General features: G+C 41.3%; 5 protein-coding genes across 9 annotated transcripts; 4 read left to right on the forward strand and 1 right to left on the reverse strand.

Moving 5' to 3' along the window:
* Positions 1–17,544: 17,544 nt before the first annotated feature.
* DCBLD1 (discoidin, CUB and LCCL domain containing 1) lies at positions 17,545–67,053 on the forward strand. The gene is made up of 15 exons (XM_086744304.1): positions 17,545–17,832; positions 33,943–34,155; positions 44,408–44,545; positions 45,105–45,156; positions 45,896–45,968; positions 47,701–47,834; positions 52,538–52,578; positions 53,865–54,080; positions 54,815–54,945; positions 56,797–56,944; positions 57,034–57,150; positions 58,643–58,733; positions 60,453–60,502; positions 62,094–62,213; positions 64,676–67,053. Exons 1-15 carry the CDS (start codon positions 17,583–17,585, stop codon positions 65,191–65,193), a joined length of 2,292 nt encoding a protein of 763 aa, XP_086600430.1. The 5' UTR covers positions 17,545–17,582; the 3' UTR covers positions 65,194–67,053.
* Positions 67,054–76,259: 9,206 nt separating this feature from the next.
* GOPC (golgi associated PDZ and coiled-coil motif containing) lies at positions 76,260–105,515 on the reverse strand. Of its 3 annotated transcripts, XM_086745176.1 has the most exons (9): positions 105,200–105,515; positions 90,562–90,726; positions 88,021–88,044; positions 84,381–84,556; positions 83,921–84,086; positions 82,607–82,702; positions 81,622–81,786; positions 80,754–80,934; positions 76,260–80,232 (listed from the first exon to the last, which is right to left on the reverse strand). In XM_086745176.1, the coding sequence occupies exons 1-9, from the start codon at positions 105,497–105,499 to the stop codon at positions 80,114–80,116; spliced, it is 1,392 nt and encodes a 463-aa protein (XP_086601302.1). In that variant the 5' UTR covers positions 105,500–105,515; the 3' UTR covers positions 76,260–80,113. The 3 variants fall into 3 exon arrangements, with proteins under 3 accessions (XP_086601302.1, XP_086601303.1, XP_086601304.1); XM_086745177.1 differs by lacking the exon at positions 88,021–88,044; XM_086745178.1 differs by lacking the exons at positions 88,021–88,044; positions 90,562–90,726.
* On the forward strand, positions 105,501–125,137 carry LOC104485809 (nephrocan-like). The gene is made up of 5 exons (XM_086744594.1): positions 105,501–106,448; positions 112,675–112,732; positions 115,161–115,327; positions 120,547–121,448; positions 124,690–125,137. The coding sequence occupies exons 1-5, from the start codon at positions 105,501–105,503 to the stop codon at positions 125,135–125,137; spliced, it is 2,523 nt and encodes an 840-aa protein (XP_086600720.1).
* Positions 125,138–127,672: 2,535 nt separating this feature from the next.
* Positions 127,673–142,883, forward strand: NUS1 (NUS1 dehydrodolichyl diphosphate synthase subunit). 3 transcript variants are annotated; one of them, XR_015258187.1, is made up of 5 exons: positions 127,673–128,318; positions 135,460–135,582; positions 137,543–137,695; positions 139,967–140,143; positions 141,830–141,929. XR_015258187.1 is itself a non-coding variant. In XM_086745162.1 (5 exons), the coding sequence occupies exons 1-5, from the start codon at positions 127,913–127,915 to the stop codon at positions 142,739–142,741; spliced, it is 873 nt and encodes a 290-aa protein (XP_086601288.1). In that variant the 5' UTR covers positions 127,683–127,912; the 3' UTR covers positions 142,742–142,883. The 3 variants fall into 3 exon arrangements, 1 of the variants encoding a protein (XP_086601288.1); XR_015258188.1 differs by having other exon boundaries at positions 139,967–140,105; XM_086745162.1 differs by lacking the exon at positions 139,967–140,143 and adding an exon at positions 142,651–142,883 and having other exon boundaries at positions 127,683–128,318.
* A 61,637-nt stretch (positions 142,884–204,520) lies between these two features.
* On the forward strand, positions 204,521–454,302 carry SLC35F1 (solute carrier family 35 member F1). The gene is made up of 8 exons (XM_086745147.1): positions 204,521–204,898; positions 344,735–344,910; positions 398,697–398,824; positions 412,552–412,711; positions 417,786–417,942; positions 422,142–422,194; positions 427,495–427,649; positions 450,180–454,302. The coding sequence occupies exons 1-8, from the start codon at positions 204,699–204,701 to the stop codon at positions 450,402–450,404; spliced, it is 1,254 nt and encodes a 417-aa protein (XP_086601273.1). The 5' UTR covers positions 204,521–204,698; the 3' UTR covers positions 450,405–454,302.
* The last annotated feature ends 49,612 nt before the right edge of the window (positions 454,303–503,914 follow it).

Raw genomic sequence — 503,914 nt, forward strand, 5'->3', positions numbered from 1 at the left:
TGTTTGTGATGATGAATAACCTTGTTAGAACACTACAGCTCATATCAATCTGTACAAAAAATGTTAATTAATTCTCTATTTTAATGACTGCTTCCAGACATTCAACTTCCACACCAAAATACTCTTAAAACAGACCCCTATCTGTCTTCTGATGCAACTTAGAAACAAACTAATGAGATTCACTCTGCTAGCAAGTCTCTAAGTGAGTGGGCAAGTAAGTTTGTGCCCATATCGTGGAAGAAAATTGAAGCTGATGGGTAAATTGTGTATCCGATTTTAAAAGACATGAAGAGTCCTACGTAAAGTTGAAGACACACATTAAAGAGGTCAGTGAGAACCCAAGCTCAGGATACATCTAACTCCCGGTCTGTGGCACATCTCTGTTGTGCCACACAGCTATCCACAGAGTCATTCTGTGAAGTGCAATAGGAAATTCACACAGCTTACAAGTATATATACATATACAAACAAATGTTATGTCATTTTTGTGGATGTGTATTATGCAATGTAAATAATATGTGCTATTTCATCAATAACATAGCCTTTTAATGATCAGCTTAATCTGACACATTCTGTCATTGCTGCTTAAAGAGGGGACCCACTTTTCCACCACTCCTAAATATTCCTTCACCTTCCCAAGCCCCACTCACTTGCCAAGCAAACATTCCTGCAGTCATGGGATAAACCAGGCTGAGAATCCGGTTAATGCTAGCCCAGCAGCAGCAGAAGTGAATTGGTTAGTGTTGACCTGATGCTGTTTTCTCTGATTCAGGCTGCAGCACAGCCCGATGTGCTGCTGTGCCCACACATGGTAGGTGAAAGGAGCTCAAAGTACCAAGAGAGAAGCAAAGGATATGCTGGGCTGGAGAGAACCAATGGATATTTCCAAGCACGTGGCTCAGAGGAAGGAAAGGCTTTGCAGAGCAGGCTCCTTCCTTTTCTTCCGCTTGTCCTGGGAAGCATTTGGGGATTTCCTTGTGTATTATCTCAGCCTCCTTATCACTAGTCAAGGGAACTCCTAGGTGAGAGTAAGACTCATCTAAGGTGAGCTTAGCTTTCAGCTAAGGGCTTTCATCTACACAGGTGAGGGGAGTTACTGCCACATTTTCTTGTCACTTCTCCACTGTAGAAGAATGCTGCCCCCCCTGCCCAAGCCCACCAGCAAAGCTGCTCAAGAGGGAACTCCTTAGCTCCAGCCAAAATAAGCCAGTTTAGTCTGACTGCTTAAATAGTAGCTCTTTGCTAATCCAGCTCATCTCGGCTGAAGCAGCTTCGTCAGAGCCCACATGAGCAGCACAACTGAAAAGGAGTCTGGTGACAGGCAGCTGTAGGCTGCAATTTCTTCCTGAGGCAGCTTTGGATAGATCTTTAGGACCCTCAGGATTTGGCCTTTAGATCTATACCAGTAAATTAAACATACCCATGCCCATAGAGTGACATAGGATAACTTAGATCCACACTTTAGAATTTGCTTGTACTCCAGGAGAGGATGGCCACAACTGAAACACCTGTGAGGAATGGCTCCTAGCTTTCACTAACTCCCAAAGTGTTCCTAGTGGTCAAGTTAAGATCCTGGTGAGGAATGTAATCAAGATGTATCTGAAAGCCTGAAGAAGTCAGTAGCCACATTAAAATGTTGTCAATTGGCTCTTAGGGCAAAGAAATTTGAGTACTATCAAATACACCTAACCAGCCCTTTTTTTATAACTACTAATGCTGATAGTTCTTGTAAGTGACAATTTGCTCCTTCATGTATGTGTAGTACATGCATACCTTGCACAAATGGGCTCTAACCATTACTGCAATATAGATGGTTAATAAAATAATAACGTTAAAGACATTATTCAAAAGAACAACTCGTTTTATGATGCAGAAATTTTTCTTAGACTTCCAACGTTGTTTTCCACCAGGTGTCACTGTAACATCCCATAACCCAGGACCTTCAAAGAAAAAGCCACTGGACTGTCTCCTTTCTTGTTTATGTTGCTTCTAATACACTGGCCAAACAAATACTAGCAAACACCTCAGTCTTTGGATTTTTTCACCTAAATTTCAAGAATTCTTCAGGAAGAGAGTATTTATAGGCTTTAGAAAATAAACTTTAAAAGGAGGGTTTGTAAAATCTGTAAGTTATGGGATATATGTTATTTTTAAGGCCATCTCTTCTGTAAAACTGCATCCTGGCACAGAACTAGGCATCCAAACTCTGTGAGAGACTTTGTCCTTTAAATTATAGATCTACCCACAGAATATCATTTCCTTCATCCCAAAGACCAGCACAGGGAGAAAAAACTCAAGGATCTGCAAGGGAGAAGCCTGTGAGTGAGGGGAAAAATAGCAACATAGTGAGTAACAGAGAAAAACAGACTCTATTTCAATTCCTTACCTGAACAGCAGTATGTATCAGAGCACCTCACAAACTGTGGATTCATTTTTTAAATTCCTTTGAGAGCAATAGAAATATATACAGACAAGTGATCAGCCCTGATGGTGATGAATACGGGCTATTATATCTTGAGGAGAAAAATGCACATGATTAATGCCAGCAAGGCAATTAACATCTCTGCACCTGGAATTATCATGATCTGTAAAGACAAATCTTTCCAGTATATGAGCATGTGTGTGTTTGTGCATATGTATACATGAATGATATCATATAAGCAGATTAATGATCTAAGACATAGGGTTTTAGGGCTCCTATGTGCTTACAGCAGAAGGCTGAAATTGTTGGCTCAAGGTGGGCTGGCAGCCTCCTCTACCATACACCCCAATGCACAGACACAAGGTGTTACCCCTGCAGCCAGAGGGATCAGTTGGAAAGAATCTCCTGGGCTGCCAAAGGTTACAACCCAACACATTAACCTAAACTGATGCCAACTTCAGGTTCTTTTCATACTCCAGAGCAGAAGCTGTCAAATTTCAGGGCAGCTTTTGGCTGACCAGGTCCAGGAACCATGCCATCATCCATGCCCTGGTGGCAGCAACCTCCATTGAAAAGCTCAAGGTAATACCCACTCCAGCCACCTAATTTTAATCTGCTATGACATGCAAATCAGGCACTTAAAATCTCATCTAAAACACTCGATCATGTGTCGCCATTTACATCTGTACATAGTTTCACAAAACGACAGCATACAGCAGCAATTGGAAGGACCACAAAAACAGAAAAGGGGATGCCTGAGGAGGCAAGGAGGGGGACACCTAAAGGCCCCAAATGTCTATGTCTAATCTGGATTGCTTGTGTCCCGTTAAGTAGCACTACCAATTCCTTGAAGTTAGACCACGTTCATGAGTCCTGTCTTGGTGGGAGGGAAGGTTGGGAGAGCTGAGAAAGGAGAGGCTAAACCCCGCAGCCAGCCTACACAGCAGAGCAATAAAAAGGAAAATCTCGGCTTTTACTTATCAGTTTCTAACCCCTTTGTCTTGTGAGGGTAGCCTTGAAAAGATATGCTGATGTGAAGCACTCACTAGTGGTGACGGGTTTTCACTCCTTTCCAAAGATCGCAGATTGTTCTCATTTTCCCTCCAGCAAGGGGCTCTCATTAGCTTTTGAATTTCTCAGGAAAGTGAGTGAACAAGGACCCTAAGGGCAAAAAGCCTCCCTCCACTGCCCTTGCTTGGCTCCTCTTTTATTTGTTAGTGCAAGCGCTAAGGCAGCTGTTTGTCTGGCAATAGCAGCCAGTCGGTCAGGGAGCACTTTGCACAGTGGGAAGACCGTCCAAGAGAAACCCCCTGGAGTCTGGCTCAAGATTTACATCTATCTCTGCAGATTAGAGAGAGAAGTGGGGCTGGGGAGGAGGGAGAAGCAGACTGTTAAACTGGATAAAATTGGAAAGACAGTCATGCATGAGACGTTTAGCTAAACCAGTCAGGAGACAGGGATTTGTTTCTATTGATCTGCAGTAATGATGACTGGAGAAATGTCTCATTAGACAATGTACAATGATGGATTTCAGACTAGGGAAATTTGAGCTGTGGAGATTAACAATAGCAAGAGATGTGAAAGCTAGACAGGACAGAAAATATAAGGAATGCTGAAAGTTAACAAGGATCTATAAATATGCTACTAAAAAAAAAGTCAAATCTAAAAAAAAAAAAAAAATAAAAGACTGTGTCAGGGCTTACTAAACTACATTTGTGTAATCATCCTATATGACATCAGGGGAGAAAGAGAGCTAGCACAAAGTAACAATAAAAACCTTGCTGTTAAGTAGATAAAGCTTGCACTGCTTTTTATATTGCTTTAAAGAGGATAGGTTGGCAAGGTATTTTTAAAGATCTTTAGTGATTTGTTCAACTGTATTATCTATTAGGTACCTTCTGATTGTTCCTAATCAAATGTGCAGTCTGAAATTTGAAGAAAAGCAGATTTCAACATACCAGACAGGGCAACAGTGTAAGTGTAAAATGGCCTGATGCAGCATGTCTGAAAAGAACTGCATGGAAAAGATTTGCAAATGTTTTTAGAGAGAAACAGAAGAAGACTGCACACTGCAGAGGGAGTGATTTATCTCTCTGAGCATGTAGATCAGTGTATAAGAAGATATAAAGCCAAGATTAGGAGAAAAGGACAAAAGGAGCAGAAGCAGTAGTGTAGATTACATAGTCTTTGCAGAGATCTTCAGAACAGTCAGATGCTCAGCCTGCATAAACATCTCCCATAAAAGGCTTTACCTCTAACACCTCCTTGTTTCCATGGCATTCCAAAATACCTGGACATTTAGTCTCCCAGTAGTTTCATAAAAAGAAATTGCTCATCCAGCACTCCAGAAGATGCACTTCTCACTAACCTTCCAGTAAATATCTAGAGTTTCGGTTCCTCTCCTCCAAAAGTTCCTGTCATCCTCTCCTTGGCTGAGAGGTACAGGCACTGCCTCTGGTCCACAGGAATACGTAGTTCCTTTTCTCCACACAAGCAAGAGCAAAGCTGATCATACTAGAAAAAAAAATAAACAAGATCTCTGAAAGGTTTTTGAGCTTCCAACAGGCAAACACAGGCTTATTGCAAACAGCTGGAGATATGTTTAATCTCTCTTTGTTTGAGGGACAGGGAAATGTCGCCTGGGAAGACCACAGTTAGCTGGGACTACTGACGTGAGAAATTCTGGAAATGACCCAGCAGGTCATTTCCACCTGTGATAACAGGTAAAAAGGTGAATGTCATGGGAAAGCCAAAATTTTGTCCTCACTCACTAACATGAGCAAACACCACAGGCAGCCCTGTCGACTGTTAAAATTTTATCCTCTAAGGGTTTCAAACTCCTTTGGAGTACCAACAGCCACCATGATTTAAGATGTTGTTTAAGGCCTGTCCTCGGAAGCCACTTGTTGCCCCACTGGGCCAAAGGGAAGGCCTGAGAGCACCTCCACAGCCCCCAAATTCAGATCAAGCCCTGCCAAGAGGCAGCCGGTGCTGAGCCCCATGACTGTGCACCTCTCCCTGGCTCTGGAGACACCTGGGGCTTGGTCCCATTGCCTAAACACAGGCTACTGATGACACTTGTGCTGTTTTAGGGTATCCCAGAGGTTCACTCAGGGCTGGTGGCATCTGGGCATGACAGCCGGGGGCCCCAGGGCCTGGTCCATCCCCAGTCAGGAGCAGGGCAGCCAGCGGCACCGGGGCAGTGCCAGCCCTGGGCACCAGCCTGGTGATGGGCACAGGCCAAGGCCAGGCTGGGGCGTGGGCCCATGGCTCAGCATGTCCTGCGGGCAGGCAGGGCAGGGCTGTGGGAGCTGGAGAAGGGCCCTGCTGTGACATTGCTGGGGCAGGGGCTGATGGTCCCAGGGGTCTGACATGGGGTCCTGGGCTATAGCCAGGGGGTAACCCCCTTGGGGCCAGGCAGGGCCAGCCAGGCCCCCTCAGGGCCAGAGCAGGCAGGTGTCACCCCAGAGCAATGGAGACCTCTGCCCTTCTGAACCAGTAGCTGGGAGGCAGGGGGATCAACCAAGCATCTCAAAAGGCAGGAGGTGCCTCTCTTTAGGCCACTGAACCAAGCCTGACATCTCCTTTGACTGCAACAGCAGTCACCTGCATTTAGATGTATTGATTTTAAATTCATTACAACGCTTTAAAACAGCCACAGTATTATCTGTTCCCAGCTGTGCGCACACTGCCTCTCGTGCTGGCACTGACATGCTGTCAGACCCACAGCAAAGCGGTTGTTTGAGTGTCAAACTAGATTTTCCTTTTCCTTGGCTGAGGAAGCTTCCTGACAGCTGAGGGAAGTTTCCTTCCTCAGGAAGATTTCTTCACCAAGTCAGGCAGATGCCAGAGCAAGGAGCGGGGCAGGCACACAGAGCTACACCTCAACACTAATGGTGAGGGTACACACAGAGGCTGAGAGCATTTATCACTCTTTGAAAAAGAGCAGCCCTGACATTTTTACCCCTTTTTCCCTCCTACCATGCTCCCAGATTTCAGTTTCCCCTGCCCTGCCCGAGCAGTGTGGTCACTTTGCCTTGCACCAGCCCTGGTACTGTTTTGATCCTCTACTGAGCTAAATCAGGTCTCCCAAAACAGCAGAAAGCCATTCACCTTGTTGTCTAGAAAATGTTCTGCTGGCTCAGCGAGTTGAATTGGCTCAACACAACATCAGATGAGCACCAGGAAGAGGCCAAGTAAGGCCAAGAAAGGGATCCTTTGACCTGGCTGGTTTGAACCTTCACTCTAACAGCTGCTATTGTTAACTAAATTTAGGTCTGAGGATACATCATTGTCCCTCAACAGAGAGAAGCCTGGGGAGCAGGGGTCTGCTGCTCGTGATATGTTTGGACGGGATCTTACACAATAGAGCAGTGACCTCTCTCTGCATTATGATAATACAGACAATAAGAGTTGGCCTTTAATTATGAGCACATCTGGACTCCTGAAAGATTTGCAAAACAATGACATGCTTAAGCTGTAATGACAAGTACTACCTCAAGGTAAAGCAGGATAAGAGAGGAGAAGCATTAAATAAGGGATGTCATACTGGTTCATATGTTTATGCTGCCAAGATTAAAGATATAAATTGGCTTATGAAAAGTATATTGTTTTTTTCAGTATATGCACAAAGACAAACATACACCACCCCCCACTCCCCACACTTCTAATGCTGAAAGGAATCAGTGGAGCTCAAAGAAGAAAGGAATGCACTAGAAAGAGAAAATCTCTAGATCAAAACAGATGTAACATAATTACTTATGTTAAAACAACTCATACTGTAATAACTATTTCTGAGAAGATGTTTCTGTATTTTTTTTTTCATTTTCCAACAATATTTGGGATATGAACTAAATTACACACCAGAGAAAGTCTATTCTGTGAAATAAGGCTAATCTGCCCTTTTGCAGTAATCCACAGCAGAGACTACAGAAGAGACCATATCCTTCAACTTCTGCAGACATTCGTGTTCACAGTCCAGTGTTGTCGTAGTTCAGCCCCGATCCTGATCAGGACTAGACTACGCAGTCTCTCTCTCACTCCCCCCACCCTCCGAGAGAATAGGGAGAGATAATATAAGGAAAAACAGCTCGAGGTTTGAGATAAGGACAGGGAGAAATCCTTAAAGTTACCGTCACGGGCAAAACAGACTCGACTTGGGGAAAACTATTCATTTATTACTAAAAACAGCAGGATAATGAGACAGAGAACAAGATAACCTCCCTCCACTCCTCCCTCTTCTCAAGCTTAACATTATCTCTACTACCTTCCACCCCCCCGAGCGGCACAGTGGGGAAGAGGGAATGGGGGTCGCGGTTAGTTCATCACACGTTGTTTTACGCCGCTGCTTCATGGTCGGGGGAAGAACTCCTCACATTCCTCCCCTGCTCCATTGTGGGGTCCCACCCATACGCCACAGTCCTTCATGAAACTGCTCCGGCGTGGGTGATCTCTTCCACTGGGTGCAGTCTCTCCAGAACAGCTGTCCCAGCGGGCCCTCCACAGGCCACAGCCGCTTTCAGGCATCCACCTCCCCCGATGTGGAGTCCTTCATGGGCTCCAAGTGGATCTCTGCTCCTCTCTGGACCTCCCTGGGCTGCAGGGGGACAACCTGCTCCACCATGGTCGTCACCACAGGCTGCAGGGGAATCTTGGCCAGGAGCCGCATTACTCCTCACCCTCCTTCTGAACTGACCTTGGCATCTGCAGCCGTTCCTCTGACAAGACAAGTTCTTCACAACAGGCTGGCAGACGCCTCTCAGAATCTCTTCACACCATCCAGCTCATGTCGTCTCCACTTCTTGCAGCCAGGCCGGGCCGAGCCGGGCCCAGTCGGCTGCCTGGCGAGAGGCCAGAGGGTGAGGCCTGCAAGGCCCATGAGGCCTGCGTCTCCCCCTCTGCGCCTCTGCCGCCACTCATCTTTTTCACATCTTCTCTTCTCTCTTTTTTCTTCTGTTTTCCCCTTCTTAAATACATTATTGCAGAGGCATTATCACGGAACATTCTACTACCAATCGGCTTGGCCTTGGCTAGCAGCAGGTCCGCCCTAGGCCTGTCCGAGTCCACAGAACAAAGGGGAGCAACTTCTAGCAGTTTCCTACAGAAGCTGCCACATCAGGCCCCCCCTCACTAAACAAAACCACAGCAAGTGTACTGGTGGTTACCCACCCTAATAGCAATTCAAGTGAAGGCTGAACAGCTGAGGTACAGGCATGTGCTCTCTTCTGCTGCTCTGCAAGCTGCAGAAGGTGAGCAGAGCAGAGATCTACGGCTACAGCAATATCTTGAAACACTACAGCAAGATCCATCTGAACTTGGAAAGTGAGGGCCTCAGGAAGCACGCGGCGCTGCTGTCAGCACAAGCTCCCCTCGTAACTTCAGGGTGCTTTAAATTAGGCCCAAGAACTAGGCTGAAGGAAGAAACTCTGGCCAAGCAGGGTTGCTAATTAATAATGCTTCCTTTGGCAGAGTTTACAGGTCCAGAAAGAGTGCCCAGGCACATACACTTTAATGTCTCTATGCCAATAAAAGTAGTTTACTGCTTTTTTGTACATGGTTTTCAGATGAAGACAATACATACAGAAATTGTCTGTATGTGTATTTCTGTAAGACCAGTAAAACAAAATAACTATAAATACTTCTCTTGTGTAGCAGCAAGTTAGCCTTCACTTGGCAGAACAACTGTCTGCAGATGTTATCACTACTTTCTGACCATGGTATTTCTGTCATGATGTTTTGGTTTCTTTTGTTTCAATATTTACTATTTTATTACATTAATGTAATTCCATAGATTAAAACAACACAAAAAAAAAAATCCCCGGGACACTAATGTAGAACATCAAGAAACATCAAGAAAAAAAAATTGCTTTTAAGGCGTGAGGAAGTAAGTGAAGGTTCATGGTCTGCCATAGCCAGCCTCTGCAACTAGAGAAAACTAGTGTGGGATGACCTACAAGTCCTGCAAGACCCCACCACCCTGCACCAAAAACATGACCATGGTCAAGGGAAGGAAGGTAAATAATATCCAGTTTTGGTGGACTAATGCCATACTGGATATAAAGGAAACAAACAAAATACAGTCTGAATTTAAATCTTGGAGGCAGATCTAACTAGATCTCAGGCCTTTGGGACCATTTGTGAACCCTGGTGTCTAGAACAACCACCAGCATGCATGTCTAGCATCACTAAGAATATAATATCTTTAATTAAAATAAGTAGACAGAAGGATGCCAAAGTTCTTACTTTGGGAAGGAATATTTGAGTAATGATACTGCCACATAAACCTAACTTTAAGGCATAAATATTCTCAATTATATGTCATTTATTATGTTATGAGGAATTAATGTTTAAAACTGATATGAGCATTCACCAACCTACTACGTTTCCTTTCTGTTATTCAGTTATCTTTGACAAGAAACCTAAAGTAGGCTTTAATTTTTTTTATTTCATACACAGCCACAATAATACATTGAATACTGTAATTAAAATATAATAAAATATTCAAATTCAAGCACATATTTTTTGAAATAATTTTTTAAAAGGGACAAAGGTCTTCACAAAGAGAGGTGACATTTGATTAGTTTTTTACATTTAATAAATAGCCAGGCCTTAAAAGCAATTGACAGTGAGCCGTCAAACAATATATACAGTTGTAATCCACAGCTGTGACAATTATGAATTACAAGAATTTGACCTTGCAATTCATTGGTGTAATGCCCCAATGCTATGTGGAAAAGTTGCACAAGAAGCTTTTTCTCCGCACATAATGATTATTGCAGGTTTATGACCCATGCTTCCACTTTGCATAACTGGCTTACTTCTATGAAGCTCCTGAAGAGTGCAGACTTCCCTAGGGCCCAAAGTGAGCACAGTCCCACACATCACTAATTACTAAACTAATAAGCATGATTCCTATCCCTCTCTCTTCAAAGAAATCCACTGAAGAGAAAGAAGGCCATCTCTGGACTTACTTTTCAACCCCTGAGGCTTTCTGCCTGAGTGCATATCATGCTCTGCAAGAAAATTGCAACATGGCATGAACACTTGAAACTAGGAAGAAGGGCTAGATCTGTTGTAAACTGGGTGATTTCTGTTAAATCGGTCAGTCACTCAGCTCACTCTTGTATTTGCTTTCGCCTCTCTGAGCTCTTACTCGTATAGCCAGGGGTACAGCGATCAATGTATGTAAACTGCCTTCTCTAGTATACATGAGAGGAAGCACCAGAGTCACTACATTAGAAATGGGTAAACTCTAGTTACTTGCATTCACCTTCCATTACTTCACATTTTTGTTGGAAGAATATAAGTAGATGGATTACTGTCTTTATTAAAAAGGCATGTGATTCAAACATAATTGGTTATTCCTGGAAGTGACCACGGGATTGCTTCATATTTTGCACAAGTAATTTCTTAGCTCCTACTTGGATGCAGCCTCATAAACATGAGTAAATGATTAAGACTACTTGTTTCTCATGAAAAAAAAATGCAGAGCATGCAAATTCAGCTGTGAACTCCCTCTCAAAAAAAAAAAAAACAAACCCAAAAAAACCCATGCTACAGTTAAAAATTACATACTACCTATGTATTAAGGGGAAAAAGTTGTTATATTTTAAATGTATGAGGCCTAATACCTTACAGATACAGGAAAATTCTTAAAAACACCTATAAAAAGCAAAGAGAGCTTTGTCACTGACACGTTGATCAAGGATGCTGCCAACTAGTCAGTTATAAAATACTAGGCTTTGTTTTGACAAAGAGTGTCATGAATCTTTAGATCACAATATTTTTTCAAGACAACACTAAAACAATATGTTTAAATGAAAAGGAACATTCTGCCCCGTATTTCTTGACAGCATTTAAGACAGCAGCATGGCACGTCTGGTTGATTATCTTAAAAATCTGGATGATCAAGAACTTTATTTCATTTTGCTTGAAAGTAAGACAAATTATGACCTAAGACTACCAAGCAGCTGCGAGAAACTGCAAAATATGTGGCAGTGGGACAAATGATTAGTTTTCAGCTTGATCTCATAATTACATCATAATAGGTGACATTATTGGATAGGTTACAGTAATTAAAGTGATGAAAAGTGCACATTCATCCCCTGTATGTCTCTCGTTAGAGTTACACCCAACTGCTGCTGTTCTGGTGAATGAGGCTGGTATCCTCCTTAGCATCCAATCATCCCATAGGCATTCCCTGCCAGCACTGGTAAGGGCCCTGCTACCACTCCAGCCCAGAAAAGACCCTCTCTGCTGCTGAAGATAAAAGACAAAAGTCTTGAAGCCTGCTGCAATGTAGTTTTCTCTCCCAGAGATTATTAGCTGCAATTTATTGCCTGCAATTTCTTCTTCAATGTTCTTAAGGTCTAAGAATACTTATGGTCTCTCCCCCCAGGGGATTATTGCTACCGGTGTAATTGCATAATGCCAGTTTTATGGTTCCAACTCATCCATATGGTTGTGGGCAGCAACTTGTGCCAGTGCAAGTTTAAGTGTTTCTTCTATCTGATTTTTTTTTCTGTCTGATTTTTGCCTCATGTTTCCCTTAAAGTAATGAAGCACTCAGTCATTATATCCTCCTAGTTACTTGCTCAGAACTACTTGGAAAGTGGAAATGCTATTTTATTGACTCTTTTACTCCTGTGCACGTTCACACCTGGAGAGGGATGCTTACGGTAAGCAAGGACGGAGGTTGCTAACGTGAGCCTCACCAGAACCAAGGCTGGCTCTGACAACAAGAGTCCAGTCCAGTCCTGCAGCCTGCTACAAACAGAGAAAACCTTTTTTGCAGCAGTAGTTAGAAAGCCAGAGGAGTTCTGGGGGTCAATCCATCTCCAGCTGGTTTAATGGTATGCAGACCTTAATAGAGCATGGTGTTATACAGGCCGAAATGTCTTCGCTGCTCTGTGCCCTTGCCCTTAGCCTTCCAATGGTACGAACACAGCACAGTATACTGTGTCTGTTAAATACTCTACGTATACAGAATAATTCAGGTCTGCTTGCTAAATTTTCTAAGCCATGCCGCAGGCTTGCAGCAGCTCTGACTTTGCTGTAGCCTAACCATTTTTAACAAGGAGGGCTCTTTGCATATCATACACAAGTGTTGAATCTAGATACATCTCATACTTTATATGTTTCATTTTCTGATTTTTTATACAACCACCACATACCCTTCTGGCAGAACATGGTACCCGAATACACAGAGATCAGCAGCCAGAGCATTTTATTCTCAGCTTTATCGTGTAAATCCATTATACTATTTGCTTTGCACCAATGAAAATGCAAAACCTGGCCTGTGTATAAAGACTATTAAAAGACCTCTGAATCTGCAGCTATCCTTCTGCTAAATGATGAGATTAACACACCTCTCAATGTCTAGAATTGTTCTTGCTCCTTGTGATTTGTGACCTCGGGTCCTCTCCACTTCATTGTGCCCTACGCTTCCTCCCCCTTCTTCTACAAAGGCAGCAAAGAAAGTGCTTACAGCTTCTGAAGAACAGGAATTTTCCTGTTAGCCACACAAAAGCAAGGCTGCTCCAATAAGATGAAACTTAAACCTCCTTGTATAAATTAGGTTTTTGGCTTCTTTTTTTTTCCCCTGGAACAAATGTACTAAACAAGATGCTTTTGAACGAAAGTGTGTATACAGTGTCAAGTTTGCAAGGTCTGCCTGGGTAAACTCTTCAATGTGTTTTTCCTTCCTCCTCTGCCCCTTCCTCCAGACAAACTACCAGCCTAAAGTCACACAAGGCATGCAAGGACTCATTAGATGGTTTTGGTCTGCTTAGAATAAACTCTTTCAGTGTGTGTTATATACAAGTATGTAGCAATATATAACAAGTATAGGTAAGAAGGTAAATCCATGAAGCTATAGACTGTACAAGTCTACAATGAAACCCAAGTATGTCCCCGCCATACTGACCAACCACCTTCTAAAGTGTTTTGAGCTGATTTTGTCCTGAAGTCTTGTCTTGCTGTTCATCTTGAGGTCACATCCATGGAGGAAAAACATAATTTCTCATTTGCAAGTGGCTGTGTACTAAAGGTATCCATATAATGAATACTAGATGAGATATACTATCTGGTTAGGAACAGGTTGCCCAGAGAGGTAGTGGATGCCCCATCCCTCGAAACATTCAAGGCCAGGTTGGATGGGGCTCTGAGCAACCTGATCTGGTTGGAGATGTCCCTGCTCCTTATAGGGGGCTTTGATTAGATGAGTCCCTTTTAAAGGTCCCTTCCACCCCAACCTATTCTATGATTCTATGATTCTAGTTGTAGGTGACTCAGTTAATATCATTTGTGTTAACCACACAAAACACTCCTAACTCGTATGCTTGGAAACCAACTGTAAAAGAAGGGCACGTGCTCATGCTAAAAAGTAGCCTGTCTGCAGCTTTGGGTGAATCCTGTCTCTTCCAAATTAAGTCAGGGTTAGTGACCAAAATCATCTGCATTAAGCTGTCAGAAGTGGTCTGACAGGGAGTTTTGGTGTTGTGAAGCTCTTATTGTGTGACATCCCCACAGGTAATTAGTCAAGCTCCATGTATGCCTTCTTTCTGAACTAATCTTTTACCTTGATTAAAAGCCCTTGCCTTTAAAACTGTATTTATTTAAAAGCTGGTTTTAATTCTCCTCCTTATAAAGGAGAATTTGAAAAAGTACATATGAGCCAATGTAGCAGTGTGACAAGGGTTACACAAGTCCTTGAATAATAGCTATGAGAGGTATAGACTACTTCATTCATCTTAATGATTATTTAATCTTGGAAGCTGACAGTAAGTTCCTTGCCTACAGCATATTGAAAACTGACAGGGAGAGGGCATGATAAAGTAATGTGAATTTAATAGCAAAATAAATAATAGAGAAGCTACTGCACTGATTGCGTTATTCATTACTCTACCGAAGTCAATAGGAAACCCATGCTTCCCACGCCTTCTAGAAGAGGCGAAGTTTCCACCTGAACATTATAGACATTTGCAACAGGGAGCACATGGCCTCGGACAAGCAACCAGCTCCTGCTGAGCCCAGGGTGGTGAGACGATTGAAAAGGCAACTTTCCTGTACAGTGAACTCCTTCACCAATTGCGAAAGGAAAACAAATGCCACTCCCATATATTTTACAGCCCTCATCCTAAGGGCATGACTTATCATTTCACTACAAATTGTTGGAATAAAAAAAAAAACTGTGAAGGGAATTATTCTCCAGCTATCTGTCCCAGAGGGCATTGCCAAGCCTCCAACATCCAGGAGAAGGAGAAAACTTCCTTTCCCGGTGTCTGCCAACCCATCTTCCTCCTCCTTACGAGCCTCCTGAAGGTGTGCGGCAGGCAAAGACTGCTTTGGCCTTCCAGGGCTGCTAACTTGCCCATACCAAGTACCAACCACCCAAGTTCTGCTGAGAGCTTGGCACTAGAAGCATTACTTGCAAGCACCATGGCAGAGGTTTTTGCACATTAAATCACCTGAGATCACCGGACTCAGTTTATTGCAGCACTGCCTCTGTAAAGTTACTTGGGATTGACTTGCAGGACTTTTCTGCCAATATTTATCATGACCTTTAACAAACACAACTAATATCTGTCCCTGTTATTAAAGAACTTATTCTAGATCTCTGTTACGGGATGCAAATCAGGATAATTACCAGTACCAACCCGCCTAGGACTGACTGGTTTTGATTCCCCACTGAAACTGATACAAAATGCTATTATGTTGCTACTCTGCTTTACAATAACTGCAACTCTTTCACAAGTGATACACGTTTCGCAACATCTATATCATGCTATTTATTTCTGGCCCTCACGTTTTCACTTATGTTTGGTCTCATTTGTAGATTTTGAACCATATTTAGTATTGGAGAAGCTGATATCTATGACCAGAATATTTTTACCAATCCTGTGTTCTTTTAAAATCCAATTTTGAGGCTGTTGCAGAGATTTACTTTCTCACCCCTTCCCCTCCATAATCACCCTCATTTGTATGGATTTGTTCCTGGCAATCTATGAGACAAATACAGTAACCAGCCACTTTTATTCACATAGACATATTCTTCTTTAAAAGCCTCTCAGACTTCAGATTATTGAAGCGAGTGACCCACCACAGCCTCCTTCAGCCAGGAGGACATCGGCATTCACTGATGAGATCCAGTAAGTATTAGTCCAACAGCTAAGCTGCTGCAGTAAGGAACTCTTTGCCTTACACTGTGTCTAATGTTTTAGTCTAGATTTCAAACTTTCCTTTGCAAAGAAGTAGTAACCCTCAACCACTAAAACCTGTGCTAAATACGTATACCAAGAATGGAATGTAGTGGATACATGGTAAAAAATATACCTGATCACATATGGTGTCTGAAAAGTTAAAAACCAGACATTAACACTTACAAAGCAAAAGCTCAATTAGAATAAATGTTTACTAGACATTACTTTTCCTGAAATACTATAAGGTCTAAGAATTATCAGTCGTCTCTAGGACATGCAAGTTAATTATGTACTTCAGTTTAGCATAGCAGCACAGTATTTCTGATTTGCCAGCAGTGTGAATTTCCCTGCCTTATCACAATCCATCCTGAAAAGGCTGCACAGAGTCACAGAATATCATAGAATCATAGAACAGTTTGGGTTGGAAGGGACCTTTAAAGGCCATCTAGTCCAACCTCCCTGGCAGTGAGCAGGGACATCTCCAACTACATCAGGTTGCTCAGAGCCCTGTCCAACCTGGCCTTGAACGTTTCCAGGGATGGGGTATCCACCACCTCTCTGGGCAACCTGTTGCAGTGTTCCGCCACCCTGTTTGTAAAAAGTTTCTTCCTTATATCTAGTCTAAGTCTGCCTCCTTCTATTCTGAAACCATTACCCCTTGTCCTATCGCAACAGGCCCTGGTGAAATGTTTCTCCCCATCTTTCTTAAAAGCCCCCTTTAGGTACTGCAAGGCTGCTATAAGGTCTCCCTTCTCTTCTCCAGGCTGAACAGCCCCAACTCTCTCAGCCTGTCCTCATAGGAGAGGTGCTCCAGCCCTCTCAGCATCTCCATGGCCCTCCTCTGGACTAGCTGCAACAGGTCCATGTCCTTCTTATGTAGGGGGCTCCAGAACTGGACACAGTACTCTGGGTGGGGTCTCACCGGAGCAGAGTAGAGGGGCAGAATCACCTCCATTGACCTGCTGGCCACACTCCTTTTGATGCAGCCCAGGATGTGGTCAGAGAGGCTACTTTGAATTCTCTGGCATACTTTTTCAAAGGCCAACCGCTGGGGCCTGTGTGATGTGCATGTCTCCTGTGGCTGCTGGCACTGCAGCTGTTCCCTTACCATGCACCTGCTTCCTTCCCTGTGCCACAGGTCTTCTCCAGGGCTGGACAGCTGAGGCCACCCCACCTGAACAGAGAGCTGCCCACAGCATCCTTTAACAAAATCCATTACTAATGAGCGTAGAACTTTAACGCGGAAAAGCTTGCACATGTTGAACACATATTTCTCACCCCTGTGCGGAGATCCCACCCCAGGAGCAGGTCCCAGGGCCGGGAACCCCCAGCACCACCCCAGCTCTGCTGCGGTGGCCAGATGCTCCCGTTTGCCCCGTCCGGCTGCGTTCCCCGCCCGCCGGCCCCACTCGTGTCCGCTCCCACGCAGGAACCCCGCGGCATCCGCCCCCTCCCATATCCCCCCCCCGCCCCGCGCCCCACCGCTCCCGGGGAGCGGGACCGGGGAATTAACCGGCAAACGGCGAAATAATCCTGTGCGCTTAAAAATACGTGTGTGTGGATGTATACATCTGCACGTATATGGCCTGCCGGCCTTGGGGGCTCGCAGGCGGTGCTCGGGGCTGCGCGGCTGTGGGATGACTTCCCGTCCTGTCCTGCAGCCCCCCGGCCCCGACGCAGCCCCCACCCCAGGAGCAGCGGCGGCTGGGGGAAGTGGCCCCGAGGTGGGCGGCGGGGCCGAGCCGGCCCCTCGGTCGGCGGCAGGAGGAGAAGGAGGAGGAGGAGGAGGAGGAGACACCCCGCGCTGCAGCCCAATGGGAACGGCGGAGCTCCCCTTTCTCCCGTTTCCTTTCTCCACCCCCAGCCCCGGGCCGGGGAGGCAGGAGGCGGCAGCCTGGCCACCGGCGGGGCCCGCGGCACGGCCCCTTCGCCGCCGCAGAAACACCTGCGGGGGAGGGAGGATGCCGGGGAGCGGCCGCCCCCCTCCGCGGGAGCGCGGGCTGGCCCCCGAGCTGCCCCGGCGAGGAGAAGGAGGAGGAACAGGAGAGGAAGAGAAAGGAGCTGGAGGGAAGCGGGGAAGTTGTGCCTCGCCCGCCCCGCCGAGAGCCGGAGCCATGGGCCCCGCCGGGGGGGCGCCGGCCGCCCCCTCCCTGCTGCTTTCGCTGCTGCTGGGAGCCTCGGCCCCGCTCTGGCTGCGGGCGGAGACGCTGGGTGAGTCCGGGCGTCCGGTACGCGGGGTGCCCCGTCCCCCTCCCCCGGTGCGAGCGGTGGGGTGCGGGGGGCGAAGAGGATGTCCCCGCTGTCCTCGGCTGGTGGCTCCGCGGGAGCACAGCCTAAGCCGCTCTCGGGGCTGTGCGGGTTGCCCTGGTTAATCCCCGCCGGGTTTATCCCCGCGTCTGAGTAGCTGCGGGATTAAAGCAGTAACCGGCCTTGCGGTGAATGTATACTACGGCTTTCTTCGTCTTTCGTTAATTAGGACTACTTTTTTTTTTTTTTTTTTTTTTTTTTAAGTCAAATAAGGGAGAGAGAAAAGTCTCCGGCAAGTTGCAGCAGGGACAGGGAGCGGCTCCCGCTGTTCCCGCGGCCACCGGAGCGTCCGGCTGTGGCCGCGCCTCACCGATCCCCGGCACAGCCCTGGGGGCTGCGGCCGGTGCTCGGCCACCGGCAGCAGCCCCCCCTCCGCCCCACACCCGGGACTGGGACCGGCAGCCCCTGTCCCACAGCTGGGCACAGGCAGCTCTGGAGAACGGCCCTTGCTGGCGCCGGATCAAAGTCTCGAGGGGCTCTTGCAAGCCATTTTTGTGAGACTGCAGCCGGCTAAAACGAGGGCGCAGGTACCGCTGCCTTCATCCCGTGTCTTTCCGCGGTTCGCCTCCTGTGTAAATGACGAGTACAGGGGACTTCTGCCGAGCAGTTGGAACCTTTTGGCTGGGGCGTTGCACGGCCCGGCGCATCCATCTTAAAAGAGTTCACTGACAGCTACTGGTAAAATAGTTAACACTGGAAATTAAACATTATAATGAGCCTGACAACGTGTTCAGATCAATTAATAATGCCAATATTAATGTTCCAACTTGGCTGCAAATTCCAGAACCCAGTGCTGTGCGTTAGCATTGCATGCAGGCAGTGGTACGAAGTACTTCGTTTGGCTGATTTATACCTATTTTTTTCCCTTAACTTCCTATTGCTGGAGATTTCTGATGCAGATCTCCACAGAAGGGAGAATTTGCCATGAGTTGTCTTGCCTTTCCACTTGCCAGCTTTATGCCAGCTTTGCTCTTCTGTCCTCAATATGTTTCCCTGCTTTGAGACTCCAACTTGATATGCTCCAGGAAACACATATGTAGCAAAGAAAAAATATTCCCTCAATCCCCTCTTTTCACCAGTGTTTTATGAGTTTTTTTTTTATTTGTTTCCTCTTTCACCAATGTTTGTTTCGCATGTGATGACATCAAGGAGAAAGTAATCTGGAGAGTCACCCAGAAATAGTAAGTTTGCTGAGATTTCTGGATGTCTTAGCGCATACAGTGACACTAAGCAGGGAGTACAACTCCTGCTCCTTTTCTGTATTCCCAAATTATTTGGTAAAAGCACTTGTGTTGTATTACTGTTAAAAATGTTTCTACTATTAAACCAACAGCAAGGAAACACAAATAATACTTTGCCTGGTTCTCTTTGGACCAAACTCAAATTTACAAGATAGTCTGTCCAGTGTCTGGAAAGCAGACGAGATTTTGACCCTTGTCTTTCCTTTCTCCTCAGGGGACAGTTACTCTGTTTGTTTGCTTATTGATATTACCCTATAAATTAGGGGCTGAGTGTTCTGAAGTCCCACCAGTGGAGAAAGGAGATAAGGATAAGTGGATACCAACTTCCTGTTGCAGAAGCTTCTTGACTTGATTTAACAGTTGTAATGGAGCACGAGAAGTGCCAGAGTGAATCAGGCTCCAGTTTCAGCTAATTCTGTGTCTTGTCACCACTGGTGTCTTCCACCAGCTGGTTCAAAGAAAGATGCACTGGTTTAAATACATTTTTAAAATACTAATTTTTATAAATAAAGTAGTACATTTTTCTGGCTTCTCATGAGCTGCCTATGCAACCTGCTTTTTTCATGACCAGCTCACCTTCCTCTTCAGTTTTTCCTGAGGGATGCTACAGAACAGGGATGAAGCTACTGTTGCAGCTTCTGTTCTCTTACCTAGGCTTTAAATTAAGGAAAGGTCTCTTTTTTTTTTTTTTTTTTTTTTTTTTTTTTTTTTTTTTCCCTTCACTGCGGCTTGGCTACTTCATAGCATGGCTCATACTGGAGTGTCACTGTGCAGAGCCCAGGTTTTCACTCTTTCTCTGCTCTTGGAAATGTGTTAAATGTGTGTGTTGTCTGAGGACATCTATGAAACATGGAATTTTGTTGTTCATAGAATGATGATAGGAAAGGCTGACTGTTTAGGGAGCTGGTTTTAATTAAAGCATATTTATAAGCTTAGTAGGTCTCACCTGGGGACAAATATCACATCTATGACTGGGCATGAGCTTTGGGATTTATAATAAAATTCTCTTCTTTCCCATTTTTATTCTGCTGTGTGCTGATCTTAACTTCTCTTGTGGCTTTGGTTGCCAGTTCTCTACTCACAACTACAAAATATACCTTGTTCCCCACTTGCCAACTTCACACAGCCATGCCTGACCTGGTATTTCTTCTCAAAATCTCCTTCCAGAAATTCAAACCCAAGGCAGAAGGGAGGCAAACCTGAACACATTATCTTTGTCTTTCATCATTCTCTGTTTTTCCTTTGTATCTCATTGAGCAAGACCTTGAACCATGTAATTGTGGGGAGCAGATATCTAAATTGGAGTTGAATCCGAGTCTGTCTTCTCAGAGTTTTGAGTCATCTACTAGTACGTTTTTGGCCAGTAGAACTTAAAACTGACCTGAGAGTTGGTTATTTGTAGGCAGGCATATGAGGAATGGGGATTTTACTGTATTAAGAACAAGGTTTAAGCCATTGCTCTTGCTGTAAGTAATTTATTTTCACTTTGAATTAAGCGCAGCAATGAAACTATTTCATGTGGGATTGGCAGATCAGCATCCAAACATGAACTTTGCTTGCAGTATTCCTGGGTTTGTTGACAGTTGCGCCCGATGCCCAGTTGGAAGAACTGATGGGCAGTAGACTTTTAAACGTTTTGAGGCAAGGCTGCTATTTAATGTGACAACAGCATATGCAGTAATTATGAGAGATTATGCCTGTTCTCAGGGGCTTGTACAAAACACGTACCAAAGAATATCGGTGTGATCATGCTAATCATCTTTGCATGCCCGTTTCCAGCAGTTTGAAATGCAGACTGAGATGAATCTTCCTTGTACCCACCTCCCCCCTCCAGTTTCTGGGTATAAGTGATGGGTAAATTTTTCGGTTTGTTTGCATTTTGTCCTTATGTCTGCTTCCTTCCTTGGCCCCCTCTGTCTTGCCTTGTGAATGCTGACTGGAATCGCTAAAGAGGGAGGCAACAGTTTTCCGGTTGCAGTTCATAAGCAATGCATGTCCCCACCACATGAAAGCTGCAATGTTTTCAATTGCACAGACTTTGCTATTAATAGCTCTAAGCCCTTTATATGTGCTTCTCTTTAGGTTATCAGGGGACATATTTCAAACAACATCACAGACAGGGAGGCCACTGGGAGCCTCGCTGACAAAGGAGGGAGATAAAGGTGTCTTGGGAAAGTTGTTACCTGCATGTGCACGTAACATGCACGGCTGTTGAATCATATTTCATGTAAATTGGTTGTTTATTTGCATATGCAAAAATACATTCATTTGTATTTATCAAAACTGTTTTGCCTTTAGTCCACTTGAGCTATTTGCATGACACAGTAAAAAATTAATTTGAAAAACACTGACTTGGAGAATGCCTATGCTACTGTATAGAGATGCCTAAGGTACACCTTCTCAAAGTCATTTTCCGTACCAGCAGTAGTATAGTCTTGAAAGCCCGTCTGAGCTAACGCACCATGCCAAGAAGTGTGGTCCTGAGCGATGGTGGGCACTGAAGTCCTCAGCGTAGGCATCACTGTAGTTTGGGGGATACTTTCCCGTGGCATGTACTTATTGACACACAGGCTTGTACCATCTGCTAAGAATAAAACAAGCCAGACAAAATCAAAACAAAATCCTTCTGACTGGATTCAGTGGAATGGGATTGGATCCTAACTATCTGCAATAAAAAATGTTAATAGCAATGCATAAGAACGAGCATACAACTTCCCCCCAAAGGTTTAATTAGCTTTACAGCTGGGAGTAGGAAACTTCAAACTGGGAAAATCTACTAGTGATGCTTAAATAAAAAAGGGTAGTAGTTTGACTGGTTTTAAGAGCATACAGCTATCTGAATTTTTGCTTTCAGAATAAATTCTAAACTATCTAATTACACTGATTTTTGTCTGTGAAAACGTGTGAGTGGTAAAGCCACTTTTTTGAGGCTGACTGGACACTTGTACATAGAGAGGCTGCCAGTAGTTATGGTTAGGATTGTTTGTCCTGTATAATTAACCCTGGGAGCTGAGTGCATTACGAGGAGGAAACGCTTTGCTCTTTCATACCCTCTCTCCCTGTCTCCTCTTTCGACAGAGCCAGGGCCTGCCTCTAGGGAGTTTTCTTCCAAGACACGAAGGCTTAGTTTGGTGGTGGTGGGACTTTCTCATCCTCCCTCAGCAGGATTTCCAGTCCCAGTGCGACCGTAACTCATTTCCGTTCCCCTGATGGGACTGCTGCCTGTGAAGCAGCTCCACGCTGTTCTTCTGCGTAGGCAGAGGTAAAGACGAGTGCACCCAGGCTGTGCTCTCTTTGCTCCAAAGAGCTTCAGTAAAGGTATTTTCAAGCACCATAAAGAGGGACAGGGGAACAAATGGGGAGAGTAGAGCAGGGCAGGGCTAGAAACTCAAACCCAAGGCCTCCTACAAGACCAGGATATTAATTTTGATATTTAGTATGACACATTTAGGCTTGAGCTGCTCCTGTAGCTACAATAATGTTCATTAGGCATTTAGTAAAGCTCTAGTTTCTTCCCTCAGCTGCTGCAGAAACCTTGTTTCCATCACAGTTTTAGTCTGTGATATTCAAGTTTCTGGAGCTTCCACCACAAATTGTTCAACGATATTGGATTTCAGTCTAACACTTTGACATTAAAGTTGAAGTCATGTTGATGTCATCTTCCAGATGTTCATGTCTACTGAACAAAAATTGTGTTTATTTGTTTTATTTCAAATTACAAAAACACATGGGGAATTCTGGATGCGATCCCTCATGCTATACAAAGGCCCGTGTGTCTTGTCAGAAATCAAACAAAACTTTTCTTCATAGTGTAGTAGGGGAGACCTCAAAACACTGGAAACATAGGTGGATTTCTTCACCCATCTGAACAGAATGGCTTTGTTACATGCCTGAGCCTTGTTGTTGCAGCTGCGGTAACTGCGCAGAAGGGAGGCGTGTGGCTACAGCCTGGAATTACTTACTTGTATTTTGCTCTAACGCCACACCAGTTCTGTGTTGGTGGGTTGCTTTGACTTAATAGTCAGCTATCCTTCATTTGCAAATGAACTTGTAACAAAAGAAAAGTCCATTTTGTCCTCCAGGTATGAAAAAATGTATTTCAACCTGCAAAATAAATTCAAGGATCCTGCGGGTTCCCCTCCACTGGGAGGCTTGGGGAGCAACGTCCATGGCTAGCGCTGGAGCCGCTGCCCTCCCAGTTGTCTCAAGCTTCTCCCAAAGCCAGGGGTTTGCATTAGCCCATGTTCCTTGTGTCAGCACAGTACAAGGGAATCGAAGTAGAAATGCCTGGGAGCCACAGAGCTGAAAGCTTTAAAACAGAATTTCGATAGATAAGCTGTAATAGGAAATATAGTGCCACATAAAATGAGTACTTGGGTGGTTGTAAGTGTTAATGTTTTCAGACCCAAGAAGGAGTCAGCACTTATTATTTTGTCGCAGACAGAAGAGGCATAGTTGAACTTGTGGTCCTTAAAACAGATATCTGAGAATATATTGACTTTCAACAAGAGTTAATGCTTGTGTTTTGAAAACGAATCTCTTAGGTTTTTTTAGATGAAATTTAGTCCCTGTATTCCTTAGGTGGAAAGCAAAATAATAACATATCAAAATAAATTTAACAGTTACACTGAGGTATTCACTCTTGAGATGAGTGAAAAACTGCTCAGACCTTTCTGCTGTACCCTGTTCCAAAACTTGAGAATATGATTGTTTGATAATACAACTAATCAAACAATCCAGTCAACTAAAACAAAATCATGGTGTACACAGGGTGGCATAAAACACTCTCTTCTGCACTATTTTTCACATCTGTTTGAAAGTACCTTTTAAGCAATCTCATATTAATGTGTCACAGAAGATGCAGAAATGATGCTGCAGCACAACCAACACTATAGTACTTAAGTAATGGTGTGATTGCTTTCCTTTCTAATTTTTTTTTTTTAATTTCAAATATCTTTCACAGCAACTATATATAACCACAATGAACCAGAGAGATGACAAAATTTCCTCGTCTATGGAGCCTCTGAGCATACTGTTCTGGTTAATACCTTGACAAGTATCAGGGAGGTTGGTTGTGTAATAATGCTGAAAAAAGGCATTTCTTGCTTTTGGTGTTACAGGTCAGAAGCCTGATGTAGCTCTTTGACCATATCTTAATTCAGTTATTTTTTGCTTCTATTTCTACTGGAGTTGTAAGGAACCACTTGTTAGATTGCAATGACAATGAAGGAAATAGCTAGTTTCCTAGAAGCTGGGTTGACTGAGACAAAAGGCAAAATAGAAAATTGCATCTTGATAATAAATGGCAATTAGTGTTTTCATCAGAAACTAATTAATTTTCTCTTGAGATATGAGGACAGGCTGATAGAGTTGGGACTGTTCAGCCTGGAGAAGAGAAGGCTCCAGGGAGACCTTATAGAGGCCTTCCAGTACCTAAAGTGGGCTTATAAGAAAGATGAGGAGAAACCTTTTAGCAGGGCCTGTTGTGAGGGGATAATAGTTTTAGAACAAAAGGAGGTAGGTTTAGACAGGATATAAGGAAGACATTTTTTACACTGAGGGTGGTGGAACACTGGAACATGTTGCCCAGAGAGGTGGTGGATGCCCCATCCCTGGAAACGTTCAAGGCCAGGTTGGACGGGGCTCTGAGCAACCTGGTCTGGTTGAAGATGTCCCTGCTCATTGCAGAGGGATTGGACTAGATAAGGTTTAAAGGTCCCTTCCAACTCTAACTATTCTATGATTCTATGATATTTGTTCATTTGTACCTTGGGGATGATGAGAGGTTTGTATAATTCCCTTTGAGAAAAGTGGCATGCTTTCTGTTGTCCTTTCTTACTAACAAATCACGTATTCCATCTAGGCGTATAGGCAAAAAAGGTGAATGAGATTTTTCAAGTAAGCTGGGATAGATTTGACTTCAAGAAAAAAGACCATCCTTAATGATTGATAAGTGTCAATCTTGCCTGACTTGTATCACACTAACAAGGGAATCACATATTTTAAAAAAAGAGGGGTGGTGGTTTAATTCTATCATGTTCAGCCACTTCCTCTTACCCAAATTAAATCTGTTTTGAAGTCGTGCCTTCCCACCTGCTCCTGTAACAGGAACAGCTCTGCTTCAGCCTCTCCTTACCCTGGTGTCTCTGAATTTCCTGTCCCTGTGGGTTTGTCAGTCCTTAACACTGCTGTGAATACTCCTGTGCAACCCAATATTCAAGTCTGGCCCTGAACTTGCAGCATATGTTTCCCACACAGTCCAAATTTGGTGCTATATACTGTAAGTTAATCTCCAGTAAAGCATAGCAAAGAGAAAAACCTGGGAAAAAAACAGATGGAGAAAGTAGAGCAAACAATTTGCATATATATGATATGTCTCTCAGTTAAGATTAGCATTTCCTACTTCGCCTGAAAAGCCCTGAATAGAAATTCAACTTCGTGTTTGCCCAAATCAGCAGAGTCGGAGGAGATGCCACAGTGCCACAATGTCCTCCCAACCCAGAGGGACCCCAGCACAGGGCAGGGGCTGGTGGTGATGAGTCCATCTCCCCCTGTGGCTCCATCTGTCAATATTTCTGGGATGCTGTGGGCAGAGGAACAGGGAAGAAACTCCTGTCTATGGGATATTTGTTCCCCATAGCCTTTATAGCCAGGGTCATGGGTTGCTCTTCAAGGGTGGCTGGTGGAGCATGACCATCTTCCCACTTATTTACAGTCCTTCAAGGTTCCTTCTGAGCATGCAGTTACAACAAGTGCTTGGGCGGTGAACTTCTCAGTGCCTTCTCAGTACCTCTGCGCTTGAGGTGCATGATGTGGAATGCCTATCGTAAAGTAGGCAGGTATTTGTTAGAAATCAAAAAAAATCAACTTTCCCTTTTGCAAAAAGGGGACCCTATGCTTACAGTTCCTCTGAAATTTCCACAAATGTGTAGCTCCATTCTCATTTCTGTTTCCAAAAACACACAGGCCAATAAAATGTTGAGGTGGTCAGTCACAGCAATATGCCCCATCCATAAAAGAGAAGCATTGACAAATATTAAATGCAGCTATGTGGGGAATAAATAAATAAATAAAGAATCACAAATCTCTTTTGTGCAGCAGTTAAAAAGGCATAGAAGTTTTCTCACACCCACAAGCTTAAGAGTGCTGTATTTAGAGTGCTGAAAAGCAAATTCCAGTGCTGAAACTCGCTTCTTTGGAGAGCTACATTTGGGTATACTGCTGAAGTCCTGGAAGCAGTGACTAAAACATACCTATTTTTGACACGTACTCCGGGACTGTCTGTCTTTCACAGATTATGATGGAACCAGATAGTGATCCTGAAAAGCAAAGGCAAACCTGGTTTACTATTTCTGGGTATTTAATGGAAGAAAAATAAGAAAACTCCGTCGTGCTCTGCACGTTTTTGTGTAAACCTTGTCCCTTATGTGTTACAGCATCTTGTTCTTTACAGAATGTAGCAACTTCTTAATCCTGTGTCCTCGTCAATAATTCATAGGAAGGGGACTGCCAGGAAAGGTTGTTTCCTTTGGGCACTGTGATCGTCACTGAGGCCTCACACATAAAACTAGCCAGGTAGTGTTATGTTTCATCCTGACACAAGCCCCTAAGATGTATATGCAGATGAGATGGTTGCTCTTCAGAAAGTTATACGATTAAGCAGCAAAATTAATCAAGTCTTTATGGGTACAGTGAAACTGGAAGAGTTCCAGTGTGTGCGTTTCCAGTTCCTGTCTGTGGTAGTTTAAGTAAGGCTTACTCTACTGCTTGTTAATGTTGCAAACCTGAATGCTGAGTGTAAAATTTCCTCTTTAGGGGAACACAGCTCCCTGTTGATGGAAGAAGTTGATCATAAGGAGATTTCTGCTTTCTTTTGACATTTTAGCAGCTAAATAAATAAAATCTCAGGTCTCGCTAGGTTTTTGTCTTTGCAAACTTCTGCAAAGATGGGAGGTTTCTGGGGTAGGGAAGGATGTCCAGGCTGTTTGGGGCAATCCAGCAAAGTCACCGCCATGTAGGTCAGCACAGCTGGAAAGATTTCCCTGGCTACTGGCATATGGCTGTGCCTGCGATTGCTAAAAAACTCTTTAACTTTGAAAAATGGAAGTACAGTTGTAAGCTACTTTACTAGATAAGGCACTTGGAATGGTTGTCAGGGATTTTTTTTTCTATGCTTGATGATGGCAATCCAACTGGTTACCAAAATAACTTCTTACACATTTGAGGCACAGCGTATCCTGAGGCTGGCTACAGGGGACACCCTGAGGAAAGCCAGCCCCCAGCCACAGCCCAAAAGGCTGGGGGGGGGATGACCACAGCTGGGTGCATGGCGGGAATTTGTGATTTATGGAACCACAGCGGAACCAATTGGAGATCATTTGCTGCTTTCTCATTCCTGCTTTAAGAGGGACATTACAGTAAATAATGTCTGCGAAGAGGAGAGAGAAACATGCTGTGGTTTGTTTGACCTCCTTCTCCTTTTGCATCCCTTTGAAGTTGGTAAGTAAATAATTTGGGCAACGAAACCAGCACTCCACAATGTTCCTTTGTTTCTTCTACTGCTCTACCTTCCCTTCCTGTTCTCAGCCCTCCTCCCAGTCACTGCTTGGTTAGCCTGGGCAGCAAAATGGGTGTCCCGAGGAACTGCTGCAGCACAGGGGTTAAAATGTTTCCTGGGCACCTAATGGAGTCAAACAAATTAAAATGCAAGTCAAATAAAAAAGTTTACACACTCTTTATTTTTCCTTTTGTAGTTGTGCATGCTGCGAAGTGGGAGATTTCTTCCCTTGAAAAGATATTAATACTAAATTAAAAGCCATGAAAGATTGCAGTCACTGTTTTTTTCAGATTATTATAGACTCGCCTTAATTTTCAGCAGTTTCTTTTGTTATTTGGAAATATTTTTGCTGTATCCACACAATATTGTGAAGAATGTAAAGCTGGACTTCTGAAAAAAAAACCAAACCTGCTGTGGATTTATATACTTTAGATGCAGGGCTCAGCCAGCTCCTCAGCTGGTGTAAATGGCATCTGCCTTGAAATTGGTGGTTTGTGAAATCCCCAAATGCATGGTCACTGCCCCACCGCCCCCAATGACACCTGTGGCTCTGGGCCCCAGCACTGCCGGGGAGATGAGGAAGAGGACTGGGGTACTTGCCTGCCCAGCAATGTCTCAGGCCTGTGAAGTTGCCCTTCATTTTTGTTAGCTGCTTGAGCCCACTGCCAGGAAAAGCAGAGGTCTGACATCTTCATCTTTCTCTGGAGAAGTAATGGGTTTAGGTCCTGGTCACGTGGTGATCTCTTTTCCGTTATCAGGGTGCAGTAAAGAGCTGATGCTCTTGATCCAAGTTTGGCAGCAGAGAGGTTAGAGATGAAGAACTTAACTCTGGCTTTTACTCTGTCACCTCAGAAAGCATGAAGGTACAAACGCATTTGTGTTTGCAGGGTGCATGGTTCTGTTAGCGACAGAGGTCAGAGTAGCTGTGTGAAAACCCAAAGTGTTGTCAGACCATACTAGTGGATTTAGATGGCATCTGGTGAAAAAATTTGATTTTACCCTGGTCTTTTCTCCAGTCCTTCATGAGCAGGGATGGCACAGGTTTGACTGGAAAGAGCTTGTTTCTTTTTTAGATACTTATCTGTTCTTATGCATAACTCAAATCTTCTTTCAAACACAGGCACAGAACTCTCTCTTGACTCTGTTTTTATCGTATCTTTTAAAAAGCTGGAGTTATTACTTCAGGGAAAGCAACATAGAAGACGACAAATCTCATTTCTCCTTGTGGAGCTTCTTGTCAGAGCTCACAAAGCCTCAACTCAGTGGTGTCTTCTTCACTTTGGCTGTGTCCACTTGCAGCTGTGGCTCTTCAGCAAATGCTGATTTTTGGCTGAATCCAAAATTTAGATATACAAACTTAGTTTTCTGCTCTCCCCTCTCAAGGGAAGGAGGAGTGGGAAGGAAGAAGGACAGGCCGGCAGCCCTATGCCAGCTCTGCGCCCTGGCCTCTGCGCAGGATGGGGGGAAGCGCACCTCATCCCAGGCACAACCATGAATGGGTGTACAGAAGGGTGTCAAACTGGGAGAGATGAGGCAGAGAGGGGAACAAGGTTGCTTTAGGCATCTTTGTTCTGGTGGGAGGAGATCCACAACCAAGGGATGATCGATACCAAGCAGGAGTCTGTAGCCAGAGAGGCTGAGAGCCGAATGCTGGTGCCTGACAGGGCTTGTGGAGCGGTGTGGAAGAGGGCAGGCAGTGTGTATGAGCATGCCTAGGTGGAACACGTACTTAGCACTGGAGCGAGTCCAAGTCCTCGGTTATTAGTTCCTCAGTGAGGGTGAATCAGAGGGATGAAAAAGGCAGCTGTTTGCTGCCAGGATATTGTAGCAATGCTTTTGAAAATGCACTTTGATATCAGGCTATGTAACTGGTTTGTAGTTAACAGTGTAAACATGTTTAGTGAAAGGTGCAGCACAGGGAAACCTTTTGTAGCCATTATTTGAAAAACTGTAGCCTCTTGCCTAACTCAGAGGGAGATGTGCTGAGGGCTTGGATGAAGGTGTTGCGCACATCCACCCATGCCTGTGAACAAAGGGTGGAAAAGCCCAGGGAGCACAGGAGTGAGAGCCTGGGACTCGGCTTGTGCACTGGGCTTGGGAGGAGATGGTCAGCCCAGACAGGTGATTTTGGGTGGCAGAAGGGTACCTCAAGGAACCAGCATCATTTTCAGACATCTCTAACTCCCCTGCTTCTGGGACAGCTGCCGCTTTTCTAAAGCCACAGTATCTGTCAGAGGCTGTATCTGGGGCAGCTCACGGAGTGGGGCCAGAGCTGGGCTCTGATTTCATCACCTACGTCCTTCCTGGGTGGCTGCAATCCTGGAGAGGGTCCTCCTGCCCATGAGCCAGCAGCCATGGTCAGACCCAGCCCAGGCGCAGCTGCCTGGAGACACTCCTTCACCTTGTCTTGCACACATCTATCGTGCCTGTGTTGGAGGATTGGAAGTGGTGCTACCTGCCAGCCACCTGGTACCTCCTCTTGCCTTCTCAACAGGGACATGCACTGGTGTCTTTTGGTTGGGTCCCAGCTTTGGTTTTACACGCATGTCCTGCCCTTAGCGAATGCCACATGCGAGAGCGTGAGGTGCGAGCGGTGCACCCCGCTGCTGCAGCAGAAGGTGTCGGTTGTAGTTCTCACTTCTTGGGGAGTTATTTCCATCGTCTGCCACAGGAGACTATTTTTATCTGTGGTAAACAGCCTTAATTCCAGCACTGTGTGGTCTTTGGTACAACCTGAGCGTAGGCCAACAGGCGGGTGCTCGTGATCCAGAGACCACGATCTTGATCTCTATTCAAACGCCCATGGGATTTTGGTTTACAAAGCACGTTTGATGTGCTTTTAGTAACTCCTGGTGCTGAGGAGAGATTTTATTAAATCTAAGCATGTTTAGACTTTCTGGCTGCTGAATACCTTGTGCTCAAATATTTCACTTTGCTCCCGTCCAGTAAGAAGTGATGAAACCTGGATGTCTGAGGCAAGGCTGTCAGTTTCTTGCAAATGGGGTGATAGAAAGCAGTTCTCAGAAGTAACACTAAGTGAAAATTTAGTGTTAGCAAGAAATCCTGCATTGAATTGACCACTTGAATACATATATTTTCATCCAGAAGAGCTATGCCTATAGAAAAGAGTGCGACATCAGGTATTTAAAGCATAGCTTTAATAACGACAAGTACTTGTGTTATAAGCTTGATGTATTTGAGGTTTCGTCAATACAGTTCTACTGCAAATCAAAATTTCATGGGGAAAATAATGATAACAAAACTAATGGTTGTATTGAAGTCCTTACAATTTACCTTAATTTCTGAGCCTTTGGTATACAGTGGGATTATGTTTATAAGGTTTTCAACACATTTTGTTATTAAATCTCTCTTTAAATGAATTACCACATCCTGAGTTTTATTCTGCCTTTGCTCTATACCTTCAGACTCTGTCTTTACAGTGCATTTCCCATCAAGTTCCAGTGTAAGATTTTCCTTTTCTCTGGTGATCTTGCTGCAAAACTCAAAATTTGGAGCTCCAGTCAGGCTTCTCTGTAAGAAGCAATAGTTTCTATGACTTAGTCTGACTTTTTGGACATTGCTTTGGTTCTTGTGGTGAACGAGCTTTTGTCATGACCTTTTTCTTTGAGACAGGCAGGCAGAAGAGAGGCAGCAGGGACGTTACAGGTGCAGGACGATCACGATGACCCCTCTTATTAGCTGAATGAATGACCATGCTCCACCAGTGAAGTCAGAAAATAGTGTTTATGCTTTCTCAGCTCAAAAGTGTTAACACATTTCAATGCTGACTCAAAGGCAGATTAAAAAAAAAAAAAAAAAGGAGTTTCCCTGGGAACAGGACCTCATATAACCTTGGCAAAGGAGAGTGGCAAGCTGAGGTCTCTGGTGCAATTTTTCCTGCACACTTTCTGCAGAAATATAATGCTCTCTCACCTGGACAGTTGTCAGGATTTTACCGTGATAGTGATGTCTTTTCAAAACAGGAGAGTTTTGTACCTCAGAGGATCCTTGGCATTGTACCAAGGTGGTAGGCAAGAATGTAGCCCAGTGAGGTGAAGACTATGCAAACACTAGACTTTCGGTTTTAAGGAGTTTACGCCCATGACATTTTGTTGTGGTTGTGTAATTTTTCCTTTTGGTTTCCCTTTTCCTTTCCCAATAAGGATAAATTGCAAACCAAGATCCAGCTGTAGTCACTTTATTTTCATCAGCCCAGCTAAAGCAAACACCTACAGTCAGAAACACACAGTCTAAACTAAAGGCCCTGGGCAGTTCTTTTTTACTACACAGCAGTGGGCTGCACAGGCAGCAAGGTTGTCCTGTGGCCTGCTGGAAGTGATCTGGTTTTATACTGCCTGGATCTCCCTGGGCCTTGCTCTGGGTTCAGAAAGTTGACAGCACATGTACTGTATTGCTCCTTATATTTTTACTCCTGCTACAGAAAGTTTCCGTTTAAAAGGTTATATGCTCAAGAGGCCAGTTTGTCTTCCATCTTGAGTATTTTCCTACTCTGAAATCAATAGAGCTTGAATAAAAAACTTGAACAATGGATGTTTTTTAAAGCTTGTGAACGAGGAGATCTGAAAAACCATATTTAATATTTTTATGGTGTTACAGTTTTGCATCTGTGTCTCCTATTCACCTCTATTCCAAGCCCAAACCTGTGACAAAATTAAATAGCAGGCAACAAAGCTAGTAATAATGATAAAGCTTCAAAATAATTGCTGTTGCTTGTGAAAAAGCAGTTGAGTGAGTTGGATGAAATGGCAGTGTAATTATATAGTAGCGAGTTAAAGTTTGATAGTTTGGAGCTTATCTTTGCATGGCATGCTGCTTTCTTCTCAACTCCTGGTACGGCACGTTTCTTTATCAACACTTCATTTCTAGTTGTTCGCCTTTAAATAATCTTATTGAATCTTAAGTTTGTTCCTCCTCATGACTGTGGAAGGAAATTCAGAAAGTGATTAAAATGAACAGACCAAAACACTTTAACCAAAATATACCCAAAAGTAAAATCCTGGGTAGTTACAGTGAACATTGTGAATTCACAGCTCTGTGGGATTCTTTATTTTATTAACACTTCTAGGACTGGTTTTGATTTTGCAGTGATAAAGGATAACAGTATACAAGTCTTGTATGTAAAGAGTGCCTATACCCTAATTGACTGAAAACTGAGGACTGCCTGTTATATGCACATATGTATGGCACTAGTTCCACCATTGCAATAGTTTCCACTATTTGGAAGATTTAGCAGGATGAAATGGCTTAAGCTTTAATATATAAATTTTAATTTACTAGTACACTTTGAATTAGTTCCCTAAAAATGTCTTCCTTTAGTAGTCAAGGTCTCTTATCTAACACCTGCTTCCTTCCCCTCCAGGGATGCTTCCTGTTTTCCATGTCACTCCCCACATCCCCCCTTGTGTTTCCATGCGTTTTTTCCTGTTGTCATACGTTCTGCTGCAGCTGCTCCTTCAGATGCCTCTCCACCAAGGAAAGGCTCAAAGCTGAGCTGGCTCCTACATAGCACCACAAAAACACAATTTGTGGGTGCCCACCCTCACCCCTTGTGCAAGGAGGCAGCAGCATTTGCATCTCCGGGCATACTACCACGAAGTAGCCTGCGTATCGTCAATGATGCACGTCCCACTTTTGAAGCTCCTCTTCTGCCTTTCCCTTGTCCCCTGTGCTTTATGTATTGTGCAAGTGGTGCAAGAAAACCAACAGGAAAGTAAGATGAGTCAGGTCCGTGACAGTACAGAGTTAAATCATGTCTGTTCTTTCATGTATGATTCAGTTACCCTCTCCCTGATGGCCCTCTCCATGGGAATAAAAAAAAGTGGAATAATGATTGGGGGAGAACTATTTAAGGAAGGGTCCTACCTATTACATGTGGAATTACATCTTCAGGGTTTCAATAGGGTTTACTGTAAAACAGAAAGCCAGAGAGACTCCATTTGTACAGAACTATCAAATCCATCTTAGTTCACGAGTGTTTCCAATCCTCCTTTCTACTGGTTTACAAGGGAAATATGACAGCACTTATTTTAGTTACCTGTGTTCCAACAACAGTGTAACTGAGGTGGACTATTACAAAACACTTTTTAAAAAAGGTGGAAGCGCACATGAGACATGATTATGTGGCCAGTATTTTCTTACACATTTTATTATTGAGGAATGTTTTGTTTCTCTTCCTTGTTTCTTCTGCTACTGCAGGCAATGGGTGTGGGCACACAGTGATGTATCAAGACAGTGGGACCCTGGCATCCAAGAACTATCCTGGGACATACCCAAATTACACTCTTTGTGAAAAGAAAATCCAAGTGCCTCCGGGAAAACGCCTGATCTTAAAAATTGGAGACCTGGATATCGAATCACAGAAATGCGACTCCAGCTACCTTACCATCCAGAGCTCTTCAACATTGCATGGTATGTAAAGATAAGGCAATGCTCGATGTGTGAACTGGTGAAAGTGTGAATAATCGCCAGCTGAGCAAAATGTAAGAAATGTTAGCCTGTGTCCTTTCCTCCTCCTTTTCATATTCAAGTGTGTCGTTCTCAATATGGGAGGCTGTTGCCCCTCACACCGTGTGTTGTTCTGGGGGTGCTGCAAAGGGGCTGCCTGGGCTGTGGGGGGGGTGCTGCCTGGCTTTGGCACATCCACCCCAAGGTGTCTGCCCTCAGACCTGCAGAGCTGTACTGTCATGGCTTTGGTACAGCAAGTACGTGGATCTGTATCAGCCCTGCACCATTCTTGGGTAGGGGAAGAGCTAGCTCATGAACTAGACAGAGATGAAATGAGAAACTGGAGTCAAAGGTCCTGCATGTCTCTATTTCCTAGGCAGTTCAGGGCTCAGAAAGGAGATAACCTTTATTATTGCTAGCTATTAGTCACTGATAACCTTTGCTAATGTACAAGCTTTAATACTTGCAGATATTAAATGTGTGCAGCCAGTCTGCGCTCCTGTAAGAGATTTGCGCAGGAAGATAAGCAAGTAATCTGCTCTAGCTGTGCACTTAAAATGATCATAATGACAACAGGATCCTCCCCAGGGAGAACCTGAGGCCTTCCTCCAGTTGGTTTTCCCAACCAGTTGTTGCTGAAACTTTTTATTTGCTCCTTCTAGAAAAGTCAAACTGATTTTCAAGTCAGTGCACCCTTTTTCAGAAGTCCTATCTAAATTCAGAGCTGCAAGGAGTTCCACAATGCAGGCATAAACTCATGAATTGAGTTCATAAAAGTTTGCCTGCTGGGAGTGGGCTGTAGCCCTTCAGTCAGGTGAGGATGAATGCGCTGTATGGGAATTAACAAGCAGGGTGGGTTCAATGGGAAAATATGATGAAGAGATGAGCTACAAAAAGCCTCTACGGGTTTTCCAGCTCACCCAGCTCATTGCTTGGCTCAGGTGAAGTGTGTGGTTCTCCTAAACTCAGGACTTGTAAGGTATCTTAGTAGTAAGGAGGGATGATTGCCTTTTATTCATGAGCGTGATAGGCCTATCACTCATCTTGGTAAGATAAGATCAGGTGAGGTATTAAAGCCTTGCTCGCAAATGAAGGTAAACGTAGTTATTGCTCTCATGAGGGAGATATTACATTCTGAAACAGCCTTCACCAAGAGTGGGCAGTGACATGTTGGTATCTAAGCCTTGCACAGAGCTTGGTTTGAGGCATAAGTAATGTTTCTGTTCATGTGTGCCAGGATTTTTTTAATGTTGTTTATTACTTCATTTCAGAACTGTAAGTAGTGAGTTGTGTTCACCTGAAGCAGTATGTCTGTACTTGGCAGTAAGAGACAGGTGGTTAATATTGCATTATCATATCTTTGAGTAACTTCTATTGATACTATCTTGACACTTCTAATCAAAGGCTTTTCTAGGGAACAAGGATAAATCAATGTACTGTTTTCTGAAATGAAAAACGAAGCTTGGATGTTGATTGAAGTTCTGGCTGCTTACGCATCAGCCTGAAGACATCTTCACATAGTTCAGTCCTGCAGCTATTCAGCCTGTAAACATAGAATACCTGTGTGTTATGCAATCAAATCCACGTAATGAATTTCTTTGAAGTATTCCCACACCCATTTCCAGACCTGATTGGTAATGTCTGATGCATGTGGCCTATAATTTGCATTCTCAGTAACGAACTGCACAATTAGCAGATTTTGCTCATATCTGATTAAACAAGTTTTACGGCTTAGGCAGACATACCATCTGTAATGGTTTTTGTGGTCTGCAGCTCGCTGTAGACTTTCCCACTGGCATTCCTACAGCCTCTGCTCTGCATTCAGGTAAATCCCTGCAGAACAGCAGTGTGGAAATCATGCTATATGCATAAATTCATAACATTGCTTGTGTTTTAAAGGACACAGGAATTCATAGATGAGGTTAGAGCTTCTCTAAGTCAGTTGTTTCAGCAGTTTTTCTGGAACCCTGGGTTTTAATATGAGTTTATGTAAGCAAAAGAAGCAATGTGAGTAAACAATGCTAAGTCTGTTAAGTCTGTGAGGTGTCCTTTTAGGTAGCTCTTTCTGAGCCCAAATCTCCTCTTTGCAACCCTCCCCTCTTCGTGAACATCTACAGGCAGGTCAACATCTTCCCTTTGGCCAAGAAAATAGTGACCTTTGCCATCAAAATTCTTTCATAGGATGATGAAGAGTTGAAAAGATTTTGCAGGCATTGAAAACATCTGAGCAATCAAAAACTAATCTTCACATGTTTTCTGTATTTGACCTGAGTTTAAAAAGGAGAACCTAAAAAGCTAAGTATGAAAGCTAGCAGTGTGAATATTACTCATGTTTCAAATTAGCCAAGCAGCCTTTGCTCTTTATTTAAGAGGTCTGCAATTATAAGACAATAAAGTCCAAAGGGAAGTATGTTTTAAATACCAGGCTGATCTTTTCAACTCCACGGAAAACAAGAGAGTGAATGTCAGTATGGGTACAAATGCCTATTGAGGAGCGTATCTGAAGCTTACAAAATTGGTCAGAGGCAAAACCTAGGTTATGCATGTAAATAGAAAACTAGTGTAAAAAAGTCTTCAGATGACAAAGTATTGTTTTCCTTTCAGATTTCTCCCACATGGTGTCTTTACATATAACTGTGATTCATTCAATGTTATAATCTTCTGCTGGGATTCACACAATGCAGCAAGAAGTAACTCTATTCATATTTAGGTGTTTATGTTCCACACAGTAAAAGAAAGCTGGTATGTACAAGTTAATGGATTAATTTGATTTATGTTAGCCATAATATTGATTTCTTCACATTCATAAGTCGGTGACTACAGATTAGACCACTTCCGTGCAAGTTTTATCTAAGTTTAGAGCATTCCTCAAATTTTGTGGACTGACACAAGAGTACTATGAATCTATTTCCCTCCTGGAAAAGTATGTAGCGTTGCTGCCTATGCCAATCTACTGAAGCCTCCCTGCTCAACTGGGACACAAACATGACACTACAGTTTTTCTCACCTTTGATGCTTCTTAGCTTTAATGGACCTGTGAAGGCAGCCATTGCTTTTAGATTCTCCAATATTGCCATAAGAAGATAGTCATTAAATAATCTTAATGAAGATCTAAAACTGGAGACATGAAGTGGCTGAACACTGTATCTCTGGGTTATTATTCTGCATGCTATTTTCTTCAGTGTTCACTGAGGAAAGACAACGTAGCAAGCTTTTTTTTTTTCAGACTGTTAGCTTTATCCAGACTGAGATGTGAAAATATTAATCATCAGTCAGCAAAGGTAGTCTAACACCAGTTTTGGTGAAACTGAGTCAGCTTTGTCTGACAAACCCTTAAATATTAACACAGCTTTGCACGTGTTGTTTCTAGGAGAAATAAATAGATAATGTTATCTTTGAAAGGAATAGCTTTGCACTGGATGAAAATATGGGAGTTTTTGTCCCATAAAAGGAATCTAGAATAAAAAGTTAATTTGAAGCATGATCTCGCAGGGTAAACGAGGCACAACCTTTACTGAAATGCTTTTCTTCTCAAGTTAATTGCATTGTCTGAGCATATTAAAAATACTGAGCTCTGAATAAGAGCTTCTGATTTTTTAATTAGTTAAAGGGATATGTGAAAACAAGATTAACCATGTGATCCCTATAGTTCTCAAGAACACAACTTGCACTGTTTATGAAGGTGTAACATAAATATTTTTTAAGTTCAACAGGAACTGCTCTTATTCAGCTCATTTTCATGTCTGTATCAGATTTCTGTACCTCTTTTGACCCCTTTTTCTTGCTTTTTTCCCCCTTTCTTTCCTCAACTAATGGCTTAGTATTTTTTCCCTTGTTTTTGTGAGATGATCATCAGTCTTGACTGGAGAGATAGATTCAAGAAGAGATAAGTGCCTACTTACTTTTCCATTCACTTGCAGTCAGTGGGAGGTTGATGTGTTCCTCTGGGGTGGGTGTCAGATCTGCTGAGTGACTAGTAATAATTTGGAGAGTTACAGCAGTTAACTTGTTCTTGCATAATTTACAGCCGGTAAATAGCATGAAATAGATAGAGAAAATACTGAAAATGCTTTCTCCTCCTCGCACCTAGTCACTAAGGGTTGTTAGACAAATTGGGTGTTTGTTTACTGATGTGTGAGTGTCTGATGGGTGCTGGGAGTGAGGGTGCGCATGTGTGTGCGTGCACACTTGTGTGTGTGCGCGGGTATGCAGGAGAGCCAAGAGCCTTCAAATGCCTCCTACCTGTCATTATGACTTTAGGGGATTCATCAAACCAGTCTTTCGTTATTGTGTATTGTAATAAATATCTTGCTTGAATAAAGGGTGTGTCCAGGGTTCTTTTTCGCCCTTCAAAGGAAACTTATTATTACAATATTGTTTCTGGTATTTCAGGAAATCCAGTGAAATGCCCAGACAAGTTCTCACTGAAGATCAAGTCAAGCAGTTTCTTAACAGTTAGAAGTCTTCTGACAGTTGGGTTTCACCCGAGTGGTTGCAGTATACCAAAGTTTCAGTTTTGGAAAGATGTATGCAACAAAGAACGCCTGCTTTTCTTTTATCAAATGAACTCTCTTTTTTTTTTTTCCCCTCTTAGCTGCATCAAGTGTATTGTGTCTTTTTCTGTGGTTTTTGTTAAATAGCTACAGGCCTTTACTGATGATTCCTAACTGTTACCGTGCTTCTGTCTTTGGGTTTGGCTAAAACCACAGGCATGTTAGAAGTGGGGTCTCACCTGAGGTTGAACAGACAGACCTACAGTCAGTGCAGGTGGCCCAGACCCTCCCTTTTTAACTTGTAATTTTGTCTCCAGCCTGACTCTAGTTGGATGCCTTTTTCTTTCCTTTATCACAGTCTTTGGCAACACTTTGGAAACACTAACTGAAACTTACATTTATTTTTCCTAAAACAAGAAATGCTTACCCACTCAGTCTGAGGTCAGACTGTGTTGCACAGAGTTAAATGTGGAATAACTGGGCTGTCGCATCCTGACTCACAAATATGACTACTCTGTCAACTCGTATCTACTGAGTATTAAACACCACCTTCCCCACGTCCTGCAAAGAAGCGCATAGAGCAGCACATTTAGTCTCCTGGCACATCCTTGCCAGGTGATGCTGGTTACCCCTGAGTGTGTGTGGCAGGGTTGGAATGAAGAAGAAGCCTCCCCTCTGTCCTCTCCTCCTTGATAGGGAAAGAGTTACCACTTCTGGAAGTGAAGCATTTGTGTGAATGTGGGATGGAGACGAATTTCAAGAATGCAGTTTTCATGCAACAGATCCTTGCTGTTTTTGTGAGCTGTTTGTGAAAGATTTGCACTCTGGCTGAGCTTTTCTCTGAAGTGAAGCAAGCATAATCCGTGTTCATCACATCCTCTGTCCTTTCCCAGCTGCTGAGGTACTTCCAAATTGCTTTATTTGAGAAAAGGCTACTGGATATAAGGTTCACAATTTAAAACATTGTTTTCCCAAAACAAACTCCTTAGGAAATTATAATCCTGGAGAGGCAGATCCATGGGATAGTTGTTCCGCATTGCTCACCAGCCATGCCTTACTCTGCAAGGCTAATGTTAAAGAAAAGGGAGAAGATCCCCTGTTGAAGAGGGAACGTTGCGAGTTGATATCTAAACTGAGTTTCTTAAAGACCTCTGCAGATGTCAAACTCCAGATTTCAAATGAAGGTGAGGAATTTGAAAGCAGAATAAATCTGACATGCAGTACCTAAAGGGGACAGAATTGCTTTTAAAAGGAAGCAGAAGTCTTGGAGAAGAGGCAGGAAGTATTAGGAAATGGCATGTAGGCATTGCCAGCTGCTGTGAGAGAAGAGTCCTCTAGGAACAGCACTTCTTAAGGGAAGTAGGAAAAAATAAAAGAATATAATTCAACAAAGCAATTTCAGGAAATATACCAGAGCCTGGTTGACAGCAGAAGTAAACTAGACTTCACAAAACCAGACGATACTGTAAAGATCATCAGATTTGAAAAACAATGCTGTTATGAAAAAGACAAAACAGCAGCCTATTGCTAACATTTAAAAAACAAACAATGCATAAAATAATCTCTTCAGTCTCCAGATGAGTCAGCCAAAGGATATCCACGAGTGTATCTTGCAGGATGTTAATATTGCTTGGAGACAGTGATTCCAAAATGAAAATATTTCATTTAAGCCACTTAAACCATACCAACAGATCAGGAGTTCTGGACTAAAGGCATTAAATGTTAGTTTAATTATAAAGAATATTAAATTAGGTACATTTAAAATCCATAGCTCTCCTGCTGGATTTTAAATATCTGTATATATTAAAGAATCTGGAGTGAACAGACGGAAATACAGTTGGGTCAACTTGTTAATGAGACACGGAACGAAGAAAAGGCCCTGGCATCTAGATGTAGTAATGCTGAAATATGGAAAACACCTACTCAGTTTCATGATATGTAACACATCTCTTTATTAAATCAAACTCTTTTCTTTGTTCTTAGTAAACAAACCAAATAATCCTGCCTCCTTACCCCAGCAGAGCTCCAGCCCAGTCACTTTAACAGGAAACAGAGAGAAAGATCAGCATTCATGACTTGTTTTTCAAGCCAAGTATGCAAAACAACCCACCTCACAACTAACATTAGAAAATGAAAAACTGATAATGTGATCTGGCAGTTCTCAAAAGGGATCTTAAAAAACTTCTGGCTTAGTCCCAGGTTTAGGAATTAAATGTTTATCCAGAGTCAAGTCCAAATACTGCAGTAAAAGTTAACAGGGCCCTACAAACAAGTTTCTCCCTTTCATATCAGACACAAACCAAGGCTTTCTCCATCATCCCTTCTCTCCACTGTGGCTGGACAGTATTCATATAGACAGCCTGGGGAAATCAATAAATCATACATGGAGAAGACAGGGAGCGTGTATGAGTTTTAAAAGCAGACAATAAAGTAGTATTTTTGTCACCTCAATTGCAAGTGTGAAAATGCTGACTAGTAAATATAGTTTTCAGATGAAGTCTAAAGTCTACAGATGTTGATTGGTCTTGGTCTTCTAGTGTCTATAAAATCTCACAATATATGTATGCAAGGTAATAGGTAGGTCAATGGAGAGCAAATCTGCTGGGTGTTGCTGTGTATATAAAAAGTACATCTAATTCAGGCATACCACAAGCTGAAATGCAGGGACCCTGGGAGATTATCCTTTCTCTTCTGGCTTTACAACATTAAATGGGCATAGGAAAGAGTACATGTGGTTAAAAACAAATACATTATTTTTCTAAAGCAAATTAGAAAACAGATGAAAGCATAAAATTCTCCCATCAGTCAAAATTGAACCCAAAGAAGTGTCTTGACTCTGAATCAGTTTTATTTTCTAAGCATTACCTGTTGTCCCCCTGGGGAATTTCTTGGAAGACCATCAATGTAAAATAAATTTATTACAGAGAAAATGAGCATCTGAGGTTAAAAAGGCCACTCTTTAAAAACTTGGCAAAATGGAGAGAGGTGCTGCTAAACATAATATAATATATTATTGGGTAAATCAAATCAGAAAGGTGCTTAGATCTTTTAAACATATTAAGCACTGAGGAGAGTGGAAAAAAAACCTCTTCCTAAAAACAGACTGCACACGTGTCTAGGTCTTTCAGGGAGTGAAGACTCTCTAAGCCAAACCAGTATCTGATCGGTTTCTCTAAGACCAGCAATAGAGGGGTAAGATAATACTTATACTTGTATTTTTCTAAATCGTATCTCTCAGTGCTCATTTCTGTATTTCATAGCATGGAAATAAACTCCGCTAGATCTCAGGAAAGTCTGAAGACCTGTCAGTGTAGTGCTGATATGATATTACCTGAATTATTGAGCAGATTCAAAATAGTGAAATATTTTGCCAGGTTTCCTCAGCTTGCAACGAAAGAAAAATTTTTAATTTTTTTTTCAAAATCTCTGCAGAAAACTGATAAACTTTTGGAAAATATTTGTTCCTCTAGTGGATACTGTTTCTTGCTTCTGTATCCTTTAAGGAATTAGTCCTAGGCCCCCTCAGATTTGAGAACTCACATGGGAGTCTCTCAGTATGCCAGAACTGCTCTTGGCAGAATATAACCATAGCCTGGGAACTCTTTTTGATTTTATTACTTAACAGTAGAAATTTGTCTTTAGGCATTGCATGCTGATTTCTTAAGCTGATTGGTTTGGAATTTTTGGCTTTTGTTTGGATTATACAATTCTGCATGTCTAGATATTTTATTTTATTTTAATTTTTTTTTTTTTTTGCTTATTACAAGTGTGATTCGTTTGTATAATTAGCTGGAACATATGTAGACTTGCTACTGGAGGAGACACATAGCCCTGATCCAGCCGGTGTGTGGTTGAGTGAATCAGCCGTCTAAATTATACCTACAGAGTAGACAGGTCACTGCCAATCGCTGCGAGGGAGAAAGCCAAAGAGCACTTGTGAGAAAATATGTAGAGACAGTCCTTGAGAGAAGAAAAGAGCTAAAGCTTTCGCAAGTGTTTTATTGTGAAGAAATGTAATGCCTCCTTGTCTTCTTCCCCTTTCTCTCTCTTGAAAAAAAAACAAAATCTAAGTTAGCACTTTACTTCTCCCACTGCAATCTGACACAAAAGACCCTCTCAAATAAATCAGTCGTGCAGTTGTCTGGTATGACACAGTGTCAGATGCTGTCTTTTTGATAAGTTCATTTCCTAAGCAATTTGTTTAACCCTTGTTATAGACATTGTTTTCTCTGAGTTATGAGTCATTTTCAACACGAGTACTCCAGGGAAATGTCACGCTCGTTGCTTGTTTCTCTGCCTGCCCGGCTTCACCAAAAAACGGAGTTCTGCTTTGTTTTGTCCCATTCTGCTGACAACTGGGTGTTGTTGACCCCAGTTGGATTACTCAATAGGCTGATCTTATAGCTGGTATAAGGCTGGTGAAGTATTAGGGAAAGACCCCCCCGAAGAGCACCAAGTAAAATGAAGAGGCTCTTAGGAGCCCGTTGGGAAGTACCACTCATCACATTTGTGCTGTGATTGTAATTTCTTATATCTCAGAAGCCAGTTCCAAGTTGCCCTAAAGTAGCCACCATCTGTGAGGCCAACAACAATGAGGTCGTCTAGGAAAAATCAAAGTGATCCTTTTTCCTCCCAAGGACTTGCTTTAGGATCCAAAAGCTGATATTCACCAGAACAGACAGGCTGAGGACTTGTAAAGGGTCTTGGTTGTTTTTTTTTTTTTCTCTTGGGGGAAAAGACCCCTGCCATTCTACAAAAACCTCTTCTTAGCATTTTATATTGTAAGCCTCCTGATAAATCCAAAAAAGTGTACCCAAACTGCTTTGGATTTTCTGTGTCATACGTATCTGAGGGCAGCCAGGGACAAGTGTTTGCACCCAGGTGTGGTGACAGAAGGCAAGAGCAAAGGCTACGGCAATCTCAAAAGAAAGCTCCCTTGGGAACTGACTTCTTCAGAAGGAAATGTAATTGTTGAGTCCCGGGCACGCCTGCTGTCATGAGACAGGAGTGTCCCAAAGACGGTTCCAAGGTACTGCAGCTGGCAGCTATAAAACTGTTATCTAGTTCAATGTAAGCACAAGGCTCTTGTCTCTCTCTCCCACTCCCTTCATCTTCCCCTTTTCTCCCGCTCTTTTTTGTTTAAAACTCTAGAGATTTGAACTGTATACTTCAATGGTCTGATGATGTTTCTAAAATGAAAATAAGAAATTTTCAGAGTGGAGTAGCACTGCCTTGTAGTACAGTTTGGCTTGTGGCACACATGTCCTTGAAAACCAGGTACCCTGTTTGTGATCTTTCCTGAATAGCTGCTGTGCTACAGCACTGTGAACTGTACACGTCTGGAGAGTTTGTCTAGGGGACCCCGTGTAGATCCCTTGGATCGCCTTTGAATGTCCTGTTCTGCTCTCTATTTTTACTGCTGGTTGTAAGCGTGCTGTACTTCAAAGGCCAAAGTTCATTAATCATTGTCTTAAGGCTTATGTGATGAGAGACATGGATGCTGGAATTGCTGCCATGGAGAGACAGTTGGATCCTGGCCACTCCTTGTCAGGGTAACTTTGGAGCTCATGCCCGTAAAGAACTGAAGCCAAAATCCTTTTGTCAACATTTGGATTGGTACTGAAAGAGAATGAGTGTGTTGTGAAACTCTCTGCTAGTCATGAGAATTTTCCAGCCTAATTATGTCATCTAAACTTTTGAAATCTTCTTTGTTCTGACTGTAGGGCCGTACTGTGGTAACGTGATGCCCGTCCCTAAAGAAATCATTCTGGATAGCAACGAAGCGACGATTCACTTTGAGAGTGGATCCCATGTGTCAGGACGAGGCTTTCTGTTGTCCTATGCCAGTAGTGATCATCCAGGTAAAGTGAAATCCAAAAGTACTGAAGGATTAGTGGCATAGTCCCTCCTATTTCGTTATCCTCTTTATGCACATAGACTTTAGAGCAAATGTTTGGTGCTAAATATTTCCAGATTAGCATGAACCGTGGTATTTTTAATAGCATGTGTGGAAGAAGCAGTTGTAACATTAACCAGCTATAATAGCTGCTGAAATCTTATCCAGACAATTTGCTATACAGGCCTAGTGAAAAATGAGCACCTTCTTCTTGAAGCTCCTTCTTGAAGCTGGATTCTGGGGTCCAGCATCTACCCCACAGTGATAAAATGAAGGAATAGGAGAGATTAAGATTTGATTCCTACATTAATATTCTGGGGGTCTGCATTGAAGGTGTAAAACATAAGAGTAGAAGAGGGAGATGGAAAGAATGGGAGAAAACCATAGCTGTAACTTTCTTTTTAATAATTTTTTTTTAAGTATTATACAGAGAGATCTTTAAATTTAATTGCATGTGTAGCCAAATGTTTATCTGCCAACTGTTCGTCCTGCAGTGGGGATTGACATTTGTAAACTTTTCACAGATCTAATCACATGTTTGGAACGAGCAAACCACTACACAAAGGCTGAATACAGGTAAAGAGCATTTGCAGCTTTCTTGTTTGCTTTGCTGTAGCTGCCATCTGGTCCAATTGTTAGAAAATATCACACAAGGCAGGTACAGTCTTGGTTTTCTGGAGAAGTGAATGTTTTTGAGCTCTGATGCTATAACAGTCCAAGACCTTGTTGCGAGAAGCAGTAGTGCAAAATGGAAATCTGCAGCCCAGAAAAACGAGGGAATAGAGTTACAAAGCAAGTCTCATTTGGACATACATATACATGGTATATGTAAAAAGAGTTTCCTCTTTGAAATTCAAAGTAGCCTCAAATTCCAGTGCTTCTCTTGAGAGCAGATCACGCCCTAGCTGATACAAGATTATCTGAGGACAAGCTATAATGTCTTGGTTCCTTGAACCTTGTGATACGATTTGAAATGATAATGAATTATGCTCTTCTGGCTGCTGTCTGGATGTGCAGGTAGGCTTCTTATCTGGGCTGTGCTGAAAACTTGCGTGGCAACATTTCTAGAATGAGAGAGTTAAACAGAAATGCCCTTGTAAAACTACTCTTCTGGTCCTTTGTGTGCTGCTGTGTGCAGCCCACTCATGAACTCAAGGGCCCGTTTATTTGCCTCCTAAACTCACTAACAGAACATCAGCCAGAACTTACTGTTAAAATATTTATTGGGTTGAGAGCATTTCTTTTGTACAAGTTTGTTTCTGTGTATCGTCACTACAGTTTGTATTTTACACAAATTCGTATTCTCTCACTGCAGCAGATACTGTCCTGCTGGCTGCAGAGACATAGCAGGGGACATTTCTGGGAACATCGGAGAAGGATACAGAGATGTAAGTACACAGGATAACAATGCGAAATTTATAAAGACAGGAGTGAGAAGCAGAGCACAACTCGGTTTCAACTTCTGCTGCTTGACTTTTGTCAGTAATTCTTCCCAGCTGTGTTAGATATACCTTTTATTATCAGTATATGAGTATGTTATCATTATGTAAGCACATGGGGACACTTTTTAAACAGCCCAATCAATTGTGTGAGAACAAAGTCCACTGATTGTCAAATACACCTCCTGACTTGTGGTTTCTGGCTTTCTGCAAAAACCCTGCATAGGGTTTGTCCCTCTTGAGGCAGTGCTCACCGATTTGCTAAATATTCCTATGACTTTAGCTGTTACTTGTTTGGAGTCCACATGCATTTCTTTTCTAAAGTCTTCTCTTGTAGGAAAAGAAATACATTTCAGTAACGTGTGAGGTTTCTTTAAGATTACGCCTGTGGTATCCCAGAAATCTGCTCTGATACGAAATAAGTATTATACACTGCCTAATCACATCCCACTGATAACTACCAACCTCTTGGGTTGCTTTAACTGCTCATTCTTTAAAGTGAAGACGTTGCCTGAGTGGTTGCATTCATCCACAGTTCGTAGCACACAGTGCTCTGCCCTCCCTGTGCCCCTCACCCTGGACTCTCCTCCCGTTGTGCCTGTGAAATCTTTATGTCTGTCACTGTGGTGTAAGTTTAATCATACCACTGAAGTAAAATCTCACCCTGTCACAGTTGCTGAGTTTCCAGAAAGTCAGCGTTTGTGTTTAACCTGTTCATCCAGTTATTCGAGCATGCCGCTCCAGCCTGGAAAGTGGCAGAGCTGAAAAAACAAAGAAATGCCACATCACATTCTCATTAGCTTGAGTTATTTCTGCCCTTGGTTTGGGTAATTAGGAAAGAAAAGCAGCACATGGCATGACCTCATGTAGATCTTATCTGCGCTGAGGAATTTTTGAAAGAAATTTCCTCTCCACCTTTAAGGGCGATTCAGCTCTTCTGATGTGAAGGACCTGCTGGGCTCCCCTGAAGAGCTGCTGTCTTTGTGTCCCCAGCCCTTCTTAGAGGGGACAGCCCTGCACCCCAGCTTGTCGAGTAGCATAGCCCAACCTGGCCCACGTGAACAGGACCCATCTCTTCCACCAGCCGCTGGAAATGTCTCCTTTGCCCCCTTCCACTGGCTCTTCTCTGCTCTGTCCTAGCCCAGGGGTGCATTATTGCCACCTACTTGGCACACAAGTTGTCCAGTCTCTATTTTTCATTTATGTGGATTATCCCACCCGAGACAGTGGCAAATGAGCTGTACTTAAAACCTAGCAGCCAGTCACCACGTAGCCAAATTTCCTAATGTTTGCCATGACTCAAATCCTAAGGCACAGTAATAGCTCTGTCTGCCTTCAGGCAAGTCCATCAAATAATTAACATTTTCTCTTTGCAAAGAAGAGTTGCCTTGCCTTTGACTTTGTTTTCCTGAGGAGCGACATAACACTTATTAGGTTAAAACCTTACAGCATTTTCTCAGAAGCAGATTATTTTGATTTGAAAAAAAAAAGTGACTTTTGGAAACATATGTATTTTTGTCAAAGATTATTGTTCTTTCTCCTCTTCTCCTTATTCCTCTTGAGCCTTTGCCAGATTTTACAAGCTGTAACACCTGTATAATAGTGGCTTGGAAGTGAAAGCATTAGCAGTTTGTCAGATTGATCCTCTGAGCTTTGGCTTCTGACGGCTTCTGCCTTTCAGACCTCTCTGCTGTGCAAGTCGGCGATCCACGCAGGTGTTATTGCCGACGAGCTGGGCGGTCAGATCAGCGTCACCCAGCAGAAGGGCATCAGCCGCTACGAAGGCATCGTTGCCAATGGTGTCCCCTCGCTCGAGTGAGTACCATGGGCTGGCAGGGCTGGCTTTGGGAGCAACCCCTGGGGCACAGTGCACTGCCCAGATCAGCAGAAGCAGGTGGGAATGCTCTTTTGAGGATGAAAAGATGTTAATCCTGGGTCTAGGGGTTTTGGGCTTGTTAAAATGGTGTTAGCATCAGGTATAGGAAAATGTTCCAAGTTTTCAGTGACTCTGTACCATGTAGGGTGGTATTTTCTTCTTCTTTTTTTTTTTTCTTCTTTTCCTTCCAAAATGTATTTGCAAATTACTTTGTTAGCAGATACATGAAAGTACGATGTTCTGCAACAAACACCTTTAATGGATGTGTTAATAAATCATGATAAATTCATGTTAAAGTTTAAAAAAAGCTAGGAGGAACGAATAAATAAAAAGTGCTGTTGACCCATAGGGGATTTAACAAACAACTTCTTAAACATTGTGCTTTTGACATGTTCAGAGTTTTTCTCTTTTAAAATATTTTTAGCAAGGGTGTTACATTTACCACTTAATCTTCTGACTTTTAATTGTACTGTTGTTGAAGTAGAAATAAATCCTCTAATCTCTATCCAGCACAGTAAGCACTTCCAGCAACTGCCTCTGTCATTCATGTTGGTTTATATTTTTTAATTTTCAAATGTTTTCTGGATTTTCCATGAGGCTTTTTTTTTTTTTTTTTTTCTGTAGGAAGGGAAATATCCTCAGTCCCATAGCCTATGAGAGTAAAGGGAATATGTCTTTTTTTATACTTTTTTTCCTGTTTTCTCCATTATTTCTCCACACCATCCTGACAATTTTACAGTCATGGTTTCATTGATCAAAAAAAACCAAAACAAACCAACATTCATTTGGTCTGTTGCTGTGCTTAAACTTCAGCACAGATTGAAACGTTTTATATACAATGGCACTGGAGTATAAAAAGCTGATTAGCATGTAGACCACTAGTGGAAGGCCTGTAAAGCCTAAATATTTTCTGTTTTTCTTACACATGTTGCTTGAAAGTTAATTGCCTAAAAAAATGAATATAAGCTTGTCTGAAGCAAAGCAGGACTGAGAGCTCAGGTCAGGCACTAAGCCCCTCTGTAAAACAAATAATATGAATTCTTTCCATCACCCATGCCAGCTTAGTGAAACCCTAAATTAAATATTTTGAACCTTATGTAAGGATGTTACAGAATCATTTACATACACTTGTATGTTTATAATCCTTGAGTATCCCAGAACGAGTAACTCAGACAGTAGAACATAAAACGTTATAGTGAAAGGCAGCTGGGATTCCCATTTCTATTTTTTTTTTCACAATACAAGAGCTAGTGGGCAATGAATGAAGCATAGGAGACAGCAAAAATACAGGTGCTGGGGGAAACCATGGTTTGCGTAACTAACCCATCAGCTTAACTGCCAAGCACCCTTTTAATGTTGCTAGTCACAAAATATCCTATACATTTCACGTGAGTAATAGAAGTTCTCACAGAGATGCAAACTTGTCTCTAACATCAAGTGGGAAGACTCTCATTTACTTGCAGAAGAGCTGAAACATGGGCTCCCAGGCTGAAGCCAGCCTCCAGGGCTCAGATTTAGCCCATTTGATGAAGCAAGTCCCCCAAGAGAGCACCCTGACAAGGAGTGCAGCCCCCTTAGCTCTCCTGTGTGCCGGGGCAGACAGAAGGACCCCTCCAGCTTGACGCACATCTCAAAGGGACTGAACTGCCCTGAAGAGACAACTGTCACTTCCTACAGATTGTACAGGGATCCATAGGTAAACAGGCCTGTACTGGGTCAGATACCTGCAAATTAGATGGCACAGATTTTGAGAAAAATGGGAGTGTGAGCACAGCGCTTCCTGGGATGCTTCTGATGCTCCTGGCAGCTGGGACTATCCTGGGAGCAGAGGAACTGCTGATGTGAGCTCTTTATCCCACAAGAGGGAAACTGCAGGATGCAGGGAAATCCTTTTATTTCAAAACATGAAAAAGTGATCCCAGAAACAGTGAGCCTATTTACTAAGAAAACAAACCAATGAAGTTAGTGCTTTAAAAGTGGCTTTTGCAAGAGGTGTTTCCAAAGCTGCGTGGCTTCCCTGTCCTCAGGATACCTACATGCTGCAAGAAATTCCTGCGGAGCAGCCAGTGCCAGTGAGAAAAAATTGGTACTTGGACAGCAATCCTTTAAGAGCTTTTTAGACACCCTTAAATAAGAGCTTACTCAAGTTTTTAAAATCTCATTTATAGTGGATTTAAGTATTAAAGATTTAAATTATTTAGTGACTTGAGCTGAAATTGACCTCATCAAAAGCTGCTGCTGGAGTGCATCGAGCTGTTAAATATCTGCGTTGTAATGTGACGGCGGAGTTACGGCTCGCTCTCTCACCCGCCCTCAGGAGCTGACCTTGGCCTCCCTGACTGCATTTTTCAGCACCTGTGAGGTTTTTGGTTCTCATGATCCATGCGTAGACCTGCACCCACAAATGCTATAATGACGATCGAGTGGCTGGATTTATTGGGCAGTCCTGATACCCTAGTACAAATATATGGGGGTTTAACTTTGCCATGTGAGCCAGCCTGCGACCATGCATCCATGCACGTGAAATCATTCATCTTTGAAAACGCAACAGACCGCATGCTCATCGATAGTGAAAGATGAGATATGGGGTTAACCTGGACTGCTTAGAAAAACCTTGCTTGAGGCTGACTCTGGAAAAAAAAAAGGATTTGATGCTAGCAGAAGTTTATTATGGGCATTATTAAGCATCCTTTTTTTTGCAGAGCTACCAGCACAGGTCTCCCGTGCAGTCCCATCGTTGGTACTGTTGGCTAGGCAGGCTCCTGAAGGTTGTCAGGAAAATGAGAAGCACGGGGTGACACCATCCCTTAAAGGACAAAGTGAAATTTGTGTGACAAATGCCACCTGTCACATTAGGAAACTGATGAATTACCACTTACTGAATTAGTTTGTCCTCTTCAGTGGCTTGCAGAATTATAGCAGAAATATTTCAGCTTGATCTCATAGCTTTATAGACCTTAGAAATACTAACCCGCTCCCTTTCTCTGCTAAAATTGCAGCCCTCTATTTGAAACGGATTTGGGTGCCTTTTTTATTACAAAGCTTTATCTCATAAATATTTGAGGAGTGCTGTGATTTCTGTTTTGGGTAGGTTTTACTGATCACCGTAGGTGTTTATTTTCTTCTTTTCTCTTGAAACGGATTGCTTTGCCTTCACCAAGAAAGCAAAAATTGTTTTGGCTGGAATGTCAAACTAGTTTGAAGTGAGCAGAGCACATCTGATGGCCCCTGAGGATTGCCTGGGGGGAAGATGTGGGAGGGAGGGCTTGAGTTTCTCCTTCCAGCTACTCTACCGCCTACATGCCCAAATAAATCAGCTCCCTCCCAGCGCTCTCTGTCAGCTCTGAAGAGCTTCATTTGCCTGTAGTCATTAGTTTTCCCTCAGTGACAAAAAGAAGCAGTGTTTTTATTGACCTTGACATGGGACCACTTACCTATTCCCGGTTTGCAGTGCTCTTAAAACACAGAGCCGTGGGCACCACTCTTAGCCCACAGAAGTTCCTCCAGGGAAATTTTCCTGGCCAACAACAAAGAGCAGCCTGAAAGGAAGCTGTCTTGATGCTTAAGCGCAGAAGTTGTTTTACTGCTCAGTCACGCTGGCCAAGGTTTTTCAGAAGGGGCAAGTGATGCGTGCAGCTAATGGAAGCGACGTGGAAGGGGTCAGATTTCTAAGAAACACAAACTAATTTCACATTAAACCCCGGGCTTTTATTTTTATTAGGCAGCCAGACAGAGTCATTGCTTCTGGAATGAAACCTCAGGGGCATCTCGTTGGGAATCAGAAAGTGGGTCCATGGGAGGCCAAGGAAAGCACAGCTTTCTCTTACAATGGTGATTTTATCCTGTCCTGCATTGTGCTGGGTTGTATGGAGTGGCCCAAGAAATAGCTTTTCTCCTGAAGCAAAGCAGTCCATGTCAGAAGAAGGAAGAAAAGGGGAGCCAAAGATGTGGTCCTATTAATGGAATGAGAAGAACCTTTCCTGATGGGAGCTGTTGGTCATGGTTACAACAGAACCCATTCCCATCCAGATTAAAAGGAGTAGTTTTCATTCAGTTTGTCTGCAATAAACATGTAGCCCAAGAAGGTGTAGTCATCATCAAGTGTTAACTCTTTCACAGCGCTTAAGGCTGGCTTTTCTTCAAACTAGATGTGGACTTAGACTAATAGAAAGTCATTGATTTCAGCGAAGTTGCTCTAATTTATGCCACAGGAGGTGAGGAGAGGCCTAGCCTGGTGCTGGAGCCTTGCACTGCTGGTGGCTCCAGGCCCTGTTGTCTTCCCTGATCCTGGCCCTTTTGAATGCTCTCATGTTGCTGGTCTGAGGAGCAGAAGGGGAAAGCTTTCCCACAGCAGCACAGGGCCCGTGCAGAGGAGAAAAGTGGAAGTGTGCAGCAAGAGTAACAGGCTGATGGGATGAGAATTCACTTTAAAGCATGATGAATGCTCCAAAAAATGTATCTGAATTTGGTCACGGTGAGAGATGCACAAGAGTCCTCTGACTGGGGACTGCAACCAGCCAGCAAAGTAAGCAGCTATCTGGCCAGAGATATTTTGCTAGATAAATGGGGATTCTGAAACTGTACCTTGGCGTTCCCGTGACCACCTCCTGAAAGGCTGAATTACCTTCTTCTTTTCTTACAGTGGTTCGCTGTCAGATAAGCGGTTTATATTTACTTCAAATGGTAAGAAAAATGGCTTTATTTTTAGCCATTCAAATTTTACCTTTTTATTTGAGTATTTTCTGTAAAAGTTTTGAAAAGTAATCAGGAGAATGCCAGGCTATGTCTAGGAAGGATATTTTAGGACACCAATTTTTTTTTAAATTGGCAAATTGAATAAAGAATTTGAAGGGATGTGAAGTGAGCTAGGAAAAAAATCCACAGAATAGGAATAGGTCATACGCACATAGATGAGAAACAGAAATAGTATTCTGCTGCTACGTTTCTGGTGCCAGCATATGAAAAATGGCAATCAGATAATCCCATTTCTATGTACTTTAGGCGGCAGAAAATGAAAGCCGTTTTTCTTCAGACATTTATAAACTCCATCTTCGTTATACAAGAAAACAAAAACAGAGAGAGGAATGAAAATATATTTACTTTGCACTGATACAGAACGACTTTTTGTTTATGACTTTCCAAGATGCAAAAGCGTCTTTAATCTGTCAAGCTGTTCATTTGCACAAAACATAGCAAAGAGGGGGAAAAAGTTCACGCTCGTTCATTTGAATTATATTTCAGTCAACTGAGATAAAATCATTTACTATTCCACTGAAAACTGTAGAGCATGTATAGGCCTTTGAAACTGCCAGGGAATTATTTTTAACTTCATTGAAACATTATTCCACTGGCCTGTTTTCTCTGAAGAACCTTGATGTGCAGAAATTTTGCAGGTTCTTTGGTGGAGTTTGTAATACTTACCTGCAGCTATTATCTTCATATCACCTCTTGGCAGCAGTATCAAGGAGCTTCTCAAATGAGTAACTTTCCTAGCCCTAATTGCAGGTGAGAATCATGAAATATTTACAGTAAAGTGTTCCTTTTAGTACAGTGCCTGAATCTGAGAAATGTGTTGTACAGCAAAATTAGTTAATGCCAATCTCGAAATGTAAATATTATGTTTCAGAAGGAAAATTAAAAAATATAAGAAGTCTTCACAGGAATGAGACTAAACTGCAGAGATTAAAAAACAAAAGGGCAAGGAAAAATAGCAGATGTAGTCAGAAGGTGTTGTATATGTAGGAGTTAAACTGGTAAAGGAGAGGAACTACAGCACTCTGGTACTGGATCATCCACCACAAATTGACGGGCAAACACCACAGCTTATGGATAGCATCAGGCTAGCACTAGATTAAGCAACATCTGACTTTGCTGTGGTGGGTGGTCTTCATATGTTGCTAGCCTAATGTAAAAATATCCTGTGAAAATGCAAAATAACTCCTTCTGCCTGTCTGTGTGGGGACTCCTAGGCTGCAATAAATCTCTCAGTCTGGAAGAGGGATTCCTCTCCAAGAGCCAGGTTACTGCATCTTCCTACTGGGAGGAGACCAACGAATTTGGCCAACTATTCCAGTGGTCTCCTGACAAGGCTTGGCTTCAAGTTCCAGGACTGGCTTGGGCCTCTAACCACAGCAGCAATCGTGAATGGCTGGAGATAGACCTTGGAGAGAAAAAGAGAATAACAGGTATGTCACTGTCTGGTTATTAGAAGCTGGGGTTTCAGCTAGAGAAGAAACTGAATGCAGTTGAAGAGTTAATAATGCACTAATGTAATGTTTCTTTCATTAAAAGTAATGAAATCTCTGTACTGAGGAATATTATTTGCGTATTTAAGAAATAATCGTTATTTATAAAACTGGTCTTCCTATAGGGATATAGGATTGGACTCAACAGTCATGCATGCTTGATCTGTAAACGTGCTGTAGCCTCAGAAAAAAATACTTACAGAGGGACCAATAGAGTCTGGATGAATGATAGGTGATTGCTTAGGACTTATTAATGATGCAGTCTTGCATCAATAAGAAACATTAAAGTCATAGCCTTTGAAATAATGGCCCAGGTGAAAGAGATTTCCAGCTACTGGTTTAGTTGTAGAAATGTAAATTACAGTTGCTGATGTAAAGACTGCTGATATAGACCATAATACCATCAAAAAGCTGTTAGCATTTTTGGAGTTATTAAATTGAGCAATTCCATTGCTCTAAATTCACAAATTAAATTAAATTAAAACTTATTTCCATTCTTCACCCAACTTTTAAACTCAGTAACCACCCCTGAATTCCATCATAGTTTGAAAAATTAATTAAGACTTTGAAGGTAAAGTTCTCCAAATAGTTTTGGTTTCTGTGTTTGCATTTGAAAGTGTTCCTTTAAAAAAGATACCTAACAAATTAAAATGTATTTTGCATTTTGTTAAAAGGGATTAAGACCACTGGTTCTGGATCTGCTATGCAGAATTTCAACTTTTACGTAAAGACATTTACAATGAACTACAAAAATAACAACTCAAAATGGAGAACTTACAAAGGAATTCTGAGCAATGAAGAAAAGGTAAGGGAAAGTGGGAGGGTCAGGAAAACACAGAGCAATACTGCGTACCCTGCCTTGACATTGAAGGGTAGGCTTTCTCTCTCAAGAAAGATTAGGAGCTGCAGGCTTGTCTAGACTTGGGTTGTCTTCACCAGTGTAATTTACGGCCATGGAGAAGATAGCGAGCTTGTTGAAACAAAGAAGTTATCCAGGGCTTGCTGAAGTTGTGAGACACACACCAGGGAGCCATGTGTATGTGTATATCCTTCTTTTAAAAAAAACAAACAGTGTAATCAAAGCTGTACAACAGGCTGTTTGGGCAAGCCTTCAGCTCAGCTCAGTGCTTGCCTGTGCTAGGAACACTGTACCAGCGCAGAAGCATCAGTTGGTATGGCACCAGCAATGCTGGCATTCAGGTTCAGATGCACCAGGATGGTCAACGCACCCCCTGCAAGCGAAACAGCCGGCCTGGGTAAAAGCACAGCACTGCTGGTGAGGCTGCCCCAGCAGACTGAGCCGCCTGTGTTACCGTCACCAGGGGCTGCAGCGCTCCCCACCCCTCGCTGGCAGGACTCTTCTGACCCAAATCTGTGGGCGCAGCCTATGCCTGTTAGGAACTGATGTAACTGAACATAAAATAAATGCTTTTGCACCAAAATACCTGTCCACACAACAGCTTTCACAGACTTTGAGTAACTTTAACAATGAACAGATAAAAGCAGTGCAACTAGTTCCTGCAGACAAAGGATGTGCTGCACAGGTTCATCTAATAACATTTTCCCCTGAAGCCTAATGATTCCTTTCAAACAAACAAAATGCCCCCCAAAAACCCCAAATGCCCCTCCCTGCCCCCACAGCATTCAAAGTCATACCTTCACTCATCATTTCTGAGGGAGCTTAGCTTACCTCAGGATAAGGCTCTACCTGCTCCTTGGTCCCGATGGCAGTTTTTAAAAACTTGGTAGAGCTATAGAGAGATTTCCTACTAGCTCTGATTTTCTTAGGTTGTATGGCAAGGAGTTTCACTGCACCACATTAACTGGTTTAAGATTTTTAACATGCTAAACTTAGGAGGTGTTGGCCCAAAAAGCAAAAAATCAACCTAGTAATGTCTGAACTGTGAAGGCTAGCTATTTAAAATCTCCTGATTTACAGTTTTCCATGAGGACTTGTTATTTACAAATAATCTTATGAAAGTATTATATATGATCTTAGTTTCAGCTAAGGTGCATGACAAAACCTGTCCCATCAGAACCCCATGTGCCTGGCATTTTATCTAAGAAATGCTGAGCTCTCTTCCCTGTCTGATCAGGTTTCTAAGTTCTCCTAGATCATGCCGAAGCATCTCCAAGAGCTCATCTTGCAAGGACTACTGTTCCATGTGCGGGCTGAACTGAGTCTGGGAAATACTGTGTACGTGCAGGGAAAAGGAGATGCAACCACAGGGTTAATAGTCACTCTTCAAGATTGATACAGAAAACTGACCATTTTACTAAAACATCTAGAAATATTTCACCTCATTTTTTTCTTTTTACATTTTTATCCCCTGTTGCCCAAGTAAGGGTGTTGCAGCACTATTAAATCAAAAATAATAGCGTTATAGCAGCATACATTAACTAGAAATTACACAGAATTGAAAGAGAGTGATAATCTTTCTTCTCTGAGCTAACAGCAAAATGTGGCCATCTGTCAGAACCACAAAGATTATTTCTTTCCAGAGCTCTCCATTCCAAAAATGCTGTGGCTGCATCCCAGATTATCAATATATCTTAGTTTTAGGATAATTAACATGTTTGAAGTTGGATGTCAGGAGCACTTTGAAGAAAGATACTTTTAAAATGGAGCAAACAACGTGCTTACGTTTCGTTGCAGGTATTCCAGGGCAACTCCAACTCTGGTGACACAGTACGCAATAACTTTATCCCTCCGATAGTGGCCCGTTACGTGCGAATTATCCCTCAAACCTGGAACCAAAGAATAGCACTGAAGCTCGAGCTGATGGGTTGTCGAATAACGCAAGGTATGGGGTAAGCAGTGCTCCCCAGGCGTGGTGCCTACAGAGTCCCCTGTGCCACCACGGTGCCACTGATGCCCCCTTCTCTTTTGCAGCTAATAGTTCATTTACACACTCAATGTGGCAGAAACCGAGCCAGAGCACAGAAACATCCCTTGGAAAAGAAGACAGGACTGTTACAGAGCCCATCCCATCGGAAGAAACTAACTTGGGTAACGCTACCTAGCACTGCATTTTCTCTGAGATACATCATGTCTTCAGCCCAGACTGAGTGAACTTTAAACTGTCTCACAAATCAAAACTTTTATTTTCCCTTCAGACTTTAATAAAGGTTAACAACAGAGAGAAGAGGGAGGAGCATAGGTTCTTTTTGTCTTAAGGCACAGAAAGAGATTGAAAGCCTTCATTTTTCCTGATGTATGAAACATCAGGCTTTGGTTTCCCTGTCATATTGGTTTATTTGCCATGCTTGGTAGGTGGCTTTCCTGACCATGCATCAGCCTTTTTTAGAGGACCTCTTCTTCACTCTTTTCCTATAGTTTATACTTTTTGTAACACATGAGGCAGAGGTCTCACAAAAATGTTACATTCTCTTTACGCAACCAGGACTCCTCCTAGAGCAGGTCCCCAGCTCTAAGCAACATACAGTAGTTGGATAATTAAACACTTTTTTTGTAATGCCTATGTTCACGAGGCTCAGGATACCTTCATTCTCATACTTCTTCCCAAATATTCAATCTTCATCCTTTAACATGTGGAGCTCATTTCTTGGATCTTAAAAATCAAGCGAACAACATTTGTTGCTTATACTGATGGTTTGGTGGACCTGCAGCTGGGCAGAAGTTACCAGACCCACCACGCCAAACACTGCTACCCATGAGATAGCTGACAGTTGCAGCAATGTCTCCGTAAAAAAAAAAACTGGTTGTAAGAAAAGCAATCACTCTAAGAAAAAAGCTCTTCTGAAATGGCATTGCTCTTGCCAAGAGCAAGCTCAGTTCATCTGTGCAGCAAGATGGGTAAATTGTACCCACATTGACTGAAAATGAAATCTACTGAGATTTCGTCTGCTAAATTGTGAATACCCTGTGGACATGTGCACTACCTTGTTCTCACAGCCTGGTAAGTGTCGGTAGAAATAGCGGAAGGCGCGCTTCTGGCACAAGAGCCACCCCACTGCTAATTTTGAAATCCCTGCTCTACATCATGTTGTGTTAGAATTTAACGGGGGCTAAACAGGTTTTTCCCTAGCTCTGCTCCTGGAAATCTTTGAACTATTTTGAGTGAAATATTTCAACCAGTTCAGCATGAGTCAAACTCTCAGCACATAAAATCGCAGCCTCATTTGGCAGTTTTATAAGCAACTGAAAATGGAGTTCTTTTAAGTGGCTTTTTAAAAGTTACCTAGTGTATAATAAGAAAGAACTGCTCTTTGTAAGGATGCACATAGATATTAAGCCAAGTGTCAGCCTTGAGAAAGTATATTTAACTCTTTCATCTCAACGCTGCTCCACATAGGCACATGGCAACTGAGTACGGCCAAGGACCAGCCTTGCAGTTTTATAGTTTTACAGTTTCATGCTCTCTTGCAAGGAGTGTTCCTACAAGAACACCTGCCTCTTGTTGCATTCTCTGTAGTAAAAATTAACAGCTTCACAGTAATTTGCCTTTTTAACTTTTATCCTTTTTTTTTTCCTCGTGCAGGCTTAAAGCTTACAGCTATAATTGTCCCCATCCTCATCGTGCTGTGTCTGTTCCTGTTCTCTGGAATTTGTATCTGTGCAGCCCTACGCAAGTAAGATACTGGCTTTTGTCATAGCGAAGCATTCGTGGCTACCTAGCTAGCATGTTCAACGACGTGCCCTCTCTACAGAGCCTCTTTACCAGGGAGCTGGATATCGACACTGTTTGTCAGTCTCCCTTTTAAGTAGAATTCATGTTCTGTCTCTGTAAACTGTATTTCTCACTGTACATCTCTCCTAGTCAGACAAAAGCGAAGGTGAAGCAGGTCAGAACTGCACACCCCTATTTACAGTCCAACGTAAGCAGCGGTTCTCCTCAGCCTACACATACCCACAAATGCTAAGGCATAACACAATTGAAGACAGAATAGTTTCCACACCAAAGCCATGTAAAACTTTAGTGAAGAGGGGATTCGAGCTATTTATCTGGATCATTTTCTTTCATTTCCCTCCTGTTGTGTTTCTGCTTCCTGGTTCTGTCAGTTAGAGCACTTAACATCCACTTTAGTGGACGAGAAGCTCAATGTGAGCCGGCAATGCGTGCCTGCAGCCCAGAAAGCCAACCACATCCTGGACTGCATCAAAAGAAGGGTGGCCAGCAGGTCGAGGGAGGTGATTCTGCCCCTCTGCTCTGCTCTCATGAGACCCCACCTGGAGTACTGCGTCCAGCTCTGGAACCCCCAACATAAGAAGGACATGGACCTGCTGGAGAGGGTCCAGAGGAGGGCCACGAAGATGATCAGAGAGCTGGATGGAGCACCTTTCCTATGAGGACAGGCTGAGAGAGTTGGGGCTGTTCAGCCTGGAAAAGAGAAGGCTCCAGGGAGACCTTATAGCAGCCTTCCAGAACCTAAAGGGGCTTATAAGAAAGACAGGGATAAACTCTTTAGCAGGGCCTGTTGTGATAGGACGAGAGGTAATGGTTTTAAAATAGAGGGAGGTAGATTCAGATTAGGTATTAGGAAAAAATATTTCACACTGAGGGTGGCAGAACACTGGACCAGGTTGCCCAGAGAAGTGGTGGATGCCCCATCCCTGGAAACAGTCAAGGCCAGGTTGGATGAGGCTTTGAGCAACCTGATGTAGTTGGAGATGTCCCTGCTCCTTGCAGGGGGGTTGGACTAGATGGCCTTTAAAGGTCCCTTCCAACCCTAACCATTCTATGATTAACCAAAGGGGGTAAAAGCAGAGCCCAGCTATAAGGCCTTGCAGACATTCACTGGTAAGCAGCTAAAAAAAAAAGCTACTTCATTTCACAAGTCAGGGCACTGGAAGAAGCACTGTCAACTGTGGTTCTGCTAGCTGTCCATTCATAGGAACTTGCCTTTGCATATAGAGCACGGAAATGCTTCTGTCAGCAGATGGGGATTTGGAAGTGTAAGCAATGCTCTGGTGATGTTGCTTCATCACAAGCAGTACCCAGCTCTGCTCTGGATTCCCAGTAAATCTGTAAACTAGTCAAAGACTTCTGAAGAACAGACCCAAAACATAAGCTGGAGTGACACACATGGAAATGGACACATCAAATCAATGAGTGCCAGACACAGGAAATTTGAACACTGGCACTCACAACTTGTATATAAATGGGGAAAAACGAAATGTTGAAATCCTAGTTTGCATGCCTTACGTCCTAGTAAACACTGGACTCCAATGCTTCCAAGTGAAGCATTGTCCTCAGCTGCTAAACACAAAAGCTCTCTCTGTTGGAGCTAAGGCATGAAGCTGAAATGCTGTGGGTGCAGATATTTATAAATGCTTTCCTCTCCTTGCAGGCGAGAAGCCAAAGGACTTTCTTATGGATTATCCAGTGCTCAAAAATCAGGTTAGTGTAGAATCATGCACTTTGTCCTGTCCTGTCCATTAGGCCAAGGGGAAGGGGTTTATGCAACCAAGCATGAAATGCTTATGAAATGGCATCCACATTTCCTCGTTCAGATTCACCTCTTCATGCAAGGGAAACAGCAAATGATCCTATTGTGTCCCACTTGTGTCATCCTAGCACGGTGCCCTGAGAAACAATATAATTTGGTTTCTATGACAGAAAGGCAATTAACAAAAGATCTATTATACAATGCGCATAAATTAGCACGTAAGAGTGCTCCCAGGTGCCCTCCCTTTCCTTCCCTCCTCCAAAATACCTATTTTGCAGAAAATTGCTGCTTTCCTTTTCTCCACAGTAGAAGTGATTGTCACTCTTCAAGAGAGCAAGGGCTAATAACTTTTTATGGCTTTAATATTTCCATCTCACTGCCCTCCCTGGTTGGGACTGTATTTATAAAGCCTAACAGTACTGAATTGTACTTCCATGTGTAAAATCTGAATAGGGGATTGGCTTGAGGACTCTGCTTTAGGAGCTGCCTGCAAAACCCTGGTGAAATATATGCTTTGTCTTGCTCAATATTGCTGTCTAGAGTGGGGTCTCCTGTCAGCTCAGAAATTGGGGTTCAGCTTTTTTTCCTGGCCAGCCAGCTCTACAGAGGAATATCCTTCTGAATCTCGGCTTTCAATTAAAAAAAGAAACCACTAAGCAATTTACATGTCTCTTGACAAGTGCCTTGCAATAGCTCAGCTCCGAAATTTCATCCCTCAGCAGGTGTTGACGTCAGTGAAAGGAACGCTGTTACCTACTGCAGCTCGCCCTCGTTAGAAAATTAGTTTGTACTTAACATCATATTTGCTAATATAATTTTTCAAGGTCACATCATAATCCTTTCTCACTTGCTAATGAGGACAAATCCCAAGAAATTGAAGATAGATAGCCTCTTACCCAGTCAGTTTACTTGTTGCGTGTGTGCTTCATAAATCAAGCTTCTAAGCCCTTGTGAACCAGGCTTGGGACTTAGAAAGCTGGGAGCCGAACCCACCTCTCTGCAGACCTCGTGTCGCAGGCTCCAGGCAAGTGCCTGACACTGTGGATTTTTTCTTTTCAGTTTCACAAGGATGTTGTGAGAGCAAATTAATTCATGAGCGCAGGTGCTCAGATGTTAAGGAAGTGAAAGCTGTACTAATCTACTGAAAAAAAAAAAAAAGACATTTTAAGCATTATTTTTGCCACATAAGCAATGGTAAAACATGTAACCGATTTAAACTGATATTTTACTGATATACTATGTTAAGGCATCAGTGCAGGCACATACAGAGTTTGAGCCCTTTTTGCCAAGAAAATTCTCTATGAAGTTTCGTTTTCACTTGAAAATCCCATTTGGTGATTCATTTTTTCCCTTTCACCCTCCAAATTTAGGAGGCTTTTTTTTTTTTTTTTTTTTACCAACAGCCTGTTTTAGTCTTGCTTTTTAACTACTTTAATATATTGACAGTAACAAGTACACCAGAAGTTAAACTTTCTGATATGTCTTCTGACTGTAAGCATTTAGCTTGCTGATAAGCCTTCTACTTTTATTCCTTTATCATAGGTTGTTGGAAACAAATCAAGCAGCCCTTCACCAGGCATCAGTCAACTGAATTCACCATCAGCTATGATAATGAGAAGGAGACACCACAAAAACTAGATCTGGTCACCAGCGACATGGCAGGTAAACGATTGCTCCCCCTGCAACGCCTTCACTTCACTCTGCGTGCAAAGCAGGGAAGAGGGAGAGGGACGGGCCAGCAACGTTACAAGCTCCTCACGCAAGCTGAGGCCCAGATTTATCTGTGTTCATCCCAGATGTATAGTGAAGCAGCTAAATATATCAGTGGAAAAAAACTCCACTGTTTTGGAAAATTTTTATTGGAGTTGTTGGGAAAGATTTCCTGACTCTGCAGTAGTTACAGCTGAAGGTAACCAGGGAAAGGCAGTCAGGCATGGATGCAGTCCAAGAATGTGCCTCAGAGAGGACAGTTTGGCTTTGCTGACTAATTTTTGTGTTTCTATTTAAACACAAATGTCTCTGGAAATGGAACAGAATACAACACCCCTTGTTGCTGAGCAAATAGAAAAATTGCTTAGCTGGTTTGCAGCGGGATTTCATGCCCAGCTGGAAGTCGTGCTGAGATCCCTGTGCAGCTTTCCCGATGCCTGAACTATTTTGGAGTCAAGGGCCCCTGAAGTGGAAGCAGGTAGATGAGAGAGAAGGATAAAAACAACTACATTGCTTCTCTCCTGTGCTACTTGGCTCCAGGTCACTGCTTGGATAGAGCAAATCCTTGCATCAGTACTATTTGCATCCCAAAGGGATAGGTTTTTAATTTATCCTCTTAGCACATCTTATCCTTGCCTAGTTTAGTCTGTCTGGAAAGGCTGGTGAGACCAGCCATTTCATGGGATCAGTGATCAGCAGTCTTCCAGAAAGATTAATTTGCTCTTTCCAGCCTCTAGAGCTTAGAAATTTCTTAGAATTCCTCCAGTGATTTTGGCAGAGAAATACTTTTAAAAAACAAATGGATGGTTACTGCAATTCCATATGGTGCTACCCTGGATATCTTTCAAAGGTGGTTTCAGCCCTTTACAGAAATTTTCAATATAAATATGCAGAGACCTACAAAGCAGTTTTATTTCATGAAGGGAAGGGAGGGAATAAAGGTTGCTCACAAATCATGGTTATCCAGCTCCCCAGCCATGTCTGAGGAACCTCTGCTCTCTCCATCCTCCCCTCCTTCCACGTGTGAGAAGTCTTAACTCTCGGTCTGGCCAGGCAGCTCCCCAGCCTTAACATTTCACCTACAGTCTCCTTAAAAACAAGAAACGTGAAATTAAAATGTGAATGCAGCCCAGAAATGTGCCATTTAATAATTTAATTGCAGAGAGCATGCAACTCGCATATAGGTTAACTTGCTACATGAAATTCCCCCCTGTGGGTTCCCAAAGGCAGCCGGGTGCAAGTTGCGACACTTCATCCTGAGCGAAGGAGATTGGCGGGGATGGCGGCAGTGGCGCCGGGAAAAGCTGCACCACACACTAAGTGAAATATCGCAACACCTTCACCCTACATGCTGAAGTTTGGGAAGCAGCCAGGAACTGCCAAAAAGATTCACAGGACATATGGGATCGAAATCAACGCTCATGTCAGATGAGCCACGGTGCCAGAACAGAAACTGAGCTCACTTCTTCGCGCCTGCGTCAAAACATGATACTTTAACAGTGTCATTTAGTAGAGCTGTTCAGGCCACCACATGCATCCGTACAAGATTGTCACTAGTATCAAAGCGAGAAAGTTAGAACGTTGAATTTTCTCATAATAGTTTTACTGGATTTTTGAAAACCCTTTCAGTCCAGATCTCCTCCTTACACAGCTGCCCGATTGTTGCTTGAGGCTGCATTTCCTTTATCTCCTTCCTGCTCAAGCAATATCCCAACCCTCACCACTCTGTCCCTGGCCTCCCCGCCTTGTCCGGAGTGATCGTCCATTCCTCTGGCAGCACCGGTCCTGCTTTTCCTCCCACGGCTCGTTCTCCCCTCACACGCCTGCAGCAGTGCTGAGCTGGCTCAGCACATTTCACACTTCCCTTGACTCTCTTGGCTGCCATTCCACCTAACTTCATCCTCCTTGTCAGTCAGCTACTGCGAGATGCCTTTTAAATAAAGCTGGCACTTGGGCGGGCTCGTTAAGAATCCTCTAGGCACTTTAATTATTCCAAAAGTGGAACACTTGTTTTGGAGAACTACTCCTTTGTGGATCTCCGTGCAATGTCCTTTGCCCAGGTTGTTGCTAATATTTTGTTGACTTCTCTCTTTTTTTAGGGCTTTTGAGCACATTCCAGAAGTGATGTTAGTTTATTTGGGTGGGTAGGTGGGGAAAAGGAGCGAGGGAGTGAGCAAAGGAGGGGGCAGACTGGAGCTCCTCGGTGGAAGAGCTTCTGCCACGTTCTGCAACGTTTACTCTCTGAAGGAGGTTACAGGACTGACACTGGGGCAAGGTTTCCTCACATCCCTGATAACCACGTTTCATACAGTAACTGAGTTATTTTTCAACACAAGACTCTTATCAGTGCTTAAGTATTGAATACATAAAATAATCCATCTGTGCCTTATTGAGCAGTTCCTGCTTCCTTTTAGATTATCAGCAGCCTCTCATGATCGGGACTGGGACGGTGACGCGGAAAGGATCCACTTTTCGACCCATTGATGCCAAAGACGAGGGAAGAAGGGGGAGTTCAGAGTTCGAAAATCACTATCACTGTCCGCACAGAGCTAACCGGCACGAATACGCTCTGCCCCTGACCAGCCAAGAGCCTGAATATGCCACCCCCATCATCGAGCGGCACGTAGCAAGAGAAAATAACTTCCCCTCTGAAAACGGCTACAACGTACCCGTCCTCTCCTCGCAGAAACACTCCCTTCCTGCCGGCAGCTTCTCTAGTTCATGTACGACCGATACCAGGAACGGAGACTATCAGACACCCCAGAGTGTCACAAACTACGACAAACCCAAAGTTAACGGTGTTCTGACCTCCGTGAGCTACAGCACGGACTACCAGAAACCCCAGCCCAACGCCGTCGGGAGCGAGGGTTACTCCACACCCCGAGACTGCCTCAAACCAATAAGCCAGACAGCAATGACAGCTCTTCTGTAAGCCACCGAGCGGGAGAGGCGCGGTGTGCGGGAACGCCGCTGCACAGCTTTCTGAAGTGAAAACAGAGTTTGGAGGGACTCTGCAGCGGGAGGCAGAAGGCAAACAAGCCCTGTGTACATAATATTGCAGTCTTGCTGGGTTCTGACATCTGAAGAAAGCATATGCTGTTTATCACTGTTTATAGCAAGAGAGATGTTATCAGTGAAGACTGTACATCTTATTTTCTGTAACTGATCTCAGTGCTCTGTTTGCAATGTGTGCAATTTGTACATAGCTTTTTATTTAAGGAGAATTTCTTAAGTTTCCTTTTCACCTGGGGGACTAAAAGGATTGCAGAAATGCCTATTTAAGAAAAAACAGGCCTCCTCTGTCTTTATTTTACCTGCTGTTGCACTGGCAGCTGTAAATGGTGTATCTTACAGTTGTGGTGATTCATCTCCTTCCCTATGATAACTGACAACAGGGCATCGCTCTAGTTCTTACTGGGAGGGTAGAAGAAGTAAAACTACTTGAAGCATAACATGCACAAAAGAAGGCAGCTGAGCATTTAAATACTGCGCTCAAACTCACCTTCCCAGCTGCTTTTTTAGCAGTCATTCTTACATGCTTGAATTTGATCTAGCATATGAGCTGAGCCTGTCTAACTTGCTGTTCATGTTAGAAACAGGTTAGAAAGGCTGAAACAGGTTTTGGGTTCAAGCCATGGTGATCACTCTGCAATAGAAAAAAAACCCCAAAACAAACAACAAACCAAACACCTGTCAATCTGGGTGGTGGTTTGCTTTTTTTTTTTTTTCAGAAAGTGTGTGTGGAACAAAATGTGAATTTACAGCTGAGAATTAAATCCTGTTCAAGCCCTAGCTCATGCTTTTGCTGCTAAACTATAAGGAAATTTGTTCCTTGGCACAAAAGCAGCAAACTTCCTGAACTCTTCATGGCCCCACTAGGTATTTTTCTGTCTTACAAATTTAGTGTGACATTTCTATTTGAAATATTTCGGCTAACTAAAACACAGTGTATGTATGGCTTACTGTTGCAGTAAATTTGCAAGACAGCAGATCAGAACAGGTTTTTTCCAATAGTTTCTCTTTTCAGCTAACATTTCCCTTAATTCTGGTTTTGGACAAACTTGAAAAAGCACGGGGATGGGTGCAATGTACTGCACAGTAGCTGGCTCCTGTTTCAGCAGAGGCACCGTTGAAGTGAAGCAGCTTCTGGTAGCGACTGGGACTGTCCCCTGCCCTTCTACCTGCAGTGCTTGGAGCGTCACTTTGAATTCAAAAGCTTGTCCTGAAAGGTCAAGAAGCGATATACTTCTGGGAAGGAGGAATGGTGCTATATTTAAAGCACAAGGTTGGGAAACGAGACCAGTAAAACTTAAGCTCTGGGAAAGCCGCTACCTGAGGGCTCTCCATTTCCTTGCCTGCAAACTGAGGATGATTTGCAAAGGATGCAACAAAGATTTGTGCTTTCAGATCCTTGGATGGAAAGTGCTGGCAGAGTACAGACAAGTTGCAGTGGTACCGCTCACAAATATTGCTAACTCCAGCCATATCCAACCTTAAGGCAAGCCCTTAGTGGGTTCCTTGCATACGCTTGTTTTGTGGCCTCAGTGCTGGTGTTCCCTCACGCTGCCCCACTGTGCATGCAATTCCCGTGCAAAGGAGAAAGAGTCAAGGTAACCTCGTCGCCTTTCTGTGTTTGCTGTCAATACAGTTTCTGTGAAATGTCTAAAACACCTCAGGTCCTGAAGTGAAACAGCAGCAGCCTGTTTGTTAGACCGAGCTGGGCGGTGTTGTTTACCTTCTGTTGTTTACATGTCTATGTAAATAAAGAACACTGGTATTTGTAAATCCGTCACACAGGCCTGCTGCTTAACTCAGTGACTCGATCATCGCTGCACACCCACTCTCGTCACATATCCCGCAGGGTGAGAAAGCGGCGTTCCTTACTCCCTGCAAAAGTGCCAGTTGCGTGGCTGCAATTCATGGTCCTGGTGTGATGGGCTAAAAAAAGATTCTCATGGTGCCCCAGTTAGCCCAGCTTTTCTGTCCATTAGCTCTAGAGAAGCACCCATGGACAAACTTCATTGCCCAACCCCGCTGCTGGATGCATATAATTGAGGAAAGGATGAGGATGCCCCTGGATGAGCCTGAAACCAACACTCCACCCACACAGCCAATTAGCCTGACTTGTCACTTTACAAACAAGCAGTAGCCAGTGGGCTACTCCCCACCTAATGAGGCACCTAGATAATGCTGCAGTGCAAGGGGACCGGGCAGCAGATGACACGACTTGTAATAATCTTTTTGCATGCCTCTGCCACAGGCTTTGCGCATCTGCAGCATGCTACAGGTGTCAAAAGGTTCTTGCTAGCACGTGCCCCTTTCTCCTGCTATTAAAACCCACCTCAACACAGCTGTTTTAGCCTAAGAAAATGCTGGGTCTCAATTTGCATCTTGCCTTCATCCCCACCCCACCAAAACAGCAAAAAGATGGCTTAAAATAAATCTTCATCCTCCCTGTGCGATGGGGATAGAAGCAACACAACAGCTCTGTAGTCGCTCACAGTTCCCAGTCACCGCTGTGGTGAGTCACTTCATGTCTGAGTGACTGCTGAGGGTGGTTAATGTAAGAAGCCTTCTCCATCTCAGCCCAGGAAATAGGAAGTTTTTAGTGACCCTCGCAACACATATGCAAGGGAAATTCCTACCTGTGTGGTCTCTCTATCCTGATTGTGGTGGAGATACTAAATCCTGGTGTAGGAAAGGAAGGGGACTGCCTGATCCTTCCCCATGGTAGGGGCTCATCCTCATGCTCTTCCTGGGAATGGCTTCTCACATACCGGTACATCAAACTCCAGCTTGTCTACATCAGCCTGTTCTTACCATCAACACCTGTCGCAGGTTTAACACAGAACATCACACATTTTAAAATCTTCCCTCCACAGCAAAGGTCAGTGTATGAAGCATTTTGAGACATTTACACACTTGGAAGGGCTGCCTTAGTTCTGGGTCTCTCCAAGATCTCTAGAGATTGTGTGAGAGCAGATTCTGACCCTCCGGTTGATGGAGACTTTCAGGAGCGTTTCCGTACCAAACTTTTCTCCTGAGCAGGCACGCCCAGCAGGCTGGAACAGTAAAACCAAGCCAGAGTTCACAAGAAGGTTAAGTATTAACTGATCATAGCACTAAGGGCCAGCCTGTCCCAGTTGCAACTGACAGCAAGCCTCTGACTTCGCCAGGAACAGGGTCACGCACTGTAACTGCGCATGTCTCCGACCAAGGGAATCGAAGGCCATGGGTCTTGAGGTAAGAAAGTATAAAAGATGATGCACGCTACCTACAACTGAGAATCAAAAATGACAGCTTAGCATGCGTTCCCAGCTGGCACCTTATATTTAGAAAACAAACAAACAAACAAACAAAAAAACCCCACAAAAAACAACTACAACAGAAGTTCATGAACCACCACAGCAAAAATACAAATGTTCTTTGCTCTCATCTTCTTAGACTGGGAAACAGATTGTGAATACTTATTTCTTCTGTCAAGTACCTTTCCAATGCTCAATGCAAAAGCTTTTTTTTTTTTTCCCTCTCCTATCAAGTGTAATTCTAAATAGTATTTCCCTAGTTCTTTCAGTTTCTAGAGTTTTAACATCAGATATTAAACCCTACCTTAGTACCTACCAGAATCTTTACATCAAACAGGCAATAGATTAAAATTAGTCCTTGACTTGCAGACTGGAAGGAGGATTTTCCCAGCTCAGCAGATGTCCTCCTCACTTACCACACTGCCTCCTCTCTGTTACTGTCTTTCTCCGGATCAAGCACTTGGCCTCACCTCCCTCTCCAGACATCACAGGACAGATTCAACCAGCCCAGCAGCCTCCTGGCTATAGTGGTCTCTGCATCGATGGGGGAAGGCAGGAAAAGCACCGAGGCCAACTTACGTCCCCTGCATGTGATGAGTCCTGCAGCCACTGAGCTAACATGGCAGCAATGCCTCTAGCACCTGTGTGTTTTAAAATGAGAGATCCCCTGCTTCATTCTTTAAAAAAAAACCAAAAACCTGTGAAGCTGGATTCCAGCCATTAGAAGCAGGTTGTGAATCCCATGCCTTGTCTGCATTACTGGCGTGGTTAAACCCCGAGAAGACTGAGTTTTTAATGCAGACTTTCTTCAGATTTTTCCCACCGACCGCCATTTGGCAGTTCTCCACTCCGTGGGCAGATTTTAGCAGAGCCCCGTCTGAGGCACGAAATATTTCCTACACAGGATGGGAATGTCAGGCTGTAGGTGCTGTTACAGAAGCAGACACCTAACTGTGCTTAACTGGCGGATCACAACCATTAAATCACATATGATTTGTTTTTGCACAGTGATGGAGACTCCCATCCCATGTAGACTCATTGCAAGGATTGCCACACCCTCCCCAGCGCTGCTGCATCATTGCCAGACTCCCTGGACACATTACCAGAAGCTAAGCTCCTCCAGGACTCACCTCCGTTGCACTGGAGTCAAATGGTCTCGTGGCCATTGCAGAAGGCACCAGAGGGCTTTCTGTACTGAGGTGGTCCAACCTGTGCCTGCAACAAAGAGCAAAGCAGGTGACCAGTATCACCAACCAGTAGAGCCCATGCCCCTGGCCTACATCCACGGTCAAATGGGAGCAGCGTGAAGGGAAACCCCCAGGTGAGGTCTGTTGTGACATCCCCAGGAAGCCTCAATTTCATATCCGTGTAATACAGGTGGCAACCATCCCTCACTATTTCTGAGGGATCTAAAAACCACAGCAAGGAAGCATTACTGCTATAACAAATTATACTGCTTACACTAAGTTACACTAACATCCTTTGACCTTAAAACCTAAAAAACATTGCATTTCAGCAACACCTTCAAAAATATGCATATAAATTCACCACTGAGGTAGTTAATAAAAACCAAATGAAGTGCAATTAGTTGTCTGTGCCCTGGCTTCTGCCAACCAGAATGCAAGCCTGTAATTCTTCTCCAGGGTGTTCTCATTCTGTTCAGAGGGGCAAGTAACAAAAAAGCAAGAAAATGAGCAGGAGTTTTGTGACCTCTAAGAAAGAGGTCAGTGATCTTACAGAAGTCCTGTGGGGTCAGGCACTTACTGAAAAGTAACCTTGTAGAAATCTATCAGTATTCCTCCACTCACCCTCTCTCCAAAACTAGGCCAGGTTTGCTCTGTGAGCGAGTGCCGTAAGGGCTCCCCCAGACTGTTAGCAGCCTAGGCCTCAGGAATGACAGCGTTGTGTTGTTGCATTCCTGTTTGCCCTTATTATCTTCCATAATAAAAATTCTACACTGCCCTTTTCTTTCTGATGTCAGCTATGACGTAAGCTTGTACGGACCTCAAACCTCCGCTGCGATAGCACAGCATGGGGTAAATGAAAGCAGAATTTATCCTTTCATTTGAAACTCATCAGTGTTGTTGATACCTACACTGAAAATTACCCTTCCATAGCTGGGTGAAGTTAACAAGACTAACAGTGTTACGGAAAAGCGGCAGCAACGCCTATGAATTACTGAAGACTGACCAAGTTTCAAGGAACAGGCTTACTTAAGGGAAGGTGCCATTTCTGCATATTCACTTTCAAACTTAAAATAGAAAACTCTCCTGAGGGTTTCTTTTTTTTGAGCACCCCTCCCCCAGCGCAGTCCTACCATCCATGAAGGACACATGAGAAGGGGTCAGATAAAGTATTTCTAAACCAGATAAAGACAAGAGGGAAGACATCCTTAGTTGGGGAAAACTCATGATATCCATGATAAGGAGGATGCCTAGCATCTGACTTTCTGTGCTATCTCTTTGTATAGTCTGGAGATGAGAATTTGGAGACTTTTTCATTCAAACGTCACCGTATTTGTTTAGGCTTGGCCTCACATTATGTGCCTGCAAGTCCTGAAAAACATTTGCCACCTACAGTACGCAGAGGTTATTCAGTAACCTCTTGTCCTGGGCTGAGTTAATTCATTATTTACTCTGCCACTTGCAACACAGCTACTGAACTGCCATGCGACATCCGAGCTATTATAATCCCATTTATTTGTATACAGCCACAGGTATTAAAAAGAGAAATCCAGGAAGGAGACAACTTGATTAAGTTAAAACACAACATTTTTCAGCACAGCAAAAAATATAAGCCAACATAAATGACACAGTACTGTTGCTAAGGCTTTTGTGTCCTGCTTAACCACTCTGAACTGACCTCAGGAATCAGTAATTTTGACCAGACACAAAATTTTTAACAGACCTTACTGGAAAAGCTCCCTTAGTGATCTGCATTATCTGCACACCCAAAAAGGAACGTTCTTTTAGCCAGACCAGATGACAACAGACAATAATAGACTTTAAAAACACATGTGTGTTGCCTGTTAGAAGGGAGCCAAAAAAGTAGTGCCAAAATTCTAGGTTTAAAGGAAACACCAGGAACAATTTCATACAAACAATACAGAAACATACAGCAATGGCTGAAGCCTGACCCATGACAGGGAGCTTATCAGAAGTCCTTCTCCGTGAGGACTGCCAGATAGCAGAGAAGATGGTGACGCCTGCCATAAAAGAAGGGGAGAAAAGACTGTAGAAAGACAAGAAGTTACATTAGCCACTACCCAGGCTCTGGTCTGAATGATTTAATGCCTTCAGCATGTAGTAGAAACTTCAGCCTTTACAAATGTACTTCACACATCTTAATTTCTGTGGCCCAGGCAACCATTTCACAGATGGGCAAACTGAGCCAGACAGATATGCTGCCACTTGTCCAGCGCTGTAGCAACAAGTCAAGTCCACCCAAAAACGTAAAGCCTTTGAAAACATCGATCGCAAACCTGTGAGAAGTCCTCTGTCATGCAGGGAGAGAAGACAGAGGTGATAAAGACTATGATGTGCTAGCAGACCTCTCTTGAAGAGGCAGCTTTTCTTCACATCTATGGCTAAGCTTTTTATCCTTAAGTGACACCATCTGTTCTGACAGACAGTTTTATAAAATTTGAATAAGGTGACCTGGATAAAGCATGCCTGTTATATGGAAATATCAGAGTTGTACGTGGACGTGGAAAGGTTGTGGACAGCTCATGCATCTTCTTTTCCACAGATATCCAAGCACTTTTAGCATCTCATCATAAAAGGCAGCATAAGTCTTTTGACACCCCACAATGCAAAGTGCAATAACTTTTCTACTATCTTGCAAATGCCTGACAGATGGCATTCATAAAATATACCCCTTTAGGGTATGTATTTCATTTATGTAGGCAAATTTTTTAACAGATGAAGTCACACTCCATCCCCCCTCATTTATAGTACAATCGCATCACTATATAAGGATCAGCATCATGGACATAAATATTTGATGCCACAGAACATTTGGCTGACAAGTTCACTGATCACCTGGTTAACGACAGCAAACAAGGTCTGGAGACTGCACTCCCATTTGGTGGCCACTGGATACGAACAGCAGCAGAGAAAAGATGAGGGTGGGTCAATGTGAACTGACCTTCCTCCTTCCTCTGACCAAGAAGATTCTGTCTGAAACTGAAGTACAGCAAAATATAATGATTATCTCCCTTTTTTCACTTCTCACCACAGTCTGACATGACCATGGGCAGCCTCTGTTCCAGCAAAGATCCCAGGAATGTGACAAGGCTAGATGCATATCATCATTGAAGGGCACTGCCAAAGTTCAGCCAGGAGAGTTTACAAACTATCTGATATTTAATTTCATGTTTTATTGGTGCATTTGGTCCTTTCCTTTGGAAAGACTTGATCTGCCCACAAACATAAAAAAAATTTCACTGCTTGGGTGTGAGCTTGTAAGAGAGCAGAGCACTCATTTCTAAAGTAATTTACAGGGATATTTAAGTGTTCTTTAACAAGTCACGAATCCAGAAATTATAACTGTGCTTGCGTTCACGTGTGCTTGCACATACAATGCATAAAATCATAGAATGGTTTGGGTTGGAAAGGATCTTTACAGGTCATCTAGCCCAATCCTCTTGCAATGAGCAGGGACATCTCCAACTGGATCAGGTTGCTCAGAGCCTCATTCAACTTAGCCAAAAAAGACACAGAGGATATTTTTTACCATAAGATGCGTAACCTGTGAAGTACTTGCTACAGAATGTGAACTAGACTGGATGTTTTTTATCTTGGGAGTACATGTTACTAGAAATAGTTCTAACAAATAAAGCTTATTCTATTTTTTTACATTAAAAAAACCCCAAACAAACCACCACCAAACAACTCACAAAACAATAAGTTCTCTTTCTCCAAGTCTGGTTAACACTGAAGACTTGCAGCAAGCTGCTGCCCCCTTTTGGCACTAAGTACAAATGCAAATACTGAGCACTAAAACCTTTAGGATTCTGATCACAAATTGCAATTACTAAGTAACAGACAAGTTTTGATTTTGAAAATAGCATAAAACTGAGAAAGCTCAAAATACACTTGCCTGTTTAACCATATTACTAAAGACAACCACGTTAATTTACTATACATAGCGTTCTTACTAATATGGAAGTGCGTATGTCCTTCATTTTAATATAAAATCAGTTTCAAAATTAGTAATATGTGACCTGGATTTAGAATAATCACTTCAGGAGCACACCAGATCTGAAAAATTTCTGCTAACTCCCTTAATTGTCTTATGACACTCCGCATCTGTCGTAAATTAGCAAAACCCCTGAACTGTCACACTGGACAAAAAGGAAGATCAAAGAAATAGGAAATTGTGCAGTAACACTGACTTGATAGCTATACAAAAATCCCCACTTATCCTATATAAAAGGATTCCTTAGTTTCAAGTTCAAAGGTGCCAAGACTCGGCAGCTGAGGTGCGCATCCATTGAAGGGTTTAAGTCATAGCGCCCATCAGGAACCCCTTCCCACAGAACCATAAATAACCACATAAATTATAAACGAAACCAAAAGGAACTGGTGCCTTTGTGGCTGTAACCCGAAGGCTCTGATCCTGTAAGAGGATCAGCACGGGCAACCCACAGCAGCTTTCACCCACCCGTATGTAGCTGAGGAAGTGTCAACAGCAGCAAACTCACCGCAGGTTGTTCCAACAGGGAGTGAACTGGGCCATTCCATTTCCATTTCTTACCAGAAGGAAAACGTTCAGGGCAAGGACACTTCCAGCGGTGTAAGCCCAGTGGACTGGATACACAGCTACTCTGGTTCAGCAGTGTGGCTGCCAATGCTTTCATTCCACTGAAGAAATTGATAATAAACACTTGCGATAACAGCAAATAAAATATCAATAGATAAAAGTATTTTCATGTCATTCTGTTTTATTCCATTTTACAGAAGTAGTATTTGTGCAAATATCTAGACCATTAAAAGGAAAACTAAGATTTAATCAGCAGGACTCATGGAGATCTACAGACACATTCATTAAGTTTGAAGTCTTGCAATTCAACAGGAAAGTTACCAGATGTCTCCCAAGCACCCCTGACTTCCAGCACTACAGACAATAAAAACATGTCTGCAAATGCCTGTACTCCCACTTTGCTTGTTTTTACATTTTCAAAACCTCCCGTCTGAGACCCAGCCATTGAAAACCAGGCAGCAGAGAGCCCACGGCCCCGCAGCTGCTGCAGGGGATGCTGGGGAGAGGGCTCGGGCTGCAGTTCAGAGCTTTCGCATTTCAAAAAGGAAATTTGAAGAACTACAGAGTGCCAAAAATTTAATCAGGGAAATGTGATCATTGTCTCCAGCAGAAAGTTATAAAGAAAAAACAGCACCATTTTAACCCGTTTTCCTGGATTTTTTAGGGATTGATGCTCTTCTAACATACCTCTCATGGGGGGCTGGAAGAGCATCCTCCCTCAGAACCTTCAAAACACTGGCAGCTCCAACGCTTCCCCAGCTAGGAGAGACAAGTTTTGGCAGACTAAGCAGAAGGCTGACAAAGAAACACCAAATAATTTTGACAGCTGATTTGAGATAAACACTTGCAAAGTGTGTGGAAAATTTACCCAAGTGACTTCATTTTTCCCTTAAAAAAGGGAAAACGCTTGAAAAATACTGGTTGGCCGTATCCAGCCATATGGCCTGTAAGCCCTGTTTGCATCTCACACAGCTCAGGCGTGGGCACCAGGAGCAAGTACCAGTACCTCAGTGGCTGGGGTACATCAGGCAAACACAGAGAAGGCAAGGCTACTCTGAAGCATAAGCAGCAACAACTTTCTTGTTGAGAAAAGAAAAAAACAAACAAATATTTTTCTTTTAAAGCCAGCATGTTCGCTACTTCTCAACTCCTGGGTTCCCCTCCAACTGCAAAACTTCTGCAGTTTCTGAAGAACTGGAAACCATGCCGTATTGGAAAAGACACGCTCTGGACAAAAGGTAAGCTTGAAATATTTTAGGTATTTTTTTCTTCATGTCATTGAGCTGTTTTAATCAGCAAAACCAGACTCCTTACACTTACCCTCAGGACGCCTTTCTCTTCTGTCACATGTGGATCTCCGGAAAAAAACGCAGAGGAGTATTCAGTGACCACGGTCACTGGGAGCAGCCTCTGAAGTCCTTCAGTCAGGCACTGGGACACACAGAAATGCTGAATGATCTTCCTTGACCCCAGCTGACAATTTTTTTTTCCTCTTTCCATCTTCATTCATAGCTGCCTCTAACCTTCTGCTTGTTTTATGACAGCTCAGCCCAATATAAAAGTTTTCTCTCCTTTCCATCTTCCTCCCACCTGTTGAAGCCACCCTTATCTAAACCCTCCTAAAAATTTTATACAGCTAAAAAATAAATACTTGCAGTTCTAGCCCTCACCAATTACACATCTTTTCTTCAAATGCAACTCAGCCTTGTCTACTCAGACAGTTACTACCCTCAGTCTTCTACCCTCTACTTTCTCAATAAATCCTCAAGTATGACCACAATTATACTACTGCCACCGTTACCATACTGTTACCTTTCATTTGAGCTCTCCGCTCATCCAGACAAACTTGATGCTTCAGGGCAAGACGACCACTCAAGTATAGGTGAGAGATATTTTTTTTTAAATATAATTTAAAAGACAAACCAGACACTTCATCTGAACAAAAATACTTTAATATCAGGACTAGAAATTATGTCTTAAAGAGAAGTGTTTTGCAATTTCAGTGGAAAAAATCAGAATATACCTATTATTCCTAAGGCATGGAAAACAAAGAAACAAAAAAGACAGAAAAAAGAAAAATGGCAGTTTCCACAGTTTTACCCAAATGACTTAACCCTTTGACAGATTTGGGTCTTTGTAGCTCTTCTTAGCAAAAGGCTTCAGAATATTTACAGTATTTTTATACAGCCAGACACAGCAAATATTTCATTTTTTTTTCTTTTATTGGAAAACATTCAGCAGAAAATGCATCTCAAATAAGTTTGAGACAGATCCTATAACTGTCTTTTTAAAAATGTACTTGGCTATTAACCATTGCTGGCCAAGACCGGATTAACATCAAACTTCATATTATGTAGTTCTGGTTTTCCTCATATTAGCTTTTTGGCCCGGTATGGACTACCTGCTTAGCAGAAAAAGATCACACACAGGGTTAGGTGTCTGGATTTTAGATATATATTAAAAGACAAAAGAAAATTAAATACCAGTCTGAATTAGGTGGAAAAACCACTGCACTGCAGAAGAGTATATTTATTTACAGGCTAATAAAAATATATTATATTCAGCTTAACTAGACGTATACATTTGTTGCAAAATGTTCTATCTGCTACAGAAACGAGATTAATCCATGATGTAATAATATTTGGACAGATACAACAAGTACCTGAATTTTTTCTGATACAACTGTTGATTCACACAGACTGAGACGGATACAAACCTCTTCACTGCCAAGAGTACACTTTTACAAAGGAAATACTACATACAGCCTTTGATCAGAGTTAAATTTATTGCCATAAAGCACTTTCCTTAACTTACATGCTCTTAATTAACATTGGTCCCAGACGCCAACAAACACTGTCCACCTTTAGCTTAAAATACAATTGTCTCACTGAAGATTTTTTTTAATAGGCAAGGAATTACCTACTCAAAAAATCGCAACATTCTCTTTAGAATATTATTTTATGTTAAGTAAAAATATATATACACACACAAGTAAACCGTTTTACACTTTAAAAAAATAAAAATGAAGTCTGAATACTGACTTGCCTCAGAAATTCTTCCAAGTCTAATTCATTCAACCTCTGGGAATCAGCAGGACTGAGTCTTCCAGTTACCGACAAAGGGAAGAAGACACATTTGTCTACTGAACCTGGAAATCCCAACTTGCAAAATTTTTCTCAGTTTAAATATTAATCTCTAAGCATCTCAGTATGACTACAATAAACCAGTATGTTAAATCAGCTGGTAGGAAGTATGGAGTACATGGAGACAGACTGTAGTGTCTGAGCAAAATCCTCCCATTCAGGGTTTTCTAAACAAAGAATATAAAAACTGTAGGGAAGGAAATCTGGTGATAATTTACTGCTACTCGATTTGTCTGTTCTAGCATTTTCCTCCGCAATTGCTCCTTCTGTTGATCTCATACATAGGTTAAAAATAGACAAGGTAAGAGCAGAGAAAAGGGCCCAGCACATTCCAGAAGATGAAGACAAGAGCACAGCATCATAAGAAAGTGGTGGACAAAGAATGTTAGGAAAATAACTCTAGAAACATTCTCCCACTTCAGGCTAAAACTGATCAAAAGCATTAAGTGGAAAACAAGGTGTGCCAACAAGTAAAGAAGAATGAATAAATTAAAAATTTCAGCTTTCCCTCAAATAAAGGGAAACTGTACAGGCAAATTTAATGCCTTTTTAAAAGTTACTAGACTAGTTGGACAAGCCTCATTTCTTACAATTGCATTCAGCAGTGATTTTCAATGACAAAATCATCACTACTTGGCTTTGAAATATCCTCTCTGACAGAGAGAATGTTGAGTGTCCAGGCCACAGACAGTTTCAAAGTGCACTCTGTTTGAGTAACTGTGGGAAAAACACAAATCTGGATGCAAAAGTTATGGATTTATCTGCTAACACACAGCCAACGTGTCCTCAAGTTTCTGAAGCTTCAGAAAAATAAACATGCCTGGGGACCTGTTTCTTCTTCACACAGCTTTATTTTTAAATACTAGTTTCTGTTTGGTGAAAACTGTACAGCTTTGACTATTTTAAAAACCTTCAACAGTATGCTGCATGACAAGGACTATTATAAAAAAATGAATCAAATAATGTTATTCCACTGCGTAAGTGGAACTCGCACGCACGCACACACACACAAAACGTTCATGTAAATAGCGAAGTTAAGGGATTTATAAATAGCAAAATCTTTGAATAAAGTATACACATTTTTAGGCTTTTTCTATAAACATATATATATAGTGCTCCTAGGAGAGACAAGTAACTGTGTTCTACATCACAATTTAGAAAATAAGATTAGTTGATGTTACTCTAAAGGCCTTTGAGGTGTATTCTTATGTATGTACATCCTACACAGTAACACTTGCAAAGATGTCTTTTCACTTTAGTTCCTCTCTCAATGTACAAAATCTTATCTTTTCACATTACAGTTCAACAGTCTGCAGAGCAGCGAACAGGAAAGCTGGCATTGCATGCTGAAATAATAAATCTGATTACAATGTAGAGCTTGCATGTGGAGAGTGCTACACTTCACCAAAAGATCTACAAACAGAGTACAAAAAACTGGCCAAGAAACCATCCTCAGCATTCCCATTTGCAGCCATGCCATGGGCCTTTAGATGTACACCAGTTAAACGCTATTTTAAGATATACTGCTCTTACAAAAGGAGTAACATCTTGTTTCAATAGTAAGACAATTATAGGTTAATAAGACCACCATAACATAACACAGATAGGGCCAGACACCGTATGATTCTGAGCACCTCCTGTAAAGTACTGTGCACTCAACTTTCACTTCTTTAAAGATTATTTTAATGTGAAATGAATATGTTCAATATGCATCAAAAGCACTCAGCATTTCATAAGGTCAACCTAATGATGACCAACTCAAACCACTCCACATTAGCAATACCCATATCCACTCAAGAACGAACGCTAAATGGATGATGCTCAGAAAAAAATACCAAAGGGCCCACATAATTGTGAGTATTTTTAAAACTAATTTTGCTTTTAAAACCCCACTATACTCTGTTTAAATACTTTTGAAGCAAATTTCATATGGAACAATTGACAGTGACTTCATTAAAACAATAATGCCAAAGATCTAACTCACAAAATGATCATGGGCTAAAGGATCATGATTAGAAAGTACTCCACTGTCCCATTTGGGTTTTGATGGTCTTTGCTCGAATGAAAGCTCTGTCTTTTACTATTCTGAGAAAAAAAAAAGTTTTATTTTAAGAGTTACGGTTCAAAAATCCTAAGTAAAAAAAAATTCATGGATGAAATGGTACAATTCCCCGCCTCATCCTTCTTGAGTTAAAGCTTGTTTCACACCAAACTGAACATCAGTTGCCCCTTTAAAACATCAAAGGGTCAAAATGAAGCTGGCCACATCTTATTCTCCTTCCTTGGGGACATCAATGTTGAATGTACTGAGGTTATACTAAAAGTAGAATGTACTGAGGTTATAAATTTTAGAAATTCCATGCTTTGGTGCTTATTATTAAAAGAAAATTCATTTCACATGCCATGTGTTAGATAACTAACTGTGTGTCACGCAAAAGACAGTTTTCCACATTTAGAATTGCTCACTATGAAGCCCTGAGGTAACCGCCTTTTTTCCAGGCAACAGTAATACAGTTCCCTTTGACATTTAATCATCCTTTTACAGCCTACACTAGTATACGCAACTCGGAGCAGTCAATATTGATTATCAATTGTTCCCAAAGATGGGATCTGTCCAGTTGATTTTTTTGTTTGTTTGTTTTTAGGATAAGGACTCAGAAGAACGGGTTAATTTGGGTGCAGTGTCTTCTAACGAAGCTTCAACCGAATTGCCCAGGTCTCCATTTTCATGTCCATCAATACTTGGTTTCTTATCAAACACTGCAAGTTAAAAATAAATTTTATTTAAGGAAGAGAAGCAATCTTGGGAAGGACAGATCAGTGAGCCTTATTTCAGAAACCAGAAAGTGTGCTGAAATGACTACTAACATATGAACTAATAGGCTTTTAGCATAACACAGTATGACAGAAAAACAGGAACTGTTTCTATACCTTTCTGATCTAAAAAATTATTTGAAAACATCACAACAAAGTGTTAAACGGAATTAACTACTCCTAGACCATAATCAGGAAAACGTAAGAATCAGTTTGAATTTCAACCTTTGGGTAAAGGCAATCACAAAAAACCCCCCACAAATTAATTCAATTAATTCAGTTTTATCTAAGTAAACCAGGCCAGCGAGTCAGGGACTAATCAAAACAGCTGACAGTCTACTAGTAGCTTAATTGAATTAACAGTAGATTAATTTAACAATGAATATTAAAACAGCATTTTCCAGAAATTGATTTGCATATTGAGACTTCAGAATTAAACTGCAAGTAACACATTTTAGAAAGTTTACCTTGTGAGGGTTTGACATCCACATGTGTATCTTTCCTATTAGAACTTGAATTTGCACCTTCTTCCAATTCATCAAGATATAAACGATAGCGGTGTCCACTCTCATCCTCATATTCCACATTTTCATCATCCGAATCAACTTCTGGAGCAACATACACTACTTCAAATTCAATCTCGCCTCTCTAAAATGCAACCAAAATGACAAATTTACTTCATACTGCAGAGCTACGTAATAGGACTACAGAGATGAGCTAGGTTACCAAAACAAATACATTTTACTGTTGTAAACACAATCAGAGTTGTGTTGCATATTTTGGATATGTACCTGAATTAAGTTTTTACTGATTAAAGTAGTACAGCTCTATAGCTAAGATTTACCAAAAGTTAACCTGAATTTTGTAGTTACATGCCAGTACCTTTAGAACAGTGACTTCTAATGAGTAAGTTTTCCTGATACATTAAGTGCACCTGCTAACCGTATGAAAATGGGAAACAAAGCAGGAAGAAGATTCTAGACCACAAGGCATATGAGAAACATTGTTTGGCTGGAGTTGTCCAGTCATAAAAAACCAAAACATATATCAGTAAATAATTATTTTTGCGGGGCAATGTAATGAGCTGATTTCCAGCAGCCTTACTGAAAAATAATTAGCCAACACATGGGTTTAACTGAACGATTACTGATCTGGTATTTTTCTCCTTAAATGGCAAGACATAAGAGAATTAAGTGTAAGGTGACACAGCTTCAGGAATCACTGTAGCTTAGCATAACACTGTACTTAACAGAAAACATTAAAATTCAAGGTAATTCAATAGGCAGAACATAGGAAGCACCTAAATGTGCCTATGCATGACAGGTGAAAACTGACCTGTTGGGAAAGAATAGTTACAGCTTCTTTATGTTTGGCATCTCTTAGATTAACTCCATTTACTGCCAGAATAGCATCACCAACATGCAATCCTCCACATCGATCAGCAGGTTGTCCAGGATGGATTTCAGAGATCAGTATTGGAACACCATGCTCTTTTCCGCCCTATTTAAAAAAAAAAAAAAAAAAAAAAAAAAAGAAAGTAGGTTTTAATTAACTGAGATGGCCATTAGCATAAAATCAACATTCTGGTAGTTGCACTTAGAGTGCTTATTTCAACTTGTATTACAGAAAATTAGAAAGCATGGTTCAGACAAAAAGAATGCTTTAGAATAACACATGAAATGCTTCCCTTAACTCTTCTCCCCATAAAAGAATGTACAAATTTCACATATATATTTCACATATATACTCAAAGAGTCAAAGGAGACAATTCTGAATAATAGTAAAAGTATAAAATCATATACAAGCTGATGAGACAACATCAAAACCTCATTTAAAAAAGCATCTCATGCACCATATTGACTTGCAAGAAACAATATTCACATTTATAACAAAAATAGAATACTTGAAAATTTCAAAATTTGGTGTAAAAAGCAAATACAGATTTTGTTAGGTGTGAAATACCAATACTGATAACTTTAAAAAAGTTACAATCACAACAGCTAAGCTTTGTAAGTTAGTTCTCAGATTGTTTCTGCTCTCCTACAGACTTACCACACCTGAAATTTACCACTGGCTAATCTGCTAAAGTGTCTACACCCTAAACATAATTTGAAATAGTAAGTTTTACATAAATTAGCAGTTACCTATTTCCTAATCTATCAAAATGAGCTGTAATAATCTTCAAGTTCTATGACCATAGCTATGGATTTTTTTTCATATGTTCTAACAACACATTCACTGATCCATATATTTTACAGAAGTACAAATACAAATGCAAATTGTTTCTTCTGTGTCATGGAAAACAAATGCAAGTACTTACCGTGATTGAAATTCCTAGTCCTTCATGGTCTTCTTTAACTAGCAAAACTTTTCTGATTGGACCAACACCTTGACTCTTCTTTAAGGCATCAGGATCCTAGTTTGATAAAAAACAAACAAACAAAAGTTTAAATATGTGAACAAAAAGGTAATGCATTTGTGCGTTTTGTTTTTTAACGGGCAGTCTACCAGCAACAGAATTTTCGATTAGGTCCAGCCAGGACAAAACTTACAGTGCCGCTTTACAGACAGGGTACGAAATTAGAGATTTCTCACTATGCCCTCCTGGTAAGAGTAATTATTTCAATAATTTCAGTGCTGAGTGATGCACAACACAGAACATAACTTCAAAAGAAGTCAGCCAGCCGCATATTAAAAACAAAAAGTGACTACACGAAGGAATGCTGATCACTGCTGAGAACTTGTATGACGTAAACTGCAATTTAAAAATAATCAAGCAATAGAAGACGATGTAATACAGTCCCAAGGAAGAGGTTGCTTGCTCAAGTTTATTTTTATTATAACAAACCCAAACCATACCAAAAGCCATTCAACTCAAAACTAAAAGAGAGACTAAATAAATAAAAGTACTTATTTTGCTTTTCTTAAGCCACTGTTGCCATTACGCATACCCTTAAAATCACACATACACATACTTGTCCACCAATATTTTATAAGCAATCAGCAACATAAGCAGTAACATCTATCTGACCAACTAAGGTATTTAGAAAAGAACAAAGTAAAGCAATTTCCTGAAAATGTTTGGTTCATCACTGGGGTGATGAACAGGTCATGTGCCAAGTGGGCGAGCTCTACCAAGGCTGACCACAGTTAAATGTTCAAGGTTTTATTTTAAAAAGTACCTTTTGGGGGAAAAATAATAAATAAATCAATTATTTTGCAGAGTGTCAATTTCTCTGGCCTTTAAATTTTTTTTTTAAAATGAATTTCAGTTTAATCTAATCCTAAAAATGTTGTTATTCTTGTTTCTTCTAAATAAGTTAGCTCCTAGGTAACAAAATTACGCTGTTAAATTCATAGTTACACAAGCACATAGCAGAGGCTCAGTTTTCAAAAGGACTGAGTGCTCCTAGGTAAGTCAAAGGAATTGCATCGTCTTCCATGATCATTTATGGGGGTATGCTATTCAGCATGGAACTGTCCTTCAGCATATAAAAGAATGATACATATAGCAGTGACAGTTGAAAGAACACAACATTGCAGTGAAAATAACCACAAAAATTAAGAAATAACTCGTATCAATTTTCTACAAATGCTGGAAATTATGGAGGAATGGCTCATCTTTTCAACTTACATGTCCTGGTGGTGCTTGCATTGGTCGTTTGAGATCATTCCGACCTCGACAAGCTCTAATAACGGTTTTGTGACGGTGAAGGTGTATTTCTGCTTCAAGCTGATTCCACAGCTTGTCATGAGCAGGTCCCTTCATATCTCGGCCCAGTAACTGAATCTGCTGGACCCTAAATAATGACAAAGAGTAAAACAACATGCTATATTACAACTGAAAAATCCATGCATTGTACAGCTCTACAGCTCATACGCTTCACCTGGCTACAGCACACAGTCACACAAGCAACTAGTGCGAGTGCAGTAACTGTGGGGATTTTTTTTGTTTCTTCCTTTTATTCAATTAACTGCAAATGTGAGACACTTTGTACTTAGTCCTAACTTCAGACCTGCCTCTGGGGATGCAAATGAAGAAAACAACAATAAAAAACATCTCACGTTAAGGGACATGGATTGCCTTTACATACCTTCCAGCTAGTTCCTTATCTAAATACTTGGCTGCCAATCTTGCTCCATAGACCTCTGCCTGAAGCACAGCTATGTGTCTACGAAGAGCTTCATTTTCCTTCCTCAGCAACTTCACCTCAGCTTCCAGCTGAGCTTCTTTCACTTTTTCTTTCTTGTTAGCTTCAAGTTCTCTCTCCTTTAAAAAAAAAAAAGTTTAAAAGCTTTTATCAAAGTTAATAATGAAAGAGCACTTACTGTTTCTGCACACACAATGTGAAATAACTCTCCTGTGTACAGGACATGCATGCAGGCAAAAATGAAAGCAGGACTCTGGCTCTGCAGCTAGTGGTTTGCATACTGCCCTCTGGGGACAGGAGGCCTTGCATTCAACTTTGTGAAATTCAATTCCTGAAATTATTTTTACCTAGCTTACAACTCCTTAGCACAAAACACACAAACTGGTTCAAAGTCCAAGGACTGAAATTAGCAACCGTGCTTCTCCCTATCACACATAGGTGGTGAAATTTAAGTAGCCTGAATATTGTCTTTTTTCCTGTGTTCAAATAGAAGATTCATACAATGATAGAGAAGACTATTTTAAAAACAAAGATCACTAAACATTTCAATTTGATAATATTCTTTAACTATTTTAATACAATTTTTAATATGACCAGATGTCAAGGAAATGTTTTGTAAGCATGTCCAGCCAGGGATATTTCCAAATCAGACTCTGAAGACCATAAAAATAAAGACAGATTCTATACATGAAGATGCCTACCCTGATAAAACAAGTTAGTGCAAAATAGCTTTGTTAAAAAAAACCAAATCACATAAAAACCACACTAAGAAATGTATCTTCCCTCTTTTTTTTCATCCCCCCCCCCCCCCCCCCCCATGAAAAAGGAACTATGGAGGTAAAAATTACTTCCACAGTGGTCTATCTCAAATGTACAGAAAACGCACAGTCATTATCTTTTATAATACTGAGAGTACTACAGTCAAAGGAGTTAGTATGCTCAAGATTGCTATTCTACAAAATCTAGTTAAAGAAGAACACATTTGATTACTTGCATATTTTAGTTTTTATATCCCTTTTACAAAATCAGGAAAAAAAAAAAAACAACAAACGCAAACCAAGCAAATAGTAGACACACAATATCTATTCCTGTTCCCTTTTAAAAAATGTCTGTCAACTGAAACAGCAATAAAAACTAAGTTCACCATAACACATTTTTGAAAACATTTAGAATACCTTAAAAGTGTTCTGTGTACTTATACCAGTTACATTATTAAACAAATAAAACAAAGAGGTGCTACTAAAGAAGCAATAGGATAGAAACAAAATTTTACAGAACTGGCAAGACAAATTTGTCATCAAATTGTGAATATGCTTATTCACGATTCCAAATCCAGATATAGAACCACAAATATGGCTGATATTACCGTATTTGAGAAATTAAGCAAGGCTGGTCCTTCCAAAGAGAGGTATTTTAACAACAGATATACATAAGCATTTATAGCTATTTGCCAGAAAGACAACTCTGAATTTCATGGACTCCACTCATCTCCCTCATCTCTTAAGTATTTGTGTCAGGTTACACGAACGGAGTATGTCACACACATACACATATTGGCCAAGAACTGGCTAGCTCAGGAGGAATGGCATGAAGATTGCTTGAAATCACTGGTATGTCACCTCCTGCAATTCCTGTACTGATCCAGTTTGAGATCAGGTTTGACTCCATAGGCACATTGTGGAGAAGAAAACTTGTCACAAAACTTGTCACAGAAAGCCACTTCTAGTCTCTGGCCTTTGGCTTGCGGGCTGTATTATGAGATAACTCTTCAACAAATTTCTTTCTGACCTGCAGGATCACTCCTAAATCAAGAATTTTGACTAATCTGCATTTGAAGAATAGAAGTTTCTAAAATTATACCAATTCTCTCTCTTATTATGATGGTCTTGGGCTATTTTAATTGGTATCTACTGCCAGTCGCCAAAGGGCAGTTACAAGAATTCAAGAGTGCCAACACACTGCATTGCCTCTGCCACACACTTCAGCAGCAAGAAGGGTCACAGATCAGACATAACACTGGTTTCACAGTAGCCGAGAGTCCATACACAGGTACAGTGTTCCTCTAACACTTATGTTATTGCAAATACTGCTCTCAATATGCCCACTGACTTTCAGAACTGATTTTATCTGACAAAATATAAAAAGATGAAGACTAGAATTTAAGACAGATACATGAAGGTACGTTATGCACACTCAAACCTCCATTTTCTTCCTCACTGGATATTTTTATGCTTTATTTACTGAATAAAAAGTCATAAACTAAGAAGTCACAGTATCTTTGCCAACAATTTGATAGAATGTACCAGTCTTGTTTTCTATTAAGAAAAAAAGCTTTAGAGATGTATGACTTCCTTGATGTATCTGAAATATAACGTGGGAGAAGAATTCCAGCCTCCCCCAGAAAAGCGAATTGCTGAAGTGATACAACATATTTGATCATACTAGCAAATTTCATATAACACACTTTACTGTATTTATACGAAGTAGATAGCTTAAAAACTCTCATCAAGAGTGAAATTCTCCATTGATTTTCTCTGAATTTGGCTTGCCATTTAAATTAAACAAAAAACTTTTAGTTATGCAGTTTTAAATGCTATACTTAAAACACAGGAACAATGTAATTGCATAGAATCGTTTTCTTCTTTTTTTCTCTATTATTGTGACTATTGTTCTGTGACTGAGGTGGAAAACTACACCCAGAAGCTATTGTTTTCTGGACGTTTCCAACTGATCACCATGTGAATACCAAAAAAAAAAAAAAATAAAAAAAATCACAGGTTTGCAATACACTGTCTCTGAAGATGTACTGGAAGAACGTCTTGTTTTAAACAACTGTCAACAGATGTGATAAAAGTCTCAAAAATTTTTTTAAAAATTGGGTCGTTATAGAATATTTTCATGCTTTCTAGTGTTCACAGTATTGCACAGGTTCTGCAAAAAAAATTTTTTAAACATATTTTCTGTTGGTAAGATAAAAAAAAACACCAAACAAAAAATGCAAATGCAATATTGAAGATCAAACCTTATAGTTACCAGATATCCTGTGGCTTTTCAAAGAGCCAATAATGAGTAATGATAATGAAGTATATAACGTAATAAGAGTGGAAAAGCTATTTAAAAATCTCTCAAGTTTATCACTGTGAAAGACCAAAAGATAAAAGTTAACTTTGCCTAACTTTTTCTTCTTATCTATGTATTATTGAGTTTATATGCTTTGGGCTGTTACACAGGACAGTAAATCACATTAAATTATGCCCATAAAACAAACTGAGAAAAGGGAAAGCAATGAACTGTTGTCAGGATTTTTTTTAAAAGAATACAACACATAGAATACTTCACATTACATTAACCTGTGTAGAGCATTTATGCTTTAGAAACTGTGTAACACCTTAGGAAAGAGAGTATTGAAACTAGAAAAGAAAAACTAAAACGCAAAGAAAATTGTTTACACAGCATCTTGCCAGGCAACAGGGAGAAGGAACAAGCCAGATCTGTTCTGTCAGTTTCTGAGGCCAACATATATAAGATTTCGCACAAAACAAAAGCACAGCTTAAACAGAAAAAAGGCAATCAGCATACTTACCATTTCATCCACAGAAAGGACAGACTTAAGACAGAAGAAAAGAGTTCCATGATTAGAGAAACAGGCAACAGGAACTTCAAGAAAATGCAACAACATAAACTACTTACTCCAAAATAATTTCATCAGCAGCTTGTTTATTTTATTAGATGGCATAAAAACCAAGCATGTTGTTAGAATTGTATTTAGCAGCAATTTTGGTATTTTGCTGTGAAAATTACTAAAAATTTTATTAAAAATTTTAAACTTATAGTATCAAAAACAAAATATCAAGAATCTCTATACAGACTAGCAAGATAATGTGAAATGCATGAAAGTAGTTATAGAAGTATAATAGAAAATATATTCTGTAACATAACATCTGTTATGCAGATAATAGATTGTTTCCTTTCAGAAAGAATAACAAAATATGTATTACAAGAGGGACTTAAAGGATAGGAACAAATAGCAAACAAGATGTATCAACTGCAAAACTCAAGAAACAAAATTCAACTAGACAACCTCACACTCTTAGAAAGAGTTATTGTGCTCAGACTGAGCTGAGATACCACTCCTAAAATGGGATTCTGCCTAAACTGTATGATGCTATCAATTGCTTAGCAATTGGAAACATTTTAAAATGTCTTAGTTCACCACTATGTACAATTTTACAGTTATGCTGAGACTACACACAAAAGAAGAGCAGCTGGCGTTAACAAAGAAAGCAGGAAGTTGACTAGTACAGAACTTTACTTCTCTATTGCATATTCTGTTGACACAGTCCCTCTTTGCCTTCAGAGGCTTTCTGATTGCCAGAAGCTCAGCACGACAGTTTTTATTTACCTAAAACTCAGACTCCCCATTTTACTGTCATTTAAGGAGTTTCAGTTTTGCTTCTTCAAGCTGCCCAGATCTTTATAGCTTTCTGTATCTAGAACAGTTTAAAATGGAGTATCTCTCCATTAAAACTACAAAATCCCTAAAGGCAAAGTAAATCAAACTCAAAAGACTAGCCCTGATGTTTATAAAAAAGGAGGAACTAAATGGAATTAAAGAGAGAATATCGGTCTAGGCTGTTAATAGATTCAATTTCAACACAGATAAGATCTGAAACAATGGGAGTAAAATGTATTTACCTTCACCTGTGGGAAAAATACTGCTGTCACTAGCATGGAGATTTAACGTATCTTTAGAAATTGCTTATAACAACGTAAGGAGAAACAAAAATGTTAATTACTCTCTCTATCACTCAGAAGTCAAACCTCACTCATAAAACGTAGGGACGTTTTCATTCACAGTGATGTGTTGGCTTAAAAAAATTGCTACACGTAAACCTGCAGCCTAACACTTGTAAAATGCTGGTGATATTTAACTGATGCTTACTTACAGACCCACAAAATGCAATAATAGCTTTAAAGAAACTTCCATCATGCTTAAGCTATAATTCAATACAGAAAAAAAATATGTGCAGACAATCCAGAAAATGTTACTTTTATACTGAATATGCAAATATGTAGACCTAGGAACATAGCTCTAATTAAATTACAGCTTTTGGATTTAAAAATAGCAAAATTTGGGTTATTCCTGTTATTCAGCAATTAGCCTAGATAGCCTTTAAGCCTTATAGCCTACTACTCTGTTTCATTATACATTAATTAACAGGACAAAATACCAGAGGAAGACTAATCTAATATTCTGCGTATGGTGGGACTAGGTGTTTGCAACCTCTGAAGCAATTTTAAAAACAGCCAGAGCACTAGACTGTTTGATTTATGCCAACAGTCAGAAACCACAATCTATACAACATTACTTTACCTTTCTGATTTACAAAGTCTCAATAATAAAGCCTGAATCTCTGCTGTGGCCAGTAACAAGGCAGACTACACTCTGGTTACCGGCCAATGTCAACTATTTGCACAGATTAATTATGGTTAACTTTTGATGGGTTTTGTAAAGGCCTAAGCTTCTAAAAATCTTATCATATAAAATTATCAGTGGTTTGCTGAGTTTTTTTATGACAGTCTGCTGCATGCAGGAATGGATAGCACTGTAGATGCATCCGCAGCATTCTTAAAGAGAAAGAATGACAACAGAGAGAGGACTGATGCCATCTACCCTCTCTGGACAGTAAAACAATCAAATTCTTACTCTTTATCAGAGTATAACTACAATTAAAAAAACCAACAGATGTACCTCACTTTAGGCTTTTTTAAGGTATGCGAAGGTTTGATAGTATTTGTATATTGGAAGCTATTATCTTTGCAACTTCTGTCTCCAGAAAAGCTTTATAGATCACCAAAATATTTTCTTATTCTACTTTAGGAAACCAATAAAAAATGGTTTATGTAAAAACAATTTCTTAAATTCTTATCCATTATTCTGATGTTATTTTTAATGGTTGCTAACAACCAATTGTAACTGTTACTTAAAAAATAAAAAGTTAACTTTCTGTAACATTTTTAATGTGAAAATTTGAAACCAGTTTATTCCCACCTTCCAAGGAAGAACTTCAGCTAGGAGAGGAAAAAGTATAATATAATCTTCCATTCAAGCCACCATACTCACCAGTTTTGCCTTAATAGCCCCAGAATCAACACTCTGACCAGTTTTGGCATGTAGCTGAAGTTGAACAGCATGAAGTTGCAAAAGCTGATCATGTACTTCCTTTTCCAATACCGCTTTCTCTGCTTGTGTTTCTGTCAGTTCAGACTTCAGATCAACTAACTGGGCCTGTGAAGATATAATCCATCATAGTAATTAGAGCAATGATTAAATGGGGTCATCAGAACTGTGATACACTGATACATCATTTGCTGGTACATATACGCTGTATGCGGTGTAATACAGACGAGCACATGCTATCAGAAGTTCCTCTGTAGCCCAGCTTAAGCACTAGATCATCTGCAGGCTTTTCTCCTCCCCAGCTGCCACCAAATGCATTCACCCACAGACCCCCTATCAAACAACCACACTGCTGAAAGTAACAGTAGCTGAGTTTTTCCTCATGTAAACAATGGCACATGATGCCGATGTCCACTCCAAGCAGAGCAATGGCATTAAACCTATGTAGGATTTACAACCATAGCAATGTAACCACAATTTAAAACTTTAAAATTATTAAATCTTATTGAAAAAATATTGATCAAAATAAAATTAAAATGATTAATGCAATGCTGAAATAAAATAACCCATTTTACAACTGGTCTATTATCAACAGCTAAATTGATATAGTAAATGAGGTGGGCAAACCAGAAGCCATGAATTAACATGGCCCTAAAACGCAGTTGTAGAAAACCAGAAATAGTTATTAACTCTTTAAAAAGTGGGTTTGAAACATTCTAAGTACAGTTTACATGTAGTGTGTCTATCTGGAATAAAAGAACAAGTTCTAACATGTTTACCAGGTTATTAGTTATCCTTAACATGAAGTAGCATTTTATAAGACAAACATTTACATATTTAAGTGTGTATATATAAACATTTAAAGCTACTATTTGCCCCAAAACCCACAGATTATGATTCTCAGGGAGGGAAATTCTGATCATGCTTAATATTTTTAGGTAAGATCGCGGATCATATTTTTCCTCCCCAAATATGAAACTAAAAAGCAAAACAGAAAAGCCATTGATTCTTCAAAAAAAAAAATCTTTCATATTAAAGTAGGGTATTTTACATAATTTAATGGCATTATACTAATGTTCACGTTTGCACTGTGTATCAAATTGCAAGCCAATAATCACCCCATTCAACTACATAAATCACTGCTTTAAAAGGGGAGTACTTACTGGGTCTAACTTTAGGTACATAATTGAGATGGACAGCCTCCTTAAGCTTCCACCATAATTATCAGGCATAAGTAGGCTCTTCTAGAGGTGATTCAGAGCACCTAAATTAGAGTGCAAGTTGATGAGACGAGTCAAGCCAATCTCCAGCTTGCTGCTGTCAAGAAGAATGATCTCCCTTCCTGCCCCAGCTATCCCCCCTCGCCACACATCTTGGGGACTGCAGGGTGGGAGCTGCCCTGCCCGTGAGGTCTGCTGATTTCAGAGCGGACTCCCCAGAACACAGCAGAATCACCTCTCCCTTCTGCTTCAATGGAGCCTCAACAGACCAGGTTAACATTGACCTCTTGTGAAAGAATGGGGTTGCATGCATTTCCACCTTCCAACTGCCATAATGACAAAAAACTTCAATAACTTGCAAACACTTGCAGAACTCTAAAGCAGAAATTGTCTTCTACAGTAAGATGATATTTAAAATACTGTAAAGCCATGTAATTTTAGAAAAACGAGTTATTTACAAAACTGCATTTTTCTCCCTGATGACCAGTCACTGCTAAAGTCTCTCTGCTATGGATTACCTACCCTCAAACGAAAGCAGACACACACCTGAACTGAAGTAGGAAAAAAAATAAAATACCACCAGCATAAGAGGTGATGATTTATTACAGAACAGACGACTCACAAAGACCTTAATAATGAAGGCACAGTTTGACCCAGTCACTATCTCACATGATGTATAACAACATTACTTCTACTTTATTATTATTTGCTATTATTATAAAACGTATAATGATATTCATTATACTTAAAAAAAAAAAAAGACCACTAATGCCTTCCTTCTTTCAAACAGGTACTAACAGCTAACATGCTAACTTTATTACTTTTTAAAATACACACACACACAAACACTCATCCACGCTAATTCTAAATGCCTGGGGAAGCAGAAGGTGGCAGAATAGATAAATTATACCAGTTTAACGTACAGCCTCACCTACTAAAGACCAGCACAGAAGGAACAGAACAGAGTTCTGGTAAAAAAAAAAAAAAAAAAAAAAAAAAAAAGTTTCTCTCTGCAAATTACAAAGAAGCAAAGAAGTGAGAATGACAGTTACCAGATTTGTGACCTGCATGATGCTCCAAAGGGATTACAAAGAGACTGCCAAACTCATTATTAAAAAAAAAAACAAAACAAAACAAAAAAAACCCAAAAACAATACTCTGCACACAACCTAGGATTTAAATTCATTATCCTGCTGTTTTAATAAAGAGAGCAAAATGAGAAATAGTGTAAGCGCACATCACGGAAGTAATCTATTTACACATTATGAAAAGTCATAAATCTATCCCCAGGAACAGATGCAGATACAAGAGTCACACTGAATAGCAAACACAGTGAGCTGGTTTCAGATCTTGTGATCTACTTCTATGAAGGCTGACGAACCTTCACATTATTTCACAGAAGTTCTGCCTTTCTCAGCTTGGCCAGCTAACTTAATTCTCCTTTATAACTACTCTTACTAGCATTGTTTTTTTGTTCACATTCCCTCACTTTGTCATAAAGGCATCATAGGAAAAGACCACTGGAAATTCAACAGCTCTACATTCTGGTTTAAAGGATACTCAATAATAACCAGAGAGGGAGCAGAGACAGCTGATGAAAAGACAAGCACAAACGAGTTATCGGTAAGGTAAGGCCATTCCTTCCAAGAGCACCATTCACTGAGGCAGGGCTTCTACAGAAAAAGACGATGCCAGATCCTATAATTATAATATTTCAGTTTGCATAAGCACAAGCAACTGTACCAATCCTTTAATTGGTAGCTTTTTGGATGCACTCTCCAGCAATACTGGCAAAGGAAAGATGTCATGTATTTTGAAGGTCACCTGCAACTGCTCTAGAAGTTGTGGATAAGCCAGTTGGCAGCAGAAGTAACGAACGCCTACCCACAGGAGACCACTGAGCTCCACGGTCAGCAGAGCTTAGGAAGAGGCACCAAACAACAAATAGAGAACAGAAACATTCATTGGGGAACAGTAAGGGGCAGAGGTTGCAGAGAAGGTAGTATGTTTACTTTCATAACATCCTTCAACAGTAACTTGCGAATTCAGCCAAAAGAGGAACTCTTCTGTATGTAGTGCAGCATACAACTGTGACAATTAGCAATGATCACACATTAGCAAGTATCACGCTGCAAAATAACACCTTTGTTTCTCTCTGCTAACTCATTTGTGAGTCTACGCCCCAGGCAACACACGGTTAGTACCACGACTGGACTGGCTCATGGAAGTATGATGTAATAATGAAAACCTGCAATCTAGCCCTAGATAAATCAAGCAGATAGGACACGAGAGAGAATTAATTTGCACAGCTCTTTTTTCCTTTTATTCTGACACGTGTTGGCAAGGTCAATGCCATTTGAGATATGCTCATTCATCTCTTACTCGCTGAAGTCTTGGATGCTTTTCTCAGACCCAGATCTGTAACCGGAATTTGGTGCCAATGGCAATGAGAAGTGTCTGGTCTGGGCCTTACAATGGAAGCTAAAGCTTACTGAAACAAGCCAGAAAATAACCAAGTTTCTTCTTTATTAAAGGAAGTCAAACCTTTTATTTCCATGCTCCACTTTCCCCTTCTCTCTTGTTATGGAAAACAAACACTAACTTTCCTGACGTAAAATGCTTCAGTTCAACACTGGCTGCTAAGTGAGAACTCAGAGAAGTTACGTAAATAAGTACGGAAAATACTAAGAAATAAAGAACAGCATTACTGACAGAATCACTTAGTTTTCTGAAGTACCCCATTCAAACTTGTTCTCCAATTTATCAATAATTATTAGACACATGACTGTTAATTTATTTGTATTTACTGTCCCAATTACAATCCATATACTGTCAACTACACAGGACATACTCCTTGGTTTCTTACCTTTTTTCTCCTTTCTGTTCGGAATGAAAAAAAATAAACCAACCTTTAAGACTGATCTGATCTGTCTGGCGGGGGGGGGGGGGGGGTGGAGTTAATTCCATAAGTCTGTTTTTTTCTTTTCTTCCACAAAGTACCAGTAAACACATGCTGTTTCAGAAAGAGCTACTGCTTCAGATTATCACCACATTGGTCTATAATCAAGCTACCTCTAAACTCTAAATAAATAAAAGTCTGCAATTCAAATAAATTGCAGACCTTGGTCAAATTAATCAAACAGTAAAAGTCAGTATTTATCTTCTAAACAATCTGTCCTGGTTCTGGCCAGGATAGAGTTAATATTTACCTGAGCTGGGTGGAGAACTGAAGCTGGTAGCCCCTATGGCTGGGATAGTTAACTAATTAGCTAACAGCTGGGGTTAATTTACCCACATTAGCCAAAGGGCTATTCCATCCCATCTGACATCATGCTCAGTATATAAGTGAGGAGGGTGCTGAAGGGGGGCCCTGCTAGTTGGAAGAGACTGGATGTGGAGATCTGTTGTGAGCTATTATACTGTATTTGTGTTCCATCACTCTCTTGTTTTCTTCTGTCATTACTGTTAAATTTACTTTTTGTTCAATCTCAACCTGCGTGTTTGGTTTTTTTTTTCCTGGTTTTCTTTTGTTTGTCAAATCTCCTCCTATTCTCTTGGAGAGTGGGAGGAGTGAGAGAGAGACTGCGTAGTCTGGTCCCCGTTGGGGCTGAACTACGACACAATCTAACACAGAGATGATACCAGAGGTTCAAAGGCTAACTAAATATTTACTCAATTTGGGCATATTTAGCCATATACCAGGTATTTCGTGTTTCACAGAGATTTTAGACCCATGAAAATTGAAATAAAATTTCAATTGAAATAACTCAAGAATTTATAAATTACTCTTTTTCAAGCAGTTATGAGTTACCAAAACGCTGTGTTTGATATAAATGATCTTATGCTAAATATGTATTTTAAGCTAGCAATATAATAAATGTCAGCTTAAATGCTGGGATTTATTACATTTACAGTCATAGAGTTCTTAGAGTCTTAACTCGTGTTTTTCATTAAGAGCCTTAGAACAAATAATATCATTGAGGTCTCTTCCAATTATTCTCCACCATATCATATAATTTTTTTTTCATATGATGGCCTGAACTGTCAGGAAAAAAAAAAATCATTCATCCATTTGAACATTTTTCATAGAAAAATGATCGTTCGAATAACTAAGCAAAACTCATTTATTTCTGTAAGATCTGAGCCATACTCAAAGATCCTATGCTAAGTTTGTACATAGTAAAGAATAAAAATGCGGACCTTGCCCTGAACAACTTACAGCATAAATACATGAAGGAAACGATGAATAAATGTAACATGAAAGAGAAGTACAAATACAGAGGTATTTGCGCACAGACCTCTAAAACAGGAAGTAGACAGATGGCATGTTAAAACCACAAGTTACTGTTTCTCATAACCATCGCTGCTTGAATGAGGCATTAGAAGACGGCAACACCACAGTCTTGGAGATCTAAGGCACTGGAGGGAGCACATACAGACTGAGAAAACTTCAGAAAGTGGGATGATGGTGGCTAACATACCATGTTGACAGGAAACAATCTACCTCTCACTCCTGAAAGGGAAACCAGTTGCAGAGGGGTGAGGGGCATCTGATGGCATCATCAGATAAAATAATGGCAATGTTTTTAGCTTTTGGAAAAGCTTTGTCATTATCTGAGCTATCATTCCAATAATTTCTGCAGTACAAACAAGAGTTTTATTTGAGCTAATATTTATGAAAAAAATACCTAAAACTTATCCATTGCCCAGACACAAGGACTCAAAATAGAGCCGAACTGATCTGGAAAGCAAGGTCCTGGGCCTGAATAACCCTAGGACAAGGCAGTGGTGGTATTCACCACTCAAATAAAAAATGAGAGGAAGACCTGACTTCCCTCAACATCAAAGTCTAATGAATGCTTTTTGAGGCTTGTAATGATGTACTTTTGGGTATATCAACTTCTAGCTTGAAAAAAAGCATAATGGACATATTTGAAAACACAGATTTTTTCAGCACAGGAAAGCTAGATAGACACAAAAATATCCATCATATTACCAGCATCTAGTGACTGAAAGTCATAAGCCAAGCACTCACCAAATGCCTTTAAAGTAGCAAATAATCTTTAAAGATTTTTTTCATTTTTCTTTGAATTAGGTGTACCCTAAAGGCCTGAAATTATTCTCATACCAAGCGTTCTAAAGTCATAAAGGTCTGAAAACTGTATTTTTTAAATGAAAGATTATTTTTTTCCACCATATCATCTCTCGATGCCAGTAGCTATGACTTCAAGAAACATCCAACACAAGCAGACTAGCAATTAAAAAAATCCCACAAAAGCTGGTAAGATTTAATCATTTCTATCTTAGTTTCCTAAACAAGACAGGCTAGCGCCATCATTTTATCTGTATGTGTACACTTCTCCCTATTTTGCCTTCCCTCCCTGCTGATTTGAATCAAATCCATTTTGGAGATTCAAACAAATCCATCAGAGGGGTAAAGGTGTGTATGACAAGTTTTGCACAAAACAGCCGCTCAGTAGGAAAGAGCGACTGATTAGTACCCTCACGGAGAGAAAAGTGGGAAGAATCAAATCTTAGCTAGTTTGCTTAAACCACCCAGAGACAAGAGCAAACAGCGCAGCGGCCAGGCACCACACGGGCAGTTCTGCGCCAGTGATTGTGCTGCTGCCTCTCGCCTGGCCAACTAACCAGAACCGTACGCAGACAAAAAGGCAAAGGATGCTGTGGTGTGGAAACTCACAGATCACGGGAGAGAATGGGAAGTATCTAAATTGGACGGTCTTAGTGACTTGAGAAAGTGCTCGATATTTACTTTCGGACAAAAGTGTTCCCCACAAATCTGCAGGAAGTGAGATTTCACAAGTTCCATTGACTGACTCTGTCACCAATAAAACACCTCCAGTACACGTATAGCAATGGCATATTAGCAATAGCTAATTTTACAAGAGAGGTCCCTATGAATCTTGCCACAGGATCAAACCAAAATTCATAGACAAATGAAGTATATGAGGTGTTTTTACTTCTTCAGCAGTGTGTCCTCATGTAATTTATGCTAGACTCCAGAAAGTTCACTGACATATGTGTTTATGTATTTAAACTTTCATACCTGATCAGGACTATTAACCTTCTGATTTAAAGGCTGAAGGATCTAGGATCAGGAAACACAAGAGAGCTCATTACAGTGCTGCAATTACTCTGCAGCTTCTGCCCCAGCACATGCACAAAGAAAGTAATATAAATATCAAGAGACACCACTAGTATTTTTGCTTAACATTACATTTCGGGGGTATATTTTAAAAGACAGAAATGTTGCTTAAAGGCAAAAGTAGGTTAAAAAAAGCCCTGATTATGCTTCACGAACAATGAAATCATTATTCCTAAGTGTTCCCATAACATTATACAGCTGCAGGATAGAAAACAATTTTTCAGGACGTGACAGCTGTAGCTCCTACAGCCTGAGGCCGAAACATACTCACAGACACCAGATACACAAGTAGTGTTGGTTCAACAACAAAGGAGTGTGTAGCATACAGTTATGAACCACGCAGTCCACATACTAGTAAGTTTTCATGGGGACTCCTAACTTTGGCATCAGCCTCTAGATGTGAAGTAACCCAAACTCTCAAGTATTATGTTTCTGTAATTGCTGGAAGAAAGGATTGTCTCCATTATCTCACCAGTGCCACTTCACCACTTTGACTACAGCTCCCCAAAAGACAAGAACACTGCACACTTCCTCCTATTTGATTCTTCCTGCCTATTAAGCAGCACTTGTTGCAACTTCCCACACAACCCCATTAAGTTAAATGGGTTGGTTTGAATGAGAAACCATGAAACAGATCAGAGCCCTATTAACCTCACTGTGCTCCTTGCAAAGCTAAACAGAGTGAGAGCACTGTACAAAATGCAAGTTTCAGAATAAATTATATACTTGGGAACTGTAATCGTCGCTGATAAAAACCCTCTGATTTCAACACAACCCAAGTACACTTGCCACTTCTCAATGGCGAAAATGTCTAGCCTGTTTCATTAAATTACTTTAAAAAACTGTACTTACAAATTTTTGAATTACATTAAAAGCCTTTATTTCAATATTATTGTGACCCTAAAAAGAACATATGTGACTTTTTAGTTAAAGCTTTAGATTTAACAGAAAGGTGTTTATCATGTGGCTAATAAGAACATGAACAACAATTTATTATTACTGGCTCCCTAAATAAACACTACTATAGACAGCTTTTATAGCACAACTATATAAGTAGTCTTGGTAAAAATTGTATGAAACTGAATGCAGAAATGAATTGTAACTTTAGGCCACCTTTAATATGTCTCATCAGAATGGAAAGTATGTGAGACACCTACAAACGAACTGCTCTATTTCTCAGATTCCTTTCTAGTCATGACAAAACATTCAGAATACTGGTCAGCAAATTAAAAGGATGCAAAACAACATTCGCATCTTTTTAAATCTTCTCTACTGAAGATCATTCTGGATATGCAAGTATTTGCACACTTTTCCACCCAACAACTAAAAGATAACGTAATAATAACAATACATGTAAAACATCTTAAAAATCTAGTTTCTATTTACATACACAGATATATCAACCAATACATACAGGCGAGTCACTGATCTTTTCCATCTCTATCATTAAAATACCGGTTACTGCAGCAACCTACTATTATTTAGTTTTCTCTTTGCTTTACCAACTGTTTCTTGGCACTGTTTTACTTTGTATTTGACTGTATCATTCTGTTTCTAGTTACTTACAAAAGCAAAAATTATTATTTTTTTTTTAAATCACTGCTTGTACACTTTGCTGCTGGTAGCAAATTTCTGCCTGCCTCACAAAGACTTTCTCTTCAGACTGACCATGCTTCTAGTTGCTTATGAAGAAGACAAAAATCCATTTTCAGTAGTCATACTGGTAGTTTTATTATTGCCATTATTTTGAAAGTCATACTAGCTATGCAACACAATTCAATAAATAAAACTAAGAAATCTAAACTAAAATTCTGGTTCCCTATCACTTACCCCTTGGCAATTCCCAACAAATGAGACAGAGAAAAGAAAAACAATTTACCCCACACTGAGTCAAACTAAGGTAACCTAGTTAAACTTTTATAGATTTCCATGACTTCTGATACAGCAAAATATCAATTAAGTATAGGTCACCCCTTTAAAAAGGGTGGAATTATTGTGACAGAACTTATATGTATCAAACTCATGACAATTCAGTATATAAGCCATCTGAAAAATTCATGCAAACCTGTACTTCCACTTCCTGAGTATCTAAAAACTTCCCACATTTTAGGATATAAAATTAGCTGGATCAAATCTCATTCAATTGACTTTACAAAAGACCACATTCTATCTAGTACCAACAGACTTCTCCAAGAAAAAGTATTCAGAGTTAAAAGTGTAATTAATAAAACAACTTATCAGTAAATACTGGAATTTTTTATGACATTTGAAAAAAATAATTTACTTTTCTTACACAGTTTTGTATCTATGCTCCCAGTTTTATAGACACATCTGTCATTGGGCAAAGAAATATCTTAGTCACTCAACAGGTGCACTTCTCACTACAAGGCAAAGGAGAGAGGGGAAAAAAAAATCCAGACACTCCTAAGAAGGTGTATGGCCCTACCTTTGTTTAAAAGTACTGCTAAAGAGCAAAGTAGGACTACAATTCTGCAGTGTGCTCCATTAGATGGACTTGTACACTATATTAAAAAAATCACCATGCACATAAAGCCAACTTTGTTTAGGCTTTTTGGTTTTCAGATTTTTTTTCTATAGGGATCTTCAGATTACCTACATACTACTATATATGCTTTAGCTGATAGAGTAACAAGTTACTTACAGAAGAATTCAGCTTACAGGAACATGTTCCTCTAAGCCTGTTAACCGATCCCAGGTTCGTCAAGGACATGAAACTACATAGGCGACCAACTTGTTAGACATATACTTAAATGCTTTCCTTAACTTTAACATATACATTGGCTTAACACAACTGCCAAGACACAGGGTGTGCTCTACCAGACATTCCTTTCTAGCTTGTTCATTTAAAATTACAGAATCAGATTGGCAGTCAAAGTACCAGAGTTAAAGTCAAACTCGGTTTTCACTGGCACATTGACCTACTTCTTTTACTTCTACAAAATTGCACTATACAGAACTTTTTTTTTTTAAATGGACTTTTAGACAATGTCTCAGTCAGCATCATATAATTTTTTTTCACGTCAAGTGACAGTCAAATAGGAAAAATAAACACTCTGAACTTCTCAATTAAAAACGTACTGAAATCTCACACACTGACTGCCAGCCTGCATCTGCTGATTTATAACACTTTACAAGAGACAGAGCATGACAAAAAACATCCTTTAAAATGGCTGTCATCTCCTTGCGTTCCAACAGCCTGAGGCTCTTCCACCATCCAGCCTGATGCCCTCCACCAAGATACACTCCTTCATTTGCTCATACTGAAGTGAAGCCGATTTCAGAAAAGACGGTGGCTTCTATCACCTAACACTTTTTTTCCTCTTTGATAAGCTACTTAATTCAACTTTGTCCTACTGTAACCAGAAGGAAAAATATGAACACAAATCCTCTTCTCCTTTAGTTTACTTAGTCTAATTTAGGACTTCAAGTGTTATTAGCACAGTAGTATGTTTATAACCTTTCACCACCCTAAAGCATAAGTAAATCTATCTACATATGTCCACTATGCATCCACATACCATCAGGTTCCTTCTAAAAACAACTTACCTCTGAACTGGCAACATATAACTCCCTCTTTGGGAACTAACATCTTCCTGGAACACTTTTTTCACTATTCTGAAACATCTCTCATACAATATTTTACTTAAACTCATCTCTCTAGCAGTATCTATACAACAATGATGCCAAAACATTTTTTGCACTAAAGTCATAGAATCATAGAATAGTTTGGGTCGGAAGGCACCTTCAAAGGTCCCTGCAAGAAGCAGGGACATCTCCAACTACATCAGGTTGCTCAGAGCCTCATCCAGCCTGGCCTTGACTGTTTCCAGGGATGGGGCATCCACCACTTCTCTGAGCAACCTGTTCCAGTGTTCCTCCACCCTCACTGTAAAAAATTTCTTCCTTACGTCCGGTCTAAATCTACCTCCCTCTATTTTAAAACCATTACCCCTTGTCCTATCACAACAGGCCCTGCTAAATAGTTTCTCCCTGTCTTTCCTATAAGCCCCCTTTAGGTACTGGAAGGCCGCTATAAGAGCTCCCCAGAGCCTTCTCTTCTCCAGGCTGAAGACCTCCAGCTCTCTCAGCCTGTCCTCGTAGGAGAGGTGCTTCAGCTCTCTGATCATTTTTATGGCCCTCCTCTGGACTCACTCCAACAGGTCCATGTCCTTCTTATGTTGGGGGCTCCAGAGCTGGATGCAGCACTCCAGGTGGGGTCTCAGGAGAACAGAGTAGAGGGGCAGAATCACCTCCCTTGACCTGCTGTCCATACTTCTTTTGATGTAGCCCAGGATGTAGTTGGCTTTCTGGTCTGCAGGTGCACACTGTCAGCTCATGTTGAGCTTCTCATCCACTAGAACACCCAAGTCCTTCTCCTCAGGGCTGCTCTCGATCCATTCTCCGTCCAGTCTGTATTTGTACCTGCAGCAGGAGCTTCCATCCACCAAATCAACTAAGGTGTGCATCTTAAAAGCAATTGTATCCATCAGAGAATGCATATTAAGATGACAAAGTTGATAAAACAAAGTCTGAACTGCATTTCTTTGTTTTTGTCTGTAATATTATAAATAATTTTATTTTCCTTTAGGAAATAATATCATTCGTTCAGTAAGACAGCAGGTATAGGCAGCTGCAGAAGTAAAGTCTGAGCTTTTAACAGTCACACATTCAAAGTATTATTTTAAGCCAAATAAAGGCATATTTCTGAAGATGGATTTAACTTATTGGCTTGAATAAGCATTTGTACCTCAGTAAACTATGACTAATGACTCTTTTATGAATGTGATGAAAGCTTTGTATGAAAATGTACAAGCATGATAAAGTTACAATTGTGAGCTATTAAGAAATCACTCCAATTTTACAAGTTATACGAAATACCGTAACTTGTGTTATTAAAAAAAAAAAAAAAAAAAAAAGGCAAACGCAGTGATTAACATGCCAGTACTAATGCTAGTGACTTCTTTCGAAAGTATGTAACTGTATCCTTCATTTTGGACACTGAGGCTTTTGACTAGACATCTGCGCACATAAAAACACAAGACACTCATTCTCAACAGGGCAGCTCCATCTTTTGGAGATGTTAAATAGCAGTTTTCGTTTCAAGTTTAAGACACTAATAATCATGAGGTCCTAAAATTAACAACCTTCAAGATAATACTATAACCTTGTAAAGGTCCATCTGAAAGATAAAGACTCCTTTATAGGTATGAGGCCTAATACTAGTATCAGTAATAACATTTCACAAAATAAAAGGCCTTTTCTTCACCTCTAAAGCACTAACTCTGGAGCCTCAGCGTCATCTTTATCAAACAATTACTCCATAAGCTTAGACATACACAATAATTATGCTATTACAACTACTGAATGTGCTCCTCTGCTCTTCAACTCATCTGAGATTGAGGCACAGACTGTCAATTACATAGAGGTCCCTGATGATTTCAATTAGACACCAAAATACCTTCAGGATCTGAGTTTTATCACTTCTTTTCACAATATTTAAGCTCACAACAACTTTTCAAAGAAATATTTACCAAGCATCGACTCATTCTCTTAGAATAACCCAAAAACTCATCTGGTTTACAAGCCAGTACACAACATCCACCATCCCTGTTTAATATGCAATAAATACTGATTGTCCACTATAAACTCATAAATCTTACTTTACTACGCCTCTATAATAAAGCCTACTGTATAGCGTGCTAATATATATACATACCCAATACTAAAATGTGTATGACAGCATAGCAACATAAACAAAGAATACCATAAACATCGCTACAGTACGTACTCTGGTGAAATAAGGACTGCAATGAAAAAAGCTCCCAGTTTAATGAGGTCTTTGTTCTACTCTGAAATATCTTGTTCCCCTGTTAAACTCTGTCGATTATTTTGAATAACAATGTCTTCATACCAGGAAGAAACCTGATTAAAACCAAAGCCAATTTACTTACTTTACTTCCTACTGCAAGGCAGACCTTCAGTAGAGCAGGTTACTGTTTAAAGACTCTTAAATTCCTTTATTATACGTATAACACAAAGGACTGAATTCTGTAGTTTATTTGTCCATTGAAGCTCTTACAGAGCACGTATTTTCAAGGTTTCTAAGAATTTTCCCCCTTACTTCCTTATATTTGAAAGCTAGTAGAACAAGCAATAGAACTCTAGAAAGTATGGCCTGCAAGAAACACTGAAGACACTGGAGGGTTTTAGCCCAGGGAAAAGATAACTGAGGGAAGATACATGAACAGTCTTTTAGTATGCAACAGAAAGACAAGAGGGCAATTAATATCCACACATCTTAAGGAGAAGACAAATGACATCACCTACTAAAACAAAGACAACTCAGGCTGGACTGTAGTTATAAAAAGACTGTAAAGTTCCCCAGAATCTCGTTCCAGAGCGCTCCAGTTCTTGCACAAGTCACAGGATCTGCAGCCCTCCCTCTTGAGCTGCATCAGCACCAGCCACCTTGGCTCCAGCTGATGCTTCTTTTATCCCCACCCTGACTGGAATTCAGGATTAGGCATGACGAAAACTTTCCAACAGTAGGGAAAGTTATTATTCTTCTCATAGAATGTGCAATCCCCACTACTAATTTTCTGACACTAAGTTTGTCAGAGAGCTACTTGATCTGCCTTGCAGTACGAAGGGACAAGAGGACCTGTCAAAGTCGATCCCCAATCCATTTTTTGTTTCATTTACTTGTAAGGAATAAAGTTCTCCTTTTGACTACTGACTATAACCTTTAAGCATCCTGACCATAGGTCTTTCTCCCATTTTTAAAAGGCTTTCCAAATTCACTAGGGACCCAATGCAAACAGAAGACCAGTCAGCAGGATCTGTTGCTCAAGACTGCTGCTTTCAACATCAAAGGGAACTTTTTTTTTGGCACGCACCGCTTCATGCCCACGCTGTAATAACCAAAGCCAGAGGCTCCGCACGGCCAGGCCCGAACCCCGCGGGGCTGGACACAGTCTCCCCAAAACGCGAGGCCAGGTTACCCCTGCCCAGCTGCTTCCAGCACGGCGCTCAGCGGCCGCAGGGCCCGGGAGGGGCCCTCGCTGCCACGGCGGGCAGGGTCCAGTCCCCGCCAGCCGCCCCGGCACCTCCCCGCCGGAGCAGCACGACCCCCAGGGCAGCAGCCCGGAGACCTCCTCTGCTCCCCACTCCTCACCTCCAGCTTGTGGTTGATCTGGGAGACGGTCTGCGCCTTGTGGCAGAGCTGGGCGAAGCAGGAGCTGAGGCTGGTCATCTTCTGCCGCCCCTCGTAGGTGATGTCGGCCTGGTCGGGGTCGATCTCGCCCAGGAGCAAGTCCACGTCCACGAAGGCCTTGTCGAACTCCTTCTCCAGCACCTCCAGCCAGCGGAACATGGACACTCCGCCGCCCGCCGACGAGGCCGAGCCGGCCGCGCCCCCGCCGCAGGCCCCCGCGGCGCCCGGCCCGCAGGAACCACCGCCGCCCGCCGCTGACATGATGCCGCCGCCGCCCCCTCCCCTCGCACGGCTCGGACCCCCCGGCAGGGTAGAGCCCGCACCGCTGGCCTCAGCCCCCGCCCCGCCTCAGCCGCCCCCCGCGGCCCGCTCCCCCTCCCGCCCCACAGGACAAGGCGGCGGCGGCGGCGGCGGCAGCGGCGGGCCCGACCCGGTTCCACCGGGGCAGCCGCGCAGGGGAGCGAGAGGAATGTGCCCGGCGCGCATGCGCTGCGCCGCTGACAGGCGGCTTCGGAGGCGGCGCGCCGTCGCCCGGCGGCCAGTCAGCGCGCGGCTCGTGCTGCCTGCCACAACTCCAAGCGGCGGCAGGCAGCAACGGCCGAGCCCCAAACCCCCGATCGCGGCCGCCGCGCTCCTCTCAGTCTGCTTCGCCAGGGGGCGCTCCGGCGCGGCGGGCCGGGCCGTTAAGGGGGCGGAGGGGCCTGGCCGGGCCCGGCCGGCGGTGGGGAGGGGGAAGGTCGGTCTCACCCGGTCCACGTCTCCTCGTTCCTGTGTGCTCGTCTCCGTGCTGGGCTCCACGTTTCCAGGGAGCGGCGGCAGGCGGGACGCGTTCAGCCCGCGTCTCTCCCGCTGGCTGCGAGTAACGGCCCCTCCCGCCCTGCCCTCTCCTCTCCTGAAAAAGCTGCTCAGAAACGCCCGTGGCGTCAGGCGCCGCCTAAACGAAGATTTTCACGAGGAGAAAAGTTATTTTTGCTTTGCGTTTAGCCAGTTCTCAACGTTAATCTTGGTGTGCAGGCGGATCGCCGGCCCCTGGGGAAGCCAGCCAGGCGTGCCCGTGGGATACCTGCCTGGGAACCCGCCTGAAGCAGTGGCGGGATGCGGGCCCGAAGGGGTCACATCGACCTGGCGATTTACCTTACAGCACACCGCAGAACCTTCCAGGAGCTTCCAGAAAAGTTACACTTTTGGGGAGGTTCAAGAGACTGAAGGAGTAATAGCTGGAATACCAAGAAAATTACTAAAATGTGCACATTTTCCTTCTCCTCTGGGAGCAGGAGAGGAGAGAGAGGTCTTCACGACTGTTCACAAGCGCAATGAGCAGGTGCAAACCACACAACTGGATTTGCAGCTACACAGTCATCCCTCCTGTTCAGTAAAGACACCAACTTCCAAGTACTATATAAAAAGGACAGCCCCAGGCACCTTTGCATCTCTAGAAGCACGGCTGAATGCAGTTATACCCATATAAAAAGTATCTGCAATTTTAAGCTCATTCTGCTTCTGGAAATGAAAGAAATTTCAGGGAATAAGCTATATCTACATGGGTGCTTTCTCCAAGGCACTCACCTTGGTTACAGCTCATCTCCTTTGAAATACTATGACTGATTCCGATGTTTATTTCAGTGGGAGCTTTATTAGCAGGTCTTGTAGAGGTCTCCTGCAGCTTGGCTTTATTGCGTCAAAGTAGTAATTCCACCTCAAAAGAGAACAAGGATCATTTTAACCCAGATCAGGACCCTAATCCTGCCTACCACACAGCCCCACAAACTACTCTGCCAGTATAACAGAGGGGCAGCACAGGGGCCCTCCAGTCAGCAGAGGAGTGGGTACCAAAAAAATGGACCCCTGCACACCTAGTCCCTGGGCTGTAGGGCATCCTGGGGTGAGTTTCTTTCCTTGCTTTACGTTGCATAAATAATTGATCAGGACACAGAGTGACAGAAAGATACCCATTTACAGCTCAGTAGTTAGACCACTCACCTGGAATGTGGAGAGCTATGTCAAAGCAGAAAAGAACTATATTTCCATCTATCTGTGCTTTCAGAAGAGCTGGGTAAAAGCAAACTGCACCACTAACAGTAGATATCACATTTCCTCTGGGATCTGCTATCGTAGGCTTGACAAGAAGCTTACAGATTGTTATTAGAAACCTGCTCATTTGCCCTTCACTGCTCAAATTGCCTGCACTGTAATGGAAGGTAGGTAGTAACAAACCGGGCCTCTGTGCTCTTACTGTTAAGCCAAACCATGATGGAAACAAAAGTTAGAAACACCTTTATACATAGCCACAGAAAAAAAAACCTGGCTGAGTAAATTGGCACATTCAGAATAGTAGCTGAGCAAAGGGTTTAAGTGTCTAAAGTCACACAAGTGCTTCTGAGTGAGCCCAGCTTAACAGAGCATTTGCTTGATCTTCATTCTAACATTCATTCTCCAAAGCCATATCGACTGTCTTTTACACACAACAGCATCTGATGAGGAATCACAGTATTTGCTGTATCAAAAGCTAAACTATAATTATTGTTTAAATTAGTTCAGCCACATAGTAAAATTAATTTTTTCAGGGCTACCAGTTTTTATGTTGGTTTTGATGTGAGGTAGGTATCACACCAGAGAAGTACTTATAGAATAAAGTTACATTCTTTGCCTTTTTTTTTTTTTTAATGGAGCCGTAATCTATCACTTAGCCAAGCATTAGAATTTTCTGATAATATATCTCAATCCTGCATTTGAACAGTATCTGCCTATCTTGACAAGGAAGTTTCCCATAGTTACTATGTAACATATCTATAGCAAATACTGCCTTTAAGAACTTACCCTTAGTGTAATTTATATATGATTGCCTTAAAAAAAAAAAAAAGAATCACATATCCTCAGTTTTTTTGTGTCCTTTCCCTTTAGCTTAGGGGTTGGTCCAGCACTACCTTAAATGGTCCTTATCTACAATGGTATCAGAGTTTTGTGGTCATTAGTTTTAATTCTTTCATCCCTTATCAGTGCTACCTTTGTTTTACATATTCCTACATTTCACAAGTCAAACATGGTTTTGTCTCTGCTTATTCCACTCTAAGATTAGCTTCTTAAACACAGTTCTTTCAGAAGCCTCCCTGCAGCGTAGTATCTCTCCAATACCTGCTCGACTGTGGAAAAATGAGAAGGAATGCTTTATATTATTAAGAAAATTTGCAGTTGTGACTCCAAATCTTAGTAAATGTAGTTATCATAAGGTACTAGTTATATTCCTCACTAGAAATAGTATGTTAAAAAGGGGTTGAAATTAAAAGCAGATATCACTGATGTATGGGTAAACACATAAATAATTTAATTATCTCAAAACTGTACTTGTATGTCCCCTAGAAAATACTGATCAATTCCAGTTACCCTTGAAATGCCTACCAAAAGCCCCTAGACAGCGTGCACTCTGTTCTGTAAGCAAGCTGTGCAGTAATTATGGAACTGAACCTAAGAAAGGTTAGTAGTTTTGGCCTTCAGTTAGATTAAATCAATTTAAAGTAAACTGTAGTACACTCTACCCTGATAACATCAACAAAAGAATTGAAGAACATTTAAAGAACAGCAGTAATTTGAGTCAACTGATCTAGCAGTAAGAATCCTCTCTACAGCCAAAAGATATTTGTAACAATCAAATGGTTGCAGCAAGTTATATGTCAAGAAGAATTTAAATTTGTTGAATACTTTTAATGTCAAAAAGACTTCACTGAAAGTTTCCTGATGTGCTCATTTGACCTTATCTATCACGTGGCAGAGCTGGTGAAGCTCATCCCCAGCTAATTTCTTCACATATAATTTATGCACATAATTTCAGTTATTCTAGGTGAGGTAGAGTGTAGAGAATGTGAGGTGTCTATGTCACTCTGCTATTAAGTACATTTGAGTACAAACAGTACTTTATAAATTTAAACCTATGTACTTCAACTGATTACTGGAGTACCTGATAAATTACCTGAAAACTTACTTTGTGCTTAAGAGTAAATGACCTTAAGCATGAGGAGGGCACATTTTCATACAAAACAAAGCAAGACAATATCAAAATCAAAAGGAAAGAAAAAATACACAACTTCGATCAACATCACTGCTGCTGTATATTTGGTATCTAGGGTCCATGCCAAGGCTGGGAAAGTGTTGTGTGAGATATTCTACAAACCTTTGGTTAGACCTAGCCTCTGCACAAAGAATTTACAATATAAACACATGTGTTTGCACATGAAGGTCAGTTCACCCAGAAACGTCTGTAATTGCAGCTGCCCAGCTGTGCATGCCAGGCTGCAGCGCGTGCACATGTCAAGGCCATCCTCTGTGTGGTTAGCGCTGAAGCATCTTGAGTGGTTTGATTGCATGGGTGCTTGTGCAGTCACAAGCTGGGAAACCAAAGGGGAAACAGAGAGAAAACAAATAATATCTTGCAGTATCAAAATATGGGAGGAAATTGGGGTGATAAAGCAAGATTTTTGTGTTCTAAAAAAGGAGTTAGACTAGATGATTAGAATGTGCCTTTCTGAAGGTTTTAGAGGAAGTTATCCATCCGCACTGATACGTAAAGAAACATACATTTTCAGTTGATTTTACAGAGAATTTTTGCTAACAAACCCCAGATATTTTAGTTTTTTACATTTTAGGTGATTCTGGCCTTGCAGGCCTAGAGAATTCATAGTTGGCTGACTTTTACAGTTCATGCAATGAGTCCATGCGTGCAACAATTGACTCGCTACTGTTTTGAGGGAACATTCACTCCTTTTTGGTCTCTTTTTACAGAAGACAACTTCCACAAGTCACTTATTTGGACTAGTTTTTCTTTTTCACAGTGCTTATTGTGGTCCTATTTCTGTGCTTATTTCTACATATATGCTTATGTTTAAGTCTTCTCATTCCAAATTTTTGTTTTATTTTTGAAATGAATAAGACACGTGCCAAAAATAGTGTCAAAGAATGACACTGTGTGCGCACAGTGAGTATAATTTTGAAAACTGCTATTTCAGAGTCCACATCTTGTTGAAACTGTGCCTCGCAGTTTGAACACTAGATAATATTTTACAGTTTAAGCTCCATTCTGGTTCTGTTGGATGCACAGTCACTAGCCGGCTGCTCTTAAAGGCTAAAGACATCCACAGGAAATGTCTGAGGCCAGAAGTACCTCACTTCATACAGGACTCTGAAAAGCCCTTACAGGTCACAGTTGTCAATGACTGACCTGAACCGCTTTTGTGTGTGTAAAACCCTGGAAACAGAATTGCCATGGTTCCAGTGTCGATTGGATGATCTATCCCTGCCACCTTACTTTTAGGTGGTACTGCAAGAGGCACCATCTCACATAGATTAATTACAGATCTTACATTAATTCATATACAAAAGACCCATGTGTTTAAATTCTAGGTTGAGAATGGATTAGGCCATTATATCTGCCCTCTTTATCTCCCCCGCTCCTTTCTTTTGTGGAGTAACTTGGAATATCATTACCAGAAAACTGTCGTCATACCATACCACAATCTGTGGTTTTATGGGCACTGCTCTCAGTAGCTCACTTATTAATGAACAACAGTTCTCCATCCAGTGGATGCCATTAGCAACAATACTTTGAAGGCAAATTACAGCAGCATTACGAGCATATGAGTATTAAATTATTTAAACTGACCTTCTCCATGTGGGTGCTGGTTATTTATTGTTTGTCTGTTGCCTGCCCCAGATGCATCTGATCCTGGCAGCACACCTCAGCACTATCATAGAACTGGAAATGACTAAAACTCCTTGATACGTGATTTTTTATTTAACAAAGGTTCACTCCTTTTCAACAGGTTTCACTATGCTGGTTCCTCTGGAATGCAAACATGCCACAGACAGGCAAAATGTGAGAAATACATAAGAGGTTATCACTTTCATCTCCTCTATGTAGCCAGCATGGAGGAAGAATAGGAAACCTACCTTATTGTGTGGAGGAAAAATCCATTTTAAGTCATCCAGCAGCTGTTCCCACTGTATAAAGATGACCTTGCCTGGAGTCAGAAAGCACATTTCCACATGTTATGAAAGCAGATAAAAAATATTTCCACTAAATTCTTGGCTTATGAAGAAAATTGAGACATCATTTTCAGACAGGCCTCTGTTTTTGTGAAACTCTACTTGCAGTTTTATTTTGTAGGAATAAACCACAAAATCACTTTTGCTGAATTTATAATCCTTATATTAATTAGATATTATTAATTTGCCTAGACTGCATCTAGGTTAGTTAACATTCTTGATTCAGTGTAACCCTCTGAGGCTCTTTGTTTAAGAAACATTTCTGTAAAGCAGTTCAGATTATTCAACAGATGATTCAGGGTAGCATAATGTTTTTAAAAACAATGTTGCAATTGTTTCTCTTAGCAGCTTGATGCACTCTGGAGAGAAGTGCTTGATTGGAGATAACCTTTGCAGCAGACACATGCCATTTGTTGTCCCTATGAAGCACTGGTCCAAATCCAAGTTAAAAACCTCCAGCAAAAAATAATTATAAATTCGCATGTACTCAGTGGCAGGCACTTGATAGCATATGGCAGCTAGAAATGCCAAGGATTCTTTAGAGCACATGCCATCACTTAGCAGCTCCTAGTTGCCAAACTGCTTGTGCTTGTGTCATCCCTCAGGGACCAAGCTCCTACCCCTGCCCTCTGCAGGCCCTAAACTGGTCTTTTCCTGCAATTTCTCCTTTCCATAGATGAGGGACACCCTACTGTAAGAGCTCAGCTTCTCCATGTCTTTTGTGATAAGACTGCATCTTCCCTTGTGTGGTCTGTGCCATCGTGTACATTATGAGGGATTCACCTTCAGATTTTATGGGCTGTCTTAACTCAAACATTTCTAAATGCTCCATATCTGCAGTTTTGCAGATTCATTCTTCTAACTTTAATGTCATCTTAATTTACATGATTTTCTAAATGTAATCTTAGGTTAAAAAAATATGTCTTGACATACATCTGTGTGCTTTTGTCAAACCTCTGACTTTGGCGAAGAAGGAAAAGGCCCAAACACCAGTACTGTAGCTGCTGAAATCTTGCGTGAGGCAAGGCTTGTAGAGAAAGATAATATGTTTATTAGACTAGCCGATATTTTTGGGAAAAAAAAAAACCAAACTTGACAGTCACATTAATCCTTCTTCAGATCTTAAGTAAAAGCAGCAATCCTGAAAGATCTTCTAACTTCCATCAACACAAGCTTACGTTTTGTCCAAATTTATCCAATATATTTTACTACTTTGCCATGAGATTCTGTAACCAATCTCCATATTAAATGCCAACAACACAAAAGAGTCTGACATGGACTTTGGGTTTAGCAGGTTTTGATCTGAAGTGTTTACTTTTGATTAACGCACACACCATGTAGAATGTCCCTGGGACTTCTCACACGGGCAGGTTACAAGTGCTCTCTTTCATTCTTTCTGACAGAGAAATGACAGAGGGGACTATCATGCCATTAGTCCCATACAGGGATCCCCATCGAAAGGTGTGGAGAGTTTACATAAAAACTGCTGGCAGGAAATGGCCACTAGTGATTGACTTTTTTAACATCCCTCTGCAAGTCATGGGCCAGCAGTGCTGCTTCCCCACCGGAGATCCTGGAACGTTTCTTCACCTTTTTTTTTGGCATAGCTCGCAGCTTTCTACTAGGCTTACGCTCGTACAGTCCTGTGACTCTGCGTCAGTTCTGTTGCCATCAGATCTCCTAGAATCAGTTTAAAAACCTACAGGTCATAGTTTTGTGCAAAAGCAAAGGCATAAACTCTGATGGACATGTGTTAGAATTTGTACAGAATAGATTCAATAGAATCATCTTTTATAGCTATCACTTTAAAATGCCTAGCTGCTGAAAGCAGACATATATCTGAAAGTAATGGATACATAATATCATTCTTGATTAAATAATTGTTATTAATATCACATAAATGAACTGTTAAACCAATAAAGTTTCCTTGCATTAGTTTAAAAAGATCAAGGATATAGATTCTACTCTAAAATGCAAAGTGCCAAGAATATTGCACGTTACTGTGATGTAAACTTGTAACTACAGCTGTAAATTCTGACATCGGCTGAGCGACTTAAAATTTACAAAATAGGGAAGGATGCAATGTATAGTTCTTTCTTAAAAGGATTCTCAGACTGACTGTGCAGTACTCTAGAGGCCTAAACTGCAAACCTTAGAGTTTGATTTGCATTTCTTTTGACCCTCCTTGAGCAAAAAGCATTTTATTTTTGATGAGATTTTTGAGGAACACAAGTACCTACATAAGATCCTGACCATTATCGGCTTAGTGACCTCAGCATTTAAACTCAAGTCAGGGGAAAAATGGGATCAAAGACGGTTCCAGGGCATGCTAAAATATACCACAAGTAGCTGGCAGTATGCAGAAAGGTTTTACACTTTTGTCTGTTTTACACTTTTGTTCTGACTCTTTTAGAAATAAAAAAAAAAAAAAAGAAAAAAACTAAAAAACACAAACCAGGTACCAAATGCTACATCAAAATATGTGAAAATATTTCTTTTAAAGCACTGTTGCTGATGCTACTCACCCACCCATTTTTGCTCAATTGATCACTGTGCATAAGTCAGGCAGAATTTTTCCGTGTAGCGTGTTAAACATGCTAATTTGACAGGCTGTTTTAGGAAAAGGTTTCTGCTCTTGCTGCTTGGTTTAGCAGATGCTGGGTTGCAGTTCTGTACTCGCAGCGTAGGGCATTAAGGGGACAGGATTTCCAGGAGGCAATATGGCAATTGTCCAGTGTAAACCCAGCTGCACCCAATAGGCATTCCCATTGAGGACAGTCCCCAGTTCAGTTATCCATTTGTCAAATCAACTTGACATCATCTTCTGTTTAGAAAAATAACTGGCCCTGTTCTGAACTCAAGGAATAGGATTAGCTACTACCAAAAGTACAAGAGGATGGAAGGACACAGGTAACAGTGCAAAGCAGATCAGTGTGATAAGATACAAACATTTCCTAAGTACACTGCTTTCTACCTTGTAAATTGCTGAGTACAAAGGAAAAAACAATGCATGAAGGTTCCTAAAATAATCACAAGTCAACCTTTAAATCTGTAGCTGGCACAGCTAATAGATACATGAGAGAAGCACTAATAAGTAGAGGGAAAACTCTGAGGGGAACTTTAGAATTCTCCATCTGTCATGGGGTAAATAGGTCTTGTCCTCCTGATCATCTGCCTCTTGAGTTATACTAAAAGTTTTCATGTGTTTGACTTTTGTAATTTTCAAATACAAGAATAAATAAACTTTGATTCATGTGAATTACACAAACACAGGTAACTTGGATTTTTGTCCAGTCTTTACAACATCTGTACTGACTAGCAGCACTCGGCTGTAGCAAAGATATTCAGAAAGTGAATAGAATGTTTTAGCTTGAAAAGAATAGCTGCCTGGGTTTGGATTTTTTTTTTAATAATGCAAGAGGAAGAGTGAAAAAGCTTCGGTGTTGGTTGTAGTGGTGTTTTTACTGTTTCTAACACTGGGTCACAGAAGATACAAAGGTTTTACAGCCTCACTATAAAACAGCTCTTTATCTTTGCTCCACTAATTCTGTGGTGTCACTTTTAACAAAACTAGGAAACTGGAGATAATATGGGTGTTTGCAGATTAGATGTCAGGTAATAAATAACACTAATTTCACATACCTACAAATGTAAAGGCACCTTATCACTGTTTAAATTTCTCACTCTTTGTAATGCTTGCCAACATTTTAACCCAGGTAAATTACGGTATTGTTTTTGCTGTTTTTCCACTGGGATAAAATACACAGTCATAATATCCTTTTATCAGATTTCATAGTATAAAAGGACTTTGGTGCTTAATTCAGGCTGTATGTTTCTGAGGCAATTTCAGAGCTCCTGTTTTTTAAGATGTATTTATCTTCCCTTTTAGTCATCATCTTTTCTTTTCACAGTAGTCTAAGTATCACTTGCCCAAGAAGATGTAGCTGCGACCCTGCCCTGTCAGTGCAATGCTACAGAGCTACAGAGATCCCCAGAGAGATTCCTGTTACCGCCAAGAGACTCTACATCAGCCACAGCAAAATTAAACAACTCCAGGTAGGAAAAAAATCCAGTGAAAATGCTTTCTTTAGAGTCCTGTAACCGAAAGCTGTGTTTCCCAGATGGTGGTGACTTTCAAGTGAAGGGAGAAGCTTATTCCACATTCTAAAAACTGATGAAATGGTGCCAGATCTGCTTTTATTTTTACTTACTTTGTATGTAAAGATATGTAAATATATTCCTATAGTGTTTTCGTTATCCTGAGGTCTCTGAGCACCAGTTCACACTGCCATTATGACATTTTATATGCAACTCAAAAAGTAGTAATTTACAGCTTGGAGCCAAATGTTGATTTGTATTTTATATAGTCAAATAACCATTGACTTCCAGAGCTGTTTTTTGACTTGTTAAAAGCTTTTACTGTTTTTGATACAATGTAATACTTTTCCATAGTAAATGGAAAGATTTTATGTAGCCAAACTCATTTCCCTAATGAATGAAACTGAAGTTCTTTTCCTGCTCTTGACTTGAAAGTGTCAGGTGCAACTTGTCTTGGAAATGGCAGAGGGAGTGAGCAACCTGGACTTGCTCACACATTGCTAGAGTCCAAGGCAGAGTGTGAGATGTTTCTAAAAGCAACGGTCGGCCTATCTAATAACCCATATGAACAACAGCAGCTTCTAACTGAAGCTGCCAACTACTTCTGTTATTAAAAAAATTTATTCTGGGCTTCTTGAGGCATCACTGAATCACATTATTGTGATCAGTTTATGCTCATTTTGCACTGCACTCTGGACTGGTGCTTCTCTGTTTCTCCCCTTGAAATACATTTATTTAATAAATATAACTTCTATAGAAAGAAACAAGGGAAATACAACCACCTGTATTATACATGCTTGCCATGTATCAATTTACAACAAATAATAAAAAATGTTCTATTCAGAAGAGACACATTTTCTCTTAAGTATACTTGTTCTTTTACAAAGAATACAACTTTAACTGCTCTGAAATGCATCTTTGATTTTGCTCTCAGGATTGAATGACATGGGCTAAAAGGCAGCTTAGAGCAACATCTGGGATACCTGTTGCACACTGAGAAATAGTAATTTTGTAATTTAACTCTGAGAAAGAGTTTACTTCTCTTTTAGCTGCTAATAACATCTCTGGTTTCCTTGGTTTAGCTCCCGTACACATAAGAGTCAAAGTTCATTGGTGTGATTTAGCTATATTGATGTACTCTAATTAAACAAAAGGTCTGTCAAATGAATTATTAGGAAATACATTTTCTGTGGAAAAAAAAAAAAAAGTCTTATTTCCTTTCCAAGATAAGGAAGATGAGCCATTTTTCCTTTCTTAAGTTAGATGCCCATACCTGTCAGCTACTCCTCAGTCACTAGTAAAGTGGTCTTAGGTTCTGACTAGAGCAAAAGGCACATGTTGGTTATCAAGCATTTAAATGTTGGATATAAGTGAACAGAGTACTGGCATAAATGTTTTATGACTGTTCAGAACAAATGGTGTGTGAAACCATCTAAAGAGAGAGTTTTTCACTATATACATTAATTCCACTGAGCAATCGGTATGCCTCACTTCTACTACTGACTTTGCACTGAAAGGAAATAACTCTTTTCAGGCTGTATGCCTGTAGTTATGTAGATTCTTTTCTTATGATTAGACTGGATCTGTAAATATATTTTCCACTTTTCTTTCTGTGCAACAAATTATGCTTCTGGGGTCTTAATATCATAAATGCATATGCTTAATTTTACACAGCTGAGCAATTCCACGGGCACATATTATAGTGCTTGTAGAAAAAGGTTTGATTTCTGCTTGTAAAATACATGCCTGGAAGCACTAAAAGAACTCTATAGATTTTTGGGAGGTTTGGTTTGGTATTTTTAAATTCCCTCATTTACCTAATCTTAGAGAAAACTACATATTTTCAAAAAGAAGTTGAAGGGAAGGGAAGCCTAGAAGCCTAGACTTCCCGCAGCTGACCTCCAAGAGACTTCTATATGTAAGTATTTACACGTGCTATGGTTTGGCAACTAGCAGCCTCAGAAGAATAAACAAATACTGTTTCAACCTAAGCACTAATTGCTTTTGAACATTACTTTGCATTAGTCATTATTAAAATTGTAAAGAAATGAAAAAGAAAAGTAGATATGTTTGTATGCTAAATATAGTATGTTTTAGAATCATAGAATAGTTTGGGTTGGAAGGGACCTTTTAGAGAAAAACAAGAAAAAAAGTAGATCTTTTTTAGCCAGATCAACTTTGTATTTGTTCTGACAGGGTTGATCATAATTGAAAACACTGGCTGAGATTTTTGCTTTTGGTATTTTTAAAAAATGGGGTTTGTTATAAGCAGAATTCATAATAAAAATTATGAATTAGCATCTTCTTTCAATAATTTCTGACTGCTCCTTGATCTGAAGACCAACTGTAACGTGTTTACTCTCACTTTAAGATTTAGTTTATTTCTAACTGTATTTATACAGGGGTTTTTATCTGCTGAAACAATTGTTTCCATCTGCCCCCCACAATAAGAGACTGATTTAAGACACACTTATAAAAAATCCCAGTTCACAAAAATTCTAAAAGCAAAAAAATAATTTAAATTACAAAATCATTTAAATGTTTCTATTAAAACAATAGTATCTGAGATCCATTTTCAGGAGATCTAGTTTTTAAAATATGAAACTTTATTAGTATCAATTTACAGACACCCCAGTTAGAGAATAAAACATCACTTTGTAGCAAGAAAAGATCTAATAGGCTTTCAAATGTCTGGATTCATATTAGAAAGACTGGATTGTTTGTAACAGCATGGATTAATGTTTAAGTCTCAAAACAACATGGTCACAAAGCCTAGCAAAGCATACCAAATAGGTGGAAAACAGAAATTATAATAAGCCTAATATAATTACAGAATGAATGTCTGTACATTGACCTTCATGTAGCTCTCTGCCACTTAATAAGATGAAAATTAAGCCTCTTAGAGACAGAGCAGTCACCTGAGGAAAAGCAGGCAATATTGCTTTTGAACTTACTTATAGGAGAAAACGTGTTGAACTTATGAAGGTTCACATTTATTTAAATTTCCTTAAGACTTTTATCACTTATATATGACTATGCTTTTATGCTCTTGAGCAATGCAATTCATTCCTATAGGACTTCTCGTGATAGAGTTTTGCAAGATTAGCCTCCTAATTATAACCAGAATTGGACATCCAATTCTGTAATTGCTATATAGCTATATATATATATAAATATATAAAACCAAAACTATCTTTATAGAAAAAAATAGAAAATGATCAACTTTGTTCTTTACTGCTGAGAATATAAGCTTTGTTATGGAGGTACATTCCCACATTGAACTTAAAAGTAATTGATAGAGAAACCTGCATTAATAGAGGTTCCATATCTATACTTTCTCACTAACTGCATCAAATCTTACAATGCTCAGAAAGTACTTTAAAGAGAGAACAAATGTCATCATAAGCTAGCGACAACTAAGGATACCAAAGCAAAATGAAATCTGACTCCCCTTTCACAGCTGTTTGGGCTCTAATTTTAACAGAAGTTAAAATGCTGGGTTTGTAGATAAGGTAAAGAGAGACAACTCAAAAACAGGCAAGACTTAGATAAATTAAGCTAGAAGGAATCTTTTAAAAATCACCTTTATAAGCTGATGCAAATGCTGCAAATTTAGCAACCTCTCAGAGAATGCTCATGCTTATACACAGATGCATGCACACAAATTTCCTTTCATTGGCTTCCATTGAAATTAGTTTTTGCAAAATACTATATAGCAGCTGTTTTAGTTCATGTTAATGTCAAGGAAATCACACTAGGAAAGGACTTTGTACTCACTACCTCTGTTCTTAAAAGACAGACACACACAAGTATGACAGCCAGATGTGTTCAATCAGCATCCTAGAACAAAATTACTACCTGGTAACTGAGCTACAAAAGGATTTGTGCTGCCTTCCGTGTAGATTCCTGACTGGGATGAGTGGTTCTGCTGTAGAACATGCTTTATCGCTTCTCTTAATGAGAGTAAAATGTGCTGGTAGCAACTAAGCCCCAGGGGAAATAGCATGAAGACTACAGCGTTAGTTTAACATCTCTTACTGATGTGGTACTCCTGAGATCTGTACTGAGAAGTTTATTGGACATGGGAAGGGAAAATAGATGAGGATGCTCCTTCCCACCTCTCCCATGCAGAACACCTGCTCATCTTGCTCTGAGATTTCAGTGATTCCCATATAAATTAATTTTTAAAAATTGAGCATCTAGGTCAATGGGCAGCATCTCTGATAATTTCAGAGAACTACAACTATTGTTTAAGTAACTGATATGGCTGGAGGACTCCTGGGGTCATTCTCATTGCATGCTTCTTCCTATCTCAGCTTGGAGGAAATTGCCAGATTCACTTGAGTTTGCTTCTTAACTTGAGACACAAGATGGCAAGCTTTGTAAACAGGCAGGTTCCAACAGAGCAGAAAAATAATTAAACAATTAGTATGACTCTGCATATTACAGTCACCGTCAACATCTAAGTTCCATTTACCACTGCAAAGTGTCTGTTTATTACTAACTACCAAAAACTAAGTTCCTCTAAAAGCAATCTGTTCCACAGAGGTGATTCTCAGACCAAACTGATCTGACACTTTTGGTTTGGTCATCTTAATACATGAGGTTTTTACTTTCAGTAAAAGGAGGGAGGAAATTAAGAAGTAATATAATAGTCAGCTATTTGTTTCCTGACAAAAATTTATACTGGGGACAAGCGCTGATATCCATGTGTACTTCCTCTGGGGACGAGACGCGGTGGTGACAACACTGCTGATATATGGAAATGGCTGTATGATGAACTCAAACCTGCACCAGCAAACTCTGTTGAGCACAGTGAACATGTAAAAACCATTTATTCTCGGCAAAGATTTCTGCCACTGGTGATATTAGCTCTCCATTTTACATAGGCTATCCACTAGGCAGAGATAAAAGCAATATTCCTTCTTCTAACATATGTTTGCTCAAAACCAGGCACAATATAGACTTAAACAACAAAATTCTAGAAATGTAAGTACATGCTGGCAAGCCACAGGTACCAATAGTAATATCTCTATCGTTACTGCTCCATTTCTCTTAGTTTCTTATTCTTTAAGAATACACACTAGCAATTGCCAGTGCATTCAGAAGAAGTAACCAGTGAGGATATCAGTAAAAGGATGGTGTACTATCACATGAATTATTTTTTTCTCTTTAAGATTACTGACTTCAGGAGAATGTCAGCCCTTGAAGAGTTGGTCCTGTCATGCAGTGGCACAGAATCAATAGAAAACAACACTTTCAAAGCTCTGAGCACCTTGAAGTCCCTGGAACTCTACAAAAATCAGCTAAAGCAAATACCCACCTTCCTCCCATCTGGCCTTGAAATTTTAAAGCTCGCTGATAACTCCATCAACACTTTGCATGCATCTGATTTTGAAGGTCTGATGAAACTAAGGGTGCTTGATATTCGGAACAACTTGATTGTGACTCTGCCTGCGAGTGCATTTTCCTCCCTTTCCAATTTACAGAGTCTGATTCTGGATGGCAACAACATGGAATCTGTGTCTGCACCACTTAAGCTTCCTAGGCTGAAATATCTGAGCATGGCTGACAATAAACTGAACTCTTTCCCAACCAGCTTCTTTGCATCTTTCCAAAATCTACAGTTTCTCAGTTTAAGCGGCAACTTTCTGACAAAAGTGCCTCTTGACTTACCTAAATCCCTGCTGTCTCTAAAATTAGAGAAAAACCAACTCAAAACAATAAGACTTCGAGACATGAAACACCTAGAAAACCTGTCTGAGTTCTTCTTGTCAGAAAATCAGCTAACCTCAATAGATGGTGCCCAGCTTCTTCTTAATTTAACAACACTGGAGCTCTCTAAAAACCAGCTCCACACAATGCCACTCAGGCTGCCCGGCAGACTGCAGAAACTCGACTGCAGCAATAACTTGATTCAAAGGGTGACAGCGCAGGACTTCCAAGGACTACAAGACCTCAAGCACTTGTTTCTTGACAACAATGCTGTTAGCATGTTTGAGGCAGGAGCTCTTCAGCAGTGTGCGCAGCTTTCAAATCTGGCACTGGAACAGAATCTCCTCATTTCTATTCCGCTGAGGCAAGTGAATCTGAGGACAGCTGGTTCCCAGGTGTCATCTTTCCTTCCTTACGTTATGAGAATGAGGGCCAAGCTGGAAAAAAAATTTGCATTCAGACCCAGTCATGGTAGAAGTCTATCAATACCATAAACCCATTGCCATAACTGGCACTAATTATCCTCAGCATAGAAGTAGAGCTGTTTTCATTAGATCTGTGGCCCCTAGTGAATCTACTCATTTCACATCTCTCCCTGCCAGTGAGACCACTTTGTTTAATTAGCACACGAATAAAAGGAACCTGCTAGGAGAATATAACAGAATGATTACGGAGAAGTTATACTGCTGCTTAGATTTGTGTTCTCCCCTAACACAAAATTAATAGAGCATTCAATAAAAATGAAAGACAGCAATTTTAAAGCTGATGTTTCTACCAATCCACACTGAGTTTATTTTTGTTGAAATATTAAGATTTCAGGAGCTGAGTCTGGTAAAAAAGAATGTGCTTTTTCCGTGGATATTAGCATTCCCAACTTCATTAAATTCACATATTACAAAGTATTTGGAATGCATATAAGCTCTCTGGCTCTAGGCTATAAGCAAAATTCCAATCAAAGGAGCACAGAAGAAACATCCCTTGGGCACACTGTGTTCATTAATGCCTGGCTTACAGGTTCTCTTGCATTCATCTGAGTGTTGGTCCTGTTCATTATCAGAGATGGTATGTTAAGCCAAATGGATGCTGGTCTGATATAAAGTGGCAATTTTATTATTTCAAAAAGCTGTGCAATAAGATGACATTAAAATAGCAATGTAATTCCATTAACATCAACTTCCTTAACACAACTGCACTATTAAATTTTATTTTTATGGCTTGTGGACAGGTTTAACTAGCCCGAATAAATAATGCAGTAAAATTTCAATTTGTTTAGCATCAGGTCCTTTAGCATTTGAATCTATTTGGCAGCAGCTTTATAATCAGATTTAGTGGTGTATAAATATTTGATTTCAGTCTAGCTTGACAGAAATGTTTAATACTTTCTAGTTACTTTAGTATTGTCCAATCCATCTTATTTTGCAACCTTCGTAGTCAAGAGAATTAACAGGAAGGTGTTCTCTATTAGCTATTAAACAGTACACCTTTTAAGGAGATACTGGGGACTTTTATTTTCAACTCAACAATTAATATAGCTTTCAATTGGAGACTGTAAACATAAAAGAGGGAAAAAATGACAAGATGAAAAATTTATGTACTTAATTTAACTGTCTGCTGGTCACCAGGTACACATGGATACACAGAAATAGAAGTATTACTTCTGACAGTTATCTGAGAACTCAGTCACTAGTGTCAAAGGTTAAAAAATATAGTTAATGTGCCACAGTTAGTAGGTCTTAGCAGTTATTTGTCAGGAATGAGGACGCTGAAAGCTTCTTTTGTTTTATTTTGAGAATAAAATAATTTGCAACAAGTCCAAGTATTTTCTGGACTCGTACAGAAGAGCCCATACTCTATAAAATCGCACAGGGAGTGGTGAAAATGCAGGGAAGAGTCTGAGGATGCTCCCTGGGGCAGCTGCATCACAGTATGGCTGCCATGGTTAGCTCCCGAGTGTACATGGCTTCTCTGCCAGCAGCAGGATCACTCATCGTGTACTCCTGTGTCATTATTTTCTCAAGATCAATGCAGTCTGAAGTCAAACAACACAGCCGTAAAGCCTAAGTCCAACATTAATACAGTAAGACTCTGCACAGGTTTAAGGACTTGCTGGTCAGGCTTTAGACTGTAACTGCTTTTGATAAACATCTCAGGTGATGTCCTACTGCCTTTGACATCAGTGGCACTAGAGTTTTACCCCGGAGGACCCTTTTGACATTACAGTGTCATACTGGGCAACTATAATCATCGCTTGTGGTTAGGTTTCAAAACAAATTTATTGCAGTCACATGCATTTGGTAAGATCAGATTTTGTGGAGTGACTCACCACATCAACACATAAAATTCTCATCTCCCCCAGGAAATACAGCACAATACAGAACTGCCCTACTCTTGAAATAGTCCCACTGAAGGTGTGAGATTTACACAAATATGGCAACCACCTTTCAGCCTAAGAGGATAAACTCAGCTTCATAAAAAAGAGCCGGTGAGGATCACAATGTACCCTCTTAATAATTGTCAAGGGTATCTCCTATCATTACATTGAGATAAACTATCACATCAACCTTCACCGGTTGTGGTATACTGCTGTTCTATTCTAAATAGCTCTTGGTAAAATTACTTGAGAGTTACAGTCAGTAAGTTCCCTTAAAATCTCTTGCCATAATTCTTAATCTCATCACTTTGCATACAACTATAGTAAAATGATTTTTAAGGTACTTTCAAATTTTATTAAAAATACTCCGTGCCAATTAACTGGCTTTTCTGTTAAGCACTTGTCACTAAATAGAGCAGGAGGAAATTAGAAGATCATAAATGAGAAAGACTTTTGAAATAAAACAGTCATATCACATAAATTTGTAAGATGTATGAAAATAAGAATGATACTGACCAATCTAGTATCGTATCCAGAGATTATAGATATTTTCTTTTAAATTTAATCAGTTCTGATTCTTTAAAGAACTATTTTGAAAGACCATTAAAAAGCATTTCTGTTTTCACTTTTGTTGATTTATTAAACAGTATATCATCAGATGGGCTACTTCAGTGATGATCGACTTTTGAATCTGATGGGAGTAGGAGAACAAAATCGAAGATAAATTCTAGGTCTTTATGAACTGAACTAAAAAAACCCTTTTAACCAAATTGTATCTAGAAGTACTTGAAGGAACGGTGTTGCCATGCTTCTCTAAACTTTTGGTCTTTCCTGCTGCTGTAATTTAGTCATTGGTATACTTATGGAATTAAAGAGTAAAAAATGTGTTTTTAAGCTTGACATTCAATTGAACATATAACTTTCTTCATAGTACAGTAGGACTAAATTTGCTGTTTAGTTCAGTTGCAGAAACACAGTCAGTACAGGTCAGAACTGCAGTAATTTGGGAAAAGAGTTCAAGTGTGCATAGACAGTATTACTATAACTTAGAAAAAAAAGACATGAATGTTTCAGGACCAGATCTTTTTTTTTCAGAAGATTGCATTTTTGTTAGTGATATTTTTATTTAATATGTCAGATGTGTCTGGGCAAGTACCTACCACCAAACACCACTTACACAAACAGAATCAATATAATGAACATAACACCTTTGTGTTGTTTTATTTTTATTCAGACTTCCGGACACCCTTGCTAGATTGGATCTAAAGGGAAATGACATAGAGGATGTTGGAGAACAAGAGCTGAAGGATTTGAAACAGCTTCAGGTTCTAAACTTACGGAACAACAAAATATCTGCCTTGGATCGCAAAGTCTTAGAGTATTTACCTCGTCTCCGTCATCTGTATTTAGATGGAAACCCTTGGAACTGCACCTGTGACCTTCTCAGAACCAGAAGAGCGCTGGTGGCCAAAGGAACGGATGTCAGGGGAGGGCAGTGTGTGGCACCAGCAGAAAGCCGAGGAGAAAGTTGGATGTCTTCCAAAAAGATTCTGCAGCAGTGTGAAGATAATGTCTCTTCCATGGAAAGAGGCAAAGAGGACAAAAAGAAAATGAAACCCAATGAGGCCTCCACCATTGGAGTAAACACAGATGATGATTACTATGATTATGAATTAGATTAACCCCATGGTTAATCAATGGTGAACCTTGAAGTTGATAGAATCATAGAATGGTTTGGGTTGGAAGGGACCAATAAAGGTCATCTAGTCCAACCCCCCTGCAAGGAACAGGGACATCTTCGACTAGATCAGGTTGCTCAGAGCCCCATCCAACCTGGCATTGAATGTTTCCAGGAATGGGGCATCCACCACCTCTCTGGGCAACCTGTGCCAGTGTTTCACCACTCTCATTGTAAAAAATTTCTTCATGCCCTCTACCACCAGCATCTCTATTGACAACCAGCCTGCTGATCTGCCATTAACTTCCTCTCTTTAATTTGTACTGTAAGAGTTAATTGCGGTGACAGAAGGGCTATAGAAAGGATGCCATTTTAAACTGAAAATCATTTTAAAAATAAGTTTTCTATGCCACTAGTACTAAGTAGTTTGAGGGAAGTAAGAATACAATTACTATCTCTTAGAAAAATTGTTTGTAACTCTGTATGGACCTTTTTATAGTAGAGCATTCCTATAGTTGCATAAAAACGCCATAAATAAAATCCTGCAATACCACAAGACAATATTACTAGGAGTCTGGCATTCAACACATTTAAACTCACAGGTCTGCAGTTTGAGATGGAGAGTTGCACTGATGTGGGCAATTTCTCAAGATTTTTCAGAGATTCTTGCTTTTGAGAAATTAGTTCCAGTTTTCATGAATATTTGCCTCTTTTATTTACTTTAGACTATTTTAAATGACATTAGACTAAATTAGCTGAGCTCCAGGCAAAACACAGAAGGCTCATCTTCATCATAGCAAATGCAATAAACAGAAGAATCAGTGCCCTGGTTAATGAGATTTAGTACTAGTTCCAAAGTTAATTAATAGTGTGAAATAAAAACACTGGGGTCGATTTGACCCAATTCTATTGTTGTAAACAGAAAAAGGGAGATTCTCAGGAAACAGATCTATACCTCTGGCAAATACTAGGATAAGATCAAGTTTTTGGAAGAGTGTATCTGAGTAGCTGAATAGCTAATTGACTACAATATAGCTCAAGATGCTGTGTGTATACTGTTGGGTTAGAAGTATTTCACGTGGGAGTACACACTGCAAGTGCCCCCCTTCACTGGAAGGAACCTTCCAGACTTCCGCACACAAAGAAAAAGGACTCAATGGTATATGCATCAACTCTGATGTATGTACAAATTTTATCAAGCAGTTCCCAAAGTGCTTGAAAACCAAACAAAATTGGATTACTGAGACCACTAAAACCAGTGACTTAAAAACAGTAATCTAGGGTTTCCTGGCAGTTCATAAATCTTGGCTGATAGCTGAGGAGTAATAACACCAGCAAATTACTTTTCAAAGCAAACAATTTCTATTATTCTTTATCTCCTGTTGGCATTCAGTAACTGAGTAATCACTCACATTCACAGCAGCTGTTCTGTCAGGTGCCAGAGTGCAGCTATTTGGTTACGTTGGCTATGCAAATGCAATTGGTTTCTTAGGCACCCAACACATTAACATATACAACTGGAATAGAAAGATCTATGTTCATTTTTCTTTACATTTTAACTTTTTAACATATCATCAGCCACTCAAATTTTTGGTAGCTAAAGATTTAGATATTTATGGAACAGCACAAGCCATCCTCACAGTTTGACTGTGTTATTTTTGCTGGCTAATGTCAATATGTATTAGAAGTCTAGAAAGCAGTTATTTTCTGAGCAAGAAAAATACTTTTGTGACACAGAATTTTTCATTTAATTTTATATTGGCGAATTCTTAAAATAGAATACATTCAAATATCTCCCTGTGTCATTTCAGCCCACACATCTGTCTGATGGCACAGGTCTAGCTCGTTAGCTCTGGCTCTGGCTTTTGCCTGCAGTGGGATTTGTGTCTTTGGATCTGCGGGCACTTACAAGACGAAGTTGCCAAACCTGGGAACTGCAGGCTTTGTGGGAGACTGCAAAACAGGCCACACACCCCTGAGGCCTCACTGCCTTGGCCACTACAGGGGCAGGCTCAGTGGGGGTCCGAAGGCCACACTACCCCGTTTCCCATAGCCACACTGCAGAATCACCCTGCGAGTATTTGCAGCATGCCTTGAGGGTGTTACATATTTAATAAAGACACCCATGAGGCCTGGCTGATCCATAGCATTCAGATTTTCCTGTGTCAAATGCCACCATGAACAGAGCACTACAGGCACTATAGGAGCCAAGAAGACCAAGGCACGGGGCTGGGAACAGGAAGGGTTAGGATGAGCCCCTGAAAGGGCGGGAAAGTTGGGCAGCCTTGCCGCCCGGCCCGAGGAAGAGCCCAGACGCTGGAGGCTAACCGGAGACCAGCCTCCTCCACTTCGCCCCAGCCACAAGCGGGGCCGCCGCCAGGGGGCGCGGCCCCGCCCCAAGACCCCGCCCACTCCCCGTGGGCCGTTCCCGTCCTCCCCTCCCCTCCCCTCCCCTCCTCGTCCCTTCCCTCCGAGCCACGTCATTCGCGCTCCGCGGACGGAAGTGACGGCAGCCTGCCTGGCGGCCAACGGGCGCCTTGCGTGTGGCGGGGTGAGAGGTGAAAGATCAGGCGCGGCGGCAGGAAGATGGCCGCGCTGGCGGCGGTTGCCGGGCGAGGGACGCGGACTCAGTGAGGGGATGGCGGCGGCCAGGCAGGCGACGCGCCGCGGCTGAGGCACCTCAGCCCCGCTCCTCTCCCTCCCGCGAGCCCCGGCGCCGCTGCCCCGCGCGCTCCTGTCGGTTGGCGGCGGCGCCGCCGCCCCGCGCCGCGCGCCCCCCATGAGCGGGGTGGGCGGGCTGGCGTGGCGCGCGCTGCACGCCCTGCTGCGCGCCCTGCTGTGCCTGCAGCGCGCGCTCCTCGCCTGCCTGCGCGGCCGCGCCGCCACCGCCGGGCCCCGCGCCTGGCTCTGGCGCCGCGCCGCCTCCGCCGCCGCCTCCTGCGCCCTCCTGGGCCCCGCCGCCGGGGCTTTCGCCTTCCGTAAGGCGGGGGTGGCGCGGCGGCGGCCGGGGGCTACGGGACAGGGCCGGCAGCGGTGGCGGTCGGACGGGCGGGCCCTGCAGAAGCTGCCGGTGCACATGGGGCTGGTGGTCACCGAGGAGGAGCCGAGCTACGCGGACATGGCCAGCCTGGTGGTGTGGTGCATGGCGGTGGGCATCTCCTACGTCAGCGTCTACGACCACAACGGTGAGCGGGGATGGCGGGCGGGGAGGTCGTACCGGGGATGTGCCTCGAGTCCCGGCCCGGGCGGTGGCCGCCCTGGGGAGCGCCTCCGGGCAAGCTGGCGCCGCCTGGGCCCGCGGCGGCACCGGCGTGGGGCCGGGGCTGCTCCCTCTCCCGGGGTCTTCCCAAACCGGGTGCCAGCCTCGCTGTCAGCAGCTCCTTTCCCGTCCCCTGGAGCTTTTTGGCCTCTGCGGAGCTCCTGGCTCTAGTGAGCCCGGGGAATCCTCCGAGTGCCCTCCTGCCCCAGCTCCTGTGTCAGGGTGACCCGACCCTGGCTGCTGAGGCCTTTCTAGAGCCTTGTCCCCAGCCGTGGGCTGACAGAAACTACTGGCATCTGGCATCCATGACCATACACGGTACAGGCTATTAGGGAAGAGCTTTAGCCAGCCTGCTCTTGTAAGCTCTGTTTGAGCTATGTCTGAACTTCCAGAAGTGGATGAATGAGAGTAGCCATCTGTTCTCATGTACTCTTTCTCTTGTGAAGAGACAGAATGGAAAGGTAGTTAAACATAAGCATGTGTGTCCTGTGTGCTGTAAACAAAACTACATGGTCTGCATTTAGTGTAAGGGCTGGTGCTACTTGATGTTTGAGTTAACTCTGAACCAGTGTGTGTGCAAGCTGGTGTTTTTCGTATGTACTATGTGATTTTATTCATTACTGGATCTGAGGTGTAAGCTACATAGATTCCACATCACTGAGTACCTTAAAGATAAGCTCAGAGTTTGGATTTAATGTTCTGTGGAATAATCAGGGAACTAATCTGTCTTCCTCATACCTATCCTTTCCTACTGAGGAGATGAAACCAGCCATATTCAATATATTCTTAGGTGAACTTTCTACCCAGCAGTTGAGAGATAATCTCTAACTAAGACTAGATAAGCTATCAACTCAGAAGGGCTAATAATACATGAGATGGACTGCGTCCTGTTTCTGTCCTCTCCAGAGGAGAAAGTTTCATGCTGAAGATTCCAGTGTTCTTGCTGTCAATGGTGAGACTGTAGGAGACCAGTATTGAACTGTTTTGAGCCACTTCTGATGGCTGTCTAGAGGTATCATGAACATTAGCTTAATTCTGTAGATTTATGCCAGGTTGGAGGTACAGTCTGTAACAGTTGTCTTCTAGTGCTCTTTCAGGGAAAAACTCAACAGTGCATCCCACGTAAGTAGGTGGAATCTACTGTCAAGTGTGCAGAAGCATCTGAGGTATGCAGGCCTTTCCCTGAGCATAGGCATTTATAATTTTTTTTTAAACCACTGCCATTAATAGTTCTCTTTCATGTCTAGTCCTTTCTATGTGATATAAGACTCAAATGCCTTGGCTTTCACTTAATTCTCTAGCATCTTTTTTTAAGAAACTTAAACTGGCTTAATACCAGTCATTTAGCAATTTAAACTGGCCATCTGTGCAGGGCTGTTGTGGATCTTGGTTATGTTGTGTTTCTGTGGGAGAAATATTCCTTGTTTGGAAGTCAAGGAATGGTATAAAATATTTGCATAACTTATCAAGGATGCAGAAAACAGTCAGTACCATCTGAAAAGCCATGTATATGTTGATACTTTTTACTCTTAAGTTGGAAAGCATTCAACCAGGTTAAATGCTGCAGAGTAAACATCAGTGCCAAACAGGAGTGAGAGTTTCCCTCGTAGCCTGAAGAGGCATTTTATTGTACAGCATCTGTAATTTCTGTCAAACCTCAAGCTATTTGCAGTGTTGCCTAATATGTTATGTGTGTATGCGTAGTTCCTTTTTAGATCCCTGCTTTGTACAATTACATGTATGAGAACAGAATTGAGGAACAGATACAGCTGGCAGTCATATTTCTTGGTGATCTTGGTTTTCAGCTTGCTCACTGTGCAGCCATTCAACACTGAGGAGGGAGAAGGCACCAGCCAGTGCTTAGGTAGCCACTGACGCTGAGATCCTATCTGACAGGGAGGAGCCAGTGCTGTTGAAGTGTCTGATGCCTTCATTGTGGAGAAGCTATTTCTGCTTCTCCAGTACATGTGTTGAGATCCAGTCAGATCTAAGATAACTATTACAAGACTGTAAATATGATGACCAGAAATGACAAGGTTACATCCTCTGAAAAGCAGTGTAGCTGAAATAACCTTGCAGAACAGTTGTCTTTTTTAGCAATTCAGGAAAAAAAAATCTTGGAGATTATTTGCTGCTGTTTCCATGTGTTGTTACGTTCATGCTGAAGTTGTGTGTTAAGAGGTTTTTGCTAACACCTTTGAAATCTGAAAATATAGCTATAACCTCTTGACTTTAGTATCAAGATAGAAGGCTTTTTAGTAGTTTGCTCTTCTGTTATTCCTTTGATACCAGAATATGCTAATTTAATGGCCAGATTGGGTTCCAGTTTGTTGGAACATAATGAAGAAGGCAAGACAACACAGAGCAACTGAAACACTTCAAATCAGTGGGTTTTGACAAACTTTCAGAGTTAGTGAGAATAGCCTGCCACTACACATGTATGTTCTTCATGAGTGTTCAATGGGTTTTCTGGGATAGCAGCCACAACCACTTTTTCCACAACATCTTGTCAGCTAAGCCTTTTAAACTGGTTTTGGAGAGTGAGCATGTTGCTGTTCATATGGCTTGAGTATATGCTTATTTCTGATAATAGCAGATACATTGCTTTCCTTTTGGTGCTAAGCTCCTTATGAGGTATGGACTGACGATATCACATTTCCAAATTAACTTGTAGTTAAGCAGGAGGTTGCAGTGTTGCGAAATCCAGTTCTGAATCAAAGCAATGTCTGGAACCCTCAGCAGTAACACTAGTATTGTGAAGGTGAATGAAGTTAAGTACAGCTTGCTCTTGTCAGTAGCAGAGGGTGAATGTTAATTATGCTGTGCACTTTTTTCATCTTCTCAGGTGGTGAGGCTTACTTTTGGTCTACTGAGCTGCTTCAGTTAAGGTTCTGTGTTCATACAATTGTACCAACTGTTGACTTATCAAAGATATGTTGTGCCCACTGATGCTGGAAACACCACGACAAGTGTTCTGAATCTGTGTTAGATGTAGTGAGGTATACTTCAATTTGTTTCCTTTTCCTTCATTGCATATTTGTAGTACTGAGATTCTTCTCATTGCAACAGGAAACTTTGATTACAAGAGTGATCTTCCATGGTTGCAGTTTCTGGAAGAAATACTGTGTCAGTTTCCTGTACAAGGCTTAAATTAAATATGTGTCCTTACTTGCCCCTTCTATAGGAAGAGAGGGAAGCATGAAGATCATGATAGAAGTGCCAGATAAGCTGTTTATAGTAGTGAATTTCTATGTTTTTAACAAAATGACTAAATAGAAGGTTGTTTCTGTATACTTCAATGTCAAAATAAGTAGTTGCATCCCAGCTGACACTAGTATGTTACAGCAGCTGCACCAGTAACTACAAGGGGAACTTGGCTGGAGTTATGCTGATTCTTATGGGCAATTACAGAAACCAGTATGTTACAAATGTATTGAATAATACTTGTGGAACGTGATCAGGTACTTGGCTGTCTTCTCTGAATCCACGAAGATCAGCATGCCAGAAAACTGGGTAAAAAGGTCCTTGCAGAAAGCAAGAGGACCATAATGTAAGTAACTGTCTTGTACTGTAATAAATACACAGTGCTGTAAGTTGCAGTGCTGAAAACTAAGATTTCCTCCCTTGCCCCAGCAGGTTTGGAGGCCTAAGGTGGCATGCTTTTACTGCGCTGGTGTTTAGAGGCTCTTTTAATTCTCCCAATTGTCATTGATAGGATAAAGCTGTAACAAACTTAATGCTACTGTGCGCACCTTAGAGTTTTGATCAGTGATTATTTCTGTGGACTTTTGTATTGCCAGTCCTCTTACTTGCTAGAAATCCAGCCATGCTGGTCAAGACCTTATCTCTGATGAAATAATGCAGCCTTCTTGCAGTCAGAAGGCAGTGATTATGCAATTATATATTAGCAGTTAAAATATCTTCAGAGGAGCAGAAGCCTTTGACCAGTGTTAAATACTTTCACTTTCTTCTGCTAAAGTTATTTTGTCACTCAAGAGAACTTGCTTGAGTGTTACTTCTGTCCATCAATAAAGCTTTCCTGAAAGAGTTTGGGACAAGTATAGAGTGCTTTTTGGGAGCTTGCTGAATCTTGGTGTTTGAGTACTTTGGGCTCCTGATTAGATGCTTCAGATTGAAGGTTTCTTAAAGCCAATAGTACGACTGTATTGAGAACTTGAGTTTCTTTATCCCAGGTATAGCTTTCCAGCAAACTGCTTTGCTTCTGACCAGTTTTCTCTTAGAAATTCTATGAAAGGGTGGAGTATTGCAGTAGGCAAAAGAAATTGTTTCATTAGCCCCAAATGTAGGCTTTTAGTCTCTTCCAAATTGCTTAGTAATTTAGCCAATCTGGTCAATCCATAAAACTTTCTGGGTGTTCAGTGTGTTCACATCACTGGGGGAGATAAATATGTTGTGGTTTTGGGTCACTGGAACACTTTTCTGAGATACTGATATCATGTGGCATCTGCTGTGCATCTTCACATTCAACAACTGCATTCTGGTATTGAGTTGGGAGGAGTCCTCAGACCATATTTATTAAAAGGGCTAAGGCTAATCCGTAGAAGGTAATCTCCTTATAGATATGGATAATATAAAAGTCGTGTGTCTTCTCTCAGTTTCTGATGAGCTCTTGTTCTCTTGGTACAGAATGTCCCTCCAAGAAGAAATGTGGGAGGAATGGTCACCTACAAGATTATAAGTTTTAATTTTAATTCTTCCTATTTGGTTAGCGCTAGTTTGTGGCTTTAATGTGGGTGAAACTTAAGTGACTTCAGCCACTTCCAAACTTGGATGGTATTTTTTTCCTAGGCTCTTGGCATAGACAATCTTAATAGGGTTTTTTCTACCTTTTCGTATCCTGTGAGGTCTGGTGTAGTGACTCAAACCCTGCTTTCTGCCATTATCAACCAGCACGATTCCTACACGAGGATGTAGGCACAAGTTGTTCATCTGTTAAAATAGTTTCTTGCATGCACATGATTTGAATTGAGTTACGATTAGATGTTTCTCAAACTGTTAATACTTTGATGCTTTGAACAGACTTTTGTTACCTTATGACTCTTCCCTTGTTGACACTGGAAGGGAGTTGAGAAAAAGCAAATAACTGAAATGCTGTGGAAATGTATTCTTTCCTGGGCTTAACTTCAGTGAAGGCGTTCCCTTGAATGGAAGAGCTGACTCTTATTCTGTATTTTACCTGCTTTAAAAAGCAGGGCAAGTGAGAATGCTGAACTTTGAGATGCTACCAAGGCATCAACAGGTGGTGCCTATGGTAGTCTAGCTGGACAAACAAATGATTGACACCATCTGGTGTTTCTCTGTGCCAGTTGTTCCCCTCCAGTTAGCAGTTCTTGTAACTTCTGAGCCTTGCTTCTGCTGAACTCTGAGCCTCTTTAAATTGCAAACTGCATTTGTCAGTCTCTAACCCTAAAATGCTGAAACACCTTAGTTTTCTGCAAAGGGGCATGGCTTGTAACTATTGTAAAACCTGAGCAAAAAGCAAGTGAGCTGGAAAAGACCTGTGTAATGGAGGACTAAAACACTTCTGGTTTGCCTTAGCTCTAATGGGAACTAATGATCAATAGCAAGTTTGCGGCTTTGCTGGAATATACACATTTGCACCAGCTTGCAAAAACTCCGGAGTTCTGACTGAAGAAAACTGTTTCCGCTCTTCAAAACCAAATATTACTTCTAATGAGAAATAATAGTGACAATTTCATGTTTGTGTTCCATATTGAAAACAGTAGTAGGGCTGAAATTTTCCCCACTTAACAGCAAACAGCAGTTGTATTGCTAAAACTTATTAGGCCTATTGTCAAACATTAACTTTCTATAATGTTAAAATCATATTATGGACTTGCTTTCAACTTATGTGGAAGACTGAACAAAATTGGAAGATAGCATTAAATGAAGACTTAAGCTTCGCTGCCAAGGAACACTTGCATTCTGTTAGTGAGCTGGTCTACTCATGCGCTCTTGTTTGCTAACTTATACACAATAAATGTAGTAACAGCATCTTCCAGAACTAACTTGGATATATTTTAAAAGGTTTAAAAAACAAGCCTTCTAGACAAATGTTTTTTTTGAGATAATGTAAGCCTGATAATAAAATGGTATACAAGTTCAGTGTTTCTTGTAAGATTATTATGTGGGCATTTTTAGACTCGTCAACAGAAGTGCTTGATATAAAATCCATAGAATCTGAATGAAACTTAGGCTCTTAGTAACAACCCCTGAATACAATGTGATAAAAGCATTGTCAGTTCCCATGTAAATATGCCTAACCACACTTTTGCATTGTAAATACATAAGCTGTAACTCTTAGTTTCTACAGTGGCTTTTAGTTAGAAACAGTTGCGTTGTGTCTCTCAAGAGCTAGAATTTATTTCAGAACTAAAGCATGTTTGGTTGAGCAAGTCTTTGTAATCTCCTGCACTCAAAATATATCTACCATAAACGTGTAAGTGTAAAAAGGCCTTGGGGACTGCATTAACTCCTCGGAACATGCAGCTTGTGAAATCCTCTTATTAGGAAATCCATGACATTGGTCGTAGCATAAGAGTGGACTGTGGCTTCATGCACTGATTTAGTCTTCTGGCTTTTGCTTTGTGGTGATGTGCTTTGTTAGCCTGCAGCCTTAGCGGTGTGGCATAAGTGGTAGCGGACTTAAGCTGCAAATCTGCAGCAGCCTGGGCACTAAAGAAACTTGGTGTGAATCTGACTTGGTGATTCTGTGCTGGTAGGGTGTTACTGTCTCAGACTGTTGCTAGCGTGCTAAGGACAATAAAATAACTCTTAAACTATCTCTTACGCAACTGCAGCTTGCTATTTAAACTAGGCTGAGTGAAAGAGGAACAAAAGCACATGAGTTGCCTTTTCAAGGTCACTGAAATTAGTCACGTGCAGTAGCATTTGTTTTGGATTCTTAACGTATTTGTGAACTCCAGTTTGAAACCAGTACTAACTACATGATTCTTTTTTCTTACTGCCTAGTATCAGATTTGTTTTATGTCACACTCCTTATAGGAGTTGACTGACATGTACATGTAACCTTTTTTTTTTTAAAGGTATTTTCAAGAGGAATAATTCAAGATTGATGGATGAAATTTTAAAACAGCAGCAAGAACTCTTAGGACTAGACTGCTCCAAGTACACTGTGGAATTTGCAAATCAAGACAAAGCTGATCAAGGTAAGATGAATTGCGAAGTGGGATTGGTAAGACTCTAAATAGCTGTATATAGGTTATAACTCTTATAACTTATAGCTTATAACGTGAAGACATTCCTGTGTACAGTGATCTTTTCCTTCACTGAGTGCTGATTATCAGAACATGTGCAACCTTCCTGGGCTAGTATTAAACTTTCATTATGCTTATTTGTTCTTAGCTAATAGCGAAGTGTTGTGCTCTCCTTCCCATAGTGATCGTTACTGGGTGATCTGAATTTAGCCTGACTGTTGTGCCATGACCCCTTTAATGCATCAGTGTAGCTCAATTCCCACCGTTTCAGTGAGGAGAATTCTTTTGTTGAGAGAGTTGAAAAAGCACTGGAGTAAGTACAAGGGAACTGGTGTCAAGTTAACAATGTGTGTGCTTCCATCTTTCCAAACTTGTACCTCATAGTGGGGAGGAAGAAGGGAACGAGCAAAACTGCAGGTTGTCATGGCAGTCCAATGTTGTAGCATAAACTTGCCTTAAAAGCAGCTTAGGCTAAGGTGCTAGTATTTACATGGAAACACCCAAGTTTCATGTTACTTTTCTTTATTCCTGTGAAGGTTGAAATAACCAGCAAAAACCAGGGTAGACAGGCTGTTAATGTCTCAAACTTTAGCATATTCAGCTGCACTTAACCTAAATAGGGATATTTATGTCCACACAAAATGAACTACTGAAAGACTGGTCAGACTTGCTGACTGAAAGAGTGCATTCAAGTCTCAGGAAACTTTAGTGCTGGAAACTATGAAAAGCAGGTGTTTTCTGTTCTCTTAGAATTTTTCATTCTTGCTTAGAAGGCTCCATAGTTAAATCAGATGCTTCATACTTCATACTGAACCAGCTGACATCTGTCCGGTTTATAATATTAAACCACAATTTTTCACTACTTCTGAGAAGCAAAATGACGTGTGTTACATTTATGAATACTGTTAGAGAAATATTCTAAATGTAGGACATATGACAAATCAAAGGCTGTCAAGGAACAATTATTTTCATTGTGGTGGCTTTGGATAGACTAACTGAGGTTTAAGTGTTCTTATGAGTCTTCTGACTGTATTCTGTGGTCCTTTGCAGTCAGGTTCTGCAGTTTTAAGAAATGTTATTTTTAAGTGTCTGGTTATAACTATTGTAAGTTCTGTGTAAGTCTGTGTCCACACAGTAATATTTACCCAGTTATTTCAAGCAGCGTTTAGTATGCTATCTGTAGCCTTTGGCTTCCATGGTAAGTTTACCTCTTAAGTACCTTATTAGAACTGACAACGATGCAAGTCATGTAGTGTGAGAATACTCTTACCTTAAAGTACTGTAGATAAGATTTGTGAAATGTCCTCTTAAGTCACAGACATAATTACACTTTAATGGGTGAATTCTAGTACTAGCTTCTCTGTAGCAATCTTAGATCAATATTGTAACTCTTGCATCAATTTAAGTGCCACTGAAAGATCCTGTGATCGTATTCGAGGGTCCCAGCTTAATCATTGTGTCACATGAATGTCCACAGCAGCTGTTAAAATACCTTCCTCTGTTAAAGGTAGTAATTAAATCTTTTTTCCTTTCCCTGAACTGCAAGTTTTCCTGCATTGCTTACCAGCCCCTAAGTTACTATCTAGGCACCTTCCTCACTGCTTTGCCTGACAGCATAAGAACCAATGCAAATTCCCTGAAAGACTCAATATTTCAAGGCTGACATTAATTAAACCACTTTTCACAAGACTCCTCAAAATAGTTACTTTAAACTCATGTTTTAGTAATATAGCAAATCCAGAAGACTGTTACCCAGTTCTGTTAAGAGATGGATGAGGTGTATCTATGACTAGTTGTATAATATATGAAGTAAACTGCTGAAAGTTACTTTCAGTCATGTCCTGTGAATATCTAAAGCACATTCAGAACAGCTATATTTCTGTTGCTTTTAAACTGTGTTTTGTACTTTCAGTTTTAAATTGCCAATCTACATTGAAGGTGCTGTCTCCAGAAGATGGAAAAGCAGACATAGTAAAAGCTGCTCAGAACTTTTGTCAGTTGGTAGCACAGCAGCAAAGAACTTACACAGACCTGGATGTGAATGTGTTAGACAACTTATTAAGTAGTAAGTATGACATGATCTGTGGGGAGAAGGGGAAAGCGTGCTCTATTCATAATAGATTTGATTTCTAGTATATTTATTGCTTAGAATATATGCATCTTGATACTTTGTCAGAGTAAGTTATGATTGTTGCTTTCAGGCTTCTGCTAAAAATTTCTTGCTGGTTTACTCCCTTTATGAGCTTTTTCTTTAAGTAGAAAAATGAAACCTTAAGCTAAATTGGAGAGTCTCAGCTCTTCATAGTATGTAACTTCTGTGGGATGTTCTGCAATGAGATTTCTGAAAAAGTACTACTGGGATCACCTGAAACTAGACTATTATAACTTAGGTTAACTTCTTGCAAGTTAGCATGCTGCAAACTTGGGTATGGGCAGTCTTTTCCAGCTGTAGTTAGAGCAATTAAAGCTGTTACTGCTGCCTAACTGTCACCGTGAGTGCAAATGATAGAGCATGTGCTGATCTTTTGCTGCTGTATAACTCACGCTAGTCTAGTTGTCTTCATTACTAATTCATGCAGATTACTGGCTCTGCACTGAGGTGCATGGCTACACGCAATAGCTATGGAAAGGACAGGGCTGCCCTAACCTCGTGTCTGGGAGAATTCGTTTAGAACAAGCCTCTCTACTTCCTCAGTGGTGTTATGGAGCTGTAATAGATGCTCAGGTTTCCTAGGTGATCCATGCATGTTAATTGCAGCTGTAATTAGCTTGGCAGGGTTCAGGTTTCAGATTGCACACTTCAACTTGGATGTCTGCAGGCACATTATTGTGGCTCCCATTAATTGGACTTTAGAATGACTTTTTTCAAATGAGTGGTCAACTGAATTGCTCTGCAGATGTGGCAGTTTGGACACTTTAATCTTAATTTCAAACTGAATTCTATCCCTGTTGTCAGCATGCTGCATGGAGGCTTCACAGTGTAACAGAGTTATTAAATGTATTTAATAAGGCACCTGAAGAAGTAACTTAGACATCTATCCTGTTATACCTCAAAGGCAATTTAAGGAAATTAATAATTGCTTCTTTAACAGTCACTCGTTTTGTGAAGAACTAGTGACAGTTGATACCCATGTATGTATTTTGGCCAGTGATGCTTAACTGGAGCTTCTCAAACACTTGTTCATGATCTTCTGTCTGTGCACTTAAGTGTCTGGATATGTTAAAAGTATTAGGTCCAGTCTAAAAATTGATCAGATTCGTTTTTCAAGTAATGCATGCAAGCTGAGCATAGAGAGAGAAATCTCCTAGACTTTTAATCTGTCAGAACTGTAAACTTTGAAAACAGACTGCTTAACTTATGTGGCTAATAACTAAGGATAGTATCTGTAACTAGTCCTGCTTATTAATTTGCTTGATTTTAATGTTTAGGACAGTTGGAGGTGAAAAACTATTTTCATTACTTATTTAGCAGCAGCTTATGAAACCACTCACTTTAGTTGTAGACAAATTTAGTTTCTTTGCATCCTTAACGGAAAGGTGTTGAATGTAAACATCTGTGAGTTACTGATCTAAGTTGAGAGTGAGTTCTGAAAAGCAGTACTTGAGTAGCTGTATTTTTAGGGCTTGTGTTCATGATGACTTCTGTAAGTTTCTGGTTTTTCACATTTTGATTTAAATACCTGGTAATGTATTTTTTACATTTTCTGTTCATATTTAAGATGCAGTTATTGAAGTCTGGTCCTAAAATGACATGGTTCTAGCTTGTTGTGTGGCTTTTCTGGTTCTTAATCTAGGCATGCTTTAATTCTTACAGCTTGAGTTTTCTTCAGTGTAAGAGTACTTTCTTCTGAGCAATGCCTCAGCTAACCAGCTTGTTCTCAGAAAAGTAGGTGTCAGCTGCATTATAATATTGTCTCTACTTGCCGTCTGCCTTCCCAGTAAAGAACATGACTGTAAATTAAGGCTATTCAAGTTGCCCTATAATATCTATGTGGAAAAGAGAAGGGTAGTGCTGTCAGCTCTACAAATTCTTCATGTCCCCCTCACGGTGCTCCTGACCTAGAAGGGATGTTGCCAGATTCCTGTCCCTTGAGTGTCCAAGTGTTTTGGCCTTCTTTTTTTTTTTTAAGTCTGCTCCAAAATCCTTCTGCCTTGTATGTGCTAAACTTGAAGACTGCTGTAACTCAAGCTGTTCTGAGGGAGCTTCTGTATGTAAACTTTCTGTAGGGTTGATATGCTTAGGTAGTGAAATGGATGCAGAGTGGAAAGTACAGTACTATTTTGAATAGGCTGTTCTGACAGTAATACTACAGTGTGCATTTTCATTTTCCTTCAGATAGGAACCAGAAGGAAATATTAGCATTAACTGGGCTCTCTGAAGGTCTTTTCCTGTTTGAAAAGCCATTGCAGTGTTGAAGATCCTGCTGCTGAACTGGCCAGCTGAGGAGTGCTCAGCTACTGAAATCAGCTGATGAGTAAAGCTGTCCACTTCCTCCAGAGTTCCCACTTCTAAGTATTCACTGCTTCCCTGCCAAGCTCTTGCATACTAACATGATAGCTTCTGAACACATAAGTGGCTTTTGCTTTATAATTTTTTCCTTAACTTTGAGATTGAGATTTCCTTAACTTAAGATTTGGACTGTGGCACAGGACACTCTAAATACTTCATCCTTACTTCGAAATACACATGCTTGGAAAAATTGCTTCTTTACCTCTGGTAAAAGGATTACTATTGACATGAGTCAGTGGGGAGTGAGTATGTGAACTTTTTGAAATCTCCAGCTTCAGTTTCAAAATCTGGGTGGAGTGAAATCTGATAGGACCTTAGTTTCCTGTTCTGTTATTCCCAAAGTTAAGTTCCTCTACAACTTAAGTTAAACTTGTAAAAGGCTCTTGTCTGATTTCTTTTCTTGAATAAGAAAAGAATTGAGAAATAACATCTGAATTTCAGAGCAAGCAGGCAGTATTAAATTTTTTTTAGTCTTTTAAAGGTAGGCATTATGCAGTGTGAGCACTCTTGCAGTTAACTTCTGCAAGGAGTAACAAGAAATTGCATGCAATAGTCATGACTAATTGCAGCATTATAGCAAAGTAGAGCTATGACTGCTGGAATGCTTTTCATGAGCTAGGTAGGTGCATGAAGAACAATTTACCTTCTTGGGTCCCCTTGGGGTGCTGTACTGGTTTTCATATGTTACCCTAATCAACTTGCTAGAATTGTCAGGGAAAGATAGACTAAGATTGTTCATTTTAAGCTTATTGCCTGTCTGTCAATTTTAGCCTGAAGTAGCTCAGGCATGGCAGAAGTGTGTGGAAGGGAGACGGTGTCGTTTGGCCACTGATTTACTTCCTCCTCAGAAGATCAATAGGATGTTCTCTAGTGGAATGACAGTGACTGGGGTTTTAAGGTATGGGTACTAAGAGTGTGGGCACCTAGTGATGTCCTTCAGTGTTATCTAGTCCTGCCCTGGGATGGGTCATGCTGTCCACTTAGTAACAGGAAAAAAAAATTGCCTTTCTCTTCGCCACTCATCTAACCAGAAAGATGTCACCTGCAACAGTTTGTCTGAAATTTCATAGTAAAAGTCATCTTTCTAGCTCTGTACTGAGAAAGAGGCAGTTCACCTGACAGGGTATTTTTTTACAACTTGTTTTCTTGGTGGTCTGTGATAACAATTTGTTTAGTGGAACCTTCTGAAGCTTTTGTGTTCATAGTCCTTTTGCTCCATTTGACTGCAACTCCACGTTGTTGAGTTAGGACTGTAGTAAGTGTGGATCAGGGTACAGCATGTTCTATGCTACTAAAATAAAGTTTGCCAAGACAAAACTAGATCAAGTCAGTTTAAACAGCAGTGTTAAGGTTTGCTGTTATTCAAAACAATGTTAGCTGTTCCTATCAGTTCCTCACCATGCCTTTGAAAACTACCCGACATAAAAATAACAGTTCAGCTGGGCCTGCAGTGGCTGCCTAAGCTTTTGCTCAACTGGTCCTGTTCAGGTGATGCAAGACCAGTCTGTCCTCTTGGGCTCTTAATTCTTAACTTGTCCTCAGGAGCTTCACTTCATTAAAAAAAAAAAAAAGCATTAAATGAAAAAGCAGATACTTTAGGGTTTAGAACTGAAAAAAAAAAAAACCAAAACAAAAAAAAACCCCAAACTTCTGGTGAATTTGAGAATCTAATTTAACTTGTTCTTACAGGTACAAATGGATTTCCTGATCCTGATTTAGTCTTGAAGTTTGGTCCTGTGGACAGCACATTAGGATTCCTTCCGTGGCACATCAGACTGACAGAGATCATGTGAGTTGTCTATAAATACTATTGAAACAGGCTGGAATAATATTTAACTTAACAAATCATTATGTGACTGACTTTATGAAAATAGCCATAAGAGGAGATCTGCCTAAACAGAGGTGTCTGGAGATTGATTTGAGAGTATTTAAAGATTGTTAAATGAAACCTGTCAGACATTTAATGTTGCTCCTTCAGCCATGATTAGGCAAGAGCAGGCTTTACTCTTCAGATTTAAGGAACAACTCCTGTCATTTAGTCTCAGTGGTCCAATCCCAGTTCTGTCTGTGTTCCTTATGTGAATTTTGAGTGACTTACAGGTTTCTATCAGGGAAACTAAGGATATAAGGGAAATAAGATAGTATAAGATGATCATGGCTCTGGATTACTTTCCAATTTGGCAATAACTGAACTGACTAGAGTTGCAGTATTTCTTAAATCTGAGAGCATTTATAGGGCACTTAAATGTCTGTGCAGACCTGTGCTTCTCCAGCGTTTTCACTAATTTGAAGTGCCCTATGTATGGTAATGGGTAAGCTTTGATGTAGAGGGTGACAAAATATTAACAGCTACTTGTTTCACTCAACTCTACTAACTATAACAGTGTTGAGAACAACTTCATAAGGTTATTCAGTCAATAGCTTGTTTTAAATAGTGATATTTCTGAAAGGCCATATGAATTGTGGTGTTTATAAAAGCTTACGTTAACTTTTCTGACTTGTTTTCTCAGTTCTTTGCCTTCCCACCTGAACATCAGCTATGAAGACTTTTTCTCTGCCCTCCATCACTATGCAGCCTGTGAGCAACGCTGGGGAAAGTGACTTCTGGCTGAGCACATTAAGTCAGGCTTTCTGTGGGAAGGAATTTATGTCTGTTTACAAGCACCTGTGACCCATAAGTCTGGTTCATAGTCCTTTCTTAATTTATCAACAGATTCAATAAAGTGTCTTACCTTTCTAGAGAGTCTGTGTGAATGCGTGAGAATCTATGGGGAGGGGGAAATCCACAGTTTTTTCTTTATGAAAAAGACAGTTACTGCAAGCAGAGCTGTTCAAAGCTGAATTACCCTCACTTTCATGTCTAAGTAACCAAAAGAACATGCAAGAATTAAGTCTTGTGAAATCTAGAGGACAACATAAATAAGAGTTCCTATACCCTGAAAATCCTTAAATCCGAGGAGGAACTCTCATGTCAGCTTGTTTCTTTTTAAGTCTTCATGGTCAGTCATTTTGGAGCTAATCACCTGATTTATCTTCAGATATATGTACTACATAATATGTGAATTTCGGAGGGGTCAGTATTGGTTCTGTTAACTGTGAGAATAGAGACTGCTACTTGGCTATGGTGACTAAGCCAGCAGTAGGTATCAAGTTGTAGGAATACTGAGAAGATTCCATAAAAAGTAATGGAAGCTTGTTTGGCAGTCTGTAGCACTATCCATCTTTTTTTTTTTTCCTTTTTTCTTTTTTTTTTTTTGAGGTAAAATTGAAGTATTTCTACAGCCCTGAGTGGAGCTTCTCATAGCATCAAGTCTGTTTTCCCATAAACAGTACTATGTATTGTTTATATACCTGTTTTCCCTATAAAATTCTCACCTGAGGTGACTAGCTGACTTAAGGCTCTGGCATCACTTGCTGAAAAATCTGAGAATGGACATGGTCCACTTCTATGGCTGCTTGTGTACTCAGCAGGGGAGTCTGCTTAAGCCTTTTGTTAGGTGTGTTCTGAACTGCGCATTAGAAGCTTGGATTGGAGCCTGCAGTAGACAAGAAAGAAGATGAAGTAAAACTGCACTACAGTATCTCAAAACTGAGATAACTAAATAGATACGCTAGCTAAATGGTCTTCATTGTGGAATGTCCCATTTGAGTGACATTCCTATTGTTGGAAGTAACTTGAAATTGGAAGTCTTCATAGCAGCCTTTGGACAAAGCAATATCTTTAGAGCTGTGTTACTGGAGACAAACGTTAACATTGCAGCCTTTTGCCCTGCCGGCTGTAGAACTCTTGGACACTTCATTCTGGAAGTGTTTCCTTTTTGCTTTTTTTTCCACCTCTTCAAAATGAGTCTGGCTCTATCTCCTTCAGGATAGGCATGTCACAAAAGGGAAAACTTCTGCTTCTAAAAGGGAATTTCTGGATTTTAAGTTTATGTCTGCTTCTTTGTGAAACAGTGCATTTTAACTGTTGTAGCTTGATGTATTGTTATAAAGCAGATTGCATAAACTCTTACCTGCAGTTTTTTATCATATTAAGATCAGATGGCAGTTATGGGAGAGAGCTGTGGTCTACTTTATCTCATAAAAGACAAAGGGATGTTTAATCAATTAATGGTTTTGACATCAAATAACATTCCATATGAGCTGGAATGCTCAGGGTACAGTTGACTGCCTTTTGCAGATTGGTTTCTGGTGTTTGCCAGTTCATGTATTGCAGAGAAGATGAACAGTCCTGCAATGTTTCCTGCGTTCTGTCATTGCAATAGGAAAGTTTTCTCACTGAATATTAATTTTAACTTTTTTTTTGTGGGGAGCCAATAGCCTGTTGGAGGGTATTTTGAGTATGGAAGTTTATCTGTAATATGAATTTTGTTTTATTGAAATATAAGATTGTGTTTAAGTTACCGTATGTAAGTGTTACTGTGTCGCTGAAGCAGTTCTGGTGCTGGCAGTAGAGATATAAAATGAGAAAAGCTTAGTTTAGTCCTCAAAAGTAATCTATTTTTTATATTTGTATCAAACTGCCAAAGAATACTTCTAATACCTGAGCTTCCCTCAGTCTTCAAACTTCTGCATATCTCAGCTAAAAAGACTTGTTTTATACTGGAGTCAAATCTCAAGGTCTAGGATTTGTCTATAGAGGGATGCTTAATGAAACTAAAATGATTAGTTCAGCTGCATCTGATTCAATTTAATCAAATCTCTTCTGATGGCTATTTTAATTGTGAAGTAAGTGTCCCTCCTGAAATTAATGTAGTTGAACTGATCCACGTTATCAGTCAGTTGGCATCGTTTTACTGTCCTCATGTGGGCAATCTTTAGTGAGCTGTGCCAAATGCACTGTGCATATCCACAACTTGATCTCTGAATGTATGTCATTGGAGTTCGTGCCTCTCCCAGGCTTGTTCTGTGTGAAGGTCTGTGGTATAGCTGTGACATGCTGTGTGGCTGTAGTCTCTGGGCACCTGTACATAATGTGTAAAACAAGTTTTTATGATTAGGGAATTGATTTATTGAACTTTATTATTGAAAGTAAAATATGAATCTGTAAAACAAGAAATCAATAAAAGACTATAATCTTTCTACAGGCTATAGTGATACATGAATACTTCTGCAGGTTTGTCTGGGGAGATGTAGCCTTACATTGCTACATCGCTCTGGAAAGTAGAGAACTCCAAATGGGCATGCTCTTTTATGCTCTCAAGTTTCTTTCTTTATTGTAAAAACTGGACTTTTTTTTTTTTTTATCTGCTACTTCCAGCTTCTTAGAAGCTCTTATGAAAGCTTTTATAGTAAAACATTTACTGTAAAAATACTTATTTGATAGTCCTGGGAACTTGCTAAACTTGTTCCTGGCTACTAAAAAGCTTGCTTCCTCTCCTTGCTGCTGAGTCAGTCCTGAACCATGAGCTGGGTTGGGCCTCCTGACAGCACTCTCCTTTGGTGCGGAAGAAACATCCATGATCTGAGTGATGCCTGGATGCTGAGCATGACCTCTTTTGAAAGGGGAAGCTAGTTTTCAGGCAAGTTTTGAAAAAGCACTGGGAGTCATGGTGAGTAACAACGTGACCATGAGCCAGCCTACGAAGACAGCCAACAGTCTCTCAGGTCCCAGTAGGAAGAATGTTGCTAGCACGTCAAGGGCGGTGATTGTTTCTTCTCAGATCTGGTGACGCATCTGGAGTGCTGGGTCCAGTAAAAGGCCATGATGATGGTTAAGGAGTGGAGCATCTGTTGTATGAGGAGAGAATGAGAGAGCTGGGACTGTTCAGCCAGGAGAAGGCTCAGGAGGGACCTTATCAACGTGTACAAATACATGATGGACAGGGAGTAAAAACAGCCAGACTCTTCAGTGCTGCTTAGTGGCAGGCTGACAGGCAATTAATAGAAATACAGGAAAATCTGTTTAAACATAAGAAAAACCTTTTCCTGTGAGGGTGGTCAAACAGTGGAGCAGGTTGCCCAGAGAGGTTGTGGAGTTTCCACCCTTCAGAACTTGACTGGATGTGTAGGGATGGGTGTTGGACTACATCATCTCCAGGGGTGCCTTCCAACCTTGACTCTGCTGTGAAATGGAAAACTCAAGAGGCAGACAAGTTATTTTACAGAGAAGGGGGTTTACAGGCAATAGTCTGTTGTGACTAGAGTCCAGCATGTGGCAAGTCCATGCTCACTTCAACCGCATACGCTTTAGAGGAAAGCAATGGATGTTGGAGCACTACTGCGACTGATTGGCACACTCCGCTCACAACAGTGAAAGCGTGCTGGGCACAGAGAGTGGTGAGTTTTCAGTAAGCTTGCAAATTAACACTTGGGTCTCAAAACCCCAACAGTTGACAGAAACACTGTTCTTTGCTCAGTAATTTTGTGATAGTGATTCTTTGTTGTCTGTTATCACAGGTTTTTCTTTCTTCCTTCCACAGTGCTGCTGGCTCTCTAGTCCCTTAGATATGCAAGCTCCTGGTAAGAAAACTGCCATGTTATTGAAGGTCACTCTGGTATATGCTAGATGATACCAAAAGTTTGTTACTATGCAACTCAGTGGACACTAAATACAGGGGAACTTGTATGGCTTTTCACCAAATTGGCTTACACCTAGCTTCATGCTTGCTGGCATTAAACTGACTACTGAAAAGCTGTTTGCATGTCTCACGGGCATTTTTTAGTTACTACTTGCACAAGTACAACTTCCCTGTAAAGGTGAACAGTAGTTTCCAAACTGAGCTTGCTCTAGAGCAGTGTTAGGTATGGTGCTGCTGGGCTCTCTCACCTCAGCTGGTTTTTAATAGAGTCAGCGAAGGTGGCTTGCTGCTGTAATTTCAATACCAAAGAATATCAGAGCTGACTGTATGGTGTAAAATTAGTCTTCGCTTGCCACAGTGTAAGTGAGAGCCCCTGTTCACAGTAACTACTACTCTCTGAAATGATTCATCTTTCCTCTTCTTTTTCCCCTTCCAGTGTTGTGCCGTCTAGTAAAGGAACTAGATGAGGTTCTGAAATAGTTGCTGTGCAGCAGAGAACTTGGGGACATGGTCACTAATACAGCTGTTACAGGAAATATGCCTACAAAGCAATTCTTGAAATTACAGTGATTTTTAGGACTTCTTGTCACAAATGTGCATTAAGCAACTGTACAGCATAGTGTGCTGCATTGAGTGAAGACTGGTAAGCAAGTAGAATGTAAAGGAAAGGTCATTCTTTTTGGAGGGAAGTATATTCTTACACGCTTATATCTGTAAGTGCTTTCTAAAGTACTTCACAACAATTAAAAGAAAAAAATTACCTGTTGGTTGGATTTCCTGTATGTTTTGTGAATTCAGCTTGTGTGTGAAATCATAACCGCTCTGAATAGTCCCCAGAGTTTGGGTTTTTTTTAAAAGGATCTTTTAGGAATAGATTAAACATTTTTTGTGTTTACAGTTAAATTAATGTTGCACCATTAACTGTGTTTATTCATTGGCACTGAAAGGTAGGCATACCTATCAAAACTGACGGGTATGTGCAAATCAATTTAGCCGCTGTCTGCTGATCCCAATGGACCAGCTGCCTTGCAGGATGGCTTTGCCCCGCGTTGCCAGCAGGGATTGTGCCGCCTGGCCAGCACCTTTGGCAGGAGGAGCGCTGGGGACACTGGGACAGGCACTCTGCTTCAGCATGCTGGCTTCCACGCTGCCATCCTCCCCAGGGGTGCAGCCCTCCCAGAGCTCTGCTTGCTGGGCACTTTCTTGGAAAGAGGTTCTCATTGCTGGTCCCAAGCATTTAATGCAACAGCAGCAGCTTCGGCTCAGGAGCGAGGAATGAACTGGCTGAATTGTAGTCCATCCTATGCAAAACTTTCCAACTAGTCTTGCTGTGAAGGTTACCATTTGTCCAATTTTCACCACACCATGAATGACTGTAAACAACTTTTAGATGTCTTCTAGGAGCTAAGCTACTTTGATAAGCTTTAAATGCTAAAGCAAATGAATCAAAGGCCATGCTTTAAACCCCTACACAGTTTTTTCCCCCTTAGATCTGCCAAATGAAAAGGGAGAGAAACTTTTAAGCCCTTCTTCTGCTGTATGTTTGTCTGTGTTAAATGATGCAAGACCTCCATGAGTTCCATTGAATCACTGCTGAGAGCCATAGGATTATTCCTTAATTGCATCCAAAACAACTTTTTTGGATGATGAATAATATTCATGCATTATACAGAAGCATGCCTCGACCTTAACTTTGAAGCGCTTCACAAATTAATGTTTAATGAAACTGTTCGCCTTGAGATTTTTGCTGTGCTATCTAGCTGGCTGAATACGATCCCAAGCCAGGGCTCTTTCATCTCCTCAACAAGCCTTGCTGCTTGCGCGCAGCACGTGTCCTCCCACCGTGTGCAGCCAGTCAGCTTTCAGTACTGTTGTTCTCTACACAAAATACTGCATCCTCCCCCAAAAAACCCCACAGCAGAAGACCCTAATGGATTGATCATCTAGGAAACGTATTTCTAGGGGCATGCTTAATTGAACTAAACATGACTAGTACAACAGTTTTGTAATACAGTTCACATTGCAAACAGTAGAAGCCCAGTAGCTGATAAACTGAAACAAAACACTTGTCTTACTCCTTGGCTGCAGGTGTTTGTTGTAATTTTAAAGGAAAATTTCTCTCCGAGTCAGCTCTCAAAATTAAAAGCTTTCCATTAGACTTTGTATTCTATAATGCTGCAAAAGTTGCCACTCTCTTGGCAGGGTGCCTAGTATTTTTTGGCGAACACAAAGGTATCTGAAAATGTCATTTCAGAGGGGCCCTCTAAATCTGGCAGTGCGAGGACGTTTTCGTTAAACTGATGTCATGCATCCTTCTGCGATTTACAATATTTAGAGTTGAATTCCAAATAAAATCTCCTCTTTCTATCCCAATGGAGCAGTCGCGCTGTTGGAATCAGTCAGGATCCCAGGAGGACACATTAGCATGACAGAAATAACAGTATCTTCTACAGAGTTAAGTACTGGGCTGGCCCCAGTTCTTGGCAGTACAGTGCTGCTGAAAGAAAGCAGAGTCAGACAGTGATGAGAATCACAGAATCACAGAAAAGTGTTGCTCAGGAGGAGGAGGATGGCTGGAGATCACCTAGTCCAATCTGGGGTTCAAGTTTTCTCCGTCGTTCTCCAGCACTCCGTCCCTGCAGTGTCTCACTTGCAGAGCTGGGCTGCTGTAATTCAGCACCCTGAACCAGCAGCTTTCAAGCGTGAAAGAAAACTCACAAAGGTTTCAGAGACGAGGCCAAGCATTTTGCCATGGACACTGTCAGATCAAGACTGTCACACTCTTCTGGGGTTTGAAAGGAAGCATCAAAGTCTGGAGACCTGCCCTAGAGAAGGCCCTGGCAGAAAACCCTCTCCTTTGGACAGAAGCAGCTGCTGGTCACCTGCATCTTTTAGAGCAGAAGCTTGGATTTTCACAGACCCAGCTTGAAAATTTTATCAGTAGCTTATATATTTTAAAGTATTTTTAACTGATTGAAACATCTGTAATTTCCCTCACATATCAACCAACAACCCATGCAGCCCATCGCAGGAGCTCGCAGGCAAATGCTGTGCATGCTGCACGTCAGCTCTGGGCTGAGCTCAGCTCATTGCCCAGCCCATTTCTTTGGCACAAGGCATGGTGGGATAGGACTGGCATAGGACCGGCAGGACTTTCCCCCACGCTGTGTAGCGATGCCAAGGCCATTTCCTACCCCTTGGCTTCATTACTGGAGCCCCGTCCAATCAGTCTGTATGAGCGTCTCTGTGTAAGTATCTTCTGGAGGCATAAATCAGCATGGCTGATGATGATAACTGCCTTGGAATTCTCTCCATGTAGCTACCTCTGACCATGTTTTATTTAGCTGGCTGGCCACCGGAATCTCTGCCCTGAAAGCCTGCAGTCTCCTCCAGCTGGAAGCAATTCCAGGCACTTCTCTGAAGGTTGTGTTGACTTAGTCCTCCCACTGCTCATTCCCGGGGAAGGAGCTGGGCATAGCCTGGCTGGTCCACTTCAGGGGGAAGGCTGAGGCGAGGATGGTGCCTGCCATTGCAGCAGCGAAGAGCCCTTCATGGCTACATCTGCATCTCCCAGCCACAGTTTCCCTCCCTGCCATTGCCTCATCTTCACCCCTGCAAAACCCCACTTCTCCTGCATGGGTGGGAAGACCCCATCTGGCCCTGAATGTCCCTGCTGCTCCCACATGACTCAAACCCACTTTGACAAGAGCACATGCTGAAGGCCAGCTTATTTTCTTGGAGGCCCCTTCGTCCTGCAGGGTCTCCTTGCGGAGGCAGAGGCATGGAGGGGGACACGATTCTCTCCACGCGGCAGGTGGTATCTGAGCTGCAGCCCTTGCTAGCAAGTGTTTCAAGTTCTCCATCTCTGAGTCAAGAACTCTATCCTCATTAAGGAGCATTATTATTTTTTTTCCAAAATAAATTAAAATTTGGCTTACTTGGAAAGTGAGTGTGTGGTTTTATTCATAGTGAATCTTTAAAATATGTGAAATGTGTGGGAGCTAACAGCAACACTGGAAGATGAGGTTTTAGGGGCTGTGTTTATTTTCAACGGAAAGAGGAAAGAAAATTACATTTCTATTTATGCATCATCTCTAGTATGAATTTAAAAGCGTATAGGAATGGGAGTTAAAAGATAAAACTTCTTATACTGACACCAGCTCAGCTGCACACACATTGTATATATGCAAAACGATTTGATTAATACCACCACGGCTGTGCCGTACAATCGGTTTAATACTGCTGAGATGCACTGCTTCCCACTCTCCCTCATTTTACTGGTGGTGGCATTTACATCCTAAGACACTGAGATTGTGCTTATCCAGTTTATCCTCCATTTGTATTGTGATCTGGTCAAATTAATCCATCTTTCCTACAGCAGAAGCAAGACCTGTGATTGTTACTGCAGGTGAGATGATTGTTTTACAGGGCCTTTCACCTTTCTAAGGTGCCTACACGGATGGGAACAGCAGTTGTAACTGTTGTTTGTGTTGCATGCAACCTTGTGCAGGTTCTGGAGAAGGTTGTGGAGACCTGCAGATACAAGAGACAGCAGCTTTCTGTGTGAGTTTGGTGTGTACATTCAGAGACCCTGACCACACTTCTGCTGGCATGGTGCTAGCAGCCGCAAACCTGGAATAAGTTTGCTCTGAATTTCTGCTCTTTTTTAGTGTCTGTGAAAGTGCTGGTTTTCTAGGGTATCAGGGAAGTGGAAGTCACTTTGCACACCAAGCTCCTCACCAAGGAGGAGCTGCACACCAAGCTCCTCACCAAGGAGGAGCTGCACACCAAGCTGATAGATTGTCCCATGTATGGCCTTAGAAGTAAATTATTTGTCTAGATAATCAGTGAACCAGCTGCTAAAAGCCTCGCAAAAAGTAATGGTAAACATCTGAGGCAGCGGACAGCAAAGTTGCAGTCGCAGTTGTAATCCAAAAGTAATGCTTTCAGCTCTTAGGGTGCTCTACCCCACCTACTGTGTGCCCTCCTGTACTGGAAACTGAGGGAAGGGGCAACCTATGAGGGCAGAGAATTATTTTCAGAGAGCTATCTTCATAGAGAGATACCTTCACAAGAAAGGACCTATCAGCTCTGAAAAATAAGTGCAACCTTTTAGAAAGCTCCTTGTATGTGATGTTCGCAGCCCTCGGCAAGCCACCAATGCATTACAGGAACAGCTGTGTTAAACTATTTAATGTTAAATATCAGGAAAAAGAGAGCATCCAAATCGCAGGATCTTTTACATTTTATGAATAAAGTTAGCTCTTTCTCAAGGTGTATAAAGGAGGCAAAAGAGAAATGGGGAGCCCATGGGAGACCTGCTCTGGCTTCAGGACAGAGTTGTACGCTATCTCAGATGCCAGCGTTCAAAGGAGATGCTAAGTGCAGCATGTGGACAGACATGACGCTGTAGCTGAGGGCAGAGCAGGGCTCCTCAGCCCCACCGCACTCATCACCCTGCTGCCTTCCTCAGCCCTCTTTGCAGCACAGACCCAGCAGGAGCAATGGGAGCACCCAGCCCTGCGCCTGTGACCTCTCCTCACTTACTCCACGCTCCTGCTCATCCACAGGGTCAACAGAGCTGTGCTCTCTGGCTGCCCTCTGGAAACGTGTGGTAGGTCAGGTTTTGGCCCCTCACCTGAAAAAGCCAAGCCTCTGCTTGGGCATGAAGCAGGCTGAGTATGGATCCTCCCCAAACATGTGAGGCAAATAGCCAGGATGAGGATGTGCCGTGCTTCAAAACGCGCAGAACTCCCCAAAACCAGAAAGGCTGTTTTTCTGTATTGATTTGTCACATGCCTTTCTTTACATGAGATCATGAGTTTATTTTGTTACTGTATCTTAAAAAAACCTAGAAATGTAGTACAACTCCATGGGTTTGGGTTTTTTTTTTGTTTGGGTTTTTGTTTTGTTTTTTTTTTTCTGCAGTATGCAGCTAAAACAGTTTTTAGGAAGGCATAAATGCTATTTAGGTAAAACGCACCCACTTCAAGCACTCTGCCAAAATCCACCTGAGCCATCACAACCCCTACTGCTCACTGTGGTGTTGTTTGTGGTGTAAAGGCCAGGTTTATCCATTTTTCCCAGTTCTTATGAGCTTGCCAATGCAGCTGTGCCCATTCTAATCACAGTTTCAGATCACCTTGGTGTTGGTTCCTGTTGCTTTCAACAACAGCCTCCTGCGTCTTTAGACACCTAAAGATGTTGCATATCTGATCCCAAACCTTAGTGCAATGGATAGAAATGGGTCTGCTTGTAACAAAAGTTGTCTTGTTAGTTGTTAGCACTTTTCACCGTCTTAAGAACAGAATCTTTTTCAGTATCAATACCTGTAAGTATATTAGATATATTTTTGCAGGAGAAATACAAAAAAGAGTTATCATGCTTTTGCAGCTGGAGGCTCATTTCCTCACACTGCACCTACAGTACTAACAGGGCAGCATAACCTCTGGCTGCCACCATTCTACCCATCATCTCTCAAAGCACAACAGGTGCCTGGGTGAGCAACCAGCCCATCATTCCCAGGACTTACAAGAGCTACAGCCTGTGCTCCATGGGCATGGTTTCTGCATGGACCAGAAGTGCAGGCTTAAGGTTTAATGTGCCCTGCAGACACAGGTGCAGTAAATCTTTGTGATGTTTCATGAAAGCATGAAAAAACAGATCGTGGACATGCCCGAATTCTGCTTGGACAAAGTATCCAGAAGAAAAAAGAGGGCATATTTCAGAAACCTGCATGAGTAACCCCAGTGGTACCATGTCCTGAAAGATCATCTCTTGCTTTGACCTGAGGAGAACCTTTCCTCTTCAAGTCCTTAGCATTTTGCTGACCAGTGTGGAAGAATCAATTCCATCTTCGATTACTGTTTTGCAAACAGCTAACAACTAGAAAATATAGGTCACCAGGTCTTTTACAGGAAGACATCCACCACAAGGTAACACCAGCTTTGACATTAAGTCAGTGAATGGGAGACATAACCTGCTCTTACTCATTTTTATTAGGGTTGTAATAAAGACAGCTCATGTAACTCAAATCTCCATGGCCAGAACATATAATCTGACAACAGGCCCATGAGCAACCTATCATAACATTATTCTGACCTTAAATCGGTCACAATCTTACTCTTCAGGGCATCGCGTCAGCTTATCTTCATCATTACACCTCTTGAATTGGGAATCTATTAAATGTTGTCTGATCTCTCTGATCTGTAGTACACAGTTTATTTTTATGCAGGAAATGAAAACTGCAGCATGATGGTATCATCCTGCACCTTCAATTTCCGCTGTATACAAATACCGAATAAATACCACTGCTTTGACATGTTTAGAACAACACTTTCCAAAAATATATGTTTATTTTCAGTCGCCTTGCCTAGTTCTCCAGGTGAAAAAAAGGCTGCAGTTTTATTGACATAGAATTGCAATATTCCTAAACAGTGTGATAACATGTTCTTCTATAATAAGTTAGATTATCAATCTAGGTAGATAATGTTCGAAGAGCCAAAGACTAAATTGTTGTGTAAGGGGTTTTGGGTTCTTTTTTTTAGACAATGGCTTTGAATATTTGCTTTGATACGTTAAAGTACATCATAAGTTAAGCAAAACCCCAGCTTTCTAAGAAAGCACATTTGCGAAGAAAGAAGTGCTAATGTTGAAGGAGTTGAACATAGCGGGCACCAGCACCCCTCTAAAAAGAGGAAATTCTAGGAAGGCTGTTGAAAACAAATTGAGCTATAGTATGCTGCAAAAAAAAAGGAGCACTCCAAAGTAAAATCTCCATTTTAAATCTGCACCATTTTTTAATGCACAAGATTCTACAGATTCCATGTTCAGGCAGAAAAAGCATAAACCAGAAGATACAAATGTTTAGATGTGAGACTTTTGTTATCTGACCTTGGGGAAGAAGCAAACAGCTTCACAGCATCCACCGCTGCTCTGAAGGGAGCAGGATCTCTGCAGAGGTGACTCCGAAGGTTATGGTATTGTCAGGCTGAAAGCAGCAAAGTGGAAAGCAGGAAAAGAGAAGAACAATATTATATTGATTCGAGATGATGTTTGGGTTTTTTTTAATATATCTTTTTAGCAACAGACTGTTGCTGAAAGTCCACCTGGGGCTGTCCTGTGGGAACAAGACATCACATGTGTGAGCTTAATTCAATCATCTCTAGGCTTTAGCAGTCAAACTCCACTGTTCTAGGGGACAGTGTCCAGTCCCCAGACTATTAAAAAGCGACTCTGGCTTCCTCTTATCTTTAAAGCCTCTTTTGTTGTTTGCAGGCTGATAGAAGAAAGTTGCTTGCAAAGGGATGGAGCAGGATTTTTAACATCAGAAACAAGGACAACAGGAGGACATCCTATGCTGCAGAATCTGCAAGCATGCAAAAAAGGAAAGTAATATTAAAAAGAAGAAAAGAAGGAACAGGTTCAAAGCAAATTGCTCAGTAACACATTTTTTTTTTATCAACAAAAAATTGTGAGTATAGCAAGGTGTTAGGTTTGGAGATAAGTCAGAAATTTAAATAACAGAAGAATGAAAATTTTCTGGCCACACAGAAGCTGCAGGTGTAATACACCCTACCCTCACTCCAGCCCCCATAAATAAATAAAGTGATAAAAAACCCCTAAAAGGCAAGGGTTTTTTTTTCCATGACTAGTGCATAATACTGTATTTTATATGTTCGGCACAATGCTGAGCTAGCATCCAAAAAACCCTCACTTGCAAAAATGAACTGCCAAGCCCTACTCAAGCTCCCAGGCATCCAGCCTGAAATAAATATGATTTTTTTTAAAAGTGCTGAGCATCTTCTTCCAGAAACTCAGGCCTTTGGGGACAGTCAACATTACTGACCACTTTTCAAAATTTTGTGTAGAGCTTTGGCTGTCCTTAGTACAGTACGTAACACTGCCCAGACTGGCAGCAAACCTGAAGCCACAAGCATCAAGGTGCAATAGGCAACTTTCCTTCTCTAAGGAGCTGCCAGCTTTGGATACTGCTGCTGCAGCTACGACGGTTTAGTATTCAGCCAAATGCACCAGACCACTTTCGGTCAACAAAGGGTTGTGATAGTAAAATACAGGGAAAAATAAAAGATGCCATGAGTGTAGCAGATTTCAAAGCTATGGAGAATACACTGGGTCTATAAGGAAGTGTGGGAAAGATCCCATATTCCTGGGTTTAACTCTAGAATTTCTGTTGTTATAAATCAAAGAGCTGCTATGGGTTGAGGATGGAGATTATTGTTTTGATGTATCCTTATTGTAAATGCAGAGTCACAAATTGGCCATGGACTACTCTTCCCACAGAAAAAGGAAACCACAAATTGGCCACATGCTCCCACTTCATGATGGAAAAATTCCTCCTAGCCCAAAGTGGCTTTCAGCTTTCAAAAGCATGCTTTCAGAAAAAAAAAAAAACAACACCACAAACTATTGGCACTCTGATGCCAATAGAAGATGTCCTTTGCTTTTACAGCCTTGTCTTGTCCTCTAGCTGGGCATGCATACTGTGATTACAGTACAATGGTTTCCTACTCCAGTTTTGCCTCCAAGTCATAGGGAGAGAAGCAATTCTGTTGACCTTGCTGTGCCTCAGCTTGATTGTTCATGGACTTGGTCCTCCTTACCTGGCCTGAAGTCATAGTGAAATTTAAAACATACCTTCAGCTTCTGAACAAAACCACAAGTTATTCCTAGGATGTCTTTTCTAGTGCATTTGCACCTCATTCTGCTTCACCAATCTGCCTTTCTGATGCTCAGAAACATCCTGCTGGTGACTGTTTAGAAGCTATTCCCAAAGAAGCAGGCTGGTTTGTCTCTGTACCCTCTCAGAAACACCCATACCAGCCCAGGTGGCACAGGCTGTGCATTACAAACCTGTCACTAGAGAAGGTATGGCAGACAGAGAACTGACAATGCTGAATATCTATAGGACATGAAGAAGGAAAATCATAAAAGAAAAATCAATTTAGATCTATCAAATGCTAACAAAACACCTCTAACTCAGGGGCTAAATACAAGCACAGGCTGGGAGAATACCATATACTGGCACCCAGATCTTACGCTCTTCCCTAGTCATCTGCTGCGGGCCACTGCCAGAGGCAATGTAATGGACAATCTTTGATCTGACCCAATAGGGCCATTCTCAGGTTCTTATTGTAGCAAACTGCTAGTTTTGGCTGGGATGGACTAATTTTCTGCCCAGTAGCTGCTGTGTTTTGGATTTAGTATGGGATTTGGTACATGAATAATGTTGAAAATACACTGATGTTATCAGTTGTTTCTAAGAGATCAAGAACTTTTTTCCAGCTTCCGAGGTTTTGCTAATGTGCAGGTGCAAGAAGCTGGGAGGGGTATAGCCACTGCAGTTGACCCATAATGGCCAAAGGAAGAGTTCCATGCCATAGACCGCATGCTCAGTATATAAGTAGGGGTTGGCCAGTGGGCAACTCTTTCTTTTTCTCTCTCTCAGGATAATTTTGAGATCAATCTTGGTTCCGTGATTGCTACTCAGGACCAGCTGTGTCGGTCATTGGATTGTTGGGTAGTGAGAAATTGTGCATTGTTAATTTTGTATATTCCATTATTATTATTATTATAGTATTAGTATATCTTCCTCTGCTATCCTAGTAAACTGGTTTTATTTCAATCCATGGGTCTTCCTTTCTTTCCGATTGTCTCCCTCATTCTGCCGGGGGGGGTGGTGGGGGTGAGCGAGTGGCTGCGTGGTATCTGGTTCCCTGGAGTTAAACTACAACACAAACCTAGAAATCTCCTTAAGCCGATTAAATATTTACCTTGAAAGATCTGCCATATGGTGCTTACGTACTCTGCCTCTCAACAGCCAGAAGAGCATCTCAAGCTGTAGTTTGCAGAGTTAGCAACATCCTGAAGCTTTTGAGTGTTTCATTCAGTTAGACCAATACTATCTTCAGTGACTAAATATCTGATTAATGCCTTCTTTTCAAAGATGTTTGTTGAGAGCACACTGCATTTCCAAGAGGGGCTGAAAGCTCATTAGCCATTTGTAATTTTGACCATAGGGACCAAAGTTAAAGTTTGCGCAAGAGAATGCGTGTCAGCTGGATAACAGCTGGATTGCTTGGGATGGAGCAGATACAGACTGGCTCTTTCAACAACTGCTTCCCAGGTGCACATGTGCCTTCTTAAGTTTTAATAAGATGTGGAATTTTTCATATAAAAAGTAATACTGAGTTTGGCTGTTACCTGTGCTCTACTGGAAAAAAAAAATAATTATTCTGGCTACATTTGAAATTATGTTCAGAAATTTACCAGTGTCCCTTTCCACATGAACGTCTTGAATTGAGGCAAGAGAGGAAAGAAACTTAAAAAACCACAGGAAGCCTTCAGCATTATTTAGGAAAGAGCAGCAGACAAAATAAATATCCATGTACACTTGATTAGATTGTACTTCTTATGCTGTATAGTTTTGCCTCTAAGCTCCCTTCCTCACCTTTCCTTCCATCTGCATTAAGTAAAAATTTAGTATAAATGTTTCTAGGAAATACAACTCTGACAGATGTTCAAGTGATAAATATTTGCAGTCAGGGTAATTTGCAAAACCAGTGTCATTTTGTTGATATAGGATCTTTCTGGTTTTTGTGTTTTTGTGCAAACACATTACTCAAGGAAATAAATTTGTCTTAATCAAAGTGAAAAGTAAGTAAAAGGACTGTAGTTGAAACTGCTGGTGTTGCTTCTGAATGTCACAAAAATGGGACTGCAAGTGAAGCCTGCTGCTTTTCAAATGTACTTAGGATATACAAAATCGATTGAAAAATTCTGTGTTTGAAATTATACATGTAATGGAAAGCATGCACGCTACTTTAATTTTCTGCAAAAACTAGCAAAGCAGAAAGGAGAAGAATTATATAGCTAAAGCAAAAACAGACAGACATTGAAAGAGATGAGAGGGCAAAAGATTGCCTTTTAGAAACAGTGCTCTAAAGCCAGGAAGACTAAACAACAACTTGCACATAGAGGAATTGCTGAAGGAAACACACCTGCGTGCCAGGGAACAGGATCACCGCTGTGGTGCACTTCCCAAGGACTTCCAGGCCCAACTAGCTGCAAATGATGCAAAAAGGAGGTTGCTTTTACAGTGCAATTTTTTCACTTTGTTCTTAAACTTTTTCTCAAAAAAAAAAACGGGTTGTGGGGAGAGAGAACAATGTGTTTGTGATCTTCCTTATAAGAAATAATTAATCTCTGGCTAGATGTTTTATTTTCATTGTTCCTGACCCTCCAGACTTCTGGCTTTAGATTAAGCAGAAGTGGTTTACACCAGATAAGATTTGGGTGGAGAAATTTTACCTAAGCCGCTGCCTCAAACCTCCTTTGGACCTCATTCATCACCAATGGGAAATACTTCTGTGCACTGGAACTGAAAAGGCAAGGAGCCTTCCTGTCCAACTTTTTAAGTTTTAAAAATCTCTCTTCCTTTGCATCTGTTTGCTTCTGGAAAAGCAATTACTAGTGGATTCACTCTATGGGGAAAAGAAAATGTGTTCTTCACTCTTTCCTTGCCAAAGTGCTTGTGTTTAAAAGTGTGCGAGGCCACACAGGCAGAAAATGTCCATGTCCGCAAGGGAAGCGATCCTGCCTCTGCTGTGGGAAGGCTTCCCAGGCAATGGAAATGAATTAAAACCACCTCAAAGGTCTAGAAAAATCTGTATTCCTGGCTGCTTTACCACAGCAAACAGTATGTTCCCTACCTGACACATCTGAAATGCTACGTGAAGTGTGATGAGGAGGGAAGCATTGCCTGAACCCTCAGCAGGCCCCACGTGTTTAGCAGGAGAGAGGAAACTGTTGTGGGAAGGATGACACCAGCAGCGCTCCTGTGTACGGCTTTCATCTTGGCTTCTGTGCAGGGAGAGCGGGCAGGGCCCAGATTACTTTGCAGGCTGTAGATGGCAGGGGAAAGATAACAAGGAGCAGTGAGAGCTCCTCCAGTTTTCATTACAGGATCCCAGAGTTACTGTAGGAGAAAAGCAATCTCTCAGAGAAGCAGTGAGCAGGCCTTCCCCAGCTCTCTCTCCGTCTGAGCCACGGCTCTCTCCAGGCAGGCTGCAGGAGAAAAATCTCTATCTTCCCAGGTTTCCCAGCCCCCAGCTCCATTGCCCTCCCTGGGCCCCAGCTGCTTCTGGGGCCATCCAGCCTCAGCCCAGGGCCGTAGTGCTTTTCTTCCTCTCCCTTTCACCCGCCGACACCAGCCGTCCTCTTCAGCGTTACTCCAGACACCTCTGATCCGTCGGCATTCCCCAAGCTCTTCAGCAACAGTGTGCCTTTGAGAAAGAAAAAGAAAATTTATACTTTATTTGGAAGCCTGCTATTATTTTAATAAAGGAGCCTAATCTTGCTATGCAGCCGCATGAAGGGCCAAGGGCTGCACCCTTTGGTGGGTATCTAAGACAAGGGGAAGAGTACTCACATCCCTTCCTTTAAGCAATGTTTTGTCCAGGCCTTCGCTTATCCCATAGTCGTGAGGGTGCTAGGAAAATAAGAACATTTTATTAAGAACATCTATGGCACAGCTGTTCTTACAAATCGTACCCTGTGCTGGGGCTACACACGTATGTTTAGCCAACACTGAGAGTTCAAAAGACAAAACATAGCAAAACAGGACATGAGAGCCATCTTCCTGGCAGGTCTAGAAAGGATATATCACTTCTTCTCCAGCATCGAGCCACGCTCCCCTGCCCGGGTGACACGCAGAGAAAGAGACTCCACAACCCAGAAGGTTGTAAAGTAGGTATACTTTATTTTTGATGCACCCGGCACACACGGAATCGCTTCCCAAAAAAAGATGTGCGCCTGTGTCAGTGGACTTTTATATATTTATACACAGGAGTGTTTACATATTCATAAGGATTGTGATAATGCCTATACATATTCATAATCTTTCCCCGAAAAGGTGGACACATTCCTGGAACTTATTTCCCTAGTCCACGCCCCGGACTCCTCCTTCTTGCGCCTGCGCCGTGATGTCTGGTGGTCTTGCGCGGGGGTCTTTGGGGATGAAGGCAGCAGGGAAGAGCGAGGAAGAGGAGGTTAAACTTTTTACCTCTGGGCCTTGATATGCCATTAATTGCCCACAGCAGCTGTTTGTTGTCGATCCATGCTCCTGATGTTTCACCAATAGCTTGTTTGCTCCATATTTATCCTGCTGTCCTTGTTAGTTTGAGTAATATCTTCCTTCTTCGTGATTCTGTATTTTTACATTGTGTGCGGTAAAATAAGCTACATACATACTTTATCATTTATTGTCAAAGATTATCCTTAATTATCATGCTACTATTTTTGTTTTTTTCAGTCCCTATCTCACGGGCATGCTTGTCCTGTGAAAAGGAGAGCATTAAGGAATGCTGTAGGGGACCAAGTTGAGTTTGGGTGAGTCTTGATCAGCTTAGCTGCTCCTAATTTGAGGGAAAGTTGTGAAAAATTGGGAGGAAGGAAAATCTACTCCTTGCATCTTGTTGATTGAAAAGAGGGAATGTGTTTTTGTGTCTCAGTTCTCAGACGAACTTGATTTTTCCTGTGTTGTGAGGCTCTACAGCTTTCAACAGCCTCCCGGCAATAGCTCAAAGCATGACAGTACTTGTAAAGAACCACTTCCCTTTTTTCTTTTCCTTCCCTTCTTTGACAAGAGTATCTTACAGTGTTTGCAATGCAGAGATTGTTTGGCAAAATGGGTTAAAACTCTGAATGAATTCAGCACTTGTTCAGTAGAGGATTTTTGCACACATGCAATCAATGAAGTCTTTTCAAAATAGCCTCCCTTCATTTTAGCCTTCAGACCTAACTGCAGATGTTTAACTTCTATTTCTGCAAATATTTGATCACATTAAATCAGAATAACATCCTCATAAGACAACTCGTTCACATTAAATCAGAATAAGATCACCAATGTAAACAGAGTGGGCACCTATTCTAAATTAAATACATTCTAACCAGGGGTTCCCATTTGCACGCTGATTTGTCCTGCAAGTCATGTGTTTTCATCAAGTGTTCAAGTCATGGCCGTGCAAGAGGACTTTCTAGTCCCAGATCAAGTGTTAGCACTGGATATTAGAAAAGCTTTAGTCCCTCTAGGTTGGTGAGTGGAAGGCGGGCATTATCTTCGAAATAATACTGTAATGTTGTCATTGAGAGTGAAAGCACTGAATTAATCTGAGCCTGATGGTAAGCTTAAATTTTATTGTTGTTGACATTTAGGCAGCAAAAGCACTGCATTGTTTCTTTTTTATTCCCCCCACCCCCTTTTTTTTTTCCAGAATTAGACAAAGAAAACAAAATTTTTCAAGTCGACAGTGTGATGGTTATCCTAGCTACTTGTGGTAGTTTAGCCCTGATCAGGACCGGACTATGCAGTCTCTCTCTCACTTCCCCCACCCTCTGAGAGAATAGGGGGAGATAATATAAGAAAAAAGGCTCAAGGTTTGAGATAAGGACAGGGAGAAATCCTTTCAAGTTACCGTTATGGGCAAAACAGACTTGATTTGGGGAAAATTATTTATTATTAAAACCAAAGCAGGATAATAAGAAAGAAAAGAAGATATCTTCCCCCCACGCCTTCTTCTTCCTGGGCTTAACATTATCTCTAACTCCTTCACCCCTTGAGCGGCAAAGGGGGGAAGAGGGAATGGGGGTTATGGTCAGATGCACATGTCACTTTACGGCACTCCTTCCTCCTTGAGGAAGAACTCCTCACATTTCTCCCTTGCTCCATTGTGGGGTGCCTCCCACTGGCTACAGTCCTTCGTGAAACTGCTCTGGCGTGGGTCATTTCTTCCACTGGGTGCAGTTCCTCCAGAACGGCTGCCCCAGTGCAGGCCCTCCACAGGCTGCAGGTGGATCTCTGCTCCTACGTGGACCTCCATGGGCTGCAGGGGGACAACCTGCTCCACCATGGGCTGCACCATGGGCTGCAGGGGAATCTTGTCAGGAGCAGCATTACTGCTCCCCCTCCTTCTTCACTGACCTTGGCATCTGCAGCCATTACTCTCACAAGAAATTCTTCACAACAGGCAGGCAGATGCCTCTCAGGATCTCTTCACATCTCATCTCCTCTCCACTTCTTGCAGCCGGGCTGGGCGAGTCGGGCCCGGCGGGAGGCCAGAGGGTGAGGGCCACAAGGCCCACAAGACTCCAGCCTCCCCTTCTCTGCCCCTGCTCAGCGTCTTCACATCTTCTCCTCTTTTTTTCTGTTTTTCCCCTTCTTAAATATGTTATGGCAGAGGCATTATCAGGGAACATTCTGCTACCAATTGGCTCAGCCTTGGCCAGCAGCGGGTCTGCCCTAGCTGAGTCTGCTGAACAAAGGGGAAACAACTTCCAGGAGCTTCTTACAGAAGCTACCACTGTAGCCCCCACCCCCCCACCTAAATAAAACCAGGACAGTGCTACAACTTCTCCACTCCTTTCCTCTGAATGAAGAGTGCTTTCTGAAATTTAGTAAAAAGTTAATAGTGGGCTATGGAGAAAACAGAGACAGACTTCCTGAAGATGTACGGTGCAGGACCAGAGGCAACAGTCACAAGCTACAACAAGAGACTTTCCACCCACACATGGGAAAAAAAAAGAGAAAACAGATGTCTCAGTAAGAGGGCCACGTACTCGAACCACGACCCAGGCAGGATGCAGCCTCTCCAGTCCCGGAGATTTGCAACACTTCACTGGACAAGGTCTCAGGCAATCTTGGGACCTCAATGTACCATCAAAGTTGACTCTGGTTTGAGCAGGAGATTGGATTATATGACTTCCAGAGTAACATAAATTTTTCTTGGATTCAGTGGAATTTTGGATCCACATTTCTTTTAATGGCATTAAATTCCCCTCCTGCTCCTGCCCAGCCCCTGTGAAAGTCAAATATTTAAAATAAAAATTGCCTTTTCTTAAACAGCCTCAAACAACCCTGCTTAGCCTAGAACCCTAGCCTTAGCATCTCTCCACTTATGGATGCCCATATTACATCCCACTGTCCTGTGCTAAGATATTAAACTTCTATGGGCAGTAACCATCTTTTTTTTTTATATGCCTGTTTCAGATTTTGGCACTTCTGGGCACTACTATAGTAATGAAAATGCATTTCTCCAAGTACGTCCCAAGGGCAGGACTGAGTGTATTGCTGTCTCTACCCCAAGAAGTTTTCTACAAATATCCTGGTTCATCTCACTTCTGATCATGCCCAGTGCTGCCCGCGCTGCTACTGCTGTGCTCCCATACAGCACTTCACTGTGGCCCTGTGGAGTGCAGATGGGGCAAGGGAACCCTAAATACACACTGCCATGGAGCAAAAATGCTCAAATGCCTGAGAATCCCTGGGGGCTGACTCCATACCTCGATGTGTGCTGGCCCTTCCATGCGTGAGGAGGACAGTCCTGCTTCAATGTCCCCTCTCCAGGATACAATCAGGAAAATCATTTTTAGGAACAAGCTGGGACCAAAGCACCTTCAAGATGCCCTGGAGACCATCTTCCCCCGCTTCTTCCCTCTGGTTTAGGGTTGCTGGAACTGAGGGAGCAGGCGTCTGTGACCAGGACTTCTTGTGGTAGAGCCCGGCAAAGCCAGTGCCAGCATTTCAGCCCACCTTGCTCGGCTGGGTGGTATTTCAGGGCACAGGTGGAGAGAGGCTGCCTTCACTCTGGCCTAGGAGAAGTGGTCCAGAAGAAATGAAATGAAGCTCTTACAACTGATGCTGTAGTTTTGAAATCAGCACCAAAAAAAAAAAATGGATTGCTGAACAAGGGAGATCAAGGTAAGAGCATAATCTGAGGTGTTGTTTCAGCCTCTCCTGTAACAAAGAGAAACAGCCTGTCAGTGCTGGCCAGGCATACTTAAATCACCTACACCTCAACCAAGCCAAAGCACAGAAAACATCAAACAGGCTGAAAAACACAGTTAAAGTAATTTATGTGTGTTCACGTTTGGCTGAGGGAAACCTGCTTGTGCCGATGTTCAAGCAATGAGTCTGCCAGGCCATTTCCACCCACCCGTAACACCACGGTCGGTGTCAATCCAATGGGCTTTTCGCCCAGGCTGTCTGTTGGGCGGTACCTGCCTTGGAGCTGCAACTGTATTTTCCAAATCCCTTGCAGAAGTTTTGTTTGTCCTTCGAGATCATGCGAAAAGGAGGTGCATTTAGGGGGCGGGGGGTTTGCCTTTTGTGGCAGCTGGGTCACATCTTCCCCCAAACTCGCCCAACCTTTCCCAGGAATCCGCTCGGAAAAGCAGGTTTGTCCCAGATTTTCCAGAAGATGGAGCTCAAGAGTCTCCCATGTGAAACAGTAAAAGGATTGTCTCTGCCTGGGGAATACGGGAGGATAAGGCATTGCTCCTAGTGAGCTACCTGAATCATAATTTTATAGCAAAAGGCTTAAAATATCTTTGAGGGAGAAAAGGAAGCAATGTCCCCACCCCCCACCCAAAACATGTCTAAGAATGATGCAGAAACAGTGGATTTTACTCTTAAGTAAAAGGCAGTGATGAATCAAACAAAAGTGAAAAAGAGCAGAATTTGTTTGAGAGAGAAACAGAAGAAGATGCAAAACAAGAAGATACCAGCTGCTGAAGTAGGAACTAGAACATTAAATAATGTTTATTTTAACAGAAGTATTTTTGTGCCCTTATTTTTCTCACTGGCCAGAAAATTGCCTTCCCTGGGAAAAACACAGGGAACAAGGAGGAGATTCTTATTTTCTTGGGACTGAGCCCATCACCAAAAGTCGATTTCCAGAATGGCTTAAAACATCTTCCAGTTGCTGCAAGAGGAATGACAGAGGAGGCAGATTGAACCAGCTCTTAAGGAGAGAACATATGAGAGGTCAGTGGGAATTTGCAGAGATTAACAACTAAAGCCATTTGCACTCTGAAAAAAATCAGACCCGTACCATATATTGTGTGGGAAATCCATGCAGTGACACCAAAATCCCTCAGGGCCCTATTAGTCAAACCACAAGATAGCCATGAGAAAACAGTTGAAATGAAAATTATTAGCAGCTTACTCTCTTTAGCAGTCATGGTCAGATTCACTACAGAGTTTTCTAGGATAGGTTCTGAAAGAAAAATATGAGGTAATTCTCTCTGAAGCTCTTCTGGCACTGATAACAACGTCCTCTGAACCCAGTCAGATTTTTATATCACTTCTCAGCTGCCCAGTTCCATTCTTAAACATACACATCCCAACCTAACTGAGATTATGTTGATGTAAAGCAGCAAATACTTAGGTTTTTTAGATACTATTATGCCATCCATTGATTATGTACATTGTTAAAGAGAAATTTCTTTAGCTTAACTTGTAAATAGATCAGAGTAAAGCTGAGCTAATAAAAGTGGGAGTGAATTCTGCTGCTAGAGAAGGCCAGATACGAAGAAATCTGAACTCTCTCAGCATTCATTTTGCAGCTGTGAAAAATACTATATGTATAAAACCATAATGCCGAATTGGCTGCTGTTACTGCCTGGAGTTAGGAAATTCCCAGACTCACTTCAATCCTATTTCCGTCCCACTGCTAAACTGGGAGAATACAGAAGTCTCTGACAAGTCTGCCCTTAAGGATTTCTTTCCTCCAACTCCTTATTTCTTTGGGTTTTCTTGTTATAAAACACCAGTGTACTTCCTCCTTGGAGCTTTTTGAGATGATATTTTGGAATACATAAGGAAACAGGCTAATGGCAAGGACATCTGAACGATCTACAGCTATTAAACTGGCATACTGGGGAGGGTCTGCTTTAGGCAGTTGGTCTGGGCTCATAAGAATTGAGGGCTTCTTCATCACTTTTATTCAGGTAGATTCCTTTTATTCAAAGGTAGATGCCTAGAATTAAAGTTCAAGGTGAGCCAAGCCACACATACATTTAAGGAATGAGATGAAGAAGAGACTACTTTAATGAATGGGGCAAGAGGGATAATTCTGATCATTTAGTGTTACTTGTGTAGAAAAACACTTAAAATTGTACTTTACGCGGGAGAACTTTTTCCTCCTTCCCTCTCTCTTTAGGTGTGTGAGCAACTCTTTGTTATATGCTTTTGTATATATACAGAATATAAACATATAGGTATATATGCCTGTGCTTCGAGGACTCACCAGCCCCTTCATTTAGATATCAAATTAAATGAAAACAGCCCTCATAATAATTCTGACAACTGAAATCTGAAGCCCCTCCCACTGAAGGTCCTTTTTTTTTTTTTTTTTTTTGCAGAGGAGTGTTACATGCCTTACACTAAGGCAAGTCCAAACCTTTCTATGAGGGAAAACTCCAAAATGCATAAAAAACTGGGCATGTTTCATTTGCTTGGAACCTGCCACCTCAAGAGACCTTTGTTAGATTGAATTTAGCTTTTTATTCCAACCACTATCAAACAAGACAATTAAACAGAAATCCAGGAGTTTATTTTTCTGTATCAAACCAAGTGGCTGTCTACAAGTATGAAGGGGTAAACAAGACCATGATTCAGGCACAGCACTATCTCATTGTGTGATGGGCCTCTCTTTCCAGCAATATTACCTCTATAAAATTTTTCACTGGAAATCCCCGCCAGGTCAGCTTTGCGAGAATAACTTCAGACTCTTAATATATATCTCTACACACAACTAACTAATGCTGCGAGTGAAACAGATGTCAGTTATTTCACTGCAAAGAGGAGTGCAGACACTGCTGCTACAGAACAAAAAAAGTGTCAGAAACTAGGACGGTAAATAGCCCTCTAGAAGTGCTCTTTGCTCAAGGCTGCATACAAAGCAAGCCCAACGTATTGACTCAGACAACCAACCTTTAGACTGCTCTGCTCCACTGCTGGTGAGCAAAGGCCCTTCTTTCCTGGTCAGAAGTGTCCTTTTCAATGCTTCTAGAATGATTTTTACGATGTGCATTTATTATCGGACTTTTTATAGGCATCTATTTGATGAAAAGGCAAATAAAGTCAAACCAGTTTACTTACTTTTGTAACAAATGAGTCTTAGTTGACTTTGCCATTAACCTTTTTATTCCAAAACTAGTATTCAGATGCAAGACTTTCACCGAACTTGTTAAATTGGCTGTTGGAGGCCAATTACTGTGAGTTTATGCAGAGATCAGTCTGCAGAAGAGGCTATTCCTGAGACACTGAATAAGCAGTGCACTTCCAGGAGCACTGGGTAAAGATAAACAAAGCTGCGAGCAAGGAAAAGTCTAAGTAGGTTTTTCCCTGCTGAAAAGTAGCTGCTTTAGAGAGTGTGGAAGGGAACAAAAAGATGAACAAAAGCATAATAAAATGAGATTTGGTGAATTCCTCTTTTGTAACTTAGTGATAAAGTGGATAAGACATATAAATCAATTATCACAGAAAAATTAAAGCATCAGACTAAAATGAATCAGACACTGACAATTTGGAAAACCAATTAAATGAAGGAACTCTTTGTCTTTGTCTGGCTGGAAAAGGATTTGTGTCAAATAATTTTAAAGCACAGGCTCAGCATCCTGCCCTAGTTGTGCGGAACTGAGCCTCCCTCCACACCCTACACCTGCAGAGACAAATATATCGCTGAGGAGACTTGTGGACAAAGGTAAAACCAAATTCTGCCAGAGACTTGACCATCTTCCCCTAGTGCTAAAGGAGAAGTACATGTTGAACATCCTTTTCCCCGTAATCCATAGGTTTTGGTTGTAGTCTAAGCACTAAACCATTAATTATCTGCCTCAAAAACTGGCTAATTAGACCTATTGGGGCAACTGGGTAAAGACAAAACATGATGCATTGCTCTGTGGTAGCTTGTACCTGCAGAAGCTTGCAGTTAACCATGCCTTTCACATAGCTAACAATAGTAACTTCTGCTCTTTAAACATCTGTCTTTCATTTCTTTTTTTGTTTTGTTTTTTCTTCTTCTTTTTTTCAGTAAAACTCATGTGTTTTTTTTTTTTTTAATGGCATCCAGATCAATATTCTGCAATAGAGACAGATAGATTGATTGATTCCTAACCAAAATATGACAAGTCTTGGGATGGACACAAGTAATAACCCTCCCTGCACAGTGGACACAACAAGCTGTTCATTCATGTGTTGTGCTCAGGGACACGGGGGTCAGAAGAACACTATCTCGGACTAGCTGCCTTGGAAACTACTTCAAATTTCCTGTTAGTGTGTTCAACATGATAGATAGCTTCTCTCCTTTTCAAAATGATGACCTATTTTTCTACTGTCACTGCAGAATACATTATCATAAACCATAGTTTTCACATTTATTGCTCTGGACTGTAGAATCATTATTTATAAGAATTATAAGGTTGTCTACATGTTTTATTTTCAGCATTAAACATGACTGAAATTTAGAATGAGCTATTTTCCATTCTTACCTTATTTTGTAGGCCAGAAAAGCTATGTATGGGTGTCAAAATACAAGAGGTTTCACAGGATTCAAAATTATAGCATTTTCCAAACTATATCCAACATTAGGCTTTGAAATAAGGGGAAATGCCACTTCACATGTATTTACTTTTTTTCCTAAAAAATATAAAATTAAAATAATACCTGCTTGCAGGATAAAATAATTTCAGGCTAGCTCTTTAAGTTGGAAATGGCCTGAATACTACAGCAAAAAAAAAAAATTCTGTCCTTTACAAAAAGTCTTTTGAAAACACTCTTTGAAAGAAGCGGGGCATTTAAACTATGCATCTTCATATTCTTGTAGTATCCAAACAACCTTACCGCTGTCTCTTTTGCAAGGCCAAGCTCTTTTTCTCTCCTTCAGATATGTTTGCCTGTCATTTGGATTCATGTTCTTCCCTTGCAGGGAAAAGAGCTCTCCCACCAAATGACCTCTAGACTAGAGAAAACTTGGCTTGGAATTTGTCTTTATTTGCTGTCAAGTAATACTAAAAGAAAGCCTGAAGGATGAGTCTTGCTCTTTTCTTGGGAGGAAGCTGAGAAGGAAATATCTAACTCATCCTGGTAGATTTGTGAAAATACAGGCTATACAAGTACAGATCTTAACGCTGCTAAAGGAATAAGATCTCTCTGTCAGGGTTGCAAAAGAGGACTTGTGGTCTAGGAAGGGTCAGTAGCCTCATCTTTTTCTAGGCTTATTTGACACATCCAATTCAGCAAAGGCAAGACTCTGAAGACAATTTTTTCACAAATAATCCCTCACTGCTAAGCCTGAGACCCTGACGCTTGACTGGAGAAGTGCTGACAATTCGTGGCTGCCAACATAACAGAGATGAGCTGTGCTCCAGACACAGGACAGCGGTACATATGGCCAAGAGCTCTGAGAAGTCACCTTTTTGATCTCTCTCAGACTGAGCACCCCAATTAGTGTCTCTGTATCAGTCTCCCAACAGTAAAACCTGACTATCCAGCTCTTTCTCCTTGCATCTCAAAAAGAGGTAACTTGCAAAATCATTGAGATTAACCACAGTGAATCAACTAGTGATTCAGGCCTAATATGAATAATGATTAGTATTTACTAAATAAAGCGGAGAGTTTCAACTGTTGTTTGTGTGAGTACTGTCCATCCTGTGTCCTGGATCCTACATAAAGTAAGGGGATCTACAGGAAAGAAGGTGCCCCTGTGGTGGGCTGGGTGAGGTTCTTGGGTAACCTCCACCCCAGCCACTCTTCCTTTCTGTGTGCTTCCCCTTGCACCCTTATTGCTCTTCTAAGGTCATTCCTGTGTACCCTCTCTCAGAGCCATCACTGCTGAGCTTGGCTTTGCTTATCCCCAGTGATATTCTTAGGAAAAAAAATCATCTCCTCTCATTCAGTGGGTGCATTTTGAAGCAATGAGTCAAAGCTGGCCAGAAGGCTTCCTCTGCAGCCGAAGAGGTTTTGCACAGGTGGTATGTGGCATCTTTTGGAAATGCCTGAATATCCATCCACATGCTGGCTAGAGAAGGCACCTACTATCTATGGGTAGGTAGGTGAGATGATGGTAGGTAAGTAAAGCTTGCCTGTAGAGGGAACAGCAATAAGTGGAGTTTTCCCCTAAATGTTATTCCTGTGAATGAATGTGTGATGGAAACATTTCAAGTGAATTCCCTGGAGACAAAATGGGGACAAATTCAAACCAGCTGCTTTGTGGTCTCTTGACAGGTACTTTTGTTCTTGGTAGCTGATCAGCTCAATATTGTCACCAGGTGAGAAAGGAGGAAGGCAAACTGTTACCGATAGGCTTGGCCTATCATTGACTTTGGATTTACTGAACATTCCCATGGGTCTATTTTCTGTACATTTCACCAGAAATCCGGGGCTACAGAAAAGTCTCTGGTTTTGTGAACTATGCCACTCTTAACTGTCTACAGTTTTATACAGAGGCCACAAAGATTTTTCACGTGACATTTAACAGATTTCTTCTCTGAGTATTTGTAAAATTTAAAAAAGTGTTCCCAAAGATGGTTGAATAAACCAAACAGTCCTTCAAATGAATCCTGTGTGTTGCAGCATGTTAATTGTATGTTCATTGTTCAGAAACTCTTGTTTGTAGTCGTGTCCTGCCATGGAAAATACCACTTCTAATTGTTCTTGTGTGTGCTATACTTTGACAGTATGTTTTTCTGACAGCAGACTTCTTTAGCTAAAGTTAACAGTCAAAGAACAGTAAGATATCTACAGCTCACAGACATGCTATATTTATAAAATTTTAGAAACATTTCAGATTTGTCTCCATCGTACAAATGCTTGAGTAAATACAATATATCTGTGCTAAGAAGAGTTCATATACTCCGAAACACAATCTGACATTTACTCTCATTTATTTTGAAATGCAAATGCATCTAGTTTATTCAGGATTCTTTTGCAGCTTACTGTCTTATTAGTGATCATGCTGATAACTTGAATTTCTGAAATGTTGTTGCTAAGCAATGCAACTTCAGGCATGTAATGAGGCTTTCCAGTGGCTACTTGAAGATGAAGAAAATTATCTCAGCTTCACAGGTTGTTTGATCATCAACCACATTATAATGGTTGGGTGATAAATAAGTTTTCAGCTTGCCCTCATTCTCCCGCAGATAATTTATTTTTGTATGGTAACTGAAGATCATACAGTATCAGGAAGAAAGTTGTATATTTTGGGATGCAAAGGCAGAATCAAAGAACTTATGTAGCTCCTTCGTGTAACTTTCTATAAAAAGAAGGTTCCTTCTTACAGCTCATTACTTCAGGAAAGAGAACAGGAGAACTGAGACCGAAGGATGTCCCAGCGGGACCCCTCCCCACACAAGGTGATGCTGCCCCTTCACCCCTTGCAGTGCAGATCTGCTGTTGGTGGGACCTGACCAAGGAGACCCTCCAGCAGTGACACAAGTAGGCAGCATGTGTAGGCTGCATGATAGGGTACGTCTTCCCATACAGGCTTTGACCTTGGGAAGCAAGAGCCATGCATGGCATTGAGATAGGTGAAATTCCTCTGACAGGCCCCAGCCTGGTGCTCCCCAGAACACAACAGCAGCTGATGCCTGGCAGAGCTTTCATTACAGGCTCTCTATAGTGCAGGAGTACCAGCTGGAGTCTGGTTATTTTTTAATCACCTTTTGATTATTTTTCTTCATCACTGCAAAGTCCAGTTACTTAAGCCTTCTGTCATGAATTTGAGGTTCCCCTTTTTCTATGGGACCAGCCTGGAGCTCTTTTTTTTTTTCCTTTTCCCTTCCATTGCAGGTATGATAATACCTGCAGCTGAAGTAGATAGGAACAATGTCCTGAACAGCTAACCTACTCTTGTGTGTGCTGCTCAGGTGAAAGCAGGTCCAGCTGCCTCAGTACCCTGACCTTGCTTTCTCAATGCCCCAATCTCCACCCACCAAAGGAGGCAGCATCTGCAAGACAGTGCAAATAAACCAGTGTCTGAAGCAGTCAGAAGTAATCATGATGAAGGCTAAAGAAAAACCCAGGGGAAAAAGACATATCTTTATTCAGAGCTGGTTTGAAAAGCCTGCAGTAGACATGGCCTGGGGCTAAAAACTGGAGAAAAAAAGGAAATAAAATAAAATATTGACCATCTACTCAATGAGTGCCTTACCTTCTCCCATGCACTTCACAGTGCAGGGGACCAAGGGAGAGTGGTTGTGTAAGACTGTGCCATGACAGAGTCACGCAAGTAGACTGAATTAAAGTTGTCCAGACAACTGTCACATTGTCTCTTCTTTTCAGTGCCTGGTTTTTGCAGCCTCATATTTTTGAAGTAGGTGGGGGTTTTGTGTATGTCCATGGTACAGGGCCTTCCTTGAGGTTCAGGACTTGTTAGGCCCCTCAGCCTGCTAGATTAAAGATGGCTCCTACTACTGAGAGCTGCTTTTGCAAAATCACACAGCAAAATCTTGCATTGAAAAATGAAAGTGTAATTTAAGATGATGTAGTTCTTGCCCTGAAGGACTTATTTTTATACACTTTTTTTTTTCCTGAGCAGACCAATGTTCGCAGTGAGGGAGCAGTTTCAGAGGAGAGTCACCCACCCAGCCATGATACATTTTTCTGTGAGTGAAGGAGCAATATTTTTCTGTCCTCACTGAGACAAAGTTTTGCCTTTAACAAAGGCAAAGTTTAACAGTTAACAACTTAAGGATTTAGTCCTGGAAAACAGAGAACATTTTAAAGCTTGTGGTTTTGAGCATGTTCAATTTCATTTCTGGCCAAAAAGCCACTAAATCCATACTTACAGTGTGTAGACACGAACCTAATCTAAACATCAGATTAATTTCCTTATCCGTGGGCAAGCAAGCCTTAAAACACATGTGGCCAAACATTTAAGTAATATTCAGCCTGCTGTGCTCCTAACTGCTAAATGTTTGTGCTCCAGGAGAGATTTCTGTCTGGTTTGCTCCTGCACATTCTCCAGAGTCCCTTGTCAGTCAGTAGGTGCATTGTTTGCCGCATCTTGTGGAATGATGCAAGGAAGGGGAAAGCATGTTGGGAAAGGTGAGGTAGTTTTTTACTTTTAAGGAAGGAGGAGAAATTGTGAATAAATAAATAAAAGCTTAATTCAGAGCTGTTGTAAATTTCATATGTTTCATCCTGTAGCATGTGTCTGGCTGGGGTTCTGAAGCTCAAAGTTCACATTGTGTCGATCCCAGCAGCAGCCTCTGAAAGTCCAAATCACAGCTTTAAACTCCAGAGCCTGGGATAAAAATCAGCACCTATTTTCTTGCTGCAGCAGCATGAACATTACATAGACCTGTCATGAAAGCACATATCCCTGCTTTTCTGTGCTGAGAAAGCCAGCTGAGGGCATAGGCTCTGAACATTTCCAGATAAAGTCACCCCTGGCTAGGCAACGCACCTCATATTTCAGCCCCACAGCATCAGCGCTGGCCAAGGAGCTCAGCGACTTTGATCCTCATAATGATTTTTGTCTTATCGCTGCTGTTTGCTGCTGCAGGAACAATCAGTTGTTATTGGTTTGTGCAGTTCCCTTCCTCAATGGCACACATGGTTTGTGACTCTCTGGGAACAGGTTTTATTTTCTGTATCTGTGGTAAAATGCTTTCAGTTGAATCATTAATCTTTTAGACTGACATTTAACCCTATACTGGCCCAAGATATCAGCAGCCAGAATGCTCTGCATGAAAAGATTCGGACTAGATATAGATTCAGGCTAGATATAAGGAAGAATTTTTTTTATAGTAAGAGTGATGAAACACAGGCACAGGTTGCCCAGAGAGATGGTAGATGCCTCATCCCTGGAAACATTCAAGGCCAGGTTGGATGAGGCTCTGAGCAACCTGATCTGGTTGGAGACGTCCTTGCTCCTTGCAAAGGAGTTGGACTAGATGACCTTTAAAGGTCCTTTCCAACCGTAACCATTCTATGAATCTATGATTCTATAAAAGGCTGGCTAATTAAAATTCTCAATTTTCAGTCAATTAGGAGAAATATCTTTTCTAACACAGAAATAGCAGTGTTAAAAAAAAAGAAGCAACAACTAACATTCAATGAGAATAAACTGATAATGTAATCAAAAATTCTCTCTAGCGTGGCAGTTGAAATTAAACACTGTGAACAGTGCATAATGTTTCCATCTCTTAACGAGTTCATAAATACCTTAACCCTTACAAGTCTGGCTAATTCCAGGATGTTAAGCTTGTTTGGCATGGTCTAGTCACACACACACAAGAACAATGCATTTTTTTTAAATAAAACTTTTATTTTCTATACTGTTCTACATTTTCTGTTTGATTTTTACTCCCACTTTACCTCTGTGTCCTGCTCTGCTCAGGCAGCCTGGACATGGGGAGCTCTGGCAGGTGGCAGTAAAGGGAATGGGGCAGGGAAGGTGATGGGTGGTAGGACACTGTTGATCCCTGGGCTGGAGGCTACCCTGCGGACGACTACAGGGTTAACAGGGACTGGAATATGCAGGGAAAGGTAGCAGAGGACCCGAAGGAAAGAAAAGGATCCATAGCAGCCCAAGCACTGAGCTTAGCAATCTGTGTCCTGGCACTCCTGGGCCACACAAATGCTTTCCCTGCGCCATATGGGAGGGAGAGACTTAAGTGGTTCAGGCGGGTCTTGCTGAGGGCTCCTCATTCATGAGAAAGCTGATCAAAGGAGTCAGGCAAAGGGCTTCTAAACTTGGGGTGAACAAGAGGATTTGTATTGCCTGTGCCACCTTCAAGGTCACTGATTTCATTATGAGGTCAAGCTCATGACAATGATCAGTCCTCACTCTATGGATGACAAAGGCTGGGTAGAAGAAAGTTTAGCTTCTGGTCCCCTTGTGAATGGACAGAAATGCTTTTTAGCCATTGTAATTCAAGAATCCACAGTCAAGAAGGAGACACTGCCTCTAGAAACAAGATTAACAGCTAGTGTGCTTCACAAGAGGGCTTGAGGATTGATTAATACACTGCAACCGCTCGATAGCAGAGATGTGTTATGTATCAGCTTACCCAGGGAATTGCCAATGTTGCGTGAGATTAGAGCATGAGTCCACAAAGCTAAATCTGCAGTCTTGCTTGCGATGTTACATGCTCGACCTTGTAACAGAGTGAATGCAGATGAAGATGTATGTAGGACCAGTGACCCAGGTGGGAAGGGTATAGCCCCAACATTTAAACACAGCAAACCTTCAGCTAAGGAATAGTAATGCGTGCTTGCGTGTGCATTTCCTTTTGCATAAGTAATTGATAGCTCATTAACAGCCCATTAGAGTGAAAGCTCCTGGGATGAAGAGTATGCTTTCTGGTTTTATTTGAAAACTTAAAACAAATAGAAGAAAAAAACCCCCAATATTAGAGTCTGCCGTAGTTGACTGCTCTGTATCAGGATCTTTTTCGGGCTTTCAACTACTACGATCAGCTGACCTCGGGGAGATAGAGGAGTTTCCATCCTGACGGTAGAAGCTCCAGCTCTATTAGGTCCATAAATTTTTTGCAGTAGGCTTTTTTACTGTTTTGCAGTATATTTTCCTTCTTGTACCTCCGTGGTCCAGGGATCTGCTCTTCACAATGACATAAAATGGTCAAATTACTTTCTTCTGTCTGAAAAGCTAAGAGCTAGTAGAAGGCAAATTCTTTATTCTTACCAGTGAAAGTCAATGTTTTCAAGTACAGACATGAAGGGGAAACGCCAGCCCTTAACTCCCTGTTGTACAGGGCTTGGAGAGGGTTAAGAACTAAGGAAACAGCACCCTGAAGAGGGAGCACCTAGAAAAAGTACTGCCAGCAGGAGGCTGCTCAAGGCTGATGGAGAACAAAAGCTGAGCACAAAATTGTATCCAAAATCCTGTGTCTCTCTGCATCTTGCAGAGGCCTCTTGTCCAGAGGTCAGCACTATGCAGTGTATGGATGCTTTACCAACATTCATCCAAAGGGTTGAGAAAGGCCCTGTCTTTCAGTAAGATGCCTACTCCCCTTTTGCCAAGGGTTTGGCATAGTCACAGAGGAAATGGAAGACTTACGTCCAAGTTACACCATGCCTTTACATTCACTAACCATTTTATCCAGTAACTACAACATAAGCTCTGAAAGAACACAGGGTGAAGGAACCAAACTCCTCTTCCCCCTCTCCACACTGCCAGCGCCCAAACGATGGGCTGTCACTATCCCTGCTCTTCTCCCCTCTCCCCAGCTCCAGGCGTCTTGTCCATGAGTGCAGAAAATATGAGTGCCTTCACAAATACAGCTCTCAAAAGACATTGGGATAAATAGGATACATTTTCCAAAAAGGATTAATTCTATTCAGTTATACATCTGACCAGCCAAGGTATCTCATTTGCAAAACATTTGATAAATAAACTAGAAAATAATGCTGACCTCAGGTCAAAAGCATTTAGTTTCCTCTATCTTTATTTCACAGCAGATCAGGGAATTAGGGGAAGATTGATGGAAGACAAAACAAAAATCTGTACTTTGAAATATGTCAGACATAAGCTTTGTTTTTAATGTGTCTTGCCATAAAAAAGATCACCATGTCTTCCATTTTTCTACCATGTAAATCTTTTTCAAGACTTAGCATAAATAAATTTTGCATAAACAGTTTTTTTTTTTTGGCACTGAATATGTAAGACAAACAAGACATTTAACAATTGTGGTAAAATTATTCCTTTCTTCTGACAATTTCTAAAATCAAAGGCAAGTATTTTGGAATAATACATACTAACTAGAAAAGTAATTTTTAAAAAGTCTTTCACAAATGTTACCAAATTAGAAATAACCTTCAGTGCTGTTTCTGAAATGTGTATTTTCTTATCAGAGGCTCTCTGTGTTCAGTTTAATCTGTTAAGTTCCTTCTACATCATATCAATGACAAAGAAATAGTCAATGACTGGAAAATACACATTTATGCAGGAGAAGAAGGTACATCAACACTTTCTTCCAAGTGTTTAAATGCTCTTTATCATCATATTTAGCAGACAAAAGCAACTTCTCATTCATAACTCAGGAAACCTAACAAAAGGCAGGCAGATATCATTGCTACTTGATCCCATAAAATATTCAAATGGAAACAGAGAGTTGTAAGCAAAGTCAAGAAAATAATCTTCATCTTAAAGAGAAAAAGAATGTTATTTTTGACAGCTGGACCAAAACGAGTAAAACATGTATTTTGCGAGGAAATGTGACAGAACAGAATGGAAAAGGTCAGTGTGGACTGCAGATTGCCTGGGATCATTAAATCGGTAGCATTGTCTGGGGAAGTCTTAGTTGAGTCATGCACGACGGGTATATCGGAGCCTGAAGCAAGGCCATAGAGACAAGTCAACAGTGGGCAACCTCTGGCTCTTGAGCCTGACCAAGGCTACACATGCATGAGAAGCTCAAGCTGTACCATCCTGCAGCTGTGTTACAGGACCAAGAGCAAGAAGTGCTCTTGCTCCCCACAGACAGATATTTCTTTTGAAATGGTGAAAGATAAATAGAGAATTATTAACGATAAAGCCTTCAGACTGCAGGAAAGTGTGAGGGGATCTACCCTGGAAGGCTAAATAGCCCTGGAGACTTCTAGTGAAACAGATGTGTCTGCTTTGCAGCTGTGTACTAGTAGCCAAGAGAAAAGCAACATAGATTTTGCATCTCGCCCCCTTCCAGCCTAAGAGATTTTATTCTGAAGCTCTCCTTCTGTTATACTGAGCACTCTTCTCAGTTGTAAGTTGCAGTGCAGATTTCATATTAAGCCTCATCTAAGATCATCACCAGAAAAAGCATCTGCTGAGCGCCTGGAATTAGGAAGAAATTTCCCTTTCATCTAAGTGGTTCCACATCCATCCATTATTCAACCTTCTCAGATCAGTTTTGAACCCAGAGAGAAACAAAACGAGACAGATCACCCCTCTGATCAAGCATGGCGATCTTGATGGTCTTGCTAGTGATGTTAATACTCTGCAAATCACATAGACTTGTTTTTTGAAGATATTTAGGCACCTAACTTGCACTGCAATAAATTTAAAGGTCTCTGAATAAATTCTTATGCAAGAAACTCATATTAGGGAAAGAACACTTGTCTTTCTCACTTAAAATGAAATAAAAGATCTAAAGTCTGCTAATGAGTAGTGATATTCTTGAGTGCCCATTTAAATGGAAAAAATTGCTTTCATTATGCAGATTTTGATGCTGGCCGTGTCGTGACACTGCTTCCTCCAGAGGATTAATTTAAGTCCAGTAAAGCAGAAAAGAATCCCCTTGAAAGTGATGAGGTGAACAAGAAGCGAAATTGATTTATGCAAAGTAAGAAAGTCCTGAAAGTGTTGTAGATTATGCAAATAATTGGGAAAAAACCCAAGACCAAAGTAATTTGAAATTTTGAGTGAAAAAATCAAATTACATTACACAAGAAATAGTTACTCTTCAATTAAAAGCTTATTATTTGATTTTGTAAATGGAATAAGTTAATAGTAACGTTAAAAGAAATTAAGAATGCAATGCGTGTTAAAACGAGCCCCAGTCTTGCTTGGGACTAGACCTTTACTAACTCCTGTGGCAGAAATATTGAATAAGAGCACCCATGTGCGGTTATTTTTAAGTAGCACCCCTGCCAGCTGGAAGACGGAATTGCGCTGCTTCAGAAAGTAGAGAAAGAGGAATCTGGTTAGTGTCTTATACAAGATGCAAGTTCAGGCTCATTAGCCAGCGGTGATGAAAGCATTAATGCCCTTCAAGGAGTGCATTTACTCTGAACACATTTGCTCATTAGGAAGATGAAGGTCTCTTTCCTCACAGTGCACCTGAGCTGTGAAAGCGTCTAAGGAAAGTCCTGGCTTTACCAGGAGCTTCGTCTCCTCATGCTGAAAACTGAAGGGAGGTCCCAGGGTACTGTCTCCAGGGGTGGGACTGGCTTCTCCAGGCAGTATTTCCCACAGGGCAGCTGCCCCTACCCAAAGTGCCAGCTAGGTTTCCACTGCGGTGAGAGAAACTGGCACTTCCAGAGTGGAGTTATTTGAGGTGAACTTGGTAGAAATGGCCACTTCAGAAAGAGAGAACTCCTTGCCATGGGCTAAAAAGGGCTTTAGAGGACCAGTTTGCAGAGAATTGTCTGTGGTACGTTTGGGCAGACGAGGTGCAGCCCTTTGCCTAGCACAGAGCCATTGCTGCTTTTGTACAGCCATTGGTGCAGCAGGAATTATTTTCTCATGGATCATGTTGACATTTAAAGCCAATATGAATGGCTTAATGGTAGCCTCCTCTTCCATCCAGCCACGGATGTAGAAGGAATGACAGAAATAATCTGAAAGCAGAGTCATCAAACACTGTTAGAGGCAGTCATGAGTTTCTTGAGAAAATGACCTTATCTGTTGCAACAGAAATGCTACTGGTGTTTGCACATATTTGAAATAAACATTTGTCCAGAGATGCTTGCCACCATTGAAGTAGGACCAAGCTTGACAGCAAAACAGACAATGAATTGCTCATGGGACATGCTCTCATCCCTGTCCTCCCCCTCCTTCAAATATAAGGATCTGCTTCCAGACCCAGCTTTGGCTGATTACTCTTTTCCTTCTCATCTTCCAGAAAAGAATTCAAAAGTTATCAGCAGAAGTGTGGCTATAGAAAAGGCTCTTTCTTAAATGTCAGTCTCACCAAATTTAGCCAAAACTATTGTGTTTGTTTTCTCTCACACGGTGGAGTAGTTACACATGGAAGAGATACAAAACAAGGGAATTGTTCCACATTCTTTCAAAGCTACTTAAAATCTCTTCCCTCTCTACAGCCCATCATTGTTCAGGGAAATGTGACATACTGACACCCCTTGAGAGCTGGATGAATACTTCTGCACGGCTTTGTTAGCCTGCATTCAAGTATTTCTTCAAAAACTGTTAACTTCTGAAGAGGGTCAAGATATAGATATGTTTGCTTAGTGAAAGTTTGGCAAAAAACAAAGAAGATTGCAGTCCATGCTCCAGGAAGAAAGTGCTCTTTTTTTTTCTTAACCGCTCTTTCACAGGCTTTCAGTGTCTTTGATAACAAAATCTTCTCTTCAGACATGATGAACTGCCAGCCATTGTGTTAATGTTGGGAAGGGCTCTGTCTTCATCAGCTATGTCAGTGTTTCTCATTGTGAGTTCCATTATACATGGCATAAAAACACATTGTGGAGAGAAAAATGCATATATATGCAACATAAAATCCCTCTACTGTGCCACACGAAAAAAAAGAGAGTTTTGATAAGCACGAAAACGATCCTTTTTCCACTTGTACCTTTAATCCTTTGAATCTTCGATTAACTATGCATGGAATAAATTAAAGCATTTTATTATTTTGGGGAATATTAGCTTAATATAAAGTTATGTGTTGATTCATCGTCACCAGCTGTATATCTACAAAGAGGGTCACTTCATGGGAATTGTATTTTACATCACAAGCGGTTACTCCAACAAGAGATTTCTAATGAAAGGGACTTATACTGATTATTAATGAGTTCCAAATGAATTCAAGTCCCATGGTAATGGTAAGCTTAAAATAACACACAGGCCAAAAGTACTGGCTACGGAAAATGGCTGATCTGATCAGAATTGTATTGAAACGTAGTTTCAAAAAAGTAATCAGACAGAATTGAGCCAATTTGACTTGAGAAAGTAATTATTTTGCTTACGTCATATTCATCTCTCAAAACTGTTCAAAAAAGGACCAAATCCATTGATTTTTCTACTTTCTCAAGAGGCAAATGCAAAAAAAAAGGCAAGAAAAAAGAGGGTTGCATACTCTAAAATGAAGAAAAAAGAGCAAAAGAGGAGTAACAGACATCCTAGGAACATGCATAATTCCAAAACCACATTAAAAAAAAAAGAAAGAAAATGCAATATGAAGGAGACTGGACATCCCCTGAAGCATTCCAGTGAAGCCTGAAGAAAAATACAATGTGTTGCCAGCACAACGTCTTTTTATAAAGAAAGTGTTGCCTTTGTTTACCATCTCATGTTGTAGGCACTCAGAGAAGGCGAAGGCAATGGAAACAGAACTATTAAAAGAGGTCACATAGTGTTTTGAACAGAAGAAATGCTAATTTTTTTATCCTGGGAGGCAACTTCTAGTACTGGAAGACTTGCATCACCAGCAGTCCCAGGCACTGCTATTAGTGCGAATCCTACAGAATGGAAGTGAGTCAACAAAGCTACAGAAGCAATTTTGGCCAAAGTAAAGCTGAAGTTCCTGGTACCCAGCATTTCTTCTTCAGTGTAAAATGAATTTCTGCTGCCTATGTTTCTGTGCTGTGATGCGAAAGGCGTGCTGCCTTCACTGCTGAGCCCTCCCCTTCCTGGGATGCCCGGGATGCACCGTCACACTTTGAGTGCCAGGAGCCATCCGTTTCCCTTGTAAACAGCTGCCTAGCAAGCTTTAATGACTTGCAAGTGAAATTAGATAGAAGGAAGGAAAAAGAAGTTTGCTGGAGTGTAAACCGGGCAAAAGCAGTCAGTCTCTGTAACATCTTTTCACCTGTGGCCAGGTGAAAAGGCCAGGCCTTGCTGAGGTGGGCGAGGAGCGAGATGCATCCCTGTCGATGGGTCTTGTCCCTTGCAGACACCTGCTTCTACATATGCACTTCTTGCAGTGGCAGTGCTGCTTAAAGAAGCTCGTGCCCCTCTCCAAGACCCCCATCCCCTGCCCTGTCCCAGTTCAACCCTTTCAGGTGGGCCAGCAGTAGGATGGGGGCTGGCGCTGCTTCCTGGCTGAGATTTCTTTCTTTTAATGGGGATTTAAAAGTGGATCCTCTATAGGGACAAACAAAGCCTCTGGATTTTATTTGCTATTTCTTTGTGTGGTACTTGCAGAGGGAATGGGTTGTGTTGTTTTCCTGATGGTGGATGCTCTAGTCAACTGGGTAAAAGCACACTGAGGACGGGCACACAGATTACTGTGGGGTTTAACGTCATGAATAAATTCATTCTTGAGAAGATCCCTTGAAAATGCACTTTCTCCTCTTCTTTCACTCCACTTCTGAGCCACTCTTCCAGCAGGCAGCCACGTGAGGTGGGCACACCTTTGGACACACAGCCACTGGGTGGATTATAGCAAACACTGGCATCTGGTAAGTTAGGTTGCTAAAGATGGCATTAATCTCTGTCGGTGACATAAGTATTCCCACATAAGAGTGTCAGTAAATTTAATCTGTAACAGACTGTGCATCCTTTGCTTGTGATGACATTCACAATCTGGATTCCAATGGCTTACGGAATATTGGTATGTCCCTTCCTTTTGTAGGAAAGGATATTTCCAGTTTGTCATTCTTACTCAGTCTCTTTGAAGTTGTGGGATTTCAAAATCAAGCAGATGAGCTTCCTGCAAAAAAGCCCCATCTTCCCTTGGTTTCTTAATACGTGCTAACATCGTCTTTCATTTAATTGTGCTAGCTCATCCCCTCAGTGTTCCATGAAATGCTGAGGAGGAATACTTGTGACTGCTGAATAGCACCACAAATCCAGCTGTCCCATGGGGGACCAGATAGTTTTAACTGTTAGGAATGCAGGAAATGTTGAGAATCTGAGCTTTCTGAAGCACACACGATATATGCCAGGACACGTAGCTAACCGATAATGATGGGTGAATACAATAAACCCTCCAGAGTACTGTTGCTAAAACACATTTTCATTTGCAACCAGCAATAGCATCTTTTCTCACCCCTGAGCAGATAAACAAGATGTCAGGGTTGAGTTTCCTTGTCGTGTTGACCTGCTTCTCTGGGATTTTGTGTAGTGCTTAACAGGTTGGCATGGCTCATGCCACTGTAGGAACAGTGTGACCTTCTTCTTCGTCAGAGGAGCACTGGAGTGAGGCTGGGATCTGTCCTTGGCTGTGTGTAGCCTCTGGGACTGCCTTTCACTGTGCTTATCTGCTTGATAATGCATCAATCTCCTTTTGCACTTCAGGTACTATTGAAATAATTTGCTGATATGGAAAGTAAGGTGAGACACACAAGCCTGCAAGCTTCTTGGTCTTTACCAGTCCTTTGATATGGGGAGTTTTGTATGGCTGCCACTGACATTTTTGCAATATCAAGACTAAGGGAGCAATTCAAGTGCCTGAACAGAGGGAATTCATGCAGTTTCAGGTACAAAAAAACATCTGCACAAGGTTGAAAGCCATAGCACAAAACTTGCCACACAGCTTGGACCAGCAGCTGGAGATTGGTGTGACACTCTACAGCACCTCAGACAGCCCAGCATGACTATGGTTAAGTTACCTGAATCATACACTCGGAGTAAAACTTGGAAAAGATGAGATTTTGCAAACATAAAACTGAAGTTCTAATATGTCACTCATAATTGTACTCTTTCTATGTTTTCCCACATTTCACCTCATAATTTGAATTTGTTCCTCTGGGTATTCCCTGACTCAGTATCAGTGGGGAAAACTGTAGGCAATCAAAGGCAAATTGAATATCTGCTTTGTGCTCCATAAATTCTTTTTGAAGAAAAAAATTAGCTCACATCAGGAGAAGGAAGAACTAGACTGAGAATCTGATACTACAGATGTCTGTTTCCCAGTTAGAATTAGCAGATATCTTGCAGCTACCTGTTCCTATATATATATATATGTTTATATATTTTTTTATTTTGATAAGATTTTTTTTTAAACCATACTTCTGTTAATAACTTTTAAAAAGTTTGCTTCTTTTTGCCTCTTGTAAGTCTTTTATTGCTGAATTTGAAATACTAGTAGTGGTATTCTTAGAAGTGATTTATTTCCTGATGTCAGCATTTTATTTCTTCTTTGGGGAAAAAAAAAAAAAAAAGCCTTTTCATAGCTATTTCAGAAGCTTAAATTAACCAGGAGAAGGATCAGTGATTTTAAGAAATAAAAGAAAGAGTCAGACAGAAATGAAAATGATGAAAGGACAAGAGTAAGAAATAGAAAGGAGGATGAAGGAAGGGAGAGAACGTTAGGCGAGCAGTTTAGGCAAGATTTATAAAAATCTCTGTTCTGTCACAGTCTTGCTCCTACCAAATGTTATTTTGACAAATAATGAAACGTAAGAAGGGTATGGAGGTCTGGCTTCAGCTCTCCTGTTCATAAGGTATGCAACTATTTTTTAAAGAAAAGATAGAAATGTCAGCATTTCTATACTTGGGAAAAATGAGAATCAACAAGGTGACTTGTCACAAGATCAGTCATCATTATGACTATCTTTTTTGTATTCTGCAAGCTGTTTCTGAGCTTTGTGTCCATTTTGTGATCAGCTCACACAAAGATACTATTTACTTCATGTGCAGGTATCTCCAGCCTTCACAGGCTTCTCCCTGTTCCCCCAGCATCCACCAAGTGATGCTTTGTGCAGGAGCTACATTACGTCTCATGACATACCTGCTCCACAGGTGGGCATTGCTGCTATTTTTAAGCATCCTCAGGAAAGATGGGATCAACTGCAGAGGGTTCAGAGGAGAGGGGCTGAACGAGCAGAGAAAACATGAACACCTCGGTTAGCCTGGCTGACCTGGGCTCGTTTGGCAGCTAACTTCACATTGGGCTGCACTAGCCAGAGGGCAACCACAGGTCAAGGGGGGCAGTTTCTCCCCTTGGCTAGGCACTTGCAAGCCTTTTGCTGGAGCACCAGCTTTGTGCCCCTGTGTGAAAGAGAGATCAACAAACTGGAGAGGATCCTCTGGGATGGTCAAAGGGACAGAGCATGTGCCAAATGAGGAAAGGCTTGAGAGGACTGGATTTGTTAGCCTTTTATTTGCTGTAAGAACCAGGCATTATCACAAGACAGATAATTCAGTTATATAACCAAACTTACAGGTAGTTAAATGGGTGTTTTAAAGACTTCTAAAGGCCTCTATAACAGGAACACCTCAGAGTGTGTGCTCCATCCCTTCCCTCTTGCTCTTGTGCAAAGCTACCACAACACACATGACCCAAGATGCAGGAGATGTTTTGGGATCACTCAGCACAGAGCCAATAATGATGCTAACTGCTCGCACACAGAAATACTGCAAGATGAAGGTGGTTCATTACCATCTTTTTCCACACTTGTATTGTCAAGGCTGGTTTCTACTGCTTCTTGGTGAGGGACAGCTGTTCCCAAAGGGAGATGAGCTGGGACCCAGGGGTGACTCCAGTGCAGGCCATGCCCTCACCAATGGGTGCTGTCCCACAGGGTCTGACCATGGTGGGCAGAGACAGCAACTCCAACAAGGTCCATCGACAGCCCTTGAGATGGAAAACAATGAATCAGGGCCAGGGACCATCCAGGGGCTCCTGTCAGGAGCTAAAGGACAGGGCGCTGGAGACAGGACCAGAGACAAGGCTGCAGCATACAACAAGGGGTCCCAGCATACAGCCAGCACTGCTGAGGCATTGCTGGAGCAGGGACTGATGGCCCCAGGCTGGGCTGAAATGGGGGTCCTGGCCCCAGGTGGCCCCCGCAGAGGCTGGGCAGGAGCAGTAGGGCCTGTGGCTGCCCTCAGGGCCCTGACATCTATGTAGTTATCTCGTTGGAAGCAGAAGAAAGCATGAAAGCTGCTCAGTACTTGCTTAGAATGCTGCATGGCTTGAGGCACAACTGGCAGGAAAAAAAATAAAGAAAAGTAGGTCTTTTCTCTCTCTCAAAGTTTTCTGGTGGATGAAATATGCAGGAACCTATTTTTGAAGGCGATCAGATAGTGAGAGTGGGGAACTCACATACTCCGTTGTGCTCTACTGCATGGGAAACAAGAGCAAAAACCACCCTTAGCTCACTAGCTGGCGGACCAAGAGCATCCATTCGTGCTCACCATTTTGTCCACATTTTGCCTCAAAGAACTGGAATATCAAGTGAGTTTTCTAGATGCATTCCTAATGGCTGGATTTATTTTTGTGAGAAAAAAAATCAATGGTGTTTCTAAAAATGTAATGCCCTTACGTTCCAGTTCGCTAGATGTGGCTGAGGTGCTGGGCAGGTTCAGAGACATCTGCCACAGACCACAGCAAAGGCAAACACGCACTTTCTGATTGCACCCTACTACAAAAGTCCCCTGTGGCCGTTGAGCAGCCTGAGAGCCATGCCACAGCCTGTGCACCCTCATAGATAGCAGATGGCATCAAACACTACGAGTCAGACCACAGCCTGGCCTCGGACACAGAAGCTATCTCCCGTGGAGAGACATCATAAAGCCCTTTGTAGGGCCAGGCATGGCTCCTTTTCACAGAGCAGCCCATGCTCCCACCACCCCTGGGTCACAGCCCCGCATTACTCTGCCATGGAAAGGCAGCTGGGTCTACAAGAGACTGTCCCTCTGGCAGTCTGACTGTTTCCAGTGGTTCAGTAAAGTTACTCCAAATCGTGGTTGCTTTTGACCTGAAGCACACCTGCACCCAGAAAAGGAAGGGGAGAAGGTACTGAAAATGGACATCTGAGTCTCCTTGAACCTTATTCTTCACCTTCAGATTTTAGGGAGGCTGCACCCAGCTCCATCTTCCTGCCAGTGGATGCACAGAAGCAGTGGTTTCAGCTGGGATGAAGCTAATTTTCTTCTCAGGAGCCAATGTGTTTTGGATTTAGGATGTAAAGATGTTGATAAACACACTGATGTTATGAGTTGTTGCTAAAGAAACCAAGGACACTGCCCAGCTTCCCAGGTTTTGCTAGTGTGCAGATGCAGGAAACTGGGATGGATAGAGCCAGAACAGTTGACCCAAACTGGCCAGAGAGAGTATTCTGTGCCATAGACATCATGTTCAGTATACAAGTGGGGTTGGCTGGGGGGGGACATATCTCTCTCTCTCTCCCCTTTGCTTGCTGCCTGGTTTCATTTCCATGATTGCTGTTTGAGATGGGCTGTATCGGTCATTGGGATGTTTGGTGGTGACAAACAGTGCATTGTTCATTTTGTATATCTCAGTATCCCTATATTTTGTTATTATTGTCATTTTCCCTTGCTATTCTAGTAAACTGTCTTCATCTCAACCCATGAGTTTTCCTTTCTTCTCAATTCTCTCCCTCATCCTGCTGGGGAGAGGGAGGGAGTGCAAGCAACTGTGTGGTGACTAGAGCCAAACCACAGCAATGTTCTTGGTGGCTGCCAAAACCTCACCTCAAGCAGCTGCTGCCCTCTCCTCCCTCCCTCCCTTGGTCCCTTCCAGCAGCACTGTGTGCGCCTGGGTCTGAGATCTGCCTCTGGAAGAATAAATCTGCTGGCTTAGCTGGTAGGTAGGTGCTTCCCAATGAACTACGAATCCTTTACCCTTCCCTGGGACAGGGACCGTGTCCCAGCTGTGTCCACAGCCCTGGGCACAGTTTGGGGGCCGGTGGGGGCCGCCTGGCACCGGTGCTCAGCCCAGCCTTGCTGGGGTAGGGAGGGGATAGCATGGCCAAGCCTGATCTCCTCCCATCTTTCCGCTCTGATGCATGCCAGCCAGGAATTAGCCCTTTGTTAATTAAAATAAACAGAAATCCAGCAGTGACAGGTTGTTTGTTATAGGCTTTAGGCAAGAATTCCCATTTTCAGGATCACGTGGAAGCCTATGGTAACAATGTGGGGCATACTGGGAAAAGTCTGCACGACCCTTTGATTAGTGCCATATAGCTCCTCCTGTCCCCTCCCCACATTTCCTATTGCTGCCCAGCTGAATTCGTAGAGTTAATTGAAAGCAAGCAATAAAGTGCTTGTTACAGATCTGAGTGAGGAATAGTGAAATAATGACCCGGTTAAGCCAGGCTCAGGTACGCAGCTTCAAAGGAGCGAGGATAACAATGTCTGGCTCTACCCAGCCGGGCTGGGAGACTCCTCCAGTAGCCGAGCCTGCTTTCAAAGGAGTCCCTAACACCTCTGAGATTCCAGGAAAGGGCAGGGGATTATGTGAGCTGGGAAAAGCTGACAGGCTAAAGATGCATTAAAAAAATACAAATTAATCAGGGGAACCAGGCTGCAAGCATGATGGACAGCTTCCAGTTCTCCACACTGGCGAAAAATGCCAGGTCTGCCTAAGCTTCAGCAAGGAAAGTTAACTATGAGCACAAAAACGATGTGTAAGGCACCTCTCTTAGATCCATTCTACTAAGAGCTCTGCAGTTTTTTGGCAAAATAAATAATATTTTTATTTCAGTTAAGCTGCTGTTGTAGGCTGCCAGAAGGAAGTCTTTATGTCTTCCAGGGCTGGCATCTCTGCATCCCAAATTCTGGGGTGAGAATTGCGGAATTTCATCCAAGAGGCATCTCCTGACACCTTGGGGACAGAGGAAGGGAGAGGGGCTGCTCAGAGATGCCCAGAGCAGGGACAGGAGCACAGCTAACTCAAAAAGCATTGTTGCAAGGGATTTAAGGTGTCCTGAAGTGACATTGTACGTGTTCTGCCTAGGTGCTTCCTGGACTGGTCTCTCCTGGTGCAAGAACTGTCCTTATAATCCTACATCGTTGAACAAGTGATCATTTTTTCCCTTAAAAACCAGTCTGTAATTCCTCATAAATCCATCTTGCTGTCTCGCAGAGATTGCATTGACTTTTCATTCTTCACTCCCCGTGGCAGCCTATGGTTAGAGAAAACACTGTGGTGAGCCGGTTGTGCTTCAATAGCTCTCTCACAAATGGGCTTGTCAATAATTAAATTAATATATTTTCAGACAATGAAGAAAATATTTTCAGCAGAGCTGTGAGCTAGCAGTGCTCTGCTTTCAGCACATTTTGAGACCACAAAGGCCCCTGCAGGTTCCGAACCTAGCACAGAAAAAAAGAAACAAAAGCAACTGAATTTCCACAGTCTTCATTAATTTAATTTACCCTGAATAATTCATGTAGAGCCTCTCTGTAGTATATTTTATCTGGAGACGCAAAGGCTCTTTAGAAAGTTGGGCAGGGTAATTATCTTTTTACAGGTGAGGAAGCAGAGATAATCTCAGTACTCAAACATCAGGCAGCAGGCAGGGTTTTCCTGAAGCAGGCACAAAGCTCCTTTCTGGCAGGTGTAGTTCTGCAAGAAGACAAATTCGGCCCCATGCGTTATGAAACTAACTCCAGAAATTTGGCTTCTAACCCAGAATGTGACACCAGTAGGAGCTAAACTTCTGCAAATGAGGTCACTTAATCAAACTTAATAATCAAGTATTTAATTTAGTGCCGCTCCGTGTTGATCGAATGAGTAGAAATCTGAAAACCACAAGTGATGGGGGATCACAGCGGGCTCTCCCGGTGCCTTCGGAGTCTGATGGCACCTAGCCCTTTGACAGTCCTTGCCTCAGCCATGGTTTCATGACATGAAGTCTCCAACAGCAGCACTACCAGCAGTGCTAAGGGGCTGCTGCCTCACTCGCCACTGCTTGCTCAGCTTCCCTTGAGCCCCACACCTTCAGGCAAAGCCAGTGTGGACCTGGCCTGGCTTAAAAACAACCTATTAAAAACACTTCTAGAGAAACTGCGTGGATTCCTTCATCATGTTTGCAGTGTTGTGGGAACAACCATGCCCGTGCACCTCAGGCAGTGATGTGTTTGAGCAGAGCAGTAGGAGGGGACAGTGCAGTGTGGAAGAGGAGGGGGAGGCCGTCAATGCTTCAGGCTGGTGCTGCCACATGAGACCTTGTCTTATAAAGGCACAAAATCAGGGTCTGACTTCTAACAGCCCCTCTCTCCTTTGGAAAAAAAAAAAAAAATCAACAAAATTTGGCTTACTGGTGCAGGATACCCAGACGGGGGAGTTGAATCTACCAGTTCAAATTTCCAGTGCAAACTTTTGGAGCCCAGCTGGACTGAACCATAATCCAGCTGTATTTTCTTAGCTATTGTCAAGAGCCCTAATATTTATGCCTGCATTGTAGCTATCCAGACTTGTGTGAGAGATGGTGCTCTCTAAATTAAAACTCATTATTTCTTATGCCCAGATGGGTGTGAAGGAATGGATTCAAGTCTCAGTAACCTCCTTGCTATGAAAGGCTGATGCCCACCCATGCGGTTTGCTGTTAGTCTTCTGTCGGCTGTAAAACCCTAACTTCTTGATGGACTGCTACAGCTGGGCAGCAGATTACTCTAAAAGAGCTCCAAATATGTTTGAAGATTATTTCTTGGTAATGGGAAACACTCAGTGGGAACTTTCCCTTTTTTATCAGTCAAGGTGAAAGCTTGGTAAAACTCTAAATGCATAACACATAACACGCAGGCTGGCAGCAGTTACATGCAACTTTGCTATGACAGACAAAACCATTTTATCCTAAACTGCACATTGCCAAGAAGGATAAGAGAAGCAAACAGGACACAACAAAAGCGCTTGCTAGAAGAGGATGGAGAAAAGTACCACACTACTACTGCAATAGGAGTGACCAGTAATTTGGAAGTCTCCGTGTACTAACAAAATGCACTTATTTGTGGGGTGCAAGATAGTGAGCAATCTTGAGGAAGCTCTGTGACAGTCAGTTCTGTGACTAGGAGAAAGGATTATTACACATGGTAGGAGGGATGTCATACAAGTGCAACCCTGATAACTTCTTAGTCCTGTCTTTTTCCTTTTATGCATGTTTTATGCCTGAAACATTTCACATTTTTGTTGTTCAAACTCCCATCTTGTTTCTTTTGCTCTTGCTCATAGTGTTGGTGTAGCAATTAGCTAGACAAGACAGGAGTCATTTGCCGTGACCTGCTCCTTAGATATCAGGCAGACTCTGGAGAAGAAAAAACAGAGTCAGAAACCGGACAGGAATAAGTGGACCAAATAAAATCAGCCCCCCTGAGTTTCAGAGATCAGAAGAACAGAAATAGTTGTATGAAAACATTTGTGTGAAATCTTACGTGATCTCAGGCAGAAAACTCTGATTTTTTTTATTTGTTTAGGGCTTGTTATTACTGAGTTTGGAATAGTTTCGTTTTCTGGGAAATCAGAACCTGGTGAAAGTTAATTAAGTCTCAGTTAGAATGAGAAACTGCATGTATACAATCTCCAATAGTTTGTTTTAATAGAAACACCAAGGCACCTAAAGTCCCCACATTGTTTTGGAGAGGGGAAGGGAAGGAAGACAAACAATGGAAAGCCACATCCATGTAACATGTTCCATCCTGGTCATAGAAATGATATGTGCTCTGAAAGTGGACTGTGCATTAGAGAAAAATAAGACATTCTTTGGGCTGGGGAGTAATAGTGCAAATATGCTCCCATTGTTACATGGTCGGTGCATAAAATGTCTGACCTTCCCCTACAGGGAAAAATTCTAAGTTAGTAACACCACCTCAGTGTCGGATGTGAGCCCCAGAGTGGTCACAGTGCAGACATATGGACTGCCAGCAATAATGACATGTCAACAAGTCATCTTCACTGTAATGGGGGGCTTGAAAATTATGTTTCCTTGGAGGTTATCTCTGGAGTGGAAAGAGAGGATGATGAAGGGTTCTGATATAAAGTCACTCTTTGACTTATAACCGATGAGCTCTGTAAAATTGGGTTTGGTAAAAATGACGTTGGTCTCAGACATAACCAAAATGTTCTCCTTGGGGAAGGCTTCATAGCCTACCATTTTCTTATACAAGCATTTTAGCCAAGGGTCCCTGATGGACATTTTGATGTCTCGCAAGCTATCCCATGATACAGAAATTTGTAAGCAACAGTCTACATGGAATTATTGCAGATAGCCAGCAAAGTCTAGGCTGGCCTTCTAGACTTCTAGAGTCTAGAAGACTCTAACTACATCTTAGGAAGTTACCACAAATCGGCTGAGCTGAGCTACCTGTCCAGGTGCCCAAACTGATATAACTTTTTAAGTAAAACTCATGCTGAATTATTGCACCTTCCCCAGCAGCAAGACTTACCTTTAAAACAAGCAATTTAAAGGGGAAAGTGATTTCAACCAACAAGTTTTACATTGTAAAAATGGCCAGCTAAGAATATGCAATGACCAGTTATGCTGTCTCAAGTGGCAGGCAAGGCCCTTTGCTTTTCTGGGACGTGACTGTCTGCTAGAGACAAGGCTTATGGAGGTACTGATAATGCACAGGGTTAACAATTCAGAGTAATCACACGTATCACACCCCACTGCACTGTAAGGGAATTTTCTTCATTCTGATTAATTTCCTTCTGTTAAGAGTGCATACAGCTATCTTCATATGGCTCCTTCTCCATGACGCTACCAGTCACTCATCATCTTGAACTTGAAAGTCACCAGCCCCTCCTTTCGTATTATTTTAATCCAATCAATGGTTTATATTTGGCACACTGTAAAGCCTTCTCTCTACCAGAAAAGTGAGTCAGTTTAATTAAATTGATTTAAACTTATGTAAATTACTATGATAGATGTACTGAAGCTGGTTTAACCCATGTTCGTATTGATTTATCTTCCATCAGTTCTGCTGCTGCCATGAATGCCAATCATGATTATTTTTTAACCAGTGCGCTCATCTAATACTGGCAAAGTCACAAGGCAAGGGAAGAAGAGTCAAAGCTTGGGTTTGCTTCCTTTGCTGGAGCAAAATGAGCAGCTTGTTGACACCATGCTGTGTGCTGCAAAGCACACACGAAATGGTGGAACAAGGGAGAGAAGAAGGCACGGACGTAGTAGAAACGGGCAAAACAGGTACAGTCAGGCAGATTTTGGGGAGCAGGAAGATCTGAGAGCAGCGATGATAGTTGTAATCCTGTATTTTCCATCTCATAAGCATTGCCCATCTAGCTGTCATTTCTCATCATTAATTTTTACTGTACACAAACAATTCCCTGTGCTGGAGGAACCTTTTCATCAGCTGCGGAAGCACCCCAGAACACCATGAGAGACTCCTGAAGAGCTCTGTGGGTTAGAAATGGCGGTGGTGATGATCTTCAGGCACATGGTAGGGCTTGTAAAAAAAAAAAAAAAATACAGTTGGGCTTCCAGAGTATGCTCAGGGGGTCTCTGGGTTTCATGCTGAAAGCCTATGAAATTGTCACACTGACATTTTCTGGGTATGTTTTGTTGCTATAATGTAGCTCTTAAACCCTCCAGACATTTCAGAAAGCTGTAGCAGCTGCTTACACGGAAGTGTGACATAACCTTACAGCTGGTGAGGGGCCTAGCAAGATTTCTGCCTTGTTCTGTGCACAGATTACTGCTGCATCGCCATCAAGCACAGCTCCAGAGCTCACGTCCAGCTACTTGGTGTAAACAGTTCCTCTGAGTATGGCAGCCTCAAAGCAGTCTGCGAAGCAAGAAGACAGTGTCTCGCTCTGTCTGAAACCTAGGCTCTGGGGAAGGAGTGGCACGTAGCTTTTATTTTACTTGCACACTATTTTAGTTTAAGTAAAATGAGTGAGGTGCTCATCTTGTGCTCATCCCCTCATACAGGGATGAATGTCACCCACAGGGACTCCTAGTCCAGCAGTTGGTCCAGCAGGTGGAAATACCCTACAATTACAATCATATTCCTCAAATTGCTTTAATTCAGTACAGCTTTTGTAAAATGTTTGCCATGAATTCAGTGTGAATGCACAAGTTGCTGTCTTGTCATGAGGCATGGCTTGGATACTTGGTGTTTTGAGACCCAGAAGATCCTCATCTGGAGTAAATAAGTATCCCATATGCAGGTATTGCATTGACCATTTGCGGTATTTTGGAGAACAGAAGAATCAGCACTTTTTTTACTTGCAAAGCACGAAACAGCTGACTCTCACTGAATGGCAGATGCCATACTGCAGGGGACTTGTGGTTTGCCTGCTTCTAGATCACAGTACTGAGGATGCTTCTTGCATCATCCTCTCTGCTCTTCCTTGTAATTTCAAAAGCTCCTGAACAATTTCAGAGGGTCTCAGGCACAGGGTAGACCCCATTTTTTTTCATATCACAAGTTTCCACTCTTTATTAAAGTCTTGGATGTACAATTTGAAATGTCTTTGTGCATTTCATGGATTTTGGAAGGACACTTGCTCTGTAGTAACACTAGCTCGGCTGCCCATTTTTCCTTCTGATAAACTCTTTGGATAGGTTGAGGTGGAGAGAGCTGAATCTGAACCTGCAAATGGAATCTGTGCTTGTCCAAGGAAAGGGAGGACTCAGCAAGCAGAAGGACCTGCAGTCCGGCAGGCTTTTCATACAAGAGTAGGCAGTAGTTTACTGGATTAGCTGTCAGGCAACACATCTTAATGGGTATGAGCCAGCCTTCATGTCCCGCTGTAAAATGTTTTGCATGTCTAGCACCCTTCTGGTAGTTTGTCTCCACTACTCCTGAGGTTAGTTAGTTACTGAGTCAGGGAAAGCTGAAAAGCAGTCTCAGCCATCTCAGCTGGAATTAAACTCTGTTACCCAGGCCCTGCTTCCTTAAGAAGGATTTCACAGTATGTACAGGAGCACATTACGGTGGGATTTTCTTGCTTTTACTTCAACACGGGCATTATATCTGTCTGCCAAGTAGTTCTTATCGCTGAGGGTAGCTCTTGCTTCAGTTGGCATGGCAGTTAAATACTCTCCAGAATGTGATAGGCAGGTTCATTAATCCCAGTGTAGTAAGGAGGAAATCCTGGTTGCTTGTACATCAGGACAAGGACATTCTTCATCCTGTTCCTCCGCTCTTCTTCCTAAGTGCAGAGCAGGGCAGGGCTTCAGCTCTGCAGTTAGGTGCAAATGCACATAGAAATAAGAAGAAAACTTGTGTTGGCCAGAGCAGTTTCTGAAACTGCAGCAAAAGTCTGGAACAGGGTAAAATTTCTGCCTAAGTTCTGCTTCTGTTGTTTAGCCTGGGAGCTAGTCAAACATGCTCTGAGAACAAGTTAAAAGAACAAGCATCCCAGTCAGCAAAACCAGCTGAATTTGGTCAATGCTTTTGCCCACAGACTCTGGTTTCTGTACCTCTTTTTGAAATTCAGTGTTCATTCAGATAATCCTTTATGAATCATTAGCGTATTCTTAGACGGTAAAACTTACTGTAGAGGGTACTGTGGGACATGACTTCTCTGATCATCAAATCTAATCTCTGGAATCAAGCAGGATTAACCACTGAAATAATTCCACTTTCCATATATCCATCTTTATCTTGAACACCACTAATGATGCTGACACAATGACCTCATTAGGTGATACTTTCCTAAGCATGACTCGTCCTGTTAATCATGTCTGCTGCCACTTTTCAGTAACTGAGAACTAAAATAATAAATAAAAATTGAATAAAGCCTTGAACCTGATAATAACTTCCATTAATCACCCCAAAAGTTGACCTATTTGCAAAGTGTGACTAGCAGGTGTGATTTTCTTGCCCCAAAAAGCTATGCATTTTGTCTTTATTTTTAATTCCTTCAGAATTCTAGCTTTTGGACTTGGCTGAGCAACAATCCCTCCTCTCACTCACTTGCAGAATTACAGTTATGTCTTGCCAATGAGGCCTGCAAAACAGAGTGACACATGAAAAAAGATAACATGGAAAGGCTCTTTACACTTTGACAAGGAGAGCTTGTTAGTATCTGGAGATCAGTCTTTATTTTTAAAGGATTTCGCAAAAATGTACCAGACATAAAGAATCATGGGAAAACATAATAAATATCTCCAAATAGTGCTGCTCCCGAAGGAAGTATTCTGATTTTTCTCTGTTTTTATTAGTTGTTACCTCTATTGAAGGATACCCTAAACGGCCAGTTGGTCATGTGCATTTTGAATCTTGAGTGAGACAATAATGCCAAGAGGTGCTCATCTCTCCAGTCCAGCAAGGAAAATGGCAAGAAAGCTGAACCTCTACTATTTCTATCAACAAATTTGAGCAATTAAGAATTTGTATTGGTCAAGCACTTTGCTGTTGCTTTACTGACATTCATTTTATTTTCACTATTGTATAATACCATATGGGAGTTAAGTCACTTTATAGATCCTCATTCTTTTGTGTTTTCCTGTAACTCTGTCCTAACAAAGTGAAAAATAGTGAAAAGGTTACTCTTCCCAGCTCTTTCCCCTTCTGGAATTTTCTGACCCCACAAAAGGGGGGTCATGCACATACTGTTGAAACATAACTCAGCACAGCTAAAATCATAATTCATGACTGTAGGATAACTTTTCTTGCAAGGGAGCTCAGGAGGTCCTGCTCCAACCTCCTACTCATGGAATGGTGAGCCGAGACATGAGACCAGGTCCCTCAGGGCTTTTTCCAGCTGAGTCTTGAAAACCTCTAAGGATCTATCCTGGTCAGTCAGTGCCACTGCCTGATGGAATTAATGAAGCACCTGGCAGTTCTTGTAGCCTGTACCCTAAAGATGCTGTGATTTGCTGTCTTTAGGGCATCATCATACTAGAAAAAGAGCATGTTTGTTCCTGTATATCCCAGACTCTAGGGCAACCTCAAGGTCTAAGCAAGATCCTGACAGTCCCAGGTGGCCTCAGGAAGCTACAAATGATATAAAGCCATTTTTGCTTCCAACAGCTTACTCTGATTTCAATACAGCTGATCCAAATATTGTACAAAAAAAAGCAGAAGAAAAGGTAGCACAAAGGTCAGTGCTCTTCCTCCCCTTAGAGAATTCACTAAAACATTGCTATGTTGTCACAGATGTATTGATCAGCTCTGAGAAGGCATCTCTGTGCAGCAGGATCCATAGTAGATGGGACTAGATGTACACAAGACCAGAGAGTGAAGACATGATAAGCCTAAACTGGGCATGAATGGCGGGCAGCACCAGCAAAGACACAGATGTAGTCACAGCAGCACCATTTCAAATGGCCCTACCACACAGATAAAAATAAGAGGGAAAAGCTAAACCTTGCTGGCACCATCATGAGCACTGCTTGAAAGTGCGACCCTTCTGCTCCTGCCTCATGGAGCCTGCCCGCAGCCAGATGCCTCTCCCCGTGGCCCTGGGGGTGGAGGAAGGACCACACCACTCATGCCCTTGGACAGGGCTGGAGTTGCACTCCCTGGGGTCTTGCTTGCATCTCCAGCAGGTTTGATTTAGGTTTCAGCCAATTTGTTTCCTCTGGGAGATATGACAGCAGTAATTAGAAACCCAGAGGCCTCTGAAAGTGAAGTGTTATTAACTAGAACAAAAGTTTGTCAGTTAAATTTATTACAACAACACTAAGGCATAAAATATGTATAGTTGTTTTTCTCTAGAGGTTAGCACATTTTATTTTTGGGAATCCCCTTTAATTCCTCCACAGCCTGTCTAATGGCTTTCCTCCGTGACAAAACGCACTCTCATTCTTCTCCCAAGGTGAATTTCTTCAGATGTTGAAATCTTTTTTCCAGATGTAATTCTTGTCCAGCAAAACTGCTGTGTCACTTTGCCCCGGTGTCTGGCAGGATGTCTCTGTCCTCTCACCTCCAGCGTTTGCTTGGACACCACTTACTCGCAGAGTGCATGGCCAGCAGGACCTCAAGATCACCTTATAGGACCTCTTACACATCGCACGCCTCTAAATTTCACTGAATGACCTCCGTATGGAAATTGTATGATGAGACTGGAGCAGTGAAACAGCTCTCAGTCCAAGGGCAGCTTCACTCATCTAAACTCAGTCCTCTCCTTGTCAGATTGTTGATGATCTGGCTTGAAAATGGTCTAATAAACCACCTCTGCCGTGAAGTGTGTCTCCCTTCCCAATTTAGGGAGTCAGTCTCTGGTTATCCTTGGGCTAGTGCTCCTAATTCACGATAAGGGGCCTAGACATGTAGATGGCTCTGCATGCAGAAGGGATATGGACATGGACATGGTTCATTTTGAAGGCAGGAACCCAGATAGATGATCCTAGACAAACAGAACGTCTACGTCTACTGTGTCGGTCCCAAAAATATTTCCCAAGTTGTGGTCAAAGCGTTCCTCCAACTTGCTCCCTGAGTCCCCCAGGCAGAGAAGAGCCCTCCTTTGCAAAAGCCGGGCCTTTCCAAGACACCAGCCAGAAGAGAAGGGCTCCTTCCACATGGCAGGCAAAGGGCGTGAGAGCTGGGGATGATGCACGAGTGAACAAAGTCTGTTAGATGGAGGATTTTGTAAAAAGGACAGATAGGTAAAGAAATAAAGCAATATTAGATTGTCATATTCCTCCTGAAAAGGACTTCTCAAGACTTGTTTCCTCAATCTCAAAAGGAATTGATTTGAGTTTTCACATCTGCATATCATGTTTTTTTGATTGCTGAACAGTAACAGGTTGAAAAGGGTTATTGTTTCTTCACAGAAGAACAGGATTATTTAAAAAACTTGTTGTTTCTGGACAAGTAGAGACACTTAAATCAGGGCGTACTGCAGGCTGACATTCCATTATGTAACGAGGAAGGAGAGAAAGCATGCGATAAAACAAATAAACTAATTGTAATGTGGTTTATTGAAAAGAACAAGTAGATTGAACACACTATTGGGCTGCGCAAAAATAGCATCACACAACTATTATGAATTCAATTCTCTTTCGCTAGCAGATTAGGGACTTCTTCCTGCTTGTTTTTTCAGTACTGAGTATCAACGAGGGAAATAACAGCCTGCCTCCCTGCAGCTTTCCGAGCTGATGAGCTGCTGTTGCTTTATTTGAGATTCAGTTTTCTTTCCAGTCTGAGGTTTTGAGTCTGTGAGTGACCCATGCTACAAGCAAAACAGGGAAGTTAATATATTTCTTAATTAAACTCTGTAGGATTCATTTATTTTTACAGAAGTTAGGGAAAGGACAAGTAGGTAAATGTCTGCCACTGTCTAAGAGCTACCGGTGGCTGCATGGCTACTACCAGCTCTGCTGAAATGATGCCTGCAGCGGTGAAGCAAGTGAAATCCTGGAGAAGAGGCAATCATATGTGAGACAGGAACTTTCCCCATCCTCCTCCAGAGAAACTGAGCCATCACAGATGTGCTGTTTCTGAACTGCTTGTGAACCTTGTACTATTGTAAGCTAAGGCATTTGCAGATTATTTATTGTACTTTTTATTGTGCCTTTGTTGCTCAAATAAGGTGATGGAAATGAGTAAGTTCTATTTGATTTTACCTTTTCTGTATTGTATAATCTATCTTTTTTATACGGACTCAGCTGCTTGGTCTCAGGCTCCAACAGTATTGCAATGTAATTCTCTGTCTCCGTGTGTCTGTGTGTAAATATTTCCCTACAAGAGTGAAAATTATTACAGTCGGTTCCTGCAACTAATGAGAAATATAAAATATCGTTACAGTGGATGTGAAAAATATGCCTTGTTACCCACAACCTTCCTCACTCCCTGTTTGATGCAGGTGGGGCGTCTCGCCGTGCTTGTGCCGCAGGGAGTGAGGAGCCAGCGGGAGAGGCAGCTCTGCCTGCGTGCCTCCACGCGCTCTTCCTTGTTTCATTAGATGCAGAGCCGCTGTCTAGGAACTGTACGTGGGCTGTGTGCTGAGATTCCCCACAGCTATGCTGCCTTTCCACAGCTGTTCATCCACTAGCCTGTATGAATAAACATGCTACGCTGGGATGCAGAACTGCTGACTTCTCATCTCCTCAGCAGTTGACTTGTGAGGCCCTGATTATCGGTACCAACCTGGCGGATGGCAACGATAGTGCCGCAATGGGACACTGGTGCACGGAGGCCGAGGATTAACACGAAGATTGTGCTGCTGTCCTCTATCCCTGCTTCTTTTTCTCAGAGTCAGCCCCACCTGTTGGAAACTTGTCACTTCTCTCAGTCTTGCTGAGGTGTTGGGAGGTGGCTGGAGCAGTTGGGCTCTCATAATAAAAACTAGCCCAAGAAGAGGTTTGGAAGGATTTTGAGTAAATGGCTTTTGTGCAAAGCAACACCTTGACTCTGTGGCTGTTGCTTGTCCCCCCAAAAGCACCATAACAAATGCTGTCACCACTGTCCTATGCAGCCCTGCATGTAAAGATACCCTGGTTACTTTTAAATAAGCTAGGCAGCAGCTCTGCAGCTCCACAATGGTGCTCAAACCAAACTCATCAGAAGTACGAATGCCTCCTCTCTGGAATGCCATGCAGGAACAAGTGGGAGGAATCTTGTCTCTGAGCCAATGCTGATCCATGTGGTGTTGCTGTAGTGTGTGCTAACAAAAGGTCTTCTCATTCCCTCCAGCTGCCACTATTTCATTCCAGGTATAAAAGCAAATACAAATGTAATATTTGGTTTATTAGTAATAATTAAGCAATGTTTATATAAAATAAAAAGGTTTAATATAAATAGGATGTTATAGCAAATATTAAATTTTAAATATTAATAAATCAAAGTATATTTTTTATATAAACCAGCAAATATTGAATAGTCATTCCGACAGATGAAAAAGAGGTCATGAGTCTTCCTCTTGGTAGCCCTGGTGTTTGCTTGAGAAATCACAGAATCACCAAATAGTTTGGGTTGGAAGGGAACTTAAAGGTCATCTAGTTTCAAGCTCCCTGCTGTGGGCAGGGACATCTTCCACTAGAAGGACTAAATGACAGGCCATGTCCAGTCTTGGCCAAACCTGCTTCAGTACCTCACTTGTCCCGCTCCTGAAAAAATGTGATGAAAGAGGCTGATTGCCTGACTGAATCCCCATGACAAGCCAACCACCCTTGGAGACCACAACACTAACAGCTGTTCCACATCTTGGGCGAGAGTGGCAGTGACTGGAATTGGGGTTTCTTTTCTTTTCTTGGAGCTGTTCATTAACTGGGGACCAAAGGATGCTGACAGTACTGCAGAAGACAGCAATTCCAGGAGATTCAGCTGGAACAGGAAAGACTGAATTTTCACTCTCAAAAATTTGGCTAAGCTGAGGTGAAAGCCCAAGTCCTCATATCCAGCATTCAACCTACTTGGAGATGGATGTGCACATCTTTATAAAAATTTCTCATTTGTTGACACTACTGCCCTGCTTATAAGCTTTACCTATGCCATGTTGTCCCTGTAGTTACCGGTTAGCCTCTGGTTCTGCTGCAAGTCCTGCCAGGTTTTAAGTGGGTTGAGAGCACAGCTACAAGGTCAGACCCCCCAGAAGAGGACTTCCCCACTTAGCTCAAGGATTGGGCTTCAGGCATTAGAACTTAGGCTTGAGCCAGGCCCCCGGGCAGTGTGTTACCCATTGGTGCAGCTGCTGTTGGAACAGTTTTGTGAATGTTTATCGACAGAAACTCAAAAGTAAAATGGACGTGGTTCCCTGTGAACTCAGGTGCCATGGAGAGGTGTTTTTGTTCTATTTATGGAGAACATTGGAGACTAAAAAGGCTGAGTCAGTTCAGTGTGGTCAAGAACCTGGGTTTAAACTCATGAAACAATTTTGGAAAACCTAGACTTAAAACTAGACTTAATGCTAGAAGGCAAAACACTCCTTCAGTGTAAACCAGGAAAAGGAGTCATCGGACGAATGTCTAGCATGTTCACCTCTTAATCAGGGGGATGAAATGCTTAACAAAAAATACATTTTCACAATTATACAAATTCTATTCTTATCTTTTGGTAAAATTAATCCAGTTGGGTGTCACACTAATGAATCTGCCAGACGTGCCATAGTTGAACGTCAACACACTGCGAAACAGCTACAAGGGAGCTGAACACGCTTAGTGCTGTGTTTGAAATCGGGCCAAGAGTGCTCAGACTGCGAGGGATACTGAGCCACATGAACATCATCTTGAGCAATTAGTAAAATGTTAAAAAATGCTGTTCTCAATCAGTCACTACTGATTGTATGATGCCGTCAATCTGCTGATACTACTGAAATGAATACATCCAGTATAATTGTTCCTCCCAGTAATTTTGTCTAATCATGGGAAAAACCCAGCATGGCTAAGCTGCAACATTAAACACACAAAACCGTGGGATGGTGTAGTGCTACATGTGCGGTACGATAGCGAGACAAACTGAAAAGTAATTGGAAACAATTTTATTGGACGCAGAAAAATTTGGCAGCACATTTATGATAGACCTGCATATGCAAGAAATCCATTTGTCACGGCTGTATGCACGGACCTACAGTTCCCCGCTGCATCGGTAAAAAGGGGGCTGCCAAATAAGGGGGCTGTCCTGAGGACAGGAGCTTTCCACAGCCCCCCTCATTTATCGGCGGATCCCAAATTGGACTTCAGGTATGCATTCAGTCGGTTTAATCAGCAGGAATAAAGTTACACAAACACTGTTGTTCTGATCTGCTCGGCTGTCAGATTAGTCTGAAATGGCCACTGAGCACCCAGAAGCAAACACATCTCTTGTCTAAACCCTGCCGGTGCACAGAGACTATTGCCAGAATATTTGCAGCTGCCACCCCACCGCATTTTGGAAAAATGGTGCATTAAAGAAGGGCATGGAAATGCCACCAGATAGGTGCTAGAGGTACATGGGATAGAAGCGAGTCTGTGAGCTGTGGGTGCACCCAAATGGTGACGGCACAGAGCGGCGATGGCTGCACTGGGCGGCCAGCCCTGCAACTACCACCCTACCGCTCCGGCTGCGACACTGAGGCTTTGGAGTCTCGGTCCCTTCCACTTCCAAGAGCTGCCAGGGAGAATGAACCTCATCTTCTCTCCACTCATGGAAACATGTGGTTGCCATGAGGGGGATAGGAGAGAGGAGAATCTCTTGGTAGCACAATCCGATTCAAGTGGGGTTCGGCTCATGCTGAAAACAGCTGGCTTTTTGCCCAGAATGGAGAATGAACTTCAGAGGATTTCGAGTGAGTGAGGCCCATCTTCAAAAGCATTCCTCTGGTAGAGCAACACGCTCCGCCAGATCTTGTCTGAAGACCTGTTAGACTGAGGCTGCTGAGGTACTCTGAGTAAACTGACATATTAAAAATTAATACTGGCAAAAGGAATAGTTCCTATAAGCAGACATTACTGACCTGAAATCTAGTCATTAAAAACAAACAAACAAAAAAAAAAAGCAAAAGCAATTCTGAGTATTACATCTGTCTGATTTCCCTGGGGAACACTCCACAGCTTTATAACCACATTTCCCTGCTTTTTTACGAATGTTCCTCTCACCTTCACGCCGTTGTGTAAGGCTCACACAAACAGGAATATAGGGAAAGAATCTTTGATGAAAATAAGTAGGGGGGAACAACAGAATGGAAAAGATGAAATTTCAAACTTATTTAACGTACAGGACTTTGCAAATTTATCACGTAGTATGTTTCAGAGAGATATGATCGATTTAAAAGGTATGTATGTTTTACCTCCTCTGAGCCTAATTCAATTTTTAAAGTGAAACATCTCACTGTTTAGAATAAGAAATACTGAAAGCACGTTCATTCTGTTTCTTTTCAGAGAGACTCCCCGTGTTTGAACGAAACTAACACGACAGTCTGCAACAAGCCTTGCCCAGGCGTGAACTTGAAGTGCACCATCCCTATGAAAAATGTACGGAGCTCTGAAATTTACGGTGACTGCTGTCCCTCCTGCAGCCCCTTCGTGCCTCTCTGGCCACCTAAGTGCAAGGGCAGTGTTCAGAGGTATTTTTTAATTTACGCTTTTTCCCAATTCACTGAAGACCAGACAGGCCACGGCACAAAAGTATCTGGCAGTTCCCAGGTGTTCAGACTGTACCGGGACACTGGACGAGGTGCCCCGTTGCCCAGCTGTAGCCAAAGGCCAACTGACCAGCAAAGAAACCCACCCCAAAAAGGCAACTGAACACCCCAAAAGAAAGCCCACGAGTATCCAACGGGGTGAAGTTTGGGGGTAAGCAAGGGCTCAGCCGGCCAGCCCGCTCCCCCGGCTCCCCCCTGCACCCCCTCCCAGGAGGGGAGGGGGGGGAATAGCGGCACCTGGCTGCGTGAAGGGACCCGGGACACCCCCTCCCCATCGCCACGCCTCTCCTGCGGGTGCGCCCCCGGACCCCGCCCGCCCCCCAGCGCCACGCCGGAGCGGGGGCGCTGCCGCCGCTGCCGCCAGCGGCGCCCCCTGGCGGCCTCCGCCGCGCTCTGCCGGCGGCATCGCGGCGCGGAGGGGCGGGCGCCGCCGCGCACTGGGGGCTCCGCCGCCGCCGTGACGGACCGGAGCCGTGCGCTGGGGGTGCAGGGGGCGGCGGCGAGCGGGGAACAAAAGGGATCGGGGCGGCGCGGCGGCTCCGCCGGGGGGAGGCACCGGCTGGGCGCCGGGGGTGTGGGGAGGAGGAGGAGGAGGAAGAGGAGGAGGGTCGCCCAACTGCTGCCACTTCGCCGACCGTGAGCGGCACTCGCTGGCGGCGGCAGCCCGCCCCTCGCTGCATGGCAGCCCAGTGAGGGAGGAGCGGGCGAGGGTCTGGCAGTGCCCGGAAGCCGAGGGAGCCAGCGCCGGCGGCAGCAGCGCCCCGCGCCTCCCCTCTTCCCCCCCACCCCCCCGCCGGGATGCTCCCCGCTCTCCGCTGAGGCGCAGCCCCGCCGCGATGCTCTCCCCCGAGCGCCACCGCCACCACCGCCACCCCCCGCCGCCGCAGCCGCCGCCGCCGCCGCACCACCCGCCGCAGCCCGGCCATGTCGTGGCCACCATCGAGAACCTGCCGGCGGAGGGCGGCGGCGGCGGCAGGAGCGGCATCTCCACGCCCTCCTCCAGCCTGCGCCAGCGGATCAGGAAAGTGCTGAACAGGTGAGGCCGGGGGAGGGACCCGCGGCTCCGCCAGCCCGGCCCGGCTCATCGCCCCGCCGCCGCGCAGGTCCCTGGGGCGGCCGTCGGGGGAACCCCGGTCCGGCCCCCTCGGCTGGGTGGAGCGGGGTGGGGTGGGGGGGTCGCTGGCGCGGAGCTTCCCCGGGCCCATTGTTGCCTGTGAGGCGCGGCCGCGGCCCGCTCCCTCCCCGCCGGGGGCCGGTGCCGGTCGCACCTGCCGTGCCCGCAGGCACACCCCCAGCGCCTGTTCCCCCGCGGCTTTCCTGGCCGGTCGCGGACACTCGGGGGGGCTGGGGAGGAGGGAGCCCACGTCCCCGCCGCCGGGGAAGTTGGAGTGAGGGGGGCGACGGGGAAGGGGCGGCTTCCCCGTCCCGGGTAGGGTGATGAGGGCTCCGCAGCGGCGGCCGGGCGGTCCCGGGTGAGGTTTTTGCCCGGTTTCCCACCGGCGCCACTGGTGGGGGAGAAGCACGGTGCGGGACGCCGGCTGGCGTGCGGCTGGGAATTGTCAGTGCAAAGATGGGAAAACTGCCAGGTGCTCGGCGTGCATCGTTTCACCCGAACGCCCAAGAAAACACTGGAACCATCTCACTGAAATCCCTCACGCTCTCCTCTTTGCATTGGATCAGGGCTGAGATTTTCGCTAGGAAAGCGGAGCCGGTCCGGAGCCCGACTGGTTGCACTGCTGCAGAAGGAGCTTCCGAGCTCCTGTCTGAAACGCCAGCTGAAGCCACCGCTTTTGCCTGGTGGCTTCTACCTGCTCAAACAGAGCAGTTGCAGCCTTAGGAGCGGCCACGGGATGGTGTGGACTGGTGTCGGCCTCGCTGTCCCTGCTTTAGTAGCTTCTGCTACGTGTGGTAGGGATGAGCTTACTAGGAAAAACATCAGCTCTTCTCTCTGGACTATTTATTTTATTTTTATTTTTAAACTGCTGTTTTATGCAGTTAATTAACTGTTACCATTCTGAGCGGATCCTCAAAAGCATCAGTAGGGCAGGAGATATTTATCCTTTGTTGTTCGACCATGAAGAGGATTGAAAAGAAGTTGAAACAAGCAAGAGCTGCTGCAGCTGAAACTCAATTACACATTTTCTCGTACATGCACATTTACAACTTTCAGTATAGTAAAATTCACTCAATTCCTCAACCCAATGGTCTGTGTCATCTTAGGTGTCCCGTGCTCGAAAAATCCTGCACTCCTTCTGCTTGGTCATTCTGGAGTGTGCGTCGGTCCTGAAATAAGACAAAGATAAAAGAAGTTTTTTCAGGGGCGGCAAGAGATGTGTGAGGATGCATTGAGGGGATCAGATACAGGAGCAATAGGTATTCCTGTTCAAGGGGGGTAATAGTGACCTCTGGGGAGCCATCAAATAGACCATGATCTTCATGGCTAGGAGGTGCTGGATTAATTCATACAGTTCAAGCAGTTAACTGTGCTTATGTATATATAATATGAGTCTCAGCCATAGATCGAGAGTCAAATCAAAGTTCATTGTTATATATGTGTGATTGAAATTAGTATATCTAGATTTTTTTTTTAAGGGAGAAAAGGATAGAAATTAGCTCTAGTAACCAGACTTCAAATCTCTGTTGAGTCACAAACTTGAATCTTGAACAAACGAGACCTCCCATCGCCCAGAGGAGCATCCTAACGAACAGGAGCCCAGCCACTTATTTGTGAACATGTTCTTTTTCTCCTCTTCAGACATGAAATGATAGTCAAGTTTTTCCAGATTTATGTGACTTATGGAAAGGGAGGACACTTGTTACTGTGGTGTTTTAACAAAGCCTTTTCTTTGTGTAAGGGAATTCTTAGCCCATTCCAAAGTCTGTCTCGAGGGAAATTTTGCCTGAGTTAGGTTTCTTTCAACTTTTTGTGGGAACTAAGGACTCAGCCTGTATAACGTCATGGCTTTCATGCAGTGTTTCTGTTGATACAGTAATCCTGACACAGTGAAACAAATCTTAACATTATGTGTGTGTTTTCATCTTATATGGAAACAATTGCATGGAAATGTGTAAGAGAAAGGAAGAAATACATATGCCATATCCCTAAAGAAGGAGGAGCCCAGAATGAACCAGGCTTTGGCTTCTACAAATAATGCTTTTCTGCTGGAAAAGGGTAGCACTTTCTCTTTGCTGTCTATACTTTGTGTGCACCATTTGCCTGAGACCCATTTGTGAAAGGTTCCTGATTGACTCATTAATTTGTGCTCATGTGCTTCTGTTTTCTCCTAGACAAAGTGGGGGCTCCTCAGGCAGATGAACGAAATAGAAAGGTTGACAACAGCTGGGGTTGCCAGAAACCTGCTTGTAGCTGGTAGAACTATAGAACCATCAAATAGTTTGGGTTGGAAGGGACTTTTAAAGGTCATTTAGTCCAACCCCCCTGCAAGGAACAGGGACATGCCCGACTAGATCAGGTTGCTGAGAGCCTCATCCAGCCTGGCCTTGAACGTTTCCAGGGATGGGGCTTCCACCACCTCTCTGGGCAACCTGTTCCAGTGTTCTACCACCCTCATTGTAAAAAATTTCTTCCTTATATCCAGTCTGAATCTAACTTCTTTTAGTTCAAAATCATAACTCTTTGTCCTGTTACTACAGGCCCTACTAAAAAGTCTGTCCCCAAGGAGGGGAGGAAACAAGACAGCAGGCGAATGAGGATAGACACTGGCAGAAACTGAGCATCATATCTCTCTCACTTTATATGTAGTAGTTTGGTCACCCAGGCACTTTGTGATTCCTGAATTGCCTTCGAAGACTTCTCTTAAAATTGCTTTGCAAGCTATGGAAACTTACTTTAACTTCAGCCTTCAACCTCTTCTTCTTGTTCACTCAATAGATCCTGAGGTAGTGGAGAAACAGTGGAACACCTCCCAGGTGTTTGAGAGAGAACATACTGAAAGCAGAGCTGGTTGAGTGTAAAAATGTATTTCAATGATCACAGCAAACACTGCACTCTATGAAGAAGTTGGCCATAATGGAAAACCAAAGTAAAGCACAAAACTGAAGGGTCAGAATCATGGAGGACTGGAGATGCTCAATGAAATTGTGGGATTTACTGGAATAGTTTGGATGTAAATTCTGAGCTGCCAGTGATGGTGAACAGGACCTCCTGCAACAGGAACAAGCTTCCTGTTATCCTTGAAGTCCAGAGAGGATGACTGTGAACTGCTGTTGCATTAAGGGGAAATGTCACAGTGATTACATACTGCAAGTACGCTCCTGGACCTGTGACTCACCCCCGTGGTCCGTGAATCCCAGCTCTAGGGCCCTGCCTGGTACCGTCCTTGTGACATTTGCTCAGCAGGTGTCCCTGGCTGACCCTGCCCTGCTATATTGCAGGGGAGAGAAATAGTAATGTTGGCTGCTTTATTGCTTGCCTGCTTCCCCACAGCCTCTGCAAAGCCAAAATTGGAGTCCACCAACTCTGTCTGCCTGTAGAGGACCACTTAATGAGCAGTGACTCACCTGCTCCACGTTGCCTCCCACCTATAGCGGGAAGCAAGAAAAAAAGGAGAAAACCATGTGGTCTGGAGTTCTGTGGTTCTCCACGCCTCCACCCTGGCACCAGTGTGTTTCAGAGATGCCTGTTGGTGGGTCTGAACTCGCCTTGTCTGGCTGTGTTCCAGCACAGAGGGTGGCTTGTCTCCCTTCCTTCCTTGCACCCCTAGGTCACCTGAAGGGTCAAGAGCAGAGAATCACCCGCCGAACCTTGTCTGTGGCCCCTGAAGCCTTTTGAACTAATTTACAGGTCCATCTCCTGTTGGGAAGACTGGTTATCACCTCTTTAGAGGAACTGGGCAGAGAACAAACATTGCTGAAACACAGGGGGAGTAGGTTGCCAAATACTCTCTTTGGGGAATTCTTGCAAATTATTGATCTAAATGAGAGCCAGCAAAGGAGGTACCTGCTTATACATGGGCATTATCTCTGTAGTCCTAGGCACCGGGACAAGGAGGGGAAATGAAGTTTCTGCAAGGAAAATGAGTTAATACCTTTAGATACTATGACAAAGTTGTTTTACCTAAGTAAATGAGATTATTCCTGGAAACAAAAAATACCATAGCTGGGTCAATGAACTCAGGTCTCCAAAGTAACCACTGTTGTGTTGCTTTCCTTGATGAGGACTTTTTTAGAAAGCTGGGTGGTGCATATATTTTTCTGTGTTTGCCCACTTCTATCTTTTAGATAGATAGATATCTTTTAGGGATGCTAGCTATAAAATTTAACCGTGCCCTATCTTGCCGTTTCAAGGCTGTCTTCCTGAGCTTTTTCTTGCTCTCTGTTGTTAAAGGGCACTTTGTATCTTCCAGAGGTTTCCTAAAAATCCTATGAGAATATTAGAGACATATTCAATTTGATACCAGAAACCAGAGTAAGAGTAATTTCAGGCACTCAGTCCCATGTCATCCTTTAAAGAGCTTTGTAGTTACGTTCTCTGCACTCGTGAATTGTGAAAGCTTTCTCTGGAGCAGTGCGAGTCTCTCTCTACTTCTTTGCCCACTTATTCATTTTCTCAGATAAATTTTAGCCTTGCACATAAAGCCAGTGCATGGTCTAATTACCACTACCTTTGTTAGGAAAAAGAAGAAAAAATAATGTCGCTAATAAGTATAATTCATCACGCTAGGTAGTGATTTATTGAACAAAATTATAGGAAGAAAAGCAATTTGGATTCTTCTTGTTAAAAAGCCTGGCTGTTTGGGGCTGTTTGTCTAAGTAAAACCTTTGCATTTTTAGATACAGGGCCCATTCATCCCTGATAGTGGAGCTGAGGAAGAATTTGGCCCACTAGCTGACTAACTTTGAACTTGAACCGTGTGTCAAGGCTGCTAGCTCTTCAGAGATGAGAGCTGTTTAAACGACACTGCAAGTATCAAAAGCTATAACCCAATGATTTTTTTTTCTAATAATGCGTATCCACAGAGTAAATCAGACAGAGGGAGTTTATGTACTAAAAAGAACCTGAAACTGAATAATAATGAAATTGAGGCAATGTATTTCATTGCCCCGAAGCAATAACATCTTTCAGTTGACTGATCAGAGAGGCAAACAAATCAAATAATTTATGGCATTTTTCCTTAATGAAAAGCAAGTCAAGGATCAAACATATTATTTTTGGAACCCCAAAAAAGAGTGAGTGTTCATAACCTTCAGTTGCTTCAATTTCTTCTTCAAAGCAAAAGGATTTGCTTCCTTTGGGATTTTTATTCTTAAAAAGTACAAATAGCTTCTCAAAGTCCACCAAGAGTAACAGTGACTGTAGAAGGATGAGTCTGAGCCCAATTCAGATAGCTGTAGCTCTCCTTTTAGGTAAAAATATTTATACCATTCTGAAGTAAGTCAAAGAAAATGAGTTCAGCGCGTAGATAAAGCAGCTAGGTTGCCTTTCTTGTACCTGTTAGTGTTATTCTTTTTGGTGGGGAGAGTGGGAAAGTCATACCTGCCTGTAGGAAAGCATCCTGACAGAGGATATAGAAATCAACTGATGAAAAATTGTCTACTGTTTCTTTTTCTCATTGTTTTACTCATAGTAGCCATTTTGAATGGAAGTGACCTCTGCGAATTAGCTGTATTCCCAATAATTTGGGCGCATAAGGGAAATAACTGTAAAACGGGAGAAAAAAATGCTCTTGCCCTTCCCCTCCAAACAACTTATTTCAGTGAATACACACTTCTTGGCATGCCATCTGCACTTTCAAAATGCTTTGATATAGGAAGATGAATTAAAGCTTCCACGTTGCTGCTGTAGCAGGTACTGGAAGTCTGTCCAGGTGTGGTTTCAAAGCATCTCAGTGTGGTTTCCTAACAGGTTTTGGAGCCAGTCCAAAAGCCGTGTCCCCCTTGCCTCGCTTTTGCTCCTGAGAGTTTGCGCCTTAGGAGATATGAGTGTTGCTGATCCTATCCTGAAACAGGAATTGTGTGAAGCAGGGTGATTTGATACGGTAAGAGCACCATAAGCTAAACCTGAAAGCCCACATACTGATTGGGAAAAGACTTTCCCTAGGAGGGGCAGCTTGGCAAGGCAGAATAAGTGGGTGTCTTCTGTCTACCTGTGACACTCAGAAGGCCGGTTCTTACTGGGTGCCTGTCTGTTAGTGGGAAATTTTTGATGCTGGCTGTGCCGTGGGCTTTGGGGAGGGGTTACTGCCTCTTGAACTAAGGGGGTTTCAAAGGAGCAGCGCTGGTAAATGGCTCCATAGAGAACGCTGGAGGAATGGACAGAGTGGCTCTTATGGGATGGACAGAGCAGCTTTAATGTGCTAATAAGGGGAAGGCCAGATGCCAGCAGCGATCAGAAGGGCTCTTTGTGTCTCTTTGGAGATGGCTGGAGTTTCTGTCCTTATCCTGGTTGTTTCTGCAGGCAGAGGGAAACACAGGGGCTATTAGTGAGGTGTTCCCTTCCTTTAAGTCAGCAGATAGCCTTACGGATCAGCACTTGAATACTGATGAGGGCTAATTACCAGGAAAGCTTAGGAAAAAGAACTTGCTGAAGAAGCTCAACTTTAAAAAACTACAAAAAAATCACCCCCTAAGCCCAACGACAACAGAAAACCCATGCTCAAGGGCTTGTGAGCTGAGCTGGAGCTCAGCTGAAGTCACCTGTTGCAAGAGCAGCTGCGTGGGGACCCATAAATGGCTATCACTGTAAAGTGTGTGAGTGTTGGTGGTTGTGAAAGTCATGTTGTGAACTGCCTAATCTACCTGTCTCTGCTTATTTGTGTCTGTCATCTGTCTCTCTGGGTTTTTTACAGAAAACACGCCGGTTTTGAAGCTTGTCTTTCAGCTTTCTCTGACTTGATTTCTCTCGTGATTTAAGTAAGAGAGAATACATATTCTCTCTCTGTCATTTTTCTCGGAGACACCAAATGATTGAGTTAGTGAGTTTGACTCCCATGCATCACATCCTCCTCAGTACGGTTGGAACTAAAGAACAAGAGACAGCGCAGGGAGCGTCCGCGCAGCCTGGGCGCACTCCGCGAGAGCACCTGAGTGGCAGCACTGAGCCGTACTTCTCTGCAGGGAGCACACCGGCTTTTTGGTACACGGTGTTAGCCAAATAGTTTCCTAGACGGGGTGGATGACCCTTGATCTCACCAGAAAGGTCTGTCCTTAAATGATGCCATGTAGGTGCCACTGTAAAAAATAGTGATGCATACTAAGCCAACCTTCTGTCTGTAGTTGATGCGGTCATTTCAGCACTTAATTTCAGTTTTCTGTTGGTGTGGTGGTCACTTGCTTTCTTACAGTTCCTTTTCCCATAGTGATGCACGAGGCCACGCCCCACCTTCAGATAGGTCTGACCCGTGGCGGCATGTAGGAACTTAAGAGCCGTATTGTGAATCTTCTTTTTTGCTATACCTTTTTTTTTTCCTGTCAAAAAATGTAGACAAGTCAAAACCTTGGGAAGAAGGGTAGGATTTTTTCGACACTGCATGTTCAGCATGGTTTCTTATGTCCAACTAGATTTTTTTTGATGGAGAGTGGGTAAGACTTCATGGTAATCTGATGATGGGAGTACTTGTGCAGGAGACCAGGTTTAACTCTCCTTTGCTGCATCCCTGAGAGATGCCATGAACACATGGACTGTGAGGTTCTCTTGGGATGAAGTATCTCAAAAGGTCTTGGTTTTGTGATAGCGCAAAATGAGTGAAGTTTTGAAATGTAAAAGTTTGGAACCAGAAGATGCTTTTTTGCTCATCTTACAAAAGCACACTCTGCTTGAAACAGATTGCTGCATCTCTAATACAGATAAATGAGGTAATATGTGTCCAGTAGCAAGAGCATAATTATTACCTCCCAAGCCCTAGTGTTAATTGCAACCTGTAAGCCATTATTAGCTGATGATGGAACGAAAACAAAATTTGAAACATTGATAGTGATGGCCATTAGTTTACTTAGCCCTCCCTGGTGTTAATTTGTCACAGAAACTGTTGCACATCTGTGCAGAAGCCTGCTTTACCATCTTTTACCAGGCTGTGTTGATTTTAAATTGGTGCAGTCTTCTGTGCCACATTCGTTCTCATTACTTTGTCTCATCTGGAAAGTGTTTTAATGTGACCTGACTGTTTCTGGTTTCCATTGGCTAGAAATGGAAAATTAGTTAAGAGGGGACTAAATATTTCCCCCTGTCTGGTGAAATGGAGAGGGGGAGAGGAAGCCACTAGCAGCGTGGAGGGGAGATACCAGAACCTGTTCCTGCTCTGATGCCTCTTCATCAACCTCACTGGAGAGGAAGAGAGCTCCACAGCTCCCCTCCAGGATCTTTCCAGCCTAGTAACTAAAATCCCACTCCTTAGTGTAGCCTTGGGGCTGCTTGGTCAGACCTTTTCAGCCAAAAGGGGAGCTTGAGGCGGGTGGGCTGAATGAGAGTGGTGCCTACAAGGTAAAAGCTTTTTTTTTTTTTGAAGAGTGGATGTAGATGTTTAATGCTAAGGGTAGCTTCAAGACTGTGAATTGCAGACAGGGGAGTCCTGGGGTGAGTCACTGACAGGTAGTGGCCTTGTGCTCCAAGGGCGTGAGGCATAAGCTGTACCCTCTCCTATGCTTTCTGGTTTTCACTGAGATTTGCATCTCTAAGTTGTCTACCCAGGTGCCTGTGTGGCTATCCCAGGGTGCAATGCTCTTCTGCATGGCTCTTTGCTTCTTTTCCCCTCTATGGATGAGACAAATGCTGGAAAATACTTCATAAAATTAAATTAATTATGCTGCGATTATTCTAAACCCAGATATTTTATGGAGTTTAAATACCTCTGTGTTTTCAGTGGCTTCTGCATCCTGATTTGGGCCATTTAGCTTCTGCAATCCCTTCTTACTAGAAGCTGAAAGCTGTAGTGAAACTCAGCAAGTGTTTCTTTCCTTTTGCTCCTTTCTTTTTCTCTCTTTGCTGCTGCTACAGACATGAAATGCTTTTGATTATGATTTTTTAACGCCCTGCTGCCAGTATATTGAGGTCTGTGGGGAGTGTCCTGGGTAGATTGAAAGTGAGGAAGGACAGCAAATAGCAAGTAGGTTGGGAAGAGTTGAGCAAGGAGCCGGAAAACATTTTAATGGTTGTGGGATTTGATACTTGAAGGAAATAAAACTTTAATATTGTAGATATAATTTTCATCAGGCTGGGTATGAGGATTAAGTACCATCAGGCAGAAAAAGTTTCCAAGCTCCATCTAACGTGGTGGGGAAAAAGTGAGTGCACACGCAAATATTTGTAATGGTCAGACGAAAGTGCCTCCTTTTCCTGCATGACCTACCTGGTATGCACCTGCAACTCCCAGTCAGATTTTGGATACCTGGCCCCTACTGTTGGGTGCCTGGTGTGCTGAAGGGGATGCTTGGTAGAAAAATGACTATTTTTCTAGAATTCAGAGATCACCATTTGCAGAAGTTCCTCCCAGAGTGGACAACTCTTGTGCATAGCCCCGGAGACCTTGGAGACCAAAGCAGCTTTGCCTTCATTTAGTGCTCACCAGCATTTTTTTTACAGTATATGTCAGTGGTTTTTTTTTTGTGTCCAGTTTGTGGTGAGGGGGATCACGTCTTTGAAGAGATTCAGTAGAGTCCAGGACATTTGGAGGACTTAATCTGGAAGCACAGGGGCAAGCAAGGTGGTGTGATGGTTGTTTCAATGCCACTTACTGGCATTGAAAAAGAAAATTCCAGATTTTCTCTCATTTAAACAAAAAGGTGACCTCTTAACAGAATGACCGTTCAGTAGTAGAAACGCGCTCAAGGGGTGAGGCAGAGTGGTGAGGGTGAGAGGCAGTGCCATGCTGTGGTTGGAGGGCTGCCTGAAGTGGAAGAGTTACATTGCATCTGTATTAACCAAGCGAAATCTCTGGGATTCAGGTTTTCTCTTGCCCTAAAGAGGTTACTGGAGTTTAAGACAGCAAATACTTCCCTAATAATTCACTTGAAAAAAGGGCTCTATGTCTCTGTGTGTATAAGTGTGTGAGATATTTTAAGATGAACTACAAAAGTTACCCAAATTTAATGTCTCCTTATAAACAAATAAATTCTAGCAGATTCTAACTCATAGAAGAGTTTCTGTTAAATTTGATGTCTGAAATTGTTCATATATATCGATTTGGTAGGTATTACCATGTTAATGGAACTTATTATTACTCAGCTTGATTAATTTATTAGATTTATTCCTACACTTTTACAACCTATAGATGTATTGAGACATGAGCCTGCAGAATCAATACCAATTTATTTTCTCATTTATGAATGGTCTTACTAGCATCCAAAATACTGTTACACTTGAGAGTATTTAGCTGCAATTTATTTTGAAGCATACACTCTGACAATTTTAAATTTGCCTTTCTTATTTGTCCTTTACTGATATTTTTTTTCATGTGTGTGGGCTCTATTTGAGCAAAATGCCATGCATCAAGCATCAAACACGTCATGACTATACTCTAGACATTGGGACTAGTCAGCAGCTCACGTGTTTGCAAGATTAGGGCTCTGAGACCAGACCTAATCTTTGAGGCGCGTTTTGGCTGCCATCCTGCATGGCAGGCCCAAAGCGGGAGAAGGAACAAAGGTACAAATGTAACTTACAACTATGTTGCCTGCCAAATAGGAGTATATTTGCATGTTTTTCTTTGAGCAGCGGCCATGCATGCATTTATCTTTCAGAAGCAGCGGTGCTTATCTGAGGACCAGCGGCAAAGAGCAGCCGAAATGGGTAACTGATGTGGAGCTTGTTTGCTTGCTTCCAGAGCATCAGCCTCAGATGGGACCTGCTGAAGGCTTGCGGTGGGAAGTGAGGGAGGCAGGGGCCAGAGCAAGTATGGGGGAAGAAAGCTATTTGGTCACCTCTGCCAGTCCAGGATTGGTACACAGCACTGACTGTAGGGAGGGATCAGTCTTCAGGCAGTCCTAACGCTGGTATCTCTGTTCCCATCACAGCACCAGTGCTGCTTGGAGATACCATACTTCCTTCCTTTGGATGGACCAGAAATACTCTGTAACTCTCAGGAAGAGGATTACAGAGGCCAGTTGACCTCAGCCCAGCCTTTAAATCTAATCCAGAGCAGCTCACCACATCTTCCTGTGGAGAAATCTCCAGCAGCTGCAAGTGCACAGAGATAATATTTCATCCAGTGCTCTGTAAGGTGAAGCTCCTTAAAACTAACTCTTCTCCAGTCAATCTTTCTTTGTAGTTTTCTAGTAATAGTTTCTGTATCCACTTGGTATACTGCTCATCTCATTGCTTTTGTGGTCTGCACTTACTGTTGCTACTGCCACTGCTGCTTGTGCATCACTGCAGTTGCTGGGTATGAAAAGCTTCAGCCTGATAATCAAACAACAGCATGCACAAAAAGACCAATCAGCTGATAAAGGGAAACTGAGGGAAAAAAAACCACCCCCAAAACCATCATATATAAGTATGATGTGGAAATAAGCATCAGAGTTAGAAAGATCAGGAGATGCCCTCCTGCCTAATTCAGTCGTGGGGCTTGGGACCAAAGCCAGAGTGTGATGATTTGTGTCATCGTGACTGTGATTGATGAAGTTACGGGGGAGCTGGTGGACAAAAAGCAGCTCGACCAATCCGTTGCAGTGAAGGGCAGGGAGGAGTGGTTTTTTGCCTGTTTTGTTTTCACAAGAAGCTCGTGTTGTAGCAGCAGTTGGAGAGAACTGAACTGCTGCTGCAGTGAGAGGCTTAGGAAGACGTTACACACAGTAGTGCCTGATTTACAGTCCAAGATTGAACACCAATTGTTTTTTTCCGCCTTGGGCAAATCTCTCAACCTCCCCGGGTCTGGTTCAGCACCTGTAAAATGGAGATAATTAAACTTAACTACCTGGAAGAGTTGTTGATTAGTTAATGCTTGTAAAATGCTATACAGCACTATAAAATACCGCGTAGTACTCGGAAGCATCTGGTCTGCAGTTACTGTAGTGCTTCTCTGAAACTTAATGGGCAAACATTTGCCAAGAAGCAAAACTACTAATGTGAGCAGTATTTGTGGGCTTTGGGAGGCGAGGGGGTGGCATCTTTTCAAAGGCGGTGAACTTTCCTGAGGTACCCACTGCCAGAATGCAAGGGGAGGTTTCCCGAGAGCACCCACAGCGGTCTGGAACTTCAATTGGTGTTGGCGGAGGTTGGGACTGTGGACCGGGCTCTGGCAGGTGGCGAAAGAGCTCCTTGCTCCACTCCCAGTCACCTGTTCTTACTCTTGTCCAGGTCCCCAGCCTCTTTCCCCTTTGTGGTGCTGGTGGAGCTGTTTGTGGGGTGGCATAGAGAGCCACATTGGTGGCTTCATCCAGATGGGAAAAAAAAAAAAGGAAAAAAGCTTCTGTTGTTTTTGATTTGTGTTTTTTCTCCCCAGTGTAGTTTATCATGTGGATACAAACAGATGGACTAGTGTGGTGAGGAGGCTGGTACAGGAGTGAGAACAAGTGTCTGGAAAGAAAGTGGAGCTGGGGCTGCTGAAGCTCTCCTCACACTGGAGATGGTGCCACAAACCATGTTACCGAAACACAGAACATGCCATCATGGTGGCCTGAAGGTGTGTTAGTGAGCTAACCTTCTTTCCTGCCTCCTAAGACATGTAGCACATTGGAGATGTGTGTATGGCAGCATAATAGAGATCATTTGGTAAAGAGCTGATCCTGGCTGAAGCTCACCATGCTGTTTGTGAAACTGCTAACAAGGGGGAAGGAGCTAAAGATGCGCTAGAGAGGGGCCTGTAATAATTTCTGAGATTTGCATCTTGACACTATTGTCTGGGATACTTATGACATGACTATATGGCACTATGTGAACAATGCACATGCACACACGTATTGATTTGGTTTAATAGGAGACTTAAAATAATAAAAAAAGAAAAAGTGATAGAGGGAGGAGAAAACTGTTTCCTAATCAGCCACTCCTGAACAAATAGTTTTTTCTTAAGTCACAGTTTCATGAACTGACAAAGTAAGGTCTCACTTCTGTCTCTTCCCTGCTCCCTGCCAAATTGCTCCTTCTGCTTTTGCTAAGCCAGGTCTGGTTCCTGTCATATCTCACAGTCAGCTCACTAAGACAACAGAGAATTAACCTGGCTGGAAAAGGTGGTTGTTTTTGCTGGGTCTTTACTTAACTTTTGATTAGAGTAGTGCCTGGACTGATGAAAGGAAGGAGCCTGGGAACAGGGAGGAACAGGGGAAAATAGAGATTGGAGGTAAAATAAACTGGAAAGAAGGAAAGGAAAGTATCTCCTTCTATGGTCACAAGCTTTTTATTTGGCTCATCTGTATTGTAATACTGTACCTGAGCTAACTGCTTGTTGCTAGGTTCCTTAGCTTCCTGCTGCCTATGCCATCCTGCCTTCTCCTTTGTTATAAACCCCAGTGCTGATGTTCCTGAGAAGAGTGGTGGTGACCCCAGGTGAGACCTGATGGGTATCAGCAGCTAGTAAACAGTCAGCTGTAGCCAATTCCTCACTCAAACAGGGTGGGGGAAGTGATGTGATTGTACCCAGAGAGGAGAAAGAAGGTGGCCTGGCATCTGGTAGTATGAGTCTGGATGGAGCTTGTGGAAAAATACGTGCTGTTTGGCCTGTAAGTACTTGCTCTGTGCTGTGCCATGCTGTTGGAGGTGATGGTGGAGGTGTGATGCAGTCCTAAATGAACCACAGTTCCCCTTGTTACAGATTCTATTTATTTATTTTTAGACAGGGTTGAGTTCAGTGAGGATGAGCATTTGTGCAAAACCTTAATATAAGTTTGTGTTTCCCTGTTGCTAGAGGATGGGATGGAAGCCTTATCCCTGATGCTGTTTTCTCATAACTATGAGAGAGGCGTGTATTCAGAGTTCTAAAATCATTATATCTAGTGTGTAGCAGTGCCCCTATGGGCTTTATGACTCACTTTTGCCTCTCTGGCAGGGTGTACAGTAACTTCTCTGTTGCTGCTGATTAGCAAAATCGCAATTGATCAGTGGCCGCTGAACTGGTTTGTCCCACTTTCTGTGATGGCATGTGCTATCTTACAGCCTTCCCATATGCGGTGCACTGTGAATAGCTGTTTTTATTTGGCTGATGTGACTTCAGAGGCCTGTTGCCACTTCCTGGTCCCTCTTTCTCTCTTCTGTTTCTCCCTAGAGCCAGCAGTTATGCCCTGGCTTGCCCAAAAGCCGTGCCTTTGAGGGAGTGCTCTGTTCAGCAATCCCATGGCTTCAGTTACCAAAAGAACTTCTGAAGAGCGAAACATCCACCAATTTGAGGGGGTGGCCACCCTTGGGAGTGGTCACACTAGGGCTCCTTCTGTGTAGGCAAATTACACTGACATAGAAAGACAGTTTTTTGGGATAATTTCTTTGTTAGTCCTGCTTCCCAAATCGATCCTGTATCCTCCTAGCATGCTGTTATATTCTCCCTTAGCAGTACTGTTGTGGAGAGGTGCCGCACAGTGCCGGTGCATCGCTTTACAACACTCTCCTCTCCTGCAAGAAGTAAAGCTGTTGTATTTAGAGCACCAAAGGCACAGGCAGACAGAGGTAAGGAGGAAAATGGACTTTGTAGAAAACAATAGGCATAAACCAGTATGGCTGTGTACTGTGCCTGAAGAGAAATAAGGGATTAACAAATCCAGACAGAGAACATCTCCTGTTGTTCAGTTCTTCATTGTGATCATATAGGGAAGAGATTAAAGTGATAATAGAAATTCTAGATCAGAGCCTAAAGCCTCTTTAGGTTGTGACTTTCTCTAAAAAACAAACAAACAAAAAAAAACCAACCAAAAAAAAAAACAAAAAAACCCCAAAAAACAAAAAAAAAACCCCAAAACCAAAACACCCCCCACCCCCCCAAAAAAAAAAAAAAGTCAGGGACGACACTGTGGTTTTTCCGATTTTTAGAAATATGAGATTGTACTTGAGTTTCTGACCATTTTTATGAGTGGTGGTAGATTTCCACTTTCCAATCCTTGAGGTGGAATTTTAGGTGGTTTCACTTTTGTGACTTGTGTCAGATGGTTGTGTTTCTGTCCATATGAGGAACTGAATGTGTCATTGTTTACAGGTCTGGACGTTAACATTAGTATTTTTTTTGTGACAGTACTGAAAGCAAGTTTGACCATGGGATAGTTTCTGTGATATTTTCCTTTCTTTTTTGCTTGTGCTCTAATGCAGGAATTTCTCTGGTTTGTGGTTCCCCTCTGTCCCCTGGATTATTGTCCAACACCAACTCAGATTGTTTGCTGAGGGGCTGGTTTTGTTTTGGGAAAGCTTGAACCATTAGTATTGCCATATTCCTAGTCACAGCTAAAGCTTTAGCAGCTTGTAAATAAATACAATCCAGGTTGGTATCTAACTGATGGGGTAATAATTCCACACATCCCAAGGGCTAGTTGAGCAATCATGTTCAGACAGGGAAGGTCTCTATTAGTAGGGGTACAGGCTCTGTTGTTTTTTGAAGGAAAAAAAACAACAAACCAAAACAACAAAAACCCCAACAGTGTTACAGGGCAATATACAGCAGTTTGTGGTTTGATACCAAAATGAGTGAGCAGGAAGCCAGGGAAGAAGCTTCCAGGTAAATTCTGGCAGTTTTTGAATCCCAGTTGTTGGGAGTGGAGAGATGCAACACAGCAAAAATCTCCCTCTTGGTTTGTCTCTCTGTGTCTAAGTATGCTTCTGTGGCGTAGAAATTGTCATGGAGGGAGAAAGGATCTGTTTCTTTGCCTTTTGGGTGTTCCTAATGATTATGGCTCTGTCTGCTGTGATATCAGGTAGGTAGAGATAGCCATGTGGCTTGCAATGAACCATCTTGCACATGTGGATATAATATAAATACATCGGCTGTTTTTTTTTGTAAATAGAGTGATGGTGATGTACTGAAAGAGGTGGGACATTTTTGGTATGAAAGACCTCATACTAAAAAGAAAACACAGTGGAGAAAGTGAGTGAAGAAAACACAATAGCAATGCAGGAAAAAGTGGTACATCAGTTTTTAAGATGAATTCTTACCTGAATCCCAAAATACATGGTATCCCCAGTTTTGTTTTCCCTGCATGTCTGACATTTCCCCTTTCCTCCTTTTTTCCTGACATGCAGCCCCCCTCCAAGGCCACAGCAGCATTGTAGTTGCAAGATTTCATATAGAGGAAGGGGAAGTATGGGCAGAGTCCCCCATACCCAGCGAAGGGGGCCTATTATAAGGGATTAATTGAACCCAAACAATGCAGCCCCTCGAGGAGCCCGTTACCCTTTTGAGATGGGAGTATTGGTAACAGGGCACACTGCAGTCCCTGTATCCCTGCCCGAGTGGTGTGGAGTGATGCCCTGGTTGCCATAGCAATTAATCGCTGCCTTTAAGGGCTGGTGTCGACTACACATCCCTGTAAATTGTCCAGAACACGAGTTAAAGCTGGTCCTTAGGCACCCTTCTACTTGGTTTTATCCCAAAAGATGGGATGGAGGTGTGGTTTGTTGTGTTGTTGTTTTTTTTGTTTGGTTGGTGTTTTTTTTTTTTTTTTTTCCCTACTGGTGAAAAAAGCCAGAATAACTTGGTATATGCTGATGGGCTTGCTGAGACACAGGGAACTCTTGTGAGCAGCTGCAAAATAGATGGGGATGTGGTGGCTCTTCAGCTCTGCGCATGGTAGTCTTCACGCGACCAACAGATCGCGTGATCACGCGACCAACAGATCCTGCATGCCTGGGAAACGTAACAAGCGTGGTCTTTGTGAGGTGTGTGTGGATTGTTTTATTATTGGAAGGTTTATACCAGACAATTAATGTTTATGTGTTTGGCTTTTCTTTGTGCTGTAAAAAGAACAACTGGGAATTACTGTGCTGTTTGTATCACTTTATGTAACCATGATGGAAATGAAAACCAGCTGCAGCAAGACTGCACTCTGTATTTCTCTGTTTGCATAGGTAATGGGAGAGAAATAGGAGATGTTTATTATGTAATTATTCCAGAAACTTGAACAGTGGTGAACATAAATTCTTCTTAAAAGTCTTCCTGTAGGTTAAAGCCCTGTTCATTTGACAGCTCATCTTAATTTCCTTAGTACGTTATTAGAATGGTTGGAAAATCTGTCCAGAATTTTGAGAAGTGTGTTTTTTTTTTTTTTTTTTTTTTTTCTCCTCCTTGGAGGCATTAAAGTCTCTCTTAATATTGCTTCTCAGAAAAAAAATCCCACCAAAGCGAAACCTCATGAAAGGAGACTAGTTTAAAGGGATAAGTTATCAAATGCACAATATTGTCCCTTAGCCGTAAACAAAGGGGTGGGTACAATACAGCACAGTCTTTTTTTTTTTTTTTTTTTTTTTTTTTTTTAATGAATGTCACCTTGATACATACACATTCCTATACATAACATAAGTATGTGGAAACTTGCAATTACTTTTACTGGAGGTAGCGGGTAAGACCTTGGTGTTCTCTGGTGTGCCAGACCAGCGTCAAACGTTGTGATAAAACAGATTACGTGATGTTCATTATCAGTATCATTAATAGCTGTGCACACTCAGTGCATGCTATATATCTTGGGTTTGGGTGGTTAATCCCACTATTCACAGACACAGGAATGTACAAGTTACAGGACTATAGGAGCATACCATAGACTTACTCTATTTTTGATATTGAGGGCCATCAGGTACTACTGTTCATAACTAAACTGTAGCTGAAGAAATAGTCCTGTTTCATCTTATGCATGGCAAATCAGTATCTTTCAGGACTGGTCAAGCTGGAGCAGTTAGAAGTAATCAAAGTGGACCAACCCACAATGCATGGCTTTGCAGCCATTCACTGTCCCCCTTATCAAAAAGTTTTAAACTGAAAGTGTGCGGGATTTTCAAGAACTGCAAGCTAAGGTCTTGTTTATTCAGTTTGTATCCCCCCAGGATCAGCTTTTCTGTGTGGAAGAAAAAGAACCAGTTAAATAAGAGCATTCTCTTCTCCTCCCTTCCTTCCCTTTCATGGAGCCTGTGGAAATCAGCTCCTGGGTCTGCATTGTTGCTGATCAGCAGAGGCTCATGAAAGGCCCCCAGGCAGATGGTGTTTTCGGGGTAATACCCATTCTTCTGCTAATAGTCCTGGAGATACTAGTCAGAGAAGGTAACGTCCTCTGGTCTTGTCTTGCCTTTCAGTCAGACGCCCCTCCTAGCATCCAGATCAAGAGGGCTTGCGGGGAATGGGGGACAGAGTGGGTTTAAGTTCCTGCTGTACTTGTAGTGACTCTTCGTCCAGGATGATTTTGATGATCCATCAGAACAAGAATTTGAACTTGTGTATGCCCACGTCCATGCTGCTGCTGGAACTATGATACTGTAGCGTCTTGCCCTGTTCTTCCCCAGAATCTTTGTGGAAAACAGGTGTGTGTTTTGGGGTTTTTTTTTTAATGCAAGGTTCTCCTTTTTTTTTCCCCCCTCCTCCCCTTTCATGCAATATAATACTATGATGGCATTTTGCTTCTCTGAAAATATTCCAGGCAGCCCTGTGTACCTGTGCAGTACTTGTCTTGAACGTGTCGGTGTGATTATACAGGATTTGGTGTTGTGCAGCATATTGTATTCAGCAGTTATCATGTATTCTTGCAGAAGTCCTGAAAACTTCCTTTCATCCTTTTCTGTCGGTTGCAGTGCCAGGAGTCCCATCTGTGGAAGTGGTGGCCCAGGTTTTCAGGTGAAACTTCCTCAGGTCCCCGTGGCACTGCCTACAGAGAGGCTGGTGGAGGCCAGGGGAAGATATCCTAATGTGACAGCAGAAAGCTGAGACTCCTCTCTTCACTTACAATATCTTGAAGCCCAGGGGAACGACATATAACAGCTTCTTTCTTGTTGAAGCTACTTTCTTGTTTGAGATGCCATCCTGTCCTCTCCAGCTTTCGCAGCAGCGCAGCCAGGAAGACCGTCACTGTAAGCTTGCCCTGGTGGGAAAGCTGCTGGGACGCAGAGGGTGGACTCGGAGGATGGGAAGCTGCGAAGGCCAAGTGATGTAACCTGGTATGTCCCGGCGGCCTTGGGGTCTGGTGACAGTGCATGGACTCCTTCAAACCGGTGTGTCTGGGGAGGAAGACCTCACTCGCATCTCTTGCATGAGCAAGCTCCTTTGTGAGGGGCTTTCTTGTTGAATGTGGTGGAGCTGACAGATCCCTGCCCTCATTTTAGAAAGGTATAAGGGAGAGTCAGAGAGGGGAAAATCAGCTGGTATTGTAAAATAAAGCAATACTCCAGTGCGGTGTCAGTGACCTGGCAGCTGCTTGCTCCTGTGGTCTCCCACCTGCCAAAGCTGAGCCCTGCCAGGCACCGGAGTGAATAGCGGGGCTGTGGGGTGGGAAGAAATCTGTCTTGGCAGAAAGTGGTGCATCCTTGAGTTTTCCCTGCCACCTGTGGGCCATCAGGCAGGTGACAGGAGCTGCCACAGTGCAGTGCAGGAGCTGCTGCGGCTGCTGGCTGTGACCCTGCACCGCTCACAGGGAACTGCTTTTGCACTGGGCCCTGTGGTGTTGTGCCTGCTCCGTCTGCCCCAGAGCCAGCATTGAGAAACCACTTTATTTTCATAGAATCATATAATAATTTTATTTTATTTTTTTCTTTTTAGTACTCTGTTTCTGTGAAACACTAATCAGTTGTCCCTTTTCCTTTGTTCCCTGTGCGGCTGCTGTTCCCTTCACCCCATCACCTGCAGCTTCCCCTTCTTTCTTCTCCCCATCTCTGCTGCCTCCTTTTCTTGCCCTTCCCAGAGAGAAGATATTCTTAGGCAAGGGTCAGGTGCTCAGGGCTCCTGAGGAAAGTAGTTCAGCGTTTTGAGACTGAAATAGCACAGCTGCTTTTTGGTGCCTGCAGGGAGGAATCACTAGCCTCTGTCCTCTTCCCCAACTTCTCTGGGCTCTCCTGGAGCTGTTTGGCTCTGCTTAAGCATGTGTATGCTTGAAGGGGCTTTGAGGAGCAGAAGTATACTGGGTCTATTTTCCTGTGCCTTTAATCTGTTTAGCATGCCTCACAAAAGCAATGTGTCTGATTAAAGATAAGTACAAGCTTACTTTAAGATTTGATTTCTGTGGTTGAGATTGTTCAGAGTGACAACAACCATTGTACTGGAAATCAAGTCCTTGTGGCAGCGGCTTCTCTGTCATCACGTGCAGGGCTTTGAGTTGCTGCTCTGGAGTCTTGCTCTTGGGGCTGTGGATCTTCCAGACACAGAGAAAATCACGTGAGACGCAGCATCCCCTCTAGTGGAAGAGCAGTTTTAGCTGATTTCATGTATATCCTTGTTATGTTATTTTTAGCTGCCAAGATTAGCGCTGTAGTGGGATATTGTCAAGGTAATGGTATGAACATAGAACAAAGCCTCTTTTAGTTTTAACCCATGTTCTGACATGTGCTCCCTGCCTCTCGAGCAAACCCTATCCCTGGTTTGCTTCTGGTTTTCCCCCTTGGATGCAAACACCAGCCTTACATCAGGAGACTTGGAATGTTTAATGAAAAAAACTGAAAAGATATTTATGAAGACTTCTAATTTTTGTTGTAAATACAGGCTGGCAAGGGAGAGGAGCAGCCATGGTGAAGGAGAGTAAGTGGCTATAAAGGCCATGGCACAGATATGGAAGAGTCTCTTCCATCTCTTGCTGCAGCTTAAGGAAACATAAAAGAGCAATGTAATTGGGATGCTGTTGAATTATGTATACTATTGGCACTGACTCCTCTATTAGTTTCATTTTGGTAATTCTTTCTTGCCAGCAGAATAGTCTCTGTAAATAAGCTGCCTCCTCATTTATTTGCGTGGCCTGATTGTATACAATTATCCTTTGACTGTTATGACTTTTAAAATGAATATTGAGCTCAGCCTGGTAGGTATTCTAGAATTGCATCTGAAATACTTCACTGCTTTAACTGACCACGTAAAAGCACATGCTTCAACTCTCAAAATGGGAAAAGCCATTCTGCTGACAGCTTCATTGCCTTTCTTCAGTTCTCTTACCGTTGGAATCGCTTGTCACAATGAGAATGGCCTCTGACGTAATTTTAAATAGACTATACCTTTTTAATAGAGGTAAAATTGAGAGTTAATAATGTGCGTTATGAACATAGTGCTTCTACAGCTTTTATGTCTTAAAGATGACCTGAAAACGGTAATAACAAACTTGGGCGGAAGGTTATAGTCCAGCTTCAGATCTAAATATGTCTGTGAGTACATTTCTTTGCCTACTTCGCAGCTTTGCCACATGTCCATGTTCTCCTTAACTTGAGGGAACTTCTGTTCCATATCTCAGTTCTGTATCTCTGAGGTACTGATATCTTTGCTACTTAAGCAATGGAACACAAATTTCTCTCCTGACAGATGTGGAATAGCCTTCTACAAATACAGTGGTCTGGCCATGATATGAGAGCCTAATACATGCGCTCATAAGCCCAGAGAAGCAAAAAAGATTGAGATTCAGATTTTAGGGCACGGAAGTCTACAGCAAACAGTGTTACTTGGACAAAGAGGCAACTGTTGATAAGCTGACATTAACTGCAGTTAATGAACCTGAAATTTCAGTCTTAAGTATTTGAAAAAGATTGTCTTCGGCATACAGAAAATAAAGATCACTGTGGAGTATGTGTTAGAAAAAACCAGGTGTTTTCTGGTAAAGCTTGTAGAATTTGGCCCTGCAGAAGTAGTAAAATTGACAATTGCATCTTGTGTGGTGTCTGAAGGAGGTAAAGAAATCAGAATATAATTCTCCAGGGTTTTAGTGTCTGTGTAGGGTAGCATGGCATACTCATGAAAACCTAGCAACTTCAGCACAAAAGCTTCCTGTTCATCCTGGACTATAGTAATAAGCTTAACACAAGATTTATTAACTTCCTAAATAAAATATTACTTCTCCATGTGTTGAGTTGAATTTTGCTGGCTGATTTAGGATAGAAATTAGCCCCGAAATGCACTGAAGTAGATCTACACTCTGCAATATGTCGAAGATTGATTTAGCCCCCAAAAGCTCCCTAGTGTTTAATGAAGTTTCCTCCTTGTTGTCTTTGCTAGAAGCTTTTGTGATGTCATCTTTTTCTGTGAAGTCCTAACTCTGTGTTGTCTTGCAACGTGCTCTTAGAAAAGAGGATATTTTCATTTTGAGGGAGGAAGGCTGAAGGATATGAAAGAACATGTACTAGCTAAGCTGTATGTGCTACTCATCTTTCTTTTTGAGGGACAAAATCTGAAAGTCTTGCTTATTTTTTGTGCTGTAGCAGAAGGCATTTGGGACATCTCAAAAATGACATAATTAGGACTAATGGGATAGATACAGAAGTTGGGTAACAGGAAACAGAGCTCGATGGAGATACCTACTTGAATGTGGACTGATCTGTTATGGAAGAAGAGATATCATCTAAACTAAATTGCAGAAAGCCCTTCCAAACCCATGTGGAGGAAACCATTCTCTGATGGGAGGAAAAGGGAGGCAAAGATGATCCAAAACATCCTCTGTAGCTCTGATTTTCATGGTTGGTTTGTTTGTTTTTTTTTTCTTTTTTTTTTTTTTTTTACTCTTTCTCAAAGCTGCAATTTCAGAGCTGTTGAAGAAAGGGATGAAGGATTTACATTCAGGCCTGAGGCTTATTAGACAACTATGACGTGCCACCTTCTAATTATTTCCCTTGGTGCAGAGGTATAATTTGTCACAGGCATCCTCCCTGTGCACAGGCAGGTAGGAGACCCTGAGCAGGGGGCTGTGGTTGTCCTCCCTGCAGAGCTCCCCATGCCCTTCCCCTCTGAGCAGTGTGGGGATCAGGGTGACATCTCGGACTGTGACTGTGGTCTCCTCCTGCATGGGTTTCCCATGACGGGGAGCAGAGCAGCTTCTTGGCGGCCGCTGCTGGGTGGGAGAGCATACATCAGATGGGGCACAGCCATAGCTCCCGCTTCTTTGATGTGCTGTTGGACCGCTTTATGCAGTGCAGTCTTCTGGTCCGCTCCTTTGTGGCACCTAAACTGTGATTAAAGCCTCAATGAGTGTCCCTCCGCTAGGCAACGGGGGAACGGCGCCTGGAATCTGCTCAGTTCATTGATAAAACCCCAGCCTGAAAGGATGATGAAGCCTTTGTGCGAGTGCATCCAGGCCTCTGCAACAGGCTGGCTGCCGCCAAATTCTGTGGCCCGAGCCCTCTGCTGCTTAATCCCAGCTGCCGGGAAGTTGCCCCTTGGGACCCTGCTCTGAGGTTTTAAGTCTCTTGTGTTAAAATAATGTATCGGCACAAAATGTTGCATGAACCCAGGGGCCCTGATGACTTTTCCATAGAACTGTGAATGTTTGAAAGCAGAAATGTAGCAAAGACCTGCTGCATGAGAAGGTGAAACAGCATTTTGTAGGCTGCTTTGAAAGATAAAAACAAACAAAAGTGGTGAGGTGTTTTCTTTTTTTTTTTTTTTTTTTTTTTTTTTCCCTCTCAAATGCAAATATGAAACAATGGCTATCTCCTTGTAGCCAAACAATAAATAAACTGACTGTGGGGTACATATTTCTCTGCCTACCAGCCTGAGAGCAAATAGTGCATCTAAAATAAGTGGGTGAAATTCCATTGAGTTAGCAGAGTAGCATTGGCTTGAGGTAGTGCTCTCCCTGCTCTAATTATTATTTCTTATGGAAGCCCCAGTCGCGCTCCGAGGCTGTGAATGAGTGGAATTTTTCTTCTAAAGCAGATAATCCAACTGCTTGGCTATGAATGGAGAATGGCATGTCTTTCAAATTACCACACAAACTCTGAGCACGTAATGATTTTTCTGAGGTTTACAAGTGGAACTGTTAAGTTAGTTTGTGATTTAAAATGAATTTTAAATTTTGCTCCTTTGAGAATTCTCTGGCTGCTTTGCTTCTTTTTCGTCGGCTAAGCAGAAAAATAATGCAGAGCTTGCATCTTCTTTTTTTTTCTTTTTTTTTTTTTTTTTTTTTCCTCTCTCCCCTCTGCTGTAGTGCCTGAATGCATGATGCTTTGTTTGACCTTCAGCCTCCTGGTGCTGATGGATGGAGGCTTGAGAAGTTTTCCTTGTAGCCATTTTTTTTTGTCATTGTAGATACAGAGCTGCTGCTTAGAGTAGACATCTTCATGCTGGAAGAGAGGAAGAAAACTTCAGTTTACCTGAGGTTAGCCAAACTGAAAAAAGGTGGAGAACGAAAAATAGGAGAGGAAACTTATGCTCACTTTTTGGCTATCTCAAGATGCCAAATCTTGATTGATCTTGATGATCAGTTGGCCATCCTTTCTTCCTGGTGCAAATGTTGTGCTTTTCACCTGAGCAGGCTCTGCTGCCTGAAGCCGGCTTGTCACAACCAGGAGCCCGAGTTATTTCTGCAAGCTGGAAAGTGCTAAAAAGTGAATAATTTTCACTGATAAATTGCCAGTGTGACTTGTTTGTTTATTTTTTTAAACTTTGAGTTTGGGTACATGTTTAATAAATATATGTGAGTTTCTAAAATGTAACAAACTATATCTGGCCAGTGGGGAAGTCCCAGATCCCACTTTTGTACCTTTCTTGTTCTCTCTGTGTGAGAGCTTAAGCAGCACTGTCCCTTTTGCAAAATGGAGTTTAGACTCCTAAATGCCTCCTTATGCCACTTGTGCAATTTTTGCTCCTAGACTTCAGTGATCATCAAGTTTTGTCTATGAAACCTGGCATAGGGTTAAATTTGATAGTGAACCCATGTATAAAGAATAGTTTATTAATTGTAATGTAGATCGGGGTTTGTTTTGCCTAATGCTGTCCATTTCTAAACTGGGCGTTTCGTAATACACGTTCCCTCTGTGCTCATGGTGGGAGAAGTGCCCTCCCAAAGCATACCTTGTCCTGTCTTAAAAATGAGTCCTTGTCCTCTGAATATGCCTTTCCCTCCTCTTCATGGAATAAAGAGAAGTAGTGATCTGACAGGTAGTAGTTTTTGATGGCTTAAGTCAGGTGTGATGGATTCTGCTCCTAAATTAATATGAATAGGTTGCTCTCTTTGTCATTTTGAGGGAATTAGAAATCCTTGAGAAACACTACCTGATGGAGACTCAGTCTACCTGCTCCCCAGCGCATACACAAGGCAAACTTATGTTATGCAAGTGAGCGCTGAAGTTGAATAAAAGCACATGCGCCTATCCGGGAATGCTTCAGCTGTGCCTAGAGAGAGGTTTTTGATGTCATGTTGTGATGGCTGGAATATAGCCTCTTCTGTGCTATTTAACTTGGAGGCAAAAACACCTTGTTTGCTTTAGTAGGAGCATGAAAGGGTGGAATGATGCTGGCAAGAGTGTAGGAAATGAGAGAGATGATGGGTGTTTTTAGAAAACCTTTTAATTGATTTTAATGTGTTGCTTTTAGTGGCAGCATTTAAGTCTTTTGGTAAATGATCTCCTCAGTACAGACATTTATTTGGAGAAGGGACACCTCCATGTGATTTTTTTAAATGACAGTACTTCATGCTATAGGTAAATCAACTAAATGGTGTTTTAAATACTCATTGATTTCCTTCTCCTAGCCCCTATATTTCATGCTGCTGTGCTCAGTGATAATACTGGGCTGTTGTACAGCTAATGCAAGCTTGCCACTCTGAACAGTTGCGAAAATAGTCCCATCATTCCCCTCATACTTGGAGACAGCATTGGAAAGATCCTCATCTGGATAACACCAGATGCATTCACGTTGATGAGTGAATAGTTGTGGAAAGCTGTCAAACATAACCCTTGTTGCTAATACATAATGTGTTCCTTCAGTTTTAATTTCTATCAGTTTGGGGTAATTTTAGGAGAGTGTCTGTTTTATGGAGAAGCAGCAGTGAGTATTAAACTTACATCATTTAATAATTCTTCTAACTTTAGCAAAGGATCCATATCAGCAGAGTCCTTCAGAGCTTTCAGCGAGACCTTAACACTGAGTAGGTGTGGAGGCTGATGGACACCATCTGCTTGTTTTGTGAAAACTTGCTCTAATTTGGCTGAGTGTTACACTTCTAAAAAAAAACACAAATCACATGCAGATGTCCTATAATACAGCTTGTGTTTGGCAACACACTAGACTTGAAGTGTTTCTTGAATAAGACACAGATATATCTCCTATTTCAATAATGTAGCTCTGCCGTGGGGCCACCCAGCAGGGCACGAGGAAAGTGTTGTCTTCCTCGTGCTACCATCATGTTGATATCAAGATATTGTTTGACAGATGCTTGGCATCTGATGATTGAGGTGCAGTCTTCTTCCTGGGAAATGTTTCACATTGTCAAACCTCATTCAATTCAGGCAAAGCATGGGTCACTTTTAAGGAGCAAGCCTTTAAAATAATGTGTTTCGTGAGTGTCATCTGGAATTCTCAGAAATGTGTCTCCTACCAAGAGTTTCAGAGCTCTGTAAAGATGCTTCTGTCTTCAGGATCAAGACCTGAGTTTGGGAAATCTAACTTGCAATTGTGATACCATAGATGTAAGAATCAGAAAAGGAAAATGCATTGAGATTTACCATGGACAAACGAAAGGTGGATTTTTTTTTTTTTTAAACAATGATGAAGAGAAAATTTTCCGTAGTGTGACAGTACCATCCTCTGGCCTGCTAATGTAAGGTCTAGGATCTTGCAAATCTGCAGCAAAGTTGCATAAAGAAGATGGTTGCTGTACAAAATGGCTAGATAAAATTAATTCAGCTTCTAGAAAAATAAAGCACATATCTTTACCTCAGTGGCTTTGTAGTAATTACCCTCAGCTACTGCCTGCTAAATCTTAGTTAAATCTTAATTGACATACTCAATTATAAAACTATAAATTTGGGAAAGGAAGGACCTAGCTTGTCTTTAGCTGCAATAACGTAGCTAATTCTGATAAGGGTTTTTATCTCGCCAAATACATTTAGTAAAAGATTTTTCTAATAGTTTAATGTCCCTACAAGAAAAAAGAATAAGTGCAATCTCTGGAGACTATAAAACATACGATTGATAAGTCAAGTTAATCAAATTAATTCTGTCAGTTAGTAGAGGGGAGATGGGGTCTCCTGCTCTCTGACTCTGCAGTGGCTGCAAATGTTGATAGCTGAAGAAAAAACATTGAGACTTGTCTGTCTGTGCAAAACCTGAGATATGGGCTGGGAACAATCTCCTTTTAGATCTAGAGAAATCGTGAGTTCTGTGGGCTCTCTTTATTTCCCAGTATAAGTTTTCCAGTTTTACAAATGGGATTTTCTTTAATCTTTGACTTAAACAAAACCAAAAACCAGCCAACCACAAAAACAACAATACTAAAAAAAAACAGACATTAAATTTAGTGAACAAGTTTAAAGCCTCATTTAAAATTTTACACAGTGGTCCTGTAAAATATAGTTGTTATATCCACCAGAATATTTAAAGCAGCAGCTTTATGAATATTGAATACTATTTAGCCTCCGAAGAGGCTTGCTGATACCAAGAGCCTTGGTTTGGCCGCTTCTTTAATGTGGAGTCCTTGTTATGCCTCTTTCCTGAAAACACGCAACAGACCAGACCATTTCTATGTGGTCTAAGTATCTGAAGTAAAAAGTTGTGATTTTTCAAGAAGAAATGTAACTTGACCCACTTGTTGGCTCTTGGCCACTGAACATGGATCATATGATGTGAAGTTTACTGAAAATAAAATTGTTGTACATTAGACATTTCTCTGAAGGGAATAACTAGTGAACTGTAGACACCTGGATGTACTCAGGAAATGACTAAACATATCTCTGTGTGCATGCATACAAGTTTTGGGTACTGTGAAGATCACAAAGCAAGCCTAAATAATCCAGTGTGTCATTTTGGGGATCAGCATTCCCCTGAGGAGGTTTTACAAGACAAAACTGGCTGCTGCTTCCATCTGCACTGCACGTGCACACATTCTGAAATGCTTTCTCCAGGCTTGTCTGTCCAAGTGGCAGCCAGGTGTGGCTTTGAAATTCCCTCCCTGCTCTTCATGTCTTTCATTTTTGATACTTGTGAATCAACAGGTGGGTCAAATTTAGGAAGTCACTTCCCGCCAGGCTTCAGCGCTGGTGTATGAGGTCGAATACCTGCAAACAATGTATCTAGTGCTTTTCAGAAGAGCTGTCGGTGCTCGGTACCTATAGTGGGAGCAGGAGTTTGATGTTGTGATGTGAGCAGGTCTGCTCCGGTACAGATAGAACAAACCAGTGGGTGAGCATCTGCAATACTGTGGTGGACAGCATCTCTAGCAAAAACCAGTAAAATAACTCAGTGGCCAGAGCCTCTGGTGTTAGACACAGATGGGCTATGGGTTATATGGGATTCTGAATCTGATTTATACTTGCAATTTAAAATAAAGCTGCCTTTTTTTTTCCTTCCTTTTTTTTTTTTCCCCGGTTTTTTTTTTTTTTTTTTTCCCCAAGGGCTACATAGGAGAACAGAGATTCTTTTTACTGAAGTTGGCATCACCCCTTTTTTTTTTTTTTTTTTTTTTTTTTTTTTTTTTTACTGCTTTCTACGTGATTTTCCACAACAACCAGAGTGGTAGTTTCCAGCTGACTTTCACGTGAACTGGGCAGAAGCAGGAAGAAATTCTGTCTCTGGCATTTATAGCTGATTTCTTGGCATGGGAAAATGAGAGAGCGTGCAGACCACGAACACAGGCACTATTTCTTGAGATGAATTTGAACAGCAGCAGCATCTGATGAAGTGGAAAAATGAGCTTTTCTGTTCCAAAGGTTTCATATTTTTTAGGGCAAGACAGGAAGTGTTCACTTCTAGAGGGAAGGAAAACTGGAGGGAGGCTGATGAAGTGATATGCATGCTGACAGAGGAATAAAAGGCAAATAATGCTTCTAAAAAATACTATACACCCAAAAGTATATCTTTGTGGAATTTTTAGTGGTAGAAATGATTTGCTGTGGTTTTGATGCTATTAAAATGCAATAGTTAGCCACATCTGAAAGGATGTAATCTGAAAGGACAATTGTGTCTTTCCCTAGCTGTTTCTTCCTATGTTTATTTTTGTGTTTTGTACCAGAGAAGACAGACTTTGAGCTTTTTAAACAAGGACCATGCATGCAGGAAACATTTGCTGTATTTCAGTGGCGATCAGTAACAAACACAGCATTGCTAGAAGCCTTTGTGAACTGAATGCTTCTTTACTTATCCAGTATCCTCCCACTACTCCTTCATTCTGAGAGTTCTTCAAATCTGAACTCCACTGTGGATGAAATAATGCTGAGTGCTGCTGCTTAGCAGTAAAGTTAACTGAGTGCTGAGGTTGCTTGGTCTGTAGCTAATGCAGGTCTTCAGGCTGCTATGGATCCTGAGGCATCGGGGTAATCAGCCTGCACCAATGGTGAATGGTGATTTATTCTGGTTGATACCTTTTCTGAATAGTTGGCCTTTTCATTAAAAAAAAAATATCTGTTTGCCTAGATATACAGCAGCATTGACTCCCTGGGTTAGTAACTAATTATAAAATGCCCTGCAGTTCTCTTTCAAAGCAAGATGAATTTAAAAGGGCTTTTATGTTGTCTTTTTTTATATATATATATATATTTTTTTTATTATTATTATTATTTTTTTTTTTTTTGTACAAGGTAAGAGTTTTAAAGCTATCTCAGCTTCAGGAGCACCTGAAGACCTTTCCGGAGGTGGTGCAGCGCTGTGGGGCAGGCTGCTGGGAAGGGGCGCAGGTCCCATTGCCTGGCTGGGCAGCTCAGGGCAGGGCCTCTGAGTTGGTGTTTTGGCTTTTCTTGTGCTTTTCAGGTTTTGTTTGTTGTGCCTGTAATGCCACAGAGATCAGCAGCAGCCCTTTCCTTAGCTTCAGTGGGGTTTGGACCAGGTGCAGTGTGATTTGCTCATCCAGTGGTGTCTGCGGCATAGGAAGAAGTGATTCTGCACCTGGGGTCCAATCAGGAGAAGCTGCAAGCGCTGGATGTCTGTTTGTCAGGGTGCTAATACATAAGACTACATCAGTCACTTAGGGTTTTAATTTATGAGAGAGAATTCCATCTCCTGAGAGAGAAGCTTGTCCAGCGGTTGATGAGGAGAATCTTCCCTGGAGGGGGGTCCTCCCTGTTTAGTAGTATGGTGGAAGCAATGTGGGACATCATGTTCCGACTCTGATTTTTCTTTCAAATGTTGAACCTTTTGGCTCCCTTGTGAACTCCAGTCTTGATCTACTTTCAAAAGGCTCTTTTCCTACATTTGTGCCTGGCTTTCTACCTCTCACTAGTTTCTCTGTTCCTTTCTAGCATGCTTCTTGACCATGTCACATTTTCCTGCTTGCTTTCACACTTCTTTCAACTCGTGAATTTCTCACAGTCCTGTTACTCTTATACTCCTACACATCTCCCTTTGCTTTGCCCAAACCAAACTGTTTTAAGAAAAATAACTTCTAAACAAAAAACAATGAACAATCAGTCTTTCTTTTGCATCTTTCATGATGCAGATTTCCCATAACTGCAGTGCATTTAAAATGCGTGCAGAGATATTCTAAACTACACATTTTGCATTTGAAGCATGTAGCTTACATCACTGCAGGTGAGAAAAATGTGGGATATTTTGGGGGTTTGTTTTGGTGGTCTTTTTTCCATTTGTCTAGATGATAGATATAATCTCTATCTGGGAGCATTCAGATGCCACCAGCAACAGCTAGATCTGTCTCTCAGCCTGTACTCCTCTGTCATATTAAGGAAAACTGATTATACTTTTAATCATTGATATGAAGTGGGCTTACTTGAAATTTTGTTTGTAACTTATGGATTTGATTAAAAGGTTTCTGGAGGATGGTCTCTCCATACATGTGTAGAACTTTGCTGAAGCTCACTTTTGAGAGTGCTCACACACAAAACATGCACCATTTTCTCCATAACTGTAGGGAGGAAAATGAAAACAAGTTAATATTGCTGAATGCAGCTTAAGGGCAACAGGATGCATCTCAAAGTAATTACTGAAGTTGGATTTGGGCCAGATCTCCAAGCCAACAGACTACTGAAACCCAAAATTATATGGTTTCTTTAATGATCATAAGTAATCGGGAGATTTTGCATTTGCATTTTATCTTAGAGGCAAGTGTTACAAATAGGTTTTAGCCAGCTGTCTCACAATCCAGCTGAGAAGAATGCTTGCATTTCCAGTCAGCAAAGCGTCTATGCAGCTGGAAGTTTTCCCTATACATTAAAAAAAAAAAACCCAAAAAACCACCAAAACCAACGCACTCTCAATAGCATATGGAAAGATTTCAATTTCTTTAATCTCAGAACTGTCTTAAACTGTGCTTTAGGGAATATCTGGTAAAAATAATTGAGGATTTTTCTCCCTAAATGCACGCTAACAGATTGCACAAACCACAATGCAAAGCTGATTTACATTGATACAATTTGCTTGTGAACCCCTCACATTATTTTAACCCAGAGGTGAAAGTGGTATATTAAGTATGTGTTCTCATGGTGTTTCCTTTGGTTTGACCTTTCCTTTTACTACCAAAATGTTTCATCGATGTATATTTCAAATGTATGTCAACTTTCTGTCAAAAGCTACGGTGAGAAGGAGAAGCAGTAGATTTTGCAGGAGTATGTATTTATACATCTTGCAGTTATGGAAATTTACTGTATATCCTATATTTTACTACTTGTGCTTTATACTCTTACTTGGATTTAAAAAGCAGGAGAAATGCAGTGTGTGTATATATATATATATATGGAGAGAGACACATGTAAGTCAGTATTAAATGGAGATCTGATTTCAGCTCTTTTTCTCTGCACTGGAGTCATCTTTTTGTAGACTGACCATTCCGTTCTAAAACAGCAAGAACAGTCCTGCATTAGATCAAGCCTTAAGTTTTCAAATAAAGTTCTTCAAGTAATTGGTATCTTTCTGTCTTTTTTTTTTTTTCCTCCTGTGTGTAGTAGAGGTACAGAAAGCAGCTAGTTCTCAAACCACCTGAAGACTTGACTTGTCTTTGCATTTGTTTCAAAAGGTCTTGCTGACTAGCAGTCTCAGAGTGCTGATGTATTTGTATCTTCATCTGCAAGGTAAAATTCTTCCGTAACATAACACATAACTGCAAATTAACTTCTCTGACATAAATTTGCTTTGTTATGTGCTTATCTCTTTGCAAATCTTAGGCCTGGCTATGACTAAACCGAATTGATACAGCAAAAGCCTTGATTTGGTGGGGAATGGGATATATCCCAGCTTCTTCATGTAACCTGAGAAATGACATTATTAACTACTTCAAGAATGAGTGCTACAACAGCATATATTTATTTTGGTTTTGTCTATATTTCACTTTATTTCTTGTTTTTAATATGCTGTAGTACCAACGGCTTACTCTGTAACTACTGAAAAGAAAAATAGCAAAGGGATTAATTTTCTATCTTATAGCAAAGCAAAATCCTACACGTCTGGGTTTGAGGAGTGCATAGCAACTCCATCATAATGAGGGACTATCCATTTACTTCTAGAAATACTGATAAATCTTTCATGTTGCCACCATATTTGCATAGGAATCCCATACCTTGAAGCTGTCCTTCAGCTCCCCACCGCACTCTGCCAGCAAATGCCCATACTGTTCAAACTCAGCTCCACTCCTTCATCTTGAGCTGTGTTTACCCTAACTAGTGCAGGGTATGAAAAGGGAAAAATGAGAAGATAAAGGTTATTTTTAGCAAGCTGAGCTTCCACCAAGCTGGGGCCATGTGATGGGGAGAGGCTGCAGTACGCTGGAGTGACTCTGGAGGGATGGTGGTGTTGGGGGCTGACACCTCTGCTTGTGATGGGGACTTGGTGCTGTCCCCTCTTTGATGTCCTGTCATCTGATGCTCATTGCTGTCCTAGGGTGAGCCAGCCCTCCTCCCCCCCCCCCCCCCCCTTTTTTTTTTTTTTGGTTTTGTGTAAAACCAGTTTTACCTCCAGAGTTTGACTACAAAACCTGAACCGCAAGGGAAGAGATGCAGCGTGTGCCATCTGTCGATCTCTCACTCTCAGGAATTTCTCAATATGTGGCATTGAGAAATTGCAGCGAACATATTCTCAGCTGAGTCCATGCTTATACTGGATGTGCTCCAGATGTGGGCTGACCAGGAGTCACCCAGTAGTTGCAGCTCTGGCTTATGCGGGCTGCCTTAGGGCTAGACTTGTGCATTTGAATGGAGGACAGAGGACCTGTCTTTCCTTGCAACCTCTATTAGCACTCACCATGGACTTAAGCTGTGGAGAGGGAGAGGTTTCCCAGTTCAGGTGTAGAGGGGACATGATCTAGAAGGCCAAAAGAAACTGGTATTTTGGGGGGATGAGGGCAAGACTGAAACAGACTGTGCTGCTCAGGGGTGACAATTTGTTGGGAAGATTGTATGAAAATGAGAAATCAGAGCTGTAGGGGGAGTGGGAAAGGATGGAGATCTAACAGCAGGTAGGAGAAGATGGAGACTGGGCACAGAATGTTGTCAGGTGTGGACAGAAGGATATATTGCCACGGCTGTATTGTTGTCCAGATCTGGAAGAGGACGTTATTTTCCTGGGTCTCACTGTTGCTGAGCTTCCAAGTAGCTTGAAATGTCATGGCAAAGAGGGCTTTCTCTTTCCAGTGCTGGTCCACCACGAGAATGACAAGCTATGAGTAATTTCAGTTACTTCACCAGCCCAAATGGCAGATCAGTGAGTTCCCACTGTAGCAGTGAACCTTAGCTGCATAGCAGGACGCCCAGGGAGGACACTCCTGGGTTTGCAATTTGTTATTGGAAATCTAAATGATTAATGCAAACGCTTATATGGGGAGGGTACTGTTAGGGTTGCATGTGAAGCATATCTCAGTTGCAGGAGGAGTGACCTCTCTGTATTACAGTAGAACATCTGATCGTACAATCGTGTGCTGCAAACACGCTGCCCCTGTCAAGAAGGAGGATTTGCTCAGGATTTACTGCTGCTGTGTCTCCAACCCAGTCTCAGTATCAGAAGCTGGAAAACATGCAGTAAGCAAGAGAAGGGTGGCAGAGGAGTGTTTTGGTGGTTTGGAGTGTCAGAGGCTGCCTTGAAGGGTAAGTCGTGCAGGGTTTGAAGTGACAAGCATTCAAGTGCTTATGGATTTAGGGTTTTAGCTAGTAATACTAAATACAGAGTCGGAGTGGACATCTGTTAGGCTATTAAAACTTGCTGCTTACTAGCTAAACTGCTTCTTAATTGTTCAGTCTGCACAGACTCTAAAAAAAAAAAAAAGAGGAGGGGAGGGAATGCCTTCTGGCCATGGAAAGTTGACTTAGGCAATCAATAATGAAGCATCTTTGAAGTTTCTAAAACCATGTAGGTTAGTTTCCTAATGGAAGGGAATTTCTGTGCTATTTGTGACGTTATCCGGTAATGAAAGATAACAAGAAAACTTTTCATCCTTTGATCAAATCTTAATAATACTGTGAGTAGGCATGTAAGCCTGTTACACTGCCAGGTCTCTAAGGTCTCCAAAACCTCTCTGGGCAACCTATTCCAGTGTTTGACCACTCTTGCAGTAAAAATGTTCTTATCTTCAGATGTTCCGTGTGTTTTGGTAGGTGCCCGCAGCCCCTTGTCCTGCCACTGGGTGCAGGACAGAGTTGGTGTCACCAGCTGGGCTGCAGCTGCTGGTGGGGTTGTGCTGCACACACCGCAGGTTGCAGCACATGGAATTAAACAGTCGTCGTTGTTTTTCCTTTTTGTGGTGATTAAAACTCAAGTCTTGTCACTTTTAACCCCCCTCCATCTTGTGCACTGCCAGGGCATGCTTATACCATTTTGGAAGATTTCTGTATCATGGGACAGAATGCAGTGTTTCAAGGGCAGGAACAGAATTTTTGGAGTCTGTGAATGAGTCTGATACTCACTTGATCTTTTTTACTTAAGTTGTTTAATTATTTTGGAAAAAGTGTAGTAATGCTAACTTTCAGAATGGTTATTTGAAACAAGTTCTGTCTTTCACAGTATTTTTTTTCTGTTAAAATGGTGGCTTTTTGAGTTTCTTTTTAACTTGGAGTTGAAGATTGATGATAGATGAAGGTAAAACACTTTTGTACTGACACTGAGTAACACATTCTGTGTGAACAATCCCTTATTTTGAGAGGCAATATCACTAGTTTTAAGCCAACTTACTACTCCTTTTATTTAAAAAATATCATATATATATATATGTTTGCAAACAAAATGATGTATTGTGCAGGGTCTTGATGTGGAGGCTGGTGGGCTCCAGCCTGTGAGGTGCTGGCATTTTAGTCTCCGCTAAGCAGAGCAGTTCGTTTTGTGCCAGGCTGGCTGTGCCATGCTTTGCTAGAGAGGGGCTGAGCACGGTCAGCATCTCGCTGTATCAAGCCTAAGGAAAGTGTTGCATATTTGAGGGAGGAAAAAAAACCCAACATATTGTACTCTAAAAATACTACCTTTTTGCAGGTCATACTTTATGTTCCCTTTCAGGTCTCTCTAGTACCTGATATTGTTCAGCCGTGGTAGAGAGGGAGGTTTGCTGGACACAGGCAATGCTTTTATAGAAAGCACATATTGTGATTTCCAAGTGCTCAAAGCTTTTTCCGTTTGCTACGTTTATTTGTGGGTGGAGGGACTCTAAATGTACGAGGGCAGAAATAATTTCCCTTTTCTTTAACAATTGCACCCATGATGTCAGCTGCCGCCAGTAATGTAGAATGATAAATTGACATTGAACTTGAACAGAATTCATGGTGTGCTGGAGACAATAAGAACCTCTGAGGAAATAATTATTTTGCTGCCAGGAGCTCATGCATCTCAAATTGGTTGGTGCGGGGACTTCAGAGCAGCCTGCCTGCCTATTGACTGGGCTTGAGAGCTGGCACTGCTGGCTCCGTGTTAGTGCAAGAACTTAGGCATTGTGGTTTGCTCATAGCGTGTCAGAAAAAAGAAAAGAAAGGGACAAAGGTCTATGTTGACCACTCTTGCTTGCTTGCAGGGAGAGACTGAGTATTGAAAACCAAGTTCAGTAATATGCTTTTTTCCTGTGAAAGTAGGGCTGTGGTGCTCTCACTATGGTATGTACCGCAGACATGGGGGTGTAGCGTGGGTTCTAGCATGTGGGAGGCCACTCGCACATTGCAGTAGCTGGAGTTTAATTTACTGTTTGTGTACTTGATTGGCTTGGGGAGGTCAGAGTTCCTCCAATCAGGTGACCATTGTAGCTGCTTGGAATCACAATAATTAATTTTCCTATGAAAGTAATTAGTTTGCATTTTGCACAACACTCTTCTTTTTGCTGTTTGGTTGGTTGGCTTAGGGGTGGCAGTCAAAAGTCTGAACAGGCTCTTCTCTTGCTCCCAGTGAAGTCAATTTGAAGGTTGAGGGTGTTCCATGACTACCTATAATTAAGCCCTTGCTTTTCATTACAATAAAACATAAATTACATTCTGGCACTCAGTTCCTGTTGACTTGATGCCTTTTCTGCCTTTGGAAATTTCACTCTGTATTAAAAGGTCATGTTCTTGCAGAGAAACAATCTTTCACCATGTGTTTCTCTTTTCCTACAAATATTGGTAACCTGTGAGGGAAGGGAAGAAAAGATAACCTGCCAAAGTCTGTAGCTTTCTTATGTTTCAAAGAGATATTTCTGCTGAGTTTTGATGTGGTAAGTGAGGATATGTTCAGTTGTGTGTTATTACACTGTGTAGGGCTAACTTTTTTTTTTCCTTTGTCTTTAAGCATGTAATAATATAAAATGAAGTGTAATCAGTATGTTCTGTGGTGATGCTCTTGTCATGACAGTTGACTGCAGTCTCTGGAGCTTTGATAACAAAGAGGAGCCTCCTAGTAAGACTTGCACCTGGACAGTGCTATATACTTCATCTCTGACCTCTCTGGGGAGTTCCTTGCTCTGTTGGGTGCTTTCAGAGAAAGAGTCCTATGTTCAGCATCCTTCTTGCCTTCCTGGGTGGCACTGAGGTCTTTAAATACAGAGGAGATGTTTCAAAGTTTGTTACCTATACTGTAGTAAATGGTATAGGTAAACTTTTTAAAAAGTACCTCATGTGCAGCAAATTGGTTTGGCTAGCTGCTAGTGAGGCAACGCGAACTGGTTCGTCTTGACTGATGAAGTGTAGAATCGGATGTTGAGACTTTGAGGCATGAATTAAAACATTATAAAAACTGAGATACCTTCACCCAACAGAAGTGGCCTTTAGTGCTCTTTTTAGGAGAGTTTTGGGCAGTCAGTGGGAAGAAGATTTTGATGCCGCTTGTGTGCAGAGCAGCACTTCTTCTGTGGCTAGAAAGTTTCAGTACCCTGTTTGTCCTTTCTGTTCTTTCAGTTGAGGCTACAGTTCACTTGAAAATCTTAACTGATGAAAAACTAAATGTTGAATGGAAAAATATAACCTTTCCTGAGGAGCTCCAGTCACTGTTGTAGCAAAAGGGGTTTATCTTCAAACAGAAACTTACTGAAGTAACAATTCTAGAGTAAATATTCTGATATAATTATTCCAGAGAAAAAAAAAATCCTTTGTGAAGTCTTTCATCACTCTGTAAGGAAAGCACAGATAGTTTTGGGTATTAATTAGTAACAAGAGGATTGATTTCAGGAAAATGACAGCATTCCAAAATAATTATTGCAGATCAGATATTCCACAAAATTGCCGAGCAAATTGCCAAGTACTAAAGCTTTCTACCGCTGTTACAAATAAAGCGATCTCTTAGTATTGTTTGAAAGTCTATGTAATATACAGTGGCTTGATTTTTTTCTATGTAAAGCTCAGTGGAAACACCCTGATGTGAATTCAGAATAAGAGGGTTTTAGTCACAACAGGATAATAAGCAGAGAGAAAATAAGGGCTTGAGTATTATGTAGGTAACTTGGCTTGTTTGAGTAAGTGGTAGTTATAACCACTTCTGTTTTCCTTTTAGCAGTATCCCAAGTAATGCCAAAGCCATAAAATGGGCCATAAAATGGAAAGGTGAAAGGGCTCCTTGTCCTATATAATTACTAGACCTTAGCTCCTGTTCACTTACTCCTATTGTAGGAATGCTTCGTCTCTGGTTCCCTGCACATATTCTTTAATGAATCGCTGGCATTTATACTGAAAACAAAAAAGGAGAACACTAGCCTTTACGTCTTTTCTTCTGTTTTCATTTAACTAGTGCTATTTACAGAAGTAGGAAAAAAAATCAAAATCTGTTAGTTTTTCCTTTTCTGCCCTGTAATAAATGTCTGAGATGCAAGGCACTAACCGCACTGATGTTGATAGGAAATTGTTTGTTAGTTGACTGTTTCTGGTTCTCTGTTCTTTAGACTGCTTGAGATTAAATTTCTCTGGAGTCTCACCGGTGACAGCAATATAAAGAATTTTTGCACGCTCCATTGTACTGACCCGTAATTGTGTGCCGAGGCTGCTGGGTGTCTGGGGCGGGGGGAAGCAGGCTGGTAGTGCAGGATTTTGTGCTCATTCTTCTAGAAGAGAGAGAATATATGCTAATATTCCATTCCCTTTTCTCTATCAATAAACAACTATCAGTGATACAGATAGTCAAATAAATAAATGAAAATGTGTCCGTAGCTAGTCTGTGAGATATGGAAATGAGGTGGAGTTGGAAACCCTGACTGGTTTTGTGTTGTAATTGAATGCCAGTTAGTCAGAAATCGCTTTTTACTACAAGAGTCTAAGTGCTGTGATCGTTACGTAGGTCACCCAGTTGTCTGAGAGATGCCTCTTTTTGGCTCCTCCAAATGTCCTTAAGCAGCCCCTCTTTACCTACAGCAACCTGACCTCTCCTCTTTCCTGACCTGATCTCTTCCGTGCATTTGCTCTCATTTTGCTAAGGGCAGTTTTTGATCAGCTACTTGCAGAAAGAGTTTGTTGAATTCAGCTTCTGCTTTTGGAGGCTGCTCATGAGCAACAGTTCTTTAGGCCTAATTCTTTAGGCCTATCTTGTGAGACCCCACCTGGACTACTGCATCCAGCTCTGGAGCCCCCAGCATAAGAAGGACATGGTCCTGTTGGAGTGAGTCCAGAGGAGGCCACGGAGATGATCAGAGGGCTGGAGCACCTTTCCTATGAGGACAGGCTGAGAGAGTTGGGGCTGTTCAGCCTGGAGAAGAGGCGGCTCCAGGGAGACCTTATAGTGGCCTTCCAGGGGGCCTACAGGAAAGATGGAGAGAAACTCTTTAGCAGGGCCTGTTGTGATAGAACGAGGGGTAGTGATTTTAAAATAGAAGGAGGTACATTCGGACTGGACATCAGGAAAAATTTTTTTACAATGAGGGTGGTGGGACATTGGCACAGGTTGCCCAGAGAGGTGGTAGATGCTCCATCCCTGGAAACATTCAAGGCCAGGTTGGACGGGGCTCTGAGCAACCTGATCTGGTTGGAGATGTCCCTGCTCCTTGCAGGGGGATTGGACTAGATGACCTTTGAAGGTCTTTTCCAACCCTAACTGTTTTATGACTCGAGGTATGTAACTGAGGTCTATTTTGGAAATGCAGCGTGTGTTGATGGGGGCACTAGGTGAAACTGCCAGTTCTGCTTGCATCGTGTGATGCCGTATTTGAATCTCGGTCATGTCAGGCATTGTTTGGCATAATAGACTTGGGTTCAGGCCCTGATGTGTCCTGAGAACAAACAGAAGCAGTATAACAACTTTAAAATGGAGAATCTCAAATTTTAACAAATTTTTACCTTGCTTTGAGTTTATAGTGTTTTGTTTTGCAAAGATTTGTTCCTTTATGATGCAGAAAAGCCATCTCCACCATAATGCCATTTGTGCATTTTTTTGTAGAGGAATGCAGATGAAGTTTAACACTGAGGTTGTTCCCATTTCCCAGATAGGGATTTTGAAGCCCCCTTTGTTCTTTTAATCTCTTCTGGGCAGAAGTTTCCGCTTGAGTTACCAGTAGAGATTACTAACTGTCTGGGAAAGAGAGAGATAGCTGGATAGTGTTATGGAGCTGAAGGTTTGATGTCAACCCTTGATGTCACAGCCTTCAATATCGTAGACGTTCATAAAGTCCAGAGAAAACAGCAATAGAAGGTAAGAGTAAGAAGAAAGAAAGTGTCCACTAAGCTAACATGTATGGGAAAGGGCAGAAGGAGCAATAGGCTGGAACTAGTTCAGGATGTTGAATGATGAAGACTTAATGATTATAACAAAACCAAAAGTCAGTGTGGTGTTTTGATCTTTGAAGGTAAATTGCCTAGCTAGCTGTGCATCACAAACAGGTAAGGTGGGTCATTTTTTACTCCTGGAGCTGTGGGCCTCCAATTTATATTATGATTGAAAGCATTAATCATTATATGTTTTTGTGCGGGTTCCATTATCCCTGAACTGATTCTTGCTGATAAGTTTCTGCCCTAATTACCACTTCAAGGAATGAGTGCTACATTTGGGTTTCATTAGGGGAAGAATGTTTTAATAGCTGAAGTTTTTTGTGGTTTTGGACAAGGTGGAGTAACCTGAACGCTGCTTGGGTAGCTGACTGTAACTTACAGCTTGGAAAAAGCAAGTGGCTTGTGCTGCCAATTCAGAAGGTGCTACAAGTGGTTTTGGTAGCAGAAGCCTGATATTGTATTTTCATGTAACTTATGTGGGTGCCCTGGTTCTGACTAGGACAGAGTTAATTTTCACCTGAGCTGGGAGAGGAGCTGGAGCTGGTGGCACCTGTGGCTGGGGGACACAGCTGGGATAGGTTACCAATTAGCCAACAGCTGGGACAGTTTACCCCAACTGGCCAAAGGGCCAATTGTGGTATCATGCTCGGTATGTAAGTGAGGAGGGTGCTGAGGGGCAGGTTTTGCTACTTGGGAAGGAGCTGGGCATCAGGATTCACTGTGAGCTATTGTACTGTAAATTATATGCTTAAGTATATTCTGTTATTGTTTTCCATCTCTGTTTACTCTTCCTCTGTTGTTCTCTTAAACTGATTTTATCTTAACTCAGGAGTTTTGCATTCTTTTCTTTCCCGATTCTCCTCCCCATCCCACTGCAGGGGGTGGTGAAGGGGGAGTGAGTGAGTGAGCAACAGTGTTGTATTTTAGCTGCTAAGTGGGGCTAAACCATGACAGTGGGTAATAATAGTATGAACTCATGATAAGTTTTCATATATATTGGGATAGGGAGTTTTTATTCTTACCTTCCCTTAAATATAATGCAACTCAAATCTAAAGCAATGTTAAGCTATCAGAAAGCATAGATTAATACTATCTCTGGGTCACTGTTCAGGAGATAATGATGGTTTTACCTATATTTAAGACAGAGCAGATCAGCAGATGGTGTATCCTTATCTGCTGCTGCGTTGCCATGTCAGTGGTTAACAGCTGCTCTTGGTGGCTCAGACAGCATATAATCTGTAGAATATTCAGAATGTTAATATTATTCTCAATATTAAGAATATTAAACTGACAATCAGGGCTACGGTAGACAAGTGTCTCTGTTATTAAGCTGTCCACTGATTAAAACCACGTCTACCATTTATGTTCATGTAAGGGAGTTGGGTACCTAATTCCTATTGAGATCATCTGAGTCTCTTACACTGTTTTGAATGTCCTGTGATGTGCACTTTGGCTGACATGCAAGGGATGCATTTTTTGATTTTGTATAGGAGAGTAATCAACATACATGCAGGCTGTGTGCCACATGCAGGCAATTTATGTTTCCAACTTCACTACAACCAATATTTCTTCTCAGGCCTGTCTGAATCTTGAGCACAGCATAGTTTTCTACGTTTATGTCATCATTTTGTTAAGCAAAGATTGTCTCTAGTGATATCAGTAACTATTTATTAATGAGTTTTTCCTCGTCTGAGGATTTATTTACTTGGAACTAAAATAATTTTCTGTGTATTCATTCCACTTTCACAACTTCAACCTCTTCAGTCAAGCCTGAGATTGTATTTTTACTTAGCTTTATTTATTTGTTTATTTTTTTGTATAGGCGTATTTTTTAGCAGAGATCTGTTAATTGAGTTTGGGTATCACACTAGCACTTGCACGCATATAAGCTCATGCACAGAGTTTCTGTTAACATATGTTCCTGTAGACAGTGACATTTATTTAATTAGTCATCACAGCCTGCAAAAATCTGTTTAGATTATGTTATGGCTATGTGCCATTTAAAAACAATTTTGTCTTCACAATTTTCTGTCTTTCAGGTCATTGTTGTCTAGTTAAAATTTAATCTGAGGATATACACCTGTGTAAAACACAAATTTTAAAGAAACAGGATGGTTGTTTGTTGTGATTCATGTCTGTTTAGATACTGAGAGGTTTTAAAACTTTTAATGGTATTTATGAACATATTATCTGCATTCCCTTATTAATATAAAGCATTACTAGACCTTAACTGCTTGAAGTATGTATCTAAGTCTCAAGTTGCTAAAGACAAGAGGAGCCTATGAGCTGCTTGCTATCTCAGAACTGGAGTCATCTGGCAAAGCCATGCTATTAGTTGGCATCCCAGCTTCAAGTAAAGACGTTCCACTCCGTGATACAGCTTCCTCACATTTTCCTCAGCTTTCCTCTGATAATGTTTCTTGTCCCTGCTTTCCATCAAACAAAACAGTTTGTTTGATCGTGGGCCTGTGGCGTCCCAACAGTAACATTGTGGTAGAAATGCAACATGATGTAGACTGTCTTTTCCTTTCAGTGGAATAACAATATTGAAGGCGAAGAGCTTCATCCTATTGATTATTCTTAAAATTTTTCTTCCTTTTACATGGGGCAGACTTGCAGGTATTTAAAAACTTGAATGTTGTTAAACTTTAAGTGTTTAGACTGGTGAGGACTTCAGCTGAGGCAAGAGCAGACTAGAACTTGAGGAAAAAGTCAAAAAGACACTGACCACACCTAAAGAGCGAAGTCCTGAGGTCTGGCTCCTGCTCATCCTCCTGTTCTTCATCCTTGCATAGGAAATGTCTCCATGGTTGCAGTGTGGTGGGGTTTTTTTTTTTGTTTGTTTGTTTGTGGTTTTTTTTTTGTTGTTGTTGTTGTTTAGGTTTTTAATATAAAAGCATAGGCTGATTAAAACTTGGCAATGTCCTCAAGGTTTGAGAAATCTTGATCTAGAAGTTTTCTTTCTCCTAGTCTGTGTCATGTAACTCGTAAAGACAAATTGGTTTTGGTGGTTGTTGAAATGATCACTTTGAGTTTAATAGGTTTGGGTTTGGTTTTTTGGGTTTGTTTGATTGGGGTTGTTTTTGTGGTGTGTTTTTTTTTTTTTTTTTTTTTTTTTTTTTTTTTTTTTTCCTCCAGTAATGCAGAATGTCATAGACTGACAAGTGTCAGGCAGGCCCAAAACGAGAGAATCCTAGGATGTGAGGGCTGTAGTAGGCAATATCTCAAGGAGGCTGAGCTCTGCCTGCCATCCAGTTTTATTAGCTCTCTTGATAACGCAAGGGCAGTTGAAGATGTAATGTTTGTGAAACGTCACCTCCTTTGAATGGATACCCATGTAACCCCCACAGTGCTAACTTAAAAGTTCAGCAGCTTTTTGAGGAGAGATGGACAAAGTTCTGAATTGTACTGTAATTGAGCAAGCACATTTAAGTGCCAACCTAGTTAAATTACAGGAATTTGCTCTGATTAATGCAACTGTAATTAATACAGCTGCACTAGTGCTGTAATTAGTATCTTTTTCAGCTATGACTTGTGCTATGGAAACAAAATACTGTGTAGTAGAATTCTGTTTACATTGGATGCTTTCATTTAACAGTTATTTGAGGGTCTTTTTAGCTGTTAATAGGAAACTGTAGTAAGAAGGAATTCAAAAGCCCTTTAAGCCTCTTAATTTTAATGTTGCTAAATTTATTGCCTTGGATGGAACCACAGCTTCGGTGCTTTCCTAGGTTGGGCATAGGTTAGCTGGAGTATTTGGGCAGATAGGTGATGTAGCTGTTGCATATGACTGGGAGGTAATCACTGGAGTGAACGTCTGCTGCGAATCATCTACAATGCTAGGGTGGCCAGAAAATAGGTGAGATATACATGTAAGATATACATAGACTTGTGGATAAACCTACTGGTTCTTTGCCATGGCCTATAGTTGAAGTGTGTTCACTTAACATTTGTCCTTATCCTGTTCTGCAGCATCACCATGCCTGCTTTTTTGTACTTTATGTATGGACTCCTACAGTGATTCACGTGCCAAAATCAGCAAACAAATAGAAGAATTGCAAAGCATTGTGTCCTGCTACAAACCCTGAGAGTTGGAGGTTTGAACATCCATATTAGAGTATTTTTCTATTTCTGTCCTTTGTCTTTTGCTGGTGCCTCTAAGCATCAGATGTAGGATACATCTACAACATGTTAACTCTGGACTAGTTGTGATAACGTGGCATTATACTTTATTAATGTTACCAAAGATTCATTCTTACTTTCTATATGCTGTTGACTGGAGTCTTCAGTTTTGCCAGGTTCAGCCTGACTGTTAGCAGAAAAAGCATTTCCTACTCACTCACCTTTAGAAATGGTGTATTTCAACAGGATTAGTATCATAAACTAATCAAGGAAAGTTTGAAGTAGTAGCCCTGCCCTGGGGCTGGGCTTCCACTGTTCCTGGCCCCAGGGGACACCCTGGCCCTGGTTTGAGGTATTTAATAATGTTTTTCTATTTAGACCATGTCTCTTTTTGAGGAACTCAGAAAACTTACGATTGTGGTGGCAGTCTGATTCCTTACTAGTTAATGTTTTGTCTAACTTGAATGGATGTCAGTAGTATCTAAAAAAGCACTTTGTACTTTTCTGCCATAAAATTTGGAAATAAAGAACTCTGTCATATAACTTGACAACAGTACTGAGATACGATTTATAAGACTTATACAGGTTTGTTGTTTTTTTTTTTTTTTTTCCTCCTGTAGTGTAAGTACTCACGTGAGTCACTTTTTTTAATCGAAGGCATAAATGGAATTGGAGAATTGCCACGGATGCTCAGCTTCCTCGCTTGCTACAGTGAAGTAGTTTGTGCTCATTTTTTTCTTCATCTTGGAGCGGGATCTCTCAGAGTACAGTTTAAAGTGATTTTCTGGATGTTGTAGTAAAATTGCTGGAGCAGATTAGAGGATATTATAGAGATAGCACTGTAATGAAAAATTCAGTTTCTTATTTTCTGATGAATTGTTATTAATCACAGGAGTCATCTAGCATCTCCAGGTATATTCTTGCTCATTTCATTTGCGTCTTTAAGATTTGCCTAAGGTTTGAACTCGAAAACCCAGGAAACATTTTTTTTTTTTTTTTTTTTTTTTCCCCAGATGGCCTTAGTCCATGCTTCATTTCTGGTCAAATAACACAATAATGATGTGACTTGTTCTTCCGTAAAAACTTGTAGAAGTGCACCAAACATCTGCACATAATGAATCCATTCATGCAAAGAAAGCTAAGTGACTTATTTCTCACACTGAATTTGCAAGAATTTCTCTCTTTCTACAGGCAGTTTCAGAAGTTTGCTGGCACTGGGGGCGAAACCCCACATTCTGCTAATCTACTGAGCAACGTGTAGCATAGATACTTAGCAAATATCCATCTTGATTTTTAGATTAACAGGTAAATGTTTGCATAGTGAAATTAAAGAAGGACAAATATTCTTTGCTGTTGTGATTTGCTGAATTCCTGTGATGGCCACTAAGCATTGCCAGTGCATCCTAGAGGACACAGCAGGTATGGCATGGGTTGAGATGAAGACGCCTACCCTGAGTGTTACAGTGTGTACTGGGTACCTAAGCTTCCAGACAGTATGGTCAGTAAAGCCTAGAGAGCAGTGGTTCAGCCTTTTACCAGTATGGTTACAATCCAGTTGCCTGAACGTAGGTGTATAATAAGCTCAGAAGAGAGAGGAGTGGTCACTGAAATTAGTAGAAGAGGGACTTGATGCATAGAAATTAATCTTTCAGAGAGAAATAGGGCAATGCTTGGATACGACCTCACTGTGGTGGACCCAAGAGAGTGAGAATATGGAGAAAGCTTCCTGCATACTGACTGAGGGATGTTAAAAGTGACCAGGATGCAGTTAACTCTGTTGATGTGGTGACTTCCAAATAGGAACAGATTAAAATAGAAGGACAAGAAAACAAATCATGCTCACTCTGTCCTTGCAGGGTCAGTCTTTTTCATTTTGGTGAGTTCCTGGTTTGGAGAGCTTCCACAGAGCTCTGCGCTGCTCTAGGGAAAACCTCTGTCTTGACATGACCTCTGCTCACCTGATTTCCTCCTTTCTTCCTGTGTCTCTTACTTTTGCCTGTCCTGTGGTCTGGAAAGTTCCCCCAGGTTAGCACAGACCGTTGCTTTTGGGGAAGGAACAGCTTCCCTCTTCCCACCAGTGACTTCTACCCTCTGTAGCATGCTGGAGTGGGCAGGTAGAGACCCTCCCTTTCTGCAACCTCCTCGCACGGAACGGAACAGCCTTATAGTGTACTCCCATGGGAAACCAAATAAATGAACCTGATCATTGAATAAATGAACCTGACCGTTCATCTCAGGCTTAACAGGGGTGAAGAAGGAAATGGAGGAAGCAATGAAGAAGTCATGGTATTTTGTAGAGAAGTGTAGGAAGAATCATTAGGTAAGACCCTGGCACTGAGGTAGAAGGAAAAAGCAGGAGGGGAGTAGATGGCATGAATAAGGATGTTGTGTTGAATGTGAACTGTTGGAAGTCAGAAACATGCCAAGGGGGACGGGGACTAAGTCGAAGCCTCGAATTTGAAGGAATTGCTAGAAACCTTGGTGAGAGCAAAACCAGTAAAAGGCACAGCTGTGAAATTGCTGGGAAAAGCAGATGAAATGGGAGCAGTGAAATGTAATTTTTCACTGTTAAATTTACCTTACAAATGGTGGGAAGAAAGGAATATGAGAAGTAGCTAATAAGGTAGAGTAGGATCAAAGGTGAGGTTTTGGAGAAGGCAGGAGATCCTGTCAGACGAGCACTTTCCATGCAGCTCCTCTGGATATATTGAATTGGAGCCCTAATGCCTTCCCTTAGTTGGCAGCGAAGTTACTATTACTAGATTTAGGATTGTATTTCTACACCACTTGTTAACAAAAGCCCATTCCCGCCAAGTACTGATAGCTCTTACTGAAGTCAGCGTCTCGGGGGACTGGGCCCAGAAAGGAGGAGGGAAAGGCATCTTTCAGCTCTGACAGAGCTGCCCTCGAGGCAGGTGTGTATAGTACAACCCTCGGCGCTGTAATAAGAGCTGAAGAAAGGTGGAAATTATTTTCCTTTTGCTACACTTTGTTTTATCCTCAGTTGCACTAGGCTGCTAAATCCTGTATGGAAGGGGAGAATTTCTCTCTCCTCAAGAGTTTTGTAATTGTAGGATTTCGAACACTTAATTTGTTTAATTTATGTTCGTGTGCTGCACTGAAAGTGGTTGCAACCTTTTTCAAACTCTGTGGGTAGATTTTGAACAAGTTGACAGTAAGCGTTCCTATTATGAGAGCAAGGTTTTGGTCAAAGGAAGCGGTGAGTCACATTTTGGCTGTAGTGGTCCCGTTAGCTGTGCCGCACAAGTGTAGTACAGCAGAAAAATGTAAAATGGAGTGCAATGAGACAGGAATTAAATCAAGATAATTTTCAGTATGGCATGGTGAGGAACATTTGGTGTGCAGATGTGCCAAGAAGCTAAGCTGTCTATGGCCTAGGATTTCAGAAAAGAGCAGTGATTTTAGATGTACCAATTTTTACAATTAATCAAAGTCTATCCCTGTTCTCTTCTCTCAAGAGCCACCAGTCACTTGGGAACATTTAGACGTTATCCCTTGATTCTGAGTCCAGGGTCACAAAGGTTGTCTGCAGCCTGGTAATTCACAAAAGAAATAGGAAAATGGGGTCAAAAAATGCTTAAGGGATTACCCTTTTATGAGGCTGAGGCATGGTATTGTCAAATGATTTATGGTTAAGTTCTTCTTTATTTTCCATGTCTATGGAAGATGATTTGTAGAAAGAACAATCAGTTGTAAATTCGGGCAGCATAGGAGTAAGTATCAATAACTAGGGAATAACTTTTAAGCCAGGGTAATGTGAAATCAGCCAAAACTTCTCTGTGTTTCAGCTACCCTTGGGAGGTTTTATTTTGTAACCTTTGTGAACTGAGAAACACTTGTTATATTGGAAAAGTTTGATGGGAAGGGTAACACAACTTAAGACGAGCAAAAGTGTTGGGCTGCTGTCAGGGTGGAGGTAGACACCTACGTCTGCGCTCGTGTTGGGGGGGTCCATGTATCTGTGTGGATATAGTCAGGGCAAAGAAGACACCTGTGGGATCAATACATTTCGTGCAAAATGTGGAAGAAAAAAAAGTTTTTAAGGAATTGGTCTTTAAAAGTACCTCTTTATTGCCACTGAATTTAAAAGGTGTCTTAAAATATCTCGTGTAGCAAGAAAACATTCTGAAATCTGGGAGCCAAAAAGAGTAGTAAAGAATGTCTGCTGCTGATCTTTGGCTACTTTAAAAAAATGAGGGGGAAGCTTGAACTGCTCAGCGCCTTTTTATTTACTCTGATTAAAAAGCATATGCACGTGTGCTTTAAACCATGATTGCAGGAAAAGAACATAAAACTGTGGGATGATACACAAATCTTAACAGATCTGTTATGAACCAGAAATCTTGAAACTTTCCAGAGTCTTTGCTGAAAACTGTCAGCTTTGGTGGGAGCAGTGTGGAACGTCTGGAACATTATTTAGCTTTTGTTACAATAACACCTAGAGGGTCTGGAACAACCTGGGTTTCATAGCACAAACACAGACAAAATGGACCTGTCTCAAAGAATTTATGGTATACATACATTTCTCAGAAAGAGTAATAGAAACTTCAGGGAATAGTGTCCCACAGAAAACTGCAGGAGAGATCAGGGATATTACCAGTTAATTAAAGCACTGCAATAAAAAGTAATTTGATTTAAAAAAAATCTGATTTTTGAAATGGATCACTCCTTTTACTGTGAAGACAGACAAAAAGAAAACAAAATAAAAGATCTTGCTCAGCCTAGCCTGAAGGCTGCTTTGTGGCACCAGGTTTGAGTGGACGTAGATAAGATGTAATGCTAACAGTTGAGAGACTTTTCAGTATCTTTAAAAGCACCGGTGTAGTTTATCTAACACATCTCTGATGAGCCATGACTTGTATTTAAAAGCTCTGGTTTTGGATCTAGCTTAAGAGAGCAACTTTTATTTGTTGTGTTTCAAGTATTTGATAAAATTGAGTTTGAGAATAGCACAAGAGTAATTAATCATCCTTGGCTGAAATCTTGTAATTACTCATGTGTAATGGATTTAAGGGCACTTAAAATCTTTGTGAAATTTCTATGTTATTTAGGGGTCAAAGGTAGTATGTCAGAAGTCCTGTGTAACTTGGGTGTTATTTTCAGGAGACTAGGCAGTATATAATGATGGCAGTGTTGAATGTCCCTGTACTTGGTATAGTTGCCCAAGGCAGTTATCAATAAGTCCATGCATACAAAGTCTCTTTTGTGACACCATATGTAATTCAATATTGATACAAATGTATATTTACTTATGTTAGCTCACTGTCCTGGAATTAAATATACTATATTCTTGACAAACAGTAAAGCTCAAAGAAATCCTGTTGCATATTTATGAAGCTGTGGATTAAAACCAAAATTTAATGCTCCTGAGTCTCATATATAAGGTCTCTTTTTTTTTTTTTTTAATACCCCTGCTGTTGCAATAAAAGAAGATATTAAGTGTAAATGGAGGTGAAGGGAAATAAATAAGTACTTGGTTAGGTTAACTGTTTTAACATTGGCTGCTTCATCCGCCAGCGACAAACTCAAATTGGAGAATGTCTATCAAAAGATACAGCTTGCTTTTGGAAGACCTTACAGAATCATAGAAATACTGTATTGAAAGGGACCTCTGGCAGTTTCTGGTCCAGCCTGCTGCTCAAAGTCAGACTAACTTCAAAGTTGTAGCAGGTGGCTCGTGGTCCTGTACAGATCAAAAAATCTGCATCAGTGGAGAATCCACAGCCTCTTTGGACAACCTGTTGCAGGGCTTACCATATCTGCTGATTAACACTGAAGTTGTATATTCTTCATTTTTCTTTGACAGTAATCCATTGCCATCAAGACAGAAAGTTGCGAAGGGCTTGCTTCCAAACCTTCTTTCTTCTTAGCCAGTAAAAGAGCTAAGAGCATTTAGGTCAGGAGTGCAGAATAACCTATGATAAGTGTAATAATCCACAGGCTGTGAATTATTGCAGGTCACTTTGCAAAGAGGTTGTGGCTTCTTTGTTTGAGATGCAGGAAATACCCGCAATGGATGCAGCCAGGTGGTTGGAACATGCAAGGGAAGGGAACAGTCTCCAAACTATTAATACCCTTTAAAAAATGTTTTACTTGACTAAGCTTTTTGTAGAGTTTTGTTGATTTAGTTCCTTGGCAAGGAAAGCCTAAGTGAGGAGAGCTCATTTATGTTTTCACAAACTGCTTTTTCTTGGGAAAGTACTGATTCAACAGGACCATAGCATCTTGGGCAATACACTAGTTCTAGCACCACTTTCCACAGGAAAGACTTCTGAAGTGCGAGATAAGACTGGCTAGTCAAAACAGAGATCAGTGAGGAACCAGAATGTTCCTCAGCAGTGGTGGATACAGCTGTGCAAGACAAATGAGATGAATAACCCTCTGGAGGTGTCTGCCTTATCTGTGAACTAGAGCAAGCCCAGATGCAGATCTTCAATGAGATGCTTAAATTTTCAGGGCTGAAGTCAGAGGTGAAATTCTTCTTTGCCATACTTTGAAACAGTTAGTTTCTATTCTTTTAATCTTTTGTGGATGGAAATTGCTTTGGAAATCTATGCACCAGTTATAGGGGAAAGGAAAGCAATTGATAGAATGAGTGTGTTAAAAAGCAGGTATTGTATAGATGTGCCGTCTCTAGGGAGGGCATGGCTAGACTTGATGGCACTTTTGTACCGTTCATCTGGCAAACGATTATTAAGGAACTTTATGAGCAGTTCTGGTCTCTGTTACGTACCGAGGTAGAACCACTTCTGTTGTTTTGACCAAATCTTTCATGCAGTAGAGAGTTTTTGCCTGTTGTTGCACTTCTGTGTTAAGTTTATCTGAGTCAGTCAGTGGTTGGAAGTCTCTTTTCCCTCAAGTTAAACTTGCAAATTTTGTAGTAATTTGTGAGTTTTTATATATGTCTGTTTTCAAAAGAGAGAGTGGCTTTTCATATAGATGACTGAGCTGCATTCCCACCTAGTACTGTTTAAATGCAATCCACAGCAATGAAAGATTGAATATGATTTCTTAAGGATGAAGAATTGTATATTGTAACTGTGCTCTCATGAATAAAGCAACTTGGATGGTTGTTTCATGTAAAACAAAGGTCTTGGAGCCTGAACGAGCTCAAGCGCTGTTTTAAATTCATTCATGGGCTCCTGTGATCTTGCTGACCTTCAAGTCCTGCCACCTCTGATGCCAAATAGGGTGAAAAAGCAGGATCTTAATGAAAATGAGATTTTTTTTTTTTTTTTTTTGGTCTATTATTTGAGTTTTCTGTAGTGAAACAGACACAGCACTGAAGACAGTGTCTTATGAAAAGGAAATGTTTTGCTTTAGTATGGATTTTCACTCTCTACAACCATGGTAGAGCTGGGCATGTGGATGATATACATGCTTTCAGATCTTCACCCTTTCATCTTCTCCAAACCTAAGGTGCTGTCAGAATAACTTCCAAGTCAAGAGGATTCAGAGCTAAAACACAGAATCAATATGAAAGCATTTGTTTGCGGATGTGTACACAAACATCTACTTTGTTCAGTACAGAATTAGAGCAATTAATTCCCAGAGTTACATCTTCTGTCTAAGGCAGCCTGTTCTCTTGGGAGCATCCATCTTTCTCCAAACTTCTGTGGTACGGTTATGTCCTTTTAGAAAGCATTTGTTCATTAGTGCAGCAGTAATCATGGAAATAGGTCATAGCCTCTTTGGAGTTAAGCTGTTACGTCCCCACAGAGAACGGCACTTAAATATCAATAGCGTAACCGGGAAAACTCGGCAGTTATTTCCCTGTTTTCTGCAATTCAATGAGGAGTTGTTCGATGCAGACCCCGTTGCACTCCAGATGAATGGCGGTGATTGTGAGAAAATGATCTCCTATTAATGCAAGATGTCACACTGGGAACAAAGACTAGTTCTTACCATGATGGGATGAGCTCACTCTAATCCCCAATTTGAGAGACTTTGATGCTTGTCCAGGTGCCAATTTTTCCATATATGCCATACTAGAAAAAACTTTTTAAAAATGTTGAACAGGGCAGTGTTAAACTGATTCATGGCTTCTGAATCTCAAGGTTATATTGGATGAGGTGTCATATAATTACCCTTTCACATGCTATTTCCCAGGGAACCACCTCCCCTATCAACAATTTGAGTTTTCAGGGTGCTTAGAAAATAATTCATGTTAAATTTACCATCAAAAGTAAAGTAGTGCAAACTTGTTTTTGAAATCCCCAAACTATTGCAGTTTATCCTTGCGTAAATGTCTAAAATATGTCAGTTTAATTGAAACTAGCATTGCCTCTAGGTTTTCTGCACCACAGAACTTTACATCTCCATCCTGGGATTTTAGTGTGTGGTCAGTAAAATCCTGGAGGATTTGCTGTGCCTTGCTGATATGTTGTTTCTCCATTTGCAGCGCCCCCTCATCTACCAGAATGGGAAGGACTGGAACATAATGACTGGTCTATTTGATGAGCTATTATGAATGCTATGTTAACTGGAGATTTTGTAACATTGATTTGGTTAATTTAAGTATAATTTATTTAAAAAAAAAAGAAAAAAAAATGCTGTTATTGTAGCTTGGAGATTTAGAAATAGTGAGCTATCCCGTAGGATTTCAAATCTTGATAATCCAGTAAGCATACTCTTTTTCTCTCTGGTTCAGTAGTATTTCATGGTGCATTCCCTATTCCACTAAGATACCCATTCTCTTGGTCCATTATTTCTTTGGCACATAGCTGTCTTTTGTCTGTGATCCTTAAGAAGGCATTTGGAAAGTCAGGTGGCAAGGTCTAATAAAAAAAAGACATGTACTGCTCATTGCTCTAACAACCCATTACCCTAAACCTTTTCCTTCATGATGTGATGTAGGTGGCAGAGGAAGGTCTGATGGGTGCTGCCCCTGGTGTCCTGCAGAAGATTTTCCTCCCTTTGCACCATGCAGAATCCTTTCTGTGGGGAAAGCAGGGGGAGTGCGGAATCGTTTCTTGTGCTGTATTCCCCACCAGAATAAAATGTGAACATTGCATGAGCAATAGAATCAAAGTTTGTTAAAAACCTAAAAGAAATAGCATAAAATTAGAAGGTTATTGGGAAGGCTTTTTGTGTACAAAGTCTCAAGAGAACAGAAAATTAACTCCCTGAAGAACAAAGCAATAAAATATTCAAATAGTACTGGAATTGCCAGACTTGCGTTCTTCAGGTAATACAAGTTTTTATTCTGTATGCTGCTTTGTAAGGACTAAAGCCCCCAAAATTTCTGATTTCAGTCATGAGTTTATTTTAGTGTACATATGCTATGACGTAAACGAGAAGCAGATCAATTAGTAAAGTAAGAGGACTAGGCTGACATGCCAGAAAGATGTAACCATTAAGGTAAATATGAAAGTAGCACTCCTTATACTGAGTAGAGGTCTATAAGATTCCAGTCTAGATTTGGAAAAAAAAAGAAAAAAATCGTCAAAGGCAGAGTTACTGGCGGTTCAGAAGCACTGTATTGGAAAGGTGGGTCACATCTTGCATATGACAACATAGATTCAGAAGCAGAGAAATCACAGCAAAGACAAAAAAAAAAACTAGTATTTTCCTCAATTTTAAAGGCAACTTTGAGTTATGGTTTGTGTTTGCATTAACAAAGGTGCACGGTTAATGAAATGCTGTAATGAGTCTGGCTGCATCACTAATTTCTGGAATATGCTTTTGCTTACCCTGGAGACTATTCTTTATTTTTCCAACCTTTCATTAACTCTGGATGCAGAATCTTTATGGGTTGTTGTCAGGCTTTATCTCAGGAACTTTTCTGAATATTTTATAATTATCACCTTTAATTTATACTGCTGGAGAGACCGTCAACGTTCGTGGCTACCACCACAATAACCAGGAAACTGAGAAATTGTGCAGTATTGCTCTTCCTTGTATCTCTTCCAGAGAGGCACACCTGTTCTTCTTAGGTGACGTGGAAGGAGTTTAACACCTGCCATGGTACCAGCCCATATTTGTGATGTCTGGCAATGTAGCAATACCTCTTCAACAGCCCTGTAAAATATGAGCAAAAATTGCAGCAGTCTTATAGAGCACTCCCCCTCTCCCTTCCCAGCGTGCTACAAAGCTTCAGGTCATAAACACAGTTTGCTGGCTGCCAGATCTCTTAGCAGCAGTAGGGGCTGGTGTGTTATCAACTAATGAAATCCCTCTGATTTCATACGATGCTTGTGAGCCCTTCTGAGGCACTCCTTCAGTTATTACCACTTCTCAAATTCAGAGCATGTCACAAGCCTAACTGCAAGTATAGAGGGCTCTTCTAAATAATAGCAATTTAAGCAATGCTGTGAACCTCTACTAATTACATTTCTATCGTTCATCAACAGTAGGCTTTTTGTGTTAGTCCTAATGTGGAAGTGGTGTTATTTCCGTAGAATCATAGAATGGTTAGGGTTGGAAGGGACCTTCAAAGGTCATCTAGTCCAACCGCCCTGCAAGGAGCAGGGACATCTCCAAGCAGATCAGGTTGCTCAGAGCCCCGTCCAACCTGGCCTTGAATGTTTCCAGGGATGGAGCATCCACCACCTCTCTGGGCAACCTGTTCCAGTGTTTCACCACCCTCATTGTAAAAAATAGATTCAGACTAGATATAAGGAATACACCCTCTTTTAGTTTAAATCCACTACCCCTTGTCCTATCGCTGCAGGCCCTGCTAAAATGTTTCTCCCCATCTTTCTTCTAAGCCCCCTTTATCTACTGCTACTCCAAACTCTCCCTGGAGCCTTCTCTTCTCCAGGCTGAACAGCCACAACTCCCTCAGCCTTCTTTGGACTCGCTTCAACAGGTCCACATCCTTCTTCTCTTGGGGGCTCCTGAGCTGGACACCGTACTCCAGGTGGGGTCTCACAAGAGTGGAGCAGAGGGGCAGAATTGCCTCCCTTGACCTGCTGGCCACACTTCTTTTGATGCAGCCCAGGATGCAGTTGGCTTTCTGGGCTGTGTATGCACATTGCTGGCTCACATCCAGCTTTCTATCCACCATACCCCTAAATTCTTCCCCTCAGGCCTGCTCTCAATCCCTTCATCCCCCAGCCTGTATTGATACTGGGGGTTGCCCTGACCCATATGCGGGACCTTGCGCTTGGCCTTGTTGAACTTCATGAGGTTTGCATGGGTGCACTCCTCAAGCTTCTTCATGTCTCTCTGGATGGCATCCTGTCCCTCGGGCACATCAACCGCACCACTCAGCTTGGTGTCATCTGCAAACTTGCTGAGGGTGTAGTCGATCCCACTGTCTGTCATTGATAAAGGTGACCTGAAGGTCACCACTTGTCACCAGTCTCTATCAGGACATCAAGCAGTTGATCGCTACTCTCTGGATGTGACCATCCAGCCAATTCCTCATCCACTGAACAATCCATCTATAAAATCCATATCTCAAATTTCAACAGAAGGATTTAGTGGTAGCCCAGTGGTGGTATTTTAGTGCTCTTGTGTAGAGAGTACTTATTGTCTGAAGTGCTTGAAATCAACTCTTTTTATCTTGTTTTGCTGAAGCTATTGTATCTAAGAAGAAATGAGAGACACATGAGCCACAGCAAGGGACAAGTGGCTACTCACACTAAGAAATTGAAGGCTAAGCACAATTTAATGCAGAAGTAGGTAAGTTACTGTGCTGGATTCAGAGTTGATGGATGAAGTGGCATAAGTTGCATGTAACTAAGAGGATGTAAGTGGATCTGACTGAGTCTGAAGGAGCAGAAATGATATTCTGAAAAAAAAGGTCCTAATTACAGTAGTGTAAGTGATGCTAGGACAATTTTTAAGCGCCAGTCATGGAGAAGATTAGCTTAGACAACAATATGTAGAAGTTATGTAGAGCTGCTGGAAGAGAGCTACTTAATGGCTGTATTTATCTTATTTGCTTTTGTTGCTGAAAGTCTTTCCTGTTTTTCTTTGTTTGGAGTGCTGCATACGTGGTGCATAGAAGATGTCAAGTTCTGTGCAACCTCGTGTGATGGCTAACTTTCCTCTCCGTGCATGCAGGATGTGTGCTTCATGAATGGGGAGGGCTGCTGCGCTGCTTTCAGGCATTCCTAGGGCAGCAGAAGAGCACAATGTGCGGCTTCTCTCATGCATTTTCCTTGTATTTGATTAGCTGTCAACTTGACCTGCTGAGCCTTGCCATTTCTGTGTTACACACTAATGTTGCAGAACATCCCAGCCAAGGCAATATATAAGATAGTAGATAGTATCTAGGATTTCTTAAATACAGACGAGTGTTTTTACACACAAAATCTTAAGTACTGAAGATCCACTGATGGAAAAGTTTTGTTCGGTGAGAGCCTGAAGAGCATAAAACTGCCAAGACTATGCTGTCAATACTTTTATATTGATTGTATGACCTCGATAGAAGTTTTCATGGCTTTGTACAGAAAAAGGCACTTTGAGATGCTAGTTTTCTATCTTATGCGTTTTTTTTTTCTTGCTTTTCTCTGCTTTCATAATGTAACAATAATAGTGTATGGGGATCAATAAATTAGTTCTCTCTTGTTTAAATATGCCAGGTCCGACATCAACATTGTTGTTTCTACCCCAATGCCTTTCAGTTCTAGTTTGTGCAGGATTACTTGAAACTCATGTGTACGTTAGTTGTTAATACAACTGATTTTCTCCATTTCATTGCTCGACTAAATTCTGGTGCCTCATGACACCAGCACTTGATTAAAATCAGATTTGTTCATACTGGGGCAAGGACCACTGAAGAGGTGGTTCTGTCCCAGAGAAACATGCTTATCCATGGATCACTGATGCATTTCATTCATTTGGCAAGACTTGTTTTGGAGGGTTTGGGGGATAGAGAGAGTGCTTCAACTGCTCTTCAGTTCTAACAGCAAAGACAACAATAACCTTGGCAACTAAGGATGCTGAAATACCACTTAATCCTTACTCATAAGTCAATAGGGCTTTGCCTAGAGTAATAAATTATCAAGCTGCTCAGCCTGTGAGTGAAGAAACTATGAAACAAATAGGGTAGTGTAGTTCAGATAAAGTATTAATACAGCAATTAACTATGTGGCTGTGCAATTTAAATAAATTTGGTCAGGAATTTTCCAGCAAGAGTTTTTTTTTTTCTGTCAGAAAATGCTGATTCACAGAAACCAAAACCATAGGAGAATTTGTTTTGAAGTCTCCCGTTTCAAAACAAGTAATTGTCCAAATATCCTTTGACATTTTATTAACAAAATGTTAAATGCTTAACAGAAAAAAAATCTTTTATTAGGTAAAAGGCTGTAAATCTAGCAATTGTGTATTGCGGAGTTTTGGAGCAAGCAGCTACTGAGAGAAAACCCCCTATGTTCTTTCTTGCTGGATGGTGTTCAGGCAGATGAGCTGGTGGGTCCAAGTTATTTCACGGCTGCGTGAGTGCCAGGTTCAGGGGGAGGGAGGGAGGAGGACGAGAGGAAGAAGTGGAGTTGTCCCTTTTATCTGCAGCCTCTCCTTGGGCTGAATAGAGTAGATAGTGATATCACGCCTTGAGTTAAGGTTTTGCTCTGAATCATCCTTGGAAGAACTACTCTCACTCTCTCTCTCTCCATTTATTAAGGGGAACCTTGGGAAATCAGGTTCAGGAGGCTAAAGTCAGCATTTCTGACTATCTTCCCATGTTTGTTCCAAATATTGTAGTCATTATGAACCAATCACTGTGAAAGATGAGTTTGGGTTTCAGATTTTGGTTTGGATTTTTTGTTTGTGTTGTGGTTTGGTTTGTTTTGTGTTTGTGGGGTTTTGTTTGTTTTTAACTTCAACTTTTGGTCTCTACAGCAGAAGCCCTTAAATCCTTCTGGGCTTGGAATAGTTTCCTGCCCATTCTACATTTACACCCACAGAAAACAGTAAGGAATTTGATATTTTAGCAGGGATTTTTGATTTTTATCCTGAGAGTCATTCAGCATGGTCAAAAGGCAGTAAATGTTTCCCAAACCTCTTTAGAGGGTGTGGAGTATAGCTGCCTGTAATGGGACCGCGTGCATGCACAGACTTTGATTTACCACCAGAACCTCCTGGTAGGGAATCATAGGATCTTTAAGGTTGGAAAAGAGCTCCAAGATCATCCAACTGTTGTCCTAACACCACCATGTCCACTAAACTATGTCCTGAAAGGAAGGCTGTGGTTGAAGTTAAGCTGATGTGGAAGAAATTGTAGGGTGAAGACAATCTTTCTCTTTTCTTTAAACTACTTATTAATCCAGGGGACATATACATATGTGGGGCTGATGCAGACAGCTACTTTTTGATACAAAATATATAATTTTGAAATAAATACAGGTATGTTAAAAGGCTTGAGAAAAGCCACAGTTTTTTAAGGCTGAAGGAATGAGGAACTTTTTCTCTTCCTTCTTCTCCCATATTGCTGCCTCATTCACTTATTCCTTAGTTCCCCATCTTTTATTTTGTTTTTAGGCTGCTTTCCTGCACAGCACTTGGAAATGTTTTCAGGTCATCTATAAAGCCCAGTTCCTTTGGCATTTCCTGTGTGTATATATACACGTATATAAAAGAAAAGTTACCATTACAGTTCCTGTCATGTGATCTTGAAAGGTATTTTCAAGGGTGGAGAACAAGCTGTTTCATCTTTGTCGCTGCTGCGCACTAGTTCTACTTTGTGAAGCTAATCCGTCTGCTGACTCCTGTTAGCGTGTCCGTATATGTTCTCGTTTTATTCCACTTAGTTTTTCTCTTTTTAGTATCTGTCTAATAGGAATGCAGCTCAGCCAAGCAAGGCGTATTTAACCTTGCAATGCTTTGCTGTATTAGTTTGGCAAGCTCAGAGGGGATATAAGCAGTCCAATACTCATATGAGAGATTTGCCTCCTGCAGGTAAATCCGTAAAAACTTAGCCAAGTATTCTCAGAAGCCGGGGAAGTAAAGCCTGGGAATTTAGAGTGGCTAATTGGATCTTGAGCTACCCCTGTAGTTTTCCAGCAACTGAAAAATGCATCAGGAGCGTTTTCATATGTTTTGGGTTTCCCTGTTACTCCCACTCAGATCCTTTTCTTGGTGTGAGTTTTTCCTTAAGAAACAGGATTCAGCTGCTTTAGGAGAGAGTAATAGCTACTGCCTAAGTCTGACTCCATCTTTTCCATTTATTGTGCATTGAAGGCCTGTCAAGAAAGGATTTATCACTTTAAAAGGCTATTCAAATAGAGATGAGGAAATCATTTCACTTTTGTAGATAATAAGTGTTAAAAATAATTTGTGGAGATGACAAGGCAAAAGATTCTCAAGCATGATTTATTGTTGTCGTGACAGATTTAAAGACTGGAGATATTCACTGAAATGGAAATCTTCAAAACATGTTGGGTGAACCTTTCCAGTGGAACTACCCATTTCCCATGTGCCCTTCGCTCGTGCTTCCAAGAGGAGTTAGTGGTGGAGTGGAGGGCTGGAAGTGGTCCCTCACACCCTACCCTCTGTCCGGATGGGCTTCTTGCTCTCGGGCTGGTTTGACTGGTGCCCGTGCTGCTGCCTGCACATTGCTGGATGCCTGGAGGCTGCTGCTTATGTTTTTGGGAGAGCCGGACAAGGTTGCAGTAGCGCTCCCCAGCTCTGAAGTTTTAGGGGATGGGAAGGGTTAGTTTATTTGCTGACCCAGCCCCAGATCGGTATGATTGCTCTGTGGGCAGTTACTTTGGCTTTGTACGAGTATAACTGTCAGGTTTGCAGCTGTGTGAGTCCTGCCGTCGACATCCATGGGGTTCCTTTCCTCCTCCCCTGGTGTGCATTCACTGCCTGTGTTACCCTTCTGTTTGCATGGGAAGCTCCTAAACTGTGAGCATTTTAGATCCCCGCTGAACTGAGATATGTTCTGTTGAATCAAACCTGAGCTGTAATGTTACTTTGTGCAACTGGGACTTAGTTTAAACAAGTCTCTGAATCTTTAGGGTAGTCTACAGCAGTACTTCAAGCAAGATGCTGCAGCAAAGGGCATCTAGGACTCTGTAGCATCCCTCATCCAAATGTACCATTGTATTGGATATATTTGCGCTCACAGCAGACACCACAGCTTGAAAAGAGCAATTTAAGGGAAGGCAACTAATAAGAAGGTGGAGGTGGGAAAGGCGCTATTGTGGGGATGTCTTATTTAATGAAGGCAGTTTTGTACTTCATGTCTAAGGCTGCTCTTAAGGCTGAGTCAGATTTGAGAGGCTTTCACATAAGCAGCAATGCTGATCTGCAGCGTGATGGCTTGTAGTTGCGCACCTTTGAGTGTGCAAGCAGCACTGGTTATCACTTCCCCCTTTTCCAACAGGGCTGGGTAGTGGAAGGGGATGCTGCGTAATATGCTGAAGCACCCCTAATAAATATCGCTGGGAAAAAAGGAAGCCAAATAGGCTCTGTTTAAATTCATGGGCCTTTAGTGTTCTGCTGTGTGTGCTTGAATAGCAGTGCTTGCCCTCTTTGGCCTGGAGGGATACATCAGTTTGGTATGTATGATTGCTGTGCAGTTAGTCATTGCAGATTTTTAATCTTATGGTGCAAATTTAAAACAATTTTCTCAAATCTTGCTTTTCTTATATGGGGTTTGCTTTTTTTTTGGGTAACTTTTCTCCCATTAAAATCACCTCATTTTATTGCAGTATGCTAAGTGTTTGGAGTTTTGTCATCTTTAACAAAGATTTATTTTGTTTTATTACACTTCCTGCAGTAAGATGTCTATTTTATCACTAAATCGAGGGCTGAAATGAAAATGAAAACTAGTGACTCCCACAATGCATAAATCAAAATTACAGTTTCCTTGATGATTGCTTTGACTTCCAATTAATAGAGCATTTCAAATGAGTGTTGATGCCCATGAATAATAGAGTAAAACATGCTAGAATTAGGCAAAAGGAGCGTTTTGTAGAATTTTAATGAGTTTTGAAGCAGCTTGTGGGTGTATGAAATTTCTGTCTCATTGCTTTCTTTAAATGAGAAGTTACGGGTAGATATTGTGTCACATGGCAATGTCACTGCTTTTAACAGTCCTTCAGTAGGCAGCAATCTTGCATTAGGTAAACCCAACCATCCAGGATACAGCCTTATTTTCCTGCTGCTATTATAAAGGCTTGTTGGCTTCCCTCAGCCAAGTAGGATGTGATGTGGAACAGCAGCCACAGCAACTCAGACTCGACTGCCATGGATTCAGGTGTTAAGGTAATAAGATGATGACCCAGAAAGCTCAGAGGGAGAAGCTTCTGTGTAGTTTTCAGCTTGAGGGAACCCGGATCTATTTTACTGGAGTCTAGCCTGACCACAGATAGTCCCATACTAGAACAGGGCCACCCGACAGCCTGCAAGAGAGGTTGCTTCTGTAACTTAACTGTTAGGGATGCTTGGGATGGAGGAGCCAAAATCTAGCTTCTGTTCTTGGTTCTGTCATTTAGCCAATGTCTCCTGCTTTCACTTACACCTATTACGTGATCATGCTATGCATGCTGATCCTAAAATACTTATATAAAAGCTGGCACTTCGTAAACTACAAGTTAAACTTGATTCTCTAAATAGTTGCGTCTAGTAGGATGCAATGAAAATGAAATATTTTTATTAGGATCTTCCCATTCCATGTAGACTGAAGTGTCTTGTTTGTTTATGATGAAAAAGAGGAATTATTATTATTTATAAAGAAAAGAGAAATTATTGAAACTGATACTATCTTTTCCGCCTTCTGAGTATAACTTTAAAATTTTGGAGCTAATTCAGGAACCTGGATAAAAATAAATGTCAATGAAATTCAGAAGGTCACTTCATAGCTGAACACAAAATTTTGTGGAGATCCTTGTGCCTTTTTGATTCCAAAATAAAAATAAAGATACTAGTGGCACATCAGTTTTTTAAGATTTCCTCTTTCTGTTTGATTTTTATTGTTTAGTGTTGGAAATCTCTGAGTCTGGGATAAGAAAACCTAAAATACTTTTTCTCCTTTCTGTCAGTTTTGGAAGTATTTTTGTGATCTTTGGTTCTGGCACACAGCCAGATTTCTCACACACACACTACGTATTATGCAAGGGTGGGAAGGTGACCCCGTACCTTGGAGGATGTTGCTGTGTTGTCACTAGCACTGGTAGACTCATTCATGTTCCCTAAATGTGATGCCACCTAGCTCAGCCATCCTCCTTTTCCTGTTGTATCCCCAACTTTCAAAGCTGTCACTCGGTCTCTCACTTGGGCTGAAGGAGTTCGGTAAACGTAGCTACTCAAGGTTTTTCTTCAGCTTGATTTTGGTACGCATTTATAGATGTTGCTTGTGAAGTGGTGAAAATGAGAAATCTGGAAAGTGAGAGCCAGCATATGGAGCTAGCAAATGAAGATAGGAACGATGAACTAAATGATGCTTTGAGGAGGCGTGATGTTAAGGATTTGGCTTTTGAGTTTTACAACCTAGACTGTTTAAAGCTAATTTATACTCTTTGATCTAGTGATGTCTGTCTTCTGTCTGTTTATTGGAAAGATGATCACAGTTTACACAGATGTTTTCATCAGATTACTGTGTTGGCAAAAAGAGGATAGCATATATCTCCCCAAAAAATCCCTTGGCTCACAGCCCCTTTCCACATTTTCCTAAGGATACATTAAATTATTTCTCTGTTTTCTTTACATTGGAGTATCTCTCTGATGTGCAAGATTCCTGGAACCCATCATAAGGCCCTTAATACTCTTAGGGATACAGATGTTGTAAAGTGGTGCGCAAAGGAAGAAGAAAATAGTGTTGTTTGTTCTCTTCTAGTGTTCAGGCCTTCTTTATAGGTTGGGGTTTTTTTTGTTGTTTGTTTTTGTTTGTTTGTTTTGTGGGTTTTTTTTTTTTTTTTTTACCTCTACCATTCCTCAAGTTTTCTCAAAGTATCAGTAATGTTAATGCTGTTCTCTGTTAATTTTTGTGGAAAGTTCACTGAAGGAACAAATAGTCTCACTTTTTAATAAAGGTGTTCTTCCTCCAACTATTCCTGGCACAGAAAGCTAGCAACATACTTGCACAGGCAAAATCAGAGAGCATCAGCAATTATATGGAGGGCGGAGCCAAAGTAAAACAATTAAAGCAACACATGATCAGATTGTGGTTTTGTAAGAAACAAAAAAGATGGCAAGTCTAAAAAAAAAAAAAAAAAGCCAAAACAACAACAACAAAAAAAAAAACCCAAAAACCAAACCCTACTTTGCTTTCAAGCATTTCACTGTGCTACTGGTAAAATTGTTCAAGTTAATGCCATTGAAATGTATGCTACCATACCCTTGCTGAGTAGTCTTTCAAAATTGCTAAGAGTTTATGGTGTCAAGTACTTTTCAAATACTGGAAAGAATGAAAAGAGAACACAAGATTATGCAGATTTTGAAAATAAAATAAATTTGTTTCCTGTAATGGGACTTAAACCAACATGCAGGTTTCCAGAAGCTTTATTACCAGGTATTTTTACCAGCATAGTTGTGATGGTTTAGCCCAAATTACCACACAGTTTCTCGCTCGCTCTCTCCCCCTCCCCAGTGGGATGGGGGAGAGAATTGGGAAGGAAGGAGAACTTGTGGGTTGAGATGAAGACAATTTACTAAAATAACAAGGGAAAAGTACGATAAGAACAGAATATAAGGATATTAAAAATATACAAAGTGAACAATATATGTTTTCTCACCACCCAATGTCCCAATGACCGATACAGCCCGTCCCGAGCAGCGATCACAGAAACAAAACCGAGCAGCAAGCAAAGGAGCAAAAGGGAGCCAGCAAGGTAGAGGGAACGATGCCAGCAAAACGAGGGAGAAAGATTGATGCCAGGAAGGCAGATACCCACCCTCGCCTGCCCCAACTTATATACTGAGCGTGACATTTATAGCATGGAATACTCTCTTTGGCCAATTTGGGTCAATTATGCTGTCTGTCTTTTTCTCCCAGCTTCCTGCATCTGCAAATTAGCGAGACTTGGAAAGCAGGACAGTGTCCTTGGTCTCATTCACAACAACTGGTATCATCAGGGTGTTTATCAACATTCTTCACACATGAAATCCAAAACACACGAGCTACTGAGAGGTAAATTAACTCCATCCCTGCCACAAATAAGGCAATAGTGAAGAAGGATGCATAGGTGAAGGGCAGGCTTACAAGTAGTTACCTGCCATTACGTCTAGAGGATAATTGAGTCTCACACAATGCTTAGATCTGTTACTGTGTGCCTCTTCAGGTTTCATTAACGGTGATAGTATCTTAGCAAGTTTTCAATGAGTCACAACATGTGGATCTGTAAATTGTAATTTAAAAGCAGATAGCAATTTAAGTCACAGGAGTTTGATTCCAGCCACCACCCCTGCTGACAGCACTGAACAACCCATGAAAGCAGCGCTTCAATGGGCTGGCTGCTCGTCAGGAAGGGTTGTGGTGTGGCTGGCCACAAGCCTGTCAATCCAAACCACTTCGTGTGCTCATGAAAGACGTCCTGTTTTCAACACTGTGACTTGAGTCTATCCCCTGTTTATGGGGATGGGTTATCTGCTTGAGGCCACAGGAAACTTTCCATGTTAAAAGAGAAGAGATTGAGTCACAGGTGAGAGTGGTTGCACTTTTTATAGTCATCCACAAGTTGTATTGAAGTTTAGAGCTGGTTTTCATTAACCTCTGCTCAATGCTGGAGGGTTTCTTGCCAGGAAAAATATTAAATGTAGTTCCAGAAAAATCTAATTTTCTCTAGTGAATTACCTGGAGCCTCTGTGGCCGAAGTTGATCGGCGTGGCACAAACTCCTCTAAGAAGGTTTGCCCATAGGTACTGTGGCCGAGACTGATTTCCCCTGAAGGAGTCTCTCCTCCTTACAAAAAATAAACAGTTCGTATCTAGTGGAAAAGAGCCCAGATTGTTTATTCTTAGGCTCAAAATGATAGCCTTTCATAAAAATCTGTAGACACTCAATCTCCACATTTAACTCAGATTCACAATACAAGCGAGCAAATGCAAGTCCATATGTTTGTTGCAAACCCTCAAGGAATGACCTATTGGTTGACAGCTATATGAAGCAGATGCATCAATTTTAAAAGAACAATAAGGATAAAGTGAAGGAGCCGTGTAGGACAGCATGAAATGCAAATTATTTCTATTGAAAATGATGTATAAACTATTTTTCCTGGGACTGCTCAAGAACCTGGCTATTGGTTTTGTTGTTCTGCTAACAGCAATGGCTTTGCCAGGAGTCCGACTGCTTTATATAGGGCTTTTTTCCACAAAGGGTTTGCTGCCCTTGTGACAGTGGTGAGGCTCCTTCTTCCTGCCAGACAGCTCATGTCGAATACTGAGCATTTTTCATGAACTTTTACGTGTTTTTGATCTTTCTGTCACTCTCCTCACTTCATTCTCAGGACTCAGACTGCTCTTCTAGATCTGCTTGTTGGACAGGACCTCTGTGGACAGGTTCTAATAGATGCTGAGGAGGACTTGCTCTTCTTATACTCTGTAATGGGCAGTGTTGCCAATTGTAAGGTTTTTTTTCACTCTTCAGCTTCATGATGTTTCTCTTATTCTTTGCATTTTGGTAGCTGTTCCTCCTTCCAAAATGGGAGTCACGCTACTTCCAAACTTACAGAAAATCAAACATCTTGTTATAAAGCTTGTAACTATATACCTGGGTGTATAGCTGCGCCAGAGAGAATGCCAAGTCCTGCTACGTAACAAACCTTTCCTGCCTTTACGTTTAGTACCTGATGTTTCAGGGATCTTGAATCAAAAGCTGGAAAGGCTGCCATTGTCTGCAGTCACCTTTGGACCAGACCCAGTAGGGTGCAGTCGCTGTGTTAGTGGGTCAGTATTTTGCAAAAAGTAATAACAGCGACATCCACTGAAGCTGTGAAACCGAGTGCAGCCGTCCATAAACTGGCGCAGCCTACCTGCCATAGACATAACAGCATGGGAGTTGTTTGTGCCTGTTCCATCTGCTTCTCCAGTAGCTCAGGCTTTGAAATAAAAATGACACATCTTTAGTAGGCTGGGCACCAGATGACAATAAAAACTGAATCCACTATCTAAAATAAGCTTGGTTTTGTTTTTTCATTAGCTGCTTATATGCAGTAAATAGATTTGCTTTCTTTTTTTTCTTGTGCAGTCCCAGGAAAATAGTTTATACATTATATTTTCAATAGAAATCATTTGCATTTCATGCTGTCCTACACTGCTCCTTCACTTTATCCTTATTGTTCTTTTAAAATTGATGCATCTACTTCATATAGCCTTCACTCAATGCCTGACATACTCCTTGATTGCAAACTCTTGTTGTGGCATGTTTGCCAAGGATTAGTTTTTAACTGGATTCCTAAATCAATTTCCTAAGTATATTGGAAAGAAGCAAATTATAGATAAATTGTTTCCCACGTGACTCTGTTAAGGATTTTGATGAAAACATTGCTTACTTTGTCATTCACTGGAAAAAATTCTTAAAAATAATTAACACTGGTGTCAGCTCTTGATTTTCCTCAAAACTGAGTTTACCTTCTCATGGTTTTGATCTCGTATATGCTTACCTGTATGAGAATAGTGCCAGTGCAAGAAGACACAGTAAAACTTAGATGCGTAAATCTTCACATGACCCAGGCTGAAACCCTATTCTAGTGGTGGCTGAGCATTTGCTCTAAGGGGTCAGTGATACTAAACTGTTAATGTAACACTGAGGCAAAAAGGCAGATCATCAAACATCAGAAAGTAAAAGTTCCAGCAAGAGTATTAACATTGTCTCACTAATATGCACTGCATATTCTATGCTATTTCTTAAATAGTGTAAAATGTAGTATGATATTAAGCTGTATAATTACTAAAAAAAACAAGATGAAAAATATTACATATGTGTAATTAGTCTGAATTAATATCACTTGTAGAACAGTTATTTAAAAGTTTACTGACACTTCTGACTTTTAAGGAGATTGTATTAATACTTCCTTTTTTATTTAACTCTTAATCAGTAAAGAAAAACCCGAAGTGTTGTCAATACTGTATTTGAGTAGAATATTGGAAAAAGAAATAACATTACAACATCACTTCTTTTAAATTAACTTACATGTTTATCCCTGATACAAGTTCTTAAACTACCATGTCATGATCCCAGCACTTGAAGGACGCGATACGTTGAACATGACTTAGCTCATTATATCATCCTGAATAGTTAGGGCAATGATCAGATAATGTTGGATGGTTTGACTGTTTGATCTACCCTGTAGAGTTGCTGATCTTTGATTCAGTCATTCCTCTCTTTCCACGGTGGGTCCAGAGGATGGATCTGTGATCCTATGTTGTAGAGTGGCACTGGCAACAGCATGTAGAGGCCGCGCAAGTCTCGGGGTGTGGTGGCAGGGGAGTATGTCTGGACACTTCCTATTTTTCATTCAGTCATACAAGCCTGAAGCAAGGTTAACAGTTTTGGCTTTGAGGAGAAAGCCTTAGCATGCCAAGCTTCAGAAGTCAGAAGATTTACAGTTTGAAAAAAATGGTTATAATTTGTTTAGCAAGTATTAAAGGCTTAAAAAACACCACCTCTTAACTGTACAGTTTCTCTCTCCAAATTTTCAGATAAAGAATACAACTCTGAGCAGAAACCAACCATGGAAATTTTAAAACTGAAACAGATACCTTCTTGAAATTACCAGAACATGAGTAGGAGCACCTAATGGAACTTGCTTCATAAATGTCATGCTTAGTGGAAGTCCAGCTTGCATTTGATTCCAGTAATTCTGATGAAATTGGAAGAGACAAAGATTAACAGTAAAGCTACTGGAACAGAAAACTTCAATTCTCGCGGTACATCAGAGGAAATAATTTTGAATTCACACTTTTGTCTGGGTGGGCAGAGATGGTGGGACTGTTACCTGTTAAGTTATAGGACACTTGCATTCTTCAAAATTTACATTGGTAAACATTGAGAAATTGCTTTACATAAAAATGTATATAAGTGCAGTTTCTGTCACTGCTTGACAAAATCGGCTAAGCTACTGGAATGTGCAGGAAAGCCATGATGGAAACAGAGATTATCTGCTAAAAGTGATGGATCATGATGGAGGAACTCCAGTGGCAACTTAAAAATGTGCTCTTGGCTATTTTCATATAAATTATTCTTTTTGTCTATGAAATAGGGAAAGTGATGTAGTGATTTAAAAAAAGAAGAAATCAAGATTCTGATCCTGCTAAGACTTTCTCAGACACTTATTTTTATATAATGTGTATATTTCTTGTACTATCTTAAAGGAATTTTTAAAAGTTTAATGAAAATCTTTCCTATATCAAGAAATGTCAAGTTTCCAATGTGAAGCACTCTGGTTCAGTCAACATCCACAGTTAAGGTTGTGTAGGGTTGGTATCCAAATCATAATCTTGCTCCTTCCTAAGTTTTTAGTTTTTCATGGTAATTTATCATCTTACTAAGTGTTTCCTGTAGACTAACTAGAAATAGATAAGCATGCAAAAGACTTGAATAATGTCTTTGCAACATATTGTTTCTATTAGTGAACCTATTATTTTTCAGGTTAACAGTAGTACCGTGCTGAAGCAAATGATGCCACTCATCCTTGTCTAGAGATTTGTCATTCTTGCTCTAAGCAGCAGAGCAGTTCCAGTTTTGACCTCCTCCAGGGCAATAAATTTCTTCCTCTGTCTTCTCATTCTCAGGGCCCATACATTACCAAGTAATTTTTTCATATATTGCATTCTAAGGCAGTACCAATTTTTCTTTGCATAAAAGCCTATACTCTGCTGGTGGCAGATACTGCACGGCCTTATTAACTCCTGACTCCCATTGGCTAGACGCTTAAAATAACCTTTTTTGAGAAGCTACATCTTCTTGAAGGCCACAAGTACAACTTATCTGAATTTTTTTTTTTTTGTCCCGATTACTGTATTGAGACTCCTTACATATTTATCAGACTTCTTTTGACTGATTACTTTCAGAGAAGCATCCATAAAGTGCCAAGTGTGATGGAAGTTGGCAAAGACAACTGATCTTGTGCTGGAGCCCGTGCTGAACTGTTCAGCGTGAGATGTCACAGAAATAGATTAATGCAGCCTGTTTGTTGGGGGATTCAGACAAACAGGTGTGTGATGGATGGATGGCTGCTTAGAAATCAAATTACTGATACATACAGAGCTTTGCTACTGTTCTCGCCACCCACATTGTCAACTGGAGGAAAAAATATTTCAGTATAGTGCTTTGATGGAAAACTTACACAGGCATTGCTGTTCAAATGGCTACCCAGGAAGGTAGCTAAAAGTCAGGACAAATCTTACGAAAGTCATGCATGGGCATTAAAGCAAGAATTTTCATGTCAGGTGAGGGTACTTGAAGATGTGTTCTCGATAAGGTTTAAAATACTCATTTGTTTGTTCACCTGCCTGCCTTCTCAGGTCACCTTCTCCCCTCTCTCAGTCCTTACTCTTCCTTGAATTTAAAATTGTTGAAGCTGTGATTTATGTTTCCATCAAAATTATGGGTGACACATTCATGTGTCCCCTGGAGTTCACCATCGGACTCTTCAGCTGTCTGCAGACTGCAGAACTGCATTAGATCCCAGGATCTCAATACATCTGACTCTTTTGACTAAATGAGAATTCAGGTGCTTCCAAAGTGAAATTTCAGAGTCCTCAAGCAATAAGCAGTGTTACATAAAGTTTATTAGTAAACTAATTTTCTTAGGATGAGGAGAAATACTGACCGTTCCTGGAGCTCTCATGTTAAAATCTCAAGGTGACCCATTAGTGAGTGACTAGGTAGCCCAAGTGAAAGCCTGACAATTGATTCTGTTATTTTTGAAGGTATAAATAACAAATGTTTCTAAATATTCTAAACATTTTTGAGTGTTGTTTTGAATCTGAGTCAGTGTCCTATCTGACATTAACAAATTCATCACAGCATCCCACTGTTGACCCAGACTTTGTTTGCCTTAATTGAGCTGCAGAAGTGGGTCATGCTCCTGTATAGGTCAAAAGTGGATTTCTGGGTCCCTCTTCTGAAGAGCAATGATACTGGATAAGTTGAGTGCTTTCACTGCATTATATCCTTGAAAGCTCCATTATTCAGTGGCACAAAAGTAGCAAAATTGCAGTTCCAGAGTTGTTTATTCTATGCTTAGTTTCTCTAGGCTGTAGTAGACTAATTCTGTCTGTCTTATGTTTAGAGGGTGGTGCTGGGAAAGATTGGCCAAAGTTCTTGAATGATATCTTTTTCTTTTTTTCCTTTGTATTTTCTACATTTGGTGCTTTCATTTTAGAGTCTCTGGGGGCTGTTGCTCTCTCTTTCTTAGCTCTGTGAAGCTCAGTTCTGTAGCCAGCCTTGTACACCGCAGAAATGCAGAAGAAGCTGTGTGGTGGGGGTCTCTGGAAGCAGAGCTAGAAGCCTTCTCACACACCACATCTACAGAAGACCCAGACTCTGCGTTGGTGCGTTGTTTTCTGCCTTCTCTTTCCCTTTTCTCTTTCTGCTAGAAGATGCTATTAAGCAACTGCTTTGCTAAGGGTTTGAATTACTGGCCATAAAGAGCTACGCTTAAGTAGATGTGATAATGTTTGTTGATCTGCAGCAGTAAATTGTTTCCCCTATAGCCTCTGTGATCTAGGTGATTGCTTTGAAACAGGATATTCTTTACCAAACCCTTTAGTATTTGCACTGCCACATGTGCAGGACAGGGTATGCGCTGCTTGTTCCTGACAGGGATATAGTAGTTACAGACAGCAGAGGATGAAAAGGGCTCTTTATCGGCTAACCTGGCTGCCCTAAAAACTATGCACCAGCAGCATTTTATTGGCGGGATTAAATGTCAGGTACTTGGCTTTTGAACTGATTCCTGCTGTGTTTTGATGAATACTTGTACTTCCCTAGCACACAATAAAAGACTGCCTGGAGTACACCAGTGCCTTAAAAGCTAATACTTGAAACAGTCTGCAGTATCATGAGACTTTTGTCATATAGTCCATGTCACCTGAAAGCATTCCTGCCTTACAGCAAATTCTTAACATAAGTAAGAAATTAGCTTGAGCTCTACAAAAACGAGCCTTGTAGTAGTAAAAACAAGTTATTATGGGAATAAATAGCTTCAACTATCTCTTGAACATAGTGTTGTCATAGTAATTTTCAAATAAGCAATGGCAAAGCAAGTTTCCAAATTGAAGTCTCCTGAGATGTGAGTGTAAGCCAAAGAGGACAAATCTAAGGTATAGGATTGAGGTTTTTACTTCTTTTTTTTTTTTTTTTTTTTTTTTTTTTTTTTCTTTTCCCCTTCAAATGTTCCAGATAGTACTTTATTTGAATAAAGTGATCCATCTGGAAACTTTTTTCTCCCCTTTCAGTAGGACAAGGGCTCTGATAGTTGATTTGCACTCCTATCCCAAAGATACCTTGATTTCTACCCTCCCACCCCCTGACGTGTTTGTCAAATGTAGAGAAATAATTATGTGCTTGTATCATTTTTGGTACTTGGATGAGAATATAAATTACAAGCTTCACTTTAGTTCCACATTTGATGTTGTAAACTTTCATCAATCTGCAGTGCAGATATTATAATTGCAAAGTTTTCCAGGTGCCTTACTGGAAAAAAATGTGCATCCAGACCTTGTTTATGCTTTGTTTCCATTAGATTGATTAGCAGAGCTACAGGGAGAGGGTATAATAGCCCAGTGGCCTTTCCACTCTTCTCACTAGTGCCTCTTTTGGAGAACTAATATCAGTGACTGATCTGGCTTGGCTCTGCTTTGTTGTGGATGTGTGGTGAGGTTTTAGGTCTCTTACAGCTGGACACTACGGGAAAGACAGTTGTCCAAGGTAGGCAGACACCTAAACAAGCTATAAACCTGTTATTGATACAGATATTTTAAATTTGATGTGAAAATTATAGGCTGAAATCAGCCCAGCCCAGTCACCAGGTTCTTCTCAGGTGTGTATATCTGCTGTCGCACCAGTTTACGCCTGCAGCTTACTAATGGTCCAGAGCAGTGGGTGAAAAATGTATCTGTGAAAGAGACCACACTTTTCAGAATGAGACTTCTCATTCTTCACTTGTTTCACGAGATTGGTGAGGAAGACATTTGGGACATCTTTATAGTGATATAAATGTGTATCACTTCATTGCTTGAATTAAGCAAAGCAGTGGCCAAATACCTACTCGCAGGCACACAAAGATTCAGGTTTGGTAGGTTTTAAAGGAGTTTGAGTGCATTAATTTAAAATACTATGACAGAGTTAATTATTTTACAGACTATAAACTAGTGAATTAGTATGCCTATTTTTTTTTCCTGTGATTGTGTCATTACTGCCTGCATGCTATTAGCAAATTATGTAGTCCAGTTAAAAAATGCATTTACATATTAAAAGCTTGACCATGTAAAGTTGCATTTGTTCATTATTTGATTCTACTGAGTTGTTGTGTATCTAGATGTACGCACTGCATTGCTAAAATCAGTCAAGCATTTCAGGCATTTAATGAAGATGAGTGTTAACAACCCTGCTATGGTACATCTCACGGAAAGTCAGCATCATCCTCTAGAGTCTTATAAAAGAACAAGTGAAGGAGGAATAAGTTTGTCCGTCTTTAAAAGTATGAATGTAAAACAAATGAGAAGTTAACCATATTAATTTGTTCATTCTTCTTTGCAAAGCCTGTATATCTTCTGTCTATGAATGTGCCCTGAAAGAAAAATTATGTCATCTTTGGGATTTTTGGAATAATGGAAGGATTAACTTGATCACTTTAAGAAGAGGTGCTCAATATATGCTGTTATGACTTTCAGAAATATCTTTGCCATGCCCTCCTAATAATTTTTGGATGATTGTCTAGTATGCCAGTCTCTCACAGCTACAGAAATACTGTGTGAGAGGTTGTCGGGTGATAGATACCTCACAGTTGCTCTGTGCATTGGGGCAGATTGCAGGCTCTCGTAATTCAGTACCACACCATTGCTATCATACGAGCTTTGGTTCTGTTTTTTTTGTTTGTTTGTTTTTTGTTTTTTGTTTTTTTTTTAACATATCATGATTCATGACAATTCTAATTGATATTACCTAATGGTTTCAATTTTAAGGCCTTATTTTAAGTTGGTTTTAACTGCTAAGCTGTAGCTTTTGACCAGGTAGGCTGAAGTCTTCCTATCTGACGAACCGCATCTGTCTGCGGGACCTAATTCTGGGGGTAAGAGGGAGTTGTCAGGAGAGGAAGACTTGCTTACTTTACTTCTACAAAAGCCATTCAGCTATATCTTAAGATAAATTTAGAGGGGAAAAAAAATTACTTGACAGTTATTCTGTAATTCTAGCATGTGAACTAGAGACTTGAAACAGGATTTCACACACATAAAATTATTTAAAATAATATTTTATTATTAATTTTTTTGTGTGTGTGAGTTAGCATAGCCAACTGGAAAAAAATTATTTCAGGTCATCTACAGAAGAATATTTTATTTCTTCACCAAACTGGAAAAAAAAAAGGCTTTGGATAAATGTTTAGTGTAACCTGCCATGCTTTACCTGTCACTTTTTTTTTTTAATGTTGAAAAGAAAAGTAAGAAATCTTTAACTTTCTTTACAAGCCCTTACAAACATAGCAAGTGTTAGTTGTCCAGACACATTCACCATGCTGCCTTTTGCAGGTAATGTGGAGCAGACGCTGTGGCACGATGTCTGGCAGGCTCACTTGTGAGTAACAAGCGGGCTCTTCTTTCTATAGGTTTCCAACTCAGCAACACACATGACTTATTTTTAGAAGCTTCTAAAAATGACAAACAGTATGGGGCTTTTCCTCCTACATTTTTAGGAGATGCTCATGTTTCCATGGTCCAAGTGGCAGTGCGCCTGTCCAAAGATTCCTGTATTGTTATGTATGGCTCGTACTCCTGGCTCACTTTTTAAGAAAAGTGCACTATTAATCATGATGGCAACAACGTCTTTAACGCTTTGGACTACGCAGAGCAGCATAGCAGCATCACAAGCGGTACCCCGGCTAATGCCCATGGCCTTGCGTACAGCGTACTGCAGGCACGTGCTGGGCAGCGCAGGGGCACTCGCTTGTGAACTGGCAAAATATACCTTGGAGTATCCTGCTGACTAGTAAAATTGTGCCATTTCTGATTTTAAAAAATGTATATTGGAGCACTGGCAAAGAGCACATTGGTATTTGATTTCTTTATAGGCACTGAAGGTGACACAGGGCATTACAAACCAGTATACCCTATTTCAGTACCTGGCAAACTGAGTAAATTGAAAAGAAAAAAAAATACTGCTGTCAAGCAGCTAGAAAATAATGATAAGATGAGGTCAAAATAGCATGACTTCTGCAAAAGCAGCCTGTGCTTCGCTAGTTAATCTACTTGAATTGTTTTAATGTAGCAATGGAGGAGCAAATTAAGGGAAGTGGTTGGTACAGTTTATGAAAATAAGGGAAGGTCAATGAAGCATAGAGCTATTATACTGGAGAGCAGAACAAAAAGGAGTGAAGGCAATTATAGCAGCGGTGATAAGACTGTAATGTCTTTGGTGCAGAACAGCAACTACCTTGCCTGAAATCTGGTTAAGACTTTCAAGTTCTTCCTTATCCACAGAAATTATTACAATTATTAATAGTGGTCACCGTATAAAAAAAACTCTGAAAACCATAAAAGGAAGGCTATTTACAGAAAAATTCTGAGCAATTTTGAATAAAAATATGCAGATGTTCAAAGTGAAATTTGCTGTATTATTTTAAAAAAGTCACATGGAAATACTTTCCATACAATGACTGGGTTTGATAGTATATACTATCAAATATAGTATAGAATAAAAAGAATAAAAGAATAAAAAGATACAGAACACATGAAGGGTGCCTATATTTGAAACAAGTTTTGAATCTGTGTATTTGTCCAAGAATGGATTTTAGATGCTCTTAGTCTGGTCATTACAAGGAATTTGTGTCATTAACTGTTGTCCTTTCTATTTTGACACTAAGAGACCATGTAGCAAAGATTTACCATAACCACTGGAAAGTGTCAGCACTGGCGGTATTCGGGGAGACGTTCCTGTGGTGTCTGTTAACTCATGGAACAACAAACCGTTACACTTTGCTGGGTTTTCTCTTTGTCGTAGCCCAAATTTGATTCAGAGCCAGGCGTGCCTTCCAGAAGGATGCTTAGCTTTGGCGTGAAGACAGCCCAGGCAGAAAATGTAGCACTCTTCTCAGCTGTTTGCCCCAGCAGACAGATTTTGCACCTTCTTTCCATTACCAATTTATCTGGCTTTTCTCTGCGCTTTCTCAACTTAATTAAAGAATGCTTTGCCAGGCAATAGTCTATCTTTATAAAAATATTTATAGACTATAATAATTTAGTTTTGTTTAAACTAAACCAATTACACTTTCATAGTCGGGTATTTTCCAAGATCTTGTAGCCTTTTTTCTGGCTTTTTTATACACACTTTTCTGTCTTTTCTGTATCTTTGGAGAAGATGAGTAGCAGAAGGGTGCACAGCATTCCAGCGTTGGGCACAACTGTGCCTCTCACAGAAACAAAATCACCTTTTCCTGCCCCTGCTTAGTTGTCATTCTGGCTTCTCTCTTATCTCTGTTTGTTTGCCATTTGTTTCTTTGTTTAAGTTTTTTAATTTAGCACTTGACTAACTTGGGTACCTAATATTTCTGCATTTATACCCACCAACCACATTTTTCATCCCAGAGAATCCATTAGTTAAAAGATTATGGTTACATGGTTGTAATTCTTAATTAAATATGGAAAGGACAGGATTATTACTCTATGTATGTATATATGTGCAAGAGCACTACATTACAAAATACCTTATTAAATAGAATATACCTTTACAAAGGTTAGTCATTTAGCTTTTTACATGCTGAATGTTATTTTAGCATAGGAGAAATACTTAGGCTGAAAAGGCTTTGCTGCAGCTCTAAAGTTGGCCTTTAGACACCATGAGATTTGTATATGCTATCAAGTCTTAGGCAGGTCCTCTGCATGAAGGAAGTTAAGTTTTGATGGATATATCTTATCCTTTCTACAGTTCAGCTAAATTACGAGTTACAAAGCTAGACTGGAATCCCAAGTCATATTTTGGTTTGCAAAATGGGAGGGAAGATTGTCCAATGCAACTCTGCCTGTGAGTGGTGTGTACTGAATGATCTATTATCCATCTAAAGGAAGACGTGTTTCTCATACTGTTACTGTCGGAAACTTAGAGGTTTTGTACACCCACAGAGAAAGATCTTTGAGTACTCTAGGGTTCCCCTTCCCCTCATCCTTGCTGCTAACTTTTTTTTTTATTGTTGAATGTTTTGCAGTTGGTAAATTTTCTTATCGTTTACTAGTAATTCACCTCCTAGTACTGAGCCAAATTTTTTCCCCTCAGTAACTTTTGGCTGCAGCACCGTGATGCAAGTAAAGTCACAGCACTGGTACTGTGCAAAGGCAGCCTGGTGTCCTGTTCGATCCCTTCAGTCTGAAGCACACACCTGCCAGCTCCCTGGGAATGACGGATGGAGTTGATTCATCTGCAGCCAAGCGTCTTTCCCTGCTGGAACTGGCAGCTGTGGAAATGAAGTTTTGGCTGTTACACTAGGAATGGTGTGGTACAAATGTGAGATACAGGTGTGTTATGCTCTGTTTTCCCTTTTGGTTTGCCTGGCTGCCACCACTTGAGAATTTGTGCGCGCTCGTTAGAGGCATAACATGATGATAGAGGAGTACTCCCTGGTGAACAAAGCCTCTCCTGGTAAGACTTCACTCCCAAGATCTTAAAAATGTGACAAATTTATTTTGACGACTTCCTTCAGAAGCACAGTCTTGCTGTACAAGCATAGACATCTTTCTGTTGCCGCTACAGTCAAGTGTTACAAGTTTAATTTTACAAATTTGAAAATGAACTCAGTTAAAACCCCATTTCTGATGTAAAACCACTGTGTTCTGGCTTAGGCCTGTATCTGATTACGAAAATATTTGGTTCATTATTCTCTAATCTGTAGTTTGTAAACTGGTTGTCTTCTTGTGACAGTGATGTATGGTCCATGGCATCTAACTGGAGTTAACATTTATATTGAGCTTAGTGATTTAAGTACAGTTAATCTCTTTATTAATGCTTATTAGTAGTCTGCATGATCACATTTTCATTTCTAGTTGACAGAGAAAGAACATTTAGTTAATTACATGAAAGCAAGAATGCATCTTTTTACCCTAATTGCAACTCTGCCACAATGACTATTGCTTTTTATAATTCATAACAAGAAATGATGGAAAAAAAAAAAGCTATATACAGCATTTTAAACAATTAGCATATATCTCAATATTACCTTAAAGCATGGAATGCTCTTCTGCAGCTTCAGGGGATAATGAAAAACAAGCCAAGTCACTTTCCTCTGCTCTGGACAATATCCTTGTATGTGAATGAAAGAGCACCAGATCTTCAAGTCTTTGCTCAGTCCTGAACCAGTCATGAGGACCTTGAGATTTCTCCATGGCCTTTTCGGTGCAGACTGTACATTCAAAGTCTGCCTGGCACGACTACTTCTCTTTAAAGCAGGTTTGTTGGTTTTCTTTGTGGGTCGTCCCCCCCCCCAACTATGTTAAGAAGTGATACGGAGCATTTTGGCAAAGCTACTGACTCAATTAAGAAATGCTGCCAGTCTTGCATTTCTTTTTGAAGAGACAAAGTGGTACTTATAAAACTGGGAGCAAAACCAATATAACATGTTACTGAATGTTAAATCTTTCGTCTGAAGATTTATTAAGTGTTCAGAAGCATTGTGCTTTGGTTCTGAATATTAAAGGGATAATTGTATTTCCGGAGTTCTCTGCGTTTGAGCTACAAAACACCAAGTGTTTTAATTCAGGCCAAGTAATTGTGTCACTTTGATTGATTGTGTATTTAAGGCAAAAGAGCAGTTTTTAATCCAGGCTGAACATTTAAGTCAGTTCGCTCTTGATTAAAAGTGCCTTGTGGTGACGTAGTGTCAGAAAGAGTGGGGTTTTTTTTGTTTGTTTGTTTGTTTTTTTTTCCACAACCTTCTTGGCTAGTAAGATATCACAAAGTAATAATGCTTCGATATTTTGCCTGCTTCTCTCTGTGGGAAATGTGTCGTGCAAGTTGCATGCCTTCCTGAAATGGCCCAAAGGGAAAGCTAGAGATGCGTGTGTGTATATATATACATATATAGGAGGAGTGTGTTTCCCTGTACTTTGAATAGAAATGTCCCTGCCAGCCCATCACTTGCAGACTACAGCACAGCCCCGCTGCTGTGGAGGGACTGGTGAGAGTGGTGCCAGTGGCAAATGTTGCTACCACCAAATTCACCGTCCTGCTTTCAGCACAGGTTTTCTCCTTCCTGAAGCAATTAATTCTCCTTTTGTCTCCCACATTAATGTGGATGCGTGCACCCTCTTTCCTGGCTGCCATGTGATGTACAATTGTAATCAGATGCTGGCTTTGGCTGGCGACGTTGTGTCCCGAGGAGAAAGGAGCAGGAGGTTTCCACGTTGCTTTCTAAAACTGGAGTCAGAGCACTGCAAATCACGCTGTCAGCGTGGGGAAGGCCCGAATGTTCATCCTGTCGTTTGCAGGGCTTGAGGCCTCAGTGTTCCACGTCATGGGCAGTTGTTTAACAGACACGAGGCTGTAGTGGGTGTATGAGATTATAGCGCAGGTGAGAGTTATTGCAGCAGACACAGGACGGACTGAACAAAGAAGGAACTGCAAGCCTGGCTGCAGCCAGGTTCAATGGAGGGTAGAAGAAGCTGAGAGGAGAACTGAACAAACAACCACTATGTGAAAAATGCCCCCTTTGGGAAGAGGAAGCAGCATTAACAAATGCTGATGTTAAAAATAAATGGTTAGGGCAGGCACTCTTAGGGAGATACTGGTGACCCCGGCAAAGACAGAGGGACTGTACCTCCCCCACGTGAATAATACGTTGTGCTGTTGTAAATGATGTAGCCAATGTGCCAGGCTGCAATGGGAAGGAGTTTTCTGTAGCAGGCTGTTGCCAGGGATGGAAATTGAGCGATAAATTTCAGTGGCCAGTCACCTAGTGTTTTCAAATTACACTTTTTGGCCAAAAATCTGTGCAGGACTCCTATTCCTGACTTCAACAGAGTCATCATCCAGAAGTGTTTTCATACCGATATAAATACAGAGTGGTGGTGGTGCTTCAGCTGTGCTGGTGTAGTTCAAATGACAGGCCCGCTAGCATAGAAGAGATGAAAGCCACCGACAGGTGCAGGTGCAGCTGGCCACTGATACAGAGGTTAGCCCTCAAGCTTTGAATGTGGTGTTGATCAGCAGAAAGGTAGCAGTGTTATATGGGAGAAAGGTGCAAGAAGAATAGAGCCCAAGATATTGTGAGTTACAGTCTAGAGTTTGATAGCCTTTCTATTAGTAGGTAGGGAGAAACTATTTCATGACTTTACCTCAGCTTCTCCAGACGTAGAGTGGAGATATGAAAAATATTTTGTATCATGAAGCATGAGAAGTGTTCCTGCAGAGAGGAGTTCCATGCCAGTGTTTGTTCTTGGCATGGACCTTTTGACAGTTTTAGATGGCGACAGCAGATGTTTGACTGGATACTTCCCTAGGATGCGCAGATAAGTTGTCAACTTCTAATAAATGTATTAAATATTAGTTTGGTCATAAACACGCTCCCCTTGTGCTGTGAGTCTTACCTGCTAACCAAGAGTAGAGTGTTCAGAGGAGACTAAATAGCAGTTCTTGTCATTATTCAAGGGGTTGGATATTTCATGTCTTCCCGTTGCTGGAGTTCATTTTATTTCATACATATGGATTTAGCAATAATGTGGTAATTGCATTTTCTGGTGATTAACATTGCCCTGGTGTAAAATATAAAGAGCCACAGCCTCCAAGAGCACTGTCTTCCAAAGTCATCCTATCACATGGCCCATTGGCAGAGGCAAATGAAGTTAAGTAATTTAATTAGCTACGATTAGCATTTAAAGCTGTCTACCCAGAAACCAATAAAGAGGTTCACAATTCATCCTGTATTATTTCACGTAAGGCTTTAACAATATTAGGCAAAGGCAGTCTACTTCAAGGAGGTAATAATTTAATTCTCCTCCTCCTCTGAATTCCTGGTTTATACCAGTAATGAGCAAAGATGGTTGGTATTAGGCAGCTGTTAAACATCTGGTGGCAAATGAGTAGGTTGACAGCAGTCCGGTTCCTACAGGACACCTGTGTAAATGACAAAAAGCGTTGTCAGGGCTGGCGCTGAGCTGCTACCTGGGTTGGCAGGAGCAGCATTCATTGTGGCCGGCTCAGTGCCTCTGGCTGGTGTCGAACGCTGCTGGGAGAAGGTGTGGGAAAGGCTGCTTTCCTCCTGCTCTCCTTGTCTGAGCTGCACTCAAACACGAGTCTGGTTCTCAGAATTGCAAATTTGGCTTCTTTCAGAACCCCTTAATTCACTTAGGAAAGCAAACAGCCCCCCATCCCAACCCCCATCATCACAACTTTAAAGAACGTGCCAGTTGGACACGCAGCAAAAGCTGTTTGCAGTTGGAATAAAGCAGGACTTGGGGTGGCGGTGCCAGGCACAGCTCCCTTTGAAACCCCAGGAAAGGCTGCCGCAGCGCAGATGCCTGTCTGTACCATTTTGTGCATTAGCATATGTGCCAAGTGGGTGAGCACAGGCAAAGGCAGAGTCTGCCTTAATGGCACACCACACAAATGTCAGCTAAATAGGTTTTCTTTATCTTAATAAGTGATGTGATGTTGGCTACTGTACAGCTGTTCTGGATTGTGGTGCAGCAGTTTCCAGCTCAGCTCTCAGCCATCCATCCCAGCCGGGTGCTGGGGCATCACTGCTGCCTGTATGGGCATCACCTTTTCCCCAGGGGCCGATCAGCAGTGCCACCTGCACACCCTGTCAGAAACACTCTGAGCTCACTTGGCAAAGTCGCCTCCTGAAAGCCTATTATCATGATTTTAAACTAGGCCTATTTCCTTACCCAAATGCCACCTTGATTTTCAGGTTTAAATGCACCAGCAACCAGAACAAACCAAGGGCAAACCTTACTTTAGTACTGCTGGGATTTGTCACCCAAAGAAAATACCACGAGCAGAGTTGTCATAGTCAAGGTGTTAATGAGCTTTTTTTTAAAGCATTAGTGGTAAATCCTGTATTCTTTTTAACACTATTTTAAACTCTTGCAGCCCTTCAAAAAGCAGGGTAATAAAGCAAACTGCTTCTGCTTCTTTTTGCCCCAAGAGAAGAGATTTCCAGCCTTCTGGACCAAGCTCTGACTTTTGTTCACCTCCTGCCCAGTATGGGAGGAACAGATGATGGTGTGTGTCTAGCACAGACGGAGACTCAGCATATGGGTCACGCCATCAAGATTTAAGAGGGGGAGTGAAGCATGAAGATAATCTTGCCCTTAACACTTTGGTAAGAGCTGCCATTTGGGGTTGTCTTTCTTTCTGCCTGGATGGTTTGGCAGCAGTGCATGTTACAAAGCCTTTCTCCAATTTCCCTTGCCTAGAGAAGGATTTTCCCCCTTTAACAGCCCCAGTACCTTCTTGTAATCCCATATACCTGCCCAAAAACACCTTTTGGGTAGCTCAGTGCATTATTTTTATAAGGTCTGTAAGTATCTTTAATAGCTGACATGCAAAATGTGCCATTTGTCTTTGTAATAATGCTTTCCTTTTTAATCATGTTCCTTCTTTGCTATTTTTCTGCCAGCCCTTGGCAATGTTTTATTTTAGCTCAAAGCGAAAGAACAGCCTCTTAAAATAGACTGTAATCCTCAGCTATCGTTTGATCAGTTTTAATTTAATTTCACTGCAATGAAAATATAATGGAGGGCTGAACTCCAGAACGTGCAATTCAAGGAAAGTCACTGTCAACATTACCGAATCTGTGAGTAACCTTTCGAAACAGCAGTGGGGGTCTAAGCCCAGCAGCTCTTTACAGAGTGGTCTGCAACTCTACAATTACCTGCTGAAGTGCAAGGTGGATTTTCAAAATTAATCTCTAAATTTTGAGTAGACGCCTTTGGGGAGGCTTATATGAAATGCCTAGGGTCTGCCTCTCTGATGGGCTCGTTGCCTTTCATTTTCATTTAACAGCAGTGCTCTTTGTTTTCTGGAGCCTGTTGATCAGCAGGCTTTGAGGACTTCATCAAAAAGTTAGCGCTTGTCCAGTGTGCTTTGGGTGCGGGTATAACTCCGAGATCTCTGATTATCAAGACTCCTTTGCTTTTCTTCTTCTCTTTTTTAGCTCTGTGTAGGAGAGAAAAAAATACCTCATTCTCCCCCAGACTGCAAATATTCTACCTTGTGCAAGTCCTTCAGTTCTCAGTAGTGTGGCATTGTCGTGACTGCTCCGCCTCTGATCTGCTTGTCCTCCATCCAGCCTCAGCCTGTCACTGTGTCGGGATTCAAACACAGTTTCTCACTCCTCCTAGGAATTATTTTTGGAGCTTTTAAAATACTCCTGTCTGTAACACTGCGTTCCCGTGCAGCCGTGGCGAGCTGCCTGTGTTGGGAGGATGACTTGGAGGAGGAAGGAGAGGCTACAGCCTCCCCGGCAAAACTGACACAATGCCACCTTTGTATCTGGCCCCTATTTATTCATGGGTGACTGGGGTGTAAGAGAAGAGCAGCTCTGTGCTGGTCCTGCTCTTGGGACTGGTCCAAGACCTGGCTGGAGGTGAGAAGAAGGATGCCCAGGGGAGGGATCCTTCACCAGTAACCTGTACTTTGCCCCCATTTTACGCATGGTTGGAAGCTTTTGCCCAAAGATGCAGAAGTTAATGCTTGGAGCTGATCATGCTTATTAGTTAAGCCTGATAGTAGCCCCTGAGTAAGATGAATGGTGGCAGGGCACACACTATTTCAATCTTTCTTTGTTTTCCTTGTTTGCTTTTTGTATAGCTTCAGCCAGTGAAGCAAAGATTAGGTCAGATCCTCAAGAAAACTTTGTTCTTGTGAAATCCACCAGTAGTCAGTGTCAGCCTGGGAAAGTGTCCTGTTCCCCTGGCCTGAAAGCCCTACCATGTTTGGAAATTGTGGAGTCACATCTACTGCCTCCGATCTGCATAACAGTGGATGTATCTTCATGGTCACTGGGTGGACCTAGAACCACCCTGCCCATGGTTTTCAGCTGGCCACAGTAGCAGGCTACATTCAAGGACTGCTTGTGCCGTTTCCTCGCTTCTTAGTATATGGAGTTTCTGTGCCAACCAGCCAGTTGCCTTGATTCCACAAATAGAAGTTAATCAGCTCTCTGGGCAAAAGGCAGATACAACAATAGCGTCGATCCATTGATTTTCTTTTGGGTTATATATATGTGCAAGTATCTATATACACACACCTACGTGAGTCTTGCAAGATGCTGTGCTTCTAAGCAAGATCATTGCTTCTGAGATGTAACTTGAGAGGCTGGGGTGAAAGAGAATGGGAATCAGCTTTCGAAAACAGAGGCCAGAAGTGATACATGCTGTTGGTGAGATAGCAATGATCGAAAACTAGTGTGAGAAAGGGTAAATTGTAGAAAATTGGTTGCAGACGTTCACGATCCCCTGGAAGGAGTGCTGGTGGTGCACAAGTTGTTGCAGTTTGTGGATCTAGTCGACATTTCTCTAGGGAGTGGGGCACCCACAGGTCTTCTGATGCAGAAGTTCTCCGTTCAGAGGGGCTGATAGATGGGTCTTAGCGGCCCATCTGTAAAGGGGTGCAATCCAAAGTGGGCTGTGTGTGCAACCAACCTGCAGTAAAACTTTACTTTTCATTAATTTATAGAAGGACTTGGAAGTAAAATTTACTGTGGGATGAGATCACTTTCATGAATTATGCTCAACTCCAGCCAAAGAGTACATGTGACAAAAATATGCTTATCAGCCTGTGAGAAATGTCATAACACTAAGGGAATATAGAATAATGCAGTTCAAGATTATGGCCCTGATTGCACTCCCTTGCCTAGAAAGGCTGCATAAGTATTCACTTAACTTTCAGCTTGCACTTATATTCTTTTCACTTCAGAGGGATTTAAGCACATGCTGGAATAATTTCCTGAGCTAATACTCTCCGCATGCACAAAGGAGCAGAATCAACATTTTAGGATGAGCAGTTCTTCACTGTATGGACATTCACTAGTGCTGGTTGAGTCTTGATAAATATTTTAAACATAAGATCATTAATACCATTTTCAAATGTAAATTTATTGCCTGCACATGCACCATGCATAGTCTACAAACCCACCCCGTGCTTGCGAAATCAGAAAGAAGTGCGCTGTCATCTGCTTACCTGATCAATTTGTGAACTGTCAACCGGCAGCTGTTAAAACATTTCCCATTGATCCATTAGCCAAGCACTGGTGAAGGATATTTGCCTCTTCAAATTTAAAGTACATATAGAATTTATACTTATTTGCCACCAGTATGGAGTTGGCCTAGCATGTGCGTGGGAAGGTTGATGTTATCGGCTACCAGTTTTACCGTTTCAAAGGGGAGTGTAAATAGATGCCTGGGATATCTGCCCCTGCTCCAGACTGGCTGGAGGCTCCATCATCTATTCATGAATTGAAATCGCTAATGCGGAGCAATTAGGTTTAATGAAGGGAAGCTGCTGCTAGTGTAAACATGCTGATAGTTCTCCTGGTTGTTTTTTTTTTCTGTTGTTGTTTTTTTTGTTTGTTTGTTTTTAAAGGAATGGATTGTGCAACCTGTCGGTATGCTTTGGTGAGAGCTGTGTTTTTGTTTTCATGGACTGCCTTTTTAAAAAATTGATTTAGTTGTTTTGAACCAAGAGCTCATATGCACTCAAAATGTGTTACAGGTTTGCTCAAGTTATTTTGTGTTGTTTCTTCTTTCTGTGTCCATAAACATGAATTTGTCAGGCCTGTTTTGGGAAACAGGAGTTGCTCATCCACAGCAACTGTCATGCATCCTTTTTCTGACAAAGCTGTTGTGCATCTGTCGGCTCCTCCATACCTTCCCAGCTGCGTAGCTCATCCATCCGTCCCACTTGCTGTTTGTCCTCTGTTTAGGTGACTTATTCTGAGTGGGTATCGCTGCTTTGTGTGCTGACACCCACCACTGGGAGTCAGCAGGAGAGCCTGTCCCTGCCCTGAGACCACCTACGGCTGGGGGTCATTGCTGAGGGGTATGGGCTCTTTCTGGGGGGAAGAGAGCTTAGGGGTTGCACAAAACTTACTGTGGGGTGTTTGGGGAGAGTGCCAAAGGTGGGGATAGGGAGGGGCTGAGGGAGGAACCAGCATGGAAAACTAGAGGAAAAACTATAGAAGAGGCTTGTCATGTGTAAGCAAGTGGCTGGTTAGCACTTGTGCCTGGCCCGGCTGTAAATGCTGTTTGTCTTTGCGTCAGTACTGCATTCGCAATCGGAGTTGATGTGCACGACTGCACACATGTGTCTATATATGTGTCACAGCCCACTCGGGACTTGTGATGGTTCTTTAAGTGCGATCTCGAAGTGCAAAATTACGGTGAACCCGCCAAAGGGGTTGGTTTCAATTAAACAGCACAAACTTTATTATTTTGCCTTTAAAGTGGCATGTGATAGGTGAAAGGGAGTGAAAAGGAAAAGTAAAGATAGGAAAAAAAAAATAAGGATAATAGGTACCACAGCGGGTCCAAGGCATCCCTATGGTCCCCCATCCAGATAGCGTCCCGCCGGTCCTTACGATCAATGTCGATCCTTGGTGGGGAGAGCTCTTCGGGGGTCATTGTTAGGGGTCGACCTTTTATGCCAAGTAGCAAACCTTGCTCCTCTTTTACTTCAGGGATCTCCGCCTGCTCTCGGCCCTTAGGATAGAAGTGTGGGTTTTGTACATTATAATTAGCAAAGTTCAGTTAAAGGGCACTTTCTCACCGTTGTTTTTGAGACAGCAGTTGTGATTCATCCTCCTCGATAGCAGCTGCACGGTTATCTCTGCCAGTTTTGACAACAGGGATGAGTCATGGCACCTCTGCACCACTCTGTCCACCGTTTCAAGGATGTTGTACATTTTGTTGTTAGGCCAGAGTCAGCCTTGACCATAACAGTTCCGTTCTGTTCCCGGGGAAAAAAAAAACAACTGCATCTCAGGCAGGCTGCTCGCAGCAACTCATGTCAAGTTGTGAGCCTAACTTTTAGGCCAGATCAAGTCCATAGTCCACCTGGAAGTCCTCGATGACAAGGTTGAGACAATCGTTTTCTGACTGACCCTTACAATGTGTGTCTATATATATGTGTCTGTCTTACATATGTTATATATGTCGATATAACATGTGAGTATGTGCACCTGTGTCCTCTTGGGAATACCTGTTCAGCCTGGCTTCTGTCTGGGTGTGAGGACATGGATCTTCGGCGGCCTCCTCTCTAGCCATTGCCAGATTTGGAGAGCTTTAACACCACCAGGACCCCTGTGCTGCCCTCAGAGAGGCTGGGAGTTGGGGCCAGGTTACAGGAGCGGTGTTTACAGCTGTCTGGTTACATGGAGATCGGATAGGACCTACCTGGGATTTGTGAATTTCTGCCTCACAGAGGTTCCCTCTGCTTCAGGAAAAACATCAGGTTTTACTTGTACAGAAATCAGAGCCAATTAATGTTTTTCGATTATCAGAAACAAATTACTGCTTAGGTATTTTTTCTTCAACCTGGTTCCTGTCATTGCTTAACTTGGCCTGGTAAATGAACGTAACCTGGGAAAGAATTGCTTCTTAAATGTGCCTTTTAATATCTTATTTGTTTCACAGAGGCATTTAAGAAGCCCTTCCCCATCCTATTGTTTACTGCATTTGGATGCTCAGTTCTTATGGGCTGCACAAATTGCTCACATCAGCTGTTAAGCTGTGCTGCTTAACCTTGTGCTTCATCACCAAGAGAAAGATAATTATATTGGACATCTCCAGATGTTCTCACTTAAGAAAAATGACACGTCTGTATTTTCTTTACAACTCATAACTGAGACTGCTGTGGCCTTTCCAGATACTGGAGTAGCTTGAAGCAAGCTTCTCTGTCATGCATTCTGCCAGCTTTCCTTTCTGCAGAGCCAAAAAGCTTTGTTAGCGTTAACAGTGTAAGGAGTAGTCACAGGACCCCCATCCATGCTTTCAGGCTCCACAGCTCCTACAGTAGGTGTGACTGCATGTTGGTAGGAGGTTCTGCCACTGCTCTCGTTCTCATCGATGGTGCCAATGGGGAAGTACTTGATTGTGAATTCCTGGGTCTTGTCAACTTGTGAAAGAACATGCAGGTGTTATCCTGAAAACACCAGAGGCTGTCACAGCATAGTCTTCATCAAAGCTACAGCCCCAAACCACATAGCCTAAATCTTCTGTTATATATTGCAGGATTAAAAAAAAAAAACAGTGCAGCAGGTGTTAAACACCTTAGTCTGCCTGTTTTGTCCTACCATCCATCTCTGATGTTCTCTTTGTGGGTCTCATAAAGGTCATACACAATACAGCAAGCAGTTTTGTCATAAAAGGTGGATATTTATCATCAGCTTTGTCATCCTGTTTCTCCATCCATCTTTCAGTGTGTTAAAAGCACGTTCCACCAGCATTCTTCAGCTGTTGGAATTGTATCTCACCATCTTCTTGTCGAAAAAAATAAGAGGAAAGGTGAGGCAAGAAAACACAACTGTCAGTATCACCGTGGAAGAAAATAGTCCAGACATTGTAAAAAAAACTTGGCACTATAGTTATTTTCAGGCTGTTCCATACTAACATTAGTGAACCTTCCACATTGGTCACCAGAGCCTTGCAGTTTGTCAAAATAACCCTTTCTGTGCTGAACTCCAGGATATGTGTGTGTATGGATGAGGTGTGAAGAGTAAGTATGTGGGTCTACCTCTGCGACTCCATCAATGACCCTATGTCCCCCACTTTCTGATCTACAAGGACAGCCACCATGGGATAGTGATGCACATGTCTATTCACCAAAAACCCTACAGCGTGGCAGCTGAATGTGGCACCAAAGGATGTCTGACCAGATGTTTACTGCTTATTTCCAAAGATTGCAATGCTGTGGAGTTGGATAGGTAGGAGATAAGAGGAGCAGTATCACAGGACTGATGATGGGCCAGTGCATTGGTCACACAGATTTCATTGTATATCACTTATTGTGGAGCAGTTCTGCAGAGTTTCAGCTGTAGATGTTTCCTTGTATTTACTTAGTGGCACAGTAAATAAAGTCAAGAATTAATTATTAAACACTATCTTATTTAATTCCTGATCATAACAGAAATTATACCAATAATCCTAAACATCCACAAACAGATGGTTTTTACCATAGTAAATAGACCATAGGATTCTCCTTGTTCTTTGAGTTCCTATATTATGTTTTTAAAGCATACTTATTTAGAAAATTTAAAATATTCACAGGGCAATTGTTTGTTATCATTAAAAGGAAAATGAACCATTACAAAGGGAAGCTTGACTTTGTTGTTTATTGTATTAATGGACAATGTTTACCTGAGTTCCAGAAATTAGCCGAATAATAGCATGTTACAGGCATGCCTTTTTTTTTACCTATACATCAGTTTTATTGAAGGTGATAGTATGTATTTATGAACACAGATATGTCTATCAAACAGATGAATTAACTAGGTTTTACTGGTCCTGATGGAAACCTATGTATTTCAGATATCCCACCAGAAGTTATTCAAACGTGTCTCCATGTGGGAGATTTGCCAAGTATTGGCAAAATCTTTATGATAAATTATGGAAAGCAAATTCTTTGAAGCTATGCTAAATGTGAAGAATGATAAAACTCTGGACCAGAAAATTTTTCATTGGAATTTTAGCACTTGTTTAAGGAGGTTAGTAATGTTAGTAGTTTCCTTGGAGGGGTTGTAATTGTTGTTTAGTTACAGCAGGACCTTCCATGGGCTGTAACAGAAGCTATTAGCGATATTTTCTCTGCGGTTGGAAACACCTTTATCTTTGCACTTACGGACCCATATAGTGGCAGAATTGTGATATAAAGGTTTTTATAAGCAATTATTGAGATGATTGCAGACTCTGCTCTCCTTTTATATATTGAGATACACCTCGATTCACTTACAGGGCTTTGTTACTCTCTGGAGCAAAGAAGGCTTTAGATAGAACAGATTTGCAGGAACACAAGAGAAAACAATTCCATGTGTCTATTATTTTGTATGGAACTCCAAGACTTTGCTAAAATTTGTATCTAAACAAAGCCTGGATTGTCAGAAAGTGAGAAGCTTGTATATGAGTTCTGTCAGTCTGATGGAGTAGCAAGAAAATATTCCAGACTCTGAAAAGTCATCTCTCTGAGACATTATTGGCTAAAACAGGCAACACCTTTGTAGCTACGTATGAATGTAAATCTTAAACAGCCCTCAAGAGCTGCATGATTTGATTGTCTGATAACTACAGTAAGTGAAATATAAGGGGAAATATACAGTCTCTGCTTGGGCTCAAAATGGATTTTTATCAATCGTTTGTATGTTCCTAACATATCCTCTGATCATTCGAGATAATAGCCTAAGGCTAGAGTTCATAGAAAATAAAAAAAAAAAAAATTATCTGGGAGTATAGATGCTTAGATTATACCCATTAAGTAGGTTGGTCTAATTATTCCAAGTATTATGTGTTTCTGTCACTCTACCAGCTCAAAGCAGCAGTAGGTCAACCCAAACATTGTATTAAATATAGCTGCATTTTGGTGAGCTTTAGTGTAAAGCTAGAAATTTATTTGTCTGCTTTGCCAGTTATTGCAAGTAATCCTCATTTAATCAAATTACACATTGGAGTCTTGAGATTCAGGGAAACTGTTATATGCAAAGCTGGATAAATACCTGTTTTCTGAAAATCATTTTCTACATTGTTTGTGATACATCTCATCAACTACTTTCTGTGGATAGGGATGTATTTCTTTTCTATATAGAGAGAAGACACTTAAACAGCAATCTTAAACTAGGTACTGAAGATTTAAATTACAACATTTGGCTGATAACAAGGATAAGATAGATCCCTCCCACTGGGAGAAATCAGAGTTAACTTTAACTGGCCATTCTTCTGTCCAGTTACTGCATTCAATAAGGTAGTTATGCTTCTCAACTTGAAAAAGTTACTTTCTATATTAGCTATAGTTGAAGAGATAGACTTTTGATTAAAAAAAAAAACAAACCCAAGAAATTGATATGAACCCTTTTAGATTACTTCCTTGACAAAAGAGTGTCTGTTCATGTCAGGGTGGAGGAGGAGTTTCTTGTGGTTTGAGTCTGTAACATGCTAAAAGTTAATTGCTGCAATATACATGATGCCACTCTCCAATCCATTAAACAAACATATGTGTAGACTGAATAAGTATAAATGCTAATGAAATTCTAGTGAAAGAGGCAATTACATGTGTTGCTGCTTTGATATTATTAAATTGTAGAGAGTATTGGGATGGCGGTTCATAATAAGTTAATACAAATTGCATATAATCAAATAATACAAATGACAAAATACTTCTGTGTTGTTTATATACATGATTTATTCTATTTTATTGCCATTTTATTTATTTATTATTATTTATTCTATTTTAATTTATTTTTATTCTAGACTTTTAAAAATACTCCCTGTATCTTGCAGTATTCAGGTGCCCAATATATTTTGTTGTTGTTGTAGAATCTAAGATTCTCAAAATTATCTTTGGGTAAGTATGGGATCTATTATAGTTAAATTCCAGCACTGTTTAAGTAAAAAGCTATTTAAAGAAAACTATGTAGATACAGGCCCAAGAGTTGGAACTGCTGAAGCTCTTACTGGTGTTTCTACAAAAAACACAGTATAAAAGGCTAAAGGGCAAACCCAACTCGATGCTGAGCTTCTCCAGAAAGTGAAAACCACTCTGTTAACCACAAATTACAGTAATCTTAAAATGTATGCTACAAACATTTCTAGTTTACTGTAGGGATCAGATTAAGCCAGAATACAAATATTTGTAGCCCATTACAAATGTAATGGGGAGAGTTCTGACTTGCTTTTTCAGAGATGCAAAATAGCTTCAGTTAATTGGCAGTTAATTAACTTGAGACTTAAAATACCCAAAGAATGAACAGACATATCTCCACAGGAAAAAGACTTCAATATGGAAACATGAACAGATAAAATCCTCCAAAGATATCATTTGCAAAAAAGAAGAACTTTGGAGAAACTTTCCTAGGATTCTAAGTTGTGTTTGGTACCCAGTAAGTCCTCTAGCATTGCATCAGGATTTCCTTTGGTTTTATGAAAGTCATAAGAAAGGGACCTTTAGAGAGAAATAAGATAAAAGTGCCTTGGAATATTTATCTTTTTAGTATTTCAGAAGAATCATTTGAACTAGTGCTCACTCCCATAACCCTGCCTTGTGCATGGAGGGAGGGAGGGATTTGCTCAGTCCTCAGTCTCAGTTCCATGTTTGTATCACGGTTTGAATTTCTGCAATGCTAGGGACAAAATGAAACCAGTACAGTCAGTCAGAAGCATGTATGTCTAGAAGGTGTGCCTAAGTGATTCCTAAGGAATACATTTTGTAAGGTACAGCAACGGGATTGACTATTAACACATTTGTGCAAGAATGGCTTTGAGTAGAGCTGGTTACAGCTTCCAGGTGAGCCTCAAATGATGTATTTACATTGTATGAGAAAGACAGATGTTGGGTGAAACCAAGGCTCATATGCAGGAAAGCAAATTGAAAAGGAGACACTCATACTGATGAGAAATGTCAGAGACCTGGATATGTTTGGAAGATTCCTCAGACTGAGCACTCGCACCAAAAAGTATAGTGTAACTGATAAATGGAGTCCATCAGAAGGGTTTGGCTCTCTGAGTTTACATTTGGAAAGACTGAGTATGCGCTGAGGTTAGTTGCCTAGAGAGGCAAACCCTGAGAAGGAAATCTGCGCAGCTGCTGCAGCGCATCTGAGTTTTGTCTTGATCTCCATTATGACTTTTGCTGGTTTTAATTTTTTGTAGCTGTTCCTGTTTTGTAATCAAATACCTAAGCTGTTACTCAGCTGTATTTGAGCTGCTCTGTCTGAAACATCATCTTATGCTAACTCCTCTCTAGGCAGCAGGCACTGGGGAAGCAGTGAACTTATTTACAGAGGTATACCACGTTACCCTTAGAGCACCTCACCCAGCTTGTGACAGAGTTAAAGGTTTTCCTCTTGCTTGAATATACTGTCAAGGTTTTCATATGCTTTAAAAATGTAAGGTCAAAGCTTGTGTTCCCACTACAAAGGTGTAGTGATGGCTCCGTGTGTGTGCGGGGATGCAGGTGCGGAGGCGGAGGTGGCTGTTCCTGGGGAGTGGACCAGTTGACCTTGAGTGGAAATATGCCAGGGCCCAGCAGACTTTGCCCTTGAGAGGAGATTTGACTTTATTTGGGCCTCAGAAACAGGAAACTGAAAGATTAATTTTCTTCCAGGTTGCTTCTCTGCAGCTCATTTTTCCCTTGGCTCTGAGGTATAGGAGATTAGCCATATCCAGAAACAGTGTAAGCCCAGCTCCTCTCTTCCCAATCTTTCTAATAACTAGAGGAGCAAAGTTGCTGTAGAAAATAATTTTGTTTGTAAGTATTTTTTTTTTTTTAGCTAATAATTAAGTTATTTCCCATGTGGTTAATTGCTTTGAGAGATTTTGTCCAACCACGTAACTCGTTCTGGTTTAAAAAGTTGTAATTTATCCATTTGCATTGTGATTACAAAATTAAGTTCATGATAATAATGTACAGTATGGATATGATTAAATTGATTTTCGTTTCCTTATGTGAGTTCAGCCCACTACAAAAGTCTTTTAGATACTAAATGATAAAAAACAGGAATAGCCTATATTGGTGCAACTGCATACACAGAAGAGAAATTTTTCAAGTTGAACCCAGCACAAAGGATATCTATATAGACCACATTCCACTTGACCCTAGAATTTGAAGACATATTCTCATATTATAAGAAATTAAGCTAGAGAAAACGATCTAAATGTCAGTGGGCAAAAGGACTTGAACAAATGAAACCATACATAAAATCTTTGCTGTGTTATTTCATGGTTGGGACATTGCTCTTTTTTTCGTACCTTGCTGTCAGCTGGCTTGATATACTTTTGTTCTGATTAATAGTGATACCCTTTTTGATCAGACAGTCATTGCTGGTGGAGACTTGCTAGGATGTGTGGCAAAGAAAATTTGCAGTTTCTATCTGAACTTTTAGGAGCGGAGACTGTATGGTGTAAAACAGAGAAAAAGTAATTTCAGCGGCCCAAATCAGGGCTACTGATTTGGCAGAAAGTATTTTTCAGTCTGTCAGGTGACATGGCTGTGCTGTCTTCCTGTTGCACTGCTCTGAGGACTGGATGAGAAGTGTCTACGAGGAGAGATTGAAAATGCAGGAAATATTGGAATTGTCTCTAATTTCCCCAAACATATTTGGAACTCTTGACTTAAAATTTGGGATTTAGGGGGGATGATTTTTTTAATTTTTATTTTATTTTATTTTTTAAATTCAGAGCTGCCTCAGTCTTTGTTTCATACTGTCAGTAGACTCCCTTGAGGTTCTTCTGGTTCCTTCCCACTGAAGACACAGTCTTGTGGGTAGAGTGATGTGACTGGGGGCCTACTCCATCTCAGAAGGGAAGAAGAGCTCTTGTCTCCTTTGTCAGCTTATTCGATTTAAGGTCCATAACTAAGCTGTTTCCAGCATCCATGGGCACAGATCTGTTGAGAAGTCCAGTGAAGTTTGACTTTTGTATTCTGCTTTACCAAAGTCCTTACACCCTCAGCACCTAAGTAGTGCAGTAGCATTGGTCAGTGCTGAGTTTGTTCTTTCTGTCATCCACCATCTCACAGTGAGAACTGTCTTGTTGGTCCTAAACCATCCCCAAAAGCCTGACCCTTGGGTCAGAGCTCAGACCAGGCTAGTGTTGTGTATGTCTGCTTTACAGAGGAAACATCATCCTTATTCTTTTTAGATACTGTAACTATTTTACAGCTGTTGTTTGTCCCATGGACACTGTAAAGTAAAGTTTGCAGGCAGTCTTGCACAGCTTGCCAGCTTTCCAAGTGCCCTGATGGGATGTAAAAGTCTTTGATTTTATTGTAGACATGTGGTCATGGCGAGCAGCAGAGGGGTGTTTGGGGAGTGGCTTGAAACTTGACATTTAAACCGGTAACTAAGCTGCCAGATAATTATCGCTTGTTTTCTGCAATGATTTATACTTCCCATGGCTCTGTCACAGAGCAAGGGCTTGACTTATGGTTTAGTCAAGAAGAATTAAAGAGGATCTGGGCTGCATGCTTCATGCTGTGAAGAAAAATCCTACGCAAAGCAAATGATCCGCTAGACAAAGAAATAGCTCAGGGGACCCTTTGCTTTACAGCCTGGCTGAAGCCTCCTGAATTGGTCACAAAGATACTTTTATTTTCTTTTTATAACTTAATAAAAAATGAACAATGACTAATTTCTCCAGTGCCTCAGGGATTGTCTTAAATTCTGATAGAAAAATATTAATTTTTAAAAGTGACTAATATGAAGCAAGACTGCAACCCATCCGTTGAACAGGATGATACAGTCTGTACAGTGCCACTACCCGTTTTCCTCCTCAGCTTTCTAACTGTACCTTTCAGGCATGATAAACATCTCTTTTCTTCACTCTTCCCCAGCCTCTGGGGAGCTTCAGGCCCTCTTCTAAATCCCAGGACAGTTAAGTCAGTGTAAAGTGTCCAATTTAAATTGGAGGCAAAAGATCTTTTTCTTCTTAAGCCAATTTTCCCACAACATGGTCTGTCTCTTGTGCGAATTTAAGGGCACTGACGTTAACTCTGGCACTTTGATTAAAAAGTCAGCACATTTTATTAAATAAAAACTTTCTATTATGTTATTAATGACAGAAGTATATAAACCCTTCTGTGAATGGGTACCTGTTAACAGGCACAGCTCAGCCCATTTGAAAAAGAATAAGCAGTATGGGTAAAGACTTCCTGTATTCTCGCAAGACTGGATCCCAGACGGTGTTAGGTTGGGCCAAACTGTCAAAATTAATTATTGTGATTAAGTCAGTGATGAGAAAATTGTAAATATCAGTGTGGGTAAATGTGATGTGTTAAATTGAGTCATATAAAAGCAAATACTTTAAAAGAGTGGGAGGTTATTACTCTGTTCAAAAGCATCTTTAAGTCATCATTCACAGAATGCAAATTTAGAGGAAATATTTATCAGACTGTCATGAAAAACATTTGGCATTTGGGCTTTACAAATGTAAGTGGGGAATCACATGCTTTGTATGTGGTAAACTAGGTGGTAAATCTTCGCGAATTCATGTGCAGGAATAGCTTTCGCCTCCATTTTTTCCTTCTGCTAGGCCTTTGTAAATGTGTGTGCAAGACAGGAAAACATTTGCCGTAGTCTCCCTGTCTAGTTTTTTTTGCCTTTTTGTCATGGTTGATGGATTGTCATCTATTTACAGCTCTGAGTCAATATTTTAGCTTATCAGGAGCAGGTTAAGTATCAGGTTAGTTTTCCACATTCTTCTAAGGTTAATTTGTGAATACTTATATTTTAAGTAGTATAATTTTAGGTTTAAACAGCATCAACTAAAATACTGTCAGTGAAGAAGTGGCTTCCCAGCCTAGATTTGGTCATGGCCTGCTGTGCTGAATTGCTGTGTTTGATTTAGGAGGAGGAAGGGGTCTTTCTCAAATCAAAATTAGTTCAGCTTCAGATTTTTGGTGACCTTCAGCAGCTATAGTTATTTGAAACCATTAACTCTGCTTCACAACACTGACCCTATGAGCAAACACGAGTGTTACACAGTGTCAGAAGTTACACAGAAAGCTGAGCTTGTGACTTAGGCAGCAGTTCTCTGTTCTGATTTTTTTGGGGGATTTAGCCAGTTTGAGAAACTCCCCTTGCCTGGCTTTCCCTTTTCCCTGAGGAGGAGTGCCTGCTCCTCCGCAGCCCTGGCTGTGGATACCTGCCCCTTATCTATGGTGCTTGCATCATTTCTTACCTGTGCCCTCAACTAGAACAGGAAACCAAACCCAAACCCTGTTTGATGTGCACTGTGGCTCAACCAAGGCAGGTACCATGGTGGCAAGGCAGTGGACGAGGAGATATGGATAGCGAAGCATTTGTACCAGAAACTATTATCCCAGGTAACAACCTTTCTTCCTGAAAGGTGTGTGTGCAAGTGAGAAGCAGGATGATGAATCTGCCAATCTGCCAGGCTTTGTGGTCATTAAGGGAGGTGGCAGCTGGGCATTTCTAGGAGAAAACAGATAGTGCCTTAAAGCAATTTGTGCAGGACGAGAGACACTGACTGCAGTGGGGGAAACGTGCGGGACAAAGGCATAAGACAGCATTGCTTTCTGGCTGGCAGGAAGCAAAAAAAACCTTGGTGGGAAAAGGAGTGTTCAGGAGATATATTTAATATTTTAGGGAGAATATTTTTCGATAAGGAGTGAGTGGTGAAGAAAGAGGAGGTAATGCAAAAGGCAAGATGTCTATGGAGAAAATATATTTTTATGAATAACATAGGCAAGAGGTGGGAATTACAAAGGCCATAAGGTCACAGAAATGTTTGGAAGAAAAAGGGCTAAATGGGAGCAGATGTTATGTGAGCAGTGGGAGGGGGAAAAAGGGTAGATTTTAGAATTACAGAAATGAGGAGTAAAAATGAGACACAGGTAGGGATGCATGGAGTAATTGGAACTGAAGGGGCTAAGGAGGTTGGAACCTGCTTTCCTGGTAAAGGATGAGGAGGGGAAAAGGGGTGTCTGCATCCCTCTGGAGCCCACAGGAGCACCCTGGTGTGAGTGTGTGGGGAAACTTGTGGACGTCTCCTCTTGGGAGCTGCGATGCTTGTTTCCTCAGACTGTCGAGCCAGCTCTTCTGGCACTGTATAGAGGGGAACAGGAGGGAGGAGAAAGAAAAGAGGAGAAAAATGTCCTCCCTTTATGTACAAATACTCACTGTTGGATTATGCATGATAGAACATAGGCAACGTGGATATCTAAAATACCTTCAAACTTATCAGATGAAACACAGAAGAAATGTGAAACGTTTGCCACATGTATTTTGGAAGAAGTAAAAACTTCTTCTGGTTTGGAAGAAAATCTGGGTGTTCTTGCTTGAATCCTTCTAGCTTTTCCATATTGTGCTGAGAACAGATTGCTTGTTCGTAGAAAGGAGTGCTGCAGTGAAGCTGGCCATGGTTCACCGCAGCACGCTGCTCCTGGCTACTCGTACAGTTGCACCAGGGTAGACATGCTGGCTTTTTGATTGCAGGTATGTAGATGTTGAAGCCCAGCGCCAGTTAGAAAGCTTCCACTTTGTAGTGAGTTGAAATTACAGAGCCTGAAAATGTTCCCGTTGACACAGGAAAGTAACTGAAGTCTTATTTAATCCTTGCCTTTCAGACACCACCAGAAGAGATTTTGTTGCACTGGCTGAAATGCAATCAGTCAGATTAGAACTGGCACAGCATTCAGAAGCTATTTACTCTCTAAGGATATTTATCATTAGCACTGATAGCAATTTGGATTCTCCATTGGATCATATAACGAGCTGCTGAACATTAGTTTCAGCAATACAGTAATAATAGAGAAATAACTGCTTAAACCCTCATTAAGTGGAAACGTAATGCTCCCTTCCTGAAAAATGTAGTGATTAATTTTATGTTGGTCTCTTTTTAACATTATTAAACTGTGCACTGGAGAGAGTGATCCCATAAACTACATTTTTCCTATAGGAGCTGTATGTCTTAGATGACTGCAGCCCAGTATGCGTTAGAGTAATGAAAATGTTAAGATGACTAATGCCACAATTAGGTGTGCAAGTAGTGCCAACAGGAAAACACAGACTGATGGAGTATGTATGTTTGTGTGTGTGTATGTACATATATAATATTTATTAATTTGTATATTTGATTGCATGAAGCCTCTAAAGTCTAATTGGGAGATTTTTTTAATGTAATATTATAATCTAGGTATGTACTTTAATATTGTGGTCAATGGGGGCCCTATATACACACATATATTTCTTCATTATACAACAGCATACTTCACCAGAAGAAAATAAAATAATTGCATTGCATGTCACAAGGCGGAACCGAAGATAACTTTGTTGTACAATGTATATTATTTTTGAAGGAATTGGAGCATTTTCTTTCTTTTTAATCTGACTGAATGCACGCCTATCTAAGTCTTGGTAGATCATTTTAAAAGGCTGCTTCTAGTTCAGTCTTGACCCATGCAAGTGAGACAGGCAGTGATACATGTCTGTGTTGACTTGAGTTCAGAAGAGCGCTGATGGATGACATCTGGGAATTTTAAAGCACTCAGTTGGATTTCACTGATGTCATCAGGTATCAGTTTTTTTATTTGATAGGGCTGATTTTTTAGGTTGTCAGCCTTTCTCTGTCCTTTATTAAATGAAAGGGTTATGCAAAAGCCCTCTTCAAGATCAGCAGCCTAGAAGGCTTGTTCTTCAGGTATATTCACTTAAATAGTGACAGAAAAAAAAAAAGCAAGAAATTTATATCAGGATATTAAAAAAGAGAAGACCAGAGTACAGCCAGTCCTTAGAGAACTAGGTCTAGCCTCTAAATGGATCAATCAGTGAATACAGTTATAACGAATGCTAGAATTGTCCAAGCTGTTGTTGCAGTAGCTTGGAAGTCTCATTGAAACTGCAGGCTTTGCAGGTTGTAGCTTGGAAAATTGGTTACTTTTTCAAAAAAATGTTTTTGCGAAGAAGAAATAAGTTGCCCTGTGACTTTTGGCCACCGTAGATGTCTCACCTGAGAGGACTATGCTTCTCTTCTGAGTCTCAACTGAGACTAGTTCCCCAGTCTCGTACCAACTGGGGCTGGTATTTACATTGCAGAATCTAAATGTAAGTGTTAGAAGTTGATTCCAAATCTGCATATCCCTATACATCATGTGTGGTATTTTTTTCTATAATATATACATACTTTAATGATTTAATAGCTATATTGAGTATTCATGGCCTACTCTTTTGAAGTGTGCTGAGCATTAGCACACTCCTTATAGATGGGTCTAAACTATTGCACTTATCTCTGCTACGTCTATAAGTTGTTTGTATGATTAGCAAAATTTCTGTAACTTAGTAACAATTTTTGTATTAATTAATTATTCTGAAGGATTCTGCTTTGGTAACTCTTCCCTGCTCAGCAAAGCACTTAAACGTGGACTTCATTTAGTCATTCACTTGAATTTAATAGCAATAGATACTGCTTGCTCTTGAAGGTACCTTCTTAAGGATCTTTGATTATACCATAAAGCCAGTATATTTTGGTGATTTGATATGCAACAGGTCTTGCTTTGTTTTTAAACAAAGAATGTTTTCTTATTCTTGATGATTTGTAATAATATTCTCAGTTATTTAAAGAAATAGTAATTGTTCCCACACGTGATGTGGATACCTGAACATCTGATGTAGAACCAAGAGTAAATTTTGGTTTAGTCAATACTTTGTAAAGAAAACATATTTTCTTTAAAAAAAGAGGATAGAAACAGAGAAAAGTGAACAGCATGTCTTAGTGGGACATCTGCCGTGACAGACAGTACCAAGTCTCTTACATCTCTCTCCAACCTCTGCCAGGATTTGTCTGGATTATCAGCAGATGTTAGTTGCGTATTTTTGGAGCATCTTAAATCAAATGAGTTAGGATGCTGCTGCTTGCCTCATCTCTTGAGTCAGTGTAATAAATTCACTTGTTTTAGAGACTTGCTCTAACAATAGCTTTTCAGTTTGTCCAGAGGCGTGGAAATAAACAGTTTCATACAAGACAGGAAAGCAGTCACTCCATACCCTTACATGCAAGTAGAAGATGGTCTGCAGTTTACACCTTTCCATATTTTGAGAGGTGTATTTATGGTAATCTTATTGTAGGGAGATGAGTTACACTCCCTATATATTATTGCTTTCATTTTTCCCCTGGTGTAGTCAGGCATTTCTTCCTTTCATTTGTAGTTTTGTGGGGGTTTTTTGTGCTTTTTTTTTTTTTCCCCACAAGATGGAAGAAATTGTAAACCCCTCAACAGAAGACAAAAGGACCAATGTAGTATCAGAAATCACATTTCACTCATTCTTTGAAATTGAGTCAGTCCATAATTGACCATGCGTTTTATTTGAGTGTGGCAAGGAAGCAAAGGTAATTGCTGAGCTCTCACAGAGCAAAGCAAGAGAGAAAATACCATTACATTGTCAAACTGATGCCTTTTTTCCAAACTACTGGTGGAATATTTACATTCTTTTCTTAATAAGCGCCCTAGGAGTGTCTTAAGGAAAAACATTCTCCTGGTTCTGAATCCTTAAGATTTTATTGCCTCTTTTTTTTGGAGTTAGTTTGCAGACGGGCTCGGATGGGCTTAGCTGACATTTTCTTGAGACCCAGCAGTGTTGTGTAGTGTGTTCTGGCTCTGGCAGGTAAATTTGCTCACTATCTGCAGCTCCCAGAAGCCCATCCAGATGAACACCATTATGATTACGTTTCTGTCTACCCTTCACCTTCCTTTTCCTTTCAAGTCTCACAAATGACTATGAAAGTCACTTAAGCTTTGTATGGTGTTACTGTGAAGAACCTGAGGCCTGCTGCTGATGAACAGGAAAAAAGAAAAGCAGAAAAACCTTATGGTCTGCTAATGCTTGGCATTTTATTTATAGGTTTGTTAATATTTATTGGGTAGATTGATTTAGTTAGTTTTTTTCTTAAGCTCCCAGATTTTTATTTCTAAAAAGCAAATATAATATTCTGAAGTCTGAACTTGTCCTTTTTTGTGTGTTTGAAATTCGAGATTTTACAAAACAGTGACCTAACTAAACTCATCACCAAGCTTAGCAGGCTGTCTCCTAAATAAATTTTAGCAAATAACACAAAAGATTTAAATCCTGTCAGTAAGACTGTTGCACTGTCAGGCTTCTGAAAATTAATGCTATGCTGACAAAGCAACACAACTCCTTTCATTTTTGATGAGAATTGCTCAAAACAACTACAGTATTTGATCAAGGAAGGTGTCAAATTCTATTTAAGAAGTATCAGTTGATGATCCAGGTTTAAAGTTATTTTTAAGCATAAGCATATAAGTCAATTAATTCCTACATCATCTGTTGTCTTTAGCAGGATTTCTGAGTGTACCATGCATAATGGCTATTCTTCCAACTTGCCAGCAAGCTTGGTTGCTTTTCTGGTGAGAGACTGGAATGTGGCCATTCACAATTACTGGGGCCAGTGCTGTTGTTACTACCCATGCTTCATAATTTTTCAGTTGGTGTAATTACAAAATTCTATATGTAATGACACTTCAAATTTGTTTTAGTTCGCCCACATTCTTCATTTCATCCTGCATCTCAGTGGCTTTTCTATACTGTACCAACCATGCTGCCTTCAAGAAATTCTCTTTATTTCATTTCATTTTCCTTGTACCCCAGGCATATCTTTAGAAGGTACTTATGCCCTTTTGGAATGTACTTGGTGTATAACAGATCTGGTTTTGGCAATAAGAAAAAAATAACTACTTCTATCAATTTATTTTATTGTGACTGTCAGAATATTTAGCATTTCTGTTTAAGTCCCAGGAATAATTATTAAGATTCATGGCTATGTTGGTAGTCTTCATGCTTTCAGAATAAAGTTTGAAAAAGTTAACCATAAAATTTTCAGAAATTGGAGAAATAATAATAATAATAATAGCTGAAATATTTTTGTTTCAAGTTTCTGGATTTTTGTAGCAAATCTCCTGGTTTTAGGATGTATAACTCATAATTTGAATGCTTGGTGTTACAAATACTGTAGAATAGGAAAAGCAGTATTGTTCTAGCAGCTACTCTGTCTCTCACTGTGTTTTATTTAAGAATATTCACCTACAGGCTTTCCAAGTTCCCTTTGCCTTTTCTTCTATAGATTTAAAAAATACTGCGTGCATTTCCGCAGGCTACTTTTTATTTTTCCACAATCCCCTGTTCAGTGGCAAGGGCTCTTTATGGCCTGAATGTCAGATGGGTATACACACACGTAGTTTACCCTACCGAGCAAGAAATAGTTTTCATGGAGTGACACGATTGTATGTAGATTTACTTACATGGGACAGTTTATACAAATCTCATTTACAGAATTATTTGGCTGGCAGCAAGCGATAGCTGATAAACCTGCAACAGAAATACTTGACGACAGCTACACAAAATATGCTAATCTATAAAATAAACAAATAACGCTCAGGTAAAAGCTTTTAATAATCATCTGAAAAATATTACCAATTACACAGTAATTAGTCCAGAGTGCAAATGTAAACCCTATTGTGACAATGTGTAGGCGAGTAGATTTAGATTAGGAAGAAGAAATTTTTACAATGAGGATGGTGGAACACTGGAACAGGTTGCCCAGAGAGGTGGTGGATGCCTCATCCCTGGAATTGTTCAAGGCCAGATTGGATGAGGCTCTGAGCAACCTGATCTGGTTGGAGATGTCCCTGCTCCTTGCAGGGAAGTTGGACTAGATGACCTTTAAAGGTGCCTTCCAACCCAAACTGTTCTATGATTCTTCGTACCACTAGTGGATTTTTAGGGAGGTGGGAAAGTTGACGCACAGCCCCAGGCTGCCATGGGCTGGAGTGGTGATCCAGTGCTGCCTCCAGTTCTGTGTGCCTCAGCTCTCTGGATGAGTGTGTGCCTGAACACAGCCAGCTTCTTGGCTCCGGCAGACGGCTGCTGGCTCCGATGGGCTCAGGAGGGAAGGGGAAGCTCAGGGGGTCCAGTCCAGACTAACTGGAGTAAGCTGCCCAGATCCTGACTACCGTGGATGGCTGCGTGATGATGTGCCCTCAGCCTTGGTAACCTCTGGGACCAGCCTTCTTTCCACTATGGAGACCTACTCTGTGGCTGCCTAAGCGAGGGTAAACTTTAAAATTCACACAACAACAACAAAAAAAAACAACTAGCAAGCAGAAATGAAAAAAAAAAAAAGCAGAACTGAAAATTACCATGGCCACAAAAGTACCTTTTAAAAATTCAGTTTGGGAAAGAAAGGGCTGACGCAAGTATTTATCATAGCTGAATCTCTTGTAACATAGCTTTAACTCTTGACAAACCTTGTGGTTAATTGATTTAGACCTCAAGGAAGACCTCAATTTTAGACTCTGCGGTTGTTTCCTATTTCATACAGCTTAGCCTAGGGATGAAACTTGCTTCTGTCTTTAATTTTGTTTGCTCAGCTCCTGAAAGCCAGTAATACCTGCTGTAGAAACAGAATTTGCGAATGAGCTCACTTGGCAGAATGAACATAAGAAAACCCACGCAGGTGTGGAGTTGCTCGTGGCTGATGCTGGGATGCTGCCGTATTTCTTGGCACCGAGCTAACGCACAGCCATGTTTTCTGGCCTGTCCCCAAACCAAGAGCTTAGACTGTGCTGGGAGGGGGAAAGTAGAAGGCAGGCCTTCGCAATTTTAAAGCTGCCCCCTTCAGCCAGGGCTCAGGCGCTCTTTCTGCAGCAGAGGGAAGGAATGGTACCATCCCTCAGAGAAGCAGTGGCACTGCGTCGCTCACAGCTGTGAACAGCTGTTTCCAGCGAGCTGTACTTCAGATCATAAATCAGGTGTCGCATAACCTTCAGCTAGTGGTGAACATGCTCCACCACTGACTGTGTCAAGCACAGGACAAGGAGATGCAGAAGGCTTAGCGGGTCTCTCAGGAGCAGGTTAATGTGAGAGTCCAACAGGGGCAGAACCAGAGGGGAGGGTGTGCTGGAAGGCATCCGGGATTGCTGGATTCAGCTGTGAGAAGCTGCTATGTCTGGGTCAGACAGTGTCCTTTCAGATCTGTGTTGAGGAGGAGGGACATGGAGGGATCCTCATGGAGGAGGATCATGTTCCTCCATGATCTATATATTCATTTCTGGAATCAAGTTTTGCTGTTGAAGGAAAGTGGAGATGTGCCCAGAGGGGAGAGGGTGCCTGGCTGAGAGACCTGCAGAGGTGTTTCCTGAAGAGAAGATGCTGAGGAGCCTGGGCAGGTGATAGGAAGTTGAGAAACTGAGGTTAGCTACGGGAACCTCTACGCAATATTGAATTTATTTGTGATTAGGCGGTCACATTGCTGTTCTTGCCACTACTGTGACTATTACCTGTCTTCTCCACTCTGCCTCCAGGTTGATCTATCTGTATCTGGCTTCAAAGGTGGCAGTGGGAGAAAGCCAACATGTCTGCTCGTTGGGACTTTAGTGCGGTGGTGAACGCAGGTCACCGCTGCTGAAGTCCATGCTCTGTCAGCCTTGCTGTACCCAACCCATGCCAAATCATGTTGTTGTCGCTGTACCTCAGTTTCCCATCTATAAAACGATGTTAGTCCTGTCCTAACTGATGGGAGCTTTGCTAGGCTGAGTGTGTTGAACTTCCCAGCCAGTGTTAGCAAGTTAGTTTAGCTGCTAAAAACAGTCTGTGCAGTGGCATCTAGTGCACAGCGGGAAGAATTACAGATGTCCAGCGACCCTCCAGCTGAGCCGGATCTCACCGAGGAAGGACCACAAGCTGCCTTTTGGGAAGCTCTGGCACTGGGAGCCTGTTTCTTCCTCATTTTCACTGCTGTCCAGGGTGGAGCAGGGGACCACAAGTTTCAGGGCAGCTCAGAGCACCACAAACTGCTGCTGTGCTGTTGCTTGTGAGCGCTCAGTCATCCAAAGGGAGGGTTCTGGCATTCAGGAAAAAAAAAAAAAAAAAAAAAAAGATTACCCCCTTCTCCTCTATAAACCTCTGAATTGGGTTTTGTCAAGTGTTCCTTGTGGTGGGAGCTGCTGGCAGGCCAGAGAAGTTGTAGGTGTTTTGACTGACAGACAGCCAGGGACCCAGAATCTCAGTCACAGCAGCAGCACGTGCTTATCTCTGTCCCTCCTTGAACTGAAATGCACTGGGTGCCAAACAGGCACATCACGGCATGTGGCCTGCGTCTGGACTCCAAATCCAGTGCAGTACCGGACTCTGCTCTTTCTCACGTATGAGGAACAAAATCAGCATGTAAAATGGCAAAGGAGAGGAACCCATCGATCCTGGGTCAGTATTCTTGATCCAGGAAAGACCAAAAAAGGATGATGATGCAAATAAGAAATTTGAGGAATCAGCATTAGGTACAAATAAAAGTCTGTTTCCATTCAATGTCTTGGTTCTTGCATGAGGAAGTCATCCTGTTGGGTATCACAGTGTGCTCATTTGTGTAGGGACCTTCTAGGCTCATTTTCAGAAGCGAAAATGTGTGAAATACACATGCGTACAAGTGTGCACACATATATACACGTGTGTGTGCTGTGTTGCAGTATTTTCATAACAAACCAAGTACAGGTCATATCTTATTAATATCAAGAACTTTTTGTTGTTGTAAGGTTTTTCATATATAAAAATATGTATCCCTATGTTCTAGATAAACATAGAAATTTAAAAGCAAGAAGTTTGTCATGGAATAAATATGTTTATATCGACAGAAGACTTAATTCCACTCTTACTGAAGTCAATGATAATCCTCCCATTGTAGCAGTCTGAGGAGGATTGACCCTAGAAAGCTTCAGTTCCCAAATGATCTCATTAATGACAATGGATCAAACAAATCCTCTTACAGAAATACTGGAAACTCTTGGATTTTGCCCTAAAGAAGTATGAGTTAAAGTTTCCTCCTAGCATCATGGATAATCAACCACATCCTTATTCCTTTTCCTTTCCTGTGTATTAGCACACACCCACAGCTTGCAGGTATTGGATGAAGCCTTCAAATCCCATTGATTTTGGCTTGGGAGACCTGAAATCCTTAAGCGTGCAAATCAGACTCAACTAACACTAAGGAGAAAGGGAATAATAAGTTTGTCCAAAATTCAGTTTCAGTTGTCACAAAATGGTTTATTAATTCTGTTGAAATAATGCACTAGATAGTTTTATTTTAGAAATTAAATGCACTGAAATTTAGGTTCAGTAAACTGCCAGAGATGGTATCGCCCTTCTCTCCTTTCTTGGTGGGCAGGAAATAGCTGGTGAAGTATTCGGACTTCAGTCTTTATTCTCCATTATAAGACTTGACCAAATGTCTCAACTTTCGAAATACCACTTAATCTACCAAGCTACTAAACATCTCTGGCCCTTTCACACTGTTCCTACAAACCCATTTTTTGACCACCCTGATGTACGTGGCCTGCCTTCCTTTCTGACAGGAATAAAAGGATGGAGCCTAAACTGAATATTACTTTAAAACAGTTATTTCCTCAGATTGCAATATCTAGCTAAGAATTTATTGTATCAAGACAGAGAATGCTCTAAAGATTACTCACATCTGTTTCTCCTGTCTGTACACATCTCATTCATCTGATCTGGATGATCCACAGGAGAGTTTCTTCTGGATGAAAGGCGGGTGCGGTGCTTTGGGGAAGTGTCTCTTCATACCAGCTGGGTAAGATGTACTCGAAGGCATGCTTTGCTTCTGGAAGCAGAGGAGATCAGACCCAGTTTATTCTGTTTCTTTGTATTAAATGGCTATTACAAAAAAAAAAAAAAAAAGGATTTTATGTTAAACGATGAATTTCTTTTGAGGTCTTTGTAATCCCTTTGGCTATCATCAGATTGGGTTTTGCAATAGCAGCACTGTAAGTATTTATTTATCAAATGGAAAGTTATTTGATGATAGTAGCTGTACAGTTGAAATGAGTATCTGGTAGAAATAAATTTTAAGACACTGTGAATTAAAGCTTTTTTTTTTTTTTTTAAAGCTCTGCTTGAGATCACAAGTAAAATCCTTCAATTTCTCAGGCAGAAAAATAGCCGCAGCTCTGCAAGAAGAACTCACAGTTATCATTTACCTCTTGGACATGTTTTTTTTCAGAGCCTGCACAACTCCATTTCATAGTTACTGCTATCATTTGGAGCCTGCACTTGGAGCATCTGCAGCTGCCCGTATATTGCCTTTGACTTTAGTTAACTAGGATAGGAAAATTAAGTGGTGCTGAATGCTAAATTTGTTATGTGCAAGATTTTTCTTGCTGCCCCTGGGTGAAAGCACTGATTACCTCACACGTTCAGCACCTCTTTTCCAGTTCTTGTGTCTGACTCAAACATGTTCTCTATTACAGAGTAAGATCATCATTAAAAAAATAATGCACTGTTCTTTAATAATAACCTATTCATCATTTTGGTGAGAAAGCAATCTGATTGTGGTCATTTTTTTATTCCATCCATTAGCAAATCTGGAAATGGCAGATGTGAGATATGGCTACAGCGTGCATTGTACTGACAAGGTAAAGCCCAGGTGGAGAAGTGGAAAGTGCCTGCTGAGCTGTGGAAACGGACCCTAATGGGAGAGGCCATGTGGCAGGGGAGTCTGAGAGGGGTGAGAAAAGACCCCTTCTTGTGTAGCAAAAATGCAAATACCTTGCATTGTCTTCCTAAATGTGCATTGCCTAATGAGTTCTGGGTTTGCTTTGTAATTCCTTCAGACTTGGCTATTTAAATCTCTTTTCCTCCTCTTCCTTTTGTAAAGGCATTGTGGATATTAGGGTAGATGAAATAGTTGTTTGAATAGTCCTTGATAAAATGAAGTGTGAGACAGAAGTGCTCAGAAAGAACATTTTTTGACTCCTGTGAAACTAATCTTCTCTGTCTGTAAAATTAGGATTTGTGCTGTCCATTTATAAAAAACAGTGAAAGTCCAAATCAAAGCCTACCTAAAATTTAGACAGATGCTATATTACAGCTATGAGATAACTTGATATGGAGAACCAGATTCTCTGTTAGCATAATCTGATGCTTCTCCATTATTGTCAGATAAATAATGCCATTTATGCTCTGCATAATTTGGTACGTAACTGATATGATTGTCCTCTAACTTTTGTTTATGAAAACTCGGAGGAACTTTCAGCATCAATGAAGTTACAGCCATGTGAAGACAATATAAAAGGGTGGAGAGCAAGTGGTTTTGGACAGACTGTATTGATACTGATGGGGCAGAGGCAGAGGTCAAGAGCCAGCAGAGTAGCACTGGGCAGAGAGCTTGTCTGTTCTTAAGGAGTGCTCCAACTGAGGTGTGCAGCCAAGGTTCCTGGTTGTCATCAGAGCAACATAAAGGCACTAGAAATGAAGTAAAGAGCCTAGTGGCAAATTTGCTGCAGGTGTCATATGGATCAGGTTGAATTAAGAATAGGAGGTATCACCAGAATGAACTCGACTGACCCTCAGGACCTACCATGAAATGTTGCTGTGAGAGAAAACAGCACAGCAGCTTGACTTGTTGTTTTGGTGGAACAACAGGGCAGGGCAGAGGCACTGTTCATGAAGTTCTTCTCCTGTTCATTATGCCAGCAATGCATATTATTTGCAATACACCCTTGAAAGCAAGGTTTGGCTGGTGTATCACAGTGAGGAAACCACAGAATCCTAACATGCAATGGCACAAGAGGAGTTCTTGCTAGTGATGTGCTGGTGCCCATCATAGCTACCCGGTAGCGGTGCTGTTGCCTGTGGTTTCTTTGTCTCTGTTGTTGTTTACTTGACTGATGGCACCAGCCAAGGGCAATATGACTACATGTGTCATGGCTTTTAGTGTGTCCGTTGTCAGCCTGCTGTGATTCTCAGGACCTGTGTGTCCAGTCGGTTAGGACTAGTAGTCTTTCAGAAGCCCAGGGTGTTACCTTCCTAGTTCATCTTTACTTCTTTGTCCTCTTGCTAGATGTTATATCTCTGCTGTTTTCTGTCAGTCAGCGACTATTGGATTTTCTACACTGTAAGTGATATCCTCTCTTCTCTGGGGTACTGGTGTAGTGCAGTAAATTAACTTGGGGTCAGTAGCTCGGTGGCTCATAGGTAGGGCTGTTGGTCCATCAGTAGGGTTGTGCTACTGCTGCAAGCAGAACTGTTTGCATCCTTGCTAAAATAGTGAGAGGGCACCACATCATCTTTGTAAGTCTTTTTCCTATTCTTCTTTTCCCCCAATTTTCCCTTTCTTTTTCTTTCCTGTTGGAGAGATGGTGTTGGATGATAGAAAACAGTAGGAACTACCTTTCTTCTTCCTTCTTTCTTTTCCCTTACTAGCTTTGCTTTATGTACTGTGAAAAGCCCAAATTGCCAAATAAAAAATATCATGCATGGCATGTATTTTGGCATGTATATGCTGTTAACTCATATGTAATATAGAAGAATGAGAATTGTTTTTTCAGTATTCAGTTGAAACAAACCTTAGTTTGCCTACAGCTACTCAGGGTTTCCTTCGGTCTGTAGCTATTTGATTAGACTGGTTTTAGTCTACATGCTGCAAATGGCAAATTTGATGGTCCACATTAAAGTGTATTTAGCCAACTCGTATTGTACTTGAAAAAATGAGTTTTGCTTTCTAAATTCTAATTAACATATAATATTTTCCCCATACTATGAAAATTATGCTTCTCATGAATGTTAAGTGGCATTTGTTGTTTATGTACTATTTTTTGTTAGAAGTTAGGGCCCTCCCCCATGCCTGCCTACATGCCAGCTCTCCAAAGCACACGTTTCTGCCCTGTTGACTGCTGTAGCTTACTTTGGCTGTGAGATTCTGAAAAGGAACATCTCTTGGGTGGGTTTTTTTTTTTTTTCCCCTTTTCTTTTCTTCTGGCTGGTCTGAATGCCTGAGTACAATCTGGCTTATCATCAGGATATTTTATCTTGGTGTTGACAAATGCCATCTTCTGTGCTATTGCGAGTTTTTTCTTTGGGGGATGCAGTGAGAAAATCCATCCCTCTTGGTGAGTGGATGAGGCTGTCAAGTTGCGAGTGCCAGAGCTGCTGTAGAGGCAGTAGGAGAAAGCTGGGTTGGGGAAAAAAGTGAGTCCCTTTTCATTGCACACTTGTGTTACACAACCATGGACATAAATACAGCGAGCTTTTTTTTTTTTTTTTTTTTTTTTAAAAGCTCTTTCTGAATAGTGGCAATGTGTATTGGCCATGAATCTCAGGACCTCAGAGAGTTTAGGCTTTAGAAATGTAACAATAGGTGTGTTTAAAAGGCAATAAAACCCGATGTAATGCTAAACTGGAGAAACTGAAGCAGTGGAGAGGAGCCAAGGTTTTGTATGAGAGCAAATGTGATTAAATTTTGGTCTGAGAAGACTTAGTGACTATGCTTTGCTGTTGTTGCTGGTTTTTTCAGTTAGTCAGAAAATAAACGTCCAATGACAAGTGCCAGCTTGCCATGGTTATTTATGCAGTGGCATGTTTTAGGGTTGCTCAATGCTGTTGACCTCGTATCATTAATGCTTTAGCTGAAATATTTGGTTGGAGTTTAAAACTTGATTATTGACAGTTGTGGGTGCCTTCAGTCTCAATCTGAGACATTCTAGTGGGCTTCTCTGAGTAGGTGCAAGCAGAGGATTTCCCAGCAATTTCTGAAGAGCTAAGCTCGGTACAACTGTGCTAAACTGGGCACACCTCTACCCATTGCGAAGGTATATGAGGCAAACTTTCCAGTCTTTCTAATTTTTTCAATGTCTAGTAGAGTCCTCTTCTTAATAATAGCACAGAATATTTGAACAATATCTCTGGACAATTGCAGCACTTCTTGGATTGTTAAAATGTAATGTCTTATTCTGACATTTGTGCTATGATACTAATACCTGTGGGTATACTCCTGCCATGTCTTACTGCTTAATTATATCAGTTATGAATCAGCCAAAATAAGCAGGAGAAAGGACATAGAATTCACTCTTGATTTAAATAGATAAAGGTCTAGAGAAAAGAATAAGGTTGGTGCTCAGCTTCTAAAGCAAGCTGGCTGCTCACAGACTAAATAAAGGACAGAGACTTCAAAATGACAATTAAAAAGTGAGTTAAATGAGGCTACTATGCACAGCTGTCAGAATACTAGATTTCTAAAGTTAAATCTTACTTCTTGCCTGTCAAGTACATTTCAAACTGCAGATTTTTTTACATAGCTAAGTATAGTGGTCTGGATGCACAAATAGGATTTATTGTGTAATATACCAACTACACAGACAAAATTTAAGATCTCTTCCTACTCAGTGCTTCTGTTATGTTATACTTCTATATAATCACTTAAGTCTTTATTTCCAAGTTTAATTAGCAGGAGGATAGAAAAAGGAGAAAACACTTTGTTTTGGGGCCTGCATAGTAAAAGGCCGTTCCTTTTCCTGGAATATGTGTCAGGTTGAGATATATATTCAGAAAGAATGAGAAATAAAGAAAAGATGTATTTTTGTGAAGAGCAGTGCAGAACATGCGATGCCACCTGCAGAGAAGGATGGGTTATAATGATCACATTAAAAGGAATCTCAAATATGGCTTAGAAATCCCACAACCCCACATACGACTGAAATTTTAATGTGCCCAAAGGAATACCCTAACCTTCTATCACTCTGTAAGCTATCTTTCTTGTGGTTTTCCCTATGTATGCATTTAATTTCTGCATCATGCCGCAGCCTCAACATGGCGTTTCAGAAGCCTCTGTCAAGGAAAGAAGACACAGCAAAGCTGAGGAGGGGTCGTACTCCAGTCTGTCACATCCTAGATGCATACTCTAACCTTAACATTTCAAATTGCAGGTGGGCAACTAGTAAATTGGGGATCACCTAAATGCAGAACTCGGGTTGCTTAGAGAGCTGTGAAGATGAACAAGGGTGGCCAACTCTATGGCAGCTGACTCATCCTGCTCATTAGACATACAAGTATCATTCCTTAGACCTGATCTGGAAGCCCTACAGTATCCTTACTGCATATACTATTACCTTATACTTTCTGACCCACAGGATTTCTCCCAGGACCCTCAGCTGCCCTGACTGCCCCGCCGAGGGAATTACTCCTGCTTTTTTAGTGCCCAGGGCAGAGCTAATGAGCAACGTCTGCCCCACTGTAGTGGCAGAGCCTCAGTGGCTTAATGCAGAGTTTCAACGTTTGCTAATTGGACGGGTCACCAGGGAAGTTGTGCTCCCTTCTTACAGAAGCAAAAGGGAAGAAATGTGTGATTTTGCTCAAGCTTTTCCATTTTAAACAGGAATGGATGACATCAAAGACCCAAAGATTGTCCTTAACAATGAGGAATTTGATATGGGCTTTATTTCTTTTAAAAGAAAGTCAGCCACAGGATACATACGCTTGCTGAGGTCCAGAGCCACCTGTGAGTCCTTCAGAGTGCACACACATTTGCGATGCATGAAAAGAAGTATCATTGCGTTCATCTTTCCTGTGCTCAGGCTGTAAATGATGCTTCTCAAGGCCAATTACTATGTCAACAAAACTAAGAAAGTGTAATTTTCAAGTTGGTTGACATTGAGATAATGTACCTAATGGAGTGGATCAGTTACATGTGAAGCCTTACAACCTTACAGTTTATAAATTGTGAAAAAAAAGGCATCTCTTCAGGAGCTATGCTAGCTGCCAACATGCATGCATCTTTGCTGTCCATTGAAATCCATCCCTGAACTGCCCTGAGGGTGCCCTAGAGAAGAGGAACATTTTTTTCAATGTGTGAACTACACATAACACATTTCACAATAATTTTCCTCAGAGTATGAAATTAATAGCAATTTTTTTTCTACAAATAGTTCTAATTTTTAAAGTGAAGTTTTCAGACCATAGTTTAGTCTATTGGCATATTTCAGGTAAGAGTTATTTCTTCTTCTGTATTTAGTTGTTAGGTTTTTTTTTCTAGTCCCAGTGTGAATAGAAATTCATGTTGGTCGTCTTAATAATGAGATTTGGACTGAAAAACATGGAAAATAAATTGGGTTTATATATAGTGTACATATATATGTGTATTTATATATATATATGTTATATTTCATGTCAAGCAGAGAGACATGACCAAACAAATCAGGAGATTGTAAAAGATTGGCAAAAAACCACCACTACAACATTAGCAGAGAGATAACATTAGCATAAGGGAGAGAACTTGATAAATAACGCTAAAAAAAAAGCAGAATTGAATTCTATTGATAGCACATACAAGTATTTGTTCACATCTTCACGGCCCTGAGTACAGAACTTCGAAGCAGCCACACTGATAGTAGGGAAGCAGGTAATCTGAGGGGTAAAAAAGTGGAAGCGAGTAGGGAACTGGTGGTGTTTTAGCTGACAAAATCCCAGAGCTGTTTATGGGATCTTCTCGAAATGGTGTGCCCATGCAACACATAGGGGATGGTTGTTGGAAGATGGGAGCATTGATGACCCAGTTTATTAATAACTTTTTTGTGATCACCCATCAAGTACATGTGTTTTTTGGAAACTTTCAAAGCATGCAGTCTGATACTGGTAAATTATCAAAGGAGAGTTGCTGCGTGCAGTAAGACTCAAAAGCAAATCTTCATCCTGCAGGCTTCATTCTTCCTCTGGGGCAGAGCGTACGGTGGGAGAAGCCTTTCAGGGACCGTGTGCATCTTTCTCTAGGGGTGGTTTAACATGTTTCTTTCATCCTAAATTGCTGAACAAATAAGACTGTGTGTAGGAAACCCAACCTTCCAGATAAAGGCAATGAACCATGAAGAGAAACCCTATTCCTTCAAATTTATTGAGGATCAAATGTAGATATCTTTCTTTATGTCAAATAATGCCTTCCCACTCTCTCTGAGCAGTTATGATAGAATAAGTGTTTCCAAATGGAAGTCACAGTGCCAAGCATGGCAGCGCTGTCAGTAACCTGATTGAATCTGACTCCCATACATTTAAATTTAACAAAGTTTGGAAGCACATACTTGATTTAAAATACAAAACATTTCTATTGATATAAATGGTGAGGTTAAACTAACCATCAATGATAGAAAAGATTCTACAGATTCTTTCATTTCCCTCCTTTTTGTATTTCACATTATTCACTGTTTTCCACATTTCTTTTCCATTTCTAAGCATATGTGTATGACTGTATAATGAATTGCTGTGTAGTGTTTTGCAGTATGTATATTTTAAGAACTTAAAAAATAGATATGCTACTGTACCCTGCTGCGTTTTCTGAACTGTCCCTAACACCTCTGGGAATTCATCTTGCACTTCTGCAAAAGAAATTTACTGTACCCACCAGGACCTCTGAGGAAAAGAGCGATCCCATTTTAAAGCAGGTTCTTCACACAGTGAATAAAGCCCTAAGGAATTGCAGAGCCAGTAAAAGGATCTCCTACTTCCCCTTTGCAATGCGAGGCAGTGATATTTTACTTGGTGTCACATCTAAGGCAAAATTATGTTACAACAGTGTATTATAACAAAATAATTGAGTTTGTAAAATTTGTTCTGTAAGTGCAGTTTTCCCCCAGTCTTCTCATTTGTTTTTCTCTCCTGGATATACGAATTGAAGTACAACAGTATTAGAATATAAACTGTTATTGTTTGGTGTGTATTGAGATGATGTGCATGCAGCAAAGATTAAAGTAGCTGGGCAGCTTTGCTCCTGCTCTCTGGTTGTGCTATGCATGCTGGCATTAAAGATTCAACAAAGGGAGAACAGCCATTAAAGATTCATTGGCGTGCGTACGTAGGGGTGCCTTGGTACTGCTTTTGGAAGAGTTACACCAACTCCTCCTTCCTCGCTGAAGATGACAGAGAGGCCGAGGCAAGCAGGAAGGTCCCGTCCCATGTTGCAGCCTTGCTGGCTGAATTCCCTTATGGTTCCCATTGTGCACAGTTGGACGTTTCCTCTTCTGTCTGGTTTTGTAGTGCTCCCCTCCCCAGTGCTGTTCAATAGGTGCGAGGTTTCACATTAGACATGGTTAGTGTGAACAGATTTTAATAAGGTGAAGTGATTAATACTTGTGTATGTTTCCATCTGCTGTTGCTGAAAGTACTTTGTGCTCCAGTGGATTAAAATATGTTACACTTGCAAACTGGGAAGTTACGTGGACCTTAGTAGTAGGGTGGTCTGGCGGTAAAAAAGAAGAGGTGTGCATGCTCATCGAATGCCCTGGGGAACGGGGTGACCTGGAGCTTCCTGGAGCATGTGGGGATGTCAGTGAAACAGGGATTTTGCAAAAGCCAGAACCGCCAGGCTGTGAGTCCCAGAGCCACATCCACCCTCTGGGAGCTGGGCCACAGCTCTGGCAGGTTTTTGGTACGATGGATGTGACTCAGAAAAGACCTAAAAGCAAGTCTTGGTAATTTTAAGGGGAGAAATTTGATGAATTCAACTGTTCAGTTTAAGTTTTGCCTAGACTCAACAACTGCAGAAATTAATAGTCCAAACGTTAGAGATGTTACTAAAATTCTGTGGAAGCTTGCAATACCATTCAAAGGGGAAAAAAAAGGAACATGTCCCTGCTCCTTGCAGGGGGGGTTGGACTAGATGACCTTTAAAGGTCCCTTCCAACTCAAACCATTCTGTGATTCTATATATGCTGGAAAGGAGGAGCCATAGAGAGAAAAGACCCACAACCTGCCTAGGGGCTCTCTGTAAGAAGAGACCTAGACAGCAGGAACTAAATGGTGGGGAAATCTTTGGTCTAGCAAGGGTGGACAAGATCCAAGAGCAGGTGAATCAAGGTAATAAATGCAAAGTAGATCTTGGACACATTTTTTGAACAGTGAAAACAATCAGAGACTGATACCATTTATGGCAGTTGTAGATTACTATCACTTGAAATTTAGAAGTCAGGACTGTATATTTTTCCTTCAAAATTAAGACTGTTACGTATGTAATATTGTATTTTTATGCAGTTTTATCCACTTGGTACAGATACATCTGTTCAGCTCTTGCTGAAACCTTTGTATTTCTCTTTAGGAATCTTGTATACTTCAAAAATGAGTCACTTTTTCTAATTACTTGTAATTAATACTTCTGGTAAATGAATGGCATGTCTGATTATTTTTTGTTTCTTTGCTTGCTTCTTCTTCCAGAAATGTTTAGGAGAGATGTAATGCATTCATTAGCAAGAAGTTAACATTCATTTAACGTAATTACCATCCTTTTTCCTAAGTGGAAAGATTTCCTTTTCAGACCAGAAAGCTGTACTTTGAGGAGCAGATCACAACATGGGAAAACTGATTTCAGTGAGGCAAGAGAAGAGTGCTGAGGATTGTGTTAGGAGGGGGATGCCAGAGCTTAGCATCAGCTGGGGGGACACATGCCCCGCTATAAGCCAATACCTTATTCTCTTAAACGTTAAAATGTCAAAGGCATGTTCATTCAGTAAAATCATTACCTTTGACCAAAAGCAAAAGGAAAATTCATAGTTTTGCTCACTGAAATATTGCTGCGTTTCGCACAAAGAGCTATTGTTGGTCCCTGAGAGGAGAGGACATTATGGCCATGAAGGATTCATGATGTGTGGGGAGCATTTCAGTTTCATTTGCTAAGGCTTACAAGTTGTCAACTGGCAATTTCCTCAAAAGTCTGTTCACTTTTCCTAAGGTGGACTAGAGCATCCATTTGAAAAGCTAAATGAAGTCAGCATTCAAATCACACTTTAAAAATCCAGCTGGGTTATACAGTTTGTACATGCCAGTGGGTTTCACTCACTGCTGCTGATAATTCATCCAGGTTGCGGTTAATTTATTGTCTCTTCCATTATGTTCAGTAAGTCACTGCATGTTTGCTTTTAGAGATAGACCCAATATAAAGAGGATAAAGAAAGGCTGGAACACGTTGCTTGTCTTTAGAAAATGTGGGTCATGGCCTCTTTCATAATGATATTCATGAAGTGGAGGATAAAGTTCCTGAATTGAAAAAGGAGTTGGAGCAGATAAGCTGACAGGACAGAGATATGCCCATTCAGGCTTCATCCTTCCCTAGTGCTGGAGATTTTTAGTGAAAGTGGTGAGACATAGATGGCTGAGCTGAGTCCCCGTTTCATCACATCCATTTTAATAGCCTTTCATGATGTTTATTGCTTTAATTTTCAGCACCCTTTGCTAAGGTAAATAAAGATTTAACATTTATTAAATTGCCCTGTAAGCATATCTCTTTTTGTTATCTTTGTTCAGCTCGGGGCTGACCGAAGAAGCATCCTTATTTCAAATGGAGGGCAAAACATAGCAGGAAGTAATGGCTGAGGACGGCCTATGAACCCTGGTTACACTGACAAATTCTTTGTATGTATATCTAGCCTTTCAAAAAGCTGTGAGTGTTAGGAGGGGAAATTTGCTTCCTGGAACTGCTGAAATCAGGAACAGAAATAAGTCTAATTACAGTCTAAATTATGCATTATAAGACTTGCATGGGTGCCCTTTGGTTCATTTCCTTGCTATTTCTTTTTCGCTATTTACTGCTAGCCTTGTATAGTCTTGTAGCAGGCACAGTTCTTTAAAAAAAAAGAGTGAGAACAAAGAAGCTTTTTTCTTTTCTCTTTCCATCAGCTAAACTTCCCATAGAAGCTGAACAACATCCTCTTTATCAAGGTTATGGGTTTCCACATCTTTCACTATTCCACTGTTTCTTTCCTTTAGTGCATGCCAGCAAGCTGAACTAAGAGCGATGAAAGTAGAGAATAAGGCATGTATATAGCCATCCTTACTTACATCAAGAGCATTTATTTGTGTGAGTAAGGCAAGTAGGATATAACTGGCATTTTGAAGTATGAACAAAGCATACTTTGTGTGTCTTTGTGTGTCTCAGAAGGTGACACATCTGTAACATTCTGCCTCCACTTGAAGAAATTCCTATCGTTCATAGATACCTGAATGAAAGAAAACATCTGACAGTCTTTTGAGCCATTTTAGAACAAATGTGGAGCCCAGCTCTGCATCTTACTCATGGAGTAGTCTTGACTTGCATTGGCTGGGGAGTGTAGTGCTTAGACCCAAGTGTTGTAAAAATACAGGCTGGTAGCCCTGTGCGTTATTTGTGCTAAATACATACTGCTGAATCATGAGAAGGCTTTTATGGAAAAGGCCACCGAGAAACCAAGCGCTTTCTGCTAACAGGCTGAGGGGTTTTTAATTGCCATTGATTATCGTTGGAGGGTATGGTAAGCAGCGTCCCGTGACATCAAGCACTGTATTTGGTTCTGGTACATTGAAACACTCAAGCTTCTACGTGAAAAGCCACAGTAGGACAAGTTGTGGCCTGGCAGGCTTGAATTGAACATTAAGGAACATTAAGAAGTTGTGGGATCCCCATCCGCGGAAGTTTTTAAGTCTAGAATAAGCAAAGCCAAGGCTATTCTCATCTGCTATTGCTGAAAGTCTTCCTGTGAGCAGGAGGTTGGACTAGAGGACCTCCAGAGATCCCTTTGGATCAATGTTTCTGTGATTCTATGGCTTCCTCAGTAAAAATGTATAAACTCTGCTCCTGTTTTCACTACATGCTCTTTCTCAAAGATCAAAGTATAAGCCATTATTTTTATAGGAAAAAAGTAAACCAGAATCAACACACATTTTTGTTTGGTAAAATGCTAGCCTTTTTGATAGTGAAGATAAGGTTTATTCCCTTGGATCACTAAAGAACAATACAACTGTTATTTCAGTGAAGCAACAGGGAGAATTATTTTCATTTGAATCCGGCTGTTGTTACAATGAAATTCAAAAGGCAATGTGGGCCATAATAAGGAGCTAAAAACCTGTGGTTCAGTAGTCAGTATTGATTTCTCTCATTGATTTCAGGGAAACCAAGATTTCATTTTATGGCATGAAGAGCCTAACAAGAACTTTCCAGCAATTAATTTCCTTTTAAGTCCTTCTCTGATGACTCAAACAGTCTTTTAAAATTAATTATGCTGGTTCTTTGTGCAAAGATTATTTTTCCCCATTTGTAATAGATTTAAAGAAGTATAGACGTCTTGCATGTTCAGGTGCAAAACCTCTGGTTTGTCAAAAGAAAATGAGTCTTTTATTACCAGGACAGATCAATTAGACTCATGTAACTCTAATAAGCTTTCTCACAGTTAGAACATTCTTTACCTGCTGTGGGAAATTATTTAAAAAGTGTTTTTCTTCCCTGTCGTGAAAAACTTCAAATTCTGAGCTATAGAAGCACAGTCCCCACTGATCAGCCTAGAAAAGTATTCACCCCTATGCAAATTTTATTTTGGAAAACAATATTCAGTCCCTATAGTGAGTGATTAGGATGCATGGATAACAGTGAAACTAAATTTAATTTGAACTACAGTGAAGCTTCCTAGGGGTTGAAAGTTTCCTGATATTTAATGGAGCTGGGAAGTGCCACTGATCTTGGCATTACTTGCGTTTGAATGGATTTTTCTGATTGAATGCAAGCGTTCTCTAGATATTTCGCTGGTTGTCTTTGAGTTTCTCTTTTTAGTTTTTCTAAAAAGTGTTTTATAGTATTTTTTAAAAGAACACACAAAATATTCTACCTTTCCAGTCAGTCGTGCTTTCATGACTACATTAAAAAATAGACAAAAAGACTTAAATGTATAACCACTGAAAGAAAAGGAAAGCAGAAAGGAGTTGATGTGCAGCAAAAGCTGAGGGCTGTAGAAAGCGTGTGAGCAAAGTAGAGGCAGAAAGCAGGAGAACTGATTTTTGTTGGTTTGGGGGTTAGTGGTGGTGGTGTCTTGCAGGGAAAGGGGCGGTTGTTTGTTAGTTTTGTTTCAATAAAAGAATTAGAAAGGTAGAAGTATTCTGAGAAAAATCCAGGTGGTGTATTGTATGGCAGTGGCGAAATACTTTCTGTTCCAGCAGTAATAAGGAAAGATATAAAACCAAAGCTGAGTACTTGTAAATGAGCAAGCTGATGCACTCTACATCCAGAGGAGTGCTCTGTATTGCTAATACTGGTTTGGACTGGGGAGGTTCCAGAGAAGAGTAAGTTAGTGTTGTGCTGGTTTACTAAAGGCCAAACAGGTGATCCAAATGTGCATTGTTCTGTCACCTTGCCATGGATCTGAAATTGCAGCAGATCTGGGATCTGATTAATCAAATGTTAAGGAAAGGTTAAAATAATTAGTTCTAATCAATGTGGGTGTGTGATGAATAGCTTTTGTCAAAATAGCTTTGTGCCTTTTTTGAGGAGGTTGCTAGTTCAAGGACAGTCTTGAAGTTGTGTATTTCAACTCCTCTCAGTTTTTTCAAATTGGTATTACGCAACATTTTCGTTAAGAAAGTAGAATGATCCAAAATCAACATTGTACACACGTTAAATGATTTTAAAATTGGCTTAGTGGCAGTTTCTAAACCTAGATATGTTTCTTGAGCAAACAAGATGATGATTTGCATGCTATTTTATATTATTATCAGTGGATGTGGGAGATAAATCGCTCCACATAAAGTTTCCAGACAATGCAAACTTAAAGGAGGTGATAATACGTAAAAGAACAAGTTGCTGTACAGAGTGGTCTGCCCTGATTGCTGTGGATAAAATGCAAGAAAGCAGCAGGAGTTTGTGTGAGGCCAAGTAAAAGGAGTACATATAACAATTAATACTGTAGGTCATGCTGGTGGGGTTGTTGGCTCTATCCTAGGAAGCGGTAACAGGAGCTGAGACACTGCCTGTGGAATTAGCAGGGTGTGAGCTCCTACTATTAAGTGTATGGTGCCTAAGGGGTAATGGAACAGGTTGCCTAGAGAAGAGGTGGATGCCCCATCCCTGGAAATGTTCAAGGCCAGGTTGGATGAGGCTCTGAACAACCTGATCTGGTTGGAGATGTCCCTGCTCCTTGCAGGGGGGTTGGACTAGGTAACCTTTGAAGGTCCCTTCAAACCCTAACCGACTATTTTAATTAAAGAAAAGTAAGACTAGAGAGTGACTTGGTGGAGTTTCATATATGTTAATAAAAAATTTATAATAGAGCATCAGGAAGCAGTGGTATAGTGAAAGTAGATGCTAGACAAATTCCTCTAAGAAATAATAGACATGTTTTTTTAGTAATTAGGTAATTAATCTCTGGAACAACTTGTCAAGTTTCTCCATTGCTGGACATTTTTAGGACAATATGGGATGCCTTTATAAAATATGTACTCTGTTTCAAACAGGAATTAATTCTCAAAAGTTTCATGGCCCCTGTTATGCTGGAGGTCAAACTAAATTGTCATGTGGGTCCCTGCTGACATTTTAGCCTATTATATCTGTGTTGTTTTGTTGGAACTTACACACAGCTCAAACTAGTAAAATGAAAAAAAAAGAAAAGTTAGAATAAGTACCTGTAGTAATTGTATTCATTTGAGTTTTCTTTTTATATGCGTTAGCTGTAATTGTAACAGCTTCACAGGAAAAACCTTTGTTTGCAAAAAAAACCCATTCTGCAGTAGCTTCCCAACCAGAGGCAGATTAGCCAGGGTGCCAGGTTGTGCCGAGCACAATTAGTAATGTGGTCAGCCAGCCACTGGTCTCTCTTAAAGCTCTTCTCAAAAATGGATTTTCCTTCAATGTATTTTGAGATATATTTTCCAATTTTTCAGCTAAACTCAAAGTTTATAGCTGGTTTTTGGGATTTTTTTTTTTTTTTCCTGTTTTAACTTCTTTTTTTTTTTTTTTTATAATAGATCACTGACAAAAACCAACATGACCTGCTGGTAGAAAATTGAAACTACAGGCATTCACACTAGAAATAATCTTCAAATAAGCATTTCTTCAAACAACTTAATTAGGAATTTGATGGGTTCCCAACATCCAGTCAAACAAAACTGGATGTCTTTCTGAAAGAGGCTTTTGTGCCGATTTTGATCCTGGAGTTGGTCTGAAGAGTGTTTTGGTGGATGTTATACTCAGGGTTAGATTGCATGAATAGATTGTTTCCATTTTAATTTTAATATTGTGGCATGAAAAGTATCAAGCTGTGTGTTTTTCTAAATATCCTGTACTTCTCAGGTTAGCCATTTGATGTGAAGATGCCTGAATGCTACAAGTGGGATCAAAAGAATTTTGTCAGAAAAAAATGAAGGAATTCAAACAAGCAAATACTAGACTTCTTAAGGAAGTGACAGATAGGAATTATGAAAAAAAATAATTTCAGAGTAATTTGGAGGTTGCATTCTGTCTTGCCTACGTCTATGCTGTGATGGTTTGCTCTTCTCAAAAGTGACCTTAGGATTAAATAGTACATCGGACATTGAAAGTTCTGAGATAGCAACTGCAGGAAGAGAGTTTGAGAGGACTCACTAGCAGGTAGTCAGTGAAAACCTACTGAGATATGAAAATATGTAAATGTCACTTCTTGGCACTATACTTGGAGTTAGCTGATGTATGAAGAAGTTTATTCTCTGGGAATTTCTTCTCAAATTATGAACTTCGTGTACTTTGGGTATGAAATTACACCTGATGTTTGTTTGCTTGATAATGAAACAAAAAACCACTTACCCTAGCAATCTGCATTGCCATTTTCTCCAGGGACTTCTCAGTGACAAGAAAAATGTTTGACTGCTGAGGCTTTCAAGCCTGACTCAGATTTCACTTTAAAGAATCTGGTTTTCTCTGTGTCCTTTTTCAATTGATCGAAGTAAGAAACAGAGATATAGCACCAGGTTCACCTCTAGTGAGACTGGGCCTGCGATCATTGAATTTTGTCAATATAAATTTCTCCTGTGGGTTACATTCTGACCTCAGTACCTGTATATTTGTAAAAAAAAAAAAAAAATTGCCTATAAAACCTCATGTGTATAGATCACAATTGTAGCTGTCTAATTGTCTGTAGAACAAGTTCACCAAGGTAGAGATTTGCTTTTAAAACAGATATTCTTAACTGCATTCAATTGCTGGCCTGAAACGCCAGGAAGAAGATGGAAGAGATGAAAAGAATGGACAAAACAGGAGGCTTGAGCTGAATAGACATAATTTTTAAAGGCCTCATGAGTTTCGTCCAGTTTCTTCAGAACTGTTTCTTCAGTCAGGAGCAGGTGGGGACTGGAATTGTGAGGCTCAGCCTAAGCTGTGTCAGTGAAACCTTAGAAGAAGGAAAGCACAAAGCCTCAGGAAACTGAAAATCAATATAACTGGGCAATGAAAGCATTTTTATTACAAAGGACCAAAAGCGGTCACACAACAAAAGGTTCACTGAAAATGGAGGCAAGGAAAGTTTAAGGCTTTAGCTGTTCCAAGAAAATTGTGAAAAATAAACCACAGTTGCAAAGAGACAATATAATATGCTTTTCTTTGAGGGATGAGAAGGTCTTGCCCACAAGGAGTTAGGAGGGGTGGAACCACCAACACTGATGGGCACCTTCCACTGGGTTTTCATGTGGAAACTATTTTTGTGTTGCCTCTCAGTTCCTATTCTGTTTCATACATAAAGCAAGGCTTTCTTGATATGTGCTGGTTTAATATATGAGAGAGTAGTTTCTCTGAGATTTTATGACTTGAACACACAACAGTTATTACTGGAGAGTAAACTGAGGCAGAGAGCACTGAAAATATCCATGGTAGGTCTGTGGCAGAACTGGGAATAGACTTGGGGGAAAAAATCCCACAGTTAAAGAACTGTGCCTGCTTCTCCTGATCCTTACTGCACAGGTAAGACCCTTTGGACCAAGGACCATAATTTGCATCCCACAAACCAGGCTGAACTACTGGAGTGCTTATTCTGTCTGGCCTTGCAAAAGTAATCAGACACAACAGAAAGCATAACAGATGCTTACCACAGGGTTAGAAGATGCAGGGCTGCTTTTTTTTTTTTTTTTTTTTTTTTTTTTTAACTGCTTGACACTGCTATGACACAAGCTCAGCAGACAACATGAGCTCAGTGCAGTTGCTGCTCCACCTTCCAAGTTCCTGGTGTCAGACACAGGCAGAGGAAGAGCAAAGTGTTCTCAAGTTGAGACTTCTTTGCTCCTGTGGTTGTGTGAGGCTTGCTAGTGTTCCCCCACATCTATCCCCAACAAGATCTTCTCCATTCTTGTGGTGGGTTGACCTTGGCTGGCTGCCAGATGCCCACCAAGCTGCTCTCTCACTCCCCCCCTCCAGCAGGACAGGAGGAGAAAGTGAGATGAAAAATTCATGAGTTGAGATAAAGGTATTTTGTCCCAGTCAGACCCAGTAGGACCCCCAAGGACCTTGTAAACAGGTTGTTCTCATCGTAGCAATTTCTTTCTCTTCTCACAATCGTGCCAGTTCCCAGCCATTCTCACTTCCAGACACTCCTTCTGAAATACAGCACTGCGCACTCTTGACTGAGTAGTCCAGGAGTGCACTAAATGTTCCTTAGACTAACCCAAAGATTAAGCAAGCAATTTAGCAAAGATTAAACAAGAAATTACTTTGATGTTTCTCATTGATGCGATCTCTCCCTCTGCTTGGTCAGCAGCCCCTCAGCACCCCAAGCAGTCTCATCTCTATGTTTGGGTGTACATTGTTTTGAGCAGATTGTGCAGATGAATTTGTGTGCTTATTATTGTGTAAATCTCATTATCTTCATTTGCTGAGAATATCATATGTGCAGAGCTGTGAAAACATTGGCCTTTGTGTAATGTTTATGCAGAAATGAATATTACTGTTGTTATTATTTTTTCCTGCTCAAAGTCTTGTTTGAGGAAAGAAATGAAGTTTAGAATCCCATAAGTATTAATTACACAGTGTAAACTGGATGTTTAGTTCTGATCTCTGACTCTAAAAAAACATTGTCCATTCTGCCACAAATGTCCTTCTTGAACTGAAATACTTTTCTTGAAGGAGTGGTTTCTGAAGCCACAGCTCTTGAACTGTTTTAAACCAGAAGATAAATTGATGATATAATGAGTCTTCCTAATCTCTAATGTCCATAGTTTGATGAATTTCAGTATAGCGTGTTTCATTAATATTATATAACAAAATGATTTGCAGGCAAATTAAGAGGTTGACACAGGTACTAAATAATAAAAGCATATAAATTAAATTCAAGCACACAATTAATTACAAGATTAATCTCTCTCATCTGGTCCCATGATATGTCTCAAGTATGCCTGCATATATATAATCATATTAGTTGAGTATGAGAATATTTGTATGTACACCTTAATATGATGCTGATGATATTCTGTACCTCACATAGTTGTACAGTGCACATGGGTGAAGTTGATACTTCCCAATAGCGTAAACTGAAAACTAGCAAAAAAAATAGTACCTGGTTCTTGGATTACTCTTGTGTTTCAAGGGCTATGTACTACCTACTTTTGCACAGTAAGGTGCGTGCAGTCAGGAAGCTGTAACAGCAATGCAGCATGATTTGACTGCCATTGATACCAAAACTTTCTTACTGACTGCTATGTTTTGTTCTGATAATTTCTTGTATGAAGCCCTCTGATGTCTGTCCAGCCACTTGGCCTAGTGATCAGACTTAGTGAGCAGTAGGAGAATAGTCACAATGAAAAAGATGTTCCTCATTAATTTCCTATGAAACTGAACATGTGAAGGGCCATTGTCATGCCAAATTTGTTTTTTTGTGGGTAAAGATGTTTTTGCAGCGGCAGTCTTCTATTATGTTCTTTTCACCCATCTTGCCAAGAAAATAAATCTTTTTTATAAAGACCAGAATCTGAAAAAGCAGAATGACATCCTGTTGGGTAAATAATATTCATTGTATTTCACAAATCTAAACAACTTTTCAGTCTTGTTTTAGATTTCCCTGCTCCTGCTTGGGCAGGCCACAGGGATGTTTCGACCTGCAGCCAAATTTCCCTGGGGGGAACTGAGGGGTGAGTGCTGCAGCCCTAGGAAAGTGCTCTCCCAAGTCATGGTGAGCCCTGTGTCAGCCTTAGGTGGTGGGATCTCCCAGAGGAGTTGCACCTGCTTAACTCAGATATAGACATGGGTCTGTGTGTTCAAACTGGGCTTTATAAACAAAAGCATTTGACTTATACAGAGTAATTTAATTACGGTTGAGTTAAATTTTAGTTTAATCCATAAGTAAACTAAGGAAGGAAATGAAAAACTAAGGTATTTTTTTACATCTACAAAGTATTTAGGTGCTTTACAGCCCCATATGGCCCTTGTCAGATAATCCCTTCCAAACATAAATGAGCCAGTGCATGTTGCTAGAAAGCAACATGTAAGGTACCTACAATTGTGTCTCAGCATGGCCTGCAGGAGTATAATCCCTTAACCCAATACGTGTGCTGTATGTGACGGATGTGTCATTTGATTCACTCATGCAGCTTACGAGGTAGTATCTGCCTTTTCTCCGTTTCTTCTATTTTCTTACTACGAAAAAAACCCCCCATCAATGGAAAATTAAATGTGTGTTATTACAGTGAAATCCTGTTTAATGGCTAACTTTGATTCCAAAAGGCAGGGAAATAGAGTGGTAAAGCTGGGATTTCTTCCTTCGGTTATAAGTACAGACTTAGACGCCTTTCAGAGGGGTGATTTCTGGAGAGCAAATGCTATTGAATAACAGAAATTCTTCCTCATCTTTTTAATGCTCACCATAGGTTTATTCATATATTTTTGTAACAGTAGCTGTGTAAAACTTTAGAACAGAATGTCTCAAATGTCATGCATGCATAGAAAATTATTTAATCCCTGATTTTTCTGTACACTTTTCATTTCACCTGTCAGACTGACCCCCTGCTCTCTTTGCTCCAAGCACAGATCTAAACTGTGCTGGGAGGGGAAATAAAATAAACTTGCCAGCTGAAGGTTCTGACCATGCTTGTGTATGGCTGGGAGGCAAAAGATCCTTTGCTGAAGAAAAGCAGTTGGTTTGTGAGGAAGCCTCCCTGTGCCCCAATGGATTCTTTATTCCGTTTTTGAGAAGCCATCATTTTGGCGAGATGCCTGAGCTGGAACAGCATCCTCCGTGGCTGTCTTCACAGGAGATGGGTTTCTTCAGAGAGCAGTGTCAGCTTGTGCAGGCTGCCCTGTGATCCGTGTGCATGAGGGTGAACCAATATGAGTGCCGCCGGTGAAGTGCTACATGTACAGCAACCCGGCAGATAATACAGGGGTGCTATTTTCCAGTGCCAGGGATGGGGAGGCTGGCTACACTGAAAGGATATGAGGAAGAACAGAGCTGTGTCACCTCTGTACCCATCATCAGGAGAGTAGCATGGTGCTGATTAACTTCCCAGCATAAAGCCGTGCAGCCTTATGAGGCCGACCTCATTTACTGCAGCTGGATGTCGATTCTAATCCATGTTCTCCTGGTTCAGGAGTGCATTTTGGCCTACCATCACCCTGTGTGTGGGAAGGAGATGGCGTATTGGCCACAGACACTCAGTGGCCTGGTTACAGTCCGCTCATCGCCTTTGTGCAAATCCATGGTTCAGTGCTGGGAAGATAAAAATATACTCAAATCTTGCTAAGAAAAATCTGTTGTATGTGATTGAGTTTTCTTTTCCTGACATCCAAAATACAGATGCTAATATTATGAAGAAATTGCTGTAAAGCAACCTGAGAGGCAGGGAGCATAGGCAGATCTGTCAAAATGTCAGACCCTGTTTATCTCCTGTAAGAGGACCTTATAGCTCCCCTTTCTTCACAGGTTTCATTTTACTTTAAGTGAGTCATCATTCTCATCCTTTAGGTCATTGGTAGCCTTGGTTGTACATTTGGCACCACAGCAGGATCCTGTAGGCCAGGAATTTCTTGGTCCTGACCCTCTAAAAATCTGCAGCTGACACCTTCCATTTGTTTTTTATTTCTAACACTTTGCAATTTTAAACTATTAAAACCAACAAAAATGAGATCAGTGCCCTTATGTTTTTTCAACTGAGCCTGTTCCATCATTTTGTGTCAGGCCTGTAGTAAATTTACAGTGTTGACAGACAGTCATGCTGTTTCACCGAATTGGATGGAAGACAGGAAGGGAGAGATTTATCTTGGTGCCTGAGGGTAGAGCTGTAAGCCAGAACTGTTGCACTCGTACCTAAAGATGAAGAGCTTTGTGTTGCAGATAGCCAGACTTTCTGTTTAGCAGGGAGTGAATTCTCTCCAGTTGTTATTTCCATTCAACGTATCTTCTTTTCTTTTTGAATTATATGGAATAGAAATTTAAACACAGGTGCAGAAGTCTGGGCCTCCTGTGTAGTTTTGGCTGGGTCACAGCCATCACTACTGTGTAGTGAGCAAACAGCAAAAGCAAGGAGAGGGAGAAGTGTGTGCACTCCACATCCCTTTGAGGAGACTGGCTTTCAGCCGCCCCTGTCACTGAGTGCTGCCTTTCCTGCAGACCTGTGGTATCACTGAAGTAGAAAGGCAGAGAGGACCTGTGAAATCAACTATATGTTGCTGCTGCATTAGTTCTGGGCACCCAACTTGAAACACCTTAGAAGGACCTTGTTTTTAGCAAGGACCGGTGTCAGACATAGAAGCAAACTCAACACCTTTCTAGTCTTATAAGGAGGGCACTCAAAATTGGTCCCAGCCCTATAGTATTGACTTTGCCCAGATCCACAGAGGGATGTGGAGATGGTGATGTTGAGCTTTGTTACTGTTCATTTTTATGTGCAACCTCTTGCAGCAGAATTCGTAAGCCGGAGTTACGCAGCATAATTCCCTGTTAAGGGAAACCAGCTGGGCCAGGAAGGTTGTAGCCTTCTGAAATCCCTCATTGCTGCCGCCCCAGGGTAGTTACCTACCTAAACCAGGAATTCACACTCCAGCTGTGCCTCCACAGTTCCACTGGAGCTGGAGCACAAACTTCTCTTCCAGAAGGTGGTACCCAGCTCTGTGAAACAGCTAAACCCTGAAATTGTTTGCCTACATGGCTTCAATGGTCTCGTTCTGACAACTCAAACTCACATATTCTACCTCCTGTGGTGTATTAACCACCAGAGTAGGGGTAGAGCTGATAGGAGCATTTTCTGTTCCTCTTTAATGAAGTTGGGCCACCGTGAAACTAAGTATGCAGGCTTCGTAGGTAAGAAGAGGGTAGAGAAATATACTCACCCAAAAGGGAAAAATCCTGGCTTCTGTGCATTAAAGAACTGTTGAGGGAAAAGAAAGCATAAAATTTTAATGTCCTTGCATCTGTCATAATATCCATGAGCAAGCAACTTTGAGTATTACTCCTGCTTGAGGGGCTGCAGAATGAGGCGGCAGCAATATTAACTCACATGTAGGAAACAGTGAAAGAAGGTCAGGGCCTTGGAGAGTCGAAGTCAGAATGAGCCACCGGCACAGAAGCATGTCTCCTTTGAAGTAGCTGGAGATGTGGGAAAGTGTGCAGCTCATCCTTGGTGAAATGCTAATGTGGGTACCCTTGGTCTTTCTGTAACAGGTGTGCAATTAAGGGCCCAAGATGCAGGGGCCAATTTAAGAACATTTTTCTTAATGTTTCATTTATGCGTTTTAAGCATGTAGATAATAGTTGGAATTTACTGTAGAGAAGATTCAGATTTATGGGAATTGCACATGCCTGCTTGGGGAGAAGACATGGCCCACTGAAGCAGGGATTTTTCAATATTTTTGTGTTTCAGTGTTATTGAAAGCATCATTGATAACTTCCAGAAAAGTTGCCAAAAAAAAAAGTGATAGTTGTACTCTGAAGCATTATATATAGTTAGTTTTAGACAAGCAAAAGATTTTGCAAAAGCCAGGCAGATCAATTTGATTTTTTAAATTAAACTTTTACATTCGATATTAAATGTTCTCTAGAATGAACAGTCACCGTTATTTAATGTCTGCATTTTGCAGATGTGCTGATCAAAAACAAATGAAAAAATCCTACATCTTGTCGTAATGGAACTAGTAGCTTTAGTTCTCCAAAAGCCAGCCATGATCTTCATAGATGCACCTTTGCACTTTCAATATTCACGCCTATAACTTTTTTAACCTCTTATTTTGTTGGAGAAACTGATTTGTGTAATTGTTTTAGGCGCCTAATTGTGGATGCACAGCCAGTACTCAGAAGTGGAAACACTTAAAGTGGCGCATTTTACAGGGGCAGAAATTCAGGAACAACTTTTGCAATTTTCAGGAACATCAGGAAAAATCTGAAATCATCCATCATACCATCATGCTGACTCACATGCATACCATTTTCTAGGAACTCTAATTTTCCAAGCCCATATTTCTTGTTTCTGACAACACTGAATTAAGTTACACTAGCATCTATCACTTGAGGAATCTTGAGTCATTTAAACTTGTTTTCCATCAGAGCATTCAATCAAGATGGGCTTATCAGTGGCAGAGGTATAGCAGGAGCTGTAATGCTTTTCACCTCCTTTATCAACTGTCTTTCAATAGCTGTAAGATGTAGTCCATAAACTCCCCATCAGTTTAAACTGTATTAGCACTGTACAGTAATGGCAAGAGAGCAATAAGAAGTGATGTTGTACTTCTTAGGGCACTAGTTGAGCTATTTTTCTTGATGCTGGGAATCATCCAGGTCTATTACTGTAGGCTCTCAGCTCCTCTGAGAAAACTGGGAGCTAATGATGTTCTTAACTGAACTGAAACTTTTGAAACTGTTTCTCATATAATTTAAAGGTATTCATCACTGTATTTGTGATGTCCTGAGCTGCAGGCAAAAAAAAAACCCACTGCAAGTGTGATGAACTAATGAAATTTGTCAGAGAACTTCGTTTTCTCCAAAAGACAGAGAGCCATCAGTCCTTCCATGTCCCAGTTTCCTCCAACAGCTGAAAGCTCAAACCTAGTGCATTTGGAACAGAGTGAGAACAAATATTTGTCTCATTTGTGTACTTTATTCTTGAATTATAAAAATAAAGGTGATCAGTAGCCCAATGACTGCCTAGGTTTCATAGCCTTAAATGTAGTATTTTCAGCAGCTGTCGTATTTCATATGGAGTTCTTGCCTGAGGAGTTACAGCTCACTCTTAATCCACACTTGAGTCCCTTATTCTATTTCTAAGACTGGAAATATCACTTTTTGAATTAATTTCTGGAAAAATATGGAAGAACAGTTACTTGTTTAAAAGTACAGTATTCCTTAATTAGTATTTGTAACTAATTTTGTAAGCTCTTATGTGGAAAGTTCTTTTATTTATTATTGCAAACTAGATCAAATCTTTAGATCTAGGAGTTTTAATTTCTCTAGTCATACTTGGGTAGATAGTGACAACTTATAAAAGTTTATGCAGCTAGCTTCAATCAGTTTATGTGGCCAAAATAACCTGAAATATTATTCTTTTATCCCATGGTCATCTGTAATTACATTTTTTATTCAATCAGAAAGATTGGGATATTTTCAGTCTATCTGGTGCTCCCTAGACCGAGAAGTTGCCAAGCACTGTATATGGAGAGACCTTAGTTCTTAAAGAGCCTGTAGTGCTCCAAGTCCTGTGATTTGTGGCTGAAAAAGCACTAGGAAATTGCTGATTGGAAGGCAGCTGGCTGTATCAAAACTCAGGCATGTTTTTAGGATAAACTTGCTTTTGTTTTTCTTTATTGTCTCACTGGTAGGATGAAGTTGACTATTAACAAATTGCACCCCCACCCTCTGCCCCAGTTTGCCTGTAATGATTTACCACTGGACTCTATCAAGATGACAGGATGGAAATTTTGTCTCTACACTTTCCTTTGCTATTTTTAATGTATTTCTTATTAAAAAATAATAAAAAAAGAAGGGCTTTCTTTGCACTTATAGTTAGTGCAGCAGATTGTCTCAGCAGTATATTGCTAAATGCTAAGTGCAGGGGTAAGTTTTATATCTGTAAGAATAGTCTTTAAAAAATTCCAATTCCTTTGTTATTAAATAATTGTAAAGCACATGTATGTGTGAGAGAGGGAGTGTGCGTGTGAACTTTGGGTAAAAGGTTATAATAAATTAAGCCCATTTTCAAGAATTGCTGTAATTTGCAATATACAAGAGTTGGGCAATTTATTAGGTAAGATCTGATCTTAAGAAACTACTCCAGAGACTCACAAGACTTGCTGAATATGATTCTGCTTTGTTTTTGTCCAAAGCCAGCAATCTGTGCTGGTCCCTCAAGCTGTCACTGAAAAACGGCAGAGCCCGAGTCAGCCACAGCTTTGAGGTGGATGTACCTAGACCTTGAGTTTTAGTGAGTTCCTCCAAAACACTCTTAAATTCAAGCCCAGTTGTATTTAAATAAAAATTAGAACCTTAATGTTTTAAATAGAAAAACCTCACAATATCTAGGAAAGCCAAAAGAAGAAGAAACACTGGCAGCTCTCCCCTTGCCCATTGTGTCCTTCCAGTCAGCATGGTGACTCCCGGGGCTTCTCCAGCTCTTGGGAAGTGCCAGCCACATGGCCAGGCCTGGCTGTCCCTTCCCTGCTCCTCACGGCCATCCCTGGGATGCTGTGTGAGCTACAGCCCTTGGCTTCATGCAGTGACTCTCCTTTGCCTGCCTGTGCCTTGCTGTCCCCACAGCCTTCTCCCTGGGGCCACCAACAGAAAAAACAACCCTTCTCCTGTGGGCCCATCTGAGTCAGTGGCTTGTTTCAGAAAACATCATGGATAACTGGGAATATGCGGATACAGCCAATAGTGTGCAATACGGAGGTTCGCTCCGCTGAAGAAATATCTGTGAGGCTTGGTCCAGAGCTGCAATGCGAGTAAGAAGGTGGTGGGGAGCTGAGGAGGCAAGAAGAGAGGATGACGAGAGCAAGAAGGTGCAGAGGTCCTTTCCTCTTCCCAGCTTAAGGCATAAAGACTTAACCACAGTGAAAAGGAATGAATTTTGTACTTCTGGACCACCTGGAAGGTCTCAAGCCTTGATTTAAGGGGGGGAAAAAAAAAAAAAAAAAAGCTTAGTTGGGACACAGAGCAGAAAACAGATGAGGAACTCATGGGAAGCTGCTTTTCTTCAAAAATAAAGCCTAGTGTGTCCAGGCCTGGAGCTTTTTAGACCATCCCTAAGATTTGAGATGCCTGGAGTCCACAGTGCTGTCCTCTCATAAAGAGATTGAAATGTTTACATTTGGAAAATAAAGAGCTAATCCTCTCAAGATACTGCAGAGAATTTGCATTTCTTCTGAGCATCAGTGGGAGCTTGAGGTGCTCTGCAGCTCACCCTGTAGAAGATTCACCCTTTGTGCCAGGATCAAGTACAAAGCCTGTACATCATTTAAATGCAACTGAATCTGTCAAAATAATGACTCAGTAAGAATTCAGTTATGGATAGGGTTGGTGTTGGCTTGTGTGGGTTTCACTCTGATTTGTAGATTAATATTAGAGTTATTCATATTCTAATGCAGTATATATGGGTTTAGCTGGGATTCAGGCTTTGATATTTCACTGTTCGACAATGACTTGAGGCTTATATGCTGAAAATATTTTAGGTTGGTTTGTTCTTCCTTGCCAGAAATATTAGAAATATATTTTATTTAGACCTGCAAGTTCATTATATTTTCTTGAGACATCATCTGGAATGATTGTGGAGAATGTATGCTGTGGGAGTAATGGACTAATAAAGTAGATGTGGGACATGTGCCAGTGGTGTTATTATCAGCATATAAGTGGGGGAACTTGGTTGCTCTTTAGTACTATGAACATTTTATTACAAAATATTGTGACTACTTCTGTAAATTGCTCTAAAGCAACATGCAGCAACTTTGATGCATTAATTGAAGATACTTGCTGCAATCCTTACCTTATTCAGAGAGGCAGAGAGGAGGAAAGGGTTGCATGTCCCAACTTGTAGAATTTTTCCCGTGTAACAGACATACCAGAATAATGGGAAAATAAGAAAATATAAGTTTACATGGAAATTTACTGTCAAGTCTTGTTCCCTAGATGCAATCAGTTTCAGAGGCTTCATATGCTTAAGACTTATTAGAAAACATGCAGCTTTTGTGAGACCTCCACTGATTGTTCTGAAAAAAAATTTTACCAAGTCTTGTTAATTTATTCTTTTACAAGCTGCCTATGTGTGCGTTAAGTGTGAACTGCAAAATATGGAAGCAATATCCATATCCTCATTAAACAGCTGCTCAAACGCAGGGTGGTGTGGGAACTCAGGAACTTGGCTGCAGTGGAAGCAGCCACATCCCTGGAAAGGTTCAAGGCCAGGCTGGATGAGGCTCTGAGCAACCTGATCCAGTTGAAGATATCCTTGCTTCTTGCAGGGGGGTTGGACTAGGTGACCTTTAAAGGTCTCTTCCAACCCAAACCATTCTATGATTCTATGAGATTTTGACACGTGTTCCATTCCTGCTTTTCCTATGGTAATGTGTGTCGACATTTCTGTTGATAGGTGTTTAATGTAAAATTCCACATCCACCTTTAAGCATTTAAATAAATTTGACTAGATTCTTATAGAAGCGTAACTTCAGCTCACTTTGAATCAAAGTAAAGTTTTTAAGACCTTGTTTTATTTTCCCTTGCACTTTTATGTAAATGCACTAAAACGTACTGAAGTGAAGAAGCTTGGCAAAATCACAGCGCTGTGACAGACATCATCAGCCTCGCTATGGCATAGCAGTAATCCATCTCTAAATGAAGTGTATCTGGTTTTTTTTTTTTTAAATACATGCTTGGAACATTTGGAGCGATAACTGTATAGCAGTCATTACCATTGCGGAGAAAACATGGCCTTGCCTGTAGGCCCACTCTTAACAGTGCTACTGAGCAGCCTTTACAGATGTATTCCTCTAGTGAAATCTCAGCTCAGGAAACAGACTGCTAATCTCTTGTCTGCTGGAGCCTGTGGCGTGCTGAAGGATTAACACACCTCACACTAGAGATTAAAAAGTAGCAGTAGCCTCTGTTCTTTACCCACTGAGGTGCTCTTTAACTGATGCAGTGGGGACCTATCAGTGGAACGAGACCAAATAAAGTACAAAAGAGAGGAAGGAAAGCAATTAAGTTAAAAGAAAACTGACATGGAGAGTGCTTTAAAACAGGATTTATTGTCAGAATAAAATAGGCCTGAACGTTTAAATCACTTGGCCATCCTCTGCACGTCACTGATTCACTGAGCATACAGCAGCTGTGGCTCTGTGGCCTCTTCTGAATGTTGCACTCCATTGATTTTGTGTTGTGGATGGTGTTTAATGTTCTCGGGAGGACGTGGAAATTAGTGAAAGCTAAATGTTTTAACTTTATGAAAAATAATTGCAGGAGAACCTGAGGATAGCTGTTTAGTACTTTATATCATGCCAGTGTGTATGTGTTAGGAACCAAGCACTAGCTTCAGAGTTCTTCTTCGAGATGAGAATATCTGTCTTCAGAAGTTTATGCTGTTATCATGGCTGATGAACAAGGAGAAACTCAAATGAGAGAAATTTCTGTCTGCCTGGAAAAAATGATGTGCAGCAGCTGCCAGCCCAGGCATTTAAACAGAATTAGATGGCTCCCAATGCAAAGATGAGGCTTTTGTCTTCTGGCTGCACTTGTAAAGAGGCGATAAAGAAATATTGTTTAATTCCTGTTAGGGTATAATGAAAAATATGTGATAGATGCCTAGCAGTGTGACACCTGGACGTTTAGGAGTAATTCTGACCTACTTCTTGCCTCAAAATACCCATCTGGCTCAATAGGAAGCACTGGACAGCTTAACTAGCAAGCGTGGCTACAGTGAAATGAATTTGCTTGGTGCCAGTGCAGGATTTTAATTCAAACCAAAAAAAATAAATTTGAGAAGCAGGCCTTAAATTGGTGGTTTACAGGAGAAGAATGTCTTCTTTTTGCTCTGTATTAGTGAATGACTATCATGCTTTCATGAGATCAAAGTTTAGAGATAAGCTGAAGATCTTCCCCTATTTTAACTTTACTTGAGAAGATGGTGTGGATCCTAGTGAGGGAAAATGGGATTTTTGAAGAATTGCATTATTTTGATTTAAATAGAATACAAGTAGAGAAATAGAATAACACTCAACTAATGAGAAACTGGACCCTGAAAGGCAGAAAACCTCACTTTTGTAAAGCTTTTTGTAGTGAGACTCTTTCTGGTGTTCTGTTTGAAGGCCCTCAAACCATACAACTTTTTCTTCAATATATACACAAATGTTGCTTCCTCAGTGAATGAATGTACTGCTGAAGCCAGTATGGTAGACCAAAGGCCTAGGGAAGAAATCATCCTTTGTCCTAGTCTTTGGTGGAGAGTATGAAAACCAACCAGAAAAGTGTTGCACATAAGAGCCAGTATTATGATATTTAGGAAAGATACTAGGGAGTGCCAGAGATGACAGAAGAGAGTTTGTTGCTTTTTGCTTTGTCTAAAGGAAGTAGTAGGTTTTCCATTGCCATTGAAAGCTTCTTTTCAATATTTGCTTGCTGCTTCCTCTTAAAAATGAATGGGTAAGTTATTATTCTTATCCAGGTATTAAAGGCTCAGAAGCTAAGACTCTTGTATTATTAATCATTGTTATCAGGAAAAATGAAATACAGATAACGCTATCAGGCATTTTCTGTATAATTCAGATATGTTGGTTATTAGAGTTATCCAAACATGTTATTATTCTACTACTGACGTTGTCACTAATTAAAATAAATAATTTTAGATTTGTTTCTACTTTTCTGCTTGGAGAGAGATGAGTTGTTCTCTTCCATTCACCCAGGGCAAAAGTCAGCATTTCATTGATCTTATGCTTTGGTTTCTTGTTTATTCATTTCACGTGTTCTCCATGGTAGTGGTTAGCATCAGTTGTCATCTACACTGATGAGAGGAGGGGAGCATACCAAATCTTCTGTGCCGCTGCCTGTCATTCCTGTCTGTAACGGACATATCTTTAGGTATGGCAGGAGAGTTAATGTGGGCATGAACAGTCTTAGGAATAACTATACTGTATGAAATGGATCATCTTTGCTTGAAGTTGGAGCCCTTCATGGACGTTTGAATTAGTTCTGCTTAAACATCTAACTTACGCTATTCTTTGCACTGACAAGATAAGAATAAAAGAAGAGAAGTATCTTCTATGTCATGTATAATCTGTGAAATGTTTAACTAAGTTCTGACTGGAGGAGGAACACAACAGCTTGATTTCAGAATGAGTTTTCTTACATAATTAAAAATAACAAATGTGTGCAAAAATCAGAGACAAGTGGTATGTATTCAATATCATTTACATATTCAGTTTTGGACTGGTCTTCCACAAAGTAGTTTTCTGCATTTTTTACACTCTGTTGTTATCCAAAAGACAATTTTTACTTAAAGGATATTTCAAGCTACAGAGGTTATACTCTAATCCATATCCAGCCTTTATCTACAGACTTGGAGGTGTTCAGGTTCATAGTTTTGATTCTTGTCCATGTCTGATTTTACTGAACTCCTAATTACCCTTTGTCTTCATTGATAACTTTAGTGATACAATAGTGAATAGAATTTTTGGTGTATTTTTTAATTGATAGAAGACATAGAAAGCTATTCTAAATTACTTCTTAGGAAAAACACCATAAAATTTCAGTTAGCTTGAATTACCGTCTTGTTTATATGTTTATGAAATGTAAAATATAGAAGCTGAGTATAAGGCTGTAGATAGCTGCTTGAACTCTTTAGGAAAACTGCCACTTGTTCATGTGGTTGAATGACTTGTCAAAGAATCAACTATTAAAAAAACCCTTATTTTATAAGTTGCAAAATGTCAATGGCAGAATCAAAATGTACTCTGGAGAGGGCTATGGTTATCAAATACAACTTGGAAGGATTACCTGGTGTTTTTTGTTTTTTGTTGGTTTGATTTTTAATACACAGTACTGCCTGGTGACACACCTGAATATAGGGAATGGAGATTAAACAGTTAGGCCTTCCCATTGGTCTGAAAAAATGTACAGATTAGTGAGATCCAACAGCTAACTGCCATATGGAGCAAGGAATATGTTATTTGGAAAATGCTTTAATGAGTGAGGATATGTAAATCTTTCTGTAAATCTAAGTAGGAACCAAGATGCTTCTTTCCAGAACAAATGCAGTCCCACAATGGATGTAATACAACATTCACTCATGGGCATTGCTGAGATACGGAGAACAGCTAATAACCAACTGCACTCGTGTAAAGCAGACAACATGTTTAGAGACACAAATTTGCAAATACTTAATTTGCTAATGAAATAAAACTACAAAAATGGCAGTAGGCAAGAGGACAGCCTTGTGTGAAACTTCATTGCAGAAGGGCAAAGGAAACACTACACGACTAAATGAAGAACTGTGAACAAGTTTACAAGATTAATATGTGAATTTAAACTGCAGTCACTATTCAAATTTCCTGTTCCGCGTCAGCAGCATAGCAGGTAACGGTAGGACCTGAATATCTATAGTGTTGGCGGCATTTGCATTGTACTCTCAGATGTCATCTTGGTGGAGTATGTTTGTTTGCCGTGGTTGTCTTTCACAGTAGAGTGAGTAATGTGAAAGTGGAGGAAGCAGTTTTGGAGTCTTACTTGCTACTTCTCCAGCAGTCTCCCGTCAAAACATGAGGTTTAGCACAATGAAGTTTGTTCTCTTACTATCTGTGTCAGGCTGTTTGTCAGCGAGGTATGTTAGCTGAATATAACTACCCAGCCTCCTGTGCTTTCCGGTGTCTGTTTGGTTGAATCACGCCATGGCTGACACTGAGACACATTAGTGGGAGGATTGTTTATGAGAAAAAGGGAAACAAATTTGACACTTGAGTTTACAAGGAAAGTTGTTGCGGGAGCACAGATGCTCATTGCTACTGAATACGCACAGACGAGGTCAGAGGAGTATGTCAGGGGAAGCAAAGCAGCCTTGAAGCAATTTTTTTTAACCGTCTGGGAAAGGAGAACACACATGAAATATTGTTACAGCTGATCAGAGTGCTGCCCTCGTTTACTCCCATAGGATTGCCTAATCTCCTTTTCTCGTACCAGACTCTAATGAGACATTGCAGAGCCTGCTCCTCTCCCACCTTCCCCTCTCCTTCATGGGTTCCCCCAGGGACCTACAGCCCTTCTTTTCTGGGGGCTAGTGACAGCAGCAGCCAGCCAGGTTTGGACTAATGTCCCTTTTGGATGCCCTTTTGCTTTCCCTTGCAGTCATCATGCTTGCTCCTCTTTCAGGCCAACACTTTTGCATTTCATGCTTCTGCATGGAGAAGGTGTAGCTGTGGAGCAGGCCTGGTCAGCATGGAAGTACTGACACATGGGGAACTTAGGAAACCTCTTAAGGGTAATTTAAAAATACACCTATTCCTTGGAAAAGAAGGATTGTTTGGGCTGAATTGGGCTGTGCAGTTAGGTAATAAATTCTGCGAGAAGAGTAAAAGAGAGAAAGATAGTTGGAGGGGAAAAGGATATCATTGAGAAGACTAAAGAAAGGATATAAAAATAATATACGCTGTAGAAGGGTGGACTTTCAGTTATAGTGACTTCTTGAGTAAAGAGGAGACAACTATAGGAAGACATAGAACATGCACAAAAGGAGCCACTATCAGAGACCTATGGGGAGAGAGAATGGGGAACGTTGTAATAGGGGAATGCAGAGGAGACTGGAGATCAAAGTAAGGAAAAACTGGATTAAAGCAAGAAACCAAACCAGAAAATACATTTTTAAGAAACAGAAGGAGATTGGAAGGGAAAAAGTGGAACCTCCTGCTCCTGCCAAACAGAAGGGGAAGTGAGCGGTGACAAAGATGAAAGATGGAAAGAATAGTTTATACAATGAAATGGAAATGAAATGAGGGGAAGGAAGTTATATGGTAAATTCATGTTGATGGTGAACCATGATAAAATCTTTTCTCTACTTTTTCTCTGTGGCTACTATGTCCTGGATGAGCTGTGATTCCCACTCTGTCTGAATTATACTCCTAGGTCTTTCTGTTAAGGAAGATGCTGGAAGGAAGCTGTGCTGTATTTTGGTTGATTTGAACTATAATTTCTCCTTTGTGAAATGCGAAATTAAATGGTAGAGATGTACCATCTGCTATTGTCTAATATGTGAATAAAAGCTAGTGTGCTTGGGCAATGTTTAAGCCCATGATATGAGCAGAGATAATGGAAACATTATGTTGGCAACACCCAGCAGGTCCCTCATTGACTGAAGCATTGCGTTTCTTCCTGCGTCTTTGCATTGTTGAACATGATTTCTGGAGCATTTCTGATGAGCATTTCCTCTGCGGTGAGGAGGCTGAGTGTTTTATGTCTGTTTTTCTTATTCCTTTTAGGGATCTCTTGCTGTCTGTGGCGCTTGGCCAGGTACTCTCCCTCCTTATCTGTGGCATCGGTCTCACAAGCAAGTATTTGTCAGAAGATTTCCATGCCAACACACCTGTTTTTCAGAGCTTCCTCAATTATATCCTTCTATTCTTGGTCTACACAACAACACTAGCTGTCAGACAAGGTAAGTGCCTCTCTGAAACTGTTTTGTAGAAAACAGCTAGGATAACGGCTTTTGCAGAACAGCAAGCAGCAATGTAATTTAGACACATATCCTGTTAACATTAGTTACATATTTACATTACTTAGTAATACATATTGGATGAACTGAAAAAAAAAAAACAACCAACAAATCTTCATTAACAAAGAATGAATGAGTAAATGTTGAGGATAGTGATGCTACCTAAAAGCAAGAAGAATCATCAGTGCTTTTGACTTCCTAACTGTTCTTATGGGAGTGCTCCTCTTACACCTGCCTCTGTGGCACCACAGCCACACACTCAGGGTTCATTTTGGATTTGACTGCATGCCTTGCCGGGAAATATTAGAGTGCTTTACGTCTTACTTAGGCTAAGGAGAGCTCAGATGCAAGCAAAGAAAGAGCGTGCTAGTTCTAGTTGCTGATCACAGCAATTCAATACTTCACCTATCAGAAAAAAATAGCAGCCAATTTTTAGCCATTGGGAAGTAGGAGGTGAAGGGAGAGCATTTGGGATGCTGTCCCTCTATGATCTTCAATTTGACAGTTTGTATATAATACAGGGGTTTTGTGTCTTTCCGCCCCATCCCTTCCTTTCTTTGAGATTTCATGTCTAGATGAGGTGTGGGAGGTGAACGCATTTAAGTACATTTCTCACCCACTCTTTTTTTTTGTAATCATTTTACTTATTCACCTTCAGAGAACACAGGGACTAGAAGCAGAATAAAAGAGCAGAAATATCACGTGCTTTCCTGACTTGGCTCTCCTGACATAAGGAGGGAAGGGCTGTACGAAGGAAAGAGCTACAAAATATATTAGGCCATGGTACATTTATCAGCACACTGAGAGGCTCACTTTTTCTTACAGCAACAAATATTTTTGGATCGTTACATTAAAGATGTTACATCTTTAAAGATTTGGGAACAACCCTGAAGCTTAAGTTCTTCACTCCTAGTACAGTCTTGTGATACAATACTATAAAGTGTTCCAAAACAGCAAGGACTTAATTACCGTGAAAAAAAAAAAAAATTACTGTACTCCAGCACAAAGTGCTTAAATGTATTACAACTTAAGTTTTTTAAGCCTTGGTCTCCACTGACTTTTTTCAGAAGCAATGAAGGCCCATCTGTGGAGGAAATGTCAGCTCATATAAGGAGAGATTGCTCAGGCAGTGTTTTGCTGTCTTGGTATTCAGTTTGTGTAGGGGGAGACATCACCACATGCTTTGCTCTGCAAAAGGTTTAAAATGTGTGTTAGTAGCATCTTTCTGGAGAACTGTGTTAAAACTAATTCTTCTGAGCATACAATTGCCTAGGTGTTCACAAATTCTGTCCCAGAAATGTCCACCTTGGGACTGATTTAGATGCTGTGGAAGCCAAGTCCCTATGACTTTTATATAGATTTTCCTTTTTTTTTAAAAATGCTACCTTGTGAGAGGGTATGAGGGCCAGCATACTGCTGTGCATTACAGTTTATTTGGAATAATGTCTGAAACCTGGTATATATTGACTGGCATTTCAAAAATGCTATCAAATGCTCTGTTTTACACGTTAAAAATATGTATATTAAAACTGTACTTTATTTTCATAAATAATTTTCTGACTCTGTTTAAAAATACAGTGGTGGACTAAAGAGAGTTTGTTGGAGCTATCGGTTGTGCCAGTAAGATAGATTTGGAAGTGAATGGGGAAAGTATTAGGGACATGTGAAAAATATTTCCTGGACAAGTGAGGAGGATTGGGGAAGGTGCTTGAACTGGCCTGCAGTTGAATACGGACCATCCATATGGTCTGAGCAACCAGAGCACAACATAAAGGGTACCAATGGAATAGTCTGGAAAAGCAGCTGTCAAAAAAAGAAAGATAGTTTGATCCAAAAAGATCCAGAACAAAGCTGGCTGCTGAAGCAATGAAAGCAACGATCCGGACAGTCAGCATAACATTCCTGCTGGATGCTATAGCACTATACAGCCAACTCATTTACTCGGCATTTAATATTGCCAAGTGATTGAGCCTGACATTGTCTTTTTGCTTGTGTGTTTATTCAAATTTATTATCTGTGTTTGTTCCACTAAGGCAGTTTTTCTAGCAGCTCAAATCATTTGGCTTCGTTAACAGATGGAAATCACATAATAATAATTATATTAATTTTATATAGGATGATTCTGTTCTGAGTGCTGAGAACATCAGAACGCTTTTTTTTCAAGTGCAGTTCTCCTACTCTGTATGCAAGATTTAATATCCTCTTTCTCCTTCAGAAATCAAACCATCATAACTTGACTGGTAGTCAAAAATAACTGCATCCCTTTGTCTTTTTCTTTGCTTGCTTTCTTAATCTCTAGGGTTTTTTTCAGAAATGTACTGGCTAAGGAGATGTCACTTGAGGTGGCCAAAAAAACCCCTTAATTCACTGCAGGACTGAAAACTGATTTCCTGAGACATAAGGAACTCCTCTTTCTTCAGACGTTTTTTGATTTACTGTGGATCCTCTTTGACTTAGCCTTCCCTCACTGTTTTTCTTCTTGCCCTGTGTAAACTCCATGACTGATACTGAAAAGGCAGAATTTGCAGTGGTCTCTGAAAATCATCATTAGCAGATGATTAAAGCTCCTGATTCCTGAGCCTTTCTGACTAAAGCGTCCCGCAGCGAATGCCCAGCTTTCAGCAGCTAAAGTTAGTCCACGGGCACCAGCAGCTTCCACTACATTTTTATATTATGGATCAAGATGTATTTTTTTTCCAAAATAATTTTAGCACAGCCCTTTAGTGGGTGGAAAGATTGGGACTACCATCTTGCAATGATTCCACATGTCATTAGAGAGTGTAGGAGATGGACAAATCATGCAGGTGCCAGAATCTCTGAGTACTTTTAAGCTTCATTCCCATGTTAAAAAATAATAATAAAAAAAAAGACAAATGGAAGGAAAACCTTGTTTTGTAGCTCTAGATGGGGAACCAGTTTGAAGGCAGTAAAAGTGGAGTCAGCAGTTTTAAGCAGTGGAGTCCACATGAGTAAGGCTTTTTATCATTATTGCAATTTTGTTCTCATAATGAGAAATTAAAGTTGACAGAAGTGTTAAAAGGAAATCTGTTCTTGTGAGATAATCATGTGAGCCTTAAAACATGGATACTACTGAGGTAGAGGTCGTGAAAGATTTTGGCCAAACTGGCATTTTTCTGATGCAAAATCCAACCACCTTTTCTACCAGTGGAACTCTAAAGTTCTGTTAAATCATGAATCACAAATCTAGAAAATGCTCTCTTTTATTCTTGATATTTTGATGCTAATTTTGTTGTTGTTGTTGTTATGTGTAAATTTAAGTTGAGCTTCTTATTTCCCTGAAGAGGCAGTTAGGAATGCCCCCACTCAAGCAAACACACTTACCCACACATACATATCCAGTAGAGCTTCCAGTCCAATGCTCATTAATGGACCAGTGCTGAGATCTGAATATAATTCCTTAGGAGTTTTCTTTGTATGAGAACAATGCTATAAATTTAATGTCACTAATGCAGCATTATAAAGAAATGAATGTAATTATGTTTTATCTGGTTGATATGCTAAAAATTTAATGGGTAGTAAGGACCTCCTCAGTTCTTTCTCTTGAGGTAACTTCATAGAATCATAGAATGGTTAGGGTTGGAAGGGACCTTCAAAGGTCATCTAGTCCAACCCTCCTGCAAGTAGCAGGGACATCCCCAACTAGATCAGGTTGCTCAGAGCCTCATCCAACCTGGCCTTGAACGTTTCCAGGGATGGGCCATCCATCACCTCTCTGGGCAACCTGTTCCAGTGTTCTACAATTCTCATTGTAAAAATATTTTTCCTCATATCCAATCTAAATCTACCCCCCTCTATTTTAAAACCATTACCCCTAGTCCTGTCGCAACAGGCCCTACTGAACAATCTCTCCCCATCTTTCTTGTAGGCCCCCTTGAGGTACTGGAAGACCGCTATCAGGTCTCCCCGGAGCCTCCTCTTCTCCAGGCTGAACAGCCCCAACTCTCTCAGCCTGTCCTCATAGGAAAGGTGCTCCAGCCCTCTGATCATCTTTGTGGCCCTCCTCTGGACCTTCTCCAACTGGTCCATGTCCTTCTTGTGTTGGGGGCTCCAGAACTGGACACAGTACTCCAGGTGGGGTCTCACCAGGGCAGAGTAGAGGGGGAGAATCACCTCCCTCGACCTGCTGGCCACGCTCCTCTTGATGCAGCCCAGGATGTGGTTGGCCTTCTGGGCCGCAAGGGCACATTGCCGGCTCATGTTGAGCTTCTCATCCACCAGCACTCCCAAGTCCTTCTCCTCAGGGCTGCTCTCAATCCATTCCCCGCCCAGCCTGTATTTGTGCCTGGATTGCCATGACCCAGGTGCAGGACCTTGCACTTGGCCTGGTTGAACTTCATGAGGTTGGCACGGGCCCACCTCTCCAGCCTGTCAAGGTCCCTCTGGATGGCATCCCTCCCTTCCAGCATATCAACAGCACCACACAGCTTGGTGTCATCGAACTTGCTGAGGGTGCACTCTATCCCACTGTCCATGTCACCGACAAAGATATTGAACAGGGCCAGGCCCAGCACGGACCCCTGAGGGACGCCACTCGTGACCGGTCTCCACATGGACATTGAGCCGTTGACCACCACTCTCTGAGTGCAGCCATCCAGCCAACTCCTTATCCACCAAGTGGTCCGTCCATCAAACCCATGTCTCTCTAGTTTAGAGAGAAGGATGTCGTGTGGGACAGTGTCAAAAGCTTTGCACAAGTCCAGGTAGATGATATCCGTTGCTTGTCCCTTGTCCACCGATACCGTCACCCCGTCATAGAAGGCCACCAAATTGGTCAGGCACAATCTGCCCTTGGTGAAGCCATGTTGGCTGTCACCAACCACCTCCTTGCTCTCCATGTGCCTTAGCATGGTTTCCAGGAGAATCTGCTCCATGACCTTGCCAGGCACAGAGGTGAGGCTGACCAGCCTGTAGTTGCCTGGGTCCTCCTTGTTCCCCTTTTTAAAAATTGGGGTTATGTTCCCTCTCTTCCAATCATCGGGGACCTCACCAGACCACCACGACTTCTCAAATACAATGGCCAGCGGCTTGGCAACTTCATCCGCCAGTTCCCTCAGGACCCACGCATGCATCTCATCAGGTCCCATGGACTTTTGCACCTTCAAGTTCCTCAGATGTTCCCGAACCTGCTCTTCGGGTACAGTGGGTGGTTCTTCATCCTCGCAGTCCCTGCTTGTGCCTTCCACAGCTTGGGTGGTGGGACAAGAGCCCTTATCGGTGAAGACTGAGGCAAAAAAAGTCATTGAGTACCCAGCCTTCTCCATGTCCCGGATAAGCAGGACACCGGTTTCCTTCCGGAGGGGGCCTACATTCTCCTTGGACTTTCTTTTATCCCCTACATACCTATAGAACCCTTTCTTGTTGCTTTTTATATCCCTGGCCAGATTTAATTCCATCAGGGCTTTAGCCTTCCTCACCTGATCCCTGGCCACTCACACAGCCTCTTTGTAGTCCTCCTAGGCTACCTGTCCCTTCCTTTCATGCCTGTTGTTTTCATAGCCAAAACCTGTATTTGTCCACAGTAACACCTCTTGAGTTGAGAAGAAGATTTTAACACATATTAGCTCAGCTCAGTCCCTTAGTTGGCAGAGGATTCTGCATCACAAAATCTTGTCAGGACACTTCCAGATACTCCTTTGGGTTGTGTGTTATTATTAATTGAGGAAAAGAAAAGCCTTGGCTATCAGGAGGAAGAACCTTCTCTCAGTGAAATGAAGCTATGGGATGTAGAGCTGGTGGAGATTAGTTTTAACACCTTAAAAAGCAGTAAGTGGGAAATTGTCCATAGTGGACCAGAAGGTGTTAATTGCTAACAGTCAACATGGGTGCAAGAATCAGCAGCTTGCCATGGAAAATAGATTACTTCTAAAAGCTATCTCACATATGTTACAAATGAAAACAACACATCTACTAGACATCATTTAAAAAAAGAAAAAAAAAACCACGAAACTGCTATTTTTTTCTGTTATTCTAGAAAACAAGAAATGAGGGAGCAGTGGAGATGTCTGTTAACAGAAGGGAAGAATAGGGCCAGATTCTGTGTGAGTAGAGCTCCACATTGCAAGCTGATCCTTTAATTTTAGTGCAACAAGTTACAGAGTATTGTCAGCCCACCATTACTGAGGGCTGGCAATAATTTGCTAGTTCAGAAGAGGTTTTATGAATCTGTGTACAGCTGTATGAATTCTATTTCTAGCCTAAGCAATGAGGTTATAGTGTATATCAATGGAAATACGGTTTTCTCTAGAGTAACTGTAATGTCCTAGGTTTGACATATAATCAGATGTGATCTGTGCACCTGAGTCAGCTAGCGAGTCCTCTGAGATTATTAAGGATTGTAGTCCTGTTACTGGAATATCATTTTTTATGCATTTCCATCTACAATTGGCTTGTGGCATTAGTATCTCAGTCATATGTAAATTCCTGATTTATCTGCTGTTTAAATATGTATCTCCATTTAGATAGATGAACATCCCCCCCCCAGCATCCTTCCTATTTCCCCAAAATTGGCTGAAACAGGCTACTTGAAGGAAAGTAGAGCATTATATAGGAGTTGCTCTGTTTTACTGTGGTGCTTGTCAGCTGTTTCTTGAGTGATAGAAAGGGTAAATATATCTTTTTTTAATTATTTTTACTCAATTTCATTCCACTAGCAATGTTATGTTACCACAAAGCTAGTATTATGCACATAACTTAGGTAGACGTACCAGAATTTCTTCGATATTAACACTTTTTTTTTGTTGACTGCCCATGAGAACATACCTGGGAAACAGAGTACATGATTTAAGCTGATCAAACTGTATTAGATATAACATAATTTGAGCAATATGTGTTGTACCATTGAGATGAAATATCTTCTGGAAAGGTATCGATCCCGTCAGCATTTTCAACGAGAAGCCTTTAAAAATACAGGACTTTCTGTTCACTGGGGATAACAGGGAGTGATTTTGATTAGAGAAGATGTATTTCATCATCATTCTTTTTCCTAAGTGTGCTCATGCCTCTGCTGCAGAACAAAGACCTTGGTTATCCCTCCAGTGTCAAACAAAACCTGCACAAGCTGCAGCCAAGCAGCCTTGTGGTCCTCTCTGCCTGTGACAGTAGTGGTCCTTGGTCCCTCAAGGTGACGACCCAGCCCACACAGAGGCCTGCAAACGCATGGCAGATGTCACAAAGCGCGGCGGCATTCCCCTTGCAGCACGAGGGAAGGCACATCAAGCTGCCCCAGCTCCTCCAGGCTCTCCTGCTCCAAGGGGCCAGGCGAACTCTGCATTGTAAAAATGAAACACAGCAGCAAGCATCACTCCTGGGCCAGTGAAAAAATAATGACCTTCAGGTCTTTGGTATTCTCATAGCAGCACTGCAGAGTCTCCCTGCTGTGTTGCACTTTGCAGTCTGCAGCAGAGCACTTTCTCCTAATTACTCTGGGCTTCTAATTAGGGATGCCAAACTGTGTGGGATATGTTTATTATGAAGTGGTCAGCCAAATGGTCCTTTTGTCTGGGCTTTGAAGAGCCCTTTTCATATTCAAAGGGAATTCTGTACTTTAGGAGAAATTAAACTAGAATGCTGGCTATTTACAGGCACTTCAAATTGCAGGGATCTTTTTTGTAACATGCAATTTTCTGTTTTGGATAGCGTGCTCACGGGAACAAGAATTATGATGTATTACATATTTGGGATTTGCCTGTCACATCATGGACACCACAGCAAGCTAGGTAGAAAAAAAAACCAGTAGGACTAGAGCCAGATTCCTGTTTAGTCCCATTTACATACTCATTGTTTTTGAATTTTCTGTCTGTTTTCAATTGAGTTTTAAAAATTTCCTGCTGTAAAATGCTGAATGCTGCTGCTCTCTCTCTACTGCGTGAACCTTTATTATTTTATTCCGCAGGTGGTTAAAATTCAGTGAGGTGTTTAACTTTCTTTTGTATATACTTTTCAGAGGACCTTGGGATCTTGTATGGACCTTAGAATGGTAGTATTTATGATAGTTTTGCCAAACCACCCTTCCCAGTCCAGTGAAGTCTTCTTGCATTCTTCAGCCATCATACAGAAACAGATGCTATTTCAACAGAGTATGGTTTATTCCACACAGGTGGTAGGAAGGCAGAGTGAAAACTATTAGACCACATTGATGATGCTAAGGCAGGGTTAAAACAAGTAGGCTTGACCTTTCTGTCTTTTGCTTTGTTTTCTTTTGCTATTCCTAGTGGAGAGGTTGGGTGGGATTTTTTAATCCTCTGCATTTTACATTGTCAGCTGTCCTTGTTACACAAACCAGCAGACAGATGCTTTCTGCTTTGGCCCTGCTGCTCCTCTCCATGCACACAAGGGACCAGGCATCTCAGGGCTGAGTCAGTTTTCATTTTCATCAGGTGCATTTTGCTTTGCCAGCTGTTTAGCAAAGTACAAATAAACACTTACAGAGAGGAATCCTGGCCCCCAAAGTAGTGGAAATGTGTTCACAGGTAAAGGCTAAAAAGTGTTTTTGTTTCTCAGTTTTGTGCTCCTGATTGTTAGGTTCGGCACAGGCTGTCCAAACCCACAGCATGCATCCTGTGTTGCAAAATATGTGTCCTTCAGTTAATCCTGGCCAAAGCAGAACAATCGGTCTTGCATCGTATCGTTGCAATAAATCATGTACATCCCACATACAAACTGAAAATGGGAAAGTACTGGACCTTTAGGGTGCAGGTGGCCACAGGTATGCGTGAACACTGTGTGTCATGGTTTAATGATGCAAACTCTAATACACTCATGATGACCTCAAAGCAATGAAGGCCAGGCCTAATCAAGCATCCATGCTATAGCATTCTCTGTAGTAGTATCTCATGATCCCTGATGCAGCTCATTCGTTCCAGAGATGCGTCTGGTTTTACTAGGTTGCTTTCAAAATAACTTTGCTGCTCAAAGAAGTATCTTTTGTGCCATCAAAGACAAAAGAAGTTGCAAGAGGGCATCGAGTGAAAGGACAGGAGCACCTCATTTTTCCTGTGCCTGCTGAGGCAGACCAGAGGACAGAAAAAAAATGGGAGATCTCTTACCATCCTCTTGACCTAAGTGAGGAAATGGAAGGTCTTGTCCACACAGAGAAGTGATTTTGTACTAAGGTTGCATGTGAACTAGGGTACCTCTCCTTGCAATGAAGGCCATGGAGGGTTCAAATCAGGCAGTTCAACACACAGATGCTCAGGTCACTCTCACTTCAGGAGGTTCAGACCTGGTCATGTTTCTGACTGCCAGGTTTATGCCTTCAGCCAGTTTCTTCTAGAAACAGCATTCAGATTTGCACCATGGTTCAAAGACTGATGCATATTTTATGAAAGCAAACCTTACAGGCACTAAGTGCAGTGAGCATAAAAGGGATGCCAAGCTTTAGGCTGGCTGAAGTCCTGGGTGATGGACCATGTTTGCATTAAGATGCTGCATCATCACTGTGAGGCAATGTCTATACTGAATATACTACCAGAGTTTTACCCTGGAGGTAAATGTACATACAGTGTAGGAACATTTAGCCAGATGTGGCCATTCCATGCCAGTAAGTCCGTAAATAGAAACCACAGATGCAATAAAATGGGAGGTGATGCAGTTCTTCAGCTCACAGCTGCAGCATCGCAGGTAGCTAGTGGAATTTAGCAGAAACAAAAAAAAAAACCAAAAAAAAACCAAAAAAAAAAATCAGTGTGGCATTTTATACTGTGATGCTTTTCTTGGGGATTCCAGCACCTAAATCTGAGACGTAGGACAAATCTGCGACATATTTGCATTTACGTTTGGATCAGGATTTAGATTTTGTTGCTGAGCCTGTGAAGGTCCCTCCTTGCACGCTTTTCCAGGAGCCAGACCAGCCTTTCAAACACAGTGCTAGTCTGAACACAGGTCTGTGAGTACCTGTTTGCGAAGATAAACATTGTCACTAGAAGGATGAGTGGGCAGACTCAAGGAGGCTCTGAGGAAGCGCAGTTTGAACACTCGTGCATCTTGCTGCTTGATTTGCATCCCCATCTCTGCAGCCACAGTTACATGTATTTGTATTTGTACCGCAGGTTCAGATAGGGGCACAGATGTTGTAGGTAAAAGAATTTGAGCATGCAGAAAGCCAGGCATTGCATGCTACAGTCCTGGGAGTTCTCTGATACCATGGTGGTGATCACATACCAAGCTTTGAATTTTGGTCCACAGTATCAGAGTATTGTGCAGGGTTGAATGTGGCTCTTGATGATTTTCTTTGACGGTAAAGCAGCTCCCTATCTAGCCCAGATTGCCTTACAGTATGTCGAATAATAAATTGTCTCTTAAGGGTGTGAGCTGAATCACAAACAGTTGATTTTCTGTAGAATTAAGGGATAACTGTCCTTTGTAGTGTTAGTATATGGATCTGACTCTTTTTCTTAATACATAAACATCTCAAGTGCTATTTACAAAACCAACCGTCCCTTCCCACTACAATGAGGAAAGTTAATGGTTCTGATAAAATAGCGTACCCTTGATCCTACAGCTGTAAACAGAATGCAAGGGTTGTCTCTACCACTTCATGCAGTATCAGTATTTGCCTGTGATTTATTGAATATTTAAACATTCATCAATTCAAGCAGCTAGCCAGGGTAGCAGGATCCACATTCAGCACACGTAGCTCCAGCATTCATACGGGAGATTTGAAGTGTGGTTACAAGATGATAACTGTATTGCCTGAAGGAGATAAGTCCCGCTCTGCCAGAATGGTGCTTTGTATGTAATTAGTGTAAAAATTCAGAGCAATAGAGTTCATCCTTGCGATCGTCTTTCTCATTAAAAAAGAATCATAATGAAAGAACAAAGCTATCCCTGCAGTGAATTGGATTGCCTTCTTAAGTTTTCATTAAATCGAAGACTCAGCAGCATCCCATTTTGCAGGGCCCAGTTGTAAACTGTGTGCAAGACTTGCAGCAAAGTCCCTGTGAAGATCACCTCCTTTCTGAAGGTTTCTCTTACATGGGAGATAGCCCACCTCTCCATTTTTTTTTTCTGATTTCATTAGCTTCTGGTAACAAGATAGTACTGGGACAGAGGAAAGAGCAAAAAGCATACATGATGCTTCAGGTGACTCACAGCCACAACTATAAAATTTAATCTAAGTAAACTGCCTTTTCTAAAATAAAGAATATGAGACAACATGAATCAAGGGAATAAAAAGTTATGCTAATGGGAAAAAGCTCTATTTTCAACTTATTCTGCTGGTTCACACTTAATACTAAGCCATAACACAAGCAGTGATTTCCTTTTCCTTCATCTCCATTATTACCACAGTAATCCATATAATTATTGTTACAACTAAATACATTTTCCATGTAAAAATATACAAATATCCTATAAGTTTTTCCACCATTTGGTAAGCATGTTTTTTCCTTTATATTTGGCTGAGCTGTTAGCCTTTGGCATATGGTTACTTCGAACTCCTATTGCATTTCTGGATGATAGTGCTATAACAATAATTGCAGCTTCATATGAAAAAAAATATTTACAAATTTAGCACTCAGTATGCAAGCTGCAGTTGTGCGGTGTGCTCTCCCTTCTGCTCATAAGCTGCCAAGCACAGGTGAGAGCACCAAGTCACTTCTGGAAGATGTGCAGAATTTGGGGACCTGGGGACTTACCTCCTGGCTTAGGTCTCCCTTTGACTGCAATGTTACTTCACAAACCCTGAGCATGGTTTAGACCCAGTTCGCTACTGAATAGAGCAGCTGCAGGTCATTAGTAACCGGCTCTGTTAGAACCTCTCCCTACATTATCTTTCCTGATTTAGCATTAAAGAGAAAAGGAGAAAGATAATATATGCTGTCTAGCATCCTCCTCCATTTCTTGCACACATTTCCTGATGGAAGGAGGAATCTTTGAGGGAAGGTGGGAGCTTTGCTGACAGAAGTAGCGAGCTCTCAGAATACACAGGGGAGGTAGAGACCACGTGCATGCCTCAGAGGAGCAGTTATCCTTTAGTTTTCGGTTATATGACACTGACAGTCAATTCACAGGGATATTTTTGTAACTCTTACAGAAATATAGAAAATGAGATTTCAAAGGAAAATCATGCATCTGTACCTTTTTTGAGTTAAATATTCACAAATTTGCTTCTGTGCAGCTACTAGAATATTTACACAATATCATTTGTCCATGCTTCTCTGAATATCTATCTGCGATCTGATACGTGGTTTTGTTTTGTTTTGTTAATTCTAAAGGAGGTTTTAATCCCCAAGGGTAGAGATGAATTGTCTCTGCTTTAATGAAATGGATCTGGAATGATTTGCACCGTTGGTGAGATAAGGGAAAGAACTGCATGTTCATGACCATGAATTATGATATATGCTGTTTGTTTTCATTGCCACTTGAAATCTGTTCTTTGAACGTGTTCTTAGAATCATAGAATCGTTCAGGATGGAAGGGACCTTTAAAGGTCATCTAGTCCAACCCCCCTGCAAGGAGCAGGGACATCTCCAAGCAGATCAGGTTGCTCAGAGCCTCATCCAGCCTGGCCTTGAATGTTTTCACAGATGGGGCATCTACCACCTCTCTGGGGAACCTTGGTATTTCACCACCCTCACCCTTCTTGAGTGTCCTATTAAGATTTCGGCTGCCTGGTGTGCAAGCGGAACAACTAGTTAGTGCCCTTATTTCCTATGTTTGGCATATAAGAGGTTTGGTTCCATTTTAGAGGACCTGTAGTGGTTTGCCCTCATGGAGTGATCCTAAGAGTTTTTCCATGCACACACATATATACACACATATATACAAAACCCGCTATGTATCATTAGTAGATTTTATTTTTAGTGTTGTTTCATATTGTTTATCATCTGAAGATCCCAGTGAACTTCAGGTGTTCCTGAACTAGGTTTCATGCTTATTTGGACAGGTGTATGATAAGAAACAGGCTGTGGTGTAACCAGGAACATCTCATGTCCACTTACAACTTTTATAGCAGTTCAAAGAGATGTAATGTCATGAAGGGGACAGAAGCTTGCCATTAACCATGCTTTCCATGTGAACCAAGTTGCCAGTGAGCTCTTCACAAGTATGCACAAAGGTGAATTCCTGCATGCATGGACACTGATGAAGGATCCTATGGAGTCTTTTGCAACAGCATGCTGAAACTGTGGGTTAAATTTTGTGTTAAGACAAAAGATGTCTTGTGTAAAGACTGAATTACAAAGCCAAAGAGAGCAGCAAAAACATTTGAAGGACTCCAGTGAATTGCTGATGCCCTCATCACTGAGCCAAACCTGATGATGTAGAAATGCTTGTTGGAAACTGGTCCCTGCTACAGCTGGAGATAAGAGGTGTGAGTGGACTTGGCCACTGAGCCAGGCAGCCAGCAGTCACTGGACTGAAATCATTGTGTTGAGTGCTTTCTAAGAAAACCAGCTAGCTGAGGGGGCAGCAGGCTGGCAGGAGTTGAAGTTACAGAGGTAGCTTCGCAGTCAGAAGTCTCCACTTTTTAAGTGGAGATCAGAAATGGTCCTGCCTCAGTGCATTCCTGAACGCTGGTGTGTGAGGAACCACAGCATGTCAGATGGCCAAGGTGGAGAAATCATGTCAAAGGACAAGCGCATTGTACCAACAAGTGTATGCTGTGGTATTTTAGTTCCTGTTTAGATGATAATGTGGTTGGTATATATCACTGTCACATCCCAAGTGACATGTTTCTCTTCCCACTGGTGTTTTCCTTTTCATTTGCAGACTCTGCCTCTCTCTGTGGGAAAGTGCCCTATTGAGGATGTATAGGAAGAGTAATAATCACTGGAAGTTACTGATCAGGATCAAGACTAAAACTTTTCTCAACTTTTCTCCCCACACTGCAGCTGTAACAGTGAAATTGCATGGATAATAGTACTTGGGAATGCTTGTGGATCTGTGTGGTGTGTGATGGTCTGAGATCTGCACACTCAAAACCACCTGCTTTTTCTCTGGTGTATGGTGTATTAGAAATGTGGGAATCCGGTCACTTTTAATTTAGTGAGGATTTTGAGTGTGTTTGTTTCTTCTATTGTTATTTGCTTAGAAAATCTAAAATAGTCTGTCTTTATCAGAAGAATATTTCCCTGAAGTATGGAACGAAGTAAAGCTGATAAAAAAGACAGTAGGGTTCTCTTTTCTTTAAAGCATGTGGCACACTGCAGAAAAGAAATGTCTTGTTTCAAGGTGAGAGAATTCAAGTCAGATCTCAGAACAACCTTAAGAAGACAAATGACAGTGGTATTAAGGTAGTATTTTTCCCAATACTGTAATGACTGCTGAATAGGATCCTTTTTCAAAATAGACATCACAGTCATCAAGAGCTTCTCATAATGCAGCCCATTGAGATAAACCTAAGATAGAAGGCAAACCAGAAGTTTGGGCATGTATACACAACTACTTCTTGCTCTATATGTTTGTGTTTCCATTAACAGAAATGCAGGATTGCAAAGAAGAGCTCCCAGAGCATTGGTGATAAGACTGCTCCATTACTATGCCTTGAAGACAGAAACATTTCTAGCAAGGCTGACTCATTTCATACATACGTTGTATTTCAGTGTCTCTGTAAGGATGATATCCATGCCTAAAGCTGCGTAAAGATATGTCATCTTTACAGCTGGTTAGTTTTTCTTTAAAAACATCTAGATGTAAAACTAATCTTGATTTAGAAACAAGGTGCTTGTTTCATTTGTCAAGCAGTAAAGACAGTGATAGCCCTCTCCATGGAAAAAGGAGGGAGGTCTAAAATGAAAGGTGCTGTGTCAGTGAACTTGTGTAGCAAAGCTTTTCTAAGCATATGTGCACAACAAGCATTTAAATAGATGTTTATAAGAATGTGCACCTGAAATTTGAAGTTAAACAGTCTAATAAACAAAAGTCAATGGACACAAGAAAGAAAATCACATCTTTTAAACAGGATGCATCTTCCTACAAGTCTCACAGTTGCCTTCAATCTCTGTTATATATCCATCTGATAGTACAGCAGCAACTCATTCCTGATTGGAAGCTGCTTAGTGCAAATTGTCAGGTTTTATCAACTTTCCTTCTCAATTTTCACAAAAGACTCGGGTTTTTAGTCCTTGTTAATATATTTCATATTTTGTGAGTAATGTGATGAAATGTCATGTCCTTATTTCTTAATATTTTGAACAGTTGAATAAAAATCTGAATTAGTTGTCAGCTGTCTCTGTCATATTCATTACAGAGTCATTTCTTCTCATGCATTTGATGAGGCTTGTGTTTATTTCCATAATTTCCACTAATCTTGCATTGGTGAGGGAACAGTCTATCTTCTGGTAATGACAATATTGATCTGCTTGAGTATATTTCTTCCAAAAATAATATCTATCGTAGTATTAGTATTTCCCATTGTTGCTTTTATTTTGCACTTTCTTGAGCTCTGTTTAATATGTTTTACAGTTTTAATTTGTCGAGTACTGAATAGTATTAAATGGACTTGACAGATTATTGGTTATAGATGTAAGCAACACTGAAAAGAAGCAGGATTTTTCATGAAAACCTAGGTATTGAGAGAGAGATTATTGGCAGGTCTAAAAAGCTGTAGAATTAAGAAGTAACAGGTTACAGGATCAATAGCACTAATGTTTGTCATTGCCTTTTGCAGTCTCACAGACAAAGCTTCGTGTTTGTTAGGTTGGAACTAATTTAGTTGTAGAAGCCAAATTTTTTATCTTTAGTGAAGAGTTTTGAGCAAATTATTGATAGTGATTTTCAACTGAAAATCATATCCCATATCAACAGTTTAGCTGCGAAGTGGCATTCAGGAGTAAACCATTCCCTTTCAAGGAATTTAGCAAACTAATTTCATTACAGATTATTTTTATCACCTATTAACATTGCAAACTTCAAAACAAGGACAGTAAATGTTTTAACAGATACACTGATAATAAATATTTCAGAGCTTTAAGTGATTGTGAGAAAGGGTGTTTTTTTTCCTTTCTTTCAAAATTATATTGTCTAGTGATAGTTATCTGATCGTAAAAAGTGAAAAGACCTGAGTTAAACTTGCAGAGAACATTAAGCGACCCACATCAGCAATCGCCAACTAGTTTTAAGAATTGGTTTAGAAAAATATCTTATAGAGATACAAGAAATCATCTTGCAATGGGCTTGATTAGGAGATTTATATTTCTGTAAATCTTTGGCAAAGTGGAAACAGTGCTTCCTCTCAAAGGAGGGTACCATCTAGTAAACAAGGAAAACATGAACATAAACTGAGTTTGGTGAGGCTTCAGGGAGACTGGTCAGAAAAGGAGTTATTAGGAAGGCTGACAGACAGTATCAGCAAGGTAGGAAAGCTCAGAAAACACAACTGTTTGTTCTGGAAACTGCCCTTGCACCACAGGAGCATCCTTAATAAGAGGATTATTTTTGTTGTATTGGGCCATTTGCTATGCCCTAAGCACCAGGCTGATAGATGTGTGGCCGGCTTCTGTGGCTGAGTTGTACAGTCACAAAACAGGCATCCCGGCAGATTGTAGCCAGCCTTTTCTTTTGAATCAAGAAAACACCAAAGTGTTTCCACCAGTGCTGTCCAAGTCCCCCCACTCCGAGACCTGTGTAGGTCATTCTTCCCATGTAGTGGTCAAGTGTTCCCAGCGTGGGAAAGTGATACTCAGCTGTATGTCACTGAGCGCTGCTGGAACCCTAATTTTTGCTGCTTTTATTGACAAAGGAATTCTGTGAGGGAACTGCTGCAGAGAGGAACACTTAAGTGGAATAGTTCCTCAAGGGCATTTCCACGAGATCTGATCTCAGTTTCCCCAACTCGAAATGGCACCAGAATCACAAAGTGACATTGCTCAGTGATCACCTCTTGTAAATGTTTTGAACTGCCACTCTTCCCCGTGGTGAAATGGCCTACAGAAACAGAAAGGATTTTTGGTTCCAGCACATGGAAGTAGAAATGTGATTCCATGATGTGTCTGTGATTTACCTCTGTCAGACCAAACAACCATGCACAGGCTGTGATACCTTATGCTCTGGATGTCTGAATATGTTGATGGCACAATCTCCAGATGGTTACATGGAGGCTGGCTGTTTGTACAGTCAGGTTTGGTTTTCATAATATTGCAAAGCTGACCATCTCTACCCAAACTGTGAATTTGTGGTGGGTTTTTTTTGGTGGTAGCTCAGTGTAAGGATGAGAGTTGATGGCACCCCTTTCTAACTCCTTGATTCCCTCAGGAGGAAAATTGTCTTTTGATCTTGTCCAATTCCAGTTAAAAAGACAAAATGAAACTGAGGCTAAAACAGAGATGGCCATGTATTTGAACACAGAATTTAGCTTTAGGACTTTAATGGACTAGGCAAAAAGTGAAATGTAGCAGAAAGTGATCATCCCCCTATACTTGGCACTGGTGAGGCCTCATCTCCAATACTGTGTTCAGTTTTGGGCTCCTCAGTGCAAGAAGGACGTTGAGTTGCTGGAGCGTGTCCAGAGAAGGGCAACAAAGCTGGTGAAGGGTCTGGAGCACAAGCTTTAGGAGGAGCAGCTGAGGGAACTGGGGTTGTTTAGTCTGGAGAAAAGGAGGCTGAGGGGAGACCTTATTGTTCTCTACAACTACCTGAAAGGAGGTTGTACTAAGGTGGGTGTTGGTGTCTTCTCCCAAGTAACAAGTGATAGGACGAAAGTTGCACCAGGGTAGGTTTAGATTGGATATTAGGAAAAATTTCTTCACTGAAAGGGTTGTCAAGCATTGGAACAGGCTGCCTAGGGACACGGAGTCACCATCCTTGGAGGTATTTAAAAGACGTGTAGGTGTGGCACTTAGGGACATGGTTTAGTAGTGGACTTGGCAGCGTTACGTTTCCTGTTGGGCTCAATGATCTTCAAGATGTTGTCTAACCTAAATGATTCTATGATTATTTTAAGTTCAGAACGTAAATACAGTATGATCTTCATGTAGGCTTGTGGGCAATTTTGGAGAAGTGAAGGGTTTGCCTGAACAGACAAACAGACGTGTAAATCAAGAAAACAAAGCTGTAATGAGCAGTGGGAGCTGAGACCAAAATACTGTGGGCTTGCAGAAAGCTGAGTGAGTCAGCATGCCTGGAGAAGAGCAGTTCTCATCCTCTGCTTAATCTGAGAGCCTTGTGTTGCATCTGTCATCCGAGGAATTCCCTGCTGATTCCATTTTTCCCCGTCATACCAAAATTATTTTTATGCTGCTTGTCCCTACTATCAGTGCCATCCAAATCTTTGCTTCTCTTCTCATTTCCGATGTTCTGATTTCCTTTTTTACTGAGTTCTTGCAGTAGTGTTAGGCACTGCTCCCTGCTTCCCTGCCTTATCCTGTAAGCATTTTTGTGATTTATTCTAAATATTGCCTATAAATGGAAAATGCTTCTCTACTGATCACATCTTTGAAACTATCCTCAAATGATGCATTTGATTCTGAGTCAGGTCTTAGCTTCTTTTCCACCTACTGCATGTCAACATGTCAATTTTTATTCTAATAAAGTGTCATATGGATGCAACTTGTTTACTATTTTTAGGAGGAGAAATTGAATGAACATCAAATCAGCAATAACAGGTTGTACAAGGCACACTTATCAAAAGAAACAATACATTAAGACCAATTTCTGAGGTCATTTCTTGGGGCCTTTGTCTGGAAGAATCATAGTGTAGGGAGAAGTATGTAGCAAAGAGCAAGAGAAAAAGGAAAAGAACTTGCATCTTATAACAAGATGTTTTCTCTGTTGCAGAGCTGCAGTTTCACTATCTCACTAATGGATTACATCCTTATCTAAAATACAGACAAAAACTGAATGAAATTTCACAAGGATTTGGTTTATGTTTAAGTTGTAATTGCAGTTTTTCATATAGGTGAATTTTGAGAAAATATGGACTATTTTGAAGTCAGGCATTTTGTTAATGCAGAAGATTCTGATCAGCTTTTGAGCTATGTGTTCTAGTAACACAGACAAATTTGCATCTCTGTCTTTTTTAATTACCATAAATATAAATAGTAACTTACAGAGATTTAATGATTAAACTTTTCATCACAAATATTGGTACAGTCAGTTTGACCAGGATAACCTTTTCATAGCTGCTGCCATGGAAATAAAACCAATGAAGTTATGTTTGAAAGGTAGACACTTTGTGGTTAGAGTTCAGTCAAGCACAGAGTCTTAGGGAATTTGCCGTTTCAGTGATGTACAGCACAGGTTCCTGGAAGGCAGTAGATCATATCAAAAACACACAGATTATCTATCCATTCATCCATTACAGTGGTAGCTGAGTGCCTTTAAAAGCTATTTTATTTTAGACCCTATATGTTCAAATACATTACACAACACATTTAAAGTGTCAAAATTCTATTTCTAGCTTTGATTCAGTGTATAACACTGAATCAGTTGTTTAGGGTATAATCTTAATCTTGTTTCTCTGCTGCAGGTGAGAAGGAAAACCAGCAGAGCCAGTGAAGCAAACTGACAGAGGTTGTGCTTTGTACGGAATGGCACTGCCAACTTTTATAGAACACTTTTATAATTTCAAGAGATTAATGATAATAAATTTGTGTCTGTTTTTTTTTTCTTAAAACCCTCATTCAGTTTTGTCAACTGAGAATAACTCATCTGAGTTTTGCAAAAAGTAGGTTTCTTACATGGTGGCAAAGAAAGAAGTTCAAACATAGAATCCCAATTTATTTTTCTTTTAATCTCGAGTTTAGTATGTTCAGCATAATGTGATTCTCTAAGCTCTCTCTCAAATTTTGAAAGAGCTATGTCATTCTAAGATTTTTTTCTTTAATGTTTGTGATTGGCCATACTGAGAAGAGTACATGCCTGAATGATAGGTTCAGTAGTTTACCACTCTTAATAGGAGAGACTACATTTGCTCGTCTAGGCCAGAGCAAGAGAAAATAGTGACAAACCAGAGAAAAGACTGAACGGTGCTGCTAATATTATGCCCAGTGCCTAGTGGTTTGCCCACAGATCCAAGCTTTTAGAAGTGCAACGGACTGTGCAGCCTTCACTGAGTGCAGAGGAGTCCCATGCCACCAAAAGCACATTGCCTGCTTATGCATTGTTATGGTGGGTAGCAGATCCCTCCACTTGTAAAAGGAAGAAAGCCTACTGGCATCAAGTACAGAACATGAAGGAGGGCAAGATGCTGTTTGCCACTTTTGATGGTTATCTTGTAGAACAAACTCTTAGGAACATACTGAAGCAGTCATGGTTTCCTACATGACTGTTGTGGGTTGCCCGGCTCTCCAGCTGGAATCCAGGACTAGAAGCCCCTACAGATCTTGCAGCTTTAGTCTTGCAAAGGGCAGTGTGGATGCAGCTGTGCACTGGATGACATGCACTTCCAAGCCAATTTAAAAGATTCCTTTCAGTCTTTGGTGGCCCGACGCCCCAGCAGTGGCCCCAAGTTGTTCATTTCTAAAACCAGCTGTAATGACCTTCCCATCTCACTCTCCCATTCAGCAACATGTTCCTTCCAGTAAAGATTAATCCTCATTTCCTGATTCTGTGTGATCACCATCAATATTTTTTTGTCTTGCCTTGGCAGACTGCCTTTTGTCTTCTGGCACCAGTAAGTGAGCAGCCCCTCCTTCCCTGCTGTTCCCAGTTGCCTTGTTAAATCCATCATATTAGAAAGCTCAGTTGTTGCAGTAACATGGAAGAAAAGCCACCTGATCAAGAGGCACTCCTGTGTTTCCATTTTACACTTTCTGCTTGGTTCGAATGCCCCGCTGGCAAGTGTAGCTAGCATGTTGGAAGATTGCTTCGTCCACTGAACTATCTGTTTTCTACAGCTCTGTTTTGATATGGAAAACAATATTGAACAAATTCACATCCTTCTTTCTTACACCATGTATAAACTTTGAGGTTCACTTCCATAGTATTTTGCCTTCTCCTGCCTTCTTTTACTCAAAGAGCTGAAAGAATCTTGATTTGCTAAAAACAAATAGCATCATTGTGAGATTCCCGAATTTATTTATAATATGACCTAGAATCTGTGAAGTATTTCACAAAGCAATATCATTAAGCTGATGTGTATCCTGCCTAAATGGATCTTCTGCCATTTCCAAGTCTAGATAATAGTAGGGTCATGTCTCTCTATTAATAAGAATAAATTCACAAAGTGGAAGATTAGAGAGTTTTTAATTTTCCAGTTGAATATCTCAGATTGCTCTTGATGTCTGACAAGGTTGGGCACAGCTGAAGGAATGCTTCTGGAATTTTAAGTGACCATAGAAACAAGAAAAAAAAAAACTTTTTGTCTTTTCCATCTTCAAACAAGAATCCAGAGTAATAATGCTTTTCTACTGTAGCTGCAGGATTAGACATGACTTAAGTTGGCCCTACAGCCAGGTGGCAATGTTCCTATACCCTGTGGTCTTCACTAGTTGTTTATGATTTAGGGCAAAAATAGAGCACATGGAGATCGGCTTTGTAACGCCTTCCTCTAGACAAAGCCAATGTCATGGCATGGTAGTAATAATATTGAAATTTATACCACCCATAAACCTTTTATTGCAATGTAATTAGTTGGGCTATTAATGCTACCCAAGCTTAGCCTTATTTTATTGCTGTGAACACAGCTTGTAATCACATAAATGATAGTAAGTAATAATGCTTAAGGGCACTGTATAAACCCAAGCGTTTTAGTCTCTCTCGTGAGTGCTCTTTGTGAACAAAAGTAGGGGATCCTACAGCTTCTCCTCTTGTGTGGGTACTTGTTTCCGTGCTCTCCTTAGAGGGTTCTCTAATGGAAAACAAGGTCATAAAACTCCCATTCTTCTCTCACGTTCTCTAATCTGACTCTGCTAACTTCTCTGCTAATACAGGTGTAAATTAAATAGCAAGAAAGAACTGGATTGAAAGAGTTTGGGGATTATTTCTGCAAATCAAAGGTATGTTGCTTCTTACAGTGTTATGTGTTCTCAATGGGAGATTATTCAGATTGAGTCCTTACTGTCTTGTGTTTCTTGCTGGTTTATAGAATTAAAATTAGTCTATGAACAGGACAATATTTTGCGGAAGAGAAGATGCAACTTATTTGTCATTTACAGTACCTTGGTGAGTAGAAAGGAGTAATGTCCTACAGTTAAGGAAGGCATAGTCCACTTTGCAACACGTTTCTAGGTTGCTTCTGTGCCCTGTGGAGAGGAGGCTGGATGACTGCTCCTGTTGTGCATCACTCTGTCTCCAGCATCCTGTCCAGTTGGACTACACCACCATCTAATGATGGTTTCTGGACCTCTAGTGCGAGTCAGCTGCTCCAAGAGCAATTCTGTGGCTTAACTCTGATGAGAACAGGGTCTTTACAAAAACAAAAGGGGATATTACCTTGAAGATTCACTGTGCTGGTAAGCAGGTATTTGAAAGGTGTGAAATAGACCAGGAGCTAACGGCAAGCAAGTTGATCAATACTCACCATCTAACCAGAATAAAATTAAATTTCATTAAGTGGCCTGGAATGATTGTGTATTGGTCTTGGGCATTCTTCCCACTTTAATAATCTAAATAATTTAGGGAGGAAAAAGCAGTCACTACTGATGACTCAGTTTGAATGGAAATTGAGGGCATGTTTTAGACAAGGTGGAAGGTGAGAGGCAGCTCACCTTCCCCTGCTCCCAGGGAGCTGGCTGGTTGCTGGCTGGATCTACAGGCTGGTCCACCCTGAAGTTGCTTTTAGTTGAGGAGTGGAAATAAAACAGCCAAAGTAAGCTCCTGTGAAGCCTCACTAAGAACCCAGCATCTTTTCTGCTCTTCTCCACAGCTCAGGGTGAGATGCGTTTAAGCACAAATTCATGCTTAGGCAGTAAATTTAATTTACACACATTGAGGACACTGTCTCAAAATCTGGGCAATTTCTAATATTTTTATTTTTCTAATCCTTTTGAACTAAAGCGATATTTGCACTAACAGCCTAGTTCTTCTAACTAGTTCACTGGAAATTTCAACAATGAGAACTTTCTTAAAACTTTCCTTTATTGAAGGAAAGTTAGGAAGTAGGAACTGTCCAAAGAAGCAAGCAGTTGACTTTAATCTTTGGCCATTTATTTAGCAATTTCCAACATAGTCCCCCTCAGGACTGCTTCTAAATCTCCTAGAAAAAAAAAAAAAAAAAAAAAAAAAAACAACCCAAAAAACCTCAGATCTATATGAGAATTCAATTTCTGTTATATTTAATAGCTGCATCTTTGCAGTATTTTCCACAAGGCTGTGATAAATATTAATACCAAAGAGCATAGTCACTATCATTTAGATTTCTGACTGTCAAGGTTATTGCTTAGTTGCATAAATGCTTTCACAACACTCCTTCTGCCTGATGTCTTGTATTCTTGAGGACCTTTTAGAAGCCCCCAATCTGTTGTTTAATTTGCTTTGAGTATTTGAAACTACAGGTACATGTTTCTTAAGAGCATTATCTCTTTGGTCATGATTTGCTACTTGCATCAAAAAAAAGTTAGAAAACCAAGTTCAAAACATAAATGCGTTTGTCCATGATGCTGCTAGTCTTCTGAACACATCACGATTGGTATTATCACAGCAGAATTTGTAAGGGAAAGTTGAACTTTTGACTTCAGTGGATTTGCTGGATGCCTGCGGTTAGTAGCATTTCTTCTCTGCCATGATGTCTACTGTTCAAGCTCTAGTACTTGTGGATTTAATGAGATTTATGTTTGACAGTTTGCCTAAAGATCAAATTTTGGCCTTCATCTCTATTACCTAGAGTTTCATAGCTCTTAGGGAGCACTGGTTCAGTGCTGAATGGAGGATTAAGTCCCTTGTTGTTTCCAAGCTTAATATAGTCCTGCTTTTTGGCTTTTACATGGGGTTGTTTAATTTTAAAGCAATTTCTAGCATTATTCAAGAAACAAGCATATCCTTAAATCATAGAATACTCTGCTGCTTGGAAAATATGATAGAAATTTTCTCATTTCAAAGCATGCTCCAAAAGCTTAAATATTTTTTTTTTAATTTTTCTCTATAATTTCTGGTTCATTACAGCTTAAGCATCCATAAATTGATCTCATGCTAAGATATCTTGTAATGCCTCAGGGCCTCCCAATATAACCTAATTGTTTTTAGGCATTTCTGGTGGGGTTCCCTTGTGCATTCCAATACAAAAGTCAACAAATCATGGTTGAGGGACAGCCAGTCAGTTCTGTCCATGAGCTTGTTCTGTGGTGCGGTTACTCCAAGCTGAGAGATAAAAAGTAGTGGAGGACAGGAGATTAAATGAAGAGCAAAACAGAGCAGCCCATTTAAGTTTTGCATGACAAAATGCTTATTAAAACCAGCTCTGTTTCTCAGACAGGTATTTTATGAAAGCAGTTGCTGCAACTGAACCAGATGCATTATAATTACAAACAGGAAGGAACAGACTCCAAAAGACAGTTACTGTTGACTTATAGTTCATCCGTATTTGCGCTGCAAAGAGTGTTCTGAAACTTTCCTTTAGGATTAGTTTGGTTGTAGAATAGCTGCTTAATATAGTATGAATTTTTTATGAGCACGGAGAAAAAAGCATTTTCTGTTCATCTGTGTACAAGATCGTTGGACATACTTGGCTCAGCTAGGCACAAGGTTCTGTGGATAGGTTTCCGTTCACAGCTGTCCCATCAGTTAAGGCTCTCTGAGATGAAAGCAATAAAAATTGCTATCCCCATTTAAAATTTAGATCATAGGCATCTAAGATATGTTGCCCATCAGCAGATAAATACTAAAGTTTTTTAAAAGTGCATTTGTTTTTGTAATAGATGTCAAAAGTGCTTGTTTGACCAGGAAACCAGAACTACCCTATTCAAAAATAGATTATTATGTCATAATCCAACAGCCAGGGAATGCAAGTATGTCTGAAATACAAAGAAACCTATTCAAATAATGCTGTGAAACACTTTGACTTCTGTATTAGTGCAGGGAAAAATTATATAATGTAATTATGTAAGAAAATCATGCACAATATAGTTCTTCACATCCTGAGTTACAAAGCATGTAACACCACACAGGCAAAATAGCGTTCAATAAGGGGGCTTTAAGGCAGTGTAGGTTGGAATCTTGAAGCTTTCACATTAAAAGAGTTTCCCAGAACGTTGTAGCTACATCTGCTGCTTCCCAGCATGGGAGGACAGGATGAAGATGCCTTCCTTGCAGGATAAGCCATCCCCTGTCAAAATCAGTATTGCTCTGCCTTTCCTGTTGCTTGCACTTTTCTTCCCATGTGAAGTCTGGGATCAGCTAAGGTTATTCTTAGCAGGAAGAAGCTTCATCTTTGATTTGATACATGTGTAAGCGGGATCCTGCAGTGTGGAAGCAGGAGACAGTCCCAAGGCTGTCAACAGACCTGGTTTCACATGTCCTGTACCTTCAGCAGCAGCCTTCACCTTCTAGTAGCAGGTCCGTTAATCATCTGTTCAGCAGAGAAAAGTGGCTCTTTTAGGTAAGGAAAAAATGGCCTAATTTTTTTTTTTTTATTTTTTAACATTCTCATTGAAAGCTATGTTGATCATTTATTGATACACGTTTTCTGTACCTACTCTTTCCACAGAGATTACTCAGAGTTTTTGCTTAGTCATGTTCATTGCAGAAGTAATCACAGTTATCTATAAGGTTTGTTTTTCCATTGGGCACCAGGTAGTCTTGACTCTTGATTTAAAAATCACTGTCACCCAACTCTTGTTTTTTGGCAGTTAACACTAATTTACAAGAACAATTTTCACATACTGATTTTTGGAGGCTGAGGTAATTCTGTTCCCCTGTTTAATTTACTTCCATGTGCTTGAATACAATCAGCTGTGACTAGAAACAATTCAAATAAAAAATTGCACTTGAAGATATAAGCAGGTGTTGCCTTAAATAGCAACTCCTCCATCTCCTTCTGATGAAAAGCAAAATTGCATTTGCAGCTGTATAGGAGAGGATGTATGTTATAGATCTGGTTGGTTTGTATTGCTTGTTAGATTACATTTCAGAGTTTATTTATATAAGTACAAGTTGTTTTTCACTTTCTATATTTCATTGAGATCTTTAATTAAAGTATGAACTGAAGAACAAACTCTGGACTTTAGCTTTATATCAGTCTAAAGGGTTTGAACAGAGTTTATTTCCCCTGAAAAACTTCTTACTATAGAGAAAACTTATTGATACGATAGTGATCGTCCCCAGGGCTCCCAAAGGTCATGATTTCTAGGAAGATAATGCTTATTTTTGTTTCTTTTACAAACTTCACAGTATAATTCATTTATGCGGTAACTCTTATTTATAGTCTGAGGAAAAAGAGAATTTATACTTCTGTTGTGTTTATGGTACCAGATTTGTCAGCCTTAATTCTCAGATACCATGCAACTGACCTTAAAAAAAAAAATCGAACAATCAAATGAAAAAACACTGAATTCTAAGACTAGTACATATCAGATGCATTTTGGTTGATGGCACGTTTGGTAAGCCACATTTTCAAGTTTTGCTGTATGAAGTGAGTGCTTGAGTTCAGGTTTTAATGGAGGTTCCAATAGAAGGAAAATTAATTGATACCAGAAACTGTACGTTGAAGGAAATATCAAATCCTGTAAGTAAAACTAAGGGATATTTTTGTGCATGCAGTGTTTTACAAAAAAAAAAAAAATAAATAAAAAGGTCAGCAGCAGTGAAATGTTTTAGGAATTTCTCATTTTTCTCAAATGTTTCACACTGTAATTCTTTAAATGTCCAAGAATACCCTTTCAACACTTTTCAAAAGGAAGCTCTTTCTTCTTAAACATGAAAGGCTTTAATTTTAAAAAATAGTTTAATTGCATTTTAAAATGCCTGATCAAATTATCAATCAAACCACTTTAAATAACATTTTCTTCAATCCCAAATACCCTTAAATTTTTTCCTGACATCTGAAATTTTTTGTCTTCAATATAAAGTCTTTTTTTACTCTTGTCTAAGATTGCTCACGCATTTAAAAAAAAAATGTGTTCATTACCGTATTTAAATCATGAGATACATCACATAGTGGAAATTAGAGACACTTCGGAGTGCAGTGTCAAAACAAAGTAATTGTTTTCTAAACTTTTTGCACTGTAATGTATCATTTTTACATAAATATAAATTGCAAGTACGTTCTTTCAAGTAACATGCTGTGCAGCCATGCATGATGTGATATCGCATGCCCTTGGGTTACATACTTAACAATGGACTAAAGCATGAATTATTTAATTTCTTATCACTTCTCAACGATTATTTACAGAAATTGGCACTAACACACCTTTTTTTCTTTATTTGCCACAAAGCAGAGGAAACGCTCTGCCACACAGTTTTTTAAGGCAGTGTAATGATTACGGCAGAACACATACTGAATATCTCTGTTAAAGTTTTAAGTTACTTTTAGCATTGGTAATGAATGCTCCTATCTGTGAAGATTTTGTCTGTTACTTTTAATTTATTTTTATTAGGGGTTTGGTCTTTTTTTTTCTTTTTTCCTATCTCCGCAGTCTTTCACAAGTGATGGCTAACACTTCAGGCATCTCATCTGGACCTTGCAGTGCTGACTCTCGGAGGATGAGTGTCTCTTGGGGTCACAGTTGCAAAACCAGATTGTCACTTCTTTGTGGAGAACAAAGCTATGCCAGCGACTCTTCACTGAACTGTCAGTAGAACAAGCAAAGCTAGGTTTTGTTTAGTTGGGTTTTTTCCCTTATCTAACCAATTGTGGGATAGTAGCAGGTTTCCTAAAATCTCACTGAAAATCTCAGCACTGATCAATACCTTACCTCCGTTTCCTGACACAAACCCTTAGAAATACTATATTTTTTTCTCTTTTCCTCATCTGCCTGCTTCATTTGCTTTCCCTTACTGGGCAGCCGACTATTTTTGTCTCTTTAGGACAGGGGTCAGTTATTAGAGGCATTGCTGACCAGAGATTATTTCTGATCCTTCATCCCTGCCATGAGCTGTGATGTTCTTGTGTTTGATTCTGTTAAACTACCTTCTCATTACAAATGCTCCAAAGTTTTGATTCAGTGGTAATGACAAACAACCCATAATGGAAACAGAGAATTTTTTTAAGCTTCTGCAGAGGAAAATTTTATTGTCATTCTGGCTGCTGACAGGACAATTTGTGTTTAGGATGTCGGGACAGGTATGAATTAACTAGTATAAATCAACACATACCCTAATTCAGCTGCAGTGATTTGTACTGGCTGAGAATTGGGTGTTTGGTGGTGTTTAGAGGACACCTGTTGCAGGCAATAGCCACCACAGGCCCAAGAAGAGTGAAGTTGTTGCAGCTCTGTTTGTGGGTGGCACTGGCGATTACAGTCATCCGGAAGCGTTATTCCACTGAGAACACCTAGGGAGTTGGAGGCCAACAAGACAGTGTGAGCTGACTAGTAGGAATACAAGGACAAAAGAAATGAGTATAAGAAATGTAGGAAGGGCAGTATAAAGATGAACTCAGAATTATTTGAGCTCTGCAAGGAAGGCAGAGCATGAATCATGAATGTATGGTGACATTCCGAAATACTTCACTGACTTACTGATTTCTTAAAATTTTGTGTGTGATTAACTGAACTCTTATTTCTGTATTACAAGGTCTTTGAAGCAAATCCTGTATAAATCCACTCTTCATACAATGGCACTGCTAATTTTCTTTGTCTTCTTCCCAGCAATCTCTAGCAAAAGAGCAAATAAGCCTCAGCAGACCTATCTCCATATTCTGCAGTACTGTTTCTTCTGGTATTTTAATCACTTTCATGTTTATTTGAAAAATTCTGGTCTTAAAGTCTAAATAATATGCCAGTCAATTTCTGTTAAAACTAAAAAGTGAGCCTTTCACTTTTTGTGGATAAAGAAAATGCTTTAAAATAAGATCATAAATGCTAAAAAGCATTTAAAAGCAACTAAAGCGCATTGTGCTCAACAATTATGAGCAAAAGTTAATTATGTTTATTCTTATCTTTGCAAGGAGCCCCCATTGTGATGTTAAAGGAACAGAGATGGTGAATCATGCTTTTTCATGTGTATAACTTACAGAAGTTCAGCAGTGTTGGATCTACATAGCTCCAGTGGGAATAAAGCCTATTCTTTAACCTGTGCTTACATCTAGTGTGCTTCAGTCACGCAAACTCTGGCTGCCAAGTGCTAGAGAGCTAAATTCTAAAAAATAACTTGGTAACATTAATCTTCTCTTTCCTCAAATCGCCTTTACTCCATGCTTAGCACATTGACGTATCTCCCAAACTGTGCTAAGAAAGTAAAAGCAGGTGCACATTATTTGAACATCAATGTCTCATCAGTTTTAACTATATGCTTTCTAAATTACTTGTGAGACTAAATACAAGGTCTGGATGCCAGACTCAGAAGTTGACCATCTGTGGGCTAACAGTTGCAAACTAGTGCATTCTTTCATAAGCAAAATGCTGGCCAAGCTGTTGCTTCAGTCAGCTATGGCAGCAGAGCAGAAAGAGAGACGATCCTTAACATTTATGCATATTCAGAGGAGTTCACCGCGTTCACTCCATGTCGGCTGCACATGTGCTCTGGATGAGGCACAGAGAGGGGGAAAAGCAAGCAGGGGAAGTGAATGATATTACTGAGAAGGGATACTTTTATTCTCTGCCAGAGCCAGTCGAAAAGTGCTGTCAATAACAGGCACCATAGGAGAGTAATGACTGCAGAAGACCTCTCTCCCACAGTGAGATGCTGCAAAGTCTGAATGCCAATCAGACCCCTCCTCTTCTGGCTGTGCAGAAAAAAAAATTCCCTTTGTTTCGTGTGTGTGTGGCTGATTGAAGCTATTGTTGTTTAGCCTGGCTCCCTTTTATTTGTGGCTCACTCAGGGAAAAGCGAGAGTTCAACTGGGGCTTTATCTCCTCGGAGAACAACTGTGAAGGAAATCGGTCCCATTCCCAATTAAAGACCACGGTCCCACAGGAGACCAACTTGGCTGTCACTTTTCATAGTGTTCCAGGATGGGAATAACAAGGAGATGGTAGAGGGAAAAACTGCACAATATTTTCTGGATCTCACTGCTTATGTTTATTGCAGTATATATATAAGGTTTCTCTAAGGTTCTCTAATTTTAGATAATTATCAGATCTTGGGTTCCAGAACTGATGACATGCTGTTATTATGGGCTGGGGAACTGATGATATGCTCACACAGAGTATAAAGATGCTCTGCTAGGGCAAGTTTGGTCTGGGTAGCAGTTACCTGGCAGACATCATTAAAAGACATCAGCCTGCTGAAAAATTTAAAACAGGTTAAGCAAACATAGCACTGAACAGAACAACGGAACCTATGTAGAAATTACATTAGTTCTTAGTTGCAAAACTGGCCTCTGCTTCTGTTGTTTGTCTTGACAGAGAGCAGCAAAAGAGACAATTTCTGTGTCAGGATTATTCCTGGAGTTCAATTACAGTGGCTTATGGTGTCACTGTTGTCAGGTGAGGTGATAGAAAGTCATAGTTTTCTGTAGGGAAAGGAGGATTTTGTTAGGTTGGAATAACCCTTAAGATGTTAAAAGGCTGGCTGAAAGTCTGGACCAGCATTTGTAAATGCATCTAATTAGTTATAGCTATGGGTAGGATCAAGACAAACTGAAAATACAGTAAATGGTAGAAATAAGATTGGTGCTGAGTTCCTCTTCACTGGCACCTCCATTGTAATCCCATTGACTTCAATAAAATCCCTTTAAGCTGATGCTTTCCCTGCACAGTGCTCCAGGGCCTCGCCGATGGGCAGCAAATCCAGGCAGGAATGCTGGGATTAGCCAAACTGGCAGTCGAACAAGTACAGATGGAGTAACAGCAGGGAGGTCCAGTCGCAAAACCAGAGCTGAATCAGGCTGGCTGCTAGCGGATGTCCTGATGTGAAGGTGTTTCATCTGGTGCTCGCTGTGCTCTTCCTCTCTAGCTGTCTAGCCAATGCCTCTCAGAAAGCAAACAGATGTCTTCTCCTTTGCTTTGTTGCTGTCACATCCCAGAAGTGGTGAGTCTTGCTTCAGCCCCTGACTGACAGCAGGGGTGGAGAGCAATGCAGGTGGCCCTGCTTGAAAGCTGAGGTGCACCCATGGCAGCAGGAGGTTCAGGTGCTATTTGCTGAAGGGTGATGTATCCTCATGGCACAGCCTTTGCACTGGGAGTCACCCTCTTATGAAGACAGTGTTGCAAGTGTTTTCCCAGTTAATTGTCCCCACCCTGAGTTGGAAGACCAGGCCCATAGCTTCGTATCAGTGTAGGCACACCAGAGCCCTTCTCATTCCTGCTATCTTTCCCTGGGCTGGGAGATCAGCCCTGCATCTCCCAGGTGTCCTTTATAGAGGCCCCCCAAAGAAGGGAAGTTCATTCTCCCTTGGAGAGGGACTAGGAACGGTTTGACCCTGTCTGTTTTGGAGTCACTTAATCACTGTGACTTTCCAGGTAAGGCCAATCCTGCACTCAGGCTTTTTTTTTCAACTACATGTGGATCTATGAAGTCCCAGTGGAAGCCAAGCTGGCAACTGTATTACAGACATCAACTTCTTATTTCTGTCCAACATCAAGTCTCTATTTTAATGGACAGAGCTGCCCAAAGTAAAGAAAGTAACAGTAACACATCAACAATGTCCCTTTTCTCATATTTTCTTTTTCTACAGCTTCTTAATAATTTATAGCTAAGAACGCACCCTGAGATCACAAAATCCTGGAAAGCATAGGCTCCTTTCCCAGACAACTGTAATTATCACCATCAGCAAGGATTACTGTAGTGTTACTGCTATCCGTCGCTATTTCAGATTGCCTCTGCTTGGGCAGTTTCCCCACCATGGAGTAAGTTGGTGTAAGCATAGGTCTTCTGCAGAAAGCTAGTCTCCATACTGCCTCATGGACTGTGTCAATCACTAGCCTCTTAAAGAATGTATTAAACTATTACCCAAGTGTAAAAAATTAAAATAAACTACCAGGAAGAAATGAACCAGCTTTAAAAGGGGAATTAAAAATACAAAATGGCAATATGTTCAGAGAAGCAAAACAAATTAGATGGAATACAAATCACTTTTGTCTACTGTTGAGTTTAAAGGGAAGTTGATTTTTTGTGGAGCAGTAAGAGACTTTGCTCCCTGCACAGTAACTTGTCAGCCTGGTTACTCCATACACAGTACCTTCTATTTTGTGTCTCAAAGTTGTTACAGTGCTGAATCTGGCTTAATGTTTGACTTCAGTATAGATAAGAGCCTTCAACCAATTGTGAAACTCAACAGCAACAGTATTAGAAATCTCCTGTTATTACTTAAGTCTGTTATTATTTACTTGCTACACGGTAAGCTCTTTAGAGATGCACAACAAAATCCAAGCAAACTGGACTCTTAAGTCTGAGCGCCAATGCTCTGGCACTGCTGAGCTGTTAAACAGCTCAGGACAGGACGCTGTGCTGCAATCAGTGCTGGGCACTACCTCACTCGGTGGCCTTCTGCTGAGCCAGTGTCACTTCACTTGGCTTATCGTCCAGGAAAAGTGTTTGGATTACTGTCACCTGAAAGACTGAGATGCAGGGGCTTTTCACTGAATGAAAAGGGAGCGATCAGAGTCTGAGTGTGGTCCTCCTTTTTATTTTTCTGTTATCACAGAATTGTATTTAGGAAGACAAAAGCAAATGTGCTACAGGAATCTGTCAAGAGCATAAAGACTGCAATTTCTCTATGACTGATTAGACTTAAAGTTTCCCTGTCCTTCAGTTATTATATTCTGGGATCCCATTTTATCAGTTCATCTCAATTCAGGAAGCTCCTTAAGCATGTGCTTAGGCTTTGCTGGTATTCTGGAGTGCTTAAAGTACTGTTGGCAGAAATAGGATGGATGTGCTGAGCTGGCACTTCTGTATGTTTTAATCCTGCTTGTCATCTATGTTCTTTCGTACATACCTGTACTCAGTTCAACGTATCAGTCAAGGATAGGTTTAACTACAACCTCAGTTGAGGCCTGCGCTCTTTCCTGTTAATTATTCCTGAGGTTTCTCCTTTCCTCATTTTTTTCTCATGCTTGTTTTTACTGTGAAATTGTTACCTCTTCTTTCCTTTCTCAGCCCTTTTCCAACCCCTTTCTGTTCACATGGAGGAAATATTTACATGTGCTTTCACTAATTTTGACCCACTATTATTCCAAGTTTACTTCTGTGATGAGAGACAAACCATCTGATGGAGCTCAGCAGCATTAACTGCCTCTTCAGGCAGGCGGTCAGGGTAGGTGCACCGGTCCCTTTTGAGTTATTGAATTACCTGTCAGTTCTCAACCATTTGGTTCACTTAACAATCAGAATGACTGTATTCTGACAAAGGCTGCGTAACACAGTCAGAATTGTAATTTTAGGGTCTACGCTTGTGACTGCTGAGTTTCATTATTTAATGGCCTGATCTTGCTCCTAAGATGCTGTGATTCAACTACTGCGAGTGGTTTTACAGGATTGGGTACCTAGACCATCTATTTGAAGGCCTGTATTCATCGCACATAAGTGAAGTGAGGCTGGGTGTGCTGGGCTAGGCGAGAGTGTAGTGTGGACTGTAGACCCTTCCCCTTCTGCCCTAGCTTCCCATGCTTCCTCCCCACAGCAGTGCCAAAAGCAGGTGCAGGGAGAGGCCAGAGGTGGGACAGTGACGCTGCCAGGAGCTTGCTGAGATTGGTAAATGTGACACATGATGCTTCTCCCTTGCTCGTAGCATGTCTTTCCCTACGATAGAAATAAGGTTGATCCTACGTGGTTTGTTTCTGACAAATCTGTGTCACTGTCACCCATCTTTGCATTGCATTCCCTCATGCTCTATGAATCCTCAAAGAGAACTAATAATAATTCAGTGGTTGTGTCAACCATTCTGTTCAACAGCCAAGGACTGAGCCCTTCAGAGTCGGCTGATTTTAAGACACGAAATTTATCTTAAGCGCTCCAGTCTGTCCTTTCACTCTTCCAGCCCAAGCTGTTCCCCCTTTGCAACCAGCAAGAGCTGGCGAGACCCTAGAGCTCCAGCGCAGGCTGCATGACCTTTCCGTGCTGTGTCTCTTCATCTGTGACATTACAGTGGCCTCTTGAGGAGGCTGTATGTGTGTAATGGGAGAGGTGGCCAGGGAGAGAGCCAGCCTGCCTGGAGAGACAAGCTTGCAAAAGGTGGACGGTTGGAAATACTAACTCAGTTTTACAGATGGGAATTTGAGAAGAACTGAAATGGAGTGATTTGCATAAGATTACACTAGCTGTCTCTGGCAGAGCCAGAAGAACCCTCTGTTTTTTATATCTTAGATTAATATTTAATAACATAACAAAAAATATTGATTTAATATAGCCAACAGTCCTGGCTACCATTTACAGTGCTGGTGATTTTCCAAAATAAGCGTTACTTCTCCTACAGACTGACACTCCTTTCAGCTGGCCACTCTGCCTAGGCTGCTGGAAACCTGGTAGCCGCAAGCTTCTCCTGTCTTTGCTCACTGTGGCTGTCGGCGGACTTCTGGCACTAGGGAGAGTATGGTATTCCATTGCCAATCTGCTGGGCACTCTTGTTCCTTCAGCCTTTCAGCTTTGATTAACAGGAGTAATTAATCGTACACTGATGAGGCTTGTGGTGACTAAGCTCACTGCAGTTAAGAGAGCAGCATGTAGATGGTGAGGAGCCAAATGCGAAAAGAGAAAGAGAACAGGAGAAAGAAGCCATGTGGACTTTTGTTCCTTTGAAGTGACCTTTCAGTGCAGGTTCTTTACTTTTTCATTTCCTTTATTTTGTTCTTTTCCTTATTTGTTCTGAAAAGAGTCAGGCATTCCTTGCAAAGCAATTCATGTGTAAAAAAGTTTTCACATTGGGATTCATCTGATAAGGTCTGCAGAGGAGACTTATTTGCACTGACAGATTGGCAGCCGGACAACCTCTCCATTTTCTAAATGAAAGGAGAGTAGCAGCGGGACATCTCCTACCCTCTGCTTTTCGGCGCTGGAGGAGAACCAAAATCTGGCAAACAGCAGTTCGGGGGAGCCAGCTATTTAGAAGCTGCAGAAATGCACGGTCACTGGGAACGTAACATACGGTTTGCCTTCTGTGAGAACCAACACAGACAAGTGACATTTGGGTTGGTGATTTTCTGGGATGGAGGATGGGAAGCTTGACCTAGCAGATGCAATTCACTTGCCTTTTTTTTTTTTTTTGTCATGACACTTCCAAATGTGAAATAATCTAAATGTGTTTTTAATTCTTGATTGTAAAAAAAAAGACAAGCATAAAGACTAGATCATTTTCTCCTCCATTCAATGTTCTATTTTAGCATGTAACCAATGTGGAATCACTTTCCCCTTTCCTTCAAACATACCTACAGGGAAAGAGGATGAAGATGCCTCAATAGCCTCCTTCCCCCTGCCCCATCCCATCTGTCCGGTTCGAGTGTCAAGTTAAGAGCACTAAGGTGAGGGATCCTCAGTCCTATGTTAGGGGTATGATCACTCCCTCCATATTTATCCATGTATAACAATATAAGTGTGCTGTACATTTTAATCCAGGACACATATGCAGCCATATCAGGGTGACAGAAAAAGGCAATCTCTTGATTTCTGCCTTTGCCCTGAGCTAGTCTGCCAGGCATCAGCAAAATTACGTTGTAAGCTACTGCCCAAGTCCAGCATGGCTTGCGTCAGAGCATCTCAAGAATATAGGAGCAAGATTTTTGTGAATGCAGTAACAAATAGGTGGTAAATTATCACAACTTGCTGTTAATCCATATTCGTGCAGTCCTGCACGTGGCATACTGAAAAAGAGCATGCACCTTTACTGTTGCGGGCAACGTCCCCCTGTGTTGAATGCTTCACCACATGGAAATATCTGAGGAAAGGATCATTTCTACCTGGATGAGTTTTAAGCATGTTTTTTTTACAGAGGCATAGCTGCCATTAATCTTGGTATTCCTCTTAATGATGTTAAGGGCATTGGGAAGTTACTTAGTTAAGAAAACCTTAGCTGCGTTGTGAAATGTGCTTTAAGTGGAAAAAGTTTTAGTATAGAGATGATAACTGTCACGGTTTTTTGTATATGTACCTAATGCAATTTTATCTTTCAGCCATTCATGGGCAGAACAGTGCTGATACTTGAAAACATGTGGCTTCTTGTTAGCTGCATACTTGACTGATAGTACGCTTGTCTTCATGGCCAAGTACTCCGTTGAATCCGTCTCACACTGCTGCCTGCTTTCTTGCCCAGCACACATGCCTGGCAGCTCGGCTCTGCTCCTTCCCAGTGCAGCTGTTTGCGAGAGCTCACGTTCTTGAAAGATGAAGAGGGGACATTGCCATGGTCTTAAAAGTCAGATGAATTAGCGCAGTGCCCTACAGACGGCCAGAAGCCATTTCTTGGTCACCCAAGTGGCACTGGAGACTAATAGCAGTAAAAATAACTAATACCCCTGCCTAGGCTCAGTGTTTCTGTGTATATTTATTCAGTATAAGTGAACATTTTAGTTTTGTAGATTTAGCTAGATAAATGTCCTGTTGCCTTTCACTCTATTAAATATAATGGTATGCATTTTATAGAAAAGTTTTACAGTAATGTTAAAATAAGTTTGTTTTTCATAAAACACAAAGGGAACCTGTTAAGTGTCTTCTGCATAGTTACTAGGTTATTTATCTTGAGAGGAGAAGTGAATGTCAGACATATTAGTAAAACAATGTTGTCCTTTTCATACTGTGTTAATTTACTGAGCCTAAACAACTGCCTTTAGTACCCACGAACACTGGTGATGCCCGCAGCATGGGCCCACCTGCCTAATGCAGTTAGCTGGTAAACAACAAGCAGATCACAAACATTTCTAAGGGTTCAGATGAACTTTTTTCGGAGGGGACCCATGTGTCACAGTGAGTTCATGCTGCTAAATTGGACCATACATGGGTGTGAATCCCAGTGGGAAAACATGACCTGGGAATCTTTTCTGGTCCAACTGCCAGATGTCTGCCTTTGTTAGGTGATAATAGACTGAGCACTAGAAATATGATTGATGTCTGTGATCCAGTAAATGGTGCCAATGTACAATAGCTTTCACACCACCTCTGAAGGAAACAGAAGGTCCTTTCATTATTGGAGAGGGAGTTTTTGGTAAAAGCAACTGGAGCAGGAAGTCTAATAACTTAAAGGTCAATGTTTCATTAACTATTTTACAGTTAAAAATCAGTGCTGCTGCAAGAAAAAAGTCAATTGGTGGAAAAAAAAAAAGGGGGAATATCTTTAAAGAATAAGGCCTATAGTAAATATACCAGATTTTAAAAAGTGAAGTATTGCTGGATAAGCCTTTTTTATCCAATGTCAAGCCCAATAGCATGTAAATGAATGTAATAGAGATGATGAACTGCTCAAACTTTGGCTAATGCTCTTAGGAGTGATAGAGTCGATTAGAATTTGAAGTACAAAAGGGTTTTTAGAGGAATATCACCGTGGTTTTTGAAAGATATTATTAAGGGAAGCTAACACTCATCACAATCATTTCCTTCTTTAAATAAGCCTCTTGTGGTTAGAGCTGACTGTGTCCCTCTAAAGAGCAGCTAAGCTATAGTGGCAGCTCGTGTATCAATGACAACAGTTCATTCAAATTGCATCTTAATGCTCAGACTGATGGACAAGCAGGTACATTAAAGGTAATACTATAAAGCCGGCTTAGCAATACTTGGGAAGGCATTTGTTCCCTTTCTCGATCTCTGCGTTATGTTTGCGTGCTAGACATTGAGGTGGACGAGAAACAAAAGCTCAGGAGATGCTGGCATGAGCACTCATGAACTACCTCGCTTGACTAAGGAGGAGGAATTAAACATGCAGATGAGAAAAGGGGACTTTTTGAGGTATCATTAATAAAATCAGGGAAGGGGTGGGTGGGAGAGGTGACAGGAGAGGTGTCTTGCAGGGCACAGAGCCAGGCAGCTCCAGCAGACGGGCAATGGTGGGACCTGTGGGGAGGTGTCCAAGTATGGTCTAGGCTGACAAGCTGGTGTCAGAACCTCCACCTATTGCAGGAAATAGCAGAAAAGCTTTTCAAACCCTGAGTGAGTGAAAGGCTTCGGGTTGGTGGCCTTTTCAGGCAGCCACTGCTGGAAAGCCAGGAGAGACAGATTTCCACAGGGATAGCTGTTGCATGAGAAGATGCCAAACCACTAGCTATAGCTAGTCTGGAGAGGAAGAGACAAAAGCATGAACTAAACCATTCAAACCCAATAGCCAAGAGTCAGAATTGCAGAAGTACTGACATTGAAGCAGGTTCTGCTTGTTTCCTTCGCATGAGTAGCTGCACCCATAATGCTCATTTGTGTGTGTGCGTGTGTAGCACATAGAGGATCAAACGCATAATCACGTCGTGTAGGGTGTAATCTGCAGTTACGGCTCATACCGACTTGTGCTCAGCATAATGCCTGCTGTCCTCTGTTGGAGGACAAAACAGTCCGATCTGAAATTATTTTAGAGAGGACTAGGAAGAAAATAAATGTTTGCATGAAACCATGTGTGTATGTGGTGTGCACCAGGCCAGGAGGTATTCATTGTGTTTCGTCCCTTGAACGGGGAGGTCAGTGGCTGCTTTCCCCTTTCAGAAGCAAGAAGATATTCTGCTTTTCTTGCAGAAGCTGGACACAGCTGGCCCTGCTCTTTTCTGTTGAGGGCAGGTAGATCTGCTAGGTTTGTGAATGTGACCATAAAGCCACGTGCCTGACACAGAAGGTAAAATGTCTGGCTGGTGCCGCTTTCTGAACAGAGTCAAATGGTGGCTTGGGCCCATTGTGATACAACAAGGGGTAATGGTTTTAAAATAGAGGGAGGTAGATTCAGACTAGACATCAGGAAAAATATTTTTACAATGAGGGTGGTGGAACACTGGAACAGCTTGCCCAGAGAGGTGGTGGATGTCCCATCTCTGGAAACATTCAAGGCCAGGTTGGATGAGGCTCTGAGCAACCTGATCTGGTTGGAGATGTCCCTGCTCCTTGCAGAGGGGTTGGGCTAGATGACCTTTGAAGGTCCCTTCCAACCCTAACCATTCTATGATTCTATGGTGGAAGGTGCCAGCCTGAATGGCTGAATATAGGATACATTCATATTTGCATCTAACAAAATAGGTTGGAAAAGCAAAGGTGAAGCTGCAGTGGGCATGCAGAGAAACAAGTACAAAAGGGAGAGAGTATGCAAGGTGAACAGAAAAAAAAGAGTGAGACAGCATAATTATTTTGGGGGGTATTTTGCATTTGAATGCTGGAAAATTCCAGAATGCAAACCAAACCAACACTTGGAAACATCTGTGTGTGTGTTTCCAACTCACAGAATACTCTGACTGCAAGAGCTGTTAAAGGCCTGTAGGTATCAAACCCTCTTTCAAAGGAGGGTCCTTTCCAATGTTTGGTCTTAATTCTTTACCTAACACTGTACTTGCAATAGGTAAAGACATGTATGATATGATGGAATAAGATGATAAAAAATAACGTTATGAAAGGCTGGTATCCTTCTTGCCTGGATGAAGCCATCTGCCTTAGCCCCTTCCTCTGACAGAGGACTGCACACTGTAAGGCAGAAGGTTTGAAGCAAGAGCTGAGAAGATAAAGCCACATCAGGGAATATACACTGTACATTGTGACTGATGATTAGTTGCAATATTATTTTATTTTATTTTAGTTTGTTTTGATACCTCTTAAGAGAAGCTTATGCTCTTTTCAGTGTCAAAGTGTCTCTATTTATTCTATGATTTTAAAAAAAAGTGATCATTTCAGCTATTATATTGGCAGGTCATGTATCATGAGTGTCAGACCATGAGTCCATCAGTCCACATTGCTGATCCTGACCTGCTATGAGATGATCAAAAAGTACATAAATAATAAAAATATGAAAAATTCATTAACTAAAAATCAAAATGAAGTCTCTAACTTGTAAAACAAATATATGAGAACTCTAAAGCAAACATTTTTACATTTTCTCCTTACTGGAGATGCTATTAAATTTTCATTGAAAATGTTCATTTTGTCTAAGGAAATTGACTGGTGAAATTGATGCAGAAGTCTGAATCCCAGGAAGATTTTTTTTCAGCCTTCTCTATTTTCAAATTATGTAAACTGGTAAGCAATTTTAAATGCAATCATTTATTTTGAAGCAGGAATTTTTTAGAGGAGATATGTAAGACAGATCACAGTGGACCTGAATAGTTATTATGGATCTTACACATTTTAGAAACTCAGAATTTGGGAGCAGATGAGTCTATGTAGGTCAATATCTTGACTAAACTGCTGTACAGGAGAATATCTGCATATGATATCATTTGTGTGGTGTGTAAGTTCCAGGGCATAAATCCAAGTGGGCATGGTTGTGATGTACGTGTTTATGTACAGCTTGCTCACCTGTTAGGTTATGCTTTCCCAGATCAACATATTGGAGGACTCTGTTTGTTTGTTTAAAACTACTTTTTCCAGGACGATGTCTGTAATGGATGTGTTGTATACAAATGTAAAGGTGAGATAGGTAATCATTTAATACCATGGCCCTAATGTAGATGAACTATACTGACCCATTCTATCCAAAGTACTATCATATCCTAAAGGAGGATTTGTATATTTTTATGCCCAAATATTATGCATTCCTTTTCAGCAACATTAAACAGAGCAAGGCATAAGGAGAGACTGAAAAGTAGAAAGAGAGGTTGTCAGGAGAGCTCTGTAGTCTTTTGCTGTCACAACATGAGACGGCACTAATGGTTTCCATTTTTTGAACTCAAAATGGCTTCTTACATATTCCTGTCTAGAAAACAAAGCTAAATCTGTATGCCTAAAACCAAAACAAATTATTATTAACCCTGTTGTCCTGGGTAACCACAAACAGGCCTAAATCGTCCCATTGGAGTTGTCTTCTAGCTCGCTTAGGAGTACCAAAGATCTTTTATGCAAATGCTGAATATTGCCAGGCTGAAATTACTGAAGCTTACAGATGTGTGTTACTGTGTACTCCTGGAAGACGGTAAAGAGCATGATGATAAATTGATCCATTCTGTAAGACTATGGAAAGACTGCCTGTGGTTTTCCATTAAAATCTTGAGAGTGAAAGAGAAAGGGAAAGCAGGAAAACAAAACAAAACAAAGGGCTTTTTGAACTCCTACTAATGCATTTGTGGCTATAGTCAGCTGCAATACTGGCTTGGGGATTGATAAAGATCTCATGATCAGCCTATAAATCACAGATCTCTGTAGGGTGTTTCTATGTCTTGCATAAACCTGATGTCACCTCTAGCAAAGTAGATATACCACCATACATGCATGTATGGTTTTAACAGGTGAATACATATGTCCAAGCAGCATAGTTAAGTCCAAGTGCTACCTTCATTCTCTTCCTTTTCCATCTGTCTGGCATGCTGAACTTTATGCCATCAAATATTAATTGCCTCTTGGGAGTTTCTCCCAAGTTGCTAAGCTTGCAGCTAGAAACACCCACAACTCTGTGAAAATCCTAAAGGATCTAATTCACCTGGGCTGCCTGGCATAAATTTCACCTGAAACCCATGCTCAACTTCCATAGCTTGTCTCACTGTTGGTGGTAAAGTTGGCTGAGAGGGCTGCACCTTCACAGCAGGAATATGTTTCACAATTTATAGATCTGCTGTAGAGGATGTAAGCTGGAGACACCCAGTGCTGCTTCCACATCACAGAGAGCCCTGATTCTGCTGTTATGCACTTCACAGAGCCATTGCCACACTGGACAAAGCGGGCGTAATTCATCCTCACCCAGGCTGCACTCACAAGGCACGAGGCTGCAGAGAATCAAGGTCATAATTTTACAAAATTATGAGTGTGTATTTAAGTATCAAAGAACGGGAACAGTTATGGGATGTTCAGTGTTGCCTTTCTTCTTGTTTCATGGCTTACAGAACCCTCAGCTTTCCCTGCTGTAATTCAGGAATCAGCGGCAGCTACTACCTCGTTTTCCCATCAAGTTCATGTCCAGGTTCATCAGGTGTGAATTGACTTTCATAAAAAAAATTCCATCCAGTTTTTCTTTACAGTAAGAAGGTTTTCTTGATGCTAGATGCCACCTGGTGTTTTATGGGAATTATTATATTAATTGCATTTCCTAAAAGCTTATTATTCTACTTCTCTCATAGTCTGGGGCTGTTTTATTGTTGCTGGCAAACAAGATGTGATACTTATCTGACACAGCCTTTATGATGAAGTTTGAATCTTCCATACTGAAACTGCAGTAACATCTCTTCTCTGAGAGGGTCAGACAGTCTGGTCAGACTTTCTAATCTTATGTGATATACCTTCATTCTGCCTGTGCTGGTGAGTTTTATGAGAGACATGGAATTGGTAAGGTGACCCCTACTTTTGAGATGGTTTCATCTAGAAGCATTGTGCTGATGCATTGCTCAGCATTGGATGCATCAGTAGGACACTCTCTTACATAAAATATCAGAAATGCTCTCTCTCTGTGCTTTGCAGCCCTCAGTGCTCTGTCACTTGTATCAGCAGCTTGTGCTAGGAAGGTGCATCGACCTTCTTCTTTCATGTGCTCAACAGTTATTGCATGACTGAACTGCCCCTGAGCTTCGACTGTGGAATGGGGGGAAGGGAGAAAAACGATGACTCGCAACTGGATTGATGAAATTGTCAAAGAATATCAGTAGTGTCTTAGTCACATGCATGCTTGTAAGCGTAGGAAGATGTGCTCCTGAACAAAATGACAGATGGCAAGATGGTAAAGGTTTTGTTGGTGTAAATGTAACCAGCTGGATGTGTAAGGGGGCAACTCATTGTGGCGACACGTGGTCATCATTCACACATTAATGGTTGGATGCCTCATCAGTTGCTGGAATTTCTACTGGGTTATTAATTGTACATGGTGCAAGTTCTCATTCTAACCCTGCAGTTTCAAGTTATAGAACTTCATGTTGCAGTTATCAGCCAGAATATCTTCCTAACACGCATGTATTTCATCTCCTAAAAAAAGGACTTGGGCATATTTCTAATTAGGTGTTATTTCTCAATGTTGTGGAGAAGCTACTGTGTCGATTACTGTTAAAGCACAGGCAACATGGTAAGATAAATCGCAGTGAAGTGTTCAGCAATTCGCTTGTAAATTTGGATTCATGTAAAGGAAACTCTTTTCTGTAATAAGGTTGCTCATTGCGACTATCACTGCTTTTTTATTGCTGGAGATTTTTTGAGCTTTGTGGCAATCAGTTGGGGCCAAGAGAAGGAGCAGTCACTCCTCACAGCTGCTGTGTCAAGTTTGCGTACCTCTCAGCAGTGTTTTCAGATATATGGTCTTTTGAATTCTCGGTGGGGAGAAGTGGAAGATGTTTAACTTTCCATACGCCCTGCTGAGCACTGTATGATGCAGTACCACATATTACAGAAGAGTTTACAGAAAGTGACTGAGAGTTTCAGAGATGACAAGCACCAAGTACTGATTATTTCAGGAAGGATCTTAACACACCATTGCTGTCTACTTGCATTCACCCTGAGGCCAAGGTATTGGCTGCTTCTTCCAGCAGCTGCCTTCCCTTACTGATCTCTTCTTGCACTCCCAGAACTCCCAGGTCTCCTGGGACGGGACCCCAAGGGGCCCAAACCCACCATTTTGGGAAGCAGCTGCTTATGTACTGGCTCCAGATTCTGCCCCTCGCACTAGCTCTTCCTGAAACCACACTTGGCTTTTCCAAGGTGGAAAAGTTTCATGGTTTCAAAGTTCAATTTCATACTGGAGGAATTACGGGGTTTCTCTGGTGCAGTAGTATAGCAAGTAGCAAGTATAATCCTAGTCTTTAATTGATTTAAGCAGCAGCACAGTGGCATTAACCATCCTGCATACCTGAGGATCTAAACTACAACACTTTATTCTGTGTATTTAATAAGATCTTGGATTTCTCTATCATACTTTTATTGGCTATCACCTTCTACCACAGACAGATAATACATGTTATATTCAGTTAATTACTTTTTCAATACCTTAAGCACGTGCACAATCTTCAATCACCAGCAGCACTAGATGCTTAATTCAGTTTATACAGCACTGACTGAATTTCTCTCAGCTTGTACATCTCACTGCAGATAATTTTTGCCAGACTTTTGGTGGGCTACAGACCTCCAGCTTGCTAGTGTACCATCTAACTGCTTATTGGTCCCACTCTGTCTCCTCATTATTTCAGTTGCACAGCTACATTAATTAGATTCCACATTTTTCAGACTTCATAAATGAGTTTAAGACTACACTAGGCAGGAATACAAGATTTCCTTTGGCTGTAGATCTTGGTTATCACTTTCTATGCCAGTCATTATTTTGCTCAAAAACAAGACCAAGTGAGGTTCAGTTCCTGCTACAAAGCTGCTTTGACCAGTTTACTGAAGCTAAGCTGATACACACTGAGCATTTAATTAATGTTTAATGTTCTATCTAGAGCAAAAGAATGCCTGAACTGTATTGTGTCAGCTTGCTTCACCTTTCTAGGTATGACTGCACTTAGGTGCTAGTCCTGACAACTGTGCTTTTGAAAGCTAGCAAAATATACATGAAAATGTACTACTCTGACTGTACACGTGCTATAAGTTGTCTTGTTACAGAGTTTGAATCATGGAAATTTACTATTTTTCGTGTCAGAAATGCTACAGATCTGACTCCGTTGCCAAGTTGTTCTAGCCCTGTTCTGCCAGCTCAGGAGGAAAGAAGTGTGTGCCCGGTGACTTCTCAGGATGGAGGGCTGCTCTCCATCGTTCCTATTGTCTCCTAGATTGCTTGCTTCTGTATGTAGCTATATGGATGTATAGTGCTGATTTGTTTATCTAGTTATTCGATACTAATATTGTCAAATTTCCAAAGGTCCCATCAAGACCCTGTTGTTTTAGGTACAGAACAGGTATGCAACAAAAGATCACCTGCTCCAAACAATTCATCATATAAAAAAATACCTGGCCTGATTTCTATTCTTAGTGGTGATTCTGGGTAACTTGTTCAGGATTATAGGACAGTGAATAGCCAGTTTCTTCAGCAGAATTGCCTATAAATGTCTAGTTGATACAGTAGCTGTGTGATGCTTTATGCCAATTAGTTAGCATGGTTCAGTGATGTTTTATGCTTTAGTAATGTACATCAGTAGTCACGCTGCAAAGGATATAAACAGGTGAAGTTTAAGTACTTTTGATCATTATAGATGGAACATTGAGATTTCTGGTGTGTGTGACTCCTGAAAGTATCGTGAAATAGGCAAATTATTGAATGCACAGTCTTTGCTCGTATTTCTTGCTAGCATCTGCTACTAGGTAGTAGTTTGGTGAGCCCCAGAATTGGCATTGCCTGATCTCTTGGGGATTTATGTCTCATGTTGAATGACCTGGTGTTTAGAAGATGTAGAGTCCAAACTCTGGTGTCTAATAAGTAGTGAGTTTACTTCCAAACCTATACTTGGTGGTGGCAATGTTAGGTTTTCTCTCTTCTGCTCAGTTACCTATTCACATTAAACCTGTAGAAACTCTATCTGTGTCAGATTAGATTTAAATTGGATCAGTGCATTCAAACGTTATTGGTGGGGAGCAGAGAAAGATACACACTCCTTGACTTTCTTATTCTCTTCTTATTGTCTTTTACATCCAAGGCTTGAAATTCAACTTCAGTTGGATCTGCTTGATCTATGGGTGGTTAATAGTAATGACAATTTGCATTGTGTTCTTTTTTTTTTTTTTTTTTTTTGCTATCTCAGGCAAATCTCATGCTTTGGGGAATAAATTTTGTAGAAATCACAAATAATGAGTAGATAATTCATTATTCATATCTGTCTGCTGGGGGAAAAAAATGTCACAGAGTGGGTAGGTGGCTGGACCAACTTTTTGTAATGAGTTGATGAAAGGGAAAAAATAAAAGAAAGCTCATGCACCCTAACTAATTCATCTGCCTTAAACAGTGAACATTATTTATTTTAAGATTATTTGACTTTAAGTAAGTCTTGTGAATATGATTAACATGCCCAAGATTATCCAGAAGGATAAACTATGAATGCAAATTACACACTTATAAATTATATACAAAGATAGATACAGATTTCTTTAATTTCATTAACATTCTGGTAAATTTGAAAATGAAATTTTTTTTTTCTTTTGAAAACCTTTCTTTGCAGTGGTGTAAGTAGCTTCATACTATATAAAATAGGATAAGCAATTAAAAAAGGCCCTGACTGGAGAGCTTACAGAATAAAGAAATAGGATTGTTTTAGAACAGAATAGAATATACTAGACTATTTCAGTTGAAGGGACCTACAGTGATTGCCGACTGCCTGTTTTGGAGTAGTTCTGTGTGAGAGTGAGACAGATTTAACCCTAAAAGCTGGGAGACTACAGTGTTAACTCAGAGGTAACTTAAATCTGAGAGTACTGTATCTCAGAAATCAGTTTTGAAAATTTCATGCAAGAAGTCTTAAGGACATAATCAAAGTTCAGATTTGAGAGAAGGCTCCAGCTTCTCGGTATGCTCGTGTCCCTGTGTTACAGAGGTGCAAGTGCTTCTCCCAGGAGCAGTCTGCCATTTCAGGAAAGGTGCTTACCTAAGTTTGGGCTGGGAAGTGTGAAACAGCTTAAATTAAAGGTTTGTGTGCCAGAAACATCACAGTGTTTTTTATCTTGACATTTTAAAGGGCTGGGCATTTAGAGGTCTGTTTTTTGGAACAGTGCAGTGTTCAGAGCTTTCTTCAGGTCTTACGTTGTTCTTGACATGGGCTGTTTCTTGCAATAACACATGGCAGTAACATACAGTATTGTGTCTGCCACCAAGGGAAAATCTGTATGTAATCTAGTGGGTGGGCAGGTACAGAGAAACTGAGGCAGCAGCAAAATTGCCAACTGCTTTATTGTTGCAGTTTTAGTTGTAATACACTCTTAAAAGTAAAATGAATGACCAGTTATCTCATGAAATAAGAAGACATCTGCAGATTATCAGATCTAACCACAGAGCTTAGGCTGGGTCACAGTCAAGGCACTAGTAATTAATCCTTTCATGTTTTATGAAAATGCATGCTCAAATTCCTAGGTCTGACTTCAGCTATTATGGTTTACATTCAAGGTCAAACAAGACTGATTTGCAAAATCTCTAAAAGGAAATCTCATGGGTGTCAGTCTCTTCTCCCAAGTAACAAGTGATAAGACAAGAGGAAACAGCCTCACGTTGCACCAGGGAAGAAGGTTTAGATTGGATATTAGGAAAAATTTCTTCACCAAAAGAGTTGTTGAGCATTGGAACAGGCTGCCCAGGGAAGTGGTTGAGTCACCATCCCTTGAGGTATTTAAAAGATGTGTAGATGTGGCACTTAGGGACATGGTGGAGTTGGCAGGTTAGGTTTGCAGTTGGACTTGATGATCTTAAAATTCTGTTTCAACCTAAATAGTTCTATGATTCTATGAAATAACAAGTTTAAATACTTCACATGAGCTTGTAATTTAGTAACTGGAAAGCTATGTTCTGTCACATTAATAGGCTAAGCGTATAATAGAAAAGAGAAGGCTCAAAATGACAAAAGTAGCAGACAGAAAGGGCACAGACCTTACCTTCAGTTTGTGTTACTCCTGTGTAGATAATCTGGAGATCAAATGTTATATAAAGTATCTTTTTCGAAATCGCCAGCCAAAAAAATGCTAGTGTGGTAGTTGGAAAGATTATAGGTGGATGTTCAAACAGAGGAGAGTTGAAGCAGACAACAAACATAAATAGAAACCCCCAAAACTGAGAAATCCTGTTGATTGTGACTGTGACCTAGGATTTACTTCCTAGGAAGGTGAAAATGGCAAAGCGTGTAAGCCAGCTCATGTCCTGTGACTGCATTCCCCCTCAGCAGCACCACCCGTTGCAAGTTTGCTTCCCCACACACAGCAGGAAGACCTGCAACCTCACTGGACACCGTGTACCCACAGCGTGGGTGGTGGTGATGGCCACTGGGTTTGTTCAATGGCTGCTGTTGCCGTGTGACAGATAGGATCTATGCATGATCTGGCCTGCGTCAGAGACGTTGTCTCCTGCCTGGGTTCACTATTACTTGCTTCTCACTCCCCACAAAACTAACGTTAATTTGGTAACAGACTGCTCAAGACTGAGTCTGAAAACTGATCTGAAAACCCAAAATCTTTTTTTTTCAAGCAGTTATTTCCCCGGGCTCACCATGCAGCTCGCACCCCGCAAGCACCAGTGCCGGCCCAGAGTGAGTGGCAGGAACATGTGGCCAGCAGCTGGAGGGCATGGGAGCCACTTACAACACCAGCAGCTGTTACACCAGCTGCCTGTCTGTGGGTTACACGGTTCTCCCACCATGGGAGAGGAAGCAGAGAGGAGCTCTGGATAAGATCAGGTTGGATAAGATCAGATGTTCTGAAGAGGCGAAAGGAGCTGAGGTTACTTTTACTCAGTCTCCCAGAAGGCTTGCTGAAAACATGGTATAGGACAAAAGCAGTGCAGTCTATAGCAGTTATCTGTGAGGCAAACAGAGTGTATTCAGGTGTTTTGTGAAGCCATACTGGAGGAGCATTCCTCTAAGAGAGCATTTTCTCTATTGCATAAACAATTAAGCAGTGGTGGTGTTTTGCCTTTAGGCAACAGTATTACCGTAAAGTAGTCATCAGTGATACAAATAGATATGAGGAAATAAGAAACCATTCCAGGTCAAGGATTTAAAGTTATGCAGAAGAGGGACAGTTCTTTTTTGCTTTGTGGAGGGCTGAAACCCGTCTCCAACAGGCTTTAAGGCTCCTGAACCAGCAACTTGGCTAAGCAGGAGACAAGCAAGGTTTTATTGTTCAGCCTCTTGGTGTAGTAATCCAAAGAAGATCTGTGTTACCCCTACATGGTGTTACCCTATTTGACTGCCGCCTTCCCCTGGTCCTGCACAGCAGGGCTGGATGACTACAAAGTCTGTAGAGAAGCAATGTTGTTACTGGTTAAGTTCTGTATCTGCAAGACTCACTATAATGTGTGAAAATGGAAAAGAAACAATTATCCTGTAACTGTGCTTTGTAACTGAGATTCTTTTTCAAAGAAAGTGATAATAAGTAAATTCTGGTCTAACCTTCAAGACTTTTTCCCCTTTACCATGTAGCACTTGACCCTGATGCTCCTGTTAGAGGCAGGGGAGGACCAGCATGGCCGGCAGCCCTCCCTCTGCGCTGCCTCCCTCCTTCCAAGGCTCCTGGGCACACTGAGATCTCTTCTGCTGAGCTCTGTGCTGTAAAGCAGGAGGAGAGCACAGCTCCTTTGATGATCTTGATCTAAATAGCAAGTTGTCATTTGAGTTAAAAGGGAGAGACTGCAGCGGATGAAAGAGAGGCAATATGTTTATTTTCTGGTCTAGCAGTGCTGTTATTCTACTTGTGTCCCTAGCTCATGCACAAATAATTGGGAATTTGCTGTCTTAATGGCTGTTGTTTGTTTGGTTGGTTTTTTTAATTGTACCTCTGTGGCTGTGTGGGTGAATCTGAAAAGGTTTTTGCACACGTATATATGTGTTTTTGGTAGACACTGCGCAGCTAAAGCCTCTTTTAATTTTCTGTCTAATTTATTTTTAATTTTGTAACCCCCAGGGTAAATCCTTATTATATGATGTAAAATCATCTCTTCTACAAAGCAGCTTATTTGTTGATTCTTAATTTGAGCCAGCAGAGGCAAAGCTGTAGCTTTTTTTCCAAACACGGAGAGGTCCTCTGTATATATAACTGTCAAGTGTGTGTCTCACTGCAAAATTAGTAAAAAATCTAAAATCTAAACCTGTCCTTCTAGAAAGGGTAAAGAGAAAGGGTTTGTAAGTCTCTGTGTTAACAGCATGTTAAACTTCTGAATCTTAAAAATTCTTAATATACAATTTACTTTTAAATCTACATTACATTTGGATTAGACTGAATATGACGGCTTACATTTTCAAAAGCTTGATTGCTGACAGAAGTTTGGGGGTTGGTTTTGTTTTTTGAAAGGGGATCTCAATCAAAAGATGGCACTGTCTGAAGACAGCATTGCTCTGTGCACTCACATAAATGCACGTTCACCAATATCAATATGTTCTATTGGCTCACTGGAAATGATGCTTTTAAGCTAGCCTGTGCACTTTCTGGTTTAGTATTTGTTTATGTGACTGGCTGGAAGCCTTAGTCATGGTCCTGTTGAGATAATAACAAAAACACATGATCTGACAGAATCTCTCTTCCCTTTACATTCAGTGGGAGATGTTATTTTCAAAATAACTAGGTTATCTCATCCTAAACAATTCATATGTTAAAATGTGCTTTTTACATGTGAAAAATGCTCTAAAAATGCCTTACCAGCTAGTTCAGGTGTAGGCATCTACATTCAGTCCTTCTGGCCTACAATACTTAAAACTAAAAAGACCTGACTAATTAGTTTGCTTTGAGTTGTCATCAAGGGAAATAAAAAACTCCAGATTGTCTCTTTTTGTTTTGTTTTTTAATTGTGACTTTTTTTCCCCACACTTTGTTTTTATGCAAAGATGATGTTTATTTCTGTTCAGGATGTAGACTTTTGAATGAAGCTCTTGATTCCCTCTACTTCTCATTTTAGCCTCCCCAAGTTAAGTCAAGGCTTCCCACTTATCTCCCTAACTCCTATCTCCCTAACTCCTTGTTGTCTGAATTCACTGAGGATGCTGTCTGTGATTGCTGTCCAGAGATCCTGTCCTGCTGGCCACCTGCACCTTCTCCAGGCTGTCTTCTACTGTTGCCTTCTACTGGGTCCCTCTTGCAAAAGTGTACCATTTGAATATGGTGGCTTTATTTCAGCCCCATCTCAAAACTGGGACTCCACGTACCCCTGCCTTTGTTTGTCCATAGCATTGGACTGACACTCCCTGCAGATGATCATCTTCTTTCTTTTGCCCTTCTCCCCAGAAGGTCTTCCGCTTTAGGAGCGACTCATTCCCTTCTATGAATTGTGATGACAATACCAAAGAAATAGAGGGTGGTAAACAAATAACAGGAGATGCCGCAAGTGAGTAAAAGTGAAGACTAAGTATGTTCCACGGAGAAAGATGCAGCTCCTGCACAATATTTTTTTTCCAGGAAGAATTCTCTGTTTTATTTCTGTCACGCTGAATGCCTGTACATCTCTCTGCTTTCCACTGGGAGAGACAAAGACACTTGCTGTGAAGCTAAACCAGTGTTCATCAGAGCTGCATGGTGCCTGCATAAATTCATTTTGGCATTGCTTTTTGCTCTGCCCAATCTTCTCAGCTGAGCCTGATATTTTGCGGTTTGGAACGTCTCAGAGCTGTATATCAAAGATAAAATACCACTTGCCAAATATTTTTCTTGTATCTGTCATTAGCAAAGAAAGGATTGAGAAAGCAAAAGAGAACTGTGCATGTCCATTGAATTGATTTAATTTCCATCTCTGGAAATGCTAACTTTTCCCATTATCCAGAAGTCATGACCATACATTTGTTTTTAAAGCTGACTTATTTGGCCTCCTCTGAGCAGTACAGTGATCTGTGGTTGGACATTGGAAACCAAAGACACCAAAAGACTCCTTGAGGTGTGTCCATAGTCCTTGCTCAGGCAACCTAATGCCAGTGCAGTTCTTGAGCCTGCTGCGTCTTTCTGCTTTGCACGTACCACTGGGGTCCTACTGTTACAAAACCAGATTCAGGTGAGGTTTTTACTGTTGGAATAGAGACTGCAGTTTGATATCTTAGGTTTTTAAACTTTCTCTTTGCAATTAAAATGAAAAATTGCTCTGAAATGTTAATGCCGTTCCATTGCATTGATGTTTTCCAGTTGGTGTTTGAAAGGTATTATCTGGGCAGCATAAAAATTAGAGATATCATTTCAGTACCTGGAAAGGATCTGTCTGCATGTTTTATACTGGTTTTAGTAGGAATTAGGAAATCTAAGCTGAAATGCTTTTTTGAAAATACCTCCCTAAAGGTATTAAAACATAAGAACTAAAATATTTGTCTTTCTGTGTGCTCACATCATCATAACAAATACATATATGTAGTCATAATTAATGTCTGAAGGGTGGGATTTTCTTTTTCGTGAGTTCTCCTGTGGGTCAGTGGTAACAGGAAAGTGTGGTGTGGTTGAATGTAGACTCCTTATTTAGGTTTCTAAATAATTAGCCTACTCACCACCTTGTTTCTGCTATTTCTCTGCTGCTTACTGAGAGAAAGAGAAAGAAAGAGAAAAAGAGAAGGGAAGGGAGGAAGGAAAGGAAGGGAAGCTTTTTCACATCTGCAGTTTTGCACTTAGTGTCGTTATCACTGTAACAAATAACGAGGTTTTTGCCTAATAATATCCTACTGGAAGTGTGTATGTGTGAGCTTCTGTTAAAGAACAAATGTCAAAAGATTCAGATGCTTTATTCAGGTAAATACCCATTCAAGTCACTCATTGGCACCAAGATTTAACATCTAAGATTTCTGAATCAACTTCTGAAGTAACTATCCATTTTTCTGTGATTGGATCTTATGAGATCTGAGATACTCCTGTGCTATAGAGAGCTTGCCATTTCTGGTGGTATGGCAGCCCATGTATCACCGAGTGTATTTGAACCAGAGAGCAGACACACTTATGATGATGAAAAGTGATGAGGGAGAATTGGGAAGCCTGAGCAAGTTTTGGTGGCAATTGACAATAATATTCCTTTTCTTCTGTATTTTCCACCACTGATTTTGATGATCACAGGAACTTAGAAAGGCTGCAGCAACACGAACAAATCTTGGAATAGCAGGGTTTTTTTTTAAACTTTCAAGACAGTTCAAATTCCATGAACTTTGTCAGTACAGGTCAACCCTACTTAGATCCCTATTTAGGCTACAGACTCTTAAAGACCTCCAGTTGTACTGTGTTCAGTCACAGTTGGTTTGCTTGACCCCTTTCACAGTGGAGTCACATCATGTCTGGAGCTTACTGTCATGAAAATAAACAACAGGTTTGCCCACCCTCACTAATGAGCTGGTTTCTTTTGAACAGAGAACAATAATAAATCCCTAGCCTAGCACAGGGAATGCTTTGACCTTTTGAAAGTTGTGGGTTTTATCTGCAGGCCATATTGTACTATCAGTCTTCTCATGGTGGAAATTAAGTCTGGGGTGATTGACAGGCCTTCTGTAGAAGGCAGCGAACCTGCCTACTTCAGAAATCGATCCTGGCAGCAGAGCAGCCTGTCACGCAAAATCTATTTGTCTCAGTGCAGCCTTTCTCTAAACAAGTCTGATATTTTGAACCTCTAGAATCATAATAACCATCCTTGGAACAGGATCTGTAATCCGCCCAAAGGTGATATTGTTACTCTCCTGCTCTGATATTCATTCATATTTGCAAATACTCGTAATCTCCCACTTCTGGCACAAGCCTTTTGCACCATGTGGGATACAACATTTATCAATATGTATGGAAAATATAAAAGTGGGTAATAAACTGCTCTATTCTTCAGTGGTTTATGTGTGTATATATAGATATGCGTGCATGTATAAGTAAAACTAAGAACACCTTTACAGTCTGCCCAAGCTGCACTTGTTTTTCCCAGCATTGTTTACATCTCAAGGGAAGTGACAATCTGACCTTCGCATATTACTTCGCCAGGCTGGCCAGTTTAATATCTGCGAGATGTAGGGTGTGTTAGTTTTCACCTCCTTGCAGTACCTAATTATAGATGGTGCTTTTCAGCAGCATATTGTAAGTGCAAGAGATCTTGTAGGTAATTTCTCCTGACGGGCAGGTATTTTGTGCGTGTGAACCTAACTCTTTTACATAATTTGTCTTGTTGTTTATTACCACAGGAGAAGAAAACTTGCTGGCAATTTTGAAAAGGAGATGGTGGAAGTACATGATCCTGGGGATAATAGATATAGAAGCCAATTACCTGGTAGTCAAAGCTTATCAATACACCACTCTTACTAGTGTACAGGTAAGGACTCAAAGGATTTTCCCTGTTGAGGTAAGATAATAGGCCCAATGGGGTCAATGATGCAGTGTCCATTGGCTTCAGTGCACTAATAGCTAGTTGCTGCCTGTGTCTTCTGTGTACTTTTTAATGTGATCTCATAAAACATGGTTTTTTTCATATTGGACTATTTTTATGAATCAGTATTTTCCAAACTGTACAAAAACATACTGGCTTTCCTGTAATTTTCCTGTGCTAAACCTTTCATAATCACATTTTTGGCATTATCTACTTAATTTAATCTACTTAATTTGTAAATATTTTCAGATGGGCTGAAATGTTTTCCTTATTTTATGTTGTACTTGAGAAAAATACAAGCACTCCTGTTAGGATTCCATAATTAGATCTGAGTGACAAAGTTCTGTGGTGGGCTGACCCTGGCCAGACGCCAGGTGCTCAGCAAAGCCGCTCTGTTGCTCCCCCTCCTGAGCTGGACAGCTGAGAGGAAATATAACAAAGGGCTCGTGGGTGGAGATAAGGACAGGGAGAGATCGCTCACCCATTACCATCATGGGGAAAACAGACTTGATGAAAATTAATTTAATTTATTGCTAATTAAACCAGAGTAGGATAATGAGAAATAAAACCAAGTCTTAAAACAACTTCCCCCAAACCCCACCTTCTTCCTGGGCTCAACTTCACTCCTGAGTTCTCTCCCTCCTCCCCTCCAGCGGCACAGGGGGATGGGGAATGGGGGTTGTGTCACACATTGTCTCTGCCGCTCCTTCCTCCTCAGAGGGAGGACTCCCACCCCCTGCTCCAGTGTGAGGTCCACAGGAGACAGTCCTCCACAAACTTCTCCAGTGTGAGGCCATCCCGTGGGCTGAGGTTCTTCACAAACTGCTCCAGTGTGGGTGGAGTCCCTCAGGAACAGACTGCTCCAGCCTGGGTACCCCCTGGGGTCACAAGTCCTGCCAGCAGACCTACTCCAGCGTGGGCTCCTCTCTCCACAGGGCCACAGGTCCTGCCACCAAACCTGCTACAGCGTGAGCCCGTATGGGCCACAGCCTCCTTCGGGCATCCGCCTGCTCCGGCATCGGGTCTTCCACAGGCTGCACGTGGATCTCTGCTCCTCCATGGGCCTCCATGGGCTGCAGGGGGACAACCTGCTCCACCATGGGCTGCACCACGGGCTGCAGGGGGACAACCTGCTCCACCATAGGCTGCACCACGGGCTGCAGGGGAACCTCTGCTCTAGCACTTGGAGCAGCTCTTCCTTCTTCACTGATGTTGGTGTCTGCAGAGTGGTTTCTTTCACGTATTCTCACTCGTCTCTTTGGCTGCAGTTGTGCAGGTTTTTTTTCCCCCCTTTCTTAACTAGGTTATCCCAGAGGCACTACCACTGTCACTGATGGGCTTGGCCTTGGCCAGCAGCAGATCTGTCTCAGAGCTGGCTGGCATTGGCTCTGTTGGACACGGGGGAAGCTTCTAGCAGCTTCTTAAGAAGCCACCCCTGTAGCCGTGCCCGCGCCCCCCGCCCCCGCCATCAAAACCTTGCCACACAAACCTGATACAGGATTTTTAGGATTCCATAATTAGATCTGAGTGCAAAAGTTGTCATTAAGTAAAATGAATGTAGTTATGATGAGGTCTTACTTTGATGTAAGCAGTTGGATGTGTTATGTTATATAACAGCTTAACTGCAGCTATCAAAAAGTGTACTCTCCCTTAAAAAATTACATGTGCAGTGAACAAAAGCTAGGGTAGTGATTTCTCCAAAGCTTCAACCTTTATATTTTAAATACAAGCACAGTAGAATTGGTCTTCTTCCCATTGAAGTGGAGAAGTGAATAGTAGAAACATTTTTAAGAGATTGGAAGTTGTCTGTCTTGGGAAATCACTACATACTTCATTGCTACTTGTTCTAAAACAAACCTACTCCCTTTTTACATTATCTCTAAATAACTAGACAACACTAGGTAGTGTTCAGTGTATTTTACACCTTATTTGCCTGAAGGTTGCATTAGAGCCAGTAAAATAGAGGAGCACCAGTTAAAGTTCTGCAGAACCAAAGCTAATTAGGAATACATCTCTTCCATAGTTGAAAAGTTATGTTGGAAAACACTGAGCTTGTTTAGCTGAATAAGAAGCAAAAATAGAAAATTCTGAATTCAAGGAATCTGAATGTGAGGTTTATGCTAAATATTCACAAATGCCTCTGCCATCAGAATGCTGGTTTGAGAATTCTTTGAAAAGTGCCCAGACAGTCTGGTATTGCTTTTAACACTTTTCTAAATCAGATTGCTCAGTACAGAGTAAAGCATAAATCCACATAAACCTCATACTGTCTGATTTTTATAGCTACTAAAAGCCTCAAAGAGAAAAGCAGAAGCTGAATTGCTGCTTTTGCGTGTTCACTCATAGCAAGTAGGAATAGCAGACTGAGCAAGATGATCCAGGTCATTAAATCCCATCACCTACCACCGCCAACAAACACATGTCAGAACTTTGTCTGGCAGGACCCGTGAAAGACCATTTCCAGGATATGCAAACCCTCCCGCTCTTCTGCAATGACCCTGGCCTTTAGTGTTACAGATCAAGAACTACAGTGTGGGGAGGAAGCAGGCAGAGGAGAGTTCAAGGGCATTGCCTGTGTCTCAGCAGGGAATTTGTTAGCTGAAATGAACCGTGGTCTCCTTAGGCTGAGAGAGAAAGGAAGGGTGCAACAGGAGAACTATCATGGGGCACAGACAGCGTCATGTCCATTTTAGACCTCTTCCACATAAAGATTACAACAGAGTTTGGGTCTCTTTCCCATGTAGCTTGAAAGAAGGAAGAAATAGAAGCTCAAATGCCGTCAAGCTTTTTTCCAGGAGTGGAATGAATGCACTGTCTCCTTTTCCCATAGTTGTCCTGGATTACTCAGATACACGTGGAGTGACTGGTCATGCCTTAATTTGAATGAGCTTCTAAGTGTAGGCAAGCCCAAAGTTATGGTGAGAATGGGATGAGTATGAGGTAATGCATTAAGATGTTGACTCAAATGACACTTTTTATGAAATGTAGCCAAATAACATTTCATTTAAAGATGAAACAGAAGAAGGTCAGAGGATTATTGAGCCTGAAACAGCATTGGTCAAAGTGCTTAATGGTATGAAATTAAGACTGAAGAAATGGAAATTAGAAGATGAAAAAAAAAAAAGCAAACTTTTCCTAGAATCTGACTTCTGAGGAAGGAAACAGGACCACTCTCTCAAAAGCATCTTCCGAAAGGCCTGATCCTGCAAGAGCACTATCTGTGAGGCTATAAATGCTCATTGGCACATAGCAAGAAGTGTTCAAATCCTTTCAGAACTGAGACCTGAGAAACCATTGCTACCTACCACAAATCACAGCTTCGACTAAAGGCTGTAGAAGCTATGCTGATGTATACATTGACTAAGAATCGAGCTCCTCAAGTCAATTCCAAGGGTTTTTATTGCCAACTGGCTTTATATCAAGGCTTTTTGATGGAGAGAATATAAGAGGTTTTGAAATTGTCACTTCAGTAAATGAGAAATCTTTCAGTATTTTTATGGTGGTGGTACATGGACCGTTTCAGTAGGAAATCAGTTTTACAGCATATACTTTTTTCCACATAATATCTCTGCTCCATCATGCAAAACTAACATGCAAGTGTACTGGGCTTGTGGTGCTTTTAGGCAAAAAACATTAAGCTACTCCCAGCAAAAAGCCAAAGTTTAACGGTAAAACGATACCTTTATTGCAATTGATTTGCAGGTCTACTTTTATCAAAAATCTCCAGGCACTCAACAGCTTTGTTTGCCAAGTAGCTTTAAACTCTCAGGACTGTCAAAATTTCTAGTTTAAACTCCATGTTTTTTTGTAATTGACATTATCTCATCATGGTTCCAGGAAAAGACTGAAAATGCTGCCCTACTTTTCCCCACTATTTCACACCCAAGTCTTTCCTGTAGTTTCCTGTAAAATTCCCGTTTGGTTTTGGTCTGGGAAAACAGAATTTTCTAGTGAACCTTCCTATATATCTTTCACTGGATTCTTTCAGAACCACAGTGCACGAGGACACACAGACATAAATCAGAGATGAATATAGTACCTAACCTTTACTTTTGGATGAGCTTCTGATTATTTAAAATCCTCATGTACTCTGTAATTACTGTCTGAGAATGTGGCACTGCATTCCATCATAAGAAGAAAATAAAGTACTGCGAAGCCTAGAAACATATAATTTTCCCTTGAAGAAAAAAAAAAAATCCCTAAAAGACCTCCCTTATAAACTGGGTAACATTAAAAAATTAGATTGAAAACCAATGCACTGTTTTTGTTTCAGACATCAAGGTGTAGGTTGGTTGCTAAGAATAAAATCCAAGGTACCCTGCAGGTGCCTGCAGTGCAATCCAGGGGCAACTAGATTTAATAGAATCCAAGAAACTCACACCTAATTATCTACATATCTAAAACGTCATAGACATCTGACATCCCCTGCTTCATATGTAATAGCCTGCTGCTCAGAGCACAATCTTCGGACATGAAAATGTGTGTCTGAACCTCTCTATTTGCTCCTTCTTTGGTAGCTTTCAGTTCTGGTTTTTGCGTGCCCAGAGTGCTTTTGTATTGATGGACCCAGATGCCTAAATACCTGCCTCTGTTTCAGTATTCGAAAGTGAAGTATTCCTACATCAGAGTACCCCAAGGAACTCAATTTATTAGATATGATCTTAGGATGCCTCAAGTGCTTACAGAAAGCCTGGAGTGCTTTCCAAATTGCAAGGGTAGAGCCACCTTTTACATGAAGTCATAGCCGTTAAAACAGTAGCCCGCAGAAGCTATTTGAGTTAACTCCATCTTAGCTGGGAGGATTGAAACTCAAGCTTCCCATAGCCATGAAAACCCTCAGGCTAGTAAGTGAAGACTGTTCTCTAGAGGGTACACTTAAAAATCGAGTATACAGCAGGTAAAACACAGAGTAGTTTGTCAATGGATCAATTTGTTATCCAAAATCATGTATTTCAAGAAGTGCCAGAAGTGCTAGAGATCAGGCACAGTTAATGCTCTCAAACACGTGTCCTGATTCCCAGATGGCCAAAAACTTGCAAAAGTGATCTTTAGTTTCTCTTTGGTGCCTTAGTCTAACTTGCATTAGATTTTGCAGCCTTCTTGCACGTCAGCTGTAGCAGGTGTAGAAAGTGCGTTAAACACTTCCATGTACACTAGCACCTGATTCTATGGATTTCTAAAAAAAAAATTGTACAATTCACTTTCAGGACTGCCTGGGGTAATGCTTTCCATATTTATCCTAATGGTTTTTAAAACAACCCTGGTGTAGGCCTGTGGAAGGTTTAGTAACTGTTTAATTACCCTTCAAGAAGGTCGTTTTAACTACTGTTAGAGACACTTTTTACACAGCAGATAAAATTAGTTCCCCTAGAGGGAATTAAAAGATTGCAAAGTTCTTGCCGTTATTTAGATCTAGATATTTAACATGTTTGAAACTACGTTTTGACTTCAACTTCCCTGTAGTGCATTTACAGTGTACCGCACACATACATCCTACCAAGTCCATAATGTCTTCCACTCAGCCTGCTATGATACTGACATTTGTAACCTTTGCTGTCAGAAAGGTAAGGGCTTTCTCATCATACCAAGCAGCATTATGAGGCAGACTGCCCTCTCACTACTCCCTCATTGTCCCCACATTGATTATCTCTCCTTTCTGCAGTACGGTGCTATATCTACCTGCACATTACACTGTTGTGTTACACTCTAGAGTAAAGTTATCCTTTTTCTGTGTTATGACATCACAGAGGAATCTGGACTATTTCTGCAATGCCTTGCATAGTGGTACTGTGGCGTATACATATGATGTGACAAGAAATAAGGCGCTGTCAAAGAGAGCATTATGTTTCCAAATAGTGATTTATCTGGTAATTTATTCCTTGGGCAATCAAGCCTTTGATTGGCGTGATGAAAACAAAGGTAGTAAAAGCTGGGATTTATAGACACCAGGAGACAGACAATAAAACTACAATGCTGATGTTCTCAGCTGCTCTAGATCACTGTGAGGCTCAGCAGTACATCATACTTCCAATTACCTCTGGCAGTTTTCATACCTCAACAACTGCCACCAGAAAAGGACAGGAGTCAGCAGTAAGTGCTTGTTATAGGAGTGCTGGATGGCAATAGACTTTGCTTTGTTCGTGGACTCTATGGACTCAGTGCATTGAGGCAGAAGGTTTGAGATAATTTTGAAGCAAATCTGGGAGGTGAGGAGCAGGGGATTTGCAATATTGAAGTTTTTGATCCACCTTGCCCACTGCCCACTAACACAGAATATCTCAAAAACTGAGATAAATTCCACTCCTTCCCTCCCCCCCCATCCCATCTTATCCATGTAAGATTGACCATACTTTCCTGTTTTGCTTCAGGGCAGTGAGGGAATACTGCAATGTTAATGAGGTTTGCAGATCAGCATTATGCAGAAGTGTTGCATGGCATATGTTTATACTGTGAGAGTCTGTGGAGTGCATCTTGCATCTGATTTATTATCGCACTTTGAGTTACTGTTCTGGTTTTTAACTGTGTTACATACCTATGTTTCGGAAACCAGCCCCCGCAGTATCCTCAGTCTCCCTATATGCTTTTGGAGTCGATTGAGCTTTCAGTCTCCAGAGCTCTAGCGGCAAAATTCACCCTGAGCCAAACTTTTTACTAACATAAATATGCAAAATCTCATTAAAGTCGGTGGAGCTGTGCCCATTAAAACAGCAGAGATTTTTGCATTCTGTGCCCATTTTGCTTATTCTTGCAGGTGAAAAGCAAAAGCAGATGTTTTTCTGCAGGAGACATCGGTGATTTTTCCTAGGCCAGGATCTAATCCTGCATAGCTGACAGTGACTGGTGATGTGGAGATGTTTCTAATAAGCAACCTTAAGAAAATGGTCTTCAAAGCCCATATCCAATCATCCTACTTAGAGAGAAGCAAAACAGAAAACAGGGGTTTTTTTTCTGCAGAAACGTGTGACTGCTGGCAGAGCTGTCTACTGTCTTAAAATGATCTTTTTGTGACTGTGATATGTAAAATCAGAGAACGAAGGCAATTAAAGGCAAGGCCATTTGAGTGGTCAGTTTGTTGGTAACTCCTCCTGATATTTGAGCAGATCTTTCCTAAGCACAGCTGGAGTTCATGTAGCAAGAGGAGAGGATTAAGAGGTCCTAAGGATTTTTATTAAAAAGAATCGAGATGTGATTACTCGTGTTTGTAGTAAAGCATGTCCATGTGTAGAGAGTTGAGAGCAGAGGAACTGTGGGTTGAATGTGACCATCACCTTTCATTTAAGATAACTTCAAGAAGCTGGTGAATTCCTTCTGTGTACACAGAAAGCTGGAGCTGTGATAATCCTCACCACAGGTGTTGGTGCGTGCAAGTTGGATATAGGTGAAGGTCTTTCACTAGTGAAAGTTTTCAGGGACTTTCTGTGTCTGCAGGGACAAAGAGAAAATTCTGAGAACAGATTAAAGAAACTGATGGGAACAGTTATGTGACATCAAGAAAAATTTGGAGATCTTGTGGGCAAAATACTGATTTAAAGAGGCTTCAGACTGGGAGTATTCTTCTGGCTTTTTTTACTTCCATGTCACAGAAATTAAGCATTTTTACAGTTTTTTTAACAAATGACGTCACTTTCACTAATCTCCCTACCCAGAGTACCCTACGTTTTGGCTGGATGAAAAAATTACCAGTTTCTAAATTAATTCTGTGATTATATGAAAACCATGCAAGAAAGTGATTAATTTGTGATGAGACAGCAAATAGAAACATGAAAGGTAAAAACAATGCTCCTTTTTTTTTATTTGAGTTGCTCAAAATAAACCTGTCAGAAATGCTGCCAGCATCCACACCTTCCCTGCAGAAGGTTTTGATCGCAGGGTAGCGTAATTGCCATGCAGTTGCCCTGGCAGCTGGCAGCCAGCTCTGTGAGGGTTCACATCTCAGCTGCTTTTGTACAGTTAAATCAAGGGTGTGTGGTATTGTGAAGGTAGTGTGAAAGCGGGAATAGAAAGAGCCCTAGAATGGGCAGCAAACCCTTTCTTCCTTTGAAAAAAACAAAGTAAATGTCAGAAGGTGTGTCTCTTACCGGATATAACACTTGCTGGTGAATTAAACTTACCAAATTGCATGCTGAAATTCAGAAGCCATCACATGTACTTGATGATTCAACATTTGACAGATACCACACTAATTTTACTGATCCCTCTGCTCTGAAGAGTAAGCTGAGTAGAGGGTGCAGCTGATTTTCCTCATGGTTTGCTTGAGGGCAATACTAATGAGAAACCCCAAATGTGAATAAAAGGGGTTATAACTAGGGGGGGGGAAGGATACACTAAATGTTTAAAAAGGGAGGTTCAGCTCAGTTGTTCCTACAGGGAGTTTGCTGACCAGCTTTTTCTTTTTGATATCAATGCAGACCTTTCCTCTAAAGATTGCTAGCTCTCCTTTCTGAAGACTAACAGTACGTTCTTGCTATATATGTGCAAATACATGCTGAGTTTGTGAGATCAGAGACTGGCTATTTACTGTTAGCAAGAGAGTATTTGTCTATGATTTATAAGTATAATAAGGTCAATGTAATTTAACAAACAAATAATTGGAGAAAATAGTTTCAACGTTGCGTGTTATCAACACTTCGATGCACTGTGATATCTTTTAGAATCAAATAATAAACTTCAGTTTCTGTAACAACACAACATTTTTATAATAGAAAGGAGTTACTGCAGGACAGTGTATCAATAGATTATATATTTTTGTGTCCTGCCTTCTAAAGCAGCTCAATTCAGAGCCGTGACTGAAGAAACCGCAGGCAAACGTGGCAGCATCAAAGAACATGATCCCCACCACTCACTTGTATCAGTTTTATTGCCTTCCCATGGCAAAATAGGAAATATGTTTTCTTTTAGTTTAGTGAGATCTGATAACTTCTGTGACAGGAACGTTGATTAAAATCCAGTCACTCATTAATTTAACGTAATGACAGGGTATAAGCAGTACCTTTTGAGTAAGCAATTAAAAAGAAAGAAAATATTGAAGATGATTCTTAGGGAAATACTGGTAAACAACTGACCTCTATGTACTATAAATGAAAGTCAAGCTAAGCATAATTTATCTGTGTTATTGTAAAAGCTCTATAGACAGAAAAATTTCAATTAGGTATAACATTTTTTCTTAATAGCTGAAATAACTAACAACAAACAAAAGAAAGAAAAAAAAAGAAGGAAAAAATAAACAAGAAAGCCCTACTGCAGATTAGGTAATACACGATCTCACATCTTTTGTCTGTGGAATATATGTGCATTTTTTCTTCTACTAGACAGGTTTATCTGAGGAAAAAAAAAGAAAGGAAGAGTGAATTTAGTCCTGGATAAATAAAATGTAAAGCAATTCCTGAAAAATAGTTAAGCAATACACACTAGGTTATCTTATTGCTTATATTGTAGCAACCTAATTTATTTCTCTCTACTCCATTGTTTAATTATAGGTATAAACTAAGCACAATTCAAGAGCTATATAATGTCAATGAACATTACCTACATTTCATGTTTATATCTATTGATGCTGCAGTATTCTGAATAGCAATTTGTGGATTAGGGACTACCCAAAGTGGCTTTTTCCAGCTGCTGCCAATGTTGGTTGTTTGTGACAGGTTCACAGGTGCATCCCTTCATGTTAGTGCTTAAAAGACACATCTTTGCATACTTGAAAGCACAGATTTGTTTAAATATTTATGGAATGACAGGAATTTTTTAAATCTTCCTCTAAAAGACTGTTAGTGGGAATTTGCATGTTGAGGTACACATGCTGCAGCTACAAACAATTTTTAAAACTGGCTGTTGAAATCACACTAGCACCCTAATGTATCTCATATTCACAGGAAAATGTTCTTTTTCTGTGCTTAGCCTAGAGTAAGTCAGGCAGCCCTCCTCAGAGCTCCCGTCCCACAATGAACATCCAGTGTCATGTCCCGTATGTAAAGGTGGGCAAGGGCTGTATTCCAGATGTTGAAGGTCAGATATATCCACGGAGTCACTCTGTGTCTCTGGAGAGACAACGACTGAAAGGTGACATCTTCATATTCTTAAATCTATTCTTAAGCACTGTTTGCATAAGTAACTGGAGCTCCTGATTTTGCAAAAAAAAATTGAGTAGTTGTTTTGGCAATGACTGAGGTTCGGTTACTCACCTTTGCACAGAAAAGAGCTGGAAAGATGCTTGCAGACGCTTACTGTCTTATTTAATAAGTGGTCTCTTAAAACATCTCTGTGCTTAATTGTTGCATAAGGCTTTCTGGTGTCTTGGGCACAGTTGTCTCTGAGCTGGTATGTGTATGTATGTGGAAGAGGGTGCTCAGATCTTAGATGCTCGCCTGTGGAAGACAATGGCAGACTGTGCATTACCTCATGTTGGTGCTATTTTACTCACGTCCAGCTTTGAGTTAGGTGTAAGAGTGCCTCTTCTCCTCTTCCCCAGTGCGAAGTTAATCAAGTTGGTGTAACCTAATGGTGACTCCCATAGCACAGCGTAGAAGGGAAGCCAAGTGCACTGAGCCAGGTAACGGTAGCTTTTGCTGATGATGGATTTCAGTTGCTTTTTCCAAGGTAAGACTGGTGCCTGCCCATGTGAGCCTCTCCTCCACCTTATTTTGACACGAACTATCTGTATGTTAGAACCACAGAACCATAGAACAGCCCAGCTTGGAAATGACCTCAAAAGCTCATCTGGTCCAGCCTTTCATGGGAAAGTCAGCCTAGATGAGATTATCTAGCACGTCGTCCAGCTGCATTTTGAAAACCTCCAGTGATGGACACTCTACCATGTCCCTGAGGAGGTTGTTCCAGTGATAGATTCATCTGACTGTAAAAAATGTATTTATAATATTGAGATTAAACATCTCCTGTTGCCCCTTATCTTCTCCATGTGCCTTCTTGTGAAGAGAGAGCCTCTGTCTTCTTTGTAGCCCCACTGTAAGTACTGGAAAACTGTGATGAGGTCAAAAAACTGTGCGAGTTAAGCTCACTTGTTTAGTGCTGCACTGAGAGAGAATGGGACAGAGTCATTCACACCTTCAGGGATAGCTATCAGCAATGTAAGGAGTAACTGCCTCCCTGCTGTTTGGTACCACCTTCCCTCTGTCTTCAGCAGAGACGATGGTTGCACTGTATGCTAGCACAGCTAATGAAGAACGCATATCCAGCACGTACAAGCACCGTGACATGAGCTATGGATTGAGAGGGCAGGTGTTGACCTGTGTCCATACAGGTTACACTGAAAAGCGAGCTTCCCTCAGGTGTGACACCTATTGCTGGTACGTGCTACGGCTGTGCTGGCTAAGTGTGGAAATCCACAGCACATGAGGAATGTGCAGTGGATGTTATCCATGCAGCACTGACCATCTGTGCTGTCCAGGTGGGCCCCATCCCTCCTTCCAGGGACAGGAGAAGGTTGTGTGCCACCTTGCCTGCACTGTGTACATATGCCTGGTGCTCCGGCTACCGCCCTTCCCTGCCCCGGGAGCCAGCTGCTTCCAGCAGCACAAATTCTGAAGTTGTTCTTGTGTGTGTGGTGTATTGTATCTGTGTGCTTTTACAAAGAGCAGTTACTGAAGTGTGAGCTCTGTTATAGGCTGTACATGTTCTAGGCTCTTCAGAGGCAGAGCAGATGCCCTGTGTGGACAAAGGAGCTTGTTACTGTTTGTTCTGCTGTTGTCCCTTTTTGTGTTCAGACTGTGAAGGATGCCATTTTGAGGACTGCTGGAGGAAGTTTTTACTGTAAAGAGGCCTGTCCATGCCTTTTCGGTGATTAGCTCTTATTTTAAATGCAGAACCTGCTTTATTATGGACCTTTCCCATTTGTATTTTCCTCGTCTCTTCTGTGGTTCTTTGGGACTGCTTGAGCCACCTGAGAGCAGTGTGGTCCCACTACTGAATCATTTATCTTCTGAAGACTTTTGCCACTTACTGTCTGGGGGATCTTTGAAATAGATGGATTTCCACAGAACACTCTTGGTTTTCACACAAAGTTTCAGGGAATTTATCCTTAGTCCAAAAATTGGCTTTTATATTTTTGCTGATATATGAACTTAATATTCATTACATAGATATCTTACACGTAAAGAATAATTTTTGAAGCACTGAAATTCTTGAAATCATCCTAAATTCTTTTTCTCTGCATGGACAGAGAAAGAAGTTAAAAGAGATGTGGTCGTTATTTGATAATACTTACTGTGCTTAGTGGTAAATCACACTGAGAGAGCAAATGACAGGTATTAGGCCCAAAGGTAAGAAAAAAAACAAATTCTTGTTCATTTAAAATCAAGGTAACAACATCTGGAGTAGTTTTGCAGAACTATGGACACAGTCTCCTCCTTTGGTTGTTCCAGACATTCTCATTAGAAAGGAGATGCAACCATGTCACTCTGGTTCCTGCTGTATCAATTGGCATTGAACAGTAGTGTACCCTGCACAATTTGTTAAATCTCATTGTTAGTCCACAAAATTGTGATGAATAGAATAGAATAGAATAGAACAGAATAAAATAGAATAAAATAGAATAGAATAGAATAGATAGACTGTTTCAGTTGGAAGGGACCTACAATGGTTGTTTAGTCCAACTGCCTGACCAATTCAGGGCTGAGCAGGTTAAAGCATGTTTTTAAGGGCATTGTCCAAATGCTTCTTAAACACTGACAGACTTGGGACATCGACCACCTCTGTAGGAAGACCATTCCAGTGTTTGACCACTCGCTCAATAAAGAAGAGCTTCCAGTCTAAACCTCCCCTGGTGCATTATCTGTATCCTTTTAGGAAGTGGGATTAAGGTCCTTAAAGTGAAGTTTCTGTGGGTGTTTCTTACTCAGGATTTTTGATTCCTGCTGACATAATGGTAGTTTCTAAAGTATATTTTAATTTTAAAATCTCTAGGTCCTCTCATGAATATTTAGTGCATTTCTTTTTTTGTCTCGGGCTCCCTGGGTTTATTGTTGGGTGCCTCTGAAAAGACCAATTAAAGATTGTGTTTCATAACACTTGTTTGAGGAAACTCTTAACCAGGCTCTATTGGCAGGAAGACTGAGTTTCTTGCACTGCAGGCAAAGTGTTTGTTTGTTTATTTTTTCCTTCAGAGGCATATGGGACTGTATTTTCAAGGAGCTAACAGTCCCCACAGGGGGCAGATTTTTCATAAGTATTCTGCATGCAGAAACCTCTTGATTTATATGACTAGATTTAATAAATCTGGTCAACTTCTGCTTATGAACATTCCTGCTAATTGGAGCCGAAATGACTGAATTAAAGCATATGCCTAGACTGCAGGAAGAGTGCCCTCAATCTTTGTCCATTAATCACCAGGGGTGAGGACCAGATGGAGTGGTGTGCCTCTCTTTTAGCCAGATTTCCTTCCCATGGATTTGAAATATGCATCTGAATCCAAGACCAAGTCTGTGCTGTTGATTGTTACTGTAAAGCAACAGCTCTCTTGAATTGTGGAATGGTCATGAGCAGAATACAGCCTTATCCTGCATCCATATCCTGGAGACATAACCATTCAAATACACTTTCTGTCTGGTAGAAAGTGCTATTACTAACTAAATAATCCTACTCTGCTCTACTGGAATTTATCCCAGTATTTTAGGGTAGTCTTAGTGGGCTGATTTATTGATTTTCCCTCTCTTTCTTGACAGCTCCTAGACTGTTTTGTCATCCCAGTGGTGATACTGCTCTCCTGGTTCTTCTTACTGGTACGATACAAAGCAGTACATTTCATTGGGATTGTGGTCTGCATTCTGGGCATGGGATGCATGGCAGGAGCAGATGTCCTCGTTGGGAGACAGCAAGGAGCAGGTGAGTAAGAATGGATGTGTTGTATGACCAAGTTCTATTCAGAGAAACCATTAACCAGAACATATCAGGTCAGGACAAAAAAAAACAAAAGGGAAAATTGACAAGAAGCCCTGTTCCTTCATGGATCTAAAGCCCTGCACCATTCCAAGTTGCTTCTTTGTCAGAAGAGACAGAACAAAAATGGCTCAACACTTAGAAGTCAGCACTGCTGCAAACAGACTTGGTGGACCCTGTGTCTGCAACCCAGGTCACCCTCTGTGCGGGCTGGGGGAACAAGCTAAACACTTGTAGTTTCATTCTGTTTTGGCTTAGTTGTTTGAATGCAAACCTCAGTTGCTTCCTTTCCAAATTGGCTACATCTTTGAATCATAAGCACCTCTCACATCCACTTCTGTACTCTCATTTCTCCTCAACTTTGCTCCTTTTTTGTGAGGAGGTGGGGTTGCTGGGTAGATGCTAAATGACACTGAACCTACATACTAACTGTACCAATTGGGTTATGAACACAATCTCAGAGTAAAGGTTTGGGATTTGCCTGCATCATTGTTGAAAAGAACCTTCTTGTGTGCAAAATGTTGGTTTTTTATGCGCTGCATCATATGAATAATGTGTATGTAACTATTAATGCAGACTAGACAGAGTTAGATTTCATCGATCAACTTCCTCTGTCACATTGATTTCTCTAGTGCCAACCCAAATGATGTGGGAAGCTGGAAATTCTTTTCAGAGATTGTCAATTAGGCACAGTTTTCATTCTTAATTAAAAGCACTGAATTGTGAGCTGAACATAATACACTGGGATTTAAAATTCTTGACTCAGCTTTCTGAATACAAATGCAAGTGCTGTAAGAACTGCGTTTGCCAGGATGCTACTAAATAAAACAAGGGAGTTTGTGAGAGCACTCATCGTATCTCCCTGCCTCCTTTTATCCCTATCCTTTATCCTAAAAGGAGACTTCTAGTTCTTTAGTCTCCTCCAGAAATAGCCCTGCCCCAACCAAAAAGGAAAGAATATGATCTGTACTATGAAATCAGGTGGCCAAATCTGCATTGGGAATGGGTGATTTCATAGCGACTGGGATTTCAACCCTGGGTTCCAGAGGAAGCATCCTATGTCCCAGTAATTTACAGAGTAACGTACTAGGGCACGTGAGTTGTGAATCAGCAGGAGTGTGGGATAATGGACCTCAGCGGACAAGGAACAGATTAAAGAACACTGACACTTTGCCATCCAACTGCAATAATTAGATATTATTTGCCATATTAATTACTAAAGCACACGTAGAGCTGTTAGGTAAATTTGTCTAGAAAAATCTGTTAACATGCATTATTACCTTCTGATTTGGACCTACACATGAAAAACTGTGTCCATGCTTGTTGCTATTCAGAGAGACTGCAATGCTTTTTTTTTTTAAGTGGCAGAATGATGTTATTAATGATGTTGTCTTTAACAGTGAAATAGATCACCTGGTTTCATTTGTCTGAAGGGGTAAAATGATACATTAAAAATCTACAAATAAAAAGAAGTATTGGCAGCACTGAGAGATTAACATGTGTTTTCCAAACGATCTGTAGAAATTAGGTATAATGTGAAGGCATGCTCTTAACTTTCAGTAATATATCATAGTTTACTCTTTTTATTGTATCCTGACTGATATTTTGCATGTTTCTCAATTGGAAAAGCAATTGCTGTGATGTACTGTGTGCTCTACCACCTTACATGCCAAATGTACCTTAAAATAGCATTTTTCTGAACTAATACCCCTGAAGTGCCTTGGTACTTTTGCTCCTGTAATATGCAGGGGTCTAAGATACAGAAGTCTAAGGGTTTCATACAGATTTTTCAAAGCACTGCACAGCTTTAGCTTACTACAGTCTCTGAATGCCAGTCACTTCAGTCCTGTTAATAAGTGTATGAGTTTAGTCTAAAATGGAACACATTGAGACTGATTTTTAGATATTACGATCATCAGTAACTACAACCAAAAGCGAAGAGAAACACCACTTAATGCTGGGGATTGAGGTAAAAATGTGGCAAACTGGCCTAGTGAGAATATGAAAAGCAATCGTGTCAGAACATAATTCAGATGAAATTATTTTATGTTATACTATAGTGCAATAACTAGTCCCCAAAACATTAACTCCTCTCTGAACTGTATGATGTCTGCTTCCGAAGAACATTAAATATGCTAACAGTGATTCATGCAAAAGGTCTTTTGCCAAGCTGTGCCTTGTGTTTTTTCAAAGAATGAGCTACTCCCTTAAATTGGTCAAATACAACTGTATTAACCTAGAAGTCATTAGAACACCTCTAGTCAATTGACAGATGTTTCCTTAGCAATAAACCAGAAGATGAATGTGGATTTTACATCCATGAAACTATGTCTATTAGGATATGTCAGTTTTGGGGGAAAGTTCCAAAGTCAGCCTCTTGAAGAAGCAAAGGTATTTGACAACCAGGATACTAGAAATTGTTAGGAAAGAAACCAAAAATATAGTATAAAACTTTTTTATGCCAGTATATAAAGTTTTGATGCACTAGCCTCTTGAGTACTGTGTATTACTCCGGTCACTGCATCTCAGAAAGAAATGACTGGAAAATAAGCTTACAGAAGCAATAGAAAAAGGTGAGAAAGCTGTTCAAGAGCATAAAATGACTTCAGGATGAAGAGGCTGTAGGCAGACTGGGACTTTTCGTCTCCCAGAAAATGCAAGAAAGAGACAGAATACGATAAAAGTATGTAAAGTCTTCAGTGGTATGGAGAGGGTCAGTGCAGAGTGATTCTTAAATATTTCTCACAATCAGAAAATTATGGGATGCCCAATATAATTTTGAGGTATCAGGTTTAAAAGTTATAAACATGAAGCACTTTTTAATTGTAGGACAGAAATATACAAACTTTACACAAATTAATGAAGAATACATCAAGATCTATGAAGTTTGATGGTCTAATGCAGCTTCCATCTCAGAAAATTCCTAATCTACTGAGAACTGGCTGATAAAAATCCCTCTGTTTCCCTATTTCTTTATGCTTTCCTCAGCCACCCTTTGCTGCCCAGTGCCAGAGGAGGGTCCTGGACTGGGCAGACCAGTACTCTGACCATATCTTGGCTTCCTCTTCTGGGAGAGCCCTGAAGGTGGAGGCTCGCACTCTCCGAGCATGAGTGTGCTTTGGGGACCACGTGTGGTCCCCCATGAGTGTGCTTTTGGGGACCACGGTGTGGTCCTTGGGGCCATCCCATCTTTATGAAAGCGCTCAGCCTCTGAGCTGTCTTTGTTTCGCAGGTGCAAAAGGATGATATTTTTGTCTCAGCAGTTCAGCACAGCCAAGCTTTAAGGTCAAAAGCCTTTTCAGCAATACTTCCCCGAAGTGTCAGCGAGTAGCTGTAATAAATACCAAATGAGTGAGCTCAGTGAGGGATGATTTGAGCCACTGTGGAACATCAAATGCATCAGGAGTACGAAGAGGTTTTGTAAAGTGCTAATGCTTATTTTAGATTAAGGGCACATTCCGTGACTGATTACAAAAGAAAGCTAAAAGGAAAATAAGTGCCAACTCTTAAAAAGATAAATGGTCGAATATAAACATGCTGTCAGTCAAGATACATGCAAAACAGAAATTCAGTGAGAGACTGGAAGAGAACATGAAAGAGAAATATAGTAATATTTGCTAAATACACAGCAGCCACATCTCCTTTGAGCTGGAAGATGTTGGAGAGTAAGAGAGTATTAATACTGGGAGTATTTTAAACTTCACCCCATTCCTATTTGTCCCTGAACAACTTACACTTTGCTGCTGCTTATAGCCACTGTTGGAGACAGGATATTGGATAAATGAACCCTTGATTTGTCCTCTTATGACTATTCTTATTCTCATAAATTTCTTCTCACTGCAAATTTCAGTACTGTAGTTTGGAATGAAAACTGAAGGCTTAAAAGAACTCCATTTTTAAAAATGTTGAAAAGATCATTTTGAACCAGTCAGAGTGTTTGGCTTCCTTTTTTATTTACTGCAGTGTGTGTTTTACAAATCAATAACAATAAAACTTAGAAAGGCAGGAACTCAAAAATAAATCAAGAGTTATTTTAAAAGAAAACAAGATTTCTTTAAAAAGAAAAATACAATCTAGTACTTCAGCATTTCTACTGAACCTTTTCAAAGGAAATTCCATTACATCCAGCCTTTCGGAATATGGTTCTGCAGCGATGTCTGACAGCTTTGTGAAGCTGTGGCTCTTGTAGAAATCATGTAACAAGCCCTGTGTGCAGAGGGAGTCACGTGCATCAGTTTGCAAAGCCAGGGCCTCAGTTTTCAAGCTGGAACTTGATCTTGATTCACTCTCCCTGCAGCCCTCCCCACTCCCCAATAATAGTAGCCTCCAAGACTTAAAAATATTTCAAACAGCCTGATAATACAATGTTTTAGTAAGTATATATACCTGGAGGTGCTGAAAATACATCTTGGTGTTCACTGCATGCATTAGGTACTGCTATGTTAATTGAACCTCTTTTAAAAATCTGTCATTGTCACCACCCTGTCTACACCCTGTCCTTCCTCCTCTCTTTCTTGTCAAGCAGCTTCATGTGAGAATGAGGTCAATACTGGGGTTGTAGTGATTTCTTCACTCATTTCACAGGTACACAGAATTTTTCAGTTGGTTTCACATCTAAATACTGGATATGTTTTAGACTGGTTAGATTTCAAGATGAAATGCAAACTGCTCTGTATAGCTGAATCACATTCTGTCTGGAAAAAAAAAAGTAATAATAAAACAAAAAGGATTAGTCAGTGAAGAGTGCCACTTGATTTCTGTATTTTTTTACAAATTTTTCAGATTCTTTGAGATTCTTTTATCTACAGTAAGGATAATGCTCTTACTTTGCCTCTGCTAGATTTTCCAGGGTACTGAATGAAAACTGTTAAAATGACAGAACGTTTGCATTCAGTTTGTTAACCCAGATATGGGCTACTTAGTGACTGAAGATTGAAATCTTTAGGGAAGAACTTGCAATTGTTCTAGACAAAAGGTGGTTGTTTTGAGACATTCTGATTTTTCCCTTGTTTATTCCTAGGTGAAAATAAACTGATAGGAGATCTCTTAGTACTGGGCGGAGCAACGCTATATGGCATCTCAAACGTTTGTGAGGAGTATATCGTCCGAAATCTGAGTCGAGTGGAATTCCTGGGCATGATCGGACTCTTTGGCTCCTTCTTCAGTGGAATTCAGCTGTAAGTGAGCAGGTTTAAGCCCCAAGGTCATTCAAATAAGTGCAGCTGTGGCCTCTGTTGAGGCCCTCTCTTTGAAAGTAGCTTTTTCCTATGGAGAGTAGGTGCCCTCTAATTCTGGAATTTGCGTTGGTTTTCATATTTCAGGTCGGTGGAATAATTACACAAATCTGTACCTAAGTACTCTAATTCAAGGACTGGTGTCCTTGAGTAGTGACGTGGGGAAGGAGGAGTAGAAGACGTCCTACTGTCTTGTTGCTGCAAGACAAGTGGATACTTCATGTGTTGGTCTGATCTGTGAATAACAAATTCTACAACTCTCTCTTGTTCTGTTTCATACTTTTAAAAAGTCATTTAGATTACTAAACAGGTAGAAAACATGTCCAGTCAGAAGGTGTTTCACTGGTCGGCTCGTTCTGTGTAACTACATCATGATATAGCAGAAATAATGAAAAGGCTTTTAAGAAACTGGCCGTTTCACTTCAAAATACTTAGTACTCAGGTGATTGTCACATGGATTTCAGGAACTACTGAGTCCTGTCTATATCCACATGTACCTGAGCATCTCACCTGCAAGCCTAAGAGCTGGAAAGTAGCTTCCAGTGCTGTAATACCATGGCTGATGAAAGTGTAGTAAAAGTCACCATGCAAGATTGCCACATTTTATACAGATCTGTCACTGGTGATTGCCACACAGAATAACTTTTGATTATTAGTCAAAACCAAGTTGCTTCCCTGCACATCTGAGTTACTCAGCTTCTAAGAACAGAGACTGATCAAAACAATGACCCATCAGTTCCCACTGAATTAGTTCTATTTCTTTAGCCAGAAAGCTGCTTATATTTATGTGGGATCTGAACACATGACTTACAATTATTTATATTATCTGACTGCCACACAAGCAGTTCCTTTTTTTTTTAAATATTGAATTCAAGAGCACATAAATGTGCTTAGTATCTTTATCTAAAGCATTTTTGTTATCTACTGTGTTCATGGCAGGTAGGTACTGATTCTGAGGGTATCAAAGCAAAATTTAGGTCTTATAAACTGAAGTAGTCTGGGGAAGGAATGTCTCAGAAATAGGGCCATTTCCCAGCATGCTAGACACAGTACTGGTCGAAGTTTGTTTGGCATCCACAAAGTGACTGAGGGTGGGGAGCATGTGTACACCACTGGAGGTGTAAGTTTCATGTTCATAGGATTTACAGGGAGCAGTACAATTCTGAAGGGAAAATACCAAAAAGTGTGTAGGACTATGCTGAATGTAGGAAACACAAAACAGTACCCACAAGTGAATGTCCCCTTTATTGACATGCACTGATCTCAGAATAATATAGTAGCAAAAAGCTGTGGTATTTGCCTTTTATTCCACATGTAAGTACAAATATCTGCATAAGTGTGGGTGACTCATGTTAGTTCATGCTTCAGCTCTAGAACAGTGTGTCTCCAAGAGGACTTTCAAGAAGTACACTTGTTTTCTAGAACAGTTTAGCAATAGTGATTAATATTAGACTGTAACATAAAATAAATGCAGGTAGTGCCTGTTGGACAGCAAATGAAGGGCTAAGGTGTCTGGGCAAACAGTTAAGTAAAAGAAGGAGTTGGATAACTACCAGGGCATGGTGGAAGGATAAGTTTAGTGGGTTGAATGTGATTAAAGCAGGGAGGAATTGTATATTAAAACAAGAGAAGAAGTTAGTTGACAAGAGTTGGAGATATAGCAGCTACTCAGCAAATGGAGAAAAAGCTGTCTGATGGAATCACATAATCATAGAATAGCCTACTTTGTAATGGGCCTCTGAAGGTTATCTGGTTCAAGCCCCTACTCAAAACAAATCAACGCTAACTTCAGAGTTACGTTGGGTTGGTCACGACCTTGTACGGATGACTTCTTAGTATTTCTAAGAATTGAAATGCCAGACTTATTGGGCAACCTATTTCAGTGTCTGACCAATATTTTTTTTTCCTTATATCTAATCAGTTACCCACTTTGTAACTTGTGTCCATTGTCATTCATCCTTTTGTTGTGCACCTCCAAGAAAACTCTCTTTTCTTTTCTGTAACAACCCATTACATAGTTTAGACGGCAAATTTATTTTTCTATCCTCTTTCCCCCCAGCTTAGCCTTCTTTTCTTTATGTTGAACAAACCCTGCTCTTACAGCATCTCCTCTTATATCATGTGCTTCAGCTGCCTGACCATTATGATGGAGCTCCACTGTACTCCCTTCAGTTTGTCAGTGTGTGTCTTATTCTGAGCAGCTGGATATAGTACTCCAGCTGCTGTCTCACATCCTTTAGCTTGCTGGCCAGACTCTTACTACTGCAGCCCAGGATGCTGTTGGTGCTCTCTGCTCCACGGACACATTGCTGACTCATGTTCGGGTTCATGTCCACCAGGACTCCAAGGTTTATTTCTAAAAAGCAGCTTTCTATCCAGTCAGCTTCCAGCCTGCACTGTTGCATAGGGTTATTTCGCCCCAGGTACAGGAGTTCATATTTGCTTTTCTTGAACTTCACAAGGTTTCTCTTAGCCCTTTTCTTCAGATTACATTGTGGGTAGTCCACACATCCAGGGATCTTTCAGGAAATCATGCTGGAAGCTTTGATAAAGTCTAGGTAGGTTACACGTCATCCTCTCATCCATTTGCTCTCCTTTATTTACTAAGCCAGTCATCTCATCATAGAATGCAGTCAATTCAGTCAGGTATGATTTGTTCTTGAGAAGTCTATGCTGGCTGTTTCCAGTCATCTCTTCTTCATTTCCTGCAAATGGCTTCTGGGAAGATTTGCACCATAATCTTCCCAAAGGTTAGCATACTGCTGGCCAGGCTATAGTTTTTGCTCTTTTTGAAACTGGATATTGCTTTTGTCTTTTTTTCAGTCGTCAGGGACCTCCTCCAATCACTGCAACAAAGCTTTCAAAGATCATTGTGGTTCCAGTTCTTCAGTGAATCTGGCATTACTAAATGGCAACTTCTGGCAAGTTGCTTTTACCCCTTTTTGTTTCACAGATCATAATGAATCACAGACCATAGCATATTGTTTTATCCTTTTTTTTTTCGTATTGGATAAACCATAGTATGAAAGCAATATTCCTAAATTTAAGTTATATCAAAATTTGTTGCCAGAAGAAGAGACATTACAGTTTATTTTCATTATATTCTTCAGGAATTGTGTGTAAAAGAGACGTATGCCTTATGCATGCAAAGACACTTATGATTTTTTTATTTTGTAGACAAAATAATCTTATTATTCTGTACACAATATTAGATTTGCCACATATCAGCAGCAAGCAAATTAGAATTTCCAGGATGCAACTCTCTAGACCTGATTAATCTGGAAGGCACTGAGTTCCTGCAGTTTTACTATTAGACTTGGTCTTACACATACTACCTTTTGTACTAGGTGCTTTGTTTTCCAATCTGTGTAATTCTGTGTTTTCTACTTGTTTAAAATAATGTCCAGACTAGCATGCAGAGTTCTGCACAGCAGGAGTTATCTGCAAATCACAGATCAGAGAAAGCAGTTAGCTGAGTGCAGACCTAGCTTGTGGGATACCTGATCTCCAGAGTCTATTTGCCTGGGTTGGGAAGAGCTGACTAGTTGCTACCTTAGAGTTTTCTAGATCTGGGATTTTGATGTTAATGTACAATGCAAGACTTACAAGATGTTGAAGGTGGACTTCTGCAGCTTGGCCAATCCTTTGCTTTGTTTCCTGCCTTTCATTCTTGTGACTATTTGATCTCTCTCAGTGTGTAACAAATCCCAGTATTCTTCTCAAAGCCAGCCTGTGATATCTATTTATTTGACACTGCAGAGCTGCTCTGAAGGGTGAATGATTCAGACAGATACATTATTAATCATTAAAGTTCAAAAGCTTTCAGAATATTAAGTTAGAAGAGTATAAGAGGATTGAACATATGGGGGATGGGTAATTTAGGCAGGTATATAGAGAGCTGGAAATAAACCAGTACAAATCGTATACTGTCACATCAGATTACTGCCCTGAAGATTGTTCAAATACACGAGTACAAGGATAATGCCAGAGTGGATTAGCAAAGTCTGATTACATTTGGTTCCTACAGAGATTTTTTGTTATAAGGTTATTTATGTTGCTTTGTCCAGCATTTGAATTGAATGAGTAGAAGTAATTTAACTTCTGTTTTCTTCCATCAAATTTTGCCTTCTCTTCTCTTATAGTGCAATCATGGAACACAAAGAGCTGTTGAAAGTCCCCTGGGATTGGCAAATAGGTAAGAAAACACTTCACCTCGTTGAAGACAGTTGCTGAAGGAGGTGTGGAGACAATCAACATTTGGGGAGGCAGGCACAAAGTCTCACAGTAGCCAATGTTTGTGACTTTTCAAAGAATCATAAAATAGTTTTCCGCCAGTTACTGCCAAAGGCTGAATCACATGCCTCATAACCTTTCTTAAATGATCTGTCCTCCCATTGCCATGTTATGCCTTGCACCACCGGGTTGAGCATATGAATGCCATAAGATAATTATTCAGACAGCCGTGAAGTAAAACTATAATGGGGTTCCAGATCTAAAATTCAGTGCAACACTGATACAAATAAATGAGGTACTCATTAAGAGCCAAACCTTTTCAATGAATGCCAAAGAAAGAAAATGGAATCTAAGAAAAAAAGTATAAAAGTACTTGCAGTGCATGTTATAGCCTCATAAACTCTTTTCCAAGGGGAGCTTTTCTGTATGCAAATGGTTAATTGCTTTCCAAGTAGTCTTTGTGGAATATAGCAGATGTGTCTTTTAGACAAGTTTTGGTAGCATCGTGCACAATGAAGCTCTTACAATATTTTGCTATGCGGTGGATTGCATTTTCCCATTTCAGTTTGGAAGCTGAGTTTATGATCAAAGACTCTCTTCTAATTAGTCCAACAAATTGTTTGCTTTAAAAGCAAATCAACATTTAGAAGAGTCCCTATAATCACTCTCTTACTATTTATCGCAATAGAAGAAATAAAAGAATACTAATACTATAGAGCTGATATACTTAGCAGGGGATTCAAGCTTGGGCGATCCATTGACAATAACTTGTTACCTGGTTTCAGAATTAATGTCAAAGTGACAGCTCAGAAGTGTGCGTAGGAAACTGATGGTATGGGGAATCCTTGAGGACAGGGGATACAAGTTGTGGGATACACTATTGTTTTCTTTAAACTTAGTTCACAATTTCCTCTCGTCACCGTAACCTTAATAAAAACAATGTGTCTTTCACTAAAGACTGCACCTGGAAGTCTTGGAGATTTGATAGTTGAGCTGTAAAACTAAATGACAAATCAATTCAAAGTATCCGTGGAGAAACATACTCAACTGTGTACTATAAGTGTATTGGCCTTCTTTAATCTGAGATAATTAGCATAATTGCATCAGTGTTCCTTTATATTTCATGATAAGGAGCTCAGGGACATGATTAATCTGGTACTGATGGAACTAGAAATGGTCACAGTGAATTGATCTACTATCCATGTAAATTTCATATGTATTTCCATGGGAGTTCTGTTGTAACACGGTATCAGTGAAATATGCTATTAAAATAAAGACTTACTTGGTCTATGATGCCATTAAAATGTCATTGATAGTTGGTCACTAATTCTGAAGAGTCCCTATGCTTCTTGAGGAGGAGATCATCTTAGCAAGAGCATCATAGATATGTACTTATTTTGTTAGAACAATGATCGGAAATGCAGTATAGTTGAACACGGATTAAATGGTGACAATTGTGTGTAGTTCTGTGTTCTTCCCTGGCTTCCACTGCACTTGGTGTGCTTTCCATTGCATTGGCAGTGATACAAGGTTGTCAAGTAGTGATTGACAAATCTATGTCAGGGTGTTCGCAGCCTTGCCCTGAATAGTTATCCACTGCGACAGACTCAAACCTGCAGTCCAGCAGAGATAAATCGTCCACCTTCTGAACGGCAGTGATAAAGTCACAGCAGGCAACGTAATAAATAACTCAAGGTGGCCTGTTGCCATCTGCCATAATTGTGCTATTAAGAATGGATGAGCTACCTTTCAACTGATGTAAAATGCAAATTATTTTTGAATATAAAGATCTAAAACCAATCTGTTATGTCTATCATGTTTAAAACAGGCTGTGGCCCTCCTGGTTTTAATTTTGGAAATCCCCCTGAGACATAGCATCATCTTCACACTTAGTATAAATCAGTGTAGCTCTGTTTGAATCCTTGAAGGTTTAAGTATTAATACTTGCTGACAATCTGACTGAAAGGAAAATGATTATAGTGTTCTGACTGAGTGGTTTCGTATGAGACCATGACACATTTTGTAGAGTGATAGATGAAATAGTAACAAATAAACTAACATCAGTTTTATTTAAGAGAAAAGCCAGTTTGAATCTCTGAGGAAGTGTCCTTTGTTACAGGGGGGGTTGAGTATTTCTGAATGGTCTTTATTCCCAGAAGACAGTATGAAAAATCATAACTGATTCCATTTGATTCCAATGAAATTATAGCTTTTGGAGTAAAAACACGAAGGCTAAAACATGCAATATTCAACCAATGTGCTCAGGAACTAAAACAGTAGTTCTCAAGGCATGTTAGTCATGGTGGTCCTTGGGCTACTTTCGAGCAGTCCCTGAGGGCAGATCTTGCCCATCTGTGTGAAGATGCCCAGTCTTAAGAGAAGTGGAGAAATACTGAGGAGCTGGGGCTTGTTCAGCCTGCAGAAGAGAAGGCTTTGAGGCATTACCAGCAGGGAGGTTATTAAAAGGACAGAGCCAAGGTCTTCACAGCAGTGCATGGCAGGAGGATGAGAGAAAACAGGCAGAAGCTGAAATGAGATTCAGACTGGATAAAAGGACAATCTTCACACTGAGGACTGTCAGGCAGTGGAGCAGGTTGCCTAAATGGGTTGTGTAGTCTTTATCCTCAGAGCTTTCAAGACCAGGCTGAGCAAAGTCCTGAGCAACTTGGTCTTATCTCACAGCTGAGCTTGGTTTGAGCAGGGTTTGAACCAGAGACCTCTGAGCTCCCATCCAACCTGAATCACCCCATGATCCTGTGACCCTAAGTGCCCAGTTCAGACACTTAGGAGGTTTTCACACCCAACCAGGCAAAACTGGTGACCTTACCCATTGGGGTGAACATTGACAGACAAGATGGGATTCCTTCCACCAACTTTAGATACCTGGGATGTGGACATCTGGTTTAGATAAATAGACTATCATCAGCAAAAATAAACAGGTATGACACAAATCATACTGTGCTAAAGCTGATGTCTAAAAGAGGTTGGACAATCTGCACCCTAAAATATCCCAATCTCTTCATTGACCGCCAACCCCTCAGTATGTGTCCAGAGTTAGGTGTAAAGAATCCCACCCACATTAAGCCTTCAGTTCAGGACAATGCCAGCACATCTGAAAGCAGGCAGTTATGAATGATGAGATTCTCAGGATTTAACACAGACCAACTGATCAGCAGATGATTACAAAAACACCTCCTAACTTCACAGGTTTCTTCCTTCCAGTGCCTGCTACAGGCAGTTGGTGCCAGTGACTCAGTGCCTGCTTAGATGCAGGTCCCGGCACCTGGGACTGCAGCACTATTGGTGATTCCTGAGGCTGCTGTTGGCACTGCAAGGGTACCCAAGGAAGCTGAGGCTCCAAGCCTTCGGCTTAAAACATATTTTTTAGTCTGAAAACTGTCCCTCTAAGAAGCAATATCTGAAAATCAGATGATGTTATTTCCAGTTTGCTTATTGTCACCACTAAATGCCATCCAGCTGGTGGGTATTACATGCATTTTTAAGATTAAGTGAAATGACACTTTACGTTCACCTCTGGTAGGACAGCTACAGTTTAAGCAATTTTCCACTGGAACTGAAATGCCCCTTGGAAAAGCAGCCTGTGAAGCACATATAGCTAGTTGCCAAAGAATATGAACACCAAGGCAGTACCATAAAATTATACTGTTAGTTGAGAGCATAACCCAGCAAAGCAGCTGAGTATGTGTGTTAAATCCGGAGTAACTAGCAGGGGCTCGATGGACCAGCTGGTGATTTGCAGGCTGTACTTTGAGAATGCTGACTTCAGGTCCAGAATGGCTTTTGCGCCTGACCTGTTCTTGATTTAAGGCTGGAAGAAAAGCTGACTTCATGCTCGTGTATGCAAACAACTTCTCATTGATCAAAACTACACTCCGTTTGATGCAGTCATTTGCCTACTACAGAAGAGTTGCAGAGTTTGCATAAAGCAACTCTTTCAGGCACTGCCTAAGACCAATTCTGTTGTTACCCACATACAATGCACACCGTAAAGATTTGCCACCTGTTAGTAGAAGCAGTTCTTACTGTGATTATCCGTATTCTAAATGTAAATTCAAATTTGTTATCATGCCATAACAATCAATATTCAGACACTGAAATTTTGTTACTGCTGTATTTGTTTCAGATGAATGTATGCTTCAGTTCAGATGCTTCTAAGGGACTCAAACTATCATGGCTGATTTTGTCTTTTAGATAGCTTTTTCTAAAGAATGTTTAACTAAGTGGATCCACAAGCAGATACAAATCATAGGGGCTGTTCCCCCACCCCCTTCTCATTCCTTTCAGGACTTTGGCAATCAGATTTTCTGCAACTTCTAGTCAATAACAACATGCTCTGAAGAGCTGGTGTGAGTCTAAATTTGGGCTCGTGCACATATCAGCTGGGAATTCTGCAGCATACGGCAGCCTAAGAAACATTATTTGCATGAGAGCAGATGAGTGAAGTGTTTGCTGTTTTTTTAACTTCATATTGATTAATTTGCCTTGGGATTTATCACGTAATAACTGAAGCAATGAATTCTTTCCCAGTAAGTTATTTAGGTTTTTAAATGAAATTAGATTTTTACTGTAATATGTTTTTATTATGTTAGTGTCTAACAATCTAATTTGTGTGAGGCACTCTGTAAACATGTAGCAAAAAAAAAGTCTCAGCTCCAGAAAGCTTTATTAAGGAATGCAGATAAACAGTAGCAGAGGAACAGAGGCACAAAACTGGTGTGATTTGTCAGGTTTGGTGGCAAAAGAGAACTAGGACCTCTGTCCCTTGAGTGCTGTCCTCATGCATTCATCCATTGGCTCCTTAACTCCTCTGTAAATACTATTGCATTTTTCAGGTGTGTTCCCAGAAAAGATTTTGTCCTCCATCCAACTCAACTGACTCAGTGCTGGGGACATTCAGCTTCTTAAGAGACTAGATTTGATATATCCAAATGCATCATTTAATCCAAATTTGTATTGGACGTGAAGTATTCACTAGTAGTATAAGACATCAACTTAAAACAGCACTGCTTTTATCATGACCACAGAGAAAGGACCTCATGTCCACTGCTGATATGTTTTTTGTATATATTTAGAAAGATGCTCTTAGTCTCTATATATGTGTATCTTAATAATTTGAATCAATGTTTCTTTGAAAAAAAAGCATTCTTCATCATTTTCTAAAAACACAGCTGCCCTCTTCCCAATGCGAGTCATTTCTGCCGGCTATGGAAGGTAACTTTGCTTCTTGTTTCTCTCCCACAGGCTTGTTGTATGTTGGCTTTAGTGCCTGTATGTTTGGCCTCTACAGCTTCATGCCAGTGGTCATAAAGAAAACCAGTGCTACTGCCGTCAACCTCTCCCTACTCACGGCTGACCTGTACAGCCTCTTCTGTGGATTATTCCTCTTCCACTACAAGGTATGTGGAAATGAGAGATGTATTTGGGTAATAGCAGTATGCCTGAAGAAACATCAATGCAGAAGAATGAAACAAAAGAAGTCTCCAAGCTTTGTTAGATCTACACAGTAAAAGTGCAGATTTTTTTAATACTTCAGGCTTCCCACACCAAAACCAATTTTATTTTATGATTTCCAGTTGTAAAAGAGAGCTCATTTGGTCTTGTTGTTACTAGTTTTAAGATTTGAGTACCTGTTCATCAGCAACTGTATCACTAATTTCATTTTACTTAACAGCTTCTGTGACCAGACCTAGCGCAGCAGCATGAAGGGAAGGACTCTTCCAAAAATCCCATAGAATTTTTTTTTTGCCTGGTAACAAAGTCGTTTCATTCATGCTGATTCTGAATTTATGATTCATAATTGTCTATGAATTACACCTTTCTTGTCAGCCAAACCAATGGCTTGCTTTATAGTATAAATGCCAGAATGTGCAGCAGATTTGTTTTGCTTTTATCTCTCCAGTCCTCTGATATTTAAAACATTGTATGGTACAGGCACACATTTAGTCTCCAATTGCAAGAAATAGCACTTCATTATTCACACGTATCCCCCAAAGTGTCCATCATATGAAAGTGGCATCAGGATGTAGGGGATGATTGCTTTGTACCGTTGTTTATTCATAAGAGGGAGTTGACTTGATAGCTAAAATGGTGGCCCAGAGAAGCGTTAGGTAAATGAAGGTCTTAAAATACTGAGTAGCTGACCAACTCAAATCAGATTTTGTGCTACTAGCGGTACCTAAATGAATCTGAATGAAACAGTGAACATTCATAGCTTCGCACTCCAGTACAAAATTGTTTTTCCCTATTGTCTTTTGTTTTGCTTTTATGGCTTTAAGAATTTTGCAGACAGAAGAAAAGCAGGTATAGAAACAGTTTGACTGAGAGCACAGTGTAAAGGTTGTCTCTCCTTTGCAGGTCTGTCTCATGGTGATTTGGTTCCTCATTCTTTCTGCTCCACACTTCAAATCCAAAATATTTGACACTTGTTATTAGCTGAAAATTGTTATCCCCTGTTAATATTATTTGATATCCATAACAAAATGAGTTTAGTGATGTTAGTCCACTGTTTCTAAGAAAAATGCCTATGTTTCACAATAAAAGACAGACAAATTTAATTCTGAAATTAGTGGTAGTGGTGTTTCAGCAAAAATCAAACTCTGTTAGAGGGAAAGACTCAAAAGGTAGCAGGAGTTGGACAGCTTTGTGCTCAGCATTGCTCAAAGCTAACAAAAAAGGCGGTTTTGCAAACACAAACCTTAAACTTCAGACACTTGAAAGGCAGAAGATGCATAAATGGTTTCAGTTCTTCTCTGTGTCTGATTGTTAGGTGCAGTGGCAGAGCCAGGAAGGCAGAATTTTCAACCTCATTGACCCCCCTGTCTTTCTACTGTATGAGCATGTCAGCTCTCAACCACAGTGGCACCTTGGCCTTCCTTTAAGACTCATACTAAAAAACTACTCAGGAGGAGAAGGCTCAGAACTGGAAGGTTTTCTGGTTGAAAGCAAGGTATCATCACCTGTCCTGATAGATCAGTTGAGTTCCACCTCTGAAGTAACTGGTGATCCTCCATGCTCCTTACTGCTTTCGTTAGAAAACTTTGAAAATCTCATTCTCCTGCGGTTAACTGAATCATGCAGTTTTCTTCCTAAGCTGTTATCAAACTCTTACTTCAGCCTGTTTAGGTTTTTTATCTCCACTGTTCTACTTGGGAGACTGCTCCAAAAGTTAGAAACCTTCTTGTTTCCAGCTTAAATTTAGTTGTGGCTGGGTTTGATCCACTTGTCATTCTGCCAAGAGTATCCCGTAGCATGAAGAATGCCCCTGTCTCCTTAGTGTTTTACTCCTTTGATACATCAATAGAGAGCAGTCATGTCCTCTCTCAGCCCCTAGTTCACTAGTCAGAGCAAGCCACACTCTTATCTTCTTACCTGCTGGGATGGGCCACCTGTTCCTCCAAGCACCTCTCTGTCCTTCTCTGCACCTCATCTGGGTGAAATTCATCCTTCCTGAGGTAGTCCCTTCAACTTGAGAAGCAGGAAAGGTCCCTCCAGCAGCTGATGCAATGCTTTTGTCTCTCCAGCTCTCCAGGAAGCATGTTGCCCCCTAAATAGTAAGACTGCATTTACATTTTTCATCACTGCTTTTCCTTTGGGATTTGTACTCATCCTACAATTCATATGATTCATATGTGTCTCTGCTTTGTTCTTCCCAGCTGAAGTCCTGATAAGGAGAAGACCTTTGTCAGGACTTTGTGGAAGGGCCTTTACCTGAAAAGCAGTATCAGCTTCCCGAGCTGTCTGTGTCACCTGTCATACCCTTCAAATTTACGTTGCAGAGGAAACTTGAAAAGAGAGGCTATATTCAGTGATCATCTAGATTTAAAATCCACGTAGTTATCTGGTTACTCCTTTAGTTACCATGTTTTTACCCTTAGTCAGATCACCTCCTCCTTTTCTTTCTGGTTTACTAAGAGGGATCATTTCATATGAGGAAGTAGAACTGTGAAATGTGCGACTTGCACTCAGTAATGAAGTCTAATATGTTAACATTAAATGATCTAAATTAATTCCCCTCCTAAGACGGTGAACACTTGCTTGTTTTCTAGCTTCTAAAAAGCTAGTTTGCTCCCAGCCCACCTGTACGTCTCCTTCAGGTGTGCAGCTCCTTCTGCTTGTTGCTGCACTGGCCAATGTGCACAGCCCCACTTCCCTGGAAAGCAAATGGGTTTATGCTGAATTAAGAGCAACTGAGTAGTTTAGTGCACCTTGCAGAATATAATTTTATGAGGCTTTCAAGAAACAGTTATGATTTTTCCCTGTGCTGCTACTTTTATCACCAGACATGTTTATTGCACCTATAGCAGTACATCTATGAAAATCCATGGAAAATGCAGGAAATTAGTTTAGCTGGGCTTTAGAGCCTCGGAAACCAAATGAGGGAAAGATTACATTTGAAGTATTTTGACATGTTTGCATTGCGTTTTTTTATAATACAGACTTGCAACATCATGATATGCGGGACAGTGAGTTTGTAAACAGCTGCATTTATATTCTTACCGTATATGCAGATATCTTTGTAGTGCATTGAACAGTTCCCAGGACCGTGGAAGCTAGAAATGCAGCATGTTAATTTGACACAACTCTGGTGATACATTCGTAAACCAAGATGTTAATTGTTCAAGGTGTTTTTGTGTTAAAATTTAATTATGTGTGACTTTCAGTTTGAGGCAGATGACTAGACTGCAGTGCATCATTCTTAAAATTATCTGCATCCCCCCAATAAAAACTTTCTTCTTAGTTCTTCTGTAATCAATAATTGATTCCAAATATTCCAGAGGATGGGGAGATGTGTCTGGCCTCTTTGGTGGCTGAATATTGGTGACTGCTGTAGCATTTAAGTGTATAATTCCGTATCTTCAGTCTTTTTTTTTTTTTTTAAACTCTCACAATATTGATATGTTTTATACAATTTTGATGTTCAAAACTTTCCTAGCTATCTGTTCCCATTTCACCTGCTTCTTAAGCACAATTAAATTATAGAATCATAGAATGGTTTGGGTTGGAAGGGCCCTTCAAAAGTCATCTAGTCCAACCGCCCTGCAAGGAGCAGGGACACCTCCAACCTGATCAGGTTGCTTAGAGCCTCATCCAACCTGGCCTTGACTGTTTCCAGGGATGGGGCATCCACCACCTCTCTGGACAACCTGTGCCAATGTTTCATCACCCACATTGTAAAAATTTTTTTTTTCTTATATCCATTCTGAATCTACTTCCCTCTATTTTAAAACCATTACCCCTCATCCTCTCATAACCAGCCCTGCTAAAGAGTTTCTCCCCATCTTTCCTACAAGCCCCTTTTAGGTACTGGAAGGCCGCTATAAGGTCTCCCTGGAGCCTTCTTTTCCCCAGGCTGAACAGCCCCAACTCTCTCAGCCTGTCCTCATAGGAGAGGTGCTCCAGCCCTCTTATCATCTTTGTGGCCCTCCTCTGGACCTTCTCCAACTGGTCCATGTCCTTCTTATGTTGGGGGCTCCAGGGCTGGACACAGTGCTCCAGGTGGGGTCTCACCAGGGCAGAGTAGAGGGGGAGAATCACCTCCCTTGACCTGCTGGCCATGCTTCTTTTGATGCAGCCCAGGATGCGGTTGGCTTTCTGAGCTGCAAGCGCACATTGTCAGCTCATGTTGAGCTTCTCGTCCACCATCACTCCCAAGTCCTTCTCCTCAGGCCTGCTCTCGATCCTTTCTCCAGCCTGTATTTGTGCTTGGGATTGCTCCGACCCATGTGCAGGACCTTGCACTTGGCCTTATTGAACTTCATGAGGTTTGCACGGGCCCACCTCTCCAGCCTGTCAAGGTCCCTCTGGATGGCACCTCTTCCCTCCAGTCTGTCAACTGCACCACAGCTTAGCGATATCAGCGAACCTGCTGAGGGTGCACTCTATCCCACTGTCCATGTCGTCAATGATGTTGAGCAGGACCAATCCCAGTACTGAACCCTGAGGAACGCCACTTGTCACTGGTCTCCACTGATATCAAGCTGTTGACCACCACTCTTTGAGTGTGGCCATCCAGCCAATTCCTTATCCACTGAGTGGTCCATCCATCAAATTCGTGTCTCTCCAGTTTAGAGACAAGGATGTTGTGCAGGACAGCGTCAAATGCTTTGCCCAAGTCTAGGTGGATAACATCAGTTGGTTGTCCGTGCAGATGACTCCTGCTTTGAAAAACAAAGGCTATCAGAGTCATAAAACTTAACAAATTGTGGTGATGATGATGACTATTATTTTTATTATTATTATGTTACCCTGTACTGTTACATTCATCTTCACCTCTTGTCTTTCAAACTCAACTTTTCTTTTGAGCTTTGCCTTGATTTCTTGGTATTTTTCTTCGGTGTTACCAGAAGTACTAAAGCCAGCCTATGTAAGACTCTTTCCCACTCCACACGGGCAGGAGGGGTCCACAGTGCCCTGCTGGTGTGGGGAATGAACCTTCCCAGCAGAGCTAAGGGGTTGCTTTGCTGGCTGGGTTTCACCCATGCTTTCTCTATACGAGCATAATGGTAAACAGCTTTGGAACCAGAGAGGAGGATGTGATACAAATGTGAGATATGCTGTGTAGGGGGATGTCTAGGCATAGCATGTAGGAAATTTTATGTTCTTGGTAACAGGACTGTCCTTGCCCTGTCAGTGACTGTGATAGCCATCATGGATACACTGACACCAGTGGTGCTGGGAAATTCAGCGCCAGCTATCCAGGTGTAAAGGGCTGGAACTTCTGTATAACTTCTGTTATTTTTTACTTAGGACGTTTTCTTTTTCACATTTTAGTCTCTAGATTTATGTTTATGTGAACTTTTGAAGTTCATGCTTTTCATTTGCGAGCTGTATGTTGTGCTCTAGTCATTCTAAGGAAATTGGGTTCTCACTAAATAATCTAAGCAGTTTATTTTGTGTTTTCCACCAGCTAGAGCATGCATACTGATTGTGTTCTGCACCAGCAGGTCAAGTCACACTATGTTATATCATTACCTAGCAAGCCAAGCACAATCAATTGTATTCTGCCTTGGCAAATTCATTCATTATTTTATCCAATATGCAGCTATAAAAATTCAGAATTTCTGGATATAGTAGCAATTTTCAAATGAAGAGGATGCATATATTTCACAATATTTCAAGGGAGTCATAGATCTTGATTTAGAATCATAGAGAGTGTCTGTGACAAAGGACTTGGCTACACAGATAAACATGACACTCAAAACCTTTCAGCACTAGAAATATGACACAATGCTAGTTGAAACCTCACTTACTGATACTTATTGATGCTTCTAAAAATGTCTTTTCAATGTTAATTCCCTCCAGTGGAAGGGAGCAGATAACAGCCTTCCCATTACATCAAGAAACAAGCCATAAAAGAGAGTGGTTTTTAGCATAATGGAGAAGAGGGGGTACAAGTTGGGGGCAATAGGTTCCAATTTTATTTTTACTGGCACAGATCCTAAGCAATGCCCATGAACTGGGGATTTATGTAGACTTCATTGAGATTAAAATTTGTCCCTTACTGGAAACAAAGGAGAAGAATTAGGAGCTTCTAATAAAAGCATGTACTTTACCATCCTGATCCAAATTACTGAAGCTAGTATGAGCTTTTCTGCTGACTTTAGTGGGATTTAGTTAATTTTCCTAAATTAGGAAAGTCTACCACTCAAGGAATAACCTGAGCAACCTGATCTGGTTGGAGATGTCCCTGCTCCTTGCAGGGGGCTTGGACTAGATGACCTTTAAAGATCCCTTCCAACCCTAACCATTCTATGATTACTGTGGGGATAAAGACCATGCTTTATTGTGACTCCATATGCTTCAGACAGTCTGTGATGGTTTAGCCCGAATCACCACACAGTTTCTCGCTCACCCTCCTCCTCCCCAGGGGGATGGGGGAGAGAATTGGGAAGGAAGAAGAACTCGTGGGTTGAGATAAAGACAATTTACTAAAATAAAAGGGAAAACTACAATAATAACAGAATATAAGGATATTAAAAATATACAAAGTGAACAATATGTGTTTTCTCACCACCCGATGTCCCAATGACCGATACAGCCCGTCCCGAGCAGCGATCACAGAAACAAAACCGAGCAGCAAGCAAAGGAGCAAAAGGGAGCCAGCAAGGTAGAGGGAACGATGCCAGCAAAACGAGCAGGAAAAGATGGATGCCAGGAAGGCAGATACCCACCCTCGCCTGCCCCCATGAGCATGACATTTATGGCATGGAATACTCTCTTTGGCCAGTTTGGATCAATTATTCTGTCTTTCTCCCAGCTTCCTGCATCTGCAAATTAGTGAGACTTGGAAAGCAGGACAGTGTCCTTGGTCTCATTCACAACAACTGGTATCATCAGGGTGTTTATCAACATTCTTCATATCCGAAATCCAAAACATACCAGCTACTGAGAGGAAAAGTTAACTCCATCCCTGCCAAAACCAGGACACAATCCTAGCTTTTTTTTTTTCATGAAGGATGGATATGATGTCTGTTGTTTGGGAGCAGGAGGTAGAATTGGTTTGGTTTGGAGGAGGATTGTTTGTTTATTCGTTTAATTTTTATTTGGCAGCTGTCCATAAACACCTGAGAGACTTTTCCCAATCATCTGAGCAAGCTGAGAAAATACTTCAAATTATGTTCTCACTTTTTTTTTAAAACTTACCTGCAAGTATAAGCTGAAATCAGTAAGATCCTTTTCTTTGCTTGCACTTGTTAGGAGACTAACACCAACATGTTTTAAACTTTGGCAGTGTTGTTGTCAGTGGTGCATCATTATTTCTAGTGGAGGAGGCAGTGCAGGCTAAACAACTGGTTTTTATACATTATTACTTCCTCAGTCACATACTTTGAGATATTTTCCTGATGAAATTGGATATGCAAGCTGCTTGACCCATAAGCACTCTGTTTGAATGAAATTTAATCTCACAGGGCATTTATCCTGGTGAGGGCTTCTGAGCCTTTAATAATAATGAGGATAAATCATATTACGAGTTAATTCTTTATGCTATCGGTAATGTGTAGAAAGCTATGTGCATGTTTCCTTTTCTCTTCCAGAGTACTAAATTTCTTACTGTGGGACTCCCTCTCAGCAGCTCTGTTCCCATGAAGCTGTACTGTCTGCATGCCTTTCATCTAAGTGGCATTTTAAAAGCTTCTTTTTCACATGCCTTTAAATTTATGTATTTATTTATTTATTGAATTTCCTCCTCCAAATTATAATCAGTTAGAAAATAGCATGGTGTCTATGTTTGAAGAGCTGCCTTGAGGTGGAAAGGAGTTAGGTGTGTCTTTGGTCACACTTGAATGTATATTCCTGTGACAGAAAGGGCCACATCCACTCCCCCTTTGTCTGAAGGTGCAAAATCAATGAAGTGACGTGACAAAAAAGAGTAGAAGCTGGAAAGTGAAATGACTCCTACCAAGATGTTGCACAGTCTGACGGTAGATTTTTAACAACACACCACAGATATGGCAGCTTTCAGAAAATACTCCGTTGTTAAAAGGATAGCTCTTCCTTTCACGGTGTTATCTTGCAATAGATTCGTTAGTTGCAAAGCGTGAATAGTGAAACATGGATACTCACTGTTCTGGAGCCTTGAAAAAAGACTGTAAAAGAAGTGGCATTCGTATTGCAGAAGTTTAAATGAAAGCTTAAATTTCAATAATATTTTTTCAGACACTAGTTCATCATAAATGTCAAGTTTTGTAGTTGTTTTCAGGGCTTTTAGCTTGGGATTTTTTCATTTTTATTTTTGGTCTCAGAAGACTGCTCACAACAGAACTGGTTAGGAGTTTTCTAGCAAAATACATTTTTGTTGGAAATGCCTAATTATCGAAACAGAAATGCCAAGTGAAAACATCGTGTTTTCAGTATGCTCCCAAGGAAACACAGGCTGCTGTTTCTCAGACCCTGTTGTTTTGCCTGCTCATCTAAGAGGTTGCAGCAGCACACAGTTTCCAACGTTTTCAGTCAGGTATTCTAAGACTAGAAGATCTCAGATGCGAGAAAACACAAGTTACACAGCTCGTGTATTCTGGAAGCCAGAGAACAAATCTCAGTTCTGTGTTAGGCAGCCCGGAACCCAAGAAGGGGCTTTCAAGGCTTCCAGGCATCTGCTGTGGAGATAATCCTGGCAGCTACAGTCAGCAGGTGCCAGAGTTTCCAGCAAGCGCACTTCGCTTTAGAAACAACAGCTTTAGGTGTTTATAAGAGGAGCAAATGCAGAATTTCTGTTCTTGAAAGAGCTTCAGTTTCTACTCCTCATCTCAGTTTAGGATTTTTTTCTTTTCTTTAATTACAGAACAACAGTTTGGTTTCCTAGCCAGGACCTAGTTGATAATTACAGCAAGAGAACAACCAGGAGTTGCTCTACCTACGTATGCATGGGTTTATGTTCTCTTAGCTACGTAATTTAGATTTCTTAATATTCTTAGTGAATGCCTGGTTAACAGGGTTTATTGACAACCACTGTTCTGTGCTCCACACCGGGTTGTCAAATTGTAGTATGATTTTTGGTTTTTTGTATAATTATTAGATAATATATAGATTATTCGATTAGGTCATAATATTTCTTCTGTTTCTCCATTTCTCCTCCCTTTTTATTGTCTGTAACTTTTGAATCAAATCTTTTTATGTCTCAGTATCACATCTTCCTGCGTAGCGTGTTTGTCGTAGTTCAGCGACAAACTAAATAAAACCACGACATTGTTAAAATGTTAAAAGATTTGTTTGCAATTTCAAAAGAGCTTTTCAATTTGACACATTCAAACTCTTTTCAAATACCTGCGTAAGGTAGCTATGGAAGTACATTTTCATTTGTATAAAAGATGTTTGAGGCCAGTTGAAACTCATATAATCAGTAAATAGAACCAATTTCAGACTGAAGTAAGAAGTAGTTTATACTGGCAATCCAACCAGTCGGGGAAAAAAATACCACTATGTGACTGAGGTCTGTGTTTGGTCATATTGGATAGGAAATTGCTTAATGGGTGTTGACCACTCAAAAGAATACATTGAATGAAAGAAGAATGTAAATGTTAACCGTAGTAAACAAATGTGTAAAATCAACCTGTTCACAGACAGTCCCCAGAGAAAGGAGGCAGTGTATCTACCTGTGTAATCTGCTTAAATTGATGGTCAGACTCGCTTGCAACAAACCACTTAAGTGCTCTGACCTACGAGGCACTGGGAAGGTGGTTTGCTTACCTTTTACTGAAAGTTGTTATTTTTCAAACGAAATAATGAACAAAGGTTTTATGTCCTAGCATGGAAGCTATGAGTTTCCTCTAATTTTTTATACAAAATTAAGAGGAAACATAGGATTATAAGTTTCCAACGTGGGTGTTTCCCTATATAGATGGTGTTATGCTGAGGGTTGGTGTTGTTTTCAGTTATTATAAAATAGAATCATAGAATCTTTAAGGTTGGAAAAGACCTCTAAGATCATCAAGTCCAACTATCAACCTAACACCACCATATTCACTAAACCGTGTCCTGAAGTGCCACATCTACACATTTTTTGAACACCTCCAGAGATGGTGACTCCAGCACCTCCTTGGGCAGCCTGACCACTCTTTCAGTAAAGAAATTTTCCCTAATATCCAATCTAAACCTCCTCTGCCGCAACTTGAGGCCATTTCCTCTCATCCTGTCACGTTACTTGGGAGAAGAGACTAACACCCGCCTCCCCACAGCCTCATGTCTTGAACAAAGAATTGTCTTTGAAGAATGAGTTGAACATGGGTAAATAAGCAGGAATGTATTTTGGCTACTTGAAGAAGGTAATTCACATCACTGTCACAGGACCTGAATTTTCAACATCTTGCAGAATGCTGAGTCCATCATCCCCAAGTCTTCATTGCTTTCTTAGCAGGGGTAGGTAAGGGGGAGCAGTCTTTAGGGAGCTATTGAGAAATGGTTAGGGAATTGGAGGGGTGTGTATTTCAGGATGCCGTTTCATTTTGCATGTAATTTGAAGTCATTGCTGTCCACAGTCAGAAGAGATGATCCCACTGGTCTCTTCTGTCCCCACCTCTGCCCGCAGGCTCAACAACACTCCAGACACATGAGGCACTATAGCAGCCAAAGGGAGGCAACAGCATTGTACTGGTGGAACATGCATTGGTATCCTTACGTTTAGCATAAGGCCTCCATGCATCCATCATTTTCATTTGGAGTTAATAATTGGATATTATTAATGCAAAAAGCCAAGTATCATAACAATGGGCTTTGAGTATTTGGAGCCAAATAACAGTCATTTCACATTACCTTGTTTGAACTAGGTTTGTGTTTCAATAAAAGGAAGAAGTTGTTTGGAGATGACTTAAATATACCATAGAGGGGCAAAGCATCCAAATTACCTTCTATTTCCTACCAAAATGAAGGAATAGGTCAACAGGCAGACATAACATCAGTCAGAAGACAACACTTCTACATGCTTTCGATCTAAGCAGTAGGGTATTTTATTAACTGCTAGGAATTCTTCAAAAAGCATCTTCTTCTTGTCTAAACTCCTCCTTCCAACTAAACTGGAATCTTTCAAGCCCACAGTACGGGAGAGATGCTTGTCATCAGCACTGCTGCTAAGCAACTTATCTTAATTAGCTGGAGTAAACTTCTGGAGTTATTCCCACCCCCTGCATGTGTTAAGTTTAGTAAGCAAGAGTATCTGCTCTTTCAGGTATTTAAAAGGGTCATAATCGGTCTGAAGGAGATTTGAAATAATTTTGACTTAGAGTAATCTAGATTTTGCATCTTAAGTACAGAAGGAGAACTTGTAGGGGAGAGCTCCAGATGCAACTGGACAAACCATCCTTTTTAAAAAGAAATGTTAGATATAAAGAGAGAGAAAACAAGGAATAAAGAATAATCACAAAAGAGAACAGATACTGCGCAGGTAAAACAGAAAAGGACTGAAGTCTAATTGCTGTAAAAAACAAACCAAGCTCAGCAATGAAGAAGAAAGTGAAACAGACAGTAAAAAGTTCTTGTAGAGAAGAGAAGAAATAGTTTTGCTATGCAAAGACAGCAGAGGCCAAAGTTAAACAACCTTTAGTTTGGCACCAAAACGAAGTCGGGACGTTCTGTCTCATTCAGTAAGGATGAGAGTTAAATATGATGACAATGCACAATACTGAACAGAAATGGAAATTACTACGTCAGAAGTAGAAACAGAACACAATAAGCTGAATACTTTCAAGCTTGGGAATATAGACAATTGGAAGAATTGTATATGAAGTAGGCAAAAATCTAAAGTCAGAAGTAGACACCGGGGAGGAATAATTAGGGACATGGAGATAAATGAAAAATTGGATTAAATGCAACCTCATTCACAAAAGGTAAATCATCCAATCTAAATCTGATGTTTATCTGATAATTTAACATATTTTTATAAACAAAATTCAAATGGTAGATCTGATCTGTAAGGCTTTTGTACAATGCAGTGTAAAAAATCTCAGTTAAGCTAAGGAATGGGATTAGCCCTGTAAAGATTGAAAGCTGGGTAAGAAACTGGCTAATGAGGATAAAGAACAAGGCAACGTGCTGAGAGAGAAACAGCTTGCCAGAAGGAGCTCACTGGTGGAGATCCTGAAGAGTTGGTCTGAAGACCGGTCTTGTGTACTGACTGTAGTAATAGCTTTGGCAGCATCAGTAGGAAGAAGGATTAAAATACCAGGCAACAAGAAGTGGATGACATTGAGAAATGCTATGAAGCACAAAGTGCAGGGTAATGTCTGTGGCAACAGATGGGAGGAATTTGAGCACTATTGTGACAAAGCAGTTCCCAAATGGGTCAGTCTGGTTATTTCTAGTATTGATGGAGAAGTGCTAATGCCATAGGACATCACATCTCAAGACAGCACTTTGGTAGCTGGAGCTACAGAGATTTTTGGTCAGCCCAAGAGGGCCAAACAGAGCTTTTTCTCTTACCTGCTCCAAAGCCTTTACAGAGTAAGTGTGTGTTCACTAACAATGTACTGAATGTGCAAATCATGTGCATGTCATCAAATCACTAAAAAATGTTTCCTGTATGTAGGATAGCTTTGATTTCTGATGGACTGGGAGGGACTATGATGCCTCAACATATAGAAATTAATCTGTAAATTCACAGGGAAGAAAGAAGAATTATTTGAGCTAAAGACATAAGAACATATGAGTGGAAACTGAGAATGCGTAAATTTGGAGTAGAAATTAGGGGGATTTTTTGGTTATCGTAGTAGCTAGGTTTCAGAACAGACTTCAAATAGATTAGGATGAAGTGAACAAAAACCCTTATAATGCTTACAGGAGGACAGGGTGTGTTTTCCTTATGGAATATGTGATCTGGCTGTATCCTGTAATGGGGGACTGGATTTGATGGCTTAGGATGTGCTCTCTGTTTGGATTCCCTCGTGTGCCTGTCTTGTGACTTGACTCGGTTGAGAGCGCTTGGAGCTCTTGAAGTTTGGCATCACGTTGCCTGCAGCAAGCACACCACATCATGGAGAACCCCAATGCAAAACAGCCACATCATGCTCCCTCTGACAACTTACATAGTCACTCGTGGTAAGGGTGACTGCAGTGGCTTATTCCTTGTTTCTCAGGGTAGGAGTGCTCCCTCTTTGTATGGCTGGGATAAAAGGACGCCATTCTGGGAGAGCATTACTGCAGGAATATATTGTTAGATTCAGAAAAAAAAAATAAAACAAAGGGTCCAAGATGAATTAGTTATTGTAACCTTGATTTTGAACACATTGAACACAATTAGCCTCATACACAGTAATGCAGAATTAAGTGCAGCAGACAGCTGCTGCTATATTAATCATAGAATCATAGAATGGTTAGGGTTGGAAGGGACCTTCAAAGGTCATCTAGTCCAACCCCCCTGCAAGGAGGAGGGACATCCCTGACTAGGTCAGGTTGCTCAGAGCCTTATCCAGCCTGGCCTTGAACGTTTCCAGAGATGGGGCATCCACCACCTTTCTGGGCAACCTGTTCCAGTGTTCTATAACTCGCATCGTAAAAAATTTTTTCCTAATTTCTAATCTAAATCTACCCCCCTCTATTTTAAAACCATTACCTCTCATCCTATCGCAACAGGCCCTACTAAACAGCCTTTCCCCATCTTTCTTGTAGGCCCCCTTGAGGTACTGGAAGACCGCTATCAGGTCTCCCCAGAGCCTCCTCTTCTCCAGGCTGAACAGCCCCAACTCTCTCAGCCTGTCCTCATAAGAGAGGTGCTCCAGCCCTTTTATCATCTTCGTGGCCCTCCTCTGGACCTTCTCCAACTGGTCCATGTCCTTCTTGTGCTGGGGGCTCCAGAACTGGACACAGTACTCCAGGTGGGGTCTCACCAGGGCAGAGTAGAGGGGAAGAATCACCTCCCTCGACCTGCTGGCCACGCTTCTCTTGATGCAGCCCAGGATGCGGTTGGCCTTCTGGGCCGCAAGGGTGCATTGCCTGCTCATGTTAAGCTTCTCATCCACCAGCACTCCCAAGTCCTTCTCCTCAGAGCTGCTCTCAATCCATTGCCCACCCAGCCTGTATTTGTGCCTGGGATTGCCATGACCCAGGTGCTGACACACAAAACCAGAAAGATACAGCTGATAGAGCAAACCAGCAAAGAATATTAAAAGGTAAAAGTGGGGAGGGAGAATTGTTTTTATTTTAATAAGTGGTTCTGTTGTGCTCCTCCTTTTAGTACTAAGCACATTTAAAAGGATAGCTGCTTTACCATTGTCTTGCCAAGTGATTGGTATAAAATAACCATAAATGAAGCCCTCTTATCCCACAGTAAGGATGCTCACAGGAAATTAGATCAGTGTAATATAAGTGTTTTAACTTCACATAAAAATCTCTATCCTATATAGATAAGATTAAAACAGATTGCAGGACTCATTCTACCTTCCACTTTTTAATTAAACAGACTGCTGGTACTGCAGGGGTACTGAACACAGGCTCATTTTTTTTCTCCACATCTGATAAAGGAGGCAAAAAAGGGAAACAGAAGAGAAAGCAGCTTCCCCATTTCTCCTGGCACCCAGGAAAGGAAGACAGGCCATTTCACACAAACATTTTGCCCTAACAGGCATATATTTAGAAAGGACAGTCTACTATGAAATTTTTCTAAAGGTACCATTTAAGAAGCATGAAGTACACAGGTTTGTGCGAAACTAGTATTTGCCTTACAGCTGCTTATTGTAAGGCAAATACCTTGAAGTTTTTTTTCCAAATGCTATCAATTTTCTCCGTAAGTGTGTTCTATTCCACCAATGAATTCCAGAAAAACTATGAAGTTTCCCAAATTTTAACAGAATTTGTGGTGACAGTTTTCCGGTAACTCCCTCCTCATTTTTCTCACATATAGATGACCTCATCATCTACGAGCGTAGGACTTTCCCACTCACCACTTTCTTACCAGTTAAACTGTGCCCACCAACAAGTACCATGCAAGAACTGAATAAGAGGGCACTGCTCTATGACAGAAGGCGTGGACCACTGTGTTTTACCTACAGTAAAACATTCAAGCACTAGAACAGTATCTTTAAGAATCAACTGGAAAATACAGAAATTATGTCCTATGATTACTTCACATCACAATTTTTATGCAACATTTGCGATTCAGTATAAGCCATGGTAACGGGCAGCATTTCGTCTGTATTAGAGCACATTGAGGATGCAAGCAGGCAGCAAGAATTGAGGAGTAAGGCCTTTCTCTCATGCGTGAAATGACAGAGGAAAAACTTCCTTTGGCTTCTTTGTTTTCACCAAGTGGCAATGAGGCTGATGTCAGGTTTTCACTGTCATTGAAGCAAGCCAGATGCTTCTTGCTTTGGGTTCTGGCTGGCATGAGGAAAAACGATGTGTTGAGACATACCCTGCAGGTCAAGCCTCCTTCATCCGGTGAAAAACTTCTTATGTGACTACCAATTGGCAGGAAAGAAAATTAAAAATATGTGAAAGAAGTAGCTACAAATTTCACTTTGCATCCCGGCCGAGTTCAGAGGGCAGATAGGACCTTAAGTCGTCATTTTAGTCTATATCATCACAGTTTGCCTCAGAAATAGCTGGAGATCATTTAAGTGTGAAGATAATGCAATCCTGCTGGTAGTGGACAGGCTTCCTGCCCAGAAGCTATCGCTGTTACTGAAGCTGTCCAGCACCCCTTGGTACCATTCTCAGCAAGAGAACCAGCACTTCTGCTAAGGCATTCAAGCTTCTGCAGTTGGAGAGCTGAGAAGGCATGCTAAACCGTGTCTCAGTGGTTTGGGTCTCTTTAGGGATCTCTAGATTAAAGATCTGAGAGATCTGGCAGGACTTATGAAGGTTCAGGTGGATGAGTTTTATCTGTTCAGATGCAATCTGGAAAACTCACAGCAGCCCTTCTCGTATTTGGTGCCATTTGGGTTTTACAAAATACTGTGGTTCACTGCTAGCGGCCACCTCAATTTCTGTTGATAACAAAGATGCATTGTCACCTGCCTAGAGCTTAGTTCTGCAGTCCATTTGGAGAGATGTCTATGTATCCCTAGGAAATATTCTGCCCATAATTCTCATCTGGGATCAGTGATCATCCAAAGGTCAGGTCTTTATCTCTCACCCCTGAAGACAGACAGCAGTCATGGAGGCTGAACCAGCAGATCATTCTCCCAATAAAAAGCAAGGCAGTGCCTGAATCCCAAAGGGAGCATCCCTTCCTCCCTGGCAGGAGGAAACAGACATCTTCCTCACTGACTGGGACAAAAATAGTCAGCAACAGTTTGAGTAACAGTCCTAGCCTAAGATAAATTTGGCCAGATCCTTGTGGGTCTGAGCCGAGGGAGTCACGAGAGAGCATTATGAGATATGACTAGGATGCTGGCTCCTGTTCCTGTTAATAAAGTAATACGTCTGTAATATCCAGCTATGCGAGTGAAAGCACTGTGTGAATTCATAGCTCTTAGAGCCCTCACCCTTCCTGGTACTGCTGCTGGCTGGAGAGAGAGCGTGTGCATCCCACAGCGCAACTTCTGCACTTGGTCACAGTGAGCTTCATTTGCTATATTGGAGGTGAAAATAGAAAACAGTGTGAAAAGAAGCTAAGTCAGTTCATCAAACTGGGCAGAAATGTCTGTTTGCTTTATGAAAGATAATGATAGAAATTCGGTTTTAACTCCCTTAGCTCAGCCCACTTAGGTACTCGTGTGTGAAATTACCCAGGGGGAAAAGACATATGTCGGTGCAGGATCCCTTCTTGGCCTTATCTTTGATTGACTCCGCAACATATGCTACAAACTGAATTAATTTTGAAAACAGAGAGGATCATCAGACTGCACAGACCCACTGATTGGAATAAGATGTTGGTGGGAACTGCCTGTCTGGAGAGCATGGAAGATATCAACAGAAATACGAAACTAAATGAATTCCACCTGATCTGTACATTTTTGTCCCTCTTCATCAGTGCGATTTTGAGGAGATCAGTTCTCTCTAATGTGTAAAATTTGAATTAATAGATCTAATTTCTTTATTCATTTTTGTCAAAATGTGGAGAACTTCTACAGGAGCTAGGGGAAAAGGTGGTAATTCCACTCCATGCTTTATCACTGAATATATGAAACATGACCGTTCTAAATTTTTGGTTACTCATATAACAAAAAATTCCTTTTGAAGACTTAAAAAGCACAGTTAGGTTGCCATAGGCTGTGAGCTAGGCTTCCTATTACCTACCAAGAGATTCAGTCTGCGGCTGCTGTTGTGAAATACAAATGGAGTTGGAGCACCGCAGCTCCAGTAGTCTGCTCCTGCAGACTATTTCCAGTTCAATGGACCGAGTAAAAGAGAATTTGCATTTTCATAACCATTGTAATAATGGTCATGATCATTATCATGATAGCTGAGTGAAAAAAAACAAAATTAGCAAATCACTGAGTTTCTTTGTCTGTGTGGGCTTTTCTGCAGGCTCACATCTGTCTGGTTTTGTCACTTTGGATGTTGTCAGTGGTAAGGTGGATGTGGGCATCTGTGACAGTCAGAAATATTTGTCTGCAGATTCCCCCTGCAGCAGTCAGTCGATGTCAGAGCAGTGATACAGCGATTCTGCTGTGCCCTTTCTTCCTGCTTTTCCTTCTCAATTCATGATCTGTGTACTGAAGAATGATTCTCTCTCTCCAGACCCAGGCATGAATTTACTGCCATCTGAACAGTTCTTTCTTTTTTAGTTCTGCTGTCATTGTCTTATCACTATTCAAGATGATGAAACCAGATGCGCTGTTTGCTCCCCACCAAGAAGTTTATTTTGCACCTATCTTTTCAGCTGGTTTACTTAAAAGCACAAGACTCTTCAGTGGAAATAGTAGTAGGGTTTTAGCCATAATGGTTTAAGGATACATGAAAGACAAGTTTTGCACAGAAAGATAATAAGAAGTAGGGGATAAAAAATAGTGGAGAGTGGATCTTGAGAGGCTTAATTGTTCGTTCTGGATTTTTAAAAATCTGAAGTTATCAGATGCCTTTATGTTGTTGTTCTTTGTTTTAGAAATCTTGTGATGCTTGACTTACTCCCAAAATGCCTGATTTTGAATCACTCAGATCAAAAATACTGTATATGAACTAAAATTCAAATGGGTTTTATGAATGTGATCCACAATTGTATGTAGCACTACTGTAAGATATTTTATTTTAAAAAAAAAAAAAAAACAACACTGCAGATATGTTTGGTTCTGTTCTTTTTTAATGTACAAGAATTTCTGCATGAATTACAAAGTCAGACTGATTTCACCGTTTATTTTCTGTGGTCAGCTAGACCTTACTATTACAGTGGTTTTCTGGTGACGTTCTGCAGTGGGACACAACCGAGCGAGGAGTGAGATCCCTGCTCCTGCATCGTGGCCATCAGATGCCATTAGCTCTTCTGCTAAGCTTGGCTGGGCAAATGCATTCAAGTACCAGGTCCCCAAAGAACATGTCCAAGATAAATACCAGAAACATCCACTCACTCAGAACCAGTGCAGGTTTTGATAGACTGAGCACGTCTTGTTATACATATTATCTCATTACGTTTGTCTAGGTTTTGCTTTGTATGTTTATCTTCAAATTGACAGGCACCTAAAGTGAGTATTTTAGATGCTGAAAATTAACGGTAATTTAGTGTAAACTATTTTCACCACAGGTCCTAACTAATATCTAGAGAGGACACATTTTTTTATGTTTTCCTATTTTTTCATGGTCTGTTCCATATTGAATACTTTTGGTTGGAAAAGCATTTATAGACACCCAGATGTCAAAACAGGGCAGCTGTGGTGAGGTCTGTGGGGCTCATTTAGCTGTTTGATTTGACTACTCTGTAAGTTTTGGCAGATGCATTTCATGTCAGTGATGAAATCTGAAATGTTATTGTAACTAAGATAATATTTCTCTGCAAAGTAGGTCTCTGCCTTCTCCTCAGAGCGTAATATCTCTATTTCCCATTTTTATTCTCTAAACCCATCTTTACTGAGTAACCAAGTGTTACTGTCTCTTTTAAATGGGTAAGAAACAGAGGGTCATCTAAAATAGTTTAGATTCACAAAAGAAATTAATAGGCTGAAAATCAGTTCCAGGACTTGAGAGTGTCAGATCATTGATTTATTCACAAAGTAATCTGGTTTCTCAATAAACTACATAAACAAGCTAATACACATATGTGCCTAGATAGTAAAATTATTTAGTTATATAGAAACATGAGTTGTTTTTTGGTTGCTTACTCTACGGTGTGACACCCGTTAGCTAATCTGAGCTACGCAATTTCTGACGTTATTACTTTTCGAATGGTTTACAGTTGTCCTGTTTAGCACAGAAGGATGTGGGATTTGAAGGGATGTACAAATCTAGGTATTTTAAAAATATTTTTTCTTAGAGGAAATATGTTTCTATAGAAAATGAAAGATAGTCAGGAAAATGAAGCACAATATCATTCTCAAGTAGTTTTTTAGCCAAAGAGAGGAATTACACACTTCCTAGGAGTCTGCAGTTTGGTATGGTACTGCAGTTGTGAGGAGGGTAGCAATTTCATTTCTTAGGAATAGCTCTTTCTGCTGGTTTTGGATGTGTTTCTTTTGCTGTTTATTAATAGTGGATCTCAGCAGATGAGGTTTACAGGTCAAGATTAAAAAAAAACTTCCAAAACCTACAGGTACACATAGCAGTAGAGTGTGCCTGGAAATTCTATGTTCAATAAAATACAAATATTTCACCTAGAGTCTGAGGAACACAGTACAGTGAACAACAAATTTTGTATTTAATGAACTAAGCCTGCATCCTTCCATCACACTGCGGGATTCACTGCCATTTTAACAGGAGGAAAATACCCATTGATTTCAAAGGGCTTTGAGTCAGTCTGACAGAGTATTGACAAAAACCAGAGATTTCTCATATACCTATGGTATATATTCCTATATTTACCTTACTAACAACCCTTCTACTTCAGTGCTGCAGAGAGGTGCTGCAGAAAACAATTCAGCCTGAACCTTAACTTGCTTCTAAGGATATTGTTATAGGGCTGTCAGGATCCAGGTTTCTGTGCAGTAGCTGTGCACAGATTCCAAAGACAAATGCTTCACAGGCCTTTGCTTAGATTTACCCTAGCTTCATCCAAGCCCCTTCTCCTAGGCTGGAGAGCTGCCGATGGAGGGGACACTGCCATGGAGAGAATATCATCAGGCAAAAGAGCCCACTGGCAGAATGTCGCTGGGAGAGGAATGAGTGGCATGGCCAGGAGGAGGGGGATCTGGTAGAGCTGGAGCCACAAACTGAAGCGAAAGTGAATTGGCTTTGGCTGGTCAGCTCCTAGAGCAAGAGAAAAAGGCACATTTAGCTGCTGGAAGCCACACAGATTCCTCACAGCAGGACACAAGGCAATCACAAATCTGTCTGGCACTCTGGTTATACAGTGGAGCAAGCCAGCTGGCTGTTGAGGGTGAGAAATTCAGGCATAAGGTGGGAAGGAGAGACAGTGGGAAACTAGGGAGCTAGTTCCCAGGTTGGGAAACTAGATGCTTTTGGCTCCAGAGTTTTGCTTCCGCTTGGTCAAGTCCACTGCTGCCAAGTGGTACCCAAGTTCACATGCAAAGAGGAAATGGAGGAGGGAAAGTGCAGAGAACAAAATTGAACAGCAAATGGGGAAAAAAAAATGAACTGGAAAATGCTTTGAAATTATTGACTTGGGTTTGATTGCCACATGGGGGAGATCTAAGCCTAAACAGTCTTGTTGAAGCACATGGGGGAATCCTTCAGCATATGCAGGGTGACGCTCGTCTTTGTGGCCGGTGCGACAGCTGGATGATTGCATCAAATCATACTGCCAGATGACACGTGAAGACCTGGTGATGTTCCTGGAAAAAAATGCAATTAACAGCTAATGAAAAGCAGAACTCTTCCTACTCTTTAATCCTTCTGACACACTTTAAACTTTCCCCATTATGGTGCTTTCCCTTTAAAACATGCATAGTAGCTGTGGAAAACAAAAGCATACACAGATATATCACCATGAGTTCTATGTCCAAAGCTTTCAAAGATACTGTGGATTCTGTAAAAAAGTCAAATTCTTCCTCACATGGAAAGTTGGATGCAGGTTTTGCAGGTTTATTAAATGGCAACAAATTAACATCACTACAAAGTTAGTTTAAGTAAAATTTGCTTTCTCCACGATTGTTATTTATTTAAATATAAAAAGCAGAATTGCTAAAAAGCTTCCAATATAATACAGTCTGGTCTATCCATTTTGTGCCGTGCTGAAGTGATCCAGAGGAAACAAAAGGGCATCCCTCAAAGCATAGTCAGTTAGGATTAAAAAACAGACTTGCTAACACCTTTATGTAAAATAGTGAAGTACCTCATGAAGCAGCTAATAACAGGTTGCAGCTAGTTGTTGGTGTTCAAGTATGAATCCCTGACAGCTGCAAAATACAGGCATTTTTAAAATCCCACTGAATACAAATCAGTTTTATATCCCCACCAACAAGATGGCTATGCAATTTCTCCATCATGGCTTCTCACACAGCATGTAAGAAGAAATAACTTGTAGTCTAGGATGGGGATATGGGCTTAAAGACATCTTTGTGTCCTCCATAGCAGGAACTCAGTATCTAAAGGTAATATCCAGTGGTCTGTGCTTTTGAATCCTTGACTTTGTCTTTACCTTTATCTGCAAGGACTAACATATTGTCAAAAAGGTTATTTGTGTTGTACTTTTAGTCCAGGCATACCGAGTCTGGATATGTCAGAAATTTCAGGCTAACCTCTGATCTAGTGGAGCTGTGTGCCAAAATATGTGTACTTGAGCTTTCCAGTAACTGCCCTCCATACCTACTTTCAAACCCCTTGAGTTCAACCCAGAGCATGTTTCACAGCTGAAGTTCATCCTATCCTAATCCTAATCTTCTAGCATCTGCTTTCTGTTTACAAGCAAAAGAAGCTGCAAGTGGGCTTTTGAAGTGCTTTTATTAAAATATATATTTTTAAAAATACATGTTTTAAATGCTTATTTAAATGTTTATTTAATTATATTTTTATATTACCAACACCATGTTATACTTCACAGACCTGAGGTTTAGCTGTAATTACCTTCAGATTTGTCCACTACCTGTCAGACAGCTGTAGATGATGGTACTCCACACTGGAGCTAGAGAGACTCAGAGAAGTAGTTCACTTGTCTGAAAGCACGACAAAATCAGCTTTGGACCTGTGACCAGAACCCAGCCTTCCCAAGTCCCACTTGATCAATACTTAATATGCCTGAGCCATGGGAAGGCACCAGTTAGCTGTTGGTTATGGAAGACAGGGGAGTTGATGGGAGCAAATCGGCTTTCAAAGAGATGTTCCCAAAAAAAGTCAACATCCCAATGACAGGGGCTTTGTTCTGTGTGGTGTATGCCAAAAGAAGGATCTGTCCATGGGTTATTATAAACTCAGGATAACTGTTGCTGTGTCTAATTACTCTTGTTTCTGCTTAGTTTTCAGGACTTTACTTGCTGTCATTCTTCACTATCCTTGTTGGGCTGGTGCTCTACTCCTCCACGTCCACCTACGTAGCCCAGGATCCTCGGGTATACAAGCAGTTTCGAAACCCTTCAGGACCTGTTGTAGACCTGCCAGCCACCGGCCAGCTGGAGCCTTCAGTAACGTACACCAGCCTGGGGCAGGAGACAGAAGAGGAGCCTCACGTTAGAGTTGCTTAAACCTAGGGCTGTTGATCACCTACTGATGATTCAGTGGAGCTCGTATATCCATTATCTCTGTATTGTACATAGAGAAAGGTATTTACCAGGTGCAGTTACACCGGTGAGCTGCAAGGTAGCAAATAAGGAAAGCTCATAAAAATACAAATTAATTGTTCCAAGGTGTTCATTGCAAGGAGATGCCAGTCCCTCATTTACGATATGAGCAGCATGTTTGTGATACAAACTGCTATACATCAGTCAGTTGATGTCAAACTACCTGTGAAAGATAGTCAATATAAAAGCTGAAATTACAAAAAGAACTTTATAGAAGGGTGTTTTTGCACCCAGTGAGTGATATTATGCCTAAGCCACACCAGTTGTGGAAAAGTCACCTTTTTACAGCAAATACACTTGTGCAGTCACTGTTAATTTCTCTCTAGGATTTGTTCATTTGCACAAAATAGATGGGTTACTTGTGGTAGCAACACCCTGACACATTTTTGCTAGCACCTTGGATTTGGTGAGGGAAAGACAATGAATTCATCTGTGCTCTCTGTCTAGTTGCCCTTTCTAGGTAATCTGTTCCATGAATCCAGAGGAGGGACAACTTACAATATCCGTCTCTATTCTAGGAATAGGTATAAGGCGAGCATTTTAGCCTTTCTATATTTCCAGAAGTGAAGTACTCAAGCATTGACCTCTCTATGATGCATGGCAGATTTCCTAGCAGCTGAGGTTCTGCATCAGGTGACAGGGAGTTAGTTTCTCTGTAGTCGTGACTTAACACAGATTTCTTACTTTTTAAATTTTAATCTGTAAAAAGAAAAATGCATTTTCTAGTTTCCTGTATATTGTACCTCTCCATGGTAAGATGACATATGTGGATCAGGGCATTTATTTTAGATACTCAGTGCATCGAGGGCGCCTTCTGCTGTTCCAGTTTGCTTAGTCTCCTGTGGTTTGTTATTGTAACAATAGCTATTTAGAAATGTGTTAGTTTTTCACCAAAACCCACAAATTATAAAAATCAGGACGATTAAGCGAGGAATTCTTGAGCAGAAAGACTGGACCATCTCCTGATGTTGCTGCAGTAGGGCAAAGGCATTCGTACCGGCAGGGTGCAGCCAATTATTTTTTATTAACTACAGAAGTAGTGGAAGAATTCAGCAGTTTTCTTACATTCCTGGGGACATGTGAAAATAGTAAGAGTGTGCTCCACAACTGTACTTCTGCTCCAGGAGCCTTATCAGAATGGGGGAAATCTTAGTCACTACCATGAAAAAATCCATCTCTGCCTATATGTTTGCTCTTCTGAGAGCCCAATAAAAGGAAATCATTATTTCAACATCTATCATCTATTTTTAATTTAAAATTAAGAAAGGAGAGATTATTTTATGTCTAACATATAGGAGAAGGATCCAGGAGAGCTTGGTTTTATTCACAGATCTGCCACATCTCTGTGGGATCTTGGGCGTGACTTATCTTGTGCGTGGCTGAGTTCCCCAATCCGTATATACGGGAATAATGATATTTTGCCTACCTCACAGGAGTGCTGTGGGACCAAGTTATTTTAAAATGCTTCAGGATCTCCAGAAGGAAGGAGTTTAAGAAATACACAACAGTGCTGTAAAAGTGTGTATGCATTCATTGTATTTGAAAATGGAGTTTATGGCAGGGTTGATGAATATTTTGCTTGTGGGCCTAGAAGATGAGTTTGGTTTGAATGTTATTCTGCTGAATAAGTCTGTCTCAAGCAAAAACATAGGGCTTCATGTTTGAAAAACACAACTTTCCTGTTTCTATTTTTAAAAGAAAAAAAAAAAAAATCAATCTGTACTCTGGATATTAGAAAGGCCACACAGTTCAACTAAGCAGGATGAATTTCTTTTATAGTCCTGTTCCGCTTTAATATAGAAGAGACTTCCCTGAAGCAGACTGGGAGAAGTATGTATGCATAATATACATGAAATGGCAAACACCAAAGTGCTGCTGAACAGCAGAAGTACGTTTTGTCTTACTCTTGGTGTGGAGGAGGAGGAGAGGCGATTGCTGTCCCCCATGTTTAGGCTGTCTGCCACGATCCTGCTGCGGCTGAGGGAAGGGTCTGCAGTATTGCCAAACCATGCCCGAAAACAGCCTAAAAGCTTCAGTGAAGATGGCTTGGTTTTAAACTCCTAACAAATGTGTTATTTTTAGCCCTGCCTCCTGTTTATTTAATCTCTTTAGCACTCATGTTTCCAAACTTTTTCTCTTAAAACTATTGAGGATTAAAAAAAAAAAGATTCCCACGGAGAAACAGAGACAATATTCTGGGAATATTAAGGGAAGTCTAAAATCCTACAGAATTCAAATTAAAAAAAAAAATCAAAAACCACACAAGAAAGATTACCTGATACTTTGGCGTAAAGTCTGTGGGATGGAAGTGCAGATGGGAAGCACACGGTCGAGTGAAGCCCTCATGCAGAGGGGCCAGCAAGCATGCTCGGGTCAAGCCCTGGGAGAGCTTCAGCTTGAGGTGAGTTTCGTACGTTCCCCAGGAGCAGGGGCTCTGGTTACCACTGCCACGGCTCCCTCAGGTACCCGGAGGTGCACTGGCAGGCACCTGTCATCTCAGTCTTTTTTGCTACCTTTTGTACCAATTAAATACCTTTCTCTGAACGTTAGTCCCCATGTTGGTCTGAGAACGTTGAGGATTGTGTGCGTGTGTGTTTGTTTCATGTTTACAATTCCTTCCTTTTGCATAATTGTTTTGGTTAATTTCATTATTAGTATTTATTTTTAAACAAAATGTTTGTAGTCCTTCTGCTTCCCGCTCCTCATTTCTCTGACACTAACTTGTAGATGTTTGTTAGAGTCTTCTGAGAAACAGCTGGGCAGGAGGCATCTCCCAGCCAGGTCACTGGGCTGGGAATTTCTACTTACAAGGGTTTGCGATCCACGGGTGGCTGAGGTGCCATTGAAGCAATTTTTATAGGCTACTTTAAAAGGCTCTGTTGTACGGAAATGTTATGAATGTTTCGGCGTACACTCCGCAGCCAGCCAGCATCCCCTGTGTTACTCACACAGGAGTCTGATGTGCAAAGTGGGGCTGCTTCACTGTGTGGGTCTGCCATTAAACAAGGTGGATGCTTGGATTAGCACCAGCGTGCTAGTGCTGAATGGACCTCGAAGGAAAACAGTAGCTTTACAACTGGGTTGACTGAGAAACTGAGGTCTAGTAAAGGAAAACATTACTTCTACCTGCTTGTTTTCTGCAGTTTGAGACCTCAGGACGCACCAGCAAAGGTTCAGCTATCTAACCGGCAGCTACTCTCCGCATTGCGTAGGACGTCTCTAGTTCTGTATAGCTCCCTGCCTGAACAAACTGAAACTCTGTGATACTGCTGGCCCTGAGCAGCCCTTAGCAAGACTGATACAATTTTCTGCTACTGGATGAAAACCTTCACTGGGAGACAGACCTTGTCTTTGTTCCAGCTATAAACTTTGAAAACACACAACAATAGACCAAGCAATTGAAAATTTTGCACCACTGTGTCATAAGAAGTTTCAATGTATAGTGTAGAGATTGCTAACTTGTGCTATTAACATTTTGACAAGCGTGTAGTATCGTTTTCTTTCCTTTTTTTTTTTTAAACCATTTAGTATTCCTGAGCTAGCTACAAATATGAATTTTACCCCATGGGTAGGATTTTATTGTTAAATGCCATAATAAAGCACACTAATCTTGACACTGCAGATGGAAATACAAACCAAAACCAAAACCAAGCAAATAAAACCCCAACCCCAAATTCTGCATCAAAAAGCTGAACAAACCTTTCTCCATTTTGATATTTGCATGCACCTATATGGACTGGCTGTGGCAATGTAATGCCTGTATAATGTTTTCAAATAAAAAAAAATGCTTTATGAAAGCGGCGTTATTAGTTTCCTTGCCTATTTCCTTTCTGCTTTCTCAGCCTACAACAATTTTTCTGAAATGTGGATCTTGACTGCAGGGCATCGTTTTTCACTGTGCAGAGGACTTCTTTCCCTTATGAGGTGGTTAACCTACAGCTCCTTCCAAGGTGTCTACACATAGGTACCATTAGGCACCCTGAGATATCTTGCCTGGCCCCAAGGTGCTGCTCCAGAAGGATAAGGGGTCTCCTGTACACCCTCTCTCTTAATCTGCCATTCCCCTATGGCTAGCTCAGGTATCCTGATGCTCATTGCCCTCATTTGGACACAGAAGCACTCCCCCACTGCCTTCCAGAAATGATTAATCTATCTAGAATTAATCAGTGGCAAAACACGTGTCTGATATTGAAGGGCTTATCTTCAGTGTCTGCAGCTGCCTTGCCCAGCCCTCCCTCCTGGTTTTACAGTCCTGAAATAGGAAAAGAAAGGATGGAGACAAAAATTAAACATCAGGGAGAAAAGGAATGTCAGGAGGAGCAGAATTAAGGAAAGAAAGAAAAGGAGACTTTGGCTTGTTTCAAGTCCACATGGGAAGAAAGGAAAGGAAGATCCTGAGTGTGTGAGAGCAAGGGAAAAATCTAAGGGAAAATAAATGAACGTGTCTTCACCTTGAGGGTGTTTACCACTGTATGTGTCTGTCCATCTCTCTTTGCCTGATGTCGCCACAGGAAACTCCGTATCAGTATTTCTGACATATTTCGTCCCTGAGAGTAAAGAAGGGAATGGAGACTGGTGAGCTTGTTTCCAGCCTCTCCCTGCACTGTGACTGCGTGGATCCTCAGACATTGCAAAGCCAGCAGTGCTGCACTGATGTACTGGTTTATGTCTGATTTTCCAGTGTGAATGCTTCCTGAGTTATATGAGACCCAGCAACTTGAGTTAGTGTGTGCATGGTTTATCATGCTAACAGTTGATTTCTATTTTCCCCAAATCTGCTCAAGAGTCTCTCTGGCATTACAAAAATCTCCATTTATTGCCTGGCAAGAATTCAACCTGGGTGCTTGAGTCATATGAATAGTAATTGCTTGGAATTACTCTAAAAATAGAACATAAATAGGCATTAATGGACCTTTCTTTGCTTAAATCAAAGGTGTATCAACACTGAAGGATACTCAATCAGCTTAAACCTACCAGTCTCCCTTTGGTTTTGTTTATTAAAAACTAGTTCTCCAAAATATTACAGATCCAAAGCTGAATGCTTAACAGCAATATGCTTTGGCATACAAATAAGGAAGCATACTTTTTACAGTTATAAAAGTTGCTTTGTTAAGTCTGCTCCACAATTTAAGACAAAAGATATGCCGGACCTTTATGAAAGGGAACACCTCTGCTTGTGCAGTCATAGAGCTGTTCCCACAGCAACTGTGAAGTGGGTATCAAACGCCAATAATGCAGCAGTGATGTCACTGGAGTAAGAACATCGGCCATGGCATCCTCCTCCTCCGGTTTGACGTGCAAGGTCATGCACTGCAGTACTTACTAATAAAAATTCCTGCTATGTGGAGGGTGCTCATTCCATAGGTCTGGGTTCACTAATCAGCGGTTAGTCACAGACTGGCTGTGAGCCACCACCATGAGACAAAAACAATCAAATTGACCACAAAAAGCCTGTTGTAACCTCCAGACCTTGTAACTTGCATTGCAGTCTCAGTAAAAGGCCCACAGTGTCTCTTCTGGTCTCATTGCTGGCTGGGTGGCACGGAGCAGCTTCCACAGCCTCGGACTGCACCGAAAGTGGCCCGTGGTCCCATGAGGTCACTCTGATGAGTGTAGGGAGGAACCGCTGCACTGCCTCTCCCCAGCAAGGAGGGAGCCCCTGCTGCCACTGCTACTGTACAGCAGCCAGGTTGAGAAAAAACTTGGCTCAAAGTAAATCCTGAAGCTCCAAGTGAAAAGTCAGCACTCTGTATGGTCCTTTCTGTTGTAAAAGCATACATTTGCTATTATTTGGGGGCATTTTCTTCCTTATCCTAGAAGTTCTGGTTTTAATTGAAAATGATGCACTGAGTTCCTCTGGCATTCATGAGATCAGAATTTGGCCCTTTATGGATAGTCTAACCTTGCAGAATCTCTTTAATGAATTCAGATATTGTCAGTCCTACATACTATACAAATATTTGTAAATTGAGACTAGGTGATTTTATTTGATTTATAATTTTTATTCTACTTAGATTCAGATTTATAACCTTGACCTATAGGCGACTTTTTTTCCAACTCCTGATTATGTGCAGTGCCCTCAGGCAATTGCCTGATGCTACCCTGATCTTAATAATGCATTATTAATTCCTTACTACCAAATACATTATTTATACTAACTATTGCATTTTATTCCCCATGTCTTGATAGCAGTGGGCTCATCAAATTTTAACATAACTGCAAAGTTGTCAGTATGAAATCTTCTCCTTCTTCCCATGTGAAATATGTACGTGCTTGTCAGGAGTAAAGGAGCAGGTTTACCATGGATAAATAAAAGACCTTTTTTTATTTGAAACCTTACCAAAGCAGAGATACATAATGAACATGTGCTGAGTTTACATGATCATTGAGCACTGAAACGCCAAGCAATTCGACTGCAAAAGACATTTTGCATACAGAATAGTGACTCTGATAGCTGGTAGGCTTGGATTTTTACAGGTGCAGAACGCCTGTGAGCCCACAGATCAATGTTATGCGAGGTCGTGCATATTTAACTTCACACTGCCTGTAGTAGCCAGCGTCACAGAGGCCTGGCTTTTCGCCAGATCCATAGCAAACCAGCAATCAGCGTTTGCATATTCTTAAAATGACTCCTTGCCTAAATGAAATTCCTATGTGAGAAGGGGGAAGGGAATGGACTAATCATTACAATAATCTGAAGAGTTTCATTACCTGACTCCCTGTGAGCTTTGACTTGAATTATCTAATGTAGTTCTTGGCATTAAGCAGATTTGCAGAGGCTAAATAGGTCACACAAGTATGCAACCGTTGGGGTGGATTTTGTATGTCTTTATGTCCCCATACTTGAGCCTACCCTTTAATGAAAGGGAAAAGAGAGTACCCACAAAACAGGACGGCAACTTTATTCATTTAAAACTGTTGCCATTCAGATCTTGCACGCTACAGCCTCCATTCAGCAGGATTCATCTAGCAACCAAGCAGATGAGGAACGTTAGCGCTGCAGAACCTGCTGGGACATTGCATCCTTGGAGCACACGACCTCCTGTGGTGGGGCATACTGCTACAGCGCAAGTGGGCCACACCAGCTACCACCACGTTTGAAAACCTCAAAATTTTAGTCTTTATTTTAGTCTTGAGCTCTAATACAACATACAAGAAAAGGAAAGAGGATTTTAAAATGAAACAGGTAAGTGTTGATGGAAAAGCACACCACCTAGCTCCCTAGTACCTGTGCTCTGTTACCCAGTTTGTCTGAGGATCTTTCTTCGCAAGTCACCATTCACCATTCCCCACATGGCCAAGGCAACTGCTGAGCTCATCTCTGACCTTTTCCTCTTTTTGTCACCCTACCTTCTGAATCCCTAACTTAAATGAATTCTTTCACATCTTCAAGTCCCTTAGCTGTCCTGCCTCTCCCTCCCAGTCTGCCCTCGTAGTGTGGGTCCTCTGTCTGCTTGCTGACCTCTCAAGCAAACATCTTGTTGCTTTGTTGGTTGCGTAGTCCTGCAAAATGGGCTTCTGGCCTCACCATGGGTGCAACTGGTTGCAGAATATTTGAACAGGAGCTTCTTTCAGTCTCTGTACAAATGTCAGAATCCAGGCCTGCTCCATTGCAACTGGAGATATTAAACAACTAAGACAAAGTAAAATAAAATGCCCCTCCAACACAATTCTACTATATGCTATTCAGCAATAAGGTATGCAATCAGTCATAGGAGATTTGAAAAAACAAATCTGAGAAAAAATGTGCTTTTGCCTGCCATTTGACTTACAGAGAAGGTGAAAGCTGTTACTTGCTAAAGCTGCCTCTGACTTGGAAATTGAGGCATGGGTGGTGGAGGATGAGCTACAGGTATCCTTGAAGTCATTGGTTCTAACAAGTCTGTAACAAAATGTCACACTATTTCAGGCTGTGAAGTGACATTTGGACTGAGCGAGTGATGGTAACCCATGTCATCCCTTCCTGATGGAAAAGACAAACATAAAAAGCAAAACACCTCTCCAGCTTGTAATTACTTATATTATTTACAGAGATGGCATTGACAATCCATTCACATATATAGAGACTGGCTTCCTCTTTCCAAGTCTTCTCTCCTGCAGCTCATGTTTTCCTCTGCAGACTCTCTGCAGCTGGTCACACCAAGGAAAGGCTTAATTCCATTAAAAAAAAAAAAAAAAAAGAGGAGAGAGAGAGAAAAAAAAAAGGGCAGGGTTTATCCAAAGCATAACTGTGATAGCTCACAGCTTCTTTTTCTGCTTGTGCAAATGACCCCTTTGAGCTGTGTTTGGTGCAGACATGAACTGTGGCTGAGCTGGCATTTGTCGCCACAGCCTGGGAGCAGGATTGGGAATACTCACCCCCCAAACATAAATCTTCACTTCAACCGCAGACCTCAATTTATGAGAGAGCACAGGGAGGCAGATCCAGCTGAGATCTTTCTCTTTATTTCCTCTGGACGTAGGGAGGAAAGGATGTATGCTCAAGACAACGTGAGAAATCTTGTGCTGTTACAGCCACTTGAGTTTGATTTTTGTGGCTGGATATAGGGCCATGCTCAGCCGAGCCAGCAGTCTGGCACCTTCCACAGGTCTACCTTAATTAGAATTATTGGAATTATGTTGGAGAGAGAGAGGGTGTTGGAGAAGAAACATGGATTGTGAGGAAAGAAAGGCTGGAGGCAGAGGGGCCATGCCTGGTGGGGATATTTAGGAGGCTGAAGAGGGGTTGGAGAGGGGTTCATCACCCTGCCTGCTACCCAAATGCTGCAAAATCTGAGGCTCTAGATCTCCCCTGATCAGTGGCGGGTGTCGGGGGAAGTGTGCTCTTACCTCACCTCTTTGAGGAGCATCTGCCCTTCTCTGTGACTTCTCTCTTGATTTTGTAAAGCAACAGGTCTCCTCCACACCACAATGTCATTTCTGTTGACTTCTACGAGCACTGGAAAGTAGGGAATTCTACTCTTGGTTGTTCCCATTGACTTCTAATAGTGCTCTGGTGTTGCCTGCCTTCCCATGCGGCAGCCTGGGGGCTCCTGCTTTCCTTACCTCCCTCTGAAATCACAGGAGAAATAAAAAAGAGATGCATTTGTAGGTGGCTCTACCTTAGAAGCTGTATCTTGCAGTGCTTGTGTTGGGTGTGTGTACCTAAAACAAAACACTGCCAAAGACAATGAACAGCTCCTCCCAGATATTCAAGGCAGAAGAAAAATTTCTCAAATAAAAATGATAGCTTGGAAAGGGGTTTTATTCTTGTTGTAAGACAAGGTATTCTTCGGACCCCACCCTAAATGGACTTTTAAAAAACATGTATCAATGTACGAGGGAACATACTTTCTGTGTTAGATGTTTGTGTTCTGGGGAGATGTCATCTCTGTAAACATAAAAGATGGTCAGTATGTCTGAGCAGAGGGAAAATAACCTGCCCTTGTTTGGTTTTCAGCATTTCACAGTGCTGATACTGGCTGTCTTCTGATCATTCTTTGCAAAAGCTGAATGACAACTGTTAAGTGTATTTGAGGCGCTGCAAGAGGAGCACTATCCTGGTTTAGGCCCACTCAGCAGCTAAAATACCACACAGCCACTCACTCACTCCCCCCTTTCCCACCCCTCCAGTGGGATGTTGAGGAGAATTGAGAGAAAAATAAAGGCAAAGCTCATGGACTGGGATAAACACAGCTTCACAGAACAACAGAGGAAGAGAAAACAGAGGGGGGCAAAAACCAATAACAGAATGTACTAAGCATGTGATTCATGGTACAATAGCTCACAGTAGATCCTGACACCTAGCTCACTCTGGAGTAACGAAAAACCACCCCTCCATCCCATCCCATCCCTACTTTATATACTGAGCATGATGTCACATGGTATGGAATTATGGAATATCCCTTTGGCTAATTTGGGCAAGATATCCCAGCTGCTGGCTAATTAGTAAGCTATCAAGCTGTGTCCCCTCTCAGCTTCCTGTGAAAACTGACTTTATCCTAGATGGAACCAGGACAAGTGCCTGGAGTTTGCCACTGGCGCTTTAATCTAACTAGAAGTGTCAGGCACTTTCTGTTTGTTATTTCAAAATATTTTGTCTGGAAGAATTTTAAGACTTGTAAAATAACTCAGTCTTGTTATATCAACATTTCTGGACAAAAGCAACTCCCAGATCTTACATTCAACATTTCTTCTCCTGCTTTCCTCGTACTTGGCTTGCAAGAGACCTACAAAATAAAAGGTGTCACTCCTTTCACTGGTTGCTCTGCAGGAAGGAGAAAAGACGAGGGGAGAGAAATAAAGGGATAAAAACTGCTGGAACTCTGTAGACCTCTCATGTGATGGTTTCACCTCCGTAACTGTAGGTTCATAAAGCAGTAGAGCCACAATAGCTGTGGGCTGTTCCTCTCCTTAGGCCTAGGGATGTGCCAGACTCCTTAATAACAGAGCCTATGGGATCCATTTTGGTACACAGATTCAATAAAAAGAATAAAGAAGAGTGAAGCAGCACATATGAGAGCACACTGGACAGAAGCTTGTAACTGCTAAAAAAGAACTGTTTCAATCTGTCTTTGTCACTAGTGCATTTTGAAAAAAAAGGACACAGCTAAAATGCTTGGGCATTCTCATCTCCATTAAATGAAAGGTGTGCTGCACCTGTTGTTTAACATACAACTATTTGTATTTATATTATCTATAAATACAACTATTTGTATTTATATTACCTAGATACAAGCACAAATTTGATGGAATTTCTGAGGATGTGGCAGGTGATGCTTATTTGCATGCTGTAGATACTTATGCTATCCAGTAGCACTTCAAAATAAGGAATACTTTTTTCCTGTGAAGTCTAAGACTTTGACTTGTCACATGGAGACATTTGGTACTTATGACTAGACCTGAACACTTCTATTATGCTTGCAGAGCTATATATAAGAGCTTGTACACAGCAGAGCTTTATGTGCATGGTGTTGCTCCGTGTTTCTTGCGGGTGACACTTGCACCATGCCCATTTAGCCTTCATACTCCTTATTGCTGAGACAAGTGATCAGTGCTAATTCTGAGTGATGGCAGCCAAGTTCTGGGTCTTGCCACCATGATGAATTACAGACATTGCCATGATTTAATATCCAACTTTTCAGTATATTTACATCTCTGCATGGGATATATTTAACAGTCCTACACTTTTAAAAGTCCTTAAAGGATCCAATTGAAAATGATACAAGGAATAGGTGTTTAAAATACATTTGTCCTTTCCCCAATTTTATAGCATAGCTCTTAAAATTTAAACAGGTATATATTTAAAACTAATGCCATAAGTGCAGATTGCTCTCACTGAGGTATCCTTTTTCTGGCTAGGACAGAGTTAATTTTCACCTGAGCTGGGTGAGGAGCTGGAGCGGGTGGCCTCTGTGGCTGGGCAACACAGCTGGGATAGGTTACTAATTAGCCAACAGCTGGGATATTTTACCCAAATTAGCCAAAGGGCTCTTCTACACCTTATGATGTCATGCTTAGTATATAAAGTGAGCAGGGTGCTGAGAGGCAGGTTTTGCTACTTGGAGGGGAGCCAGGTGTCAGGATACATGGTGAGCTGTTTTACTGTAAATTACATGCTTAAGTATATTCTGGTTTTGTTTTCTCTCTTTATTTTCTGTTTCTCTGCTGTTTTGTTAAACTCTATTTATCCCAACCTGTGAGTTTTGCCTGCCTTTCTTTCCCAATTCTCCTCCTTGTCCCACTTGTCGGGGAGTGAGTGAGCAAGCAACTGCATGGTGTTGAGCTGCTGAGTGGTGCTAAACTGTGACAGTTTTTTGGTGCCCAACATGGGGCACAAAGAGTTGAGACAACTATAGATCTGACCAGAGTGTGTTGAAACCAAATTTGTTATACACACTTATTATATTAGTTAAACAGTGGCTGGTCATGATGTTGCTGTGGTTGGTCATGTTGTTGTGTTGTGTACACTTACATGTATTAGGTGTTTCTTTCTCCTTCATTATCATACTTTGCTTTTACTGTTAATAAATTTAATTAGTTTTCCCCAAGTTGAGTCTGTTTTGCCTGTAATGGTAACTTGAATGATCTCCCCTTGTCCTTTTCTTGACTGTCAAGCCTTTTATTAGCTCTCCCCCATTCTCTTGGATGGTGGGGAGGGTGAGTGAGCGACTGCATAAGGCTTAGTCCTGTACAGAACTAAGAAATGATATGCAGTTTCCACATCTATATCTCTTCAATGTAAATGTGGTGGTTTATGTATTGTACTTAAAAATAAGAGCAACCTAATAGATTTCACATTTAAGCAGAAAACAGAACTGCTGCAAAAGTGTGCAGACAAATTATTCTTGAAATTTATTTCTCTCTCGAGCTTTCAGCTGATGTTTCTCTTTAAATGGGCTTTCTCATTTTGGATGCCACCCTCCCATCTCCATGCTCCCACAATGCCTTCAGGCATCTGTACACGTAGAACAACTTCTACAGAAAGCTGTTTGATAAGACAGCTGTGAATTTTGACCTTTTCTGGGGGTGTTTTTTGCAAATGCTGGCTGGGCGATAGCTAATCCCCTTGCCTTCTGCCCAGCTGCCAGATGTTGCTAAAGCTTCAAGGTGGCTCCTGTCAGCCCTTGGGAAGATGTGTGTGAACACATCTCTGATCTTGCACTTTCTCTACCCATTTAACTGGCAACCACCTTGACATAATGCAGGAAGTATCTTCAGCAATTGCATGCTCCCCTGAGATCTAGAAATATGTAATTCTTCTGGTTTGTCTCTTCTTAGCTTTACAACTTATCCTCCAAATGCTCTCAACTGTGCCCTCTCCACCTCTCCTCCAAGTCTTGGAGGATTGCATTCCTTGGTTGGTTTCTCTCTTCCTTCTGCATCTCATCCCTGGGTAAACTTGTTCACTTACCATCTGCCAAGTGAGTGCTAATGACACCCAAACCTTCCTGTCAAGTTCAGATCAGCCTTCTCTGTCCAGACTAAACTGTCTGCTTGTCTCTCTGACATAATTTTGTGGATGACAGTGTGGCTTTAAGCCTTGCTCAGTCTCTTCCCACTGGAGCTGCTGATGTCTGTTCTTAATTACAGTGAACTCTGCAGTCCAGGGGCCACTGCTCCTTTCCATGGGTGTGCAGTTTTGTCCTGAAGAAATGCTACTGCTCATCTTGGTTTAATTAAAGTAGTTTCTCCTTAAAGGTTAAAGGTTCTCCTTAAAGGTTAAAGGTCCTCTGCAGATAAGGAGGGGGAAAAGTAATTAGCACAAGTGTCTCCATCAGCAGAGGCTCCTCACTGTTTATCACTGAAGTGTTGTGTATTCAGCTGGCATCAGGCAAGCTGATGTTGTTTTGGGGCTCTTTTTAAAAACGTCCTTAGTATAAGGAAGCTAGCCACTGTAATTTCAAATAGAACAGTCTTCTAGTACCTGAAACCTGGTACTAAATCCATGTAAGAAAAGTCTGTGTATGACCTTACAGAAAGAGAAGGAGATACCTTTAAACAACAACTGTCACCAGCCATACTCACTGTTTCATGGATTGTATTCATTCACACTCAGGTAACCACAAGCCATCCACAATCAGTAGTGAACAAGACCAAGAACTAGGATTTCAGCTTCCAAGTCCTCAACACATCTCTCAGGAGAGAAAACTCGTTTCTGGACAGGCTTGATGTGCCACTGAGGACCCAGCAGTTACCATGGGATGAGCTTTCGCCTATGAATCTTGCTTATCTTGTCATCTGCCAATTTTAGGCACAGTTATGGCTCATTGCCTTTATTTCTTTGTTTTGGTTATCTTTCTGGGTGTAACGACTTCTGGTTGGGTGATAGGAGTAGGAAAGGCACATGTGATGTAGCCTTGTTGCCATTTTCAAGGCCAGGCTGGATGAGGCTCTGAGCAACCTGATCTAGTCAGGGATGTCCCTGCTCCTTGCAGGGGGGTTGGACTAGATGACCTTTGAAGGTCCCTTCCAACCCTAACCATTCTATGATTCTAATCTTTTTTACATCTAGATGAGAAGACCTGCACCCTGATGGCAACACATTCCTCTTTAAGAGTTTGATTGCTGTCCCCCATGTGCTTGGTTATCTAGTGCTATATGCTATTTTTTTAACCCTTCAGTTTTATTTGGTGCCCTCACAGGCAGACACACACAGACAAATCTTGGCACTTCTGCTACAAATATTTCTGTACCTACACTCTGAATGGCAAAGTAGAGCTAAATTTTGCAATTATGATGGTTTATTTTGGTCACTTGGCCTTTTGCTGGTATTTGAATATTTAATACCACAGAACATAAGCCAGATGTACGGACTTACAGTTCTGTTTCGAATTTTACATAACTGGCTTATACTTCCCCTGGGCCTATTAAAAAAAATCTAAAGATGGCAACGTGAAAATGAAACAAGTCACCACAGCCAAGAAACTTAAAATGCTGGAAATTATTTCTTAAGCATAAATGATTCTAGCATTAATTTCATAATTTTCCAATGCAACTACTTTTTTTCTTGAAGTAGAAAAACAGAGATACATTTGCGTTTTTATGCAGATAGCTCATTTGGAAAATGAAGTGATTAGTGTCCCTTGGCAGCAGGTTAGCTGCAACTGTATGTATGAAGGAGTTGCTTAACACTGGGTCCCCAGGAGTCTGCCTGGGGAAGAGGACTGTAGTTTTAGTGCTAAGCAGATGGTGGATTCCCTGGGAGCAGCCTTTTTGGCTCTTTCAAAGATGATACTGTTTCAAATAGGTGAAGTAATTGCCATGAAAAAGAGATCTGTATACCATAGGCATTTGTGTGTGGAGGGAGAGGGAGATGTTCATTATCCTGTGTCCTGTCCTATGCAGTATTACTTACGCATTCTGCCCAATGAAATAAGTCTGGTTCTGACCTTATTTTCCATAATAACAAAGTAATTTAAACACTACTTTTAGTAGAAAAGATGTACACTGGATTTCTCTCCAACTCAACTCTCTGAAGCTGTCCTTTTGCAAATTGACAATACAGTCTTTCCCTCAATCCAAATACTTTGGTTATTGTTCTGCAGATATGAAAAGCAGTGACTGAAAGACGTTTTAAAGACCTCATTCCTGTGTGTCTTAGTTCTAAACCTTCCAAGATCTCAAGGAATTCTGTATATGTTAAGGATGGCTTTTTTTTTTTCCCCCTCTTTATCTTGTGCTATAATGCAAACCTGAAGTTCCAGCTATTAACAGAAGCCAAAAAAATCAGTGAAATATTAAAAGCATAAACAGTTAAAGTCTCTATCATCACAAATCATCCCACCTTTTCTTCACCTCATCAATTTAAAGCATTCTCTGTTCCTATCTACTAGACTGGTTTTTGGCTTGGAAATGAAAAAATATCTTACAATTATCTTTGCTGGTTTTGGAGTCCTTGCATTTAATAATTGGACTCTTTATTTATCAATTTAACAATCTTTATTTTACACTCCAATACTTTAAAACAAAAGTCATTAATCCAAGTAATCTCCCCACGTTTACCTCTCTCCCCAGAACTCACTAATTCTGCTTGGTCTGTCTGCTTGGGCGAGGAGATGTGTGAGAAATTGCTGTGATGTGTTCCGCTATTACAGTTCACTTAGTGTTTGTCTATTTTCCACAACAGCGTTTGAGAGTATAAATTTCTTGCAGTTACTCCATCCAAAACACTTTTCCTGCTACAAAAGGGAACTGGCAACAGCTATTCAATTCCCTTACTTTGATATCTATTCATCTCCTTACCTCACATTGGGAAAACATGTAGTCTGAGGACACAGTTCTGGGTTAATGACAGTATTCTGTAAATTTCTATCCATCACTTGTTCAGCCTGAAACATTTTCAAACTACCTGCGGATTAAAGGCAGGCAAGTGAGGGTTAAATCTGAGTTTGTCTGTGTTTGTCTGGACACAGACAAACACACAGCAGTTGTGACAGGACCATTTCTTCACTATGGGATGAAATGGTGGGTTTTCATCTGTTGTTGGATATTTTTGTTTTGATGTCAAAATTATATAGCTTGAAAACACTATGCATTCTGTCAAAGCAGTTAGGGTTACAATGAGGCATTACTACTTCCAACAAGATACACTTAATTGTAAGAGACAAATGCTTGTGCTGAAGCTGAAGTTTCTTTTGTCCATGGAGATTACATTGCTATGTAGATTTTCAGATTTTTCCAAATTTAGGTTATTAGAACATTGTGGTCTGCAGTGAAAACTCAGACTGCAATTGGATTTTGGGATTTAACTTTTAATTTGCAATTATTCAAACAGATAATTTATTCCTTAAGAAATTAACGAATGAGTGCCGTAGTGCCCCGTAGATTCTGTGGTGCAGAATCTTTTTTTAGCAAATTAAGTAACTACAGCATTTCTGACAACTGACATTTAGATAAGAGTCAACAAAAATGATTTTTCTAACTAATTTTAAATGTGAAATATGTTAGAAAACATCAGACATACACAGCACCTCTTGAAAATATGGCATCTTGCATTTATATGTGATACAACAGCTAGCATCTGACTCTTATTCCAATTCTCATGGAATAGGACAAGGAGTATATTCTCTATACAAGATGGCGTGTGTGTATTATCTCCTCTTTCTCTTCAGTCATATGAGCAAGGATATGCAGTAGCCTACTACATGGATGCGTGCTCAACATGTACTCTTTAAACACTACATAACTGTTTTTGAAGGGGCAGAGAAAACAGCAGAAGGAGAGAAGTGAGAATAAAAAACGCGTATCAAAAAAGAGAGAGAGGGGAAGAAGTGGTGCAAGGTTGAAGGAGGCTACATCTGACCCTGAGAGTCAGAAGTGCTTTGGTTGCAGGAATGCCGTACTCACACATCAACTCCACGCTGGTTTAAGGTCTGGGATGCACCAGTCCTCTCTGACTGGGTTTTCCACATACTGTACTTCCAGTCATGAAGAATGAGGTCCCCAAAACACAGCACAATGAGCCATTGCAAGCAAGAGAAGGAGCTGAGCATAACGTAGAAGAGAAGTTGTAGCTACACACATACTGTTGCTAGCAAGCCCTCTTGCCCTCTGATGTGTGCTTTGGGAACAGTGGCAGGAGCTAGGACATCACATCTGTTACCTGAACTGTTCAAAGTAATTCTCGCTAAATGGTTGCACTGTTTTTCTTTTAATTAACAATGCTTGCTGAAAAGCTCAATGAATGATGTATAAAAATGAGGTGTTACTGGAGCTGTCTGCTTGACTTCATTAAATAAAGATTAATTTATCCTATGTGTATAGAGCACATTGCAGGGTTATGTGAGGCTTTGGTCCTGAGTCAGAGTTTTTGAGAGTGTCCTAGACAATAATTTGTCATAGCCATTAGTGTCACTTTCTACAGTGTGTATTCAGAACAATTGATGAACTATCTCTTACTGATGCTCTCACAGGCCTCTTAAGTTGAGGCCTGAACTGCTATCTGCAATCTTATATTACATGCATAACGAAGCATATAAGGCCAATGGAAACCTTCCTCATGTTTTCTTTTATCTTCTTTTTCAGTACACATCCTTCAGTTCTGAGGCTTATTTAATTTCACTCCACAATAGCGGCTGCATCTTTCAGAGATTAAAAATTTGCTCTTCAATTTCAGATTGTGAGAAAAACTGGGGAGGGGAAAAAAGTTCTTCTCTGTGAGAATAATTAACATTGATTAAAACAAAATAATAAAAAATTCTGAAAAACTTTTTAGCTTCCTCAGACGTGTGCTGCGTTATGTGATTAAGTAGAGTTCAGCCAGTGCTAGTTTATGTAGAGCTGCACTAAGACTAGGCTCTGATCTCTGACTTCCAAATAATTGACTCCGGTGAATTAGAGTAATTGCAAGAAGAGTAAGAAGTCCTGAGGGACTGTCAGGAATGTCTGACATGGAAAGATTGGGTTTGGGGCAGCAGGGGAAAGCTTTATACAACTAGGCAAAATAACACTGTCTGTCCATGGCTGTGAGTCTTCCTGAGTGTCTGAAAGGTCTGACTCTCAAATCTTGACTTCTGAAATCAGAGGTATTAAAGTAATTAACAAAAATTTTATCCTGCAGCTAAATTTGTAATTATTATCTATGAAATTAGAATGGTTTCCTAAAACATGATGAAACCACACTACTTACGGTGTTTAAAGCAATATGTAAGAAAAAATGTCAAAAATAAAAATGGAAAGAAAATAAAAGATAAGAAAATCTCTTTGATTAGATCTACCAGGTGCTTGTTGTCTCTGATTTCCAAGAGTGGTATTTGGCAGTAGTAACATTTGTTACCTAGGAATCAGTTCTTCCTATGCTAACTAATGCAGTATAAAAAAAAATCAGAAGCTTTGAAAAACTCTTCGCTATTCTGGTAACAAAAGCCTTCTTTATAATTTACAGTTAAATTGATATGTGGTGTTTAGATTGGCTTTATTGGAAGAGGTATTTCTTGGGGCTCAGCTGAGCTGGTTTCAGGAGCCTCAGACAGTTTCCACAATGGAGAGGGGTACTCATTGTTTAATTTTATCTCTGGGGCTGACTGGCTGAAAATTTAATAGTTACTGATTTTCTGGTTTAGATTTGAGTTAGGGTTATTGCATTCACATCAAATGGAAATTATAGCTGCTAATCACATTATGTTCAGTGTTGTTTATCCCGAGATTACAGCTGTCAAAATATATATTACAATATTAGATTTTGAAGAAGCTGTCTCTAACAGTTGTGGTATGTATTACTAAAGGATAAAGAGCTCACTTGTTGAGGAAGCATCTTCTGGCACAATTGCAAAACCTCATTAGAAGTCAGCATCGAGCTGTGATTTTCAGATTATGTACATGATGTTTGTTGCAATAGGGACACGGACCCTGTGGATGGTGTACTGGAGACCTTTATTGTCCGTCTGCCTAAGTCTTCCATATCTTTTCTCAGTTACACGTGGAATGCACGTGCTTAATCATCTAATTCAATTGGTAGCAATATACTGTTCACGCGCCTTAAACTTCATTTGGATTGGTTATAGATTTTTAGTTGTCTTTACTATTTTTGCCTTTGGTATTTACTTATCTTGTTCTAATTGCTGTTTTTTGTTATTGAGCAAGTGGTGTTCAAGGACATAGCTCAAATTCTTCAATATCAGACAGCTGTGCTGCACTCTCTGTTCCCACATATGTTCACCGTATTTCATATTCTAATACAATATTTGCCTTCCCATATTAGTAATGCCACATCACTCTCGTCTGAGTTTTACCAAGCCATAAAACTCCTGGAGTTTATTGAGGTTAATTATTGCCAAAAAGGAAAAAAAAAAAAAACACTTAAACCCTAGTGACAATCTTTTCAATGTGTAGAGCTGCTTCTGGAGCTACACTCCGGACTCTTTGGACAATTGCTCTTTAGAAATAAGCCAATGGTGGATCTAATGGGACTAAAAACCTAACTATCCTACTCATATTGGCAAGACGTCTTTTGGGGTAATGTATTTTTCAGTGCAAGCAAACAAAATTGATATTTAGTACACAAAGTACGTCCTTTGCCTTCTCAGCTGTGCACTCAGTGTTCAATTTATGATCTTAATATGTACCTCAGTTTCTTGGAAACAGCTTTGAGATGAAAGAGCTCACTACATCTGTTTACACTCTGTAATTGTTACCAATGTAATATCACTCTATCACAGCTTTTTAAAAGGCTGTGTAAGGAAAATTTGGGAGGGGGAAGGTCAAAACAACCAAACAACCAACCAACAAGCTGTAGACAACAACCTGACCCCATTTGAGTCAGCATAGCTTATCTTCCTATGAGCTCTGTCACTATTCGGGAAAAGCAACTTCTCTGCCTCCCTTTCAACAGTTGTAGACTCAGTCTTTCACCCAATGTGCATGATTTTGGAGGACTTCCATAAAATCCACCTCACCAAAATGTCAAAGGAATCAATGAAAGGTGAGCAGTGAGTCAATGTGTTCCAAAGTGAATCACCTGCTACCTAACTCAGCAAAAAGCAGCACTGATTGCACTCAGCTTCCAATATTGTGTGGGTGTCAGAAAAGATAATGAGTAAACTGATCAGGAGGAAATGACTGCTGGTCATCCTAGAGATGGGAGAGCTGTTTGCTTTTTAATCTGTGAATGGATAGGAGTTTTTTATGACAGCACTATTCACCTTTAGGAGACTTGACTTGGATGTTGAGAAAGGTGTTAGCTTTATCTAAGATTACTGGGAATTTAGAATTCAAAGTAGTCCTTTAAATTTAGTGAATTGAATCATCAAGCAACTTTTTTAGTAGAGTGTTGCTATTTTCAAAAGTTTCTAATATATTTCCAGTATTTAGTAATCACCAGAGAATTTTTAAGTAGTGGAGGGAAGCAGTATCAACTACCTTATTTTTTGCAAATACTACTGGGGAGAAAAGTATCCCACTTATTTCCTGAACCACTGTGAGGCACCAGCAGAACGCTACTGTAACATGTAAAATCTTTTGCGGCTGCACAGCACTCAAAATTCAACCTGGTGTTGTGCTCTCTTCAATAATAAAGCTGTGATTGCATGCATCATCAGTGCTGGCCCCTGGGATTCCTAAAGCTCTTCCCATACTGTTTGTTTAATCTTTCATAATCACATACTGGGCATCTGCAGACAGTTTATTCTTGATAAATAATGGTCAGTAAGCAGAGAGTTTTCTGCAAAGAAACTGAAATGTAATGTTCGGTATTTGTAACCGAAATAACAAGTGAAGTCAGTTGCTAAAAGTGACCAGAACAACAAGGATTGGGAGCTTAGTAAGAGAGATTACATGTGGGACATGGTGGTCAGTTTGTGACTAGTTACAGAGCAGAGTTTTGTGTTTTATGGCCTCTGTATGCTGTCTCTGGATGGCAGCATTTCTGTTTTCTTTTCTCTGTGGACCAAGTGCCTAGACTGTGAAGGTTGCTGCATAAGCTGTCTGATGATTTCAGGTTCACATCGGGTAAAAGGTGAAAAATTATAACCAGAGCAGCAAGTAAAGCAGTAGTTTCAATACTGAGAAATGTTCAGCCCTTTCCTGAGGAGCCGGTGTAAAGTGTTTCTGTTTCCATGTAGAAATGTAACTTCAAAAGGCTGACGAACATGTACTGGGCGCCTTTCCTAGAGGAGGTAAGAGTCCCTCTAGATGATACAGTCTCTTGCCAGCACTTGCCCTGCCTTGTAGTTGGACCTGAAGAGAAAAGCACTACTGAAAACAAGAAATTTCTGGTAACCTGATGGTAACCATAGTGTTGTCATATAGTACTGGGCTGAGGAACTTCCCCTTGCAGGACACAAGCAGAAGTGCCCAGACAGAGCTTAGAAACTTTACGGCATGCTTCCTCTTCCAGCCAAGGCAAACACCTCTAATCTGCCTTCTCAGAAACATGTCATTGTGGCCTTTTCTTCTCAGCTTGCAAACAAAACAAGCCTCGGCCCTGGTCAGGTCTCGGGGTACAGGACTTTTCTAGTGCAGGACCTATTCTACACTCCCCATCATAGATTTTTGACAAGAAGAGGTGGCTTCTGGGGTTTTTTGGTTTACCATAGGGGAATTTGTAATTACCAGCTGTGTGAGCTTATATAAACCCTGCCGTTGTACCACTTGGATTAAATACAAATGCAAACCACCTGCTGTTTTGCAGCCTGAAGTGTGAAGATCGCTCTGGCTTTTGTCATCCAGTGTTCAAAGGCAGAGAGGGTGTCACTCTGACTTCTGAAGGACTCACAGCCAGAAGTGGTGACAGTGGCACCCTCTGAGTCATTCCTCTCTTTGAAAGAAGCTGCATCGCAGCTTATTTTGGAAAGATGTGGACTTGTTTGTCCTCAGAGTGTAATTCAGGCCTGTCAGATAGAAAAGTTCTCCATGTGTAAATTTATCTAATATTGAGTCTCGTCTGCTTATCTTCTCTCTTTTCTTAGAGCATGATTCTTGGAGGCTGTAGTCCATCAGCTGAATATCTACTAACAAGCAACACAGGTTCAGATCTTTATCTTTTGCCTGGAGTTGAGTAAGGATCTTTAAATACTGGCTACTGGTTGAAATACAGGCTCTCACTATTGCTGACTGATAAAAGGCAGATGCAGTTTCATCTGGAGCTGTTGGTATTACCAACTCTCATGCCAGGGCATCTCTACTCAGCTGAAGAGTCCTAAAGAGCTTCATTTTCTGCATGGTCACAGGTGGGCTGATGCCCACATTTTAGGGTTGGCTACCCAGTGGGCAACAGAGCCATACTATAAAGATCGCAGGTCTGGAGATGACGACATGCACAGGCGGCTTATCTCTCAGACTGTGCATGTCAAAGTAGTTGCTATTTGGTGAGAAAAGTCATGTTTTGGTTTTATCTATTTGTCTGGCGAGAAAGCTAGCTGATAACAGAGCTAAATTCAGAAGAGTCTACGGCTGGGCTGTTCTCAACATTCCCTTTTTACAGATGACCATTAAAAAATAAAGAAGAAAGAAAATTTTTTTTTTAAAAATGCTAGGAGATTTCAGAAGCAAACACTCTTCCCGGAGCCTGTGAATTAATCATAAAAGGATGATTTTGTTCCAAGCATTGATAAGTTGTCATTATAATTCTAAGAGCATTTCAACAGCCTTTCGCCAGTTATATCTCTGAGAGTCTTGTGACTTGTTCATTGGAAAAACTGTACCACGTGTGCCGCTGTTCTGCTTTTACAAGATAACGAGGCATCAAAAGATGCCAGGCATTGTGCCAGATAACAAAGCTATTAGAGCAAGGCAACCACAGCACTTCTGCCTAAACATCTCTGCTTGTTCCAAAATCATCAAATGGTCACAGTGGTGGGCAGATCTGCCTCCTGTGAGGGTTACCTCTGCCTAAAGTGTGATCCTGAACTGTGCTGAGATGTGTGACCCTGGAGTTAGAGGCAGCCATTAACTAACTCTTGTGGTGAACAAAGGACATTAAAGAATTTTGGATAAGGCTAAACGGTCTAATATGGGAATAAAAATAGGTATTCATACTGTTAATGATATGACTACAACAAAAGGTTATGAGGGTATTTTCTGCTACTTCAGTGGTACATCAGAACTTGTTTATTCACAGTTTGTAGAATAAATATGGATGCCTCCGCCTGCTGCCAGCAGAGCCTTAATTGCTGCTTTCTGTAGTCAGCAGCCTTTATTCTGAAAAATGTTGTTTCTTCCTTAGTCTCTTCCACTCCAATTTCAAGTAAATATTTTGTGAGTGAATTTGTATGCCATAATTCAGTGTTGGAAATAATTAATTACTTGTATTAACTCAGAGTATAACGTAGTTTATCTGAATTTTTTCCTTTTTTGGGAATCTGCAAAGGGTATTCCAAGTCCAGCTTATTTTGAGACATTTTAAAAACCAAGTGAACCTAAACCTTTGTGACACAGGAGAAGGAGAACTGGGGATGCAAATACCAGCTTGCTTGCATGGGACAGGAGAATGAGAAATAAAGCCTGTAGTCAACACCCTTGAGACAACAATGATGAAAACTCTCAAAGCAGTCCCTCAATGAGAGAATAAAACTTGCAGGAAAGAAATGGGGCTCCTTTTCGAGAGCAAGAAACTGTAACATATCTTAAAGGTCTCCTTGTCTTTACTTTCTTCCTGCTTTGCGTTACTTTGCTTCAGTCCTGCTCTTTGTTACACAGCTGCACAGAAGTACTGTACATCTGTAAAAAAGGAATTTATTAAGTCAGTGGTTTCACCTTACTTATCTCTGTAAAGTGCAGGTACAGCTGTCCCCGTACACAGTGATATAGTTATACACAGAGTACAAGAATAAAGTTACACTTAAGAGAAAAAATTGATTTCAAGTTCGGCGGCTGGTGCTGGCACCCTCTCTCCTGCCTGAGAGGGTTTGCTGCTGTGCTTGCAGGGCATTGGTGTAGGTGATATTACTGACACGGAGCTGGGCTACTCTGATTATCTCCATGTGAAAATTTTTAACTGGTATAACTGAGAAACATAATAGAGTAGATGATGGATTTTGCATTTCTTTAAAGATTTAATTTTAGGTTTGTGAGAAGACATAGACAGAGTTGACCAGTTTTTTTTAAGATAGATTTTCTGGGTCTGCAGTTGTAAACTCTGCTTTAAATTCAACTTCTGAGTGAAATGAGTTACATAGTCCCTGCTTAGCCCAAGCAGACCAAACCTGTAGGGTCACTTAATGAGTGGGTGGATGTTGCCTTGAGGGCAAATGATAGGATCCAGCATCCTGCTGCAGGCATCATCACTTTTATTTAATGAGACAATGCACTGTGGCCATAGCTGTTCCTTAGCTTTCATAGAACATGGTTTATAAGACATGTAAGCCTTCCTGTGCCTTTTTGGGTGGCAGGCAGGAACACCCTTGCCCAGAGCTGCAGTGCACCCTTGGAGACTGCAGAGCAACAGGCCCTTCCTGCACCCTGGGAAGCCTTGCAGTCCTGGGCACTTTCCTCCCAGCCTCAGCACCTGGCAGGTTCATCTTCTTCCTGCCTCAGCCAGCCAAGGGTGCACAACCCCCCAAATCCCAGTGGTATGACAGGCTACAAAGACCTTGTCCCATGACAAACTCTTTGCCCCAGCATTCCCTGAAGAAATAAAAAAAAAAGTTGTGTGCCATGGCTGCTGATTCACAAAGCATGTGTTAACCTGCCTGTCATAGCCCATGAAAATTATGCAGGCAGACAATATAGACCAAAGAAATCAGAATTAAGACTTGAGATGACTGCTCACTAACAACTCTGACACCAACAGCAACAGTATGCAAGCTGAAAGAGATGACTGTAAACCCTTCCAGCTTCTGCTTCCCTATAAAGTAACGTTCACTACATTCAAAAGCCTGCTGGTTGCCCTTCTTTAGGAGCCAATGTGCTCCAGAGGGGACTTCAAGGACACTGGCAGAAAGTCAACAACCCAAACGATTGCAGTAAGTACATTGTTTTAATGTATGCATCCCAGCTTTGAAATGTGAGGTAGATGAAGACTCAAGTTGACTGACATCTTTCTTGCATATGGGAATGGTGGTTTATGTATGTGTTAGGTTTTCCATGTGCAAAAAGGCTCTTTTTTTTTTTTTGAGCCAGCCATGAGGTGGCCTCCTGGGAAGACTATGCTCTCCCTGGGATGCTTCAGAAGCAGGTAGCCAGCTCACTTTCCTGGGCAATGCATCTCATGAGGGTTACTCATGCTGGTTTGGAGAGGTTCAGCTGGAATAGTTACAAGATTACAATAACATGCTAACTTTCAGCTCTATTGAAAATTCAAGGGAAATAAAACAAAACTAAACCCAAATGTCTCAACAAATGGAGAAGATCAGACTGGTGCTAAGGAGAGACGAGCACTAAAGAAGGTAAACATCAAATGCTTGGTGTTCTTTTAAAGGCTAATAATGCATCTGAACAGCCTCTTCATAATAATAGAATCATAGAACAGTTTGGTGTGGAAGGGACCTTCAAAGGTCATCTAGTCCAACCCCCCTGCAAGGAGCAGGGACATCTCCAACCAGATCAGGTTGCTCAGAGCCCCATCCAACCTGGCCTTGAATGTTTCCAGGGATGGGGCATCCACCACCTCTCTGGGCAACTTGTGCCAGTGTTCCACCACCCTCATTGTAAAAAAATTATTCCTGATGTCTAATCTAAATCTACCTCCCTCTGTTTAAAACCATTACCCCTTATCCTATAGAGATCATCCTAAAATTTGTGTGTGTGTACGTGTTTCAAAATACAGCTAACACTACACAAGCCTTGAATAGTAGCCAGAGTCAGAGCAGCAGAATGAGATATCACCACTGCCCATTCACAGTGACCCCCAAAATATTGAGTCAAAAAAACCAATCCAAGCTTGTTTTCATGTAATTGCATTGTATATGAAAAAGGATGAAATAGCAACTGTGTGGTTTGGTGTTGAGCAAATCTTATGATAGTTTTATCATGTTTAATTTGTCTTTCCTTGGAAGCAGAGGGTATATACCACTGATAAAGCAATGATCTTTGGATGAGGTGGGAAAATAGCACAGCAATAGCTGTAGCTGTAGCTGGTCCCAAGGCATGTCAGGATCCAATTCAGTTTAAATTGAAGTCTGTGAGGACCAAGAAGTTGACTGTGCATAGGAGCTTGTGGTTGACCTCTTGCGTTGGAAGCTGCAGATGCCAGGCTTGGAGCGTGACTGCATAGTCAGACACAGGATGAGGGAGCAGCTCTTTGCAGAGCTGAAAGGGGGAGCTTAACTGCATTGCTCATGTACATAAAGGAAGAGATGATTTCTAATTGTGAAATTCCCATTAAAATCATGTTCTTGTATTGCTGAGCAGTGTCTCATAACATTGTGTGTGCACAGGGAAGCTAATGTACAAAGGAAGGATATGTATTCACTATGGCAGCTTGACTGTTTCTGTAGTATTACTTAAATGCCAGTACTTGCTGTGCTTTATAAATGTTGATTCAATTTATGAGAGCTTTAAAGAAAGTGTGTGGGTGGCTGATCAGCATGATTTTTGTTGTTGTTCTATCTGAAATTATGCTGTTATTCACCAAATAAAAAGGAATGACCCTGCATATTTCTACTTTGCTTGGTTTATTTTTAAAAACCAAACAAGACAGATGTGTAAGTTGAGATGGCTAAGCACATAGGCGATCTAGTACGGTCCTACTTACTGTGATTTATTTAAAACCATGCTACATTCATGCTAACAGAAAAATGTTAAAATCTAAGTTTCTTCATTGACTTACTCATAAAATAAACTAAGGATTCAGATTCATTTTTGGTAGACAGGATTCAGTATTACAAAATATTGTAAATACCAGGATGCTCCAAGTTCCCCAGAGTGGCTGACACACAGGCTTTCATGCAGTCGTGTACTTAAGTGTATAATTCAGGTTAAACCTGTGAGTCATCCAGCCTCTTAATTAGCAAGTCCTGAAGCATCGGAATGGTCACAGAAACTCAGTTAACCTTCTTTTCCATTTTCACTAATAATAGCCTCTAATTAATTACAGTGCTGTTCAGAAATCTTTTTCCTCTCTGAACTTCAAGAGAAGACACCTGCCTGCCCTTAGGAACTCCTGATTTAAGGACAAAAGATTGGAGTTAGAAGTTCTGCTGCCAGGGTGGTGATTCTCAGAGCCACAGCTCACCACAGATGTGACCAATCTTCCTCTTCAGCAGGGAAATACAGATTCTTCTTGTATTACCCTCAACTCTGCTACTTCTAATCACTGATATAGTGTCTCAGCTAAGGAAGCAAACTGCACAGCCAGGAGCAGGAGAAGCTCATCCAGCCTCATACCCACTGTATTTTGGGTAGGAACCGTGTCTGCATCTTTCAAGAGCTCCAGCCAAGAAATATAGATACAGGAGGTATGTTTGAGAAATGCATGTTGAGAAACCACACTGACAGAGAAAAATACCACAGCCTTTACTGTATCTGCCAGGCTGTTGTACTTGTGTTACAGGAAAGTGACGAGAAACATTTTTCATGGGTGATGCCAAATTAATTTAACAGACCTTCCGACTTAGTGTCAGCTCGACTCCCTGTCCCTGGCACCAGTGCCAAATTTGGCAGTGAATTACCACCACTATGATAGTGCAGCTTCCAGACTAACACTTCTGTTTCATTGACTGCAGTGAAACTTTCAGAGAAGAGACTGAGAGGTCAGCTGTAATGTAACCCCTGTCCCTCCTTAAGAAAGAGAGCTCTGAATGAAATTGATGGTACACTTGTATAATTACATTTTCCATCCCATTTTTAAGTAATTGGTACTCCAGGTATATCAGCTACAGCAGCTCCATGACTGTAGCTCCTAGAATTTGGAGAGGTTTAAAATATAATAAATCCATACCAGCAAGTACTGCATAATGGAATCTGATAAAAGAACAATGTGTAATGTCATATTCTGTACCAATACAGACAATAGCACAGAACAGAAGCTAAAAGTAGATGTAAAGAAATAGTAATTTTCTCATAACTATGTCTTCTTTTTAATTGCAATGTATATGACAACCTGTGAACACTTAAGCACTGGTTGAAAATATGGAAGGCTAAAGGATCAGCAAAAAGTTACTTTTCAATTGCAAGTAGTTGACAGTAGCTCACGTTACTTATTGTTGCATTCGGAAGCTTTAGAATGGTAAATGATCTTCTTGGGATCTAAGAGCAAATCAAACCATGATGTCTACAGAGAACAGAAGCTACATCCACTTGCAACATAACAAAAGAGGGGGAAAAAAAAAAAGAGGATTTCTGTCTTGTTTTCATTTCTCTGGAAGTATCTTTGTTCAAGGAAGTATACACTGAAAGCTTATTGATTTTGAAAATTGCAAAGAACTCATCTGTCACTCAGTTGATAATGATGCTAGTTCTACTTGGTTCCAACATCTTATTTCCTAACCATACTGGTTGTCCAGGTCTGTGTCAAACCAGGAAGGTTTTTGCAAAAACAGCAACAAATTAATGAGAAATGTGTTTATTATTAAGCACCATCTTTTAGGCTATGACAAAGAAAGCAAGAAATGTTTTTGTGGAATGGAAGAGGATTTCAGTCATTCTGTCTAAATGCCTGTGCATTTCCAGTGATTTATTGCCTGGCAGTTCTGCAAACAGAGCTTCCTAGAGCCTAAAATTCTAATTTTGTTCTACCTTTAAGGCTGTATGCCTGTTTACATTGCCTGATCTCCCAAATTCTGTCTAACCAGGCATTAGATTTTGATGTAAAGTCTGCCCTTATAAAAAAGCTATGTGGTCTTCTTAATGTGTGACAAAGAGAAGAATCTTTGTCTCTAACTTTGCCTGATGTCCAGTCCAAGCTTACACTAAAACAACAACCTGCCCACTCCTTCCACCTCTGTTTGTTCTCACTCAGAAAAACAGAAAGCAAACCCCTGTTACAGAAAGAGGCAAATCAGAAGAGTTTTCTGAAAAGGACTCTCTGAACCAGGCAAGTCCCCACCGTAAGCACTGGAGAATTACATTTAGAGCACAGTTGACTTCTGCGGGGATTGCTTTTAACTTCCTGACCCTCTCTCCTTGTCGAGTTTCTTCCCTGTGGAGGAGCGCAGGACTACGTGGTGTCTAAGATGCTGTTAGTCGTGACTTGGGGTCCAACATGCTAGTAAAGTAGAACAGCATTTTTATTACTGCTTTAACGATGTGTGTGCAGCTAAACCTTTTTTTTTCCTGTTATTGTAGCTTTTAACTTTCAGAGATTGCTAAGGAAACTGCTTCTCTTTATGTGAAACAAAAGAGTGCTTTGATTGCTCAGGCACAAGCAACAAGGCTGGGTTCCATGCATTGATTTTTTTTTTAAGAACTCAGCTCTTTGAACTTCTTCAGCCAAGAAGCATGCTATTAATTTTTTGAAATTCAAATAAATTCTTTTAAAGGAGTTCTCATTTCACCTCATTACTGGCTAAATTGGTTTTTAGGAATTTTCAGAAATTGAAATTTTTTTTTTGTTTAGTGGGTGCTAGATGTCCAGATTTTAAAATAATATTCATTTTTACAGAAGATTTGCTTAATGCATTGAGTAGATCAAAAATCTAATTATGGAAATAGACTGTTCCTGATAATGTGTATATATATTTATGAAATAGAAAAGCATACAACAAAATCTGTCTAGACTATAGCTAGCTTCAAGAAACTGGAACTTCATGCCAAAATACTTTCAGATTTCAAGGTAACAGAAAGCTTTTCTTCTTTTTAATGTAGACCTGGCCCCATTCCATTGTTTTGATTAATGTAGAATCAGAAAGGACACACTTTCCATCAGCCTAAATGTCCTAGAGATTATAAGAACATGATTACTCATATTACGCATCTACTATGCACAATGTCTTAGTAGCCCCTCTTACAAAACTTTTTCCCGTAACAGTGCAAATGCCAGTAGAGTAAATGTTATTTTTAACTTCATACTCAAAATGGTGTAAATCATATGGGCAGCCATATGTATAAACAAGATAGGAATTGTTGAATTTAAAAGCTCTGTGATTCATACTATTACTGCTGCTAGAAGATCTCCATCAGGGAGGTCTCTGGAAAGTGATATTCAGGTGGTGATACAGCCCAACAGGTTGTCAGTCCTAAAGCGTCTGTGTACTTTACCGTTGCTGGGTAGATTTGTTTTGGTTTCTTCTTAGAGAAGTGTAAATATCATGGCATGGAGCTTATCTCCTGGTGCCAGAGAGGGTCAAGAGAGCCCTTAAAGCCAAAGCTCAAGACTCAGGACAATTCCTGCTGGCTAGTGTCCCGGTCTGTGTTCTTTATGTTGAACTTGTTCCTGCAATAGCATCTCTTCCAAGCCACAGTGTCAACATGAGCCGTGCTGGCTCATCCATGCGCTCAGCTGTCACGAAGAAGTGAAATGATATTTACCTGTCAGATATCAGCTGCTGATTGCTGACCTGTTTGAGGTTCCAGCAGTGGCAACATGTCTGCCATGCTAGACCAAACTCTCAGAAGCATGGAGAGACTTTTCTCCAGGCAGAGCTTTTTACCTTGACTAACAACTTGCTTTATAGTGTGGCTTGGGTTTAGCTGTCACACAACAGGTACTGCTAGAGTATCTCTGAATTTGTGTGAATTAATGTTTTTAGTTGCTGTATTTGATGCATTTTGCTTTCCTTGAGGTTATGAATCTCTTTGTTCTTTCTTTGCTGAATTTTTATTTGCAGTCAGACAAAGATGATCTTCACTGCTTTAAAATTCACAGTGCAAGCGCGAGTGGAAAAGACTGAGTTGGTGAACATGATCTTCTGAAGCATGAAGCTGATCTCTGTAATGCCACAATTAGGTATTGATTCAGTGAGAGTGTGAATATACTCCCTAAGAGACACAAGCTGAGATAGGAGCAGATTGTTAACATGCAAGTCCCTGACGGAAGTAAGGTATCAATGAGGTGGAAGCAGAGAAGACAAATAGCAAAGGGACTCAGTGAGGGTGGAAAAACAGAGCAATCAGGTTGCTGGTTGTTATGCTTGTGCTTTGTTAATTTAAGGGAAGAATTTTGGCAAGAATATGGTCTCCACTCAAAACAACATCATGATATTTTGTCTGCATGACTTGCTCTTTGTACATCATTTCTTCTATTTACTGACCTTCCTGCTGTGATACAAGGGTTTAATCTTCTCCCTGAAAATGGGTAATTTTTATTTCTAGGTGTTGTTTCAACATTCTTCTTGATTTTCCTGTGGTTCTTATGCAAGTCTAAAGTCCTTCCATTTATGTTCCTTATTCTAGGAACTCTGAGTACTACTTATGTTTTGGTGACATCTTCTGGATAAGGCTGCCACTGGAAGGAATAGTTAATACACCTCATCTTCTAGTCTTTGTGCTTATTTCTGATACATTTTGGAAAAAAAAGTGCACACATATCTGGTTCTGGTAATTAGCATCCTATCTGAAATTTAGTAATTAGTTTGATACACAAAAGTGAAAGATTAAAATGCATCTGATTAAAAATGCAAACAGAAACTGCTTACGTGGTGTTTCATACACAAATGCAATGAGATCTTTTGTCTTGCACTTGGGTAAAATATTTCTTTAATTGCACTTACACATTTCTCTGCTTTTCCTCTCAGGACAGGCCTGTACTGTGTTTCCTGTTGGCTAGGCTAATCAGAGAAAAATAAAGGCTTTTCTTGGCCAGAGCAAAGACACCTATAGCCAAGTTTCCTGCCTGCACCAGCAGATGCCTAGAGGAGACAAGAAGGGCAAGGTAAAGCCAGGAGCAATAATTCCCAGAACACATTTTTAGCCACAGGCAGAAATGCCATGGGGAAACTTTGAGCCAGAGGTGGTGACTTGTGTATAATAGGTTGTGATGGATTTTTCTTCAGACAGATTTTCCAGGTGCTCTCTTGAGCCCAGCGAAGCTTTTTAGCATCTATAATGTCACTTCAATAAGAAGTTTATGATCTTCTTTCCATACTATTTGGGGATCAACCTCTTCAGTTTGTTTTGGTTTTGAACTCGATGCTTGCTAGTGTCACTTGATGCCCCATTTAATTGTATTGGAAAGGATGGGAAATATCCCTGCTTTTTTCTTCTACAACACTTGCAATTTTATAGACATTGCAGTTCTGTGGGGTTTTGGAGTATTTTTTGGTCAGATTGAAGAGTCTTAGTGACTTCAGTTATTCCTCACCTGAAAGCTGCTCCATACATCTGACTGTCCTAAGAAACTTATCCATTTTTGCTGTACCATCTTTGAGACAGGGTGAACTTCCTACAGCACTCAGGGTACAGATGTACCCAGGGCTCTAGCCATATGTTTGGGCTTGTATCTTGTTCCAAATAACTCCTCCTCCTTCTCCTCCTTCTCCTTTCTTCTTCTTTTCTTCTGTTTTTTTTAATCACTGCTGTTGAGCTGACACTTTAGTGGGAAGCTGCAATTCATCTTCTGTTTTATAACACAATTGTTCAGTGTCACAAAAAGTCCTCTACAGTTCTTATCTCACCCGCCTCCTCCTTTAATAGCTTGATTAAATTAGTACTGGAAGAAAACCTTTTTAATTTTTTTTTTTTCTCCCAGATCATGTCTGGGTATCTTGCATAGCATCAGCTTGAGCACAGATTCATGCGAGATCTCACTCTACTCTGTATCTGATCTGCTCAGTTCTGCCCTCTGTTTCCCATCCTGTAACAAGGTGTAGATCTGTGTGAGGCCATTTCCATTCACCTCCAGGGCACTAGAATCTTAAGAAGCCCTGGCGACATTGAGAAATCTCTTCGAAAACCAGGGAGCTGGCACAAGAAAGTGGACAAGGAGGTCTAAGCTGCTGGTCTCTTGAAAGAGTGACAACAGGTGAGCAGGGCTTCCTTTTACAAAATCCAGGCTGAGCCTTCTCCAAAATGCTGCAGTGACTGATGTGTTCAGCAGTGCTGCTCTTTACAGCACTGAACACTTTTCCTGTCAGTTGGGAATCCCTGGTCTGTGGTGGCCCAACCTCACTGGCACCTCTTAGAAATATTGTAATCACATTTCCACCTTTCCTCTGGCACCAGGTGAGAGGGTGCGCACTGTTGCAGCAGTTCAGCTATTTTATCTCAGGGTTTCTTGAGAACTCTAGAGCAAACGCAATCAGGTCCTGGCCATTTGCTACTGCTTGTTCCATCCATTTACTGCTTGTTTATCTCCCCTTCACTTTGTCCAGTATTCCATAGCCCTTCTGCTAAAGTTTGCATTTGGAGAGAGACCCTATGTGTCTTCTACTAAAATAAAAAGGTATGTGGACAAGAGGGAGCAGGTCTAATGCTGGAACTTCTTCAAGATACTTAACAGTAACTGCAGACATGGAGAGGTTCACTTAGGTTTATTTTCATGGTTTATTTTCTCTAGGAAGTTCTATATATATCTGGATCATCTGTATGTCCTTTATATGCTAACTTAACAAGTTCAAAAAAGTTCTGTTTTGTTTTTTTTTTTTAAAATACACTTTACAAGTTGTTCCTTGCACATTTTTTTGTCTGTGTACAGCCAGAGTTTGTGATCCTCATTAGAAGCACATCATGCTTTCTTTGTTTGGAAGGATATTTTTTTTGTTTTAGTAATATCTTTTACCTTGGCACATAGCCATGCTGATTTCCTTTTCATATTCCTGATTTTATTCTATCATTTTGTGATTTTTTTAATTTGCTCTGTGCTCCCAAAGTGGCAAATCTAAATTGTCTCAATGCCCTTCTAAACATTTAACTCTTGCAGTTAACCCTTCTACCTTATTTTCTTAACAAGGTTTACTCTTTAGGTGAGTGTCTGTATTCTAACCCTTTAAATTAAGCAAAATAAGATAGACCTGTATTGCCTTTTGTCTGTGGTTTTTATTTTAACTCTTCCACTGATCTCCTTGCCATCTTGGAAAGTTGCATATGTCTCCAGATATAAATTTATCCCTGGTTTTATGTACTTTTGTAACCCAAAATAATATCACCTCAGTGTATCGGACATCACTGCTGGACTGTTTCAAGAGAAGCTAAGCACTGACCTCAAACCTCTTTCCTATCACCGCTCATGGGAAATCTCTCATTTTTATAAGAAGCAACACTGGACCAACGTTGAAACACTTTTTTGAAAACCTCTAGTCCAAATATTGATCCTATAATTTTCCAGTTCTTAAATATGTTTTCAAAGCTTATTCACCCAAAATTTGTTAAAGCGGTGTCTCCCCTTCTACTGCCATTCCCCTTGCATTCCCATCTGCCCTATACATGTTCTTTCCCAGACACCCCATTTTGCAATGGTGGCCTTCTGGGGCAGTTGTGTCTCCAAAACATTTCACTACTCAGAGCCCAGCACTTGGAGAGGAAGCACCCGAGCTGCTGTTAATTAACGTTCAGCAAGGTTAAAATAGCATTCGGGAAAGAAAAACCTCTCTATTGTCACTCATAAGCAAGTTGTGAGTAAGCTTAGATCTGAATCCACAGTACATTAAGCTGCTCTGTCACGCACGCTTCAGCTTCACGGGCAAGGCAAGGTGGGTTACTGCTAAGCACTCACTAATTTTGTGCTGCAGGTGAGTCTGGGCATTTCTAATGAAATACAGAGCATACTGCAAATCCATGATGCCATCACCTGGGAGAAATGTGTCCATGCAAAAGTGCCTCTAATCTTCAGTGGGAGGGAAGCATAACCATCTGCTGACACAAGAAAAGCCATTAATTTTGATTTTGGAAAAGGAGTTGCAGAAACCAAGCTTATGATACTGCCTGCCAGAAAAGGTTAGGGTGGGAAATGGTTTAACAGGGCTGTAAAGGCAAGAGTTCTGTCAAAATTTTGAAGTTTTATCATTGTTTCCATTTGCTATTGAAGTAGAACATGTTTGCAGGCAAGGCTTGGGGGTACAGAGTGACAGCCATTAGGCCTTAGCATTTTCCTTACCCCAATAATGACTCATTTACAATACAAAGAAGGTAGTTGCAGTCCCGATCATGCCGAACAACCATCTAAATAAAGTCAAAACTGTATCTCCTTCCCACCTGTGCCACTGATGAACATCACTGAGGTGGTGAGGGCCACTTGGCTGAGGCTGGACAAAGGATGACATGAGGGCAGAAGACGTTCAAGCCACAAGAACCTCTGCACATTTTATACCACTTGGAGTATTGCTGAACAACTGTCTGCCAGCATCTGAAGCTGTGTCATGAATTTGTCAGCTGGTGCAGCACTGAAGACAGAAATCACTGCGCTCCTTCGAGCAGCATTTGTTACAGGTATCATACAGCTGCTACAGCTCCATGGACACAAGGCCCAACCATCTTATCCCTGCTGTAATGAAATTTGGCAACTTCTGCCGCTCTCAGGGAGACAAAGTACGATACCCAGAAGGTTGGTCTGTTAAAAGTCTTGTAACTTGATAAGCTTCTGGTTGAAGAATTTAATGATTTTCTTTCAGGAAGATGGATGGCTGCTCTCCAGGTGGCTCAGCACCACTTCCTTCTACGGGCTGTATGCACCTGCCGAGCTCTCGCTTTTCTGAAGCCCGACGGTGACATTTCAAATTTAATCATCATTTAAAATCCCAGTAGGAACCAATTTCAAATCTAATCTAAATCAAGCAAAATAAATAGGCTTACACCACAGGTGAATTTGCCCTGATCTATTTCCTGCCTTTCAGATGTCAAAAAAAAGTTTCAGACGTTTTGAAGTGAACTTGAAGAATATACCGCACTTCTGCCTTCAGATGTGAACATCTTGTTAGTCAGAAGTCAACAGCTGCTCTGTGTCTCTCTGAACATAGATGGTGTTAGCTGGGAACTCTACGGCAGCATTTCCATTGGTCGTGTTCAGTATTTCTTTAGCACTGTAATGGTTCCACCCACAAGCTCTCTGGCTGTGGCAGGTTGTTTCCTGGAGGTGGGAATGCAGTTGCCTGTTTGCTCCATCCCTGTCTTTACAAAAAGTGACTGTGGAGCATTAGGCCAAGTAGACAAGCCACTTGTAGGACACATTTTTGCAGTCTTTTCTAATGCTTTAATAGCTTATTGAAAATCAATAGTCTGTTAATGAACAACGTAGTTCCTAGAATTTTTAAGTTGAGGATTTCTGCATAAAAACTGTTGTTTTTCCCTTGTCCTCTGATTCCAACCTCAGTTTCAAAGTCTTTTTCATGGGCATCAGGCAACATTCTAAATCTCAGCATGGGTCCTGCCTTTCCATCTGTGTTTCTAATGCTGTGTGACAGCAAATTATTTGCCGTTTGGGCAGCACTCTTCACAAAATGCCCTGGAGGATGGTCAGTGCCAAGTACTCTTGTCGGCTAGGCAGGGGAGATGGTTTCATGGTGGTGAACACAGTACGTGTGCAGTAAGTCACAGCTAAGGAATTCAGCCTCTGTCTTTCCTGTATATGGCGAATACTCACATCATCATTGCATTTGTTTACTATCATGTCTCTTTGGTTTATTAGCTCTCCACTTTGGGGGCTGTCTTGGCTAGGTTTGTACAGTAACTTCTGAGGGGAGTTGCAGTCTTATCTGAGAACTCCAAGGCCTGCAGTGATATCAACCACACTGGCTTGGAGACTTGGTTGTCGGTTTTTCTATCAGTGTGGCTCAGTTCTCTATATGAGAAGGTGCAATGAACTTGTACTGGAGAAACTCAAGAGCATTTTAGGTGCTGGCCTTAAAACAAGAAAAAGACTATTAGATATAATCATATAGATAATACAGAATGATCTGACATCCAATAAGTCTGTGTCTTTTATATAGATACTCAAAATTCACACTTTTTGCCAAGAATATCTGAATAATGTCACAAGTTGTTTTTTAATTAAACATTTTTGTACATGTGTGTACACATACATGTATTTACATTACATATTTATACATAATATATTACACTTGTAAATGTATCACATACCATTTTTTTTGTTCTTATTTGCAGTGAACTCTTTGAAATGCTGAGATTTAGTCATTCAGATACTTCAATTTTTTGGTGTCATGGGTTAAAAAAAATAACTTGTAGTTTCTGGTTCTTTTTAGACCGGAATGTTAATTTAAAATGACTCCATTTCACCAAGTCTCTAGTGTCCCAAATATTGTTTCAGCTCTGGTGTGTTTTTTCTGACGCCCTTGCAAATGTTTGAGGTTTTGAAGGTGTTGCTACAATCATGCCCTGTATAAAAGTCCATTAAATGAGGAATTCATGTTATTTTGAAAGATGCACAATTTAATTTGAGTAGCTCAGACAAGTCCTGCTGTTAGGAGCAATTAATTTCTCATGTTTTGATGTGGCAATTTTATCATTCATAAGCTCAAGTGCTGGTAGATTCTGAGGTCTCCAGAGCCTGTAAGCTTTGTGTCAAACAAATTGTTCTGTAAGAATGGCATTGTTATGTGATTGAAAGAGAAACTCATTAGTTTACCCAAGATGTTTTGCTGAGATTTGCACTTCAATTACACTGAGGCAAGTAGATTTAAAATTAATGGATTTTAGATGGCTTTTTTTGACCATGGGTATGGGATCCAGAGGGACTGGACTTTGACCTGTTAAGATACGCTTACCAAGACCTGTCAAGAGACACTTACTAGTTCAGAGCTCCTCTCTCCACTGATTTAAAAATGTCAGTGCTGCCTAAGTAATGTGTAATCTATGGAGAAATTTAAGAGTTCCTGGAAGCTATGAGGAGTGATGGAAAGCCTCATGTCAGGGGCATAATTCTCTCCACTGGCCACAGATGGAGTGAGTGCCATGAACCAGCTTAATCTGAAGCCATTATTTCTCAGATGCCTTCAGCTAACCTTGTCCTAGGCATGGAGGTAGATCCAACCGGTTGCCTGATTGAAGACCTCACAATAGGCTTCTCAATTAATCTTAAACTGTCTTCAGAGCAGCTCTGTGGTGTCATGGTTTTGTCAGTGAGGGGGGGCCTAAGGTGGTAGCTTCTGTAGGAAACTGCTAGAAGTCGCTCCCCTTTGTTCAGTGGACTCGGCCGGGCCTAGGGCGGACCTGCTGCTGGCCAAGGCCGAGCCGATTGGTAGCAGAATGTCTCGTGATAATGCCTCTGCGATAACGTATTTAAGTAGGGGAAAACAGGGGGAAAAAAAAGAAGAGAAGATGTGAAGCAGCTGAGTTGGGGCAGAGGCGCAGAGGGGGAGGCACAGGCCTCATGGGCCTTGCAGGCCTCACCCTCTGGCCTCTTGCCAGGCAGCTGACTGGGCCCGACTTGGCCCAGCCCAGCTGCAAGAAGTGGAGAGGAGATGAGAAGTGAATAAGATGTAAAAAAGATCCTGAGAGACATCTACCAGCCTGTTGTGAGGACCAGCTTGCAGATGCCAAGGTCAGTTCAGAAGGAGGGGGAGGAGTAATGCGGCTCCTGGCCAAGATTCCCCTGCAGCCTGTGGTGATGACCATGGTGGAGCAGGTTGTCCCCCTGCAGCCCATGGAGGTCCACGGAGGAGCAGAGATCCACTTGGAGCCCATGAAGGACCCCATACCGGGGGAGTTGGATGCCTGAAGGCAGCTGTGGCCTGTGGAGGGCCTGCTGGGACAGCAGTTCTAGAGGGACTGCACCCGTGGAAGAGATGACCCACGGCAGAGCAGTTCCATGAAGGACTGTGGCCTGTGGGAGGGACCCCACGATGGAGCAGGGGAGGAATGTGAGGAGTTCTTCCCCTGACCATGAAGCAGTGGCGTAAAACAACGTATGATGAACTGACTGCAACCCCCATTCCCTCTTCCCCCCTCCCTGTGCTGCTCGGGGCGGGGGGGGGGAGGTAGTAGAGATAATGTTAAGCTTGGGAAGAGGGAGGGGTGGATGGAGGTTATCTTGTTCTCTGTCTCATTATCCTGCTATTTGTAGTAATAAATGAATAGTTTTCCCCAAGTCGAGTCTGTTTTGCCCGTGACGGTAACTTTAAGGATTTCTGCCTGTCCTTATCTCAAACCTCGAGCCGTTTTTCTTATATTTTCTCTCCCTGTTCTCTCGGAGGGTGCAGGGAGTGAGAGAGAGACTGCGTAGTGTGATCCTGATCAGGGCTGAACTACGACAGTGGTGAGGAGGAGAGGGCTTGGCTTTATGCATTTTTACTTTGTTTCCTCCTCCCTTGTAACAATCTACAAGCACAGCCCAGGACACTTTCTTGGGACTTGGAAAACTTGGGTTCTGGCTTCTTTGTAGTCAAAGTGGGTTTGACTTCATAATTTCTGTGGTACTTCAGGTGAGTTTGTGAAACAGTGATTAGATGAGCCCTGGGGGAGCTGTGAGTGTGGTCCAGGAGACAAGGTTGGCCAGGTCCGGAGGGGAACTGGCATCAGGGCAGCTGCCTCTCTGCACTCAGCTGCTGCAGATGAGCAGCCACAAACCTCCTGCCTCCCTCCAGGACTACCCAAGTGGTGGCTGAAAACGTGTCCTGGTTCTGGCTAGGACAAAGTCAACTTTGACCTGAGCTGGGAGAGGAGCTGGAGCTGGTGGCACCTGTTGCTGGGGACACAGCTGGGACAGGTTACCAAATAGCCAGCAGCTGGGACAGTTTACACAAATCTGTCAAAGGGCTCTTCAACACCTTGTGATGTCATGCAGATTTTTTTCTACCTGGGAGGGAGCCAGGCATTGATATCCACTGTAAGTTATTGTACTGTAAATTGTGTGCTTAAGTATATTCTGTTGTTGTTGTTGTTTTCCCTCTCTGTTATCTCTTCTTCTGCCATTCTGTTAAACTGTTTTTATCCCAACTCATGAGTTTTGCCTCTCTTTCCTTCTTTCCTCCCACTGGAGGGATGGTGAGGTGAGGAGTGACTGAGTGACTGTGTGGTATTTTAGCTGCTGAGTGGGGTTAAACCATGACAAAACAGAAAAGTCCATCATGGATGTGAAGAACAAACAGATTATATTTTGTCAGTAACTTACAAGATGATGGTACTTAGTGTGAAATCATTTGTACTCCTGTTTGATATTACTTTTTTTTTAACATCTTCTGCCCTGGCAAGAAAAAAAATATTGTGAAATAATACATAAATTTCAATGCTATCATAATAACTTCTATGGTTATGTAGAAATTGCTCTTTGTAGTGACAGCCATCCTTAGTGTGTGAAATATTTTATTAATACCTTTGAATGAAATGCACTGAGTGTCTGTCAGGATACAGACACCTCCATTGCTCTGAATTTAAATAATATGTCAGGGGAAAGAAAGATTAAAGCTTCATGCATATTTTAAAAGAGAAATATGGGTCATCCTGCACAAATGTTGAATTTTGTTTCTTTTTTTTTCTGAGAGAGCAGAGCACTGTTCTCGCCCCTATGGGAGGAACACCTTTCTACCCTTCACCATCCTTCTTTATCTCATGCCTCATCAGAGGGGTCAAAAATTCAGTGAGGGAGAAGTGGTGCTCACTATACAAATGTGTATGTGCTATACATACTCCTGACAAGCTGCTTCTCTTACTTTTTTCCCACTCCCTCCAGGGGGGAGAAAAAAAAAAAGGGCAGCATGTTCCCAGAGCTGCGTATGGTGTCTCCTGGACAGCAGTGGTGGTGTGGTCAGGAGTGACGGGGATGTGGGCTCTGCCCTTCAGCCTGGGGGTGGGCAGGATGGCCGTGGCAGGGCAGTGGGATTGGAGCAGCATGAGGTGGAGCTGCACAAGCCTAGGTGGGATGCCTAGCTCCTGCCCTTCCCAAGGTCCCCCAAGGCTTGTATGGCTTTCCTTCCACATATATGCCTTCAGAAATTTAATGGAAGAGAGATCGAACCCTTGCAGGCACAAGCAGTGACCCCTTTTGCTGGCTTCCCTGCACATCCCGCTTTGAAGAGTGGGATTATAAATAGCCAACTGCAGTTCAGTGTTGAGTTTTTCAGTACTGCTGAATAATAGAGGGCCCTGAACATGCCTGCAAAACAGGTTGTGGTCTGGAGGGATGGGATGGATGGTGGTTGGTGCCAAACATCTCTAGAAATCACTGTACTTCCGTATGGAGAACTGAGATGTGATCATTTCCCGGTATACAATAACCTAAGGTTTGGTAAAACATGTGTAAACCTCTTGTATCTCCCATCTCCAGCCAACAGAAATCTCAGTAGGGATGGGGCAGTTTCTGTGAAGAAGCTGTAGTTGTTGTACATTCCCTCTCCGCTGGCCGGTGCCAGGCAGCAGCGGGAGCCTGGGAAGCAGCACAGGGCAGATCAGCCTGGCCAGTTCGCCTGGCTGCACCTGTGTTTGCTGTCAGGACAGACAGGCTTGCAGTTGCTGTTATGGATATAAATTAGAGCCAAAGGCTGGTTTAAAATGTGTTTTGGTTTTTTTTTTTTGTCTTTGCAAGAGAAACAGAGCAGCTGATGGAGGAAGTGAGTTCCTTACCACATTAATAATGGAGCCAGTCAGCCCATTGCTAGGGTAAATGTTGGTGATTAAATAGTGGCTGGTGATAAATCACTAATAAGGATAAATGTTCATCCAAGACACATGAGGACTCAACTCCTCTTTTTCTTACTGTAGAATCCAGGCATCCAAATAGTTTTGCTGAATACTCGGGCAAAATTGCAGAGCAGAAGTGAAGCTTGAAGGCTGCAGAACGAATATTTTTCATTACTGTTATTATTCCCAACGATGTCTCCACAGCCATGTCTGTGCTGCCCACGGAAAGGAGACCAGAAATCCATCTCTGCTCCCAAGGGCTGAGCCGTGAATGTGCCCACGTGGCTCAGGGGTCGCCCCTGCTGATGGTGTGAAGTAGGGCTTGGGCATAAAGGTGGCAGCTGAGCTGAGAGGCTGAGCCTTGTCCCTCTTTTACATAGCAGCACCCTTACTGCTACCAGCCATTAGAATAATTGCTGAGAGCCATGGGAGGTAACTGGAGACAGGGAACACAGTGCATGAATAGTGACTTTTCATTGAGGAAAGCAAAGGCACCTGAAGAGCCTCTCTGTGAGTTAAGCAGAGCAGCCCTGGGCTACAATGGGCTTGGAGATGGTGAGAATGATCTAGGGGCTTCTTGTAGCCCCCCAGGGCTCCCAAACAGCTTTCTTCTATAGGAAACAATGCAGTGGGGAACATACTGGTCTGGGTTAATCATGTTGTATCCAGGTTACTTTGGCAACCATCCTGACCACTTCCACTTTTCTGTGTGGGGCCTTGCTCAGATGAGGATGGGAACCATGCGGAGAGGACAAGAGCTTGGACGAGCATCACAGATCCCAACTTAGAGCAAGAGAGAGATGGAAAACTATGGGCAAAGGGAGATATTTGTTGCACCACTGCTGCTTTCAAACATGTCCCAGTGTGAAAGTCCCTTTTAAGAAGACTTCTTGCCATTCACTTTTGTGCTCTTGGTAGCTATCTTTCATAGGGGGCACCACAAAGAGCAGAGAAAGGTCATCTTAGAAAGGGACTTTCACACTGGGGCAAGTTTGGAGGAGCCAAAGTGACGGCTGATGGTCACAGTGAGAGTTACCAGATCCCACCTGTGAGAGCTGTTGTCTCTCCCCTGGGTGACGATGCCCCAGGTTCACTGCGCACCTTCTCTGAAGTTCATCCCTCATTACACTTCACTAAGCAGTAGAACAGGGTCCGACTCCAAAGGCTTGTGGCCATCTCCAGCCAGTCCAAAAAGCTTTTTTTGTGCCCAGAAAGACACTGCTTGTGGGAATCCCTGCATTTACAATATTCAACCTTAGTTTGTGATTTTTCAGAACACCAGACTCATAACATCCATGAGCTGAGTTTCTAAGTTTCAAGGTTTTTCTTGCAGTTGGGTGTTCTGGTTTGTTGTTTTTTTTTCTCTTTTTCCCTTTCCTCTTTGCTTTATCTCCTTTCCTCTCCCACAATGCACTCATTTACAGATGATGACTCCCTGAATGACAAGGAGCATTTCAGGAAGGTCCCTTAGGCTTTGAAGCTCTCCCTGAGCCATAGTGAGGCACCCAGGCATGAGCAATGTTGACATGTATTGAATGGGTTATCTATCTCTGTGTTAGTGATGCTTTTGATGAAACCTCTCCAGCCGTTTCCCTTGGGAGAGAGAAGAGGATCTGCTTGTTAGAAAGATTTTTGAGGGCATGTACTGCCTGTGCTCTTAAAGAGGGAGCTGCATTGCACACAATTTTCTTGGCATGAAAGGATTGTCTTTATTTCTCAGGTGAATTAACTTTATTTCCACTTGAATTCAATACAGTATTTTATTATCTCTGCTGTTGGACAGTTTTCTCCAATCTAATTTTTGTTTGTTTTGCTTTAAAGAAGCTGCTTGCAGTACCAATCCAACGGGAGGCATCAACAGTTTCCTGCTTGACTCTCCCCTTCATAATGATCTTGGTAGTTACAGGTGCCCACACACTAACAAATTAACATGAGTCTTAAAGACTTCATAGTCATTTCTCCAGTTTTTCTTTTGCAAAACCTTGCTATTTCACTTGCAGAGTAAGTTTTCGTCTTCCTGGTCAGTCACACGCCCTTACCATTTTAACGAGAAATGGTACAAGTGTCGTCCATGGTGAGGACAGACTCCTTTAAGGGCAGACCAGTGACGTGTGCTGTCACTGAATGCTGAGCCAAAGCCGTTCAGAAATAAAAATCTCCATTCTGAAGATGCAGCCCAGGGCTAGATTAGCCAGTAAGTCTTTCTGTAGTTGTGCTCCTCAAGGCTGCCTCCCTGTAAAGAAGACTCCTTTACTTGAATGGAGTCTGTGTTGCTTTCAGCCAGAGATACTTGGATGTTTCTAAAATGAACTGTGACAGTGTCACCTTTTCCTTTGCACGCTGTAGTTGGAAAGGGTTGTGCTGGTGAATTTCCTTAGGAGAAGGCCAGACACGTTATTCATTAACTAGCAAAATGCCAAGTAGGTGGAAGAGCAATCAATGGTACCAGAAGAAGGTGCGTGAGAGCAGGATGCACAGGGATTTAAGCCAGGATTGGCTTTGACCCTTGCTTTTGGTTTGTCTGTGCCAGATATGGGCAGCAAGAGCTCATGCAGCTCCCTTTCACTCTTCCCATTGCTCAAGCCAAATCGAGTCAAGTATTCTCCACCTCTCCCCCAGGCCCCGCGGTGCAGCACAGACAAGACGGTGAATACCCTGATGTGCACACAGAATGCCAGGTGCCCAGGCACAAGGTGTGACCAAGGAGAATCCGCGGGAGATGAGGCGCTGGATGTGCGCTCAGGCTTTGCTGTCCTTCCGTACAATGCAAGGGCAATGGGGTGAGAGGAAAGTTGTTAATACCTGGGATCAGCTTTTAAGACATCACAAAGTGATAATTAAAAGCTTTGAGTCATGACTACAGAATATTTTTTACTGCAGCTGTTGTAATGAGATGAACAGTGCTGCCTGCTTGTACCTGGGGGCAAACCCCTGTGGAGCATGCTGCTTCTGTGCAGAGGGGGGGATGCAGCAGCCATTTGCATGGGAAGTGCAGGAAATCTGGCTTACAGGAGGAAGAGAATGTTTACTGTGCCACAGCTAAAGACTGGTCCCTAAAATGAAGACATGCAGGTAGAAGGACCTCCTGATGGGTCTTCTGCTCCCAAGGGAGCAGGGTTAAGATCCCATGCTACTGGTGCTCAGGGATGAAGCAAGGGGACAAAGTCAGCTGCTTTTTTCCTTTTAATCTGAAGGAAATTAAGAGCACTGTAAATATGCCACGTGATCATCAAGATCCTGAGATCTATCCACTTAAACTGATCTTGTATATTTTGTTCTGTACATTTCGTCCTCATCAGTACTGCAAATCTGTTTCCTTGGCCAGGACTCTTCCTTGTGAAACTTTATTTCTATAGTTCTGATGTTCCTTCTGCTTGGAAACGAGAGAGCATAATCTATCTGCTGTTTGTCGAAGGATCAAACAGCTGTGCCTGAGGTTTTAAAGTTTTTTGTTATATTTTCTAGCTCATTTTCTATTTAACACTGCACATACACAGCCTGAAGCACCAGCAGACTGCTGAACATGTGAGTGGGGGCCTTTCAATTAGGACAATCAAATCACGGAGTAACACTAGCGTGCAGGAGCAGCCACTGCTGCAGTGGTGCTCGCTACCAGTATCCGTGCCTTAGCGGTGAGTGGCACCAGGAGGTGCTGGAGGGGCTACCAACACTGCAGGACAAGGAGGAAAAGAACCAGGGTCCAGCTGGGAAGGGGTGCTGGGAGCTGCTGCTCTGTAAATTCAGGGTCAATGGACTGCGAAGGCAGCGTCAGCTGCCTGCAGTGGGCAAGAGGCAAACCTCCCCTCCACACAGCCCTGCGATTTGAATGATGCTCTCCCGTGGTGCTTGCTTCCCGTGGGACCACTTCCCAAAAAAGCCAGATGCCTGAGCAATGTGCTAGCTTTTTCCACTCCCTTGGTCATTCCTCTGCAAGCACGTGAGGCAGCAAGGCTCTGCCGCAATGCGCAAACACAGAGTGAAAATCTCCAAACCACAGCTGAGCAGACCCTAATAAGGGGAGTCCAGCCAATGCAGAGAATTCGACAATTAAAAGATTGATCTGAAACATTTGATGAAAGAAAACTTATGTTCCATGCTAGGTCTACAGAAGAGAGAAAAATAGTTCAGGTCTTCCTACAGTAGTTCCTATGGATCCAGGGAAATTCTGCTGTATGTAAGCGAAATTATAACTTTTCAACTGAATTTGGCCCTTTGGGTACTAGTTAGGAAAATTTTTAAAGGGGTCGGGTTTTTTGTCCTATTGTTTGAGGAATGGATTTAGTTTTGTGCAGCTCAAGTAATCTCAATTCTGGGAGTAGGACAGTTTTCCTGGATTACTGATTGCCATGGGGTGGTATGGGATTCAAGGCAGGAGATTTAGTATCCCAGTTTTATGGGTAGATTAGAAACCAGTAATTCTTTTTTTTAGCCATCTGATTTCACATACACACAGTCTTACGTGTGAATACTGATTAGCAGAGATGCTGTTTAGTTCTTGTGGAAATTTTCATCCAGAGGTGTCAAGATGCTTTCCAAAGGAGCCTGTGTAACGTCCACCTGACAGATACATACACTGAGGCACTGAGACGGAGCAACTCGCCCAAAGCTGTCCAGCTCATCCCAAACAGAACAGGCAGCTCCTCATTTGGGCATTTTGTGCCTATTTTCCAGGACATGCTGCCTCTGAACTACGTTTCAGGCATGCCGCAGATGCAAGGTTGACCTCTTCTTCATTAGTTTGTGTCAAGAAGAAACAAATTCTTCACTCTGTACACTGAAACAATTCAAAGCATTCAAAAGTCAGATTTAGAATGTGTAAGTGCAGGGGTAATTAATTTATTTTCATTAGAAGGTCAGTTTATGTAATAGATTTTTAATTTTTTTTTGCTTTAATTAAATAGAAACCGTGCTGTGTTTTGTGTTAATGTGCATATAAATAACAGTACTCTGGTGCTGTGATATTTTTAGAAATTCTTTCTGGGCATCTGTGTGAAGCCCTAAACCTAAGATGCAGAAGGTGTCACTGCTGCTGTTCCCGCCTGCTTCTCTGTGAAACTCCCTTTTATCCCCATTTCAATCAATCAGCTTAGACTGAATTGCTGGACAAACAGTTTGTCTCCAGATGTCCGAGGCAGAGCTAAGCTTTGACTGCTTGCCACCCTCCTCTGGTACAACCTCATCTATCCCTGGGTGAAGGCCTCTCCCTGTCCCTTTTCTCCTGCCATGGAAACCCTACGGACCTCCCAGCTCCTCCGTGCTTCCCTGGCTCTGTGTTTCAGCATCCATCCAGACCTCGCATTCCTTGCCACACAGTGTGAAGGGCTTCTCTCAGGCTACCGTAGATGACCTCGGAGAAAGGTTAGGCTAAGCACTAACAGAAGGCAAATAAAGGAAGTCCTGCAGGGAACCAAGCTGCAAAGTGGGCTCTGTGTGCATGTGTGCTCTTTCTAAGCACCACATGATGTTCCAAAAGGACCTATGACAAGGTCAGGACAAGCAGTCATATATGTTCTTGTATCTGAAATCTGGGTGTATAAATTTCAGGACAACACTGGCTTTGTTATCTGCTGCATCTGATCCATTGTGAATCTAACCTGCTCGCTTACATGTTAATAAACCACAGTTGAGCCATAACGGTGAGAACTAGAGATGTAAAGGGCTTTTCCTCTCTGAGTGGCAGAAAGCCCTGATGATGAGCCCTGTAGCACAGCTCCTTAACACTGCTCTTTATCAAGAGCCTGCAAGTGCTCAATGGTGAGATGACGTGCCACCGAACACTTGATTTACTGCCTCCTTAACCGCTCTGCCACAGGCTGGAGCAGAAAAGCAACAATTTCTCTTATTCCTATATACTCAGCGTAGCAGGCTGGGCTGCGTGCTGTGAGCACCCTGCAGTGCCAGCTGTCAGTGTGAGCAGGGTTGAACTGGTGCTTAGCAATGGGAGATGACACTGGGGTTTGTTTTTCTTGTTAAGTTCCCTCGTATATGCTAAGCACAACACCTGCCTCTTAAGGGGAAAAAAAAAAAAAAACAAAAACCTCTTTGGAGAAAGGAACTCACTGTGAATTGTTTCAGGAGGGCCCTACAACACAGTGCACCTCCTGCAAAGGTACACAAAGCTTTTGCCCTGGCATGGAGCAGGTCAGCTTTTAGCACAGAAGAGCTAAAAGACAGCTGGCAAAGTGAGGAGGGAAAGGCGTACAGGGAAAGCACAGAGCTCACACATTCAGGCTGCACATCCCTTTTGTGTTCAGTGGATTGTTTACTTGACACATGCTTACGTTTTGAATAACTGTGAACTTTCAGCAGGTTTTTACTTCTCTTTTGGGGGTCTTTTTTTTTTTTTTGAAAGATGTAAAAAAAAAAAAAAAATCCTCTTAGCATTATCACCTGCAAAATGCATCGAAGTTCCGGCTTAGGTAAATAAATGAGCTAAATTATTGGAGTAACGCCAGTCACCCTCAGAGCTTGGGGAAAGGCTCTGCCCTGTGAGCCAATGGAAGGTGTACAGAAACAAGCAAAGAGCAGCAGTAAATGCAGTGGTAGGTGGCAGAGATTAGCTCATCTTCCAGGTTTGGGAGCTGTTCACCACAATATGGAGCAATGAAGACTTACCCACCATGGAAAAGGCTCAGGTTAGGCTTTTAAACCAGCTGGGCATGCACAAATCCTTGGGCCCTATGGGACACACCCATGAGTGTTGAAGGAGCTGCCTGATGTCATTGCGAGGCCACTCGCTGTAATCTTTGGACAGCCATGGCAGAGGGCCCTGAGGTCTGGAAGAAAGCAAATGTTACTGGCATAGTCAAGAAGGAGGGATGCAGGGAACTACAGGCTGGTCAGTCCCACCTTGATCCCTGGGAAGATGATGGATGATGGAGCAAGTTATGCTGGAAACTGTTTCTGAACATATTAAAGATGAGAAAGTGATTGGGAGTAGTCAACGTGGATTTATGAAGGGGAAATCATGTGTGACCAACCTGATTGATAGACTTCTACAACGAAATTATTTGCTCAGTGGACAAGAGGAGAGCAATGGGTGACATTACTTTGACTTTAGCAGAGCTTTCAGCACCATCTCCTGTAAGATCCTCTGGACAAACTGATTAATTATGGGTCCTATTGTAATTGTTGGTGAATTTGTCTGTAAGCCTGTAACAGTGTAGTTCTTTGCTTATTTAGAAGAAAGATCTGAATTTCTTTCCTGAACTAGATGTTCTTACTTTATGTGATCAAGGTCTTTGACTTGCTCTTTTGTTTTGCAAAGTCACCACTTGCAATGTACGCTACAAACAATCTGAGTTTGTTTCATTTGTGGAAATAGTAGAGGGTTTTGTTACCGATTCTACATTGCACAAATCGGTACTGGGGCTTTAGAAAACTCTACCAAAAAAATTGCAACACCCAAGCGAGCTGTTAATTCCCAATCCTAGACAGCTTTAACTCTTCCATTACCCAGCAAGTGGTTTCAGTCATAAAAGTACATCCACTCTGAGTGTAGCAATACCTAACTGCCTTCCTTGGGAAATTTGCAAACCCAGCTTGGATGCCCACCGAAACAGTTTGTGCCTCTTGCTATACAGAGCAAAAAGACGTTTAAGGTGATCCACAGAAAACACAGAGATGGTTGTGTGCCTCCTGCCTCCATCCCACATCAACCTTCTTCTAGGGAGTCTCCTGGGTAACAGAAGGATTTACAGGAGAGGTATCATCCTGCACTCCTCAGTCAAATATCCCTTTAGCCACAGCCAGCTAGCTCACTCAAATTCCTCCAAAACTTTTGAAGGTCACGAGCAGGATGCAGTGAAATTCACTCTTCTTCAGTAGCTGTGTGGAGACCTCTGACCATCAGCCAGATGCTTTGCCCTCATTTTGTTATGGTCTATAATATCATAATGAGGCACCCTCCAGGGAAGTTAGCAGCTGTTATGGGTTTGTACCCTCTCAATCTCTGAGGAAACAAACTCAGGTTCCCCAGACAGGAGGTTAGCACTGCTCCCTGGGGTTCCCCTCACACCCCAAACCAGCAGAGCACAGCGAACTCCACACAGCAGGGTCAGGAGCAGCACACTCACGGGATGAGGTATTTTAAGGCCAAAGTCTCCTTTTATTTGCACAGGCTGTGATCAGTGATGAACCTTGAGAAGGTCAAGGCAAAGTTTAGCCAATTACTTGGGTGGGGTTTGTTTGTTTTTAAGGATCAGTTGAGTTTATTCTTGCATTCTCAATATGTTTTGGAGCCAGGCTGCAGACACTCAGTTCAAAGCTGCCTAGGATGCCCATACGGTTAGCTGCTCTCTCAGCCATTTGGGGTGGTTTGTGTGCTGACCCTTCCAGCGATGGGACATCCACAACTTCTCTTGGCAACCGATTCCAGTGCTTCACCATCCTCCTAGTGAAGAATTTCTTCCTTATATCTAATCTAAATCTACCCTCTTTCAGTTTAAAGCTATTACCCCTTCTATCACCACTGTCAAAAGTCTCTCCACAGTTTTCTTGCAGGTCCCCTTTAGGTACTGGAAGAACTGGCTACCAGCCACGTAGCCACCCAGGCAGTGGCAAACCCAGGCTCTGAAGCTGCCCCTGGCCAGAAGCAGGACATACTCACTCACTGGCTCTTCATGGCAGTAATTGATTTTTATGAATGAGGGTGAATGAAAGGGTGTTAGAAACAGATTGATTATAATCGGCTTTTAATTAAAATGTTTGAACCATAATTTAAACTAAAAATATCCTATTACTTATCTTTGCTATTTCACAGCCACTAAGGCAGCGGGTGATAACGTAACTAATGATCTGATTGTCACCGGCTTGTATAATGAAGCGTGTCTGGGGGCTGATCAGATGATGCCATCAATCAAACCCCTTCACAGTGCTCCCTCCCTCAGCAGAGCTCCCTGCAGGGCAGTGTACGCCTGCACCAGCTCCCCTTCAGCTGTAACCTTTATTTTCTCTCCCCGAAGCGCTGACCTCCCATGAAGTGGGCAAAAGCTAGGCTGCAAATGACTCCAGAGCCTGTCTCACAGCTAGGATTGGTTTGCAGTGGGACAGAAGGGCTTCACTAGCCCATCCTGCCCCACTGCATGGCTGCCCCATGGCTCCAGACTCACCCCAGGCACCAGCACTGCTTCCCGGCCCCCTTAAAACACCAAGCTCAAATGAACCAACACAAGACCAGCTTCTCGAACAGCCCAAGTGTCCGTGCATCCATGGGGGGAAGATGGATCATCTGAAAATGTTTGTGTCGTCACTCACTCTGATCAGAGCTCCCTCCCTCCCTGCTGCTGGATTCCCCCCCGAGTTAACCAACAATAAATTAGGCATCATCTGGTTTAACCATTACGAGATGAAAAAACAGCAGGTTAGAAAGTGCCTCAGTTCATTAAGCCCTGTAGTCCAAATTGCCTTTAGAAAGGCAAGCTATCTTGCTCTTGTGAATAGCCACGTCTGAGCAGACAGCTACATGCTTCCTCGCCGTACTCTCCCAGCCCCAAGCCCAGACGTAACACACTCGATTTCTACAGTTAGAAATACAAACCCAAACCGTAAAAAAAAGTCTGAAACTGAAAGTGATCGCAGAGTCCTGCAAAATAATTTGGTACATGGATACGATTAGAGGGTGTAATGAGTCCTTGCTCCAATTACTGCATTAGCATCAAGATCCCAGCCAGACTGATACGCCTGCTCCACAACATGGGCATCTCAAGTACCAGCCATTAAAAAAAAAGAAGAGCAATTACTTTCTCATCAGAGAATCAATAGCAAAAAAAATTGTCTTAACCCATATCAAATGTAGTGATTAAATTGAGGTGTGGTTTCCCCCCAATAGTAAATCATTACAATCGGTAAGTATAAGGAATTGTTGTCTCATCAGAGAAGTGGTCGGTCGCAGACGCAGGCATTTTGAACGACTGCTGGTGCAGTACAACAGTCCTAGGAACAGGTAAAAGGCTCGTTTGGCTTCACACTCTGCCCCTTTCTCCGTGTGCTAACGAAGGAGTGATAAGGTTTACATTCCTGTGACTGAAGCAACAGAGTGCAGCACCTGCGCCACAGCTAGCTGAAACCCTTAATGAGCTGGATCTCACTGGTGCTGGAACGGACAAGTTGGCTTCTTGAGAAACTGGCAAAATCCTGCCTCTGGCTCAGCCTACACTGGAGCACTGCAATTGGTTTTGTGGCCATCAGGCCCAGGGCCGGCTTCTAACCCCCCGAGGCAGAGCTCAGCCCCAGGAGCCAGGGCAGCGGGGAACCAGCCCTTCACTGGCTGGGGTAGGGCTGGGCCCTTGCCCTGGCACAGGCTGACAGCAGCGGGGCTCTGAAACACCCTCCACTGGGGCACCTGGGGCCACCACAAAGCTCAATACAACACGTTTGGTCTGGGAGGGGGTTTTGGCATCTCCCTGGCAGTCAGGGACTACTTGTACTACTTGTATTCTCAGTTTTTAATGTAGGGGAGACTACCATTTTTGATACTAAATTCTATCTGGTTCCCCCTCGAGGAGTTTTCAGTCAGATAACTCTCTTACCACAGCCCTTAGCGTTACAAAATTCACTCCCTCAGCAATGGATATGATTTTTCTCAGCTAGAACTTGACAACAGTTTCCTTTTGCCTTCCTCCAGGCAAATGCTTTCACAGGTACACACACCAGCAAATCAGTTTTCTGGTCTATTAATACCCTTGGGTTGCATTCTTCAAGGGAGCTGCCAAACCGCTCATGAAAGAGCCCCGAAGCATTAGCTGAACCTATCAGGTTCCCCACAAACTGAGTAGGCTTCAACTCCATGACTTGAAGCATGCCACGAAATTCAGACCTGCAACACCAAGAAAAGGAGCAGAAAAGCAGCAGCCGCCCCCGAAAGGGAGTAACTGACACAAAGTAGGGAGAGAAATACGCACGTACTGATGTGTAGTTATGCATCAGCTTTCATAGCATACCCTTTCCCTTGCCACTTGGAAGTTCTCCAATTACACCAAACCCATTCATTTACAAAACAAATGACCCAGTGTCATTAGCACATCCTGCAGAATTGCTTCATTTACATAATATAGGCGATCTGCTGCGGATTTAGCTGCTGCACCTTGTCTTCATTCAAGATGCTGCGCTGTTACATGCAGCATTATTGTTTAAGGTTTCATTTTTATCCACATTTGGAGTTGTATTTTGTTTGTGGCATAAAGGCAACAGAACATTTTCTACCACTACTATTGTTAGCAGTGCTTTAATCGTGATACTTTGAAACCTAAACCTGACTTTGAGCACTTCACAAAAGGTCACCCTCAGAAATCTTACGGAAAGTTGGCATCTATGCAGCCCTTTACATCCATTTATATAGGGCACAGAATGTTTTTAATTGAGTTAGAAGCCCGTCATTTAACGTTTAGTCACAAGAGTGGAGAAAAGCAAGTGATCTCACCATACATAACACATTAGCTAATTACAGTGACTTTCCCCTCTTTGAAAAGAGGAGGTAGTGTCAACTTTTGTGCTCTGCCAAGGCAGTATACTGGGGGAAGAGGGGAACATCACTCCACACACAGAGCTCATTCAGCACTTGATGCTCCAAACAGGATCAAAGATTTCTCATAGGGAGCTGTCGGAGAAGAAACCATTTTTGGGTGACCCCACTTCACTCAGCACTTGTGAGGACTCCTGTTACACTGTGTAAAATCCTTAACCTTTAACCTTTCCTGAGACTGCACTAACTTGACATGGAAGGGAAGTCAACATTGCTTGGTGGTGTTGGACTATGCTGACCTGCAGTATTTCATGGAGCAGGGATTTCTGACTGCCTTAACTACTGCTCAGTCCAACCAGCCATCCATTTGTGCTTTCTAACTAAAAAAATAATTATTAAAAAGTAAAACACATGTCCTTTCTGATCCCCAGTTTTCTTCTTGGTACCATACCCACTGCCGTTTTTGTTTCACTATCCAATTTTCTTCTTTGCCCTGTGTGACTGGCTTTGGGGCAACCACATGTTCCAAAGCTGATGAATCTCTCAGCATTTTCAAAACTAGCTATAAGGCTTCTGCCTACAATTTTGTGCCAACTTATTCTTTTTAGAAGTCCTACCTGTGATCTCTCCAATCAGCATCTGAGATGGACAACAGCAG

Source organism: Chlamydotis macqueenii, chromosome 3 (assembly GCF_036417535.1).
Source record: "Chlamydotis macqueenii isolate bChlMac1 chromosome 3, bChlMac1.mat, whole genome shotgun sequence".
Taxonomy (NCBI): Eukaryota; Metazoa; Chordata; class Aves; order Otidiformes; family Otididae; genus Chlamydotis; species Chlamydotis macqueenii.

Coding starts and splice junctions, on each gene's coding strand:
- GOPC (XM_086745176.1), bottom strand. CDS start 105,499: ATGTCAGCGGCGGGCGGCGGTGGTTCCTGCGGGCCGGGCGCCGCGGGG. Junction 84,087..84,380: donor GATAAGGAACTAGCTGGAAG/GTATGTAAAGGC, acceptor GTCATTATTTAG/GGTCCAGCAGATTCAGTTAC. Junction 80,935..81,621: donor TAACTATTCTTTCCCAACAG/GTCAGTTTTCAC, acceptor GTTGCATTTTAG/AGAGGCGAGATTGAATTTGA.
- DCBLD1 (XM_086744304.1), top strand. CDS start 17,583: ATGCCGGGGAGCGGCCGCCCCCCTCCGCGGGAGCGCGGGCTGGCCCCC. Junction 52,579..53,864: donor GTTTATATTTACTTCAAATG/GTAAGAAAAATG, acceptor GGGGACTCCTAG/GCTGCAATAAATCTCTCAGT. Junction 56,945..57,033: donor GGGTTGTCGAATAACGCAAG/GTATGGGGTAAG, acceptor TCTCTTTTGCAG/CTAATAGTTCATTTACACAC.
- NUS1 (XM_086745162.1), top strand. CDS start 127,913: ATGAGCGGGGTGGGCGGGCTGGCGTGGCGCGCGCTGCACGCCCTGCTG. Junction 137,696..141,829: donor GTTAGACAACTTATTAAGTA/GTAAGTATGACA, acceptor TTGTTCTTACAG/GTACAAATGGATTTCCTGAT. Junction 141,930..142,650: donor ATCAGACTGACAGAGATCAT/GTGAGTTGTCTA, acceptor TTGTTTTCTCAG/TTCTTTGCCTTCCCACCTGA.
- SLC35F1 (XM_086745147.1), top strand. CDS start 204,699: ATGCTCTCCCCCGAGCGCCACCGCCACCACCGCCACCCCCCGCCGCCG. Junction 204,899..344,734: donor ATCAGGAAAGTGCTGAACAG/GTGAGGCCGGGG, acceptor TATTCCTTTTAG/GGATCTCTTGCTGTCTGTGG. Junction 412,712..417,785: donor TGGGAGACAGCAAGGAGCAG/GTGAGTAAGAAT, acceptor GTTTATTCCTAG/GTGAAAATAAACTGATAGGA.
- LOC104485809 (XM_086744594.1), top strand. CDS start 105,501: ATGCCGCCGCCGCCCCCTCCCCTCGCACGGCTCGGACCCCCCGGCAGG. Junction 115,328..120,546: donor GCAAAATTAAACAACTCCAG/GTAGGAAAAAAA, acceptor TTTCTCTTTAAG/ATTACTGACTTCAGGAGAAT. Junction 121,449..124,689: donor CTCATTTCTATTCCGCTGAG/GCAAGTGAATCT, acceptor ATTTTTATTCAG/ACTTCCGGACACCCTTGCTA.